The 576,716-nt window shown below is 38.9% G+C and overlaps 6 protein-coding genes, 2 long non-coding RNA genes and 1 other non-coding gene across 23 annotated transcripts; 4 read left to right on the forward strand and 5 right to left on the reverse strand.

The window, feature by feature from the left end:
* Nucleotides 1-23,888: 23,888 nt before the first annotated feature.
* Nucleotides 23,889-27,834, reverse strand: LOC143695126 (uncharacterized). The gene is made up of 2 exons (XM_077185175.1): nucleotides 27,058-27,834; nucleotides 23,889-24,861 (listed from the first exon to the last, which is right to left on the reverse strand). Exon 1 carries the CDS (start codon nucleotides 27,744-27,746, stop codon nucleotides 27,144-27,146), a length of 603 nt encoding a protein of 200 aa, XP_077041290.1. The 5' UTR covers nucleotides 27,747-27,834; the 3' UTR covers nucleotides 23,889-24,861; nucleotides 27,058-27,143.
* A 6,678-nt stretch (nucleotides 27,835-34,512) lies between these two features.
* LOC143695127 (uncharacterized) lies at nucleotides 34,513-60,730 on the reverse strand. Its single transcript, XR_013184066.1, has 2 exons — nucleotides 60,312-60,730; nucleotides 34,513-44,266 (listed from the first exon to the last, which is right to left on the reverse strand). It is a non-coding gene; the product is annotated as an uncharacterized LOC143695127 (long non-coding RNA).
* CHD9 (chromodomain helicase DNA binding protein 9) lies at nucleotides 42,866-114,680 on the forward strand. 7 transcript variants are annotated; one of them, XM_077185174.1, is made up of 39 exons: nucleotides 42,866-44,306; nucleotides 61,038-61,120; nucleotides 62,264-62,598; nucleotides 72,234-72,345; nucleotides 75,441-75,590; nucleotides 76,707-76,775; nucleotides 76,861-76,916; nucleotides 78,252-78,369; nucleotides 78,887-78,973; nucleotides 80,279-80,416; nucleotides 82,602-82,723; nucleotides 83,938-84,181; nucleotides 85,268-85,444; nucleotides 86,286-86,429; nucleotides 86,537-86,792; nucleotides 87,597-87,807; nucleotides 89,792-89,987; nucleotides 90,726-90,893; nucleotides 91,473-91,652; nucleotides 92,949-93,059; nucleotides 93,740-93,936; nucleotides 94,751-94,950; nucleotides 95,412-95,571; nucleotides 96,500-96,589; nucleotides 97,385-97,488; nucleotides 97,613-97,730; nucleotides 98,396-98,453; nucleotides 98,809-98,851; nucleotides 99,010-99,229; nucleotides 99,350-99,552; nucleotides 99,783-100,691; nucleotides 102,823-102,986; nucleotides 103,919-104,191; nucleotides 104,950-105,118; nucleotides 106,055-106,194; nucleotides 106,681-106,902; nucleotides 107,692-107,820; nucleotides 109,833-109,937; nucleotides 111,226-114,680. In XM_077185174.1, the coding sequence occupies exons 1-39, from the start codon at nucleotides 42,866-42,868 to the stop codon at nucleotides 112,090-112,092; spliced, it is 8,769 nt and encodes a 2,922-aa protein (XP_077041289.1). In that variant the 3' UTR covers nucleotides 112,093-114,680. The 7 variants fall into 7 exon arrangements, 6 of the variants coding, with proteins under 6 accessions (XP_077041289.1, XP_054496665.2, XP_077041286.1 ...); XM_054640690.2 differs by lacking the exon at nucleotides 61,038-61,120 and having other exon boundaries at nucleotides 42,866-44,302; XM_077185171.1 differs by lacking the exon at nucleotides 61,038-61,120 and having other exon boundaries at nucleotides 42,866-44,302; nucleotides 104,977-105,118.
* Nucleotides 114,681-118,211: 3,531 nt separating this feature from the next.
* RBL2 (RB transcriptional corepressor like 2) lies at nucleotides 118,212-138,298 on the forward strand. 2 transcript variants are annotated; one of them, XM_054640473.2, is made up of 22 exons: nucleotides 118,212-118,499; nucleotides 119,822-119,952; nucleotides 121,127-121,327; nucleotides 122,046-122,110; nucleotides 125,405-125,533; nucleotides 126,339-126,499; nucleotides 126,605-126,669; nucleotides 127,318-127,504; nucleotides 128,199-128,365; nucleotides 128,863-128,972; nucleotides 129,847-129,950; nucleotides 130,326-130,463; nucleotides 130,673-130,837; nucleotides 131,384-131,495; nucleotides 132,067-132,339; nucleotides 132,665-132,936; nucleotides 133,491-133,667; nucleotides 133,833-133,904; nucleotides 134,293-134,407; nucleotides 135,673-135,875; nucleotides 136,070-136,234; nucleotides 136,620-138,298. In XM_054640473.2, exons 1-22 carry the CDS (start codon nucleotides 118,305-118,307, stop codon nucleotides 136,788-136,790), a joined length of 3,378 nt encoding a protein of 1,125 aa, XP_054496448.2. In that variant the 5' UTR covers nucleotides 118,212-118,304; the 3' UTR covers nucleotides 136,791-138,298. The 2 variants fall into 2 exon arrangements, with proteins under 2 accessions (XP_054496448.2, XP_077041066.1); XM_077184951.1 differs by lacking the exons at nucleotides 118,212-118,499; nucleotides 119,822-119,952; nucleotides 121,127-121,327; nucleotides 122,046-122,110 and adding an exon at nucleotides 123,652-123,670.
* Nucleotides 138,299-140,782: 2,484 nt separating this feature from the next.
* On the reverse strand, nucleotides 140,783-154,324 carry AKTIP (AKT interacting protein). Of its 2 annotated transcripts, none has more exons than XM_054640720.2 (10): nucleotides 154,178-154,324; nucleotides 149,887-150,002; nucleotides 148,413-148,618; nucleotides 146,860-146,924; nucleotides 146,676-146,776; nucleotides 145,381-145,469; nucleotides 145,211-145,309; nucleotides 144,869-144,976; nucleotides 144,258-144,318; nucleotides 140,783-141,694 (listed from the first exon to the last, which is right to left on the reverse strand). In XM_054640720.2, exons 2-10 carry the CDS (start codon nucleotides 149,926-149,928, stop codon nucleotides 141,587-141,589), a joined length of 879 nt encoding a protein of 292 aa, XP_054496695.1. In that variant the 5' UTR covers nucleotides 149,929-150,002; nucleotides 154,178-154,324; the 3' UTR covers nucleotides 140,783-141,586. The 2 variants fall into 2 exon arrangements, with proteins under 2 accessions (XP_054496695.1, XP_054496694.1); XM_054640719.2 differs by having other exon boundaries at nucleotides 140,783-141,697.
* On the forward strand, nucleotides 153,397-190,528 carry LOC143695099 (uncharacterized). Its single transcript, XR_013184016.1, has 3 exons — nucleotides 153,397-153,618; nucleotides 187,389-187,527; nucleotides 190,432-190,528. It is a non-coding gene; the product is annotated as an uncharacterized LOC143695099 (long non-coding RNA).
* A 3,225-nt stretch (nucleotides 190,529-193,753) lies between these two features.
* LOC129125576 (uncharacterized) lies at nucleotides 193,754-244,459 on the reverse strand. 7 transcript variants are annotated; one of them, XR_013183968.1, is made up of 10 exons: nucleotides 244,355-244,459; nucleotides 243,731-243,790; nucleotides 240,957-241,029; nucleotides 240,171-240,262; nucleotides 239,246-239,390; nucleotides 238,232-238,328; nucleotides 226,755-226,820; nucleotides 223,514-223,653; nucleotides 200,658-200,775; nucleotides 193,754-197,304 (listed from the first exon to the last, which is right to left on the reverse strand). It is a non-coding gene; the product is annotated as an uncharacterized LOC129125576 (transcript). The 7 variants fall into 7 exon arrangements; XR_013183970.1 differs by lacking the exon at nucleotides 193,754-197,304 and adding an exon at nucleotides 198,287-198,400; XR_013183969.1 differs by lacking the exon at nucleotides 193,754-197,304 and adding an exon at nucleotides 198,287-198,420.
* On the forward strand, nucleotides 244,428-463,617 carry FTO (FTO alpha-ketoglutarate dependent dioxygenase). Its single transcript, XM_054640716.2, has 9 exons — nucleotides 244,428-244,611; nucleotides 284,170-284,247; nucleotides 289,117-289,774; nucleotides 297,698-297,841; nucleotides 303,857-303,936; nucleotides 304,258-304,401; nucleotides 310,234-310,353; nucleotides 343,157-343,281; nucleotides 463,282-463,617. The coding sequence occupies exons 1-9, from the start codon at nucleotides 244,573-244,575 to the stop codon at nucleotides 463,433-463,435; spliced, it is 1,542 nt and encodes a 513-aa protein (XP_054496691.2). The 5' UTR covers nucleotides 244,428-244,572; the 3' UTR covers nucleotides 463,436-463,617.
* Nucleotides 463,618-568,534: 104,917 nt separating this feature from the next.
* IRX3 (iroquois homeobox 3) lies at nucleotides 568,535-572,124 on the reverse strand. Its single transcript, XM_054640994.2, has 4 exons — nucleotides 571,652-572,124; nucleotides 570,061-571,168; nucleotides 569,492-569,558; nucleotides 568,535-568,753 (listed from the first exon to the last, which is right to left on the reverse strand). Exons 1-4 carry the CDS (start codon nucleotides 571,871-571,873, stop codon nucleotides 568,699-568,701), a joined length of 1,452 nt encoding a protein of 483 aa, XP_054496969.2. The 5' UTR covers nucleotides 571,874-572,124; the 3' UTR covers nucleotides 568,535-568,698.
* Nucleotides 572,125-576,716: the final 4,592 nt, after the last annotated feature.

Genomic DNA, 576,716 nt, shown 5'->3' on the forward strand with positions numbered 1-576,716 from the left:
CATACTAGCACTCAATTATACTCATGTTAGGAAAGGCCCACAAAAAGCTGCCTAAACAATGACAGGAACACACAGACTACAAATCTCAAAATATTTCAAGATATTCAAGATTGGTTTTGTGTAAATCTGCTCAACAGTGTTCTGACAAAGAAGTGTAAAAGCAGCTCCACAATAAAGAAACTTTAAAGACACCCCTCCCAGCTCAATTTAGTAAAGGAGTAGGAAAATGTTACTCATGAAAAAAACTATAGAATGGAAGCAGAATTATAATCAAGGTATGAATAACAGGATTGTGCCTGATATTGCACATAGAGGAAAAAAAAATCTCTATGCTTAACAGTTGCATATCATGCAAAAATCTGTCTCAGTTATTCAAATGAAAGCATTCTAAGGCCTTCTATCCATACATTTTCCCTCACTCTGTTTTTGGTTTTGGCTATTGTTAAGTCAGTACAGCAATCTCCTCATCGAACAGACTTTCCATTAAAATGTTAATAATGGTCATATAAGTTTACTCAAAAACATGATATGCTTGTTATAATAACAGTAAAAAGTAAAATGCCAATCAAACAATAGTAATCCCTCACTCCAACAATAAATGTTTCAAGTGCACAAAGACAGAAAAAATTAAATTTGGAGTGATCCATTCCTGAATTTAAATGCATATAATTGTGTAATCATTAAGTTACTTAATAGATTTCATTAGGCTTATTGCTGGGTTTGATGTCATTTTTCTTTCCAATTAACTCAACTGTTACGATTAATTTTATATTACTATAAAACAAAAATCAGAGCCAACATTCACACTACTTAGGTTCATAAAACCACACGGCACCCAAATCTATAAATCTATCTTTTTTCCTCTGTGTAAATACAAATTCACTATATACGTGCAACAATAACAACAATTCCTATAAACTAGCATTGTTTTCATATTGTTTAAGTGATGCCTCATATTATGCCATTCAGCTACAGTCATCTTATGGTTTAAGTGTACTTCAGTCACATCATTTAAATGTGTTATTTTCAGACATTAGGGTAACAGATGCTATCTTAGGTTGTTGATACATCTGTACCATTAATACCAATGAAAAAAAATAGCATCAATCTGTCATACAATTCTCAGAAAAACCACAGGAAAAGTAAGATTTTTCTCTTTCAAATCCCAAATTTGGTACAAACCTAAATTTGCACAAACCACATACAAAACTCAGGCTGAAAACTGTCAATAAAGATTTGATTCTACAAGAGCCTGATGCTGCAAAATTCTGAGCACATCCCACTTGCACTCAAAACAAGGAACATTAGGGTTGGAGCATTAGAAATGGGATTAAAAAAATTAGGCACACTTAACAGTGGATGTCTTATCCACAGGGAAGGAAAATAAAAGTAGATTCAAGTTACTTTACCCTACATCTCACATTCCCTCCCCTCAAGTAAAATTTTTAAAACCATGAAGATGTTGACATTCAGTGCCTTGTGATGAGACATGTATCTGAAATATACAGAGCAATTGGCTAAGTTTAGTTTCTGTTCTAATGGGAATTTCACATAACCCGTCCTGATTTGAAAGAACCCTTACAGATAAACAATGCACAGGTACAACATTACTTGAACAAAACAGTACATCTGCCACAGATAGGGAAAAATAAATTCCTGCTGTTTCTGAACCATGTAGTTTTCAATCTTCATGAATTATTTTCCTACTAGGATTTATAAACCATCAGGATGATACAGGTAGTATTATAGAACATGGAATGTGAGAGAAATACGAGGGAAATTATAATGAAATATGTCAATATCCACCATACAGTTGCATATGAATGCTAATCTCCAATCAAAATTCAAAAATGATCAGTTTCAAAGTTCTTAGAATCACAGAATATCCCAAGTTGGAAGGTACCCACACTGAACTCTGACTCCCAGCTCTGCACAGCCTGAGAATCCCACACTGTGCCCCAGTAGTGCCTACACACTTCCTGAACCCCTGCAGGTTTGGTGGATGAAGCTGTTTTCAAAAAACTGGGTTGCACAATTTTCAAGACCAACTGGTTATTTCCAGCCCCCCTGCCCTGGGCAGGGACACTTCCCACTACATCAGGTTCCTCCCAGTCCCATCCAGCAGGACCTTGAGCACTTCCAGGGATGGGGCATCCACAGATTCCCTGGGCAACCTGTGGGAGTGCCTCACCACACCCACAGCACTTTTTTCCCTAATATCTAACCTAAGCCAACTCTCCCTCATTTTAAGATCATGCCACCTGTGCCCTGTCACTCCCTGCCCTTGTGGAAATTCCCTCTCCAGCTCTCTCAGAGAAGGTCTATATAAGGCCTTCCCAGAGTGTCTCTTCTCCAGGCTGAGCAGCCCCAACTCTCTCAGCCCATCTGCACAGAGAGGTGCTCCAGCCCTCTGAACACCTAACAGGAAACAGCAAAATCAATCCAAGAAAGCAGCCTGTCACATCCCAGTGCCAGATGTAACTGCAGGCAGCTGATCAGTTCCCTTGTTGTAGACACAAATTGCCATATAATGGGAGGATGGGTGAGAATTACCACCTACTTTGTTGGTTTATTCACTGACACTTGCCAAGATTTACCAACTGTTCTTTTCAAGCAAGAAGTAAATATTGTATTTGGTTTATATTTCAGCACAAATACTCACGTGCAAATGTATGCACACATACCAGAGGAACACTGGGTTACTTACATTTGTTCATGTTCTGTAGTAACACAAACAGCAATATTGTACCAAAACAATCAGACTAAGGAATAAACTATATATCCTTCACATTTTTCATATGAAATGAGAAAATAACAAAGTTTTGCTAGAGTACATTGCTTTCATTTCTTGAGCTAGAGCACTGTTTAATTCCTGCACAGATACTTTATTAAAAGCAACAAATAAGAGCATTTTAAAGGGGGAAGCTTCCAAAGAATTGTCATGAACTAAGGCAGTATCACCTTCATGCCTTTTAAGCCAAACTGGCTTCTGATCTATTGACATGAAAAAAATTCTGGGGCCTGATCACCTCAGACACAGAGCTGGCAGGAGAGTAAACTGCAAGGTTTGAGCTGTTGAAAAATAGACTCTGAGCAAATAAGAAAAATGCTAAATTTATCTCAACATCTGCTTCCTTAGTTATCTAGTCTTACAGAAAGGCAGATATCATCTGCAACATCAAAATTACTGAAAAGGAGAAAAAACAAGGGAATTGAGAATCTTAGATGCCATGAACAAATCTTTATTTCTGCATCCTTTTACAGCTGATAGTCTGTTAACTAGGAAAGCATGGAAAAAATTGGGACTAACTTAAAAAATAAAGCCTTTAAAATCAATAATTTTTACAGTACATCTGAAGCAGCAACACAACACACAATGGTCAAGTATAGGGGAAAACTGAATTTATATCATTTCCCCTTATGAAGCTCATCCACAGGTCCCAGAGATCTGTTGATTTGTATTTAATTGTGCTGGTACACCCTAAGACTTACCTAACTCTGGCTTTATCATCCTTATTCAATGCCTACTATCTACCCTATATCAGCAATTTATGTTAAATGAGATGAATTGAACAAAGAAGAGATGCTGGTTCCTGTGTTACTTTCATTCTCCTCCTTCTTCCTACTTCAGAGGATCAATAAAGAGGGGATCTTTACATATACACACAATTTATAAATGCATACAGTACTTATTCTATATATTATACATAAACCAAACTACACACAGGAGCTTTTTTTTAATAACTGAACCTTGACTTTTTAAAAAAAAAAGCTCAAGGTAGTTCCAGGTGCTGGTTCCCAAAAATCAGACTTCAGTTAATTCCTGTGACCAGTTTTATACTTATAAAAACATGACCAGGAGTAGACACAAACATTTTACATGCTGATTTAACTGTCCAAGTGTCAGCTACAAGAGTTTTGCCAGTATCAGTTAAAAATCCATGGACACATCAGCTAATTTGTCAAAGCCAGGAAAACTCTCATTGAGTTGCAGCAGGTCAGTGCCCAGCTGCAATATTCACTCCAGCTTGATTCTGCAGCACAAACACTCCTTGTACAGCATTTAATACAAAGCTCCAAAGGAGAAAATGCACATTGAATTGCTAGTTAGAAACTGGAGAAAAATATTCAGTACCACAGAAGTCTCTTCTCTGATTAATTTTCATAACACTGCACATTTTTTGGGTTTTTTTTTTCCCTTTAACACCTCACATGGATTTTGGCAAATCTAACATTACACAACACAGCTTATGGGCTCTGGTATGATGTGTCACAACACAAACTGTCAACCACTACATCTAAAAAGGTACTTTCATAGAAGTACTCAAGAGAAGAGCAAGAACAGAAAGGGACAGCATGGAACAGGACAGAAAGGGATTTCAGAATACCTGGAGGGCTCCTAAAGTTCCACATTGACAGCTTTAACCCATATATGATTACAGCTCAGAGATCATTAGATCACAGGATTTTCTGGCATGAACAATGGTAGCAGGCAGCTGCCTTAGCTTATTCCATGACAGGCTGAACAGGAGGCACAGGCAAACACAGAATTAGATGGATGTGGCACTGAGTTACCCAATGATCCAGTGGCCTGGGGTTTGGCTGCCTGGATCGCATTTCCAGGGTGCACGTAGAGGAAAGCTTGCTCAGCACCTGAAAATGAGTAATAGTGGAAATAATTCTGTCTCCCCAACCACCAAAAATTAATTCATCTACAAACCATAGAAGGAAAAGTGATTTCTGCAGTATAATGTTTATTTTCAAAGTCTGTGTTCTGGGCTCCCCATCCCCAGCTGAAAGATACAAGAAATTCTCAAAAAGGGAAAAGTTGGCTTTGGATAATTTACTTGTTTGGGACATTTAACTGACTAGGGACAAGGGCAGATGTGCTATTGTGTCCCCAAGTCCCTGCTGTCAAGAGAACCTATTCACTATTTATTTAATTCTCCAGGTAATAGTTGGGAAATGACTGGAACATCACTATGAATTACAAATAGATGCTCAGTAATATAATGACAAGGATATTTACTTTGCACTGAAGTCAAAATATAAACAACCTCCAGAACTCTGGAATCAAATAAATACAAACAAGCTCTCACACTGCTGCCTCATTAAAGAGAGCTTTTAATTAGTACACAAATAATAATGATTTTGTCTTAGTCTTTTGTTTTTGTGTCGGATTCCACAAAATGACACTAATAAACTCTTAGGGTAGAAGAATTTAGAACTGATATTTTGAAGAAAAGATAACAGAGCAGAAAAGAGAAATAAATCTAAACATTCAAATCTAAATATGATCATGTATTAATATTGAATAGTATTATTTCAAAAATCACTTTAAATACTGATGTAAAAGAACAGTAGTCTTGTTCAGAACACCCTACTCAGCTCATTTTCACAATGGTAGAGTAACTTGGAATATTTAACTGTGATTTTCATGTATTCAGCTATTTCAAAACAGGCACAGTCACCTGATCTAGCCACAATTTTAAGACACAAGGCAGGAAAGGGAAATTTGAAAAAGGCATAAGCATTCTATGCACAACTCAATCAGTGACAGGATACTTGGTTTTCCTTCTCCTCAACAGATTCAGGTATCAGAAGCCAGATCAAATGCAGTACAAAGATAATGAAGCCTTAGGCTGGAAGGAAAAAAAAGATTATGACAAATCTTTTGCAGAAGATTTAGCTCCCTCTGATGAACATTCAATAGAGCTACAGAGTGTGAGGAATTTCAGATCAATAACTGGATTTGCCATAGCAATTTAAAAAGAAAGAAGCTGGGGAAAGCATCAGCAGTAATAGTCTTGCCAAGCAGATGCCTACAGAGGTCATCTCTAGGAAGGACTGTAATGAGTTTACTCTTACTCCACCTAGCCTATCCATAGGGGTAGGCCACTAATGATTGTTTGATCCTTTTGCAGCACTTAGTGTCTTATGCCTCACTAGATTAGATAAATGAGATAATTAAGCATCATGGGGAAAAGCTTGCTAGTGATTAAAGCAGACATTGAACCAGTTTTCTATTTATTCCTCTTCTATACATTTCAGTTCTACCTAATTTACATCTGCAGTTGTATAGTTGAGAATGATCAAATATCAATGGGCAATTTGCCTTCACCTCAAATCCTACATTTCTCACACAAGAAATGCAACTAACTCCAGTGTACATGGCTTGGCAGATATCAGGTATCTGCTCAAATAATGGACAGTAAAACTGATACTTGATTAGAAGGATACATATCTCTGAAGGATAAAAGCACTCTAGAGAAAAACAGGTAGCAATACACCTATAAGCTGCCATGTCTCAAGAGCATCACACACCAAAATATATTCCCCTCAAGGCAGTAACTTGTTACAGGGTCACAGAACATTTTCCTTGTAAATTCTTTTTGTCAGCTGCAACAGTTGGTAATTCTCTCCTACACATGAAATGCAAGACTGTGGTTTAGAGCATATGGCCAGGATGTTTTGTCCTCCAAGAACAATATATGAAGTTGGGTGACAAGGTCACCACAGTGTCTGGGGAGGCTTTCCAGTTCATCACCCAAAGCACCAAAAGCACTGAACCAGTGTTAAGGAAACTGCCATGCCCAACCACCCAGAGCCCACTCTGGCAGTCCCATTTGCTGGGATGGAAGCCCCTGGCAGCTGCACCACCCCCATTCACATGGCCAGACCAGGTTCCCTCACCAGCCTGACCCCAGGATTCCCACAGCAGAGTCTCAGATGTTCTATCCCTTGTAATAGTTTCATATTGGTGCTACAACCAAATAAAGAGCTGGAGCTGGTGTCTCTGAGGAAGGACTCTGAGCAAAGGAACCTTTGAGCCCATGTTCCCTCATAGTTCGAGCATTTTGTATGGAAATCTCTTTTGATTTCCAGAAAAGTCTGTCTACATTCCAAATATTAGAAAACCTAAATGTAGAGGCTTACCAGCAGTAGAAAAACTCAAAGTAAATTTAAATACAATCAAAATGAAAGTTTGCTTCAAAAAGTACCCATTTAAAGCTCCAGAAACACTGAAAAGATGTTTAAATCCCTAACTGAATTACTAATTTTTATTTTTCCCCCCACATGACCTCATTTAGCACAGCAGAAGACTACTTTTCCTCATCTACTAAGACTTCAGTGAAATAATTCATTTACAGTTAACGGCCACAGTATTCACATTTAAACCTGAATATTAATTGACTGATAATGAGATGATAAAGCTGCTTTTCTCTGCAGGTGCACCAATCAATTTCAATTAAACTGAAGGAGAATTTTTCCTTACTGCATCTGCAGTTAAAAAGTTATTTTATTTTCTAATAAAGTGCTTTACATTGATCTTCTGGAAAAGGATAGTTTCATTTTCACCTTTTTTGAATTATAATAGTTTCTGTTTGCATAGAAATTATTTCCCAGTACTACTTCTCTCCAACTGGTGATTAGCTTTCATATTATTAGCTTTGCAGAATTCAAAAATCACTCCAAAAAGCTCTCTAACTTCTGTAAGCTTTCATTCTATTGTCTGGAAACCAAACTTTAAAAGACACAAAAGCATCAAAATAATTTTTAAGCAAGTATTTCTCTTGGACTTCTCCATTTCTACCAAATGTTTACTGCTGGCCAATGTGGCTCCAAAACTACTATATTAAAGGCTTTTGACAGTCATCAATAACAGAATCCACCTTGCAGCAATTCAAAGTGCTCATTATCTATCAAAATTTTCTAACACGTTTGAACAGAGCAATCACATTTCACTACAATAATATGAGTTTCGTTGAAGTGCTAATAACTAAGGAGCAATGAAAAGAACAATCTACTCTGAACATGTTTTTAGATACCAGGCTCACTGTAGGGACCGTGAAAATTTGGTACAGTTTGTCTCAAAAGCAGGAGATCACTAGAAGAATGAAAATATGTGATACATGTAAAACATGTACAACTATAGGCATAAGCATTACTACAAACTTGGAGAAGCTAAGGACAGAAGTTTGACCTCAACTCCTTTGAACTTCAGAGGTCTGACACCTTACTGGGCACAGGTGGCTAAGCAAGCTGCCACTCATGGTACATGCAAACAACACTGGTACTTGATTAAGGAAATCAAAGTTTGATGTTTCAGTATGTGTAGATATAGGGTCATTGATTATTAAGAACAGACAGAGAGAAAAGCCATTTTTTCTTCAGTGAATGAGAAGCCAAAGCAGAAGACATCATCTCCAGCATTCTCAGTGACTAAAGTGACTAATCACATGTGAGTAACTGCTTCTGAAATTGGAAGCAATGCTAAATTCCTCTGTGATATGACAAAACTTTTTAGAGCAGTAAAGACTAAACACCAGAGTCCTAGATCTAAACTCTGGATCTTCAAGTGACTGCCATCCCAAATCTGTCACCAAAAAAATTACTTCATAACACAAAACTAGCTTTAGTTAAAACATTGAAATTTAACAAGCCAATAACACCCAGTTCTAACACTGATTCTACCAGAAGATTGAAACCTGTCCAGAGAGGATCTGATGTGAGCACTGCAGACAGCAGCCATCCCCAAACAAATGAAGGTGAAAAACTTGCAAACCAAGAAATGACATCCTTCTGAAAAACATTGGGTAAGGAGTCTGATAGATAATGAGGGAGAGACAACAAAAGCTCTGGAAAGTTTAAATAAAAGTAAGTAACATTTACTATGACAGCCTTTAAGCAGACTTTTACATATACTTTGCAGGAAAAAAACAAATACTCTAATTTGAGATCACTTCCACTAACTGCAGAAGTCCATGATAAATACAGGAAATAGCTTTCAGTTGAAAAATCACCTTTATGGAATTTATTGTTTCAAGTATTCTCAAGCTACATGCATAAACTCATGAATAAACCATAGTTCATTTTCCACTGATCTAAGTATTTCATTTGAAGAATTTAGTTTCTTTATGGCATCATCTAGCTATACTACAGCTCTGTTCATTGAAAAGTAATTCTTTTTCTTACTGTGCTGTAAGAGATTGAAACATGCTTAAATTAGAATAGATTTTAATTCTAGTATTTTCCATGACACACCCAAACTTATCTGTTTCCATTTCATTAAGAATCATCATGTAAAGACAGCAAGACTAAACTCATTACAATTGAACTGTACATAAAGACTATTTTCTTCTCCCATTTAAGTACACAGCAGTTTGAAACATTTACTATAATAAAAATCTTACATCTCAAGCATTATTCTCAACTCTCCCCAGAGTGCCACCACGATATTTCAGTAAATCAAAAGTAGGTTTTTTCATCCACTGAAGAACAAAGGAAATGGTAAGCTCCAAAGTAACTGCAGTTTAGAGGTAGCATGTGTTTCCTCAAAGGTCTCCCAACAGGATTCTCCACTGAGCCACTGACCTTATCTTTCACTACTGCTTAGCTCCCAATTTAGAAGTAATTTGTACCCTTTCAGAGTCATAATTGACACAACATCAAAAACAATTTAAAAGAGCTCAACATATTGGAGTCACAGAACAAGAAATCTGCCTCAGCATAGTCCCCACGGCAGCGCTGCAGATGCCCAAAGGTGACCAACAGGCTCTGCTTCCACAACAGCAACAATGGCCACAGAAAAACTTGAGAACATTAGCACTGGGTGAAAGACTAAAAAACTTCAATTCAGAACAAGGGCAAGAAATTAAATCAAAGCCGTGACAGTAAAATCTACCAATCTGAGCGGCTGCATATTCTCAGGAGCTAGGCAAGGTTGGTGTTCTGCATTCTTCCTTCCCGGCCGGCCCTCAGCAAGGATTCCCGAAGGTGGGACCGCTGCTGGTGCTGCAATTCCTTTTACAGCACTGCCCTCCAGTGGGCTCCGCCTGCAGAGATTGTCTCGCCCAGCAGCCGAATTCCTTTGCTTCAGACTTACAGAAGCACAGAACAGCGAGGGGACCCTGTAGGATCATCAGGTCCATGAAGGGCCCCCGTGGGGATGGAACCCACAACCTTGGCACCGTTAGCACCGCACTCAAAGCAGCTGGGCTCAGCTCAGGGTCACTAGCACTGCTGGAAAAATGTACTAGGGCTCACCAAGTATGTTTGGAGTCACCAAGTGTCCTACAGCTGGGAGAGGAGAAGGATATAAACATAAGATTTCACTTTATCTAACCCACCTTTCTTGGCATTTCAGTTCATTATAAAAAGTATTTTTAAGTGAAGATAAGACAACTCAAAAAACTACCTACAATTCAACCTACCACACCAATCTTGCTACCAATTTCAGAGTTCAACTGCTATTTATACTTAGAGGCCATTGCAAAGAAACTGTTTGAGAATCCGGGAATTAAACATATAAATAAATGTATATTTAGGGTTTCGTTGTAAAACCAGTAATGTCCAAGATTTAGGGCCTCGTTGATTTCTATGAGATGACTTCAGCTTCAGCACAAGTTCCCAGGAGAATATGTTGATGGCAAGGATTCTCATGCAACTTACATAGGCTTCCTTCATATTCTTGCAGTGAATTCATCAGCTGAGAGCGCAGACCTCACGCCAGTGTCTGTCAATACAGATTTCCTTAAGATCCAATTCAAAACCTGCCTTCAGCTCCAGTGTCAGTAACATGAAGATCAATCCTTTCAAGCACAAAATGCCAATAAACAAGTTGCTTACTTCATAGTTACAGTGTGTATTTGGAGCACATCAATATCCAATTTCAGCCTGTTCAGTCACATGCCCCATCCTTTACAGCATCAGCAGTTGTTTTTGTGCCAGGGTCTTAATTTTTTTTTTGTCTTCCTCAGGCTGGCCTCCAGGCTTCTGGACAGATTCCACAACTCTTGTGCTCTTACTGGTATTGCAGCTCATTTGGTCTCAAGCAGTAAATGAAAAGATTTATCTTCTTTTGCAGATGCCTACAGAAGGCTCCTGCATTGCAGGAATTAAGAACAAGGAAAGGAACTCCAAGCTACACAGCCTTCACTATGGAATTAAGATCAAGTATCTCTAGTTTCTGTAACAACTCCCTGATCCTGCCACTCAAACACCAGCTATTAAAGAGCCATGCTTTACTGAAGGTTGCAAAAGAAAAGCTTTGAGAGCAGGAAATTGTTCTTCATTAATATTTTTTCCCAACAGAGTAACTCACAATTTCCTTGCCCAAGAAAGCCTATTTTAACTTTTAAATATTCTAAAGCTCCATAATAGGAAACAGCATCTGGAAAAGGGGAAAATGCATGTTGCCAAATTAGCAAGCCTGAACAATCTTGTAAACATCTTCAGCATGATAATTTATACTGCTATATAATTACAAGTTATTTTAAATGCACAGTAACACCTTCATAGTTTTGTTCCTGCTGTTTTAATGGCTTTGAGTCCAAGTCTTTCAACTTTCAATGCAAGTTTTAATAGTACTCCTTGACCCATTCAGGAGGTATAAATAATTTGTTCAATTCACTTATAAAACCTAATTTACTCATTTAGGTCAGAAAAATCAGTGTTTCATGATAACTTCTTTAGAAAAACCTGGGTTATTGGCATGTCTTTCCTGTTGACAAATTAGGCTTCCATTTTGACACAGCTGTGAAATAACAGTAGTGTTGTGATTACTAAGCCCATCATTAAGTAGATGATTTTCTTGGTTTAGCACCATGCAACAACTTGTGATTTTCTCAAGATAATTTTTTTGTTGTTACCAGCTGCAAGAAAAAAGCCTCAAGAATATGGAGACACCTTGCTTGAAATATTTGTCTCTCAGAAGTGAGAGAAGTCCACATTCCTAAACCCTCATTAAATATAAGCTTGAATCTTAGACTTAAGAAATGCAAAACAAAACAAACAAATGACCCAAACACCCCCCCTTTAAAAAAAAAAAGCTTCTCAATTCTGAAGTATCATGAAGTTTTCAGTTGAAAACAAGCCTGAATACTTCATACTCAGGCCTGTCCAATAGCACATCTCTACAGATTCTAAACCAACAAGCTGAAACATCGTAACCCACAAGAAATTTTCTAGTGAGTGATAGACAAAGAATTCAAAGGGGCTGGCCCATGCTGCCATCCATCCATACAAACCAGCCACAAGCCAGTAGTACCCTCAGGTACCAATGGACCTCTAGTTTTGATTTGCCATGATTTAAACTGTCTTCTCCATTTTTTGAACTGTTAACTACAAAGGTGTATTCATTCCTCTGAGCTCTGTCCTAGAGAAGTGCTCAACAGCACCAGACCTTATAGCCATCCACATCTCCTGTGTGCTTCCACACACACAAATTTGACTATGGGAAGATCCTCCCTCCTGCACAGCCCTCCATCAGCAATGCATTGTAGCTGAGCTGCAACTCTCCATAACATACCCAGGAATCTAGAAAGGACAACCTCTGACAAACCTTGATCACTATAGGAGACCCCCCCCTCTATCAAGCCAGAGAAAGATTTAGGAGGAAAGTTCCAGAACCACTTCCATCCTCAGGCTACAGCTAGTTTAACCTCTAACAATCAAAGGGCAAGCAGAATTCAGTTGCTCCAGGAGACAAAAAACCCCCAGCTGAATGCAATGAGGATTAGGCAGAGAAGAACTACAGCTGTGCTGGAACATTTTGCCATTACTCTTTCACTGTTTCTAAACACAGTATGGGACCACATTTTCTCTTTCTAGCACACAAAGTGCATTTCAGCCAAATCCTCTAAACCAGGATGAGTTTCATGTCAGTTGAGTCATCTTGGCTATACTGGTAATACTGGAACATCCAGCCTAAGGGGCTTTTGGAGTGGCTTAAAATCACACCTAGTCATAAATGAGGTCCACACAATCACAAGTGGAACCTCCAGGATTTTGATCTGCTGAACTACCTTAAACCAGCGTGCCCATTTTGAAAAGACTGGACAATGGAGGCATTCAAACTCTAAAGTAGCACATGTGTAGTTTTGGTTTTTATAAGAAAACCCCAGGAACACAATTGTACATTTCTGTTTCACCATTTGTATGCTTCATCCACTTCAGTATCCTTCCTCCTTTTAATTCAGGTTGGCTTTATTAGTCAATATGGTCTTCCTTGTAAGGAATACAGTATGACAAAAACCTCAGCATTTCCCCAAATTGCAATAGCTGGACAAGTACTAATTATTCTGGAGTTTTTACTAGTCTGCAATTTCAGAACACTGTCTCAAATCCTCCACTAGATGGTAGCTGAATACTATGTTGATAGTGCAGTATTATATAGTCTGTGATAGCCACAAGAACCACACCTGGTGACTCTGATTTTTCAGGATTAATCACAGTATCTTAGGTTAAATATAAGACATGCTGAGAGATGACACTGTCTTAAAGGTAAGAAATGTCTTTAATTACACCATTCTGCTTTCAGTTCAGTTTCATGTTTGCCCACTATTGCAACCATGTTTGCCAGCCTTCAGGGTCAGGCATTTCTTTCAAATATCTATTTAACACATTGACTTCCCTCATCTGTTGAAAGACAATTTTTTTTTTTCTGTAAGGCTCTGTATTAGATCCCTGAAAATGCTGAAAAATTTCAAAGCAGATTGCTTCACATTAGGAAATCATTCAGCCGAAGTACTAATGGTCTGTTTGTATTATTGGCCACTGACAATAAATGCAGAAGCTCTTTACATATGAGTATTTGAAAATGGCTTAAGCTTAACATTAATTATCATGTTATTAATTATACTTATAGCCCATTCTCTAAGTTTCTGGCCTCTCTCCACTGCAGCCTGGCTACACACTGGTTTAGCACCTGGGCCATAGTCCGGGTGCTGATGTGCTACAAACTCCAACAGCAACAACTCATTTCAATTGCACAAAGTTACTGTTCCCATAGCAACAATAGTTTTTTTCCATCCTCTATTTCCTTTTCAAAACTGGAAGTACATAACAGCCAGAGAAATGAGAAAGTATTCCAAACTTCACCATGCAGTAGGCCACTTCACAAATTTTTAATAGATTAACTAAGACAGTTGTTCTAAATGAACTAAAAGACAACTTCTTTCCTTTGTCTCTTTATTAGACAGATTATTACTTGCCAAGTACTTTTACAGAAGCATGCTGAAAGCAGAAGAAAAAAGTCTGCACTGAAACACATTATTCATTATATTGTCCTGTTCTAATTAAGTGGTTTTGCACCCTTTATTTCTCCTGACAGCAAGGGAGATCATCTAATTAATCTCATAACAAGTCCATCATCTGCAATATTTCAAGGCTGCCTAGTACACCCGATTTACAAAGCAGTCTCAGTTTCACTCTGATTCTCCCAGTTTGAATGGGCAAGCTTTCATCCATGTCCCCTAAAACCAGAAGAAAACCTTCTCCCAAACCTTTTGTAGCAAGTACCATGGAAAGTCTAAAGATGAAAGTCAAATGCACTTCCTAAACCATGCAGGCCACAAGCACGGCAGATGAGTCCAGCAGAGGAGTTCCAGGGTTTGAGGAAGCCAAGGCACATTGACTAAGCCAGTCAGCCATGAAGAGTCAGCTGCAGAAATTACAGATATTCAAGCCAGTAATTGAAGAAACAGTCCAAACTCTTAAAAGGAATTTTCCAGCTCAATTTGTGAAAAGTATCCAACACTTGAATGAATTATAATTTAAATGATAAAGTGATAACTGTACAAACAACATCCTGCATCTAAATAAACAATTTTACTGTCAAGACAAGAGAGAACAAAGGGGTTTGGGTCCAAATTTACTTAGGATAGACTGAGAAAATTACAAGAAGCAGGAGACCAGCTGAACAAGTCATAAGCACATGAATCTGAGCATTCCCAATTCCCCTAGCACAGCTCTTCTGGAACAACTTTTCACAGTTTTAGCCAGACTCCATTTCAAATGACCATAAAATGATTTCTATTACCCTGTTTATGCTTTCTCTAGATCATTTCTATCTTCATCCCAACTTCTCACAGGAATTTGTTCTAATCAATTGTTTATTTTTTACAGTGAAAAATTTACACCAACTTTGAGATTTCAAAAGACTTCCTCCTATTTCTTCATTAAAGAAGTACACAATTATTCAAGTAGCTTAGAAACATTTTCTCAGTCTTATTTTATAAAGAGCTGAATTCACTCACATACAGTCTAGCATTTATCATACCTACCTAAAACATGGAATTGCTTTGGCACTAACAGTAACTGAAAAGATAAAAAAATACTTGTTCAAACCAAATTGTCTAATATATCAATGGGCATAGTAAGCCTCTACACCAACTAATCAAACAGCTAAACTGAAAGAGTTTTTCCTCACTACCACAGGTACCAAAGTAGAAGGTTTTGCAGATATGACCCCTAAAAATACAGGTCTGCTGGAAAGCCAAATACAGCGTTTAAGCATTTCAGGCTACTTCAATGAATCATAGAGGAGCACATTATTGATTTCATGCTATGACTACAGTACACAGTAAGATATTAGACCTACAACTGCTTTTGAGCAGGAAAACTCCACTTCTTATAGAAAATCCAGCAATCTTCAGTTTGCACCCCTGCGCGGAAAGATTCTGTATCACAAACAGTCACACCTTCCCACAGCAAGAGGATATGCTCACTGCTTGCTTACCACAACCTCTAAAAAAGGTTCCCATGACATGAACTAAGAGCTGTCCTCTGCTCCAGTGACAATGTTTACTCAGCACTGCACACTGATGACAAGGCCCATTGACACATTCTGGAGATTCACTTTCTGCAATGCCTTTATGTGTGTTACCTCCTAGTGACCAGAGTATGATAGCCAGCAGCCAGGTCCACTGGTCAAGCATTTCCAGGCAAGAAGAAGAAACTAATTATTTTGCAGGTACACAAGATACTTAAATTTTGGGTGTACTTAATATATTACTTCCTTCCCCACTACTGTGCTCTGCATTTTCAGTGAAAACATAAAGGAAATGCTAAATCTTCCAATGGCACATAAAGTATATACTGTCATCCCTGTAGTTGTCAGATTCTATTTGAATGGCTAAACAAGATTTCTAATAGTCTCCATTTATATTATGCTTCTCTAAGGAGCTGTCTGTCTCAGCAAAGTACTCTTAAAAGATTTTTTCATGAAATTCACATCAAGTACATATTTTTTACGTTCCAAATAGAAATAGGAAAAGGTACCATTTCCTAATTATTTTTCATTAGTAAAAGAAAGGATTAATTTAGCAGTATGCTCTTAAAGGAATGTCTATTTGCTATTTATTAACTCATAAGAATAAAAAAGCATATACTGATGAGTGTTCTCTCAAGCTATCTTGGTGCCTCCACCCTAACGTGCTGTTCTGCTGCTGTCAAATACGCCTGTGTTTCTGTACACTAAGGAGAAGGAACCACGACAATCTGTTCTCTCTTTAAAAACACAATCTGTGTTTGGCTGGCTGAAAGAAAAAACAAGAAGTGAATATGTTACTGTGCTTGAAAATTCCACTGAACTAAGTTTAAGAACTAAGCTTTTAGAACACTTAAGAGTTGTTGCTCTAAGATTTGTGTGCATGCTTTTTCAATATCAGTAAAAGGTCTACTGCACTGAATTGTTAAATGCCAAATTTCTGCCATTTGTCAGGTGAGGGAGAAAGAAACAGCAAACCTACAATATTATAAAGATCCTGAGATTCTAAGCTTTTGTCTATTTGCCAAACAAAGATGTTACCTAATTGGTGACATGGTTTGCTGTACATACACACACTTGATCAGCTCACACTTCATCATTCTCTTGAAGACTATACAAAAACCCTCTGCTTAATACATGCTATAAATCTCACAAGAATCCCATTCTGACAAGAGAAAATAAAAGTTCTACACATTCCAGCAAGATAGGACAGACAGTAACAACAGCCTGACTCAGTACCTCAGGAATCAGAAACTGCAGGGCAAAACAAGGAGAAAGACAGATGAAAAGGCAGTGCAGGTTTACTGCAGTCTAAAGCTTTATTTTTATAAGAGTATTTAATCACTTACTTTCAAATCAGAGCTTATCACTTTCTTTCAAAGAAAGACTGACCTGGGGTTTTTGTTGTTTATCTAGACATTCCCATTTCAGAATTATTGCTCTCCCTCTGTTTCAAAACTGCACCATGTCTGCTCAAAATTCCAAATTGTGCCTACCTCTCACAATCTGAAGTTCTTATTGTTTAAATGAAAAATTATCTTCATTTTTGACATCACTTTCAGAGCACTGTATAAAAACCAACTTTAAATTTTTTAGCTAAATCTTGTCCTGCAGATCCTAATTTCATTCTGTTATCAGAAGCTTTCCTTACTCTACTGAAACACCTTACACCATTTCTTACTCATTTCTTGTAGTCATCTTTTATTCTCATTTTACATTTGGGTGTTTCCTGTAGCTTTCATCAGCTCCATGCACCCCCTTCATAATCCTATAGTATATGTGCTTTTCAAAGGCATATAATAAATTACATATAAGTACAGACTTTTTTCCATGGCTTTTTATGGACCCTTCAGCTATTTGCAATGTGGCTCCAAACCTGCCTTGTCTATTCAGTGACAGACACTTTTACATAACCATGTTTGTGAGTGTCCATGCCATTTAATGAGAAGTAATATCAGAATAGAAAGAGCTATTATGGAAAATCGTAAAGCCAGCTTGTTATAAGAATTTCTTCAGCAGGTAGACCCTAAAAGCCGAACAATTTTTGAGTTGCTAGTCTTCCATATTTTTTCTGAGAAAAAAACATCCTAAAGCAAAAATTATTCAACAATTATTCTTAAATACACTAAATGCATAGATTAAACACCAAACAAAAAAAAAAAAAGAAAGAAGAAAGAAACAAAACCCCAAAGTGCTTTAAAGTCCATGCAATATTAGAGTTATGTACTCACAACTTTGGCATCCAATACTTAATTTTGTTTTACTCAAAGCACAGATTTAAATACACACCAAAAAACAGTTTGCAGAATTAGAAACAATTCACCCACATCAACTAATTATTCTTCCAGGAGTCAGACCTTGAGGCAAGAGAATGCTACCAAGTGTAAAGACAAACATGTTCCTGCAGCTGTTTGACATACTTATTGGACATAACAAACTTGATATGCTGGAGGCTATAATTAATCTTTACTAAGTGAACACTCCTCTCATGATGACTTGTCTACTGAGCTGTCTAATGACACTTAAGGCTTTGAAAAGTAAATAAATTAGTTCATTATGGTCAGACAGTCTTCCCTCTTTTTTTGTGAATTTGATCACAGCTTTCTTTATCTTACTTGTCTCACTCAGTCATCACCAGCTGCAATACTCTGACCCTGAAGCTGACAAAGGGACATTGCATTAAAAGCTCCCAACTCTAATTTCTGTATTACTTCCAGGGCCTTGATTTCTGCTTAAAAAAACCCAAAAATAAGCAAAAAAACCCCAAAAATAAACAAACAAAAAACCCAAAAACCACCAAAACCTAACTGGCAATCTATACTGGTAGAGCTTCATTTTAAAAATATACTGGAAAATAATATTATTTGCTTTTCTCATGGCTCACAATAACATGCACAAAAGTAGAGCTGCAGTGCCCTCTTGTGAGCAGTCAAATCTCATTTTTGCAGAAGTAGATTTAAAGATATGAGGTTTGGAAGAATTTGCACGGCAAACTCTCTCTTCTGAAGGTGTGGCACTGCAGATATACACTTTAGATATACATACACACACCTCCTCCATCTAACTGCTCTGAAACTGATAAAAGAGGCACATAGAAAAAAGCAAAGACAAGTATTTTCCTTTTTATTAAGTTCAGTAGAATTTAGGTTATTTCTTTGTTCCTAACTTCCAAAGAAGGGAAGCCAAAAACAAGTTTCTTCAGAGCCATAATCAAGGGCACATTCTTATTAAGTGCAACTGGAAAAAAAAAAAAACAACAAAACTCAACAAAATAAAGAAACCACTAAACAAACAACAAAAAACACTAAAGAAAACCCACACACAAAAAAAAAACAAACTAGAAAACCACCAAAAAACAACAAAACACAGAACCCCATGCACATGCATGCATCCACAATTCAAGTAGCCTTCCAATTTAGGCATTAAATAACTCAACTGACAAGGACTGGAGGGAAAAGTAACTATTAGAGAAACTTAAAAAAAAAAAAAAAAAACAACTAAACCAGTAAGTAGTAGGGAGAGCAAAAGCAATAAAGCATCTAAGCAATCAAAACCAGTATAGCCAAAATGCAATCCTAACTCCTATATGCTGTGGGGAGCCATTAGATGACAGTGATAAAAGTCTGTACAGGTTTGTCATACTTAGGTAGAACAAATATTTAAGATCTCATTTTTTGTGAATAACAGAAGTTCACTAAGTCAGTAGTTAAGTCTATTACCAAGGTCAGCTTTAGTATCCCAAAGCATTACAAATTATAAGATCAGTTACAAATACCTGAACAGTTACTCAAGTTTAAAGCAGCAACAGAAAACTAAACAAGTAACAGTACCTCACATTGATTCTGTTGCTCAGCAATCACATTAGAATTAATTTTCTAAAAAGTGATGGTGTGTAATCCCCCAGGCAATGTTTTCCTAAGACTCAAATTTCTCATTTCCTTTGGACAGATCTAGTTTACTGTATACAGTAATCCTCCATCATTGAGCAGACAACCCCTAGTTACACACTTAGGCTGCACACTACTGCTTCAGTGATGTTTCCACAGGTAGCAATTATAAAGGCCTTAAAGTTTCATTTCACATATTCTTCCAGTTTGTGACTTGTAATGAACTTTTCCAGAAGGGAAGCTGAACAAGAAATGTAAGTCAGAACATTTGCACCTCTTTAAAAGCTCATCTTACAGTGTTAACTAATCACTTGTAAGCAGATGTTAAATATTTGACTTCAGCCCAGAGAGTCAAGGTCCAAAGGAACTTCATTTGTTTAGGCCCAGATTCAAAGAACTATCTCAACTGAATTTAGGCAGATATGTCCAAATTACCACAAGAAACCAACAAACAAAACCTCTTTCCTGTGGCTTCCTAAAAACCCTGGCAGACAGACACATCTCTGTTGTGCCTTCACTCCCTCTTGGACAGTGCCAGTCCTGCAGACGGGCAGAACAGCCACACCTGTTTGTGTGGCTCTTACAGTACTCAGGATTGCCCAAAGCACTTTAGATTCACCACAAAAGACAGCTGAATCCCACAGAGTCCACCTCAAATCAGTTCTCAGGAGAAGATACTTGGGGGCACACGCACACAGAACTTCCTACATTCACAAGTTTCACAATCAGTATCCTACTGCAAACCCTGCCCAGCAGTCCCATAGAGCCACTCTGGAGATGCACTGCACTGACCAGTGGGATTCCTGGTTTAGGGCAGAGGATGCAAGTTAAACATATGTGCTGCAGTAATCAAGAGCTCAGCTACACCACTTACAGAACTCAGTAACATGAGCAGTTACTCTCTCATGCCTCAGAAACTCACAAGACAACCTTTTACACAAGCTGCATGGTACTGATCAACTTTACAGCAACAATTTTCTTTTACACAAGTGCTAAACTACAATCTTTCATCTGTATGTATTCAGTTAAAAGCAAAAAGAAGAAAGTTCACTTTAGAAATGATTGGTATTACTGACACCAAAAAAAAGAAATATTTTTTTCAAATTTGTCAGGTGAGTTTTGGTCTCAGTTAACAGTAGAGAATTATAAAAGAATTGAACTCATGAACTCGTTTTCAGTTTCATGATTACTTGGCTATTACCTCAGTGGAAATTTGAGGTTTACTTATTGAAGCCAACACTGACAAGAGACTCAATCATGGGTTTATAGTTTCACCACAAATTTTGTAAAGCAACAAATTATAACCCATGTTTTTCATCAAACAAAGACTCAACTAGTTGGCTTGGCATATTACATAATTTAGACTTCTAAAACAAATTTCTCAATATGTTCAAGATACCACAGGAGATAGCAGATTCCTGAAATGGTTCAGATATTAGAAAACAAGCTTCAGTAAAGCACATCCCTGCCAGTCTCGTCTAAATCTGAGTGGCAGCTTTGTCATCCAGCACGTCACCTGCAACCCTCTCTAAGCAGCTAACAAAGCTGTTAAACAGAACTAGTCTCAGTAGGGACTCCTGAGGGATTTTTTCTGTTACCAGCATTTGTACACAGTATTAAACACTCTCCCATGCCTGTTCATCCATTTTTCCACTTATCTGATTACTTTACCCATTCAGAGCATGAAATCCTAACTTGGACAGATGAATACTGGACATGTGATGAAAAGCTTTACAAAAGCTGGGATAAGTGACATCCACTGCTGTCCTGTCATCCACAAAGGTAATTTTACCACAAAAGAACGTTCCACATCCTGTAACTAGCTCTTTCATACAGAATAAAGGCACCTTTCATTTTACAGGCAGCTAAAAATTCAGCTTTAAAGGAAAATTAATGTTCCAGCAGCTTCAGAACAAACCCGTGCCACTGGGAAGGACCACAGGAGGGCAGCAGGACCTTTCTGCACGGAGGAACAAGGAGTGGGTTGGGTGCACCGGGCACAGTCATTACTCGGCCTCACCATCACACACAAGTACTGAATTAAAACGTGACGTTTTAGGGATTTATTTTATATGCTGGTCACAACTGATGTATGGACACCCACTTTACGCAAGACAGTATTTCCAGCTCAATTTTCACAGGTGCTTAAATGAACTCTGTTAACTAAGGGGAGGTTCTGTTTTCCCTCAAGTTTAAGGGATTCAGTGCTGCCTAGTTTTACAGCTAGCTATGGACTGACTGAAAGCAGCCCCCAAGCTACAACCTCAAAAAGTTTAGTAGAGTTACAGGGACAAGCCTTCAAAGTCTATTGTTTGTGGTTTACAATTACTCTCAACTATCTAAATAGTTTTTGCTTAAGGAGGATTCCCTCCCTACTACAGTAAGTACTACAATAAGCAACTGATAAATTATTAACTTACCTCTATTTTGTACATTCAGACTCCCTGAAGAGTTTCTAAATCTCTTTTTTATCACATCATACACCCCAGGTGAGATAGCCACAACACACAGAGTACCAACAAACAATTTCAGAAAGCTTTGGCCCATGCAGAGTAACATCACACCACTTCAGAAGGCTGCAGGTATCTGCCCTGCTTGTTCTTTAGCCCAGCCTTTTATACCCCTCCTGTTAATGCCCTGCCCCTGTGAGCCCCTCATTGTTCATGCCCTGCCCCTGTGTGCCCCTCACTGTTCATGCCCTGCCCCTGTGTGCCCCTCACTGTTCATGCCCTGCACCTGAGTGCCCCTCATTATTTATGCCCTGCACCTGTGTGCCCCTCACTGTTAATGCCCTGCACCTGTGTGCCCCTCATGGTTCATGCCCTGCCCCTGGGTGCCCCTCACTGTTCATGTCCTGCCCCTGTGTGCCCTCTGTTCGCTTTGGTGTTGCTCAGTGCCCCTGGGCACTCCATGGCTCATTGCTGTCAGTGCTGCTCACCTGCTGCTCACAGCTGTGGCCCAATGGGGATGAGGCTGGGCCAGCCCCACTCCCAATTACCACAAACTGTGCACCCTGCAGTATTCAACTACTCTGAAGTGTTGTGCCATCTAGTATTCAGGATTGTGTAATACATTGATTTTCCCCACTCTTTACCAAACTTTTATTGGGGCTTTTGTATGGAAAAAATCACACTATGACAAGCCAGTGTCCACAAAGGAGACAGAGGAGTCCTGCATCTTTATTCAAATAAAGGGAGAGAGTCCACTGGGGCACATGCCTGCACGGTTTTCTCTCTCGAGCTTTCATAGGGCGCACCCTCCTTTATCCTAAACTCCTGGCCCCATGGTGCTCTCTTCCTTTTCCCATTGGCTGAGGCACTTGGAAGCTGTACAGCCTTCCCAAACCACCTACCCCATGTTTCCCCCTCGAGCCTGTCATTTTACCCTGAAGTTTAGAAGTTGAGGCTTGTGCAGACCCAGCTTGTCCGTTTCAGGAGCCAGGCTGGCTGGGCTCTGCAATGAAGTTGCTGCTTGAAGTTAGCAGAGACTAAATGAACAGTCATGAACACCCATACCTGCACCCATTGAACTGCTTGTAAAGACATCAGTATGTATCTTCCCTCTCACAGACTGTAGAAACAGCAAAAAAGCACATTTCTACAGCTGTAATTGCTATCTTCCTCTCCTGAAAACTTTCCCCTACTAAAACCACTCTACAGAAAAGTGCAATGAGGCCTCAGTGCTGCCTCATGGAGACCAGAGAGAATCAGGTGACGTGAGCTCCACGTGGTCATCAAAACCTTCAGCTGGGCTCATTGGCTATTTTCTTCCTAACACAAGAGTCTAGAGGAGGTCCTGTATCACCCTTCTGCTTTGAATGTGATCTTTACAGGCTACACTTTAAATCCCAACTCACAAATCTCAAGGGTGCTTAGATGCACAAACTGACCTCAGTCTATCAAGATACAAACTTCTGTTCTTTCTAAAGACAATGCAGAAAACCTTTGCTAAAAGTTTTAGCACTCCTGGCAGTGCTAAAATTGGGCACTGCCAGGAATTACCCTAAAAATGTGCTTTATAAGTTTCTTAATGAAAAAAATGGTGCGGTAGAAAAATAACATTCCAGTAAGCTCAGCTTTAAAATGTTCTCCTTTATGCCTCCAATTTTGTGACAGATTTCAGTACTATCATTAGGGTTTCATCAATCAACAATGTACTTGTGGCTGTCATTGTGGTAAGCAGACACAGATGTAGGTGTTTGAGGAAATAGCAATGAAAATAGTTTCAGAAACCAGCATTTTGATGCCTTAACTGCAGGTTAACTCAATTTACATCACTAGTATCCAGCTGCCAGGTAAACTTTTAGGACATAGTAAAAGCAGAACATTCTAGCTGCTTTCCATTTTATAAAGTAGATTATTTGCATATTTAATTAGCAACCAGATCTTTATTTGTAATTGTTTATCACATTATTAAAGGTTTATATGCAGAATTCCAGCTTCTCTTTCTGATCCACATATCCTTGGATGCAATTGTTCTCAAACACTGTGAAAAAATTAAATTTTGTCCTAATCTAAAAAGATTTATAATGATACCCTGGTTTACATCTGCCTCTGCTAGGACATGAGAGAAACCATCTGCTTCTGGGTACTTCCTTTGCATCTGCAGTGTTTCAGATGTGCAGGTGCACAGCATAGCTGCTCCCTGCAGGAGTTCCAGTGCTCATTCCAGCTCACACAAACCCACAGACTGCCACATGACAGCACAACGAAACAAGCAGATCTCCCCATTTGAACCTTATGGGAACATGTGACTTTGAATGTATTCACAGGCAAAATGATGTGAGCAGAGCCCCTCACCCTGCAGCGTTGTTAACAGCTCCAGAAGCTACCTGGATAAAGTGTTCTGTTCCCTGCTCATGCTGCAGGTTGCAGAGGCACACACTGAGCAGCTGAACATCTCAGCAAGGGCTTGTTTTGTGTGGCACTGCAGGTCTTCAGCTGCATCCCAGACCCCAATCAGGCTTTTGGAGCACATCAGCAAAGACAGGAGAGCTGCTCCAACACAGCAATCTGTGCACTCACTGCTCTCTGCTTTCCCAAGTCACACAGGGTGGATGCTGGAGAAGGATCAAAGCAGTCACTGTGGCAACAGCAGAGCCTCAGCAGCACAGTCAGTTAAATGAGAACTCGATTGCTCTCTCCAGCTACCTGAAGGTTGTAGTCAGGTGGGGGGAGGTTTCTTCTCCTCAGTAGCAAGTGATAGGACAAGAGGAAATGGCCTCAAGTTGTGCCAGAGAAGGTTTAGATCAGAGATTAGGAAAAGTTTGTTAACCAAGAGTGTTGTAAAGGATTGGAACAGACTGCCCAGGGACGTGGTGGAGTCACCATTCCTGGAGAGATTTAAGGCATGCAGATGTGGCACTGAGGACCATGGGCTGCTGCTGGGCTTGGCAGTGCTGGGGCAGTGGTGGAGTCACCATTCCTGGAGAGATTTAAGGCATGCAGATGTGGCACTGAGGAACACAGGCTGCTGCTGGGCTTGGCAGTGCTGGGGCAGTGGTTGGACTCAATGATCATAGAGGCCATTTCCTACCTAAATGATTCCATGGGTCACTTGAGCCCTGACCTCAGCACCTCTGCAGCAACTTCCATGGATAACCAAAGTACAGGAAAGTACAGCAACTGGTTTCCTCTCTTAGAGTTTTTCTTGCAAAATTTTATTCCATGCTTTTGGAAGGATAAAGGATCAGTGTCCTTGTTTAGAGTACAGAGGACCTCTCCCTCTATAGGCTACAATGGGTACAAGACACATGTGGTAAATCCTAAGGCAGAATAAATCACTATAGTTCTGTGGGAACCAAGAAAATTAAAAAATCCACGTGCTCTAAATCTGTGGTACATGGGACATCTGAAGAAATGTATTTAAAAAAAAGAGCGGAGGGGCAAAGTATTCTTTCACTCTTACCAAACCCAACATTTCAAATGAGTGACCAACACACTGTGATCAAGACAATATAATTACCTTGTGAAGCAGTGCTGCTGAGAAAATAAAGATACCATAAAACATAGAAAACCTGCTAAAATTATGATTGCTTGAAACAACAATAGGATTTCAGGGTGGTGATGTAAAATTTCAGAAGTTTTGATGGAAATAAAAATTAACACTGTAAAAGCCATCTCCAAAACCGATGAGACACAGACATGTTTAAGAAAATGAGGCCTAAAACAAAAATAAGCATTTAATTCTGTATATTTATGTAACCTCTTTGTTTTCTAAATTCTCAAAGGACTCATCCAAACATGAAGTGCTCATGAGTTTCAATGTCCTTTTGAGCAGCAGAATAACCAGTCACATGATCCTATTTTTGGTCATTCATGTGATTTATGATTCTGAGCTTGTGCTCTCAGCGTATGACACTGCCATTCACACTAACCAGAGCTGAGAGCCCTTCACACTCTTACACTGGTGTTGATAGCTTTATTAAGGAAGTACTACTGCTGGCTGGCTAATTCTAATAAAAGGGTGAAGGCCAATTTTTTCCATTGAAGTATGTGCTTACTTCTTTATGGGGGCTAGAGGAGCAGAGAAATGAAAGTTTTGATTTAGAAGCCATTAGGATTAAAAAAACCCAACCAAACAAAAGCACAACAGCTATATTTATTTTTTATTTTTTTAATTGCTTATGAGAGGAGAAATTAGAAAGAAAAAGTCTATGGGGCTGGCTAAAAGAAGAGAGTAAACACAGAAAGTTTAGTGTAAATATTAACAATAGTCTTTTGAATAGTCTGAGAGGAAGATTGAAGTTTTTGTGATGAAGGAATTGAGAGATAGGGAGAAAGACAGAAGTACTGTAAAGCTAAAACATTGAAGTAGCTTGCTTAAAGGCTTGTCTTCTAAATTAATGCTATGACCCTACCTAATGCTTGTAGCTACAGAATCTCAGTGGAGAAACTATTTAGAAATTCTGTAATTAATGAATTATAATATAAAACTAAGCATATAAAATACACAACAAATCTGATACTTAATATAATGACAAAATTTGCCTTAAATAATATCCTAACCATAGAAGCAACAGGTTGGAGAGAACAAGAAGTATATCCCTTGTTCCCTGCTAGCAAGGAATGGAAGACTTAGGAAGACTTGATTGCCCCTGTGCCTGTAGTCCTCAAAGGCACAATATCCAAGTGTATATAATTCTAACTGGGAATTTTCTTGTACTCCTGGAATTCTTAACTTAGTCTTTAGGTCAACTCAGATGAGTTATGTAACTGTTCAACTCAAGTGGGTTTTTTTTCCGTTTTTTTTTTTTTTTCTCTACGTATTTGCCACAGTAGATAAAGCTGTAGGCAAGACCCAAAAAGGTTTCTCACTTCAGCTGTGCTAGAAACTCTCTCCTCAAGCTTTTTGCTCTGCTGTCCTGCTACACGGAAATAAGTCCTGTAACAGCTCTGTAGCTTGACACTTCAAAAAGAAAAGTTATTTCAGATAACACTGAAGTGTCTTTGGCAATAGTTACTTCAAACTTTGATTTTTAAATCAACACCTGTGTTTTAACGTACTTCATAAGTTTGAAAAAAATATTATATAAAAGAAAAGGCTTATAGTTAACTTTGTCGGAATGTATGTGCCCTGTTAGCGTGTTCAATGTATTACAAAGTAGCTTGATCCGTGTACCTGAGGCTACACTCGTCCTGCCTGGCATCCACCTTTGCCTTTAGCAGGCGGGAATTCCCCTTGCTCTCCCTGCAAGCCCTTGGCTTTCAATGGAAGACCTGGTGATGCCACCGCTGGGTCAGACGAACTGAGCTGCCAGCCCACGGGCTCTGCCTGGAGAGAGAGAGAGAGAGAAGGAGAGAGAGAGAGAAAGAGGGAGGGAGGGAGGGAGGGAGAGAGAGCCTTGGCTGGCGAGCACCATCGCCAGCGCCGGTGTCAAACGCGCCCCCGTGGTTTCCTGGAGCCAAGGCGGCATTCCCGCTGCCGGCCGCGCTCCCACGGAGGCACGGCCGGGGCGCCCAGAGCGGCTGCGTGAGCGCCTCGCCAAAACGCGCCGGAGCGCCAAGTTTCCCTTTCCCAGGGAAAATCCCCGCTCCCCCCGCCCCCCGCCGCCGCCCGGGGCCTGCCCCGCATCCCGGCCCGGCCTCCGCCGGAGCCTCCGGAGTAACCGCGCCCGGGATTGGCTTCTCCCGGCGCAGGGGCCATATTGGATGTGCCCAGCCCGCCGCACGCACCGCTCCGGCGGCTCCGCGCCGCCCGCCCCCGCCCCGCCAGGGCTGCCCCTCCCGCGGGGGCTGCGACGGGAGGGCGAAGGTGTCTCGGGAAGGAAACTCGCACGCTCCCGGGTCCCCTCTCCGCCCCCCGCGCATCCCCGCCCCGCGCACGCCCCTTCCCGCGCCCCGTCCCCGCTCCGCCCGCCTCTTCCTCCCCTCACGCCGCTCCCTCCCTCCCTCCCGAGCCGAGCCGCCGTGTCAGCGCGCGGCGGCGGCCCCCGCGCGGGCGGCCAATCAGCGCGGGGGTGACAAATATGCAAATGCGCCCCCCAGCCCGTCCCCGCGGGTTCGCTGGGGCCGCTGGGGTCGCGGCGCGGAGCGAGTGAAACTTCGCCCCCCGCCCTGCGCCCCCCCCCCCCCCGCCCGCCCCGCGCGGGGCCCCTCCCGCGCAGCGCCCGCGGGGAGGAGCGGGGAGAGGCGCGGGGACAGCGCCGAGCGCCGCCCGCACCGCCCGCCGGCCTGCGACACCGCACGGTGAGTGAGTGCCGCCCTCGCCCGCCGGCTCCCGGGGGGGGACACGGGGGGAATCCCCGCGGGGGGGAGGGGAAGCCGTCGCGCCCGCCCGCGGCCGCCCCGGCGCGGAGCTGTCACAGGCGTGGGGCATCGCCGCCTCCTGCCGGGCAGCGGCGGCGGCTCCGTAATGGCGAACCGGGCGGTGAGTACGTGCGGAGGGACGGGCAGGCCACGCTCCAGGTGCCGGAGACACCGGGCGGCCCCGCCGGCCCTGCCCGCCCCTGCTGCCGCCGGGGTCGGCGCGACGCGGCCTGCTCGGCACCCGGGCTCTCCCCGCCGCCGCCCCCGCCCGCTTCCGCCCCTCGCCGCCACCGCCGGGCGCGGGGCTCCGCCGGCCCCTCGCACCTCGCCGGCGGAGGTGGGTGGGAGGAGGAAGGGGGGCGGCGGCCGGGCGAGGCTTTTCCCGGGGGCGGCGCGGGTGGAGCGGGCAGGATGGAGACGGCGGGGGCGCCCAGGGATGCGGGCCCCGCCACCCGCGGCCCCGCCACGGCGCCCAGGGGTGGCCGGGGGTGGGGGTGAAGTTTGAGGGGAGGAATTGGGGCCTTCCCGGGGTCTCAGGGTGGGGGAGAGCCTGAACGTCCTGCTCTCTTACAGGTAAGAAGATGGCAGGGCGAAGGGAAGAGGGCTGGTCCCCTTAGGGAAGTCAGAGGAAAAGGCTGCATGTCCCTCTTCCCCCATCGAGGAGGTGGCAGTGGGAGAAAAGGGCTGGGTGGATAAAGGTAGGGAAGGTAAAAATATCCCCGGCCACCTTGTGTCGTTTGGGAAGGGATGCAGAGCCTCCCAGGCAGAGCAGTGGGCATGGCAGACCTGGCTTCTCACCACACAAGAGAATAGAGGTGGGTAGAGGGAGGAATTAAATAATTTCCTAGGGTAAGAGAAGCAGTAAGAAAAAGAGGACCTGAGTTTGGCAGCGCCCTGGCTTGGATTGACCACAGTATGATCCATCCATGGGAGCAGGGAAAGGAAGGTGAGAGGGGAGGGTTGGCAGTAGGTGAGGTGTGTCTGGGAGAGATGGAGATGGGCATGCAGTCTGCTGTCCTTCTGGGCTGAGGAGAGCGGGTGCTGCATGGCCACAGGTTCCCACTGCATGGGTGGAGACTTGAAAAGGGATCTGGCTGTCAAAGTGCAGGGTTAGAATTTATAGGTGGGTGATTTCCCAGAAGGGGCTGCAAGCTGACCTCCTCCGGGGATGACAAGGAGAGGATTTCAAGGCCAGCTTGGTGCTGTTGGTAGGTGGCACTGGGTGGACAGGTGGCATGCATCTTTATTCCAGTGAAGTGGAGAAACTGTCACATTTCCCACTGAGGCTTAACCCAATGGAAGGTTAAAACCTCTTCATTTCTTCTTTACACACAAATTTTTGTGAACAGGGATAAAAACCAGCTGGAAAGGATTCTGAATTCTCTCATTTTTGCTGGATAGCTTTGACAACAAGCTTGATGCACACACTTTCAGTTTGTAGGAAATGGTTTGCTTTCCTCACTGTTGTATCATAAATGCCTTGAATCTTTAGCAGCTGAGAACTTCCTTCAGTTATGAAAGCCATTTAACTTCATTAGTGTGAGAAAATACAGCTCGGTCTCCCTCCATTATGTAGAAGAGAGCTGGACCCTTCAGTGTTACAATCCTTGTTCGTGGGGGACAAAGTAACAATTTCTGTGACAGGATAGGGTTTCTAGTTCTCTTGTGTATTTTTTGAGACTTTTAAGAAGTAGCCTTAAAAAGTAACTCTCCTCTCTCAGGAGAACTAGGCTCCTCCTGAAAGCTCATTGCAACTGTTTTTAAACCTGGATCATTCGACACCATCAAGTTCCCAGTTGGCAGGTGTGAGGTAAAAATAATTATTTCACCTTGTTTTGCATGTAATCATTTGTGTGCAGTTATACATGTGTTTATAATTCAAGGCAGAATATTTTGATATTTTATGAAATATTAAAATATATTAATATATTTTGCTCATTTTGGAGCAAAATTTAGATTTTTATCCTATCTCTGAATTTTAGTTTGTTGTTGCACAGATCAACTTTTTGTTAGCTTCACAAAGTAAATATTTTTAAATCAATAATTATTCCTATCTTAGACTTTGTGAACTGTTAAAGAAAGAGTAGAAATTAATACCTTTTTGGTTTACTGGTTTCTAGACAGCCTCAACACCTTACACCTGTAACTAATACTGAGTTTTTCATTCTTCCCACATCCGTCAGATGAGGCTTCCAACGTGCCATGGACTTCAATGCCCAGATTGTGTAAACCAAAGAGCCAAATTTAATAGACATGTTTTTGAATGTTAACCAATTCAGGGATCATTGTGCCAGGCCCTTTGCCCATAACTCAGAGGCTCTGGAGAAATTGGTGGGAAGCAAGGTAGGATGTGAACTTTAGTTATCAACAGCTCTGTGGTTAAGGGCCATTGTGGACTCTCTTACCTTAAAGTAAATGTGAAGGAGCTTTTTCTTTTCCCTGTTAGTGAGTAAGCTGCATCAATTTACTTTGCATTTATAAGATCACAAGGACAGGCACCTAAGGAGTTACAGTGCATCTGTGCTGGTTTACTTTGTGCTAACTTGCTTATTTGTATTTAACCAAATTGTTCTATTTATACAACTTTATGCTGCTTTTCATGGTGCAGCCATACTAATTCATGCCACTCAGAGTAAGGTTATCATTTTTACTGTAAAAAGAAGTGGAATTTGAAGTTGAAGAGTTCTTCAGGAATTTTGAGGAGTCTCAGCGCATTCTCATTTCTCATGAGCTGCTTGTGCTAAATGCTCCTGAAGATTAGTCCAAGAATTCAGTTATGCTAAAATGATGATGAAAGCAGAGTGTGGTTTTTCAAAAGTATTCTTAGTGGTGTTATCTAAAAGATGTATGACACGAACCACTACTGAGAGACTATAAGGACCCTAAACCAGACAATTTTAATTTGTTTGCTTTTATGAGTGAGATGAGTTAATGATGCAGGCAGATTAAACCCAAAAGATTGACCTGCTGCTTTAAAATTGCCTTGTTTTGAAACCCATGAAGTAAGTAAGTGCCCATTTGTTCTCGCTTGGTTTACAGGTTAGTTTTAAGGGGTTTTTTTAATGTATCTTACAATAAAAATATTCCCTATATTTATGGTATATGTATCCCTCAGACACTTTAAAAGTACAGGTAAGCTGGACAATTACATATTTTATAGGTTCAGATTCCTTACAGTGCTTTTTTTTTCTTCTGTATCAGTCTTGTAGAAAGAAGTGCCCAAAGTGCATTTCTTTGATAATTTTCATGCAATTTAGGATGGACTCAAATGGCATATCCTATTCATCACTGAATAGGATGAATAGGAATTCATTCTCTTTGTTTCCACCATTAAAGATGAACTGCATTCTCAGTAATGCTTGGTACTTGAGCTTATAAATCATCCAGCTGTAACATTTCTGTGTTTAACTGAAGTCTGGTAGCCCATCACACCCAGATTCTTTCCTAACCCTAATTTTGTCAGTACTTGATATTCTTCCATCCACCTATCTAGAGTTGTCCTTTTAATGGCCTTGGCTCTCTCAATCCATGGAGCTGTGAGCTTAATGAAGACTTTGAAATCTCACACTTACTTGGGCTCCCATTCTGTTTCCCAGTGCTCTTCCTGTAGTCAGAAATGCAGCCTCAGGAACGTGGGGTATCCGAGTACATGGGAAGGGGTGATGGAGAAACCAGCTGTGTATTTAGTCAAACCTTCAAGAACTGATAGTTAACATGATTGTATTATTGCATATATAATATTATATTATTCTCTTTCTCCTTCAGTGAAAGAAATTGTCATGATAAGAAGTGATTATTTTGCTGATGAAACAGCAACTGAAAAGTATTTGCAGCTTTTGCTTTGGCTGAAGGAGCAGCAAGATTCCCGTATTTAATCTGACCAGATCATAAATGTGAGAGTCAGCTGAACACACAACTTGCTTATTTACAATAGTGCAGGGAGGAAAGATAGTTTTCAAGTAGTATTTTTTCCAACAAGTGTTACAGGAGAAAAGCAGAATGTGGTTTACAATGACTATGTTTTTAAGTAACTGCAGTGTTGAAAACTTGCAGAAGACCAATTCTCAATATTTTTTAACAGTGTGGGTAATGAAGATTTATCTTGACTTCAGAAACACAAAGACCTTGGCAGTACTTTTAAAATGTGTATGTAACAGAATTCAGATGTATGCTCTGCTACCTCTTAGAGTGAGCTCTAGTGGTGAAGTAAAAGGCTACTTTTGGAAGCACCTTGGATCCAAGTTCCACTTGCAGGGCTGACTCTACATTACATTCACTTTCTAAGCTGCAAGAAAAATGTTACAAGGTAGGAAGCATTTTTGTAAAAGTCAGAATTCAGCAGAAATTCATTGGTAAGATATGGCATCTGTCAGTGAGCAGATGTGTTGAAATGTTCAACTTCATTCATGCAGATTAGCCAGGTGCTGCCAAATATTAATGTCTTTAGGCTGGCAGTGTACATGCATCTTTCTCTTTGTAAGTGATATATTTTTGTTTTAATCTTAAATCAAGAGTTAGGATTTGCAAGAAGATGGAAAAATGTTCCCATCCTTTTTCTGGAGACAAATAGTAATTTTGACTTTGTTCTTTATCTGAGTCATATTAGAAAATGTAACTCTGGTTACCAAATTGTTTCCGTCTGCAGTGTTTTCTTGGGCACTTTCCTTGTGCTGCATAAGCAGTATTGAAAGGTTTGTTCACTCTTTTATACTGGTCACTAAAATTCAGGAATTCCTCCAAAATCTGTTCTGTAAATGGCTTTTGAAGAGAAATGGTTTGATTACATTTGATACTTAACACCCTAGTGGAGAAACTTTCAAGCTTCAGAAAGACTTCATTTGTGTAATGCCATGAATATCTGATATTCCATGCCCATCTAATATTCCATATGCTATCAGAAATCTGACACTTCAATACAATAAATTTGTGCTTTCAATTACCCTGTAGTAAAGCTACTGTAGTTATGGCTTCCACCTACATGAAAGACTTGAAATTGTGCTTTTTTTTAACCAGTGCAGATTTCTGTCCATGTCAAGCCTTCACAGCTGCCTGTACTCATCAGTCAGGATCCATAGGCATCTGTAAAACAGGCACAATCCTTTGCATTGTTCTAGTTGGTACTTCCAGGTTATAAACTTGCAGTAGTTCCCAAAGATGCTTATCAGGGTAGAACATGAGAATTATTGGAAGATAGTGTATTATCAGATTGTGAATTGAAAGAGGGCTGTGCTCTGAAGTCTTCTGTCTCTTATGTTTTGTAATGAAATCTTGGTTTAGGCCACATGTGAAAATAAAAAGGTGTTTTTTGATTTTTAATGCAAATGTTTCTCTAAATCTTAAAATGGCCTGAATGTTCCTGAGGAAAAATACTAGAGTTCAGAAACATATTTTGTAGGTCTAATTTGAGGTGTAACACTGACATTGATAACAAAACAATAGGAAGCCTGTAATGTTTACATCTGAAATCTCAGCAGCACCAGAGGATTTTCTTTTTAAACTTACAAGGAAGTTGGTGTAACTCTTGCTAGTGATCAGAAGCAAACTGTAAATACATTACACTGAGTGTGTTGCTCTCTTTTGACAACTAAACTTCCAACAGAGACTGTCCAAAGACATTTGTATTTTGTACAGATACACTAAAAGGAAAAAAAGTTTGGTGTAGTGGAATTCAAACCTGAAGAACAAAACATGGTAATTTTTTGTTATTGGTATTAGAAAGAAAGTGATTAGAAGGAAATCACTGAAGTCCTGAAATTTATGAAAATCTCCACAGGTACACTTTAGAGAAACAAAATTGCAATATTGAATGAGCAGTACTGGTTACTAATATGGATTCCTTCAGTAGTCTGGTGGCCAAACACATTAACTTCTTAACAGCTATTTTCACTAAAATAAACTGACTTGGGGATCAAACTTGTGCTTTGCAATAAGGTATTCCAAACTCCTGATATCTTTCTACATTTCTATCAATAGCAGCAGATTAAGATGTTGTCATTTTCTGTATTATTTTTGTCCCTTTATTGCCATTAATGTCCACAGGATATAAATGACAAAATAGAAGGTATATATACAATTCTGACATTTTCATGCAAAGCCTAATGGGTTTGTTAAACAAACAAGAGGAAGGGTTAAAACTAAATTGGGAGGCTATATGCTGAAGCAGCAGATGCACACCTACAGGTTTTGTTCTGCAGGTGTGCTTTGAGGGCAATAACCTTTGGCAGAAAGGTGAAGAAGGCAGCTGAAAATAATAATAATGTCTTCAGCTGGTGCTGTTAAATTTTCTAAAGGTATTTGCCAAGACCGAAGAGATAAAAGCACACAAGGATGTTGTGTAAAACTAAACTGTTTTATTAAAATTTACGTGATGTTTTAAAAAATAGAAATTTGTGTAGCTATTCTCAACTAATTGAAATTAGTTGTTTGTTTCCTGTTAGAAAATGGGTATAAAAATCTGTGGTTTAGTGTCCAAAATAAGAATCACAGACTCACAGGATGGGGCAGGTTGGAAGGGACCACAGTGGGTCACCAGGTCCAGCCTCCCTGCTCAAGCAGAATTCCCAGAGCACAGGCACAGGGCTGGGTCCAGACAGTTCTGGAATGTTCCCTGGGAGGGAGACTCCACAGGCTCTGGCCAGGCTGTTCAGTGCTCGGGCCCTGCACAGCAGAGAGCTCCTTGCTCATGTCCAGGTGGAACTCCCTGGGCATCATTGCTGCCCCTTCCTCTGTCCCATTGCTGGGCACCAGGAGCAGAGCCTGGTCCATCCTCTGACACCTCCTGCAGATATTTAAACAAAGAGCCAAAATATTGTTGTTTGCTTTTTTTTTTTCTTTTTTTTAGTAACAGTAATGCTTAACATTTAGTAAGAGTAATTTTTTTAACATATCACATGTAACAGATACATATATATGTACATTTCAAACTTCACATGCAATATAGCTTCTGTGAGAATCTGTGGAGATAGATCCCATTTAGGAGCTTATAAAAGCTCTACATTCCTTTTGTGGGGATTTCTCTTTGGCACTTCATATAATCATTAGTAAATCTTCTGTTGTCAGAAGTATTTTTTTTGTATTTCACATTTAGAATAATGTATTGCAGACCTGGTGAAAGTACATCTAGTTACATGTGGTTTTTTTCTTCCTTGTAGGATTTTTCAAACTTTTAAGTATCCCAAAATTGTCTCCATATTGGAAGCTGTTCAAGCAAGTGGACACTGTTCTAAAGAGTAAGAAACATCTTTTTTCTCTTTTTTTTTGAGGATTCAAGAACAATCCAGTTGAGGAAGGATACACAGCTGTTTTAGCCAAGAACTTAAGATAGCATTTGTCTTATATGGTAGCTACAGGTGAATTAGGTTTCTTTTTTACTGTTGAACTCTTACAGCTAGAATAAATTACTTGATTGTAAGTTTTCAATTTTTCTTTTTTCAAATATTAAATTTTTGAATGCCTCTATTCAGTTACTGTATATATTGTAAAATCTTTATGCTTTAACTTTATTTAGCCAACAAAGAACTTCTAAGTAAGCAGAGATTGAGAACAAAAGAAAAAAAAATAGATTAAAATGTTGCACAGGACCTGACAGTTAAATAGTTTCAAACTCCTTTCTAACGTCTCAATGTGAAGAGGACTTGTGCAGGACAGGACCTCTGATTGTATGATGGGATTTCCAGTATAGAAAAAGGGAACATCTAGAGCAAGTTTTCTGTCTGTTTTGATACAAAATTATTATCAGTTCACATAAATGGTAAACAGAGATAAAGGTATTTTAGCAACTTTCCCCTAGATATATATTGGGTACGTGCTTGTCTCATATGAATTTTAGAAAAATACCTCTCTGCATGAAGTGTCCCTATTATTGCAGAGCAGTCATTTTATTTAGCAACCTTGGAAAAAGTCTTGGGAAGTTACTCAATGATAGAAGGAGGAGAAATGTAGCAATTTATGTACCAAATTAGTACCAGATATTTTTTTTTTCTGGACCACTGCAGGATTTGGTAGCTGCTCTAACCAATTTATATCTTCCACATATGTTACAGCATTGTTTCAAAGATGTAGGGAGAGGAAATAGTTGTGTTAAAATCTGCTTCTCAATGCAGTATTATATGCCATGTTATCCTTTAACAAAGTTTAAAGATTGATCTGCAGTAATAGTTCTGCAAAAGTGTAAAAGACTTTGGCATCACACAACTGTATTTAGGAAGACAGGAATCTTTGTACTGGAATTGGAGAATGTTTGTTGCCTTGGACACAATAACTATATTTTTGAAATGGAAAACCACACTGGTGTAGAATATCAGCTCATACACAAACTTTCTGTCAGTCTTTCAATGTTAGAGGGTAGTTTTGGGTGTTTGAGGCTTTCACACAGTGGCCCTAGAACCCCCCTGCACACATTTTCCCTTAAACTTTGTAATGTTTTGAAGCCTCTTTCAGATTAAAACAGAACCTCTTGAAATTGAGCTCCTCTACCTTCTGCCAAGGCAAGGAACAGGATAAAACTGTCATGCAGCTATTCTCTCCCAAAAGGCACTGTCAGTTCCCATTGAAGTCTGCTGTCAGAGTGGAACTGCTCACTGCTGTTAAAAGACATGTACAGGGCTTCTCAGACTGACAGCTTTAAAACATAACCTCAAAACTTTTCTTTTACTGTTTCTGGTTTGGAGTTCTTACATCCTGTCTTAAAGTTAGCCTAAACTTTGTGGTACTGTGGCACAAACTGCCCTTCATCCTCAGGGGTTTGTAGACTTGGGTTATTTTATTAGTCCTACAAAATGAACATGTACCTATTCACCAGACACTTACAAAATCATAGCTACTAGTGATTGTGTATTAATTCTGGTGGTCTTGGTTTTATGGTATCTAGGGAGTTTTGGAGTTTCTGGTATTGCATTTGAATGTACATTCCTGAAGTTGGTTATTGTGTGACTTGTTTGACATGCTTTATTTCCAGGTCTCTGATGATGAGGTATCCATCTGGATTTAAAACACAGCTCTGAGCTTTTCAATTCTTCCTTCAAGAGATGTGTTCTATATTCATGGGTAAGAATATTTTTTATTTTGACTTGATCCATTTTCTTAATTATCTTGTAATATATTTTTAATTTAGAAGATTTCAGCAACTTAGTTTTGTCTTAAAGGTTTATCAGGAACTTTTACAGTATATTACAGGGTTCATTAGGTGCCTGTGCTAGCTCTTAATTTTGACCCAAGCTAATAACTAAACTTTGGAATTCATATGTCTAAAGATGAATGCTCTAATTAAATCACTAATTCCTAGTATTACAGACAGAGAAACAGTGGTATATAGGTAAAGAATTTATGAATTGGTCTGTGATTTGAGATTAATTTTCTGATATATATACAGTTCTAAGGGCTTTAACTGTGCATCTTGCCATACATCTTTGGAATTTGGAGTTGTGGAAAGAAAGTTTGGAATGCAACCAAAGCAAAGGGTCTGAATTTTGTGCTATCAAAATTAACAACAACACTTCTTCTCAATAACATAAATCTTACTTAGTCTGAAGAAACTTTGTGGTACTACACACACCTGCACTTCAAAACAATAGGAAAAAAAAACACAAAAGACTCTATAGAAAATATGATTTTTTTCAAAAAGCAACTGGTATTTTTAATTTGTGTAGGTTTCTGAAGAAAACAGCTAAGTTTAAGCTATGTTTACTTCATACATTACAGAATTTATTATGTCTTCTCTCCATTTATTAAGTACAACTTGCTGAAATATCATTTGGAGGCTTCATACATTTACCTTGAGTTAAAAATTAATGTTAACATGGATCTCTTAATGAAGTATAGTAAGTAGCCTAAGCATTGCTGGGGGGCTTTTTGATAGCATGTTGTTTTATACAGAGTTCTGTGATCTACTTTCTCTTTGGGCTGGTTTTGCTCTATTCAGCTTAAGTAAAGCTGTTCTCATTAAGGAAGATGTGCCATTCACAGTGAAGGCAGACATGGCTGAGAATGGTAGAAATTTGCTTTCAGTTGCATTGGAAGATGGATTTTCTTCCCAAGTAAAATGTCACTTGTATTGTTTGCTGCTTGAAAATTCCATGAACAACCTTAACAAATAAACAGCTGCTGATGTCCTTTTTTTCTTATTTACATTTGTTATATCTATTTCCCAGAGTCTGAAAGGAGGAGAGGTGGAGGAAGGGAGTCTGTGCATGTCTGGGGAGTAGAGGAAGGGAAAGTGTTCCATGGGGTGTTTGGTGCAAGCAGGATCAGTGTAGGTATGGCAACAGACTGCTGTGATTAGTCTGACAAGCACACACAAGCCACTGTGCTCCAGTTCTTTGCTCCTACTGGGAGCTGGAACTGTAGCCATAGGCTGGAACTCAGTTCTGAGAATTTAGTTTAAGCCCATGTGTTTCAAATCTTCATAATCTTCAAATTAAAATTCAAGGTGCTTGAGTGAACTTTTGAATATTTAGCATGATGTCTGTGAACTCTGTTGCAGAAAGAGAATTCTAAACAAAACCAGTATGTTGAGGGTATGATTTTACTAAAGGGATGGCTCATTACTCAAAAATAGTTAGAAATGCATAATGAGAAATTAATAGAAACAAAAAGTAATTTTAATCTAAAATAATACATATGTATATCTACAATTGGATGTATGGGTTTTTATTTGGGCTACCCAACCAAGTTTTATCCAAATTTTAGTGATAGTAAGAAAATGCATCTTTTCAATCCATATTTAGCTACAGATACCATGGCACTCCAGTACAGACAGTCCTTTCTGCTAGGGAATAAAAGAGTTTATATCTACTAAATGTTCTTTTTTAGTCTTCTGTATGACTGGGATATGCCCCTCTGTGCCTTTTAAATGTAACATGTACATTGATCTTTAAATCTATGATAGAATATCAATTATATTGGCACATCAGCAGGAAGTAACTTCAGTGTTATTTAATTAACTCAGCTTTTTGAACTTGGCCAAAGCTTTAGTTAAAATCTGATAAGTAATGACAGTGTAATTGTCTTTTAATATTGGGAAGGAAATGTCTTATTTCTAAATATTGTGCAGAAGTGATCAGTTTTTTGAGTGTCTGGGTTTCACCATGCACCTTTTTTGATGCAGTATTCCATCTGCTAATAGATGGGCAAATCACAGCAACCCACAAAGCTGTCATGCTGTTGCATGCTACATAGAATTTACCAAATACACTGATTTTTTCAGTTCTAGCAAACTTGTTTGTTATGCCTGGTTGCATTACTCCCCTAAAAAATCCTCAAAACTTAAGCCTTTGCAAGCATACAATGTAAAACTCTTCCCTAACTATGACTGTGTCCTTTTCCCATAGTCTGCATTTCTGTCATGTCATGCTTTTGTGATTTGTTTTAATTCCTTGTGTTTGCAACTTGTCCCTAACTTCTTTCTGAGATGGCTTCTGTTATTTTTCTGAATAGCCATGGTTTCAACTTCTTTTGAGAAAAAATGGCCACCAAAGTCACTGATTTCTCTTATCTTTGGTGCTGTCACAGATCAGTCATGTGAAGCAGTGCTACCTCATGTATCAAAGTTACAAAGTGTGGCTATCATGGTCAAGTGCTTAAGCTCCACCTGATTTACTTGGCTGTAACTAGAGTAGCTTGTGTTCTGTTGTCACATCAGCAAAAGTAGGCAAAAATGCCATGAAATAAAACACATTAGAATTTATTATTATATTCCTTTTTACTGCTACCCCCACTTCATGTTTTCAGAATGAAATTTGTTATCTGTTCCCTGATGTTTTTGTATGAGTTCAGGTTTTTTGATGTATTCTCTGAAATTGATCTTGTTTTCCTTTTTTTCTGGTATAAGACAGACATGAAGTTGCCTTGCAGACTATGGGTAAAAGTCAAAACCCTGGTCAAAACCCAAACTCTCTTTGCAGCAGACTTGTGTTCAGGCTATTGATAGTGGTATTCTTTCCAAAATAAGTTTGGGTGGTTGGTTGGTGGGGTTATTTTGGGGCTTTTTGGTCACTTCACAATCTTCACTTCACATAGAAGCTGTCTTCATAATAAATTGATGTTGGTCTAATTAGCTGGGAGAGGTTTCTTGTGTATCTAGCCTTCAGATTTCCCAGTTTGGAAATTCTTTTGTGCTATCCAACTTGCCAGGATCCTTGAAGCAAAGCTGACATCTTCAGGTTATATTTCCTATTTATACCTGCCAGGATTTATTTGTGTTATAAAACCTTAGCATTTTAAAAGGAGAGTTCATATTATTTGTTCATTATTTCCTCTTTTGTTTTCCTTAAGTAGGAAAAACAAAGATGGAAAGTGTTTCTTGGTTTTTGAGCCAAGAAGTAAATTTCTGTGAGGGCAGCTCTGAGTGTGCTGCAGTAATTCCAGCTGCTCTGCAAGCTTTTCTCCATTTCCTCACTGTAAAGGGACACAGTCAGTAAAACAGGAAGAGATTGTCTGGTGTATGTGACTTTAAATACAAGGTGCTTTTAGTCTTGTTGAGTAGTTCTAGACTTCTATAGCTAAGAGCATGTGTACTAGTTAATGATTGTACATCCTTGGTAGCTATATTGCTAAAGATGGAAGAAATATTTCTTTTTCACTCTGTTTTTTCCAGTTAGCAAAAATTGATCAGACTCAGTATGTAAATGTACTGATGCAGGCTTCAAATTTGAGATTTTGATGAGTAGTCCTTGATAGCCTGGAACGTGACATTTTAGCCATGGCTACCACAATTTCCATCTTTTGTCCCTCAGGTGGGGTTTCTTGAATTACTTTTGTTCTGTGTCTACAATATTTTTTTCCTTGTACTTAATCTGCATTGGTTTTCTTCTGAGTTAAAATAGCTCTCTCCTGACATATCTTTTGCATTGAGATAAACTAGATGAGATATCATTATATTAGCAGTGTTGTAACCATACCAGACCTTCTGCCTGGATCCTGCTGCTTGTTTGTCATCTATTGGAAGGTGTTCCATTCTGGGAAAGTCCTCATTATGTTGCTTTTAATTGTAAGTTGACAACTTAATCAATGTTAGAAGATAATGAGGTCTAATTTATATTAATGCTTTCTTTATCTTGGGACTTTAGGACATCCCAACTTTAAACCATAACTTGCACATGTATAATCTGGGGTCCACAGCAGCTTTGCTGTGCTAAGGTGTCATCTCCCTAAGCTTCTGTCCCTTTTTTTTATCATGCCTGTTCTCCTCCTCACTGGCACCACACCTGATCAGTGTCTCTCAGGATTATACAGGATCCCTCTGTCCTTCTCTGTACACACCAGAAGTCTCATATACTCAAACCCTAAAGGAGGTTTGTGAATTGAAGTCTGGCTTTGTTCTGACTGTGGTCACACCTCCCTCAGTGGCCTAGGAGAATATGCAGAATGGGTTCTCATCAGCTTGCCAAGAAGTACTTTGGCCTTAGTTGGTTCAGCATGAACCTTTTCCATCAGAATATTTCAGATTTACAGGGTGTTCATTTCTGGAAGGATCCTATACTCAGTTTATTCTTAGGAAAATTCATTAATGATGAATTGCAATTGAAGGTGGGCTTTAATGGGAGGGTCAGGAATTAAAAGTTGTGTCTGGTTTTTTTTTCCTTTTTTTATTTTTTTGTTCTTTAATTAGACATATGTACTGACAGGATAAATGAATGATTATTCTATGAAGGTGCTCTTTTAAAGTGATTGCTTCTCTATTTTACAGAGTTACCAGTTATCTGGGGAGGTACATTATCACAGACACACATTTTCATTCATTTCCCATTCTGTTTGATTACACTATAAATGTGGGAGTTTTTAGGCTCAAGTTAAATTTACCATGCTTTTCAATTCTCCTTAAATCCCTCACTACAAATCAATTAATTGGTGATCACTCAGTGATACTATGAATATATAGTTTCAAGTGTTTCAAAACTAGGTGTGCAAACTCCTTTGAACCAAAGCTTGTGCTTTTTGTGTTTTCTTTGTATCACTCTATTCATTCTCTTGTCTTTCCCTCTAAGAAAAGTCTCTTATGTCCTAAGTGTGATAAAATACAGTTTCTCAGGACCTTGCAAAGTGCAACTTAAATAGAAGAAACAAAGTATCCCAGTTTCTCCAAATCAAATTAAGCCTGACTTAAATGTAGTTTATAACTTTCAAGTTTTTTTGTTTAAGTATACAGAATTATTGCATACATCTCACATATGTACGATTTCTTTGCTATAAAAAAATTCTAATCCTGGAGCACTAAAGCCCAATTCTGGTGCAATTTGGTAGTTTTAATGAATATGACCAAGGAGAATCTAAAACTCTGCTTTGAGTGAATAAAACAAATGAAACCATTACATTTAAAACATATTTTTATAAGGGGCAAAAATTATAAAACCTGCACAGGGCATCAAGTATAAACAAAAATAACTTACTCGATTTTTGGTTTAGCTAAAGTTATGGGCAAAGTATCAAATACCCTTAAAAGTGTTGGGAAGGGTCAGGAAGGATGAGGAGAGTCATTAAATTTTTCCCTTTTTTTCCCCCCTTCACTGGTCTCCCTCAGGATGCTTTAACACCTGAAGACGGATGTTTCATCAGAAGCACTAATGGCTGTTGGCATGCCTTGGATAAGGTGGTGACCGCTGGATGTCATTTGTTTCTGTTCACTGTGGAGAGACAAAATTGACTCCATTTGGAGTTGAGAGCAAAAGCAGAACAGACCTCTCAAGATGACTGATCCTATGATGGATTTTTTTGATGATGCCAATCTTTTTAGTGAGACCTTAGAAGGTTTGTCAGATGATGCCTTTGTTCAACCTGGACCTGTTTCACTTGTTGATGAATTGAATTTGGGTGCAGAATTTGAACCTTTGCACATAGACTCACTGAACCATGTGCAAGATGCTCAAAATCAACAAAAGATGAGTGAGTTTGATCAGCTGAATCAGTATGATTCACTGAAGCTTCACTCAGTAAATCAGTCTTTTAATAGCTCAGCTGACAATGTCTTATCACCACACTCTCAGTTCAATTGTTCACCAGTTCACCCGCAAAACCAGTCCAATGGGATGTTTCCAGATGTGGCCGATGGTAGTCCTATGTGGGGTCATCAAACCGCCACCACTGTTTCCAATCAAAATGGGTCCCCTTTTCACCAAGGACATTCTCAGTCTATGCAGCAAAACAAAAGCTTTGTAGCACACCATGACTTTGCCTTATTTCAGGCTAATGAACCACAGCATCAGTGTGCCTCGCTTCGGCCGCAGCAGAGCAGGAACAGCACGGGGCAGGATGCTCTGAGTCAGCCAAAAGACTTCATGGAAGTCAACGTGTCCACTTCCCTCAGAGTCAGTGTTAACCACCCACCTTCAGTTTCTAATCCATCGACTTCACAGCAGCCTCTGTCCGTTCAACAGTTCTCTCAAACTGCAAGTGCTTCAATACATTTTTGTGGGAATCAAGAAGGAAATTTTGATGGACAGTCCCCAACTATTACTCCATGTTCTGTCAGTAATAGTCAACAATTTTCATCTCCGTATTCCTACTCTAATAATCATATTTCTCCTACTAGCCTTCTTCAGCCTACAACAGCTCTTTCTACTAGCCAGCAGACACACTCTATCTCTGACTTCACTGGAAGTGATGCCTTTACATCTCAAACAGGGACCAAGCAAGAAACAACTGAGCACATGTTGAATCCTAACTCAACTTTGAATTCAAGTACTTTTCAAATGTTGCATTCTGCGCATCCTCAGGGCAACTTTAGTAGTTCGAAACTCTCTCCTGTGAATATTAATTTTCCAGCTTCTACTGGTTCTGCTTCTCAGATAAGCCATTTCACTGACCCTATTGAAAGCAACGGTTTTACGTCCTTAGATGACAACTTACTTCATCAAGTGGAGACTCACAGTGAACCATTCACAGGACTTGACCCGGATGACCTCTTGCAGGAAGACCTTCTGCCACAGTTTGATGACTCTGCCTTTGTCCAGGATAGCACAAGCCATGTTTTAGAGCATGACCTGGAACACCACATAACCCCACAGCAAGTGACACCGTCATCCGAACTCGTTCGAGCACCGTCTCAAACTCAGATCCATCCTTGGCATTCTTCGGTTTCTAATCAGCACCTGCAGGGCAGAAGTCGTGCAACCTTACAAGGACAGGTATGTAGGGATTTGGGGAGTGGGGGTTTGAACCATCTGATTTGGTTGATGGGGTGAAATGAATTATACTGACTGGTGCTTGAGTCAAAGCATGATAACTGAAGTCTCTGAGCTGTTATGTGACCCTAAAGGAGTCTTGTTAAGGAAGGAAAAAACCTAACTAGTTGATGCAGACATTGCTTTCTCCTGTTGTTTTCCTATCACTGCAAAAAGCAAGACTACATGATCTTATTCAGATAAAATGGTGTTGCTCCTTCTGCTGCTTGTACTTCTGAAGTACAACAGAGAAAATTTACTGGTTTATGATTTTGATGCAAATATAATGACTTATTGTCTTGAAAATTACTTAGAGAAACATGTTTTTAAGACCTTTGGTAAGGTTTGTATGGCTGATTTCCTGCAAGAATTGTGGTTATGTTGTTGCTCTGTCCTTTGCTTTGTGTCTTTGTGCTCATGCCCATTGCCTAAAAATACACACTTATTATTCTTGTTCAATAATAATAGAAAACATATAAAAAGCTGTGTGTATGTTGGATTTTGTTACTTTTGGCTAAACCAAAAAATTCAGCAGTTGTTTTAGTATAACGTGCCCATCTACTGCAAGTCCTCCACAGGAGGACAAGATGACATAAAAATTGTTTGCTATTTTTCAATCAGCATTTCAAAACAGATGCAACTCTGACAATCAAACACAATTTACAGAAGACCACTTTAAAAAGGTTTAAGTAACTGTTACTTCTGTATTCTTGCTACCAATATTCTCTCTACCTGAGAATATAGAATGTTGTCTTTCTGGAAAAAAATTATGGGGAAGGCAAGAACCTTAACTACTGACTTCTGCTTCTCTTAGTTTGTAGGACACAGGCCTGTGAAAGAGACAATGTGGCATTTTTCTTTTCCCCCCTGTTAATTTTAGATCATTAGTGTAGAGATAAGGGCTTAACACACTTAATCTTTGGTCTTGGCTCAGTAGATTGCTTCTCCATTACAACTTCTGCTTATGTTTATGGAGCGTGTAATTGTCAATTCCTAGCAGTGAAACTTTTTCTGTAAACTGTGGGGTGATGTTAATGGAACATGGATATCCAGCAGTGCGGTTCAGATGAGCTTGATTAACTGAATGATGCAGTAGATGCAATCTGTTGGTTTTGATAAACATTGCCTTTCTCCTTCCCTGCCTAGAAAACCAAAAGAGGGTGCACCCAAGTAGCCTCTCTTGTCAGAGGTCTCTGTAAGCTGAAGACACAGCTCAGGGGCTGGGAACAGGGGTGTGCAGCCTTTTGGGCTCCCTGAGCATACTTGGGATGAAAGGTGAAGAGGAAATGGATTCCAGGAAAAGTGGGGTTGATGAGAAGCCCAGGGATTAGTATCAGTTTTGAGGAGTGTGTGGGATATAAGCCAGGCAATGAAAAGCAGGTCTAATAAAACTTTCTGGTGTTGTGACTTCTGTGTTGTATTTGTCAGAACCTTTTTAGACTTGCTTCGATCTCACTGACATCAGTTTTAGCATTGTGCTTCATATCAAGAAATAGAGGGAAAGTTCTGAGATCTGTGGAGAGCCTTTAAAGTTTAGGGGTTTGGTTTTGTTTTTATCATGGTGTGAAAACAAAACAACTTTGCAGTACTTGAAATTTTAATGTTTTTCCTCTTTGAAATGAAACAGCCGGAAGCCAGATAGTTATAAAACTGCTTGGTTTGGTTTTTATTATTTTGGGGTATGCAATGAATTGTATAAATTGGATTCTGACCTTGAGTTTATCTGGTCGGACAGATGTTTAATGTTTCCTTCAGAAACTGGTTGTGAACTGGTAGCTGTCAAACTTGAGGAATGCACAGAAGTAAACCATGTAGAAGCCTCTTTAAATCAGTGGAGTATGTAGTATGAATAGTAATGGAAAAGTATGGCAATTACTGAAGTGTTTCACATCTGTCCTTTGACTGACTACAATTCTAAGAAGGGCTTTAGTTGTAATTCTCACTTCTATTCTTTGATCTCTTTTTAGAATTTCAAGTTCAAGATGAGTTGGTTCTGTTAGAGCTTTTTACAAATGTGTGCAGTTTAACCAGGGAGGAAAAAAAAGCAGTAAAGGGGGATGGAATTTTATCTTCCTAAAACTGGTTGGCTTTAGGTAGGAGTCAGTTGGGAAGGGATTTTGGCAAGTTTCATATGTAGTAGTTAAGGTGAACTTTAAATTTTTTAACAAGACAGTGTTTCATACTGGCTTTAATACATATTGAGGAAACAATAGTGAATTTAGTTGGGTTTTTTTGACAGTTTCAGTTTGATAATGGTTGATGTTTTCTCAGAAAGAATAACTATTTTATGAAATAGTTAATGAACTGTAGGTACTGGAACAGACCCAATATTAGACAACCAAAGATCTTTAACTGTTTTTAGACTAAGGTTATTTAAATTAAGGAAGAACATTAAATACTTGTTTCAGTATTTGAGAGCAAGCATACTCATAACATTTTTACTTGTATGGTTATTTTGATGGAAATTAATTTAAAAATTAATACAGTCTGTTAGGTGTAATAATGCTGCAGAATTAAAAAGACTGTCTTATAGTGCTAATATGCTTTCTGCTGTAATTAGATCAGAATTGTAAATAAATTGCACCCTTAATTTTACATCATGCATTTTTCATCAGAGTTAGTTTGAGAACAGAAAGTAAAATGCTGAAGACTCCTGCAGTCTTAACTTTGACTAATACAAGACTTCTGTTCTTTTAACTCCACTTAAAACTGGTTTGAGTTTGCTAAGGCTAAATAATCTATTTGCTTCTCAGAAGGATAAAAAAAGGCTTCAACATTGTTTTACATCTTTGGAAGAAAAAGGAAGTTGAAAAGATAAGTATAAACTGTTGGAAAAATAATGTGAAGTATAAACTCTTGGAAAGATAAGTATAAACTGTCCTTAGAGAAGATTACAGCTGTCTCACTGTGTATGTTATGTCTTTTGGCTGCACACATGAAAGCAGAGGGATTGAGATTAAAAATATGAAAATGAAAAATATACAGATGAAAAATAACATTTCATTAATAATATGAAGTGCTATAGGATTTGGTGGTAGTCTTCGTTCTTAAATCACATAATTATTTTTTTTCCTTTTTGTGACTAAAAGTTTGGCACGTAACTTGACAATTCAGTGTATTCATGAATTTGTGTAAAAACTGACTTGAAACATGCAAGTGCTTTTATGCCTGCAAGCCTGAGCTGTCCTATCACTTCTTTTATAGAAATAGATGACACTAATTTTTTTGAAAGAATTTGTCTTGCCCTTGTTGAAAGTTTGGCAAAGTCTGAACCTCATAGATGATTGCTTGGGTGGTGTTGTACCCCAGGATATCTGTATGTATCAGAATGGCATAACCTCATATATGAGCTTATCATCAGAGAGGGAATTAACTCTCACCAGATCCACATGCAGATTTATGTGCTGCTGAGATGTCCTGAATTGTCCCAGGCTGTTCATGTCTGACTGTGCCATCGGATGGCACTTCTATAGCAACTCTGAATTCATTGTAGACACATATCCCTTGGATCACTCCACTTGTAAAGCTCTCATCCTGCTATTGGTTGCTGTTCTACTTGTATATACAATCCTGGACTGTGAAGTTTCTATGAGAGATACACATAGTAAGCAGTGATGTGCTCTCTTGGCTAACTGTGAGATCTAAGGCCAGACAGCTGCTTGATATATAAGCAGTTATGGAAATGCATCAAAACAAAGGATATAGGATTTGTGTGTATATATAGCCACTATATTGTATAGATAGAATATAGTATTAGAGTGTATTTCTTATATTCTGTATGGTTCAATTTTAAGTAAGCCTGTAACAAGGAATATATTAAATTAAGGAATTGATCATACTACACAGAACTTCTTTGTAGAAAAGACTGGCTATTTTGCACAGTAAGTTTATAGGTTATGGTTCCTAAGTGTTGGTACAATACAAAATTTTAAAATTATGGTGCTTCTATGTGCATTTGGCTTGGGAAGCAGTGCAATATTCAGTGAGACTGAGCATAACAAAATGCACATCTGAAAATCTGTTCTAGTTTGCATCATTTCACATCTTTGCATCTAGTCAAAAGTTGGACTTGATGATTTTGGGAGTCTTTTCCAACCTTACTGATTCTATGATTGGAAATCTACATGTCTGTTCCAGTAAGCATTTGGGTTCATTATAAATCAAATCTTGTAATTTTTAAAAAACCTCCATACCCCTAACATGGATTATTCTTCCTAAAGTGCTGCATAGTGCTGGTATAACTCCCACTAAGCATATCCAATATTCTTATATTTTTCCTTTAATTAGGGTCAATTTTATGGGTGACATCATATTAACAAATGTAAATCTTTGCCTGAAGTTTCTTTCTAAGCATTTCCACAAGTTGTGTGCACTGGATTTAATTTTCTGTGCCTCAAGAACATTTTTTACCTTCCTCATAGGAATGTAAATCCTGTAGCACAGTGAGGCAGCAGAATTGCCAACACCTAATAAGCTGACCATCTATGCTGAAGTAAGGAAAACAATCCCTTCACTGATCACCTTTATGCAATATTTTGCAGGTTTTTTTGCTTAATTTCTGTCATTTACGAAAATCCTGCACAAACAGGTGGGACTGACCATGGCAAAGCTGTGTCAAATGCCCAGAGTTAATGAGAAGAGTAGGGAAGCACCTCTGAGCCTAAGCAGTGCAGTTCTTGGAATGAAGTTCTAAATTATAGCTGTATATAATATAATGTTTTCATTATTAATCTATGGCTTTTTGCCAATAACATATTAATCATGTAAAGAGAAATGTTTTGATAGCTTTATTTATAGTTGAATGTGTATGAAGCACTTGCTTTTGGATATATTATATATGTTTTATATAAACCTTTTATGCATTTTATTTTTTTAAATTGCAAGTTGCATAGGTTGGGGAAAGAAAGTACATGTTTGTGAGATAAATTTGTAACACATTTATTGATAATTTTTATTGTCTCCATTTTCATTTCCCTTGTTTTGGCTTTCAAAATAAAACTGTGTAGTAAGGGAAAGACAAAAATTGCTGGGCTCTTCAGGACACTGAAAATGTGCCAGAGTATCTCTTTTACAGTTTTATGTGCTTTATGAGTTTCTTAGTAATTTCTGTTGAGTGGAATTAATTTTTTTTCACAATTTTTTGGATCTTTTTGCTATCATGAATTCTTTTTTAAACCTTTCTTGAGAAGGTCTCTCTCAACCTTCATCACTTGTCAAATAATTAGGCTGTCCAATTCTTCGTGTATGTTTCCTCTTTAAAATGAAACACTTGCTGTTTTAATGATTTTCATAATATAATAATATATTTTTCCTGAGATAATTGCACACTCATTAAATAACTACTATAATTGTCTTTGAAATGTGCCAAAAGAGAAGCATTTTTGTAAAAATTAGTTAACAGATGGCAGGCTTAGGAAGAAAGCTTCTGGCTGGGTCAAATTGCAGGAGTAAAATAGCAAGGTGAGACTAGTTGATAAAAATAAGTTAAATTGATATTATTTTTTTAATGATAATGCAGGGTAAGTGTGGTTGAATAATCCAAATAACTATTTGGAAGTAGGTGTCTTGTTAACATTGAAAAACTACAAAGCAATTCATTAATGTGAGAGTACTGATATAATTATGCAATCTTAGTGTCTGGAAGAAGTGGTACCTAATTACATAGAAAAGAGAAAACAAAATCCATGTCAAATTGCAACCCATTCCAGAGGCTGTTAAAGCTATAGTTCAATATATGCCTAAACTATAATAAATTATCAGGAAAAAGTTTAAAAAAGCTCCTATTCTTTCATTTTGTCTTGTGTTAATGCAGCATTTGGGCTATAAACTGCACTGGGAAACTCCATCAGGTACAGAGAAACTTTGCCCTTTTTTTGTCCAGAGTGTTTTTCCAGCATCCAGGTTCCTGGTTCAGTTCTCTCAGCTGCACAGGATCAGGTTCCCTAGCACAGGGCACTTGCTCAGGGCACACAAACCCCTGAAGGTGCCACCAGCACGGGGCCAGGCTCGTTCCTGTGGTGCCCAGTGACACAAGGGGCACAAACTGGAACTCAGCAGCTTCCATCTAAGTATGAGGAACAGCTGCTCTACTGTGAGGGGGACAGAGCTCTGGAACAGGCTGCCCAGAGAGCTTCTGGAGTCTCCTTCTGCTCAGGAACTGTCTGGACACCATCCTTTGCACCAACCTCAGCCATCCTGTGATTCTGTGACAGAGGAAGGAGTGGGAGGCATGATTTTCTGCAGTACAGGCAAAATCATTGTGTCTGGGCCTGCAGCATTAAATGCAAAGAGAGTGCAAGTGGACTCACTGTGGCACTGGCCATTGGCTCCAGTAGCCACTAACCTGCTTTAACTAACACTGTTATGGAGATTCTGCATTTTTGAGTGGCTAAGAACATACCATTGCCTGCAAAACTTCCAAAGCAGCATTTTATCTTGAGGCATTTTAGAGAAAATCAACACTTGATGAAGTGTTAGTGAAGTGTTATTACTGAAAGAGCAGCAGAACTTGTAAAGATGTTAACCAGTAGTGTGGTTTTGAAGCCAGAGAATCTGATACATTTGGAATTCATGTGGCTTTTCTTCAGATGTCTGTGTGTTTTCTGCACTCAGGTTTTGCAATTTCTTTTGGCTGTTATGTTACTTCTAAATATATAGACAGATCAAAATAATTTTCAACACTTTGTTTCCCAAACAGCCTCCCACATCTGGAGACATATTGTTTTCTTTGTTTATTATCAGGTTTAAAAAAAATTGCTCAATTTCCTGGTTACACAGATTTCTAAGAGAGTGTTTATCATCAGGTGCTGAGTGGATTGAATTTGGGAACTCTTAAGGCTAATAAATATAAATTAGTGGGATTCTTAGGATGATGAGACCGAGAATTCTAATGCTGATTTCAGTAAGCATGATAAATGAAGCTAGGAATGTAGCTTTAGGCTAGAAAAGATGACAAGTCTTAGACTTTTGAAAGCTGTGTAATTTGTAGCAGAGATTGATTTTTCTTTCATAAATGTGGCAGGTTTTCTTTTGTGTGGACTATTTGGCTTGTATTTGTACTTGAGTTTTTTGTTCCTTTGATATCTTACTGTGAAGGCAAGCATTTTAATTTATATCTCCTGAAATTGTTCCCATCTTTTACATACTGCCTGCTCAGGAGTTAGCCTGTATTTGAAAATAATTTCAATGTTAGTAGCATATCATGTATGTGTACACAATGCTGTTAAGCAGCATATTGAATTGCAAACCAGAATTAGTTTCATAGATTGATAGGAAGACCTCTTTTAAGAGATACTCATGACCTCACAATTTAGTTTTAGTTGATATCTTGGAAATGAAAGAGAAGTTAGCCTTAGTGTTAAAGAAGCCATTGCAAATATTGTGGTTCTGAGATTTTTTTTGTATTTTCTTAGAGTTTGAAACATTGTTTCAAAACAATAGCCCTACTGATATGTTTTTAAAATAATCTTAAGTAATCTTAAAAGGAATTGTTTCACTATACCTTACTTTTTTAATGAGCTCCAGAATGGAGAGATTTCTTTAATAGCATTTTAAGCAAATTCACAAGAAAGAGACTTGCAACATGGTATGGCTTCCAGCACCTGTATTCCACAGAAGGGTAAGAAGATGCAGTACATGTGCATTGTTTTTCATCTTTAAGTCATGCAGCAGTTGTCCATAAGGCCTAGGTATGGCTCAGCCTGATGTGTAAACTTTGTTGTAGCAGGAACTTTGGTCCTTGAAACTCTTAAAAGCAGAAACCAGCTGTTAGAGAACCCAAGCCATCACAGGGAAGGCAGGTAAATTATTTAAGGAACATCTGAGTGACAAAACCAGACATGTGTACATGTGTCTTACTGTCTTTGAGTTCAGTAAGAACAATTTTTAAACTAGATTAGGCAAATTTATTTTGATGTGTCTGTATTGTAGCTCCTATTTCTATCATCCTTTGGAGGATTCTTTGACGTGCACTCATGTCGTGTTTGAAATCTGATCAACTGCAAACACCACACAGGAGATGTGTTTGCTGGGGCCAGCCCAGTGTGCTTGCTGACTTCATTTGGTTTAATTGCAGTGATGCTTTGAGTGATTGGAGATTGCAGAAATGGTGACCCAGCCTTGCTTGTTGGGGACAAAGGTACAGAGGGGCTCCTGCTCATGCTGGTGCTTGGGGATGTCCTTGGCAGCAATTGTGGTCTCTCACCAGGCTGTCACTCTGCTCTGTGCTAGTGACAGTTTCTGCTGACTTCAGCTCTGTTGAAGATAAGAATTTCTCTTTTCTTGGCCTTTACAGTGGGCCTGCTAAAAGTCCTGCCACTTCTGCTAGTAGCCAGACTCAGTTGAGGTTAGAAACATAATCATAGCAGTAATTTTTCAAACCTGTCTTGCAACTTTTTTTTTTTTTTGCACATTATTTTCTTTTTGATCCTTACCAAAAGTTATTTTGTGGTTATTACTCTGAACATCCAAGAACAGCTCTTGGATGCTGTTCTTTCTCTAGAAATCTTATAGAAATTTATTTTGGGGAAAAATAGTTTGGTTTGTTTGCTTTTTGGGTTTCATTTGCCTGAAATCAAACTGTTGTTCTCCAGCAGCATCCTCTGACTTTGGACTTTTTATTTTTGAACCATCACCCTTTTTGATAAAATCCTTTTCTTTAGGCATCTTGTTTTACTCCTTAACTAGGGGGAAGGATTTTGTTAATGAATATTTAATTGAGAAAACTAGGTTCAAGGGAAGTAGTTTCATTCGGTTAGCATATATGCTAAAGGACTCTTTTGAACTGAAGATTCTGGCATAAAAAGCTGTTAAAGTAGTTCATTGAAGCTGAAACAAAAAATATCTAAGTTGTTTTGAATTGAAGTGGAAGAACTATGCCCCCTCTTTGATTTAAATGGAAATATGCTGTGCAGTCAGTACTGATATTACTGACTCCCCAGCTGTTGATGTTAAAAATAATTTTCCCAATTTCTGTCATGTATGTTTTAGTGTTAAGTGCTGGGTTTTTTTTATCTCACTGAAATTTTGAATGCTGAAAACATTTTGGATACTCTGTAAAGTACTGAGTAATACTACAAAAAAAAAGCAATGTTCAAAGATTAAGTAAACTTTTAAACTTAACTGCTTCTAGGGAATAAAATTATTGCACAGAGAGATGCTACATGCTAGCCTTTCTGAATATGCAATCTGTTCTGATTTAAAGATCTTTCATGATTGGTATTTCCCTCTTAATAAAATGATACCTATTTTTCACATCTCTCATCTTGGCAACAATACTTCATTGTTCTGCTACAAACAAGCACTTCAAATGCATGCTTTAAAAACAGGAAACAGTTAAAAAGAAGGCTGCCAATATTATCATAGGATCATTTCCTGGGGACTGACCAATACAGTGATCCATTGCAGCTTGTTTTTCCAGTAGCCTTTATACTTTGAATAAGCTGGTTTGCTTACCTTCTAATTGAATTGGTTTTTACCATTGCACTCAAAGTATTATAAAATGTGAGCAGAATTTGGTGAATTGGGCTGTTGAAGCATGCTGTGGAAGAAAAGCTGCCTCTGTTTTGTCCAATTTGTGGCTGTTGGTCTGACCTAGCCTGACTTCCCTTTCTGTAGGGATTTGCAGAAGTGAGGTACTGAGACAAAAGGTGGGCAGCTTCCTCCTGCTTCTGGAGAGTTCTTGCCCTTCCTTTGGTCCCTTCAGCAGGTTCAGTGACTCCTCCAAGCAGCACAAGAGTACCAAGAATAGACCATGGAGGGTTGTGCAGTTTACAGCCCTTCACACCTGGAATGTCTTCTCAATCTGGGCCGATAACAAACTGAGAGAGTGGAAGAACTGAGGGATAGTGGAAGGAAATACTGACAGCAGAAAACTTCCTAAGGATGAAAGTGGGTTTTCTTTCAATCAGAAAAATGTGTTCTTACAAGGCCACTTCCATGAGAGATGTAGAGGGAACACTGGAACTGAAATTTTGACAAGAACCAAGGACCATTAAGGTCCTGTTGCTTTTTCTTGCTCAGAGATGGATGCTGTGCTGGTTTTTAGTGTGACTGGGACATGCATGCTGAGGCTATCTTGGATGGTGGGACTAAAGGGAAAGCTCTTCATGTGATGTTCTTTCTGAAGGTAGTTTGGGTGAGTTTTTGTCTTCTTGTCTTCTTCTCTTTGGTAAGAAAAAAACCCATGAGAAAATAACTATCTCAGTGGCACACAAAAGTGGTGGTCATATAGAACATGGGTGGGTAAGTGGCAACTTTTAAAAACTCAATTTAATTTTGAGTTTGTTGCAATTTTGTTTTCTGTTCTGAGGACTTCTGCAGTCAATTCTTCATTATTTTACCTTTAAATCATAATTTAAAGGGATTTTGTCCCCTTAAATTAGAGCAGTTTCAGCTCATGTTATGTTTTTCAGGAGTTTAAAAGGCCATTAAAAAAAAGCTGGGGATAGAAGCTACCTGGCTTTTTGTGTTAAATAAACTTTTCCAATTGTAAAATCAGGCATATGTATGTACATGTATTCCAGAAGAAGCAAATTCTTATCTGTACTGTCCAAGAAGGTGTTGGATGATGTTAGATTCCAGTGGATCAAAGATATTTTAGAGCTTTAGCTAGGAATTTTCAACCCTAATGACTACTTTTTTTTAAAACAGAAATATCTCTTTGATTTTTCTTGTCTGTAACTATTTCTTTAAGTATTTTACAGATTTATTTCCAGATGCCCACATAAGACTTGTTTCAAACAGTGAACTGAAACCTGAATTGCCTTTTTATAAAGAGTTTAGTCATTCTTGTTGTTTAAGGAGTCAAGTAATTGCAAAATTTCTACGGTTAAGATTAGGCAAGAATGCAAGAAAGAAACAGAAGGTTTTTGCTAGATCATTTTGGCCCTTAGTTTAAAGAAGAAAATTTAAAGTAGAGGTAGAGGTATGGCATGACTGTGAATTTGGTCTGAGCTTAGTAACTCACTGGTGGTGCATCCACCAGGTATCTTGGATTTGATAATAACATTTTTTTCATGGTTTTCTCATGGTAAGTGTAGTGATACTGCCACAGTGCACCACAAGGTGTGCCCTTAGGCATCAGCCTTACATGCAGGCCTGTTCTGGCTCTGCCTGTGAAAGAGAACACTGAGAGGTTTTGCCGAGGCAGTGACTCGTGTTGGCATTGTCTGCCCTTTTCCAGATGGCTCTTACATTACAGACTGGAACCCAAGAAAAGTGGGTACCTGATGGGCACAGAACACCAAGCCACTGAAAACTGAAACTCATTAAATGCAGCAGCTTGGCAGAGCAAGCAGGATGAAGTTCTCAATTTCTTTCATTTCCTGGCAATTTAGCATGCTCCAGTACATAGTGCCTCCTTTAGGAGCTCCTGTGCAAATTACACACAGTTTTCATACCACTACTAAATATTCAGAAAAAGATTCTAACTATAAATGGCACTGAGCCCCAAAATACTTTCTTCAAACAATCTCTTCCAAATGGAAGCAAAATGTGTGCTGCAGACTCATCCTGTAACTTCTGATGCTGCCTCTGCAGCAGGCCCAGCTTAGCAGCTGCTCCCATGGACATGGCTTTATCTTCCCCCCATGAATGATAAGGCAGGTCACTGGTTAAGAAGCTGCTACTGATGACAGCTATGGTATCTTCACTTTATTGGTGGCAAAACATGATTAGTGATAACTATTACTGGGTTCTGTAGCACTGAGATGTGAAACAACACATTATGTAGAGAGAGTGTGACGTGCCAACAGGTGCATGTTTAATCTTAGAAACATGACTAGTTTAAGGTTGCTGACCCTTCCATTACTGTTTTCATTTCCACAGAAACTTAAAATATGGTTGTAAGCATGATGCAAAGTGCCTTGTGATGCATAAACCACATTCACATCCCAGATATATGTTCTGAAGTGACTGTTACACAGATAAAAACTTGTCTGGCCACAGTGCTATAATTGTTAGCCATTCATTTACCAACATTATAGATAACAAGTATGGAAGATGAAAAACACTCTCACCTGGTATCTTTTTTTTTTGTTGGTTTTTTTTTAAATCTATCTCTACATGTCTATTTATATTGGGGTAGGTTTCATAAATGTGTGTATTGAAATTCTGTATCCATTAAACACAAGCAGATGGTGTGGGGCAACTGTTGAACAAGAAAAAAAAGTTCAGAAGGAATTCTGGAGGGAGCTGTCTCTGGAGAAAAGAAACCCTGTTGCATATTTAGGTGATCTTCCCATTAGTTGTACAGAAGTAGCCTGATTAACTGAAAATCTCATTTCAGTTTACTGTCTAAAGAAAACTACATCTTTTGCTGGGATTGCCATTCAGCAAAGGCAATGTCTTTCTGCATACATGTGGGGTGATAAATATGGATATTGTAGGTAATCTTCTACAGATGGACTCTTTTAAGGCTGTGAGTTTTTGGGGTTTTTTTAAATAAATAACCTTTTAAATTATAAATCCACCATTAAAAGTCACGAGAGGACTTACTTCTGCAGACTATTCTAGAGGAAAGAAGTTCAGAGTGCTAGTATGGAATTCAGAAGTCACTGAGTTGAGTTCATGCTTTGGGGGTTTTTTAAAGTTGCATTCCTAAATACAATTTTATAATTCCAATGATGAATGGATATACCTTTAAGATTTTTCACTGCAATGAGTTAAAAGCAACTGCAGTTTTCATGTGATTATAATGTGAAAAAATGAGAAGCTAATTTGGACAAAGTCTCCAAACTATTGGTTATTGTAAGTCATGAAATTTATTTATCTGTACTATGGTTCTGATATTCATGCTGTTTTGGTAACTCGACATGCACAAAGAGCTGGCTTGTTTAGTAATAAACATGAACAAAGGTGATGTAGTAATGCATGAAGATCAAGTTTCCAGGTGGCTAATTTTAGCTGCTTTTAGTGCAGTTGATGTCAAGGTCATCTTGATTTCCTGAGGACCTGATAGACTGGCAGGAACTTGTTAGGCTTCCAAGGCAGACAGTACTTGGTGTGAGCATCCTCCTGCAGGTGTGTGCTGCTACCAGCAGGAGTGAAACAGTCACTCAAGGCATGTAAACCTTAGCTTTCTGTTATTAGACTCCTTAGGATCATAATTTAGCTCTTAATGCTCTTAGCTCATGATTTAGCTGTTAGGTAGCTAATCTAAGTGGTCGGTAGATCCACAAGTGAAAAACAGTATTTCAATGAAGTGCCTTCTATAATTCAATCACAAATGTGTGACTTGTTAAAATTTCAGAGAAAAGCATTGTCAGTTCCTAGAATATATCAAGAATGGGCGTGACTTCAGGGAGATAGTTAGTCTGAAAGGTTTTGTGCACACACAGAATTGAAAGTAATGCTACTCTATTGTGAATGGCCATACTTACTGCAGGAAAGGTGCTCTTACAGTGGAAGCCATATTTTACTATTGGAACAGACAAGGCAGGATTTGGGAGGATTTTTTAGGAGGTAGTAGTTTTAGTGTTAAACTCGCCTTCTCCTTGGGGCTCTGTAGTGAGTGATATGCAGAGGATGTGAAGGAAGTACTTGTGGAAAATGGGTTTAGGCTTTAGAGGAGAAAAACTTGATGTCTGTAGGCTGTGAGGATGGTGGTTTGTCCTTGCTGGGTGAAGGAAGAACTGTTGTGCCAGTGAAGGTCTTCAAATGCATGTCCCAAGCAACCACAACCAAGTGTTGGAGGAAATGCCTTTCTTGAAAAAGCCTACTCAGCACAGTACTGTTGGCTATTGGAAAGATGCTGTCACAATTCTGCTTCTTGATATTCCCTGGTAACTTGACTGCTTTTACATTGTTTAACTAAGAAATCATTCAGATATGTGTAGGTTATAACTTGTACTCCTGTGAGACAGCATGTCAAATTCCCTTGGATAGTGCCAAAAAGATGTTCCCCTGGCTGGGGATCAGGGCATGTGTGGAATTGTACAGCTGTTGTCTGATCTGTTCCCTGAGTGTTTTTGGGGCCAGCTCTGCGGTGTGAGCACCACCAGGGCCCGTACCTGCTGCTGCTGCTAATGGCTTTTGCAGGCAGCAGCAGTGGTGTGAATTTGAGGTGATTCCTGCCCATTTCCCTGCTGCCCCGAGGATTGTGTGGAGCTGCAGGGGACTGACAGGACGCTTGTTTGCTGCACTCGGCTGCTGCTTGGCAAAGCCATTAGCAGCAGCAGCAGATCCCCTGGAGCTCCCTCTGTGCAGACTCAAAAGACAACATTGCATCGCTTTGCATTCGCTCATGTTTGGATGATTATCTTCGCAATCGTGAAAAGTACAAACCTATTTTTCTGAATAAAATCTTCAGGTTTTAAATATGTCGTGGCCTCAGGGTTTTTCTTTCCACCTTCACCTATATGTATGTCATTTAAAAATTTCTCTTATTCTAGATGGAATAGGTTTGTGAGGCATTGGTGAGAGGATATATTCCTTTAGGATGTTTTATCTGTGTTCCGTCTCACTCAGGGGGAGGGGTATTTGCAGCTTGCAAAAGGCTTTGCCCTTTTTCTGGTAGATGCTCGAGAACCTTTGAAATGGTTTTCATGTGCATGATGATTTACAACTGTTCAATCATTTTATAGCTGTGCATGTTTTCAAATCATGAAATTATTAGCAGCATAAAAGAGCTGCTGGATTAAATGGCTTTTGTTGCTAAGTACACACAGATCCTGTCCTCTGTAGTGCAAGCATGTTTCATGTTCTAATCTCAAAACACTTGTGCTGCTTTCCAGTTTTGGTTTTTGTGACAATGGTGACTTTCTTGATGAAGGTTTCATTACAGATTTATTGGGCTTAGAATGGCTGGCTGGTGCCTTCCTGCATCTTCATGAATGTCATTTCCATGTGGTTAGAAATGTCATAGCAAAATCTAACAAACCCCATGGTCTGGGATTTCTAACAAATAGCTTAATGTTTGAGCAGTGCAGGAGACAGAACTTGGAAGGGATAGTGCAGAGGAATTATAACATAGAGGAGCCTCGGCCAGCATGCTCACAGTTGTACAGTAAGAGTGTAGTAAATGTTGTTGAGGAATAAATTGGGAAGCAGCTTTGAGCTCTGAGAAAATGCAGCAACGAAACTTTGTTTTAAAAGAATAAAATATCTAGAAAGAGGCTGTAAAAGGATTAACAAAAAAGCCACAATTTCTGGATTGCCTACTTAATTATTAAGCATTTTTTGTTTGTTTGTTTCTGGCCCAGGAATATTCAAGAACTGACCAATGTAACACTACTGGCTTTGGTAGCATTTGGCTTTTAGAGCTAAAATTATACCCAGGGTACATTAGGAATATTTTTTTTTTTTGTTTAGCTGATCTCAAAATGTGAAATAGTTGATTAGTTACCATCTTTACCAAGGTATGAAATAATCACCCTTTTTACAGATAAATCCCTGTAATTTACTGTAGTTACTGTAAGCAAAATATAGAAACATCTTGGCTAGAGTTCTCAAAAGTAAAATTAAAATGTGGTAATTGTCCTTGTGATGCTGCTGCATATTTACAGAAATATCCTTGAATTTAAGTGGTATTGTTAAAAAAAATAATCAATTTAAAGTATTTGTGCTACTAGTGCTTCTACTGGACAAGGAACTTAATTTTGAAATTAATCTTAAATAGAAGTGAAATTACCTTTTAGAGTAATGACTAATCTTAACAATCTCAAAATCTTTGCCATATTTTAAATTTTCTATGGAAAAATATATATCTTGCAAATGAAGGTATATGTATATATTGAGAAAAACAGAAATCAAGTCCCGATCTTTCTTCATTCTTCTTGAGTGGGCTTTTGAGAATCAAGGGTATTGCTAGGATGGAGCTATGCTGTCAAAAGCTTCTTGGTTTTTTTAATAACCTTGCAAATAGCCCAATCTTCTTTTTGGTTTTATTTGATATGTTGACAATACATATTTTAAAACTTGTCTGATTTTTTTAAAATAGCACTTTAACCCAACCTGGGAATGAAGAGGCGCTTACCAGAGAGCCATGTCCCGAGGAGGCGTCCACCGCAGGGTCCCGCAGGTCTGGGCAGAGGCAGAGGGATAAAACCGAGCAGTTCTTCCATTTTCTGTAGGAAGCAGGGAAGCCTGTCAGCAAATGATTTATAGTCACTGTTACCATCGTATAGTAATGAAGTAAATGCAAGAAAAATAATTTAAAAAAAAAATCAAGAAGTATATTGGAGAGCAGAATCTGTTTGTGAGGCCAGAGGCTGGGATTCGGCCGCTGTCCCCCCGTGCCCTCCGCGGGGCTGGAGCCGCAGGCTTGCGGTGCAGCGGGCCCGGCGCACACAGCGCCGGTTCCCACGGCTTTCCAGGGAGCGAGCAGCCGCTGTGGGCGGCGCTGCGGGCGGGGAGCGGCAAGGGTTAAAGCCGATCCCCGCGGGGGTTAAACGTGGAGCCTAATGGAATAATGACGGGTAGCACCATCTGCTGGCCTAGTTCCGCGGGGAGCGGGTCTAACCAGCGCTAATATTGGCGCTGATGCCTTTTGATGCTTTGTGCGTTTCTTTCCGCGCTTTGTTGGGATCCGGCGCTCCGCGCACGGCGGGGCCGGGCCGGGCCGGGGGCGGCGGGTGCGCGCCGGGCAGGGCGCGGGGATGCTGCTGAAGCGAGCGAGCGCTCGGGGAGGGCTGAGCGCGGCCCGGCTGCCGCTCGCTAAATAGGCCATTTAGCAATCTTCTCCCCATGCTTTTCTCCTGAGCACTGCCGGGGGTGCTGGAAAAGCGGAGGGCAAGTCTTTGTCTGACGCCAAAAATGTCTTCAGTGAAGAGGCCGAGAGGAAGGGTAAGTGAGAGCCTGAATGAGTGGGAGGAGGAGGGGTTCTTTGGGCTAAAAGGCTAATGGGATTGAATAACCTTCCTTATTACTGGCTGCTGCTGCGGGAGCCGCATCGCCATCTTGAGCTGTTCCCGAGCTGGGTCCGGCTGTTTGTTCCAGCCCCGGGGCTTTAAGGTGGCATCGGGAGCGGCCCCATCCCTGCCTCCCGCCCCCGCCGCCCATGAGGCTCCTCTAGAACATGAATCCCGGGAAGTGCGCGGGGTTTGCCCAGAAAATGTGTTTGGAAATTCCTGGTGGCTTTTCTTCCTGCTCTAGGCAGAGGCGCATTTACGGGTGAGAACGTAACATAACTGTTATCTGCTGGGGTTTTGTGTTTGAATAGGAAATTCTTTCCATTCCTCAAAGGGGGAGGGGAGGAAAGCAAAAACATGTCTTCTGGCTGGCTGCAGGAGAAGCTCATCAGCCCCGTAAACAATTCTGCGTCCAGGAAACGGGCATTTCAATCCCGAAGATAAAAACAAGTTGCGTCTTTTATCCGAGGCATGGAGTGTATGTTGATCTAAATAAAGGAAACGCTGCTTTCTGATCCGTTTATGGATATAGACCATATCCATAATGTGTAATTTTAGTTTTGGTTTTATCTTTTGTCTGGTTTGTAATCTTGGTGTTGTTCGAGCATCTGTTGTGTTCATTGCCGAGTTAGTCCTGTAGATCATTCATCTGCTTTAGGGGAGCCGTGGTCCTGGTATCCTACCAAAGGCAAAACACTGATGCTGTTTGGGAGCTCTTTGCTTTTTCATATTTTACTGGAGGTGTTGGATGTGTGTGTCAAATGTATGGGAATGCTGCAAAAGTTAAAGATTGGTTTCTTTCATTACAGAGGTGGAGAAACGGCTGAGAGATTTTCAGAAGGATAATTTTTACTGACTTTGAGTACTTGGGTTGGTTGTTTAAAACCAACAATTGATGTCGTTATTTTGAAACCCACGCAAATCTGTGGTACAAATGGAATTCCTCATTTTTTGTGTCCACATAAGTCTCTGGCAGTTACATTTTTTTAAAATGCGTATCCTTACCAAAAATGTTTGCACTTTTTCTTTCTATCTTTAAAATAAGGGGATTTAATTTACTTTTTGTTTCTTGTTACAGCCTCCTTCCAAAAAGACTGATGGTTCAGGATCATATACTAAGTTGCAGAATACCCAGGTGAGGGGAATGTCTGAAAAGAAGCAGAAGAAAAAAACAGACTCAGAAAGTAAACAAGAGAAGGCGAATCGCATAATATCCGAAGCAATTGCAAAGGCAAAAGAGAGAGGAGAGAGAAACATTCCACGAGTAATGAGCCCTGAAAACTTCCCCAGTGTTTCAGCTGAAGGAAAAGAGGAAAAGAAGGGTAGAAAAGTTAAATCCAAACCAAAGGATAAGGAGACTAAAAAGCCGAAAACTGGTTCCTCTTCCAAAATTAAAGAGAAAACAAAAATTGGGTAAGTAGATTAAAACATTGTCTTTTTTTCAGACTGTATATCCTTGATTAAAATGGAAACTGCTTACTGATAATAAAATGTTCTCCTCCGCTGCCTACACAAAATTCTTCCTGATTAAGTCCATGTGTGGACTCTCTCATTCAGGAACAAGAATGCTCTGTTTTCTCTTTAGATAAAATCACTGTAGGAGTGTCCTTTTAAAAGGAATTGTTTTAAATACAGATTCTAAAATATTCTATACTCACTTTGAAGCATAGACTGAAATACCTTCTGTCTTGCTTTGTAATCCATTCTGACTCCAAACTGAGTTTTTCTGTATTATAAATGCTGTTTTTATCAATTTTGGCATGTAGCTTCAATACAGTGTGCTTGATAAACTACACAGGGAGAAATTGGAAGTTTAATGAACTTGTAGACAAGAGAATATTCTTACAGATACCACTCGTATCAAAAGTAAAGCACATACTGGAAAGATTAAATTATAAGAATTTTGTAGTCTTCACTCATATCAATTTAATCTGCCCTCTTAAATATTTTGCAGACTCAGCTGGGTCAAGCAGGGTGGATACCTTAGGGTGAGGAGCTTTTGGAGTGCCCCAGGGGTTTCAGGAACTGGCTCATCTTGGGACTCCAGAGCTAACCTATGTTGCCTGTTTACTTTTAAGGAGAGTGTGTGATTTCCAGTATTAAGTACGTCAGTCAGAACTTGAAATAGAAATCTTAGTTACAGTCTGATTTTTAGTTTCATAAATCTGTGCTCTTTTTGCAGTAGCAGAAATATTAACTGGCATATCTCTGAAATTTAAATGTCTCATATCCATATGTGTATTTTAATGTTTGGAGCAGAAATGAATGTTCTTTTAATCAGTCTATATCTCTGCATTTTCTTTTTTCTTGTAGAGATCAGTGCTTTTCTTACATGTTTGAAGTAAACAATTTTGAGTAGTTACCCTGTAGTTTGAAGGTTACTGCTCTATACCCAACTTCATTCCTAACGTGAAATTTCATGGTGTTAATTTCTTTCTGTTCTGTTTTTTTGTTGGCATATGATGCTGCTTGTAAGCATCAAGTAGTGCTTCCTTTTCTTTTTTTCTCCATCTAGTTTAAGGTGGGATTTCAGATGTGTACTTTTGTGAAGTTGATTTGACTTTCATGTTTCTGAATTTACTTATGTTCTGTAACAAACGTTTTGTGGGTCTGTCTAATCAGAAAACTTACACTGTTGTTCAGGTAGTGTCAGTTTCATGAAACCTTGTGGTTTGTCCTTAGTGTGCTTTTTATTCATTCTTGTGGGTAATTGACAAAACCTGCCAAAATAACATCATTTTTACTTTTTTAAATGAAAAAAAGTAAACTGTTACCTACAATTTATGGTTGTGCACTCAGTTTTGTCTTGGTGAAGTGCTTTGCTGTGCACATCACTTAGGATCACTTTTCAAGATTTCATCAGATGGCAGCAGTTGAGAAAGAGACATTTCTCAAACTGTGTTTTTAACAATGGTGTTTGTGTTTGATGCAGAGTACATGCAGGCTGTTAGAGGAGCTCCCATTTGATTATTGTCAATGTTTCATCATTTTGCATTAAGCTGTGAAGGGTTGTGTCCCATTAGTTACCAGTTTGATCAGCTCATGCCCCAGTAGCTCTCTGCTAACTTAGTCATGCTGCCAGGTCTTGCTTTCTTTATGAAGGATACATGGCTAAAGATGGAGCAGTCAGGTCCTAGTAAGGAGCTCTGAAGAGTCTTCTAGAACCACCCCATATTACAGATTTCCATTCATATTCACAGAATTCCATTTTATTTAGATGGACAGCAGCAAATCAAATGCTTTGAGTCATCAAGATACTTCATTTTTGTATCTAAACAGATTAATGTGTTGTGTTGAATTAGCACTATTGTATATTACTGATATAAATACATAAAATAATAACTGCTTAGCAAGGAATACCCCAGGGATTTTGCAGAGCAGCAATTGCAATAAGGCCTTGATTTTTAAAAAGAATAATCTTAGCAGCCCTGCTTTCTATGCAAATGTAACTGCTGATATTGCAGCAGAATAATTACTACATCACTGTACTTGTCTTTTCAACCGTGGTTCAAAAAATTTTGTGATTAATAATTTTTTTTTTATTCAGAGAAAAACAAAATTAAAGAATAAGGAGTTTAGAAGACTAAACAGCTCTGGTAAAGGTTTTGTCCTATCTTCTGTTCTTAAAAAATATTTCTTAATGAACCTAAGCACATCCTCGGAATCATTAAGTCAAAATAGGACTGGGTTTTTAAGCGTGTGGGTTGCTCCATTGATTTTTCTCATTACCTTAAAATAAACTTTGACTGAATCTTGGGAGAAAATTTTACTATGCTAAAATAATACCTGTAAAAAACAAGAGCTTTATTGGGCAGGAAGGGAAGGGAAGATCTCAGTTCAATGAAAATGGTTTTTTCTCTTTGGATGGAAAGATTTTTGAGATCTGTTTAAAATGGGATAAAAAATAATTTTTTTTTTCTTTCAATCAGTAATAAGAAAAACTTTATAATGTAAATATGTATACATATTTGTATATATGGCATTTCTTACATTTAATCAGAAAGCAAAACCTGAAGTCCCCTCATATTTTAAAAAGACAAGCAAACAATTCCCAACTGTTAGAAGCCATTATGAACTAATTTTTTGCAAGCAATATAGTTGTGAGTGAAACCTTGAAACCAGTAAAGTTTTACAATTAAAAAAAAAAAAAGATAAATATACCTTTTTAACAGTAGTAGAGAATTTGTTTGGGTGCATCTGCTGTTCCATTTTAGGAGGTCTGCTGCAATATGTCCATCCCAGATGAATAAATTTCTTTTCAGTCAGGGTTTTCTATAGCAAACTCATTTAACTTCCAGGAACTCTTAAATCTGTTGCTTCAGTTTGGATTTGCAGTGGCAGAGCAATGCAGGAGGTGATGCAGAGTTGGGTGTGTTTGAGAAGATCTGAAGTCACATGTATGTTTAGGGTGACTCCTGTTCATATTTGCAGGCCAACACACAGCTGAGTGCTCTGAAACTGTAACAAATATATTGATTTTTTTTTTTCCTTTTTAGAAACGTTTGAGAAACATTTTTAATCTGGTCTTTCATATCTCTGCTCGTAACAAACACAGCCTGTTCATAAGAGCACAGCTGTACCCTCTGTAGCCCAGAACTCAAACAGCAAACTCTTATTTAGATTGTGATCATAGACTTTGACCTCTTCCAGGGCTTTATTCTGTGTAGCAAGGTCTGGGTTGCTCTGAACGAGGATTTTCAGAGCTACAGTTGAACTGTAGAGCTGGAGCACTAATTGCTGAACAGACCTTGATAAAATTGTCTGATAGCCATCAGTTAAAAAGAAAAAAGTGCTTTCAATGGTAATACAGCCCAGCTTTTAGTGAAACTGAGTAGCCCTCATCTGGGATTGAGATGAGTTTTAGCTACTGTGTCTAGATTTAGGGGCAGCATGGTCTTTAAAGAGTTCCTGGTTTTTGCTGCTCAGACAATCACCTTGTGTTTGGTGGCTTCATGTTAACTGTTTATATTTTCCTTCGTGATGCTCGGAGATCTGCATATACAGGAAAAAATTTATAGCACAATTCATTCTAATTTATCAGTGCCAGTTAAAAATTGCTGGCGGCTACTTCTAGGCAGGCTGTAGGTAATTTCTAAAGGTGAGGGGTAAGGTTTTATTTTTTGGAGCTGTGAAGACAGAGAAATAATGCTTATTAATTTCAGTCAGGTCCATTAGAACTGGATTCTGTGGTTAGCAAAGTTTCTGTGCCATAAGAATTGGTGAAGATAAATGACTAAATTATATTATTAATAATTTCTGTCATACCCTTATAATGTTATTGCTAGAAGAATGTATGTATAATATATTTAGTATTACCAAAGTAAGTAGTCTAATTTGCTTTATGCACTGATTACTGAATAAGTTAATTCTTGAAAATTTGCTTTACAATTACTCTACAGAGAGCAGAACCACTTTTTGTGTCCTGGCTATTTACCAAGGTGTGTTGACATTTAGGAATCTATTTAAACCCTTTCATATTTTTGCATAGACCTTGTTTCTATTTATAAGCTCTTTCTAATTGATTCTACTTCTTCCATCTAAGGTGATGCATATTTAATCTAAAAAGTCTACTTCTTACCACTTGATGTGAAGAATTATGAATTTGTGAACATTCTCTTGTTCAAAAAAGTAGATTGGCATTTAGGTTTTATAGCTCTCAACGTATTCCCACCTACTCAAACATAAAATTAAATATCACAGCCCTGATGAAAAGCAACAGCTCTGCACTGGTGATGTAAAGGACAATATCAGTTGAATACATTTAGGTAATTTCTTTTTTCTTAATCACTGCATAGTTTAAATAAATAAGTCCCCCAAATTCTAAGGACTCAATTTACAAATGCTTGAGTCAGAGTGGTAGTCCTTCAGTTCAAACCTGCTGCCAGAAATGGCTGTATTACTGCATGTGTTAAAAGAGCACTGGTGGATTTTGTTCATTAATCCTTGAATTATGTAGCAATGAATCCAGCAAGTGGGATGTGATGCTGTGCACTGCTGAAATGAGTGACTGTCCTTGTTGCCTTGTACCTCCAAGCAGGTCTCACAAATACTCTTAACAAGCACTCTTAAAACCCAGCACCCTGAGAGATAATCTTTGCTTGTTGATCTGATAGTGTTGAGATGGTTTGAAACCCTTACAAACACAGGGGCTGCCTCAGGTGCCATGGGGACAGGGCTGGGGAGGAGCTGGATCTCTGCACTGGTGCTGGGGAGGTGCCTTCAGCTGGCATCTCCTGGGGCAGGGGCTGGCACTGTCCCCTGTTCACCAGCATTGTCCCCATTCACTGGCACTGTCCCCTGTTAACCAACATTGTCCCCATTCACTGGCACTGTCCCCTGTTCACCAGCATTGTCCCCATTCACTGGCACTGTCCCCTGTTCACCAGCATTGTCCCCTGTTCACCAGCATTGTCCCCATTAACTGGCACTGTCCCCTGTTCACCAGCATTGTCCCCATTAACTGGCACTGTCCCCTGCTCACCAACATTGTCCCCATTCACTGTCACTGTCCCCTGTTCACCAGCATTGTCCCCATTCACTGGCACTGTCCCCTGTACACCAGCATTGTCCCCATTCACTGGCACTGTCCCCTGTTCACCAACATTGTCCCCATTCACTGGCACTGTCCCCTGTTCACCAGCATTGTCCCCACTCACTGGCACTGTCCCCTGTTCACCAACATTGTCCCCATTCACTGGCACTGTCCCCTGTACACCAACATTGTCCCCATTCACTGGCACTGTCCCCTGTTCACCAGCATTGTCCCCATTCACTGGCACTGTCCCCTGTTAACCAACATTGTCCCATTAACTGGCACTGTCCCCTGGTCCCTGCCAGCCAGGCAGGTGCTGGGTGGGGAACAGCTCTGTGCTCAGAAATGAGGGGTGCTCGCTGAATCTTGAGCTCTCTTAGATCTGTTAAGGTCATTATCTTGTGTCCTGATTAAAATGGCAATAAATTCAAGGTTTGGTCATCCTTCTGGGATGTCATTTTGTTTGCTATTTGGCATAAATGTTTCAATGTAGTGTGAGCTGGAACTGACTGATGGTTCCAACAAGACTATTAGGAGTGTTTTAAAATCTGTGCACAGTCCAGAAGTTATTTAGTTTGAAATACAACTGGAGAAGGAGACAGTGGCTAATATTACTGTGTTAGTATTATTTATTAAACATATAAAAGGATAAGATAAAATGGTTTTATACCAGCAAATTAACTCTCATTCAAGAGGCTACAGTATCTTGTCAAGGAAACTTCTACTTTATATTTTTAGCAAAGTTTCTAGTGATAAAGAATTGCTAATACTGTTGATAACGTAGGAGTTTTATTGTTAGTAATTTAACAAAGTGCTCTGGCTGCAAATGATAATATCTGAGTGGTGACTCTGGACACTAATTATTAGTTACTTGGTGTTTTCTGTTTTGGGAAAATTGAAGTAGAATGATGTTTTAAAGGCCGGCTGTACTTCCTATTCCTGACGTGCCTAATACGCATTTGCTGCCTTTTTCTTCCTATCCTCTTTAATATTTCCTTTTTCATTCTTTGGAGGTTTTGGAAAGTGTTTATCACTTTAAAGCTGTTCAGAGTACTGACAGTGTTTCCATCATGTTCCCTGCTATGAAACAGAGGGGGAATGGAGCACATTCTTACTGGTTTTCAGTTGTAAGAAAGAAGTTGCAATGCTCTTTAAGTAGTGGTTACTGGTAGCTCTAAAGCAGGGTAGGAGTCCTGTGCTAAGGATCAGAAGTAATACTGGCTCATGAGAAATCTTCTTTTTAAACCTTATTTGTGGTGTAAGTTTCTCAACATTTTTAGTTTGTAATTATAGAAAAAGAAAATATGTAATGAAGAAATCTACACCATCTAATTGTTGAAATATTTATAGTTGTTATGTAATAAGATAAATATGAATTGAAAAAGGCAAGAGAAAGTGAAATTGGAGTGGAGTCTGGTGATATTATTTATTCCATGTCTACAGTGTGCTGTTAACTTTTCATAGAAACAGAATAGATAGTTTCTGTTCAGAACAGTTTGTTTCAGGGTGGAAAAAGGGATTTTAGCCAAGGATCTTTATGCTTTCATGCAGAAATTTATAAACTGGCAAGAGAACTTGTTTGCTCAATGAAAATTTCTCACAGAATTGATCCAGTTTACAAGCTTCTGAAAATCATTGTTTTCACATAGCAGATTTTTTTTAGAAGTTTTTGGCCAAAATATGAGCAGATTGCATTTTTACTGATAGAAATATATGACTTTAGCACCATACTGTTGTTCAGCAACTTCTGATAGCAAGGAGCATTGTGATTCTGGGCACTGGATCAGAAAGAAGTAAAACTGCATTTGTTCCTGTCATTGGCACCATATCCATATAGAGGAAGAAACATTCTGATCTGCAGCATGCAGAGATGTGCAGAAAATTTCAGGGAGAAGCTGGTGAAGTACTGGGGGTAGGGAGTGCACGCTCAAAGATACAAAAGCTGACAAATGGAATATTGTGTGTAAGGTGCAGGGGCAGAGCAAGAGGTGAACCCAAGGAGGGACTAAAACTAAGAAAAGGAGGGGAACAAATGTGCAAGGAAAGATGTAGCTAGAGCAGTCTAATCACAAAATAATAGCCCATGTTCTAAAAGAGAAGGCCCTTAAAATCCTCAGCTATTCAGTGGACACCACTAGAGCCCATAGAAACCCTATATCCCTTAATACCGTGGTTCTTGAATACTAAAGGACCCTTGAGCCTAAAATAGTCAACACTAGTGCATGAAGTGAGAATGAGCTGTGGTTGCACAGATACAAATATTTAACACACAAACATGCATTTAGGAATTGTTTTAATCTGCCATTTCACAAAAGAGAATCAAAATTTGGAGCAGATTGCCCAGGTACCTACCAGCTGTCAGCCTTGGAGATAAGTGGAACTTAACTGGGCTGAGCAACATAAAAGAACTCTGAAGGGCCTTAAGTAGGGACCACAGGTCTTCCTGAGACCTCTTCCAGCTTGACTTACATCTTAACACTTGCTTGATTAAAGAACTTTCAGTTATCCTTTTTCTTTGAAAGAATTTAAGAGCAGGGAAAACATATATTGATATTTCCTACCATTTTTCCAGACCCTAAAGGTGCAAATCACGGGCTTGGTGGGGTGGATATTGTTTCATGAATGATCTTACAGGAAATTCTCACTCATAAGTTTACCAGCTTTCCCTTTAAATGCATGTTAAATTTTAGCATCCAGAATTCCTTTTAACAACAATTTCAGAAGGTCAATCACAATGTGCCTTGTCTGCATCATTTTGGAATATATTAGCTGATTTGACATATTAGTGACAAATGCTAATGTAACACTTAAATTTTATGAAACAAAGTGAGATAAAAATGGAAAAAGCGATTATCCAAGTCCATCACTAGAAAGTGTCATATTGGACAAATACCCAAGAATACAAGTCTTAAAATAAAAACCAAGACAAAAAAGAAAGATGATTCCTAATCAGAGCTTGAAAAGTGAGGGGAAAAAATACTCAAACTAACCTTGAAGTCAGTAGGGAAACCAGTGTGTTCATTGCTGAAATTATTTCCTGTGATTATGAAACATGTTTTCTCAGTAATAATTAAACTGAGAACACCTAATGAAAAGCCAAGGACCAGAATTTACTTGTGAAAAAGCAGCTCTGTGATTATGCTGACTGCAACTTCATTTCAACCTGCATCCATCAGTGCTGTTCACTTTGTGCTAAAAGTGAAAAAAATTGGAGTGGAAAAAACCTAAACCCATTTTAGCCTTTCCACTGAACATACATAGTGATTAAATATTGAAAAGCCATGCAAATATTCCTTGCTCCTGAAGTTATACCTGCAGTCTTTTGTAAGCAATGCTGCTTAAACTTTCCATAATGTTTTGGTAATTTAACATGCTTGTGTTCCATGTGAGCTGTTAGTCTGGACATGGTAAATATTTATGTGTTCTCTTGTTTGAACACTTGCAAAGAGAAGTAAATGAGTTGTGTTTCAACCATTATATTCTCACCAATATTGTTCTCATCAGGTGGCCAGTTTATTTGATGTTATATTGCTGGAAAATACTTGTATTGTCTGTATAAAGACTAAAATCTTGTGCTTAATTTGTTTGTAACATGGCAGAAGCACTCGTATACTGGAACACTCTCCTCATTTTCTGTTACAGATCTGATCATAAAAGACCATATGAAATATATATTTTAGGACATCTCTCTGTCTGTGATTTTCTTGAATAGTTTGTCATTCTACAATTATGCCACTGTAAACACATTTAAAGAAGTGTATTTGGCACATTTCAAATATGGAAAAATATTTTTACACTCTTTAGTTAGAAACAAATCTGATGATTTACAGTGTAATTTTTAAATCCAAAGAGAGGAATAATTGGTGCTTTTTCATTAGAATTTAACTAATTTATTCAGCACAATGGTGGTTCTTAACATACTCTGATAGGTTCTAAGATTACTTACAGATAAAACTATCAGATTTTGGATAGCTTTTTTTTTTCCTAAGGACAAAAAAAGACTTGTTCAATTCCCTTATTTTTATCATTGAGTAACTTATTTAAGCATAAAAGTTTTGCATGTCAGATAGCTTTGGGTGATTTTCAGATTGTTCTTCACAGTTAATTTTACTTTTTCTAAGTAGAAGTAAGGGAAGCTACATTTTGCAGTGGTAAATTTTTTATGATTAATCATTTAGTGTTGTCATCTGCAGATTATATTTCTGCTAACTATGTATAGTTTACCACTGTCAGTTGGTTTAAATGTTGGATTTTTTATTTCTGTTTCTTGTGTAAAGATTTAAAATGTTTATGATAATTAGGAGTTTGTTATAGCAAGGTAACTGTAGAGAAGCTCACTAACACTAGTGAACAGTACTGTCTGCTGTAAGGTATTTGAGACCTATTGCTCATTTTTCAGACAGTGGTGCTGGCTGAGTTTATGTTGAGAATATGGGAATTGCTAGTGATTTGCTCCTGAAGTTACACACACTGGTGTGCAGCATTCACTCAGGGGCTGGGGTTTTGTTTCTGACAGAAAGCTGATCATCACACTGGGCAAAAAGCAGAAAAGAAAAAACGAATCTTCAGATGAATTGTCTGATGCTAAGCAGACTCCACAGCGGCCACTGAAGGATGAAGACTCCCAGGTAAGTAATTGGTGTTCTCCCTTGATAAATTCCTGTGTGTTTGTCCACAGATCTTTTTCCCTCTGTCTCCAGAAAGTTGCACTTCCTTGGCTGCAGTGACAGTTACTCTCACACTTCTGTGTGTCTCATAGGCAGAACTTTTCATCAGCAGCCACTTCTCTCAGTTTAAAACCAGAAAATCCTACAGGGTAGAATCCCTTTTCCATGGTGGGACATCAGTGCCCTGCTTGTTTCTGTTTCATTTCAGTACAGAAGCCCATAGATTTGAGACTGTAAGTTCTTACACTGAGCTGGAAGTTAGACCTGATCCTTACTTTGGCTGAGTGTGAAAATGCAGAGATTTCCTAACAGACAGGACATTTATCAGTGAAGTTGGCTCTTTGAGAACTTTTAAAAGGGTTGTTTGCAGATTTCTTGCAGAGTGGGATCTGAAGGCAGCAGTGATCAATATGCTGATAGGCTCTAGTTGCTTGTGGAATATTTTTGAAGGAAGTGCCTGATGAAGAATTGAAGTGGTCAAGTCATTCCCTTGAGGAATAGCTCTCTTGTAGTTTACTTTCTACTGTTTTTTCATAGATTGCCCTGAAATAATAGTAATATAGCTAATTATTTCTAAAACTTGTGCACAAAGAAACATGAAGTGTTGAGAAGAGATAACATTCTGTTTATGTTTGCATTAGTAACAGAATTATAACTTCTTGCTTTAGGACAATCTCCAGTAACGTAAGGTTATGTGCTGGAACTGCACAGGTTTTTATCCTGTGGCAATTTCATCCACAGAGGCAAAATCAGTATTCAAAATAAGGTGCTGTTGAGTGAAAATTAATTGCATTAGTTGATGATAGTTGTCAAAAAACAATTATGAGATACTGAATTGCCCTCTGGTGTTTCACAGATAATAATGCTGGAGGGGAAAAGGGATCAGAAGCCATTTCCCAGAATGACTTCTCATTAACTGAAGTGATAGCTTGTCCTAGGTAAAGGTTACCTTGAAAGGATCTGTAACTTTGCACTCATGTTGTTATCAGATAAACATAAATTTATAGGCCAACAAATGTAATACAAAAGACTGAAGATCAATTCTTTCCTGGGCATGTCATGAAATCACCTGCTCCTGGTGTGAAGGGGAAAGAGGGTAGAGATAATCAGGGATGGCATGAGAGGGAAATAACTTTTATTGCAGAATGTCACAGCATTGCCCTGCTCTCTTTAAAGGAGCTGGGGAGAAGCAGGAAAGACATAAATTGCTTTACTTCATTAATTCATTTTCTCTTTAGTTTTCGAATATGTTCATGATTTTATTTTTAAAGAGCTGTTTCTAATTTCTGTTGCAAATAGCTGCTTCAAAGCTCTGGGGGGCAATTTTAGGCCTTTTTTCCCCCTAATTCATTTTGCATGCTTAGTTTCACATCAAGTGTCTTCCTTAAATAGATAGATTTTTAAATTTTTTTTTATTTTTAATATGTAGTGGTACTTCATTTTTTGTCTTAGAGCCATTTGTTTATGGCCTTAGTTCTCAGCTCAGGGAAATACAAAAGTTTTTTTCCAAACAGCTCAGATTATATATTAATCTGTTGGAGAACATATGTTGATGTTTTGCTAATCACTTCATACTTTAAGAAAAGACATAGTGAGAAGAATTCAAAATGCCAGTTACATAATCTTGCATTGCTCATGTTACCTGGCTTTCTTTTTTTTTTTTTAAACCTACTTCTGTCAGCAAACTATAATTGATTTAAGTATAATGTGACATTAGTGTGTCCTTCCATTAGAAATTCCTTTTGGTGATAACACCTAACACCACACACATTTATGGAAGAACAGCTAATCTACATCACTGTGGAAAGCTCAAAGGAGCTTCATTTTTGCAGCTTCTCTAGAGGAATGGTCATAGCCCTTCTTGGATTTGTACTGTACCCTTAGGTTACTGCTCAGGTTTTGCAATGTAGTTCAAGTACAGCTACGTCATTTACCAGATACCAGCCAGAGCAGGGGCTGAATTAACAGTCAGGAGGAAAAGTTCCTGTGCTGCAATATCACTGTTACTTAATATCTGCTCTGCAGAAGCCATTGTGACCACAGGATTTAGGGTTTTGTCCTCCTCACAACTTGTTCTCCCAGCTGAGTACTGCAGTGTAATATAACATTGCAACCTGCAGTGGATTTTCTTGCACAAAAAAAACCTTTTCTGTGTAGCTCAATATAATAAATTTGTTTTGTAGAGACAGTTTTGTTTTGCTGTTTTCGTTTTTGTGATGATCAGTTCTCTAAAGCAGATGATAGTGTTTTCAAATGTTAGCTGACTAGTTTGATACTGCTATTTTTATCCACTGAATCCAATTTACAAATTAATCTTATGGTTAAATAGACAATGTCTCATGTTGGTACTGAGGGCTAGGAAATGTTATGCAATATCCTAATAATCTTAAGTATTTGAAACTGTGAGTGAGAAGGAATTATTTTCTTTGACTGAACATTATTTCTTCAGCTGGAATTTGTTGTCCTCAGATTCTTGCAGAAACCATAATGGAAGGTTAGAGAGAGAAACTGCAAAGTAAGCTGTATAATGCTGTTAAACCTTGATGAAGGTGGAGGAGAAAATACAGACATTAACAAAGCAACAGACTTTATTTCATCAGCAGTCTGACCAATATGATATAGTGAAAACCTTCATAATTTTTTGTACAGCACCATTTAGTAGAGACACATCAGCTTATTTTCTATCATTCCCTCTGATACTGGAGTTGGATGGTAACTGTTACACTGCATTAGGAACTCACTGTTGAAATAATGATGCTTGTGGAAGGTCTGTTATGTATCAGCTTTGCTCCCACACCCTGAAAAGAGTGTTTCATGTTTGCTTTTGAACCCTAAACATAAAAATATCATATGCTTACATGAAAGAGAAAATAACAATTTAATTAATTGCACATAAGTGGATTACAGTTTTTTTTTATTTCATGTTTTCATCAGATGTTGACCTTTGGTTGTAGGTACAGCTGAAGTATTGCTTAGAGTGACCCAGAAGATGCAGCTCAGGTTAAGGGAAATTTTGGGTAAAAACCTCAATTTCTTTCCTTTCTCCTGCATGGCAGAAGAGAAGATCAAATCGTCAAGTTAAAAGGAAAAAGTACTCTGAAGAAGGAGAAGGGAAACAATCAGAAGAAGAAGCAGCTAAAGTTTCTGTTAAAATCAAGAAGAATTCTGCCCCTTTACCTGCTGAGCAGCCTTTACAATTATTTGTGGTAAGTAAAAATTGGCTTGGTCTGTGGGAGCTTTGTATTTGTCTCAGGTAGTTCAGTGAATAAAGCTCCTACCTTGGAATACATTATTATTTCTAAGCCACAGTTTAGTGTGACATTTGGCTAAAATCTTGAAAACTGTAAGAAATTACCTCTATTTTTTTGTGTTCCAAACATCTGTTGACTCAATTGAAGTTAAGAATAAGACCAAGGATGGGTATAGTTCAAGTAATGTTTTGTGTGGCATAGGCATATGAAAAAGCTCTGTTCTGATGTTACCATGACTTACAGAAGCATCAAATTATTTGGGGGATTTCTGCTTACTGAGGTATTTAAAAGGACACTCTTCCTCTCCCCACAACCCTTTCAGCTTTACACTTCACTGTTCCACTTGGAGACTCAAACTTACTGTTGAGCCATTCAAGGTGAACAGAGTGGCAGGGAAGAAACAGGAAAAAAGAGTTTGAGATGCTTGAAAGAGTGCCAGGAGTTGTAAGGGAAGGAGAATGATAATGTAATTGGGAACAAATCAGACAAGAGGGAAGGTGACTATTGCAAGCAGCTTACACAGATCACCTCTGTCTCTGGGAGCACAGCCCCAGCTGTGGCAGAGCCCTGCAATCCCTCCTGTGCCTCATCTCAGCCCCAGCCTCCTCTCTCTGATTCCACAGCATGTCTGGTGCCTGTGTGCAGAGTGGATGGATCAGACTGAGTTTTTCACATGCTGGGTTTCTTTTCTCTTTTTCCACCTGTCAGAGTTTTTCTCCAGTTGTGTGTAGTTGAATTCTGGTTATGTCCAGTGCATCAGTTTAACTCAGCAGGGCATTCACAGTGTCTGGCAAGCAGCAGAATCCCCGGTGCTTGCACTGAGTGTGTTTGGCAGGTGAGCACTGCAGCTGATGCTGGTTGGAAGTGCCAGACTTGCTGTAATTCTGCACATAACCTTCTCTGGATTTTAAATTTTACTCCCAGCCTGTTAGGGAATGCTGCTGCTGGTGGAGGTCAAATTTACCTTTATTGCTCATCTTCTGACAAGCCACTTGTGGTTGAAGGTTTTAAGCCTGAGAGAGAGGGCACGTACTGCAGTTTTATAATATCATTGTTTTCATGTCTTTATAGGAAAATCCAAGCGAAGAAGATGCAGCAATTGTAGACAAAATATTATCCTCCAGGGTAATAAAGAAAGAAGTAAGTGATTGTCATGGGATAAAATAGTTTATTTGAAAAAGGGGGCATCAGTCATTTTACATTTCCTCTGAATTTCCTTTTCCAGATATCTGCAGGGATGACAGTAGATACAGAAGAGTTTTTTGTAAAATACAAGAACTAGTAAGTATTAAAAAGTTGTTTCATTGGACGTGTTGACTGAACTGTTTAGTATCATAGTTATTTACTCAGGTTTTGTATTGCTTGAAGGTTATTTTGTCATAAATTGAGATTTTTCTTTACCAATTTAATCTTTAAATTTCTAAGAATCTGTGATGTGGTAGTAATAATTTTAAAACTATGAGGATTATGGAACCAGCACTGTCCAATAAGCTAGCAGCCTTTATTTGCCAAATAACAGAGTTTTTTAGAGAAGATATTTATGAAATTAGAAGATATATTTATTAATTTCAGCAGGGACTACATGCCTGAGGCAAATTTTAATTTCATGAATTTAAATCAGAGGTGTTTTGTGAACCTAGATTAGATTTACAGTGTCATGAATTTAGGAGATGTTGATGTAGTAGTTGAACTTAGTGTTTCAAAAAGAAAGAAAAAACCTGTGATAGAAACGACTTTACAGCAAAAGCAGGAAATAAAAAAATTGCAGGAAAAAGAACTTTTTCCATATTTTATTTTAAATTTCGTATCTATTTTTCTGTCACTACTCAATTCTTGATGCTGAAAATCCAAGCCTATTTTAAATTTTACATATGTGAATAATTTAATCTGATTTTTGCTGTAATAAATGTAACTGTTTTTAGACTCTGCTTCCACATGTTATTGGAGACCATTTACCTTGTGTTTTTCTGAAAGAGCAAAATCTGTCTTTTCATCCGAGAATGAGTAATCCCCAGCTGTGCCTTATTTCTAGCATATCTTTAGAAAGCTTTAAAATTGATGGAAATATACTAAAAAAGGGGTGTGAGGAAGAGATCCGTGTACTTCTGTGATGTAATTTCAGAAGGGCTCTCCTGGGGACAGTTGATGCTGCAGGTTCTGTCTCAGAGCTGCTGGCCCAGCCCAGTCCAGGGCAGGCTCCTCTGCCTGGGGCTCTGCTGCTCCTCCTGAGCCTCCCTGGGCTGAGCTCTGTGCTCCAGCCCTGCCTGGAGAGGTGGTCACAGGACACACCTGGAAAACACAGATCCAATATTTGCAGTCATTTATATTTCTGGATACTTTCTGATAGAGGTGTCAGATTTTAAACTTGACTTGTTTAAGCTCACTTGAAATAAGCTTGTTTCTCTTCTTAGGACACATGAAAGGAATTTGTGAACCTATAGACTTTCACATATTTCATCTAAAAAACACTGCCTTAACTAGGTGCTGCAAGATGATTATTTGGAAGAATAAATCTTTGATCTTTATGGTGGATTCTGTTATTTTAACTGTATATTAAAAATAGATAGTAAGCTTTTGCTTTCACCAATGTGTTAATGTCAATCTCTGTGATTTTAGCTCATATCTCCACTGTGAGTGGGCCACAGAACAACAGCTTTTAAAGGATAAAAGAATCCAGCAGAAAATAAAGCGGTTCAAAGTAAGAAAAGCACAAAGAGCTCACTTTTTTGCAGATGTGAGTATGAAACAAAAATTAAATAAGCTTTTTTTTTTTTCCTTTTAAAATTGTGATTAGTGGTTTGCTTTTATATAGAAGAGCTGATTGTTAGGAACCAAAAATGAGCCATTGGTGTTGTTTGCAGCAGAGGGTGGGTTATTTAATGTCATGTCAAGTGCAGGTCTTCTGGAGTCACTGAACTAACCTGACTAACATGGCTAAAAATGCAATTAGTTGAGTGTAACTCCTTAGAAGTGGTACGGAGGGAAGGATTGTGTCAGTATGGCTAGTTTCTCTAGGACTTCCACAAGACAGCACCATATCCCAGAGATCTGGTGTCAAATCCCTCTTCAGTGAGGGCTGCCCAAGAGAGCCAAGGGGGTGTGTGCAGGGGGCTGGTGTGGAATTTAACATCTGTGCAAAAACCCCAATAATTTCCATCTACCAAATTTATTTTGTGTACGATGAGACCAAGTCTTGGCAAATACCAACTGGTTTTTGCCTCTCTGCTGATTTTATTAATCTTTCACTGCAGATGGAAGAGGAACCTTTTAATCCTGACTATGTTGAAGTAGACCGGGTATTAGAAGTGTCTCTTTGTGAAGATAAGGACACTGGTGAGGTAAGTGTGTCTTAAAGCAAGTCAGGAAGCTCCAGGTTTGAAAACTGTAACTTTATCAGATCTCAGAGTAACACTTTAATCATTTTAAAGCTTCAGTAATATTTTTGATGAGACATGACAGTCTTGTCCTTTCCTGTGCTACCTGTGGATTTGAAAGACAAGTCAGCATTTAATAGCTTATATTTTTATTAGTATTAATAGGTCATAGTAGGCAAAGCTTAGGTATTGACTGACATAAATGTCAGGTTCAATAATTGTCTTGTGAGTTCCATCAAAGGGCTGATCCCATATACTGTCTTGTCTCTCTGGTAGTGCCATGGGGTCACTGGTAATAAAGGCTTTAGGCAGCCAGTGATTTGAAGTGCATTGATAGCCACCAGTGAACCATTCCCTCTGTATTTATCAAAACTCCTTTTTTTAATATAAAAGCATCTCTTCTGGAAAGCTATTACACAACAAAAACATTCTGAGATGAAAAAAAGAAAACTGAAAAGCAAGTCAAGCAATTAAATTACCAAAATTCAGAAAGTCTGAGAAAAGTGGAGATCAAAGACTGAGAAGAAAGTTGTTGATTAAGGTTGGAATATGTGTAATGCTTATTCTGCTTGTGTGGATAGCAAAATGAGCAGACTTTACCCAGTGCTTTCTGCATTAATCTTCCTAAGAGTTGAGAGTTAGAACAATTTTCATTGTATGCAGCAGATTTGTCATTATTAAATTTTTAGAAAAAATGTGTTGTCATAAGACTTTCCCCTCAGCTTCTGAAAGGATGAATCTTTATTTGGTTTTTAAATATTTACATCTTGAATCTAAGTAAGATGATGTACTTTGGTTCCATTTTTTCTGTATGTTGTTCATCAAGCCTGTAAAGCTTGATCAGAGTTTTGTTGGTCAGACCTCTGGCTTAGGAGCTCTAAAGCTCTGGTTTGGGCCTGGGTAGCCTGATTTGGAGAGTGGAGGAAATGTCCTGGGTGTAGCACTTCTGTAGCTAGCTCTGCCACCCTTGCCCCATTTCCACAAAAATCACAAATACTGTAATTTATCTTTCCTGAGACTAAAGCAAGATTTTCTTGTGGGTAAGAGGGATTGAAACGCACTTGAGAGGTCTACAGAAAGTGGCAGAAAGTGTTGGGAGCCAAGGATAAGTAGGTAGATAACAGGAATCTGCATGGAACATTTAAAAAATTGTCAGAAATGTGATTTTGATTGCAACTCTTGTGTAAGCAAGCTAATCTAATAGTAAGGCATATTAACAGTCTGTATACTAAATTAAAAACTGATAACATTCAGAATTTTCTTCTGCAGCCTGTTATTTACTATTTAGTAAAATGGTGTTCGTTGCCATATGAAGACAGTACGTGGGAGCTGAAAGAAGATGTAGATCAAGCAAAAATAGAAGAATTTGAACAATTGCAAGCTTCCAGGCCTGACTCAAGGAGATTGGTAAAATTATATCTAATTTACTTGTCTGTCTTGGTAAATTTGACTTAGTTTTCCCAACTTTAAACTCCTGTGTTAAAACATAAGGCTTATTGACATTCTGTGTAAAGTGTCTGTGTGCCTTGTTAGCTAGGAATAATAAAACATTCAGGTAGGCATAGATAAATAGTCTTATCTTAGTTGTTACTCTGAAAAAATAAAGATTTTTGCTTAGGAAAAAACCTGAAGTGCTGTGACTTTCTGAGTTTCTAACTGAGCAGTGAGCCACAGGTTGAAACTGGCTATCACAGAACAGAGCACCTTGAAAATGAGCAGAAAGCAGGATGACGTGTTAACACCCTTTTATAGAGAAGAGAGTTAAATTTTGTGCTTCAGCACTGAAGGGAATTGGCAAATGAGATCTGTCAAACAGGTTCTGTAATTTTTTCCTGCTTTTATTTTTCTTCTTGTTGTTAAAGAGCTAGCTGAAAGGAAGAAAAATACATGTAATTAGGAAACGTGTTTTATCTTGAAATTATCAATCTTCTGTCTCTTAGAGCAGGAGAAAGCAAAATAGTTCTATTTCAAGTCCTGTATGTCATTGTCAGAGTAGGACATGTGTCCTGCGTGGTGTAGTACAACACTTGTTCTAACTTACTTCTTTTACATAACTAAATATGCACAGTGTTTTAATTTGGAGGCTTTGGAATTTATTTTAATGGTTTTTCCATCTTCAGATAATGACAGTAGTCACGATTAACATCTTCATATTATATTGAGTTCATTTATGTAGTATTTATTTAAAATCCTGACATTTTGGCATGTGGGAAGAAGAGCTGTTATACCTCTGTTCCCATATTTGGCTGTGAGAGAAAAAGATGATTAAAGCGCAACTGTACAACTGACAGTCATCCCAGCATCAGCAACAAGTATTTTTGCTTCAGGCTCCAGCAGCCACAAGAAATTATTTGCTGACTGCAGCCCTGCAAGCAGGAGCATGGCTGCTCCAGGAGTGGGGGAGTGGACAGATGGCAGCTGGTGGGAGAGGGGAGGAAGGCACAGCTGCTGGGGAGGGACAGCTCCTGCTGCACCCAGACCTGGGCTCAGGTGATGCTGACGCTGGCAGTGCAGAGAGAGAGAATTCACATGGAAAATTCAGAGCTGCCACATAAGGCCACATGAGTCTCAAGTGAATGCAAGCTTTTATAAATGCTGGGAAATGGGGAGGGAGGGGGGGGGGGGAGTACAGCTGGTGAGAAAAGCTCCTACTAAAATTACTTCACTTGAATGTGTGAGTTTGTTCATGTCGGGATGCAGGAGCTGTCAGAAGAGTTTTCTGCTGGAATCCTACCTAGTATCAGTCAAAAACTGCATGATTTCCACCTGCTAAGCTAGAGGCCAGGCTGTTCTGGCTTCAGGCTTGGGAACTTGTGTGTTTGTTTGTGTATATACATAAATACTTTATCCACAGTCTCTCAGCTTTCCTTAGCTTGTGAGGGCCCTGCAGGTGATACACCTTGATACTCTCAGTCTGTTTTGTCATGGTCTTTGTCTCGTCACCCTGCCTGTGCTGATGCTGTTTGAATCAGATCCCTTGGGGAAATCTATTCAGGACACTAAAGCTCTCACAAGTTCACTTTTTTGTACTGCTGGTCCTGGCTTCATGCACTGGCAGTGGGCCCGAGTGATCAGCAGGGCAGGGCAAGTGCAGAAGGGAGAGGGCAAGGTCCCAGTAACTGTGTAGGTGCCCAGACTGCTTCAGCATCAGCTTCCAGAGCTGCCTTAGACTTCAGGGATGTTGTTAATCCCAATACTCAGGTGGCTCTCTTGTAGGTCAGCTGCCTGTTCTTAGAGCTGCCAAAGTGAAACTTCATGTAGCCTGGAAATTTCATATATAAATGAATTTGTGTGCCCTATTATTCCAGCCAAACTATTTGTATTCTGTTTTTTAGAAATCAGTTGCTTAATTTAATTATCTTATAGACTTAAATTAATTTAAAAAACAGCAATTCATAGAGAAAAATAAATACAAATTTCAGATTTTTGCAGACTATTAATTAGTAAGTGATGTAACAATGACAGTTCACTTTTAAGGTGTAATAGCAACATTCTAAATCTAAAGTGATACACTCATGAAATAGTGGGGTTAGATATTTTGGAAAAATGAAGCAAGTATCAATCTGTACCTATATTTATCTTTCCCTTAAAGGACCGACCACCTCCAAACTCCTGGAAGAAGATAGAACAGTCCAGGGAATATAAAAATGGCAATCAGCTCAGGGAATATCAACTGGAAGGACTTAACTGGCTCCTATTCAACTGGTACAATAGGTATATGCATGGAATATTTTTTAATGTCGATTTTAAACCATATGGAGTAAATCACTTTTATTTGAGATGAATACTGTTTAACTAAATTTATTGCAGCTTCTCTGCTTGTAGCTAAAAGGATGTAACTGGAACAAATTTCTCAACCTTTAGGTGTGCAAGGATGTTTTATTCATGAAAATTAACAAAAATATTAAAATAATGCATCTAACATAACTGAAGATAAATTTTCAATGGCTATGAGGAAATTAAAGCAAAAACAACCAAAGCACAAGCTTTCAAAATTTTTGAAATTTTTTGCATCTTTCAAAATGATTGCTAGGAATAGTATAATAGTTACCTCTCTTCAAAAGTAAGGCTAGTAAATAATTGCACTATCTGTAATTTAAGGTGAAGTTAACTTCTGTGCATTAATGCTGTGTGTTATGAACAGAAGTATGATCACTTGCAAGATCTTTCCCAGAATGAAGTATTTTCTCTAAGTAAATTTTCTGTTAATGTATCTTCTGCTTGCTGTATTTCCAAAGTACCAGTTGCATATTTCTTACAGAGATGATGGCGTGAGTGTAGCATTTTACCGTGTATGTTATTGGTCTGCAAAAGGAAATCTGATTTTAATTCTCATTCAAGCAGTGCAGGGCTGTGTGACATCTGCAGACAGTGGGAAGGGCTGCAATGTATGGCTGGGGGCAAGCATGGAGTGGTGCTTCATGCAGTAATTTAGTTATAGGCATCTGTCTAGTTCTGGAATCAAAAAGGGAAATTTGCTAATGATGCTCTGATGCACTCCTTTCATGTGAGTGTAGCTGGGATACTTCCTATGTGTGATTTCTAGGGATTCTTCATTAATTTCTAGCAGTTCTGTCAAGGTGAATGTGCATGTAGGAAACCTGCCTAATTTAAATTCCTTTAATTAGGGCAAAGGTAGTCCCAAATGAATACTTCTTGAATATATTTGTAGAACTTCACAGAACATTCTGTTCTCAGGTTTTGACAGTGCTAAACCTGATGCAGAGCTTTACACAAAGGTTTTGTGCACATTCTTTCACCTTAACCAGGGAATGCTTTCAAGGATCTTTTTGCAGTGCCTCAGTTTTGACTGTTGTTGTAGACTGGTACATTTGAGCTTTGTTTCTGTAAATTGTTCATTTTGCTAACAGCGTTAGGGTCTGTACTTCACTTGATGATAGTAACAAATAAATTTTTTTTGCTTTCAGGCGAAATTGCATTTTAGCAGATGAAATGGGCCTTGGCAAAACCATCCAGTCCATTACATTCCTGTATGAAATCCTCCTGACGGGTATAAGAGGCCCTTTCCTGATCATAGCTCCGCTCTCCACCATAACAAACTGGGAGCGCGAGTTCCGCACGTGGACTGACCTGAACGTCGTGGTGTACCACGGGAGCATGATCAGCAGGCAGATGATTCAGCAGTATGAGATGTACTTCAGGGACTCCCAGGTATGGGAACCTCACTTGTGTGCAGTAACTCACCCTGAACATGGCTCAGCTGGCAGCAGTGACAAGGATACTTGACGTTATCTGTCTTTTTATCTTGGTGGAAGTCACTTCACGTTCCAGGATGTTACATTTGAGCATCTTCAGCAAATGCTTACTGGGTAAATTTAGTGGCAGTGTTAGCAGCAAGAAGTGTGTGTTGTTTCACTGTGCTGAGTAATTTTGCAATTGAATGGCAGTGACGCTGGTGCTCTTGTGGAGATTAAAGTGTACACAGATGGTTGCAGTTGGGTCCTGAATTTGAAGAGCAGGGAGAAAAAAATAATACTGATTAAGCTCTGCTACCTTTATGAGGCTGTTGATTTCCTTTTGCTGGTGTTAACTGTGTACAGTCTGAACTTGCTTTTTTGAAATGCACACCATAAAATGACATGAGAAAAACTTGAAACCTGACTACTTTAAAAGGTTTTTTTTTTTCCTTTTTTTATATATTGTGCATAAATAATTCGTTTTAATTGTAATGCTATTTCTTCAAAATTGATAAAGCTGAGAACTTTTTATTAATTAGTGCTAAATATCAAAATGACATCTTGTTTGCCTAATGAGTTATTTTATGCTGCCTTGCTGAAGGCCTTACATGTTCTCCTTGTCAGACCAATGCAGTAAAAAGTTTTCATTTAGTTCCCCTGTAGTACTGTGATTACTTACTGTATGACTGCTAAACTGTATTAACATTATATTGTGATTGATTGACTGTAGAATTTTTCCTGTCACTCTTTCAGATTTTCTCAGCATTAAAAATGGGGTTTTATCCACATACACCTTCTGAAACAGTTATGTTAGATGGTTATATCTCTAATTTAAAAGGGTTACATTTTTTCTGTTGCTTAGATAATACTGGATTTAGGTCCGTGAATAATTCCTCATCAGTTTTAGTTAGGGAGTTACAAAGATTATTAAGTGTGATGATAAAGCAATTTATAATGTAAAATCCAGTGTCTGGCTCCTGGCAAAATTTCAAGAAGGAAATGTGTACATTGAGCAGATGGGAGGGAATGTAACAAATTGTGTGTATTGATGAATTTCTAGGGCCGTATTGTTCGAGGTACCTACAGGTTCCAGGCCATTATCACAACGTTTGAAATGATCCTTGGTGGCTGTCCAGAATTAAATGCAATTGAGTGGCGTTGTGTTATTATTGATGAAGCTCACAGACTGAAGAACAAAAACTGCAAACTTTTGGAAGGACTAAAATTAATGAACCTTGTGAGTAACTCTAGTTCACTTTTTGGGGTTGATTTTAGTTCGGTGTAGTATGATAATAAATTAAAAATTTGCTTTACATGTCAAAAAAGACCTCTCAAGCAGTGTTTCTTGAGGAATAACTATTCCTGATACTCTTCAAACATATGTGGTTTTGATAACTTATGCTGGTATATTTGTGATTAAACAAAATGTGGCAAGTTCTCACTGTTAGCACAATCTATTTCTGATGATACTGTTGTACAGTTTTTGTTTTGATTAGGATGAAAATATCATTTAAAATTTGCTTTAGTTTTTGTGCAATGTGTTAAAATTTAGAAAATATTTTAAGCAAGTTATTTAACAACAGAAGCATACAAGTGGTAGAATTTTAAATAGACAGATTGTCTAGGCCAGAAGTTAAAATTTTATTTTATACAGCTAAAGATTTTTAAAAGTAGATACTACCATGTATCAGATGCACCATGATTAGTTTTGCATTTTTTTACTGCTTCATTATTACTTTCCAGTGTGTTCTCAGAAGTCTTCTGAGTTTCTTTCTGATACATGCTCAGTGGATATTTTTCACACGGCAGAGAGGGAGGATTATGAACCTGTGAATATTACAGGCCAAGTTGAAATGTTCACTCATTCCTTCATTAGAGATGTAGAAAGAGAAAATTTCAAGGAAAGCTAGTAGAAAATACTTACTGGTGTTTTTAAAATAAATCTGCTTATTTGTATTACCTGTGTGCTTAACAACACATAGAACTGGTGTTTTCAGGTTTGATGCTCAGGCTTAACATAAACATTTTTGCAAATGTGTGCAGATAAGGTTATGCAAGGTCTTTTTGCCCTTTTCTAGGAGCATAAAGTGCTGTTAACAGGTACCCCACTGCAGAACACAGTAGAAGAATTATTTAGCCTCCTTCATTTTCTGGAACCATTGCGTTTTCCTGCTGAGTCTACATTCATGCAGGAGTTTGGAGACCTTAAAACAGAGGAGCAGGTATGAGTTCATCTGAGCTTTAGGGTTCAGGAGGGCCTGACTGCCTTTTCACTGAGCTACAGTATGACCTTTTTTCATGTTCCAACAAATGCTTGTGCTTCCTTCAGGTTCAGAAACTACAAGCTATCCTGAAACCCATGATGCTCAGGAGATTAAAAGAAGATGTAGAAAAAAAGCTGGCTCCTAAGGAGGAAACCATAATAGAAGTAGAACTAACTAATATTCAGAAGAAATATTACCGAGCAATTTTGGAGAAAAATTTTGCCTTCTTATCCAAAGGAGCAGGGCAGGCGAATGTACCCAATCTGGTTAACACTATGATGGAACTCAGAAAATGTTGTAATCACCCTTATCTCATCAAAGGTAAATACAGGATAAGGACTGGGATTTTTTAAAGTTATTTTTTACTTTTATTTAAAATATGTAAGAATTTTGTAATAATTCTTCAATGTTTTCTTCAGATTTTCCAAAAATTGGTTTAGGTGGAAACATTTTTTTGATAGAGACAAGACAAAGTTGTGAGACATTTGCGTATTTGATGCCTGAACTTACTCTGTAGGTTTTCACAGAACATTTAGAAGCAATTATCTCATGGAAATAGTACAGCTCTTTAAAAACAGTATGAACAAGAACTTTTAGGTCTAAGTTTTAAAATGAATGGTTCTTGCAAGTGATAGGATCTCTGTCAGTCTTCATTGCTTTTCTCACTATTAACTGGTGTTTTTCCTGACTTGTAAGAAAATACACTTCACACTCCAAAAGTTTTGGCTGTGGTTTCAGAAGTAGTATTCAAAATACTGTTTCTTGGCAAAGACTCATGACCCCTTTAAAATATCACAAAGACAAAAGAACTTATTTTAGTAGTTTTTTTACAGTATTTGAGAATTAAGTATTTCGGGTTTTAAAATTTGGAGGATGGGGGTTCACCTCATTCAAGGTGCTTTTTCTCTGGTGTTCTGTGTGAAAACTTAAGACTTGTTGTCAAAGCTGATAAAAACAGATGTTCTTGCTTAGACTTCAGATCCATCCAGAACTCTGTTCTATCTCCATCAGTACCTAAAGGGGGATATTTAGGGTACAGCACTGACTTTGGTAACTTAGATTTGAATGAATATGGAGATATTTGTGTAGATACATCCATAGATGTGGAAATATATTCTTTGATAGGTGCTGAAGAGAAGATCCTTGGAGAGTTTAAGGAAACATATAGTCCAAGTGCTCCTGACTTCCACCTACAAGCAATGATCCAGTCTGCTGGTAAATTGGTTCTTATTGATAAGCTTCTTCCAAAAATGAAAGCAGGAGGCCACAAGGTCCTTATCTTCTCTCAAATGGTGCGCTGCCTTGATATTTTGGAGGATTACCTTATCCATAAAAGGTAAGATTCATCTTCTGGATCCTGTGGTGTATTGCTCTGTGTGAATGGTAGTGCAGGATTCATGACAGCAGCCCACCAAAGCTGGGAGTTCTGTTTTCTTTGTTTGCTAAGCAGTGTGTAACTTTGTGTTCTGGGATCATTTGTTCACAACTAATTGAAAACTTCAGAGAAAAACTAAAGAGAGGTTGTCCAGTTTGAGTAAACCATGTGCCTTCAGTCTGTTGCCTTTTCCATTAAGCATTCAGTTATGTATATACTGTTTTTACATCTTGTGTCAGAAACCAGCCAAGTTCAAGCTTGTCATTGCTTGTCCAAACCCCAGGAAGGCCTGAATGTGTTCTTTATTTACATGGTGTTGAACAGGGACCACATGGGTCCAAGATACAGCTCCTTACTTCCAAAGGAATATAAACACCAAGTGATAAGCAACTGGGGATGTGGTTTTTATTAATGTAAAAGGGAAAATGTTCTTCCTATCTTTGCCAAATTGACTGCTTTGAATTTTGCAGCAACACTGAACTGCCAGCCATAAACCTGCCCCTTATGCTGGCTTTTGCCATCACGTGTAATTGCACCCTCTGATTATTACAGACTATTGACTCCATGGAAACTAAATGCTTTTTTGAGCATGTGACTAAATAAGTGCATAAAGCCTTAAACTTGGTTGCAATTAGTAGTTGCTGTATCAACCTGAAAATCTTTAACAAGGCATAGTTCTTGTTGTTTTACCAGCATTGCAATGTACATACTGCTTTGAAGTATGTAATTGTCAGTGAACTACTTCATAGTAATGCAGAGTTAACATGATGAAAACCAAAAATTATTAATGTTAAGCCTTCCTGCACTGGATACTGGAATACTAGATATTAGGTTATTTTAATATCTATTTTAGTGATAGTTTTATATTAAAGCTGTCTGTTTGAACTGGGAGTGCTACAGTTTCTTTTTTATTTTAAAAGATTAATTTTAACTTCATAGTGATACTTATAATTCTTCACAGAAAATGTTCCTTGTTCTGCAGCAATGTTACATTTAGACCAGTGAATCATATCTATAGGTGGAATCTTTTGAAATCCATAGAAGCTGAAATTTGCTGTGTGCTGCCATTTGATTAGAAATGTTGAAGTGCACACATGACCAGACTTAGCACTAACAGAATTCAGGCCTGTAGGAGATAGATGGCTGCCTGCCAGAATGCCTGTGGTCCTGTGGATTATCCGCTGTGCCATTTTATAGCTGATGAGAAGAAAAATGATTGTGAGGCTTTTTGACTACTAGGTGCACATTCAGCTTCTTACTCAGTGTACAAGTACAGAAATATTTGCTCCCTTTTTAAGCATTTTACTTGATTTCAGAAGTTTCAAAGCAGTCTTTGTAATTGTCAAAGGTAACAAATCACAGGTTACTTCAGGCTTGAAAATTTGCTCGGTTTATCTAGGAGGCCTTGATAAAGACTGTTAGAAGTGCTGTCATGTCATTTTTGTTCCATTTCTCTTAATCTTTATGGAATCAATATGCAGTTTGTCCAATGACAGCTCACCAAGTTCTGGTTTCTGCTGATTGCTTGGTCACCCTTAATGTGTTCAGGCAATCTGGTATATAATACAAGAGTCCACTGTCCTGCTTATGTGACCCTAGGCAGGGATCCAAGGATAATACGTGAAAAACTTGAAGTGTCCATGTAGGACTTCAGGTTAGGGTGTGTTTTAATAAGTAAGGCATAATCAGGTAGTTGCTTAGTGGACAAAATGCAGAGCAACTTGTCTTAAAATGCTCGGTGTTCGGACTTGCTGATGTGCCTTGGTACTACAGCTCTGCAAGTCCTGACATGATTCTTGGTTATGTTACCCACTGCCAATCAGAGTCAGTCTTTATCACTTTGATTCACTGCACAGACTAAATCTGTGAGCAGTAGACCTGTCCCAAGGCTCTCTGAATTCAGACCCATTTGTAGAGCTGTGTGTGCTGTGTGTGTGCTTTGCAGGTACCTGTACGAGCGCATCGACGGGCGTGTGCGGGGCAACCTCCGGCAGGCGGCCATCGACCGCTTCAGCAAACCCGACTCGGATCGCTTTGTCTTCCTGCTCTGCACCAGGGCTGGGGGCCTGGGCATCAACCTGACTGCAGCAGATACCTGCATCATTTTTGATTCTGACTGGAATCCCCAAAATGACCTGCAGGTAAATTTCTTTGAGCGTGATAGAAAGCCCTAATTAAACTCAATGGATAAGAATTTAACTGCTTTGAATATTGTCTCTGTTTGAACACACATAATTTTGACATGTTCATGTTTTTAAAGTATGTGTTTAAAAACTGCCTTCAGAAGAGATTTCATTTGGTTGGGAACTTTTCTTTCAGTTACTTTTGAAAAACATAGCACAGGTGAAGTCAGTGATTTGATAAAACCCTTAAGAATTGATGACACTGTGAACCCAGGGGCTATATTTTGCATGTACTGACTAACACAGTTTATGGAAATAGAAGTGTTCAGTTGAAAAATAATATTCAGAAAAGGATTAATATGCATTAAGAAAGAGTGAATTAATAGAATCTAGGAATTGGATGCTGAAATTTAAATAACTCTCAAGTTGCAACTCCTTTACTGTTTGTATCAGGAGATCAGCTAACTTTGGAGCTAGCAGGTCTTTTTATCTGGTGTTACTGCAAGGGAAGTACCAGTCAGGAGCATTTAGCACAGGCCATTCATCTGCATTTTTCTTCCTACACTGTGTTTAGAAAACTTCTCACTTTGTGGAAAATATCTGATAGCTTCTGTTTGCTTAAATGTCTGTTGACTTCTTTTGAGTTCATGCTCCTGTTTTTAGATTGGGCTACAGCAGAAACAGGTTTTTAAAAGATCAGTGTGTTATTCCTAGGTAAGTCTAGATTCTAACTGCTCTCTTCCCTTTCTTGCAAAGGCTCAGGCCCGATGCCACAGGATTGGTCAGAACAAAGCAGTGAAGGTCTACAGGCTGATCACACGTAATTCCTATGAGAGAGAGATGTTTGACAGAGCAAGTCTGAAACTGGGACTGGATAAGGCTGTCTTGCAGAGTATGAGTGGAAGAGAAAACAGTGTTGGTGGTGTATGTAGATTTATTTCCTGAAATAACCTTCCTTTTGCTTTTGTAATCATGTGGGAATTACTTTAAATTACAGAAGCTGCCACTTTTCCCTTTTTCTGTCATTTGCATCTCCATTCTGTTTCCTGATGTGAACTAGCAACATAGCTGATATAATTTTAAATCTAGTCAGTTACTCTGATAAATCTTTCTTGCCTCATAAAGTTCAAGGTAGATAATGTCAAAGTGTTGAAACAAGGAGAAAAGTTTGTTGGTTTCCTTGTATTTTCTCATACTGAGATAATGTATTCCTTTAATGTAAGTATGAACAGGTAATTTTTTTTTAAACATGCACATCATGGTGTGTTGAGAATAGCCAAAAAAAAAAAAAAAAAAAAAGAGGCATACTTTTAAAAATGTGTCATGTAAGCACCTAATTTATTATTTCAGCTGTCAGCTAGACTTTTCTCATAGCTTTTAACACTCCAGATTTAGGCTTACAGATCATAAGGCAGTTAGGTTGTGGAAAGATGGGAAGGAAGAAGAGAAAAGAGTTCAGGGATTTTTCTTCTTGACTGTCTAAACCTGATTTTATTTACTCAGATCCAACAACTCTCCAAAAAAGAAATAGAAGACTTGCTTCGAAGAGGTGCCTATGGTGCCATAATGGATGAGGAGGATGAAGGCTCCAAGTTCTGTGAGGAGGACATTGACCAGATCCTGCAGCGTCGGACCAAAACCATCACCATCGAGTCCGAGGGAAGAGGCTCCACGTTTGCCAAGGTGCACAGCAGCAGGGTGTTCTCTGACAGCACAGAGCTCTAAGTGTCACTGCATGTTGGAGAGTTTAGGCCTCACTTTTCAGTTCTGTGTTTCATGGGGCTGTGTGTGAGGTACATATTTTGGGTTCCTGCATCTGTAAATTTCTGTTAAGGTGCACATAAAAAGCCAGATTGCCACAGATTCTGTAAACGCCAGGTGCAAGGAGTGTGCTTGAGCAAAGATGAGTAATGGATCTGTGCTGCTTTGGGAAAGGCTGGGGGTTGTGTGAGATATGATGAGCTGCATTAGCCAAGAATATTAAAACAAATTTGCTTATAAATCTGGTTGTATTTAGATACATTAAGGGCAGGGGAAAATATATATGGCAATAATTAATAAGGCTAAAAATTAATATAGTTAAAAATGCATAAACAAAAGATACATATTTTGAACCTCGAGCTTTTTTGGTAAAAATTGGAGAAGTAAAATAAGAAGTTTCCTGAAATAGCAGTGAGTGGAGATACATATATGTACATGGGAAGGGGGCTGAGAGTGTAAAATATCAAGCAGCAAAGCTTGGGATGTGGGCACTTCATGAATGCAATTGTGAGCATTCCAAAAGAATTTAAAAAGCAAAGAAAAAAAGAAGACTTGAAATATTGTAAATGTATATTTATATTCTTAAATGGCAATGTTTAAAAATATTATTTATTTATATGTTTATTTAGGTTTTCCTATATCTTGCTGATTATGCCTTAAATAAGAAGTAGATTTCTAAAGATCATCATCACTGTCTTTTTATCAGAAGAGTTAGAAATTTTTATATGTATTTACTCTTTTCCCAAATGCAGTGTATCAGGGTTTTTTAAATGCCTTCTGAAATTAAGCCTATTCCATGCACTCAGGCTTTGATTGTTGGCAGCTTAAACACCCCTTTGAAATTTCCCTCAAGCGAGTACTTCTGCATGAGATGAAATCCCCAAATGCTGATAAGCCTCTTCAAAAGATTCTTTTTTCTTCCATTCAAGTAATTTAGATTCAGACTTAGAAGCAGAAGAATCTTGCTGCTTAATGTTCTTCTCTCCTGATGGTGCATAAAAGTTCATTAGATTTTTCTGATATATTATGGATATGATTTTTAAAAATTAAGGGGGAGGAGAGCTTTTGAGTTGCTTTGCAGTGTAAGTAACTTCTAAAGTCTTAACAGCTGCTTGGGAGATTTTTGATGAGATAAGGTCAGGCAATCTTTACAGCAGTGAGGCAAACTACAAACTTTTGATGTATGATGTTGGTAAGCTTTAGTTTTATTTATTACAGGCTAGTTTCGTTGCATCTGGAAACAGAACTGATATTTCACTAGATGATCCCAACTTCTGGCAGAAATGGGCCAAAAAAGCAGAAATTGATATTGATGCTATCAGTGGTAGAGTAAGTACTTTTTAATGTGTATTTTTTTTTCAAGCATGTGCTTGCTGTTGAATTCTGAAATTGCAGGTATGGGATTTCTGGTGCTTTTTGATTAATATTTCAACAAATCAAATTTTTGTGCTGGCTTATTTGTGCATGAGCAGTCAGCCTGCTGACAGCTGTAGTATTTCTAATTTCTGTCCTGTCCAGTAAAAAGTTTGGGCATTTCTGATTTTTGTTAAAGACCTGTGCATGATTGAAAGCGTGGAATTACTCTGATTGCCCCATTTCTCTGTGTGTAAATCTTGGACTGGAATCTGCAAAATAAATTACTAAAACCTGTCTAAATTTTATAATACTGAAATCTGTGTCCTATACTTGAAGACATTCCCCATGCATTTGATTGAAAAAGGTTTCAGTGCCCCCTTTCTCTCACGAAGACTGCAGAGTAGTCTGTGTGAGACAAAGTCTCATCAGCTCAGATGAGATACTCTGCATTGTTTGTAACAAATGTACTGGCATTAGCACATGATGCTCATTTTTGTTGCCTTAAATACCACAGAATGTTTTACTTGCTCCATGGGTGTTCGGTGTCCTCATGAAACAGCTGTGAATAACAAGAGATAGGAATTGTTTCTGAACTGGAGCTGCGCACTTTAGAAAAACTGTTTCTCTCACAAGGTTTGTTTGCACTTTTGCAGAACAGCCTTGTCATTGATACCCCAAGAATCAGGAAGCAAACACGGCCCTTCAGTGCTACCAAGGATGAGCTGGCAGAGCTGTCGGAGGTGGAGAGCGAGGGTGACGAGAAGCCCAAGCTGCGCCGGCCGTGCGACCGCTCCAGTGGCTACGGGAGGACAGAGTGCTTCCGTGTGGAGAAGAACTTGCTGGTCTATGGGTATTGTGTGCATCCTTCTTCATTCTCTCAAGGCTTTTAAAAATACTTTTTTTTTTTTTTTTCCCATGTAGTTAAATTGGTTTTGTGGAATATCTTAACTCTATATTGGCGATGACCTGGAGTGTGTGCAGAGAATGTTTTTAGAACAGGAATTTATCTTGCCCCCTGTAATAAATCTTCCTGACAATTTGCAATTAAAGAAACATTAAGAAAGAAGGGCGAAAATCTTTCTTCAAATGAAATTACAGCATTTAACATGGGTACTACAGGAGTCTCTCTAAAAATCATTACAGTAAGTGCTGCAGGCAGGCTCAAGGCTCCATAAAAATGTCTGAAATAATGCCTTGGTAGGTAACTTGATTTTCATAATTGTAGAACATCTTGCACTTCTGTGAGGCACAAAAAGGAACTGAGAACCTAACCAGTTATTTTAAGCATACTGAAATCAGATAACTTGATTTGGAAATCAAATCTTAGGTGTTCCCTCACCCATCTTAAAAGAAAAATAACAGCATTCTTGTCAGAGTGAGTTCCCGTCAGTTTTGTGTCTTTGAAGTTTAAAACAATCATCCATATTTTTTGTAAAGAGGCACTTGTTGTTTAAAACTCTGTTTTAATCAGGTGGAGTTAAAACTCTGTTTTAATCAGGTGGAGTTGCAAATATTACTTTTATTATTTCTATTCAGTAACTTAAGCTGAAAGAAAAAGGTTAAAAGCTAAGTATTTTAGAGAAACATTCTCTTTTGTAAGATTAGTCTGTAGCTACCCCAGTGTTTCACTTCCAGGTGCTGATTTGTGTTTCACTTTGGGCTAGGTGGGGCCGATGGAGAGAAATTCTGTCCCACGGCCGCTTCAAGAGGCAGCTGAACGAGCAGGATGTGGAGATCATCTGCAGAGCCCTGTTAGCCTACTGCCTTGTTCACTACAGAGGGGATGAGAAAATAAAGAGTTTTATATGGGATCTCATCACCCCGACAGAGGATGGGCAAACACGAGAGTTACAGAACCACCTCGGTAAGGACTTCATGTGTTCGTGCACTTAAACAGCTGCATATGTGTGTGCCTGTGGTACTGGGATAAAAACAGCAAAAAGCCCTCTTGGAACACATCCTACTTGAAATAAATGGGATTTATTTCAAGCACACAATTCAGCTGATGGGCAAAGAAGTGTCATTGCTGCTTTGCCTTGGATTTGATGGCTTGCCCAAATGGTGTTTGGTGTGAGCTTTCATTCCAATTCAGAAGAACCTGTTCTATTTCATGGTGGGTGACAGACAGCACACTCTTCTCCCCTTCCCTCTCCTGTTGGTCCTTACTGGTGATGTGTACTCCAGAGATGCTCTGAGACACAGAAGGACTCACATACTGATGTTAGTGTTGATCCTGCACTGCAGATTCAGGACCTGTATAGGATATGGGAACTATCAATATTGTGGGCATCTATATCTATACCTGTAATATTTTACATTATATAGGCTTATCAGCCCCTGTGCCTAGAGGAAGAAAAGGAAAAAAAGTGAAGACCCAGGCTAGCACTTTTGATATACACAAAGCAGAATGGCTTCGAAAATACAATCCAGAGCATCTGTTGCAAGATGAAGGCTACAAAAAGCACATAAAACACCATTGCAACAAGTAAGCTGTAGCTGAAGTGTGAATGTCTTTTAATGTTTGGGTTTTTTTCTAGTTTATCCTTGTCTTAGACTTTAAAATAGTTGTGACAGTAGGAAGAAAGACGTTTTATGGTGTTAGTTTGTTTAGAATAAATAGGTCATGGTGTCTTTGGAGGTGAACAGATATTTCACATGTAAAATAATTCTGGTACAATTTTTGAAGAAACTGTTTTTGTCTAGGGAGGGATCTCTTGCTAACATGTTTGGGATGCCTTGCAGCAGCCAAGGGACTAAAGAGTGGGAGTGCTTATCAAAGAGACTGAAAGCACTGAAGTTGTTGCCCCTCAATCTTACATGCTGTTTCCCTGGCATGTTTTCTAGGCTTCAGAGAACCTGAGCTACCAGTTTGTGAAAGCTTAGTCATTCATGGCAGTGAATGAGCTTGGTGTAGATCAAGGATTTTTCTGTAGCAAAACTATTTATATTCTGCTTGGACAATTCATACAGTGTAGTCAAGAATTGAGATAAAGCATGGAGGAGTCATTGGGGTCACTAAATTGTGAGTGAGAAGGAAAGGAAAGGTTAAGGGGAGGATGTTCATTGTCAGCCCACTCAATCCCTCTCTAAGGCCATGTTCTAAGCAGGAAAAGGGAAATAGCACTTTGTTCTTATCAGTATTTTATGAAGCAAGTGAAGAGTGTTCTCCTGACCCTGGTCTTCAGGATTTGAAAGAAAATTTTGCAATGAAACAATTTGTAAATATGATGACAATAAAAAGTCCTGGATCACCTGAGCTGGATGTTACTCCCTACCATAAAAGTGAAGGAAATATGTTTTAGGAAAATGACTTGAAATGTCTGTGATATAACTAAAGACAAAACAAAACCATCCACAATTATTGAAAGCTTTTTGAGTTCTAATATTTGTATTTCTCTTTTTTCTTTATTTAGAGTCTTACTCCGAGTAAGAATGCTTTATTACTTAAAGCAAGAAGTCATTGGTAATGAATTCCAAAAGGTCTTTGATGGAACTGATGCCAGGTGAACTATAGAGAGAGTATTTTTACTTGTTTATTTCAAATGTCAGATGAATATTCAAGAATCTCCCTAGACCTAAATAAGACATGTTAAAACTAAATGTGTTTATCCTTAGGCTGTGAGGAACATGTTTTTGTTTTCTCTTTGTTTACTAAACACTTCATCAACTTGACATGAGGAAGTCCTGATTCCTCTTCATGAATCTAGCTATATAAAGTAAAATAATATGAGTCAAATAGACTGAAAAAGTGAGTGAAAGATAGAATTATGTACTTGACATGATAATTGGCAGGTTTTCATCTGCTTTTGATTATGTGCTGTGTATTCCATTAAGCCTTCGTGGGCTTTTTTTACTTTTTTTTTTTTGTAAAGGCAACTATTGCTGTTTGGAAATTCTTGAACTCACTGCTACAGGAGCTTGTGGCAGATAGAAAGTTGTAATTTGGTTCAGAAATACTGGTGGAGACCAGTCCCTCTCATGCTATTGAACACTAGCACAGATAATCCTTGGTTTGCAATGCTGTGCAAGCACAGGCTGCTGGGAGTTGGTGAAGTTCATTTAGAGAGGAAGAGTGTTGTATACTGGTTTTGCTTTTGTGTTCTTTCTCTACGACTGGTCTCAAATACTAAATACCAAGCTGTCTGGGTGTTTTGTATTGCTGGTTTTACTGTATTTATGTGCTTGAAGAGAGAAGTTTAAAGTCCCACATGAAGTAGAAATGTCCTAAGAAAATATAAAAATTTATTTCTTCCTCTGAATTCTATTGATGTTGGTATGCTCTTGGTGATTGTCTTTAGTGAAATTGATGTTTGGGTTCCTGAGCCAGACCACTCTGAAGTTCCTGCTGAGTGGTGGGATGCAGATGCAGATAAATCTCTTCTAATTGGAGTTTTTAAACATGGTGAGTAATGAGGGTGACTGTGTATCCACTTCCCCACACCCCAAAATAAAAACACCCTACACTCGATTTTTTTTTTTTTGTGTACTCTGGAAGTTGAATTTTTGCCACTTTTTTTCTGTTGTAGGTTATGAAAAATACAACACTATCAGAGCAGACCCAGCTCTTTGCTTCTTGGAAAGGGTTGGAAAACCAGATGAGAAAGCAGTTGCTGCTGAACAGAGAGCAAATGATTATATGGATGGGTATGGAAGGGAATGTTTTGGGGCCTTAAAGCAAACAAATCTGAATTTACATGCTGTACCTTATTCTCTTCCAGGTTTTACATGAGTTTGGTGTCATTGTTGTAAGGGATACTACTTTGATTTTACTCCCATAGGGTGGAAAAGAGGATTGGTATAACAACTACTGAAGTTTGGGATTTCACAGTTAGGGGGGAAATGCAGCAACCTGTTATTGGCAAGGATTCTACCTTGTGTTGACATGTTAGCAATACTGCTTAGACACTGAAGTGCAAAAGCATTCAGAGGTGGAGTGCTACAGACCTGTTCAACTTGATTTCAGGTCAGCTTTTCATGTCTTAGTCTTGTGTAGCTGACCAGTGACCCCAGTAGATCAATGTGGGAATTACTGGTAACTGCTGAAAGAGACAACTGCTTTTATTCATTGCCTCATCACTGAGGTTTTTTAGTTGTGGTCATAAAGAATATCTTTGGAGGAAACAGTGACTTGGGGCGAGCAGGATTAAGCCAAAGCTGCCATGAAATACATTCTTCATTTCAAACAGAAAATTAAATACAGTATCTTACTAAATTTAAATCAGCTTTGCTTAATTGAAAAGAATGTAAGAACTTTTCAGTTGGTAGTGTAAAATATTACTAAAATGGCTTTTGTGTTGAAATTTTAACAGGGATGTGGAAGATCCAGAGTATAAACCAGCACCAGCACTGTTTAAAGATGACATAGAGGTATAGTAGGCACTAATTTATAGCTCCTTTTAACACCCATTCACTTAGACACTTTAACACATGTTCACTTGTACTTTAATATTTCCACCTTTCTGTTGAGTAAATTATTACTCTTTTTTCTGTATTTCTCTAAACTGGTAAAGGTTACTCCATGAGTTTCTGAAGTTGTCTGGGTGGGTGGGAATGGTAGGGAATTGTTGCATGTTTCTGTTGTATGCCCCGTTAGCCATTTTTCCAAATTATTTGTTACTTTTGTTCTTTGTCATATTCAGAAATTGTTGTAAGATGTACGTTTAACCTAAATCTCTGGAGAGGGCTCTATTTTAAATTGTGCTTCGCTTCTGGTTTTTTTCAGGATGATGTTTCATCCCCAGGTGATCTCGTAATAGCAGATGGAGGTAAAGCCATAAAACTACAGATCTGAGCCGGTTGCTGTTGTGTTTTAAATTGTTTAATTCTCGTGATTCTTAGCTAAGATCTAATTACCTAGTGTAGAACCATAGGCACCAGCAGTAATCAACTTCTTTATTTCTCCCATGACTTGGTTTTCATGCAGATGGACAAATGATGGAAGGGGACAAAATCTATTGGCCCACTCAGTCTGCCTTAACAACGCGGCTGCGCCGCCTGATAACCGCTTATCAACGCACCAGTAAAAACAGGCAGGCCCAGCAGATCCAGCCAGCATTCCCAGTACAAACCAGTATGATGCAGCTGCCATATGAAGAAGCTGCACTAAATCCAAAGATGGCTGCTAAGATTGAAAGACAGCAAAGGTATGTGCAGCATGCAAATGTACTTTTTCAGTCCACCCTTATATAAGAAATGGTAAAGATGTAATGTGTGAAACGGTGAAGAAATTGACAGAATTTCACATCCTTTTCTTGCTGCTCAAGATGGACAAGAAGAGAAGAAGCTGACTTTTACAGAGTCGTGTCCACATTTGGAGTGGTGTTTGACCCTGAGAGGGGACGGTTTGACTGGACCAAGTTTCGAGCGATGGCTCGGCTGCACAAGAAAACTGATGAGAGCTTGGAGAAGTACCTGTATGCATTTATGTCAATGTGCAGGAGGGTCTGTCGCCTCCCCTCAAAAGAAGGTGGGTGTGTATGTTTTTACTTTTTAAATTTGTATTGTCAGTGCCTACCTTTAAAAGGTTTTTCTTTCATGTGTTGGAAGATAAAAATGGGGGAGGAAGAATTAAGTAAACTTGTTGAGGGTAAAATTGAAAGCTTATAATGGGGAGACATATCTTAACTCATTAGTCACCTACTTAAAGTAGTGATAGGTTGGTTTTGGCAGATGCTCATTTGTTTTGTTCTAATCCAGAACTCGTGGACCCAAACCTTTTCATCCAGCCCATTACCGAGGAACGCGCTTCCCGGACTCTGTACCGCATCGAGCTCCTGCGCAAAGTGCGGGAACAGGCCCTCAGGCACCCCCAGCTCTTTGAGAGGCTCAAGCTGTGCCAGCCAAACCCTGACCTGCCTGTCTGGTGGGAGTGTGGCACTCACGACAGGGATCTGCTTATTGGAGCTGCTAAGCACGGAGTCAGCAGGACAGATTATCATATTCTTCGTGATCCTGAGCTCTCATTTATGTCTGCCCAGAGGAACTATAATCAAAACAAAGTGGCTCTCTCAAGGACTTCCACTCCACTCTTGCACCAGTACCAGATGGCATTATCTGCTTCTCCTCTTACACCTCAGTCAAGACTGTCAGATGCTAAAGTGAATGCTTTTGAGGACACAAAAGCTAAAAATGAAAATCTGAAAGAGGACCCTCAGTCTTCTGAAGATGAATCTATGTCTACAGAGGAGACACAGACAATACTGAAATCTGAACCTTTGAGTCCCAAAAATGGCACCCCAGTACAAATGACAGACCACAGACCTAGCGTGAAGGCTGAGACAGACAGACGCATGGTGGCAGCAAGGACAGAGCCTCTAACGCCAAACCCAGCTTCCAAAAAACAGAGAGTCAGCAAAAGGGGCTCTGACTCTAGCTCTGACTCAGACTCTGACTCAGATAGATCATCCTGTTCTTCCAGGTCATCATCTTCATCCTCTTCATCTTCCTCATCTTGTTCCCACTCTCGATCTGGCTCTAGCTCTTCATCGTCCTCATCTTGTTCTTCAGCATCTTCATCGTCCTCCTCGTCGTCCTCATCGTCATCGTCGTCATCATCATCATCGTCTGAAGAGAGTGATAGTGATGAAGAGGAGGCACAAAAACGTGGTATGTGTGTAGTCTTACTTCTGCAGTATAATTCTTTACTGAACTAGTTTATTCTTAATGGAAAAATGTCTTTAAAAGGCTATTAAACCCCACAGAAGTAAACTTGATTAAACATAATGTAAACATATTTGCTTGATTCTTCCAAGTGAGTTGGAAGAATTTCAGGAATACTGCTTTTTGTTTGCTTCATATCAGTGCCTTGGTGAGGTATTTAGGCTGTTCTGTGATCCCTAAGCAAGGTTGCTGTGCATGTGTTTCATGTGTGGCAGAGTGGAATGGACAGCATGTTCTGGAAATATACTCTGTGTGTGTGTGTATTCCCTATTAGGGGCTCTTTTTCTAAACAGATCCTTTAGGTTTCCCTGTTTGTTTTTTCCACTCTTGCTCACCTGTCTATGTAGCTTCTTCATATGTTCTTTCATAAAACCTGCAAGCTTCCTTCTGTCCAAACTTGAGTCATGTCAGCTGATTTCTCTTGTGAATTTTGCAGTGCCCAAACAATGTTTTTGCACTGAAAATTTTCAAACACTTAAAAACTTTTTAAAAAATTCACTTAATAAAAAACCTGCTTAGCCAAGATTGAGGTGACTGCAGCACATAAGACCATGTAACACAGACACAGTGAAAGCTTCACACTGGAGGCAAAAACCTCTGAAGAAGTGATTTAGAGTTTTTAATAACCCAACCATTCATTATTTAGTACACTTCTTACTTTGCTGCTGTGAAGTGGCCTCTGTTTCCCCCTCTGAAACTCAGAATATGGAAAGATTTCTCTGTGTGATAGAAACGGTAATGGAGAAGGGAGGAAAATGAAGGCAGACAGTGGGAGTAAGAACCTGGTTTTTTCCAATGCCTAAGGAGAAAAGGCATTGTCTTAATCAGATGGATCTCCTTGTCCATGGAGATGACAAGTGGAAACCATGGGGTTAATTTACTGGGGAGATGATTACTGAGCAAGGAAAATTCCACTTAGAGAAAATTACTAATATGCTACTGCCTGTAGCAGGGAAAGGACGTTTTTAGAGAAAACAGTTGGTGTGCAAACAGTAAAACAATGACAGCAAAGGAATGCTTATATAACATAAATATTCAGCTAGAGATTGTGGTTACCATAAGTGTGCTGCAAGTCCAAATATTAGACTTGTTTTGTACCAGCTCAGTCTGTTTAGGCAAATAATCCTGCCTTCCTCAGACTGCAGAATCTCATAAATCAGTTGGTCTTTTTGTTTTGAAGGTTTTTTTCGTGGTTTTGCTGTTAGTTTGAAGAGATGGGTATAGGCTGGAAAGATCACTTAACTTAATCTGTATTTTAATTTTAAGCCTGGGTTTTATTTCATTGGTTATTCAATGGCAGTGACCCTTTGGCATACTTTCCACATTTGAAGCATCTCTGAAGGGAGTGCTGGATTCTATCAGATGACTCAGTACAGAGCTATTGTTAAGGACAAATCTCATTTCTGAAGAGCTGCCCCTCTTATTCCTTGCGCTGCTGTAGTAGTTAGATTTTTCAGGCCACTCTTTTTTGTTGTTGTTCAGACTGTTTCCCCATGTCATAGGGAAACTTCTGTTGTCTGAATGGAGGCAAAAATGAAATACTAATGATGAAATATAAGAAAGTCAGAGGACTTATCACACTGGAAAGATAATGGGAAAAATCCTCAATGATCAAAAACTGAACAACTGAATTACGCAGGCACACGTGTTCAAGGCATGGAGCATCCAATATTCCATGCAGTAAACAAAATGGTTCTTTTTAAGTGCTCTCCCACTGGATTTGCCATGTGCTGGTGATAGACACCTTTGCTTTCAATTTAACTCTGTGCTTTAGTGAATGTTGTCTTATTAAGTAAATATGTTAAGTGAAGACTGTCTGTTAGATGACTCTGAAGCATGTCTGTTTCCAAATAGCTGAATGTTCAACATCTTAAGCTTTGAAATACTGACAGGAATATGTGTGGAATTTACATCTCTAGAAAAGGATCAGCCTGAAAAACCTAAGAGATTAATTCTTCCATTTAACTTTGTGTTTGGGCTTTCTCTGAACATGATTGTGTGTGTTTTATTCACCTGGACCTCTTACAGTGAGTGTCTAATTGCCTTACAGCATAATGATTTTGATGGTTTTATTTAGCAGAAGGAACTCCACATATAAAAGCCTATGATGAAGAGAGTGTGGCCTCTCTGAGCACCACACAAGATGAGACACAGGACAGTTTCCAGATGAACAATGGGACACCAAATTCTGGTTATCTCCTACAAGGTGGATACATGTTGGCTGCATCCTACTGGCCAAAGGCAAGTTCATAATGCAACCTTGAAAACCAAAATAGTAGTTGAAGGTGGGCTCTAACATGAATCTTCTGTTAAGTATGATAGAACCAAGAAGCAGGGGAAATAGGATTTTGAGCTTCAGGACCTTTTAGATGTTGTTATGTTGACTCCTGAAACATGCATTTAAATCTAGGTACTGCTTTTCATAATTTTTGAAGGGGAGTATAACTGCAATGTTACAAGTCCTTGGCACATTGTGAAAAATTGCATTCAAAGTGTAAAAAGTTGACTTACATCAAATATAGCAGAGAGCCTTGAACTCAGAAATAAGTGTTTGCTTACAGAACTTGTAATTTTAGCAAATTTATTTGACAAATAACTGTGAATGATCAGAAAATCCAGCAGTTTTTGTAGTCTCCATGTACTTAGCTGAGTTTACTGGGACTTGAGAACTGTGTGTTATGGAGGTGTGTGGTTATTATCTGTGTTTGGTGCCCAAAGGATGGGAATGAGGAGTTACATGGTTTTGGAAGCTAAAAGGAGACATGCATAGTAATCTGTAGGTTTAGTTTTATAAATGCTATTTGCTGTGTGCTATGCTGCTGCTCACAGGTTCAGATCCTGCTAACAGTGAGTCAAAGCCACACATACAAATACTGCTTTGGTAGTTACCATATCTTTCCTTTAAAAATCAGGGAGATAGTGTATTTCAGTTGTTTGCCAGACCCTGCACAGATGAGGGAAATTGCATATTTGTTTGGAGGTACATAGGGAAATTAAGTACAGAAGTGCTTTCACAGATTACAGTGAGTCAGTACAAATCCAGGAACTTGAAAATCTTCAAGTCCAGTGATAAAAATGTTGTCATTTCTCTTCTCTGTAGAATTAAGAGCTAATACATGAATGTAGCAGTGTTGGTAACATTGCTCTTACAGAATGACTTTCTCTTCTGTCAGGATCGAGTCATGATTAACCGGCTGGACAGCATTTGTCAGACAGTGCTGAAGGGCAAATGGCCTTCAGCCCGAAGGAGCTACGACAGCACCACCGTGGCATCCTTCTACACCACCAAGCTGCTGGACAGCTCAGGGCCAGCTGCAGAGTACAGTGAGCCCAGTGCACCCACACCCCCTCTGGCAGCTGTAAAAGAAGAATATGACCAGTCTCCCCAGCTGTCAAAGGTGAAGAAGCATGTACGAGAAAAGGAGTTTACAGTGAAAATCAATGACGTATGTTTATTTTTATTGCCCTAGGACCTGGTTGCGATTGCGGTGTGCGGCATGCTTTACCTGCAAGTGGCTGCCTGCTCTCACTCTCACTTCTTCACACACTTGTTTGTGGGTATTTGGGTCTGCTGCTTCTGGGCACTCAGTGTTTGGGGTTTGGGTTTGGTTTTTTGGGGAGGGGGTTTTTCTGTGTTATTTTTTTCTTTTTTTTTCTTTTATTTGCTTAAGCCACTGGAAGGAATCTTTTTTTTTTTTCTGAATTGAATTTTTGCCGTGCTGATGCTTCCTCAGACAGCTTGTTTTATGCTGTTTCTAACAAATCTGGTTAGTATAAAAAGATATTTCTGCTGCTCAGCTTTTTTTTAACATTTCAACAAGCACTTTTTTATTTCATGGTCTTTTAGAGGATTACAGGAAAATTTCCTGGTTTAAATGCAGGCTAGAAGCTTCAAACATTTTGTTTATCTGAAGTTTGAGACCTATTTGTAGCACATAAAAATATGTGACTATTTGCTCTTGTAGTTGGGTCTAGGGCTGGATTCAGGAGGTAAACACCTTACCAGTGTCTGGATTTTTCAGTTCAGATGAAATTTCTGTTCATATTCTGGTTTTACATGGAAGAACAAGAGTGTACAAGGTCTAACACAGTGTTTTCATTCTTTCTCAATTCTGCTGGAGTAACTGTACGTGAAAATCCTGATTGTGAAGTAGTTTTTTCTGCTTCAGCAGAAGCTCTTCTAATCCTGGCATTTATTTAACAGGAAGGTGGTTTGAAATTGACTTTTCAGAAGCAGGGACTGTCTCAGAAAAGGCCGTTTGAAAGCGAGGAGGGTGCATTGGGTCAGCAGCAATATCTGGCTCGGCTCCGTGAACTCCAGAATGCTTCAGAAACCAGCCTTGTCAACTTCCCCAAATCACTTCCCAAATCAGGTACAAAACATGTCAGAAAGGAGAAGGGCAATGTAGTATTAAATCTGCTGGGTTCTTCTGTTGATTTCCTTGAGTTGGCAATGGAGAGAGATGTTTGCATTGTTCTAAACTGCAGCCTGGAGAAATTCTCTCCAGTGTGGAGACATTCTCCGGTTTGGAGCACCTGATGCTTTATCACAGTGTCAATTACTGTAACGTTAATTTAGTAGAATGATGCCATTATACACTGTAAACCCCCTCCAAAGGTGATTTTAATAATTATAGAGTGCATCACTGTACACTGACAGTAATCAGTTTAACTTGAAATTTAATGTGGCTACTTTGTAAATAAAGATGAAGAGTTCCAGATTTATGCCTCTGCCAATTCGGACTCTTGGTAATCTTCCTTGTGTCTCATATGAAGAGGCCATGGAGGACAATTAGAATTAATTTTTGATTTATAGCCAAAAACTTACAGCTTGTTTCATAACAAGATAAAAGTAGGTATACTCTGACAAGTAAAAATGAGCCTGAAGTAAGGAGTTAACATTTGAATTAAAATACTAGAAATTATTAGAAATGGGTGCTTAACTTAGACCAGCTCCTGCTTAAATTTTGCAACAAACCATTAAGGTCTTGCTAAACATTTGTTTAGGGATGTCTGCGTCTCTGTGTATATGATATCAACAGTTTTCAACAGCTACCATCCCTGTACAGATATATTTGGAGGGGGTGCAGGGGCAGTAATGAAATTTTCATAGTAAAGTGGCTTTCAGAATCTGATATTCATGATGCTTTAAGCAGTCATAAAACAAAGAGCAATTTATCTTCGTTGTTACATGTAGAAATTACATGCACTCGCAATAATTCAAGTAATTTTATTTCCTTTTTGTATTCAGACATGTTTCTCTTTATAAAATAAGCATCTGACACAAGTTTGATTGCATCATTTATTAGGTACTTCCAGTCACTTAACAGCCAGTGCCAACGGAGTCATCGTTGACAGTCAGCCTGTAGTCAAAAAGAGACGAGGAAGAAGGAAGAATGTGGAGGGGGTTGATGTCCTCTTTATGAATAGAAATAAACAGCCTAACCATGTAAGTAAACTTCATTCTGTTTCCAAAAAAATAAGCTCAAAATTATTATTATTATTATTGTTAAATTATTAATGCCTTAATTGAACATAACCAGCTGCCCTGCTCCACAAAAGCTTGTAGTCAAAACTTTCAGGTTTGGGATATTTTTTGCTGCTAGTTTATGATTACACAGATGAAAACTGGAGGAGTGTCATTAAATATTAGATAAATACAATATCAGTAACTGTTTTTAAAATGTAACTATAATTCTGATGAACTTTAACAATGTATTATTAAAAATTTGTGGCTTGACATAGCAACCTTTGGACATACCTGCCTGCAGCTCTGTTATGGGGCCTCATTGGGCAGTGACTTGAAGGGATTTCTTTGGCATGAGCAAGTTCTTGAGTGTGATCTGCCAAACTGTGCCTTCCATTGACTCATGCATGAAATAATTGTGATGGCTTGTTTTCAGTGCAGTAAAGCAGATGTTTTTAATTTCTCCAGGTTAATCCAGGTATTAACTCCTGCCAGGTTGCTGCAGGAATAAACCCAGCACTCACTTACACACAGTCCCAAGGCATGCTCGATGCAGAGAGCCCAGTTCCTGTTATTAACCTAAAAGATGGAACAAGGCTTGCAGGTGATGATGCCCCTAAAAGAAAAGATTTAGAAAGGTGGCTTAAAGAACATCCTGGATATGTTGAAGATTCAGGAGCTTGTATTCCTGTGAGTATTTCTTTCACTTCTCCCTAGCTAAATAGTACAATAGTTCACATATTATGTATTTTGGTTTGTATTCTGTGTTACAGGGAATTATTTCCTTGTTCTTCTGTTCCACATAGGAAAAGGAAAATGTCCATTTCTTTTTACAGTGTGAGGTCTCCAAGCCTTCCTTTTGTCTCACAAATGTAATTGTCAAGAAAAGCAATACCAAATCAAGCCATTTGATCTTTGTATGATTTCACTTAGTATTTAAAAAATTATCTAGGACAAGAAAACTGATATTACTGTGGTACTGATGATAGGAGGTGAAAATGTGTAACAGTATAGTGATGTACAAAAGGATTAAAGAACTTACTGTGGAATGCATCTCATACTTAGAGTACAGTGCTGTGGTAGTGATGTTTGTGTGGGTATGATCTTCTCATACTGTTGCTTCTGAATTTGACACTTTTTAATGTAAGAAAATCATATGTGTGATATCTGGAATAACAACTTTCCTTCTCCATGAAGATGATACAAAGCAGCAGCAATCATCCAGACAGTTAAAGCACTGTTAAAAACTGAAAAATTAGTAAAGCAGTGGGCAGAGGCATCAGAGAGATAATGTAGTGCTGTTTATTGGACTGCTTATTAAATGATTGTGATTCGTGAATAGGTACTGGCTTTAAAATATTTCTGAAGTTGAAGTTGGCTTCAAATTAATACCTGGCTCAAGAGAATGCACAGAGATCTTACTGTTTTTAAAGCAGTTATATCAGAAGGATAATTGGCTTTTTAATTCCTTTATAACAGAGGATGCAGCTGCACGATGGGAGACCCAAACAAAAAAGACACCGTTGTCGAAACCCCAATAAACTGGATGTTAACAGTTTGACTGGTGAAGAACGTGTTCAGCTCATAAATAGAAGAAATGCAAGAAAGGTATTTATTCATGATACTGTTCCCATTCTCATACTCCCCAAATGAAAAGTTACTCCAGATGAAGAACTTGGTATACCACACTTGCTAAGATTTTCCCAGTGTACACATGAAAGGTTTTTGTTGTAAAGTTTTGGCGCAGAACAAAAACATCAATTACAATCTTCTGGTAAATTTTTTGCTACTATGAAAATACGTAAGATACAGATAGAAACTTAGCCCATGGTTTATAGAACTGAACACTCTGTATGATGCAGTGTGTATGCCATTGACTCAGACAGAGGCAGGGCCACTAAAATACATGTTCAAAATATGTGATCCAAGTGGCAACCTTGTCAGAATTTTAATTTTTTTTTTGTGATCTTCTCATTACTATTTTTGACAAAATTGTTTTGGTAGTATATCTGACATAGAAACTTGTCCTTTGGAATTGAGGCAGTCCTCTGTACTGGATGACTTTGCTTTTTGCTTTTTCCAGTTATGTCTGCCATTTGCCCTTTATGGATCCACCAGTAGTATTGGCTGTCAGTCACATTTCTATGTGAAATGGTAGGGGAACAGGACAACAAAAGAGGAAGGGGAATTCTTGTGTCAAAGGCAGCAGTGAAGATGTGAGAGCAGGCATTGAATTGAATTTTTGTGCAGGTGGTCAAAGTTTGGGAACAGCACAATGCATTTGAACAGGCTCTGGGGAAGGCTGAAGGCAATATTCAAGAAAAGCATGCAGAACATCACTGGTGTCTGTTGAGCAGATCTGGCAGATGTGCTTGATGGTGTCTTTGAATGTCAGTGTAGCACCAGAGCAGCAGCCCAGGGGGAACCTTTGAGCTGTTGTGTCCATGTAAGGAGCATTTTCCCTTTCCCCTGTGGCACTGCCAGCTTCTCTTTTTGTTAGAGCAGCTACAAGGGAAGCAGGATGGGGTTTTTTTTGTTGCTGCTATATTAAGGTCAGGAGCTTTGTCCATCTGTACAGGAGAGCGAGGCAGCATTTGAGTCTTTAATCTCTTCAGTGTATTGAGACAGCAGCTCTGAAGGGGAACCAGAATGGTTGTGAGTCTCTTGAAACTGAGATCTGTGGCTGCTCTTCAAGAGCTGTGCCCTGAGGGATCTTGTCAAAGTTGAAGATCAAGGAGTGAGAGATATGATCTCTGTTTACTGTGAAAACCTGTTTTCATGATGGCTTTTTTCCTCTCAAATTTCCACTCCATAGCTGGTACTTGGGAATTTAATTAATACCAGGTTTTCTATATATAAGTTGTCTCCAATTTCTGTATATTACCAAACCTGTTTTTTCTCATTTACTTTTTTAGTTCTGTAATACTTTTGAGTAGCAGGGAGTGAGGGACCAAAAGTAGCCTAGAAAAATACGAGTTTAAGTTGCAGTTTATAGAGAAAGTTAAGCAGGAACTGGAAAATCTTCTTTTTTTTCTTTCTGGACCTGAATAATACCTCTCATTAATTTAAAAGCCTCACTTTCCTGCTTATATGCTTTTATTAGGATATGCTGTTTAGTAACTTTAATTTGGCCTTTTTTGCATGAAAAAAACCTTAGGAACTTAATTCATGATGGCAGAGCCTCTTGAATATTTTTAGAAGTTGACTGAGATGAGAGAATAGGATTTATATACTGAATAAAGGAAAAGCTTAACAGGGTTGTGCTTACAACCTTCTTGGTAATACTTGGACCACTGTTCTCTGTTCATGTGGTTACTCTTCCATTCATTGCGTGTCTAAATAAATATTAAATATTAAACATCAGTGGGAATGTCAAATACTGAAGTCTTGAATTGAGTTCAATAGATGAGTTTGAGTTTAGTAGATTTAGAACAAATCACATACATATCTATCACCAGGAGTCAGCCAAAAGCTGCACCATGCTCCATGATAATTTGAAGTGAGGCTTTATTTGTACCGTGTAATTCAAAAGGTAAAAATGAAACAGTGTCAGGTGTTAATGTTGCCTTTTTTCTTATCAGTTGTCACATATTCACTGACTTCTATCTTCTGATTCTCAGGTTGGGGGTGCATTTGCTCCCCCTCTGAAGGATTTGTGCAGATTCTTGAAAGAAAATCCAGAGTATGGAGTGGCTCCTGAGTGGGGAGAAGTGGTAAAACAGTCTGTAAGTATTTGCAGAATAAGATAACCATGACATTAAATCTATCTGAAAGAAAACAAGGCAAATAGAAAAAAATGCATGCTAAGAGGTGTGATTTTAATTTCTGGTATTACATTAACAGCAAACATGAGTCAGTGTCAGCTTTTTGCCAGCTTAGTTCAGTAAATGCTCTGCTGGTACAGCTGGAATAGGAGGAAGGGGTGGAACAGTGACTGGCAACCTCAAATTAGAGATTTTGTTAAAGATGCTCTAATACTGTGATTTCTCATGTCTTAAATATAGCCCAGTGGCTTTTAGCAAAGATATTAGCCAAGAAATCATTTAAGAAAGATAATACTTTCTCTAAAGTTCCAGTTGGGAACCAAAAAATGCTTAATTTTAAATACTTATTTTACTTTTAGCATGCACCTATGAGAAATCAGGATAGTGAGGATACTATCAGTTAGTCTTGCCTTGAAGATAAGGACATATTTTGAACTTCAAGAAGTTGTATTGTATAGTGTACACCTCTGAATAGAGGTATTTTGAGAAAGTAGTAGTTATCTGCAGTAGAGAAGAACAGAACTTGAGTTCTGAATTTCTCTGGTTGCATTAAGCTAATACAGATCAGAGTTTTTTGCTAGGGGAAAAAGGCAGTTGTACCATGGTATTGAGTAATATTTGATCTTATGATTGCCTTTTTAAAAAGGAAATTTCAATGGATTTTAAGGGGAATACTGGTGTTCATTGCAATTCTTTGTTATTAGGTAGGAGGTCTTAAAGTGGTGAAGCAATACTATGCAAATCCTAAATAGAAGTACTAAGAATTTAATTTAAATTCAGGTTGAGTCTTTATTGTTTTTTCTTCAGTTTATGGATGAGATGAAATATGAGGACATTAAAGAGACACTAGCAAAAATAAAAAGGGCTCAGAGATTGTTGGTCCGTGTGCAATCACACATATTTAACTTTAAATTGAAAACTAATTAAACTGTCAAACGATTGCTGTGTGATAATATTTCAAAGCAATGCTAGTTTAGATCTTAGATGGAGCTGGCTCCTATAATTAGCTATATTTGGCTCGATGTGCCAGGAAACCATGAAGGGTGGGTTGGCAGAGGGTGTGAGAAGAGCCCTCACAGTGGAGATGGGCCTTCAGACATTTGGGATGCACGGGGTCAGCCCAAATTCCAGGGAGCTGAATGCAGATGAGGCCTTTGCCAGCGCTCTGTACGCTCGAGTTCTCTGTTTGCTTTTCCTTTGCCATCCTGGAGCTCCCGGATCGCACTAAAGTGCCGCTGTGTCTCTGCAGGGCTTCCTCCCCGAGGGGATGTTCGAGCGCATCCTGACGGGCCCGGTGGTGCGGGAGGAGGTGAGCCGCAGGGGCAGGCGCCCCAAGAGCGAGATCGCCAAGGCCACGGCGGCCGCGGCCGCAGCCTCGGCGCACAGCGTGTCCGTGAACCCCCTGCTGGCCAACGGGCTGCTGCCCGGCGTGGAGCTGCCCGGCCTGCAGGCCCTGCAGCACAACCTGCACAACCTGCAGTCGCTGCAGGTGACGGCGGGACTGATGGGAATGCCGGCCGGCCTCGCTGCCGCCGCGGGAGAGGCCAAGAACGTGGCGGCCATGTTCCCCATGCTGCTGTCGGGGATGGCCGGGCTGCCGAACCTGCTGGGCATGGGAGGGCTCCTGACAAAGTCCACGGAATCCGCTTCGGAGGAGAAAAAGGGAAACGATTCGAAGGAGACGGATGCAAAGAAGGAAAGGACAGAAGACCAAAACACGGACACTGGTGGTGAAAACTCTGTTTCCAGTTCTCCTTCGACATCCTCTGCCGCCGCAGCTGCCAATCCTCTCTCTCTTAACCCTTTACTTTTGTCCAACATACTTTACCCAGGGATGCTTCTCACTCCAGGCCTTAATCTTCATATCCCAGCTTTGTCTCAGTCTAATATTTTTGATGTACAGAACAGTGAAAGCAATGACACGGGCTCAGCCAAGCCCACAGAAGAAAAGGAGGAAAATTCTAGGGTTAGAGATCAGGAAGACAAAGGGGGAACAGAGCCAAGCTCTCACAATGAAAACAGCACAGATGAGGGTTCAGAGAAAGCAGATGCTTCATCTGGATCTGACAGTACATCGTCTTCATCTGAGGATTCGGATTCGAGCGATGAAGACTGACCCCAGACTCTGCACTTAAATTATAAACTGATTTTGAATTTATTCTTTAATTATTTCATTGTAAATAACCCAGTGTTGAGTGCATCAATGATTTACTGACCGAACATTTCAGTATTTGTTTAGAAGTGCAAACTGCTTTCAGAGACGTTTTGCATGTAATATTTCTTGAAGTTCATAAGTTTCTGAACTTGTATGTACTATCAAATACACAATGGTGTAAAATTACAACAAAAGGCATTATAATTTTGTTGGGGGGTTAATTTTATGAAAATAATGCTCAAGTAAGAGCTGTATATTTAATATATTTGCAGTGAACACAGAATACTTTATGCATATTATTGATTTAATTTGAATATAGTTTTACAGCCTCCTTGACACTTATAATTTACAGATCAAAACTCAGCAATAATTTGGGCAGCTAATGAATGTCATGAAAGCTGTAGAATCTACATCACCATCCATTGCTTTAATTACATGAAAATGCTCTAGTGTTGTGATGCACTGCTGTTTCCAATTCAGGTACAAGTGTGTTTAAAAGAAGATAAATTTTTCCCAATTAGCCAATTAAACTGGCTACCTGTTACCTCAGCTGAGTTAGTTTAGGAAGTTTACATTGGTTTCTATTACTTGTTTTCAGGTTTTGTTTTGTTTTTTAAAGACATCCTGTATAGCATGTTAAAATCTGAGTTACTTGAGATCAGACTGTTGGGATTTTCTTTCCCCCTTATTGCAGCTGTTCTCTTTGACAGCAGGAAGGGGGAAATAAAGCAAAAATTGTCTTATCTCATGCTACTTGGCACCAGGTCTATTTAGTTTACACCTTGCAAAGTTTTGGGCTCCCTCTGCAGAATTAAAAGTCCCAAAATGAGGAGTAGTTTCCCCAAGACTCAGAAGAGGCAAACTGTCATAAAGTGCCACTGAAAAGACCTTTCAACACTGCATAATTCATGTAAAAATTGTTTGTTTGCTTTGTTTGTGTAGATTTCTATTTGTGTTTTATGTCATAAAACCTCCTGGAGTTCCCAGTTAATAATGGTAAATAAAGTACAGATAGTTTTGAACTCCTTTTGAGTTTAAACTTCTCTGCAGATTTAAATCTGACTAAATATTATCCAAAATCATTATTGGGATATCACTTCATATATTATGCTGAGTTACCCACTAAAGAAAAAAGCACTTTGAATAGTAAGGAAGACAAATTATTCCTAGAAACCACAGTAACAGGGCATAAGGCATCTCGTTTCAAGTCCAAATCCTTAGAACCCTTTACTATACAAAATCTGTCTAAGATTTGATGTGTGATATGATTCCTCCTTCTTCTTAAGCTGCTATTACTCTGACACAGTCGAGGCCCAGATTCACATTTACAGAACTTCTGAACTGACTGAGACTTCAGGTGATCTTGGTTACATCATTTGCGGTCCAAGAATAGGCAAGTGTTAAGAGAAAATAGATACAGGTACTAGTGAAAGTCATGGAAAAAGCTTTACAAAGGGATAAATTTAAAAATAAAAAACAAAAACTGTATATTTTGATATAGTTCTGTTGCTTGCTTGTACAGTAAAACAACTGTGTTGTTTTTTATCAAGAACTTTACCAATGAAATATAAGTTTCTATGTGCAAAATAACTAGCCCCATGATTAGAAGCAGTATTAGATGTAATTACACAATTATACAAGTACCATTTCGATTGTGCTGGTTACGTATTTTCCCAGATAGTATTCTGATTTTTGGCCCTTCATGCAGTGTCTTAGCAATAGTGAAAATCAAAAACTGCCAAGAGAAGGGGGTAGCCAATTCTTCGTCATTAAAAGAAAAAGTATTTCATATTTAATATTTTGCCCTTTGTGTAATATAGCACTTTTATTTAACTAGGATGCATCTATGAAATAGCCAAAGTTTTACAAGCAGTTATTAACTTCGTTTGCTGATGGAGTATGTCAACAATACCATCACTTCCCACCCTTCCCCCACAAAACAAGTCCTAAATCTTGTGGCTAAAACCTAATTTATATCAGATTTATGAAATAAAGTATTTTCCTATTATGGTCAAGTAAGTTTGGTTACTGTTCTAGTGATTCTTTCTATGTAATAAGGCAATTACAGTTTCAAGTAATGAAGGCTGATGTAGACTTGAACATAATTATATTTGGGTTATTTTTCATCAGTTTGGTCCAGAGGGGGAAAAAAGTGTCCCACTATCAGCTAAACTATATGCAAATACGGTTGTATAAAGTTAAGGGTTATAAGGAAACCTCAGTAGAATTACACTAATACTGAAGTTAAAATTAAAAGGATATCCAAGGTGATGATAAAGTGTGTGTTGGTAGTTACTAAAAAAACCTTAGCTGTTATTGCCTTGTATTTCTATCCCTTGTTTCAGGCTTCATGATCCAAGTCTTAGTCCAGGTTTTTTTTGGACATTTGCAATATTTGCCAGTTGTGTTCTGTGTAGTCTGAATTTGCTTTCTGTAGTTGAACAAGCGTCTTAAAAAGTCATTTGTAATTTATTGAATTACTTTCTATGATGTTCTATAGAGCAAATGGAAGTTTAATTATTTTTTATTAAACATATTCTTTGACTACCCGTGATGTCGGCCTCAGTATGTGAAAGTAATGCTGTGTAAGGATTAAACATGGATCTTCCAGCAGCAAAACTCAAGCTTTCAGTGCCAAGTTTTAAAACTGAAATTATTCTTAAGACCTTAAAAAACCCTGCAAACAAGCCAAGGACATAACACACCTACTGCCCAAGACCATGGTTTACTCTTGTATAATTTCACTGGGAATCAATTCTCTCTAATTCTCTTATCTTACAATCAAACCAGCTGTTACTCCCACCCTTCAGTACTTATGCTTAGAAAAGAATGTATGGTCTAGGTTCTGGGCCAAAAGTCGCCTTAATTTTAAATAAGCGTGTTAGCAGTGAAGTAAGTACCTTTTCAGTCTTTTTTAAAAAAAAAACAAAACTTTGCATTACTTTCCACATCTTTATTAAAGCTTTTAATTATGTACACAGCACTTAACTGTTGTATTTCACACAGGGCACAGACATTGCTTCTGAACCCGAGTTGTCTCCTGCTTGTCCTGTGCCACCTGGCATTGCATTTGAATGATTCAGTGGTATCCTTATTGATTTCAGTCTGAATTTTGTCTTCATATCCTGATCATCCTTTTTGAGCTTCTGCAGATGAGTGCACAGGTGATAGAAGGTCGCATATACATGAGCTCTGTTCTCGACTTCTGTTTTCCATGGAAGTCCTGCAAAATCTCTAATAGTATTTTTTTTAAATTAGTTTTAGAATCCAGTTGTCTTGGTCTATAAATTAAAATAGAAGGATATTTTTCAGTGGAAATATTTCCAAGAAAGGTGATGTAGGCACTATATTGGGGGTTAGTTTCTGGCACTCCTTTGAAATTTTTCTAAAGTGTATGTGGGGTATGGTGATTAGAGAAGCCTCTTAACAAGGTGTCCAGGGAAAAGTCCTGTCCTATTTGTTTTATTTTGTGTCTGAGAAAATGATTTGTGCCGTGTTATTTAGTAATACATTTTTGATGGATTGCTCAGTGTGACCATGCTGATCACCCATTAAAAGGAAGGTTTGATGAAGGTCTAATTCAAGCTGTAGCAAGATGAAATATGCCTGGTGTTCAGGCTTAATATAAAGGGATCTACAGGGTAGTGTTACATTAACTTATTTGTGATGTGCAAGTTACTAACAGCTAGTTTATAGGCAGTTTCTGATCTAGTTCGATTACACCTATCATTACCTTCCACATGAGCAGGCTGTTTCAGTGCAATGTGGGATTTACACTGCTGTAGCTGACCAACATTTAAAATTTTACATGTGTGCATTGCTGGACCTTGGGCTGGCGGTGTTGTCTGTAGAGCAGACTAATTGTACTGGTGTAGCCACAGGAGTTTACAAAATAACTGTCCTGGCTTATCTAAATGTCCCTGATGTTACACAAACAGGCAGTATAATTTCTTTGTTACGTTTAGAGGAAAAGAAAATAAAGATAACAGCTTTCCAAGTTCTTTTCATGATTTTTTTTTTATCAAATGCTGCCTCCTTTCAGGTTCTTTCATGCAAGGAAGGAAGGAAAATATAATGCCAAAGATCCTTCATGAAGTTAAACTGGAAAATGAGGATTTGTTTGCTCTGCCTCCTGTGTGCTTCCAGTGTGAACGAGACCTGACAGTGCACAATTCTCATTAGTGCTCCAGGTAAGGTCTCACTAACCAAAGGGAGGCTGGTTTGGGAGATTCTTGGGATCCTAATGATAGATACAGTGTCATCAGCTAGAGAGATGAGAGCGCTTTCCCTAGTGCTCACCAAAACTGGTAACAATCCTCACACTGTTTTCTGCTCTCAGACAATAAAAACATTTGATTTGTCAGCTCCTCTGCTTGACAGTGTTTGACCTGTGTGCAGCAGCTCAAAGCAGGGGCAAGAGCATGCTCCTGGGGAAGATTTCTGAGACTACAGGACAGAAAAAATGTATTTTACTGGGGGCTAGCCAAGCAGCTTTGAGGGACTGAGGCTGAGAGGGTGTTTGTGGCTGTTACTTGTCATACTGGTAGATCTAGCAGTAGTCAAAATCATTCAAATAATTAATGTGCCATATGAGGTAACTATTATTCTTGCATCTTTTTAATGGGGGATGAGTGGGAGGGAAAGAGGGGAGAAGTGGAGAAATAAGTGAAGCTAAGTTCTCAGGGATAAAAAACATTTCACTAAAATGATTCTTGTCTTGAGTTTTCAGTATGCCATTAAATGAAAACTTTTTTGAAAAGTTTTCCACACAAGAGCAGTCAAGTTAAACCATTTCTTCATGAAGTCCTGATGCATGAAACCATAGGGAAGTACACAGGTGTAATCACAGCATAATAACCTTCCCTTTAACCCCAGCTTTATCTTTGAATATTCTGAGGGTTTGATCTTCCTTTTTTTTTTTTTTATATGAGGGATTTTTAAAGAGCAGATGAGTATTTCTCAGTAGAAATTAAATGCTGTAATAAGTTATTACTGCTTTGTGTTTTAGTAGATAGTGTAAATTTAAAGCCCTACATCATTTATATAGTCTTCTAGGTGGCAGAGAGATTCCCACAATGGTCTGCATAACTCAGAGCAGGAACCTGGCCTCGCTGCGAAGTTCACATCTCCTCTGTGTTATAGTAAAAGATGTAAGATTAAATACAACCTAATCACTTGTTTTTAATGTTGTAAGTTGTTCTGGTAGTCTGGGGACTGCAGGTTTGGGGTTGGGGGGGGACCCTGCTGGTATCACAATCTTCAGTGCCAGCTCGGGCTTTCTGCAGTTCTCAGTGCTGGGTACTGATTGTATTTGTGTCCTGAATCACATCTCAGGTCAGTCAAATCATCTTTTCTTGACATTTATTTTTCCCTGAAGCTTTCAGTGTTCATGAAATACCAGTAATACAAAATCAAGGTGACAGAGTCAATAAATCTCTTTTAATCAAGTGCAGCCTGTTTTACTGATCACTTAATTGACATCTACCTGCTCTAGGACTTAAATCTTATTTTTGGCAGCCTCTTCTTTGCTCAGCTGGGACTTGACCAGTGGGAGCTATTTCTGTCTTTCCTATCCCTCAGTGCCTCTGTACAGCCTGTACCCTGTGTGTATATTTGTGTGTATATTTGTGTACAGCCCGTACTCCACACTCTGTGTACATATTTGTGTACATATTTGTGTATGTATTTGTGTACAGCCCGTACCCCGCACGCTGTGTATATATTTGTACATATTTGTGTACATATTTCTGTCTAGCCCGTGCTCCGCACTCTGTGTACATATTTGTGTATATATTTGTGTACAGCCCGTAGCCCGCACTCTGTGTACATATTTGTACATATATGTACATATTTGTATATATTTGTGTGTATATTTCTGCCCAGCCCCTGCCGGCCCTGGCCGCTCTCGGCCCGTTCCGGGCTGCCCTCACGCTCCCGGCCCCACCCCGCCCCGGGCGCGCCCCCGCTCCGTGCCGCGCGCGCGTCTCGCGGTGCGTGCTGGGCGCGCGCGCCTGCGCGCGGCCGGGGCGGGCGGGCACCGCGCGGGCCAATGAGCGGGCGCGGCGCGCGGCGGGGCGGGGCCCCTCCTTCGGTGTTTGGATTCGAACGCGCGGGGCGGCGGCGCAGGCGCGGTGCGCGGAGCGCGGCGCTGCCCCCCAGCGGCGGGGCGCGGCATGGCGGGCGAGGACGCGGCCGGGGCCGAGCCGGGTCCCGCGGGGGGCGCCGCCGCCGCCCCGTCCCCGCCGGGCGAGGACGGCGAGACCCGGCAGCGCTACGAGGAGCTATGCAGGAGCCTCAACATGGACGAGCGCGCCCGCGCCGAGGCCTGGCTGAGCTACCAGAGCATGAGGCGCAACTACACCCTGGAGGTGAGGGGGGGTGACGGGGCCGCGGCCGGCCCGGGGGGAGCGCGGCGGGACGCGCGGGTGAAGTGCGGAGGGAAGGGACGGCGGTGGAGGCGCGGCGGCCTCTCCCCCGCAACGCCCGGGCGGCCGGGAATAGCCATCGCAATTGGGAGTCGTAGCGGCGGAAAGGTGTTAAAAATGGAAGAGCCCCGGTCGCTGTGGTGCTTCGGCTCCCCGCGGTTCGGCCGCGGAGCGGCGCGGTGGCCTCGGCCGGTGCCGCTCCGCAGCCGCGCGGGGCCCGCGGAGATGCCCCGCGCAGGTGTGAGCGCATTTGTGAGCCGTGTTCTGGGGGCTTGGCACGGCCCGGGCTGGGGGCTGGAGGGTAAAAGGTGACGGCTAGAAGGTAAAGGGCAGAAGGTAAAGGGTTGTCGCGTCGTTCTTGAAAACAGGAACACGCGGTGACGCGCCCGGGTGCTTCGGAAGCTCCTTTTATCGGTGCCTTCCTATAGCAAAAGTGGCGCTTGTGATAAGCCCCGGCAGGTCCCGGGGCCCCCAGCGCTGCTCGCCGGTGACCGGGCGGCTCTCGGGGCAGAGCTGCGGGGCCGGGGCCGCCCGTGAGGGAGGAGGGGCCGCTCGGGCAGCGCCGCTGTCACAGCGCGGGCGGGCGGCGATGCTCGGGGCGAGCCCTGCCGTGCCCCCGGAGGTGTGCGCTCACCCGGGCCCGCGGCAGCACGGAGCCCGACAGAACCACAGCAGCATCGGAGTCAGGCTGGCCCCTTGTTTTACCCGTCCTTTTTTCCACTGAGGTGTTACTCTTTGATCAAAGACGGAGAATAAAATTTCAAGTGCTCATTAGAATTAATTTCTGTCTTTAGCTACCAGATTGAATAATTGTGTAATACGGAGCAAAATGGAAGCGTTTTTCTTTTTCTGCTGTCCGTTCAGGACAGAAGATTGTTTTGGTTGCAATAACTGTAGCCTTTCTCTTTTTTGTTGTTACCTTTTTCTTTTAAATTCGAGCAGTATAAAATGCTGTAGAACAACACTAAAAATATATTTTCATATACTCAAAATGTATTTCACAGTTTGAGTCAAATGTGAAATTTATAATGGTAACTAGTAAGTTTAGTTTTGATGCAGTTCAGTGTTTGATGTCTATTTAGCACCTGTTTTGTTGCAGTTAAAAACCCAAAGCACAACAGAAGTTTGAAACAGCAAATCAATTTTCTCACTGGTTAACCTTCATCTGTTCAGGACACAGTGCTTTTCCCCGATGTTGGGCTAGCTGAAAAGCACGTGTTTGTTTTTAGTGCAGTTTTTTAGATGCCTGATGTTTTGTTTCACAGGGAAATGACATGCATTGGCTGGCTTGTGCCTTGTACGTGGCTTGCAGGAAAGCGATCCCAACTGTGAGCAGGGGAACGGCAGAAGGAAATTATGTATCCTTAACCAGAATCCTGCGCTGTTCAGACCAAAGGTAACTTCTTCTTGCTGATTTTTAGACACTTACAAAATCTCAAAGGTGTTTATCACCTTGTGAAATTGGAAATGGAGAATAAAAGCTAAATGTGTTTCTTGTTTCCTGCTTTTGAAGATAGACTTTATATCCCCAGAATGTTTGTGTTAGAGCTCACTGTCACAGAAGTTAGGGCAGCTCCTTTGGCTCAGTACTATGTTCATAAAATCACTGGTTTTCAAAATAAGAGATTGACTTCCTTCACTCACAGGAGAAAGAAGCCAGTCACTGAAGAACAGTAAATTTTGGGGGTGTGCAGAGCGTGGACTTCTCACATGAGAAACCATTTGTATAGTTCACTGTGAAAATGTTCACAAGATTTATCTCTGTTTTTGCATAAGAAAACTTCACCTTTCACATGGTTTTGCTAAAGTCACTAAATGAGGTCAGAATCTGATGAACAAATTTGTGTCAATGTTTATGTCTATAAAGTAATAAAGAAAAGCTTCTGAAATAATTGAATTTATTTATTAGCAATCTCATTGTGTTCTAAAAATTCCATAGATTGTCACAAAATTAAGAATGAATGTTCTTATGTACTTCTTATCCCATTTCGTCTGCTGTTGAAGCATTGCTGCTAAAGTGTTCCTTAATAAGCTTTTATTTTCCAAATTAGAAATTCAGGGTATTAAATGTTGATAAATTGGTTCTGTGATCTGAGCTATCAAGACTAATAACACTGAAAAAGAAGGTGTACATAAAGAAGTAGAAAAGGAATTAAAGCCAAATTTGCAAAGTGCAATTTACTAAAACTTAAGAGGTTTTTCATAATTTATAGAATTCTTAGCATTGTATATCTTAAAGGCTGTTTTATTTAAATTAATAAATTATTCAGAAAAACAAGTCTGATTTCAGATTAATCTAACTGTTGGAGTTGATTTTGTCATTGTGAGAGGATGCCAGACCTGTGAGTACACAGTTAATGTGGTTATCAGCCCAGCATCTAAAAATATTTCACGAGCTGTCTGAGCTGAACCATGAGCAGGACTGGCTCTGAGTTCATTGTCATGTTTGCAGTGCCACCATTTCATCAGTAGTTTGAGCAGTAGAAATTGCACTTTTGTTGGAAATGTAGAGTTTATTTCTGTAGGAGAAACAAACGGCCTGTCTGATCTAACCCATTCGGTATTTGCAGCTTGATTGAGTTTTTTAACAAGATGAAGAAGTGGGAAGACATGGCAAATCTTCCATCCCAGTTCAGAGAGAGAACTGAGAGATTGGAGAGGAACTTCACCGTTTCTGCAGTCATTTTTAAGAAGTATGAGCCCATTTTTCAGGACATTTTCAGGTATCCTCAAGAAGATCAACCTCGTCAGCAGAGAGGAAGGAAACAGAGGTGGGTTTCTGTTGTTTCCAGACTGATTGGAGAGTATTACTTTAGTGAAAATATAATGAAGTTGCTTGGTTGTCTTAGTTGTATTTTGACTGTATTTTCATAGTTGTTGTTTATAATATTAGAGTTGGTTTTTTCTTGCTTGCAGCAAATTTTTAATCTCTTTTTCAATTTCAGATCTGACAGGGGCAGGAAATCCCAAAGCTGCTGAGTTTCTGATGATTTGTGGGATGGGGGAGAGGGGAGAGATTTCAATCAGCCTGTAGGCAAGGGAAGCACTAGTGTTGTAAAGATGGGAAAGACAGGAAGGATCTGATCCTTTTATGATCTGCATGGCTTTATTAACTCATAGTACTGCTCAGTAACTCCCATGGATTTCTTCCTAGCTGCAGATCTTGTGGGTATTTTACTTTATAGTAGAAGCTTTGTTTCTTTGTTACTGTTTCTATTTGGAGTGCAGTGGAATTGAACTTGCAGGCTGAAACAGGGGTTCCAGACTAAACCTCTAAATAGGGGTTCCAGTTGTGCCTAGACTAAACCTTTTAGGTTTTGTGCATCTTTCTGTATTTCCCTTAGGCAGGGCTTGGTGGGAAGGGTGTAAGATTTTTGCCACCCTGTAGTAAAGCTTAGTTTTCTCTTTGAATTAGTGACTCTTGTATGATGTTCTGTCAGTTCTGATTCGTTGAGCTTATTGTCTTCTTGCTGTATTTCCCTCCAACAGACGACAACCATGTACTGTGACCGAAGTTTTCCAGTTCTGTTGGGTCCTGTTTGTTCATGCCAAAGGTGAGGGATCTGAAATGCATCCGACATTAGTCCTTATTTTATAGCAGTCCTTAAAACACCCAATAGGTGCAGTGTACATATAATCTTATTGTAAGAGCAGCCTTAAGGCTTATAAGAACAGTAGAGAATTTCAGATGTGTTTCTTGATGGTGATTGTTGGGAGAAAAAGGAAGGAACAGGATTAAATCCTCATTTTAGGTTTCAGTTGTGCAGTCACAGCATGTGTAGTCTAAAATCTTTCCTCATCAAATCTGTGTCTTAAAGAGTTTCCACATCCCTAGGCCTTGTTTCAGGTCCTGGTGAGTGTTCACTGAGAGTGATGCATAAGTAAGGTAGTGCTTTGGGGAAAATAAAGACAATATTGATATTCCACATGGAAAGAGCATCATTGTAGATCAGATCCACTGATAATGTCCAGTAACTTGATTTTTTTTCATAATATAATACCTATCAAAGGAAACCCAATATTTTTATTTCTTCAAGGAAAAGGATAAAAGGATTTTTTTTGTTTTGTTTGGGAGTGTGTGGTGGGATGTGTTTTTTCAAATTTAAAAGTGAATCAGTGTTAAGATTCCTACAGTGTGCTATGATTTCCTTACCTGGTGATTTTGAGGCTAGGACAGACAGAGTAGGCTGTGGCAGTATTGAATGGCCTGGCACTAATTTTGTTCAGCACAGACCTTTGTTGACAAAGCCTTTCTTTCAGCACTGTGCCACACTGCAGAGGGTTCCTGGCAGCAGAGCTGGACCCTCAGCACCACATCCCTGCAAAAGTCAGGCAGGTGTGCTGGGGCACAAGTGCTGCTCTGAGCACTCCATCCTGTGAGGAAGATGCCTTTTTGTAAGGCTGCAAATTCCCCCTTATTGGGCAAGAGAAGTCTTTCCTAAACAAGGGTGGTGCTCTCAGCCTGAAACACAGCATGATTTCAGCCACTGATCCCAGCAGAGTTAGTGCTGTACTTATTTCCAGTCAGTCAGGACTACACTGCCTTAGCACAGGTAGGCAGCTGTAAGTAGGTCAGTCTGGAAAATCACTGGTTTTTCTTTTCCTTCTGTGAAGTCTGCACTTCTGTGGGAAGATTGGATGGTTGACAAGGTGCAGAGGGACTTTATGGTTCTTCCTGTTGCTAAGTTAGTGACTGATATGTTTGAGTAAGTGCATCATCCATTGACTACATGGTAATTCCAAGCAGTTTCAGATGTGGTAACTAACCCTGTGGAGAATACCATGTTGATAACACATCCAAGTGAATTCTACAAGGAAAAGGAAAAATTACAGTGCATAGAAGCTGTAAGATTACTAAATGATTATTAAAGTGTGGCAGCACTTTAAAAATGGAAACTATTTGTTTGTAAAAGTGTTGACTATTAAGGCCTTGGGTGTTGCTGTGAGGTTTTGTGCTGTGTGGTTTGGGGGTGGGCAGTAAATCCTTATCACAGCAACCACACAGCAGTGGCAGGCCCAGGCTTGTCTGCTCCTGCAGCCCATTGCCTTCAGTTCATGCACTGCACTCTGAGGGAGCCCCTTGTTCACTGGGACTGCACTTCAGCAAACTGTTTGTAAGAACTGCTCTTCAAACTCTTTCATTTCTTTCTTTAAAACTGATGGGGGAAGAAAATCTCTGGTTTTTTATTATTTGATACTTGATATATGTGATATTTTAGTTGTGAAAGGGAGCCTTGTTTGAAATGTCAGCAACAAGAAATTACTATGGAACTACTGGTACTGTGAAATTGTATTTATTTCTGTGCTGACAGTAAGTTCTCATGGTTGTGGAATTGATCCTGTGTTATGACAATTACTTTGAGAATTTTATTGATTAAAGGTTTGCTAATAGTATTTAGGATTTTCATTGCTTTGCTGTGAACCATTAATGACTTGGAAATAACTGATAAGTGGATAAAGTTAATTAAAATTTCATCTAAGGTTCATTATTGTAAATAGTTCAAATTATCTGCATTTAAATAATTTTTCTTCTAACAAACATGGAACCAGAAAATAACATAAATTTGAACAAACTGGTATGTTACTGGTAAAAAAATAACAGCATAATTGAGAAAAATTATCTAATCATATATCCATGTCAATGTGTTCTAAGTGAGTTTATTACTATATGATAGATTTCTTCAAGAATTTAGATCTGTTCTTCATAGTGGGCTCAGCCAAGTGATTTGGAGCTTCCCTGAGAAAAAAAGGGAGGGTGGAAAGAGTGGAAGAGTCATTAGTATTTAAGGAGTAATAGAAACATCATGCTGTGCATAAAAAGTGAACTGTGATTTATGTTATTGATTAATTGTATAATTTATTTTACTAAACTCTTTTACTATGGCCACTCCTCTAGAAGAATATCATAAACATAAATGACTTCAGTAAAGAGTCACATACAGCTCTGATTGTAATCTTTGTGCAAGGTGTTAAAAGAGTGAAGAGGTTACAAGGACTCTTTTCTGCAGGAAAATGAGAGATAAAAAATACTTCATAAACCAGGACCAGAGATAGACACAGTCAGCTCCTCTGTAAAGCACAAGAGAAATGAAGTTATGTTTATTACTGTTAATAATGAATATGCCCCCAGCAAATTGTTTTTCAAGAAAACAGATTGTTAAAAAAAAATCTGACTTTAGGTACAGGTTTGTTCTGGGAGTGAGGGGCAGGGGCTGAAGGAGGAGACAGTTTCTAGGCCATCTAAAACCTGGATGCCAAAGTTAAAGTTGTTTGCAGCAATGCAAAGCTGGGGAAAAGAGGAAAAGTTGAGTCTCAGAACCCATTCTACCCCTCCCTGGCCTTCAGAGCAGAATTTGCTTGGGGCAGGTGCAGTGGGGATCCATGAAGGACATGGCTGTGCCAGGCACTGGGGCTGGTGCTGCCAGAGTTACAGAAGCAGGATTTTCTTCCTTGGGGCAGCTTGCATTATACAGTTAGTGCTGCTTCAAGTGATTTATGCACTGCTTAATGAGGTTACTGTGAATGAGGGAGCAGCAACAGCTTATTTAGGAACATTTTGGTAAGGTTTGATTTCAGCACAATATATTTGGGTTCCTTCACAATTGTTGTTTCTGAAAAAGTATTTTACTTTTATATTTGTTATGTGTTTTTGGGAGTCTGCTTTACTGCTTTACTGTGTTGCTATCCAGGTACTTACAGTCATTAACCACTGTGTTTCCAAGATTGCATTAGTGATTGTAATACAAACATCAACAGTCTCTTGGTTAAAAGATTCTTAAATTTTAATTTTTCAAATTTACTTTACTTTATCTGCTAATTTTATGTCTTATGTCTTTCTAATATTGCAGGAAATTTTCCTATGATCAGTGATGACTTGGTCAATTCCTACCATCTCTTGTTATGTGCTTTGGATCTCGTGTATGGAAATGCTCTGCAGTGTCCCAACCGAAAAGAACTCCTGAATCCTAATTTTAAGGGTATGTTGAAAAAAACAAGGTGATTTGAAATACATGAGAACTAATATTTTCTGTATCTGGCTACACAGTTCCATTCCTGTTAATGTAGCATGTAATAACAGACTAGTGAATTCTGTAAATAATACATTAGGTCAAGAATTTGATGTACTGTGGAAATACCCTGGAAGGAAGTTCCAGAGTAATACTTTGAGTTAATGAGGGTTTAATGTCAGTGGAAAAGTGCATAAAGACACAGCCATCACTGGACACAGTGAGACTGGAATGTTCTGCAGTGCAGCAGTTTGGAAAGACCCAGGGCTCAGATAGAAGATTTGTTTCTCTCTCATTTCTGGATTGCTGCTGTTCTCTTTCTGAAGAGAATGGAAGTGTAGGTTGACTTGATAACCACAAATTCAAATGAATGGGGAGAAGCTGCCTTTGAATTTCTGATGTAACTCTTCCCAGGCTTGCACTTCATTTTCAGTGCTGTACAGGATTGGCCAAGTGTAGTGCTTCAGATGTGACCTGGGACCATTAACTCAAATAAATATTGTAGTTCACCAATGTTTGATTTTTTTTTCCTATTAGAATTGATATATGTAATTTTTATCACTCAGTAACTAATGCTTTTAAATCTCTAACTCAAAATTTGCTTTTGATAACATTGCCCAGTTAGTGGGCATTGTGTAGTTCTTTCAAGAGAGCTAATTAGTTGGCTGTTTTCATTTCATACTACCTTGACTGCACAGCATTGAAGAATTTAACTTTAATAAGAAAGCAGGATATGGATTTGCAAAATTAAATCATACAATATTCTGAATTGTAGGTCTACCTGAAGACTTCCATAGTAAGGATTATAAAGTATCATCTGATCCTCCCTGCATCATTGAAAAACTGTGTTCTTTACATTATGGATTAGTTTTAGAAGCAAAAGGTATAAAGGAACATTTTTGGAAGCCATATATTCGGAAGCTTTTTGACAAAAAGGTTGGTCAGTAAATTTGTAATATAGAAAAATCTCTCCTTACTTGTTACCTTCAAAACCTTTATAAGAAATGAAATGCCCATCCTTTGTTCTTAAATGTCTTACAGCTTTTGAAAGGAAAAGATGAAAACCTGACGGGATTTCTGGATCCTGGGAACTTTGGAGACAGCGTGTGAGTGCCTGAGTCCCTGTCTGTGGCTTGGTTTGCAGCAGTGCCCCTCTGTTCCCTGAGCTGAGCACTGGGAGCAGCCATGCCTGGTGTTCAGGATGGCCAGCACTGCCTTCCTGTTCTGGCACTGCTTGGGAGAGGAACAGAGCTTCAAGATGGTGTTACCTGATGGCTGCCTTTATTCTTACGTTTCTCTTTCTGGATTTTTTGTTTGTGTGTAACTCAGAGTTATTATGAAAAAGGTGTGGGAGCACATTGAGTAGGAAGTGGGAGGGAAAAAAATGGGTTTGTTGGTGTTTAGAGATGTTTATGGGTAGAACTTACTTTCTTTTAATGATATAAAAATGGTTCAGTGAAGTTTTTGATATGAGGCTGTGTAAATTTTGAGGAGTTTCCAGGAAATAGGAGTTCTCAGTGTTTTAGTGTGTTCTTCCTGCAGCTGGATAAATGGCAGGGCATCAAATACATAGGGGAAATAATGTCCTTGCCACTGTCATGTATAAGGTCCTGTAGATCTTAAAGGAGCTTCAGTGAGGGTCAAAAGAAATTTGAAGGAGACTTTCCCCAGGCCAGAGCTGTGTTCAGTGTGTGAGCAGATGAACCAAGCAGTCTCAATAAAGGGGGTTTGTCTGCCTTTCCTTTCTGCTGTAGCAAAGCCATCAACAAGGCCTATGAGGAGTATGTTCTGTCAGTGGGAAACCTCGATGAGAGAATTTTCCTTGGCGAGGATGCGGACGAAGAGATTGGAACTCTCACGAGGTGCTTGAACACACCTTCAGGACTGGAAACAGCTGAGAGGGTACAAGTGAAGCATAATTTGCAGCAGCATTTTGACAGGGTGAGTATGGCGTGGTCTGTGTTGCTGTTTTTATATGCCACCCTCCCTGTCTGCCTATGGAAACAGAAATAAAACACACCTCAGAGTGTGGGGAGAAAACGGGTGGAGTATTGGGAGCTGGACCTCATGGTGAAGAATGTCATGTATTTGTTCAGTTACTGTGTGCCTAGGTAATTAGAAGATGCATTATTTTGCTGTGCTCTAATTGAAGGGATATCCTTGATGTTACATTATTTTAATGTGATGGCTTGGTCTGATGCAAATAAACTAAAATGCTGATCAGAAGGACTTTTCATGTTAAAAGTTAAACTTGCTGAAAGGAAGCCTTGGCTCAGTACACTTCTGCTATGAGCAGCTACCTTTGTTACTTGGGCTAGGAAGAGATACTGGAATTTAGGGAGGATTTTTGAGATTGGTCTAATTGTTTCACACTCAATTCCAGCATCAGCATTTCAGCATAGATCACATCCCCTCTGTTTGTACACAACTGTTTGATACAAACATCTGAGCACCACAGACAAATTCTTCATTGCTCTTACCTGAGTCATGGTCTGGTTTGGGCTGTTTCATTAGGAGCCATTTTTTTTCCATAACACAGAGTAAGAATTCTGCAAATTGATGTTTCTAGGTTATGACCTTTATCAAAGTTCACAACAGAGTGCATATGTATATGTGGTTATTTTTTTATTTTCAGTCCAAATCACTGAGGATCACAACCCCCCTTACTGGCCGCAAGTACATTAAAGAGAGCAACCCATACGTGACACCTGTTTCCATAGCAACCTACAGCCTGAGCCGCCTGCACACGATGCTGGCAGGGCTGAAAAATGCCCCCAGTGAAAACCTGGAGCAAATACTCAGGTAAATTTGGTGTTTAGCCAAATAATCCTATTTTCTATTCTAGTTTTAATAGCAAACATTAATGCTGAACAGTGTAAATTAAAAGGTGAGCCAGTCCTTTACTACTGGAGTAAAATGGAATCCAGAGAGACATTTACATTTTGAAGGACTGTTCTCTTTATTTAGACTCATCTGTCCTTAGAGATTGATGAATATCCACCATTTAAAACCCAGCAGATCTGGGATTCTCTAACCACAAGCTGCCAGTATAAAATTTTCAAGACCTTTCTTCCTACTTAACAAATGGCACTACCTAGGAAATCACTCCATAGTGTAGGAGATGCAAACCAAACTTTATTCCCCATGTGGATAAACTGTTTTGCAGTTAGATACATTTGGGTCTGTTTGTATTGCTGTGCAGTATATTTCCATTTTTGTGCTTTCAACATATAAAAAAATAGGGTGGTTTTGGTTTTAGTAGGAATAGTATATTGAAAATGTTTAGTTTTTATTTTCAGGTCATGCTCCAGAGATCCTTCTCAATCCATTGCAAACAGAGTTAAAGAAATGCATGATGTGTACTGTCAGAGCACTCAGTCTGAAGGAGAATTCAGTAATTTTTCCAAAGGTGGGAAACATTTTTCTTACCCATAAAATGCATACACATCCATCTCTTGTAATGAAGTTTTACATACAGTTTATGCTTTAGCACAAGTGTCTTTTCTACTTCTCTTGCCTTTTCCTGTGTTCTTTAGACACAGCAAATTTCAATGCTGTGTAAAGTTTTATAATCAGCCTTAGTTTGAATCGCTGGAATTTGATCATACTTTCAGCACTAGAGAAGAGAAATTAAAAGGACTTTTAAGTGTACCACTTTTTCTGTCAAGTCTGAGATTATTAGTGAGGCATGGATTTCTGTGCTGGTGAGCAAAATCTGAGTAACTGTAGTCTTTAAAAACCCAACAGCAACTTTGGCTTACATATGAGGATGGATTAGTACAGGTCCTAAAATCCTGCCAGTATGAACACCAAAACATGATTTGCAAAGTTGTCTTGGTAGCTGAAGTGCCTGAAGATGGATTGAATATAAGGAAGATGCTCTTGACCTTGTTTCTTAATAAGACCTTCCTTTGCTCTTGTCAGCTTAGTTGCTTCACTGCTTCTTGGACAGTGCAAGGTGGATCCATACAGGTGCATTTTCTGAATTTGCATTGTGTCTATTCTAGCAACATTAAGGATTGTTCTTATACATGGTGATGTAATACTGATAGCCAAAATCTGGCTCAGTAGCATCTTACTCTGCTCTGCATTCACAAGTCAGTGCAGCGTAGGAGAAGGATTCCTACATTAACTTGAAATTCACTGGTTTAGTCCTGAAAGCATTGTATCCACAGAACACAGAAATCCACACAAGCTACTGTTGCATTTCTGTATCTGAAGATGAAGAATATAATATCTTTTCTTGCATTTTACAATATTACTTCTATTTAAACTTCCTGCAGATGTTGCTAGTAAACATTTTCGTCTTGCTGAGATGCTCTACTACAAGGTCTTGGAGTCAGTCATTGAGCAAGAGAGGAAGAGACTGGGAGACACGGACTTATCTGTAAGGAAAACTAATCAAAGGGTTCCTCACTTTTAAAGTTGGACCTGCAAAAAAAGAACACAGATGTAGAGCAGAATTGTCAGCTATTTAAAATGAGGGTAAATCTCTGAGACGAACCCTGTAAGTACTCCTGAATGGAAGAAAAAAGATTCAAGAAATTGTGTTTGCAAACACAAAGATAGATGAAATTTTTAATGGCTCTTTAATTTTTAATGAGCCATTTTAAAGATGGTTCATTTTGAACTCAGTTCTGTCCCTTAAAAAATAGCTTCACTTTCTATAAGCTTGAGAATCTTACTCTTGAGACAATAAAAAGTGTTTTATTCTTCTATGGTTACACTGTAAAATAAGCTTTAAAATTTGCAACTCTTGCAGGCAATACTGGAGCAAGATGTGTTTCACAGGTCTCTGCTGGCATGTTGCCTGGAGATCATTACCTTTACATACAACCCACCTGGAAACTTCCCTTTCGTCACTGAAATATTTGACATTCCAGTTTATCATTTTTACAAGGTAATGTGTTTGATAGCTAGAAATGCTTACAAAGTCATGAGTGCTCATTGACCTGTATGACAGCCTAGGATTGAGTCATAGTAATGCAGCCTTCATGTTTCTAATAGTCTCTTCTTCCTGGAAAACCAAGTAGTGGAATTAGAGCTTTGTCTAAGAACAAATCTATGAAAACAAGTACATTGTGTTGATCCTAATTATCCACTGCACAGGTAATTGAGGTTTTCATTAGAGCAGAGGACGGCCTTTGTCGGGAAGTGGTAAAACACCTGAACCACATTGAAGAGCAGATCCTGGAGAGTATGGCATGGAAACAGGGATCTGTACTGTGGGACAGGATCAGAGAGAATGAAAACAAAGTTCCTACTTGTGAAGAGGTGAGCACATCTTTCTGTGTGTTACATAGCTTTCATAATCAGACAGGATGGCAGAGAGAGGACTTTGTGCCCTGAAGGAGAGGCCTGACATGTCCCAGTAGCAGTTCCACCATCCCAGCCCATCAGTGCAGGCAAAGCAGCAAGTGCAGTGTGCTCTGGCCTGGTCAGGGCCATCTCTGTGGAGACACCTGCAACAGAGCCAGGCAGCATAGATGATTCTCATCCAGTATTTTATTGGTGTAGCAGAAGGGTGAACAAAATGGTCAAGCAGGGAAGGTTTGGACCAGTAACTCTTGGAAGGATTTTTAGACAAGAAATGTTGTAAAAAGTACACACAGTAGCCACAGCAAGACTGTTACAGTGTGTATCTTGCAGAGCAGTACCATCACTACTCACTACTGGTTTTGTTGGGCTTAGGGTAGGTTTATCACTTTTCTTGTTATTTTTCCACAAAGTCTTGCTGTTCAAAACGTGTAGTGCTTTTAAAAATGAGCTATGTAGTTAATGTGTGATACAGACACTCTAACAAAAGGATAAATATTTCAGGTAATGCCACCTCAGTACTTTGAGAGATCTGCTGGGAGCAGTGTTGTAGGCTCACCGTTGACACCACGGCGATTAAACGAGGTTCGTGCTGAAAGCGGAGGGCTGGGAAAAGGTGAGATTTTCTAAAGCAGAACATGCTGTGCATTGCTTACTTGGATTGAATTGTGCAAGGCAGGAAGCTGCTTTAATGCCAGTGTACAGTTAGCTGCAAACACATTGGTAAAGGGTATTGCAGCTCGTAGAGTTGCATCAGAGGTCTAAGACTGATGGATTGATCATATCAGTGTGACCAGTACTGCTTTGATAGGGTGTTCTCAGGTGATGGATATGAACAGCATGTGTGTGTGTGTGTTAAACCGTATTTATACAGTCACACACAGCTTTCACTCTAATTGGTTTGCTTTATTGTTATACTAGAAAAGAAACCCCACTATATATTATGTGATATCTCAAATGTTTTCCACTAGAAAAAAATAAAATATAATGTATGAACTTAGAAAAATATTAAATGGAGCACTGTTGAAGATTAAGTCATCTCTAAAAGCAATCTGTATTTTTAAAAATTTTTCTTGAAGGCCTTTGCATGACATATTGGTTTGCATTAGATTTCTACTGCCTTGTAAAGCAAATGATGATAAAACAAGAGTTCAATAGATACCTGTGTGTGTGTTTTTGCTCTGCAGGCCTCTCCTCCCCTCCAGCCAGCCTGTATGACAGGTACAGCTCTCCCACAGCCAACCCCACGCGGCGGCGCCTGTTCGCCGACAATGACGGTGCCCCCGAGGGTGGCACGGCCGTCAGGGTGCCCCCACAGCCCGTGGTGAGCACGGTGCCAGTGCAGAACGTGAGCCCTGAGGCCGTGTCCGTGACCCCCGTGCCTGGCCAGACCCTGGTGACAGTGGCAACGGCCACCGTGACAGCCAACAACGGGCAGACGGTGACAATCCCTGTGCAAGGTGAGGGGAACGCTGCTGCTCTGCCATTCAGGCTTGCTCCCATCAGGGCATTAGAGCACAGCCACAGGGAGAACTGCATTACTATGGAAACCTTTCTTCAACTTCATTATCTTCTCATCTCATGATGAAGTTTCATGAGATGAGAAAGTATGAAAGTATGACGTGCAAAGTATTTTGATTAAACAATTTCATGTATAATATACTAAATGTCTAGTAATAAGTAGCTAATAAAAGAAGTACTAAATTATTTTTAAAAACTCACACCCCCCCCCCCCCATCCCCCCCCAGCTTGCTCTTATTTCAGGCTCTTTTTGTTACATTACAGGTATTGCCAATGAAAATGGAGGAATAACTTTCTTCCCAGTCCAGGTAAATGTAGGTACCCAGCCCCAGGCTGTGTCTGGGCCCATGCAGCCTCTGAGTGCCCAGACTCTGGCTGGCACCCTGAACCCTCAGATGGCTGGGGCAGCACTGCAGCTGCCAGGCCAGCTAACAGTGCAGCAGATCTCCCCTGGAGAGCAGAGACAGAGCCAGCACCTCAGTGCCACAGCTGTCAGGCCTCGCAAGATGGGCTCACTCGCACTCTTCTTCAGAAAGGTACTTCTTGATCTGAGTTTGCTTTGCTTAGTTCTTATTTTGGTAAACTTGCAGTAATTTTAAAAATACACATTTACTGGTTGTAATAATGAGGGCATATTACATTTAATATTCATACACACCCAGAGTAGTTTTCTCCTGCAGGCCACTTCTCACTAGCAAAGGAGTGTGCTGGCACATAAGGACATAGAAATAGATCTGTACTTGGCCAGCAGGTTCTTAAAGGTGTCCCTTTTCTTGAAAGCTCTTCCAAAGAAAGAGGTTAACTTTTGAGACTTTCTGGTGTATTCAATACAGGGGTTGCTGTAGGCAATACAGTGCCCTTTCTGTGCTCAGGACAGCTTGGAATTTAAGCTTCAAACAAATGTTTTCTTAGCACTGACACCAATACTGAGAATGTCTGTGCCTTGTAAGCAAAACAGTTAAATTTGAACTTCGTTATTCTTTCTGGCTTAGCATTTGCACAAGCTCTGCAGGTGTGCAAGCTGAGCTACTCTTGCTGGGTCAGAAGAGCAGCGTTGCTGTGGCCCTGAGCACAGTGTCCCATGTCACAGGTGTATCACTTGGCCAGTGTTCGTCTGAGGGACCTCTGTGCCAAACTCGATGTGTCTGATGAGCTGCGCAAGAAGATCTGGACATGCTTTGAGTACTCCTTGGTGCACTGCCCTGAAATCATGATGGACAGACACCTGGATCAGCTGCTGATGTGTGCCATTTATGTCATGACTAAGGTAAAGTGGCAGCAAAGAAAACAGACAAAAATCTCCTTTAATACTCAATATTCCCAGTACTACTTCCTCAGAAAGCCCCAAACCAACAAACACACACAATCCCCCCCAAGCCAAACAACCCAATAACCTGCAGAAAAACTGAACCTTTTCTGTGCATCCCTTTAGGTCACTAATGAAGACAGATCATTCCAGAACATCATGCGCTGCTACCGGACACAGCCACAAGCCAAGAGCCACGTGAGCACAGCCACTATTTAACCTTGTGGGATCTGGTTTATTAAATGCCTTCATTCTATTTTAGGAACTTGGTTGGTAAAGCAATTTTTAGTGTTAAGGGGATGCAGTCTGTGAACCATTCTCAAAAGATAGTGGTTGTATCCAAAATCCTGCACTACTGCAAGCTCTTTATACTAAACTGTACCTAAAATAGAAAATGTTCTTTACTAAAACTGAAGGAGGCAGTGCCCCTGGGCTATTACTCCTCTTAGGAGGCTGTATTTTGCCCTGCAAGCAGCAGTTTGGTACCACAGTGAAGCTCTGGCAGCAGATGTGCCGTGCAGGCAGCAGTTCCCTGTCTGGGTGACAGCTGCAGCGTGCCCTGCTCACGCTGCTCCTGTCCCTGCAGGTCTATCGCAGTGTCCTCATCAAGGGCCGCCGCCGCCGCCACTCGGGCAGCAGTGACAGCAGCAGCCAGCAGAACTCGCCCACAGACAGGAGCAAAGACAGGAACAAGGAAAGAAGTGAGTGATTCCAAATGCCAGGGGGGTGGGTTTAATTCCATTGCCAAAACTGTGTGTGTAAATGAAGAGTCAGATTTTGTGTTGTTTCACCCCAAACAGTTCCTCCTTTGGTAAACTTAGACACAATTAAGAATAGACTGGAGTTGCTCTAACTCCAGGCTTGTATTGCACCCACTCTGACAGTTTCAAATCCCTCCCCACATGCACTTACCTTGGGAATTTGCCGTGCTGGCCTGAGCTCTGAGTTCAGCTCACATATCAAAGAACTTTGGAGTCTTTGCAGAATGAGGAAATCTGGGCTAGCTCAGGTTCACAGCTACTCTTATCACAACTAGAGAGCTGCAGCAGTTTCTTTTGTAGCACTGTCTGTCTGCAGAAATAGGAACACCACCCACAGCATTGATTTCAGTGTAGCTGACAGCTCTGGGGATTCTTCCCTTGATATGTGAACTGACACATTTTCCTTGAATTAACTTTTATAAAAGAAACCGCAGAGGTGATGCTGTGTATTCCTACCAGCAGTTTTCAAGGTATTTAATAGATGATGGTAATAAGCAGTAGGCATTAATATTTTCTGTCAGAGGGAGTGGCAGGGAGGGAAGGCAAAAAAGTATGTATATTTTGCAACTTCCCACATTAACTTAGCAGGAAGTATGGCCAAGCCAAATATTTCTCCTACTGACAGAAAAAGACTACCATTCTTTACTTGAAATGGAGCCAGACAGCAACAAGAAAGAGCTCCTGCTGAAAGTATAACACAAATGCTGAAAAATGGAGTTTCAGCTCTTTTTATATCATCATGCAACTCAGCTCCTACAGCAAATCCCTTGCACTTTATGCAGTAAGAAGTTAGAAATCAACAAAGCTTTTGTGTAAGGGACAACGCCCAGGGATCAAAACCAGACAACTCAGGGATCAAACCAGGCAGAGTGCTGGTGGCAGCGGGTTCCCAGTCCCTGTTTGCCGAGGGTGGCTGGCCCTGTGCCCGCAGGGCTGGCAGTGCCCACAGGGCAGGCAATGCCCACAGCGCTGGCCCTGTGCCTGCAGGGCTGGCAGTGCCCACAGGGCAGGCAATGCCCACAGGGCTGGCCCTGTGCCCGCAGGGCTGGCAGTGCCCGCAGGGCTGGTCCTGTGCCCGAGCCCTGAGCAGTGGCTGTGCCCGCAGGGCTGGTCCTGTGCCCGCAGGGCAGGCAGTGCCCGCAGCGCTGGCAGTGTGCCCGCAGGGCAGGCAGTGCCCAAGCCCTGAGCAGTGGCTGTGCCCGCAGGCAGCCGTGACTCCAGCCCGGTGATGCGCTCCAGCAGCACCCTGCCCGTGCCCCAGCCCTCCAGCGCGCCCCCGACCCCCACGCGCCTCTCGGGCCCCAACAGCGACACCGAGGAGGAGGAGCGTGGGGACCTCATCCAGTTCTACAACAACGTCTACATCGAGCAGATCAAGGACTTTGCCCTCAAGTACACTTCAAATGCAGTAAGTTACATTCTGTGCTTTTTCTTAATAAACAGAGCTTTATCTTCTGACCACACAGTGAAAAATACTGATCTGGCCTAATAACACAACACCACTTGCATTTGTTGTCCATTGTATGGTAGCACCTGTGTGGAAAAGCCTTGCTGCAGTGAGCCCTGAGCTCAGGCCGCAGTGTCTCTGTTCTCTCCGAGCAGACAGACTCCCCCCCGCTCTCGCCGTACCCGTTCGTGCGCCTCAGCTCCCCCCGCCGAGTGCAGCTCTCCCAGCACCACCCCCTGTACATCTCACCACACAGGAACGAGTCTGCCCTCTCTCCCCAAGAGAAAATATTCTACTACTTCAGCAGCAGCCCCTCAAAGGTGAGACTAAAGGGTTTCAATTTGATTTTTTAAATCCTTAACTCTGCTTGTTGTTTCTGGTAGTGGAAGTAGAGCAGATTCTGCAACACAAAGTTTACCTTGTCCAACACACACATCATCACCTAATGCTCATCAGACTGCCAGTGCAGCTGCCACAGCTGTAGGGGCTGGGTGGGCCTTTGAGCTCTGCATGCAGTTACAAACTCGAGTTTAAGATTCACTCTGGTAAGGGAAAGACCAGTGCAGTGATGAAGACAATACCTGGGTACACTACAGATTTCCACAAAAGAGCCTGTCCAGTCCTACTGCACTGTGTCTAACATCACATTGGGGCAGTCACAAAATAGTGAGAGCTAATCCTTCTTCTGGCCCCTCCTCCCTGCAGAGGCTAAAGGAAATCAACAGCATGGTTAGAACTGGAGAAACACCCACAAAGAAGAGAGGCATCCTCCTGGAAGATGGAACTGAAGCCCCAGCCAAGCGGATCTGCCAGGAGAATCACACGGCTCTGTTGAGACGACTCCAGGACGTAGCGAATGACCGAGGGTCCCACTGAGCCTGCACAGCTCCTCCCTCCCTGACTGTGCTGAGCCTGGGCCAGGGCAGGAGGGGGACAGCTCTGGGGACAGGCAGGATCCACCTCAGACCTGCAGCACAACCCCAGGCCCTGCTTAAGCTCTTCACAAGGCAAGTGACCCCTCCCCAGCCTTGCCTGGAGAACACATCCCTAAGCCAGCTGTGGACCTTGCAGCAGGTATTTACAGCTTTGCTTTGCTCTAGTCAGTGCTTCACCCTTGTCAGCTGGGGCCAGACAGGTCCAGGGGCCTCAGCGTGGAGCCCTGCACCAAGGCACCCACAGACAGTGTCAGGGTTCCTCACTAACCCCCTCACAAACTAACAGCTTAGGAGAGTAACATTCTCACACAGGCCAGTTCTTCTTGCAAAGGGACAAGGGGCACATTTTGAGCCCTGCAGGAAGGACTCTGTCCAGATTTAGGATGTTCCATGTACCTTTGAGAAGCAGCACCGTGTTGAGCTTTATTGTGTGGCCCTTTGCTGTACCAAGGGAGGTGAATGTGTTGATGGGTTTGAGCTGTGCAATGTTTGAAAGTGAACTCACATTCCCAAGGTGACACTTGGGATGGGGCTGTGAAGCATCATGTTTAAAGCAGATGAGTTTTGCTGTATATTTGCAATGGCACTTTCTAAATGTGAATATTTTTTGCAAAGGCCGACTTCAGCTGTCTTTCTGTACTGAAACAATTTGACTTTTGTATTTATTATAATCTGACATCCCATTGCTCCTCTTGTCAGCAAATGGCACTAAGAATTCATTGTAACTCAGTGCATATGCAGCAATGAATGCAGGAAGCCAGGGATGTGTGCTTTTTTCAAGGAATTTTATATGCTTGTTGCTTTTCTTGATAGTCAGGCACTGTAGCCCTTGCTCACTCAGCAGCAGGAACCTGGTGCCCACCTCCTACAACATACATTTAGATATTCTGTTGGTGTTTAAAGGACAGGGCTTGGCAGTTTGGTTTTGTGTTTTGGTTTTTGTAAAAAGCCTAAACCAGGCTGCCTGGGAGAAATCCCTCCCCTACCACCACAATCAGAGGTGCTGCACATAAACTTAGCACTTGTTTTCATTTAAAATAGGTCCAAAATACCAGACTTGTTAGGAAAGCATCAACCCTCTCCCACAGTACAGGATGCCAGTCCTCTGCTGGGGAGGGGGTGTTCTTCATGTAAAATGTGGCACACTCAGGTTCCAGAAGGCTTTCTGAGGAAGCAAAAGCTGAAAGCCCTGTTTTCAGTCATTCCTGCCCATCTGAAGAATAGGAAAATGTAAGACTTAGCTCCACTATTAAATTCAGCTAAAGTAAAATAAAAACATGTTTTTCTTACCTGCATAACAAAAGCTGAAGTCCAGAAGTTGTGTAGATGTTTCTGTAAAAATATTTATGGAAGTGTCAGACAATTCTTGTTGTTACTATGTTCCATTAACTTCACTTTGTATGAAAATATTGCAATTGTATTTTTCAATAAAGACTTTATAGACTCTCAGTTTCCTGTTTGTGTGTGAGGAGCATTGTATGTGCAAAGCTAGACAGTCTGCAGCAAGGACTTCACTGCAGTTCAAGGTTTAAAAATAAATGAATGCTCACATCTTAGTCACAGCACAAGGGGAAGGATTTACTCTTTACTCCTGCCCTGGTTTAGTCACTGTGGTTGTTCCATGTGTGTCCCCTCCTGCTGCTCCATCAGAAGGCACCAGGCAGGGCCTGGGAGTGCCAGCAGTGCCAGGGAATGCCCCAGCTCCGGCTGCTGCTCCCTTGGCAGAGCAGGAGGAGGAGGAGGAGGAGGAGGATGGTGGCTGCCTCACTGCACAGCACTGGGGGCTCCAGAACAATCTGCCCTCCCTGCAGGAGCTGTTCACACAAGATCTCACACACCCAGTGACAGCAGAATTATTTCCTGAATGCTGGGTACCCACATTCCCACTGAGGGGAATTTCTAAACATTCTTAGGTAGTTTAGAACAGCTCTGACCACCACTGCTGCTATATTTGTACAGCTACAGATGCACTGGTTGTCCCCTGCCTTTTTACCTAGGGGGCCTGAGACTATTTCATCAATAGTTCCTGTTCCTGTCCCTTTCTGAAAAGTTGTTAAGTTAGCCTCAGCTGTAACTAATAATAAAGATAGAACTTGCAGTTTCTACGTTGAAGAAAATGCTAAAAAAACCCCCAAAAACTCCCAACAAATGTGTTCCAAAGGAAAAAAAAAAAGCATAAACTTTATATTCAAAAAGATAAATCTGAAGTGGCTTCAAATAATTTCTTTCATGACTTAGAACAGTGTGGTTGGAATCCAACTGCAACCTCAGCAGGAAACTCCAGTGGTATAACTTACAGATCCCTTGGAAATGTTCTTTAGAGAGTTCAGAATCCAAAGATGATTTTCAGCAACATTCCCATATCAAAGTATTGGTCAGACCATACTCTTTCACCAAATCATGTACCTGCTCTTAAAAAAAATAGCAAAATCCAGGAGAAAAGGATTTGATTCTCATGGCACTGTTTCAGTACTCATTCACCTGGCTTGCTCCTGGAACAGTTTCTTTTGATACACAAATCTGATTACAAAAGTACACTGCATTCTCTCCCCTTTCTCAATCAAATAAGAATAATTTTTCAAATTATTCATTCTAAGCCAAACAAAATTCTACATTCCCTAAATAAATAAAATTCTCAACAAACTGCTATTAGCTGGATTTGACTTGGAGCAATCCAAGCTGGTGCCCAGCCTTGCAGGGTCTGTGACAGCTGAGAGAAACAAAACTTACTCCACAAACCATCACCTTGCCAGCATTACCCTGTCACTGCTCCTGGGCACTGTTCTTGCCAGCTGTGGAGTTTCCTGGCCAGCAGCTGAGCCCAAAGAGCTGCCCAAGATTAGAAGGGATTTAACTTCTCTGCCAGTCCTTCACCTAAGTGGCTTAGGAAATGTGCAAGTCAGTGATTTATAACAGAGCCTTCTGAGCAATCATAGAACTGAATAAAGAGGAATGGTTACAGGCTGGTTTAGTTCCAGGCCTGCACCTGCCCAAGCAGTTCACGTGCCCAGCAAAAGGCCAGGCCCATGATCTGATCACACCAGGAGTCCTTGAACTAAAACCTTGCCCATGATAAAATCTGAACCATTTCAGTTTCAGCCTTCCCCCACCCCCCAAAAAAAAAAAAAAAAAAAAAAGAGAGAATATCAGCAACAGAACACATTTCACACTATTTTAGTGCCAACACTGCAGGCCAATACATGCACCCTCAAACTTTTCCCACATCCTTCCCTTGAAAGGCACACAGCAGCACTTTTCCAGGCAACACAAACTCACCTTCAAATCAGTTCCTCCATTCCTGTCCTGCTGCAAATCTGACCAGGCACATGGCAATTCTGAGGCACTTTCAATTCCTCATAACCTGCCAAGTGTCCAGAATACTGAGGCTATTGGGACATTAATGCCACTCAGAACACTGACAGAGACAGTGCCACAAAGCCATCTGGTTTTCCTGTCACTGAGTGTATGACACTACATGGGAAAGTCTCTGTCTATTTCCTTAGAAGCCAAGGAGTTGTTCTCAAACAGAACAGGTTGCAAATGACAAGTGAATTTAACTGTCAGATAAAAAGAGAACACAAAGGAACTCAACACAAACCCCACAGCACTGCCCACCCTCCCAAAACACCCCAAGGCACTACAGGCTGTCCAAGGCAGGTGGCTGCACTAATGCCACCAGTACAGGCAGAGGGAGTCAAAGGAAAAGCAGCCCAGCTCCAAGGGGTCAGCACTGCAGGTTTTGATAAGACACTCCTGGGAGGCAAGAAAAGGCATCACACCAGGCTGTGACATTAGAAGAGTCTGTCCCAAGTCCACTTGAGCTTTGGAGCTGCTCCTGGCATCCCATGAGCATCTCAAACACCAATGCAGAGAAGTACCTGTGCAGCCACTCTTCACTCAGTGTCCACAGCACAGACTAACAAGGACAAATGCTAGAGCACAGTTTCTTTTTATTTTGTCACTATTAACACACATCAGTCAACTATCCTAAGAAATCCCCTAGACACCTAGGGAACCTAAAACCCTCTAAGATTTTATTAGCTCAAGAGACAACCATTAAAAGCTTTTAGTGTTTCTGTACTAAAAAGTCTAACAAGCCTGACATTCTGCTCTCACCCTGCCAGACTAATGTGCGTTTAGTGACAGTATCCATTTACAAATCAATAATACATCGTACATCATCCCCAGCTTTACTTCTGGAAAGTGCTAAATAGAGTCAATGAACCGTCTATTTACAATTTCAAATCCTAACATATTTACAATAGAAACCAAAAGTATTTAAAACCATTAAATATAGTGTTTAACTCTGCTATATTAGTTTACATGAACACAGCTTAACTCTGGCATCGTATTTCCCATACTAATATTTCCGCCAGTGATTTAAGATTCTTCTTAAAAAATTGCTATTCCTGGAGGGAAAAAATAAAAGCTTAAAAACCAACCCAAAACCTCCAGGCATTTCAGAGCCCTGAGGAATTACCCACCCTAGACAGTCTTCAGGTAGAAGTACTGTAGTGTTCAAGAGAGACTTCCAAACTCCAGGCAAGCCTTTAAAACCTAATGCATATGTAAAACATTAAGAGTCAGTAATCCATTGAACAGGTTTACTGCAGTCACTGCTACCATTCAGGTTTTACTAATCCGTGGTCAAGAAGGAAACTGCTGCTCTGCTGTTTCTCCCTCCGTTACATTCCCTCCACCCCCACAAAGTGTTGTGTGCACCAGTGTCCAGGACAGCTAAGTGGGCATTGTCTTCTCTTCTTTGCTGAAGGGCTGGACTGAGCCAGGCTTCACCCAGGACAGGCCAGAGACGTGCATGCTTTTGCAGTGCTGATCTTCCGGCTTCTTCTGGGGAAAACAAAGCTAAAGTTACAATTGTAACACACCCAAACTTTCTCAGCTCCCCCTCCATCTGTTTTATACCTTTAGCAAATACAAGCACAAAAGAGACTTGCACCATTTCCTCTCTCAAAGAGGAATATTAAGATGGCCACTGGTTTAATTTCTAGGAATGTGTGTGGCATCTGCAGAACCACCCTGACAATAGAGGAGTTTTAAGGACTTAACTTGGGTACAGCTGCCCTATCCCACCATAAAGACTCAAGGATGCTCCTTTTGCTTGGAGGCCCAGCACTGCACTGCTCCTCAGCACATTTCTTGGTTCTACAGAAAGAAATGCCAATCCAAACCCCCCCAGCACTGCTCCTGTCGTTCTGCCAGGTGATGTTGGGCATGCTGGGGAGGAACACTGCACCCCACAGGTGGTTGGGAGCCCAAATAATGTGCCAAAGTAGCAATTAATGCCTTTGCTGAACATGGGAGTTTCCTAATGCTTTCCAAGGATGGTCCCATCCTTCCCTTTCCTGAGCATTTGTCACAGTTAAATAACTATTGACAATAACTATTACCCAACAGTGCAACAAACATTTTGAACTCACTATTGCAATTTAGAATACAAAAAAACCCAAAGGTTGAAATTGAAGAAAAAAGATACAACTTGAAGCATCTGTAGATTCCAAGCAGTTAGACATCAGTAAATTAGACATCTCCTCTAGCTGGCCAAAGCAGCAGAAAAGCTTGCAGGATTATTTTAATAGCAGGAAGTGTACAACAACTACACCAAACCTGGAATGGTGTGCTGAGCTCTAGAAAAATGAAAACTGCATGAGCAGACTTGGTTGTTCCATGGAACATCTTTTACTTGACAAAGTAAATTAATGCAGCAGGAAGAGAGAACCTGCACTTCTGCCCCTCCCCATGCTTTGTGCCAAAGGTGACAACGTGTGACAGACCTGCCATAACACGCTGGGCAACAGCAAACGAGAGGGATGAGTCCAGCCTGAGCCTGGCAGTGGCAGCTGCCTCTCCCATGCTGCACACAGGAACCACACCTTGGAAAAGCCAAGTGCTCAGCAGGGAACATCACTGCCCTTCCTGAAGGGCCCAGCTGTTACCCAAGGAATAGAACTCAGGGCTGTAGGATGATTTGGGAACTTGTTTTTACAAGGAACATTCTCAGCTACACTGGCATTTTGGGACACATCTACAGCACAGAAGCTGGGCCATTCCTATCAACAAACAACTGGAGCAACACAGTACCATGCATGCAATAGTTACTGAAGATGTTTGTTTTCACCTAAAAAGAAATCAACAGGCATCACCAAAGAAAACAGGACAAAAGGAAGGTCACTGTTGGCTATCAGTCTCTGAGACAATATCAGACCCTTTCCATTTCAAGCACTCTGAGCTATTATTTGTCTTTGATTTAAGGATAAGAAGGAGGTGAAGAATGAAGGAGAAAGGGATGAGAAAAAGTAATATCAAAAGTATTTCTTAAGTTTTGTATGAACATCAAGAAGTCAATCTGGCCAAAATATTTTCCTGTGTGTTCTGAGGATCTAATGTGACTCTGGCAGTTGGGAGTACTGCCACACTGAGCTCTGGCAGTGTATTGTATTAAGATCAATTTAAAAACCTCATTCATGCCAGAAGACATGCAAGAACATGAGATAAAGCATGAAGTGTGGAAGACAAGTTCAAACTGACAAAAAAATAATTTTTCATTACCCAAAACCCCAGCAAACCATAACACAGCTCTAGGCCAAGTCAGTAACCAAAACATTCAGACTGCATTTCCTTGCCAGTCCAGCTATGACAGCAGCCACTGTTTCAGAATCCCTTTGTACTGCAAGTGGATTGACTTGTCAGGCCACTCAGTACAGACTCAGAATTGCTGTGTGCCTTGTCAAGTGCAAAGCAGTAATTAAGAAAACAAAACACATGAACAGTCTGAATCTCTTGCATCCCATCACCCATCAGGTGAAAGCTCTATGAGCCAACACATTCTTGCTCTGCCACAAGGAGCACTCTGGGATGGAAGGAACTCTCAGCACCTTTTGGTGAACTGATGTTGCCTCATCAGAAATCTGCAGCATTAGAGAAGTGAGCAAGAGATGTGCTTGTGCTGCTTCAGAAACTTTGCAAGGAGAAGAAAGGGCTGAAGCTTTGATTCAGTAATGGAAGATCTCAACAGAAGAAAACAAAGCAGCTGGGGACTGTCAGGTAATGAAGAAATGGTAACAGCCATGACAAGTGCAGGACAAGCTAACAGGCTGCCAGTGAATCTCTTCATCCCTTCCATCCATAAACAAAAAAAAAATCTGCTCTGTGCCAAGAGTTGTACTAACAAAGCTTTCTGGCTAAGTGACTAATTACTTAACACACTGAAGTTAGAGCAGTGACATAACTGCTTCATTAGGAGACCACAGCAGTTCCAGCAATCCTGCTAAGCCAAAAGAGGGATGGGAAAAGGTCTCTCCAGTACAGAGAGACAGAAAATCTTTCTATCTTTCTTCCTCTATCAGGCAATAAACCCTTCCTAGAGTGAGAATGTGAACTTTGCACGTACCTTCTGAGTCAACATCTTCTCTCTAGCTTCATCATGTATAGCTGGATTCCATGGAGAAAAACTACAGAAAAAGTATAGTTTACTCTTACTTGGCATTTTTTGCAAACTACAACAAAGAGAGCAGAAAGCAGTGATTTTCCTTTGTTTAGTTCATTGAATTTTAAGTAAATTATAAGTGGTGTTAAAAAATATAGTTAAGAACTAAACTCATATTGTCATGGATCTTTTCAACAATAAATGTTTTGGTTTTCATTTCTGACAACTGGAAATTCAGCACACGTGACATGAAAAAACCACTCATATTCACCATGAAGCTGACTACTCCATCCCCCATGCATGCAAGCTTTAGGAGGATTTTAAAACTCTGACCAAAGCTACAGTCACCCAAACTGAGCTCAGGAAAGCCAGAAAGCAATATTAATTCATGGGCATTTCTGCTTGAGGGAGATGGGTGTTTAAGGGCTTTTTGTTTGTTCAGTTACTGCTTTGAGATTGTTCTTCTATAACAAAAGCAGGTCAGTTAGCCTGACAGAGAAAGGCTGCCATCAGCAACTACACCAAAATTTGCTCTCAAAACATTAGGACAGGGTGAATTTGCTCCGAGTACTCACATGATTGCATAGGGGTCCTCTATTTTGGGCTGATCAAATAAATGACTACTGCATAGTTTGACACTGTCTACCACTTTACTTTTGAACAGCTGAACATCCTTTTCATACCTGCAAGATAGAAGTAAGTAGTGTTAAGTAACTGCAAGGAGCCACAAGTTTGCTCTAGAAGCACAGACTTAGCAAACCCCCACTTGAGTTCCTAACACAACCGAGCCTGCCTGGAGGCAGAGATGACAAGTGGACAGAATTTTACAAACCTCTTGTTTCTGCAAAAAAACAGATTTTTTTTTTTATGCTAAAACCACTTAAGAGGCCATGCCCATACACATGGAAGATACTCACAGCACTGCAGCCTCAGGGTTCAGAGGACTGGTTGTATCAATCTTGTAGAAGACTCTGCGAGCGTACATTAACACTTGCCATATGTGGTTATGATTTCTCCTAAAAAGAACAAAGCACGATGAAGAATGGAACCAACTTCTCAAATTATCCATCAAATTGTCAGCACTAACCTCCATTTTGCAAATGCTCTTTTCACATCCAGTTCACCAGATAAAGGGTCCACTAGTGGGTGGAAGACAGGCAGGTCAAAAACCAAGCGCTGTGTTAGGAAAAAAAAAATCATTATGACAACTTCAATCCTAAAGTCAACACCACTGGGTGAAGGTCAGTCAAGTGTTGCTTCCAAATATTAGTTAATTGTTATTGTATTAAAAGAAAGCAACTGCAAGTGATTGCTACCAGCTGTGAAACTGTAACCCAACACACCTGTGTAACATGCAGGGTCTTGTCCTCTCTCACATGCTATCACCAAATCAGGAAACTAATCCAGTTAACTGCACAGGCACTAGTGCCAACACAGGTAATAATATCAGATAAGAGCAGATTAAAGGAGTTTTTCTGGTTTAGCTATTTGTGACTGAAAGCTTTCTACATACCTGAGCTACAATCATTACATTTTTTTTTATCCTACACACTTAAGTAAACTGAGCAGTGACACCTGAGTGTCTTCAGCTCTGTACAGCTCATGAACACATTCACATGTTCTTCCAAAAGAAAACTGAGTTTCAAGAGAAAGGTTTCCTACTAGTTCTGTTATTTTAAAGATGATAGCTTTACATAAAACTTGACACCAAGCAGGCAGCTACCCAAACCAGCAGTTGTGTGCACCTGCCCTCAAATCTCCCTCTTAGAGAACTGTGGCCAAGAGGGTAAGCTGCTCTGAGGAGTGACTGCCACAAAGTATTTATTTTTATTTTAAAATTGGTCTAATAACTTGGAACCTTTTCACTAAAGAGAAAGCAGAGATGGAATATAACACCATACTACCCATCTCCTTCTCCCTTTGCTTCACCGTGTTCTCATCAAATTTTTAATTCCTTGTTTCAATGTAATGTAGAAGAGACAATCATGAAATCCTGCAGTATTATAGCAAGCACAGCACAGGTGTCTGGATTTCACATTCCATTATATCACTATTCAGAATTCTGATACCTCTTTAAAGGCTTCAGTTTCAAGTTCCTGCTGAGGAAGTAGCAAATCAAGAGTGGAGGGAAAGATCTGGTTGATTACTTAACACCCTAATGCATCTGACCTCAGGAAGTTCACTCCACACCAGCCTCAGTAATCAGAGTAATGCAATTCCTCCACAGTGGTTTGCAAATGTGTACAAGACATGGCAAATGAGCCCAGTCAAGTGAACAAAATGAGTTCAAGGAAAAGGGAAGGTAATTGGTGTATCAGCTTTAACAAAAAGCTCTACTCACACCACCAGGAAAGAAGAAAAAGCCAAGACACAGCCACTTACCGGGCAGTCTCCATCTGGGTAATTATCAGGAATATAGACAGTGAACTTGAAGACACCATCCTGGTAGAGCCCATGCCTTATGAATATCACACCAAACCACACTGCAAGTGAGAAAGTCTGCTTGAGTGAAAGAATTAACAAATGTACACATATAGAACAATTTACAATTGAAGTTTAAACTTACTTAAAGCCGATCGGTACGAGGGCTGCACGTAGACACCCGGCAACTTCTGCTTCACCACCAAGGTGCTGCAATCAGAGTGAGCACTCAGAGAGCTCCAGAGCCAACCCAGCAGGCACCACCCACAGCCCAACAGGGCTTTCTGCCACAAACTCACTCCCAATCCCCAGAGCTGCTCACAGAAGGAGGTGACAAATATAGCGAAATCACACTCTTTCCCTCCTGCTTTTCACACCACTCCACCTGAGGACTTACTAGCAGAGAACACTACTCCCTCCTGATAGAGCAGAGAAGTAGAAAAACTCTTCCCTCAGTAGATGCATTTTACATATGTCAGTATAGAAATTTACAATTTTCTGATGAATCCCCAGGCTCAAAGTAAGGAAGAAAAGGGAAATTCAATTAAGTAGCTTTGAACACAGATTCAGAGAAAATTGTAGTTGCAACTGAAATGTGACCAAACTTCAACCTCAATTTAAACAAGTATTTTTTTCAGTTTTAGATGACACTATGCTGCAGATCAAGCTAAGATTACACTGACAATGGCCAAAACAAACCAAAACCAAATTAACTTCACAGGTTTTCCAGTTACTTGGCATATGGGTTCATTAAACTGAACTCTAAATGCCTGCACAAATAAACAACAATCTTAAAGCAAAACATTAACAGTTCTCTGCTTACCATTTCCCTAGTATTTGTTATTAGTTCCCCAATAATGAATTTGCATTATAGAACCAATATATTTACTCAGAAGAAAAATATCTTTCCTGAATTAAAAGGCAGGGTCAATTGCTTGAAAAAGAAATAAATGTTTTGAGAGTTCTCACTTTCAATTTAACAGTTAAATACAAGAACTGAGACTCAGTGTTGCATAAGGACTCCAGGGATTTCATTCCAAAAGGCACTACATACTTGGGAATCCAGTATGTCTATTACAGAGGAAGTCCCTTCAGCTCTCTAGCACTAACCAGTTATATAACTAGAAAGTTCTCAAGACAGATTGTTATGCTCCCACAGCAGCCTACAAATCACTAGATGGGTGAAATGCAACTCCTCCCTCACAAGTTTCATGTTAAATATCACAGCAATGAATACAGACTCCCCAACATCCGCTTGATCAACTGGATCAGGCAGCGTTCAAGTGTTTCATGTGACAACTGAGGGAAGGTCCCACATCCTAACTCCATTGATAGCACCATGTATTCATGAGCATCTTCCCACCTGACATCTGCTTGCTTCTATTTTCATACTTTTTCAAATACTTGGTATTTCTGACCAAAAAGCCGTTAGGATAACTAAACTCACAATGTTCTTACTTCAAGATTAAGATAATTTGAGAGAATGACATCTAAAAGCACTCCTTAAAATCTCATCCTTCTTCTCCCTTTCTGTCTCAAGAGATCAAGGCTGCTGCTCCAGAAAAAGAACTCTGCAATGTTTTCCTGCCTTGAAGGACTATGACAGACATCATGCAAGAACTAGGCCCCTGCAGGGTTTTTTCCCCACTGAAGCATAAGCCCAGTGACCTAAAAAAGATGAAAAAAGTGAAAACCTACAATTCTGCAAGTAGTGAGTACTCCAAATAAAAAGGCCCATAGGAAGCATGTGTTCCATTGGTGGACTGGGAGGAGGTGGCAGGTGAAGCAGGCTTGGTTATTGGCACAGCATTCTTTGGGATGGAAGGCAACTGTTTCTTTGCAGATCCTCGCAGGGGACTGGTTCGCAGCTCTCCACTCAGTGTTTTCTCTTCGGTGTCAGATCTCTGTCAAATCAAAAAAGAACCATGAGATCACAGCTATATTTCAGACACATTTAACATATGAACATATTTTAACATGGGTTTAAACCAAATTATGGTAATTACAAGTTAGGCCAATGAAACATATCTTGGGTTTTGGTGATCTATTGCTTGAGGAAGGGCATGAAGGGGTGTCCCTTTGCATTTTATTTTTATATAGACTTTTGTTTAACTGAACACAACCTACAGGTACAAAAGTATTCAATGCTGGATAGGAAATCTGCAGATTAGGTCAAATGCTTAAGAAGGCTTACATTTATTTAGAACCTGAAACCAGACAGTATATAACATCAGCTTACAAGTCAATCTATTTCTAGCACACAGTGCATCAAGATAAATCATTTCTACTGACAAGCATCCTTACACTGCAGTCTTCAAAGACTCTTTAAAGTAGTGTAGTAAAACTGAGATGAAAAAAACAAGGTTTTATGTATTTCACTTCCTGCCTGTGCTTAAGACATCAACATTCCACTTGGAACTGATCCTATAGCTCACTCCTACAGTGAAAGAATCACCCCTTGGCAGTTGCACCAAGTTTAAACAGCTTTACCATAGGAACCTTTCTATGCCTTTGCTGCCTTTTCTTGGAAGAAAAGAACAAACCACTGCCAACAAACACTGTACTACTCACAGACCCCAAAATTATTCTACAGATTGCCAGGACCAGTGTGCAGGCTACAGACTTGTGCTTAGGCTACGCGTGGTGACAAAAGCAGGATTTAAGCTGTGGTGCTTGGAAGGGCCCAAGACCTGGACTAGTAACAATACCTCATGATCAATGTTACATAATTTGCCCTAGTACTGAACATCTGGGAAGTGATTAACCCTAGAACTCCCATGCTTTTATTGCTGCTACAACCTCAAAAATCAACAACACTATAGAGGCATAGTTTTGTGAAAGCTCATTGCACATGCTATGGCTAAGCTCTACATAAGACACTAAAATGTCTTATGAAAAAAGTGTTTCCACCATGTGAACTAATTTGTTTCACATTTCCAACTTAAAGATATTTCAGATAAAAAGTCAACAAATCATGGAGTAGACTCTATGCACAGGCACATTCCAGTTAACACAGCTCAAAGCTAGTTTACGCTTTTACTGAAGGTGATCACAACCCTCAGGATAAAAGCACAATAAAACACCACGTGCAGATCACCTGATGTTTTTTCCCAGCACTGCTACCACCCCTCCCAAGCATGACAACACCTCCTGGCATCCATTCATGACACACCTTGCGCACAGAACCTGTAGACATGCTCCAGAAAGGGTTCATAACGTGTATTCCAAACAAGGGGCTGCAACTTCCCGGCGTCTTCCGAGTCTCCTCAGGCCCTGTGGATTTGTACCCTAAAAGGACACAGAACAAACAGGCATTTAACAGATAAACAGGACTCAACATATACATAGTATTCAGATCTAATTCTGCAGTCAGCATTATCCTTCTGTAACTGAAGAAGAAAACTTTATGCATGTAAGACCAACAAGAGTTAAAAATGCCAAAGCTCTATGATGTGCTCCAGAAGAATAATGTGTCTATTTTTGCACCTGAATCTCTGCCTCCTTTCTGCTAGAAAAAGACTCTACATTCTGCATTCCATATTCATCTTGCCAGTGAGAAGAATAAAAAAGGGTCATCTCTTGGCTCAGCACGGTTTAGGAAGACTCTCTACACAGGCAAATATTAAAGTTATCACCTTCCTATTTCAGTCCAGCACCAGACAGAACCATGACCCTGCTAAGAACTGTCCCTCACAGACATCCTTGACTCTGCACATTTCTGAAGTGTCCCAGTTAGAGAAATTCTGTCATTCCCAGTGACAGAGATGATCCTTTCATTGAGTTTGCATCATGTATGTGTCATTTTGTTTTCATCTGCATTGGAACACCACCAGGAATAGACAAAGCCACAGAACACAGAAGTTTCTCTGTGGCTTATTTAATGGTTTCATTATTAGCACTAAGGCTTAGTGCTCTTTAGATCAGCAGCCCAATAACAAGGACTTCAGCAGTATTTGGAGTTTCAGTGTCATCTACTGTGTATGTCCTTGCTTTCCTCTCTTTCTGTCTTTTTTTTTTTTCTTTTTTTAAGTCTTGCTATTCCTTGTCCAACAACCCTGATCCATAGCACCTCTTGTCTGGCACAGCCTATTGCCTCCACTCTTTTTTTCCTCTCCAGTCCTCCTACTTTCCTTCCTCATCTCAGCCTCCCATTTTTGGCTCCATCACCTTAGGTTTTGAGGCACTTTACTCAGCTTCTTTAATAGAAAGTTGCACAGCATGGATCAAGAAAGCTAACATGATATGAGAGAGACAGAGCCAGTGGCACAGGTTTCTACTGTGGTCAACACTACATTTTTACTACAGTAAGGAAGGCAGCATCTGTTCACCATTGGTCTGATTCGTTTATAGAGAAAATGGAAACCAAAAATACAGAAAATTATGACCAAAAATCTTCCTAAAATTAAGATAAATGCCAATCATATTGAAAGGAAAAAAAAAAAAAAAAAACAAAAAACCCACCAATAAAACAAACCATACCCAGACAAATTATCCAAAGAAAGTCCAGGAATTTAAAATGTTCAAAAGAAACATCAATATCAAATCATAGCCTTTAGGCTATGCAGCAGCCAAGCACTAAAAAAAAAAAATAAAAATACAAGCACCTTCCAAAAAAGTGATGAAAAACAATTTCTCCACCCAAAATCATCTCAAACATTCCAATATACAACAGGTTCCTCCAGGCATTTTTTCCTCCTCAGCAGCCAGAGTTCCACATCATTCTGAGCCACTGAAGAGAGAAAGTCAAAGCACAGCTACTACCCTGTGAGACCAGGGAGAAGATGTGTTCACTTTTCCCCATCTCCTGTCTGGAAAGCAGAGTATGCCAGAGGGCTGTGCCACAGGCCTTTCCATGCAAGCAGCCAGACTAAGGAAGACAGGAAGACACTGGGCCAGGAAGGCAGAGACGTTTCCTGGGGAAACTCCGGAGGTGGAGGAACTGACGCACAAAGAGCACCTGAGCTCCAGCTCTGACAAGAGGGAAAAGTGCTGGGAGCTGAGGCACAGGCTGGAGGACAATTAGCTGGAATCTGGAGTGATGATGGGATTGGGGTGGGATCACATTGTTTGTTTTGGGCTGAAGTTTTTTTACAACTAGGCAATATAAGCTGCATTACCCCGGAAGCAGAGATAGGAGAAAAGGAGTCAGCAGGACAAAGAACAACACATGCAGGTAAAAACCAGCCCAAGCTACTCCCAGGGAAACAAAGAACTTCTCTACAAGTTTGGGAACTGATGTTAGATGCAGCTCAGTCACCAGATCCACCCTTCAGAAAGCAGCTATGTATCTCAGTACACTTCCAGCTTTGCCTACTTACATGCTATTAAGAGCAAATAAAACATTATTTGAGCTTTAGTTAAGCTAAGGAATAACTTCCAGGCTGTCTTGTACAGATGTCTTTCATCCAGTTGCTTGCCAGTTACAAATTATACACAGTATCATCCTAAATTTATTGTTAAACTGCCTCCAGCCTCATGCACCTGCTAAAATACTGTTTGCTCAGAGTACAAGCCTCCCAGAAGAGGGCCATTTAAGCAGCCTTTCAGGGCTTTTAGAAGTTTATTTCTAATCACATTCTCTCCTATGCAGCGTGGAAGTGGAAAACCTTAGCTCTAAAGGAAACTTATCCACAACTGCTTATGCTCTCTAGTACGTTCACCTTGCAATTTACCACCCATCACTAATCACAGAAATTATTAAAATCAGTATTAAAAACAATAACCAAGTAACAGCAAATTTACATTTGACTGTCTATCCTACTTCTCACTATGTCTGCAGCAGACAAAGGAGACACAAGTTCTGATATTATTAAGTGGAATTTCTAGGCAGTTTAGGCATTCACACCTACCCAGGGCTCAGTGTCTACCCCAAAGCACCCACCACTATGGCATCTGCCAGTGCTGTAATTACTAAAACCATCAGCTTCCCAAAATAACCCAATACTCTCTCCTCATTTTATGGAAAGGGAATAAAAACATTCAAAGCCATCCCCCTCTCTCTCCTTTCACACTGTCAATATCCACAGAATCTCATCCAGAAGAGCTCATTCTGCTGATTTCTCCTGCTTTAAGAATAGCAAGAGACAGCAACCCTCCTGAGCTGTCCTCCTCCCACAGCCACCTTCTTCTCTAGTGCTTTCCTTTCAGTAAAACAGCAACTAGACAAAGACAAAACTTCTGAAGAAACTTCAAATATTGCTTCTTGCAAAGGCCTTTTAAGTCACCCACAGCACCACACTGGAACCAAAAGCCACCTGCTGCCAGGCATAACTTCATGTCCAGACTCTCCAGGTATGCAAAACTCACCAGCAGCCCGAGCAAGTGTAAAGTCATCTGATGCTTCATCAGCACTCTAAAAGACTTCAAAAAACTGAAGTTATCACTAGCAAAATCATAACATTTTACTTCTTTGCTTTTGCACCTTTTCCTTCTCTACATTAGATATTCTCGACAAAAAAAAAGGTCTCATTTTACCCACTGTTGTAGTATGTGTCATATTTTTCTCCTCTCACCAACGGAGTTATTTGATCAAACACAACACTAAAGCAATGGGGAAAAAAAAATAACTTTATCTGCCTGGAACAGAGCACGCTTCTAAAGATTTTCTGGAAACGTCAACAAATCAAAGAGAGCCACTCCCACACCGGAGAGCAAACTGAGCTATTTGAGCAGAGCAGCAGAGAACAGTGCATACTGCACACACAGTATTACGTGTTTGTCCAACAACCGTTGCTGTCAGTTCACCCTGGAACTCATTTCTCCCCAGCACGGCCACTCCTGACCGCCTTTGTACCCAAGATCCTCGTTCACCCACACCTTAACCTGCCGGACAACACGGGAGCGCTGGTGGCGGCGAACAGGAGCACTGACCAGTCAAGCCTGTTCGCCAACTCTTCTTCCACAGGTGGGTTACACGTTCCATACCAGCACCTGCTGCTACGAGCTCAGTCCACGAGCAAGCTGCAATCTACGCCAGCGACACCTGCTCTTAGACAGCAGCCTAAGGGACACGGGTGCTGGCCGGCCGAGTCCCCCGGCACAGGGGGCTCCAGCGGGAGCTGTCAGCCGCGGGTCACGGCAGGTTAAGAGCAGTCTGCGAAGCCGGAGCGGCCCCGGGATGTTTCCCGCCGAGGCGGCGGCCGTGCGACAGCGCCAAGCCGCTCGCAGGGCGGGGAGGGACGGGCAGAGCGCTGGCAGCGCCGGCCGGGCCCCGTTGGCAGCCGCCGAGCCCGCGGCGCCGCTCGCCCCCCGCGCGGGGCAGCTCCAACGGGCCGCGCCCGCCCAGCCCCTCCCGGCGGCAGGTGACGGCCCCGCGGCCGCGGACACCCCGCACCCCGCACCGACACAACAGCCGCGCTGCCCTCCCGTGCCGCGGGGACGGGACCCCCCCGCCCACCGCCGCCATTCGCCCGGGAGGCTCAGCCCGGACAGCGCCGCTGCTAAGGCCCCTCTCGCTCACCCACTGAGGCTCCGCCGCTCCCCGCGAGGCCCAGGCCCCGCCGCCGCTGCCGCTCCCGCTACCCCCGGCACAGCCCCATTTACCGCCCGCCCCCCGGGCCGCACATCCGGGCCGCCCCCCGCGGCCAATGGGCTCCTGCCGCTGCCGGTACCGCCCCGCGGGGCGGGCGGCGCGGACACAGCCGCCACTCACAGCGCGGGACGGGCCCTGACGCGCCGGGACCGCCCGGGCTCCGTCACCGCGCGGGGCCGACCGGCCGGGAACTGCGGGCCCCGCCCCGCGCACGGCGATTGGTCCGAGAGCCTGTCCGTCTCGTGGCGGGCGGACCAATGGGACCGCGCGGGTGCACCTGTCACTCTCTCAGCTGGCTGACCGCTCCTGGGGTGAAGCTTAGAGAAAAGAGCAACTCTCATTGGCCGGCGGGGCGCGCGGGGACGCACGCCATTGGCCGGGGGGTCCGAGAGGCCGCCTGGGGCGGGGCCTGGGGCCCGTCCGGCACCGCCCCGTGTCCGAGCGCCAGTCCCAGCGGGGCCGCTGAGGGAAGAGGGTCGGGCTGAGGGAGCGGGACGGCGGCCGCCGGGCTGCCGGGGAAAGCCCGGGGCAGGGCAGGAAAGGCGGAGCTGTGGCGATGCAATCCGGGACAGCCGCGGTGACACGTTCCCGCACCGCACAGCGAGAGGCAGCGGAACGGTGGCACAGCGCTGCAGCGCGGTGAACACCGTGTGTGTGTGCCTGAGGCAGCCACTCTGCCTCTCCAAAATTTTGCAGCTAATGCTGCCTGTATGAGCCAAGAGCTCCAACCTGCTACTGGAGATGACGTAACCAGTCATGGACTTTCGTCACTCCTCGCAGGCTATTGAAGTGAACATTTAAAAAACATTTTAAATTAAATTTTTTTCGTGTTTTTTTCCCTCAGACTCACAGAATGGGGCAGGTTGGAAGGGACCACAGTGGGTCACCGGGTCCAACCTCCCTGCTCAAGCAGAATTCCCAGAGCACAGGCACAGGGCTGTGTCCAGACAGTTCTGGAATGTTCCCTGTGAGGGAGACTCCACAGGCTCTGGCCAGGCTGTTCAGTGCTCGGGCCCTGCACTGCAAACAACCTACACAAACCACACAAATCTACATAACCTTACTTGATAATTACTGGTATTAACAATACTTGCTCATCTCCAGGTGGAACTCCCTGGACTCCGTTCCTGCCCCCTCCTCTGTCCCATTGCTGGGCCCCAGGAGCAGAGCCTGGTCCCTGCTCAGAGCCCTCACTGCAGACAGGACAGACAGGGCTGAGGGTCCCTCTCAGCCACCTCCTCTCAAAGGCAAACAGCCCTGGCTGCCTCAGCCTTTCCTTGTAGGAGAGGCTCCCATCCCTTGGTCACCTTTGTTGGATGGAGCCACTCAGGAGCTCTGTGACTGTCGTGCTGAGGAGCCCAGAGCTGCACGGTGCTCAAGATGTGCCCGAGCAGGGCTGAGTAGAGGGGCAGCATCAGCCCTGAGCTGCTGGCAATGCTCTTCCTGACGCACCCAGGATCCCGCTGCCCTTAGCAGCCACAAGAGTACACTTGTTGGCACATTTTAAAGCTCCTTTTAAAATTAATAATACCAGCTTCTGATACTATTGCTGCACAGGTACATGTAAATTTATATTAAAAATATGCACACACGGATATGCATAAAAAATATACCTCTAAAACCTGCTGAAGAAAAGGACGAAAAAAGAACAAACCTCAGGAGTTAGTTTTTATTTGTAATAAGACTTTTTATGAGCCCAGTAGAACAATTACAGAAGTGCTATACCAAAACTGAAGTAATTTGTCAAGGTTTGGAAGGTGACAACAAAATCCATGCTATCTCAAGTATAAAAATTACAAAGAATTTTAAAAATCAATGCATGTAGGGGTGGATTTATTTTTGTTCCTAAGCTAGGAGCAAAAATACCATGCTAAGGTTATCACTTTGTCTCAATTATTGTAACCTTCTATCCCCCCGTCCTCAAAATGCCACTTTAAAGCCTTCAGACAGTTAATAACGTTATTATTCTGGCTAAACCGCTGTCTCAAGTTTCTAAAACCCTTTGGCAATTTCCTGTTCTTCAGTGTTTCAAATGCAAGCTCTTTGCCCACACCACTGAAGTGCTGCACAGCTTCCCTTCAGGCTCATATCCTAAATTATCTGCTTTCCACTGCTACATGCAGTAGTAGCAGTCACTTGTTACCTCCTTTTTTTCTTCAGCTCTTTCCTGCTATTTCTTTTTCCTGCTCTAAATCTCTTCCCACCAACTCTCCTTTGAAGGCTGTGCTTCCAGAAATCTTTTTTTATGTTGTTGCCTCCATCAGTGGGCTTTTCAGACCCAGCCATTCCTCAAAGTGCCTTGCCTATATCAGGTGCTGTCCTTGCTGAGGAATGAAAGGTGATAATGAAATCCTCACTTATGTGTTTTGCAGATGTCATAGATCTTATCCTGCAAAATTCTGTGGCTTCAACAACATTTTGGTGTTGACTGTACATGCTCAGGATGTTGCAAAACTCTATGACAGTGGGAATAACATTTTGACTTTGGTATGAAGGATTGTGAGGAATATTTATTAGGCCTTTGAACTCAACATTGTTAATGCTCCAAATCCCACTATAGTCCAAAGTTTCCTATTTTGCTAACTAGAGGAATAATATTCTGACACAAAAAAAGCATTTGTCTAATACATTTTCTTAAATTTTTTTTAGATTCCCTTCCTAGTCATACCAAATGTGAAACAATTCTACTTAACAAATCTTTGTATTTTGACCAGTATAAGAGATTAATCAGGCCTAGAATGCTTTTTGTATATTATTTATCTTGTAAAAACTTCTTTCATTATGGGTGGTACGACATTGCATGATTAATGCATGTCTAAATAACCTTTAGATACCCTTTTCCCTACTTTTAGATACTCTGTATCAGTTTCCCCCAGAATTCTAAATACTGTAAGGAATTTTCCCACTGTACTGTGTTCATAGCCCAAAACCATACGTACCCATAATCCAAACCCCAAAATTGCCCAGCACCTTCCTGTACCTCTGTGGAGGAAGGAAGGGTGCTGGGGCTGAATCGTTTAAGGCATGGTCAATGTGATGCTGAACTGTTCAGTGTGGGAAGTCTGGATAGTTCTGAACGGACCAGAATTTCCCCTTGTGGTGGCTGTGGTTCTGAGAAGAAATCTGAGCTAAAAAGAGACGAGGAAGGATGAAACAAATCTGTAATTAGCTCGGGCTCGGCACCGCTAGATGGTGTCCTGCAGCTGCTCTAGGCACACATGGCACTCCTCGGGCAGGTGAAGGGACAGAAACCCCTCCTGGCAGGAGCACAGCGAGCGCTGCACGGCAGACTCGGCCTCGGTGCTCCTGCTCACCTCCCACTGAAGTCCCCAGTGCCTCTAGGGGGAGGCTGATACAAGAGTTCTGACAAATAACCTACATAACCACACAAACCTACATAACCTTACTAGATAATTACTGATATTAACATGATTTTTTCTTCCTACAATGCAAAGGTGAAATATGGCATTTTCTTTCTTTTCAAAGCTAAAAGTAGAGTTACATAGTTAAAACCCTGATTTTTTTGTACACAAAAAATTCATTTGTGATTTCTGTACTACAAGAATATGCTATCAGTACTTTATAAAGCAATCAAAGGAAAAAATAAAAGCAGCCAAGTAAAGAGTCTAGATTTTTGCTCCCTTTTTTACTGTGGTGAAAATGCTGTGTTGTTTTTTTCATAAAGAGATTGTTTTCAATTTTTCCATACTGGTCTCTATTTGCATAATTGCTAATAACAAGACATATCCTTTCAGTAAATGAGGAGAGAGAAATTATCAGATCTCTAAAATTGGTTGAAAAACCTACAAAAAGTATTTAAAATGGGTGTTTTCAATTTAACTATATCTGTGAAGCAGTGGCTGGAAGGAGGTGATTCACAGTGCACAGCAGTGCTCGTTATCCAGAAGGAGGAAGAGATCAGGTCCCAGTTCTCCCCTCATTCTGAGGGACAATACACAAACAAGAACTGAACAGTCTGTGTGGAATGGATACCTGCAGGTGAGGCTGGAGCTGCTGCAGGGCTCTGAGCCTGCAATGGCCAGGCCACAGAGGCATTTGCTTTGGGAAAGCCTTCCTGAAACTCTGCCTGAAATGTGAATTCCCAGACAGGCCTTCACAGCTTGACAGAAAATGCTGCCCACACTCCTGCTACCTGTGCTGGGGCTTCAGCTGCTTTGGCACTTTGCTCTCTGGATTTGAAATTAAGTTAACAAAGTGTAAGATAGAAAACATTAATTAGAAGCTCATTTATTTTAGGAACGCTATTGGAAACTAACAGCAAATCAAACACAAACCCCTCTTCTAGTTTACACCCAACAGGGTGGTGTTTCTCTACTTTCTTTGAAACAAGCTTAAAGATGGAAACTTTTTCTACTAGTAGTGTTGATTCAAGATTATGCACTCATTTTTCCCATTTTCTTTTTTTATTACACTGGAATTGCTAGAATGGATGCAGCTATAGCTGCACCAATATAAGAATGCTTTTGACTGCATATCTGTTTTCCCTGAGGAAGAGGCAAGAGGGAACAGCACTAACTGCATCATCAAAATTTGTCATTTAGGTCTTAGGGTAGAATCTCAGGACCTACTGTTGGTCTCTGCTCAGTCAGCAGCAAACTATTATAACAAGGACAAAATATTAAATTTATTTATTCCCCATAGAAAACCTCCTGTCTTCCTAGACTCACTTAATATAAAAAGAATACATTTGTGTGTAATATTCAGGCACTTTTGTATTTGCATGGCTGTCAGTGTGTTTCACAACATGAGAGATTGACTGCATTAATGGCTCCTGAATAGCAGAAGCTCCTATCAATGACTAATTAAAGATCAGATCATACCCTTCAAACTACACTTTCAACATGTCTCTCACTGAGGAAAAATGCATTAAAAATTTAAATCTGAATTTATTTCAAATTCCTTAATTTGTGAACTAGAAACCTCAGTCACTGTGAGTCCAACTGTGCAGAATTCAGAACCATGAAAATTGTAAAACTGACTTACTGTACTCTTTTATTCCTTTGTATTTGCTTTCCTAATAGCTCTTATTTAAATGGTGAGAATCACAGTTCTAAGATGAATTTTGGTTCTGCACAGTATGATTTTGAAAGTAATTTTCTAATGTAAGGACAGAAGGGACTATTTTATCACTATTCTTTTAAGAAGTTGAACACTTGAATCTGACTAGAGACTTATAATGTCAGAATAAATCCCAGAGGAAGATTAAGATCCTAATTGCATTGGTTTTCTACTTATGGGAGTGCTTGTTTCTATGTGAAACATCCCAGGAAAGATAGGTTGATGAGAAGCACTCAATTTTTTAGCCACACATTTTGAAAATATGTTCTTTAGCTATAAAAATTATACAAATCCTGTTTGTAAATGCTAAAATGTAAAATTAATCTTAAAACTATGTATCCATACAACTTACTTGTAATAGAGACATTGTCAGGATAAAAGCTTGTTTATTTAATTCCTAGCTTGGAATGTCTACTGAGGAATTAAAATTCCTCCTTTTAAAATTTTCACAGCTGTTCATTGACAACTTTTTAGAAGTTGTTAATCAGACTAACTAGATTTACAGCTGTAATTAATATTTCCTTATGAATAAGGGGGGTTTTTTTCCTCAGTATCTTCCTTTCATGGAACATTTTGAATCATAATAACGTAGAACAAACTTTTAAACAAAAATGTATGTAATCCCACACTCTCAAGGGTAACTAAGATTACAGAGTAATCAGAATGAAAAATCTTTTTGAAAAATCAGTTTTGTAGAGAATAGTTATTACAGTGCATCTGTATGAGACAACTTTGGCAAATCAGTGAACACAGTCCATGTAAACAAGCTTTGATCAGCAGTTTCCACAATATCATTATGAATTCCAGTGTTTGCTGTAATGGTATGATATGATAAGTGAAAGGCAGACAAAAACCAATTCATAATTTTCAGATGGAAAATCACAGTTAATTTGTTGACTGAAAAATAACTACATAATTTCAGAGATGATAAGACATAATAAAGTAGGACTATTCTTTTCTCCACTCATACCTTGAGCCATATTTCTACACAAAAGTCACTTTTCCTCCTTTCATCTTCTTATTACTTTCCTGGTAAAGTGACATATTAAGCAGGTATGTAAGTGGTTGGTAATTTTAAAAAGCTGAATATTTAAAAAACTTAGTGGATGACTGATCAAAGAACTGAATATGAAGAGCAAAGACTGGGGAGAGAGAGGGTGAATATGCAAAGGAAGCTTTCACACTCAAAGGAGAACAGCTACAAGCAGCTACCAAGGGTTGTAGCTCAGTTAATGAAGTTCCAAGCATCAAAGGCTGCCAGTGAGCAGCACCTTCGAGGCCACACTTCCACACCCTGCCATAAGATCCTGGACCCAGGGCCACTCCACCCTGGCTGCTGCAGACGCCATTTCCAGCTGCCCTGCCCTGCAGTCTGACCTTGCTGACCTCAGTGTTCCTACAAGGAAAAGCTGGTCATAAAGACACTTTCTCCTCCCTCCATCTCTCCAAACAGAAACTGAAGCTGATGCTACTGGCTCAGAGTTTATAACTGGGGGCAGAGAAATTACTTTGGCAAACATAAAGAGCTGAATGGAAGCTCAGAAACACCCTTCTCCCTCACACACCATTTTTTCCCCAGTTCTATGTTCTGTACATACATTTCTGGCTCAAACTAAACAGTGGAGTAGAGAGTATGTATTTCAAAGATTGCATATAAAGAAAACATTTACTACATTAGGTCTTTCTAGAACTAGACTGAACACACAGGGCAAAAAGAAAGACCAGCAGCTAAGCATCTTCCCACAGGCCCCAGGGGAACCAACAGCCAAAAAGAGAGAGGAGCAGGTTGCAACAGCTTATAAGGAGGGAGGGAAACAGGGGAGGAGTCAGTCCTTGGACAAATAGGGCTTCAGAGGGGAATGGGATACAAAAGATTGACCTAGGGAGAACACCAATGGGGATAACTTGAGGGTGGGGCCCCGGCCCCTGAGCCAATCACTCGACGCTCTAGCTGGAAGTTTCTAGAGAGTTCTAGAGAGAAGGGTGGGAGCACCGAGTGACGGACAGGGCACCGGGGAGGGATTTGAGAAAGGGTACATTGATCTCCAAGGCAACTGGGGAGGAGTTGGGATAACTGCAGCACAAGGGAGGGAAGGGAGAACCAGGGCAGAACCGTTACATGATTCTGGGGAACAGAACAGTCCAACTTATACAGACACAACACAACAACTGACTGTCTTGGAAATGCAGTTGGACCCAGGATCTGGCTACCCAGTTATAGCTGAGGAACTTCAGAAAAATGAACACTGCTGGATGGAAAATTGAATATTTGCTCAGTAGGAAGCAATTTCAAGTCAAATGAGGTTACTGTTGGCTTCTACCACACCATAGCCAGGATATAGGAACCTCAGTCTGCCTCCCAGTTTTGACTATTCACAACCAGTTTGACGAGTCACAAATTAATGTTTTAGGGACATTACAGAACAATTTTTAAAAATCAACAAAATGTCTGTCAACTTCAACAAGACTTCAGTTGAGATATTTCATCTATGAATAAGGACTTAGGTCGGCAAAAAAAAAATCAATAGAACATCTGTCCCCATCTGTTGCAAGTGGTTTATTTTTTTTTCTGAGTTTTGGTATCTTTTTTATGCCATCTGCAACCTTTTCTCTGTAAGTTGTGTAATTTTATACCTCCCATTCAGTTCTATTTGTTTCCTCAACATAGTAATTTAATTCAATCTTATCTTCTATACATTTGTCAGTTACTAATTCCACAAGAGGTTGGGAGGTCTAATTTTTCTTCCTTTTTAAGGGACACAAATAATGTCTCTGCAGTTTTGAAATCTGGCTTGGCTGTTTGTGGTTTTATTACACAGCATTTCATTCTAAAAGCAACAGTGTGAACTGAGATTAGATTTAAACTGAGTCTTTCCAAACATCATGAGAATTCTTCTGTCAAATAAAACTTTCATCTTAATTATCCTTAATAATTTCCACTTTGCAAACATAAGGTCCCTTAATGCCTTTGGAAAATGAAGATTATGAGAAAGAGACTATAAAAAGATAAACGTCTCATTTTGCAGAATTTTAAATACCTTCTTTCAGATAGTAAATCTAATGTTAATTAATACTAGGGTATAATATTAGATTTCTCTCTTTTATGAAAATCCTGGATAGAACATTCCCTAGTGTAGTATTTTCTCTGTTATTTTATATATTGGTTTAAATTTAAAGCCAAGAATATTGCTGAAAAATGTCAGGTAACTTATTCACTGCGCAAGCAAAGAACTACTGTCACAATTTAATTAATTTTCATTATTTAATTATAGAGTGTTTAATTATAAATCAATTTTTATTTTCAGTCCTTCTGAAATCCTGCTCACCAGAGTTCTGAACACAGGCATGTGGTTTGAGTATTTGAGCTGGACAGAAATACCCCATTTTATTTAATTTATGACAGGCTCAGTGTGTATGTCTGTGTATGCACAAGTCTGTGTATGCAAATGCACAGAGTGCTAATTCAAACACATCAATACCTTTCTTAAGTAATTGTGGTAGCTGCACACCAAGCCAAGCACTGTATTCTTTGATAAACTAATATTATTTTTCCTCCTGCAATACACAATTCAATATGCTAATGTGTCTGAAACTAAGATATCTCTACAAAAAATAAGGCAACATTTTTGTTTTGTAACTGTTGCTACTTCCTGTTGTAAATTGCATAAGGATGCTCTTGGAAAGGAACATGCAATGGGTTGTGTACAGAAAGGAGAACACCAGCCAACATCTAGACAATAGCAACACAGCAGCTGCACTTCCATGTGGGAAAAGCATCACCCACACAATAGCCAACATTGCTTCCTAACACTCATGACATTTATAGACCCAAAGCAGCCACCATTACAAAAGAAACATATTTAAAATTAAGATGTTTTTAATATTAGGGATTAGGAAGGATCAAAATCCACCATAAAGACAGGAAAATGAAACTCTCCTTCCTTCCTCTCTGAGTGTTTTTGTGATTAATCTGAAATAAGGATTTTTTTTCAGGGCAATCTTTAGGGCATGTTGTTGAAGTTTTCTGTGGCTATAGCATGGCCTAAAATTAGCTAAGTGGATGAGCATTTTTTACCTCCCCCCACCAAAAATAAAGAGAAACAACCAAATATACCCAACACAAAACAAAACAACAACGAACACAAAACCAAAACCACCAGAAACAAAAAAATCCCCAAACCCCAGAAACAAAGAAACAACTCCCCCCACAGACATGTGATAAAGCTTTACAACTGGTAATGCAGATTAATAATTTGATCTCACTGTAAAATTGTTTCCTATCAAACAATGACAATAGATAATTTCCTATGTTTATACCCTTTATATAAAAAGCTTTTGCAAGTGACATGGCCCTTGTGCATCCTTGAGTTACAGAAAGGATGAGTTTGGAATGATCCTCTGGAGCTTGTCGGGTCCAATCCCCTGCTCAGTAGCAGGGCCATCTGGAGCAGAGTGCTCAGGACCACATCCAGCTGTGGTTTCAATATCTCCAAAGATGGAGAGACTCTAAAACCTTTCAGACCAACCTGTTCACTGCTTGGTCTCCTTCACAAGACCTCAAGCTTCATGACCTGTCTATACAGCCTGCTGTGTATTAGCAGCAACAGCAGGTCTGCAGTGAACAGCTCTTTGGGGCAGAACACAATTTGAAGGCAAGGTAAATTATGGAAGAGGACAGGATGGGAAACTGCTTTCAACAGAAAAAAATATTGTGTAAACTGTAACAGCTATGCAGACTGCTGAAAAGATCTTGTCTCAAACTTAAGAAACTCTCATCTCCTTTTCCTGCTCACTCAATCTCCAGCTCTGGCTGTTGAACTACCTGAAGGAAATGTAGGTGCTTTTACCAATTTCCTTTGCTGGACATTTTGTTATTCAGGAGGGATATTCAGAGTCCTGAGCTGGAATAAATCTGTACTGCTACCTGGAGTGCACAAGGGGAGATCATTCATGGAGCATGCAAGATCATTCATGAAGCAGAAGCAGCCTAGGCAAACCATGTTGTGGCACCTGGCTGGGGTGTGTTTCTGGTACCCACAACACACATGGCATGGCTGGGCTCTGAACACACAGCCCAGCTGAACTCCACTGTCACATCTGGAATGTTTTAAACCTTGGGTTGGTAACAGACCTACTACATTTTTCCCTAAGAAATAATTTACAAGCATACTTGGATAATAGAAATGCTTATTCCATTCCCAGTGGCAAATAATAATCAAGATATGTAGTTAAAGGATGATCACAACTGCTTCAGATATGCTCCAAAAATCCAAACTAGCTACTAAATGAAAGATGAATAAATGAAGTTCTTATAATTAAAAAAAACCCAACCAAAACAGAATTAAACAGAATTAAATTATTAACTAAAAAAGCCCCATATTAGCTGCTCATTACAACAGCTATGCCTCCTTGTCCCCTGGAAAAACTTTATAAAAACTTTATACAAAACACTGCCTACATAATTTATGTCATTACTTACCTGTGAGAAAAGCAAAGAGCCCTGTACACATAGAAGGCTGGTAGAGAGACCAGGGATATGTTGAGGGATCTATTAATTTTGCTAAACACTACTGAGAAAGAAGTCAATTACAAGACAATTAAAAAAAGAGCAAAAATCCTGGGAGATAAATGTCTTTAATCTAGTGTGGCAAGCCATAACAAGAACCAACATTGAATGAGATATTCAGTAAATATTTTAATAGTGAGAGTGATTAACCACTTTAACTACTGAATGGAGTTGTATCTCTTGATTTATACAAAGTGAGCTTGAAAATCTCACAGTATAATACTTTTTTTAATCTTGCTACTTGGGTTCAGTATCACATTGGATGAACTGCAATGGCCTACCAGAAAGGTTGGAGGTGACTTATTACCCCTTTTTGGGACTTCTGTGAATTAATGGGCTCCCCATTAACTGTCTCTATGTTAATATTACAGCTCATCACTCTCTCTTGCTATATCTGAATACTGTTAGCTTGAGTTTATACAAATAAAAATGTGTGCTCAAGTTCAACAGCTTTAAAGCATTAACACTTCCTCTGGCCTACCAAGAGACCCAGTTGAGCTCAATGCAGGACTTTGTAGGAAAGCTGAACATAGACATGGTCTCTCATATGGAATTCTAGCCTAGTTTTTAATTTTCTTTAAAAGAAACACTGAGCACTTGCTACTATTTGGAATACATTTAAATTTGAAGTATTTTAGGCTCCTAATGAGTATGCCACTGGGGTGGAATCACCCCAGAAGTATGGGCTGGTAATTATTATCACATGGCAGTGACTGATTTATTAGCTGTGCCATGAAGGAGCCAAGGTTTGTGTTAGAGGCATAGATTCCTCATTTTTACTTCCACCATCCGTCATAGTAGAATCTACTGGAAAATGGAGTACAAATCATTCAGGAATTTACAACAGTCAGTTGAGCTAGTTCTGTGCTATATCATTGCTGGAAGTGAATGCCTTTGTTTTGCACCCTAAGGGCTGCTCATATGCATAAATAGCCCCCCTTTTTCTGTTTCTGAATCACAGTGTCCAGCCAATACAAAAAAGATTATGAGGTATGAAAACCGCACATATCTCCACCGCAGAACAATAACAAGATCTATACTTTGATTTCCTGGGAAATAAAAATTGTAGCTATACTTCCTGTCAGCCCATTCCTTTGAACGTGTTCTCTTCATAATTTGGATTTTGAATCAAGCTTAAATGGCAGTTAAAAATCGTATGTGGCAGTACACAATGAAATTTAGCTTGACAGCCTGGACATCAAAACTAAAAATAAATGACTTCACATCCAAATAATAAGTAATAACAATGTTAGCCTGCATAAGAATAGCAGGACTGGATTCAAATACAATATTAATTTTAGGGATATGAGTGACTAGGGAGAGACAGAGGCAAAGAAACAAATCCTTCATATAGCAATAGTCTCTTCTTATCCCCCAGGCAACTGGCTGCCTTTCACCTCGGCGGCGGAGCAATTATGTGGCATAATGACTGCAGTGCAAATAAGCAGAGAGATTTTATTAAACCAAATGAGCAAATCAGCTGCGTATTATTGCCATTTGATTGACAGTGACAAGTGTCGAGCAGACACGGATGTGAATATGATAAAGAAGCTTGCAGGAAAGCTCTTGATAATGTTACTCTTGATAAAGTTGCTCTGCAAACCTCTCTAAGTAAATAAAGGGGAAAGAATATGATGCATATTAATTTGCATAGTTTGCAACCTGCCACAGGACTAGAGGAAAAGTTGCAATAGGTTCAGCACATGGCATTTCATATGAATTCTAAAATTGCATTTATGAGTCTCATAGACTTTACAATACTATATTAATATTAAAAGTAAAGGTCATTCCACATAACAGTTAAGCTGCCTGAGCTTCAACCTTTATATCAATAACAGACTCGGGCTGGGGGCACAAGGAGGAGGAAAACAAGTGGAATGATCTGAATAAATGTAAAATGTTACTTAGAAAGATTGCTTCCTTTTGCTGGGCTGTCCATTTACACGTTTGTACTTCCAGTGGACAATTACATTTCTGACAGGCCTGCCATCAGAATGATTAAATCAATACCTTCATATGAGAGTGTGATTCATTGGCATGGGCCTTCGGGCCTCCAGGTAGCCACTCTCACATTAATGACTGCCTTATGACATCATACACACACTCCAAAGCTTCCCATCATGGCAGGCAGCGTGGAACTTTGGATAATTACTTCTGGCACACGGAATGAATTAACCAAGGTGACTGGGAAGCTTTGACAGCAGCACCCATGGAAGAAAAGCAGCAGGGATAAAATCTCCTGTGCTGCAATGCCACTAACATCATGAATAAATTTGGGCTTACACGTTGAAATTGTTTTAGTGGATAAACCATGTGATAAATAGATCCCTTTCCTCCACTCCTTCATATTTTTTATTAGTTTAAATTTGAATGTGAACAAGCTACAGTGTTATGCCACACTTCAGTGAACATTCTTTTGCCATCAAGTACCATCAAGCTGAAGATTTCCACTCTTTGAAAAAGAATCATAACTGAGAGGAAATGTTCCTGTCACATGAAGTACACTGTAAAATGTGGCAAGCATTTCTGATTTATGTTGTAATAGTGATTTGAATATCTATTTGGACATATTTCAAAGAGATCAGCTTTGCAAGGTTCTGCATAGCCTGAGCTGATTCTTGTGCTGTGCTTTAACTGTGCAAGGAAACTTCAGCATTCAAGAGCTGACATGCTCAGAATAACTGTAGCCTGATAAAAAGAGACTTAAAGTCTCTTTAACTTACATTTCCAGGATGTGAGCCCTCCAACTCTAGTGAGCTTCCAAGGGGTATGAACTGAGAGAAAAAAAAAGAGAGTAGAAAAAATATTAAGTACCAAATCCATTTGCTCTAGCATTTGTTATAATTTGTTTTATAATCCATGTGTCATAATAGAAAAATTACTTAAACTATTGCTATAATTTATTGCTTAAAAGCATCAGATGACCTTATTTCTACAAAAAGGAACTAAAGTACTCAGTAAAACAAGTTACTCTACTAACCTAGTTCCAGTTATTGGAAAGTATTTAGTAATTTTTTTGTTCATATGAAAAGTAGTATCAGATTTCCTACAATTGAGGGATTTTCACAGGTTTGAAGTAAAATGTAAAAAAGGATAGGCAATACTATCTACACACCTGGCAAAAACTGCCAGCATAAGAATTTCCTCTGCTTTAACATTGCTATTTCTGGGGTTGAGGCTGGTTTAATAGTTTGAATATAATTTTTTACTTTTTTTTTTTGATAAATGTGCTTAAGAAATATTACAACCTCACAATTTCAGAGTGCCTGATATTCTTCAAATTAGTATCCAGCTGGATGCACTCTGTTCTTTAAATATGAAAGTAAATACTGTGGTTCCCATATTTGGATCATCTTCAAAACCTAATCCCTGATATGCAGCATTTTTTACCACAAAGCAGTTAAACAAGTATCTAAATAAGTTTATTGAATTATGAACCATTTAATCCTAAAAAAACCCCTTTTCCTATAGAATAAATTCTGAGATTTTACAATGAAATAATTTCTTAGAGTCTAAGTTTTAAACACGAAGTAAAGTATTTGATATTTAAACTAAATATTAACTACATCAAACAGTTTCAGGATGTATCCTAAATTACTTGTGAGATTTCTGGTGTAAATTATAGTCATATCACTGATTTCACTTCCAAAATAGTGCATGTTATGTTGTAAAATGCAAAATTTCTTTTAAAAGAAAAAGATTTTTTAACAGACAATTTAGACCCGAACACCATTGGAAACAAAAATATCAATCATGTATTCAAAGTTAACTGACACAGTGATGTCTGCTGAGACTACAGAGAGTAGATTTGAGAACACAGTGTTAATTTTTGTTCATTTTATTGGGATGCTGCTAATTGTATGCCAAAAAAATGCTTAAAGTTATTCTAGAATATTAAAGGCTGGAAATGTATTAAAACATCTTACTAATATGTTCTCCTGTTGCCAACACAATGTGGAGAGATATTAAGCTGGAGTACGAGAATTTCTAGGTTTTGCCAATCATTTCAAAAAACCAAATTAGTATCAAATTGAAGGCTTTTGTATTTTCATTCTGTCACTTCCATCACACTGCAGCTAGAGCCCCTTTTGTCCAGAGTGGTGAAGCACCTTCCACTTTTAGTGTGTGGCTGGATCTGCACATGGCCCTCCTTCACCTAGGGGTAAAAAGCCCAGATCCCTGCACAGCTCAGTAAATGTGCAGCAAAAGCCAATCACTTCTTGCCAATATATCTGCCCCAAAATCCCTAATATTTTACTTAGGCAAAACCTTTCATTGTTCTGGAGTTCTTTCAAAGCTTCTTGAGCAATCCCAAGCAGTCAGTGCACTATTACTGGCCTTGGCTATTGCTGGTAATAAAATTGACTGTGCTAGGTTGCAACCAAAGTAACCTAATTTTAATAAAAAGTCTGAAAGAAAGTGTAGTGAGAAAAGAAGTACTAAATTGGTGTTAGAGAAAACAGCATGTTGAACTGGACCTGGCCTGGATTCCCTGGTAATATCAAAGCAGGGCAGCATTTCACAGAGTTCTAACAGTAGATGGGAGAACTTGGCTACTGTTATGTAGATAAGATAATTAGATACCAAAGTCATTTTTGAATGCCCTGTCTTACCATGCAGGCTGAGGCTGTTCTCACTCACAGTTTGTGGACTAATCTTGGCCACAAGAAGATGGAAATATAAATGCATTTCAAGTCATTTATGCATCATGCTATCCAAGCTTAGGAGCACATGCTATCAGTCATAATCTGCATTATTATGACAGTCTGTCACCTTGCTGTATTCATTGTGAGAACTAAGAATTATGTCTATAATAACAAAAAAATTGCCATTGAAAAAACAGCATAGAAGCATTCAAACCAAATCTTCCACTGCAGTTCAGAAATAAGAAGATATTAGACAGAGGAGGCTCTGACACGAATCCTTCTGTGGGGAAGATCACAGGATTTGTTAAAGTAGGCAACAATTTAGAATTAAAATAAAAACACTAAACAAAAACAAATTAAATTACACTTTAGGCAGGCAGTGTTCATCTATTCTGTGAACTGTAGCTCTGCATCAGCTCCAGAGAATTTAGTAATATCTCTAATAATGATAAGTCACAATTAGTTTCTGTTTTCCATGAAAAACTGGAAAAAAAGGGAAGTGCTGGCTCAGGGGTTCCCTGTTGGCTCAGGGGGTGCACTGATGTCACCTTCTGGGTGTGCCACTGTTCACACAGGGTTGAGCAATGCAGGGACAGCCCTGAGAGCACAGCCCTGCAGCACAGCCCTGTGCAGAGCACCTGCAGCACCAGTGGGACAGAGCTCAGACCCCTGGGACCAAAGCCCACCACTGGGATTCATCCTGCACAGCACACAGCCCTCTGTACATCTAAAGGCAGCCATAAAACAAACCATCAGGTTGTCTCTCAACACATTCATCTGTCCCAGTTCAAATAAATACCTGTAATGTAAGAATCATCCTTTAAAGAAAACCCCCTCAACCCTAGCCTATCATTTATTCTGGTACATTCTATGATACCAACACTATTGAACTTCAACGAGCATGAGATTTTTTATATGATTAATTTTTGAAAAGCAAATACAAAGTTATCACATAGAACTTTTGATAAAATAAGAAAGCCAAGAACTCAACTGCGTAAAATATAAACCACAACTTCCTCTTTTTTAATAGTAAATATTTAGGAAAAAAACCAAGAGATACAAAGGGATAAATACATGGCTCAAAGTTTCATTAAAAAGTAAATATAGTCCTAGAATGGACACTAATTTGAAGTATTCTACCTCCAGCAGGATAAAAAAAAAAAGTGGGGAATATTCTGAGACAGCAGAAATCCAACTGGTTGTGTCTGAATCCCAGCACTGCCCCTGTATCCATCTGGGACACAGGTGGGATCCATGCTGTGTTTCTCAGGCACAGTCCCACTCCCTGCTCTGCCCAATGAACTCTTCACAGATTGCCCAGCTTGTGGGATGAGAACTTAGACAAGTAAATCCTGTTTAGATAATTCCATGTCAATGTATTTAACTCATGTTCTGTACCAAACCCCTCTAACTATTACCAGTAATATCTCAAAAGAACTGAAGTAGGTGGTTGGCAATAACAGTAAAAGGGTGTTGGATTTTTTTTTCTTCCTTTAATTCAAACTTTAATTCCTCAGAAGGAGGAAAACATGCCTCCAAACCAATGAACATGCAAGTCTACCAAGCCCAGCATCTGCTCAGCCAGTGGATGCATTTCTGTTGCTCAGGGTGGCACCAGAAGTTACACGTTGTATTTTTCATCCTCTGCAGTGGTAATTTCTTGGTCATTTACCTCCTCAATAATAATGTTTAGCTGAGTAAAATAATGCTTTAGGCTTTAAGTCTTAAAGGCTCTTCCCCCTTTGCCCCCCTCAGTAGGATGACTGATTTCAGCCCTTTAGAAAAATAAGCTTACTTATGAGACATTAGTGGCATTATTGCCTCCTTTAATATTCGTGACAGTCTCCAGCAAATGTATCACAAGTTGGCATTTATTAGTGCTAGGCACAAGTAAGGGGCATGTTATTTGATTTGAATAACAGCTTGGAGCTACAGTTTGAGTCCAGAAATATATTAGTCAGAAACAATCTCATTTAATAACACAGAAACTAATAAAAGAAAAGTATTCCAACTGATTCAAAATTGAATTTATGAATATTGCTTAGCAGGATTAATGATCAAAAACTGAACCTGTTTGTCATGTTATAACAGAGTTTTCGATTTAAATGCAAAACTAGGAGTCAATGAGTCCAATGGATTGTATATTGCTTTGAAGAAAACCAGTTCATTTTACACATAAGCTTTGAAATTGGCAATAAACTTTAATTACAGGGTCAGATAATCAAATTATAATCAAATAGCCTCACATAAAATCTGTGTTTGAAATTAATGAGATACAATTCTACTAGTCTGTAATATTGTACCTCTGAAACTTACTAAAAGACATTTCATTTTCATTTAAAAGTCACCTTAAGGACTTCTCCCTCAATTTCTTCTGCATAGCTCAATTTTATTTGGAAATGTCTCATTTTCAGACCACACATTTCTAAAGATTTTTGCATATGGAAAAATCATTTGCTGCTCCACAGATTTTTTTTTATTGATAGTAAGAATTTTAATATAGCAATATTAGAAATCCTTCAAGTAGATGCATATTTATGCAATTTTAGAGAAAGCCACAGTTCAGATAATAAAGTTGTATAGTTGTTCAAATGCACATAATTATTAAAATTTTCATTTAAGATGAAATTTCTGATGACTGATCTTAACTTGCAAGTGCAAACATATATGCTAATGTATACTACTGAATAATCGATTTCTTTCTGTGTATACAACCACAATAATTTCTCCCTGCATGTCTTACCTTATTTGGAAGAAGAAATATATCTTATATTTAAAACAAAAGATAGGAAGAATAAATCCAAACCTGCTCTGGCTTTCTTAAAGATTTGCTGCTGTGTGGCTTCAGGCAAGTCATATTATATTTTATAGCTAAGATTTCTCATGAAAAATGCAGTTACAGCTTAGTACAGCTTCAGTGCAACTTCACTGGGCTTATCATGGGACCTTATTAATTGTACAATGATTATCAAAATGAAGATGCAAAATTGTTGGATAGATAATGTCAGACCTCATTAAACATGCAATGGTAAAAGTACAGAAAAAGTCAAATACTTCTAAAGCTATCATTCTACTCAATGGCAATACAAGTGCTTGATAGCACACAATGTAATTTAAAAAACCAGTATGCCTTGTACTCAAGTACAATTGTAAAATTTTACTACTAAGCAAAACATTTTTATCTTTAAAAATCAAGTTATTCCAAGTTAAAAAACTAACAATTGCCAAAAACAACTATTTAATACAGCTTGTCATCTGCTTAGATGGACTACAACAATGAAAACAAGATCCTTGCACAAGAAAACCGCCACTTAATAAACTTGGGCATGAACTTATATAGGAGTAGTTACCAGTAGTAACTGGTAACCAGTAGTAACTGGTAACCAGCAGTAATCTCAGTTAGGCCCCAGAGGGGCACTGTAGTGTGATTGCCTCCATTTGCCAGGAACTGAGACCATTCTCACACTTTCTTAGTGTACACAGCACCTCTTCCTTTGTTCATGCCCTAAAACTCAATACTGACTTTTTCTTGGAGTCAGTATGAACAAATGAATCTCTAGATGAGAGAACATTACATCTGCTTCTGTTGATTTGTTCCATGTAAAAAGCAACAAAGTTGTCTCTTCTAAATCACAACTGAGATTTTTAAGAAATGGTCACAGTTGCTCAACATTTCTAATATCACTGATTATTACAGGTGATACTGTGGATATTAAATACTGAGATAGGGTAGGAGCTTTATTCATTCATTGTTCAGCCTTGTCTGTTCCAGATTATGCATCATATTTGGGATAGTTGTAAAATCCCTGAAGCAGTGGGGACTCCCTAACACCATGTGTGAAGTTAACCTACAACTTTGCCCATCTCACTATTACCAAGTTTCTTGTTTTTCATGAGTGTGACCTTCTTTCTGTCACTCAGTACTATTAAAATCAGAATTTACTTCTGTTTGCTAATAGGCATGGTTGAAAATGTACACATTTTACATGGTATCTCCATCTGCCACAGACAAAAATAGTTTGTGGCTTTAGCCATTGTAAACCCTTGTCTCCTTTATTTTCTCTATATGCATTTAACCAGAAAATATCAATTACAGTCAAACTTCTGTCTGTAAGACACTTGACTGGAAAAGAGGGAGAAGAATATAAGAATGCTAAAATTATGCTTCCACTATGGCATCAATATAAATTCAAAGTAACAATATCAAGCTCAAACATGCAACTACTTTAATTCTGGTCGACATCTCGACATCATAAAACTTTTTTTTAAAACTGCAATGTTTTAAAGCTGTCTGTGTTCCCCCATCTCTCTCAGTTTCTGAGAGTTTTATTTCCTTGCAGAGGACAAAAGCCAATAACAGCAAATAACAGCTCATCTAGTAAACATCTAAGCTGCAAACAACTCAAATTGAACTTGACAGGTTAGCACTTGCAGACAACAGGTCATGAGAAGAAATGAAAGCAGAGGCAAAGTCCAGGACTGGCCTTGCTCACGAGACTTTTATGAATCCATTTACACAGCAGCGCTTCCCTGGGTGCTCTGCAGAATGGAGGCAAAGTCCAGACAAACATTTTACATGTCAAAGCCTCAAACATCTTCAGATGGAAGGTTTGCATGCTGACAGTGACAATGTTTTGAATCATGCTGGTTAAAGTGGGAATTCTGATGGGGATTAGAATCAGCAAGATACCTCAAGTAAAAAACATTTTCCGACTTTTTCAACTCCAGCCTCTCAATTTTCAGCAAGCAGTAAAATTAACTGATTTAGAGGCATAGTTTAGCATGAACAACAGTTTATGGTATATAGAATTTATTTCTTTATGGTATGAAGAAATAAAGCTGGAGGAGAAAGGATTTTTGAAGATCTCCTGTACCACGGTGATCAGGTGAAACTGCAGCTCCGTGCAGGGACTGCCACACACTGTAAGAACAATTTTGAGGTTACAGGCAACTCTCTGTTGAAGAACAGCAACTTGTTCATTCTGTACAACACTTCTTTAGCTTCAAAGTTGTGAGGGTTTTTTCACATCTTCTGCCTTTTACAAGAAAACACATGTTTTGGATAGGAATTCAAATTATTTCTTCATGAACGCAACTCCAAGCTGTTATTATTGGACATACTATTGCCCCCCTTTCTTATTTTTTTACCTCAGTTTTGAAAAAAACATACAAGCAAAAAAACCCCACCAAAACCACTCCAACAACCAAAAGTTTACTAACCTGCATTTGTTTCCATCTGAAAAGAAACAGATGCTGAAATCAGGTGTTTTTTTCCTTTAATCCTGTATTTTTAAAGAATGTTCAACAGTTTTGAACAGATGGAAATTGTTTCTTTGCTTCTTGCTTCAAAGTATTTCTTGGTCAGCACATCATACAATCATTATATTGAGGCAATTTTACTGAAATCCTTGTTATCACATCATCTATTCCTTATGAACAACTCCTAATAAAGTCTTGGGACTCAAGGTATCCCATCCATTACTTCTTATATGTGTGTATCAGCATTTTAATGGACTCCTCAAAGGAGTTCTGCTTTTCTTTCTCCTAGGACTGTCAAGTCATGCTTGGAAGCAGTACACAGAGTACAGCTAAGAGTCCTTATCTGCTGCAGTGCTTTAATTCTTGGAGAAATCAAAAATATGATTTTTATCTGCAGGTTTTATACATAAACCAAATTATTTCCTTTCCTTTTTAGGAACTTCATCCATGAGAATAGTGTTTTTTCTGGTCACTACCTCATACTGCATGAAACCCCTTGAGGGTATTTGCAAAGGTTATGTCTAAGTTCTCTGGATTTCCTCTCTCTAGCAAATGATTCTGTTGAAAAGGTGGCCCTGCAGGGTTTGGTAAACTCCTGATCTGAGTAATTTTGCAAACAACCTGTCTTTCTCTACAGACTAGAGAGTCCAGAAAACTTTCTAAACAATATATCTTTCACCTCAGCCCCAGCGCAACCAGCTTCTCCTTGCTTCTTATGGGCTAAGAGGTGAAAATGTCCAGAGCTGGAAGGCTGTGAGAACTCTCCCAGGTCCAGGCATAATGTGCAAAATGCCAAAGTTCCTGCAGTCCAGCAGCTTAAAAACCATGTTATCTCTTTATCTCCCCAAATGAAGGACAGTCTGATGTTACAGGTACCCATCACCAGCACCATTAAAGTGAGCCCACACTCAGAGGGGCCACACTCTGTTCATGTTTCTGTGACCTGGCATTGCAGCCCTGCTCAGCTGCACAGCACGGCCCTGTCCTGGTCATCAGCAGCTGGTTTTTATCTCCTGTACCCACATTTCATCTCCTCCATATCTCACATTAAGATTTTATTGTTATAGCTCAAAAAGATACTTTTTCAAACAACTGCTTCTTCATAGGCAGCACAAATGTCAACATTCTGCTTCCAGTTTCAGCAAGTCCTGAGTCTGAAATAGAAAAGCCTTTTTTTTTTTAAATATCAAATTCATTTATTCTTTTCTATGGAAATATTGCAACTAGCAATCCAAATCCTACATGAATGCAAAAGTAGCACTGCCATGATTGTGCTCCAGTTTATGGCAAAGTGTGGGAGATTTGCAACTGCTTGACAAGTTTCCCTGAGAATACCTGAATCTACAGAACCATTGAATGAGAGGCATGGTCTACCCTGATCATAAATTTCCAATGAAGAAAATATTCTTTAGCCATAGTCACAGTTAGTTTGGCAATGATTTTGCTTTGGAAAACTCCCACCCCCATGTGTCGTCCCCCTGCCCTCCCACCCTGGCAATAAGTGAGCAGTATCTCAAGCCCTTTGTGTTCCTGTGTCAACACTACCCCAAACTGTAAGTGTTAGCAGCTGTGCACAATATGAGAGGGGGCTTGAAGCACACAGCCTAGAACAGGAGCAGTCACAAGAGCCTCTTTGACTCTCAGAATGCTAAATCACACACTGCTGATCACTGGAATGGTTTCCTTTCTGTACCCAACTTATGTCGTGGTTTTGCTGCTCTGGCCAACCTACAAATGAACTTTTTGTAATAGGAGGCCTAAAAACTCTGAGCATATGTGAGCATCCAAAAATTTGGCAAGTTTGGACCAGTCTCAGCTTTCCTTTCTTTGTGAAAGCTTCTCTTCACTGATTGCACTCTCGAAACAATTCATTTGTTGTAAAATCTATTCACATTTCTTCACATTGAATTTCAAATTCATATTGTAAGATTAGTGTGTTTATAAATGTATTGGTTGCTGCTCACCCAACTTTTCCATGCTTCAAAATACATTTTAGGTAAGCTGAAAAAAAAAAAAAAGAGTACAACAATGTTCTATAAGCCTGTAACATGTGGTGTCACAACAATGCAATAACCAAAAGCCATCATTTTAAATGACCAGAGACCAGTCCTCTGTAAGCAGGCTCTTTCTTGTCTTCCACCTTTTCTTCTACTTGCTGTCATCTTTTTTATAAATCTACTCCAGATGAGCAGGAGAAAGCTGCCACAGTGTTAAGGGTATTATCTACTCATTAGTTAAAATAGAAAACCCCTTCAGAATTGTTTTACTGAACTCCCTGTAGTTCACCAAACATCCAGAATTACAAGATTTTTCTTCAGTTGAACTGTGGTCCTTTTTATGCCTCACTGAGTTGCAAAGATGTTTCCCTTTCCTCTACTGGAAAATGCTGAGATAACTGAGAAACAACTACTTCTGCCATATCTTCAAAGTGCCATTAGCTTGGTCTTGTTGATTTGGAGCACTAGGCCTGATTTTTAACAGAATAGTTTCTTTAATAATTTTCTGTTCCTCATTTAAGGGGGGGAGAACTGCAATGAAACTTGTCTAGAGAAATATTTTTGTGCCAACATCCATCACTCTTTTCTTTACAATGCTTTCCTATTGCAGTACCTGCTAGAGCTGTTTGTTATCATTCTGCAGTTCCTTTCCTTCGTATTCCCTACTTCTCACAAGCAGTCAGGAAATAGATAGACACCCATTTTGCCTTCATATCCCCAAGAAAATGAGCAAATAGTAATTCTGGCACACAGGTTAAGAGGGGTCCATCACCTGCTGACATTGGGCACTCTCTTGCTGGGCACAACCCTCCAGTAAATAGGAGTTTGTGCACCTCACTGCCCTTGAGGTACAGGCAGTAGGAACTGAAATGTGCAGCTATTGCTGAGACCTTAGCAACTGCTTGGAGAATTGCTGCAAAGGGATGCTGAGAAAGATTTCACTTTGTTTGAGCTTTATTTTAGAAGAAAACTGAGAACTGTATTTTTCTGTGTGCTTTTCTTAAAAAAAAGTTATTAACCAATGAAAAAACCCTAAGTTATCTTTTGTCCATCCATTGTTTCAATTACTTAGTCTTCCTTCTCGAATTGGAAAGTTCAGTGTTTGTAAGATTTCAGTGTTAACCTTTGTTACTACACAGTCCCATTTTTTAACAACACTCCTTTTGGATTTTTAAACATGCTTGGTCATGCTCAAACAAATGCCTTTCTTAGCTGCTATTATGAAGTGGTAGCTAAACTGTCATTAGTACTGATTAATTTTATATAAAAAATGCAGGTGGGATCTTTGTACCTCGAAGCCTTGTCCCACCCTCTTCATGTATCTATTTGCTTAAGTGTGAGACTTCCAGTAAATTATGTCAATGCTTTGTATCGTCCCATATTTAGCCCTTTTTATTGCTATTTTTGATATTTAAATATTTTCCCTGATAAACTACCTCCTTCTATTTTTTACACAAGTGAAGAACAAGATTTGGGGATTTTTGTTTGCTTGTTTTCACTTACATAAGATCAATTATTCAATAGATTAACACAGAGACATAGTAACAAAATAAACAGGCTTGCACTTACATATTGCTTAGCTTCCACCTTCCTCACAAGTGGCTGTCTTCAATTCTTCTTGATTTTTCCTAAGTGGAAGACCTAATTCAAATCCCAATTCATATGTTGACAGCAAGAAGTACCAAATATGAGAGAACTATTTCAGTTATTTAGTTATAGTGCCATAACTGTTTCTAAATGTTATTGGAAATCGAGGCTGAGGATTACATCCAATCTATTTTAACTCAAGGTCAATAGTGGCTGAAAATCAAAAGGATACAAGAAGTCCCTTAAATACACTTAGACTGTCAGTACTGGAATGGTGCTCATCATCTGAGGAATGATGGTCTTGAAGAGCCTCTCAAACTGAAATAGTGAGGAGGCAAAAATCCTAACTATTTAAAAAATGGAATGTGTGAGTGGGATTATATGATAACATTCTCTGTGCCTGTTAACCTTTTGATAATAAAATTACTTGAAATTTAAGCCAAGCCTACCAGAATACTGGCATATATAGTCAATGTAACCTTGCCTGCTGCTTTACTGGGAATAATTAGAGATCAGATACTTTAACTGGGGCTGCAAAGCAGCCTGAAGTATGCTGGCCCAAATAAAAGGAGAGTTTATTATGGTAAACATGGTGAGATCACTACCATCCATGATAAGATTTGCTTCCTCATGACTGTAGATGGAGCCCTAACATAAGTAAATTCTCTCTTGGCAATACAAGTTGGAATTTCATCGAATATATTGAGGCTTTTCAGCATTTTTACGTATTGAGATTTTAATTTTCAGAACAAACAATGTGAGGGGCCCACTGTTTTTCTGGTTTCTCAATATGCCAAACTGATTCAGCTCTCCTCAAAAATCCAGGAAGAAAGAAAAGCAGTTGTTCAACTTTTATTCTCTCCTGCAATTATCACCTAATCTAACCTTCTCTAACAATTTTTCTGCTTAAGGGCACCTCTAGGGTTGTCAGACCAGCTGAATTCATTTAGAAAATGAAATCCAAACCTGGCTAGTCTTATTCATCCCCTGCACCCATTATTCCTTTCATAATTTTATGCTACTGTACTAAAAGGCAAGGCAACAGCACATTTTGGGGGTTTTATTGTATTACATAGAAAGCATACTGCTGAAATATGACTGTAAGTTTCTTGGTGAAGAAGGAGGGGTCTCAGCACCATCTGACTGAAAGATGTTAGATAAAAGAGGAGCTATTTATAGGAGTAAAATATGTCTACACTTTTTACTGTGGCTAACAATACAGGGTTCACCAGTATAATTAATCCTTTCCTTCCTATAACTCACTTGTTTAAAAAAACAAAACATTTTGTGATTTCTTGCAGCAAAACAAACAGAAACTTTCACAAAACAAATAAGCAGAAATATCAAAACAATGTATTCTTTCATAGTTCTCAAGATACTTTGACTGTTTCACGCTTTAAGAAACAATTGGTATCACAAATGATCTGGAAGTTAAAGAGATATGCAAGGACTGTTGGTATTGGATTGGTACTTGGCATCTAGGACTGAAAATGGAGAGCTGTAACAACCACAAACAGTTTTAGAACACTGCTACTTCTTTATTATTTTTTATTTTTAAAAGCCAGTGAAAAACCCCCATTTTATGTCATGGCTGGCAAATCTCACTGGCTCTAAAAGCTGCACATCAAACAGTTCACATGGCCAAGGGTCCCTCTGGGGGGTCAGAGGGAGAACAAGGCAGGACCAGCAGAGTCCCAGGCAGAAAGGAGATGTGGGGACCTGTGCTGTGCTGTGGGGTGGGACTGGGGCACTTCTGTGCCTCTGCTGTTCCCAGTTTAGGGTCACTGTGAGCCCATTGCCCTCTATGGGCATGGCACAGCTGCTGGCCCTCAAACACAGGTGAACCACAGGGGATTTAAAAGACAACTATGGGTTGAAAATACTTTCTATCCCCCAAGTCATTTGAAATGAATAGGTGCAGGGGTTTATTCTGAGACTGAGCTTAATTCTGGTAAGCATGTGTGAAACTCACAATTTTACATGCAGAATCATCAAAACACAATTTATTTAGTACATGTTCATGAAAGTAAATTTCTAATTGTGCAGTAAAGTTGTACAATTATCAGCTCATGTTACAGTACATAATGATGGAACCAGCATCTCAATTTGAACCAGGCAATACTTCCAGGTTCAATACACAGACACTGAATACAGACACCAAAGTTGAATACAAACTAGAATTCAAAGTAGTGCTTAGTTAGGTCAATTACTCTTGCCATGCATTTCATACAAATTGTATATTTAATGTCAGTAATTGCCATGAAGATGATTTTCAGACTGAAAATTATTTGCTGATTCAATTAACATGTTATGTTAATATTAAAAGCTCTTGGGAATATCTAGGTTTATTGCATGCTAATGGGTTCTCAGACAATAAATATGATATATCTGATTAATTATAAATAGTTTCTTTCAGTTGGACTTGGACAAACAAAGGTACTTAAGTACTTAAATGTACTATACAGATTTGCAGCTTAATTTTGTTAATTTGCCTTATTTTGGAACCAAATACTTTGTAGTCGTTTATAAAAGACAAAATTGTCTATAGGGATTTTTTTTTGAACCAAGGAGCTAAATGTTATTTTCTCATCACTCAGGAAATTTCCTAAATGACTGATAATAACACTCCTCAGCTTCTTTAATTTCTGTATTCAATCATAAGACAGAAGTATCTAGTAATTTTTACATATAATTCTTTTTTTAACTCAAGGAAAAGCAGCCTGTACAGAAGAATGATATTAAATTTAGTCTATCCAGATGCTCAACTCTGCTCCAAGCTATACTGTATGAAATATCAAAGATGTCCATGTGTTCTATTTAGGTACAATTTTTCAGATTCTCCTTGATTAAAATAAAATTAAGTTGCTTTTAAAAGCTAACCTGTCCAAAAGATGCCCAGTAAATTCCTGTGTGAGCTATTTATTGTTTTAATCTGTAATCACTTATGCAATACTAATACAAGTACACACTGTTTAACATCGAGAGATCTATTTAACTCTCACTCTTTATAAAGATAAATACAGAAATGAGCAGAGAGAAAGTGAAGAAAATAGGTTAGATCTGTCCTATGGTGACAGAATCAATATATTTAAACCAGCACAACACAGTTCAGAGAACTCCCCTCAGAGCTCCAGTGTTTCTGAGCAGTTATTTCAGCTTCTGCTTCATTACATGGATCACACATGGGAAGTAAGGAAACTGGATTTACCTGCAGCATCTTTGGGTACCTGTTGACCCCCAGACTGAATTATTTATCTGCAGCTTTTAAACCCTGCAGCAAATACAGTGCATAATTAGGTGCCACAAGACAATCTCCTATTTCAAGAAATTCATTAGCCAAGTAAAAGAATCCTCTAACTAAAACAGTTAGAGCAATTCATTTTATTAAGATCAACATGCTATTTATTTATTTCATAACTCTGCTAAGGCCTTTTTAAATATATGACAGTATAATTATTTTTCTGGTGTTCTGGCTTACATTAGATAACCACTTTTGGGTTTTATGCAAGACAGATGGAAAAATCCATCACTGATTTACTGCACATTTCCACACACAGTCAAACTAATATCTGATCACTCTTGAAGACGTAAAACCCTGCTTGGCACTGAATACTTCAGCAAACCTCCAAACACATGGGTGTGCACAGTCCTGTGAAGAAAGCTTCTGATAGTCAAAATGCAAACCAATACACTGCAGTATGTACTGGCAAAGATAAAAAACAAATATTTGGGATTTATTTTCACTTCAGAAACTACTGCAACAGAAACAATTGCAATAAAATAAAAGTACTGCAATAAATACTATGTATAATGGATTCTGAGTTTTATAATTATCCATATGAAACACCCTGAGAACTTTTTCTTTTTTTCTAAGAGCTCTAGAAGACAGCAGTTCTGAATGTTAGTCATGAAGGTGAATCTTTGGGTGTCAATTAAATCTTTTTAATTCTTTTCATTCTTTTGGGTGATGGTTTGCAGATGCCTCCAAGAATAAAAGGTGAATACTCTACCTCAGCATTGTTTTCAACTTCTTGCCCTAAACTTCTTTTTTAATATATTTCAGTTAGGTCCACCCAGCAGTTTTAGTGTTGCCACAGCAGGTGGAATGACCTTTACCCTGTTCCTATTTTACAATGTGTTTTGTGAGACTCTTGACACTTTACTTCAGACCCCATTAGGAGGAATATACTGCAGAAGTTATTGTCTCTGAAAGGAATATTTAATTATTTTCACATTTAATTACAGACAAACCTAATCATTTTCAGTTAATCAGAAATCCATCCTCTCTTTAAGGACACAAGCATTTTTATTTATTGGGGAAAAAGTAAACAAGAAAACAAAATAGAGGCTGCTAATCCTAATTTGGAAGTGTTTAACTGCAGGGCATAGTTCACAGATGGTTTTGCATCCTCAACAGTTTTGTGGGTAATATGGTTAATTTTGATTATATGAAAATGTCAAGACAAATTATCAGTGGAAAAAAATATCCAAAAGTTTTCTGAGATTAAATGGCAATAAGGAGATACCTTTCTTCAAGAAGCAGAAGCAAGTTTGAACCATTTGGGTGAGCAGAGTCCCCTTGAAGAAAGGAGAAGCCCACTGGAGCAGAGCATTTGAAAAGCACAATCATGCCTTTTGATAGATGCTTTCTGTTGTGAACATAGGAGTTAATCCAGTTTTTTAGCAAGATTAGCTGTCAGATTAACACATCACTGAGGGAGTCAGAGTTAGTCCAAACCAAGGATGTGCCTGAAGAATGATGTGCACCCACATGAAGGAGGCTTTACACAGAGGCTGACTTACAACACCACCGTGGAATGCAAACTCTGCCTTTTTTTATTTTTTCCTTTTTTTTTTTTTTGCTAATGCTGACCAGAGCTCTACAAACAGCCATTCTCAATTGCTGCATCATGTTGAGTTGATTCAAGCCTTGATGTGGATTTTAACATCCATGTGCAGCCCTTGCATCTGCCACACACATCCATGCATTAACTCCAGGGCCTCTATTGTTCTGGACAATATACATTTATATGCTAAAGAATTTACTTCATCAAAGTGCTCCTTAAATATACTGGTTCTATCCATTCAGGAGCATTTACTTCTTCTGGAAAGCCAAGTTAAGGTAAATTTAATTTCATAATAGAACAGGATATGATCTGTGAACAGCATATTTTCCTATCAATCAAGGGAACAGAACCTTTCTCAAGCAGCTGATGGGTGTCAATATTCCATTTAAAAATACATCCTGAGCATGTGGACCTACAGTTATATCTCTCAGACACCAGTTAAAGAACTGCAATAGGAGTGATCTCATCTGAATTCAATGATGACCCATTTAGAATAACTTGCTTTTGGAGATCTCATCTTCTAAAAGATCGCTCTGTAATATGTGGCTCCAGTTTAGTGGTAAAGGCCTTTCCTCCACAAATATTTTGTTTCACAATTTTATTTTACTCTCCACTCTTACTCTATCTGTGGCTCTATTTTTCACCCCTCAGCAGGCCAGCAAAGCCCCTTTTCTGCACAGCCTGTATCTGTATCTTTTTGTAATTTTCCAAAGTTAGTAAGCGAAATAAATGAAGGCAAAGCCTGCTCTGAAACAAGCTTTGTTCCAATACAGGAGGATTTGACAAGAAAAGAAAGCCTTCCTATGGAAGCTCCTTGAAGACAAGCCCCAGCCAAACATTCCAAGAGGTGTTGGAAGGATTTGAGAGTTTTGTGCACAGTCAATATTTGCTATCTATTGGAGCAGCTAAAAGTAAAGAGATAAACTTTCATTTTCTTGCCTCAGCTCTCTGTATTTGGTCAGGAACTCTCTAAAGAGGCCTGGCTTGTCTTGCACATGGGCCAGCTGGTCCCTGAGGGCAATTCCACATGTGCCAGAGCCCAGGACAGAATAGCAATGTCACCTTTATAACCTAAGGACACCCAACCGCCATTTGGACATAGCTCACAGGAACTGAGCACTAGAAAAACTGTAGGAGTTAGCAGATTTAACTCTAAAAACAACAACAAAAATGACAACTAAAAAGTCCCCAAACAACCCAAGAAAGTCTGTATGTACAACTTCATTAAGGAATTGAATTCACTCACAAATGAGCCAGCATCAGAGTTTAGACCACTGGGCAGAGAACAGATGATTTCACATGGTCTTTTGTATCAAAACACACTTCTTTTAGACTGTTTACCAACTCAGGTCAAAAAGTATTCTAAAACTAGATTTTTAAAAAAGAGTGTCTTAAACAAGGAATTTGAAAATAGAAAAAGTATTTTCAAGTGGTGCACCTGGTCTTGCTTTTAAATTGAAGTACACAACACAAACAGAACATGACATATTCTTTGTCAATGCAATGCAATTTTTGATTGCATGAAGGTTAATTCAAGTCCTGAGTCTCTTAAATATAACTAAAAAACTTCATAGGAAGAAGCAGGGGAAATTCCAATCAAGTCTTATTCTAATCATCCACACCCAGTGCACTGTAACAGGTAAAGAGTGGGAAGTTGTTAGAGGCCAAGTGTTTACAACCTTATTAATAACAGGTCATTCAACATACCCAGCTAATTAATACAGATGCTTCACCTATTTTGCATTCTCTCCAACACTAACAACGTGCCAGAGTCAATAAATTCAAAACCAATAACAGAAGCCTCAAACAGGGACACAGGTTATGTTTGAAGATTTCCTGAATTCACCAGGAAATTCAAATCCCTTTTAGATCAAGATAAGATTCAGTATTGCCCTATAACTTAACACTAGTAGGTCCTACATCAAGCATTTATCTCCACAGAGAGAAACAATAACTACTAATTCTATTCATTCTTTGTTCTAAAAATGAATTATTGACAGAAATATTATCTCAGTACAAATGCTGATGTTATTTCAGGTTGATAAATGAAGATAGTTCCTGCCCCTTTATTTTATCTCCAAAGCACCAGTGTAAAGGTGGGGAATCATCTGATTTAATGTAGAAGATAATGAAATAGCAGAACAACAGATGAGTAATGAAAACTGACAGGTTTTGTATGTGTTTGAAGTAAAGGATATTTTTGTCAAGTAGAAATGCTGTTTGAATTGTTTCCCCTTATTTCATTTTAAATTTCAAAACAACATTCTTTTCTAAGTAGACAATAGGAACCAAAGCAAGAAACTGCATTCAATAAATCTCTAAAAATCTAACAGGCTTCAGGCTATGCTGTACTTTTTCTTTCAAAATCACCACGTAAAATCAGATGTTAACTCCCTGAGTGAACCCATGTGCAAACTCTTTATTCATCAGATTAATGGCTGTGGAGCAACAGGCAACTGAACACATTTCCACACACATAAGGTATTCATGACTTTCCAGAAAAGTTCACATTATTGCAACGTCTTTTCAGTTAAATATGTTGCATCTAGTGAAGAAGAAAATAAATTGCAACAAGGTTTAATGGGAAACTACAGTAAATGTATTGACTAGTAGAAATTTGTTTCTTTAAACAGGACCTTGTTATTACTCTGACAGATGGGTTTTTGCCTTTCCATACATTTGAAAAGAAAAGAAAAAACAGCCTTTTCTCTGAGATACTTCAGATTGCCCAGTGTAATATCTCCCTCTGTTCCTGCTTTTATTCTGATCCAAGGCACAATCCATAGAAGAATTTAGTCAGCTTCTGTGCTATAGCAGCTAAGGTACATGCTAAGGGTAGAAATACAGATGTCAATTCAAGATTCTATCTCACATTTACATTTATACTGCATATTAGTACATGCCTCTAAATTCATACAACTTATGATCTCAAGTACACAGAGGTATGTCCAATACTGATGGTGAGGTTCCACTTCTGGTCCCTTTGATCAGCAGGAATGTGGTGGATAAAGACAGGATAAAACATGCTGGCAACAATGCTGGTGTCACCAGGAGAGCAATGAACTCAGTAACACTGGATGCAAAGGGGACAATATAAAAGTGAAATTAAAGAGGGACTCAACATTTGCACATCTGATAAAAGTGAACTCCAATAGAAAGTGTCAAGAAGTAAACCCCAGGAAATTTGGAAAAAACTCCTCTTCAAATATCTGGTCAACCTTCCCTTAAGTTTCTAAGATTAAGTACTTATTTTTATAATTCTTTCTGTGAGAAACACATCTGCAGTACTGCAGGATGCCTGGTTTTTAGGTTGGTCAGTCTACATCCTTTCAGAAATACTGAAGCAGATCTGTTACTTGCTGTGACCCTGTTTGTGGATTCTTACAAATGTGATTGTTATGTTGTTATTTTTGGTTTTGTATTTAACACAAATAAATTTACAGTCTGTTGGGATGCAGTGAAACCTTGCTAAACAGAACATTTTGGGATTACATCAGTTTGGATGAGAGGAAGTTCCAACTTGTGCAACACAGTGGTTACTTTTTCAAGTATGCATTTTCACATATACTAAATACTTCAAAGCATATGAAGCAAACATGAAATTCTTGAAATTATAACAGTGGTTAAAGAACAGCGAGAGTGGCAAGTCTGCAAACTACTGAGTGATAATTTGATTACTGGGTTAATAGTTAAGTCCCATTGTGACCCCAAACTGAAAACTGTGTACAGTTTGTGTACAGCAAGGAATTCAGGAACAAAGAACCTGAGCTTTTAGATTACATGACCTGTGTTGTGCTTCTATCAGTTCCTAATTTCTTTTTGCTTTTTTCCAGTCTAAAAGTCTCTGCTGTACTGCTGTCCCAAGCAGGACTCTGCAGAATGCACTACATACTATTAAAAAGTTCTTTTGAGCAATGAAGCAGGAAGCCTAACAACCAGAACAAGGCTTAATTTCATGTTCTGATGTGGTGAAATCACTGGGAGTGCCTAAATAACAGCAGCAGGGAAAGAAAATATAATACATCCTCCTATAGTTCTCTCACCCCCTACCCCTTTTCAGCTTGGGGCATTTCTGAGCCACAAGTGCCTTCTAATACTTCTAAGCATTTAGTAAGCCTCCATGGATTTCTGTTCCTTAAGCTTCTCCTGTTGTCCCCTGCAGGCATACAAAGCTTAACATTTAGAGCAACATCCAAGGAGAAGCTGCCTCCTGCTTGACATCTCCCTGACAGCACCAATAAATCCTCAAAAAGAGAAATGGCTTTTCCACAGAAGTGAAGGAGTACCACCAGGAGCAACAGGTACTACTGAGAGGAAGGAGTTTGTGCCTTCACAAAGAGACCATTAGCTCTGCAATCTGTGTCCTTGCACACTTGTGTTGCCACTTTGCCATTGACAGATCCTCAACTCTCACCAACTGCCTCGAGGAAGGGGTTTTTTTTCTGTTTCTCTTTTCAAAGTAATTTCTATATGCTACACAGTTTGTAGAATGCTTTAAGGAGTCCTTGTTGGAAATTGCAATCCAGAGATTTTATTTGAAAAAAACTGTATTTCAGTATCCAACAAAAATGGTATCTAAGACTTAATAATAACAGTGAAAAAAAAAAGTTAATAATATCAATGTGATACCAGTCACCATCTGCTGCAAAGTTATGTTTGGCATTTATTACTGAATCATTTAAGATCTGTACATGCAAGTTGTTCTGACAGACATAATTTGAAAGCATAAACATTGGCAGTTGTTTAGTTATCACTGTAGCTGTTTCCAAGTACCATTTGTGCAGTGTAAGTAGGGACATATATTTACATTGTGACTGGGACAATGCTTTACAAGCTTCCCAGAGGTTTGGCATTAGTGATTAATTTCTTCTCAATCCTTAAATTATTTATGCATGTAAGGATTTTGACCTGCTAATTTTCATTGCTGACAAATTCTCAGAAAGTCTCCTTAGGTAGTGAAGCTGTAATAACTACTATTTAAGGGAATTTACAGTACTCAGAAAAGATTTTTTAAAAAACTTTAAAGCTTGTATGTTTTTTTCTTAATGTCTACATTTATTTGAACAAAAATATTTCTCAGCTGAACCATGTGTGGTTGGTACATTATGGAATGATACTCTGCAATTACTGTATAATTGAAATAAGAGTTCACAAAGGGGTAGTCTGCAACAGCTAAATAGACCTTGAAAATTAATATTTTAAACAAATTTGCTTTAAAGATTCATAATACTATCAAGGATAGAGAGTCCCCCAAAATTACAAATGCAACACCAATCATTATCTCAATAAATGTTTGTTAGCAAAGGCTAAACCAGGCTGTTACTAGAGCAGTCCAGCCCATTTTCCTCCTGTAACATTTGATCCTCTGTGCACCATATTTCCATATCGAATTCTAAAATTCAGAATTAAAACATGTTCTTTTAAGAAACAGTAGACAAATTAGCCTCCAAGGTTGTGGCTAGCAATTCTGTATGCACAAGTCACATCAGACAGTAGGGGGCAACTTCCATCCACAAGTGGGGCTCTGTTCATTCTGATCTATCATATCCTGACGTGCTGTGGGTACTTCCAGCACTTTCCTAAGTTTGCTGTGTGGTCTCTATCAATTCTGTAAAATGCAAGGTTTCGTTTCTAAATTCCCATTTTCTTCTCCAAGCAGTGTGCTGAGGAAATATCTGGTGTATTTACTAGAAAAATGCTGCAAGATGAAATAACGAACTAGTCTCAAAGCTGTTGAGAAATGAAAGAGAAGGACAATTGTATTCCTCCAGTTTGCTGTCAGAGAGACCAATCTCAAAAAGATTATTTTTGCACATGTACATTTTGATAAATAATTCTTCCCTGAATAAGCAATTTTTAAAAGCAGTAATTTAATACCCTAAATTATTAGTCATGGATTAATACAGAAGTTGACATAAATGGAAAAATATTTATTAGTGATTTTAGCATGCATAATGAGATTGTGTTAACAATGAATTCATATTTAAGAATAAAGTTGTGTTCTATATTATATATCAAGCTAGAATCAGCTGAAAAATGAGTTTTGCCATACATTTCCCCTGACAGCAAATGCTAAAATAAAGCATGCTAACAAAGGAATAAAAGTCAGACATAAAATAGTATTTTCCAAATGTGCCTCACTATATTATACAACTATAATTTTTAATTAAAATATTATATAATTTAATATGCAACAAACTGATTTACCTTTCAAAGTTATGTTTCATTTTATAAATTATCAGATTGGTGAAAGTAAAGAAGGAGAGTAGCACTGAACATATTTTTATAGCAAACCTTGTCAAGTAGAACAATAACTCTTGCAATAAACCCCCAAAACTAGGACTAGTCTTGCTGTGAGGTTCACACAATGAAGTGCCCAGACCTCGAGTGAGTTTTTAGCAGATTTAGGTGGAACCATGATTTCAAGTGAAGGATGTCAAATAATGGGAATCGACTCAGTCAAACCATCACACCCCATTGAAGCCTCAGGCCTGAGAGTAAACCACACTGGATGTCAAAGTGCAGTAACAAAGTCAGAAAGTGGCTGCAGACCTTCCTCCTAAAGTGGCCTGAGATCCTTCAGTAATTCAGGCAGGTAACTAAATTCAAGAGCCTCTGTTAGGGAGTAAAAATAATTTACAACTAATTGGCTTTAAACCCAAAGAAAATGAACTATATATTTGCTTTTCTCACTGATGCACCTAACAATTATTTCTGTAAACATAACCCCACCTTAAAATATAAATCTCCCATTTCCCTTAGTGCACTTAAACTGTTTTACTTAATAGACAGAGCATAACATAAACAAGGATTACAAGATGTGAATAGCATCCACCCTCTAGCAGTTCCCAAAATGAACTCACATTTTCATGTTAATACTCAGAGCATGTGTGTATGTGTGTAACTGGTATCAACAGTACTACTTTACAAGAAAAATTAATCATAAAAAGCATAGTAAAAAAAAAGCAGGCCAGACATTTTACCACAAGAGATTACCTCATGATCCCATAATTTCTGATGTTTTACAAATTACTGGGTGGGGTGTTTTGGGTTTTGTTATGTCGTGGGTTTTTATTGCTTGTTTGTTTTTTTCTTTTTGCAGTTTTGTTTTTGTTTCTATTTTGTTGTGTTTCTGTTGGTTTGTTTTTTTGTCTTTTAACTAACTCTGAGAAGCATCATGCTGTCTTGTTAATGTGTTTTGACAGGACTGGATTCCAGGTGAAATCCAACAGCTGCTTTCCTGCACCCTCTTTGTCTCCCCCAGTGTTTTCCTGTCTGTGTGTCCTTCCCTGAGCTGTGTGCAGGACTCACCTTCAGTTCATCTGCCTGCTCATTATGTCCAGAGCTGGCTTCACATGGGCAGGAGATGATGTGGCTGAGGATGATGAGGATGAGGAAGGCCGTCCTGGAGGGACAACCAAGCAGACTCTCAAGTTCAGTGGTGTCCTGCATCTTCCCTTTGTACAAGATAACCTCTGTGTGACAGACTTGCTGCTGGACTCCTGGCAAGTTTGCTTCCAAGGCAAAAATCCTGCAGACATTTCTAGAAACCTCCTTTTTCTCTAATGTGGAAGCTTCAAGAAATCAGGCTCAATACTAAAACAGGCAAATGAGCAAAGGCAAAACCATATTCACCCCAACCCCACACCCCTCCAGGATCCCCACCTGGGCCATCCCTCCTCTTTGCATCCACCCCCAGGCCTGTTGGAGATGCTGGGGAGAAGCTCAGTGGGAAAGCTCACTTTGGAGAGGACACCCACTTCTTTACAATGTTAACTTCTCTCTCCATTTTCCTTTTCATTTCCTCATGTCATTTTTTCTTGTTCCTTGTCTCCCAGGATATCTCCCATGTAAATTCCTCACCCCCAGACCCACCTTTTCCCTCCCTTTCCCCACTGACAAACAGCAACCCCAGGAAGGAGCCCAGAGTCCTTGCAGGCACTCAAAAATCACCAAATCCTTTGCAGCTGCTGAAGTTACTCTCAGGGAGCCAGAGCTCTTAAATCCCTCATGTCCCACCTCTGCTTCCTCCTGCACCAGGTGTTCCTGCAGCAGCCAGGCTGGCCCTGGAGGTCTGTGCTTCCAGGGGTTTTGCTCTGCAGAGGTGGGAAATGTTATGAAAGAATTTCCAGTGCTTTCTCCCAGATGATGGGCACTGATGTGTAGGCATTAGTGAAATACAGCACAACAGTCACAAGCAGTTATGTTTCTTCCTTCATTAATTGTAAAACCACATTTCTTACATGGCAAGAATAAAGATGGAGGGAAGCTTTCAGTAAATGCCTAAATAATTTCAACTCTTATTTGAATAAAAGCCTTTCTCTCAGCAGCATCACACATGCTTTTATTTGGGACCTTTTCAAGCATTGTTTCTGTTAGGAGGAAAAAATTCTGTTGGATTGTCGAGTCAATCTGCTGCCCTCTGAACTATAAACTAATTCTTAGAGCTTAATCTCTTTTCCCTACATCTTTCTGTGCTCAGTTTTTTTTTCTGTCACCACTGCAACTTGCCAAAATTCACCAAAATTTGCAATGAACCAAGTGCAAGAGTTAGGGTTATGGGCCTGGTAGAATTTGGACTTCCCACTTACTGCAGAAGTAACACAAAAAGCATTTTGATTTGTAGCATCTAGGAAGTTCTTGTCAACTTTCCCCAGGACCCTTCTGTTGATTTTGAAACAAAACTCACCATTGGTGGAAAATCTGCCTCCCACTTCCCTGCTGTAGGGAGACTGTCCTTCAGAGAAGGATGAAAATGCAGGAACAGCCTGTCTCACACTTACAGGCTTCCTACCAGCCAAATTCTGTGCTCCTCCTAAACAGGCCAGCCCAAAAAGAGAAGATTGAAAGGAGAGATCCACCAAGCTCCAGCAGTCAGGGCTGCCCATAACACTGCTGTAGGATCCACAGAGAGCTGCACAGGGCCCTGGTACAGGCCCCTGTCATATCTGATGTTGTGGGTGGAAATATAATCCCACAGAACTTTCACAAATGTCTGCAAAAAGCTCTGTTACTACAGACTTTGAGTCAATCACTGTAAATTCCATTCTAAAATAAATGACAAGTTACACTGACTTGTTTGCCTTAACTATAGATAGGCCTGCCAATATATATTGTTGCTGAGGTTATATCTACTGCATTGTGATGCACAACTGGTTCTGTTTTATAAATAGATCCATTTTTGTGCATTTCATCCAAGATGTAAATTATACCACTGACAATACCAACTGGAAAGTTTCCAAATGGGTCTGATTTTGGTATACTAAAATAACTGCTTATTACAGAGGAAAGGTTGAGGAATATTTTCAAAATGTGGATTTTCTCTAAAGATTTTCTGATGTTTTCTTAAATTTGCTGTGTTCTCTTTATTGTTTGTATACTTCATGTTTGGAATCAGATGCTGATTGCTGTCTCCTTCTTTCATTTCTCTGGGAAAATTGCCCTGTATATGGTAGAACATCTTCTGCTTTTCATTATCATTGAAGGCAAAGACTATCAGCTACTGTAGCTGTTTATACTTATGAGTAGGTAATCAGAATAATCACTGGTTGATAACAGTTTTTCAAGAAAAAGAAACTTCAGTTTATTGATTTTGTTGTTGTTGTTGTTGTAGTAATAGAAAGACCTCATTTTTTCCAATAGTTTTTCAATGACACTTCAGTTCTTGCTGCTTGAATATGTAGGAAATTATTTTGCATGCAACAAGGATGACATTTTGTCTAACTAGGAAATAGATTATTTTCCGAATCCACAAACAAATCATTGCCAGATCATGCTCAAGACCTGTCTAGCACAGTTGCAGATACTGGACTACTGATGTAAGCCATATTTTGACACCAGCAGTGGTCAGTGGGTGATGTTAGACCCCATTGCTGCCTCCAGCCTGGCCTGGAAACCAGCTCAGGAAAGGGCACCCAGACAGAAACTGCTCCCTGAGCCCAGACTGGAGACCCCCAACCCTGCAGAGCCTGGAATAGGGGACCCCCTGAGCCTGAATGATCCTATCCTGACATAACATTGTGACAGAACTACTGCTACTGAGACCCATAGGCATTTCTGTTTATAGGTTTGTAATTGCTTATTTCCACAGACAAAACATCCTCAGCTGGTGCCTGATCATTTACAAGCAGCTCTTGTTGGAGATGAAATTTTCCTAGGAGTTAGACTTTGATGCTGCCAGATGCTGAAAGCTTGAAGTATGATTCAGCAAGGACCTTAAAAATAAGAAAAGTCTTTTAAAATGCTTCTAAAACCCACAGATGCATGATTCAAGCTCCTCAGAAGTTGCCTCGTCCCATTTCAAAAGATAGAAAAAGAATTTAAATTTGTCATAAATACCAAAAAGAAACAAAAAGCAAAAAGCAGTACACATTGGGCTTACTGTGCCAAAAGCAAATTCTTATCATGTGCATACTAAGGTACTAACCTGAACTCATATTCTGCAATTAATTTCATACCATTTCTTCCAGTATCACTTGCAGGATCTAGTCTAATTGCTAAAAGCTATAACATAAACAGTAACATGGGTGAAATTGTATAAAAATATTTATTATCTTTTGCAGTATCTCAAAAAAAGGATGGATAAGTCACTGTGCCTGTAATTAAAACATGTAGTACTTCTCTGGCTCTGAAATTTGAAATATGGTTTGTAGCACACTTTTAAACCTGCATTTTACTATTTCTCAGTTCCAACACAAAACAAAAAAAAAAAATTTAGCAGCTAATATTTAGTCTAGATATGTTTGGAGACTTCTTGAACTATGATAATGTCTCATAATGCCTTGAACTAATAAGAAGCATTTTAAAACTTTTACTGTTAACTTTAATATTGATATAGAAAACAAGTAATAAATTTTGTTATGTTATATCTACTCTTATATAACGAGATAAGCTTTGACTTACTCTACAGCAAGACTGATGGACTTCACAGAGCTGTTACCTGGTTCATGATGTATTTATTCTTACAACTTCTGTTCCTAGGTTAAGGTTATAAAAGGTTAAAAGCAACATTTAAAACAGATAAAGTTTATTTCAGCTAAAAAAATTTCCATCTTGATTGACATTCCTGGGAACCTGGAGAAGAGCAGTTATCAAATGACACCAGAAGTTATCACAATAAAGCTATAAGCTGTAACAATAAATGGGAAAAGATATAATAACAAAACTGATCATTTGACACTGTCATTTCATCCTATGCAGAACCACTGTGGTGACCAAGTTACACCAAAGTAAAAATTCATCTATTCCACAAAAATGAATGTTTTTGAGTAACATTTTAAAGCATGGTAGTACCCAGCTTTAATATGGCTCCTTTGTACCTTAGCTTAGAGATTACATACATGCATGTTTTCTTCAAGCTATTCATTGCTAAACTCTAGACAAAATAGTACTGGGTTACATCTTCCACTTTCCCTGCACAGTGTAGCATTTAGAATTAAGATTTAAGAGCATTTTGGAAATACAGACTACTTAATGCAAGAACAAAACTTTCTGGTATGATCATATGTTTATGTTGCATAAGATAATACAATCCATCTGCTGGGAAAATCCTTGCTGAATATTATATCTGTTTTAGCAATAAACATGAATAGAAATCAGGATTATTTTCTTAAAATCTGAAACTGAGTAACAGTGAGCCTTATGAAGAAATATGTCTAGGAACCTGAGGCAAATTATAGATGTTAATGTTGGAGTCACTGAGAGCAGTTAACACAATGTAACCAAATGTCAACTGGAATATTTTGCAGTAACTTACTGAAGAGATCTGTGTTTAATGAATATATGAACTCTTGGTTTCTAACTTTCCAACTTCAGATGGCGAAGATTAAGTGTTAAGGGTGTTACTGTAAATGTTTAAGTGAGATGAACATCACTGATTTTCTAATTTTACCACATGGTTTATTTCAGAAGAAAACAAGCACCAGTTAACATAGTTCTCCTGCAAGTCAGTAAACAGTCACACACAAAACTCAATACAATTTGCTTCTTTGTTTATGTGCAGGATATTTAGTTTGGTTTGCAAAGTATTAGAAGAATAATAAGAACCTCCTGACAGAATACCACAACTAAATTTCTAAAAAGCCACTCAGTTAATCTCAGTGTTGAATCTGGCTGTTTCAAATTATTGTAATGTATAATAACAGTCTTATTGACAATATGGATGCACAGAGCCAAAAAAAGCTAGAAAGAGTGGCCAAAATGATGAACTAAGTGCCAGCCCAAACGACAACAAACATATGGCCATTAACTGAGGAATGGAGGGGTTTAGGAATGCAGCTGTCTGTGGTCTCCTAAAGTTCCAGAGGAATGAAACGCTGTGAGCATTGGCAAAGCCTGGATGAGAAGCCCTCCTGAAGATGGTAAGCCCTAAAATGGAGTCAACCAGCAGACATGCTGGAATTCAGAGATTTCTGTGGTAAGAGTATATTCATTCCACTGGCCTCATAATGTACATCAACAAATTAATATTGTATGGATGTCATTTCAAAGCCTACTGAAGACGAAGAGCCATTACTGAAGGCATTAGAGCACAGATGGTTCAAACTATATGCAGATATTCATACTTGCATTTCTGCATTATAGCAGGGGTTTTTTTTCTGTTGAACTGTAATGAATTGTCTCATAATCTATTCCATCTTCTTGCCATTAGCAGGCTTTGAATGTTCACAAATAGGAGCAAAGAACTCATTTTCCAGAGCTTTAATCACACAAAGAGGGAATGCCTAATTCTCTAAATGAAATGGTCTGTGATCACTGAAGCAGAGATTTAATATATCACGGCAAATTAGGTAGATTTTAATAAATTACTTATCTCTCTGAATACTTTACATATGCTTATGAAGAAACATAGCCTGTTTGCAAACAGTGGAAATCCACAGTCTATAAAATCCTTTGAAGAAAATGACAAATAAAAAAGTAAATTAAAAAATGAAATGTATTATATCCTCGTTCTCAAGAGACAATCCTTTTGCAGCATTGATTCACAGCTCCATTAAAAATATCAATTAAACCCTTCACTGAGATTGGTTAAAAGCTGTAAAATTAACTTTCCACACTAGACAGTAGTTATTCAGATACAACAATTTATTGTATATGTTTGATGTAAGTTCTAAAAGTGACAAAACCCAAATGAAAACAGTTGCCCATCCCTAAAGCCCAAAGTAGGTGAAGCAAAATCCGACAGTCTATGGCTTCTTTTTGTGCTTTGACAGATGTTGGCTGCAAGTAAATCATCTCCTGCACAGAAAATGATTGTGCCTGCCCTCCCCCTACTTCAAATTATGGTAACCATAAACAGCTGATTATAATGTTAGTAGAAGGGTAAAAGTTATTTAAAAAAAGGGTGCAGTAATTTAATAAGTCCTGCAACTAGCCTAATTTTTTATATTTAATTGATAGGAACTGCATGCATCAAAGAAAACACATACTGAGATTTAATGTGCATAAAATGGATATTAGCATTTTAAAGAGGCAGATTAACACATTAATCCAAGTAATTTTCATATATTGCTTTTAATAAAATCTTCACAGTATAAAATTCTTAATGAGGCTAATCACAGGCATTCCATTTAACGGGGTGATTAGGGATAACATAAAAGTATTTTTAATCAGTTTTCTAAGGCTTATGGTTTTTTTATTAAAAATTAAAATTTTGACTTGCATTTTTATTACTGTTTTATGTAGGAAAAAATCTTAAAAATGCAAATAAAGCACGTCGTTCAATCATGTAGGTATTAATTATTTACAAGGCGTTGTCCATTGTGGAGATATTCTTAGCCTTAGGGGGGAAATATAAAAACAAACAGACTGAAAAGTATACAAAACTTTACAACTACAAATCAAGCGTCCTTTTCCTATAAATTATACATTAAATATACTGTAGGAATTACAAAGATCTCATCTTTGATGCACTATCAAGCATGTATTTACACTGGGACAAGGCTCCTGTGTAGGCAAACTTCCTTTCATGCCTCGCAGTCATCTTTGCATTCCCCTCTCGGCTGAGGGCAGCGCATGCAGGGCTTCCACTGCTCCTTTGAGCCTTCCAATTACTGCACTGTCATCTTGTGAATCAAAAACTAGAGAGGAAACATTACAAAACAGCATTAGCAATTTCGTTTAAGGTTTCACTTTTGTCCTGATAATCTTCCGTAGCGTTTGGACAGATTAAAAGGCTCCTAGTGTATGTTTAAAAAAAAAAAAAAGGGAGAGGTAAATAAATAATAAAAAAAGCTTACTTTTCAGGTACTCAGCCTACTGGAAACTGAGCACTCTAAGAACTAGAATGTACATCAAAGAAAGTATCAGGGCTGGAATTAACTCTGAAATAAAGAACACTATTGTATAATAATTGCGTGCATAAATTAGTAAGTTTTCACAATGTGGAAATAGAGGTGTTCCAAGCTATACTGAAAACATATATGCATAGTCAGAAATCATTTTAAGTAAAAAAAATATACTAATTAATGTATTTTCTCTACTGTGTGTATGATGGGTCCAAGTCAGCCTGGACAATTATTAGTATTTAAATAGCAAGTTGTTCTTTACAGTTTGTGCAATGAAAAACTATTTAAATTCAAAGCTACTGCAAAAGAGTGAAGTATGAGCAAAGATGATAATTCCCCTAGACTAAACTAAGTACCTTCATCTTTGTGTATGTGGGTTTTAAAGCAGTATTTAAAATTTCTGTTACAGAAATTAGCTGACATGATTTAAAATTGCACTCTTTCACAATATCTAAGTAAGCCCAGAGGGCCAGAGTCTCTGCTGCTGTGATTAAAACATGCTGCTAAGTCAAAAATGAGGCTCTTTCCCAGTCCTGCACAAAAAGCACTGAGGCTGCCTAACATGACTCTAGAAGGAATTTGAATAAAAACAAATAATCTTGACAGCATATCTTTTCAAAGCAAATTACACAGCTGACAAATAGCAAGGTTATGTATTTAACAATTAGGATAAGTACTGTAGGATATGCAATGGTGTTTCATGTTGCAACTTCTAGGCTGCTGGGATAACTCAGAAGAGGTTTGGAGAATGGAAAACACAGGATAAACCTTCCATCAGATTGGATGCTACTCTAGAGATCCAAAGCATTTTGTAGACTCTTGAACAAATCACTCAGTGAACTGTCAACTTCAGAGCAGACTTCAGAGGACAGTACTTTACTGTACTTTACTGTAAGAACAGCAGGATAACTATAATAAATGGTATCAGAACATTAACTCTATTTTATCACTTTTCATATTGTCATATCATCTCTAAGACTTATTGTTAGATGTCTTGACTATAAAGTCTCTTTTTTATCCATCCTCTTGCTTAGTCATGCACTTAGTTACTTCAAATTTCATGGAGACCCCTTCCACACTACCAGCAATGAAAGGAACAAGATATGAAAAAGATCCATGCTTGCAGTCCTCAAATAGAGTGAATGAAGCTCATGGTATCTGAGAATGACTAAATCTTCATGTGGTATTTTTTTGTGTCTAAGTTTATTTTTTTTCCCTCAAAACAATATCCATCTCAGAGAAAATCTACATATTACTCAGGAATTCTATTTATCTATTTAACATTTAATTGAAGTTGATGTTCAGATCTTGACAACAGATCCTTTTTCAATAAATTTGTCTAAGAAAATACAGTAAGTGCTCTTCTGCCATGATCTGACACATATCAATGCAAAGTTTAATTCAATTCTCTGAAATTTCTAAATTTTCAGAAAATATGCAGTTAAACATGTTATGGATTCAACAGAGAAACATAACTGCACAGCATCTGCAGGGAAGGGCAGAAGTGTGGCTAAGAAAAAGAATAAAAGTATTTTTAGCTTTTACTATGACTTTAATAGATATAATGCATATACAGTAAAAATAAGTTCAAATATCTTATGATTAGGGGAAGAAATGCTCCTCAATATTGAAATAGCTGTCATTACATAATGATGATTAGCTTTTGACAGAACAATAACTAGGAACAAAAACCAGTCCTTCCTGTCATAATCATTCTCTCAGATGATTAGGAGTTTTAAGAGTTTTGTGAGATGGTAAAAATTTATATATATATCACTAATAAATCTTATCAAATAGGAATTATGACAATGGGAATTATGGCCCTAAAATACAGAACAAAAACAATCTTCCAGTGAGAGACTACAAAATACCTTTTTGGAGGAGATGTGCTTTTGTACAACTACTTGGAGAAAAATTATCAGTGCAGAAAAGCTGAAGTGTTCAGCCACATTTTAAAGTGCATCAAATCCATGTGTTATTGTTCCAGGGTGTGGAGATTTGATTCTTTGCATTTTCCTTATCGTGTTCCTGAAACTTTGCGTATTTATTCTCTTCTTTGAGTATTTTAGCAACTGCACGGATGTAAATCATGCATGATAATGGAAATGGTAAGAAAGCCTATTTCTTTCCCTCAATACTCAGCTCAATACATAGCTGAGTAATTTCCCCCAACAGCAGAAGCAGCAAAGTCACACTGGCCTGGCATTCCAGCAGGGCAAACTGGAATTCCTGCTCTGCAAAGGGCACCTTGTGTGCACTGGGTGCAGGCTTGGAGCTGCTTCATGCACCCACAGAGGGATTGCTTTATCACAAAGATACTCTCAGCTCCTTCCCTGAGCTTCACCACAACAGGAGAGAGGATTGAAATGAAGAGGGAGGAGAGAAATGCACCATTGGTGGTGATGATGACTCTGCTACCACAGGCAACAGGAAACCCTAAGCAAGGAGAATATTTTCCTTCACCGTCTGTGAGAGGACTGAGTAACCTTCTCCAGCCTTCCTATGAGCACTGAAAAACCACTCAACACTGAAAAAACACACAAGGGAAGATTCCAGAGCTCCTACTCAGCTCACCTTGCGTTGGGAAGCCACAGGGAAGGGCTGGCCACAGGCTGTTCCAGAGGGGGGCTCAGGATAAAGTGACCCCCAACCAACCCCCAGTATTACCCTCACCCTGTCTCAGATACACTTTGGTGTGGAGGACACAAAACCCTGCACTACCCTGGGGGTTATACTGCAACTTTAAATAAGATACAGACATCAGCAATACAGAATTACTGACATTTTAATACATATATATGTAGATATATATTTATAGTCCTTTTACAATGAAGTATATTGTACAAAATAGAGAATTACAGGAAGCAGACATGTCCTTAAAGTTCTTAGGTTTTATAAACCAATTACTATGAGCTTGGGATGCTGTTTGGTTTTGGTTTTTTAAAGCATATTTTAAGGAATGACAGTAATAGTTTCTGCAGACTTTTGCAAATAAATGTGGAAACCTTCAGTTAATAGAAAAGAATTTCTTCTTGACACTATGTCAAACAATTACTTTCACAGTAAATCTTGAAGAGAAAAGTAGAAATTCAACAAATCATTTTTAAGCTACAAAAGTTTACAAGAAATTGGTCTCTAATACTCACCACCAATGTCTTGTTCAATGGTATTTCTTTGCTTCTGAAATATATTTTTCAAACAGATTCAGCAAAATCAGTATCTTCACATTCAAGTTCTGCTCATCTTCTGAGGTATCACTGAGCACTGTAAATTTTAGTGTAAACAAAAAAAAATGCATTCAAAAGGGATTAAAAATCAACTCTAAAAACCAGAAAAAAGGCAAAACTGCATTCTGTTTTTTATTCTTCTACTACATAAGCAAGAACTCTTTATCAATTAAATTCAACATTTTCCATGACAAGAATAGTCCAAGACCCTCTCTTTTAAATCTCCCCTTCTTCTTCAGCATTATTTAGCATTAGTAGAAGGATGGGGAAGTTGTAGCCATAGATCCACAGGCTTACAGAAATGTTTCATTTTTGTTCCCCCTCCCACCACCCCATGGTACAATTGTTTATTTGGCTATACAAACAACTACACAAAATATATGCTTTTCTTCTGTGAACTTAAATTACACCCATTGCCTCCAAGCATGGTTTTCCTTTCAAACACACAATTCCAGTATTGTGTTGGAGCTGGCTTGAGTTAGTGGCTTGTGCTGGGGCCAAAAGCACCGAGACTGACAAAATGACAGGAATTTAGAGCTAACATTTGGTATGTCTTGGCAACATTGGTCAAACTGGGAATGTTTGTGAGCTTTACAACCTAAAAATGTTACAATAGGCGTAATTTCAAAGGGGTTAGCGTCAAGTTACGTTACATCCAAGGCTACAGGAAAGGATATCTTACACAAAATATGAACACATGAATAAAGCTATGGATAGTGTTACTCTCCATATTTCTCTCTGGGATCCCAGGCTTTCTCTCTAGCTGATTTCCACATTTCTTTTCTGTAATACCCAGGTATAGGTAACACACTTCCTTGTAGGAATTCCAAACCCTCTGAATAGGAAAAAATGTTAACATCTTGTTGAAAAACACCATGTGAGAAGATAATTTCTAGGCAGTGCAAGAAAAAAATAGAGAACTAAATGAAACTTGTTTTCAAAAGAAAAGTGAAAAAACAGTGAGTGCTTTAAGTTTAAAACATGTTTTACTATGAAAGCCTGAATGATTATTTATTTTTGTTTTTAGAACAACACTTAAAGGCATTATCACAGCAGGTAATTTAGAGCAACTGGACAGAAGCTCTTATATATGCAAATTTGATCCGATTTTTTTTATTCCAGAGAACAGAGTTTTTAAGCAGCAAGTAGAAAACTTTGTGCATGAATTCAGTGTATTAATGTGAAGCTTACACCCTACACATGCCCTGTTCTATAACATGGAGGCATAGACTTTGTTACTTTGGGGAACAATGACTTCATATAGTCTGTTCCTTGGAATAACAATCATTTCCCACCAAGAAATGATGCACCTGTCAGGATCAGCCTGGAAACCTCTTGCATAAAGCTGTTCACTCTTGTTATCACAGCAGGGTGACTGTTAGAAGAATGGATTCCTCCATTCTCCACATGTGTCTCCGCTGACACTTGTCAGAAGAGCACAGACTCTACCTCCAGGTCTCAGCACTTGTGAGGAATCAGGCAAGGCTCACTACACAACTGAAATTTCTGCACTCTTAAAATGCTGAAAGGCAGCACTGGAAGAAATAAATAACTATGACACAGTTACAAAAAGTTACATGGATGGCCAGAAATGTGTCCTGTTAACTGATTAAGAGACTTGAACATGTAAGTAGATAATGATGGGGTTCAGATGCTGAAATAATAATTCTGTATCCTGTTTTTATTCCAAAGTTTTACAAATATTAGCAAGTGTGTCTTCCTAAAATTAACAAGGAATTTGAATCCCCATTATACAGAAAAAGAAACAAAATAAAAAGGCTACCCATGTCACACAATACAGGTATAAGAAAAGCAAATATTCTGACAAAAATCTCCATATTTATGACAGAGACAACAACTGTCTGAAAACATAAAGAAAATATGCTTGTCAAAATAGGAGAATCATCTTTGTGGTTTGCAACAATTACTAACCTTAAAAGGATTTCAAACAGTCTCCTACTACCTCATGCTTATGTATTTTACATTTTATATCATTCTGTTTAACAGCATTTTTCCTTGATTTTTTTTGATACTGATTATTTTTGTATTTTCTGCAACTAAAGCCATTAATTCAAACGTGGAACCAAAATTAACATTTCTAATAAACTTCTAAAATGATTCCATGCCAATAAATGAAATTGAAAGCAGAGAAAAATCAACTTTATTTTGAAATCTTATATTAATGAAGAGTGAATTCCAATCCAAACAAATTTTAGACTGGATGCTAAGAAAAAATCATTCACTGAAAGAGTTGTCAAGCCCTGGAACAGGCTGCTCAGGGAACTGGTGGAGTCACTATCCCTGGAGATATTTAGAAGTGCATTGCTGGGTTAACAGTTGAACTCAATGACCTGAAAGTTCTTCTCCAACCTAAATAGGACTCTAAAAAATATGTATTTTCCATATAAATTCCAACTAGCATTTATTTATTTGTAAGCATAAACTAAAAGTGTATAAAGCTGCAAAATGCATTATTTTCAAGGTCAAATTGGTTCAGTTTCAACTACAGTATTAGCCTATAGTTGCAACTTTGGCTTAGCAAAAATTTTATGTATTATAATGGTATATCTTTTTTAAGAGCTATTCATTAAAGTGATTCTTCTTTTAGAAGACAAAAATAGCATGTGATTTATCCATTTATTTATGTTCTAATATGGATCTAATCATTATGAGTATCATTTCCAGCAACATTCATTGTGACAGGAAAAAAAAAATTAATACACTACTTAATAGACATAATACACTGCCTATGCTGCTCTAATTTGGCCTAGCACAAACACCAATAAAGTGTCAGGCTAAACCATCTGCAGGCAATTTTCAATGATATTTATATCCTTGATAATTTGGTTTCCTGAGCTTTAAAGCATTAGTTTAGTTCAGTTCCTGTTTCAGCTGAAAAAGCTCTGATACTAGTTTGTAAGGCTTGTGATAGAAAACACGTGTTGGAGATATAACTAGGCCAGGTCTAAAATGCACAGAGTTGGAAACTTTGGCTGTATGGGCACAATCTTTCCATAAATTTTCTTTCTTGGTGGTCCTCGTGCTAGGATCAAGTGGGGAGCTGGGCTACTGATGAACTTCCTGTCTTCCAATTTAGTCAGTGCAGAACTGAAATTGCCCCACGAGCCAGGGCAGACACAGCAATGATTGCAGAGAACAACCCACAGGGACAGCACCAGGGCAGCAGCACCTGGGGATGAACCCACAGGGACAGCAGCACCTGGGGATGAACCCACAGGGACAGCAGCTCCTGGGGATGAACCACAGGGGCAGCAGCTCCTGGGGATGAACCACAGGGACAGCAGCACCCGGGGATGAACCCACAGGGACAGCAGCTCCTGGGGATGAACCCACAGGGACAGCAGCACCTGGGGATGAACCCACAGGGACAGCAGCACCTGAGGATGAACCCACAGGGACAGCAGCACCTGGGGATGAACCCACAGGGACAGCAGCACCTGGGGATGAACCCACAGGGACAGCAACACCTGGGGATGAACCCACAGGGACAGCAGCACCTGAGGATGAACCCACAGGGACAGCAGCACCTGGGGATGAACCCACAGGGACAGCAGCACCTGGGGATGAACCACAGGGGCAGCAGCTCCTGGGGATGAACCCACAGGGACAGCAGCACCTGGGGATGAACCACAGGGACAGCAGCACCTGGGGATGAACCCACAGGGACAGCAGCACAGCAGCACCTGGGGATGAACCCACAAGGACAGCAGCTCCTGGGGATGAACCACAGGGGCAGCAGCTCCTGGGGATGAACCACAGGGACAGCAGCACCCGGGGATGAACCCACAGGGACAGCAGCTCCTGGGGATGAACCCACAGGGACAGCAGCACCTGGGGATGAACCACAGGGACAGCAGCACCTGGGGATGAACCCACAGGGACAGCACCACAGCAGCACCTGGGGATGAACCACAGGGGCAGCAGCACCTGGGGATGAACCACAGGGACAGCAGCACCTGGGGATGAACCACAGGGACAGCAGCACCTGGGGATGAACCACAGGGACAGCAGCACCTGGGGATGAACCACAGGGACAGCAGCACCTGGGGATGAACCCTTCAGTTCAGAGAAAAAGCTCACTGCTGTAATCTTACCTTACCTTCACCTTAGGCCTGTAAAATAATTATTAGAAAATCCAAGTATTTAGAGGAGAAATCGCAGCACACTGACTAGCTATTTTTGCTGTGCCTAATTTATTCTTCAGGGGAAAAAAAAAGGAAAAAAAAAAAAGGAGTATTTTATCCTCAGTATTGTCAAATTTTAGTAGAACATTATCCACTTTCCTATTCTATATCGTAGAATTAGTCATCTGCTTGCTTATTAAGCATTTTTCAGGGTTTTTTTAAAACTCCAAAGCTAAGAATTGTTTTGGTATGATATTTCCATCCCAACAAATAATCATTTCATGGTGTTCCCTGCTCCATTCCAGTAAAACCTGTTTTCTGGCCAAGACATGAAACTCAGATCTCGAAATGAAATGAAGAGAGATCACTCCTTCTTACTGTGGAGTGAATCAGTGATTTGTGAATAAATACATATTTAAAAGATTTACAAGTAACTCCAATATGTCAAATACAATCAGCATGTATCCTATTCTTTCTCAAATCAAATGAATCTTTAAATTAGTGATTATTCCATTTTAATGATTGACCTTCAAGAGAAAATGTAATCAAAGGATGTAATTCATTCTGTATAAGTAATGTACATACTATCACAATCAAAAAAAACAGAATATGAACAAATTTATTATTATTATTAAATTGGCAAGAATAATTTATATTCTTTCTCATATGTATTCACATAATACCTGCCTACTGATTGATTTATCTATCTATTTATTTATTTCTGGAAATTCTCAGGCCAAGGAACACTTCCTACACCTCTTAGACTCTTAGTAGTATCCTGAATTCAGAAAACAACAAATGTACTACACTACACTGGGCAGATATGTGCTTTTCAGATTCATTAGTGATAGAACAATGGTGCTAGGTTTTCTCTTTTGTGGGGCAGATTGGTTAAAAACAAACCAACGAAACAAACAAACTCCCAAACCAAACCCCAAACCACAGCACTAAAGCAGCATTAGGTGAGCTTGCTGTATTCCATGCCACATGAGTCTACACTAGAAAGAACTGAGAGCAATTGTCCCATAAGAATGCAGTTATCATTTCTAGCTGAAGCAAATTTTTTCTAGTTAGTTAGTTAGAATTAACTCCTCAGTCCAGCCTCCTCAGGAGAGACAAACCACAAGGTGAACCACAAGCATTATTTACTAAGACCTATACCAGAGTTTTCCAGCACTAACATGTACTTGCCAATGTGTAGATCTGGCTTTAGAACAGACCTGAGACCTCTTTCTGCACAATGATCTGCCTTAACCACATTTATCACTGCAGAGCAAATCAGAATTACTATTAGTATCAAATGGTTTTCACCTTTAGGAGCACGAGGAAAAGAACAAAGAAAAATAAACATTTCTTTCTTTTTTCCTAAGGAAAAGCAACAATGGTAGAATCAAATTTGAAAGGTCATGTGATCTAATGGTGTGTCACTGGCAGGTTTATGTGCACGCTGTCAAAAAAGATACAAGCAGCATCTAAGCATGCCACATAGCTGTCACTTTCTGTTAATGGCAAGAGCACTCATGATTTTAAAAGCCAGTGGTCTTTATTGCTTTGTATTTGAAGTGATTTACTGCATTTTCTTCCACTGAGGAAGCCAGTGATAATGATAATATATGGCAGAGTGCTTGTCCTTTTTGACAGCCTCAGTAATTTAATCCTCCTTTCCTGCCACAATATTTCAATAAGAGAAACCTCTAGACCAATGGACTGGAGAAAATCCACAGCCTGGGGAGTGTGAGTGAGTGCTCTGAAAGCTTTTCATTGTTTTAATTTAAAATACAAACACAAGGATCAGCTTTTAATTTTTGTACTATTAATATGACCTAGAGTGAAAGTTAGCCTTGGTTTGGAAAACACACTAGAAGAATGAGAAGCAGGGTTTTAAGAAATTCTTTAAGAAGTTTTTGGGTATCTTATATTAGAGAAAGTAGCTACTTGCCTGCAAATGATATCAGTCTGCAAATATCAGCAAAATACTGTGAAAGATTATAAAGACTAAAAAGGTTTTACAGGATTTTTTTAAAAATTAAATGAAGAAGTGAAACTGAAAGGGTTTTGCTAGGATAGAACTAGAATGAATATAGCCCCCTAAGAATCAAACATAGCTCTTCAGAAGAGTTTTCACTTGTTTTTGAGGGGAGAAGGTGAACCTAGAAATTAGTCTGTCATTAAACTCCAACATTTTTAATATTCACTTTCTTCTAGTTACTCTGCCACTGTACCCACAGCAATTCTTTTTGACTCCACCTCACAGTAAGGTTTCCTCCTCCCCTATGCAGACAGAAATCTTTAACATATCTCATACTGTCTTTTGCTACCCAAAATAAACTGATTTGTAGGAACAGAAAGTATCAGCTCTGCTATGGAGAGCATTGGAATACAGCAATATGAGGGCATGAGAAGGCCTCAATTCCTGTAGAGGGTTTATTGAAGGACACATCTCTATTAGTCCCAGGGAGCCCCTTTCCCAGAGCTGGTGATTTCTCAGTTTTCCCCACAGCTGGAGCCCAGCCTGTACATGGCAGTACATGTACAGAAGTGCAGTTAGGAACGGGTGAGGAATGGGCTCCTAGCACAAACAGCCAGGCCAGTGCCTGAGTTGCTGTCATTCAACCAAAGGAATCTGCAATTCGCCACCTTTTTCTCTACTAACAGGATGCAAAGCACTGTCAACTCTGACTTTGTATCCTTAGTTTCCACTCACAATTTCTTACTTTCTAAGGTTATGAGAAGCTGTTTTTGTCATCTGCTGTTCTTTTGGACATGTGGATGGCTTTCCACATGTGCTACTGTCATGGCCAAGTGCTCCTAAGGCCACCACAGGAAGTGATGGGGAGGCAGCAGGGAGACAGATGGACAGCCAGAGAACTTCAAAGGAAATGCCACATCAACAGATCCTTCCCTTTCCCATAAGCATCCCAAATGGAATTTCCTAAGTTTACTAATACTGTATCTAAAACAATTTTAAATGCAAATTATTAACAAACCTAAAGAGTTCAAACTCATTTCACTCAATGGAAAAATTCAGACTAGTAAGTAATATATTCAGCACAAGAACTTCATTCAAGTCTGGGGAAAATGATTAACCAGAGTGAAAATATATTTTTAGATCCTGATGAATAACATGTTTTCATAGCACCCCTTAGTACTGCCTGAACTTAGAAGCATTAACATTGCTGCAAGGCATGGAACATCTCATATTTCGATCCAATTAATTGCAAAAATGATTCAAAATTAACTCATGACAGTTTGACTCTAAAATTACAATTCTAAAGTTAGTCCTAAAGAAGTACTAAAAGCTGAAAACTACAATGACCCTGGAACCTTGTTAGAAATCTCTGCAGTTCAAAATATTGCCCTTCTGCTATAGTTCACTTTTTTCATAGTTCACATTCTAATACAACTGAACAACTGCATGATGAAGCAGATTTTCATCAAATGAAGAAAAAAATGCTCCACATTATTGTAGAAAAGGAATAAACAGACAGAATTATAACACTTTTTTCTGATGCAGAGCCTTAATGTTTGAAGAATCCACTTTCAGAATAAGGATCTTCAGCAGTTTATTTTTAATAAAAAGTACATCCCATCTTTCCCACACCTCTCCTTTCTACTTCCAGTACTTCAAGTTGTTTAAATAGTCACATTTCTAAGAGAGAAAAGTTTTTGCTTCCCAATTAGATTTCATATAAGGCCTTTGCCAGGTTTCATAAGTCTTCCTTCTATTTCTGCTGTCTGTTCTCTAGCACCACAGTATAATTTGGCAATTTTCACTGCTCTTTGAATGTATGGGCCTGTAGTGTTTGGAGGCATTCTCAGATATTCTAATGACTCTTTTCAGTGGTAGCAATGACAACAGCTCCTCTCAGTCACTCTGGTCATCAGGAGGCACCACACAATGTCAAGGGCAATCAAGAGGTTTGCACCATGATCCTAAACCATCTAAACTTCCTGTCTAAACTCCCTCATCCAAGTTTCCATTCCAAGACTCTAGAAGAAAGAAAACGATCTTTTAACCATTCTCAGTGAAAGAGTCATAGTTGAAAAACCCCAATTAATGCCAAGTTACATGCTTGAACCACCTGTGAAAATGGAAATTCATGGGATCTTGTATGTCCAGATTACTGAACTCTACTGTATTGTTTTTCAACAAAGTTCTGTTCATTTTCTCTATCACACATGCCAAACAATGACAGTGAAGAATGTGCAAATAGTATGGGAAAAAGTTCAAATGTTTTTAAACCAATGAATCTCATGAAGCCTTCTGTAACAGTTAAGATGTTTTTAAAACAGTCAATCTGTTCCAGTTATAGATAGTATAAAATGCTTTATTTATTAGAAGAATTAGTGATTTTTTAGATTACTTACGGACTTACTCTGATTTTCTCCATGCAAAAGTCTAAAAGACTATTAGTTTCCTTGTAAGCTCAAAGTAAATTTTGTTCTACCCATGCAAATCTCGTTTTTATTAAAGAAAATATTCAATTAACCTCAAATATTCAGCATGCTCAAATCTAATTAGACATGAATAAGAGATGCAGCAAAGCTATAGTAAACACACATGCAGATTTCATTACTATTATCTTACTGGCTTCTCAACTGGTATTATCAAAAAGCAGACTCATTAGGTTTTTCCCCCTATACACAAAGCTAATCTTGAGTAGAAATTAGACACCCAATTATCTAAGCAAACCTCCACAAATAACAACCACATTAGTATAATGCTGCAGAATACAGTCCTGAAGCAATTAAGGCCAAACCCCACCTTTTAATATTGATTTGTTGGGATATTTTGAAGTTCAAACAGTTTTATAATCCATCCCCAAGCAGTAAATAGAAAAAGCAATGTTGCACAGACAAGTTATGATTAACAGAAATAATAAAATACAGCACTACTACATTGGAAACCCTTATGAACTACAGTCTCTCCAAAGCATGATGCTATTTTCAAATATCACAGCTTGAAATGTATTGAAGTTTCATAATCACCTCTTAAAACTCTGAAATTTATTTTGTATTCACCATATCTTTCTTGCATTTTTAGTTAAACTTTGCAGAGTAAGTACCCAAAATACAGCTATGCTTAGACCATAACTAGTATATCCAGAAATCAGAATATTGTGTAAGACTTTTATACCCTCCGAATATTTGTCATATTCAAAGCAATGATAATGCAAAAAGCAAGAAAAATGAAAAGCCTTAAGAAGCTTTTATTGAGTTATGGTATTATTTCAACAGGTTTAGAAAAAGATACTCCATTTATGTCAGCCTAACTGGAACATCTGGAGAAGTGCCTACAGAAGCTAACAAGATGAAATTGTCCAGCTCATAAAAAGAGTTTTCCTTCATGCAATATTTTATTTAGCACATGATGCCAGAAATCCCATTTGTCTGCATGGAAGGAAGCCTTGGTGAATTCAGGACTTCACAGAGCTACTGTTTTCTTGGTGGGTTTCTTTTTCTTTCCCAGGGCCCTCAAAGATCCATGGAGTCACAATGGTGGATTGAGACTGAATGCTTTCAGATGTTCATTTATTAGAGTCTAGCATATGCAACATGCAGGATTCAGTATTCTAAGTAAATAACAATTTATTTGTATTAAATACAGTTAAGTAATTTCCCATTAAAAAAAAATTCTAATTAAAGATACACTGAGTATTCACAAGTGATGATCAAGTCCATGACATATTTTCTCTAAATGTATTTCAGTTCTACATGGTTGGATAGAATTTTTTCCTTTTCCTTTGTATCATGTATCAATAGAAAAATTAGTTTGTCGTGCTCTTTCAAAAAAAAAAAAAAGTTGTGTAAAGCCTAATTTTAAAAGGTATGCACTACCAGCATATTTAAATATATTGCAGTTTCAATTTCTTACACAATCCTACTTTTGTATTTTAGTTTGTACTTAATAATTGCATCCTGGTTTCAGTTCTTAAAAACCAGCAGTAGTATTTTCCAAAAGAGCTGGAAGAATGACAAATACAACAGTACAGAGATAAATGTAAATATAATGTATAGGAAATAGGCTTTGTTGCAGGCATTTTCGTAAGACAATTTTAGGGAAGGAGCACACCTGCCCAGGGATAGGTCCCACTCACCAATTCTATGGTTACAGTCACTCCTCTGAGCACCTGCTGGCTTTGGAAGTGACAGTGGGGTGTCCTCTGCAGGGAAACTGTTTCACCTGCATTCTACACTCAGCTGCTGTATTCTTTCATCTGATGTAATTCATGACTTTGTAAAACCAAGTGATGTAATTTTAATCCAGATTTTTCAACTTCCTATTTGAAACACAACACAAACCAAAATAATTATTTTGTGTTTCTTGAAGTGTTAACACAAACCAACCATCCCTGTGAACCATCAGGTAGTTTGTACAATTAACACTGATGGATTGATTGGACATAGACACAGCAAGAACCTAAGCCCCATGGTTTGCAGTTAAGAATATTGTGGCAACAGATGCTGATTGACATTTGATGGTTAAAATATTTTTGCAATCGTCATAGTTTATTGGAGAAGATTAGGTTAAGATTATGTTTATGTACTAATGCTATCTGAACCACTAATTTCAGTTGCCATTATTTTTAGCTACCCAGCAGAGTGATCCTGGAACTGCTGGAAACAGTCTCAGTAATATTAGCTACCAAAGTTTTTCAAAGGGAAGAGAATTGTCAGTGCCTACTGCAGACTGCACCCCATTCAATAAAAATCCACCAAGTCACAAAGTTGTCAGGCATATAAAGTACAATTGCATTTATATGGAATTCAACTTCATATACTAAACTTGACTAGTTAAATCAAACATACCTTTAAGAGTTCAAATTAATAATATCATAAAATTAAACACAACTATTCTTCATCAGACCTTTTCTTATTCTCTTTTAAGTAAAATTAAATTTTTCATTTCCTTGTAAAATTGTCTCACACTATACAGTGAGGTCAATGGTATTGTGTACAGATACATTGTAATAAGGTTTCTGTATTTAAGTGTGAATGTCAGACTCAACAGAAAGTCACAAGTACTTTTCTAGGTAATTTAAAGAAAGAAAAGCCACTCTGGTTTCCAAAGTGGAGTGTGTAGCTGAGCATTCAAAGAAAACATTCTTCAAAGAGCAAACACAACATGTTGGAGTACAGAAATGTCAAAGAAATTTCTTTTTACTTCTTTCATTTCTTTCAAGTTCATATCTTTATTAAAAATATTTCCCCTATGTGGAAATATTTTGACAATTTTTGATTTTAAACTTAAATCACTTGAAGTATTAATCAGATGCAGAAGACTGGCTTTCTAGATTCAGTGTTCAAACTGCAAGCCAATGCTCTAATTCATTATGGAGATAGCTTACATTTCCCCAAGCAAATTATATGATTAATCAAACTGAAAAGCAGGTGTATCCTATTGTAAAAATATCCATCATATAGAACAATTTCCATTGCTGTCAAGTCCTTTCAATATTTGATGAAGTAATTTTACCCCCTCCTTTCAAAAGACATTTCCTTTTATTATGTATCCTAAGACACTTTAACTAAAAACCCAAATCTGAATATTTCAATAAGGTTGTTTTATTATTCAGTAGATTCATGGAAATTTTACTAGGATGACAGAAAAAATTCCACACCATTCTGTCTCCACTAATACAGGTACATGGCTTCAGCTGGCAATATTACTGGGATTAGCATAGAATGATGAAATATTTAAAAGGAATTTTTTTTTCTAAAATCTAATAAATCAAATGACTGCCAAATGTCATTAAAGTGATGGTCTCTGACTTGAATATGCTTTTCATATTCAAATTTGAAAAGAAAGAGATGAAAGCCTGGAAAGGTTACTCAGTTTCAACTAATAACCTCAAGCACTCTACATTCACATGCATAAAAAATGAAATTGGCTCTATTGTCTAATTTTACTCCAGAAACAACTCTTTTCTTCTTGCACTGAACAGATGTATTAGCATCTGTATTTAAAGGGATATGCTGAGTGGTTTTGTTCACCCCAAAGTATTTAGCAGCTATGTCAGACTAGTTTGTACACAGACAGTAGCTTATGAATCAAGTCCAAATACAATATCCCGTATTATAAAGTGTTCCTTTTACATATCTTAAAATTTGTTTGACATATTTAACACTTGTAATTGCATACAGTAGGCAAAGAATATTACACTTTTTCAAGGCTAGTGGGATAAATTCAGGTATTCTGCTTTTTTACTTAAACTGAAGCAAATGACTGAGACTTACTATTAGAAAATTATAAGAAAAAATAACAAATTATCTTGGAGCTTAACAGTCAAGACTATTTTGAGTCCCAGTTTTATTGATATTAGATGTGAATATAACATATACAAAGCAGAACACAAGCTGATTAGGAAAGATATTTACAAATCAAAAATATAAAACTGCTTTAGAACATAATTAGCTCACGTCATATTTCATCATTAATACAAAACCACTCACATTATAAAGCCATGCTGAAAATATATGTAGCATCCAATATATGATATGAATTCGTCTTTAAACAACCATTTATATTTCTATGATGCAGAGTGAAATATGTTATTTAAATCTATTCCTAAGCTGCTTTTTTTTTAAAGCCTTTTCTTATTTATTAGGTACTGTTCAAGTGAACAATGGATAGTTTGTCAACTAATGCCCACAAATAATTCTATTTAATGGGAATAAAATTAGTTTTCACATTTAGCATTTAAAACAAAAGATAATACAAAATTTCACCTAACACAGAGAATAGGTAGATATTGAAGAAGATTAAACACTTTCAAAAATGTCTCAAAGAAATTGGTTCAGTGCTTTAATTTCAGGTTAGCAAAACAAAACATGGGTAAAATACTTAGTCTATGTCAAAATGCTTTGTCTACATTTGATATTGACTCTTTGTAATTAATGCTACCCAAAGCATTTGGAAGAATCACCAAACTCCTTAGGGTAACTACTAAATACATTGGACATCACATCCAAATTCAAAATCTCAACTTTTCTCACCTTTCTGATTTCTGAGATTAAAAATCTCTGTTTTAATTCTGTAATTAGTGTTGACTACCATCTTCAAGCAGCTGTATATTCCATATTTTGATTTCCTTTTTGGTCACAATAAAAGGCTAACACTTTGATATGAAAAATAGAATTCCAACTGTCTCAAATGCTCAACAACAGTATCCAACAGAAGTGCTTTAAAAAATAACTTTGTCCTTTCTGCACAGAAAAGCTGAGTTGAAAATACCTGGCTTAAAGGACCAACGCTCCTATTTTTTACATCGCTTACATTTTTTACACATATTAGCTTTAACTAATATATTGCCTTGAAAACTCAAACTAAAGGGAACTTCTTAACTGTAAGATCAACTTGAATCCTCTATCTACCAGTGCTCAAAGAAATGCATGATTTACTCCTTAGCATTGTATATATTTATTTCCAGAGTCCACTTATTCATTTCTATTTCAAGCAAAGAGCATATAAGACAAACTACAAGCTATTCTCCAATAACCACAAGTAATCATCCAATTTCTATCAGTATTTCAATCACTATGAATATTGATTAACAAATATATTACTGAATGAGAAATAATCCTCTTCCTCTATCAAGGGCTGAATTCCTTTAACAATGTCAGAACAGAGCCACAAAAAATGCTATTACAGGAACATCAATGTAATTCAAGTGTACAGAGACACAAACACCACTCATTAAGTAATTATGATTAACAGGGCAACACAGAACCATACCCACATAAAAATACATATTGCAAATAAATTACTCTAGTCCTGTATGCAGTGACTTTTCATGTGAGGAATAACATGTTCTATTTTTACCTTTCCCCCACACTGGTGTAGATGTGAGAACAGGAAGAGGGATACAGAAATGCTCCCTGTTCCTTCTCCACATGGATGGGACTTTAATAAAGTGCATACAGCTCAGACTCTCCCTAAGACCTGGGGCAGAGATCTCTCTCTCCTTGTTGAATAACTCCTGTGGGACTGGATCCCTGCTGAAGGGGAAAGGCACAGAAAATCTTCTCCCAGCATCACTGTCCTGCCAAGTGCCAGGAGAAGAATGAAATGGCCCAAGATCAGCACCATGACAAGGCTCCATGCAACCCCTTCAGCTCTTGCTGGAATTAAGAACACACTGAATAAAAAGATCTATTTGTGACAATGAAGGGAACTCTGGTTGCTGCCTTTTTATCTGGTGCAGAGTCCAAATTTCATCAATTTTTAGACCAGCATAAATTCATCTTTAATATCTTCTAAGGCATTAATTACTTGCTACAGCTTGAGCCAATGATTAGGTACTGACTCTCTATGCAAATCTGTAATGTACCAGCCATGCACTCTTTCCCTTTCCAAAATAACAACTCCTAAGTAGCTCTAAAGCACCAAAGATTTTAGAAAATAGAAGGCTCTAGAGGGAAGTGTGCTTTCCTACCACAACCATGACAACTACCTATCTGATCATGAAGTCACAGTTGCACCTTGCTCATAATAGAACTTTAGATCACTTGCACAGTCCTTGCTTTCTCTTCAGCTCACCTCACACCCTTTCTGAAGAAAAACCATAGAATTGTTCAATGCTTCTCCTCAAGTGGAATTGGTTTTAAAGATTTGGTTTTGCACCTTGCCCATGACACAGCCACAACTAACAGACTTTAAAGATAAACTGTTTCCAGGGATGAATAATACAAAAATATGAATATATCTGAAACTGTTTGATTGGTGAGATACAAACTTGCATAATTCAGAATTTTATTTTCTCCCCAAGAAGCTGGGAAAACTTCATTAGCAATATTGTTACTGTCCTGAATGAAGGTACACCTACTCCTGCAGACTGTCTCAAAGAGAAAACTTAACTTTTTTTAATGTTTAATCACTCATCTTCGATTGATCCATCAGAAAAAATAAAAACCAACTCTGTCAAATCTCAAAGCCAGTTAGCTACACAGGTACCAAACAGTCACATAATTAAGAAATTCAAATGTTGTGTAAACTTACAACTACCTTTCATTTGAAAGGGAAGCATAATTCTTAAGTTAAAAAGGCATGAAAGGCAGAAAATTCCTTGAGGAAAAAAAGATATTCAGTCTTAAACCTGGCGTTCTACTTAATTTCATATTCTGACTAATTTGTTTTATTTGTTACCTAAAAAATAATAGGCAATGACTTAAGATTCTGTAGTTTTGAATCATTTTAAAAGCTCTGTTTGGTGTTGTTTGGTATTATTTCTCCCTCTTTCGTTTCTTCTATCTCAAAGAGTGACTTGCAGTACATGCTTTCAATTACAACTTCAAAAGGTATTTGACAAGGGGTAGATAGAAGTTGTAAGTCCATCATTTCAGCATAGGGTCTACTCAAACTTCTGTCATCTCACACTTTATCAGTTGCAAAACACAGCTTAGGTATTTCCTGGATACTTTAAACTCACTTTTACTTTAGTTTCAGGATTATAGTGACCCCCAGCAAACAACCACCTCAAAGATGGAGAATGGCAAATGGTTCTTTTTAATCTTAGACCAATCAGTAGTCCTTGAAAGTACTGACTACAAAGTTTAACAAGTTGCTGTTATCATAGTCTGATAAGATGGTTCTGTTTCATAGATTTTATTTCTTGTTTTATTAAATACGCTGGTGCAGCACTTTTAATTCCCCAATTTCTTACAGAAGAAAACCACAAAGCAACAGAGGTTAGTTCTATACAGGAGTAGGAGAATACAAAGTTAGTATTTCTGGCATGTTAGAATTGAGCCAACTCAGTAACACAGAGTAACACTAAAACCCTGAAATTTAATTCTCTAAATTCAGATTAAATTCACAAAACAAGCCAAGTTGAGAAAAAAAAAATTGAACACTCAAATATCTCCCTGAATTACACTAAAGACATTCAGGTCCTGCAGAAAATAAGTGTAAAGAGGAATCATATCAGCCAAAATTTAAAACTGCAATACAATATCCAAGTAATTTCCTTTTTTAAATTAATACAGCTAGCACATAGGTGGAAATATACTATTCAAGTAATTGTACCCAAAAAACCCATAATAAAAGGAATAGTTTTTATTGCCTTGCTATACATAAACTTGAAGCTTTACAGCTTCTCACCTTAGCATAAGCTTGTGCTCTTCACCAGGAGAACCATGAACACTTGGTATTTTTGCACTTTTTTGCTGTTTAAGAAAGATTTTCATGTCAAAATTAGTTACAACTTGAGATCTTAGAGCAAGAGAATGCACTTATGGCATCGGCAAAAAAAAAAGAGAGAAAAAACCAGAACCACTACCAAACAAATTGGGCATGCCAGTAATTGCCTCATGGCACATTTTAAGACAACTTGGAAGTTGACAGCAGTAAATCTTATTGTGAAAACTGAATGCTATATAATTTCCTGAAAGGGTTTGGTGTAGATGTGGGAGTGTAAAGGAGGAGGGGATGGAAGAGAAAAGATTTTTTTAATTTATTTTTTTTAATATAAAGACCATGCCAAAGAAAATGCAAATTCCCAGTTTTGATGTCTATTTTGAGGATCTGAAACAAGGCTTTTAATCAATGTATTATACATCAAATTGATAATGTTAACTTCTGATTATTCAAATGTATGAAATATTCATAGAGAACTGTCCAAACTTTTACATTTCTTAGACTTCTTTTCTCTATTAATTATCATGCCTGGAAGCTTTTTAGTAGAAGCAGCAGCCATCAGCCTGACTGAACCTGACAAGCTAGCAAGGCCCAATTACACTGGCACTCTGTGGCACTTTGATGTACTGGAAACGAAAAGAGATAGGGGCAAATTGTATAGCACATTATGTTAATGACTTGATTTAATCCAGCCACTAAACTTTATGTAGCCTGTTAAAAAAGATGCTAACACTAATTATGCCACTTTGGAAAGGAAAGAAGGGGACAAGCATTTCATACCGACAAAGTGAAGCTCATAAATGTTGTAAATGAAATGAAACAAAATGAAGTAATCTATGATTAATCATACATCATAGACAAGAAGAAAAGAGAAAGAAGCAAGTGGTACAGTTAAGTAGTGGAAAATCTGTTAGATACCCTTTGTGATCAACATATCTAAGAAATAACCATGAACTGTCTAATTTGCAACATGCCAGAAAACCTCAGTGTGATCTTAAATGGCTTAAACAGTTTGGCATACAACTCAGATCTAGGGGATAATTAGCATAACGATCTCCAAAAATCACAAGTTTTATTTACAGTGTTTGATTACCAGCAGGATATTTATCTCAAAAGATAAAAAGCAGTGATTTTTGATCTTAAAAAAATACAAATTCAGTAACAATTTTGACATGCTGCATTCCAAAATTAACCCAAGAATTCATACAAACCAATGCATATTTTTAAAATCCAATCTGTATTAATATACTTGTTGTCTTAATAGTTCAGATGTTTTATTGTTTCATCTACCCTTCATGAACATGAATCTTTGTTACCACAAGAACAGATCAATGGGGAAAGGTAGAAATTGATGAACCTGAAATGGATCTACACACAAAGTTCTCACAGAAGTGCTCTTAAATGATTGTGATAAAATAAAATACATGACTAGAAAATTACAGAAGAAGTGTATTATATTTTGACTTAATAGAGATAAGTAGCACTAATTTTAGTTCTCAAAATTACAGGTGACATTGTTTTTAACATTATACATATAAGCAATGCAATTCCACCTTCAAAAGTACTCTCTGCAGCTTTATGAAGAATATATGAGTGATTGCATTTCTAAACCTCTGCTACAGCTTAAACAAAGAACAGCTATATTTCTCATACAAAGAATTGCTTCTTGTTGCTAGTTGCTTTGTACGGTGTTTCACAGCCTTGAAAAGAGCATTTAAAAAAATCAAGCTACCTCTAGGATATCACACTGCAGAACATAACAAACCAAGAAATCTGATAGGATCTAACAGTACAGCCCTGGTCCTTTAAAAGAAGGCTGAGACAGATCAGAGAAGTATTAACTGTTAGAAGCACTGTCATCAATTTTACTTATTAGTTTTATATTTTTTAGCATTGTTCAGTCAAGGTTAGATCAAAAAGTATGAAATATTCTTTTTTTTTTTCCAGAACTTTCCTACTGAACTAACGTTCAAAGAAAATTTTCCAAATTTGTATTAATGTCATCTTATTTTTATATATGTCTTTGTGGTAATTAATTGCTGGTTTTAAGAATAAGTCAAGAGAACATGATTAGTGCACTTGCCCACAAATAATAATAGAAAAAGAAGTACACTGAAGTGATTTGATACTGTACATATATAATTTTACTGAAAACTGATGTTAGATACAGCAAAGCTACTCCTAGACAGCATTAGGTTTAAAATATTTTTTAGTCTGACCAAATAATTGCCATATACATTCTGACTCAGCTGTTTAACATTACTGGACAATGGACTTGAAATAATACAGTCATTTCTGTCAGATTTTATTGCCTCAAGAGCACTATCACCTTGATGTGAAAAACACTGGAAGAATCAATGTGGTTAAACCCCTTTACTGTAGTCCATCTGAGCTCTGCTGAGGAGCCTGATAGCAATAGAGGTGCTTTACTAACAAATGAAGAATAAGCGCCAGGCAAATCTTCTCTTCCTTGCAGAAGATTAACCCTGCAAATCAATGACCTTTATAGTCATCTAAACTGTATTTTTTTCTGGTTTGTAAAAATAAAAAAGTAGTGCTTCCCAGATGAAAGTTGAGGACTGGAATGATAGAAGTCCTGTGATGAATTGAGGTATGAACAACTGTTAGCTTTATACAGGATTATGGCCTGAATTTGTGGATTTCCTCTGACTATGCTTAACACCAGGCACACATAAAGAATAATTTATCCTTTTTTTTAAAGAAAAAAATAGTTCTGTATGCAGGTGGATTATTTCAGAGCATTTTGGGTTTTTCTTCTCTGAAGCAAATTACTTATAAACACAACAGGGATTCAACATCATATTTTTCCAATTTTTCTAATGTATTCTTACACAGAAGCTGCAAACAAATGAACATGAAATTTTAGCATTCTGTTTGTGCTTTTACTGTAAACTTGGTATTGTGGACTTGGTTTATTTCAATGATAAACAGTTTAAGCTCAGAGGTGGAACAGGATGACCTGCCTTTTACAATCTTTAAATAAATCTCCCTCTAACAACTTTAAGTCACGAATATGATAAGACATACTACCCCTCTCTCTGTCTGAAAGGATTTCCAATACCAGCATTGGCTGTTATCTGCAGACAAAAGGAGCATATTCATTAAAATGGTCTTTAGAACAGCATAGTTCTAAGGGAGAATATAAAGACATTTAAAATAGAAGCCAGGTTTCCCTTAATATTTTATGAATCTAGGTCAGATACCAGATTTTTGCATTCAATTATGATACAGTTTCCATTTGGGAAGAAAATAACACCACCATATCCACTACCCAGCTTCAGCTATAAAGTACACCAGAATATAATTTCTGTCATGGAGCTTCTCATAACGAGGCAGCTCCCACTGCTAGTAAGAAATGCTTAAGAAAATGGAAAGAGACATAGATTTATTAACAAAATACAGTTACTTATTCATAAAGATGAATTCTACCTTCTGGTTCCAATCCTTCAGTTATTTCTCTCTCATTTCCAGAAGTAATTGATGTTTGGTCAGCTAACTGCTCCTCTGACAGATGTGAAAGCTTTTCTGTCTCCTGTTAAATTTCTTCAGCCATCTCCACCTTATCATCTGCTAGCCTTTTTGTTTAACCTCCTGTCCCATATGCTACATAAAAAGATAAACTTACAGTCTTATAGCACCCCTTGAATAGTAAAACTTACTAAAGTTCAAAACTTGAAGAGTTATGGCCAATATGCAAAGTCTTTAATCAATGGCATTGCTTATGCAGCACAGGAAACAATGAGAAGTTGTCAACTGCAGTAACAAATAATTGATACAGTAAAAAGAAATTCTCTAACGATGTATATTTGTGAAAACATAACTATTATAATCACTTGGTACCTGTCAACATATATTCAGCCTCTTAGGTTTCCAGATTCATTTATATTTCAGCTCTTTCAGTTCTACAAGACTCAGTTTAAAAAAAAAACAAAACCAAGAAAACCTGCTCCACTACTATCTTATTCAGTTAGCAATTTTACAACTAAATTATACAATACTTTCTGTTTCAAAAGCAAACTAATATCATATAAAAAAGAATCAGCCTTGTCACATAATACAAACATTCTCTAAGGTAAAATACCTTTAGTACATAACTTTCTCTGAGGTAATCTTACTCCCTTGGTTCCCTTTGAGTACAATTATGTACAACAACATCTCATCAATGGATACAACACTGCAGGGTTGTGTCCAGGGTGGAAACTCAGTGATGACTCAGTGAAGTCAGTCATGTTAAACCCCACAGAAGTGAGGCCCTGCTGTGCTCTCCTGGAGAGCTGCAGCAGTGCCAGCACCTCCCTCTGCATGGGCACCTCCCACACATCACATCTGCCCCGCTGGAAGGACCATGGCAGGCAGCAAAGCCTGGGCTGATCCCCCCCCCACACATTTCCAGAGTCCATGAGGTCTAAACCCTGCTTGGTGGGACACACAAAGGGATTTGATGTGATTTATTCACTGAACCCACGGTAGGTCCCTCTTAGGTTGATGGGTACCTGCACACACATGGAAATAGGTGCACACATCACTTTAGCTGTGCATGGGGATGGATTATGGTGGGAATGTTCCTATCTCATACCTACAGCCAGGTCATTGTTCTAACTGCAGTGAACCCTATGAGATTGCTTAGTAAATGTTAAAATACTCAGTCATTAAGTGCTGCTAAACTCTTTTGCACCCTTATGTTTGCATCCATATCTTGGCACACTTGCCCCCTTTGCATTCCTGAATTTAGTATAAATCATTCCAATTTTTTTCTAATATAATCTTCCTTTGTATGCTTTAAATCTGTGTAGCAAGTGAGCCTTGCCAACAAACTCAGTAAAGCCATGTTTTCACAAATTCATATTAAACCCTGCTTTTGCCAAAACCTTTGATAGTGTTCCTTTAATTGGCCAAACCACTTGTTCACAATACCTATTTAGCTATATGCCAAAGTCATTCCATTTATTCCTTATTTCCCTCTGCTAGATACTGGTAATTTTTAGAGGGAAGACAAAACAAACTCCATCCAAACAAGAACAAATGTGCAGGGCCAGAAGCTGGACTTTGGTGATCCCTGTGGGTGCCTTCCAACTCAGTATGTTCTACAATTCTGTGAGATGATCCCCCCGTGATCCCTGCCAACCTGAACCATTCTGTGATTCTGTGAATACTTCTGCAGGAGCAATGATAAACAGCTGTAATCACATCCTAGATACACAGGGCTTGAAGGGGATTAGAATATCTATGCAAGCTGCAGCAGCTTAATGACAATTAAAAGTGTAGTACCCTGGTGATACAGCCAGGGGTACAAGAAGCTGTGAAGTGCCAATCTGGGGAAGGCAAACATTGTCACTTAAACATTAGGCATGCACCTAAAAGATTGCACTTAAACATAGAAGGACAGAAGATGGAAAGTGTTGCCTAATTTTCCAAATTCAGCTTAACCAAATAATAGTACAGCCCATGATATTTTCATGCTCTGAATATAATTTTAAATTTAGCATTATATAATCAAGCTATCAGTAACAACTGATGTGTTGTAACTTCATATTAATGTAGCTTAAGGTATCTTTATTCATATTAGTATCACTTAAGGGCAATTTTGCTAACACTTGCTGTGGTCAAAAAAAAAGTTTAAATGATCAATTTAGTATTAGATGTCAATAAAGCTACTCAGAATCTTAATAGTAAGCACATGATGAACTGAAGCCATACTCATAAGAAGAATTATTCACAAGTTGGTCCACTTCATTCTATTAGATTGTTCACAGAAATACACTTTTTAAAAAATACACATTTGAAGAATCAAATTAAAAATATTTAGGTTACTTCCAGCTTGTGCTCTTCTTTTGTAAACTTTATATATTGCTACAGTATATAACACAGCATTGAGATACAAAGAGAGATTGCAAAGTCTTAAATATTCACTGAGAAGTTGCCCCTACAGCATGGGAAAGACACATATGAAATAATCTCTTGAGTAGATTACAAGAAAAATGTATTATTGTAAATGTACACAGCTGTAAATAAAAATCAGTGTATACTGAAAATATTAAAAACTTCTGAATTAATGAAGTTGAAAGACAATTAAACATGGCCAAAGGCCTGTATAGGGTTTGTGTAACTTTGCACAGTAAATAGAATAGTGGCTTTTAATTTGAGGGAGACTGTCAGATGGGCCTCTTTTCTGTAAGAGCTTTAATGTAGAGGAGAGAAGAAACACTGAATAAAGAGTAAGTATTAACCCAACAGAAGAAGAATAAATGCAGCTGAAAAAGCATGAGCCTCATTCAGCATATAATCTGTATTTGGTGAATTTTTGTACTTAATAGCTAGTCATAACCTTAGCATATTGTACAAATGTTCACTTAAAAGGCAGCTTTGAAATCACCAGCAATAGAAACTACACTTTTCTGGGCAATATTCCTGAACTTCAACATAGGTATGACCTCACATCTTGAGAAAATATTAGATTTTTTTCAGAAAAATACCTCTTTCTACTTTGATCTTGTCAAGGATTGCATTTTTGTCTGCTAAATCAGATTTGATAGCCATCTCTAGTTCAGCAATTTGCAGTTTCATTTGCTGTTCCTTTGATTTCCATTGCTGTTCCTGGGTCATACAGAAGACACTGTAATAAAACATATGGCATGTGAAAAACTTTTAGAAATCAGCTTCAACAGAAAATAATAAAGAAAAAAGCTTTTAGTGGCACAGAGACCACTGTCATCATGTCTTAGGAATTAAGTAAACACATGCTGGTCTGCTGCTGTTGAAACCAAGGCGCCTTTCTCAGGCTGCGGTTAAAAAACATGAAAGAGTTTGTGGGATGAGCAAAGGAACTGGCCTTAATTTAGAGATCCAAAGTCAAAAAGCTGGCAGCATGCAGCATTTGTGGGACTAGAAAAGGAATTCAGATGCATATCCCAGAATAATCCACAACTCAAAACCTCAGCAACTGACAACTAACAAAACCATTCTTTCCGCATACAAAACCCCTTAGTGTAGAGAACTGGGATCATCCGCCTGATTTCTTTTAAATCTGTGAAACATGCAGAGCATAAAGTCAGTTGCCTGTTCAAAGAAAAATGTTGACCACAAAGTGACAACAGTTTTCTCATACTGTAAAACAACAATTCTGATACTGATTAAGAAGCACATTTAAAGTAATCGTTCTCCTACTTTAAAGAAAAAAACCAGAGGTGGGCCAAGAAATTAGAATGACTTCTTTGCCTGTAACACATTATTTACTTGTAAACTACCAATCTATGTGCAGTAAGCATTGCATGGACACAGAACTAGAACTGCTGAAACCACAACAAAAAGCGTTACTCGGATTAAAACTAAATTAAGTACATTATATAATTTACAGTGTAATTCTCAGTAGGCGAAAAGACAAAGCTGTGCAATGAGTTTTCATATAAATTAGACAGTGAGTGGTATAGTCTTCATATTATTATATTTGCATTCTTATTTACTGAACAAAATGTAGATCTTCACCGAGCACAAAGCAGTTTATTCACTTTTGTACTCCATGAAAAATTAGTAACTGCAGGGTTCTGTAAACAAAAAAAGTCAGTTCCTCAACTCTTTGGTGAAGCTTGTCAGCTAAAAAACTATATTTTACATAAATCAATGTATTAGAAATCTTCCGATATCTATTTTTTTTTATCCACCTATCTCTAGAAGAGATCTATGTAACAAGCCTTGACCACAAAAAGAGAGGAGGAAGAGATGCTGCAGAACACATAGGACACATGAGGACAGCCCACACAGGTTCAGACTCTACATGCTGACTGAGAATTCTGAGCACCTATAAGTGCATTTATATCTCATATATTTGAAGAATGACTTCAAGATTAAAGAAATAAAATATTATGGCATGAATTGTAAACCCTAAAGTATATAGGGTTTGTATTCCTATATGTATTATTCATGAAAACATTCTAAATCCCTGTATTTTGTCTTTTTCTCATACTACATCTAACCTATGTACACAGTTCTCTAGGCATAGAGCATTTCATAGTGTGACTGTTTTCACAGCATGCATGAGCTAAAGCTGAGCTTCTAAGTCCTGCAGTCATACATGCATCACTCTCCTATAATGTTGAAGGTAATATACAGGCAATATAATGCACTGAATCCACTACCACTCCACAGTATTGCAAAGTACAGAAGAGACGCTGTGTTCTCTAATGGCTTGGAGTTTGATTGGCTTCCATAAGGAAAACACAACTCTCTTCAAAAGAAAAGAAATACTGTCAGTTTCCACACTTCTGAAAATGTTTTCAAGTTTGAATGACCACAACACCCAGTTATATGTGAGTTCATCAGCTTTAGGTACAATTACTTCACAGTAGGGTGCAGCCAGGTTTTAGTTCAGTTTTTTAGAAGACTGAGCTGGCAGAAGAATCATTAAGCATTATTATGGTTTTTAAGAATTTAGATGTTTAAATGAAGACCATTTTAGAAGACAGGTTTTATCTGAACCCATATAGTGCTAATGTTTATGTCAGTGTGAATTGAGTCCACGTGTGTTGCTTTCTTCTTTCAAATTTTAAGATTACATTTACTTGAATTCATGTGGAATTTCTTTCATATTTACTGTATTTCACTGGAGTTGAAGCCATCTGTGTAACTATAATGGTCAACCACATCTGGCACCATTTCCTTTGGAGGGAGTTTAAGCATTGCTAGATTTGCATTACAAGGTCATATGAAAACAATTCCTCCAAACCTTTTATACAAATGAATCGTTTTCTTGGATACTGACTAAATAATAAGAGTCAACTGACAAATTCATACTTGTTCTTTGCAAACTTTTCAGATCCAGTTCTTCAGTCTTGGCTTTGGCAAAAATTCCCATCAACATCAAAAAATTTCCTGAAAAAAACTTTAGCGAAGAATGGGTTTATGCACCTTTGCCTCCATTTAAAAGTTGAAAAAGAATTATTAATTAATCATTAATTAAGTGGCACCTGTGGACACTGGCCTATCTACTGCTAGCCCAGGTAAGCTCTAGTAAAGTTGTATTGCTCAAATAGGCAACCAAAAAAGCTTAAAAGCATTAAATGGTGGCTATATAATCCTTCTCTTTCTAATTTATTGATGCCTATACAATAACATGGAATGATGAAAGATGAATCAGTGTTTAAATGAGAGTATATGAAAAGACAGATCATTTTAGTGAAAGAAACACCATAGTATAGACTACTTGCTATAATGGAAGCTCACTTTCAATTTCTCTTGTTTAATATTTTTTTAAGTCATCCCATTATGTTTATAAGTAGAACAGAAAATTTCAAGCCAAGATTGTTAGGTTGATTTATTAGTAAGAATTATTTCTCTGAATAAATACTTGAGAATAAACAAAAAGATAATCAGAAATATTTGTTACATGATCAAATTTTGGAGAAATCTCCAGCAATTAACCTGAGTGACAAGTGACCAACTTCTCCATACAAAACTCTAAATTTTGTGATTATACAACTGTTGCACCTCCTAAGTAAAAAAAAAAGTTTTAAGCTGTTAAGATTTTTAACAGAGCTGATGAAATACAGCAGAGCACATGAGAGTTTCCATATACAGTCATATGATGAACAGCAGCCTGAGCAGAGTTACACGTGTGCAAAAGCACAAAATATTTATGAACACATTACAGCACACAGTATATTAAGATCTATGAAAAAAGAACCAGAATCAAATTTTCTGTATGCAGAAATCCTAACTTACCTTACACAGCTTATCATAGTTTTTGTTCAAGAGTTCATTCTCTTTTTCTGGATTGTTTATTCTTTCCTGTAATTAAAATGAAGAGAGAAGTTTCAAGTAATGCACAGCACAAAATGAAATTACAATGAATGTGTGAACAGAAATAGCAAATAATTTTTAGGGTCAGGCTATTGTTTGTTCTTTCACTACAGCAGGATCTGGTTTAAGGACATGAGACACTTAAATAGAGAATATCTACCCTCCATGCATTACAACATTTAAAATGCTTAGCAAAAATATCTATGAGGTAAACTTGGGTCACGTAAAATACATTTATTTACAACAGGTAAAACAGGTGGTAAAACTAAGTTGGTACAAAATGCAAGAAAAATCAAGTAGGTTTTCACATTTTTATTCCTTACACATAGAAGAAAATGGGGAAGAAACCATTCCCCATCTGATGTTTAGCCCTGTATCTGGACAACTTGTTAGTGATGACAGAAGTCTCTCAGAGTCACTAGACATAGAATGATTTGAACTGCTGCATGAGATGTAACACTGTACTCTAATTAAATCAGGTTCAAAGAATACTAGGAACTAGCAATACATGATCAATAAACCAAGTATTATGGGTTTTTTCTATTAATAAACCACTTTTTTAGTACCAGGATTGACATGATGTCTTATGCTTTAACTTCAAATATTGTCCAAAGACTGGTGGTTTGGATCAGGTGTGGTTCACAGTTCTATGAAATACAAACAGCATTTTGGTCAGAAGTTTTTCTTTTGAATAGGATAAAAATATATGTAGTACCACTCTTCTAAATATGTTTGAAAGGTCTATTCACACCTCCTCTGTTGAAATGTACCCCAACATTTCTTTTTCCCTTATCTGTATGCACTACCTAAAGTAAAAGATTCTAGCTCTAGCCCACAGCCTCACCTCCTCTGTCCCTCTCTTTGAAATACCTACTGATTGCAATTTGTTTTGAAGATGGAACTACTTTAACTGCCCCTTTTTAAGCTATCCATTCAGCTCATCACCTTTTGCTAAGCATCATGGTTGGTCTTTAAGTTCTTTAGGCTCTATGAAAAGAAAGGAATATCCAGGAAAAAATAAAATAAATTACACCTAGTAGAATGTTACAACAGAGCATATTCCAACAGTGGTGTGTGTCCCTGGCAGTATTTAGTGTATGTATTCTCAATGTGCTCAACAGGAGGCACTTGATCCATGTACTGAATGCATGGCTGGGGAAAGGTGGCACTCCTGGTGCTCTCATCAACATTAAACCCTCAGTTCAGTCATGATGAAAACAACTAAGAAATACATCTGTACAGCAATTAAAAGATTTTGCTGTGGTTATGGTGGTTAGACATGCTGACCAAAAAACACCGCAGCAGCAAGCAGAAATGAATGTTGACCACAGTTATGGTAATCACAGAGCTTGCCACTGCTCTGTTAACCCTTCATTGTAAATATGTGATTGTTCCATAATCCTAATACATTCAGTTCTATTTTCCTACTAGTAGTACTTTAAAAAGGGACTTCTGATTTCTTTTCCATTTTCATTTATTTCAATGGATGACATTAAGGCACATTTAACCAATTTTAATATTAAATGAAGAATGCTGATAGAACCTCTAATTTCAGAATATTAGTTAACAATATAGTGGCTACATTCCACAAATGCTTTAATAAAGCCTCATTCACTAAGAATTTCAATGTAAATAATATTCAAATTATGACTTGAAACAACAGAGCACAGAAGCCAATCTTCTGTTTAATAAAATGAGTGTATGAAAATTTATGCTAAACACATATGTGGGTATAGATAGTGCTTAATGATTGCAGACAGAATAAAGTTAGCTTCAGTTTTTTCAATATACTATTTCCTAGAAAGTAGTTGTAATAGGTAAGTATATTATGTGCCATCTAACTAGAAATTTTGGATTTTACAATTATTCACATTTAGTAGACATGTCTCAAAGATTCAAATTATTTGAAATTGGAAAACCATTGGATCCATTCTCTTGTAACAAAAAAAGAGCCACAGAAAACACTCATCCTTCTCCAAAATGCACCTTTCACTGTGAATATTAGAAACAATGTCTTCAAATAGCAGTTTGGGTCCTAAGCCCATGTTTCCTTTCAGCTGCTGCCAAGAAAGAGGCAAAATCACCCAAAACCTACTGGTGTAAGTTACCAGAAAGTTGCATATGATTTAAAATGGAACAGTTTACTTATTGCTTTTTATTTAAGAACCCAAAAAGTCATGTGAAACCTGTCTCCCCTGGAATTGCTATAGCCCACCCTATGAAAAACTAGATTTGAGCTGCTGACAGAAGAGCTGCTTTGGCAGAAAGGATATAGGCACTACACCAAAGAGGGGAAGAAGGCTAAGTACAGCAAGAGGTAGAAATGAAACAACACAGGGGAAAAAGGAATGGAACAAAAATCTAATGGCACAAGTGTGATGTAGGATGCTAAAGGGTAAGAGCAGTAAGAGGTTCCAGGGATTCCTGGTGCTTCCAGCTCCTAAGGCTAGGACACTTTACAGAGCTGTACTGCATTAGGATTCCCCTGCTCACAGGAACTCTCCCATTTCAGGCTGCCCATCCTACCACCTCCATGTGCACATGCAGGTCTCCAAACACATATGGGAAAAAGAAGGCAAGAGCTGTAATTGCACATTCAGTGATATTTTCATAAAACTGTACTTGTTATAAAGAAAAACATTACTTACAATAGCCTTTTAAAATAATTTCCATGGACTTAAGAACACAAGCTCAAACTGAATCACGGAGAACAAAACAGCACAATCTCCGAAACTTTATCCAAGACTGATAAAATGAGGGTGGTCTGGTACCCCTTTTTTTTGGTAAATTAGTATATTTAAGTCAAAGCTCTCTCTTTAAATCATCAGGAGTCTCTTTCAGTGGCCAGACAGCCCAGTTCATTCTTCACAATCTGCCTGGGATGACCTCCTAGACTCTTCTAAAAAAAGCCCAAAATTTAAGACTAAAAATCTTTCCTCCATTTGGAGCAGCTTGAGGGAAGTGTAATATGTGGTTCATTTTCATGTCCTCAGTATTGACTCAAAATCAAGAACTGTGAATATTTTTTTTCCATTTACACTGGCTCATGTGATAAAAGTAGAGAAATGTACTGACCAAATTCCAAATATCTCTTGAAACCGGAGAAATTTCCCTTCCATTGCTGAAAGAGAACTGCTTTTCTCAACCAGTTGTTTACAACCTTGATAATTTCTACACTGTCCCAAACGTTTAGGCTTCAAATTTAAAAAGAAATGTATCATGAGCTTTTGAAAAGTTGAACTCATTTTGCAAATCAGCTTTCTACAACAGCTTTTTCAATTCCAAAAATGCAGCAGATTTAGTGTGTAGTGCCCAAATTAATTTCTTCTGCTATAACTGACATTACAGAATGTAGGTAGATAAACATTAAGATACAGCAGCTTTAAAGAATACATCAACATCTTTGATTATTGTATAAAACAGGACAGGACAGAAAAAACTTCCATCCTATACTTAAAGAGATTATTTCTTCTCCATTCACTTTTCCACCATCTGAAGTATTTGGTGCCAGCAGAATATAATTTTTATTAATTCTCTCTTATACTTTAAACATATCGAATTCTGCTAATAAAAGGGTCTTAGCAACTTGTAACACCTGAAAGTCTGGACTCAAACATGCTGCAGGTGTGTCAACTATGTGAAAATAATTTAATATTTATGTAGATATTCTTACAATTCTAAGATTACAACTACAAGATTTGATTATGATTTTTATTAATATAAATTATTATAAATAAAAAAATCCTTAACTTTTGAAAAGGCATTTTTTCTTCCAATATTTATCAATTTTAGATGTATTGGACATACAGTCACAATGCCACGCTGGAGCAAGAGAATGGACTATAAAGCTTACACATCTGTAAACCAGCTGGATACGTGAAATATTTTCCTTTTATTCTTCAAAATATCAAATGCTATTGTGTTTTGGCATTACCCAGTTAATTGTCCTTGCACAAAAGATAAACACAGTCACAAATCTGAGATCTTCCCCAAGAAACAGGCCCAACTCAAAGCTAAAACTATCATGTGTCTCAAATATGTTATCTACATAAATTAAAGTTGTGGTGAGTATAGACAGCAGCACTGTCTCATGCTAGCTATTTAAAAGCTAATGTAGTGGCACGTTTTTATTAATCTTGTTCCACACATCAAACAAAAGGGTCTGATGCCTTCAAAGGCCCCTTTTTTTCCTTTCTTTTTTAAGCAGGGGACGTTATTTTTTCTCTTTAAGTAGAAAAAGGAGCAGATGATAGTGAAATTTATGATGTACAGATGTAAACTCCATAGCTTCTGACAGTCAACATTAACTATTTTTTCAACAGTGAATGAAACGGCATTTGATTCAAACAAGTTTTAGATATTAATATTATGGAACAATTTATTCAAATTCAGAAGTGAAAAATTACTCTTTATTTCAATCATTTCAAACCTTGCAATTTTAAGAGCTAGAGAAAGCATGTGCAATTAATTACTTATTAGTGCATTACATTGATCACAATTTCTTTATTTATTTGAATTAAATATGCCTAAGAAATGTCCACTGCATCCAGGTATATGAAGAAGAGCTTGTTGAACAATGAGATCTTCTCAGATTTCATGGGTAAGGCACAGTTAATTGAGGAAGACTGTTGGGAAGGATCATTCTTCTAGAAATGAAGTCACAAACCAGTAGAATCGAAAATTATGATCTACACAGGCTTCTCCCTCTCAGGTAGGTATATTCTGGTCCCTGAACATCTTCTCAGGTATTCAGATATTGCTTAAAAATAGGGGTTATATATACACAGATTAAATAGAAATTAACTAGTGTTTTTCACTAAAACAAATACTTTCCCCAAAGTAATGTATAAGGCTAAAGTTGTACTGAGATAGCTCAAGCAATATTTTCTTTAGTGCCCAAAAAGTAAAAAAAAAAAAAAAAAAAAAGAAAAAATTGCCACAGAACTTGGACACATGGAAGTAGAACTGAACAGAAGTCAGAAAAAGAAAAGGAACTAATATCCCTTTGGAGGCAATAACATGAATTAATGGGCAAAGTGATCCTAGCTCTATGCCTTCTACCCCAACTGCAGCAATAAGGAACATGAACTCTATCCTTCCTTTCAACCTCATCTTCGTGCTGGCTTTAAAAGTCTGAAATGGAAAACGAAGTTAGGAGAAAGTGACTCTTAAAAAAGCTAAGGATTATCTTTGGGGTTAATGTCTGAACTACAGCAAAGAGACAATCTCTCTTCCAGACCTCTTATCATTTGGATTAAAAGCACATAGAGTGGAGTCCCAATAACAGGCTGGGGACCAGCTGTGTGGGAATGGGGCACTGATAGCAACTTACACCAGAAGGAAATGATTAAAGAAAGGATCGTGACCTCCACTGTACAAATTTATGCCAGTAAATCCCAGATGGCTAAGCTAATAAAATTGAGGTCTAATTAAACCACATCCCTTGCATCTTGTCTTTGCTTCCATATGAGCAGGACATGGATTCAATACTGAGACTACTCTTAAGGAGTCCTGACTATTGTATTTACTGGATTAGTGGCTCAAAAACTTTTACTCTTTCATACTCAGAACTGAAAACCAAGCAAGTAAAATATGTATCACCACCAAACTTCTCAGGGTCACTTGCCCTCTGTCTGGCAAAATAAACAAAAGGCTTTTCAGCTAATTGTTCTCAACCACAAATACAACAACATCCAAGACACAGTCACAAGCAGAGAAGAACATGAATGTGCAGTACCATCTAACAGATCTACATACATCTAATTGATTTAATTAACAAAGCGAATCAGTTTAAGTCCAGAGTAACAATGCAGTAAAAAATGTCAAACAATTAAAAACTGACAAGCAAATAAGCTTTTTTCATTAAAAAATCAACTCAATAAAACACACAGCAAAAAGCACAAACATGCAAATACCTGTTTCACAAATACAGTCTGGGATGGCTTTAAAGGTATTTTTGGAAAGCACTATGAGCTATTAAGTAATTTGAAGATACCTGCTTGCAAAATGATTTTATTCACAATTAATGCTTTACTTGCACACTGTGTACCATACCATAGGCATCAAATCACAAGGCTGTGGTTTCAGCCATCTTTTCATTAACAAACAGTCAAGCTAATTGTAGATAAATTTTGTACTTAAAATGTGTTTAATCCAAGTTTGTCCCTTAAGGCAGATTTCTACATTCCTGAAAGAATCCCCAAACAAACTCCAATTAAATATGGAAAAAAACCATTGATTGCAGCCACATTAGAATAATCATCTCAAGGAGTGCTGCATGTGAACTCAACTCTTGTATGTAGCTCTAGTGTTAGACAGAAACTGCAGTGAAGCTGCAAAAGCAGCTTTAAAATATGATGGGATATTTGTGGATATAGGATAACTCAGGATAACCAGCACCTCCCTTCCTAATTGATGGTGAACTAATGATTAGCTGGGGCTGCTTCACTATTTGGTAACTACAGCTATTTCAATCACAAGAACTTCTTAAACATGTAGCAAAATAAAGAATGTTTTCCTAAAGGCTGGCAGAACTCTAACAGCAGGCTGACATCAGATGGTGCTGCAGCAAGGAGATTGGTGGGAGCCCAATCCTGCTGGCATCACACAGCTCCTAAAGAATTTCCACTCTGTCTTTACATGGTTAAGTAGCAGGATGACAGCCATGTGTTTGCTGACAAAACACATGAAAAAGCTGCTAATAATATCGAAATTCAAAAACATAAGCTACAAAGATAAACTAAGATGACCTTATTGGTCACCCAAATGTCCAGGTTTTTCTCCAGTATTCCAGTATTGACATTTCTTCTCTGCTGATACAAAAATTAAAAATGAGACAGAACCTGTAGGATTATTTGTGCAGTAAAACAACTCATACAGACTGTTGTAGATAGCAGTTACAACATTCCCAAGAAAGCAAGCTAATGAAAGTGTCCAAAATATAACATTCATGGATCCCTTTAAGTTCTGCCTCTGTGCATTCAGCACGTAAAAAATACATGACTTGGAAAACTTGAGGATTAAGAGCTTTCCATAAAGTATTCTGGTGGCAAAATTATAGAACATACACTATTCTACAAATGTACTGGTGGACATTTTTCAGTTTATTTCCTAGTATTTTCAGTCAAACACAGCATCTCTCAAATACTAACATATCTTCTATCAGGTTTCAAACTAGAAATAGACTATAAAGGAATTAATTTCAGAACTTAATAGCAACTTAGATAGCAACTTAGGTCAAGTGTCATGGTTTGGATACAAGTAATTTGATGAACATAAACAAGGATCTGCACTACTTTTTAGACCATAGCTTTATTTGAAGATTTTTTTTAAGCTGAATTTGAAGTTCATCTTTACTTTCAGACTCCTTAAAAGTTTTCACACAAATATGGTAGTTGACATCACATTTAGATGTTATCTTCAGTTTCTGTCTGCTGTACTTGAAGAAGAGTGTTCATACAAAAATGAAGCACAGAAGTTCTTCGAAACAGATTCCTTTCAAATAATGAAAAAATATTTAAAATATTTTCTAAATTCACTGTAGGCACAGACTGAGACATTATTTATGATAACAACTTCTTTAACCTATTTAAACTATATAAAGGAAATTCTGAATAGGGGAGACTTATGACTTTGTGAATAATTTAATAGCAAACATTATGATGTATTATTTATGTAGCACCACTGATGCACTAAAGAATGCTCACACATAATAACAGGGTCCCTCCCTTGAAAGGCAGTTAAAGAACTGATGACATATTTCTTATCAAGAACTTCCATTGAAATCAAACTAGCAAGGATTGCAGGATCATGCCATACTAGATCCTTAACACCACTAAAGGTAACAGTCTGAAACTGAAATAGCAAAAAGGGGAAATACATGCAAAGCTGCAAAAATTTGCATGTATTTTTTTTTTTAAGTAAAAAAGAGAAAGAAAAAAGACTTATCTAATAGAGGCTTTATTATGAACACATTCTGCAGGCATATTGCCTGACTTTGCTGCACTGCACAGCTACACCTAATTTGCTACTCTACCCTCATACAAGGCCAATAGTTTTCTACTATTGCTAGATGCCAAATTATCCATGGGCAGTAATGAACATTAAATTGTTTGCTATGAACTTATACCTAAAATTTTGCAAGAATTATGTTGAAGACCTTCTGGATCAATTTGCTATGGTATTTTTAAAGCAGCCAAACACAAAGCAGACCCAGTAAGGTGTATTTACTCTTTGTGGATTTTTTTTGGTCTCTTCATAACCTAGAGACAGCCAGGCTCTCCTGAATTTTTCAAGGCATTTTACTTTTGGATAAGTCCTGCATGTTTTCTGATCTGCACTAAAAATGATTTGAGAGGTTTGACTGAGCAATCTAAGAGTTCAGCAGTCTTTAAAAAAAAGAGGGCAGAAATCCAACATCAGTCTGTTGGGTTTACCATCATTGATCAAAAGGGCAGGATGAGGACATATGCAAGACAAAACCATGAAATAGTCTATGCTTAATATTATAGAAAGTATTCTCTGTCCTTATGGAAGACAATGCTACTGTGTTCAAGTTCTGAGTATTGGTTACTACATTTCTAGTAAGTCTTCGCCTTAAGAAAATGTGTTCAAAAAATTGCATATTCAGAGCACTCAGATTACCAGAATCCCCTCTGGTTTGGACAAGGCTTTAGAGAACAGATTGACACATCAGAACTTCTATGAAATTTCTGAACATTGTCATCTGACCTGGACCTTCTGTGAACAAGTGTTTTTGTTTTTTTGTTTGTTTTTTTTTAATTACTCATGTTTGCTTCAGTTTAAGAATCTCTGCCCTAATCAATATGGTCCCAGTCCTAGTTCTGCACAGGACATCTTAGCTCTGGATCTGTTTTTATACCAAGATAAGCCCTCCCCCTCTGTCATATCAACATTTGATCTGTATTCCCAGAACCAAGTCCCTCTTCTATCTGGTAGCACTGGGCCTCAATAAAATTATTATACCTCCAACCTATTTTTGCATTGTTAAGACAAAAACCAAACAAATTGATTTTGGGAATAAGACTTCCCAATCAATGATATGAAGTGTAAAAACAGGTGTATGAAAATCATCAAAACTTGCACTACAAATAGATTAGAGAGGCAAATTGGTAGAAACAAACACATTTTTTAATGTAAAAACATGAGAATTGTTGCTGTTATCATATACCTGAATGAATATCATAAAAATAAAGACTGGTGTGAGGGTGTAACTGGCCACCAGCTTGATCCATAGTTTCTGGAAATTAAGGAGACAACTCTGCTGACTCAGGTTTGAATCAGTGCTGCAGCTGATGGGTTTTTTTTAAAATACATTATCAGATCAGTGTATAGCTTAACTGAGTACAATTACTTCTACAAATGTTCCTTTGAATACATGAAAGTTTTAAAGTGTGATTTCCCAATGTAACTACAGTGAGTAAAGGCCTGAGAGGGAGCCTGCCTTAAGCAGAAAGTCTCAAGAGCAAAAAGCACCATTATAGATGGCTGCATTGTAGTAGTTGCTTTTCAAAGCCCACACATGTGAGATTTTTCAAGTCTGCAGTGCTGGGCACACATGTATCAAGAGACTAGAACAAACCTTGAAATTAAGAAAGGAAAAACATGTGCAAACAAACTACAGATGTGAAACTTTGTTGTAACATGAAAACACTAAACTTTTTCATATACTACTTTTATAACCCTTTAACATGTAGAGAAGTTTTACTAAGGAAGTCAAATGATTTTAACTATTAGAAAACTTGCCTGATAGCTACTGTCTTCTCAAATCTGTACTTTTGTTTAACCCCTGCCTCTGTGGATTCTCATAATAAGGACTTCAAAGGCAAGCAAGTTAACATGGCTGCTATAAATAAATACAAGAACAAGGGGAAAACAATCTTTCTCCCTACAGGTACTATTATTGCCCACTGATGAACAAAAAAGAGTATGGACTGGCTACAGTGAAGCAATTGTTAGGGATATAAACCATTGTTTTTAATAAATGTGAATTACACCTTTCCCTGTGTGCTCTGGCATATCAGCAGCCTTGCTCACTTTTCTGAGACCACTGCTAATAAAAGATTGAACCCAGCTGGATGGACAAGGTCTGTGGCCTGGAATCTGGAGCTGCTGGTCAGCTGAAAGGGGAGGCTCTCATTCTGTTTCTCAAGCTCATGAACTTTTTCTTGTCATTGCACAATCCTTTCTTCCAGCTCCAGGCCTGACCCAGCCACTTGGGGCCGCCACCAACCTGTTCAGACTTTTTTTATCATTAACAAGCTGTATTAACTTGGTGGTCATTCTGGGGAAATAATAAAAAAGATGAAAAAGAATGTGAAAAGTCAGCATAAAAAGCATTCTGTTGAAAGGAACATAATCACTGTGAAGACTTCAGCATAGAACCTGAATAATAAATTTCAGGTTTTGATATAACTATTACTGCCTGTGAAGAACTCTTTGAAGATAATTGAAACCACTGTGCAGCAATCTGCTTTATAGCACTGACAAATAACAGTTTCCTAAGGCTTATCATTTAAGGTTAGTAAAGGGAGGACACATATTTACTCCATATGGTGCTTAAATGTAATTTTTAACGCATGACCTTATATAGGAACCTCTGCATGCTGTTAAGTAAAGTTACAGATTTGAGATGTGGTGGGGCAAACTATAAAAGCTCCAATTCCACAGAACATTCAACTATTGAAAGAATGCTAATAATATGCAACATTCCAATTATATACAATTTCTAGTATTTTGGGATTTAAATATATATTCCATGTCTAAAGTGGCTGAAATATATAGGTGGAGATATTTAAGAAGGTACTCTGGAAAAAAAGACTTAACAGTTCTCATTACCATACTCAATTTTATACATGGCAAATATTTCCAGTGTGCTTTGGAGAAGGAACAGTTAGCTGCAGAATATAATTAGATACAGAGGTTATGGCTGTCATCTGTCTTTAGAAGGATACAAATTTTGCTTTTGGTATCTGAAAGGTTGTACCTTTGATTTCCCTTGGTTCTGATAAACATTGGTAAGCTAGAACAAAAGGCAGTGAGGGCACGTGGGGGTGATGTAACATGCATGAACAGAAAACATACCCAGAAGTGAATGCAAAAAACTTGGCATATAAAGAAAGAAAAGGTGGCTTTGATGAGAGAGACAAGTTCAAGACTTTACAAAGTCGGTTGCACATCTTTGAGACCTGTATCTAGTTTACAGGAAATCTATTTTTGAAGGCCCAGAAAGAAAACTGAAAATAAGGACACACTTCATTTATTTAAAAGGACTTGTTTTATTTTTTGTATACTTGTGGACAGAAGCTTCTACTTAAAAGAACAAAAGTGAAACAAAAAAAATCCCTAATAACTTCAGGATGTCACAGAATGTTACTTGCCTGTAAGCAGGTTTTTTGTTTACATGGAGTTTTTTCAATGTTCTTCTACTGCAAATTCATTCCAAACTTCTAGTTAAAAGGGTTTTGGCAAGGAATGCTGGAAAAGAAATTCAACTTGAGGAGTTAAGTTTTTTCTCTAGCAAACACCGTATTTTTTATTTTCTGTGCCATAAAGCATTAATTCAGGTATTCCAATTTGAAGATTCTGTGTAACGCTACCTGAGTGGATGATGAGAGCCTTTGGTAAGGCATCTAACAGAAACACAGGAAATCCCTTTGGAATAAGCAAACAATTCACTTGTCCCACCATCTTGGATTTGACAACAGCCTGACAGAAAAGATGGAAGTTATGTCATGCTGGTCAATTTGTTCCTGATCCACTGAATACTGAGTCAGAAGGAAAGAATTCCTTGGACTTAAAAAAATTACTAAATAGTCCCATCTACAGAAGCAATATTTTCAGATGCCCTTTTATGAATCTTCGAGTTTCTGACACCACCTTGTTTGGATGCAGCCTGACTTTATTTAGTACAGCACAATGTGAGCACAGAGTCACAGTGCTTTTGGATTAATCAGCCCTCCTGCAATGCAGTAATACCATGAACACTTCTGCTGAGCCCAAACTGGTTTGCCAGCACAGCACTAAGTTTAATAACAGGGGCGGAATCTCACTGTATACACAATTTTGATTCTAGAATGAAATTCTTGATGAATCATTAGGCTTCCATAGACTCCTCTACAGTTCCCAGAACACTCTAACAGCATAGCTCTGAGCACAAGGTACCAGCTCCAAAGTGACAGACAGCACTGCAGTTCAGTGCATGGAGATCTAATACAGTCCACCACAAAGACATACATACACAGACATAACCAGAAATTAAAAACAATTAATTTCAAAGAGTGATTTTTGCTACTGCTTTAAAAAGTGCTCTGAGAGAAATCAACATTTTCAATTTGTTTTAAAGGGCAAAAAAACATTACTGTAAGCTAAAATAAAAGTATTAACCCCCATACCTTTTAGTTTTCTCCTCTTGCTCATTTGCATGCTGCTTGAGTAAGATGTGATCATCATGTACATGAAGAAACCTGTCCTCTGGTTCTTCTTGACTGGTTTGTTACCTGGCTTGTTGAGCTTTTATATTCTGTGCAGTTCATGATTCTACCCAAACCAAGACAACTTTAAATTACCTTCAATGCAATCAACAACATGTAGCTCAAAGTCAAAACTCATTTTGAGATATTGAATGTCCCCAACTTTTCAAGTAATTTTATATTTTACACTTGTATGAGTCTGTTAATTTTTTTGGATTTATAGTAATTTAAATCACTTCCTTTTCCCTTCCTCTTACAGATTAAAAAAAAAAGGCAATTAAAACTATACAGCAACCTGTTTTCATACTGGACAACACAAAGGTAACAGTTTACCAAGTAACCAGGTTCTGCCAAAGATGCTATCTCAAAATAAGCATTACCTAAGGGATTCTTTCTAATCTGTTCCAAAGTTAACATATTATCTTGAAGCTTGAAAATATTAACTCATAATTCTGTAAATTTACTCAGATACAAGACTAAGCCCATTTGTTCCATTCTAATAGCAGCTGAGTAACATAGCAGAATTGCATAATACTTTTGGTTCCCATTTTGTGAAATGGATCTGGCCTTGTCCTCAATTCAGCAAAAAAATCCTCTTTTCTTCTGGAAGTATGAATGTTACAGCTCAATGACATTTTCAGTTTTTACCATCTCACAGCAACTCCCCTCTTATAACAAGCAACTTGAACATAGAATGGGTCACAGCATCTTTCTCAATTTAAGCCAGATTTTGAATGGTATTTGAACTTAATTTTGTGAGTGGCAACATCAGAAACATTTTTAGAAAGAAACTAAAGAAGCCACTGATCAAAGTCTGTAGCTGTAATAAATAGCAGCTGGTACAAACCTTGTAATCCTTCAATTCCAGCTGGAGTTAGACCTGTATGTCTTACAGGCAGGTCCCCCACAGTTACATCAGCTGCAGCAGGCATGGCTTATCTAGGGATAACAAAATTCAAATGAAATTCCTCTTCATCTGTTATTTAAACTGAGACTAGAACAATACACCATATGAAATGAAGGCAAAAGTTATGGCAAATTCACTGAAATGACAGACTTCTGAATAGTATTTCAACTGGATTGCAATCTAAACTCTGAAGTTCTCAATTTTATGGCAGTTTCAATCCATTCACAAGATACACCTTTGTTGTGCAATAGCTCCAATTCTATTTAATATATGCACAAATAGCTTTTTATGGTCTAGCTCTGTTGCTTTCAGGAATCTTTGGGCTAAGGCCATATTTCCAGGTGGATGTGGGAAGGGGACCTGTGGGTTTTTTGTTAGTTGGGGTTTTTTAATTGTTTGTCCATCTCAAGAGAGGTAAAAGCTTAAGGCATCGAATGGTAGATGAGTAATGCCATCTTCCATGTTATGAATGGAACTCTTTCAAACAGGTGCTGGGGGTTATGAAGGCATTCCAGTGCTGTCTGGCATTCTCCTAGTCTTCTTTCAATCACTGTCATATAAGAAATTACTTTTTAAGACAGAAAGTCTCCTATGAATGATTCTCATAAATCTGAACATCATTCTATCTTGCAGCAACAGAAAGCTTAGCTACATGACAAAGTGAGATTAGGAAAGTATTAATGTGAAAAAGTACTACATTTGTTTTGGTCTAATATATGAACATACTTCTTAACAACTGCTGCTTCTTTCTTTTCTTCTGGAGCAGAAAATTACATGTTGGTCACAGAGTCAAGTAATGCTGAAACAACAGGAAAAGGAGAGACATGAAGTCCTTTTGACAGTCTTATCCCCAAAACCATTGTTACGTCCTTCAGGTGATAAAAATCCTCAGTCAATCCAGAACCATCTAGGAAAGCACTGGGAAATTAACAGTGATGCTACTGGAGACTTGCATCAGAGGGCAGAAGAGACATGGCACAGTCAACAGACAGCCCATGAAATATCTGTTAATTCAATCATAATCAGAAGTGCTGCCTAAGCTTTTTCTTCCCTCATAAATAACTCTCCTTATGGCTTTGTTCTAAAGAAACAAAAGGGATTAATGGAAATTTAGTTTCCAACAAGTCAGTCTTGCTTTTAATCTTTTGGTTTTTTCATCACTAAAATTTATGATAAAATATTATTTCCAGACTTCACTGTTTATGAATAAACAGGAACACATTTTTCTTCCATGTGGAACAAATGTTTCCTTATCATGACCATAGAAGTGAACTGATCTACAGTTGTAGACTTGCAATATGGTTGCAGTTTCAATGTTGTCAGTGACAGAGAGTGCTACTCTGGGATGTTGATGTCCACACCACTCAGCCAATGGCACAATTGGCAACCAATGCAGACACAGATCCACTGGAATTCAGTTCCTCAGCACCCTTGGCTCTTATAGCATTGCTCTTAAAAAATCCTCAAAACTTCTTTGAAATTTGTTAATTAGCTCTGTCTGCAGTCATTGGCTTCACTCAGGTCTAGGCTCATTTTTTGTGGTTGCTATTATGCTGTACCAGTACAGCTACAGCAACTGAGATCAAGGGGAAACAGACATTTTACCTCCAGAGGATCAGCTAAATTTGGTTCATGATGGTAGCAAGGAGAAGATACCACTGTACATCTTTCTAGAATGTGACTGTCCTTGCTTTCACAAATCAAAAATGACAGAGGCTTTTTTGAGCCTCAAGAGCTAAGCAAGTATTTTATCAGCATGACTCCACAACGTTTGTGATCTATCAAAATCAGGCTTCAAAACCTCCAGAACAGTAACAGGTACAGACAAACATTACTGGCTTTCACTATTTGCTGAAGAAACTTTACTATGGATAGCTACCTGTTATCTTCAGTATGAGAGAAACCTACTCACTTAAAACCAGAGACAAAACAACACATGCTTGTCACTCAAATAAACAAACAACTTTTGTAATCTATTACTGGCTGCAGCAAAACCACAGAAATATTTGAGCTGTAAGCAAACTAACACAGCAGAGATGCACACAAAGCCAATTTTAACTGGCAACTTGATGTGATTTGAAGTGACAAAATAAAGCAACTTCAAATCCAAAGTGTCCTGAAAACTTAGAAGGTCAAATTTTCTAAAGGAAGAGAAAGAATTGTTTCATTTCCATTACAAAGTGTCAGAAATTAAGCATTCAGCTATCTTTTCTGTCCTGGGCCACAGAAAAAGAAAATGAAAAAACCAACCATATTAATTGGTTTTATCAAATACAGTGGTTTTAGACAGAAATAGTACAAACATGTCTCCTGGTTTTAAGGAGGCCAAATATAATTACAGATTTAGAATTTGGCTTGGCAACTTAGTTGCCTGATTAGTAACATACCCATGTCTTTAATAATCACTAATAACCACCAGTTCTGCTGCTGCTTTGAGAGAGGACACTTCAAACATCAAAGCGTGTGTTACATATGTTACAGTTCCTCTTTGAATATTATCTGAGTGTCAATCACAAACACTTAAACAAAATTACTTTTCCTTGCAGTCCAGTTCCAGCGTTATTTCTAAAAGCATATGAGATTTCTCGATGGCATTCTGTATTACTTTTGAAAGCATTTCCAAAGAGATTACATCTGACAAAACTGTACAGCAACATTGCTACAAAAGTTATAGTACTTAAAAGTGCAGCATTTCCTAAAAGAAAGCATAACAAAGTGAGAGAGATATAAATTTGTATTTGCATCTGGACAGATCCACATGCCATCCTCGACCTCAAAAACTTAAACCAGGCTTTATTTCCAAGAAAGGATACCCTAAAATCATTTCAGCACAGATTGTTTCTCAAAACTAGAGAACTCAGTGTACAGAGAGAGGAATATTCCCCATATCTCAGGGATTAACCTGTGAGAACTTCAGGCTAGGTATAAGCAAGAATTTTCTATATAACTACTAAAGTTAAAGAAACTGTAACTCTGTTACACACTTCACTACCTACAAAAGTGGTTCTATCACTCACTACCTGTATCTGAAAATCTACTACACAAAACTGCACACAACTTTGCACTGTTATACAAGTCTGACACTAATAAAATTAATACTTATCAAAGCTTATGCTTTAGGTCCAGATTCTTATAAAACTCACAGAAGTGTGCTTTTGTACCAGCATCATTCAAAGGTAGTAAAACTGAGTGGGGATTCCTTAATCTTTTGAAAGTTCTCAGCCAATGGGGCTATAGGTGACTTCCAGTGAGGGGGTTTCTAGTGAAATCACAAGAATTACAACTTAATTGTTTCAACATGGTTTTTGAATTTGAGTGTCAGACATGGCCAAGATGATCCTTTTGTAGATGGAATTTAAAAAAGGAGGTGGGAGGGACAACCCACCTATCTTAGCTTATCATAATGTATTTCCAGCCTATGTTCTCCCTCTATTGAGTCTTTACAATATACATGTTTGCACTTTATTGGTCTTGTAACTTAAAATAATCTCATTTATTACCTGGTAGAAATACACACGTATATCATCTTTCAAATTTCATGTGTTGTAGTGCTGTGTGTTCTGGGAGGCGGACAGGGAAAAAAAGAGAAGATATGGAAGATGTTAGGAAATGGAATCACAACATCCTAAGGGAAGAAACATCTCTCAGACCTGTAAGTCCTACTTCGAAACAGAAAAATCCAAACAACCGTGTCTTGACTCCAACCTATTGTACAAAGCTTTTCAGTTTTGCCTGAGCGGCGCCGCTGGCGGTAGCTGGCGGGGCTGGAGGGGCAGGGCCCGCAGGGAAGGCAGCGCTCGCCGCCTCTCCTGGAGCAACGCCGACACCGCCGGGCTGCGCTCCCTCGGGCACAGGAGCCCAGCTCCCGCTTCAGCCCAGCGGCCCTTCCCGGTACGAACACAGGCCTACAGGGCTACTCTGAGCCAAACGCTGAGGCTCCAGCCTCTTCCCCCGGGCACCGAGCGAGGAGGAGCCTCTCGGCTCTGGAACCGCAGCCCCGCGGGTGCCGCCAGCCCGGCCGGGGCCCGCCCGCTGCGGGACGCGGCGCCACAGCCGCGGGCAGCTCCAGTGCCCCGCTCCTCCCCGCGCCGTGCCCAGAGGGGGAGAAGCTCCCCCGTACTCACAGCCCCGGCCAGCCCCGGGCTCCTCAGCGCTCCGTTAGCAGCTGCCGCCGCTGCCAACCGGGCCCTTCCCCTTCCGGGCCGCCCTGGGCCTGCCGGGACTTGAAGTTCGGGGCGGGGCCGCGCACCGCCTGCGGAGCCGCGGTCCGGCCGCTGCCGGCGGAGCTGCGCGGGGTCCCCGCGGTGCTGCTCCGCTCCGGGCGGGCGGCTAAGGCGGCACCATGAAGAGGAGAGCAGGGGAGCGGGAGAAAGAGCTGAAGGTACCTTCCGTTTGCTTCCTGCTCCCCGCAGCCCCGAGGAGCGTGTGTGCCCCTGGCCAGCCGTCTCCGCCGCTCGTGGGGCTGTGCGGGGCAGAGCCCCCGGGGCTCCGGTCGCTCCAGTGCTGGAGCCCCGAGCGAGGGGACTCCGAGGCCGCCGTGAAGTTCATTGTGAGAAGGAGGGAGCCCCGGCCCCGGGCTCGGCGCGGTGGCGGAGCCCGGGTGAGCTCCGCACGGCTGCGTGCGCCCCGCACCGCCCCGGGGGCTCCGCCGGGCTGGGGGCTCTGCTTGAGCTGGGAATGCCCGATCCCCCTCCCCTGGATGAGGGGCGCCTCGTACAGCGTTAACAGGAGCTGGTGGTAAAGGCATGTGCCAGCTGGGAACGATATTTCAGTTTAAAAGAGAGTTCTGTGGTATATGAAGAAAATGATGCTAGCACCGTGTGTTTGTGTTTGTCGAAACATGCACAGTGGGATGATGCACTGTGTAACTGCGCCTCATTCTTAAATTTAAAAGTACTCTACACTAAGCCTGACCTAAATAAATATTTTTAAGTCTCTTATGCCGCCCGAGCTTTATAATGTTTCTTTTCTTGTTCACGTGTTTAGATGCAATGCTGTTACATGCTTACATTGAAGATGCTATTTCACTGTCTGTGGAAGCAAACAGGAGTGCTGAATGTTTGCTGTTTCAGGTGCCTTTGAAAGGCTTGTTTTACTACATTGTACAATATTTTACTTCAGCTGTTGATGGTTGTTGTACTTGTGCTGATTTTGTTTACAAAACAGTAGTACTGAGAGCCAGTAAGTGACTTGTTTGAAAGCACGGTACTGATATTAGAGGTGTTAGTGAAAGGAAGGCTAATTCCATTATAAATTTAGAAAATGCCTTTGAAAATGCTAATCTCATACACCTGAACAGGGAACATGCTAGTTTTGGTATTGCTGGTAATTTACTATTCAGTATTAAATATACTATTCCCTGCAAAGTGAGGGAAAAGGTCTGATGTAAGTTTCCAACTAAGTATTTTACTAGAAAACTTCATGGCCTATTTGGCTTAGTAAGTTTCATAACAACTCCTTAAGAACTACCTGGTCATTTTGTAATTTGTCTGTCTGCTATCCCAAGTTGCTGAGGGACAGCAATTTCAGTGTTCCATTTGTGTTCTGCCCTTTCCATGTATGTCAAAACATATGCAGATTTCCCATCCAATAGTTGCAGAAAAAAATCTCAACCCAATCTTCTTTTAGCCTGTTCATTTGTGCTGCCCATCCAAGGGCCTTTGTCTTGTCAATGGATCTTCCTGAATGTATTTGGAATCATTTGCTTTAGGAGAATAATGGCCCTTGATAAGATAATAGCTCAGGGATACCTGTGGAGGTGAAAGGATGGTGCTGTGAACGAAATTGGCAAAGGCTCTAGGAGGAAAGGCACTTGAAGAGGTGTCAAGAACAATGTATGAGAAAAACTTGAGGTCAAGTGCAAGAGTACTGCTATAGACACAACTCAGTGTTGTGGGTGCACAGACAGAGAAAGATGAAAGATTCTTACAGAGACTTTAAAGGTGTCAATACTTACAGAATGCCTTAGAGGGATGTGGTAAGCTGGGTACTACTTGAGAGAAGCTGAGTATATTGAAAATGAAGCAAAATGAGCTTGTAGAATGTCTTAGAATAAAGGCTGCCAAAGGAGAAAGCAGCAATGAGAAAAGGAGGGGATATGCTAGAAGGAACATAAGTGGGTTTTTTCCCCATGGAAGCATCCTCATACTGATTATTTTCTACAACTTAATTGGAGATGTAATCTCTGGGCTCCTGGCAGGGTGTCAACTCACCCTTCAGTCCTTGGGTTTGGCCATCCCTAGCTTATGTTGATCACCTGAGAAATGCTGAAGACAAAGGAACAGTGTCTTTATTGTGCAGTTCTGCCAAGACTTCCATTTAGGTACTGATTAAAATATTTTTTAGCAAACCAAATATTAGTGAGGTTAACCCAACCTCTTCTGGAGACTAAGATTTATGAGGCCTACTACTGAGAGGGAAGTGGTTGGGTAAAGAAGCTGGTTTGGATTATGTGTCTTCTGGCAATGTTTCTTGTTTTCCAGAATTAAATCCTGAATAAAAGTTCTTGTTTTGCTGTAATTGTGTACAGTTAAATGCTGTCTGTCAGAATCCCACTGACTGGCTTTTGCTTTGTAATTATGTAGTATGTTTCTTATATGTGATAAACTTTTCTCTGGCTCGAATTTTCTTGGATATAGCAAGTTTTGATTTATGCTGTTATAGAATGACATTTGTGTTCCAAGTACATGTGGTAGAAGTTCTGTAGAGTGCAGTGCTGTCATACAGCAATTTCCACTATGCAGATCACTCAGCTGGGTTGAGTAAGATTAAACGTGTATCAGAAATGACATTGTTTGTGCTAGTATTTGGTGTTCCAAGTCAAGAGGAGGAGGATGCAGATTCATTCTTGGGAAGAGGGTCTGACAGAAAAGTAGGAAAACCATAGTCAGAAGTCAACTACTCATCTAAACACCACATGGGGCATGCTAATGCCCTGTAGAATGTTTCTCTGAGTCTTAAGTGGACACCAAAACACAACTTCTCTGAAGTTTCTAAAGATAACTTTGGAGCTGTTGCAAGCCAGCAGCTACTCTGGTCTTCCCCATAGCAAATATTACTTCTGTGCATAAAACCAGAACTGTTAGAGTAGATGTTGCTCGTTAGCTGAAAACCATTTTTATGAAACAGTCTATTGTGGGATTGTTCATGCTTGTTTGTTTTAGCTTAGAATTCCATCTTAATTAATACAGTTTATAGTTATTTTGAGTCTTTTTTTTTCTTTACACTGTTGGTCAGAGTTGGTCACTTCTTTTTCACTGGGTGTAGAAATGTACCATGAAAAGTGAAACCAAACAAACTTCCTGTTTGGTGATCTAAGTAGGCTATTTGCTCCTTTTAGGCTTGGGAAGAAAGCTTTTTGCTTTTAGAATGTTTATTATCTTGATTTATGAGTTTAAAAAGTTATTATTTAATGTAAGACTTAATGTTCTTGAGACTTATTTATTCAAGATGGATTTTTTAAAGTAAGTTTCAGTATGAGAGAGGCCAAGTTGTAGTTATTTCCTGTATATGCTTCCTCTACCACTCTTTGCATGTTAACACCCTGTGCCATTACCAGGTGAAAGAGAGAATACTCAGCTAGTGTGGAGTATTATTTTCTTTTAAAGTAAAGGTATTGCCTTGATGGGTCTTTGGAACAGACCTCTAAAGCCAGTTCACAATTACCTTCTGTAGTTGTTTATGCTAATTTACATTACTGTGAATCCTGACTGCAGAGAATGTATTCCACAGACACTACTGTTATGTTTGTACAGCTCCCAGCACAGCTGGGACCCCAGCCCAATAAATTTATTGCTGTACAAATAATAAATGCATCAATGTGCACATATCTGAATATTCACAAGGGCTTTTACAAAGATATTCATATGCAGTATCACATTTGTGAGACATGTTGGACAAAGTGGCAGGGAAACATAAAGCTTTAAATAACACAAGGCTTTGTATGTATTTTATTTACAAGGAGAAAAAGGGAATATACTGAGTTTCGGCTGAGATATCATTGAAGGTCTTATTTCCTGCATCATCCTCATTTTTGCTGCCTGCAAAATAATACATCTTTACAAGGTAAAACAGGTTGCTTCAACATATTAATGCTCAAGGAAAATTAGACAAGTATTCTCAAAGCACTTCAAAGAATGATTAAGGTTTGGTTTTAGAATTAATGCTGAATGATGGTGCCCGTACCACACAATGAAGTTTAAAAACTTTAACCATTGTTACCATGGTTTGTTCTAATATTACAATGATTTATTGTTTGTGGTGATTGTTCTACCTCTTTAGATAAAAAATATTATTAAAAAGAACCAAAGAAAACAAAATTTTCTAATTGACAGATTAGATTCTTTTAGAAATTGTATTTAGGAAAATTAATGAAACAGCTTAGATGCAGTTAAATAAGCTTCTTGTCATGTCATATTTCTGCTTAGGTAAATGGTGTGCAAGTTTTAGCAGAATCAGCAACCAATATGCCAGTAGCAATTTTTGTGGTAATCACATTATTGGACCTTCCCATTATTAATGGGACAATAATTAAGAAATAGTGTTGATAGTCACATAACACATGATTTGTATATTGGAAATGGTCAGGTAGAAGCCTTGCATATGCAGAATAAAATACAAGAAAGAATGAGTGGCAAATGTTTCTTGCTTTTAAATTCATCACATTCCTGCTGTTTAAATTGCCTCAGCTGCTAATGCTGGAACCATTACAGTAATGGACTCAGCAAATGAAGGAGAACCGAGACACACATTTTATTACTGGAGGGGTAATTTTCTCTTCATCTGTAATAACAGCAGTGCCTAGTATTGATCAGACCATCAAGATACTAATCCTCTGTAAAATTACTTGTTATAACTGAAAATGTGTTAATCCAAATCAGTCTGTGTCCTGACTTTCTACTTACTATTGAATACAGACTATTAGATGGTTTATTTTTTGTGATTTAAAGCCTTTACACCGATAATAGTCAGAGCTTCCTTTGCAAGAGAATGTGCTTAATCTTAGCTATGGCCCAGGGTTGTATTTTTGTTTTAACTAGAACATCACCCACTTAATTAAGAAGTGCATGTCTATCTTCCTGCTCGGAATTATATTGGTACTTTAGGCTCTGCAGATTTATTAAACGTTGTTTTACATTCAGTCACTTGTTTTTTGCTGTAAATAAGGACAGATCTATACTTCACATATTGAAATCTACAAAGATCTTGGAGCTAAGGATGTGAGGAGAATGGCTGCTCAAAACACAAATGGATGGTGGATGTGGGTGATGGCCTGGGAGGCTCTTCTGTAAGGGAAGTTCAGTGCCAGGGGTCTGAAGGTCTTCAGTTTACTTCTGTCCTGGTGGTCCACGACATGAGACAGTCATATGGTGAGCTGTGCATATCCCAGTTCTGAATATGGGAAGGCTGCTTTTTTTTTTTTTTTTTTTTTTTTGCCTCTTTTGTCTGTTTTTTCACAGTTTTGTATGTTTGAAATGGAAGCTCACATCTCTAACTCTCCCAGCCTCGGTGCAGTGGCTGTTCCCATGCACAGCACCCTGCAGAACCTGAGTGTGGGAGATGGAACCCTGAGCTTTCCCTGGGCTCACTGCTCTGGCTCCTGCCAGGCGACAGCCATGGGTGGACAAGCTACCCCACTGATTGTTTATTTTAGAGACTCTGACAGCCCATGCATTTTGGAAAATTTTTGTTGTTGTCTAAATTAGCTTTTTGCTCTGGTAAAACAGTATTTTTAATCTATCTAATTACCCCTCTGCTTTATTTCTTCATTATACTTTAACCAATTCAACTTGTATCATTTGGAGAGACTTCACAGTTCCTAAAAGGTATTGGAGTATCAATACCTTTAGAGGAATTGTGATTCCTTGTCTGCCTCAGAACATTAAATTTCCCCCTCTGTTCTAAGGAGGAATATGAACACAGTTCTTGCTAAATTCCACTTTCCCTGGTGAGCAGCCTCTTTACTCTAGTTTTCAGGCCTTTATGTTATTAAACATGAGTATGTTCTCAAACAGGAACACTGAGACAAAAACAGTCATTTAAAAAGCCAGTGTTAGACATGAATTTCTAAAAAGGTGATGATAGCTCTTTACATTACTTTTCAAATGTTTCTATAGCTTGTAGCATTCAGGAAAATTACATTTGCATGCAGAAATGAGGAAAAATAAGTTTTGAAAATCCTTTCTGTTTTCTGTAGAAAAATAAAACTTCATGTGAATTGAATTTTGGGGCTTGAATTAATATATTTCTCAAGAGAAATCTTGAGAAGCTTGTTAGCAGATTATTCAGTTTCAGAAAGCTAGATAACCACTCAAAGCCTTTAGTCTTCTGGTTCTGAACTGACCGTATAATCTTAGAAGTTTCAGATGGAAATTAGCATTTTTTAAATAAAGCTGTAGTGAAACATCACTACTGAAGGTGCAGTACAGGGCCTACTTCCAATTTTATTTTTAGATTTTGAAAACATTTGATGAATAATTATTATACTTTTTTCTTTTACATCGGAGAAGATTCAGTTTCAGCTGACCCAGGTTAGTGAACACTAGGCAGGTCAAACAGATACTGCCTAAAGCTTGTTTCCCTTCCCTTGCAGTTGATGGTCAAACTTATGCAGCCTGCAGCCAAAGCAGGGTTGGGATGTCATGCTTTTAATAATTTATCAATTTCTTAAATTACCTGTAATGACCAAGAGCATCCAAAATATCATATGAACCTTTTTCCTCCAGCCAAGGCTGAAAAGCACTGCAGTGTTTTACTGTATTTGGTTAGGTTCTCTAGTGAAGTGCAAAACATGGTTATGAGTATCTATTGGCATTTAAAGTATGGCCCAGATTAAGCATCTATTTGAAGCCTTCTGGATAGAAAATTATAGTGCTGTAATTTCAAATCACTTGTGGTTATTTACTGGAGTCTGATTATGGGAAGAAACTCTGCTCTAGCTTATTTAGCTTAGCATTTTTTTGCCTTTGTATACGTGCTGCCCCAATTTCCAAAAGAATTACGTCTTTATCTCCTAGAACTTGTTCAGCTTCATTTTGTCCTTTTATCTGCTGCTCTTCCCACCATTTTTATTTAAGACTGTAAAGTTACTTTAATGTAACTGCTCTTGTCACCTTTGCCCTCAGCTAATCAAATAGTTTACCTTGAGGGAAGCATTTATCTCCCACTTTCATTATTATTATTTTCGTAGCTGTAAAGATAGATATTTTATGTCTGCAGAAGGGTGTAACAGTGAAACGAGGTATTGATCTGCTGTATTTGGCAATTTCTTTCCACCTTGCCATCGATATCATGTCAGCCTCTGTCTGTACTGTGGTTGACCTCACAAATAGCTCTTTATGTTCCCATTGGATTCAAATGATATACTATGCTCAAAACTAAATCAATGAATGATTATAAAGTTTTTAGTATTATTTCATAACCCTCAGGCAACTGGTACTTCATGCAGTGAATACTTGAAAAGGTACCTGATTAAAATACATTGTTGATTCTGTTCTAGGGTTTAAAGCTGTATTGAAATCAAACACCTCGTAATATTAAGAGATTCTATTCTTTGCTGGCATAAGATTTTACTTAAAATCTCCCACATCTCATGGATATTCTGTCCTCTGAGTGCAGAAATTTCATGCACCGGATCTTGCCAGTGATAGATCACAATTGTACATACCTTGTATGTTTATAGGAAAAAAAAAAAGGAGGTGAAGATCAAATAAAGGTTTTCATCTCCAAAAAGTAAGTTTAAGCAACTTTTGGGTTGGAAAACATTGCTATTACTGCCATGTAAACCCATACACATAGGTATCATTCTAACTGGTATAATTTTAACTAGTAAAATGCATGTTCAAAAGCACATTTAGTAGGAATTTTTTACTCTGATGGAAATAGGATTTTTTTGTAAGCAGTTAAAGGTCCTTAAAAGCCCAATCTGACTGATTTTGAATGTGCACTCAGGATCTGGAAAAATCTTCAGATTCTATTCTGTGCTTACTTCTAGTTTAAATTATGTCAGTGCAGCAGGTAATGATGCTCTTGTGCTTATAGGAAATATTTCATTGTCTGATATCTAAACCATGTGATGGCAAACAACTGCACTTAGTAAAATAGTGAACTGAGCTATGATGTGTATGTATGTATGTAATCACTGAATAAAACCAGAACAAAATATTTAGTCTAATGATGTTAGGTAGGAGAAATTGGTTTTGGGCCTTCATTGTAAACAGGACGTATAAACATCAGGAAAATGACCATCTTTCTGAGTTGGAAAAGGTACTTAGAGTCAGACTCTAAACAGAAATTCTTAATAAGCTGTTTAAAAGAAAATGAGCATTTGTCAAACATATCACCTTTGCAAGACATTTCTGCAAAAAAATGTGGAAAGGTGTTCCAATTAGCTTAATTTCAAGTAAAATATTTTATTGTGTATTCTGAGACCATGCAAGTGCTGTACCAGAAATTATACAAAAGCTCTGATCAGTTTGGAACTGTTTCTGTAAGCCTGGATGTTTTCTAAAATGTAGAAGAACTTTTTTTTCATGTACTGCAGCTATTATGAACTTGTAAAAGACCCAGTTCTGTCTTCTATCCACGTAGGAGCCAAAAAGTAACTTTTTACTAAATTTGTTATTTCAGATACAATATTTGTCGAGTATAATGTAACTGACTTGACAGGAGGTAAGATCAAAAGGCAGTTGTGTTCCCCACTTGCCAGCCATTCCCATGTCAGTTATTTAGAATAAGATGGGTTCAATCAGTTGTGTGGTTCTCTGCATCTGTGGTAATGGGGAAGGGAAACTGTTTTGGTTTGGATGTTTTCCTGTGCTGATTAGTTCAGTAGTCAGTTGTCTTTTATGGATGTTCAGTGCTCTGCTTTCTCGCCTCTGGCATGTGAAATGCACAATGGGTACCATACTGGTGGTTTGTTTCTTTTTAAACTTCATGCAGAAGATGGTAGTTGAGGAAAACTACAGGAACAACTGTGGGTTTGTGTAGAGTTCCCCCATTCTTTTAACCAGAAGCCATTAAAGCTTTTGCATTGTCAAGCTTGGGACCATCTGGTATGTGCTGGCTGTCATTTCTTGAGCCTCTGATGCTGCTGTCCAGGAAAATAGTCCGTGATATATTCATATGGACACTATCAATCTTGGTTCAATAGGAAGTGTTTATGGAAAGCATTTATAAATAGGCATTAATGAAATAAAAGCAGATTATGAGTGTAGCCAATGTTTTTATTTCACATCTTGTATTCCATTTTAAAAAACTTCAAAAATCTTTTACTTGCATTAGGAAAAGCTCATATTCCTGGATGCCTATTTTGCTTGCCATGGGGAATTATTTTAAAAAGGCTTTCTTCTTCTGAGTTTCTTTGCATTCTTGATATTAATATTTTTAAGTTAGCTTTCATTAGCTTTTCTCCAGTATTGCTGAAACTTGTAGGAAATTTTCTGACCATGGGAACTGGTACTTCAGAAAACTTGTAATCACTTGGCTGTAGCAAGTTGGGCTTGATGAGAGTATATGGCAAAGTTCTTAGGGGTGTTATGGCTTAAACTTTTGTGATGAACTGTAGATATTGGTCAGCCCTCCCTGAACTGTTTTAACAATGCCTTATGTTACTGAAAGAGTGATTGGGCATTGGAGGTGGTGGAGTCACCATCCCTGGGGTGTTTAAGAAGAGGCTGCCTTTGGCACTTAGTGCCATGGTTTAGTTCACAAGGTGGCATTGTCACATTGATGATCCTTCCCCAAATTTACAATTTCTGCTTTACCTAGGACCATTTTGCCTATGTAGAAAAGCTTTGAAGTTTGTTATTCAGTCAAACAAAGTTGAATATAACTTTATGGTTCTGGCTAACTGAAAGTAATTCAGTGTGATCGGGACAGTAGATTGGTCATTATCTGTGATTTCTGTGATTGATAAGTGCTTATATTATGGCTTGTGCAATAGAACATACCAATGTAATGCCTGCCTAATGGAGTCTGTGCTCTGTGTGTGTCTGTGTATGTGACAAACACATGGGTTTATGCTTTATGATCCAAACATATTCCTCATAAATGTTGAGAATTCATTTCTCTTCAGTTTGCAGAGCACAGTTTGTGATTAGGGTCTTTGAAGGCTTGGTGCCATGACAGAAGGTGGTCAGAGCAGTAATGTCACAGGTGGGAGGGTGCCAGTGACCCAGTGAAAGCAACAAGCACTTTGCATGTTGACTGCTTTGTGAGAGGGCAATGTTTGGCCCTGTAAGTGCAGGAGAGATGGACTGTTCATGAAAAGGGCACAGAGAGCTTACCCATATGATCCTTTGTCAGCCTGATTAAATTTAGTGTCAAGTGTTCATTCATATGAAAGATGAGACACATCACTGTTTATCTAATAGAAAAAAGTATTTCTATTTTTCCTGAAGTCTTTTATATGTTAATAGAGGCAAACATGACCATGATCACATAATTTAAATATGTATGTAAAAAAATATACATACTGGCAATGGTTTAAAAGTAAGATGTATATGTTTTATGCAAAATAATGCAATTTCATTGTTAATCATGCTGTTCAAGCCATAACTCCACACAAAATAGTGCTTTTAAACAAATAGAATATACTGTTATTGGGCCATTTATAACAGAAATGCTTAGAACATTTAGAGACTGGTGAAAAGTATTTATTTTGCATGCTTTAATGTATGCTTCTGTTGTGATATTAATATACAAATGCAGAATTAAAATTCCAGGTATTACACCTAATTGTAAGGTTTTAGACTCTGTTTTTTAATACTGGAAGAAACACCAGTATTTAGAACAAGGTTTACAACAGATGTAATTTTGGAAATAAATGCAGGCATACAAAAAATGGAAGACATTCTTGTGAAATAATTGAACTTCTAAATATTTAAAGAACAAGAGGGGGAAAAGTTTAGATGTCTTTCCCCTCACTCTTCCTACCCTGCCAAATGTGGCTTGCTTAAAAGAACTGCTGGGAGTTCTGTTTAATGTTATACTTTGCATGCATTTGTGATTTGAAATAAAAAAAGAAAAGCTAAATTTGAGAGAGACAGTTTGAATGGCATGCTGTCAGTTTGGCTCTCCGTGAATTGGCAGTGGTGTCATTTAGGACCTTCAAATATGTGTCTGCCTGGACAGAATGAGAACATTTTGCATGTTCTTGAGAAGACAACCACTCCTTGCTGCCTCACAGTACTCAGTGGTGCATGACAGTTGCCCTTCATCGCTGTCTTCTTCCAAGTTAACCTTTGACCGCCCACTTTGTTGCCGCGCAACGCTCGGAGCAGGCCGGGATGTTGGGGAGTGACGGGCATTGGCCTGCAACGTGCTTGTCATTATTGCACTGTCAAAAGTAGCCTGCCATTGGGCTCCAGCAAGGTTTGAAACCTATGTGCAGCAGTCCATACTACTTAACTTCCAGCACTGTCAACAGGACGATCGAGTGTGCATAAGAAATGTGTGTTGAATATGGCTTTGATCATAATATAGGGAGATCTTTTTTGTGTGCGCTAAATGTATTCATATGAGTTTCACGGGGCCAAGAGGTTGATTCTGCTGCCATGGTAAAAAGTGAACTGTTGTCTCCTGTGGTCTAAGTTTCAAATAGCACAATTTAGATTTGAACAGCTCTGCCAGTTAAACTCTCAGCTTGTCTTGCGTATCCTATCAGCTTTTCAGCCAGCAGTATAAGCAGCGAGATACCAGACCAGTGGTGCCTGAGGTTAGCTGTCAAACTGGAATGTTATTTTGGATCTTGCTGTAATGTAATATCATAGAAGGAGGTCAGGCTGTGTGATTTGTAAAGCAGTTGTGCAAACTTAAAATGACTGAAATGTTTATTTCAGGTACTTTTTTTTCCCCCCATCTAAAAGAGTTGACGAGAAAATAGAATTTATCATAAAAAAACCCAAAGGCAATATAAAATGGTCATTTTTCTCTCGAGTACAGAATACAGTACATAAAAGACCATCAAAATCCAACATGTGGAGCCAGGCTAAAATTCACTAAGTAATAAATGCTTGACATTGAAAATATTTACCAGGCAGATATCTGTGTATTTTCTGATGAATCTCAAAGCGATTTAGGATGAACCTCGTACTTAATTTAATGAATGGAGATTGTACCTCTGGGTTAATTGTGAAGATAAACTTGGTGTGTAGGTAAATCACTTTTGCAATCTATCATATATTACCAAATATGTTTAATTACTTCCTGCTTGGAAGTGTCATATCCAACTTTAGTGGAATATTTGCTATTCACTTGGGCAACAGCTGTCTGTAACTGAAGTTTATTTTATTGGACTTGAAACTTGTCTGTTTTCTCTCAAAATATATCAGTTCCTTTGTAATTAAAATGGTATATTAAAATGACATCAGAAAATATCATCTTAAAACCAGAGATTCACTAGAGCTTGTTCATAATGACCATAATGACTTCTTTCCAAACTAGAAAAGTAGCATTATCTTGCAAACTGGCTATAAAAGTACTTTTTTTCTTCCTTCAAGTTTCAAAACATCATCATGCTAATTAAGTAAAAACAGTAGAGTCATAGTAGTGGTTATTGGTTAGATTGCCTAGAAACAAAAAAGTATTATTTTCATAATAGTTTTGCCCTCAGTGTATTTTCTGAACCATATTTTATTTTTTCTGCTCACAGTATCATTTGCAAGAGACCTCAGTTCAGAGTCAATGATCTAAAATACTAGATTGTGTCATGGAGATCTTTTTGGTCTTCTTTCTCTTAAAGATAAATGCTGTTGCTGTTTAATAGCCCAACTCTTTGAGTCTTTGCCAGTGTGTTGACATGTGGCTACTCTGAAATAGAGTATAAAATGCATGCATCCAGGTGTTTGTTTGTGTACATATATGTAAATGTGCAAAATTCTTTGGTGAATGAAGTGTAAATGTGCAAAATTCTTTGGTGAATGAAGTGGTCTGCTGTTAGATGTTAAAACTATTATCATCTAAATTCTTTATGCTGCCCATGAAGTTGCTGTTAGTTTTGGGTTATGTTTCCTCTTTCTGGAATAATGTGTATATATATATAAAATACGCTTTTGTGAAGAAGGACTGAATATTTGAAGTGTGTAAATTTGCAAACGTGCAATCATTTAAGTGCATATAAGTAGACAACTAAATAGCATTTAAATAATGAGTCATTGTGTTGGTTGATATGGTTTCTGAATTCAGAACTCCTTTTCAGCCTCCACAGTTAAAAAAAAAAGCTACCAAAATTAACAGAAAAACTGACCCAACTATTTGCAAACTAAAGCAATGTTACCTTTCTTTTCAGAAAAATGTTGCTATTTCTTTCACTGTACAAATGAAGGTTTAATTTCTGCTGGGAGTTAATAATGCTCTTTGTAGTTGTGTTACTGAGGGAGAAAAGTTTAAAATCTTCAACCACAAATTTATTTTTTCACTTGAAGTGTGGAATGCCTATTCCTTCTCTAACCAGAAGCTGCTTTTTTTTTTTTCCTATTTTGAAGTAACATTTTTCCACTCATGTGCAGAAGAATGTAGGCATCATTATGCAGTTTATTGCGTATTCATATATTTATATTTTTCTGAATGGAAATACTTGGGTGATTTCTGTCCAGTCTGTCTCATAACTAAGAGTTTGCAATGTTTTTGCTCTTGCTCTGCAGACCTTTTTATCACTATTATAAAAATGATATGGAGAAACCAGTTTATTAGCATAAAATGCAATAAAAAGTAAGTTCTCATTAACTATTGGGAGCTGATGTCGTTTCCCATTGCCTTAAAAGATAAAAGGACCACTATAAAAGTGTTTGCTCACTTTCTTTAGACATTAGAATTTGAAAGGGATAGCACAGTGAATAAAGATGACAGCAGTTAAGTGCCATTACTTTGGTTTGTGGTCTGAATGAAGAATATCCCAGCTGAAAGCAAAATGTTTTAATTGAGCAAGGAAACTTCTGCAGTGGTTCTCAGGATGGCAGGAATTGTCCATGTGCTTTTTATTTCAACTTCCAAAGGTGTTCAAAAGCCACACAGGTGTATTTGAGAGGTTAAACATCCATGATGCTCTATGATGTTATAGGAACAAAATAAATCCTATTACCCAAAATAAAAGAGAGGCAGATACCTTAAGGGAAGTGCTTTGTTGTCACCTCTACCCTCTGCAATACAAAATATCAGCTTGTCACAAAGGTTGAGACCTTTGTAGTGCATTCTTTCAGGGAACAAATCTGTCTTCTGGCTTTAATGTAAGAGCTGTGAAATATCTGTATTAGGTAAAATAGAGGTTAAGGCACCTTAAGGGCACTGAATTCTTATCTCTTTTTACTAGCAGGTGTCAACATGTACTAAAATGTGATGACCTACTCTCCTCTTTGATAAAAAGGAAAATGACCTGTCTACTGTGGATGGTGATAGAGTTGCCTGGGGCAGATTGCATTGTCACCTTTTTTAGTACTGGTGTGTAGAAAAATAAAAAAGGCCAGGATAGTTCTGTTTACCACAGAAGTATTTGACATTCCTAGCTACCGATAAAATATACTCAGGGGTAGAAAGAAGAAGCTGGTTTAGAGTACTAAACAAGGTTATGAAGAAAGGCAGAGATTGTTTGTTGTGTGAGCCCTTGGTATCACAGGATGTATGATCCATATCTGGAGATTCCTTCTGACCCCTTCAGACACTCATGGTTCAAGCTCTGCATTTAACCCTGCTCTCCACTTGTCCAGGGCCGCGTGGTGCACAAAGGCTGACATGGCTCCAGTCACGTCTTGAAATTCTGATGTGCCAGTGGGCTCTGCAACTCAGAGAGTTCAATCATGACTTAGTCTATACAAGTAACAATATTTCTTGTGTTCTAGAAATGATTGGTGTCACATTCAAGACCTTTTCTGGGTAGTATTCCAGAGCATTTATAATTTGTAACAATTAATTTGGAAGTCGTCGCTAGTCATTGCCTATTGCTGTGTGTGATGAAACATATCTTAGAGAGTTGATTTAAATTGTAGAGCTGGAACATCTCAAACTGTTAAATGAACTTTAAGCTTTAATTAATATTTCTATGCACTTCTGTAAAGGAAGGTTTACTTTCTGCTAATCAGAAACTGGACTTAAGGGCTAAGGAACAATTTCTGGTTTACTCTTTATCAATATTTGGGTAAAATGGGTTTCGGCATTTCTTCATGTTTTGCATGATGGCAATGAAATGTAGATGTCTCTTGTGTGAGTTCCTTGCATAATAATCTTATCTCTTGTTTGCATAAATAAATTTTAAAAGTTTTGTTGTTAGAGGTATGAGACTCCAAGAGATGGGAAATGAAAGTCCTGTTGCCAAACAGATACTGGTTTTTACATTGTTTAAAAACTGAAATCTATGCCCAAAATGTGCCCAAAATTAGTGAATCATAAGGGAATGTTCATGAGAGAAACTGAAAAAGTTTCTTTAAAAGGCCTGGGAGCCTTTTTAAAAAAGCATAAACACCATAACTTTGGTCTAGTTTTGGCTGTTTGCAGGTCAAGCTAATTAAGGTATTTTTGGCCTAAAACTCTAAGTATTCATGAAGAAGGTAGAAATCTGTTGGTATTGGGTTTGATGTCAATAGAAGATGAAATTTAGAAAATCAATGTTACCTTATTTAAATCAGGCCAGTGAAGTGTGTCTTGTTAGATCCTGAAAATTCTGCCGTTATATTCTTGTGAAGCATAAATAATTAACTTTGTCTTTCCTAATTATTTAGAATTTTTTTATAAGGCATGTGAAAGAGGAGATAACTGTTAGACCATCCTGCAAAAGGGCTTTAAGCAAACAATTCTTTTCGACTTGTTAAAATGGTACTTAAGCTAGGGCAATTTTACCTCAAAAGTCCAGTTTCCTTAGAGTTAGGGCAATGCTGTGGTGTCAAGTGCTAGAAAGTGGATTTGTGCTTGAAAGAATTTTGAGAATGATGACCTGATGAATTAAATCAAGGTTATTTTAAACTATTTAAAGTATTGCAATATCCATGGAAGTATCAATTTAATTCTTGCATCTTTTGGCATGGTTATAAACTGATATCTCTATTAAAAACTGAAATAACAGTCCAGAGAATTTGGATTTATGAAGTGTCGTAGAATGTTTCTGATTATATCCCAGAAGGCTAGTAGCTAGTTATAAAGTAAAAGCTTATTGCTTTACAGAACTTTCCTCTTTCAATTTTCAAGTGTTTACAGAATTCAGTATTACATTGGCTCATACTTAACTGCCCATGATTTTACCTGCATTTGTGATTAAAGAGTTTTTAGAAATTTGCATTAACAAGTCCTTTTATTTATCATCTTTTTTTGTTTATTTCATAATCAGTGGGGAATTTGGTATTGTGTTCTTGTAAATATTTTTATTCCAAGGGATTTAAGTAAAGAGCAAAAGAGCAGGATGTAATCCAGATCCTAATCCTAGTTCAATTCCTATTTCAGAAAAATTGGAGAATGAAGTCAGTAGTGAAGGTGGGCAATGAGCAATGAAGGAACAGAATAACTCAAGAAAGAGAGACATTCTGAAAGATGATAAAATAGTAAGGCAATGTAACATTTTGGGAGGAAGATTAGATTAGGAGAAAAGTAACACAGAACTGAATGAAAGAGAATCAATAAAAAGTGAGTTACAAAGCCAGACATCTAGTGGATTCCTGTGGAATATTCTAGCATTTATTTGACTGAAATGTAATGAGTGACTGTTGTGTACTGTATATATTAGTGACTTTACATGTGTGGTTTGCTGTTTAAGAGAGGCTGTTTAGCAATGTAAGTACATCAAATTTTACTTTAAGCCAAGTTATTATTCACTTGGGCATCTGCTAATTCTTGTTTTGTGAGGAGTAGTAAGGGAGTTGATACTGAGGAAAGAAATGGAAGATTTTTTTAAAGCATGGAGTGTTAGCATAGCTACAAATAATAAAAATAAAGAAAAATCCAAGCAAATAGTTGTGAAGAACACATGACCTGCTCATGCATAAGCACCTGCTGAGCCTTGGCCATTGAGTCCTTTAGAGAGGTACCTGGTTGAAATAGTCTGAACTGCTTAGAATGGATTTATTATTCTTAGAAAATCTCCTTTGCATGTGGAATCTTCTCTACTATTGTGGCTTTAGCCTAATCTCTCCTTTCTAATTTAGTTTTGAAATTCTTTGAGAATTCCAAATTTCATCTGTGTGTGCAAAATGGCAGAACTTTGCATGCATAATAAAAGCTCAGTGACTTCTTGACAGTGCCAGTGGTGTGATTAATTCCCTTGCATAATATATTCAGTCATCCTATGCATATGCAGGGACAATGTAAGCAAAGGGGAATGAAGGATCCCTATGGATGATGTCTGGGGCAGAGCTCTTGTCTTGCTCTTGTCAAATATGTTTGTCTCTCCCCAGAAATCTGTCCCCACAGATTTCTTTCTCCTTGGGCTTTATGCCAGCTGCAGCATCTTCCCCATCTGGTCAGTATCAGGAAGGTGGGCCACTCCTCACCCTCGTCCATCGCGTGCTGGCAAGTTAGTGTGACTCTTGGTACAGAGGCAGAAAATAGAAGAAAACTGGCATTTTCCTAAGGAGCCTTTCTCTAATAACCCCTGGTGTTTGCCCCGTTGAGTCTTTTCCTGTTAATAATTTGCACTGCTTGCAGAAAATCATGCCAGGTGTTTGACTGAAGCAATTTTGCATCAGGTGATGTAGTGCAAAAAGTGCCTCGAATCCCAGATGTGAGGCCTTTGATTGCATTTATTCTTAGTAATGATCCAGACTTTTCTTGGGTAACCTTACAGTGTTAGTCAATTGTGTTTGTAGCATGCCACATGGTTCTTTTGTGCTTCTATAGATAATTTCTAGGCATTATTCCATGAACAGTAGTAAGAATTTAAGATTTTTGACTAGGACCACCAAAGCTCTCAAAGTAGAAAGTTACTTCAGTCTCTTTTCTGACATGATCAGTTGCTCTTGTAGGCTCTAAACTGGGATTATGTGGTGCCTGTAAATATTAACAAGAAGCCTTAGAGAACTTCTACTGACAAGCCAGTATAGCTTTATGACATTATGCTGGCACAACTCTGTATGTCATGTTTGTATCTGCACACGTGGAAAGGTATAGTGCATTTTGCTAGCTGTAGTTTTTAGGCAGGTATGGTGATTTGATGTCATGCTGCACATATTTTTGTATCATAGTAAACAAAATGCTTGAATCTTATTAAATTAATAAATCAAGTAGACTTTTTGTTTTAGTAACTGGATAAAATATAATTTAAATTCTGGCTGGTTACCAGTGTTTATCAGTGATGAAAAATTACAGATTAGTCTGTGTTTCTATAATCAGGACATTTACACAATGGATATATTGTTACAGTTGTCGTTTTAGTTCTGATTATTACTCAGTATGTCTATTGCAATTTTCTCATTTACAGCTGTTATTGAGCTCCATGTGTAATAGATGGAATTACTGTGTCTACCATTTATTTAATGAATAGCCTACAGAAACATTAGTGTTAATAATATTATCCACTTAATGTACACAACAGTTTATAATATGGATAGATGAATAATGTGTTGCACTATTTAAATTTTATTGGAATGTGATAAATAGATCTATAGATCATTTTTGTTCCTAAATGCAATGTTAGAGTCATCTGGGGGTTTTAAAAAAAGTCAATTCTAAGCAAAGTGATTGCAACTAGTCTGTTATCTAATGTATAAATAAAGTAGTTTAGACATAAAACTCTTTTTTGGGGGGCGGGATTTGAACCAGGAGGAAATTTTTCTTATTAAAATAAGTGAGAGTGTCAGCTGTTCAAGTTCATTCTTGATGGGGGGTATTCTGCTAATAAGGAGAACTGGGTTGGAAAACTAACAATTTGGTTTCTTTGCTCAGTAGCAAGGAGGTGTATGTGAGACACATGTATTAAACAGAATTAACTGAGTTCACCAATCTGATAAATATGACATGCAGCTCTGATTAAATAGCAAAAATAGCAGCCTGTATAGTAAGCAAAGTCAGGCCTTGTCCAATGCAGGCAGCTTCCTAGCTGCTCTTGCTCTTTATCTGATTTTTTGGCTTAGAACAATGTAGAAAGGTTTGATTTTGTAAGTCTAAGAGGAAAATATTCCCCCCCCCGCCTCTGTTTTGAGTAATTTTGATTGTGTGAAAGAGGAACTCCTTGGCCCAACTTGTCAGATTTAGTAGGGATTCTCTAAACTGACTCTTCAAGATACTATTTTTGAAAAAGTTGTTGTATTACAGGTAATAAGGATATACTTTGGTTTCATGAAAAAGCTCTGTGAAATGAAACAGCCGTAATTGAGGGGTTTCTCCATTTTTTTTTCTGAATAAATAGGCACTTAAGCAAAATCTCCAGTACATGTTATGTAGAAGTTGTACTGTCTGAGTCAGAGAATATGAATTTTGAGTTCTGACAGCAGTATTTAAATTCTGGTATTTTCCTTGCTGTGTTGAGACAAATTTGATTGGTAAAGGCAATAATGTATTGGACCAACTTGTAAGAGTATAAAAGTTAGACAAGGCTTATGTGTCCTAAATCTGGACTGACCTTGCCCAGTGGCTCTGGGTGGTCTTACAGGGGCTATACCCATGGCTCTTGTAGCCCAGTGTATTTTGGGTTAGTTGCCCCCACACCCCCAAAATGCTCTTTAGAGCAGACAAGCTGGGCTGTGCAGACCAGAGAGTCTTTGCTGCTTGCTCAAGTGACACAGGTCACCTGCTGTTCAACTCCACAGATCTCAGAGGAAATCTGAGAGAGGTTGGCATATTCACTTGTGCATTTTAATGGATTCTTTAATTATATTTTAACTCTTGTGGTAAATGGTTTAAACTGAGTGTGTGCAGAAAACAGTCTTTGCATTTAGGCCCATCTGAGGGGTTCTCCTACTAAATAAAATACCTACCAAGTCTTCCTACCATAAGGCTTATGTCCTCATAGCTGTGTATCCATAAATTCCTAAACATTACCAATACTTTGCCATTTAAACACTCTCCATTCTGAGCTACATTGTAGAGCAGGGATTCATGAGCAGTGACCTGCCAGCATTTCAGGGCCACCAGAGGACTGCAGAGAGCTGCCTGGGATTTTAACTCCAATTCCCCAAAAACACTTGCTGTTTTAGAGAAGGTAAAATGTGTGCATAGCATACACATGCTTTTCTTCTGTCCAGTTGTACAAAGCTGTGACTTTCTTCCTTAAAAGAATGTCTTATGTGTTACTTATTTGGGGCCATCTGTACTCCTATTGCAATGTAAAGTAATTTACTTCCAGCTTTTATGTGATTATTTTCTCAAAAATGCAGAGCTTTCTAGAAGTTCTGTAACATATCACACATGAAGAATAGCACAAAATTGATATCTTAGCAGAATAAATAATTTTGATATCTTCAATGTTTTCTCTGGTTACTCTATCAGTTCTTTTCACAGATTTTTTTTTTCTTTTTTGCTTACTACAGAAAAATTACATCAAATGCAGGATAACAGAACACTGTCAAACTAAGAAGGTTTTATATGGACAGCATTAGACAGGAGCAGAAAGATCCAGTGCACTAATAGGCACGCTCACATGAGCTACCTAGTCCATTGACAGTTTTTTCCTTTGTTCTCCCTCTCGACCCACTTTCTGCCAGTGATTTGTGACATATTTTGTAAGAGATCAAATAAGCCCTTGACACCTGATTGCAATGTAGTGCTTGTTTACAGTTGCATTTTTGAAGGACCTCTAGACAAGATGGAAGGTTTAACTTAAAGTAATTAAATTTGCATCTGCTCTGTGACAGGAATTTTCTTATGTGTGTATCCTGTTGAGCAAATTTTACTGTAATTGGCCATGAAGTACCAAAAGAAGGATCCAGGTAGACAAAGTTATTGTTGCCTACTACTAAAATCTGTCATGGTATTTCTTAAGGACTGGCTTGTACTTGGCTTGTGCCACATTCTTTGAAATATAGTAATGCGTACTTTTCTTTTTTTTTCTGTTATTTTTAAGGTAGACCCTGACTTGAAACACAAATTAAGCTGAACTTGATGAATAGCATTTTCTCTTCACATTTCAAAATCTAAAGAACTATTTTATAGCTGCTTTAAATCCAACATTATTAATTTATATCTGTTTTGTGTGTTATATTTTGGCCAGATATTGTTGAATTTCCTCTGATTAATGAGATTCAAAGGAACATACCAGGATATTCTCCTAATACCACCTGAAGTGGTTTTATGAGGACCAAGAATTATTTGCATCTTGCATGACCTGTCCTTATGGCTACTTTTGAGTACAGCGTAGGTTAGAAGTAGGTATTGCAGCCTACTGACTACAAGGGAGATTAATAGCTTTGGAAAGGGCTGTAATGAAAGGCTGACCCAACTGGCTTTTGTATTATACCTTGTTTATCCTGCTCTCATCTCTATCACCTTTGGGCTACAACAAAATGTAATTTATGTTAGCAGTGCTTCATTGGAGGTGAAAGGTCACATTTTTAATGAGAGTAGCCCTGATTGGGATTCGGGTTTTAAAATGTTGTGTGGTAGAGTACAGTCAACAAAGTCCATGTGAAGAAAACTATTGCAGAAAGCAGTGAGAAAACATTATTTGAACGGGAAATAAGACCATTATCTTTTATTTAAAGTTCAACTAGGAGAAGTTAAATAGCTAGGAAAAGGGATTTAACAGAGTAGCAGCAATGTGATGCTCAAGTTTAATAAGTCTTTATAATTTTGGCAGAGTGGTGGGTTCTTTGTACAGAGAAAAATACTCAATTTCCTCTTATTTTGGTGCTGTCTGCTAGAAAAATTTCTCTCTCATATCTTTTACTTGAGTGGGACAGAAATTAAATGACCACTTGTGCTTGTTCCAGGGAGAACTTGTCTGTATTTGGAACAGTTAACCACAATACCCAACTGGGTCTGAGTTCTCTCTTTAGAAGGCAAAGTTGCCTTATGTTCATGAGATTGAGCAGTGATGTCCATTAGTGGTATGCTATGAAAATGATCTGCTGCATTTTTGTTGAATGGTGTTAATATTAGAATTCACTGAGTGACTTACATAACCAATTTTATGAAACATGGACTTTCTCACAGAAGCTGAATTTCTTTTTGAGATTGGGAAAAACTTTAAGAGCATTCTAGTCAAAAGAAGTTCAGCAGGTACCTGGGGAAGTTTTAGGGTGTAAGCAATGAAGGTAAAGTTGTCAACTCAGAGTAGTCAAAAGCTGATTTGAAAGAGGTTCTTGGATTTGGGTTTTCAGCATTCAAATCCTTACCCTGTGTGACTGGTGCTTGCCATCAATCTCACTTTCCTCTTTCATTTATGTGTATTGTTTGCAAGTGACAAAGTGCTTCAGTTATGTTCAATAAAGGAATAGGAAACACATCAGGGTTTTTGAATTTCATTACTTTTTGTGGAAACAACTTCTAACCTGAGTTTAGTTGAAAGTTTGCATAGAGATGTGGTGGAATGGGCCTCTTTGGTTCATTACAGCCAAATTATCTTTCATGGAGACACAGATTATCAAAGTGTGAGCTTTTATATCTTTTTTTTAACTGTATATATAGACTGTGCAACAGTAACCACTATGAAAAACCATAAGGCCCATAGGATTCACCTTGTGAATGAAAGTTTGGGAGGGCTGCAGGTTGGATTGCATAAGAGCTGCAATACTTTGAAGAGGTATTGTGCTGATGTCAGAAGCTTTTTTCCCCTGATTTTGGGTTGTTTCTGTGTATCAAGCTGCCTCATAACTAAATATTGGATTGTGCCCCTGTGTGAAAGGAACTTTTTGTTCTGTGGTGATATGAGAAGCCTCTACTGAGGCCCTCAGTTCAAGCAAACACTGGGTTTCCTCTCCTTCCCCCAGCACTCCCCACTCCTGCAGCTGCACTTGGCTTTTTGGCAGAGGTCACCCTTGCTGTGCTGCTCCTGCAATGCCTCTCCATCCCAATCCTCCCTTCTGCCCTTCCACAGCACTCCCCTGTGCCTGGGCTCCTGCTGTCTCTTGGCAAGGAAGAGAATCACACTGTGCTTTAAAGCAACACAATGTTGGGATTCCCCTTCTTTTCATCCGTGTCAATAGGTCTTGAACTATTAATGCAAATCTTCAAAATGATTCTTTTAAATTTACACTTGTTTTACATTATTTTATAATTAAATTTTAGTGTTGAAAGAGAAGAAAGGAATAGAAGTTTTTGAAGTGATTAAATATTAATTTTATTCACATTTAACCCTAATTTACATTAAGGGTGTTAACTGAAAGGCAGATCTTTTGAATTCAAGATTTTCATTTCCTTTTAGCCTCACTGATGAACAGTTAGATCTTGTCACATAAAGTGTCAGGGTGCACTGGATTAGAAGGAATAATTGTGCAGACTTGTACTTTTTAGGATGGCCTGTTTGTGATGCTTACTGCCTCCTAACAAAATAAACAAACAAAAATCAAATTTAAAAATATTTTGGCTAAACTAAAACTGAGATTTGAAACAAAACAACTGCTAGAGAGTCTGTCCTTATCGAGGACTATGATGATTCTTCTTGTCTATCTCAACAGGACTTCTGTAACTTAGAAAGTTGATTTCTTTAATGCTTTAATGGAAGGTATATCAAGGGGTAATATTGGTGATGAAATCTTGTATTACATAAGTGATATATAGATCTATATTATATGCAGGGCTATGAATTTAGGTAAATACAAAAAATACTGTGTTTCATGCAACTACAGCTAGGTGTGAACCTGACCACTGATGTATGTTTCCTTTCAGAGAATTCAATTAATACAATGCACTCAGTATCCTTCTGCTGAGATCTGTACTTCTCACCTGAGAGTTCAGGAAATGTCGAATTTCTTTCTGTGATTTCAATTGCTTACAGAACCCTGGATAAAAGTTCAGCCTTGGTGTAGTATAAACTGCTGCAGCATTTTGGGTGCATTTGGTGCTTACACCTGCACAAGTAAAATCCTGCAAACTATACAGGCCTTTGTGTTTAATAAATCATGGAACTTTGAAGAATCTTTGAGAAGTGGGGCCTGCATGTGACTGAGCAGCAGTCATGAATCAGTGTTATCCTCAAGTGTATCTAGCAGACAGTAATAGATGCTTGAGCAGACAATATGAGCACTGAGTGAATGATGGTAACAGCATTAAATATTTACATATAGCAAAAGCATTTTGACAGCAGAAAAGAGACTGTCTCTGCAGTAAGGTGGGTAAACCCCAGTGTGATATAGTACACCTTTCTATAGGACAACTTCTTATTAATAACTAGCAGTGTTTCTCTGTTAGACAGATATATGATCTACTGTCATACAGGAAAATTTTCAAGACTTTATTGGTGTAATCTCCAGGTGCCAATATCACTCCATACCTGCCATAATGCAAAAACAATTACTGAGTTCAGAAATAAGAATTGATAATTGAATAGTAACTAAATGGTTAATATTAACCAAAGTAGATTTTAACCTGTTAACAAAAGCACAGATTCACTCTACTTTGCCTTACCTCAGTTTTCCATTGAATTTTCCAACACAGGAGCTGTCTGGAGAGCTGTGTCCTAAAGAATGTTGTACTGTGGCTGTGCCTGAAGGGGTTGATGAAAGCAAGGAGTCCTCCTGCCTGCTCCACTGCTGAGCAGTTGCACAGGAGTAAATCCATTTTATTGATTCTGCAGTTCTTGAAGTGCAGGATATTTGTTTATGTGCCCTTGTTTTGTTTTTTGAGGGAACTTCCAAATTATGATTGTAGAGCAGTTGGTATTCCTTGCACTGGACTTGTTAAAATAGGTAATGCTTGATTCACACATAATTTTAAAAGGAAATTACTTTATCAGAAGCATAGGATAACAATTTTTATACTAAGGAATATATGAATTTTGTTAGAGGTTTTTAATCCTTCTAAATGCAATTCAAAAACCTTTCACTTGTAGGAAAGAAGTAAAACAATGGTGATAATAAATTGAATTTTTTAAAATACTATATGAATCTTGTGTTACCATGATGAGCCTGCTTGCATTTAATGATCTATCATGTGATGTAATTAAAAGAAATTAATATTGAAAATGAACTAAAATTGAGTGGTGTCAAGCCACTTTTTCATATGTTCTTCTTCTTATCACAAAAGAGAAGCAAAAGAGAACATAAAACACAATTCTAGAATTTGCTGCTTTAAATCATCAGTAAGGTTGGTTTTTGTTTTGTTTCAATATTTTACAGCAAAGATAATTCTTTGGAAGTGGATAAGGGAAACTTCTTTTTGAAAAGATGTTTGGAGTTCCTTTCTTAGCAGTGGCTTCAGTGTGGGTATCCAATCAATGTCCATGAGTAATCTGCATCATTTGAGAATATGAATAACTGTGAATATCTGGAATATCTAAGGCATATGACCATTTGAGCTTTGGTCAGTTAAACATTTCTTCAGCTATAAGGGCAAATACATTTTTATAGCTTTTAGGGAAATAATCTTAATCCTATGGAGGAAAGGGCTGGTATATTGCAAAAGGGAAAAATGTTATATTCCTGCAAATATGTGAACGATATGCTTTGCAAAAGGAATGTGACAGAAATTTAATGTGATGTGTTCTCTTCTTGGAGGAGTTTTTCTTTGGGGGAAAAGCTTTTGCAGGTGATAGCTGTTCTGAGGAGCATTCCTCTGTGGCTGTGAAATTGATGTGGCTACAGAGCTAGAATGTTGATGACTTGGTGCCAGTGGATGTGAGCTGAGATGTTTTGAGTGGGGACTGCACTGAAGATAAACCCAACTGGGCTCATTTCACTGTCTAAAACTTCAACCCTATTCCTTGTTTGTTTCTTGAATACCCAGAATTGGGAATTATGCAGCATTTAAATTTCAGATTGGATCTGGAATCTAGTAAAGCATTTAAATTTCAGATTGGATCTGGAATCTAGAAAGCCAGCTTGACCCTGGCTTTCAGAGGGCAGCATTTTAAGGATCTTGGGATCCTTAAAAACAACACCTATTTTGAAGCAGATGATCTATGTGTGTGTTTCAAGGTGTGTTCTGCTGCTGATCCCCAGTCTGGGATATTTTTGGATTAAAACTTCTAACATACTGATCAGGAGTTATTCTAGTTGAAATCCTTTTTCTTTCTAACATGGCCTCTGTGTTAGAAACAAGGAAGCTTTTTTTTTTTGTAAAAACCATAAAACAACAGGCTCTTAAAAGCTTGAACAATAATACTTCAGGGACCATCAGACTTTGGACTTTTTTGTTCATTGCTTTGGTAAACAGGGGGTTGTACTTGGTTTTTGCTGTTAATGCTGCCTTCTTTGTGTAGTGGTCTCTACACTCCCTCAGCATTTTTCATTGCTTTGTATCAGCACATCTTCCCTCCCTTCTGCTCATTTGAGCTTTCCAAGGTGTCAGAGCAGTGAAAGTGCTCCAGAAAGTACAAGTGCTTTCTTTGAAGCTGGAAGAGCTATTTGAGCAGCCATGAGCAGAATTCTGTATGACACATAAGGAACAAATTTATCCTTCTTTTTTAACGTCATATTTAAAGCAGGGACAAGGTTGATTCTTGTGGCAGCTGTTCAAGTCCTAAAGTAGAGTAGAGATTCAAATACTTAAAGTGTATTTACAGTAAAGGTTTCCAAACTTACAGTCCAAACTTACAGTGTGCTGACCATTCACTGAGTGGTGCTTCTCCCATTTGGATTTCTAGGGGTTTTTAGTATGAAATTTGGGTTTCTAAGGGCTTTTTAGCAGTATTTATGCACTCACATCATAACTGTATGCCTAATACAATGGAAGTAAGCCCATGTGGTCATATTGTCCTAATCTAACCATCAAAATGAGAATTCTAGCTTCAGAAACTTATCACACATAATTTCAGGGTTTTCTGATGCACATACATAGCTGGATAAGATTCTGTGTTCATCATATAAGCCCCAAGGTCTAGACCATATAATGGTCAGGACATGAGAACATACAAAACTTTGCTAAAGTTTTATATTTCCATTTCTCTGAGTTTGTGGTGGGGAAATTAAATTAGACAAACTCTTCAAATGTCAGTCTGTTGCAGCCTGAATAATATTTTCATGAGCAGTGGTTTAAAAGCTGCTATTCCTTCTCTTCATTCTCACCCCTCACACTTCTTGTGGCTTCAGAATGAGGAGAAATTATTTTTAAAGCAACCTCTAAGCACCTTGTGATACAAGTTATATTTCAATCAGAACAGACATTTGGGGTCCTCCTGTAACAGTGAGTCTGTCTGGTGTGGATTTTTGATTTTTTTTTCTCCTTGTTTTGTAATATGCAGTTCTACATACACTAAAATACATTATTTTTGCTTAGTTTAATGAAGCACATGAAATTGGGAGTCATGAGATTGAGTCATGGCAATTTAATGCCAGTAATAGGAAGCAGCTTGGTTGAGGGTGATTTTCTGCTGAAATTAGTACTATAAAGTATTAATATATTGCTATTCATTTCATGATGATAGATGTGGGGTTCAGATGTAGCATTTTTAACTTATTCATCAATATATATAGAGTGTCCATAAATAAATGCTGTCCATGTGGTAAATGGCTAGAGAACATGGACTTCTTATTGCCTTTTCCCTTAAAAATGTTGTGAAATAAAAATGTAGAGACTAATGGCAGGGATTGTACTGGCATCCTTTTTTGCAATCTATGCTTTTAACTTGATCTAAGCATGTAACATTCTACTTGGCAGACAGTTGTGCTGGTATTCACACATTAATTTATATTCATCATGAAATGTACTTTAACCTTTTCATGGCTTTTCATGAGTGAGGTTGTGCTGCAAAGTTTTAATTTGTTTGCATAAACTTCACCATCAAGCTGCAACACTGATCAGCAGAATAGAATCAGGGTGACAGAAATGGGGGATGGCCGTAACTCCATTGTAATGGCAATAAATATTACAGCAGGAGCATACATAGTGTCAACATGCAAGCAAGGAAAGGAAGGATGTGCAACTTTGCAGGCTCTAGTACACTTTATTAAGCTATGAAAGCACTCCAGATAGAAATAGTAGTGATAAGAGTCCATTGAAAACAGAGAGTGATATAAAAAATCTTTAATTGATGAAATCTTTTCCTGGGATTTATGACAAAAACTGTCCAAAGCTTCCAGTGCATGGTATAGGCTTTAAGGTACACTGGCTTGGACAGTACGAGTGGGCTGTAATAAAACTGTGTGTAAAGCGTTACCAGCAAAGGGCACGTGTGTTGGAGGTATAAAGGAAAAAGAGTCTCTGCCCATGAGCCCCTGTGTGTGGGTTTCCCTGGCACAGACCAGGGCCGGGGCAGGGTGGGCTTTGGGCCGTGCGCCCAAATACAAAATATTTTCCTGAAATCAATGACAAGAACTATCCAAAGCTTCCAGTACATAGTATAGGCCTTAAGATACACAGGCTTGGACTGTACGAGCGGGTTGTAATAAAACTGTGTGTAAAGCTAGGGCTGCGTGTGTTGGAGGTATAAAGCAAGAAGAGCGTGTGTCCCCTTGACCCCGCTGTCGGGTTTTCCTGGCACAGAGGGGCGCTCCTATCCCGCGGTGCGCGGACCAGCTTTGGGCTGTGCACCCAAATACACAATATTTTCCTGAAATCAATGACAAGAACCATCCCAAGCTTCCAGTGCACAGTACAGGCTTTAAGATACCCTGGACAGCATATCTCGGGCAGTAGGCGCAGGCTGTAATGAAACCGCGTGTAAAGCTAAGGGCACGTGTGTTAGCGGTAAGAAGGAAGAAAAGCGTGTGTCCCCCTGACGCCGCTGTCAGTGTGTGCCTGTCCCTGGCACAGAGGGGCGCTCCTGTCCCGGCCGGCCCGCGCCCGCTCTGGGCCGTGCGCGCTGCCGCCGCTGGGTGGCGCTGCAGCACCGGCCGTGCCCGCTCCGCTGGCCGAGGTCGGGGAATTGCTTTATCGGCAAAGGGCTCGGGGAGATGGATTTAATGTATTTAATGTATTTAATGTACTCAATGTATTCATCTCCGGCCCAGGCAGCCATTGAATGCCCTGCGACATGCCCTCTCACAGCTCTGGCCTGTTGACTATGCTTATTTGGTGTAATAATTAGCAGAAATTCTCGCTAACAGCGGTACTTACCAACACCTCGCATTTTCCTCTGTGTTTTCGTACGTGATGGATTGTGCATTCTATGAATAAAGTTAAGCGGGTCACAGCCTAAGCCCTGTACAACACAGCTATTTTCTGCACAATAGTTCTGAATAGATATATATTAACTCCTTTTTTAATCCCCGTGGTGTAATGCAAACAAATTCGAGTCTGTTTGTAATAGGCTATTGAAAACTTTTAAGCACAGAACACTTGTCAACTTAAAGAACAAAAAAAAGAGAAAGGGAATGAGGAGCTACAGAAATTAGAGTACAGTATCTGTTACCAAAGGCTGGCTTCAGGAGCCTGTTCTAGTGCTTTATGAGGTTTGTACAGATCACTGTACTTTGTTCTGGAGAAACAGTTCTCATATGCATGTTAAAGGTGATCTCTGTGCTGCTGTGATGCTCAAAGTTCATCTGCTTGGTATGAAAATAAAGGTAGGGATTCTGAGCTAAACAGTACTTGGGTTTTTTTGCACTTTCCAGCTGGAAATGGTTTTGCTTGTGATGAATGGTAACTTGTGATGAAAATAAAGAGAAAAGGTTCCTGAATAAATGGTTCAGGAACTCATCATGGTTCTTTCCAAATGGAGGGCCTGATAAAGTTAAGGGTTCCCAAAATTAAGTAACTGTAGTCTTTATTCAGCTAAACTCCTAAGTGAAAATTTAGTGGAATTCTTATATAATGAATTAGCTCAACTAGCAGTGGTTTGAGGCATATTTCACATGGAAGTTCAGCTCTGCATGGAGACTATCAAGCCTTTGTCACTAGTTTAATTGGGAATTGCAGCATCTGTAGTTCCAAATGTGGGTCATAAGCTCTTGCAGTTGTCTGTTATTTAGTTTTAAAATCCTCCCTTTGAATGTTTTTTTAAATCCTACATTGTTCTTTATTTTTTTCATTCAGCCCATTTTGAATTCTAGTTATGCTGAAGCACTTCCATTGTAGAGGGGGAAGTAATACAGCATGTTAAGCCAGCAAATAAGAACAAAGGTGGGTCTGGCAGCTTTCTTTTAATGTCAATTCCTTGCCCTCAGCCTCCCTTATTAATGCAGCTGAGCTGCTGTCACTCAGATGGTTTTACACAGACGTGCAGGCTACGTGTCAGAAAGGGTGGCCTAGATTTTTGAGTTTCAGGTTGAGAGTACTCCAACATACAAAACCACTGTATCAAATTATAAACTGGTTGACTCCAGTCCTTGTAGGCTTTCTGAAGGAAGTGAAATTTATTTATTGTTGTCTTGGACATATCCTCTAACGAAACAAGAGAGTTTAGATGTTAACGTGTCTGCACTATTTTCAGTTGGATGGAGACTTTCCTGTTGCCTTTAAAATTATTATTGTTCAGAACAATCCTTCTCTTTGTCAAGTTCTGCTTCCACATTAGGATTATTTTTTCTGTGCTTGTATGTCTTTATATGAAAAATTTTTGTTTTCTCACTGTTCCTTCACTTGTACTTATTTACTGTGGGCTTTTTTGATAATGTCCTCATCATTGCAATATCATATACAGATATTTACTTAAAAATACAATCAGAAGTTATTTGGTGCTTTTTCTTTACTGGGTCATTTCATGGATTCAGTTTTGATTGTCACCACACAGTTCATTAAACATGTCTGCATTTTCCTATCAGCCTGTTACAGCTTTAGTATGTTGTGGATCAGTGTGGCTGCCCCTCTTCTTCCTTTGTTTAGACAACCAATCCAAGCCATTCTAGAGTGAGTTACTACTCTTGGTAGGAATTGTTTATTTATTAAATTTGGCAGAAGAAACATGCAGTAATGTAAGTCTAGGATATTTTGTCAGCAGAAGGGAGCAAGTAGGGCAAAGGAGAGTTGAAGGGTGGAAATCTGGAATGGTCCTCTATGTGCCAGCCTCTCTTTTTCACCATCAGAAATCCAGCCTGTATTTGAGAGTAGCATGGAAAAGGGAAGAGATGAGTTTTGAAAGATTTGTTATTACTGCACTATTTCACATCCCCAAAATACAAGCAGAGGTAGCAGCAGGACTATTCAGAGTACCAGACCAGTTGGGAATGTAAGTGTATGGGAAGAAAGGACAGACAAGAATTTTCCCTGAACAAATGTACAAGGAAGACTAAAGAAATAATTTTCATGCACTTCCATTTTAAGTTGTGTAGTGCTGCTCTGCAAAATTATACCTGAACATTGCAAGTGAGGGGAAAAGTTAATGAGAAATAAGGTCTGTATATGCAAATAATAGAAATGAAAACTGAAAATTAAGTATTAGCCTTTTCATAAGTCAGAATAGCTTTATTAAAACAGCATTATTGGAAAATGTTGGAGTTCTTAAGTTTGTTCAACAAATGTATTCTTAAGCAAAATGTTGATTTGCATTATGAAATTTGCCTGGATTTGGCACAAAGAAAATATCTTAGGAGAGATTTCCTTCTTTCACAGCATATCAATGTTCTCTTGTATTTTACCTCTTAGTATACCCTAACATTATTTACATTGTGCAAAAATAGCTTAAGAATAAAATGTGAGTAGCCTTTCTTTTACCTGTGGTTCTTCACCCTTATGATAGTTCTGTAAATGTTCTCAGAACTGTGAAATACAGATCCCAACTAACTCCTGTTTTTTGGATTCTGAGCCAGCAGAGAATCTCTAACACCAAGGTCTCCTGGTTCACTGACCACTGGTGACTGGCACAGTGATGAATCAAAACCAAACTGAGGAATGGGATGCATCTACCTTTCAGTCAGTGTGGCTCTGCTGCCTCCAGTTCATTTGGTTAGACTGTATGTGCAGAACTTCTTAAAGAAATATGGATGATTCTTTGAAGTCTGATGGTCTAAACAGTTTGGGAACCACTCATTTAGAAAAACTTCCAAACTTGATATAAGAAAAAATTCCCACAAGGGAGAATTCTGGTTTCACAGAGGTGTCTCCTCCAATGCCTAATTATCCTTTCTTTTCAGTTGTGCTCCCTGTTTCTGGTCTGAACTTGTCCAACATTTCAGACCCTGAATTTTGCTAATTGTTGCCTGACAACTTAACATTTAGATGGTAGCTTTCTGTTCCCCATGTGGCTTATTTTGGAGACTGTGAACAAAGCAAAGCCTTCAAGCTTCAAAATTAATCAAATCTGAATTGTTCACTATGAGGTGTTTCTTTAAATGACTTTTGTTGAAAAAACCCCCTTTTTCAGCAAAGGATAATGCTATATGGTTTTTCAGCAAACCATATAGCATTATCTTTCTTTAATTTACATGTCAAAATTAAATCCAACAGTTTTTCATTAATAGTTGTCTTATTACAAAGTTGAGTCAACAACTGTAGTATTTAGGTTTTCTAAGTGAGTGTTTCCATCATTTAACTGATGGTGTAGTGCATGCAAAGTTGGGAAATTAGTATGTAATAAATACAAACCAATGTCTGTGCATTTATTACAAGATTTTATGGCTCTTAGAATCATAAAATACCAGGTTGGAAGGGGGCCTCAAGGATTCTCTGGTCCAGTTGTGTAAAATGTTACAAATTGCACTGCACCTCACTGAATACACTCATACAAATTTTATGTTAAATTGATGTGCCTAATGTGATCTCTAATTTTTATATCCCTTAAAATACATTGCAACTGTATTAATATTGTTCTCCTGTGTGTCTTCAAAACTGACTTCTCTGTTGTGCTGCTTTGGAAAGATGTTGATAGTGAATTCATTGTAACCATGATTACACATCAGTGATGGTTACCTTTAAATTGTTTTGGGGAGAGGAGAAAGAATTCCACAAAGCTTCTGCTCAAGGCCTCCTCTAGTGAGAAATGTTGGAAGGAAAATTTGAGTTGATCATGTCCTTGAAAAGGGCAAAGCACAGAGATGGGAGAGCAGAGGCAAGAAGCGTGAGGTAAGAAGTCTGGTGCTGCTTCTGCAGCAGGAGCACAGGGAACTGGCATAGCCCTTCCTTTGGTGCATTTTTTGGCAGTGATTTTATTAATTGTGGTACAAAATCTCAAGAATTATCTTGTAGATGCCTCCTTTAAAATACATCATCTGTGTGCCTGGTGAGTAACAGAAAAGAAAAGTGTTCCTGGAATACATTTCGTTTTATCTGTAAGGCTTTAAACCATCTTCCTGTCTTTTCATTCTGCAGCGAGGAATACAGTTAGGCATTCTGCAAATGTGTACATATGATGTCTGAAGACTGTAAAGGTCCTCAGATTTCACCAAGTTTGTAAGTGCTTTTAGACTTCCATACTGCTTATTTGTGCTAATAAAACTCTGGAAAATAATTTGGTTCTGTAAAAAATACCAAGAATCAACAATTTTGTAATGGCCTGTGAAGATGTTCAAATACTGTGTAATGGGCATGACAGCTACAGTATGTGAAATTTAATGCTCTAGCTCCTTATTGATCTTCCTTGTAGCCCATTGCATGGCACATGCATTTGCACTTAACACCTGCTCTTTCTGCATTAACACTATCTTCTGCACTGTCACCAAGGGCAAGTTAGAAGCTGCATTTGATGCTAACCTGAAGAATTTAAGGAAATATCTATATTTTTTTCATATCCTCTTTACTTCACTTTTGACTGCTTTATTTTCTGGGTGATATTTTAACACTTGGAGGGTTTTTTTCCCTTTTTAAAGTGTTCTTATTAAACATTTGTTGCTTCTACCATTACTTATCAATATCTATAGAGACCAGCAATCCTTCCAGGCTTGTTATTTTCTGGAAATGATGAAAAGCTGCAAGCAAATTTAATTTACCTTTGATTTTGCTGGTAGTTCTGAAAAATTGTATCAGTGTGACGTGCCAGTGTTTGTGTTGGAAAGTTCTTTGTCTATATCTACAGAAGGTATGAGCCTGTTGCAAAGGTTCTGAATCTGCATTTCAAGCTGCCAGCCCTTGGATTTCAGTCTGGAGGTTCTTGTCTGTTCTGTGGTTATTGGTCAGTGTGTTTGCTCTTACTTTGCTACATTAATTAGATATTGAATCCCAGTGAGGTCTGTACAATTCCACATTGCAGATATGCAATATTTCCCAAAATAAGGTGGAAATTCTTAATGTTTCTTTCTGTTTCCTTGAGGCCTTCAGGGATAAATAGCACCATGTCAGCATTATTTTCCATTCTTGAGCATAATTCTTGAGCAGCTCCTAAGGCTACAGAGATCTAGTGCTGTGTGTCCTGGTAATAGATTTCCATGGAAGTTAGGAACCATCGATATCTTCATGTCATTAGAACATGAGATGAGCAGCAACACCAAATGCATCACTGCTGTGACATTAACCCTTGTTATAGTTTTTATTTTATCTGTCTTTATTCTTTATTGAATCATTTCTGTCAAGTACTGTTGCTTAGCATTTCACAACTGGTCAAACCCTCTTGATTTCTTGGGACTGGGTGTGTAGAGATGTTTTTCCTGAATGATGCAGAATCAGTTGTTGGTATCAGTCACTAAGGTTTCTACCTCCTGACTCTTTGGAGGTGAGCTGGTTAAGAATTGCTACAGTAAGAAATATGGTCTCAGAATCTATTGGCTATCTTTTAGAAACTATGCCATGAATGACATGCAGAGATACCTCCTTATCTGTGTCCTTATCTGTTCATAAGGATTCAGAGCCATGTTCAACTAAACACAGTCTTTCTTAGTTGTGTTTTCTTAAGTATGAGTGTGATTTTGTGTCCATATGTATAAGAAGAAACTAAGAACTGGAGAACTGGTTAAAATTTGATAATTTCCAAGTTTGAATGTTCTTACTTTTCCCCTAATACATAGAGCTGACCCATTTACTAACTGGTACCTGCTGCAAGAGGATGCACAAATGCTGGAGGGAACAAGATGTGGGTGATGTTATTAAGATGCTTGCAGTGATGGTAGAAGAAGTAGAAGTTTATTCAGAATTGTACAGAGGAGCCTTAGGGACATTTTGTCAGCCCAGTGTCTGTATTTGAACTATTTATTACTTCATATTTTTATTATGATTACTTACAGTGCTAATCCATGTGTGACAAATCTAGGCTCAGCTAGGTAAGGAAATTGCCAGTTCTGTTCCATTAACAGCCACTGGCCAAAGGAACATTGTTCCTGTAGGTTAAAACAACAATTAAGGGGCCCTTAACACTTCAAGATGGGGAAAGAGGGGATACTGGCCAGCAGTATTTTCACACATTGCTAAGCTGCTTCAATGCATAAATTAACTCTCAGTTCAGTTACATCAGTGGAGTGTGTTGTGCATATGCATGACTGCTCTGTGTGTGTGTGAACCAAAACCTGGGCCTGTTGATTTATGAGAAAGGGTAAGAGAGGTTGAAATTAGTAAGCAAAGCCAAACAGTACCTTTGCAGCAGAGAATATCAAACAGTCTTTGTGACAGCTACTCACAGATGCTGATGTAAGACCCGAGGTCTTGGCATGGCAGTGGATTGTTCATTATGTAATTTTTTTCATGCCCAGGTCACTTGAACAGCATTTTGTTACTTCTGTAGCTGGACCTGTTTGTTCAGTGGAAGAACAGGATTCACTGTGGTTATATTAAATAACAAGTACAATTTATTGTAGTATAATTAGCAAGTGAATATATGGGGCACAAAATATTGTTAGACCATTGTAGATATTTTTAAAATGAGTTTATATAGAATAATAATAATCATACATATTTTTGCCCTTAATATAAAAATGTTTTGGACTTATATTAGGGGGGCAAGGAGAGCAGCTTGTAGTATGCAGAGTGTGGTACAATATGATCATATGTCTACCAGTATTTTTGGGAGGCTGTATTGTGGAATGTGGCACAGACAAGGTTTTTGGTAAGTCTTGAATGTAATGAAGAGTAGACTGGCAATATAACATTTTCATGTCAGTAAATGGTGTTGTAAAATTGTCCAGTCCCTTAAGATCTTTTGATGAGTAGAGTTTACAGAAATAATTTGAAGAAAAAAACCCCTCTGAAATCTAATATATGTGATAATGGAGAAATAAAAGCTGCAATGGTACATTTAGGATGTATTTTTTATTACTCTAGGTTCATTTCTGACATAACTTGTTTTAGTGAATGATCTTGGTAGCTATGAAGTTTTAATAGCTAACACTTGGAAAGCCTTGTAGTTTAAACAAATGTCAACTTCAAAATCACATTCCTTCCTTAAGAAACTATCCCAAATTTATTTTTTATAAAAAAACCCCTACATGTGAAAGGCTGTTAGGAGGTAATGTTTTAGAAGTTCCTGTAAAGTGGTGACTTTTTCCTTGATGGGGTCTTAGTACTGTGTCACAAAATTTTTGCTATATGTTTAATCTTCCTCCTTTATAAAATTGTTTATTAAGCTTTTTAGAACACTGGCCCTTTGCTTCATGCAGGATTTGAAAGAAATCAATGTTTTACTAGAGTTGATAAAAAAAAAGAATGAAAGAGAAACACAGGCTCTAATGGACATTCTTATGTGAGTAAAAAAGGTAATAGAAGGAGAGATTTTTGAGAAACCAAAGGTTTTCATCTGAACTGTGATTCAGATCTTTCTTTCATGACAATAGGCATTCTCAGGCATTCTAAACCTGGTAAAGTTTTGGAAAATAAAAAAATATTGGGAAAAACTGTTGGAGAAGGAGATTGTACTTTCTTATGCTTTGAATAGTGGCTCTTTTTTTAATGATCTCTCCCTGAAATTTCTGCAAAAAAATTACGTTGCATTAAAAACAAAATGAAAATCAAGCGTTTTACTAGCTCTGGTCACAAGTTGTCTCAGAAGTGTAAAAACTGCAGCAGATAGTAAGCAAACTTTTTAAGATGGAAAAATGGGCAATTTTTTAAGAACTTCTGATGAAAGGAGTTGATGCAGAGGGGCTGTTGCAGGCGGGGAGTGGAGATGATGTTCCCAAGGTGCTACACCATCCTCTCTGCACCGTCACCTCTTCGCTGGGCTTCTGTAACTTCCCTTGCTCTGTGACATACAAGGCACCACTTCTCTTGCCAGGAAAAATAAACAATTACATGTATAGTGATTGAGAGGTTCCAGTTATTAATATTCCACTTGCTGAATTTTACAGCCATCTCATTAATAATCTCATTTATTGGTAATTAATGAGTGCAGAGATTAATGTCTGCAGAATGTTCATTGTGCACTCTAAAACTGGGCATTTGTGTTTCTGATCTTCATTGCAGAGTCTCTTAAAATAGCTCCAGTAATACTCACAGCAGCCCACAAAATAAGTATTTGCAGAGGTTTTTGTCTTTCTGATGGCCCAAGATGAACATTTAACAAAGTTTCTAAAGCAGTGCAGTGTGTGGTGACAAGGATGGTGCACATCAGATTGTCTTTCATGTATTGGCATCATTAATGTCTGTATAAAAATCACAATGTTTTTTAAAACATGAAAAACACAATCTTGATACCTGAATAAACTGTTACACTGTTGATAATTTTTATAATTTAGAAATCAGATCTAGAAAAATGCCTTTTAAGAAGCCTGACACCTTCAAGTAAAGGCATTTTTTTAGTTTTTACTGAGGGATTATGTGTTTGGAGAACCAATAAACAATGCTTATGTAACACTGCTTAGACTTTCACATCAGCCAGCTGGTATAGCCAGATACTCAGTTTTTCTTTTTTTTTCCACTTTTTGGAGGTATTTGTGAGTAGCTTGATGTTTTTGACATCTGTGTGACAGCTTCTTGCATAAGAGATGAGCAGCATGTTCTACCACCCAGCTGTGTGTATTAGTCTGCACATCAAGCTGAAGAGCAGCACTTAGCCAGATCTGACAATCAAATGTGAACTACTACTACCTATACACAAGAGTGCATTTTAATGTTGTGTGCTTTTTGCCAAGAGCCTGATACTTGACAAAGAAATTGTCAGAATCTCTCTTCTTCCTGCCTTTTTTTTTTCCTTCCCACTGATGTGAGTCCATGTTAAAATATCTTATTTTTTTCCCTGCAGTTTAATATGGTTCATCCTACAGATAGTAAAGCCAGTCTAATGTTTTCAGCAATTTCATGTAAATAAAATTCTGGCAAGCTTTTGGTAATAGAGAAGTGTAATTGTTTTACAAAATGCAGGAAATCAGTTTGTCATGTTCTGCCAACTTAATCTGAAGTTACAATCTGCTGGGTTTCACCAATGACTTCATGTCAACATCCCAACAACCTGTCCCCATAGAAAACTGAGGACATGAAGAAATTAGAGCACTAGATCAGAAATGTCAGTGCTGCTCTTCTCAGGCTTGTTAAGGATTGGTGCTCAGCACATTGTGAGTGTGGAGATGAGTGGGAGCCACCTGCTCTGATTGGAGTTTGACTGATCTGTGAACCTTAAAATCCCCTACACTTCCACCTGACTTTAAGCCTCTGTCAACTTTCTCAATGCTTAAATTTGAATAAAAGGAATTCATTGTCACAGAATGCACAGTTATACATCATAGTTCAGCCTTCCTTGTTTATGTGTTTGCTATAAGCCAAGTTAGTTAATACATGAAATGTTTTCTCTCCCTTTTTTAAATAGTAGTGCCAGAATAGCAAAGATCTGGTTTCACCTTGTTTTGAACTGGGTTTTATGGAAGTGTTAGTCATACCTTTTTATTTACTTACTGTTTCCCCTTGTATTATACCCTTAATATTCTTTTAAAAACAGTATTTCATTTCCATCTGTTCTTTCTCTTACAACATAAAAATATTGAGTTGTTTCTTGTGTTTATGTAGTTGAAAATATTGCAATCAAAATAAGAATTTGAGTCCTGTTACCTATTTATGTAAGCATTATGGCAGATACAGTTTTATGGTCTGAGTTGCAAGTAAGTTGAAATTTGTTAATAATCAAAGTTTGTAAAAAGCAATCCTTGCAATTTAAAAGAAAAAAGAAGTAAATGAAGGAGTTTATTAATTTTCTAGGTCAGAACTTCCACTGTAATAATTTTTACACTGTAGTTAAGCTGTACGTACATTGAGTTAGTGTTGAGTTAGTCTGTGAGTAGATAAGTGTGAACGGACCTATCATGGATCAGGATTGTTTCATGCCAAAATTTCTGGTGGCATGTTTCACACATCACTTGCACTTGGCTAACCATTAACACACTTAATTGTACAGGGCCACAAAAAATCTATTTTGATTAAAAAAACCTGAAAAATACAATTTGGACAGACATCAAGCTTTTGCCCTACCCATTTATTAGTGATCACACTGAGTAAATATTGGTGGAGAAGCTCTCAGTCTAAAGCAGAAGTAAAAATGGAGTTAAGAGAACAAGGGGACAGAGGAAACCTGTTTTTACAGCAGCTGGTTCTTTGTGCAATCCCAGCATCAAACTGGATTTATGGCTGTCTCTGGGATGGCAGGTCTTGAGGATGGCATTTTAAATATTGTCAGGCTGTGGGGGCTTTGGGCTACAGTAGATTGTGCTTTCCTTTTATTTCATAAACTATTGCAGGAAGTATTTTAGAGTACCCCCAACATTGGGGCTTATTGTTTTAATGAAGTGGGTTATTGAGCCCTTTGATTAAAGATGAGCTTTGTTCCCATTGGCTGGACAAATTGAAGCAAAAAAGAAAATGGAAGGAAACAAGAAATCAATGAGTAGTTATAAAGTAGGCATAGGTCTGAAGAACATAAGGCCAAGATGAATTTTGATCAGTGTAACAAGGACTGATATCTAAAAAAGAACTTGGGAGTAAAAGAGCTCTGAGCTCTAAAACTGTCTAAACTGAATTAATGTTTTGCAAACAGTGAAGTCCCCCTAATTTTACTTTTTTTTTTTGTTTTACTTATTTAATTTTCCAGATTTGAAGGTAGCAGGAGAAGTAATTGCACCTGGTTTTGCCATTTAAATACAACTACTTTTATCCTTCTCTGTTTGTATCTTGGTTTTTAAGTCTAATTTTCTATTTCAATTTTGCTCCTCCAAAACAGAAGAAAAAACTTCTTGAAGAACTTGGGGAGAATAGACTTCCATATCTGACACCAGCCGATGCTGATTTCCACCAGCTGGTAACGTATTTCTTTGAAATCATTTTAAACTAAAATGGCTGTTTGCTCTGAACAACAAATAAATCTTCCTTCAAAGAGACACTGTGAAATATGATATGAAAAAAGGTACCATGATGGCTGATAATGCACTTCCAGGTGGTGTGAAATAAGATCTCTAGAACTGGGATATTCACAAATGAGAACTTGGTGAACTTTGTTTATTTTTATGTGTGTGCCCTCACTACAAGTAATGTATAACATTTAATCACAGCTTTTCATGCTTTGGTGAAGCAAAATACATGTCACCAATTCCTTTAATTTATTTTTTCTGAGTGGTGAAGAGATCTTTATAGCTCCTGTTTGGCAAAATAGGGGGAATATTAACGTAGAAATTTCAAGTATGGGGGGCTTAATTCTACTTTCCAACAATAAAGAATTGTTAATTCTTGGCTTGCAAAACAAATTGTGGAAATGGAATGCCTCAAATGAAACCAAACAGAAGGATCAGGCCCAGTAGCCACATGAGTAGTAAACCAAGTGAGTGTATGCAAGAATATAATGAATAAATAGAATTTTCTGCATCTGTCTTGGATCTTTCTAGATCAGCTGCAGAACTCAGGGTAGGTTCAATCAGATCAAATTGGATCATGGTAAGAGAAAAAAGAGAAAAATTCCTTATTATAAGGAATGACCTGGCTGTTTGAAGAGCTCCAGTGACCATGCTCACATTACACAACACAGGAGTGGTGCCTGCCTTGTGTTGATATATGGCTCAAAGATGTGCAAGTGTAGAAGAGCTGGGAGAATTTATAAGAGTGACAACAGATGGATTTTATTATTTCTTCTTTCTATACACAAAAACCCAAACACATTCTTTTCAGTCTTAATGCTCATGAAGAAACTCTTCCCCCTTTGAAGAAGTGTGCAGCTGACTTTCCTCCTTCCTAGTCCTGTTACATCCCCTTCTGTTTGTTCTCTTCTGCCTCTGATGCTGTCAAGAGATGCTGTGCCCTTTTTCTTTTTCACATCTTTGTAAATTCAGCTTCTCCTGGAGCTGATGTGAAAAGAGAAAGTGGGATCTCGTTTGCTCAGGGTCAGTAACCCATAAGTACAGAAGACAATGGGAACAAGATAAGCAGTAAAGTCACAGCTGTCCAATCCTTAATAAATTTTTGATATGTTCTTTTTGCAAATATGGAATTATTCTTTTTATGTAGTATATGTGTGATGCTAGATATTTTTAAGTATATAGGCTAATCATAAGCATCACAAACACCTTTTGAAGTCTGCGGTGGTTATGAAATGTTCATGGAATCACAGGTGTAGAAATTGCAAGTTCCAGGATGCTTAAATGCACTACAGCTGGAGAGGAAAAGAAGGGTGAGAGCTTGAAGACAACAAATCAGCAAAGTGAAATTTCACATACAGTTTAGTTTTACAGTCTGTCTTTCCTGGACAGACCTGCCCTATTCCTTGAAGGATCTACCTCTTATGAAACAGTATTCTTTGAACATGTTGGAAAAGTTAGGTAGGATGAAACCAAAAAAACTGTCTTATCCTGTTGGTTATGGAAGTGTACAGCCTGAACAGAAGTAAGAAATTCCATCACAAGCAAAACTTCCACTGACATCCTCTTTCCATGGGTTTTTCCTGATAAAGGATTTTGGAAATGGGCCCCAAGCCATCAGCTGAAACAATGCAGTGTTTAAAGCAAGTACGGAACAAGAAAGGGGCTGTAACAAGGGAGTTCACAAATAGTTGAAGTACAGACTATAATTTCATGATGCACATGGCAGTTTGCTTATCAAGGGTCCTTATTGCTGATTCCTAACTTTATTCTGTCACTCAGGTCCATAGGGTGGTTCTCTGTGTTGAGTATCACCATCAAAAGTGAAAGCATATTTAAAATCTTGCGTGTAATAGTCGCAACAAGGTTTGAACATCAAATGTGGTTTATTTCTGCACTGTAGTTGCCTGTAATGCTGCCACTTCTTTCAGAGTGAGCAGTGAGCTGCCCTTTAATACTGGCTGTCAGAGTTACAACACAGAGTACATGATTGCTGCCCTTCCCCACCCCCAAAACAACAAGGTGTCCAGTGTGAACCCAGCAGTCACCCCGTGTTCTGAGCCTGTAATTCCTTCCTTATGGAGGGCACAGCACAGGCACTGCTTGGGGATTTAAAGAAGACCAGGCTGTTTTCATGTGATGTGTCAGAAATGTGTTTCCACTTCCTGATTTCTTTTGAGATACCTTAATGATAAAATAGTTCTTGAGCATGTGATCTTAAAGCACAACCCAAAGGTAACAGGCCTCTGACTTGGCTGGCAGCAAAATGTGCAAGGCATTACCTCTGCAGCTCAGGAGGGGAATACAATGTTGTTTCCTTTGTAAAATCTGTGTTCTTCCTTTCTAGTGCATGTTTTCAGGGATTTAATTGCTTTATGTCATATTCTTATTTCCCTCCTCTGTTTCTAATAATTGTTGGGAATTTCATGTGTGTGATTAATGTCAGAAATTCAGTGAATTTATATTTTCATATAAATGGTTTAAAAGTATATACTATTAGTGACTGTTTGATAATACATAATAGCATATGTAATGTGGTATGAGTATGTCCAGTATACAGAATTATTTAATGAAATACTGGAATATTGCTATAGAACTGTTAGAGCTCTTTCTTTCATACAGGACATTTGCATAATGGAAGAAATAATGAAATAATAATCTTTATATGTCAAAACATATAATATTCTAACATTCTTAAGTAACATTATGAAAGAATATTTATGATTCCCATCAGGCTGTACCTTCACATCTGACTGTAGCCTATAGCTCCAAGTCCTGAATTTACACTTACTAATTTCATTAGTTGTTGTTTTTAAAGACTTTTTTCACTGTACTGTTGAAAGGCTGGAGATACACAGCACTGATAGAAACAAAAGGGGCAGTTCAGGACTTCTAAAGGAATAATTTCAGGCTTTTGACAAGCACAGGTGAATGTAGTTTATCAAGTTTGGATTCATTTCTTGGAATGAAAGCTGTGATCCTGTGTTCTGGGGTCGTAGAGGGACCTTCACACAGATCTGGGACTGTTTTCAAGCTTTGGTGTTTGAAGCTAAGCATGTAAATACAATTGTCAGAAATTATTATCTGTAGATACTGTTACAGTGGTTCATTTTCCTCTCTCTAGGAAGCTAGTTTTTGGAACCATAAGAATGTATAAAGAAAAGGAGTCAGCTTCACTGTAAAAATTTACAAGGAATAGTGGCGAGGTTTATAGATAAACCAAGATTTATTATATGTAATCATTATTTTTAAAATAGGCTTCCTTTTATGTTCTCCTTTTTAGTAGAAACAAATGATCCTATAAAGCCAGCTCTTCAGTGTTATAGGATAACAGTGCATTATGATGCAAAAGTCTGTTTTCATGCAGTGGAAAATGTGAATACTTACTGCCTGGTTTGTATTTTTTAAGGGCACGTTCTTTGGATTTCAAAATTAATTTCCTGAAAGGCAGGTTCAAATGAGACTTGGAAGTAGATAGTACTGGTAAAGTGTGTTTGAGTTGTAGCAGAAGGAGCTCACAGATGGATTGTAGGTCAGTGTGGTGTTTTGTGCCCATGACTTTTGTCTTTTTAAGAGCACTTTGAACATAAGCTATTAGACTAATAAAAGTTTTGGCAGATCAGTTTTATGCATCCATGTGCTTTTGACCCATTGCCTAATGCCTTCAGATTTCAGTCCCCACACCACCATCAGTACCTACCTTTTCTCCAAACTACTGACTAATTTCTGGACAGAAGGAAATAGGTGTGGTGAGTCCTCAGGAGCTTCACAAATGCTAATTGATGTCTGATGCACTCACATTACAGCCCCCCCTTAGTAGGGCACTAGTGTGCATCTGCTTCTTTTATTTATCTATTAATTTTAATGAAATATGTAAGAACCCACTCTTTAAAAGAACTTATTCCCCAGCCTTTGTCTAGTTTGCCAAACAGTCTCAGCAGTAGTTTAAGCAGATTTACAGGCAACCAATAAAAGGTGTGATTATGTGATACTCACTTCCTTAGAAAACCAGATTAACAAAATAAAATTATCCAAGCCTTCCTGGAGTGGGAAGCAGCATTGTGCATGCAAAGCAAGAAGCTGCTGATTAGCAGGGTTGTACCTTGCTGGGAGCTGCTGCCTCCACACACTGCTGGATTCTGAGCTCCAGCTGATACCAGAGCTGGTGTGGTCACAAGAGGATATGGGGGAAAAGGACACTACAGGTAGGGAGCTGGGGAAGCAATGTTTGGACATTTTCTGTTTTCAAAAGAGAGCTTTTCTATAAAATGAGATATAATTGGCAGGTACTGAGGAATGTAAAAATAGAAAGCACCAGAATGTTAGAAGCACATTTTTTAAAAGGTGTACATTTTGATTTTGTTATTTTGTCCCTGAAAAGTATTGTTAGATAAAGCTATTTGAGTGTCTCATGTCACCCTCTAGATTTCTGTACATCAGAATGAAACTGAAGGGTCTTTGCCACCATTACAAAAAGAGGAATCACTTTTTTACTGCTTGATAATCTATTATTTATATACTTAAAAGTGCCATTATCTACAGATTCATCAGCTGAGCTGTTCTACTAAATTTTTCTAGAGTTTTTGTATTTATTTATTTAGAGAATTGATCTGCTTTAAGCCACTGGTACATATCCACAGCTTGTGCAATATACTGAAATATGAAAATGAAGTAACAAGTGCTGGCATCCATACCTTCACCATATTCTAGACTCATTCCTGTTATCTTGACAGCTTTGCCTTGCCTTGAAATATCTTGACTCCTGTAAAAAGAATAATTATTTTCCTCTTTTTGTTATTTGGGTTTTTTTTTTCCTCCTTTAGTGGAAGACCAAGTATTCCAAGCTGATTTTCAGGAAATCTGATGCAGTACCTGAAGATCTCCACCACATGGTACAAGAAAGCTTTCTGGCCTTGCGAGAGCACAACTGTTTCTTTCAAGATCTTGTGAGGATCAAAGGAAAAGACTTTCTTACTCCAGTGTCTCGTATATTAATTGGAAACCCAGGATGCACTTATAAGTACTTGAACACAAGATTATTTACAGTTCCTTGGCCTGCAGAAGGTTATGACATAAAATATTGCAGTCCTCAAATACATGATGCGTGTAAAGCATTAATGAGACTTAATGACTACTTGCATATTGAAACAGTCAAGGCATTGCAAGGACAGAATTTGTTTGAGAACAAAGAAATTAAAGATACTTCTGTAACAGATAGGAAGCAAAGTTTTGCTACTTCTCTTACAGAGCAAGGGTCTGTTTCAAAAGATCAAAGCAGTGTTTGTGTATCAGAGGATGACAGAAGTCTAAAGAGCAGAACATCTTATAATTTGACTTTATTAAATTATATGGATCCACTACAAATGCTGTACTTGAAACAAGAGCCTTACTTTGGAATGGGGAGCATGGCAGTGAGCTGGCACCATGATGAGAACCTGGTGGAAAGGTCAGCAGTGGCTGTGTACAGTTACAGCTGTGAAGGTGAGTGATGGCACTTGACCAGTCACCAAAGTCCCTGGAATCCCTGAAGCTCTGCTGTGTTCCCTTGTGTGTATGTACATAAGCACTCCTGCATTTTGGTCTAGACTTGACACGTGCTTCTGAATGCACTGTGGTACCTTTGTGTTGAAGGCTTACCTTTATTCCCACTAAAACCTGTACAAAATACCTGTGTTTCCTGCAGCTGGCTTAGCAGTTGTTCTCTAACTAGATTTAAACATTGGTATAATTAATTCCCTGACTAAGAGCCAGGAAAATCAAAATCTGTCAAATAGCTCTCTTAGGTTAATGCATGTGCATGTTTTCTATCCTGTAAAATGTTTCACTGTGGTTGGGATCACCATTTTTATAGTGTTATTTATCATATACAGAGTTGCTTTGCTTTATGCTGATTTTACTACTCTTCTTTCTTTGGAAAGATCGTTTTCAGTTGGACTTGGATAGAAGTATGACTGTATTAACTTAGAAATATATGCATTTTGTCTAGGCATGCTGTAGTGTTAATGTGTGTTTTATGGAGGACTTGCTGACATTTCTCTAGCTGGGAAGAGTGGACACTTTGCATTAAAACAACTCTTGTCTGACAGGCTTTGCAGGCTCTTGCTTACTTTAAAATGAAGCTCATACAGCATTTTAGGGGTGGTGGTAAAAGTGCAGTTGAAGCATCATTAAATATTTCATTTTTAGTTTAAAGTATCTGTCCCATTTTTATCTTTATTTAAGAGCAGACATGAAAAATTTTTGTTTGTCTTTTTTCCCTAACAATGCTTGAACAAAGGCTTGGGTATTTTTTGGATATTTGCAAACATAAGATTAGAATTTAGAAACTTGATTTGAATTTGCAAATGTTCTGTTATGTTTCATCATGCACAATGGATTTTTTCTTCTTCCAAAATTTCAGCGATGTTTGCTTTAGAACAGGGGAAAAATTTGCATTGACTACAGTAGGTTTCAGCTAAAGACTGTGGTACAAAAATGATAGTTTATACTCCCACATGCATTCTCTTATTGGTTTTGTTGTTAAGTTTTGAAATTCAGTGCCACTTTGTTACTTAATGTACAACTGAAGTCATATTATTTACATTTTCTGGATATAAAGCATCGACTGGCTTAGCAAATTGAGTTGAAGAGATTTCCTGACTGGTAAAAATGTAATTTTCTCCATGAACTTCTTTCTGTCCTATTTGTCAATGGTGTCAAGTAGATGTGTTGGTTTTTTTTCCATTACTACTGTAGAGAAATATTTTTTCAGTAGGATTTTAAATTAAAGAAAGCTAAACATGAACTTGAGGTAATAATACTTTCTATGAGGATTTATTGTAGTATGCCTAAAACTTTTTTACTTTAACATAAAGTTTGCTTATGGAGGGGTAAAATGTGAGTCCCTTTAAGTTTAGAGAGCTATAAATTACCAAAAATGAAAACTGCTATGTTTATTCATAACTCGTCAGTTGGTTTTGTTTCTTCTATTCAGTAAGTTAAATAAGTTAAAATTATGGTGTTTTAAAATCACTGCAAATTCTGTAGAAGATTTGATTGATGTGGCTAGATAGAAATATTTAACATATTTAGGCTAAAAGTTATTTTGATATCTATGTATAATAATTTTTTTGTCGAATAAGTTTTTTTTCATAAATACACTTACAATTGAAAGTTTGTATTTTTTTCTGAAAAGTTTTGAAATAGGAAAACAAAGAAAACAAGATCTTTCTAGTAAATCAACTGATTTTTCTATCATTTAAAAAAAATTAAAAGTCACTACTTGAAATTCTTGTGATTTTGCATTGCTCAGGTTGGGTTCTTGAGCTTTAGAGGGCGTTTCAGGTGCCTGCCATGGCAGTGGAGCATCGTGGGGAGATGATGTCCTGCAGTCCAGCTCTGTGTGCCAGCAGTGCCCTCCCATCTGTGCTCAGGGTGTGTCATTGTATGTCCCTCAAGCAATGACCTGCTTCTCCATAAATTGGAGGAAATGGATCCTGTTCATACTTAGGAGTATGGTTTTGTAACTGAAGTGTTGGTAAATATCTCTTTGTGTTAAAGTTTTGTGCCCAGTGCATCCAAGAGGATTTGATTTTAGAGAAGTAGATTGTCTTTTTGCTCTTCTGATTTTCTGCTTACAGCCTTCCAATGCTGGTGGTTATAAACTCATCAATGTTTACAATATTATTCTGTCCAGTTCTGTATAATGTCAGTGTTTTCATGGTTTCCGCAACTTACAAAGACTTTCAATATTTCCTATATTACCAGGTCTCCATAACTGTGAAACATGAGGATCTCAACATCTTGTTGAACAATATTGTTATATCTTTGTGGAATCATGTCTTGACTTTTTATTTGCTATAAATATATTTAGTTTTTATGCTGACATCTTTTATTAGCACTTCATTAATTTGTTTAGTATTGAGTTAGCATTGAATTCTCAGTGTAGTGTAAAAAGACTGTCACAGAATCACCACAGAATACATAATAAAAAGAGTAGTTGTGCTCAGAATTTTTTTGTTGGAGCTATTTTTCCCTAGAAGATGTAGATGTGCTGGATTAATAATTTTCTGGGGGAAAACACTGATTGAGTGGGAAATGCAAACACAAATTAAGCATGTTGATTTTTGTTGGAACTGGCTTGATTCTTTTTTCCGCCAGGTCTTGCATGTTTGTTTTGTCAGCTCTCAATTCCTCAAATCCCAGTGGACACTGAGGGTCTGTGGCAGCCTTGGCACGTGGGAGCTCCGGCTTCCAGAGCTGCAGGGCTGGTGCTGACCTGCCCTGCTGCAAATGCACAGGCCCCAGGTTGTCAGATTTTGAGCAGCAGCAGCCCTTGGAGTCAAGCAGTCTTACTGAGCTCTGTCAGCTCTGTCAGACTGTTTAGAGATGCTCAACTCAGGTTATGTGGTTTTCTTTTTACTTTCATTTACATCTTTATATCAGTATTTGTTTTGTGCCTACTTACTGGATTCAATAGCTTTAAAACAGATACTACTGTAATTGAAACAACTTGTTTTCTTGTTCATTTGTTCATTGTTTGATGCCATAATGAAAATTTCATGTTTGAAACTTTGATCAGTGTTAATTGGAGTAGAAGCAGTTTTCAATATGCCAGAAAAGAAATTTAGACATCAACATAAAGATATTGAAACAAGCTGATATTCTAATTGGTATCAGGATTTATTTTCTTGTTTCCAGTGTAAAACTCTTTCAAAACAACTTCAAATGAAGTACAATTCTAACAACAAAATAAGGTAAACATTTAGCTTGATGCTTTAACTTACATTGCATTAGGTTAGGAGTAGGTTGTCAAGTGATGAGAATAAAAATTTGAGAGGTTTCCTTTTAGTGTGTATGCTGCATGAAAGTGCATGAGTGGTAGTCAGGGTGTGTATGCAGAACTGAATAGATTACAGAATGTGTGTTCAATTATACTGCCACTAACAATATTTGGAATTAACTTACATTTCAGAATTTATCAAGGAACAGGAATTTCAAATTTTGACCAATTCAGCATTTTTAATAACACATTAGCTTACAAGTATCCTATCACCTGAGAGCATGAAGGTAAAAGAATTGTTCAGGATTTTAAGATAGTAAGCTAATAACTCATATTTATTTCCTGTTGCAGTTATAAAAGTGAATTGCAATCCAGTAGAATAAGGGCATTTTCAAAAATTGGATTTTATCCATGAAAAGTTCCTAATGACTAGCTTTCCATCCGGTCAATGTAAGTTTTGTAGGAAGTTTTATTACTTAGCAAAGCACTAGTTGGTTCTAAAGATTTTCTTTGAAGTAGAGACTTGTTTCAGTTACAAACTTACAGGAGATGGAAAAAAATGTAAACACTTGAAGTGTGTCCATCTTTCTCTTACCTGGATTTCCCACAGAGAAAGAGATAAGGTAAGTAGTTTTCTCTAGATTCTTTAGCATATCTAGTTTGTTTTCTTGCTGTTTAACTCTTGGACTTCTACACAACTGCCTCTGTCTCCTGACAAGGCAATGTTAAAAGGTTTAACAAACTTACTGTTAGTTGCAGTGATCACTAATCTTCAAGGACCTTTTGTGCTTGTTTCTTTTGTAAAATGCTATTTTTATGTTTTTACCCTGTGAAGTTAGAAGCAGCATCCTGGCACGTAGCCTAACGATGGCTATTTCATTTAATTGGGAATAAAAATAATTGAGATGTACTACAGATGTATGTTTCCCTACCATATTAAACAAAAATTCTGAAACTACAAAAGTTGTTCAGCATTGAAGTGAATCTAACTTTGTAGTTGACAATAACCCTCTTTTTGTTGTGCTTAATGAATAAAAACCATGGAGTAGATGTTTTTTGCAGGATTGGAATAATTACTAATGTCAATAATATAACAGAAATATTACTTGTTGAAATAACAGAAATGGTATGTAGAAATTTTTATCTTACTTTTAAAGAAATGGGTAAGTGCATGAAATGGTCACAGCTCTCACTTGTAGGGTCTGACCAGTTTGATTTATGTTCTGAAAGCCACAAATTTTTAGTGACCCACTAAATTTCACAATAATATATTAGAATCCCTGTTGTCTAAAAAGAAATCATCATTTGAATAGACTGTTGTGGGTTGTGGGGTCTCTTTTAAACATCTTCTCACTGATCAAATACAGCCTCTCCTTCAGAAATGAAGGGATGACAGAACATTCTTTGTTCTTATCTTCGTGCTTTTGTTCCTGATTTATGTGAATATGGCATTCCAAACATGAATCGATAAGAACATTGTTGGCCAAATCTTATGTTTTTTTGGTTTTGTGAATGTCAGTTGCAAGAAAAATATAAATGTTAATAGAATTTAACATCTTATACTATGGCTTTTCAGTAATGAGGTAGAGGAAATTATTTTGGGTAGATACTTCTTTCCCATCAGCTGCTGAGAAGCAAAGCATGCTCTGCTTTCACTTCTTGCATGTAACACATATAAATTGCTATTGAAAGACACTGTTTATTTATGTATTTTTTTAATTGAGGAATATGTGCCCAAATTACTTTACATTCTGGAAAAAATCAATCAATCTGTAAAGAAACAATATAACAGTGGTCAGTTGGATTTAATGTTGACGTAGATACTTACAGTCCTTGTTCTTAGCAATGTGTTGGCAGTGATTCTATTTTCTTAAGAAATGGTATGTAAGGTTACATTTAGGATATAATTTGGCATTACAGTTTGACTTGAATAGAGATCATTTAGTTTTCAGAGCATCAAAAAGTCTCAAACTCTGGAAGATTTTGGAGCCAAATAGCAAAGAAACATTTCAAAACTACTTTTACTTTCTGTGCTCTGAAACAATAACCAAAGTAGTTCCAGGAAAACAAGTTTCATATTGTTCTGAACCTAACCCTGACCCAAACCTGATAAGATCAGATCTTAGTGCTGGAACATCTCTGAAATTTGAGCTGTCTCGTTAAAAGCATAATGCTGTGGCCAATTTTCTGCAGCTACATTCTCTCTTTCATGGTTCTGCCATAATTACAGGTTTGATGAGGTATTGTTATGCTGTGGTAAGATTTTACTTCATTGCACCATTTTATTTGGGATTCCAGCATAAAGGTTTCTTGCAGGCCCAAGTCTGTAAATCTCTGCTGACCAGAATTCAAATCTGCACATAGTTTTGTTATACTTCCATTAAATACTTGTATACTTGACCATTTCTGTATGGCTTACTACAGAATACATTTGTGTTCTTAAGGTGATGGGTATGTGATCCATGATTTATTCACATGATTTATTCTCAAATACTTACGATTTAGATGCATCCAAATGTTTTCACTTAAATGGCAACTGTAATTATATCAATAAATATACAGCAACCAATCATTCTTGAGGTGTCATAGAGAATTTAATAAAAACCTTTTCATGTAAAAGTTTGTCAGGCTATGCCACAAATGTTAAGGTGTCTATTTTTCCCTTGCTCTCAGTTTCAGGGTAGCTTGCATTTAAAAGCAAGTAGCAGCTTGCTTCCATTTGTTACCAAAATAACATGGTAGGAGCAATCAGTTTCAATTGCTGCTGATAATTATAAGGTGCAATAATTGAGAATATAGAGAAAAGGAGACTGTGAGCTGTATTTGAACTCCGTACTTAAGCAATAAAAAATTTATCAAACTGCAAAAAATAAGTCATTTTAACGAGCACATTCCAAAGGTGCTGGATTTATGAGGAGACCCCAGGAAACTTTGATTGAAATTGCTGTCTCTGATTGTAGTTCTATATTTTATTGGTGCCATATTGTGAACAGTGCTGCTGCCAAAGTGAATGGGAAGGCAGCATAACAGAGAGAGTTAACCCAGAAAGGTTACTTCTTTTTATAATATCCATGATGTATTGCATTAAAAATGCCTTGAAAGCCATCCTACTTGCAGTTTTCAGAAAACATTTTTCTTAAATTAAGTTACGGTTTATCTGAACAGGGTAGAAAATCTCAAAGGCCCTTGAAGAGTTTAGTACTGATTTTTCTGAATATTTCCTAGCTCTTGTTTTGTCATTTGTGTGCTCCTTGGTGGAAGGGCCTAGAGCTGCTCCTGAGCCACAGCTTCAGTTGGATGAGCACTGCAGCAGAGAAGGGAGGGAACCCGGGGACTGTAAGAATTTTCATTTTCATTTAAGAACATTTAGATTTGCTCTTTAATAGGCTTTGTCTCTCTGCTTCTGAATTTAGATAATATTTCATTAACATAATAGTTAATAAATTGTCCTAATTTTCTGAAGGCTGCCCCCAGCCAAACAACCTGCAGTAACCATGTGAGATGAATGACAGGAATATTTTAAAAGTGTGAGTTTGTAGTCACATTTTATGCATACCTTTTATAAGAAGAATTGTACATCTTTATATTTTCCTTCTAGAATTTACTTAAGACAACGGTTTTAAAAGTTATTACATAAAAGCCCATTTCAAGTGGACAGTGAAATGGACACAGTTGATAAGTTCTAAGCAAGAGTTGGGCATGGTGCATAGTTAATTTCTAACTCTTCTGTGCTGTTCTGTGCCAGCTACTTATTAAAACTTCATCCCTCCTCTGTCAAAATGCACTGTTACTTTAGCTGTAAAACTGTTACACCATATCCCAAATACCTTGTTATAAATGCTGACTGTATCTTTCAATTTATACTGCAGTGAAGTAAGCTTATGAACATAGTTCTGAGGGATTAAGCTCTAAATACTATTTCTCTGCAGTGGATTATTTTTTCCCCAAGCTCAACATGTTCATGTTGCATAATGATAAGAAAAGTGTTGTGACAAATGCATTGAAGCTTCATTGGCTCTTGCACATGTTATCTAGCATGTTTGACTAGTAATTTTGAGAAAAGAATGACAGAGATGGTTCCAAGATTTGCCTTGTTGGTCTAGACTGTGTTTTGTAACCATCATTTCACCTTTGCCTCAGTTTATGATTTGGTGAGATTGCAAGTACATAAACAAATTAAATTTCTCCTAAAATGTTTTGGCAGTTTATGACTTGAAATTCTTTCAGAAGTTATCTATTGTTATATCAGTGTTGCTGCATTTTTTGGGTTTTTTTCTTCCATGCTTGTAGTTTTAGTAATAAAAAAAAATTAGCGATGCTTAACTAAAACTCCCCTTACATGTGCTTAAGAGTTTCAGAAAACCTTAAGTCCATTACAAGCCTTGACTTGATTAGCCTTGATAGTTAACTTAAAGTTTTCATCTTGGTAAAGTTGGTTGGAAAAAAATTCTTGATCTCATATTTTCCTTTTCTTTTACCTGTTGCATACTTTTGAATTTGGAGATGATAATTATAGCAAGTGGAGACCATAGAATCTTTAAGCCTATTAAGATTGTACCAGTATGGGATATCTTTGAGTCTAAACCAGGTTTTCTATTTATGATTCTTACCTGTTCCCTCATTTTTGTGGTCTCTCTCTCAAGATTCATCTGTACAAGAAAGCAAGGAGCAGGAACTGAAGGGAAGAGACCCAGCTGTTTGGCATGTAGGCTTGAAGGTGGCATGGGACATAGAGACACCTGGCTTGGCAGTGCCACTTCACCAAGGAGACATCTACCTGATGCTTGGTAATTTTCAAGGACTAAGAAGTTGAACTTTCCGTTGAAAATAGAGAAACTTACACTTATGTTAAAATAAGTTACCGTACCTTCCTTACAGTTAGGACTTTTCTTATTTAGAAAAACATGAGATCTGTCTGGAATATATAATAAATTCTTCCTACTCTGCCTACTTCCAAAGTATTTAGGGGAACTATTTTTTCTTAATGTTTCTTTCACTTTACAGCTAAGAAAGAAATAGTCTTTTTTCACCTTTTCTGTCCGTTGTGAAGTCAGAATTGCTAGTTCAAGTTAGACTTCAGGCCATAACTAGAATTTCCCCAGATCTTGTCAGAAATTGGGCTGTATCCATCCCATCCTTGTCTTTCTAGATTATTTTTGTATTCTTAATGCAGTTTTTCTGAGCATCTCTTATGTTTAACAAATAAATTCCTGTTCCTCAGCTTGGCTTGTCAAGTGACACCTGTATTATGTAAGATGTGAATGAATGTCTTAAAGTTTTCTGGTACCACAGTCCTCGAGGTTTCAATCATGATGTCAGTCTGTGGGTATTGTATTAGTCACCAGTTTTACACATGACACTTCTCTCCTTCTGCTACTGTGTCTACATTCAAACATGCTGTTTTCTAGCAGTGGGATTATACTAAGATCATAATGAACACAGCTGTCTTACTCCAAGAATGAGTCTCAATGTCTCAAGCGTAGAGGATTAAGAAAAGAAAATTAAATTGAGTTAATTTGCTTGAGCAGCTGAGCTCATGTGCTAAGGTTTATCCATTAAAAGAAACGAAGTGAGAACTGTTGCTAAGGTTTGTTGACATGAAATCTGTTGCTTTCTCTTTTGGCTCCTGTTTGTCTCTAGGTTTTCATTTTTGTTAAAATAAATTTTGTTTAAATCACACAAAAACAATAACAAGGTTTCTGACAACATCATGTTGGCCTGTTTAGTGTCTTGGCTTGACAGACATCATCTGAAGATTGAGAGCACTTGCAGAACTCCCTGCTTATGTGATTGTAACTTTCAAGGCATATTCTGTGGAATATCCCTAGAATGACTTGTCACGCTCCCAGCTTTATGGGCAGAACAGTCTTTTGAACTTTGCCTTTCACAGTTTATATCCTAAAAACAATTCCTTTATAAGCCACCATAAAAGCCATGTACCATTCCTTGTTCTTGGTTATCTCATCAAATCTTCTGCACTGCCATCAGGGAAGTGTTGTGTAGAAGCACTGCACTAACTGTGCTCTGAAGAATGTTCAGACATGGAAAGATCAGGGGTTAAGATGTAAAGTCCTTAAGGTCCTTTGGCATAGTGGTCTGGATGTGCCTCCCTTTTTTGTAAGGGTATGAAGTAGAAGCCTAGAATGAAATAGGGACAGTGAAAATGAAGTTTAGGTGGCAGCTAAACATTCCTAGAAAGGTTATTATAATCTATTTTTGTGCAATAGTAGTTGGGGCATCAAGTAAACTTCTTATATAATCCTTCCTGACTGGAAACTCTGAGCATATAGAGCAATGCTGGCCAAGAGATTCAGAAGGTATTTAATAAAAGAAGGGGACTAACTTTAGTATTTTTATTGCAAAATACTGTAGATTGTAGTTGATTGAGTTACCAGATTATAAGGGTGTTTTTTATTCCCTAGTGGAATTTATATAGTGACTAAAGTATTTTCAGAGATTCTATATGAAGGGTAGATCAGAAAGTTAGTTTATATAATGAGTAACATCATGAGCATGTTTAGATGGAAACAAAGGATATATTAAACATTCTTTTGAAGATGATGTGTAAATCACTTTCTTATTAGTACTTTTGAAGAGCTACAGATTTGAGCTCTGTAGGCCAGGTGTTTTTTTAATCTCTTCTGCATTTTCATAGTCTTTGTGTTTCTTTTCAATTACTTAGAAAAAAAATTACTCTTCTAAATAGTCTTAGAGGGTATTCTCAAAATGGCCCTTTTATTAGGTTTCTTTGTGTAGCAGAACTGCCTGTATCATTTTGACTTGGAGTGAAAGACAATATTAGGAAACATATATAGTTTCAGTGTATTTTTTACTGTTCATATTTTTTGCACTAACTTTTAAGAGGGGGTATCCTGAAGATGCCAACTAAAAGACAAAATATGAAAACTCTGTAAAAAAAAGAAACTTGGCAATAATAAAAAAAACTAAGATTCATTTGTCCTATGCTTTTGTAACTGCTGCATTCCAGAACCTCATCTCAGTAACCAGAGTCCTCTTACTGGCATTATGTTAAAAGCAGTTGCAGAATGCAAGACATTTAGAAAATAGAACATGGAAGAGTCCTGCAGCTGGTGGTGTTCACCCAGCCTAGCACAGAACTCAGCCACTCTGTAGGTCTGTCTTTCCAGTTGTTGGAATGGTGTAGTGTTACTGCTTTATATGAATGTTGAAAATGCTGAAACATCACATTCAACATGTTGCTTATAATTTAAAAGTCAGGTCCTATCAATTCCTGTACCTGTAATACCACTAGTATTTCCTGTGGTACACACAAATCTATATAAGAAAGTGTGGTAAATGGATATTTCTTACAGTAACGTGCAATTACAGTAAGTTGTAAATCAAGATCAATGGGTATAGCAAAGTAACAAAAAAACCCCCAGTTTTTTCTTTTTAGCATTTCTACTAGATATTTAATAATGTTTCTGTTCCTCTCTTCATTGGCTTTATAGATGTTTCTTGTTATTCTGGGGAGAAATTAAGCAAAATGTCTTATAATTTAAATTTACATCTTCTCAGCAGCCCTCTTCAGATGAAATCATGAGCTGTAATTTAGATGTATGTTAATATTAAACATAAGGTGATCACATCCATTCTTCTTTTAAGCTATTGCAATAATGTAAATGTATTTTATTAAACAAAACCAGAAAAAACTCAAAATTACTTTCAGTAAGACAGATTTTTTAAAATAATTTTTTAGGCTTTTCTTAAATATTAAGAAAAAAGTCTGGTGGATGGCTGCAAGTCTGCTGCCTAAAAATTCAAATCTAAACTTTATATCACTCATGGAGCGGAAACACTTTAGCTCAATTTAGAATAATATATTGGTCTGCAGAGGAAGTGCACACTGAACCCTGCTGTCTCAGGTACACAGCCAAGGGGTGTCTAATCTGAAACGTGTTGGGTGCATGCAATAAATCCCAAACGCGTGGAGGTGAGCAAAGGGCCCCATCTGCTCTCTCCTAGAGCATGCTTAACTAGGCTTGTCATGGTCCTACTGTTAAACTGGAATTTTTTCCCTAATCTTTGAGTTAGACATGACCAGATTTGCAAGCAGATTTACAATTTTCACTAATTTTCCTACCATGACTTCAAACCATACTTAACAAAAATACATTCTGGACTCTTTCAAAGGCAGATTTACTTTTCTGCAGCTGTTTCCCATAGATCAAGCTCTTAGCTTGAAGGTTAGGGTTTTAAAACAGCATGAAGATGAACTTTGAATCTTATACCACTCCGCACCCCCAGCAAATTATAGTTTGAGAAGCATCAAAAAATTATTTTCATAACCAACCAGAAGTAGGTTGCACACATTGCAGAGGTTGGCTTGTGGTTAAAGATAAGTATTTAATGGAAACACTTCCACATGTATAAAGTGACTCATTAAACTATTTCTAGATGTTTAATCTGCTTCTATTTTCACAAACTAACTTGAACCCTCTTTGCTCTCTAGCATCTTGAATGTGTTGGAGCTTTTCACCCCCTCCTTTTTTTGAGTCCACATTTAATCCAAATGGTATATGTCCTACTATTAAGACTTAAAACTCCAGAAATGTATTTGTCATTACCAAACTTTGATCGTGAAGTTTGACAGCTCTGGCATATTTCTCTCTGAATTTCTTTTAAATTCATTATTTTTCTAGTTTTTAGACTTTTAATTTGTTTTTATTTGTGCATGTTTTTATTGTTTGTTAATGATAGTTAAGAAAATTAATAGCAAAAGTCCATTCCATTTCACTTTTGCTTGTAGATATTTGTGGTGATTAGAGTATCAAAGATTTTGCCAGTGCTTTAAACAACACTGTACCTTTTATTTACCTCTTGAAATAGAGAAAAGACAACTGTCTAAACAGTTCATGAGGAGCACTTTAGAGAAGATAGTAAAGATTATATAAATCCCTGTTGGTAATTCTGGGGGCCATTTTTCCTTGTGGTTTGTGTTTTCCTGGGAAATGCTTTACCTCCAAGTAGTAAGTTTAGGGCCTTTAGCCTCCACTTCTTTAAGGATTGGCTAGGAATTTCTTATCTTTCTACCTTTTATATGTTATGTTGCAATAGTCTGCAGTGATATGGGTGTCACATGGTTCCTCTTGAAGTGCTTTGGCTCCTCAGCTCCCTGATAGCTCAGCAGTAGAATGAGAATTAAGTGTCTGTATGTTATTTCAGTGTTTGTACACAGACATATCCATTAGTCTGTTCTTTTGACCAAAGCTGTGTAAGCACAGGGCTTTCAGTGCTGCTGGTGGAGCCCAGGTAATTCAGCTGTCAGAAGAAAGCCCAGAGGGGACAGAGCAGGGCAGGGACTGAGAGCAGGATCAGAGAGCAAGGGGAGTAGTTTGAAGGAGAGGAGAGGACTGGGATGAGGTTCTGTGCTGGAGGGATGTATTTTGAGAAAACAAGAAGCAGAAAACCCCAGATGTCAGTACAGTGCAGGGAGAGAAAGATGTACTATGTGAACTTGCCTCCACAATTAAAAATTGAATATGCAACATACAGAGTCCAAAATGTATCTGCTATCTGTAAATAACAGGAAAATCACTGAGAGGGTTTATTGGTGGGGGGGTCCCATGTAGAGAACAATAGCCTGCATCCTGTCCTGCAGAGTCTCTGTTCTGGTTTTGCAGACCTATGGGTCAGTGCTTAGTCATGTAAAACTGAGGCTGACTCCTTAAGAGTTGTTTTTTACTGAAGCCTACAAGAGCACTGTGGTACTTCCAACATGGGTGACCAAGGAATGAAACAGCTTTGGTTTGGCTCTAAAACCAAAATAGCATTCTGGGTGTAGTGTTCTGTGTCTGAATAAAAGCTTTTAATGCCAGATGGACAACGGCCAATTTAACAAAGAGTGATTTTTCCTTTCAGTTAATATATATTTAGGAGAAAAAGAAAACAAATCTTTGCCACAATCTTTTACATCCTAAAATGTATTTTTAATATGCATTGAGGCAGGCAAGCAATGAAGCTTCAACTATTTTTGTACAATTAGAGTTTTAGATTTTTTTGTCAACTCTTAAATTAAAATTACAGGCTTCTTTCTGAGATTCATAAAGGATTAGAGACAGTTGGAAGCAATTCCAAGGTGCAACTCTACAATGAAAGTTATGCCAAGGGCTTGAATAAAGGTGCAAATCAAAATGTAATAAGTCTAATTCTATGTTTGCTATACACAGCCACAATGAATGGGCACTGAAAGGGGTAGTGGAAGTGCTTAGGTTTGTTTTCTGACACAATTCTTCTTGAAAGTCATTGTGGTATTTAAATATTGTGAGGTCCAGAGATTATAATGTTCTGTGGTCCTTGCAAGACTGGGTTCTGTGCAATTTATCCTCATATGTGTCTATAGGAAATAGTTTTTCATAAGTTTTTTTTTTTTTTTTTTTTTTTTGGTAGCATTTTGTTTTCAAGAACTTTGAGCATTTTTTAGTGATTTTGGGAAAAGAGATTGTAACTTCTGAGCAGTTTCTTTAGTCTCTTCACTAGTCTAGACTTAGTAGTCACCTCAGCTTTGGAGGAATTAATTTGTTTAGTTGAACTTTCCCTACGAGAGGTGGGAGAATGGCACTTCTAAACTGTATAGGAGAAGGCTAATGCAAGTAGAAATATTTCTGATTTCAGCATAGTAAATAGTTACTGTGCTCTGCAAAACATTGGAGCTATGTGACTGAATTCTCTAAGCATTAAAGCAAGGAAAGTAAAAAATGTACTTAATTCATATTCAACCAGATTAACTTTTATTAAGTGTAATTTTTCCCTGTGCTTAAGGTTTTCTAATCTGTCCCTAGATGATCTCAATGTGACCCATCAGCACTGTGTTCTGGCTGGTTTATCCCCTCGGTTCAGCTCCACTCACAGGGTGGCAGATGTAAGTACCAAAACCATTTCACTGCTTGGTCCCTTGCAAAGCCAATGTCCTGGTGCCATGTATGCAGCACCCTGGTGTCTTATCAGAATTGTGCTTCATGTTATGCTTATGACTCAAACTCTTTTCATTAACTGCTACTGTTTATTTTTGATTGAGGTACAATTGGTTCTGTATTGGTATTGGCCTTAACTCCCAGGTAGGCTTATCAGATGTGAATTGTGAATGTGCTGCACCACACCTCATGGATTCTGATGAAATCTAATTGAGAAATACAAATTTTCTGAAGTGACTGTATATAAGTTTTTTATTGTATCTTTATAGTCTTCAAGAGGAACATTGGAATACATACTTGGACAGTGTGAACTGGCACTCCAGAATTTACAGACTGATTCTGATTCAATGGCTTTGTCTTTGAAATCACTGGAAGCTGCAGTGGTGAAGCAAGTAGAAGAAATACATAATGAGGTGAGATGATCTACACTGAAAATACTTCAGCCAGGTCTGAGCAGTGCAGTCTCCTCATCCGTGACTGTTAATGGCAATTAAGTGTGTTCAGCTGCTTACAAGGCATTGCTTTTTATGAGTTTGCTATGTGGCTTTTATGACTTTTTTACTTGGGTACAGTAATAGGGATTATCCTGGAAGTTTTCATTTTTCCTTCTTAAGATCCCTCTGCTGGTAAAGTGAGAGAAGTTTCACAAAATACTGCACCAGAATTGACAGTGTGGTGGTCAAACAGACTACTCTGGCACTTCTCTAACAGAAAGGAAGAGAGAGAAGGGATTAGAGGGAAAGGAGCAGGTAGATTTTTTCAGTTATTCCTCCCTGGTTTTTGTTGAACCAGGTTTTTGCATAATGCCATGGGTGGCACAATTGTGAGTGTGGGCTCTAAAGTATGTTCTGAAGAAAATACAGTGGAAATGTGAGGAACATATTTAAGCAGGTCATTTAGTGCTACAAAGGATGCAAGTATTCATGCACTTGGACAGGATTCCACTGAAGCTGGAAGTGCTTTCTTGCTTGGAGCTGTGCTGTATTTCTACTAAGATAAATTAGAAGCTGTACAAAGGTCATTTGCACTCAAATTAGAATTCATGTAAAATGTTTAAATTTCTGTCTGCTGAGGAATACATTATTTTGTAGTGCTACTAAAACTTCGTAGAACACATTTTTATCTGCATTGTGTTTACAGCTGGTAAAATGGAGCATAGTGTTGGCAAAAGATTCACGCCCTTGGCTTTTACCAAAACAGCTCCTGGGGCAATTGAAAGAAGTCTGATGCATGCAGGGGTTTACAAAACATTAATCAGGCTCAGTCCATAAAACTACACGCATATGTGGTTTGCACAGCAAGGGCCACAGGCACAGCTGGGATAAATTTGCACGGGTCCTTTAACATCAAAGCCATGTGCTGTTTACATCAGGTGAGAGAGTAGCCCCTGGTGTTTGCAGTCACCTGAATAATTTTGCAATGTGACATACAGGGATGTTTCCTGTTACACATATGGGATATACTGTAACAGCAATCCTTGTTTAACTTGTACTTATTGTGCATTTAGTAGACACACTGGATCTATATTTAATTTGAAAAGAGACTACCCATCCACCTATTTTACTGTTTTCTTTTTTTTCCTTATTTTTTTATCCCAAGGTCACATCTTCACTTGCTATTAGAGTGCTATGTAAATTTCATTTATTACTGCACAAGTAGACAAAATTTCTAGGGGCTTATCTCTGTGGTAAATATCTTTTTTCAAACATCAATGAGCTGAAAATATAAAGACTTGTGAAGCTAATGCAACTTTTCTTGTATATAAAAGCTTCCTACCTTGTTGCATGATAAATCTTTGTCTTTTCAGGCACTAATACAGGTTTTAGGTTGAAACTTTATGAGGCAGATGGAAGAACAAGGGACTGTGTTGTTTCTTAAAAGAATCAAACTGATGAAAATGAGCCTTTCATTTAACTCTCTTAGTGTTTTAGCAATTTTTAATGCAAAATCAAAATAGCACTAAAATCCAAATCTCCATAGGATTAAAGAACTGCCAGTTCACACAGTTTCCCAGTTTTACCTGTGTATTTCTGATATACAGCTTTCTGTGCTATTCATAAAGCTCCTTGTATTTTTTTTTTCTTCCTCTGAACCAGAGATCATGAGCTTGAAATGAGATAGTATCTAGAGGTGATGATATTTTATTTTTAAATATTGTCATAACTGAAGTTCTTCAGTTTTAACTCTTATAACAAGGTGCAGCCATTCTTCTTGGTTCTTTATCTTCCTGAAATGCTGCAGGTTCATTCTTTTTACCCCCTTGCTGCTACCTCCAAAGCAATCATCAGAGAACATTAACCAGAACAGAACCATCACAGTACCAAGCTAAAATCTACTAGTTTAGCAGATTCACAGACTGTGCTGAAATTAAGTGCTCTGCCAAATGAGGCCTGGATGAATTATCTGTGTCTGCTCCAGGGAAAAAGCCTAAGAGCAGGTCTGAAAGAATGAGGAATGATTCTGTGCCTTCACTTTTGTACTCCTGGGCAGGAAAATTGACTTGCTGTGCTGATAAAGTGTGTTTGAACTGAGGATCTGAAGCATAGGTGGAGACTTCATTTTTTTCCAGTTTTTTGGTGGGCAGAGAAACCTCTGAAAGAGTATCTGGGGGGTGTCCTTACTTGATGTTGGATTTCCCAGAGTTCATTTTTCAAGGCCCTGTCTTGGATGTCTTGACAGAGGTATTCCTGTTGAAAAAGTGAGATGCTAACCTGAGGAGGATTTTAGCATCTCTAGTGGGCAGCCAGGTGGAAGTTTAATTTAAACCTAGCTTTGTTGTCATGGTCTCCCTCACTAAAACAGCCTTCAAAGGAATATCTGAGTAATTGCAAGGTATGTGCTGTGTGTTAGATGTGTGAGTCACTTCACTCCCAGTGTGTACTTTGTAGTTGTAGGTAAAGATAACCTTAATTAAGGGTGCTCACGTGCAGTTTGTCTGTGCAGCTCATGGCCTTGCAGTCTGCACAAACTCTGCAGTGGCAGGGGTGGGAGGGTGATGCAGTTACCTGGCAGCTGTGGAGGACAATAGCCTGGCAGCTCACACACAGTCACAGCCAGGCTGTTGTTTGGTCAGGAATCATTCATCCCAAAAGAAATGGTCTTGCACAATTCTCTGAATGGCAACCTCTTGCTCCTCCTGCTTGGCTTTCCTAAACATAAACAGCTGCTGAGCACAGCCCAAACAGAGCTACAGGGCACCTGGGGAAAACCACTGGCAACTAAATTCTTGTTCAAGGAGTTAAATACTCCTGGACAGACAATGTAAATGCTCATACATATAAGAATAAACCTGCAGAAAAGATCTTCACCAGCCTGTTCTTCACATTTCAAAGAAATTTTTTCTTGCTCTGACTAATGCAAAATCTGCTAATAGTTCATGTTGATGGGAAGTACTTTCAAGGCTTCTGTATTTGCCATCACCAAACCAACATTCAGATGTCCTCAGTGTAGTAAAGCACCAGGGAAGTCTTCTTTGTGTCATGGGATTGTGTTGAAAATATGGCAGGTTTCAAACTGAGTGCTTAAATTTGAAAGGTAGGGGTTTGTTCCCATCAGGGTGTGTGCTCAGCTGTGATAATCAGATCCTGATTACCATGACTAAAACTAGAGACTGAACTGGTTGCCTTGTTGCTTGTGAGGTACAGTCACTTTTGCCCACAGCAAATCTGTTTTTATGGCAGCAGGAGATAAACTGAGCTTGCAGAATGCTTGGGAAGGCAGAGACCTGGGCTTGCTGAGTTGAAGGGATGTAGTGTTGGACACTGAGGTCATGGGTGAGAAGGGAGAGGGGCAGGCAGCCAGAGGAAGGTTTGTTTTAGCACATCACAGTGAGCATGGTTGGTGGCTACTAGTATGGCAGAGAGAGAATATAGATTCATGTGTGGCATTGAGTAACCAGTACTCTTAAATAATTGACCGAGGAGCGTGGCCTCACAAAATGTCAAATGCTACTGTTGGCCTTTTACTACCCAGTCTTGACAATAACCTAAAATTGGCCTTTAATCATTGCTTAAAGGACAACTTGAAAATCTGTTGAGAATGGACACATGAGGCCTGATTCTGAGCTGACTTGCACAGATGTAAGTCGTGAGTGAAAATCAATTAGAAGATGAAAATAATTCCTCAGACACTCAGCCTGTACATTTTTATATGTAAATATGTTTAAGCTGTGTCATCTTCAGTCATGTAAAATACTTTCTAATGATAACTGAAGTTAGTTCTCCAATTTTAAAATCCAAGAGCTGTTCACCTGAGGGTTTTGTTACAGAAGATGAATGTTCTCTAACTTCCATTCCAAATTTTTGTGTCTCTCCAGTATTGAGTGTTGAGGTTTTTCTAGTGGTACAGCTTCTCCTGTGCATGGAAGCAGACTTCAAGAGAAGTGAGTTCCTGCTACAGAGAAAAGTTATTACAGAAGAGAAATCATGTCACCCTTGCCTCATCAAGATAATTTTCTGTCTCAGAATCAACAGATATCTGTTCAGAGGTCATAGTTCAGAGCAGACACTTGTCAAGCAGTTTAGTGGCCAGCTTGGAGGGTGAAACATTTTCTCCTCAACCCCAATTTATTAAGCCAGGTTAGAGCTGCACAGAGATGCAGTGAGATGGATGCAGAGCAGAGTTTGGTAGCTGTGGGAGATGGCAGTGCACATCATTAAACAGCCTCTTGTTGCAATTAGGTACACACTGACCTCTGATGAGACCAGCTAAGCCTGCAGAAAATTAACAGCTTGTTGCTCTACTTTGTCTTAGACTTAAAAAACTACTCTTTTGTGTCAAATTGTATATATTTCCTATGGAATCAAGATACATTTAAATTTTGGCCAACATGCCAGACTGCAATTAGAGTGAAATTACATAGATTATTGCAACAAATCAATATGACTAGGTAAAAATCAGATTGACTGAAATAGATCTATGATGAGTCATATTTTAAGATTGATTTTAATAAAAATATTTTTTTCATTGATTAATGGCCTCATGATTAATTTCATGGAACCTGTTTGCCAGACAGCACATTATAGAGGCCAAAAAACTCAAAAAGAAGTGAAGAGAGAAAAAACCCAGTTCTTAAAATTCTAACTGAATAATGATTTGGTCAGCTTTCCCAAAACTGCATATACTGGTATTGTTTGTTTATTTTTCTACCAAACCATAACTGGATCCTTCATCTCTCATATCTCATTAATATTATAGAGGAAGCAAAGTTTCCTTCAGATTTTTTTTTTGGAAGGATATCATCAAACTTCTGTGCTAAAAAGTCATGGACTAGCAGTCAGGATTTTTAAAAGACATTTTAAAATCTGTCTCTGCCAACTAATCATGTTATATTTTACTATAATATTCTTTTTATACACTGAAAATGTAAATATTTAATCATGTTATATTTTAGTATAATATTCTTTTTATACAATGAAAATGTAAGTAGTTTTTATTGTAATCTTTAATGCATGGACCAAACCTTTAGTTAATGTTAACTGGACCACTTTCAGATTTCTGTAGCTGTTCAGTTTTCTCTTGCAGGAAAGGGAGTGTTAGGTGACAGCTTTGGGCAGTTTCTTTATTCTCTCACCTTGGTTGGTTGTCTTTGTTTGCATCTTCAGAGCTGAGCAGGGATAAACAAATCTTCTTTGTGGTACAAATAATGATTAAAGCAGCTTTGAACTCAGTGTGAAACATAACTACCACAACAAAGATAAATATGGAATTCTAAAGACCAGGACCATGGATTACTCCTAAGGAAAGCAGCATCTTTGCTAACTGGGCTGTCTGGTGCAGGATGGGAGGCTGTGATTCCTTGTGTGCCACCCTCTCATTCCAGAGCAGCTGGCTCCATTCTAGCCATGTTATTACTGCAAGTGTTTGTCCATCTCCTGTGACTGGAATGATTTGAAACCCACAGTGTTAATCACAATAAGCCAGAGTTGGTGCATATTTGGCTGGAATTTTTAACGTTTGTTATACATGTACACCATGTAAAAAACAGGGGGGAAAAAGAGACTTGAGTTTTGCACCTCTCTGGGTTTGAAGAGAGTAGCTCAGGTCACAAATGGACGTGGATTAGAAATGAACAGCTGGGTGTATTTAGAGATGAACAGTAAGGGTGTGTTTGGAAATGGCCTGCTTTGGTAACTGACTCCTTTCCTATGGGACTGTTCAGGTAGAGCTGGATTCTTGCACTGCCCCATTCCTGCCCCAGGTAAGGACTCTGGATGTTTATGGTGCCATATGTTTTTATCTTGCAGGTTGAATTTGAGTGGCTTAGGCAGTTTTGGTTCCAAGGCAAGAGGTACTTGAAGTGCACTGATTGGTGGCTTAAGCCTATGGCTAAATTGGAAGAATTTTGGAGAAAACTGGAGATTATGGTAAGCACTAGTTTTAAAGTCTCAGGCCTCTAGGGCCTAATTCTGAGAGCACTCACAATTATGTTTTTAATTGTACTGTAGTAATGGGTTTTAGACTTTATTCAGAACATATGAGAAGCAGAATCAATGTCAGCCTTTCACTGTCTCCTCTTACTTTTATCCCCCAGTAGCCAGAAAAAATGTGAGCAAAATCAGATCCAAAACCCCAGGATTTCAGTTAGTTCTTGACTTTGCTTGTTTTTAAAGTTTGAAAGCCTCATAAAAGCCTCATATGAGCCTTTTAGAGCCTCACAAGATGACAGCCATATATTGCAATGCTGTGCATTGTCAGCTTTTTTGTACAAGACCCTGACAGACACCTCTGCTAGTGACAACAGTGGTGCATGTGTCTGAGGAAAGTTGAGAACAGAATTGGTCATCTGCAAGTACAACTGTCTGTGGTCCACCTGCACTCTGAGACCAAAGCCAGAACCTGCAAGAGGGGATTATTTCAAGAATAAATGTAATGATGATATCTGGGTACTTCAAAGTGCATTGTGCATTCCTTGAAAAGGGATTCAGTGCCAAACACTGTTCTCCTGCTGCTGTCCATGTGGAGCCTCAGGTGAGAGCCTGTGCTGACAGAGTTCCAGAGCAGTTGCCAGTGCGCCTGTGGCTGGGTTTGCACTCAGAAGGGGCTGTGCTGGCAAACCCACTGTCCTCCTCTCCATCCATCTGCATCAGAAGCTGCTTCTCAGTCATTTCTGCTGGCCATAGCATAAACCAGCCTCAGTTTGCCTGTACTGGCTTGGAAGAGTTTGTGCTGCAGCTGAGGATGCTGAGTACATTTGGATCAGGGCTGTGTTTGAGGTGCAGCAAGACCCTCGGGTCTGGCAGGCAAAGCTGTGGCTCAGCTGCTCCTATGCAGTTCAGACTCGGAAAACATGCCCAGAAAAGTGGACATTTCAGTTGTGGAATCAGTTGCCACAAGAATTCACTGAACATAGAATTTTCCTAAGGAGAGAAAATATAACTTGCTTATGTGTTTGGGTTCCCCCCCTCACCACCTTTTTTTGGTGTTCTTATGTGCTCACATTCTTGAATGATCCTTATAATTTAAAAAAAAAATCTTTTGGTTTGTTTTTCTTTCAAATGACAACTTACTCTCTTGTAACACAGGCTTAGATGAGGTAGAGACAAGAATGTTTGATATTTTATATCCATTCTGTGTTGAAAACATGGAAGAACAGCAAACTCTGGAACTCTCAAGGGTTAGGTTTTCTGCAATTGGTGTGACATTGCCATGTGTCTCTAATTAGAAACATGGTGGCGTCAGTGTATCTCCTTTCAACAAGCCTCGGGATGATATTTATCAGCAAACCCAAGCTTGGGCCAAGACAGAAGCTGCTTCTAATTTATATTTTAAGAATCGCTTTAATGTTTTATGACTTATAACATATTAATCACAATTAATTTCAGCTATTGGAGGAGACAGAGGAGAATGTTAATTGGGAATGTCTGTTTTGCGGGGTCTCTCGGTAAACTCGGGGCGCGCTCCCGGCGCGGGGGCGTCGCTGGGGCCGGAACGCGCGGTTTGCGCGGCGGCCGCCAGGGGGCAATGTTGAGCCGCGATTCGGCGCTGCCAGCCGGGAACTGCGGCATCGGGAGCGCTCCCGGCCGCTCTCCGGCCCCATCCCGGCCGCTCCCCAGCCCCATCCCGGCCCCGTCCCGGCCGCTCTCCAGCCCCATCCCGGCCCCGTCCCGTCCGCTCCCCGGCCCCGTCCCTGCCGCTCCCCGGCCCCATCCCGGCCCCATCCCGGCCGCTCCCCGGCCCCGTCCCGGCCGCTCCCCGGCCCCATCCCGGCCGCTCCCCGGCCCCATCCCGGCCGCTCTCCGGCCCCGTCCCGGCCGCTCCCCGGCCCCATCCCGGCCATCCCATGGCACTGGAAATCGGCCGCGGGTTAACAAATTCAACACCAATTTAACAGAAAAGTGCAGTTTTGGGGCATGCTTAGCTTCCACAGCTAAGTTAAATCAAAAGGGTGTTTTTGATGGTACCCGGTAGTCTGCAGGCAATGGGCTGGTTGGTTTTTTTTTCCCTCCAAATTTGTAACTTTAGCTGGATGATTTTTGGAAAAAAAGAGAGATAATACTTTAAAATGCTAAAAGTAAAATGTCTTAGAGTTTTTGCTCTTGCTTTGGAAGGATTTTACTGCTTACAAGGAGTTCTTTCTTAAAAGAAAATATTTAAACATGTATTTTTCCTTTGTGTGTAAGCTGAACAACTGTTGACATAGCTTTTTATATATGTGTCTAGAGTGATACAAAACTCAGTCTCAGGGACCTTCTTTGTGTTTTTTTAGGTTTTCCCCTTGTTTAATAATTTTTGAAACTTTCTTTTTCTTCTTTATCTCTGATTCTGCTAATTATAATTACTCTTCTGTCACGGCAGAGTATGATATTGCAAGAAGTTTAGCCCAAACCTGTGGGCTTTATTAAATATTTTTTGTACATTATAGCAAGCAGACAATTTTATCATAATGTTTATTCCTGGCATTTCTTTCCCTGAGGATAGTTTTACTTAGAGCTCACTCTTGTGATGTAAATGTTAAACCTTTCATTTGAATGACATTCTGATAAAACATCACATTTCCCACAATATTACCTCATGAATTTATGAGCCATTAAATCTGAAGCAGTTTAACCAATCCTCCTTTTTTTCTCCCCCTCCCTTGAAAATATGAAGGCTATTCATATGTTGGAGGGTTTTTTTTTAAAAGTCATCCAAGATTAACACGTTATCGCCTGCAACATCAGGATAAATGCTTGCAGAATTCAAAGGCAGAGTTACCATTTGAAAAAAGACCGTACAGGCTTTGCTTTCTGGGTAAAGAGAAGTCTGAAAAGCTGAAATCTCATGTGATGTGAGCAAGTCTTGCTGTAGCTGTTCTGAGATTCAGTGGAGAGACAATTTGTCTCTCAGGGTCTGATATCATGCAAACCTTGCAATCTGACATTTATTTTAGCTATGAAAATCTGTAACCACCACACCAAATCTGTAAGAACTGCACAAGTCCAACAGTCTTTTTTTGGTTATTTTGTTTTAGATTCATTCACATGAGAAAAGTAAAATGTAAATCAAATTTTGTTTGTAAATGTAAATCAATATTTTTGTTTGTGGAATGAAAAGTAAACATATATGGCTTTACTTGCATGTTGAATTTTTGAAGGCTTTTTTAAACATATCTAGTGCTCCTTAAAAAATAAAAAAGGGCCTTACATTGCTATATGGTGTGAATTGTATTTCCTGCTTTGACAGTCCATTTAGCAATGTAGCAATGTATTTATATGGCAGTTGGCCTTAATAACCTTTATTGACTTTAGTGGGAAAGAGCCAAGACTGGCATTATTAAAATGTATCAATTTCATTGCAGTATAAAATCACAACATATATAATTATGTTTGGTAGGCTAGGCTCCATTTAATCCCACCTATTTATGCAGGAATTTGGCAAGACAAGAGAGCGTGGAACTGAAATGTAGAGAAAAGTGTGAGTGACTTGGAGCTGCATTTAACAGCACAACGGCCTCACTGCCTCCAGTGCAGGCACTACTTAAAGGAATGAAACATAGATCTTGGGGAAGTAATTTCTTAATGGGAAAACTGAAGCACAAGTAGTTGTTCCACCATTTGTTTCATTTTTTGGCATTGATAACAGAGCTGAGGATAATGAAATGCCGCACACCTTTTAGTTTGTAGTAGTGTAAAAGCAGAAGTGTGCACACTTGGTGTAAGCAGAATGATCAAAGTGGCGTTTCATGCAGGCTGGTATCTTTCTGCACAGCTTTCATCTTGATTTGTAAACTTTTTAAAAACTATCTTTAGTCTCATTATTACTGTTATTCTCAATAACAGACTTTTTATCAGTTTTCACAACTGAATTGAAATCAGAGAGCAAGGCTATTTTTTTGTAAAATGATTTTTCTTTCCTTTTTGAGGTCTGTTTCATTATTTGCTCCTATTGCTATGTATGAAGTATGTCATAGTTTCAGCTATAAGCCACTATTGTCAGGGGCTTACAGCCTGACAGTTAGAATTGAGTCTACACTGAAACTTGAGCTACAAAATCTCAGCCCAGAGCCATTTTTTTTCCTCCCAAATTAAAGCAAGGGTTTAAATATGTATTTAAATCAAGAGTATTTCAGTTCCCAGATAACCATGAAAAGCTCTAAGAAAAAATACGCTTTTACAAGGAATTCTCCCAGCTTTTGTAGACTTTGGCACTTTAAACAACTAACCAATTATTAAAAAAAAATAGATAATGGGATCACAAACAGGCTGGTTGGTTGTTTAGCTTCTTTCAGAAATTGCATAGCAACTTAACTGACACTTGAATTGGTTTGACCTTGTCAGCCAAAATTCCAGGAACTCTGAGGAATTATTTTAATTTCTCTTCTGGTTTTCCCGTGGTGCTCAGATATTGCAGTGTCACACTTTATTGGAGGGCCATGTGGCCACGGGTGATGGGATTTGCCTAATGAGCTGTGAAATGCAGGAACAACATGGCAGCTCCAAAACCCAAATTTTACCCATATTTATTGTCTTTTGGGGCTCTCCTTATCTGTTTAGGCCAGAGCCTTTAAATAAATGTATTTTTGGCAGATTATATTTTGTGTACACTGGAAGTCAGATGTTTCTGGAAATGTATCTTTTATCTTCAACAGCAACAACAAAACCTGATCCTGGAGACTTTTTTTCTTTTTATTTTTCTTTTTTTTCTTTTTTTTTTTTTTTAGCAATAATTTCTATGACCCCAATATTTTTAGCTGTCAGAAATGGGAGAAAAGATTGAGCATTGTCTGTAGCAGAATCACAATGAAACTGTAAAAAGAAAAAAAAAAGTAAAGTTGTATTGCACATCTTTGAGGAAAAAAATTATTTACAATTCTGAGGGAATTCAGACTTAAGCTTCCAAAACAACATGTGTGCTGAAAGCACAAAAGACTGTGTTTATGATTCTCTTTGAAGTGTTTCTGCAACAGGATAAGGAAAATTTTAGAAACTGTCTGATAGTGTTCAGGGTAAATACTTAAACCCCTTTAGAGAATTTCACACACAGATACTGTGCAGCAGAAAAAAGGATACTTATGTTTCCTAAAGCTGCTACAGCCTACAGCTTTGTACTTAAAGACAGAGGTGTTGAATAGAATTCTTCTGAGGATACATCCAGTGACAATATCTCCAGGAACATCAGAGCAAACCAGTGGATAGCACTTTCTGTTTTAACCCTTGCGTGAGCTGGCTGAGATCTGAGCTGCGTTGATATCAACCTCTGGAACATTTCTGTGAGAAGCTGGAATTGTTCAAAGGGCAGCCTCGCACTCAGCACATTCTGGGAGAATCACTGACTGCATTAAGGTTGCAATGGTCACTGGCATGAGCCAGGAGAGGTTTAGGGCCCTGTCTGTGCTGTGGGACCTTGCTGATGCCCTGGCTGGGGTTGAGCTGTGGGGCTGTGCCTGTGCTGTGCTCCTGCCTCTGCCTCCCCTCGGCTGGATTTGCACCTGAGCTGCGAGTTTGACATTTGTACGTGTTGCAAGTTTGACATTTGTAGGTGTTCTTTGCACACAGCTGGATCTTGGTGAGCTGCAGTTTTGGATGGCTAGAATTCTGTGCTCTTGGGCTTTATTCTTGCTGTAACAGGGCTTCTTTCTGTGATCCTCACTATTTTTATACTCTTAGATGGATACAATTGTGTGTTCTAAGTACCTGCACTTGCATGTAAAATGCCATGAGTTCTCTGCTGCAGTTTAAGGCATAAATGTACATACCACAATCACCAGAAATCAAATTTGTTCTCCCAAAACCTTGGATGCATAAACACTAGAATAACAGAAGATCTTTGTATTAATAGTGTGTTTATTGAGGCTTATTATTTGTTGTGGAAATAATGATGTTGTAGTATTGAGCTGTAGTTTTACCTGTCTCATTATTCTTTGCAAAGTCTTTCACAAGGGCATGGAGTGACAGGAAGAGGGGGAATGTTTTAAACTGATGGAGGGCAGTTTAATTTGGATATTAGGAAGAAATTGTTTACTGTGAGGCTGTCAAGGCCCTGGCACAGGGTGCCCAGAGAAGCTGTGGCTGCCCCATCCCAGGAAGTGTTCAGGACCAGGTTGGACAGGGCTTGGAGCAACCTGGGGTTGTGGAAGGTGTCCCTGCCCATGGCAGGGGGGGTTGGAACTAAATTATCTTTAAGGTACCTTCCAACCCAGAAGATTCTATGATATGCTTTAATGTTCTCAGAAATATATTTCCTAGGAGAAAAACTTAATAAAAGACCATATTTGAAGACTGGGAATAGTATTTCTTGAAAAGAAATTAATCTGTATTTTTAGGATTTGTTATATGCTATATAGAAATTGATTAATTACTACCAATATTTAAAATTATTTCTAGTTCTTATTTATTCAGTCCTAGAAGTGATCAGATACAGAGCTTATGCATTTGCATTTGTGTATATATGTTTATGGACATGCTACACGGAAAAAAAAGGATTTGGTTTGATGTTAAAACTGTGAATTACAGTGGTTTGGCAGGAATAATTTGTACTGTGATTGTTATAAACTAGGGTAAGTTGTGATTTTGAATGAAAGTGAAAGCGAATGGCAGTATGACTAAAATGTCACCATCTACATTGCTGTATTTTTTTTAATACAGCTAGTGTTGCTAAATGTGGTTTTATTGCTATTGTATTTTAGTGGCTCTGTAACCACTATAAAATAGAACACAGCTGCTTTGCTTTCCAAGTGGCTTTGGTAGGCAAAGGAGGTGACGTCTGCTGGAAAGCTGCTCTTGCTGCCCTGATAGCTCTTCTCTCCTCTCTGACCATCAGTCCTTCTAATTCCCAACAAGATCATGGGTGAATAGTGTTTTTGTAATGTGTTCTTTAACAGTTACTTCATCTTTGCTCAAAACTGCAGCTTTCATTTTATACATAAAGAAATATAACTTGGCTTCAGAAGTTGCCATGGAGAGCGCTATGCCCTGATGAATTAGGTGCTGATTCTTTTACTGACCCTCTGTTTAACTTGTGCAAGTAACTTAGGTGTGGTTTTCAAAATCAGTCTGGCAATCAAAACATTGAGGTCTAACTTTGGTTTTAGATTGCAGACAATTTCTGATCTTAAATTCCTCCTCAATTAAATGAGGCAATGATTTTTTCTGTATCTGACAATTACTTATTGGCTATTTCCTAGGGAGAGGACATCCTGGATTTGAAGGAAACCAACAAATTTCTGCCTCCCCATATCATGATTGCAAAGTGTAGATGGGGCCACATAGGAGCTTTTATTATTTTTTATTATTTTTTGTTAGATGGGCAAATTCTGTCTGTTTAAGAAAGAACTTACTGTGTTTTGGCTGACCCTGATTGTCTCCTGGCAGCTCCCAGGTCTTGTTCTCATGAGCTTTTGTGTGAGTCTTTTTTGCACTTTCTGTTTGTCACTACACATGCTTCTGCTTAATGATCCTGAAGCTGTACATATAATAATGTTTACTATTCTGCAGTAGGAAGATAATTACTGGCTTTTCTCAGATGTTACAAGTGAACATCAGATTTTGGCAGTTTTCCTTGGACTGCTAGTCAATCTGAACTCTATATAATTTTCACAACAGAGGCACTAATATAAAGTTTAAATGTAGCAAATATTTTAAATTATTCTAGTAAAATAATGTGGTTGTTTATCACAATCAGAGTAGTTTTCACAGCACTCATTCTGAATTTCTATAATAGAGCAGAACAATGAAGGGGGTGGTGAATCAGGCTGGATTGTTGCTGGGGGACAGGAATGGCAGCAGTGGAGCTGTGCTGGAGATGAATCCAGCTCTGTGCTTAGCATGCAATGATCCACAAAGTGCACTGTTAATAGCTGGGAACAGTGCATCAGTTCATGTTGTCTAGCTGCCTAGGGATCAATATCATTGTGTAATAAACTGAAGTGATTATTTTTATGTGTCTGTGTATATATGTATGCATATACACACTGCTAATAATTACATTTTAGCTCCATCTTCAAGCTGTGTCCTACATGCTAATGGATTAGAGCTTCACCAGCTAGCTGGAAGGTCAATTGTTTTGTGATGTTGTGGTGGGATTCAGCTTGGATAACTGAATTATAAGACTTTTTTACATGGCAGAGTAAGTTAACTCATTGTGATCCTTTTGGTTTCCTTCTGCCCAATGTCATGCTTCCATTTCATGAAAAAGAAGTTTTTGTGCTGAAATCATTTGCAGTAGTAGGACCACAGAATTCACTCTTTTGCTCAGAAGTAATGATCGGTTGTGTTGCTGATGAACAATAGAAATTATTTTAAGATCAGCCTGTACAAACCAGTTGATGCTGATGCTGTGTGTTACCACACAGAGATTGTACTCTTCAGGCTCCCATGAGGTGATAGAAAATCTGAAAATCAGCAGAGCCTTACATTTCTTCATGTCTTCTCTTATGGGCAAGGGGAAAGAGCATGATGGTGGTGCATGTCCAGTGGTAATACATCTATCCCCAGGAAGCAGGGCTGAGGCAAGATGAAATCAGTTCTGTATTGCATTATGTAGGTGCTCAAAGCAAAGACCAGTACAAATCCTGACTGGGTCCTAGTCCAAAATGTTATGATGCTTCTGAAAGGATTAAAAATAAACAGAATTTAGATTATTAATATTTCTCACTTGCAAAGGTCTCCTCCTGTAGGTGTTTTCCTCATTAATGCAGCATTACAGGGACTGGTGCTGTCCCTCAGAGGAAGGACAGCAGAGAAAGGAGAGGCTGCCATGCAGGTACACTTGTACAGTCAAGGCTCTTCAAAACATTTTTCCATTACTGATCTTTTGTTGGTTTTCATGTAGGATGTACTTGATACACATACTTATAAAATATTTATACATTCGTGGGCCAATTCCACTGGTGGTTGTTATGCTAAAGGAATTGTGAATTTGCAGTAATTACTGGGGAGAGGAAAAGATGGGGAAGACACCAGATGAACCAGTCTTGAAAACTCTTAAAATTTGTGGAGATGTTGAACAAAATAAAAAAGTCTCACTGGCTCCTTTAAGAAATCCTAATGTTAAAAGACTTGATAACAGGGCTGTTTTCTCAAGTTTTTTCTTTGCTTTTCATCTTCTACATTTTCTTCTTTAATGTAAAATACTGTAATTGAATCACAGCATTAGCTGGCTTTTCCCAACAAAACAGCAGATTTAGGCTCTTTGCTGCTAGTTTCAAAAGTAATATGTATGGAGAGAGAGCACGAAGACAAAAATTGAGCACATAGATGTATAATCCCAAAGGAATAAACTGACTTCTACTAGACAAGCTGAAAGCTGATTAAAATATTTTTCATCCTTTGGGTATGCAACAGCTTTTGATGATGGAGAGTGTATTAATATTCAGCTTAGCTGCTTGTCGACACTGCAGACAGGTCCCAGGAAAGTCTCTGATACTGACCAGGTTTTCTCACTCTACCAGAAATCTTTATGAGACACAGAGCAGCAGCCTTGTACCAGGAAAAGCCAAGATAAGAATACTGCTATGTCTTTATTTTAGAAATTGCTTTTAGAGATTTTTAAAGGATTGAAATTTTTAAAGAATTCTTTTAATGATATAAATGCATTTAAATACAACAAAGTAGAAAGATTGTTCTTAATTATTTAAAAATAAAGCTGCTGTAATCTAGTCAATTTTCAATTTGTCTGAGTTGTTTGTTAACTTACAAAGATCCAAGTAATAATGTCAATGATCAGGATTTTTGGAGAATGTGTTCCCACTTAAATTATTTTATAACAGTCACATCTGAGGTGGTGGGGTACTGTTCTCTTAACTTTTTCTATTCCCTTGTAATGTAAAACCTACCTTCCAGACAAGAATGAGATGTAAACAGCTGCTTTATCAGCTGATACTTCTTCTGTTCTTTTGTTGGCATGCTGACATAGAGGGTGTTTGCTTTTTCCCCTTCCACAGTGACTAAATATATACACTATCTCTGGAAAACATGTCATAGGCTGTGCGAGATGCCTTTAGGATGGCTCCAGGGCCAAATACTTCCTGTAGTAGGTGAAAGAGCATGGCTTAATCAGCTTAGTTAACTTAATTAAGCTGTGCTTTTTCTCATGGTACAGCTTTAAAGTGTATTTCATTTAGAAACTGTATTTCATAGGTGTGGAAATTCTGTGGGATTTTATAGTGGGCTTGAAAAAGATAAGATTTGCTACTTGTTCTGCAATGGGAGGAAGTGAAGAAGAGGAGTGTGTCCTTTTTCCTGAAGATTTAAAGGGCAAATTCTAATGCAGTTTAGATTGTAAATGCTTCTCAAACTGAGAAAGTCTACTCTTCTTTTAATCCCCATCTAAGTTTAAGGTTTTTGTACATGGCAAGAGTTGTCCATTTTCATCCCAACCTTGGCTTGCCTGCTGGTAGATGTGTCACCAGATTCCATGACTCTACACTATTTTATTGTCTTTGAAAGAAGTAAACTAAGGCAGTGTGATTGGGAGAATGTGGATCTTTTCTCCACTGGTCTTTGAGTCTCAGCAGAAAATACTATTACATGTTAAAGTAGTTTGAACTCAGTTGTTCTTTCTTGAGAGGAGTTGCTCTTTCTATTCTTCATGAGGTACTCCATGTTGGGGAAAAGTTCTGGTTTTCCTCTTGGGGCAAACACTGGCATCCTAGTGGAACCCTCCTATGTGGATAGAAGAGATTGATTAGCAAGGCACAGCTGGAAACAGCAAGTGCTGAGTGAGTTCCACTCACCAGCTCATTGGCTGCACCTGCCTGGGTAATGTTACTTATTTACTTACCTCTGCAGGTTTCTGGAACGGTGAGGAGTAGAGGAGAAGCAATCAGGGAAGCAGCTGCAGCTGCCAAGGGGAGGGTGCCAGTGCAAACAGGGGCAGAGGTTTGGGAGCCTTCTCTTGGCAGAATGGCAGGACTGGGGCAAGGTGAGTGAGGACCCCTGGGACAGCAGCCCTGGAGTCAGTGCAGAACTGCTTCCAACCTTGAACCTGCCTGTGTGGGTGGAAAGGACCTTGGGGTACAGTGGGAATAGAAAACAAGCTTGGCATGAAAAGCTTTGGAGGTTGAGAAAAAGCAGGAAAGGATGGCAAAGGCTCTCAGGCAAAAAGGAGTGGTGTGGTTTGAGAGAAAATAGGAGGGAGAGGCTTTGCAAGTGGGAAGTGGTTATGGGGAAGATGGCAGAAGATAGAGGTGTAGCTGTGTGTCTTCTTCAAAAGCAAATACTGTGGGTAGTGATTTCTTTCATTTTTTTCTCACCCATCCCTTTAAAAACTTAGTGTTTTGATAGAATTCTCTTAATTGATACCTCTGTGCTTTAATAATACTGCATTTAAAATAAGGGAGAGATAATCAAATAAGGGAGAAATAATCTTGTTTAAGCAAGAAATAGTTATGTTGAATGCAGAAAACTAAAGTATGTTGGAAAGTATTTACTTTTGATTCCACATACATAAAATTATTCAGAAAAAAAGGAGATTATATATGCATAGTTTTTTTTTTTAAATTTAAAGAATGCATATAATGGTTAAGGCTTGTGAATTTTTTTGTACGTTTATATGGCACATGGATGCATATATATATATATTTATGTATATATAGCCATGTGCATGCATGGAGAGTAAAATATTTGCCTACTTAGGTACTAAGCTCCTCTCCATAATGCTTGAAGTTGCAGAATCTCTCTTAACTGATACAATGTGTTAAGTTTCTTGTATTAGGACTTCTCATCCCACTGCTTGGGCATAGTTCTATAATAGACTTTAGTGTTTCTTGATTATATGGGGTGTTATAATTTCTTGATGACTGGTTATGTTATTTATAATACAGAGGGTGTTAATCCTTTGGTGATTAACACTCTATTTGAATTACCAGAGGTCAAAGGTACATTCTTTTATTTGGAGTTTGGGTTTTTTCAGTGTTTTTTCCTTTGATTTTTTTTTTCTAAAGGTTGTTTCTTTCTCTGTTTTCTTCTGAAAATCATTTTGAGACAATTTGGGGTGAGGAGAGAAGAGGAGCATGCTTCGTCCTTAAGGACCCAAGTCTTTTGGAGCTGTTTAGAGGCATTAGAACATAAGTTCTCTGTGCACTGAACAGCTCCTCCAGAAATCCTCCATTTAAAAGTAATGAAAGTCTCATAATCAGAAAAAAAATTCATAGTAAAAAGCACATGGAAGAAGATTTTCCCTAGTTAAGCCTGTGAAAAGGTAGATACCTACCTGTGTCTCATTCTAAGCCTTTTTAGAAAGATTTATTAAAGATTGTAAATGTGTGTACATATATATATATATATATTTGTGTATGTATACATATAAACACACACTTTATGAGGTATAAATATATATGGCTGTCATTTCAGGTGATGTGGAGATATTGCAGAGATTCTTGTCCAGCTGCCAGCTGTATCCCAGTCATTGTGGTTTCAGAATTGAGGAGCTATACTGAAAGCCTTCAGTTCTTTCAAAGGCTGTGTCTGTGCAGAAGTTACCCTTGCCCTAATATTTCAGTCCTTTTTCAAAATACCATAGGGGTTTTTGTGTTTTTCTCAGCTGTGTTCTTTGAAGTGCTGGAGCTGACTGAGAGGGAAGCACCAAAGGATTTTTGCTGTTTTGTTTTTCGCACATTTCTGGGGTTGTGTGACCATTCCCACAGCTCCAGCAGAATTCAGTTATGTGTCCAGGTGTGCTGAGTTGCTGTGTCCTACTGCCAGTGTACACCAAAATACTGTGACATTGCCTTTGCTCCCTTCTGGAAAGGTGACCATTCCTTGATTGCAAATCTGAGGTACATGTTCCACCTGGGAATTTCTTCAGGCTGTGGTCATTTCACCTACTCCAAATCTGGAAAAGTGTGGGCATGATGGAAGACCTGAAAGAGTTCCCTCACTGGTGTTTGTCCACTCCAAAACTTTTCTGGTAGTACCTGAAACTGCAAAAACCCAGTTAGAGGAGAATTATGTTGGTGCAGCATAGCCCTCTGTAGTGTTTAGGACTTGCCTGTGTACAAAGAAGATGGTCAAAGAGTCAAGGAAACACTAAATAAAGTTAGCAAGCCAAAAACAGGAGAGTGGCTCATCCGGCTGGGGCAATGTTCTGAGCCTGTAGATTGTTCTCAGCACAAAAGATGCCACTCTTGGAAGCTGTATCAGGGTATGATAAACCTCCCTCTGCCTTTTCCAGTAGAAGCATAACTGCTCCTGCCTTGCTGCTTTAAGAAAATTCAGCATCAGACTAGTCTGAACAAATGTTAGCAGTGTCTCCTTTGCAGAGCTGGGACCTGAGTTCACTGGTGTAAAAAAGCTCAGTTTTAACTCAGTTACCAGAATGGGCTTCCTGCCTGAACTGCTGGATGAAGTCCTGCAGTCTGCCAGAAAGATGAAACATATTGTAGTAATTCTTAAACACTTAACCTAGGTAGCAAACCTGTGGGTGTTTTAAAGTTGCTCTACAGCAGATAGGATGATGGTTAAATGAGTGGAAGCACAGAGGCCAGCAGCTCCTGTCTGGCCACTCATTTGATGGTTGTTTCACTGTCTGTGTGTGCTGGGTTTCTCTCTGCTCTGCTGCCTGGTGTTTTGCTCTGAGCTCAGTGAGGTGCTAAGATTAGCTGGTTTGTTTTTGTCATAATCTTTCATGTTTGCTGTGACGGATAGGTGAGAAAGTAGTATTTGTTCTGCTCCAGCATGCAAGGAATCCAGCTCAGACACTGAGGGCAATTGGTTCCTATGTTGTGGGATAAAAAGCAGACATGCTAAAATTTTAGGGGTACTTTTTTCCTGTACATGCTCCAGGGGGAATGCTGCACACTGCACTGTGGCTTCCTACATGATTTCTCTGTTAGAAGATTGCTAAAGTGCTGACTGCCATTCAACTGCTGGCCTGTGGTTAGTGGAAATACTAAATACTGCACTGGCTTCATTCCTTGTGCCTTTAATGTTTCACTTCCATTTTAATAGTTTCATTTATGCTTAGAAACGTTGGTTTTTTTCCTACTTTTGTGAGTAGTCTGGCACCACAAAATGTATTGAAAGCATTTGAAGTAGTTCAGTAGGAGGCAGAATTAAAGGTCAAAGTGGTTTTGTGAGCAGAGCAAGAAACTGGGAGGAAATTAGTTGCAGAAAAGAGGGAGTAACAATAATCAAGTGAGAGAAACAGGAATAAATATAATGGAAGTATAAAGAGTCTTGGAAGTGCAAAGGATACTAGGGTTAAAAGAACTGAAGGTGCTAATATGATCTGAATTTTCATCTCTTGAACTTGGCTGCGGCATTTAATAGCGTCTTGCTCTGGGGACATTAAATATGTAAACTACTAATATAAATGATACAATTAATTAGAAATGTGAGTTCTGTGTGAATGTATAATTTCACTGTATATGTCACAAAACTATTTTTTTGTCTGCTGACATAGTCCTGAATCAGCTTTCTTGAAGGAGTGGTTATGTTATGGCCTCACAGTAGCAGAACATTGAGCTTGAAAGTCTGCAGATAGAACATTTGCAATAGTGTGTATGTGTGAAAGTGATGAACTGCCTGATTAAAACCAGAATATGTTTTTACTGAAAATTGTTATTGGTTTTGTGTAAATCCATTTTTAATACTAAAAAAAGAAAAAAAAAAAGGCATAGGGGAAGGAAATAAATTAGTGGCTGGCAAGCGAGACTGAAAGAACAGAGAAATAAAGGTGAGAATAATAACCAGCTTACTAAATAAGATTTGCTTCATGAAAGATGGAGAAAGTTGTTTGCTGATTTAGCTGGTATAGCTAGAACAATGTACTTAGCTGTTTTCATAGTGAAGATTATGTTCTGTACAAATATGTAGTACATTAGAATTTTGGTAGTCCTGTTTCAAAGTTTGCTGAAATATTTTTAATTCCTTCTTACATTTATCACAAACAACCATTTATTTTCTTGGGTTGAACCATAAATATTTGTAGAAGTGCTGTAATCTTTTTTAAAAAAACTAGAAAATTTGCATAATGGGCTTAATTAAGTAACACAACTTACAAGTGAGGCTAAGAATCTGTTTCCTGTGATTCTCTTTTTTGGTGACTTGTTCCATAATCAGAATTTATACAATTAAATTCATTACTGGACATTCAAATTAAAGACATGAATATATGTTATATTGTTACATCACTATACATTAAAATATGTTTAGAGATTTACATCAGAAATATTAATTATGTCCTGTTTTCATTTTACACCTACTTCTGCCTTACATTTGTATTAACCCAGTCAATAAGCATATATAAACCATGTCAACTTTTGCTGTTTTATTGCATTTTTGCTGTTTAATTGCATTTTTCAAATAAATTTTAATCAAAAAATATTTTGCTGCTGATTTGCACCATACGTCTCCTAAATCTCAGACACCACTGGGGTCAGAAGATAGCAGATAGTCTATGCAGTGTTTGAGCTGGTACTCCAGTTCCTGGTTTCCTGAGGATAAATGTGATTGCTCCAATATAAATGTTTTAGATCACAGTGACAGCTGTGGAAATTAAACATAGCCAGCAAAATCTATTTTCTGTCTAGCTAAGTAAAGGAGAGGACAGATGAAAAAATTCCCTGGGCAAATGAATTCTTATGAACAGTGATGAATCTTTTCCCTTTGCTATATTAATTTTATTGTATTGCTAGAAAAAAAAAATCTAACTTGTGTTTCTGTGTGTGTTTTTCATATTCAAGTTCACCATATTGAGGTGAGAAATTTAGACTCTCTTCTGGACCATGTTGTAGCACACTTTTCTAACCATAGGGAAAAGTTAGCCTTTAGGATAGTTTACAGAGAGTTGCAATGGTTTCTGAATAGATAGACTTTAAAATTCTGTGGAAATCTGGGGTTTGGGGAGAGGTGAAAAACTTAAAATTTCCCAGGAATTTCCTTTCTCCTAATTGCTTATGAGCAATATGTTTTCAGAAGCTTTGCCATATCTTGACATAAGTTTTGACACCTGCTTCAGGGGCGACTGTCATGCAGAAAAATGTAGAATTTTCTCATATAGGCTACACAGCAGCTTGGGCACTGAGGAAGAGTTAGAGAGAGATTCCCAAAGAGTAACCCTTTGAGTCATTTTCATCACTGGTTTATTTTCTACCTGCTCATGGTCCTGGCCTCTAGCTCTGGAGGGTTCCTCTTCCCTTCCAGTGAAACTGCTCAGCCTTAACCCATGGCTGGAGTCCACTGTTTGCACTCAGAGGACACAAAACAGCTCTGCCTCTTCAGGTGCTTCTTTCAGCTGGGACTTGGTGCTGTTGTTAATAAGCTTACACTCCTCTTCTCTGGGCCAATTCTGTCTTGTTTCCACAGCTGCTTCTTAAGTAACTCCCTCTAGCAGAGTATGCTTTGTAGAAAGTCAGCATTAGAAGCAATTTGATAGTCCTTTTTGTGAACTACACCAGTCACTGGATATTTCTGTTTGGGCTGAAAAGTCAAAATGAACTATGGAGTGCGCAGTTGTTGCATTGTGATTTAATTTTTTCTTTGCTGAGGTGGAAGAGTTAATGTAGGTCATAGCTGAGAAGTGAAGCTATGGGACATTATTTGTATTTTGTTTTTTAATTAGTGTATTGTGACTCTTAAGATGTACAGGCTTTTTTTTTTTTTTGATTGGGAAGAAAAGCAGCTCTCTTTAAAAAGTTTATTGCAAAGTAAATGGCTAAAATGGAGCTGCAGTTACTTGAAAGAGACAAATATACATTCATTATTTCCTGAGTATGTTGTTTTTACAGGAAAGCAAAGGAAGCAATGGCTGGGTGTCATTAAGGAGTAGCTCGTGGAAAGCGGTGAAATGAGCAATGAGACTTGTAAAGTGTCATGAAAACTGAAACACCAGGGTACAAAGTACTGCTTATCCTCCCAGATATGGATACCATATGGCAACATGAAGGGAAATAGAGAGTAGGAGACAAGAATCCTATTATTCTCACACTTTCATTTGCTTGCTATTTGCTTTGGGCAAATGACTAAAGTTGGGCCTGAACCTTCTTCTGGTACAGTATTTATTGACAAGACACCTGCCTTCCCTGTCAGACTCCTTGAAGTTTCTTTGGTGTAATTCCAGCTTTGGCACTTCTGATTATAAATTTATTGTTGCTTTTCCTATAGAGTTGAAATAATCTCTTATTGACTGTTCCTAAGTTAAAATCTATATTAATTTTCTGGTAGGATATCCCTTTCTTCTCTTTCAGCATTTCGCTTATTTTCCTTAAGAAAGACAATGTGTTGTGGTGGGTTCTTGCTGTCCTTGAAATCTCTGCCTCTTCCTTTTTTCCTTTATCTCCAGGTCGCTATTTCTGCACAACTTTCTGCATCTCTCTTTTATGTATCTTTGGAATAAAATGGGCTGATTGGGAGTGCTTGGAAAGATGTGGAAAGGGTTTAACTTCTGGAAAGACAGTTGTGTGATGCATGTCCCTTTGGGATGGCACAGAGGAGAGGAGTTTTTATCAGCTCTCCGGAGGCTGACACAGCTCTGGGAAAATTCTGTCACCTCCTCCCTCACCCATTTTCTCCTTTCCACCTCCTGAGTACACACCTGTCTACCACCCAGTATTTGCTTCATTTATAACAGTTTCACAACAGTTTCATATTTCTCTGTAATTAACAGAACTTCTTTAAATATTGTTAGACTAAGTCCTACCAATATACAGTACAGTTATCTTCACTGTAAGAGTTGCTTCAAATGACAATTCTGACAAGTTTCACCTTTGCTCTTCTGACTTTGTGTCTGTCAAACTATAATTGAGAATTTCTGATGATGTCCCCCAAAGTTAATGGCTGGTAGACAAAACCAAAGCCAAAAGCCTTGCAAGACCAGGGAAAGCATGCTTGCCCACTCTTTAATGTTGTGTAGACAGAAACTTTCACCTATTTTGCCTCATACCATCTGGGGGGATCATTGATGTATTTGGCTTTGCCTTCACCCAGGGCTGTGGGAATGAGCAGCTGTTTGACTGTGTTGCAGCAAGAAAATGTGACTTTAAGAGCAGGTTCTTTTGTCATGGCAATGGGTGCTATGTCAAGAAAGAGCAAGAAAAGCTGCTCAGAAAGGTTGTATGGGAGGTCAAGAAAATTGTGCAAAACTCAACAGAAGATGTTACAAAGGGAGCCCCTGATATCTAAGGTTTATGCTTTTTTTGTTGTAATTCTGAAAATTAAGGCTTTGTGTGTCATATCAGACTGTTGTGGGCATGAAGTGGTGAAGTTACAGATAATAAATTACTACTCTTTCTCCTGAAGCTATATAACCTAATTCTCCTAATTTTAACACCACAAGGAAACGCAGTTTAGTGCTTCTCTATGCTTTGGAGTTTAGTGCAAATGTTTGAACTTTCCTGTGGTCTAGGAAAGCTGGCATTTTAAGAAGTATTTCATAGTTGCATAGGTTACCATTACAGTATTATAATGACTTTGCAGTGCTTTGTTCAATAGAACACTAGCCCATTTGTGGGGGGAAAATGTCCAAAGGACATCCTAACTTCTGTTCTCTGCAGAAGTGTTTGATATGACACAGCATTAAGGGATAGAATCAACCCCATACATTCTCAATTTCAGAAAGAGGGGGGAAAAAACTGAAATACGAAGCTATTCCCACTAGAAATGTTGTAAATCTTACAAAATATATAAGCTTTCCTCTTGAACATACATCAAAGGCATAAAACTTGGGAGATTAAAATATGTTTTTAATCTTAGTTTGATGAGCAAAACTTTCACTGTAATATTTATTATGAGAGGCTCTACTTGTGTTGCCTCTTCCCTTTGTTCTGTTTATATATGACTTCCTTTCTTCCAAAAATGTAGGAAGTATCGTTTTCACAAAGCTGAAGGATATTGCAATGGTTTGTTCATTTAAGCTGAATTGCAGGCCCACGTGGCAGACACAAACTTTTCTTTTATTGTCCTGGGTCCCAGAGGACAAGCAATGCTTTCTGATGGCTTCCCATGAATGCCTTTCATTTGTGGAGGAGTTTCAGTGGCTTATGCTGACTGTACAAAGATCAAACAGGCAGGAAAATTGTGGTTTTATGAAACTTAGCCAAGATCTTTGTTATTTTCTCAGAAGCTTTTCCTCTCTAACCCTATTTTTAAGGACAATATTAGGACAATTAGTTTCAGCGACTGTTGGGAAAGAAAGATTGTTCTATGACTTTCTCTTTAAAATTTAAGTATTTTCTTGGTTATTAGAAAATTTGTAGACACGTTTAAAGAAACTACTGACCATAATTACATTCTGTCTTTATTGCATTTGGAATCAATGGTATCCAAAATTAAGCTTAAAAAAATGTTGTGGCTGTTTGGTCCTGCAATTTGATCTATTTTGGGCCACTGCGCCTGCCGAGTTTTGCTGAAATCACTCAGTTGGGGTTTTTTTTTGCCTGGGTACAAAGGTCTGTCAAACAGATTTGATTGTGATTTGACCTGTCAAAGTCTCATTTGTTTCAAGAACAGTGTTTTTTCTCTCAACAGGTTCTCTTAGCATTCATTACAGAGATTTCCTTTTTGCTCAGCTGTTGGCAAGCTTAAGTATTGGAAAGAGATGTGCAGACCACAACGTCTTTTTAACTGCAGCAATGGCATGTTTTGCCAGCAATACATAATTTTCACTGTGTTACTCATATAAAACCTCATGTTTTTCATACAAATTCAGTTTTTGTTGAAGGATTACTTTAATAAAACTAAAATGTCCTAAGTTTCTGAAGTGAAACCTGTAGCATCTTTAGGGGTCAGCCGTAGCTGTAACTTGAACAGCTGTACAACATGCATCCTAGATTGTTTTTAATTGTCTTCCCTTTCTCTAACAGCAGTAATTCTTGTTTATATTGTCAAGAACCTTTCCACCGAGCACAAGAGCACCATACTTTAAGGTCACATGCTTAACCCCACTACGGGGTTACAATGTAAATGGGCCCCCTTTGTTTTCATTAATGTGTGAGGGGTGGGTGCAAGGCAAGGCTGTTCACAAGGCTTAAATAACTTATTGTAAAAGTGTCCTAAAGAAAGCATATTTTGTCTCCATACCACAGTTGTTTAGCATTACTCTTGTGCATCCAACCGACAGCCAGTTTGGCAATGGATTTTGTGTGCCATTTTGTTCTTTTGACCTGTGATACTTTTTTTTTCTTTTCTCTTTTTTTTTTAACCGAGCTAATGGATTCACCTCAAATAATACAAAATGAAGAAGCTTTTGCTCCTTCTGTTCCTGATAGCCTGAAAAGTAGTAAACAAAGCTGGAACTGCTCTTTTCCACCCCAAACCCTTTACATAACAATTTTCTGGCTACTGTTTCTGTGTTGATGAATAGGTTTAAAATTAAGACTTTCTAAAAATGTCAAATTAAAATAGTATTCTCAGTGCTTTTAATCAGTTAAAAATTAACAAAGTGTTGCCTTTTGAAATAGCTTGAGGAGTTTGAAGTTTTTTTCCTACCTTTCACCAATGAAATATATCGAAAGAAGGAAGAAATATATCGAAATATTACAGGTTGTTTTGATTATCTACAATTTGCCCTGAGACCCAGGATTTCACATGATTTCAAACCCAATGATGATGGTAATTTTTGGCTGTCACTTTTAGTTGGTTTTTTAGGCCAAAATAACTTCCAAAAAGTTGAAGTCGTGCTTTTAATTGTTGAACAGGGTCATAAATGGAGCCATTTGGGGGGGGATATCTCGCTTTTTTCTCAGGATGAAAACTCTTCCATATGAACTTAAGTTCATAGTATTTGGTTGTTCTGTTTTAAATGGAAACCCTATAAGAAGTTTTCACAAATGTTTCTTAAAATACTCCTTTTCCTCCTAATGACTGCTATGCTCTTGTGCTTTTGGCAGAGACATTTTGTCGTGGGTTTTAATTTTCTTACAGTTCATCTCTAGCAAGAGCAACTTAATGAATCTACTGATCTCTCTAGTATGGCAATAACTGATTTGACTAGTTGTAAACAGGATGAAATCTGGCAACCTTAAAATATTATGTAGAGCTCAAGAACATAGTAGTATTTTGATATTTAAGGAGTTCTTTTAATAAATATTTAAGAAAAATTTTCTTGAAACAAAAAGAAAAGTATAGCATTTAAGATGGCAGTAAATATGAGTCTTTGAACATGCAGTCTTGACAGAGTTGCTGCTGAACAGGAAAAAAATAGTCAATATTGTTAAAAAGCAGTCCATATCCTAATGAAAATGTTTTAGCTTTTTTTTTTCCTAGAGGAATGTAGTTATCCCTGAAGATTGATTTGGTACACATAAAAAGATTGCATAATGACATCCTAAATAAAAAATTAAAAAGTGGAAAAAAAATAAAGAACACAGACTCCAGAATTCAAATGCTGGGCAGAGACACCAGTCTATCAAATGACATGTTTTCCTCTTTAGGAAGAGAAATATTTTTTATTAATAACTTTATTAATTTAACATTAATAGTTCAGGTGATTGTTTGCCTAGGCTGTACCTCTAGCGTGTGCTCTGAAGTGTGGTTTGCCCTGTAGCTCATGGTAAAGCAGAAGGTGAAGCAGGCAGACAGTGACAGAACATGGAGATTTTTAGAGCTCTGGCACAGCTTGTCATGATGGATTTTAACGGTGGAGGATTTTGTATGAGAGAACACAGGTCAAAGCCTTCTCCACAAACTGCTATTTTTCATTTTTTGCAGCAGCCCAGGAGACACAAAAGCTTTTTTGGGCTGGTGGAGAACATGTCCTTTGTGGCATGTCCTCAGTACGTGTCTGTTAAGGATGCTCAGGCAGTTTGTGTTGATGCATCCTTGACATTGCTTTTTTAGCAGTGGATTAAGGGTTCCTGCTGGAAGAGTGCAGAGGTGATTAGGCAGCCACCTCTGACCTCTCTCTTAAGTTGGACTTTGCAGCTGAACTTGAGAACCCATATCTTGTTTCACGTGCCTGTAGAAGGAAGAGTTGGTGAGTGCTGAGGCAGGAGCTGGGAATGTTGTGGTGCAGGGTAACAGAATGCGCTGTTAAGGAGTGCCTGAGCTGTAACAGCATTGTCTGTTTTCCAAATTATATTGTTATAATTTGTGAGCACATCATGCAAATGTCAACTCTGTTGAGTTGCCAGAATCTGCAGCACGTGATTTTTGTTTCAGAGAGAAATCAGTGTGCATAGGTTTGTGTATGTTTGATCTGGTGATCACACTGTTTGTCTTCTTTGTTTGGCACATGAATCAGGTTACTAAAGTTTATTTTCCCTGATTGAATGCTGTCATATTAATGAAAATTGTCTGCATAATTTATTTTTGATGTAGTGAAATTTTCAAATAGTTGGGCATTCAATCTTATTCTTCAGTGATGTTTTACTGGAACACAGCTCAATCAGACTAATCAATAGCTGCCTTCAGTTGGCATTAACAGCCTTATCAAGTGTAGCTTTTGCAGATACACTGCATTCAGAAGAGAGATAAATAGCAATATATGTTAGTGAGCTCCTGGCAGAATGGAAGTTGGCAGCTGAGGATGAGAACCTCAGAGGGAGTTGATGTGTCCTTGGAAGGGGTGAGGTGTGCCTGAGTGTTCCTTGGGTTCATGCTCCAGATCCATGCTGCTGCCCTGAAATTAACTGGAATGTGATTAAACAGTAACTCTGGGTGTTTGGTATCCTGGTGTGAATACAATACAGCAAACATAGGTTTACACGTATAAGATTAGATGGAGTTTTAATATCCTTTAGTTTAGGAGGACCTGTGGTTTGTGTATTTTTTTTATTTTCTTAATTCTGGAAAATAAAAGTGTAGTTTTCTTTTGAGCCTACAGGATGTAAAGTTTGATCTAACTTATTAACTATAGTTCAACATTGTAATTTTGCAATTATCTTTTTTCTTGTAACATTTGAGTTGTCTTTATGTACTAGTAAGATATATTCCCCTTTATAACTTGTAATAGAAAATTAGTGTCCATATATAAGGGGCATATATATATATTACAGGTTTATGTAGTTTTATGCTCTAATTAGTCAGAATGACATGTGCAAAACTTTATTCATGAACATGCTCTGAATGCAAGAGAATTAAGAGTAAGTACTTGCCTTGCTCTTTCAGGAGGAATCTCTATTTAGTGTGAGTACTGAATTCAAACTAGTGATGGTACATATTTTGGGCAACTGTTTGAAGTAAGTTAAGTCAGTCGACTTTTCTGTTTGCTCTCCTTTGTCAGCTCCACCATTTTTAAAATTTGGTAGTACATTGCATTTGTTGTACATTTTACACTGCACATAATCAGCATTTTCATGGCCTGGATGTGAAGTACCTAGGCCATGGTTTGATGTCAAATATAGTTATGGGCTGTAACAAAACTGGAGGAGAATGGGGCACTGAAATCAGCCTGGTTTTCTGTTGAGGAATGAGGATCATAGCTTCCAAAAAAGTGTATTTCCTAATGCTGTTGTCATCAACTACTAGCAATGTCTGGTGTTGTTCTCCTTGCTGCTTGGCCATGTCATATTCCCCATACATTAAATACATGCAGTGTAGCAGGCTCTGGTTTTGTTTTATTTCCTGTGTTCTTCCCAGCAGTGTGCTCTCACTTCTCTTTCTGTCTGTTTTGCCATGACAGCTGGTATCACTACTGCACTTAAATGATTATGAATTTTAAATCTTCACAATGGTGTGCTGTGGTGTCACTGGGGGTAATGAAGTTGTTACTTGAGCCAAGTGTGACAAAACCTCATTTTTGAAAAAGCATGGTGAGAATCCCATTCTCACAGGGATATCCACAGACCTGGTGCCTTTAGTGCTGTGAGGATGGTATTGAACCCCTTATGTCGTTTGAAGATATGATTCAGCTGTATGTGGTTATCTTGCATATGTACTAAATTGCTATTCTGCTGTGGCATGTGTCTTAGACAAAGCATGCCCACAGGCACTTCTGGACATGTGGCTTGCTGTTACATTTGATTGTGGCTTGCAGCTTCTTCATTCTGCAGTGTTTAACCCATTCTGTAACTTGACTTTCTGTTTTAAATTATTTTAATAAAACTAATGACACTGGAAATACACTTCAAATTTCTGCACCACTATATTTTAGACAGTGTGTTAAAAGGTATTGTGACTAAGGCAGTAAGTAGCTTGATGGCAACAGGTAGTGGCTTCAGTGATGGGAGGAAAATGCTATATTCTAGGCTTTTCCATACTAAATAGATATTGAGATGGGCTGTTCAAGAAAATCAGTAATGTGACATATAATTAAACACTAAAAAATAAAAATATAATGATGATTTCAGACACTAGCATTCACTGCTTTCCATTTATCTTTGTAGCTTGTGTGTGTTTAAAATTGTTTTTGGTGACTATTACTGTTACCTTTAGAGATTCCAGTTTGCATTTTGAGTCCTACAAAGAGCACAGATTTAGTTCAGAGATTTTGGTAGAAGTTTGCATCGATAAATACTTTAAAAGAAGCTGGTATGTGGTTTAGAGTATTAGGGCTTCAGTATAAATTAGATGAGTCAAAGCAATGCCTCACGTCTTGAATTATTTCATTAGAATCAGTAAAATTATATGAGGATTTAATTTGAACTACAGTTCATTTCAGTGCCTGTGAGATAGTATTACCTACTTCTGGCTTTGAAGCCCATCATATTTTCCTCTCATCTCTCCTCCACCCCAAATTATTCATAATAGTTGATGATGTTAATTTTAAGATGCTAAGAAAATTACTGGGTACTCTTTTGAGTTCTCCTGAATGCATAAAATCATTTGTTGTATAATTCTTCAGTGCTTATTAGTACTGCACGTAATTGTTGATGATGAAAATTCAGAGTGCTGGCTGAGTGAGCATGTGCAGGTTGTACTCAGTGTGATTCAGCACTGCAAAATCTAAGCTGTCCAGAGTGCAGATTAGCCAAGTGAGTCTTGTAGTGCATCTTAGCTCAACTGATTTCAGCAATAGCAGATAATCACTGAAGCATACACTGCTGTGCAGTCCTTCAGAACTCAAGTGTTTGGTGTAGCTACTGTTTGCATGTGACCAAGATGGAAAAAGGGAGGTGTATACAAAGGAGTGAATTATAACAAAGAACACTTTCTGCTTCAGTTCTTGTTCAGAAAACATATGTTCAACCATGCAGGCAACAGTTGGGGTAAAGACACTGTAGGTTTGGAAACAAAAGGCGTGTTCTTTTCTTGCATTCACAATGTTCTCAAACATATTCACTTGTTAGGGACTGGCCTGTCAGCTGGATCTTCTTGCAAGTGTGATTTCTTTTTCCTGACTTCTTTCAAAAGCTTTTTCCCCGCAATGTTTTACACTTCATATAATCCACTATGCATGCTAGGCCTGCCTAGTCTTTGTGCTATTGATGATTCAGAGGTGGAGGGGCCATGCTCTGGGAGAATGTGGCTGTAGGGTAACCTTTCAGTCACCCATACATCTGAAGATGCTAAGCCACTCTTATTCCAAGTATCTTAAGTGGTTTGGTTGCTCTTCCATGGTGAAGATATAAGCCACCATGGTGAGGTGGCTTATACTTCACCTTTCGAACACTGCCAAACCAATTAATGCAGCAAAAATACTTGAAAGTGTTGATCTTTTTACATTTTTTAGTTTGTAACTAAATATTGAAAATCTCACAGAGACTCATCATAACTGCTTAAATCATCCAGTAAAAATATTTTTTTTTTTCTCTCAATTGGAAATTCATTCAGTTGTGGCATGCCAGAGTAACCAAAAATTACTTGGGCATTACTTCTGTTTGGATTCCTTTTTCCTAAATATACGGTTCAGGACCCTGGTATAAATATTCTTATATAGGCATAAAAGTATTGCTTGTTTCCAAATTAGCTCAACCTGGTTTAATTTATGACTTTTAAACTCATATAGCTAGAAAATGTACTGCTTTAGCTCCACAGGTATAGATAAATGGAACAACTTTCTAGTGCAGACAAAACCTGCAGTTTCTTTGGAAATGTCGAAGTGATCTACTCGCTGTAGGTTTTTCTAGGTCAAACTACTCATCTATCAAGTCAGGTATTCATCCTTTGTTGTCAGCAGTGAATACCTCAAAGCCAGGCAGGGCTGCCTACATTTTAATGCATGTCGACTTGTATACAGAGCTTAAGCATATGTCTGACTTTAAGCATTCTGCTCTATAATTGGGTTATGTACATGTTTAGTTTTGATGTGCACCACTGAATATAATGGTAGGGGAGAATGTATAATCTTTGTGGCGATGGTTTCACACCAGCAACTGGAGTTTCCATTCCTTTTATGCTACAGAAATGACGTTTCTTTTGTAAAATTCTCTATTCTTTTTATTTTATTTAAAACCACACATAAGGTTTGTCTTAAACCCCGTGATGTTATGTTGAAAGTTCTCAATCAATAACCAGAACAGTTAGGGAGTTTTGTGTTGGCTTGCAGATTATTCATGTGTTTTGTTGGAGTATTAATAGTGTTATCTGAATTCTCAGCCTGGGAAATTACCACTGATGAATGTCCAATGATTAGAATTTCCCATATAAGACGCTTCAGACCATGAGGATTATTTACTCAACTAGAAAATCCTTTAGACAAGAAAACTCCATGTAAATATTTTCTATTGGAAGGTGCCAGCAAATGCATCCTTGCCAACGTACGTCAAAACTGCCAGAAGATCTGTGAGGATGGGGATTAACTTTTTAGCACTGTCATCCTAAGAGCTTTGACAGGGAAACATTATTTAAATGTTTTTTCTTTGACTGCATATGACTGAAAAGATGTTAACAGTAGATAAAACTAATATAGAGCAGTTAATGATACTGACATATATTCCAAGTCTGCACCTTTTTCTTTTCTTGAGGTCTATGTCAGAAATCCTTTAGAATGCTACAGCTTTAAAATAAATTGTCCTTCCTTCTCAAATGAAATTTGATGATTTGTCTCCAGTCTGATAAAAGAAAGCACATGCTAGTATATTGTTTCTTTTGAGGATTTTTTTGTTTTGTTTTATAGGCTCCTTAAAAATAAATTGTTTTAGATGTTGCAGTGACTTCCCTGAATCTCAGAAAGAAAATAGTTAATAATAATTTATTTTCTTTCAGTTCCTATGAGCCTACCTTCATTGCACAGTTTGCATATAACAGCTAGTAAGAGTAGAATGTACTGAACCTTAAACAAATCCATTAGGATCACCATGGCAAGAAACTGGGAAAATGGCAGGAAAAACGAACAATGATTTTGTAAACCCTCCAAAGGTCAGAAAAAGGCTTTCAGTAAGTATGCAGAGGCTAGAAATCAAATCCCATTTCCTATCATAAGAAACCAGTTGTTGTAGCAGCAGTGGTTAATGTACTGTATGTGAAAGATTTAAGACTAGTTGGAAAGCTTTGCTTCTGTTTTATTAGGCTGCTATTGAAAAGCCAACAGCATAACTTCAACTAGGTGCTTTGAGATTTCTTAATGGGCTGTCAAGGGCAAGACACCAGGTCTGTGCTATACTAGCTCTTTCCTGTACATTAAAACAACAGGGGCCAAATGATCATATACAGAAGTATGAATTACTTGATGCTTTCTCTGTTCCATATGGTCAGCCATGTCTTTGGCAATTAATCATGTACAGAATCAGTTGAGTGCTCTCTGAAGCATTGAAGTCAACATTTAGTTGTACCTGTGCCAGTGGGGGCAGTGGGGGTTGCGAGTGTAAAATAGCAGGATGAGGAGCTGCTGGCGCCGAAGCCAGAGCAGCTGGCTTCTATAAACAACACTTTTTTCCTCTTTACCTTTTTTTTTTTTTTAACTTTCTTTGACAAACATGACTCATTTTTCAATATCATCCAGAACATGAGGGTTGCTGAGTGAAACTGTGATATCTGGCATAGTGAATTAATAAACAAAAGGCAGAGAATTGGGTTTAATGTGCCCAAATTACCGGGTGATAACTTAAACCATGCTGGCTGTTTCCATTGTATCAATGAACATGGGCACATTTGCTCGTATTTTAAGTAGAAATTTTAAAAGTAGGGAAGAAATGAGCAGGGTTTTGTAATCAATTACTAGCTTTTTTTACACGGAGGAGTTACAACATGTTAAATTAACGTGGCCTAATAGATTTCAGGTTCTTTTTCCCTCCCCTCTAAAAGGGACCATGTTCTAGTTACATAGAATTTCATCAGGAAACTTCTTTCACTGAAAGCAAATAAAATGAGAAAAATAACGGGGAAAATACAGAATAACATTTTAGTCCTGTTTACAGATTTTTTTTCCTGTTTTTCCCTTTCTGTATTAGTTATAATTTTTTTAGAGATGAGTGCTATGTTAAAGTACAAGTGATTGGTAAAGGTTCAGAACTTTATCCTATTTAAACTGGTGGTGAGTAAATTAAATCTTAACTTGGAGTGAAAAATCTGATTTGTTGACCCAACAAAGTAAGACCAAGAGGCAAACTGTCCCAAGTGCCACTTTAGTTCAGACTGAAGGCTAATTTGTTTGACAGAACACTAAGCTTCATGTCTCCAGTCATACAGTGTTTCTAACCTTACGTCTGACTCCTCATGAGGTCTGTATCAAAGGAAGGAAAAAATCTAGCTTTATAAGATTGAAAATGTACCAGTGTGGGGTTTGGAGTGTTTAGATGTTGGTTTTTCTTGCTTGTCTGTAGGCATGTTGTGATATTCACCCAGGACACACAGTTTAGCAGGCTAGTGGCCTATGGATGTTAAAACAGAGTTTCTTCTGCTGCATATCTAAGGAAAAATATTGTAAACCCATTACAATACCTAGATTGGCTTTGTTATCTAATTTTGTGTGTATATCCTGGGTGAACAGAAAGACTTGGTTATAACAGCTTCTATTCAGTCCTCTGGCACTGATATAGGTTGTCGGTGATAATGAGAGAAATAGGGTGTTGGTCTCTCGAAATCTGATCTTAGAACCTTCCTTTCTTACATAGCCAGAGAAGATGCTCTGATGGCTCTTGCCTGATATGCCTAAATGTAGTTCTGTTGCTGTACCAGGAAGAAGGCAAAGAGTACAGTTTCCTAAATACTATGTTTAATGTAAAAGGCTGGAGTTGCTGCTGATACATGTGTACATACATACACATATGTGTGTGTGTGTGTGTACATAGCTTTAGGCTTTTTGAGAGGTGAGTTGTGTGTTTTTATGACTTGTGCCATTTGGGTTTTACAAGGAAAGCCCTAAATACACTAATAGATCTGTAAGGAGAATTGGGTAAGATTTACTGAAAATAGTGGTAGTATTGCTTATTAAAGAGGTATGCTGGCCAATGAGTCAAGGAGTTGCTTCCCACAAGTGATAAGCAATTTGTGTAATCTCCTTGCTTAGGTTGTCCAGGATATGTTTTTTGACAGCTCAGGAAGCAGAAGAAAGAAAGTTTCACCAGTTTGTAAACATTACCACCCTCAAGAATCTCTGTGAACACAAGGATGAGATAAGACAGGCTGTAGGGCTGGTTGCATTGTTTATTTATTCTACTGTCCTGCAGTCCCAAGTGTGCTGAAAACCCCTGAGTCAGTGCTGAGTCCAGTTCAGAATTGTGAAGGCTTCACTCAGCATTGGGCAAAGGGGGCCTCTGCAGGCAATTATCTGTCATTAAAAGAATTGAGACACAAGATCAGATTTTCTTTGATGGGATGTGCAACTGCAGTGATGTTCAAAAGAAGGTCATTCCTGCTCTTTGGAGCAGGGGTTGTATCAGCCGGGTTTCTGATGGGTTTTTATCAGTGTTGATGTGAGGAAATGGCTTTCCCAGCTGATAACATCTTTGACCGAGTTTCTTGAACCCTTGACCTTTATCAGTTGAAGTATATATTGAATCCCCTTGTAAAAAATAAACCCAAAACCAAGTTACATGGAAAAGACAACTTTCAAAGGAACATGCTTTATAATATTATTTACCCAGAATGCTACTTTATTTGTTACAATTCAAGATTTTTATTGCCATTATAAGAATAGCAAGTTATTAAGAAATGCCTCTATAAAAGCTACACATCAAGCCCTGCACTGGCATTCCAGGTGACCTTACTGCCCTTTCAGCACTGTTAGAAAACAAGTAAATCAGTTAAATTGCTATGTATTGTTGTTGTATGTTGCTTAATAATACTATTTCACCCTCCAGGTAGCTGTGACTGTACTCACAGGGCTCAATAAAGAAGCGTTTATGATGTCAGTGTCAAGCTATGCGTTTGACTTGAGCCATGTACATCACCACATAAATGAAAGGTGTTAACAGAAGGCTGGAACAATATAATTATATTCTCAGGAAAAAATAAATTATGTTCAGTTTCTGGAATTATGATGTTTCTGTAGGTGGAGGGGACTTTACTTAATGAAACTCAGGACCAAACTTGCAATTTGACCAGGTCAACAGAATTCATACCATATCACATACAGTGTGACTGTGAATACTTGGAGAAGTGATCACCCATCTCTGACTGATAATACTCCATTGACGTAATCTTTTCATCAGATTTTAACTGAAAATTCTGTAGGACCTCCCAGTTTTCCATGCTCTGCACTTTCTAAATAATTTATTTAGGAGATCTTGATGTTTGTTGCAGCAAATAACTGTACTTTTAGCTTTGTGAGGCATGGCATCATTAAACTTGGGACTTTGCTGAAGTTTTGGGGAGAATCAGACATCTCACTATCACCAGTGGATTTTCCTGTCCCTCTGTGAATCAAATGGCCATCCAAACATGTTGAAAGGCAAATCTTGGTGGACTGTGGCCTTGCTGTATGGCTACAGTCTGATCATCCTATAATACAGGGGTAAACTCTGGTTGTAGTTCTCTTTCAAGTCATGTACGTGATAAATATAAAAGGTAAAGCCTTAGTAGGTGTATTTATTGTGAATGACAAGGAGTGTTAATTTTCACTCCAAAAATTTCTTTAATTTTCCATTAAAGAATGTACATTAGCTCATGTGAGTGTGTTTCACTTGCTGAAGTCCTCTGTCAAATGCTGCTTCAAACTGTGCAGCTGATGGAATTGAGGCTCTAAGGTCAGGATTGTTGAAGTTGGCGGATATTGGAGCTTGTGGAAAAGATGTTGTAGGTCAGTGCAAGGGAAACCCATGTCATGGAATCCTTATCTGAAAATGCTCTCTGGCTTTTTGTTTGCTTTGTAATGTCAAATCAGGGTCAAGAATGTGATCTGTACAGGCAGTTTTGAACATTTGGGGTTTTTACAAGAAAATGTTCTTTTTGATGTTTAAGTCCCATATGATGGGCTGATGCCTTTTGGTAGGCCAACTGGTAGAGCTGGGAGGTGGGGAGAAAGATGCTTTTTGTTCTTCACTTGTGATGCTGGTGCAATAAAATTATTTTCTGTCTCTGTGAACCCTCATGCTTCTCTCTTGGAATGACCATAGCAGTAACATTGCTACTCCTACTTTACATAGCTTAAGAAATGCATTATCTGTGTGTTATCGTTTCTTGTGGAAAAAAACCAAAAACTTGCCGGAAAGAAGATAGATCTCTGTTTTCACAAACTGGAGATAATAACAATTTCTCTCACAGAATTCCCAGAGGAATTTTAGTTAGGGAGGACAGAATGTAATGGGTATGTTATGTTGAGGAGGAGGCAAAATGCCATGTGTTTTGTTACATTGTTCCAATGAGGCAGGTTGTGCTGGGAATAGGAATTGCAGCTCTTGGTTTTGTTTGGTTGTGTTTTCAAACTCACATGCACAACTTCTCAGGTCAGAAACTTTTTTTTTTTTTGCCTCCTTTTCTGTGGAAAGAAAACAGGTTTGTGCAAGAATTCCATCTGTTCTGTCATCCTTCCTAAAAACATTTAGATGCTTTGATACATTTGCAGAACATGTGACTGGAGGTTAGAATATAAAAAAATAATTCCATGTCTATTGGAGGCTGGTTAAGGTGAAAAAGGCAACATAACATCTTCACTTCAGGAAAAGACTCTCAGTCTCTGCCATGGAGGCACTTCTGCACATGGAGGAGCACGTGGGCACTGGTGGATATAGGACTGGCTGGTAGCTGAGCATCAACCATTTCCTTCCCAGCTGGGCAGACATGGGGAAGTGCAGGGAAAGAAGAGGAACAATGGTGCAGGAGTGAGTAGGAAAAGATGGAGTGAGGGAGCTGGAGTTAGCTTGGTGGGAGGATGAAGGGTGATAAGAACATCCCCAGTTCTCTTTCATCAGCATTAACTGTCAGCACAGTGTTTGGGAAGGCCAGTAGCGCTTGATCTGCAGAGACTGAGGGCCATCTTGCTTCACAGGTTATTTAAATCCATTGCCTGTATGTATGTATGTATATTTTTGAGCAGTTTTTTAATTTATTCCATATACGAAAAGACTTTATTACTTGTTTATTTGAAGTATTTAATGATAAAGAGAACATGTGAACATCAGCAGAAATTCCATTCAGTGCATATAGTACAAACAGGTATTTTCTTCAACAGCTTTACCGAGGAGTAAAGGGGAGGGTGAAGTCCCCCAAACAAATGCTACATTGAGGAAAATACTTCTGATATTTGATACAAGATAATATTTAGAGAATAACTATGCCTCAAGAAAAAATGTGGGCTAGAATGCAGAGTGTCTTAGTGTGATACTTAAGGCAATGAGATTTTAAGGTTTACCTTATGTGCCATGTATATTGATTAAATACCAAATATATGGTGGCCATTTCTAACCATCATTTACTGTATTGATTTGTCAGCAGTGGAACTGTAATAAAAAAAGCTATTGATTTACTGTCCTTATTTGCTTATGGGCTTTTTATTAATTTTACACATTGTTTCCTATTTCTAGATTATAATTTTTATGTGTTTCCTCCCTTTAAGACAAGTCTGGTCCTCTCTGAGGTGAGAAAAGAGCAACAAATTGAGGAACAAAGGAATGAAACCATCAGCTGCTTCCTGCTCCTGCTTAAGGAGAGACAAAAGCTGCGTAAAGAATGGACAGCAAGGTGAGAAGTACTCCTATAAATCCCCTTCAGTGGGGAAAAGTGACTTTAAAAAAAATTTAAATTTTCATTGTTGACACAGTAATTCCTTGAATGGGATAGTCCATGTTTCTGTGGGGTAGACTGCTCTGTTACTAGTACAGTACAGGCTACTGCTAACCTGCTAACAGCTTGGTAGGCAGCACTCAGATCTGAGGAGTGGTACCACCTAAAATGCCCACAGGTTTTCCACCTATTTCTGACAATATGAGCCATGCTCTTTGCTGGAATGCTCTGCTAAAACTGCACTTCTTGGCTCGTGCCACTCCCATTTCCCTGTGGTGTCCTGCTGGAGTTACTGGATGGTGTTGGGTGAGATGGGCACACGTGTACGAAGGGCTGGCGCTCGTGTCCTGGGGCTGTTCTACTGTACCCGAGTCCTTAAGGAGAGCTCACTGCCATGGACCAGGAGGTGCTATCAGCAGTGTCTAAAAATTGTTTATGTTTGTGTTTGGGAAGGTTTGTGTTGCTGGAATGTAATCAGCTGAATGCATTTCAGAGGCACCAGATATGCCATACTCTTAGTTTGTTCAGAAACAGGTGAATGAAAGAGAATTTCCACCATGTTCCACCTTGTCCTTCTCTTAGGCTGCTAAATGAGTTGATGTTCACACCAATGTCTAAAAGCTATAAGTTAATACTAATTTTGTAATCTCTTATTTTCTTATTTGATGTTTATATAAAATGTCTAGCAGTCTATGAAATTTTTCTGCCAAATATACCGCTTTTATTTAAACCAGTTGTTCCTTACTTACAATTGAATACAGGTTTTAGTCAAAAGTATTTTTAAATCAGATTTTTGTTAATTAAATTTAGCATTTAACTGGCATGATTTTTTTACCTGCACTAATTAAAGTCAGGGGACATCTCTTGTATTTTGCTGGTGTAGTTCCTGAAGACTCTGAGATTGCTTTTAAAATGTTACCTGTAGATTTTGGGTCTGACACTTGGGTATCTTTTCTGCTCCAAATAATTACAGCAAATGAAGCTGAAATATTTTAGAAACATTAGATAAAAATTGAACATAATTACACATAATAATTTTACAAATGATATGTTGGGCTTAATAAGCTTGTGTTCCAGTGAGTATGGAATGTGTGCTACTTTTTTAAGATTTCAGAGTAAGCTGGCTCTAAAATATTTTCCATACTTTTTCCATACTATCATGTGGGATTTACGTTTTACTTCTTGAACAATTTAAGGGATTTTTTTTATGGTGGCTTTGTTGGGTTTTTTATAATTTGTTTTTTTCAATTGGTTGAGGGTTTTTGGGATTTTTTTATTTTTGGGGGGGGTGTTTATTTGTTTTTTTGCCTCCTATCACCATGCTTACTAAATAATGCAAATGTTTTAGCTATGTTGGAAACAGAGGAAATCACTTAAAGCTTTTCCTTTCATTGGGACGAATGCATGTTTGTTATGAAAGAGAATAGAAAGCTTCTAATGAGTGGAATACCTTTTTAGAGTTCATTTTGTCTGACAGTGATTTCCTAATGCTCAGAGTCATCAGCAATCATGGCAGCAGTGAGTAATTGCCAAGAGCTGTGGGTTTCAGTGTGCCTGGCCCCACTTGCTGCTCACAGGGAGCTCCGGGGCTGGAGCCAGGGCTGCAGCTGGAGACGTAGCCCAGCCTCTGACACAGCAAAGCTGCAGCTCTTGGGGGTGGCAGAGGCACAAGCAGATGAAGTGCAGGCCTTCTTAAAACTAAACACCTGAGAGAAAATTTCAAGAGCGTTGTGCCTTGAAAGTTCCAAAAGAAAGCGTCCTTTGAGTATTAAATATCCATAATCCTTTTTCTTTCTATTTGATGTTTCCCATCCCAGTGACCTATCTGGGAGTCTCATCCATATGAGCTGCATAAAGAGGCTGTTACCATACACCTCACTTGGCTCCATCAAAGCCTCAGCTCGGTGTCTGGAATGAAGCACTGGCTGTGGCAGCCATGGAGCACACGGCGCTGAAAGTTATAAAACGTCCGCCGTGCTACGAGCAGGGCTGCCCATGTTTTAGAGATCAGGCTATTGTGTACTTTGGAATTACATGAGAAAAATGTGCTTGGACAGGAAATAATTAGCACTTGTCAAAGGGCAGGCAATAGGTTACAGTACTTTACTTTCAACAGGCTATCAGGGGATCAGCTAGATTAGATAATAGAATTTTTTTCCTGTGGAAGTTAAATACAGATGACTCTAATTACCTTACATTGTGCATTAGAGAGCAGATTATGAACAGTACAACTTCAAGAAATTTAGGTCAATGAAGGGAGGGCAGCTGGCAGAAAACTTCACTCTGCACTTGGTCTTTGTAGAGTTATGTAGTCATTCTGTTCTTTCCTGTGTTTTATTTGTGTCATTAACACCTGAAATAAAAAAAAAAAACAAAACAACAAACCCCCCTCCAAAAAAACCTAACAAAAAACCATGTTGGGAACTGGTAACACAAACTGACTGAACTTTTAGAAATTTATCCTTTGCCAGAGAAAGACATATGAACTCTTCTGGTATGTACCTACTCAGTTAAAGTACATTCTTGTGTTATTTACTTTAAGTTGTACCAGTGTTTCTGCCTATTAATGAGCTGAAGTGACTCTTTTTAAGATTTTATTTCAGCTCCACAGCCCAAAACTCATGGCAGTGTGCTTAGTGTTGCACTCACCATTTCATAGACTTGTGATGCAAAGATGTCATCAGTATCTTAAGTATCTGAGCAGGTCTTCCAGGGATTCAAGTTGTTCTCTGAGTGGTAGTGATCCAAAATACTTCAGGTAGGACTCAGTGAATGTCCTCTGAGTGTTAACAGAAATGGTCCAGAGTTTCCAAAGCCCCAGATTTGTTTATACTGTGTGATAGTGCCTGATGGACAGGTTGTTATAGCTGTTAAAGAGCTGCTCTAGCCCTTTGAACTGACCCCTTCTTGACCTCTGCTTGCAGAAGGTCACTGTTCAGCTTATAAAGTGAGGGGAACCTCAGATTCTACTGTAATAAACACAGGGTGAAGGGAACAGCTGTGAATTTTGGACTGACCGTGCAAACTCGGATAGACTTTTTAGGGTCACTGTATGATAATGAAAATTGTTACCAAATTATATGGAAATTTACCAGCAATAGTGGGAAAGAGAGGGTGGAGTCTAATGCATTGGGTTTGATAAATGAAGTGTGAAGTTACCCATCTGGCTCTAGACAGCCCTCTTTTTCTCTACGAAAGGGAAACATTTAAAAATAACCATGGTACATCTAGAATCAATGACCCATACAGAGAGCTGGAATAGATCAAGATTTAATGGTGACTGTGGAAGAAATTATCATTTGAAAAGTGAGACAAAGGATGAGAAAGTACAGTTCAATATCTGCACCTGATTCATTTTTTAAAAAGGCTTTAATATTTTTCCCTGTTGATGATGTTATTGACATTTTTTATTTTCCTTTTTAACTGGAACCAGAAAAGTTGTTATATCACAAAGAAACAGGAGGAAAAGACAAAGTACTTGAATTTCAAGAGAGAATGTTGCACTTTTCTTGATCAGGAAGTGCCTGAGAGAGCTGGCCTATAGTTAAATAAAATTGTAGATCTTATTCTCCTAATAGAACTTGTATCATGTTATAATAGCATTGTCTTTAATGCTTGCATGACATACTGCACTTAATTGGTAGTAGGTTTTTGTTGTATTTTTCATAGACATACATTTACTACCAAACTAATTTGTCTTCAATAAATCAACAAGAGATTAATTTAAAGGATAGTGTTTAACTGCATTGAAAATATTGAGTGCTAGGAAAAAAATATGGTTAGTTAAACCATTGCTAAAGTATAGGGTTTTCAAATGGAAAAATTGTATTAGTCCAAAACGGTTTTATTACAACACACACTCTGATTTCCCTCAGTGAAATTGTGCCATTTCTCTTAGGGGAAATTCAGCCAGATACTGGAAAATGTAAAGTTTTGGAGACAGACATAATGAAGTGGAAATTTTGATAAAATTATTTATGATCGTTGAATTTTCATAGTTGTGCTACTTATCCAAATTCTGAAATCTTAACTTCTCTCTAAATAATCATCTAATGACGAATTGACATAGTGAAAACAGAATAAACATTCAATAAATAATCTGTACAAAAGTAATCACAAAATTCTTCTGGTTCATGAGATAAACAGCAGAAAAGTGTTAATTGATTGTATCTTGTTAAAATCAATAACTTGATAATCTCTTTTTATGGGGTCATTCTATAACCCATAATATTTTGTAGACTGGGTCACTGTATTTCTAGAATTTTTATATTCTTGCATTTTGCATGGCAGTGGAAAAAGAACCTCTTACTTGTGACAAATCATGTTAGTTTCAGGTTTCAAGTCAGATTGTGAGCTATAATTCCTCAGCATTTTTTGCCTTTGTCAAACCCCTTCTTAGATCTCACAATTTTATATAACAATTTAAAGGTATGTATTTTTTTTCTAGTTACAAAAAGCACTTATACTGTAGAGGTAGTCTTAGCTCTCAACAGTGAAATCTGGATTTTTATGTCAATTTTTATATAGGAATATAAATTATAAGGACCTAGCAAGGAAATTGAGTCCTAATCTGGATGACACTCTTCAATTCTATAATAAGAAAAATGAAGAATCTTAGAGTGGAAGCCTAAAATAGTGTGCATGTTAAATAAGATATAAAGTGAAAGATTTTATATATTTTATTCTCTGTTTTGAAGAAAAAGTTCATTTTTTCTTCTTATGCCTAACTTGCTTATACCTTGGAATTTTAGCTCATAATTAAGGAGTAATTGAAGTGGATTTTACTCTTTTTAGCTCCAGTAGGAGAAAGGGAGGTTGATGCAAAGAGGGGCCGTGTTTCCTCTGTAGCAGAGGAAATGTTGATGGGTTGAGAAGTAAACATGGGCTTTGGCAAAACCAGAGCTTTTGTTTCCTTTCTGTCACAGGCTTTGTGCATTTTCAGGAACTCATGAATGCTATTTTTCAAATCAAATGTGATAATACCAGTTCAAAGACTGGTTGAAAATTGGAAATTTTTAACTCTCACACACCTGCCTGGATGATAAGTATGTGAAATAATGTGAACTCTTCAGAAAATCCTACAATAGGAGCTACACCAGTTCCCAAGATTTTGCATCCTACGGAGGTATTAAAGTGTGTCAGGCAGTGGGGGGAAGTATTTGTGTTGTTTAAGACTTGTGGTTGTTTCATGTAACATGAGAATGACAGAATTCTTTTTGTTTTCCATGTTGTGGAATCCAGTATCCATGTTTCTGATATTAGTAAGGATCTCAGTACATACAGCTGTATGATCTCCAGTGTGTTTTTGGGTAACAGTTGTCCCCCCTGGGCAATGGGTCTCAGTAAGTTAGCAATGAGCATACACCAAAATTCTCATTTACCATTTTGGAAATGACGGGGAGAAAAAGAGAAAATTATATTTGGATTCTTTGACATTCATAATTTAGATGTATGTGTGTGAATACTCCTTAAAAGAAGAAAATGAAACTGTTCAGCACCAGCATGTAAGGTAAACCAGGTTTTCAGAACATAAATATATTTAGACAATATGCAGAAAGTAAATTGTGGCTGAGTAATCCTGAATACTGTATGTTAATCAGGAAGATGCTCTGAGTCAGACTGAAAACCAACCTTGCAGCTTTCAGATGAATGGAGAAAACACTGCAACGTGGATGAAGTTGTCAGGTCTCCTGCTGTAGTTATGTTTAGACATCAGCTGCCTTGATTGACCTTTGACTTTTCTCCAGTTGCTTGTTGCCAGATTTCTTTTGCTCCTTGTGACCCTTTCTGTTTTCTGCCTCTGTCTTTCACCTGTGTTCCTTGTATGGAGGAGTCTTTGAAGCAGCCAAGCTTGGGATCAATAAGTACAAGTACTCTTCAGAACAATGGAAATGCAGCTTGATTAAATGCTGCTGTTTAGCTGCTCCTTTGAAACTGTCTTGACCCCTTACCCTTGGAAATACTACGTGTTTACAAGCTGTGGCTGCTTAGAGAAAATCCTGCCTCTTACCTTGTGATGTCACTTTATACACAGATATATGCTGCAAAAAAACTTACATGGTGTAGCCACCCAAACCAAATTGTATTATAGGGCAGGCTAAGAAAAGCTGCAGAACTTCACTCTGTGTCTGTGTGTGGCTTTTGTTTGTGTCACTCTGTCATTAAGGCACTTTGTAGGGATTGTTTATTCTGAGTGTTTCCTTTATCATTTTAGTTTCATTTTAATGTTTCACTGCTGAAATCCATACACAGATGCATCATCCTCTACCTGAGTAACTACCAAATTAAACTGCTTTGATGTATTTCTTTTTTGATTTAATGATTTTTTCTTCTTGTGCTAGATGAGTTTTTCAAATAATTCAGTGGCACTTCCAAAACTGGAAAATTACACAAATTTAGTCCTTATTTATAGTGCAATTAAATCTTCCAAAAAAATGTTATAAAGAATTTTCCTACTCCATCAGAGATTATTCAGTTATTTATGATTTTTATGTTTGGTTTTACTTGGACAGGCTTTTAAAGTCAGCATGGGTGACATTTCCTTATTTATGTAAGCTTTCATAATTGCAGTACAAGAAAGATAGATAGTGTTGTTTTTCCAGTGGCTTGACAATGATTTGTTCACTACCTTTGGGAGACCTGAATGCTGGAAATGGAGATTATTGCATTTCCAGGCTGCAGGGTACTGGAGATTGACTAGATCACAGAGGTGACAAATTTATAATCTGTGGAGACCAAGTGTTAGCCACATCATCAGACAGTTGAACCACAAAGTAGCATTAGCATCTGCTGTCATCCTTTCTGTAGGAGAGAATGGTCTACCAGAGGCAGGGGAAAAGGAGAAAGGCAGGGAGAGTTCAGTGTGTTTCACTGAACACAGTATGTGCTCTCTAGCTGCCCATATTAGATGAAGACCTGGTGTTACAAACTAGGGATAAGGTGTGAGTGGTCCAGTGAATGAAAATTTATCATATATTTATTTTACTTACACTGAGGTCTATTTATTCTGCAGTGTCCATCTATTCTTTCCTTTGCCTTCAGCAAAATGTGCTAATGTCATGGTATGTAACATCCATTAAATACTGGCAAACTTATTGTGAACTCAAAACTGTGTCTAAAACTAGACATTGAAAATTAAGAGTCTGAAGACAGAATTCTTTTTCTGAAAAAAAAATAAAAGCCTTATCCAAACAGGACTTTAATGACTTTTAGTACCATCATTGTCGCAGCTTTACCTGTCACAATGCTGAATTAAATATTTAATTTGGAGGTGTGTGAAATAATTTCTATGCATTACCAATGATGACAAAACAGAGGGTAACTTAAATAGTTTACCAGCCAAATGGTGCTGATCCTGTCCTACCATGAGTGTAAGTGAGCAGATGCTTACATAAGTTCATGACTTAGGTCTTAAAGGCTGTCAGTCTTGTGTTATTAAAGTTTTTCCACCTATATGTAACTTGATGGCTCCAGGGACTGGCAGTGAAATACAAAGCCTTTTGTTTTCAGGTCAGCAGTTTAAATATGGTTCAGGTAGGTAGTGCCAGAGATGATTCCCACTGGGTGTCTGTGTTTGATGGCCTCTGTAAAATGCATGGGTTCTCCAGCCCTGGTAGGCAGGTGTGGATCACAGACAGCAACTGCCACACTGGCACTAATTGCTACCCTTGCTGGCACGTCTGGAGCAGCCAAAAATCAAATGGATGTTGCAACTGAGCAAGGTGCTGTCAGTGCTCTGAGCAGCCTAGGCCATGGTGGTGATGAGCCAGTGAATTTGCTGTGGGTAAAAAAGAGGATCAGGCTGTTGCATTGCTCTGCAGTTTGCTTGCATTGAAGTTATGGTAGCACATGCAGATATTTATGTGATGGGAGAGAGGGTGAATTCCTGGGCAATCTTAACAGGATTGGTGAGAGGGAAGTGCAGTCCACAAGGAGGTCAAGGCGTGGCTTGGAGATGTATCAACTAAACTGAGAAAATAAGATGAGCCAGAGAATAGGATTTGATTTACTTGCTTATTATCACTGCTAATGAGATCTTTTGGGCATTTGAAGAGGTTGATTTGGCTACTATTATTTGTTCCATTTATTTTGTATGAATTTTTAATACTTAATGTATCATTGCTATGGAATTATTAAATTATGAACTATGCTGATGTTTTAATATAGCTAAAAAGGGAAGTTGGCATTTCTTAAGCTTGAGGTTCTGTAAAAACAGAGAACTTGGGGACCTGTTACAGAACATAAATTGTTCTCATATTATTTGTCTTATTTTGATAAATGACAGCAGCCCCAAATGGGAACAGTGCTTAGAGCGTATGTAATAATAATAGAAAATCCTATTATAACTCTGTGCAACTTACTTGAGTAACTCAGCCAACTGAGAACTCTTTTAGAGATATGCAGGTATATAAGAAATAATTGAAACAAAAAGGTGCCTTGAGCAGTATCAAAAAGATTGAGAAACAGGGTCTCAAAATGCAGAGTTTGTGGTAGAAGCCAAGCAAAGTCTATTGAGTGTTTAAGTGAGGGCAGTAATATTAGGAGAAAAGAGTCTTCTGTTGGAAAATGAGACTTCTAAGAATTCTAAGACCTACCAATAAAAGCGTGTTCTACTTTTTCTGCAAGGGTAAGCTGAATGGATCCATCAATTATGCCCATGATATGCTGGAATTGGATTTAGTGCCAAATAATGCTGGAGGGTGTTCTTTGGATGAGTTTTTGCCAGTTGTTTTTAGGCAAGTCAACATTTTCTCTTTTTTTTTGTCTTCTCATATTTAATAATGTCAGCATTTGGTCTTCCTGAGATATAAAGAATATTTTTATCAGAATTATTTTTGACCAGCTAGGTAACATGAATTTGAGCAAGTGCTCAGGAGAGGTGAAGCAATCCAAGTCCCCACTCCAGTGCAGATGACTTGCTGGCTGCACAGCAAGTTTGTTGTAAGGCACAGTGTACTGCCTAAAAGATCTAAGTATTTTATATTAGACCATCCTGAAAGCACTTTAGGTATTTGCCCTTTTTTTCTACTTTGAGATATGGATAATCCCCAAATCCAGGTGTGTATTAGGGATTGAGGGGGAGGTTGGAGGAGGGAAAAGCAGGGGAGGAGAAGGATTTGACAGGTAAGAGGGTGCAATATTGGAGGAGGATTTTGACTGTTTTGCTTGCCTGTAGGTGACACTGTTGCATCATTTATCTGTACAATTTCACGCCTGTTGTCCAGGGACAAAAAAAAAAGTTTCATTGAAATAATTTGAAGGATTCAAAAAAATACATTTCACTAATGATTCTTTAAGCCTTGTCTAGAGAATAGTCTTGGATACAGGCACATGAATTGCATGTTCACCTTCCCAAAGATGGCAGCAGTTTATAATATTATTTCTCATTAACCAACTCACTAGCATTGCATCTTCAGTATTCCCTTGAAAGGTGAGATTCTAAAAAGATGGCTCTGCATGTTTCTAAAGACTAATGTAATAAACCAAAATGATAATACACTGATAAAAAAAAATCTTAATTTGCTGCTAAGTTACAGCAATATAAAGTTAAAATGTTTTTCTTTGCTCAAGTCATTTAAATTAATAATGTGTGTCATTAAGTGAAATCTCACAGAGGATTTTTTCTTCTTTGCCATTAAGTCTGCTGGCTGCAGTGAAAATGAAATATTCTATGAGGCTTGAGCAATCATCTGTCTCTGAGCTACAGTGTGCCTGCTGCCAGATGTTCAGGTGCTGGTGCTGCTGCTTTGACATGTATATCTCTTCCAGGCAAAAAAAACAATATATACATCAGTCCAGGTGCAAGGTGGCCTTGCCAGCAAACCTGCCTCCTCCTAGCTGTGACACTCATCCACTCCCCGTCAGCGTGTGTACGTTGGAAGGGGATTGTAATTAACCCCTGGAAAGCATAGGTTTCACTAAAGTGATGTGCACAGTAATGATATTGTTAGCTTCCTTAATTTCCAGTTTCACCATCAATTATGCCATGTGTTTCATCCAGTTGGTGCTACCCTCCCAGTGTTAATTATAACCTACAAGACTGTTACAGTTAATTTTATGGCAAGCATATTGTCTCTTCAAGGCTCCACAGCAGCTCATAAATTATCTTGAAGGTAAAATGTAACTTGGGGAACTAGTTATGAAAATTCCATCCATCTCGCTTAGGAGGTGCAGCTGCTACTGTCAGCTGCCTCGCTGCTGCATTGTGAAGGAATTATGGTGGGTCAGGTTTAAGAGGCGAGGCCCAGGCTGTCACTGAGGAGAAAGGCTGTCCTGGCCCTGTCAGACAAGTACCTTCTGCCAGTCCCTTGTGGTTTCACTTTGCAGGCAGTAAAAGGCAGGCAGTGCAGGTGGATAGTCCCCAAGCTGTCTCTATTCATTACTTTACAGAAACTTGTTTTAGGTAGGCAGGTACGGAGACCTTTTCACTGTTGTCATAATGTTAGGCATCATCTGCAAAGTGCAAGATAGATAACTCTATAAATAACTCACTGTTCTGTTGGGCTGGGCTGGTGCAGAAAGGATGATTAGCACTGTAGAGGCACATGAAATAGCTCGCTGGTTTGTAAAATGACTGTTGGTTTAATTGTAGCAATAGCTTGGTCTGGAAGAGCACATCTGTTCGCCTTTATTTCGCATACACAATGAGAGGAGGTGCAATTTCACTGCTAAGTAATTTGTGTTGGAGTTTCACATTAAATAAATTAGCATGGGTTTATATGGGCATTATTTATGACATCTGTGTGTGTGTGTGTCCTGTTTTGTTTTTTTTTTGCTGAAGGAATTGCAAACATTCATTTCTTAAAAAGAAATAAAAGTGAGGGGGAATAATAAAAATAAAGCAGCCCATTGCTCAGAACAATGACATTGGCATTCAGTGCTATTTATATTTTAGTAATACACTTTTATTATTGCTATAATGCCTTATTCGGCTCTTTGTAGCAATAACACAAGACTACCATAGAATAAAATGCCTTATTCTGCTGTCTCTTCCTTTAATATTTTGTATTTCAATAGTTTTAAATGCTGTTAAGCTTTGGGTGTTCCTTTAAGAGTAAAACCCAAGTGCAAATCAAATTTCCTGAGAGGCTTTTTATTCTTCCACTCTTTTCCCTTTCGAAAGGCCTTCTGTGTTTATGGTGTTGTTTCCTAACCTCATTTACAGCTGGGAGGGCACATGAGAAGGAATACTGAAAGCTGATACTTTTCCATAGGCAACCACTGTGCAGATGTGAATGTACAGACCCATTGTGAATGAGTAAATGTTATGAATTCAATTGAGGAGAAAATGAACAAACACAATAATGAAAAACAGTAGGATAATTCATCTAAATTTATATTGTTTGTTTGCTTTGACAGTCTTCATTCAGTTTTAATTATTTTTGATTATTCATTACATAGGGAAGAAAACATTTTCAAAATAGTGCTGACATTGTAAATTAGACTTATTATATGTTTAAAAAGGGGAAAAAAGGCTCATTAGAGCCTAAAAATCACTACACTTCTAATATATGTTCTTTATTTCTTTTCCCTTGGAATTTACAGTCAATGTGCCTTGTGATATTTTTTAGAGTTCCATCCTTTCCTCAGAGTCAACTGCACACATTTTGGTTTATTCCCAGAAGAAACCACTATGTTTCAATTGACAAGAACTCTGTATTTCTATTTGTTTAGTTTATTTAGAGGGAAGGGCTGCAATGGGCAGAGCCTTGGGCTAAGTGTACAAACAGGATTGCCTCAAGAGCAGACCCAAAGGTGTTGTTCACAAAGTTCCTTTTTGGTGTCATCCTTTCCTTGTCTCCCACAGAAGAGAAAGAAGTTCTGGGTGTTGCTGGAATATATTTCATTTAATGTGGGGTTGCTTTACCTGGTCACGTGTGTTATTCTCTCCTACACTGTAGGATGTCAGCTTGTAAACAGAGATTATCCATAAATATTGCCAAAGCAAACCCTCCATTATGGGGTGCTCCCAGTTAGGATTCAAAATGTATAAAGAAATTGTGATTTTATTATTCTAGTAAAAAACAAAAGAATGGTGGTTATAATTTTCCGCTTGTTAATAGTTAATTTTTTGCTCAAGTAGCATGGGGGGAAGGCCTTTGTGCAGTTTAAATCTAGTGAAACCATTGGAGTGCTGAATGTTCTTGACCATTTGCTTGTTCAGTTTGCCCATGAAAACAAGTCATCAATACTGCTTCTCTCTTATTGTGCTCAAATATAGGATGTTTTGGTGTGAAATACATTTTATAATATTTTATTTTAAAATATTCCTATACCTAGCTCTTTAGACTCTTGAGATGGAGAATCACTGTTCTTCACTGCCATTTTAGGGCCTTCTGACCTGTTTTTTCTCTAGGACAGCCATTCTAGGATTTGCATTGGCTGAGAAGTGTAAAACTTTGAGTGGGATTGCTTGACTGCCATAATACTGTGCAATTTTATTTGTGTATTCAAAGTTACATGATTAAGAAACAAGATGTTGGTATGCATTTGGTTCCTGACTCAGCAGAAGTATGAAACAAGATCATTTAAAGAACATTTATAGTTTCTTTGAAGCAAAACAGCTTGAAACAATATCAATAAAATAATGAATGTGAGTTTTCACATGTTCAAAACAAGCTCTAAGTGTTTCTCTGACTTTTAGCATGAATTCAGGTCCTCTTGTCATTCAGTGTGACTGCAGACAGAAGTATTTTGTTGAAGACATTCTATTGATGGAGTTGGTCTATACTTAAAATTTCTTGCTCTGTACATTGTCTGTTCAAGGAAATCCTCTTGGTATCTCATCAGAGTATTTTAAAGCAAACAAAATACTGGCCAAAACAAACAAAAAAAATCCAGCAAAAGAAAACCAACTTCCCCTTTTAACTTTATGATGTACCTATGCTTATGAAATATGTAACTTCTCTTTTTTCTCACTGGAATCTATTAGCATATGCCTTAGCATGCTAACATAGATGGATCTTAAAAGGTGTTGACTGACTTTTTCTGCACACTGTTAATTGCTACCTGATATGGAAAATTCTTTCTTCAATTTTTACTAATTCTTATTTTTATCCTACAAAAGAAACTGTAAGAGAACAGCATGCTGTCAAATATTTAAAAAAAATAAAAATTAAGTGTACAATTTTTAAAAATACATCAGTTGTTATAAGGGAAGGTTGAAGATGAATACAGAAAAATAATTTTGTTTGCCTGCTCATTTTTTTGCTCAAAGCCTGGCCTTTATTTAAGCATATTATTTTTCTGTGTCACACACAAAAAATAACCCTCCAAGATTTATTGGCGTTTGTATGGAAAAAATGAAAGGATTTTCATGTTTTGTAAGAAACTTAATACACTCTCACAGATGGCCCAGCTCAGGTGTGATTTTAATTATGAGATAAAACAAAGCCCAACACAGTAGGAAGTAGTCTTAATAAACGGCCTGAAGCTTTTGTCTTCATGTGTCAAAAAACCTTTTTATTGCGTGATGACATTTTTTTTCCTAGCTGTTTCTAAAAATTGGTTGAAAAAAATGCAAGGGCTTCTAAAGTTCAAGTGAATTATTTTGGTCAAGTTAAAAATAGGAATTTTTTTTTTTTTTTTCATTTGTCCTCCCAACAAGTTTAGACTTCTGGCAAACGATAGAAAGAATGTATTAATAATAATTAAACCTGCAAGTACACAAATGCTTTATTTAAAAGTAAATAATTTTCTAATTAGATGTTGTTATTTTGTATTGCAGTATCACATTGCTTAGTAGCACCACAAACTGAGAATTTGCTAAGCTTGGCTTAAACTGTACTATCAGAAACTAATATTAATTTAAACCCAGCTATGGTGTTCAGCCTTCATTATTAAGACACAAATAGTATGATCCTGTTGTTAAATATTACTAATATATTATAATAATGTTGTACTGTCTTTCCCTTAGTGGGGAATTATGAGGACCTCATGTTAGGACCTCAGTGTCCTGACATAGTTAATTATCCATAGATAATGGTTTTCAGCAGTGGCTGTTCTGAACATCACAACCTCACTGTTAAGGGCTTAATAAATATTTGCAGACTCAGGTGCAGAGCACCTACGCCCTCCTCTGCAGAAGCCAACAGCTGTGGTTGCCTTCCTGTGCCATACATCACCCCCAGCCCCTCATTTGTCCTGGCAAACCTAATGGTGCAAATGGCAAGTTTTATGTCCTGTGCTAGACTGGGGTAATGTTTGCTGCAGAAATGCTAGCTTGCCTTCCAGGAGTCATCTGTCTTTTCCATGCAGAAATATCTTAGGAAGCTGAGACTTCTGGGGTTCATTACTTGAATGCTGTGTGTATTGATAAAATTATTGAAAACTTCATTTTAGGGTGTATGACTGCTATCACCACCCATGCTGGAAGGTGGAAAACTACAACCAGATGGTTCACAATTGAAATCTGTATCCACAAGCTTACTTTTAGGGAACAGTTATTTGTAATAATTATTTTAATTATAGAACAGTGCAGAGCTTAATCATAATGTGCTTTTACAATTAATACAGGTTAGGGATTTTTTTTTCCTGTGGTTGAATGCATCTCATGGGAGGAAGTACCCATAAACTCCAGGTAGCTGTGTATCACCTTAAATTAGGGCTTGGAACTTTGAGTGGTTCTTCCATAACATCCCAACTGTAATTGCTGTTGAATAATGGAGTGGAAGGAGGAAACTCTAGGTTTATGTATGTGGAACTGAGCCACATTCAGACAGAAACATTCTAGAAATGGAATAATTTACATGGTCTTTGATGATTAGTAGTCAGTGAGGTTCTCTATCTAACCAGTTACAATAGCAGTCATATTTGAAATGCTACTCAAAAACTCTTTGGCATTCAGTCCAAAATAAACCCACCAGCTTAACTTCTTCATATTTTTCTTATGGATTTCAATGCTTTCAGCAAAGGCCCTAAGGGGAAGTTCTTGGGTTTTTCCCTAGGAATTGTTATTCTCTGCTTCCTCCTTGCCTTGCCATCTATGCATCATTGGTTCTCATCCTTTTCCATTTTTGGATTTTTAATTAATCTTGTCTGGTCATATTCATCATGTATTAGGAGGGGGTATAATATAAAGAGTAATTTATAATAAATTAATAATGACCTGGTTCATGTTTTTGACCATGTGCTGATTGAGGGAGCATTTGGAAGAATCCTTTATGGTCCATATTCTACAGAATTTATAGTGCAGTTTAGGCATTAAAATGATCCTGGTCTGTCCTGTTCTGTACTAAGCACTCTGATTTTCAGATTTTCTATGAAATCAGGTATTGCTGAGCAGAGGAAGCAATCATGGTTGACTTTTGCAGGTTTCTGTAAAGCAGGGATCCTCAGCATTGGTTACTCTGGTCTCTGGAACACTTCTAACTGGTTTCAGGTTGTCAAACACACAAATTTTATTATTCTCACCATTCAGCAAACTGTAGTGACTGTAGGAAATCAGTGTTAATAGTACTGTGAGCTTTGTGTTTCAGCTGAAGTTGTGATTATGGTGTTGCTTATTCAGTTATGAGTTTGGTACAAACCTAGAGGGAGGAGTTTTCATTCTGATGTGTGCTGATTGTCTGTCCTCTGGTTAATCCAGCCCTGGTGATTGACTCTGGGTGAAACACAGGCTGGCACTACTGATCTGTGCTGCACTCACAGATGCTGCATTCTCCTTCTTCTCTGGATGGGAGCAGGGCTAACATGTCACTAACCTGGCCTGGCTATCTGGCCAAGTTGTTAATGTCTCATAAAAACCCCCAAGGAAACAAAGGCTGCTGTATTTCAGTGGTGATAGGCTGCCAGTCCTAAGTGTTATGTCTCCCCATCAAAGAGAAGAGGCAATGGCAGCTCTCACTTTCCCTGAACTTTTAATGGTACAAATCAAAAGGTTACATAAAAAACATAGATGTGGCTCCAGGATTAAAACTCAGCATTGGATTAATTTAATCATATTCCTTTCTGATTGTGTGCTCTTTAAATCCTGTTCTAACTATTCTGTTAGTAGCCTATGTCCCTTTGAGTCATTAACAAAATGTAACTGATCTTCATCTTTTTGGTTGGAGAGGGTGGGGGTTTAATCTTCAAAATAATTGAGGCAAGAAGCTTTTGGCTCATGAAAGTAAATGTTTTCGATCCTTTGTTGTCAGATACCACAATTTTCTCCACAGCAAACTTTGATGAAACAGAAAACTGATACACTGAGCCACTGGAATTGCAGTCTTGTAATTTAGAAATATCCACTTTATCCTTTATAATTCACTAAGATTCTTCAGTCTGAATCTGATATAGGTAGGAGCCAAGACAAACAGTAACCATTTATAATCCTTCAGAACAGTTTGGATTTCACTAGAATGTAAAGCCAAAGAGTTCTTGGCTTTGTTTCATGTGTCTTACAAGGATAGAAAGTGTGTTTAAATTGTAGTATTCACCATAGCTGCATGTTTCTGTAGTACCTGCAAGCTTTTATTTTCAGCATTATAAAGATGTGAAAATATTGTACACTAAAATTTCTCTCTTTAGCAGCTGAAGGACTTAATTTAAGGTCCTTTAACTTGCTGGAAATAGTGTATACAAAAAGCTGTCTGCAGTCCTTGAAGCAGGAGTGAGAATGCAGTGACACCTGGGGTGCCATACATGTGCTTATATGAAGAAAAGGGCAGGTGTGCATCCCTTCTGTGTGGGGCATTGCCCTGGGGTGCTGACACCTATTAAGAGTTTTGATCCTTCAGAACACTTCTGGATTCACAGCTGACCTGCTGGGCTTTTAAAGAGCAAGTACTGCAGCAGAGAGTATTTGCAGGACTGAGCCATAAAATTGCTTTTGTGATTTACTCGTTTTAAAGGTATTTGCCAACTAGCTAGAATAGCTTTGAGTGAGTGTTCCAGTTGCACAGGACACAAATGGAAACTACATTTATTTTGCCTCAGGAGTTTGATTCCTAAAATTATAAAATCTATCAAAATAGACTCTGCCCCTCAATTTAGTATGTTACTGACCTACCACCCAACATACATGTGCTGCACACCCAACTTTCAGGTTTGTATGTGGAATTGATACACAAGGAGTCATTCTAGTGAGGAGAGTTTGTCAGAATGTCATTCAGAACTGTCCTTCTGAATTATAAATAACTTAAGAATCAGAGCAACAGTGTAATTACTCTGTACCTCCAGAAAGTTCTTTTTAGTATAGGTTACACTATGTATTCTACCTTATTGTACATTTTGAAATTTCTAGATGAAATTGCCAATCCATATGACAATGAAAAAGAGAGAAGCCTCATGTTTACAAAATCCATGCTGGGAAAGCATTATGGCAAAAACATTGTAGTATCTTTACAGCTGAAATTTGTGAAATGTTTTGCCCTGATTGTAAGTAAGTTTATGGTGAGCTTTCCACATCTGGGGTCAAGCACCAGCAAAAGTTGTGTTTTCCTTGGATGTGAGCTGGGCTGGCATTTCTGACAGACGTGTAAACAGATGCAAGCCTTGTTGCTAATGACAGGTGATTATAAGTGGCGTGGGTGCCAAGGTAATTAAACCATGCCTTGACAGGAACATTTGGTGAAATGGTATTTCAGCATTAGAAAAATTGTTGCAACACTTTTTTTCCCTGCTAAGCTATAACCTGAATATCATTCATTTTGATTCTTTGGCCACAGTGCTCCCAAACCTGCTACCTGCTTTATGTATAGAAGTATTGAGAAATAGCTGAATAGCACCAGTACAGATCAGTGGGGTTTTGGAGCTTTGAATTGAAGCATCTGCTTCTAAGAAGGCTTTTAGCATATAAATACAGTATAAAGTCCAGCATGGAGGGATTGGTGATATATTATCTTACTTTATGACAAGATAATGGTTATTGTGCCAGATTTATTAATGGCTGAATTATTGTGCTACTGTTTGTCATATATTTCTTACTGGACATCTTAACTGCTTTTACTGCTGTGAATTGTAGTTTCTAAATCTATTTAAGATTTTTTTGTACTTCACAATGAAATACAGTTTATTCTTAAAGTGAAAATAATGGTTGCTTTAGAAGTAATGCACTTGATATTAGAACTTTTATGAACTTCAGGCAGTATCTTCTCAGCTCTTCATGCTGCAATTTCATAGTTCAAGATGACTTTATCTTTTCCATTCCAATTTCTGTAGCTGATAGTGAATAATGCTAAAGTTCCTTATTGATCTCAGAATTCCAAGCAACCCTTTATTTAAAATATTCACTCACATACTGCATCAGAGCAGTGCAAAAATTTGGTTTAATCCTATAAATTAATCAAAATTGATTTAATAAAATATGAAAGATCTAGTTTAGGGATATTTTTCCATTATTCTGTGTGAAATTCATTATAATCTTAGGATGGAATCTAACTGTTTACATTATTGATGTTCCTTTGGATATTGCTTCAGCCTTGAAGCAATAAGTGTTTAATATAATAATCTCAGCTGAAATTCTGGGCTTCTGCCAAATTTGGGAGCAGAATTTAATCCTGTTTATTTTTTGTTCAGGGCATTCAGGATGAAAAGAAATTATTTCTCTCTTCTGGTTGGTCAGGACATCATTAAGCAGTATAATAAACTACTACAAATTATCAGTTGTAGCTAATACAGACTTAACATGTGGGCTGGGTACTTGGCAAAGGGTCTTTGAAATCTAGTAACTTAGTTTAAAGGTGGTTCTTAAAAATGAAATTTTAAAAATGGTGAAATCAATTTTCACATCAGTTAGTTGAAGAGATGCAGTTAAATGATTTGTTAATACCCTTCTTCAACATTCTTCTAAGAAGGTAAAATTGAGCTAAACCCATCAAGATGACAATCAAATTTTCAATGTCTTTTCTTGCTTTTTTTTTCTTTCCCCTATCACCCAATTCAACTTTCCATCCCCTCAATTCTAATCCATATGCTAATAGAAATTTGATGTTCAGTTAATACAATTGTAGGATTTGAAGCCTGAGAAAGATCCTGCAAACAATTTGTGTGGCCCAAAGAAGCTGGCTTGAATGTATCTGATGAACTCAGGTGTGGCAGGGGTGAGTGGTGTGCCTGTCAAATGCTGCAGCCATGACCTAGCAAAGTGAAGTAGATGTGACCTATCTACAGAGAAAATAAATTAGGGGATCACTTGTAAGGATTGTAAAGCTGAGGAGTGAGAGGGGAACTGGCATTTTTGCATTTAGAATTTCGATGTACAGGAGTGTTTCAGAGGTTAGAAAGGCTTTGCTGTTTTCCATCATCTTCAGTGAAACAGGTGTGCAAGTTGTGCTCCTGTTACTGTTTGCAGCTTATAAGTAAATAAGCAGTAGCAGAAAGAAAAGGATTTGGATGCTCATAGTTAAGGGAGGTGTAGTAGTTGTAAAGCCTATCCAAAATAAAATCAGTGTCGTGTTGAGGTCTAGAATGAAGTGTGTGTTTATACATACAGCTTTTTCAAAAGATTTTAGTGTTATGTGCGAGGAACCTTGGAGCTGCCAGTTCATTTTATTTCTGATGTTGCCTGCTAGTCCCTGAAGCAGATAAACTATGGATTTTTTTGAACTTCCATTTGCTAGGCTTTCGTTATATTGTGGTTACAGTCACAATGTCAGCACATAAAATGTTAAACATCACTGGTCTGAAAGAAGCTTCCATTGTCTTCTACTTCTGGTGCCTGGGGATTCTTTCTAGCCTTGCAGTGGTGGTTCTGTCAGTGTAATATGTCATGAAGCATTTCTCAGTAATGACAGACATTGAATATGAGTGACAGGAACTCTGACCGAGTGAAATGGGTTCAATTACCAGAGATGTAGGGTTACCTGAGATAAAACCAAATGGTCCAATTGTGCTCAGTTTTGACCCTGTGACTCCCAACTATCCAGCAGCAAAGACAAATGGCTGATTAACCATCCCCTAACCCTCCTTTTCTGTGATAAACTTGTTTGGATTTCCTTGTCTGAATAAAAATCTAAGTGTGGCATGTTTCTAAAAGGAAATATGATAGGAAAACAATGGGTACTGGTGCTAGTCATTTTCTTCTCTTACCGACACAAACCAGAAAGCTGTCATTCTATCTTGGAATGTATCTAGGACATAGTGTCCAGAAATCAATACAAGATAAATGATTGCTCTCTTAACCTCACCTTTCTTCTGCTGCAGCGGTTACGTTGCTCCTGTTCACCTGTAGCCAACCTGACGCCAGAATAAATGAGAGAACCTGCCATGAAAAGGATCTTCTTGGGGTTTTTTTGTGTTGGAGGGTTTTTGTTGGCTGGGGGGGCAGGGGTTGCTAGTCAGTATTGAGTCAGTTTTACACTTGTTCTAGTCCAGTGCCTACAGCTCCCAGATAGAGTTATAGCAAGCTCCCTAATTAAACTGTCGCTGTCTGCCCTCACTTGACTGCCTTTACAAAGTCATTTAACTAACAGACATTCCTGACTATTAAAGCTGGGAGCTGCGTGTCTCCAGTGCTGGAGATAAAATGAATGAAATTTGTTAATCTCCACTGACACTTGATCCTAGATGTTGAACTAACGCTGTTGCACCTGAACTTTTTCTTTATTGTAATTACTTCTCATGTTATTATTTCATGTAATAAATTGGACGAAAATTTCAACAGGTATTAAATTATTCAAGCTGATTTATGGATGCTGAGTGAATATGACATTCATCTTGTGCATTCTTCAAAAGCACAATTCAGTGGATGTTCAGAGCTGAATTCAAGGTTTGCAGTAATAGAAAATTGTAGTAAGAGGATGTATTTCCTTCATCTGAAAGGAATGCCATTTTAAAGTCTCTACCATTTAGCAATGAAGATAAATTTTGCCTTTGTGATTATATCTACACTTAATTTAACAAATAATTTGATTGAAAATTTAATACGTTTTCAAATACCACATAAAAAATTGCATGCCATTGGTAGAATTAGAAGGGCTCAGATTACAGGGTAGAATTCAGTTCTATTTGAAGGAACAAACACTTTAAAGGAAGATTTGTAGTTTATTTTCCATCTTCTCTATTTGTTCGATGTTCTTTTTCTGTCACAGATTTTAAGTCCATTTAGACCATTTGGTTTGAGTTCCTGTAGATTTTAAGGAGTTATGTTTCCCTTGGCTGTCCCTGTATTAAGCCCAGTGTTTTATCTTTGGGTTTAAATGCATTTTTCAGAATAGTGTCCATTGGTTTGAGTATAGTGGGAAATGGAAATCTACCATTTCTCTGGAAATTGAGTCAATTGCTAATTAGCCTCACACCATAAAAGTTCTTATTTCTATTTCTTATTGGAATGCTTTGCTTCAGCTGCCTTTCTGTATTACTTCCTTCCTATGATTTTTTTCTGCTGGAAGGAAAAAACACAACATTAGTGTCCAGTTCTTTCTGCAGAACTGTGTGTGAACTGCAGAAATTTCAGTCTTCTTTTAATGGCTCCTTGCATCTGCTGGCTGGAACAATGTTGTGATTTACTTTAATCCTGGAAGTAGTGGATAATAACCATGAACTACCTTGTTCACATCTCTTTTTTTGTATGACAGGTAGTGTATCTGGTGCAGATTATTTTGCTTTAAAGAACATGTTTTTCCATTCACAAGTACTGTTCCTAACACATATAAACAGAGTTCTAGAGAACTTCTGCTGATTGCTAGGTGTTATCTGTCCTTTACAACTAACAGAGGCCAATAAAAATACAGTCTGTTTTCTTTTTGGAATAGGATTTGGTCATATAGGCTTGGATTTCCAGTGTCAATTCTGTTCATGCCAGAAAAAGCTTGGATACAGCTCATCTTTTCTGTTATATTTTTGTAGTAGAGACTAAAGCTGAACTTGAGAGTGACTCAGCAAAAAGCTGTGTGCTTATCTCCACAGTCTACAGAAGAGACAGGCATCTCCAGGAAAGTCTCACAGTCTTTCTCCTGGTAATAATGATTTCTTAATTCCTCACATCTTTTAAAGTCTGGGAATTTGCCTCCCCAGCGCAGCTTTGGTGTCCTCACTGTGCCCACCTAAGCAGTGGTTTTAGGTGAGAGATGTGTGGCTGCAAAAGGACAGTGCAGTAAGTTTAGTGGCCTCTTCAGCCAATGGTTCTGTTTCTTTTTCCAATAAATAAATTATTGTCTTGTTTAGTTGATCAAAATCCATCATATTTTGAGTTGAATTTACCCTGTTTTAAGCACACATTGTAGCCAGGCCTTTAGGGCTGTTCACAGAAATAGGATGTTCAACAAATCAGCTTTTGCAGCACCAAAATACTGAGCATCAGTAACAACAGACAGAGATGGATTAAAACACATGCATCTTTCTTTACAAATTTAAATAAAATATGTATCTGCTAACTTCTGTATAGTATCTATCCAAATGTCTATATAGTGAGCAGTCTTCTCTGAATACAAGAAATATTTCACTGGCATTGGAGTATGGAATAGTGCCTGAAACACTTGCCTGTTATAAATCTACATTTATTTCCTTAATTTTATTACTATGTTGTGACAATGTTTCCAGGACGTCCTTCCTTTGCCTCCCATTTCCTATTTTAACCTTTTACTCATACCATTATAATATATTGTAATCTACAAGATAAATTCTGTGAAAATTAGTTCTTTTGGTTGATGTACATGTTTTCTTACCCTCCCATTCCACAGACCCAACATATTTACCAAATCTGTATCAATGTATTGCGGATTGCAGTCCCATGCTGCTCTTGTCTGTGCAGCTATCCAATAAAAATGCCTTCCACAGCTGTCAGGATGGAAGTTTGCAGGAAAGCAGCCACTGCATCCACTTGGAGCACTGCTTGTGCTCTGCTCCCCCTGAGCCTGGCGGGCCACAGTGAGCAGTGGGAGCTGTTGATCGATGGATAATATTCACTTCCAAGCTTCCACAGCACCTTATTCTGAGGCTGACTCATTCACCAGCTTGTGCTCTATGCTATGGGAAGTCTGGAAAAAAACCCTGGTACTTTGGCATTCAGAAGATGTAATAGGATTGTGTGTGTTGAATTATTTTACTCTGTTGTGTAAAGAGCAGTGGGTCTGGAGTTTAAAGTATGTGACACCTTGTAATTAAAAGAAAAAAAGATACATGTGTCCAATAGTATATTGTCAAGATTTAAATGTGAGCTAGCAAAATCATCCTTCAGTGCCAGGTGTACTTTTGGTAGGGTAGTTTGCACATAGATGTTTATTCACTATTTTGGGGGGCTGTGGTGTGTGTGTGCTGTTTGTTTTTTTAGCAGTTTTATTTTAATAGTTGTCTGTTGTATTACTAGTATTCTTGAGGTAACTGGAATGTATTTTATGAGTATAAAAATATGTACAGAGCAGTTTTTCTCTCAGTTCCTAGAGGCCTGTATTTAAAACCAAACTAACCAACTAAAGCAAGCAAAAAGCCTCACCCTCTGTTATTTCTTAAACTCTGTGTCACAGGCTCTGTAAAAGAAAGCTCTGCTTAATGCAAGGTTCAGGAGCACTATGAATTTCCTACATTGCTGTAAAGCCTGCAGGGTATAGTCCTTTGTGTGGCCACTGAAGGATACTTGTCCTTGTGTGTGTAGAACTGTCAAGTGAAAAATTTTTTAGGTATTTATTGTACTGAAAAGCCAATTTTCTTTACAGTCCTATGAGTGGTCATCTACTCAGTATAAGATGACCTCTTGGGTTTATTTTACTCCATCTTCTTTTAGGAAAGTTGCCACAATCAGGTTCATAGATTTAAAAACAAAATTCACAAAAATATTGGAGAAAGATGATCCATCAGATACAAGTTCAAACAATCAGAATTAGATTGAAGAAATATTAAACTGATAGACTAGATATCTTTTTATATAAATGTTGTATTAGTCTGGTTCATCCAATCTGTGTTTGAGAAGGATACAAATTTTAAAAGTAAGTATATCTATAGATAGAGCTACCAAGCTTTATCAGTGGAAGGGGTTCCTTGGTACTTGGAGTAACCCAAAAATATTTTTTACTATTGTAAGTTGTACATTAATTATAAATCATAGGGCAATTATCCTATTTCTAGAATGTTATTATATATTTGCATATAGTAAATTTTTGTGAAAAATAGTATGGAATCCATCTTTTGGAATCTAATTAATGTAATTTTGATATTAATATTCATTGTATTAGTAGGAAATAATCTCTACATTTCCTTAGCACATTTAGTAAGAGGAAAGTTTCTTTTTTTACAGATTCTAAAACAGTCTTGTGGTCCTAGTGAAACTGCTTTGGTAGCACGTCTGTAAGGTCAAATTCATTTCATTAAGGGAATAGGACTTTTTCAATGCTGTATTTTCTGTATAACCATGAGACTCAGGGAGGATGGGTGAGCATTTTCCCTCACAGAGACTTTGATCTTTATAGCTCTGCAAACTAAACCAGATCTCGGTGCAACTTTATTTGGTGGGTATCCACAATTCCACACAATTCTGCTAATTTAAAAATACTTCTGCTTTAAATCCACGTCCTCTCACACTTCATCTGTGTAAATAAAGCTCCTCGTGCAAGCCGGCCAGGAAAACATATGATACCATTTGCGATTGCAGAATGCGGCATGCTGTTCTTCTGTAATTATAATGGCCTGAGCAGTGAGGGGTTGCTTAGCCTTCCTTAGCAATCATTAATCTAGCCAGTCTGAGGAACAGTGGCCCATCTTGGAGAACAGCAGTCCTTGGCATGAGGCACCTTGGGCTGCGAGGCCGCCGGGAGCCAGGCATGGCCGTGTTTGTTACGTGCCGCTGCTCGCCGCTCCCCCAGGAGTCTGCGAGGAGAATTCTGCTGTCTCTGGGTTGCTGCTTGCCCTCTCCCTCGCTCTCTCTCTCCTCCCTTTATTTCTCCTTGTTGTGAAAGTTTCTTTCTGTGTGACTGGGAGTCTGTTTAGCAGACCATATTGCAAGTGAAGGTGCATCGTTTGTTGCCTGATTTTGGCAACGCTGGGCAGTCAGCTGGGATGTAATTAAGACTCTGAGAACAGGCTGTCTTCTCCACAGGAAGGGCATGTTAGATGTTGCTGGGATTTGGGGCTGTCAGTTTGGCCAAGGCTGGAAACTGAGAGCTAGGGACAGTGATCTTTTCTTTCATTTATAATCCCTTTATGTACAGTGTATGCACTTGGCAAAGTTTACATATAACCTAGTGGCTGGAGCTTGCAAGCCAGTGCGGCTGAATTAGCATATGTTACATGTATATTTTAGTAATATTTTAAAGCAAGTGCAAATTTCCAAAGTGAATTATGCATGTATGACAGAAATAGGGTTGTGTTGCACTGGGTGTCAAATCCCACAACTTTTTGTCAAGACCATGGATTTTACATTAAAAAGGCAGAGAGACTAAACGAGGTAAAACAGTTTTAATTTTTAACAGTTTGGTCCAGCCCAAGGAACTGCTCTCTGACAGTTATAACTGACATTTGAATAATTGGATTAATTCAGAGAGGGGCAAATCCTGTATTGATGGCTGTGCTTGTTCTATATATTTTTTAACTTAGGGAAGGAGCCGAATCCTTTAATTATTTAAAGGACACTTCTTGCAATATAAAATACTGCTGTTTTGAAACTTTGGTCTAAAATCAAGGAGGGAAAATATTTGCATTATTTCATTCTTTACATTTAAAAGGTTAAGAAAAAAAAAAAAAAGAAACTTACTTCTTTGTGGTTTTTAAGGCAATGTAAAGAAAAACGGGAGAGGCAGAAATGATCGTTTGTGGCCCAAAGCACCAGAAATGGAGATGAGCCTGATTTAGTCAAGTAGATTCCAGGATTTTTTAGGGAAGTGTAAACCTTCAGTAATAATCACATTACGCTGAAATTTCAGGATATTTAATCAACTTCATTGCAAAAAGGACAGCTTCCAGTTTCCTTAAGCTAATACGATATTTCTTCTTTTATTCAGACTTCTTTGGTTTTGATTTTGTTTGGTTTTTTGTTTATTTTTTTATTGTTTAATGAGAAATTTAAAATTTCTGAAAGTAAATGGTTTTACTGTGCTGAAAACCAAGTGTAGGAAGGTTAAGTCTTGTTGGGGACAGTTCAGAACACCAGTTTGGTTCTGGCTGCTTACCCAGCAGGACATAAAGAGTATTAACACTCAAGGAGAAAATGTGAATTCACAGCTTACGAAATTAACACCCTGTAAATGAAGTATGAAACATACCTATGAAAAGTCACATGCATATATGGATGCATGTATGATCTTAGACAGGCAGAAATGTTTTTTTGAAGAATTCTGCAGTCTGCTTTGGTTTTGTTAGTTTATGTTGCAAAACAAGCAACACCTTTCCTAAGCATTCCTAGCTTCCAGGCAGCATTTATATGTTGTACTATCTTAAATTCTGCTAACATAATTCTGTTTTCTAAAAGGTTTGTTTCAAAATATTTATATATAAATAACCAAGTGAAATTTGAAAGTGTGTGAGTGAATACTAAATTTTTATTCTTAGATGACAAGAAACTATTATTTAAAGTGAATATTATCTAAAGTGAATTTGGTAAATTGGCATCCCTAGGAGTTTCTGTATAGTCCTCAAATATTTCATCATTTGCTTTGCAAACAAGACAGTTCAGCTTCCCCATATCCAGACTATCATTCCTCTGGGAATATTCAAAGCCTTTTAAAATTATGGGGGTTTTGGTGTTGGTTTTGTTTTGGGTTGTTGGTTGTTTTGTTAGTTTTTTTTCTGGGGCAGTCTAAGGAAGTCCCAGGAGTGAAGTTGCCATCTGTCCTCTATATTAAAAGAATCTTCTATATTATATACCTGATGTTCTTGTCCCAGAGATAAATGTTGATAATTAAAAGAACAGAATTTGCCCTTTATTGTGAATTAAAAATTCTTTCTTACATACAGTTACAAAACTTAGGAACAATTTTTAGGTTCTTTAAGCTCTTATTTTCTAGTCTCTGTCCTTTTTTATCATTACAGAGTTGATAAGTATTGGCAAGTAAATGGAATATTTTATTAATCTGAGCATGTGCATGTATGATTTAAGGAAGGATTCAGCAAGTCTACAGTTGAGTTGTAGATAAATTATTGTTTCAGATAACTCTGTCTTGTGGTAGACAGAGAGGAGGGAAAGCCATGGGTTGAGAATGAGAGATTTACACAAGCCAGACACTAATTTTGGGAATGTTTCCTCCATATAAATTGCAAGTTAGAGACTCCACCTCCCCCTTCAGGAAAGGAACCTTCTTCATTGTATGAACTTCCTTCCCCAGCACACATTAGCCAGGAACAATTCTGCATCTTTCCACTTGAGCTGTAGCTCATTAGTGTCCAGAGCTGCTCCCAGCAGTGCCTCCTTTCAGAGCATCCTGGTGCATGCATGGCCTGAATACCAAGTACTTCTATTCTGAATATCACACTCATGCCAGTCAACATTAATAATTTTTAAGTAGCATCCTTGTTTTTTGTTTTAATAATGTCTCCATTTGTGGCTTTAAGACAATAATATCAAGAATATGTCTATAAATAACAAGAGTGGGGGAAGAGGAATGCTGTGAAGTTTCTGTAATAATCTCTTGTGCTGCTCTCTTTCCCCCATGGTGAGGAACACCAAGCCAGGTCAGACCAAAAACCCTCCTAGCTCAGTGCCACACAGTGAGGGGCAATAGCACACAGAAGAGAAAAGGAAAAAAAAGGGAATAAGTGATTTTCTCTCTGAATATTGACCTAGCCCTGATAATTTGTGGCTAATAGAATTTCTGATGCCAAGGTGGTATCTTCAATAGTCCTGCATAGATACTTGTTCTCAATGAATTTATGCAGTAGGTTTTAATTTATGTGGACTTTTAACAGCCTTGCCATTCTTTTCTGAGTTCTGGCTCTACACACTAAAGATTATAACCACAGCCCACCCCACTCCCTCCCCCTCCAAAAAACCCAAAACAAACGACCAAAACTAAAAATTCCACAAAGCCAAAAAACCCCCCAAACCAAAAGTTCTATCTCCTTTTGATAGCTTGTTGCTTTTATAAGAAAAGAGTAAAAGCTTAATTCCCTAGGTAAATTGGGGGTTTGGTGGGATTGTGGCTTTTTGTTCATTCATGAAATTAATTAATTTTTCAAACAGAGTCCTCTATGCATCATTTTTTTTTGTCTTTCTTAATTGTATTGTATCTGCTTTGAGGCGGGGACCAAAACAGTTGAGTTCCTCATGCTTTGCCACCTAATCATATCCAAACTCTACCATATTTATATAAATTAGGTCATTTTTTTTCCTAGTTTGAATGTGGTTTTTACTTCTAATTTGTCTAAAAGAGCCAGTGTATTTTTTGTGAAGTGAAATGTCAGACACAGGATTAATAATTGTTCTCACAACACATTACATTACAAGTCTAGTATCTGCTATTCAGGCCTAAAATTGTGTCATTAAGCATACAAGGTGGAACTCAAGTCAGATTAGACTTTATTTGCCTGCCTTAGGTAAAAGAATGAAGACATTTATGATCTCTTTGCTAGGCAGAATAGGTGTGTTGTGTTATCAGTGTACATGTAAAGAAACTTCACAAGTATCTGTTCTAAACTAAGGTTATATTCTGTCTGGCATACATTGGATATAGAAGAAATGGAGAAGTTGAATTCAGGAGCTGTTCTAACAAGACTCCTCCTTATGAACAGGCTACTGAAGAATTATATAGAACTTTATATTAATATTTTATTCGGGAGGCTTGTTTGCATACAGTGAATATAATTTCATTTTAGTGCCAGACCATCAGCAATCAAAAATTTTCTAGTGACTTCCAAAAACTTCCGTGCAGCAATTCTGTATATTTCTGTCATAAAGCAGTATTTTATTAAGATAGCAACTGTTGTTAAATTTTAGTTACTAAAGATTTTCTTTCAGTAATTTTAAAAAATTATATATTTAAAATGTTAGTCATCTGCAAAGCATGGAAATGTGTTAACATTCATTGTTGCTTTCATATTTGCTCTGATTGCCTTATGTAGTCAGTTACTAAATTTTTGGGGTAATCACTTTGCTTCTTAGAAAGATAAAACATTTTGGATGGTTCTTAATGGCATAACATTAGGCAAATGTATGCTGTGTACAGATCCAGCTATTCCACCTTTCCCTCATTTCGTTCCCTTAGAGGATTCCTGCTTGGCAATTTTGGGTGCAGTGGTTTTCCTGCTAATGATATGCATATAGGACACATGTATTTTATGTACTGATAAATGGCTTAAATCAGTCTTTCTTTTGCTCCTTAAGAGTTACTTGTTCAATTTCTGATATCAAGTTTTGGTTTAGTGCATGTGAGGTGGCACTGCCTAATTGATGAATGACCTTCCATTGTTTGTCTCTTCTTAAATTCATTCATTGCAGATATTCTTTTAGACAGTATGCATCTATCTGTTGCTATAATCTCTATGATTATTGAAAACTTAATTAAAAAAAAATCCTGTTCCCCAAGACCTTCTAATGCACCAGGTTTTGTTACCTTAACATTTTTCTTTCATTAATATTGATTAAATGGTAAAGGGTTTCATTACTGTTAATGGGGGGCACATTTTAAATTTTAGATCATTAACATTTAAATAGATTTTAATTGTTACATTCAACAAATTTATGCAGGTAAAGATTCAATTTCTTCAATTAATTTACATTTACACATTCAGAGATCTTTCGTTAGGGCTATTCTCATAAAACTTTAAGGGTCCCAGAAGGATCTCTCTATACTTACATTCTTTTCATTTTGTCCCTGCTACTCTCTCCATATTATGTCTTTGAAATTACTAGGCTTATTTCCATGTGCTACTTAATAAAACAACATTTCTTTTAGCCTTTTATGGGGAGGTTTTTTTAACAGATTTATATATAAGGAATCAAGTGAAATTTATGTATATGAGTGAATTCCAAATTTTACAACTTTTGGATTTTGATCATCTTGTCCATTATGCCGTACATGGGGAAAAAAAAGTACCTGCCTGTTTGATGTAACATGCAAATCAGTCAAAGAAAAAATTCCTGGGATTCCTTTTCCATCCCCACAGGTTCCAAAAATCTAAATGAAAATAGGTAAACTTAGTTTGGTACTTTATCTCATACAATAGTGGAAAATTCAGAAACACGATATTATGTCTTCCTTGACCTGGGTCACACAACACATATTTAGGATTTTGGGCCCAGCAAGATTAAGGGCAATAAAAGAGAATGAAGGTGCATGGAATAGTAAAGGCTCTAAAAATTTTCAAAGCAATTATTACACCATATAGTGGAAGTGATTTCTGTGGACAAAAGGTGGTCCAAGCAGAGGTGATCAGAAAGGAAGTTGATAGGAACTTGACAGAAAGGTAATAAATGGATATTCAATGTGTATAAGAGGTATAAAAATGGAAGTAAACATTGAAAAGGAAATTGAGACCTAAAATACCTTTTTTACTCATGATTATAAAACTTAATTTTTTGGGAGGATTTTGCTTATAAGGAGTAAAAAGATGACTGAAAGTGTGAAACTCACTTGGAAACTGAAAAAAGAATTTAAAATAATTCTTCACTGGGTCAGTTTCTTGGCTTCCTGATAATCACCATTCTACATGGCCCCCCTCCAAAAAAAAAGAAGTTGCAGAACTATATATTTATAGAGGAAATAGAGCTAAATTGGAAAGTGATGTAAATTATCTCACAGCATAAATACAATTCAAAACAAAGTATATTTCCCTCCCAGAGACAAAAATTCAAAAATGTTTTTCTTCAGATTTTTGCTGAAGAATTTGCTTTTTCATATTTATGATTCTACATGTGTCCATTACCAAATGCAGGCATGATTTTATGCATTTAAGACAGGAGAAGACAATCTGATTTCCACAAAGGAAAGTCTTTCACATTAAAGCATCATGTTAGTCTTGGGCTTCTGCTAATGTGAAAATAAGAATGTTTGCTGCTGAGGGACTGAGATCTCCACATAAAATATCTATGAAGGAAATAAATATTTTAAAATGCAAGCACTAAAGTGGTATTGGCACTTCAAAATAGGGTCAGAGGCTGATTCTTTCTTTAGAAGTGTCAGTGTTCTAATGCCTGTGACTGCATACACTGAACCTTTCACAATAAAGTAACTCCTGTTGATTTTTTTCCAATGGAAAAAAACCACAGTTCTTTTTTTTATTCAGATCACAAGTTTTCTATAAATAGTAATACAGGGCCTCATGTTATGTTAAAATGAAAGTTTTTATAAAGCTGATTTATTCTACCAGACTGCACAGAAGAGAATACCAGAATGAACTTTGCCAGGCAAGTTAATTCATGTTTCTTTTAATGAAGATAATTTCTTTAAAATGGACAAAGAATAAGCTATGATTTTGCAAGATAAATGTGCCTTTTTCCAGATGATCTAAATCCCATCCTGAAACGTGTAAAAATGTACTTCAGCCTATATGTACTCAGCCTCAGTGCACAAAAGGAGAGGTCCTTGGAAGCCAGCAATTTCTGCCTGCTGTCATCACTCTTGACTCCCCTTTGTTCTAGGTAGCATAAAGGATGCAGGAAGAGACCAAACCTTTGCTTCAAAAAACTGCTTGCATGTAATATTGGTGTTGTTATTAGATCTATCTTTTTAGGACACCCTGATAATAAATAATGGGACTTTCCAGTAGTCCTGTTTCCTTCTGATGAACAGCAGCAACAGGGACTACTCAGATCTGCTTCCTGGCTTTGAATATTGCCCCAAAATTGGTTTGCACCTCAAAGCACATGTTTTGGTCTCAACTTTTGGTTTCAAGGTCACATTTTTGTACAGAATCTAAATGTTTATTATTCATTAAGGAATTTTCTGTAAATATTAAACTTCTGGTAGTCATTTCTGGATGCATAAAAGCAAGAAGAGGGTCGACTATTAATAAAATAGAAGATTTTGAGGACCCTAAATGGGAGTTATACTTGAGGGTCCTGAGCTCAACACATACTGAGTACCTGTAATTAAATGCTGAGCAATCTGAACTTCTGTTGACCTTGGAACTGAAGTTGTTTCAAATGTGTCTCCTATCATTTTAACAACCCCTAAGTTTCTCTTGCAAATTCCATATGGTTTTGGGTTAGTGGGAGGGTTGAATACCTCGTGCTTTTACTTACCTTGTTGTGCACTCACACTGCTGGCAGATGAAACAGATGTTGTAGCAGTTGTGTTGCTCCTTGGAGTTTGCTCCAGTTCAAGACTAAAATAACAAAGAGGAGGAGAGGTTGGCTGGGCAGGGAGTGGGCACCTCGAGTCACTCTGGTGAGATTGCTGCTGCTTGCCCTGTCAGCAGAGCCAGCTCACAGCCAAAGCACCTCCAGGTGACATCTGAGTGTTTGGATTAGATGTTAGGAAGAGAGTCTTCCCTGTGAGAGGGATGAGCCCCTGGAGCAGATTCCCAGATTCCTGTGGCTGCCCAGTCCTGGAGGTGCTCAGGGCCACGTTGGTGGGGCTTTGAGCCCCCTGGGACAGTGGAAGGGTGCAGGGGGCTGGAACAAGATCATCCTTGAAGTCACTTCTAACCCAAAGCATTCTATTATTTTATTACTATTCTTAACTGCCTCTTTAATAGAAAAATAATTTGTTAGGGGAAAAAAAAGGCCTGCTTTGGCATGTTCCTACCAAGCTTTGCTTATCAGCTTGTTGAACTTTCATTAGTCATGTGCATCCTAACAACCACATAGACATTTAATAGGATACAGACAACAGTCTCTAGGAAAAAGTGGTTGTCCACACAAAACCTACATAAGAGCTGGTTCATGGCAGTAGATATAAATTTCATAATCTTATTATCCACCTACACAAGTCTGCACAAGTACCTTGGATGGAAAAGCATGCAGATGGCAAACTCTATAAAAGTGTGAACAAATAAGGCAATTAAAAGATAGGTTTTATTGCAGATAAAAATATGTGATTGCTTTTCCCCTCAAGTGGTACTCCAACAGAAGTCACAGGTATTTGCATGTAATGCAAATATTTTACTACAAAACATTGCCACTATCTTAAGTTCCTGGGAGTGACAGAAGGAATACAGAATACTGTATTTGTATTTCCTTTTCCAGACTATCTCACATATGCTTAGATGTGCCTTACCAATGCAAGTCACCCTTTTGTGTCCAGGCTTTGAAATTTTAGCCCTTTCTGGTAAATAAGTTTGAATGAAAGTTAGATTTATTTCTGCTTCATTAAAAAATCAAGGCAAGTTGATTCTAGTCTTTCCACTGAACTCACCATGTTATTATTAGTCACTCAGATTTATATCTAGTAAATTTATGTTTGCATACATAGAAATAATAGTAAATATGATATCTATTCTGAAGACTGCAGTTCTCTGCTAAAAATTTTTTAAAAAGCACTCTCAGATTAAATGTAAGGATGTGATTTCTGAGTCCAGCCAGTTCAGACAGGTCTGCCTAAAACTATAATCAAGTTGAATGCATTGCATTGGTATTCTAATTTCCAATTTGGGATTTTGCTACATAAACTCAAGTAGAGTATGTCTAATCTTTATTAGACCCAAAGTCTCTGTATAAACTCCTTGAATTTTCCTCCATGTGTCTCTGCTAAACTGAGATGTGTCTTCTGGCTGAGTTGTAGAGACATTAAATTACTGAGTAAATCAATACAGTGCTGTTATGTCACTGTATCTTTTTCAAAGACCAGCTCAAATTTTGTGTGCTGTAGCTTTGATCCCTTTCATTTAATTCTAAGAACACTTGTTATTATAGTAACTGTTGTTTGTATGTTATTTTAGCTTTTTACTTAAGTAGCTATTTAGCAATTTAAATGAAAATGTAATTGGGTTACATCTGTTTTACATGCATGTAATACCACGCAGATGTAAACTTATATTAAAACCATATTTTCTTTTTGGCAAAAAGACATAAAAATAGAATTGCAGCAATCATGCAATACATCTTTTTTTTTTTTTTAAGTAGTGTACACAAGATGTATTCCAGTGTTTATGTTGTGATGGTAACAGCCCTTTCTATTTTTATGAGAGCTAACTGGTATAGCTGTACCAGGACAAGTACACGGTTATGCTGGTGTAAATCCAAAGGAACTCCATTGAAGTTAGTTAAAATTCCTTACCAAACTTACCAGTTCCAATAACTGACTCTTTCCAGAGTCAAATTCTACTCCAAGGATCTCCACTGAAGTAAGGAATCTTTGTCAGTTATGAATGACACTGATATTTGGCTTCCAATAGCTTTATTTTAAAGAAAGATGAACTCTTGCTGGCTGATCTTACAAAGTGCTGAGTGCCCTCAGCTATTGTTGATTTTGATAGGGTTGTTTTATATGCTATGGAAAGAGAGATGGATTCAATTCCAGCTTTCTCTCTGCTTTTTTATAGGTACTTTGGGAAGGTACTTAATGTCTCTGCACTGCTGTAATCATAACACAGAATTTCTCCTGCCCTATTTGTCCTGGGTGTTGTTTTTCAGTTTTTTGTTTTGTTTTGGGGTGGTTTTTTTGTTGTTGTTGTTTGGGATTTTTTTGACTCTAGATTCTTCATTGCTGATTCCTGTTCTTTGTTTTTGTGGTGCCTAGCACAATGTCAGGATTGTGAGTAGTATCTATTGGTACAGATGTAAGTCTCAAGTGAAATATAGGAATGAATTAGGATACCTGGCAATTTTCTAAAATAACTGGGATTTTTAAAGACTTTGGAATTTATTTAGAATAGCTCTTTTGTCTATCAGCAGGCTAAAAATATTATTATGTTTGTTCTATTGTCTAGCACACAGCTTTTTCATAATGCAATGCCTTGAAGCCTGTAAGGGAAGACTTCTTACTCCCTTAGTTTCACTTATATAACCATAAGTTCAAAATAAACCATGTATATTTAGCAGACTTTTATTATTTCAATATATGTTCCTGTTCAATAACTCTGCCTTTTTAAAGAGTAATTGTGAAGGACACGTAAGAAAACTTTTGCACATTTTTCTTCTTACTTTTTACCTATGAACATTTGAGGCCCTGATTCTACAGACATGAACATAAACATGTGAGACTCTATGGAGGCAGAATCAGAATATAAGTTTAAATTTATTCCAGTTCCTCATTATTAAGTGCTTTTAGACTAAATCTTGTTGCTCCAAAGTGTGAATTTGGCAAAAGTAAGGACTTCAAGATTGTCTCTGAAGAGTGTTCAAGCAGGTAATCTAAAAATTACCAATAAAAGCTGATAGGAAGCCTCAGAGTCGGTATTAAGGTGTTGTGCCCAGTAGCTCTGCTACAGTTTCTGTTTGCTACAAGGTTTGTGTTTCAGGAGTGAGGAATGCATTTATTCTGGACAATCTGTAATGACCCACTCAGAGTAATGTTCTCCAAACACTTAGTTTGTTTTCCCTTATTTGTTTGAATTAAGTAAGCCTGGGACTTCAGGAGAAGTCCACAATCCAAGTCTTGGTTAAAAAATATTGCAAAGTAGTCTTATAAATATTGACTGATATTTTTGTGCATATATAGTAAACATCTACCTTAAAATATTTTTCCTACATACACTGTGTAACTCCTACATTTTGTCATTTCATGAAATTTTTACCTTTTGCTTTTGTGTTAATAGCCCATTTAGATACTCTAACTTTTCTTCATGAGTTTGCCAGAGAAATTGATGGATGCAGAAGTCTTTACTTTCTAAGTTCACACTTCAGTTAATTCATTGTCTGTTATGCAGTTAAGAGCTGGACTCAAAGATCCTTGTGGGTCCTTTCAACTCAGAATATTCTGTGATTTATGTACAGAGGATGGTACATAATATTAACAGAAAAGAAACACAAAGAAGTTTTGTAAGTTTTGTGAGGTAAAGACTGGAAGCTGGGATGCTCCACATATTTCCTCTTTCTTTGTGCATGGAAATAGTTTTTTTCCCTTTCAGTGCTATTCTCCTTCCCTGTGGACTGGGCTGAGAAGCACTTGCCCTCGAGTTGAGATAATGATTTATAGAAATAGATGTATAAATATACATAGAGAGATGTATATATACAGATGTATAAATATCTGTCTAGGGAGATGTATATCTCCGTTTTTAAAACCTCTTGAGTTGTAAGAATTTTTTGTGGCCCAAAGCCATGCTCTCAGTACTGTAGGAACTGTCTCAGTTTCCAGACCACTGGTGCCAAGGACCCTCAGCTGCTGCTGCTGGGGATAACTCTGCTCTCTGCACCTCTCATGGTATTTGTGCACTGGGTAAACTCTGCAGAGAATGATTCAGTGTTAACTCACATGGTGACTGCCTGTATGATTTATGGAAGTTTTCAGTAGGAACTTAGTATGTACAGTGGATTCTTTCTATTTCTGTCTCCTTCTGGACAGCCATGCCTGCATTTATTCCATGTAAAAAGTAACTGCCTGTGCTTGGCAAGGAAAGCCATCTCAGAGATGTGGTGGGGAGGCTTAGAACCTCAAAGTGCTTTTTCCTGGATCCACAGCTGGTCCAGCCATGCCACTCAAGCATTCCCTCTTTTGGCAATGAGACAGAAAATGTCCCTAACCTGCCCTTTGATGCCAGTGTGAGGTAATGCTTGTGGTAAATAAAAACCATTGTAGTTGTGAATTAATGTTAGCTTTGGTTACTGACACCTCAAGTTGAATAAGACAGATCTCTGATTATTAGAATTTTAAAAATAGTCTTACAAAGATACTGAATATCTTTTAAGTTCAATGTATTGAGTGGAGGCTGAGAACACGGTTACATGATTAATAACAATTATTAAAGCACTTGATGTGGCATGTAACATCTTTCCTTTTATGCTATGACAACTTCCTTTGCTGAAGAGGTAAATGAGTGTCTGTTACAACTGCCAGAGTGGGAAAGAGCACAGAAACTTGGACTCAGTATCAGATCATGTTTCACTAACAGAACAAGATTGATTTATTGTGTTACATCAGGGTTAGATGGACCTAGTACTGCTTCACCACATGCTATTTCATTCCCTTGTCTACTAAGTATGCAAGTACAAACAGCTTTAACACAATTCTTTACCTAGAAACAAGCCTGAGGCTTCATCCAAATACTTTTAACATATGAAAATTGAGCTGCTTTGAACTTGTATGTTTTTGATAACTGCTTGGTATGCTTCCTGGAGGATCACCTGTAGGCTTTTCTTTCCAAATCCTAATCCCTTTGATTAAGTGCCAGGACAGATAGCTCTCATTGAATAACTACAGTCTCGTAATTCTTCCTTCATTCAGAGTTAAAAGGGAGCTGCTCAAGCTTCAATAGGTAAATCCTCAGATTTAGTTAAAGTAATTCAGACACTTAGAAACTGAAATTGTTTTGTTCTGAAACAGGGTTCAGATGAGCTACTGAACATTTACATACCACTTGCTGCCAGAAGCTGTAGGATGAAAAAAAAAACCAAAACAAATCTTTTAGCAAGAAGGATTAAGAGTAGGCAAACTTTGAGAACGAGACATTAAAGACAACCTGGCATGGAAATTTAAACCCAGAAATAGGAACAGAGTTACTTTGCTTGACTGCTCTTCTGGGGTTTTTTCTGCAAGATCAGTCTGTGGTGCTGGGCTAAGCATTCCATTCCTTCCTTGGCCCTTCTTGTTAGAAACTACCAAAATAGGGAGTAAGCAGGGGAGAAAAAAAAAAAATTCTTAGTCTTTTTATCTTTACAAGTATGCCTGCTGGGAACAAACCTGAGCCAGTTCAAGATTCTTCTATTTAAAAGTGTTTGTGGCAGACGAGGATGACGGGGAATTAAAACTAAACCTGTTAGCTGCTGATATCTGGGGAAATGGAGCTATCTATTGCACATAGAGCTTTGCACACGTCAGTTTGCCTATGTGCATAATGAAGCAGTTTTCTCTGTGGAGGACTTGCTGTTCACCTAGGAAATGAGAATATTTCCACATGAATAATTTGCCTTGGTTAATTCTAGTACAGCCAGAAATGGAGCAGAACAATTAGAGAAACACTCAGTTCATGTGATACAGATTTTCATAGCTCCTTCAGCCTGAAAATTTGTTATATTTAGCAGAATGTAACCTGCCAAAATAGTACATGAAACTGGGTATCGTGGCACTGTCCTTAAGAACTGCTCACTCTGTGAACAAGAGATGGGGCTTCCATGGTTATAATGAATTTATAGTTAAACTTGAACAAAGCCCATGGGTGGCTGTGCACCTTGTTAGTATTGGGCTTTCAGTCAGATCCCTTTGTCTCTTTGCTACCAGATTGTTCCAAACTATTCATATGCAGTCATTTACTCTTGTAGGTAAAAAAAAAAAAAGATAAATTCTTATACTGCCTCCCTTATTTGTTGTTGTCATGGCAAGCAGCAGTGTTATTTCTGCAGCTCTTGGGCAGGTAAGATGTGTGAGCCATTTGCCATGAAAACAAACCAGCACTGGAATTAAGTATAGACCTTAAACACGACAAGATTAGAATAAAAATTAGGAAATATGTAAAGAAAGCCAACCCCACAAGTCTGCGGTAGTTCTGACTGTTCAGATTGCTTTCCATTGTGACAGTAAAGTTCGGCTTGATTTTTTTTTCTTTTAAGAATACCAGGGTTTTTTCTAATCATATGCCACATATCAAGAGATTTGTAATTGAACTGCATCTAAGCTGCATCAAGACAATTAAGTCTGGAAAAATAATGGAATGGTATCCAACTGCAACTAATAAGCAAATGTAAGTAGGCAGGATGGCATAAATGAGCTAGAAGTTTTAATTACACAAGTGCTAATTTCTTTAATCTAGAAAATAGTTAAAGAGGGCAAAGAATTAGGATCTGTGTCTTTCCTGGGAGATCTTGCTGCAAACAGCAGAGCAGCACCTATGGTCTCAAATCAGAGCAAAGTCAGTGTTGCATCCAGACAAGTTCATCTCAGTCTAATACCATGAGGTTTTTTAAGTTCTTAGGTCTAGTTTATTATTTTTTTCCTTAGCTAATTTAATAAATTAATCCAGTAGGTATTAGAATTGTTATTAGGGCAATGACAACTTGAGGGGTCTGGTTAATAAGATAAAATTAAAGTAGTTTGGCTAAATAAACTTTGAAGCAGAAAGCCTGAAGGCCTCTTGTTATTACCTCATTAACAAGAAATGCCATTAAGTTATTATTATTATCCTGTAATGGTTCTCCTTCTTATCACTCTTGCATTCTGATCAGCAGGGATATTTAATGAAATAGCAATAAATTGTAAGAAATTACATGTACCCAAGCAAGTCTATAAACTCAAAATGGAAATAGAAAGATTTAACTTGTGAACATACACTTTTGAAACGGGGAAAGATTCTGCATGTTCTTACAACAAAGCTTTGGAATGAAAGCAAAAGTTTATGACACATTTTATTAGACCTGTAAATCTGAAAGCTTAGCTGTAGTTTTTAATTTTTATTTTGCCTCCATAACTATTTTTATGCCTTCTTTATAGTTGACTGGTCCATATAAGTTCTGCTTGGAGTCTATGCCCCATTATTCTTCTATAATAAAATGTGAACCTGGCTAAAATAAAACATGATGCCTTAAGAGCAATTAAGAATGGCCTTTTGTAGATAACTGTAACATGAAATACAATCACTGTTTTTATTAATGGATTTTGGAAAAGCAGCTCAGTGATTTATAGCACAGAAAAGGGTTATTTTACATTTTTATTTATTTTATTTTATGTCTCACTCTTCAGAAAAACCTTTTAAGACTCTTGAAATAATCAAAATCTGTGTTTCTAATGTTTATCATGTTAATGTGAACCTTGGTATCCATTTTATTTAGGTAGTGCTATGGTGTCAGCTAAAAAGGCGTCGTTTTTTTGCTCTTACTCCATTCCAAAAAGTGTTGGTTTTGAAAGAAAATCTTGTTGAATGTTTTATAAGAGTGATAAAATGTAAAAGCTGTGCATTGTACTTATAAAGGCAGGATTTGGAGGACATAGACATAATCTACTGGGTGTTGTCTGAACACAAAGCATAGCATTTAATTAAAAAATAGTTTCCTAAAAAGTATAAACATGGTTGACACGTGTCTTTCTAATTGTATAATAACTGTTTCTTTGTGATTATTACATTTAGCTTCTAATAACTGGAAGTCTTTAAGGTCAGAGTTTAATATGGCTGGAAATAAATCAGCACTGTTAAACATGGAGATGTTGTTCTTTGGTTTGGCACATTTAGAAAACTTCTATTTGGATTTTACATTGTACTAAATATGGTGTTTTCAAGCAAAAGTGTAAATTTGCCATAATTGTGAATGGGGGAGAAGGACAGAGAAGAAGAAAGGTCTAAAATGAATGGTGTCTTCCCTTATCTCCTTGAGACCACGAAGGCTGCCAGTGTTCTGTGGGCTCCTTTGGAGACCCTGCTCTCCCAAAGCTCCTCCTGGGGTCCTCCTGACAAAGCAGGAGCTGGGGGCTGTCACACACTCTCCTTTACATCCAGCCCACATCTGGGGGCACTTGCAAGGTCTTGAGGTAGCACAGTCTTGGTTACACGGATTTAGGAACAGGTTTCTAGACTTTGTGCTAGTGTACTGGTATCTCAAATAAGAAATTGGTTATTATGTGATAGTAAGTGCTGGATAAAGGCAGCTCATTTGGTCCATGAAACCTTTTTCCACAGCAGAGCTGAGTGTAGCTTTAAAAGCCATCAGCATAAGAGAGAAGGACCACAGCAATATTCCTCACAGGGTGACTGCTGGCATTTAGCACATGCAGGATCAAAATAAAATGTGCCTTGTAAAGAATGGAGTACACACTCCTTCAGACTAGGTAAGTCCAAATTCTAACTGATGAAACCAAACTAAATTTCTTGTCTGATTCAAAATCAGATTAGCTAAACTTGTCTTCAACTAAATATAAATACAGTGTTTATGTACATATATGTGTGCATATGTATGTGTAATTTATACATATATAGTTGGGGGGAGTGGGTATTTTAGTGTAAAAGAGTTTGTTTGTGCTTCTGAAGGCTAGTAAGGGTATGATCACTGGCCTTATTGAACTCTGTTTCACCTGTCTTAAGGAAGGGCAAGTTTTAAATGAAGTTTCTCCTACAGGAAATTCTGCTTCCACAACTGTGGAAGTACATGATAAAAATCAGTAGCCTTATGCTTCTGCACTTACAGTAAAGTTGCAAATGAAGCAATTTATTTGATTTGTAAGCACATTCAAATGTTTTGACAACCTTCTAGTTTATACCACAAATTGTGTGGTAGCAGTGACTTCTGGGGTTAAACCTCCTGGCCCAAAACCAAGGATGGCCTTAGCTGTCTTTGACTGCTTGGCCCAAAGTATTATTTGGTAGGGACAAATAGTAGCTGACATGGACTGTGCTAGTAATATCCTCTGTCTGCAGTAACAAGATCCTTCCCCAGCCAGTGCAGTGCCCTATTTTTGGGATGTGCTGGCTGGCAGTACAAAGTGGGCAGTTAGTCACCTTGAGTTCCACCCACTTGACTTTCACTCCCCAGGGTCTCACTCCATGCTCAATGCTGGCTGCTGTTGGCACAGGCCTTGAGTCAGTCAAAATTCTGTTCATTCTTCAAGATAAGATCTGAAATAAATGTGCCTTTTGAAAACTTGTGTGGTTGCCATAGCCATAGGAATGCAGCCTTCATTTAAAATCAGCAGCACATCAGAGTCACTGTCTGTGTCTTTCAGAAAATGCTTTATGGGGTTATCCAGAGTCTAGAGAATGAGGAGGATGTGCATTTCCTTGGCTTAGCCTACTTCAGAAAGCTAGCAAAGAAGTATTAGACTAAATCAAGAAGATTCAAAGAATCTGGTGTGTGGGTTCTCTTTAAAACTGATAGAATTGTGCTCTGAACTCATCCTAGGACAGCTCTGAAATGTGCCACAGAAAGTCAAACAGAGCTAAAGGGTCAAGTGTCTTGGGAAAAACAACTGCATTGACACTCAGCATCCACTTGTGCAAATCCATTTGCCCCAAATCCACCTCCAGAAGAGGCAAGGGAACACCAGGTTCTGTAGGAACACAGGGGTTGTTGCATTGTGCTGCATCATCTGAGGTCATTTGGTAATGTAGAACTCTGTTGTGTCTCTAGAAAATCTGAATATAATGGCATTAATTTAGATGATAGAATGATCCCCACCAAATTCACACAGAGATGTAAAATTTGAGGAAAAGTATTTCTCTTGGCATCATACCACAGGAACATGAATGTATTATGTTTTTTACAAAGGTTTTTTACATGCTAGATATTTTTCTTTTCTCTGCATGGCTCTTAATTGAAATGAATGATAATTGTCATTTTGCTATAGCCATTTATAAGCATAAATACAATATTTCTAGTCAGCTTCCACTTCCAGTGTCAACATGGCCAGTTTCCAAGGGTATGTCCATGCTTGGTGGAAAGGCACCTTCATGTGGTCTTTATTGCATTGCAACTGTCAACATGGTTGGGAGATCTGGAGGATAATTTTATTATCATTGGGGTTTTTTTGCATTAAAGCAATTAAAAACAACTTGCAGAACAAGTCAAACAGTTAAATATGCTCATACAGGCTATGAAGAATTCTTGAAGACAAATAGTTCTTATTTGGAGACAGGAGTGGCTGTGGCTGAAGGGAGTGTGTGATTACTGCATGGTTACTGCTCATCACAGATGACCACTTCTTTCTTTTTCTGTCTCTTCCTCTTTGCTAGGACAGTTATTAAATAGTTTATATAAATGCAATAATTAGTCTTTTTTTAGCCCTTAGTATTTTAAAACACTTCAGACATTTTTGAAGGACAGTATACAGTGGAAATACCATGGATTGCATTAAACAAAATGGGTACTTTGGTGTCTTAGTAGTAGTATTGACTTGAGAGTGAATAACAATGAGATTTAAGATGTCTAAATCCATTCAGGGCCTTTGCTTGAGAATTTGTTTTGATGCAGTTCCCATGTTTTTTCACTCTCCCTATCTGCTGCTCAAGCCTTTTACCTTCAAAACAGCCAGTAGGATTCAGGGATTAGGCTTGTTTCTTCAGTTTCATTGGAATTTGAAAATTTTATTAATATTTCCATCATTTGAGTTTCCTAACATGAAGAAATCCATGGATGTCTGTGAGAATGTTGCTATTAACAAAAGCAGGGGCTGGGATTTCATTCAGGAGTTTTGTAGAGATTTTGCTGTAGCAGGTGCAGAGGTTCAAATACTGTCCACAATCTACCTACAACTGTTGTGTGTAGTAGGATGGTATTTTCAATATTTGCAAATATAGAATACTTGGGGTAAAGCTTAACTGTTAAAATAATGGTTCATAAAAGACCTGTTCTGATATATAGAAAACTGACAATATTCATTTTCCTATCCCCCTGGTTGCTGAATAGAAGAAGCACAAAAAATATTTTTAATCAGTTTCTTTCAGGTCTTTATGTTCTCTGCTAAGAAATCATTTTGCTTTTTCATAATTCACAGAAGTTACTCTGTGCTTGTATGTGCCAGTGTGTGTGACACTCAGGTCTGCACTGCTTGTACTGAGACACCTAATGTTGTTTATGCTGTCCTCTTAAATACCATAAGTGATATGAAATATGCACTGAGGACTTCCATGGAGAGAGAAATACTTCCTTAAAATTTAGTTTACACATGTTTGGGATGAAACAACCCACAGAGCAGTTGTTGAGATCACATACACAGACATTGTGCCTTCTGTAATTTTTAATTGTTTTTTAAATTATAGACTAGAAGCTGTTTGATGTCTTGAAAAGGGCTGAGTCTTTCTGTGGTTTGTGCTCTGGTTTGGGGGCTCTGGCTGAAATTTCATAGTCCTTTCAGGAATTCCCTCAGTGAGTTTGGAGGAGTCTCTTCATGAAATGTGAGAAAGCACTAGTTAGCTAACAGTGCAGAGCAGCTTGTACAGACAGGAGAGTGGATGTCTCCAGCCTCCATGCATAAGGTATATTTAAAATCACATTTACTTACAAGCTAAATGGTATGTTTGCACTACACTAACAGATTATGTTTAATGGATGCTGGAAACACCACCAGTAATCAAAGGATTTTTAGTGAGAGGTGTTAGTGCATTGAGGCTGGGTTAAGATACTCGAGTATGAGTGTTCTTTCAGCAGGAGATATTAAACTTGTTTGTGTTCCTTCATTTAAGGCCAGATGTCAGATCATCTTTCAGTAATTCTAGACCTTTTCTTTTCCTTTTTTCTTTTTTTTTTTGCTAGGGCAGATAATGTTGTGACGGTATTTCAATGTTGTAATTCCCATAAATTACATACTGAATGAAAATGTGTCAAGAGTATCAACTGTTTACTGTAAAGGTATATTTGCTCTGCTTACCTGAATCCTCCTATTTCCCTTACAAAATTTCTTTGAGAGTCTGTAAAGTCATTTTGTGTATTGCCTGTAGAGTATAAAGAAAAAAGTCCACAGAAGAGGGGGATGAAAGAGCATTTCAGTAATGTGATAAATAGAAATGCTTATGTCCTTTCTGTAAAAAAAATCAGCTCTGTGTATTTCAGAGTATATTACTAGAGAGGCACACTGAGAGGTTCCCTGCATGAGGGTCAGTTTAATCTTTGTGTTGTGTTGGACACTGCCTACACTGGCTCTGAAAGCTGCTTTTTTGAGAATATAGCTGCTTTGACTCAAATGGAAAGGGTGCTAAGAATGCAATAGTGTTGGTAAAATGGAGTTCTTGGGAGCACTGCATTATGCCTGCTTGTGACCTCTCAGTAGTTTGATTTTCTACCAGAATAAACAAGAGTTGAAAGATGCCTGGGTCCCACTGATGATGTGCAAACTTGGTCACTCAGCTGAAGCCTTGTGCAAAGAGCTGGGGACGTTCCCTGCACTGTGAGCTCGTCCCTGTTTGCTGCCCCAGAGCTCTGAGTGCAGCTCAGCCTTTGGCAGCTCTGGTAGGAGCAGACCCAGCCCTGGGTTGGGCATCTAGCAGAGATGCATCTCTCTGCTAAATCTAATCAAGCTTTTTCTGGGCATCTGCTTTTTATCATCAAGATTTTTAAGCTGCTATCACTCGTTACCATGAGCTAAGTTGTCTTACTGGAGGACTAAGTGGCTGCATGTGGGTTTCCTATGCTTTGGACATGAATTTCCATGGTGCATCCACATGCCTTTGAGGAAAGAGGCATTGTGTTGATCTCCTTGGGCTTGTGTTTGTTTAATTACTGCAGATGCTTTGAAGAAATGAAATTTTCTTGTGATTGAAATTGTGAAGTTAAGGAGACTTCCTCACCTCAGTGGTAAAATTTATTTGTGAGAGCTACCTGCTAAAAGGGCTGAGCAGGACTGGCTGAGATAGCTACAAGAAAGCATTTTTTCTTGTTTGTCCTCTTCAGGTCCTGTTGAAAATGTACTAGAAAAAAAAATTATGTAGAGAAGTAAGGGTCTGTGTTGTTCTTAATAAATATAAAGGCAAGTTTAAATATGTTATATAGAAGCTAGAGTAAGTAAAAAGAAAATCAGTGTAAAGAAATGAATATACACTGGCATTTATATTTGCATCATCCTGCTTTAAAATAAATATGTGGAAATCAACATGAAGCTGCACAGATCTTAAGATCAATGAAACCCAGAAATGGAGCAGCACACTTGTTTTACAGCTCAAGTGTTGAAGTCAGATGGCTGAAGGAGTTAAACACCTGGAGCAAGGCTGCCAAACTGCTAAGCTGGCTTTTGGCAGCAGTGGCAGCGTGCAGAGAGAGTTTTCCCTTCATTATGGTTCACTGACTAATTCATTCAAAGCTGAGAAACCAATTGAGAGTTGAAAATGCAGGAAAGCTTCTTTTCCTATTCTGACCCTTATATATATTGGTATGTAAGAGGACTTGAGCTGCAGGTTTTAAATGCTTGCTGGATGTGAAAGAAAAATGAATTAGGGTTTTTTTCATAACATATCCGATGCACTAATTTTTATTTTAATTAAAAAATAACTATTCAAGAAATCATCATATTGTACATTTTCAATTTTTCCTAAAGGTAGACCTAAATAATACTGTTTATCACTTTTACTAAATATTTAAATAGTTAGTATTTGTTTCCAAAGTAGTAAAATAAATAAAATATGCTAAACAAGTATGTATTATGTAGAATTGATAAAATGCATTTCTATCAAATACAGTAGTTATCATATTGAGCTGTAAACCAAATTTTTTAATAGTTACTAGTCAATTAGCAGTATATTTGTAAGAAAACAACTGAAAGTTTTAATTAGCACTCCTTGCTTCTTACAAATAATCCGTTCTTTTGGTTATTTACTTTGTTCTTCCTCTAAAACTATTCTTTCATGACAAAATACAGAGTTCATATGTCAGATCTTGAGCATTTATAGATACGAATAATGGGTTTATGAAAGTATCTCAGGTTTGCCTATTTGAAAATAAATACTTGTTTTAAAGAGGCTAGAGGTCATCTATGGTCTTATAAACTATATTTTTTAACCAGATCTTTTTTATTCTGCCTATACTTGTAAAGGCAAGGAAGAAATCTCATGTATGTCCTCAAATTCAAATTGTTCAAATTGTTGAATATGTTTGAGAAATTTGGGATAGACTTTTGAATTAGCAGATGGACTTACAGAGAATTGCATTACAGGAAATACTCAGTTTTCAGTTTTAATTTTAGTCATTCCTCACCTTTTGATTTGGGAAGTTAGACATAAGTTAGAATACTTTTAATCTAATATCTACTTTTGGCTGTGATTTTTAGTTCCTTAAACAAAGACTTAGAGCAGTGTTTATAGGAATGCATCAGGTATTAGTTGATTAGGATTTCAAAGGTTTTTGTAGTTGTTTTTTTTAAAAGAGGATTGCAATAGTAAATAAATATTTTTCTAGCTTATTAAGCTCTATTTCATCCCTTTACAATTTCAAGTTTCATAACCTTTCCCTCTTATTTCAAGAGATATTTTGTATATGAAAAGATCATGTCAAAACAGCCCTACCCTTCATCAGGCTTTTTAAAATCTGAGTTAGAATTCTGTTTCTAAGATAAACAGATTTGGATCAGAAATATTTTCAACCAGCTAGTATTCATTTTGGCTGAGAGTTCAAGCAACATCTTTAATCATATTTTTGTTGATTATTTATTAGTTTCTGTGGGAAATCAAAGGACAGACAACCTAAAATACGTCTTCCGTAAGATACATCATGAATCAGAAGCTGTAGCAAAGAATTTCTAGGATGTGCCTTTCATGTACTTATAAGAACTGATTGAGAGATAAAATATACATCTTTAGTGTGTGTATAACATGCAGATGAAGGCTGACCCAAAAATGGAAGGCACCAATATCTGGCTGGAGTAGGATTTGTATTTCATTACCAGAGAAAGAAAATCTGTTGTGGGAGAAAACAGTATTTCTGTTCTGTTCCTTGTCATCTGAAGGACAGTGGTTATCCCTAAAGCAAAACATCAAAGAAAATTGGCATAAAAATGCACATTAATATATTGGCTACCTTTGGAAATCCTGCAAAACGTGTTTCCATAATTGACATGTACTTGTATGGGGTAGTAATAAAATTTGATATCATCCCAATAGATCTATGAGACCCCCATCAACTCTTAACAGTCACTGTTATTTAATTTTGAATTATAACAGTCAAAGACTGACCTTATACTGGCACTAATGAGGAGACAACAGTCTCTCCTTGGAAAAGAAATACTCTGTGCATTTATTGCACACATCAGTGGTTAAAAAAATCAGTTAATAGAAAATATGATTGTGCAAAACTAATTCTACGTTTTGAATCTGCTGCTGAAAAAAAGCCATTATAAGATTTTTACAACTTTAGTAACCCACATTTCATTCAGGAAGCTCCATGGCCAGGGAGAAGCACTCTCACAGAACGAGTGAGAAGCATTTAGCCCATTTCTAGCTGCCAGTTCATGTCTCTGAGCTTTTGTAGCTTCTTCAGCTTGCAGGGGATTTGTCTCCTTCCTGCCTTCCCTTCCCCAGTCTTTCCTGGGGAACATTTTCTAGGTTTCCTCCTTCTCTAGTAACAGGGTACCTGTCATCAGCAATGTAAAGTTTTGCTGCAATAATTTGTTGATAAAAACTGAGTGGACAGAATGTCCATCATCAAATGCTCCACCAGGATGCTGCTGGCTGGCCAGAGAAGGATAGAAACATTGAAAAAGTGATGTGTGCCCCTAGCAAAAATACTAGAGAAAAAAGAAATGGTGAGCAGATTCATGCCAACCTCATGGTGGAATGTGGATTTGCTTCCAAAATGTATTGACAGTTTAATAAAAATAATTTAAGCATGGAATTTTATCATTAAAGCATTTCTCATCTTTGCTTCCAGTGTGAGTAGCAAACACATTTGTCTCTGTGTATACCAGTTTGGCAGTAGAAATAATTCTGGTTTTTTCCCTCTAACACAGGATAATAGAAACCAAAAGAAAAATATAATTTTTTTTTATAAAATAAATAATATAACATGTTCTTCATTTTTTATTGGAAAGCAATCAAATATCTTGTTGCAGGAATATTTTTCTTCTGTAAAATACATTGAGTTTTTTTTTCAAAAAGGTCTTTCTTATTGGGGGGAGGTAATGATTTAGTTTAAATCTTTGGCTTTTCCTTGTGAAGGTTTCTGAAGGGCAGAGTGTGCTGGAGTATTAAAACAGAGGTTTAGTGCTGTATTTGGAATTGGTTGCTATTTGGCAATCTGAATATCAGTGCAGCCAAATAGAATAGATTCAAACACCACTAATAGTTTCTACTTAGCCATATGTGCGATTTTGTAAATGTCTATGGAAATTGTGCAATACTCATTTTTTTGGGATGATCTATACAGGCAAGCACAAACTGTGTCCTCATTCTGCATCCTAAGGCAAGATTGCCAAAGAAGAGCAAGTACAAGCCCCTAGCCAAAGTACAGCATGGCTTTTATTTTGAGGGCTTGTGTCATCTTCAGTGTAGTAGAACTTCTGCAGAAGTTCTGTCTATCCAAAAATAAGTTCATTTCCTTGTGCTTCATTTTCATCCAATGAGCCAAGTCCTTGAGGAAAACATCAACTCTTCATTAGAGAATTAAATAAGAATAATTAAAGAATAAATTAGGTACAGCCCCATGTTTGCATGCCTTTGTCAAGAAGGTGAGAGAAGCTACTGCAGTTTATTTCACTTGCATCTTAAAGTGAGAGCAAAGCCTGCTATGTTTTCCCCTGCCCTTTTCATAAGTACTTCTTTTATTTTCTTTATTGAAGTGATTTAAGGGCACTTGGGACTAAGAATTTTTATTTTTTTTTAAGAGTCATTATTTAGTTTCTAGATGTATTGGTGAGGAAACAAAGATTACCTTGTTCATAAGGGAATTGGTGCCCCAGGTTAATGTCCAGGTGTTCTTTCAACTGATGGCTGAGACTAATTTCTTCCTGGCCCTCTGGTAAGCAGCTGAAGCAGAGCCCAGCTGGTATATCTTCACTCTTGCATACCAACATCTTTCACTGATTCACAGATTGCCTTACATCCTCAGTACTTCCTCTACTGTTTAACAGTCTTTGAACAGTAGTCTGAAGATAAATGCTGATTTGCCTTGCAATGGCTGCATCTGAACCAAGGGATGAATTATTTATATTTTTTTTTTAAATCATAATCTCATAATGATCCTCATAAGCTCCTTTTGTCAAAAGGTCATAAATTTGACAACCCATCAAAGGATTGCTAAAGAAATACTTAACACTGAATATTATCTGGTTTGAATCTTGTGAGTTTGGATGGCATTTCAGCAGGTAATGCTCCAAAGAAGAGTTCCTAATCTGTTTAAATCTCTTATTCTCTCACACATACACCAGCACACTGATCTACTGCCACTTGTCAAAGTTCACAATTTGAGGCAGATTTTGCCTGCTACACATAGACTATGTCAATCTGAAAATATACTGAGCAGCAGAGACATCTGATGTTCTTTCATTGCACTCTGAATTTTTGGGTGCATATATCATGTGCTTAGTTTTTAAGCTTCCTTGCAAGGTTTACAGTTTTTCTGTGTTCACCATTTGGTGAATGTGCTCTGCTTGAATAAGTGAGGTAGTAAATGTTAGGTGGGAGCAGGCAAGGGGACAGCAAAAGGGATGCCATCAGTTTTAATTGCATCTTAGGAAAGAATATGCTTACCCTGAGGGTACCTGGAAAGTGGAAGCTTCAGAGCTGGAGTTTCTCGTGGGAAAAGAGGAGAAGCAAAGTGATCTTTGCAGGTGCTTGACCAGTGCAGTAGGAAGAAGGCAGCATCTGGGTGGTGGAAAATGTATGATGGGAGTGCAAAGAATAGAGAGAAATAAATTTAACCTCATGCTGTAAACCCCAGCTTGAGGAAATAGACTCTGAAGACCATTATCAGGGCAAAACAGTACAGTCACGAGGGATTCACTGAAGTAAAATAGCTTCAGAGCTTTCATATGAGCCAGGATAAAACTTCACAGTTCTGAGTGCTGCTCAGCACTACTGTAGAAGTATTGGTGTGATGTTACTTGGCTGTATATAATTGAATATATACAGTATATTTAGACCAAATTGAATTCAGAGGGAGTTACACGTAGCTGTACCAGCTATGAAGGACTGGTAATTAAGATGTGGAAGGAGAAGGAAGTCCTCATTCATGAGAATGTCCATATAACACCATGTCTGCCTTCACTGCAGCCATTCAAGACTTCTCCATCCCTGACACCACAAGAAAGATTTAAATTTAAATATTGACAACTGTAGAAGGGGGAAAGTGGAAGCTACTTATAATGATTTGAGTAAAGGATTCTTGTCTGAGCAGCTCTTTTGAGAGAACTTCTGAAATGATTCCTTTTGTGTTGTCTGTAAAAACGAAAGTGCAGTTCAGTGAGTTATGTGAATTCTCTCAGGTCTGTGTGCAGCATCTTCTGGGGATTCCTTAGTTCCACAAGGGCCTTCACAACATAACTGCATGTTCTAATTATATAATCACACATTTACACCACTTATGTCATTAAGCATAATAGCACTTGCCACGTGAATATGCAATGATAAAGCAAAAGTTACTTTTGGAAAAATGATACAACAGAATCTTAAGAAAACATGAAATATGTAAGACCTACTCACCAAAATATAGTATATACTAGAGGCTAAAAGCTCCCATGAAGCAAAATATTTGCAAAATCTCACTGTTTTCTTATGCAAGTGCTTGTGAAACTTTTGCCTTAATTTGGGTGCAGTTTTTGTTCTTAAACTCATCTCATGTCTGTGCTACATAGAAATTATACTGGTTGTTGGGAACTGTAATTTGGAATGTAGGCAGTTAAACCTTTTTGTATGGATTCTACCATCCTATTTAGCTAAGGAAATATGATCTAAATAGTTTGATAGTTTTACAAGACTTGAGTTACAGATAAACATGGTGCAAGAGTTAATGTGGCACAAGTCTGCAAGTGGTGCCCTCCATTCTGACCCTGGTATTGTCAGTGGGAGTTGTTCTTCCACTGCTGATGGAGCAACAATATTTTGGATGAGACTAAAGTTCTGTCTTTGAGGTATTGTGAAGATTCCTAGCATGTATTCCACAAGCACTCTAGGAAGAGAAGAGCCTTGGTCCCAGTGGCCATGCAGATAGGTGCACTCAGACTCATTCCCCAGGCTTTTTCATTTGGATCCCAATTTATCTTTTCCTAAAACTGTTGATTTGTGTTAAACAGCTGTTGCCTTTTATTCAGACCTGGCTGGAGTTCAGTGATTTATCTGAAATTGTGAAGGTAGTCGAAGACAACTCATCAAAGGCTCAGCAAAAACAGTTTCTTAATGGGAAGTAATTTTCCAATCACCATATAACAGAGCTGTAATAATACATTGGAGTATCCTTTGATGTAGCTTAAGGCATACAGTTGCCTAATAAGAATGCCTAATTGTGTAGGTTTCATTATACACAGCTGAGGAACAATTTTCAATAGCTTCTAAGGTATTATGAAGTACTTTTGACTGAAATTTAAATTCAAGATTATATCATATAATGAAAATGGAGACATGCTGCATTAGCATAATTATATCTCTCTAGTTGTAAATATTTATATAAAAATACTGCAAAGACCAAATATAGTTATGTGCTTTTATTCCAGTTGGTCTAAACATTCAAGAAAAACTAGTTCTTCAGCAGTTCTAGGAATAGTTTACTTGTCAAGTTGCAAATAAACTTTTAGAGAATTTGGGTTCAGTTCTCTAACATAGATTTATTTTTACTTATTTGTTTCAAATATTGTACTTTTTTTTTTTTTTGGTATCCTGTGAAATTTCTTGTACTTCTGAACAGATTTTTAAAAGTAAGCCAATTTTAAGTGAAAGTTTCTGTCGGAAAAGCGTGTTTATAAAGCTCACCTGTACCTTTGTTTTAAAGACAAGCCCAGAGCAGGGACATTGTCTGCTAAGTATCTCTCTAAACATATGGGCTGAATTACTCAGCAAAGAATTGAACTACACTGTTTCAGATTGGTTACGGTGGTAAAAACTGCCTCGCACTGCTCTGCAGAAGAGGGATGGATAAAATGCTCTTTGAACAGCCAAGATTTTTTAAAAATGTCAGTGCAGAGGGCTTGCATTTGTGTTTGGCTTTCTAGACCTGCCTCTTGACCTTCTAATTACTTGATTTGAAACAGCACTGAGGGTATAATAAAACTGGAGGTTGTCTCTCGTTTGCTTTATCATAAATTAAAGCTGTTAGTTTGGTGAGGTGAAAGTAAAGGCAGAGTGTTCATTACTGCTCAAGTGACGGCTTGTCAATAGCACTGCCTTTTAGTTTGTTCTAGTCAGCACTTGCTGTGCATTTTGTTGGACCACTGGGAAATAAATACAACAAGATTATACATTTGGAATACCACAAGAGTTCATGAAGGGAAAAACCAAAAAAAACCCCAACCAGATGATAAATTATACACTTGGTAGAAAGTGACATGCTATCTTGTGCTATTAACAACCAGAGATAATTGCAGTGAATTGTAATTGCAGTTTGCAACTTACAGTACAGTGTGTCCAACATCAATCTTAATAGTGAACAAAGCAATTTATATTAAAAGTTAATTCACTTGGTAAGTTTCGGCTGTATACGAGGGAGCTAACAGATGTAGCTTTTCAGAAAGTTCAAAGGCATTTGGAACATGGAGAGAAATGCTAATGTAGTAAGCCTCAGAGAAATATTGCATTACTACTTGTAATGAAAACAAATGTATGCCATTATATCCCAGTTTGTGTTTATTTAATAAACTATGCAGTTTTGTACATTGAAGAAATTCTGGTTTTGAATGCAACAGAACCAGATTTTTACTCATAGATTACACGAGAATAGCAATTACATATATATAGCAAATGGGGGTCTAGATTTTCATGCATTTGATTCTATATTCAATTTTAACTTAATCCTTTTATGAGTCAGTACTAAAGGAGTGTGTGTGTGTGTATGAGTTTATACATACGTATTACTGCAATTTTTAAATCTAGGCCCTTATTATGGAATTGTTTAGTAGTGCCCTGAGTATTTTGCTAGATTGCCTGGTCATGATTACCCCAGATTTTGAGTGATATCTTTAATTGGTTTTAATTAAAGTGAAACTTTATTCTGGGAGAGCCTAACACCCCTTCTCATGGAGATGATAATCTGGCATTCACTGACCATCCACTGGTGCCCTCCTGTCTGGGAGAGCTTCTGCATACCCACTGACTTTGTTTTGTGGGCTACAGCACTTCACATTTACTTCAACAAGCATTACCATCCTCTGAGTGTTGTGGTCAGTGCTTGGTGGCCACCAAATGACAGAGAATTCCCTGATCTGCAGAGTCATGCTCCAAACACACGGTGACTGCTCGTGCTCTGGGGCTGGCCGTGCGTTGGTGGGTGACCATTGATACCATTTGAAAACTCAGGGTAAAAGTGCTCCCATTTTCCACAGTTACTTGGCAAAGCATGAAAATCTACAACTTGAGACATAGTCATATTTGAGTTATATAACTGAAAAATTGCTACTTTTTTAGCACGTGGAAAAACATTGAGAGGGAAGGGGCTTGAGGAGGACTTTTTACTTAGAGATCCCCACCTGGTTGAGGGGATTCATCCAACAGAAGGAAGGTCTGCTCCACATTTTGTACCATCTTGCTTTTTCATAAACATCTTGTCCTTATGAGAGAGCTGAGTTAGTTCGTGTATCAGTCTTGTCTAGGGTTTCACCCACTGTCAACTGCTTTCGTTCTACTGAAGTCAGTGGAACAAAGGCATTTAACACTAGCTAATGACTGATTCTCAAAGGAGTTTGGGGAGTAGCTGAAAAACTGGACTGAGGCTATTTTTCTTCTTCATGGCATTATTTTTGTTTGGTAGGTAAGAGTGTGTAATTCAGAGCTAACAATCTTGTTTAGATGGATAGCTTGGAGCTTTGCTTGTCTCTGCTCAAGGAAATCCAGGGCTGCACTAAATGTCTTGTATGTGTGTCTTTTATACACTGTACCCTGTGCATTAGGCAGGCGTTTGATTTCAGATTTAATAGAATTCAAGATTCTATTTAAAGATTTAATATCCTTTTAAAAAGACAGTCTTAAATTATTTGATCATTAAAGTTTTAATGTGGAGGTTAACTAGTGGTATGTAGTAGCACACTTTTAAATTTGATTGTAAAAACTTGGCTGGAATTTTTAGAATGATATAAAAAAATAAAAAAAAAATTTGCTCTTTTGCTGGTAATTAATTTTTTCCCATATAACAACATACCGAATCTGACATAAATTGACAGGAAACGTAATTTGAGGAAAAAAAAACCTAGAATGTTATATAATTTTCCATTTGTTTCAGCAAAAGTCATCTATAGATCTAAGGGATGTTTTGACGGCCAGTCATTCTGGATGTATGTTCTCCAGTTCAAATTATTTTTGTTTACTTTTTCATAGGTAATAGTAGAATTATTAAAAATACAGAAAATTATGTTTTACTTGATTTTATAAGGAGCAGGTTTCTGTGTGTGTGAATTACACTATGTATTGTAATTTATTTTGCAGAAAAGGGCATGTGGTCCTGCCTGTACATATATATATATATACACACACACACATATATATATATATTTTATATGTAATAATAGGAATTGAGTTCTTTCCCTTTGCTTTGTGAATGTAAGTGCATGTTCCATGTATTATTCTGCTAGTAGAACACCTATCCAAAAAAACATCAATCAGTTTAATCCTAAAATATATGTATAGTCTATAACCTGGTTTACACTGAAGAGGAGAGGGAAGCTGGACAGGCCAATGTGTAGCATCTCTGCTCCTGGCATTGCCAGGAACATCTGGCTGCCAGCATGGGCATGTGGATAAGCAGAGGAACTGGGGCAGTGGTGGAGTCCTGCCCACCAGGGACTTGCTTTCCCTTCTGCAGGTAGTGCATGAGGCTGGGCAGCGCAGGCTGGAATGGAGTAAGATTGCCTAGCAGGAAAAAAGAATTGGAAAACAAATTTGAAAAAAAAAAGGGAATCAAATTTCTGAAAAGCTCAGCAGTTAAGACCTTCTATTTAACAATCTGGTTAAAGGAGACAGGTTTTCACAGGAATTCACGTTCCATGTATGTATTTACTCTCCTTATATATATACATTCCATAAAAAGGTGTGCCTGTCTTCTTCCCCAGGCACTTTTTGAGAAATGTCAAAAGTCCAATTATAGAAATAGACTACTTGGGACACTTCATTCACCTAGAAATTAACATAAATCATAATCTGGGAACAAACTTTATTCCTAGGTTTCATTGTCTCCCACCAGAACAGTTAAATGGCCAGACATCAAAATTACTGAGCTGTTAGAAACTCTTCAGCCAGAACAGAATTTATTTGGTTTTTGCACATGCATATCCGTAGAAGGAAAATTCCTGAAAATTAGTCTTATGAGTCAGATGTGGCTTAGTATTGCCATTTCTTTACATAAATGATGTCACTTTGTCTATTACTGAGAATGTTTAGCATTAATGTGTAGTATGTTTGCCACCTACTTTGGAGAAAAAGTTGCAAAGTGTTAAAAAAAGGAACTTAGTGTCCGTAATTTATTAATAATGAAAATGAGTAACATGGGAAAAGCCTGAAGGATTCTACAAGATAGGTAATGGAGCATGCCATGAAATACCTTTTAATGTAATTGAAATGGAAATAATTTGCAGTATTCCTGAAACAGAAAAATATAAGTAACAGAAGGATCTGCTATGATATTTTTATTTCTTCAAAACTGAAATATAGTAGGGTTAAGGAAAGGAACAGAAAGCAGAAGAAGTTGACTAGCAACTCCTTTTTAAATATTAGGGTGCTAGAACTAGATTAACTGATTTGCCAGTGGAGTTAGGGAAATAAAAGAAAAAAATTTGATTGTTGTAAATTTTAAGTTCCTGTTATTTCTTCTCAAGATTCCAAGAAATTGCATGAACGTACTTGCATGTTTTGGTAAAAATTCAGTTCCTTCAATTATAGTTTTGTGTTTGCATTGTGTTCACCGATAGAAACATCATTGTTAGTCCTTCCATGTTACTTTCTGGCACTAGATCTCTGAGCATCTTACAAAGAGGTAAATAATGTTACATTTCAGGAAACTGATGAACAGAACTCATTCAAAGTGACTTTGAAATATTGTGGTGTGTTACTTTATTTAACAACTTTTAATTATCCATTCAAACAGTCAAAGCAGTATCCTATTTGGATAGTGTTCCACATAATGGAAATGAAAAATACACACTACAAGAAACAAGATTACAGGGACTGTTGTCTGAAAACAATTTGCTGAAAGCATTTAGGCCATTCTTGCAAAATAAGGATGTGTTAAAAAAAATTTTATATTCCTGTAAGGAATTTTAATAAGATCCTCTTCGAACTTGAACCTCGTTCCAGTTCTTAGGACTTTTGTGGGGAAAAACAAGTCTAACTCTGGTTACATCAAGACAAATGAAACCAGGTCAGGAAACCCAGCTCCTCCACCACTACAGTCTGTGAAAACATGATCCAGCCTGAATAGTTGGTGTGGTGTCTGTGCTAGGAAGAAGGATGAACAATTCTGGTAAAGTAGTGAAAATAGGAATTTGGGGTTTGGAGGAGTTTTTTGCTATTATGAAATATGCAAAACGGGTGAAGTTGTTACAAGCTGGATGTTTGCTGCAGTGCATTTGTGTTTCAGGATTGCAAGGAGCTCTCTGGTTTAGGCATTAGAAAAGAGATGTCAGCGGGGATTTTTTGTTTTCAAAGTAAACACACAAGTAGCAGGGTTAAACAAAGAAAAGTTTAGGTTATTAAATAAAGTTCCAATACTTCTTACTCACTCAAGAAATTTGTAGCAAGTTCTGTGGAGTAGAAAATGAAGGGAATATGCCATGCAATTTTTCTTTAGCCTTTTTGCAATGCAACAGGGCAATCGATACAAATCTTTGCAGTAATCATATATTGATTTTCCTAGAATATAACTCCATTTAAAGCATTTTTATCCCCAGGAGTGAAAGCATTGGAGGCTATCAAAGGAGGAAGTAGCTTTCCTTGACCCCATCTGCAGTTCACATTGATTAACAGAGGCTAGGTAAAATAAATAAATATGTGTGAGAGAGAATAAAGAAGAAAGAGTCACAGAAAGGTTAATACTGGCTGGGGAGAAACATAATTATAGTGCATTAGGGTTTTTGTAAAATTATTAGGTCAGGATAAGCTAACAAGTGACTTGGAGAAGGTGGATTCTTCATTAAGTCAGAGCCAAATATTTCTATACCTATTTTTCACTGACTGCGCTACAAATTCAGATAATGTGGAGCTTTCTAATGATCTGCCCTGTGCACATGCAGGTATCAGGACAGTGAAATTGAGTTGAAACTGGTAGGTTTTCACTGTACCCTGTAATGGAACATCTGTTATGGTATACTGAACCTGGGACAAATTCATAGGGAGTGTGCAGAGGTGCCATTGAAAGAAGCTTGATGAATCCATGACATTTTATTTTCATTAATTGTAAAGATGCTGCTGTTGTAGATGGTTTCTAAAAGTTGCAAAACCACAATAGATTTGTTTTCTTTATTTAATTTTATGAAACATTAAAATAATGCAAGATATTATTTTAATATAATTTTAGTAACCCTGAAGCAAGTCTCTCATACTTTTGTATTATGAATACAGTTTTCAGTTTTTAATCACTTGCTTCATTCAGTGGAACTGCAAAGTAAACAATGTCACATCTTGTGTAAGTGTCACACTCTCCTAGGAGACAGTAAAACCAAGGCTATATGCCATAATTTTGGAATCAGATTTTTCTCTAAGCCAGGAATTTTGGGATTTTGTGAGTCATCTTAGCTGCTCCAGAAGTCCCTGTAGCCCATCCCATGCATCTCTATACTTTCAATCTGACAGTTTCATCTCCTCTCCAGCCACTTTGGTCATTTCCTGGCCTTTATGCTCTCTTCCCTATGTTTTTGTGGCTGAAACTAAATCCTCATAGATCAGCCTTTATTAAATTAAAAGGTGTGTGTAGCCTCATTATCCTTTGCAGTGTGTTGTAGTTGATACTGTTTATTTTACCAGCAGCTTCAGAGCTTTTTTTGCTTCAGGCAAAGCAACTACTACACATTGTCAGATAAAGTACCTTATCTGTCAGCAGCACTCTTGTGAATTAATCATAATTCAATAGGTTTACTAATCAAGATTTGAGATGAATGTTTTGATAGAGCAATCAGATTTGTCCAATCTATCATTACTTGACAGTTGCTTTAGGCAGAGTGCTAACTTGGCATTAGGACCTGGTTTGGATCAGTTTGGTGTGGCCCCACCAGTCAGTGGCATCAGTTATTGAAGTGATGGGCTTCTGCATAGACACTGATTATAGTTCTTTTTCAGTTTTGAGAGAGACTGGAGTGAAGCTGAGATCAGGCAGCTCACACCTACCCTGTTCCACATAATCAAAACATTTTTGAATCAGGAGTTCACTTTGTAATTTTCACAAATAACAAAATTACTCCAAGCTCGTTGACAAATCTGAGACATGATTTATGGTGGCATATGCAAACATTGCTCAGGACTGAAAGGGTCACTGGAATAGAAAGGAGATAAAATTAATATATTGTTAAATGTTGCTAATTATTAATCAAGTCACGTCTGATGTCACTAAAATTTGTTCTTTATTTTGCCCAGTTAAACGTTCTTGGGGGTAATTTACAACATAGCTTGCAGCAGTTTCCTCAATTTGAAAGCATAAATGAAGGCTTTCATTGTATATTGACATATTTTTCTTGTTAAGCAATGTTTAAAGTACTGATACAAGGTGCTGTAATAGTGGGTTAGACTGCAAGTGCAAGTTTGGTACATTGTAGTCAATAATGCATTAGTGTGGGAAAATGAAGAGGAGAATTGATGTGTTTGGGGTTTCTTTAACATGGGTGGAGAAGGGAAAAAGTCTTCAAGCATCCACAGGTAAATATAGACCTATTTTCCTAGTTAATGTAATTTTAGGGTATGTGTTTGTAGTGTGAACACAATATATATGTGAACCTCTAGTTTCATCATCATTTCAACACATGTTCTTTGTCTCCTGCTAATCTGGCACTTGTGACTTTGGGGAGAGCAGGTACGTGGTGGTGTGATGGGGATCCTGCTGTGCACTGTCCTCTGTGCAGACAGTGGCTGGAGCTGAAGCTTGTTCCTGTGCAGCAGGTACAGAGAACTGCCTGCCCATCACATTCTCTTGAAGCTTAACACAGAACTAAAACCAGTCCCTCACCAATGGGATGTCAGCTCCTCTGTCTGTGTACAGTTTCTCTTTTAATAATTTGAAATCTTGAAATACATTAGGTAGAAGAAGGTAAAAAGTACTAGTTCTAATGTAGATATTCTGGCCTAAGCCTCAAAAACCAAAAATGTGCAGGCTTAACTTATTATATAGCAGAAATGAGTGTCCAAATGCTTTTACTGTTCCAGTTGGAGGAATTTAGTACAATGTCAGGGTAACTCAGTGTTGATATTTTGGTAGCAGTGTCATTTAGTGATGAGTTCAGAAGACTGTGGTATAAATATTTGTGTTCACTTGATACTAAATAAGCAATCAGAATTCTAGATCTTTGTAGCCCTGCCTTAGTTGCTTTCCTGGAGCAATCTATGGGCTCCAAAGCCTCACTAACATTCAGAGTACCTGCACAGCTGCTTTCTAAAGTCCTGGTGCTTGGGCAGTTCTTGGAAACTGCATTGGAATGAGGCTGCCAGCAGCACCAGAGAGCATTGGCAGGTGAACTGAGTCACAGTCTAATGCTCACCTGACCTGTACTGAATCCATGGCAGACAGTGGGGACAGTAATTCCTCTCAGTAATGATCAGTCAGGTACTTTTCTGGTTAACTTCAGCACGAGTGGAATGCCTTCAGTATCTGCTGCTTGTCAGGGAGAACGTTCCTGTGTCATCTTGTAAAGCAACACTGGCTAGTGAAAAAACCCCAAAGTGATACTCAAGTGAAAGGAAAAATAACCTCTAATTTTAACATCTTGGGTGTTTTTTAGCATAGCTTGCCAAATTAAAAAAGAAAAATATACCCTTTTTTGACTTTTATTTTAGAAAGAATTTTTGTATTTTTGCCAGTCACTGCTGTGCTAAAAGCCAAAGTGAATATTATTTGTACTCACTGCTCAGAAAATACCATAGGCCTGTTTCTGTGGAGTGATGAGAATTACATTGACTTTGCCACCACAGGATTCCTTCTAATATCCTGTCAACATTCTCGTGCCCTGCATTTACTGCTGTGCTCAAATCCCATCTCTCCATAACATTTAAAAGGAATAGTGAAAGAACATCTTTGCCAATACCAAACTACTCCATTGTTTCATTTGTGCATTGAACTGCTGTTGTTTACTCTGCAAGCTCCCTCTACCTGGAATACTACCTGGGTGACAATTTTTCCTGTGCAAATTTAGATAAAGAAAGCTTTTTGATGATCAATGAAATACTGTGTATGTAAAGTGGTTAATTAAATTTCTTTCCTTCCTCCATCAAATTCTGCGAGTTAAAAATCCCATTCTGAGGTTCTCCACTCACTCAAAACCCTAGAGCCTTGACAGCCACCTTTGACTTCATTTTCTTCTTGATAAAATCTATCATGACATGCAAGAGTGCCTTGCATATATGAGATGAATGATGGTCCTTCATGCTTACTACAATAACATGAGATTAACATAGATCAAAGATTTCCTAGAGTTATTAAGAGGAGGCAGTCTCCACATACTTAATATATCTGGACTTTTTTCTCTTTTGCTAGTTAACATATCAAACTAATAAATAGCAATGAGTCATTCTGCTTTTTTTTCCTTTAGAGTGCTAATAAATGTATATGAGTTGACAGTTTTATAATGGTGAAGAGATAAAAAATATTCTTGGTAAAAAGATGCTCTGTGTGAATACTTGTATGCATTTCTGTTCACATGGTCATATATCTAACACCTGTGTGATCCCTCAGGCAATTCAGTCATTCATTTTTCCTGCCAATTTGCTTGCTTCATTTTGATCTATGTTTGCTATCATTTGTCAACTGACACCTTTAGCATGTTTTCACATCAGTTGTTTTGAGAACATGAATGCTAATAATTACATCAGTGCTGCCCCATTGCAGAAGTGTAGACTAGACAGACACCTGGGACTGTTTTTTATAAGTTATTTAACAGTTATTAATTTCTGATTTTCATGTGTTGCAAAATTGCTGGTTGCTTATCCATTGCAGGTTTGTAGCAGTAACTACAACTCCTCCATTAAGTGCACGTAAACAATGGCTTCAGTATTGGAGCTTTTGGTTGGGTTTTTTCCCCAGATGTATGTCTCCTGCCTCCCCTCAGATAGATGTCAAAGACCTAAAGAATAGTCTCAGGTTTCCAGTGCCTCAGTTTTTCTCAAATTCCATAGTTTAAAGCAGAATTCCCCAGAGTTTGTGCATGCACATGACCGCCATCTCTGCATTCCTAAATTTCCATGAAAAAGTCTTTTTCATGACTTACTTGGATTCCCTAAGTGCTTCATGCAAATATTATTAATAGGTGTCAGGTATTCCTTGTAATTTCTGTTTTTTTCTCATTACCATGGTAGTTCCATCATGCAGTTCCAGGTGCTGGTTGTTCTTCTTTCCATGAGACCAGTCTTCTCTCCAGCCAGCATTCACTTTTAAAAATGAGTGTAGGTGAGATCTAGACCGAAACTGTGGTTCCCATTCATATATGGCTTTGCACAAACAAGATATCCCAGAAGACTCCTTGCCAAAGTTAATTTTCATTTTAGTCAACTGATTCATATGGTTTTCTTCCTTAAACCTCATGCTTTGGAAAGTGTTCAGTGCAAGGAGTAACTTGCCTTTCTCTGTATATGGGACTAAACATTTCACCAAACTGTTGTCTTTTTATTTAGACAAAGATCTAAAGACATCATGAAATAAGCCAGAAACTCCTTGAAACAGAATTTCCTCACTGTGAAAGAAACACATTTTGTATCTAAGCAGTAGGTGAAGCTCCTTAACACAAGTTTTAAATAAAACAAGAATTGTTAAACAGTGCTACTGCTTTAAAAGAGACTTACCCCAAAGGGCTTATTACCACAATTTTCCAAGTCTTTAATTTATTATGTGCTCGGTGTTTTACTGCCTCTCCCAGATTTTAGTTATCTCAGCCCCACTCTTGAGTGCTGAAAGGTCAAGAGGTGCACTGCAAAGGCTGTGAGTGGAGAGGCACATCAATGCTAAAATGTTTAGACTATATGAAATCAAGGAATACAATATAAAGCTCTTTACTTCTGAAGTGCTTGTGCATATTTTGAAATCCAGCATAAACCCTCTTTAAACATTATGATGCATAATTAGCATTTACCTTTGTATCTGTGCATTTCTTCATAAGTGTCTAGAACAGGATTTACTGGGAATTCAGTATGAGTCCATCAGGTTTTCAGACTGAAATCTAAATGTGTGGGTTGTGGGGTTATGTTTTTTAATTTCTTTTTATTTGGGTTTTTTTTTACTGAAATTTTGGCTTTTTAGTGTGTCTTCCTCAAGCAAACAATGTGATAAGACATGCACAGCAACAAAAATGCTGTCTGCAAACATCTAAGTGTTCACGTATTATAGGGGCCACACAATTTCATTGCTTAAAAATACAAATAAATAAATATATAAATATATAAATAAATTTATGTAGCACCTTTTATCCCCAAGGATTTCAAAGTCTTTTAGAAAACTCTTAACATATGTTAAAACACCTAGCATACAACTAGGGTATTGGCAACTGTGGTACAGAGAACAGTAAAAGAAGGAAAATAATTTATAAAAATATAGATATAAAAGGTGATAAGCATCCAGGTCAAATGCCACTAAAGTCTTCCCATTGATTTTGATGGGCGTACACAAAAAAAATTCAGGATATGTCACCATTTTATATGGTGGATTGAAAAAGAAAAGCATTTTCCCCTTTTCTACCCCCAAAAATCTGCAGTTTTGCAGGATCATTAGTGTACTGCTTATGATTTCAGATCCTAAGGAGACTTTAAAATCATCTCTGTTTAACTTCACTTGTGTGTACCTAAATTTGCCCTGTCTGGAGCTGGGAGCAGGTAGGGATGGCATCAGCACCCCATGGTAACACCAGTGGTGTTAACTCTGTTCTAGAAAAAAGTAGCCTTTATCAAGAACAAATGCTCTTGGTGAAGACCTCTGATAATATCTAATGCATTATCATTATTAAAAATATATTTCACTTGTTTTGTTGTAATAACCACTTCTTGGAAGAGACATGAAAAATACCCTTCTGAAAGTCCAGTGGATTTAGCTTAGCTTTGAGAAACTGGGTATCCAGAAGCAGTAGCCAGCCCAGGCATGTTTTTAACTCCTGGGAAACATCTGTGTGAAAGAGGTTTTTAATTTCTGTTGTAATGGTTTTAGTTAAGAAACCTCATTTTTTTGGCAATTGCATGAATGATTTTAATTTTTATAATTAAAATACTTTGATTAATTTCTTTCATTTCAGTGAAAATGTCAACAACATTGATTATATTTAGATATTTTCCAGTCTAAATTAAGTTGTAAATATTTTTGTAAATGAATTCATCTGTTGTTCAGAGAACATACAAGTGTAAAAGAAAGCAGATTTGTAAGTAAGATTTGTTTCTTACCCTATTGACCATCCTGCTAATATTCACCATCCCTTTGTAGCACAAGTTACAACGTGTTTAATACCTTAAGTCTGAAAACTGTGTTGGCATTCTTACAGGGCCCTTTTAAATATGTCTGTGGCTTGAGAATATTTCTACACCTCACATGTCTTCCTCAGAATATCCCAAAAGTAGTTTTAAATCATGATTAGTCTTTATCTAAGATTAATGTTTAACAGAGTGGGATGGAAGTGGAATAATTACTTAATGTTATTGTATATGATGTGAACACAACTAGGAACCTAAAGATGTGATTCTTTTTTTTTCTACATTATTCTCCTTACAAAGGCAAAGAGAAGGTGGGAATAAGGCAGCCATTGGTGTGGGAAATAATTTAAGAAATATCCATGATTATGCTGTATCTGTTGCATTGATTTCAAACAAACTAATGGCTTCTGCATGTTTTTAGAGAAGCTGCTTGGGTGTCATAAGAAATTAATATGCTTTGGAAGGTGCCCAAAACTTTGATAATGCCCTTTTATTTTAATATTCATTATTAAATATTCAGTAGTTGAAATAGGTGACAGCTGAGTGTTGATTAGGGTAAGGTAAATCAGAGCAAATATTAATATGGCTTGCTTGTGTCCTGCATGGGCAAAATTTCAAGTCAATGATAAAATATTGTTAATCAGTGGATTGATTTGACCATAAAGCAGTTGTATATTGATGCAATCAAAGCATTTAATTTGAACGTTGTCATCTCTGTGTGTCTGAGACCTGAAAGCCACATTGCACATCATGAAGTCCCCAGTGCTGATGGTAATCAGAGAAGAGGACTTATAATGGAGATATCCACCCTCTACAGAATGGAAAGGGTAAGAGTTCTCTAATGAATATGATGCAAGATGATCAAAGCAGATCATCAGAGTATGCAGGAGCTACTGTACCAGTCATATCCCCACTAATGGCCCTTGCTGTCTGCTTGTCTCTGAACTGGAGAGGGAGGGGAAAAATAGTTCAGAGGACAAAGTAACATGGTGGGGAGATTATTGTCCCAGACACGTTCATGATGTTTGAGTCCCTGAGTCTGAAATGGTCAGTCAGTGTGGTAAGCATTAATTTTAGATGTATTACTGTTACTGAGCTGGAAGCTGTAGTTCAGGAGGCTCTGAGGTCCAGATTTAATTCTCCAGGAAGTACTATTTGGATATTTATATTGGCATGAGCCATACACTGATTCAGAAGCAAAAGCTTTGTCAGTTGTAAACAGCTGATCTTTTCCTCTTAGAAGTGGGTTTTTATCAGGTGGTCTCTCATGACAAAGGAGTTGTACTGAGATTGGAGAACTTATTCTTCATTTCAAAATAAAAGGACATCTGAGTCTAGGCACAAGGGAAAATGTCTACTCTTTGCCTCTTTAGCACCTCTCAAATCTATGGGAATATTTTTATTAATTCTCTGAAGACTGAAAAGGCTTTGAATTATCAGTGGCATATGTAGTCAAATAGAGAAATGTGAGGGAAGCTGGAACATTTTTTTTGTTTTGACTGGCACTTGTGAGACATCAGCTAAGTGAAATGCAGTATGTAATACAGTAGGTCGCTGTGAACAATTTCCTCCTCCTTTTTTTTGTGTTCATATTTTATTTACTATAGCTTGCTCTCAGTGCTCCAAATAATCTCAAAATAAATCTGATCCTATTTGATAAGACCAACAGTTTCTTCCCATCTTCTCTCTCCAAATCCAATCAAATTCCTTATCAGCCTAAAAATAATCAGAGCAAGTCTCTTGAGAATTCTCCACAGCCATTACCTGACTTCGCCCAGAATATTTCCTCATCTCTTAGGGAGAAGGGAGTGCCAAAAAAAATGCCAATAGTCTGGCTTCAAAGAAAGAGATCTCACTCACTGACTGGTATTGGTTCTCCTGGGGGCTTCTTCTGAGAGCAGCTGCAGCAGTTTGCTGCTGTGGTCATATTAAAAAGAGAGGAAGGGCATCTAGACAGGTAATTTCCCAAACATTTTGGTAATACACAGGAAAAACCACATTTTAAAAGGTGCTTAAAAACCAGCAGTAAATAGAAATTTCCATTGTAAAGCTTTGCATGGTTTAGGGAACCACCACTTAGGCAAATTGCATACTGGTTAAGTTTTTCAAATGGACTCATTATAGATACAAAACATTATGGAATTGTCATTGCCATGTTTTCTAGTGCAAATGAAGTGATCATTCAGCAGAAAACAAAACCAAGCAAAAGCAGGTGGTGTGGTGTCCATTGCTAGGGAAAAATTCTGGAACATGGCACAGCAGCTTCAATAAGCAGCAAAGTTGTGTGATGTCTGAACCCAGCAATGCTCTATTGCATGGTTAAACACCCCAAATAAAGTCAGAACAATTAAAGAATGAAAAACTGAGCTTAACTGTATTTTTTTCGAAATCTATGCACATTATAATATGTAGAACTTCATCTCTAATTGGGGTAATAATGCATGGTGATGAACAGACGCCCAAGTGTCTGAAATGGAATGATTGGTCCTTCCTGTGGTCACAACCATAAAGGAAAGGGAGCCTTACTCAAGGCCATCTAGTGAGTTCCTGGCCATGCCAAGGAGAAGCATCACTCTCCTGGGAATCTCAGTCCAGAGCTCTGTCTGCTGGGGCTCACTGCCTACCTTGTATGCTCCATCCTCCTCCAGCTCTTTGATTCATGAGCTCTGTCCATAATTGAGTGGTGCTGTAGATGTAGGATGTGAATTCTTGCATTTTTACCTTTATAAAATGTAACTCAGTGAAAGAGATGAGCTGAATGGGAAAGCTGCCACTGTACTCATGAAAGCTTGTTTCCTCTTTTGGGCTTAGCAAAAACAACAGCAAGGGCCAAGTCATTTGATCACAATTATGTGTAGTAATTTCCCTGAAGTTATTTTCTCATTGTGCTTCAGAAAAAAAAAAGAATAGAACAGGGGTGAAGGGGACAATTTACAGCTGTTTTTAGTAATTCATTTTGGCATTGATATGCGACAGAAAATCTCCATTTGAGCTCAGAGGTTGAAAGCTATTTCATAGCAAAAGGAGGAGACTTGTTTGCACTGGTTTCTTAATGCAGAATGCTTAAAGCAGCAGAAACTCCGTTAGTCAAACTGCATGAAATAAATACAAATATATTGAGGGGATTTGGGAAATGCAGTTTGTGAATGAGTCTGAATGAGGACAGAAATGAAATCCATAGTATTTAGGTGGAGATTGCTCCTTAGGCTGCAAACTGCCTTCAGGTCCATACCCTCTCTCATCTGCAAGTACAAAGGAGTCTGTGCACAGGGGAGGAGAGCAATGTGGCCCTTTATGATGAGTGAATTGAGAGCTTGAGTACACATAAGCACTGTTCTATTAGCACAGCCCAAGACCAAAGGTATTGCAAATTAATTGAGCAAAAGAATTTGTGTACAGTAGGCATGTCTGTTCTTACATGAATCAAAAGGAGAAATTGGGCAGAGCTCCTTTTAGGAAGAAAAGAAAAACATATGTTAGTTATTGTATTGAGAGGATGTTTTTATGAGAAAAGGGGATGCTGCTTCATTAATAACTGACATGTCACACCAATTCTGGTAGGTCTGATAGATTAAACATGAACCTCTCATTATTCAAGCAGCTGAAATGTATTGGCTGCTTTACCCACCTAATATTTATTCCTTGCACAGTATAACTACAAAATTGACATCTTCTTTTAAAATTATTTGGCTGTAATAAATATAAAACTTTCACCGCTGATGTAAAGCATTGCTAGCTGGCATCATTTCCTATCCCTTTTTAATTATTCTTGACACTGTGGAGAAACATCTAATATAAATCTGTAATGTGCTCTGATGACAAACTACACGGTTGGAAGACCATGTAATCTCTCCACAATTAATTAAAGTGCACAGAGCTGCTTTTTTTTCCCTCTTTTTTTTTCCTTATTTTCCACCCCCCCAGCAACCAGATGCCACTGACTGGCTCAAATAACATTGCTGTCAACTGTAAAAAATTAAGATCCAAACCCTAAGAAAAGTACTTAAATAAAGAAACCAGATGCCAGGTTACTTTTTTGATATTATGGCATACATCTTGGTGGAGGGCACTATTGTTCAACATCTGTAGCTTTACATACTTAATTACTGACATAGCAAATCTGCTGGCAGTTTATTTCCACAAATATCTGTCACTTCAGCAAATCCTTTATTGAAAACTGAACGATGCCAATCAGTGTGAATAGTTCACCAGCACGCCTGGAGCAATGAAATTAAGGAGGATTTGGCTGCTGTTTGTTCAATGGGCATTGCCTTTTGTTTTTGAATGGGTGTGAATCTGCTTCAGAAGAGCTTCAGCTCTGTGCTAGAAGCGCTTAGCAGTCCTGTAAGGCTTGTGGACACATGGAGTCGATCAAATGCAAATTAATAACAATTTTTAGGCCACATAATAATGTTCTTGTAACATTTATTGACTGTAATAATACTGTGGATGGAAGACAGGTTAATAAAAAAGTGTTTATTAAATATTATTGTAACACCATATGACTTTTGGTGGTGAAGTCTATAGCCACAGGAAACTGCAGGTGCAGGTTAATTTGCAAGATAGCAGCAAAAGTTTAGAACTATTAATTAACATTACAAGAAAGAATTTCATAAGCACAGTCATTTTTTTTGTTGACATAACGGTATGAAAAAAATCACCTAAAATTTATTATTTACTGTGGCTTTTTTGATAGAAATGTTTGAAATGCATTAATGTGCTTTCTGCTGTTTCTGTAACAATGGAATGAAAAGGATGCTGGTGTCTGCTTTTCCTACTCACCTGGCAGGTGTGTGTATTTTGATCAACAAAGTAGAATGTTTTGGGGGTCACAGTCACTCGGAAAACCTCCCCTATGCTTCATTTCTTTTCAGTTAGGGTTGTTTTATTATTAAAAAGCTTTTCAAGCATCACAGAATGAATGGTTGTGGTTGTTAGTGGGCCCTTTCGTGGGTGGAATGTGCAACTGTTGTGGCAAGCTGTTCCCATCTCCAGCCCCTCTGCCCTGAGCTCGTTCTTGGTGCCCTTTGGGACCGACTGTAGGGTGGGTGTCCCAACAACTGCAGCTCCACAGCTGGGGAGTCTGTGACCCCACTAGCTCAGCTCAAGTGCTGAAGGCTTCAGGTGCAGTAGAAGGTCTTTAGTTTTGTCCTGTTTTGGAGAGGTTTCTCTTTATGGGAGAGTGTCAGTGTTCTCTTAACTCACAACCCTGCTTTTGATTCACGTGTCACTTCAGGCCACCATTCACTCCCTCCTCACAGGTGATATAAATCAGTAGGATTACAGTCCATTTCCTTACTGTGTGGTGTATTTTTTTAAAAGAAATAACTGCTATTGCTAGAGACAGAGGGTTTTTTGGGGTTTTTTTGCTACAAGACAGTTGGCACAGCTAGAACCTAAGCTACACTACATGTTAATGTTTCTCTTGGAGAGGAAACTCCTTTTCAGTGAACTGTACTGACTCATCAGCTTTCTGATTCAGCTTACAGTGCTTCCACTGAAAAGTTTGTTAAAAATAGAGCAATCAAAACTACAGGGCAGTTCCTGTATGGGGAATATGGATGCAATGTTGTGGTGAAAATCCATATGAAACTGATACAAACAATAAACTTTTCTGTGATGGTTATTTTTGCTGTGTTTTTAAAAATATTTTGTGTTCTGTCAAGGGGTTTAGTGTATTCTCAGTAATGAACATTTTTTTGAATCATCTTATTTGGATTTATATACATCATAATCATGCTATTTATACTTATATTATAGCTGAGGAATTTGAAACTGTGTTACAAACTATGGATCAAATGTCACTATCAAGTACCTCCAAGAAATCCCATTAGTTTCACCCATTTTAGTTGGCTGTAACTGAGAGCATGTAGAGATCCAGATAAATGTGTTCACATGCAAGACAGTCCTTGCAACCATTTGAGGACTGGACACAGCAGAGTGCAGAGCAGACAGGGGGGACTTCTCCCTGCAGAAATTAGGAATAGACCATAAAACTTATGCATTAAAAACATTCCAGTTTGGGCAAAATCAACATTCTATGGGCACAGTAATTGCCAGGGGATTTTAGTGACCACAAATGGTTAGGAACTTGGTTTTACATCTTATCTGACCAATAGTTTGTGACGTGCTGTGGTTTTTGCTTTTCTCTAACAACATGTTTCTTGGATCGTTTAAAGAATTTGGCTTGCAACACCTCTGAGGCATGGGTTAGCTTGCAGTAATGCATACTTTGATGTGTCTTATTGTTAAATTATATAGTGCCTACAATATTTCATTTTATTTAATACAAATCATTTTTATTTACTTAAAAGGAGCAAGCCGTCTTATTATATGTGTTTGGCTTAGAAACAAAGGAATTATGTTCTTTTAAGAGGTGTTTTACGTATTATGGTTACTGAGAGAATAAATGGCCTTTTAATAGGCATTTATATAAGTGGGATCCATGTCTCCACTCTATTATATATTTTCAAATAATTAAAAGTGCTATACAAATGCTATATGATAACCTTCAAAAAAAAAAAAAAGAAGAAAGAAGGAAAACCCATGTGGTTTATGATATCAGGAAAATAATCCTGTTTCTTGGGGAGGGGGGAGGCAGAAAGGTTTATTAGGGTAATTTAATTTCTACTGATGCTACAAACATGCATGGGATGGGGATGTGGGAGTTCAAATGTAGAGGCTGCCTGTGCTGCTCCCCATGGTGACCTGTTCTTCATTGAGACAGTCAATTGACACAGACGCCAGGGCATTTATTACTGAGTCTACTGTAAATGAGGCTTTCAGTCTTGCCAGGGATGGATGTTTTAGATGTTTTTCCTGTGTTCACCACTATCACACATCACGTTTCGAGGACGGGGGAAAAGGAACTTTTAAAACAATAATATCAAACAACTTGGGGAAAAATGTTAAATATTACCATATGAAGAACTGATTAAATTTGTATGGGTTTCTTTCAGTAAAAATTGATATGTGATGAAACACAGTGCAGCTGGATAACTTGTTTTGGCTAGCTTTCCAGTGTTCTCTGATCTCTTTACCCAGCTCTATATAAAAAAGAAACCATATCAGCATCCTTGTTCCTGTTGTACAGGCTCTGACATAAGTGCCCCCTTTTGGTTTGCCCCATACCATCTGGACTGTAAAAAACCTAGCATGAGTCTGCCAGCAAGGAGTTTATCTACATATCTTCTTCACATTCAGATCTACTCTCAAATATCATTTTTTTCGCTCTACTCATTGTATTTTCATGTATATAATCTGTAGAAACTACTGTACATTGCTATTCCAAATCCATGAATGCTGGAGAACCAAGGAGCAGATGCTGCTCATGTTTCCTTTTCAATATAGCCGAGAGAAAAGTTTGTTCTGGTAGCTGAGAACCAAAGACTGGGTCTCATATTCAGACATTGTCTTGTTCAGTCCCTCAGGCTTCGTGAGGTCTTATACACAGTCATTAATTACTGAAAATGCCACAGTCTTTAGGTACCTCTTCCTGTTTCGTTGCAATACAATTTTTTTACTTGTTTGTGCATATACTGGGTTTGTGATTGTGGTATTTGCTGTGTGTAGAAGAAATTCAGGAGCACTTCTTCCATGAGGATAATGTGTTCAAAAAGTCAGTTCATTTTTGAACAGGCCTTAAAGCTCTGTAAAAGTAACTAACTTCTGCTTGTCAATATCAAAGGTTATTTTAAAATTCATATTCCTTTTGAATATTCCTCAGCACCTGAAATGCAGGATTGTGAGTTTAGGCTAGTTTGCTTACTTTAAATTCCTTTATTCAGCCAAATGTCCTTATATTGCAGGCTTTTTGGCTGGCACAGGAAGATCAGACTTCCTGCTCATTGATGTAAATAGAATTTTTCTTTTATTTTGGGAGTGGCAGGGGGTTGCTACAAAGTTTAATTTTCCATTTTGCTAACTAAGAACATATGCCAAGGGTCTTGGACTCTCTGAAGTACTGACTGACATAAAATATAATGGCAATCCAGCATGGGCTGGGGCTGAAAAATTTTGGATATTGTCCCACTAGATACTGGAAGACTGCAGATTTTTTTAACTGGGATAGATAGCATGGGTAATTTGCTCTTCACTTTGGCACACTCTGTTTAATTGCAACTACAGCAGAGCAAAACCATCTGCTAAAGTGATCAAGGTCATGGGTTTTGAGTTATGAACATTAGAGAAAGTCGTGGATGCAGTTCTTCTTGTCATTCCTTGTGGTGGAGCCCCACGGAGCGGTCCCCCGTGCGCGGTCTGGAGCGGTTGTCTCCGTTGTTTGCTAAGTGCCAGCCATGTGCTCCATCCCTGCCAGCCCCGAGCTGCTGCAGCTGCCGCCACGCCGTGCTGCTTCTGCTTGCTCTGCTTGTCCGTCTTGTTCCTAACTCTTCCAGATTTTTCAAGGGTGTTCGGTGCAACCCGGTGCTGGAAAATAGGAAAAAACAAAGGAAGGCTTCGTAACCAAGTTAGGAACATCTGGAGCTATGAGATTTTCCACAGTTTTGGAACAACAATGCTCTGGTTTAGCCATTTTAATCAGATTTTCTGCCTTTGATGCTATCACAACATTCTTTGCTTAGCAAAAGTTTGTGCCTGTGGCATCCTTGGACTGTCCATGAGGACTGCAAAAGGAATGATTCCTCTGTTCTTGTGTTTGTCACTGCTCTTCACTCTCTGTTGGCTTTCAAACTGCTCTGTATACTCAACATAAACTTGCTCTGTAAACATCTCCACAGATTTCTTTTTTTCTGTATTCACAATGGAAAAAACTTCTATGGACAAAAAAAAAAATCTATAAGGCCCTCAACAGAGAATTAAATAAGAATGGGAATTTATATCCCTGAAAGAATTATCTGGATTTAAAAGGAGATATCTGCAGTTCATATACTATTAACACACTAATTCTAAAGCAAGCTTTCCATTTCTATTAATTCAGTTCTCAGTAAATGCTAATGAACTTTTATAATAAATTTTATACATTTTCTGTTTTAAGTGAGGAAGGCTTATTATTATTTGTTGAATGGCAGGACAGAAAAGATTGCAATGTACCTTTATCCCCAAAACACATAGAGCAGAATTAAATGCCAGAATTCTGGCATTTAATAATGTTCTCATTGTGTTTAGGCTTCCTGAACATGATTGTTATAGAAGGATATTAAACCTCCTTTTTTGTCAATGCAATGCACAATTATACATGTGGATTGTCTATGCTCAGTGCTCATGCTGTGTAAATGAGAAATGCTACAGAACCAGCTTTTATTGTCCAAACTCCTAACCATGGACAGGAAGGTTGATATTCTGAAAGGAGCAATCAGTAATTTCTACTTTTTGAACAAAATTCTGATGTGGTTGTAGCCATTTTCTGTACACATAAAGAAAGATCATGGCCTTTTATGCCCTTTATAACTTGTTTGTTTCATTTCTCTGTCTTACTACTGCTACCATAGCTCTCTTTCAGTTCATAGCAGTTCATCTTATATTTGTGTTGCCAACTTAACCTTCTGGGGTAAAGAGTATCTCAGCCATAAGATTATAGAAACAGCTATAAAAATTCAGGTGAAAGGTTCACCTAATTCAGCAATCCAGTGTGAACTGTGCCTAGTCTTGAAAGCAAAAATAATGGAGAGAGGATGCTTGAAGGCAAAAACTGTTTTACCACATCTCAAACTTACTGGACATTTATTGTATTGGCATAACTAAGTGGGAGTTAAATCTGTTGAAATGCAGTAGAAATTTGTAAAAATAAGTTAAAAATTCATGTACCATTCTGTGCCCATAATTCAATTCAGATGTGTGTGTATTAATTCTGATTTCAGCATGGTGTGATGTATATGCTAAGTTATGACTGACAACCTAAAATTAGAATTTCAGTTTGTACTAAGAAAAACAAATTATTTAATAGATGTACAGAACTGAGGAAGCAATTATATGAGTTCTGTGATGCCTTTGTTCACACAGAGGAATACTACACCTTCTCTGTAGTAAGGTTCACTCTTTAGATTTATAGGTTAAATAATAGACTTTATGAAGTCAGTAATTTTTGCAAGGCTCAGTTGCTTCTATCCATAAGAGCATTTTCAGATCTGTAAACTTTAGAACCAAAAAAATTTCAGAAAATGTTCAATTTTTAGACTCTTCAAGAATACCTTGTACATTTTTCCTTGAAATAACATCAGTCCCTAAGTGTAACTCATTGGAAGAAGCATATTTAAAAATGATGTATATGTGGTCCTTAACTTCTGAGAGGTGGCTACTGCCTGAGCTTTGTAGCTACTGCCTTGTTTTAGTTCTAGAATACTGTTTTGACATGATACAGAGACAGCAGAAATGACCAAGAGAAGGTAGAATCAGTTAAAACAAAGGAAAACAAGTGCAAGGGAGCAGTAAAATTTTTTTCTTCTATCAGTTCAAAGTCTTGTCCATCTGCTCTCAATTTACTGTCATGCAGATTTTGGATCTTTCACTGCTGTTGGGCCACACAATGAATCAAATCCTGTTTCCTAATTTCCACCATTTAAGTTATGTTCCTAGGAAATGGAATTCTGCAGTTTCTTGCCTCTCTTCATGACAGCTGGAGGAAAGGAATGAGGTGAAGAGAGGAAGCTGGCAGTGTAAACCTTTCACTTGGGACTTACCTGGTTCCCTCACTTTGGCTTGCAAAGTGTTGAGGTTTTCTATGTCTTTGACAGCCTTTAGGTGAGGACTTCTTGTGGCCAATGCATTCTTTCTTTTTTGGGTACAACTGTGAAGAATTTGTCTTATTTTTGCTAGATGCTATCCAGTGTTTAAATGATATTTCACACAAATAAAGGTGAAAATGTTCTATGGCTGAATAGGAAAAGAAAACCCAGATGTCTTGCTTCATGCATTACTTAGCTGTCCTCTTCCAATAAACTCAAAATTACATGAAAACTTTGGAGTATCCCTTCTCAGATTTTATTTGATGATTTCAATATGCCTGATTTCTTTATTTCACTGATGTTGAATTAAGGACACGTATAGTTGGGAAAGAATTTTAAATAAAGTTTGGGCTCAAAAAGACTCCAAGTGCATGGATCTGCTTAAAGGTTAACTGCTTTTCATAAGATGCAAGAGGAATTTGGTATGAAGTGACAGAAGTCTGGGTACTAGGCTTGTTCTAAAGATATGAAGCTGCAGTCACTGTTCTGTTGTGTTCTCCAAGTGTCTACGCATCAGGATTTGCAATTGCTGAAACTTTAGAGTGCCCAGACTTCATGTGCACTGACTAAATAAAACTAAGACAGACTTTGGATACTTCTGGATGACAGAGCAAGGGACTTTTTGGCAGATGGTATCCAGGTCTGCTTGGAGTGCCTGTGTAAGATGTGTGATGCTTATGTTTGACTTCAGCCTATAATTACATTGTGAGGTCATTGTCTGATAGCTTTAGTTTAAAACTGTCAGTTTTAGAATACAGATAGCCTGATGGCAAAATTGTGGACCACATCACCCCACCTGAAGCAAAATAAAGGCTGCAGAACAAAGAAAGACTTTGAGCACTTGTATTATGTACTGCAGTGAAGTACCAGCTATTGTGAAATTACCATTTTTGTGGTGAATGTCTGTGGCAGACTTCCTTTCCCCAAAAAGGCATGTTGAGATGTTGTCTCAACTCTCAGAAGAGCTTTCCAAATTAATTTTTAAAATCTAAGCAATTAATTTACTTATTATGTTACATTTATGTAAGCTATTAAATGTAAATGCTTCACTTTCAAGGGGAACCTAAATCATTTGTACATTGTGCTGTAATAATTTTCCATCAGAATCAGAAGAGTTTCCAGCAAGGCTTTCTCCCACACAGTCAGTATGCAGCCCCTTTTCTTACACATCCTGGTGTGGGTTTTTCCATGAACACTTTTTGCTCTTTAGTTATTTGTTGTAATTATCAAGTTCATTTTTCTCTAATAGATGTGATTAAGTATATTTAGCACTGTGTAATGAGTTTTCTGCCTGGTTGCATTCTGGCTAATAAGGAATTCCTTAGAGTCTCTTCTGACAGCTGCTGTGGATCCCAGGTTTGTGCTGCCACAAGAGACCTCTTCCATGAATTGCTAACATTAGAGAAATTAACTCGGTTAGACTAACCATAAAATCTGGGCTGAAATTTGATTACTAATAGATCTTGTGCTCGCTTTCGGCAGCACCGGTAATTGTGGTGTTCTCCTGCACAGAAAGACCCACAAAAATCATCATAATTCAAAAATACTTTTGCATTCACACCTAGTGAGTACGTAAACTTCTTTGTGAAGGCTGTAATGATTTTTTTAAAATGGTTGAAAATAATACTACCAATAATTGTTCAGTGTTCTTGTTACAGTAGGTTTTGGGTTTTTTTTTTTAGCTCTTATGATCCATCTGCTAACTTACCGGTCTATGGATAATGGTTTTGTTATCCATACTACTTCCTATTATTATAGCAGCTCCCAAATTTGTGAGGCTGAAAATGATGGGAGCAATCTGTACTTGGTGATGCAGTGCTGTGGCTGAGTTGCTTAGCAACACCAGCGGCTGCAGCCCCTGCGCCCGCTCTCCGGAAGGGGGATACAGAGACAGGGAGATGGAATAAACACACCTTCAACGGGGATGCTGGCTTCAGGAGGGAATGATGAAAGCTGGAAGTTATTTTTCTGCCAAGTGCCACTGAGTGTGGGAAAAGTCATCTCTAAACAGGTCTCGTGAAAAAGGAAAAAAATGGGAAGTGGTCACTTGACTTTCTGAATTACTGGAAGAGAATGAAAATCCAGCAGTAAATGGGTTTTCTTGCTCACTGTGAGCCTGTGCTGCATTATGAGGTCTTTTCTACTGTGGTGCATAATCATTACAGAAAATGCGTAATCATAACCATGTGTCTTCTATTTATCACTACAATTGAGTACCAAATTCATGGAGAATAGGGATTGAAAATTAATGCCAAGTTACCTCTTAATTCCCTGCTGGTATGTTAATTACATAAAGACTGTTCATAATAGGGTTAGTGGTAATGTAATAAATATGGATGGGTCTACAGTTTTAAATTCTTTTGAGATCTGAACAACTTTACATTTAGGATCACACAGTATTAATTGCTAGGAACTATATTTCAATCCTCTTCTGGTTTCCAGTCAAATATTTTACAAAGACTTGTGTGATTACTGAAGTATCACAGTGTTCAGTGTTATTTGCAGTTCTCTATATCCCACACCCTCAAGCCTTTGGAAATCATCTGTGCTTGAATCCTCTCTGTAGAGTGAGGTATCACTTTGCTATGATATTTAGTACAAAATATCAGCCTCTAGGAAGCATAAAATGTAGAAGAGAGTAGGAAGTAAGTTGATGCAGATAGACCCAAGTTTGTTAAGGGGCTCTTATCTGCAGTCACCAGCATCACATGGGATTTTTCCAAGTGCTGGTTATTGCTGCTAGTCAGTGCTGCTCTGCAATTAGTGTTGGAGCACCTTGATAAGGTGGACATATAGGAACTAAGAGCAGATAACATAAATGCAAACAAAGAAATTTCAGTCTTTTAACCTCCTTTGTACTTGTTTATTTCTGAACTGACTCCTAAGCAAGCAAACAAAACAGGGTTGCTTTTTTCAGTTCCTTTGCCGGAAAAATCTGTCCAGAAATTTAAAGACATAATTATTTAAGAGTTTATGTTGTTTCACTTCCATATTTTGCAAATGGTGCTGCACTCATCAGAAGCCTAGTCCTAAAATTCATCATAAGAAAGACACTGCTTATCATAAAAGCAGAGGTTTTGATCTAAGTGGGAGTCTGTGGGCTCATTTTTAGAAGGTCAGATTGATAGACAATATCTCACAGTCTAGATAGTGACTCTATCAAACTAATTCTTAAACACATAGTAGTACAATGAATTATTCCTGTCTTGGAAGTATGGTTTATGACCTTTCTGCCCCAGGTATTATTGCTGATTATTATCTGAGAATGGGTAGTAGCATGCTTTTTGTTTCATTGGGTTTTGTGGTTGATTTGAGGTTTTTTTTATTTTAACTCAGTTTTGTTTTTTAAGCAAATATATTTTATCAAGCCCTTAATGCAGCAGATTTATGATAAAATAAATTTATCTTATGGCATGGTAATAAAGAAATGCCCTTCACCTTCCTTTTCTCCTAGAGGTTATTGTTTAAACTAGCATCTCATGATGTACAGATTGATATTTCTATAGCCTTTTATTTTTCTTTTTTTTTAAACACCAATTTGCACAAAACTGTGAGGATTTTAGAATATTGTAATTTATTTTGCAAAATCTACACTTGCTAATTGCCAGCTTTTCAAAAACAAAATGGTAGAATTCTTCATACAAGGCTGCATAAAAGATGGACCTATTTTGTATATAGAATATTGCCTGTCCTTTAGATCTATGTGTTTTGCTTATGGAATAAACCAAAGTAGGAGAGATAAACTAATATTTTGTATAAGCTCAGCCAGACAATACACATGATAAAGATGTTTCATCTTCTTATGTATGCAGAAAATATGAAAAATTGTAGTTTACACATATTTTCTCAATTCAAGTGTAAAATTGGGCCCCCAGATTGCCCTGGGCCACGGTGGTTGTGTTAAAGAAGCACTATTTACCTAGCAGCTGAGTGAAAAATGATCAGAATATTAGACTCATCTAGGCCACATTAAGAAGCCATTGCATTTCCCGACTATTTTATGCTATCTCAATATGAAAACAGAGCAATTTCAGCTCATATCAGGTTATGATCGGCAATTACAGTTGCATAATTCACCTAGTCGTCTCTTTTCAGGGCCTTTATTTTCCCTCTTGGTGACATTCCTGAGAAAGTGCCTGATAAAAATGTCATATATCATCCTGGCTTTAAAACTCGTAAGGGGGTAATCTGCTATGCCTTGCTGAGCCTATATTCATCACTAGATTTTTGACTTGGAGGGGTCATGACACTCATAATTTCCTTTTTGATATTGTCCTCACTAGATATGACAAGGGGCTGTAAAAGCTCTGTTGTAGGCTGTGGTTAAGAGCCGTTCCAGTGGGGCTCATCACCAGCAATAACAGTGCATTACTGGGGATTGTGCAGGACTTGGCCGTTTCCAAGATAATTAGATTTGATGTCAACATTTCTTTATCACCTGCATCCTTTTGTGCATCTGCGTGTCAAGTTGTTATTTCCGGATTTATTAGCACCCTCAGAGCTACTATCTATCTGTCAGCCTGCGTGGTGTTTGTGTTGACAGTTGTAAAGTTAATTACTAGTACTAATGAGCATCGGGCTTTTGGTGGACATGGCATTTTGGGCATTTAAAACTGTAATTAGATTTTTTTTTTCCTTTGTGTACAGCCACAGGAAAAATGCAGAAAAAGAAAAAGAAACTGAAACCGAGCACCCTGACCTCAAATCTCCATCTCCAATTTGACATTGCTTGCAGTACCTCTAATTCAAAAAACTCAAACAGGCAGTTTGCTTTGTGCTGCATTTTCTTCTCATCATTAACTCCATGAATATTTGTTTTATCATGTCATCCAAACCCAGATCTTAAGAGAAAAAAAAAGTTTTGTTTTCAGATGACTTTATTAAAAACGTGTCCAGATAGTGCGTGTATCAGCCTTTCCTTTTTCTGTAGCAGTATTTGTATTTTAGCCCACAGACAATATAAGAATTGTGGTTAAAAAAAAAATTGTAACAACATCAAAATTAGCTCATCTTCTGATCCTTCTCCTTTTAATATAATAATGTATTAAAGCCAGTGAACACATAGACACTTCTTGTTTATTATACAATGGTAAATCCAGAGTAATTTCAGTGAAGTGGGATTAACAGAAATGTAACAGAAAGAAGAATTTTGATACTTATTTGCCTTGCATACATGTTAAATTTCCTATCCTGTAAATCATATTACCAGCTCTTTTATGTGATGTTCCAAGTAACATATAAGTCATAGGATTTAGAATAATGGCACTTAAATATGACATATACTTTATGTAAGTATATTGTTTATTCCGCTGCTGCAACTAAGAACCACTCCCTTGCTGCTGTTTCTATTTGCTTTCTATTTATCATTATCTGCCATTTTGTTAAACAACTACCCTTCCCAGACATAAATCATCTGTAAAAATACTCTGGCTCAGAGAAAATTTCACCCTGGCACTGAAATGATGAGATAACCATTTTCATCTCTTGCTGAAGCATTGAGATTTATTGGGCTTTGATGGGCTACAGACCAGACATCATTCTCTGCTAAACAGACTCCACTTGCATTTATTCTTATTGCATTTAGCAATTCAAAATGGAGCTCCTGAAGTCCCTGCAGAGCCCCTTCCCAGCTTAGGTGGGGCACAGGACGTCAGTGTTATTACTTTATATTAGATAAGGAAGGGACACACACTGAAGCATGTGGTGATTCAGATGATTTTTTTATTTCCGTTTAGCGGTGATGACAGAATGTCATAGTGAAATGACTTCAAAAGTCATTTTTCCCTCTGCCCTGGTTCTGCAGCCTTGTCCCTTGAGGGCACTTCCATTGTACAGTTATATTAATTCTGCTAACTTTCAGACTTCATTGCTGACAATAGGCCTTTTGGCTTTCTCAGACTATTACATTAAATTTCCCATCAAACCATGTCAGCCTCTGAGGTCAGAGATTCCAGGAGAAGCTTTAGATATTTTGCCTTTTGACTTCATGGGCAGGTATTTCTAAATTGCTTTTAGCTTTGTTTTTCCAGTGTCAGAAATCATATTGAACCTATCTGAGAACTCAGACAATGTGTGTTTGTCAGGTGAAGGACAAATGGTCCGAGGGGTGGGGAGGGTGTGCAGGGACAGCCAGACACGTGTTGGAGGGAGCACTCCTGTCCTCGGCTCTGCCAGTGTCAGTGAGGGTCAGGTACCCTTGGTCCAGCTGCATTTCTCAAGGCAGCACTGCCTGACCATGCATTTCACACACACACGCCCTGGGTCGTTTATCTTCCCCAAAAAAAAAGCTTTTGTTTTATCTCAGTGTACTTTTAATGTTGACTAGTTTCACTACTCTGCGAATTTTTGGCACTTTTATAGGAAAATTTGGTGTAACAATCTTCAGTTCACAGCTGGGAAAACTGAGGCACAGAGAGATGAGGTGATATAGCAAGGTGACAAAGGGACATAAACACAGGGACTCTCCTTCACACAGTCCTGTCCACTCTCAGTGTCTGAAATAGTTACCTTGAGGGTGTTTTGAAGAATTAAAGTACAGTGGGCTTAAAGCAGCTTATTTTCATAAACCACAGTTCATGTAAGACTCATCAAAATCTTAGATTGTACTGTATGACCATTAAGTAGTTTTTAGATTACTGAACAAGCTTCGCTGCTGCTGCATTTTTTTTTCTCTACATTTATCAAGATTCTCAGCCTTCTTCAAATAATATATAAATTGTTTTAGCTTGATGCATTTTTTTTTTCCTCCTTGGAATGATTTTACATTATGAGGGGGGGAAAAGGGTTTTATACCAGCACTTGTCAAATGAGATTTTAAATTTATCACAGATAAACACCCAATGTAGAACTGGAGAACACATTATTTTAAAAAGGTGTTACTGTGTGCAGAATACAATTAAGTAAAAAATGCAACAGAATTATAGGGAAAAAAACCCCAGGCTTTCATTGACAGAAAAACAAATGAAAAAAATTAAGAGCACGGATAGTGTATAGAATTTAGCAAAAAGCAGTGTGTGCAGATTTTTAGCCACTATTTTGAATTTATAATCATGGTTTCTATATTTAGAAAACAGGAATTCTGCAGCATATTCTTCCCTCAAAAGTCTATTATTTAATAAAGCAAATGAACAGATTTTTCAGAGAAAAATATTTCACCCTGAAAGCAAACTCTGCTCTCTTTATTTTGGTGGTAATTTTAAAGCACCAAAATTAGAACTGCCTGAATTCTTAGCTGAGGTTTCCGTCCATAGAGGGGAATGTGTGTGCAGAGTAAGAGGCAGGGCTGGAGAAAGATGAGCTGAGGAAGGCAGTGTCGATGTGTTACTACCTGCTTGCAGCCATAAGGCCGGGGAGTCATTTGTGACACTCTGGGGACAATTTTGTCACCCTGACAGTAATGCTGTTATGCACCAACTTGACACACAGGAAGAATCCATAAAGACAGATAAGTAACTGTGAAAGTGGCTGGGGATCAGCCTGAGTGCTACCACTCACCTGCAGTGACAAATAGATAGTCATGAAGGATTGCAAATCCTGCCCAGCACAGAGAGATGTCAGTCCAAAGCCAGAACACTGCCTGGTTACATGGAGGTGGAGTAAAAATACACAGAAGGCACAGGCACACAAGGGCCCCAGGCGTGAGCATGAGAAGGTTCACTTCAAAGTATATTAGTTCTTCTTTGTAGCTTTTTTCCTTAAGAATATTTGATCTTTCACAATTGGACAAAATTCTTATATTAATTTCATTTGATTGGCTAATTCCTGCAATTTTAATTGAAGTGGGTATATGTTAACATTGGTGTAATGAAAATGAGATTTTGGCCATTGTGATTTTTGTGGGAGCCAATGGGTCTGTTTCCAGGTGTCACTTTTTTAGTAATTATTTTATACCAATAGAGGTCCCCATCTGCAAATCCAATGAAGACTTTGTGATTTAAGAAATACATTCTGCTTTTTAAAATACTGTACTTTAGCTTTTACAGTCAACCATAAGTGCTAAAAATCAGTGCCAAACTGTTTGCTGTTTCTTATGTTCAAAACTGTGTTAACTCTTACTGCAAATGAATTTCTTTTTCTAAAAAAAGAATATAAGTGATTTGCAGTTAAAAAAATATTTTATAGAAAGCTAATAGTAGTTTTATTGCTTTTTTGGTTTGTTTGTTTAAGACAAAGGGATGTAATCTAACCTTGAAGACCACTTCTGAATTCAGTCACTCTTTTGTGACTTCTGTTTCATTATTCATGTTTGATAATTTGAAGTTTATTTCTCAGGAAAGAACTGAGTTAGAACCAAAGACAGATGATGTGCTTCAGTTTCTATTTTGTTTACTTTATAATCTCTGCTTTTCTCCTTTTCTTCTCAGTCTAGCCACTGGCTTCCACTTTTAAGGAACTTCCCTTTGTAGGCAGTCTCTGAAGTAATTTTGATCCTTGGAAGAGGGACTAAAAAACCTGTCAACCATACATTTTCTTACATCCCACATGCTCAGGATTATTTATTTTTTTTTCCATGTGTTTTCTTTTTTTCTTCCGATCTGCAAGTTTCATGCATTTCCAGTTTCTTTTTCATTCTTTGCCTCTTTGGCCCAGTGTTGGGCACAGACTGTCCGGGTGGCTTGTGCAGGGTGGGGTGTGGTGTGTTTGGCCTCCTCCCCATATGTTCTCCTCCAATCACCCTTTTCTTGAGCTGCTCTGGCATTTTGTCCTCTTGGTAATGCCCTCCTCTGGAGACCCTGAAGAATAAGAGTTTGGGTTAGCTGGGGAATCAGTCCCAGTAATGACAAGCCACATAATAATTTTTTTGTGCAGTAAGATACACTGGTCATCATTATCAGCACTTTCAAACTATTTAGCAAATACCTAGCTGTTTTCTCCATTGCTGTAATTTATTTGAAGCACAGATCAAGTAAACCTAATAAACCAAAATGGCAAAATCTATTTTCTCCCTTGCCCCTGCCCTATCTCAAGTTCCTCCTCACAGAATGCTTTTTAGGCTTAAGTCAAAATATCTCTACCCTGGTGGATCTTATCCCTTACGTTCCTTTACTGTTTTGTCCTTGGCTGTTTGTTTGGTTCTTTTCTTTCCTTCTGCCCACCCCTTGTGATAAGGTACCTGTTCAGACAAGCCTTCCATGGCTTGCAGGTCTTCTCTTGTGCACTACAAGCCTGGACAAGTTGTTCGTTTTCTTTACATGCTTCCTTCTTATCCAAGGCTATAACAAGTGTTGCATTTGTTAAGAATCATGTGTAGCCACTTAAGCCTAGTGTAAGGCTTTTTTCTGATTTTTTTTCTAGTTGTTGAGTACCTAGAGAACAGTTTTACTGTAAGAAATATCTCAGGAGAAAAACGAGTTTATAATTTCAGATTAAACAGATGTTAGTTTATCTCACAACTGTTGCTGAGATGGTGTCATCCTCCCTGTTCAGGCCCAACCTGACCCCCAGATAGACATTTTTGGCTTCTTTAAGACTGTTTCTAATGTGTCTTCATCTCCTGTTTTTGAGCAGGTAGGGTCTATATTTCCATTTCCATTCTATATTCCAATCTTGAACAGCAAAGCCTTTTTAAAGAAATCAAGATTCATGTCTTATTCAAATATAAGAATTATTTAATAAAGATGCAGCAAATATTCTGAAATTTTTTGGTAGGAATTAGCACAGCAGTATCTAACTCACAATTTTACCATATTTTTGCTGAGTCACAATCATTTGAGCTGATCAAAATTAAGGTCAAATACTTCTTCACCAAAAAGTGCATTTTTTACAAAGCTAAAGCTTCTCATGATAAATGTCACTGTTTTATTCAAACGAAATCTTTTTAATTTTTGAGTTTGATCTTAAGTTCAAGTTTTTGGTTATTTAAAAAAAAATAATTTTGTGGCACTTGAAATTGCCTTCTAGAAGGGTAGATCAAACTCATATTTGGTTCATTTTGTTCAGCTTCTTGGCAAAAATACTCTCTCTTTGATGTTTTTTGGACTTTATAAAATAAAGCTGTGCAATGGCCTGCAGGAGTTAAATGACTGCTGAATAAATGATGGCAGATGTCAACTCATCCCACCAGGGATGTCAACTATAGTGTGAAGGTGAACGTCAGGCTCACCTGCCACAAGTCCCACCAAGCTCAACATCACCACAAAGAAAACAGCCCAATGTTCTGATGACTAAAAACCAGCTGTTTCAGCTCAGTTCTACAAATCAGACTGAGTTTTGCAAATTGGAATTATTTGGCCATTATTTGATAAAATAACTGCAATATTAAAAAAAAAAGGCAATGGAAATTTCAAAATTTCCTCTGGCATGGAGATTTGCAGTTTCACTCAGCTTATGTGCAATATGCCATTGGCAAAGCAATTCCATTCTATAGTCAATTGCTCTTGGTTGAACTGAATGCTAATGCAGGAGCTTTTATCTCATTCAAAACATATTAGTCAGAACCCAGAGAACAAGGGGATACTGCCAAAAGGTGTCTTGCATTGACAGCAAAATTTCTAACTTTGGAGTTCATCTCTCCCATTTCTATTCTCATCTTAGCTCTGATTTGGGTAAGGAAAATACAGTTGCTTCCTGTCACTGCCTAGGAATTCCTTAAAAAAAAGTTTGTTTCATGTTTTATTTCTCTTTTTGTAGTGCCTCTACCCAGAAGGTACATAATTACTGCAGTGTTTATGTTTTGGATGGTGTTAAAGTAGCTGTGCTTTAATACCTCATGGATTTGCAGAGGGTATTGGAAGACTTTTTTTTTATACTGTATTCCATGCACTTATGAAAAAATTGAGTGTATTAATTCAATGGATTGGAAACATTGCTTAGCCAGGATGTTTTTATTACTGAACAATGGATCTCACAATGAATACCTCTTCAGACTGGACTGGAAATGAGTAGAATGGTGTGGTCATTTGTCATCAAGAGATTGAAAATTATAGGCTTAGATAACCTGAAATTCAGTATGTGTGGTGATTGCTACATCTCCCTTTGTTAACTGTGATTATTCTGTATTTCCTTGGTGATTGCAAGCAGACTACTTCCACTTTTGTATTTTCTTATTTAAAAAAAGGTAAATCTTTTTAGAAGATCCATACTAAACTCAAGAAGATCCATACTAAACTCACAAGTCCAGTGCTTTGGCTGGTACACATTCTTCAGGCACAGTGTAATTTGAGCTGATGGGAAAACAGTACAATCCAGGAAAAGCATCTCATCTTTGACTGACTTGATCCCAACCAGGGCATGTTTACTGTGCTCCACTGACTGCCATGATACTATGTGCATTTATGTCATTTAATGTCACTTTCAAGGTTACTATAAAATCTAAATGGAGAAAAAAATGTAGGCTGCACCCTCCTTGGAAAGGCAATGTGTTAGTAATTTTGTGGCAGGAGCCTTACAAGGCTAGATAGTTTTCCATAGCACTCCACATTTTTGCCTTTTATACACAAGGAAATAATACCTTGAGCCACTGTGCTTAGTCATCTGCTGCAAAGCTCAGTATCCAAATTCTTTACTGTCCATGCTAATGTAGTGTTCTTTCAGAAAGGAATAAGCATAAATTGGAATCAGGAGAATCTGAATTGTGTTTGTTTCTACACTTGCTGATCCTTTGATACTTCAAGCTGTTTTATCAACCATCTTAAGCATTTTCTGAAAGACAACTCAAATCATATTTTTTTATTTCAGTGTGTCTATAGTCATTGTCTAAAGAAGATACCAATGGGGTCACAAGTGACAAGTGTAGCAGATTTAGTTCGTTTTGGGTTTTTTTTGTAAAACTAGCAGATTTGATATGTTGGCTACTATAGGCCTTCTGGTTACTATATGCCTACTATAGGCTTACTATAGTTCCTGGCTAGTAAAGGAGTTATTTGTGAAATCTTTCTACTAACAATGCCCATGTCCAAAGGCAGGGAATGGAAGGAAAGCTGAATATGTGGAGATTCGGTCAGAGACACCTGTGATGGTTCCAAGCCAGTAGGACATGGGATAGCTGAAAATTCAGGAAAAGTGCTGTCCACTAAATAAGTGATGGGAACACAAGGAATAGTTTTGCAGGAATTTTTAGTGGGAATTGAAGTTAGGAAACACCACACATGTTCTGCTGCAGAGAAGGCTGGAGTTGTGCACAGAAGCAGGAAAGTCACAGTGTTATGAGAAGGGCTCACAGAGGTCAAACCCTCCATTACAAACTGAATAGATTGTAAATAATACACGTAGGTCACAGACATATCCCTTTTTCCAATGATTAATTATGCAAATCTGGTGTTCTATCTCAGGTCAGATCTCTGACCATGGAGTTCGCTCCTTTTTTTGTGGAAATTTTCTGAGTTTTACCCTCTCCTCCCTAAAAGGAACTACTAGTAGAGTTTCAGAACTTTCAAGCTTCATTTTTTTCCTAATTTATTTCAAGCAAAGTGCCTTTTATGGGCTTATCTACTATTTTTTGGCATTAAAACACAAGCAGAACTCAACCAACTTGAACAGGTTGAATACCACATCTGTGCAGAAGATATCAGCACACTTATTTATGGCTCAAAGAAACAGAGTCGAAATTAAAGCAGCTATTGCTACAGAATGGATAAGGGGCCATTATGAATTATCCATAATTACAGCGATTTCCTAAACTAATAAACCTGCTAAATCTTTTCTGCAAAGGTTAGTTTACACAGTGCATATAAAACCCGCATGTGCTACGCATCAACCACCAGCTGTCTGACAGTGTGTTGCTATTGCACTGAGTGTTCACATAAATTTTATGTTGGTTATATTAACAGTCAGTCCATATCACTACCCACAGATGCCAGTAGACATAAAAATTGCTCTCCAGTGAGCCTAAATATCCCTAGAAGCTAGTTGTGTCTAATGTTCCATGTAGTATTTGTACGTGAAAGCAGCAGATTGAAAAGTTATTTACAGATGAATATTTCAATCGAGTTAGTTCATATTGGCCTACTTAGGCTTCTTTGCTGGTTTATTTGTATGCTAAATAATTCACTAAAGGTTCTTGTTTACTTTCAAAAGTAGTTTCTATGAAATGCAAACAACAGAGCCAACTTTAGGTGCTCTAAAGGCTAAGCAGCCCTGTTTTAAATGCAGGTCAGAGCTACAGACAGCATCTTGCAGATGGGCTGTCACTTGCAGTTTTACCCTTTTAGTTGCTGGGTCTTTAAAGAATTTACTGGGATTTGATGCTTTAATGTAAATATTTTGCAATAATGGGTTTTTTTTTCTTACTCAAGCCTTTTCTATGGACAAATATAAAGTCCTTGAGGGTCCTCCCATTAAGCAGACAGAGCTGGCATATTGTGGGCAAGTTAGATGGATTCTTGATAGTGCACAGGACTAGCAGGTGCAGTAGATATGTGATTCCTCCTGCTGTAGGACATAAATACATTTTCATATGAATGCCTATGGTCTAATGTTTGCATACCATTTGCTGTATACTTTCATTTCTTGATTAATAAGAGCACTGGACAAATGCAGTCATTGTCTGTTCCTTTACTGAGATGCAGGAACTTAGAAACACTTCTAACACAGCACTGTCTACATCACAGTGTTCATCTGTGTACTAACCTTTTTATTTTATAATATTGATTTTATCATTTTTACTGTTTGTAGTAGGAGCTGCTTTATTGATATTTACTCAACCCCTCTTTGTGCAAATGCTGTGGAATACTTTGTTGCAGGTATTGACAGACATTTGCTGGTTGCTTCACCAGCATCAGCTTATTTCACCCAAATGGTATTCAGATGCTGTAATTGTTTCTTGCTATTGATTTTAGATTGCATTTATAACATGCTTCCAGAGACCATGGCACACATGCTGAGTCTGGCTATAGCTTTAGTTCAACCTTTTCAATAATAATGTAAATCACCTGTATTAAAATTGAAACACCATAATGTTTTAAGACTTGATTTGCTTTTCAAAGATCTCTCAAGAAAGACGGAGACCAGTCAGTTCTTGGTAGATTGGGAAGGAGTATCTTACTGCTTCCTAAAGAATTCTGAGCTATTAATGAATATTCTGGCATCATATTAGGGATGATATACTGTCAATGCTGATCTGTTTTTGTACTGTCATTGCTCGGGCATAGGTTCACAAAGACATTTCAGAGTGAGTTATTTTGTTGCCTACATGTCCCACCATTTGTAAAATGAGGACTTTTGGGCAAATCATATCTTCAGCAATTACTCTGGGTGGGTGTTGAGTGCAACATGCCTTCTGAAAGAGTTTCTTTAAAGAATGTGTGATTTCACTTGCCTTATGCTCAAGTCCCGCTCAGTCTTTCCAGAGAAGTCTTTATTAATAAGTTGACCTGCCAAAGTGCCATGGAGGCACAGGCCTTTAGTGGCATCCTCAGGAGATGAAAACCCCAAATATCAATTAAAATACCCAAGGAAATAAATAATACTAGGAAATACCCAAGGATGGAGGAGAAGCTTACGATATCACCTAAGAATGTTAACCAGTAAAACATGCATGACGTGTCTAGTGACTTTTATCTATTACATTTTTTATTTATTAGCCTTACAACAGCAAACAAGAATGACAAGTTTAGATAACATTTGGAAACTTGACATAACCTTCTAAAAATCAGAGTAAATGTAGGTGCTATAAAGCATAGGAAGATTTCTTCTCTTGTGACCCTAATGTGTGAGATGGCTCCTGATTTATTACTCATTTAACTGGTGGTGCAGTTTGCACAGCAAGTGCTCTGTTCCCATGCTGGTATAACTTTATGTATCTATAGAAAATCTCTTTGAAGAACTGAATGGAATCTTTTAAAATTAATTTCCATACTTGTTTTTGAAAACTGAGTTGCATTTTAATAAAAGAAGCGTGGTACATTAAATACAGTTAAAAACAGATTCCCTAGGAAGGTTCATGAGGGTTTGTACCAAAAAGTACAGATTGGTACAATTGAGCAGATTTGAAAATTTCACTTGCTTTAAGAATTTAAAAAGGAGCATTTCATAAACATGCAAGAGTGTATGTTTATGTGGAGGAAAACTTCATTACATGGGGAGTTAGTTTTCCCAAAAGATGAATTGAACATTGTTGTTTTTAAAATACAAAAACCATTTGCCAAGATATCAGCAATCAAATGCAGTCCTCATGTGATTGCATCAAATAGAAAACTTGGCCCCACTGTGTTATCTGTGAGTAAAAGCAAATCAGCAGCTCTTCTACAGCAGACAGGCAAGGAAAAAAGCCATTATGAAATATTAGTGAACATGTCATGAGACATCAGTAGTTTGCAGAAGCTGTCCTGTTTGTCAGTGCTGCCCTACTTGCTTAGAATACATGCATTGAAGAAAAAATTCTGTACAATTTTTATATGTGAAAAAAAAACCTGAATTCATTCCAACTCATCAAGAAACACAGGTGTTATGAAAGGAATTAAATTGCACGCTTTGTATTTAGATAAGAATGTAAATGTCTTGCAAGTGTACTCAATATTTGGAATGCAGCATTTTAGTGTGGAGAAACTGTGGCATCTTCAGAGTGATTCTCAGCTTTCTGCTTCCTGAGAGCTTTTCCTGAATTCAGGGGAGGTTTCTCTGGGCAAGGAGCTCAGGACTGGGCCCTGGCATCGTCAGTTAATTGGGCAGAAATCTGCAAATGGCAGTGTTTGAAAGGAGTGTGTGCAGGAAGGCAGACAGGCATCCTGCAACAACTAATTCACCCACACAGCACATCTTTGAACTGTCTAAGGCACAGCTAACTGCTTACATGCTACCAACAAGAGTAAATAGTCTGAACAGAAGGAAGAGACAGAGTTGCTGTGAATAAAGAGAAAGATTACAAGACAGCCCATCTGCTAGAGAGTACCTGTCACCTCCAGTTACAAGCTGGAGGCAGCCCTACCTCGGAGCAACTAGAGAGACCAGTTTATTATTCAAACAAGAGAGAGGGAGAAGCTAACTTAGAGCTCCACTTTCTGTCTGATACAGTGTCAAAACATCAGTTTCAGGGAATTTTGTGGACAGAATAGTGAGGATGAGTTGAGTCTAAACACTAACAAAAAAATAGCTAAAAGAACTGCTTCAGCAGAGCTAAATGGCTCTCCTAGCTAATAGCTATGCAGGGGATTGAATACCCTGGCTCTCAGGTGTAAACAAGAATTCTGCCAAGGAATGTACTACTGGCAACAAGGAAAAGAATTATATTAATAGCTAAGGCAATCTTGTTATCCTTAAGAACCCTGATTATAGTAATTTAAAAAACAATCACCTGGTTGTCATTGTACTGCAAGCCTGACAAAGGCAATTTTAGAGGGCCTTAAGCCACATAATTTCCTTTTCTCTTTGGAATACCTAGTGTTGAGATATATATATATATATAAAATATAGCAGGGATTGGAATACCTATTGTCTTTGGAAACCTATTCTTGTTGTCTAAAGCCAGGTCAGGTTTCCCTCCATCCATTACTATTGTCAAGACCAGGTAGGGTGGTCACAGGCAGTTTTCATGCTCTTACAATGTGTGAGGAAACAAATTAATTTTTATTTATGCCTCAACACTGTCTGATTTTATTTCTCAAACTGTGGGTTAAGAATCCATTTTCTGACAGCATGGGAAAGTTGCTAGAGGAGCTGTACAGCCTGTGCTGAGAGCCCTAACACATGGCACGTGTGGCAGGGGTGGAGACGGCCAAAATTCCAGTCTCTGAGCAGGACCCCTTTAGAAAATGGAGGGAAGCTCTGTCTCTGTGGGGATTTCACCTGAGAGCCAACAGGGCAGAGAAAACTGCCACCACTGGGCTGCAGGGAGTCCCCTGAGAGGCGGGGAAAGTCCAGCTGATGGGGGACAATTCTCCTGACTAGCCAATGGTCATCCTCAGGGGGGATAGGACTATGGAAGGAACCTTAGCATATAAAAAACAATTAAATTAGTCATAACTGGGTCCCATCTGGTTTTTGGTTCACTTTTCGACTTGTTCATGCCCTTTTTGCTCCTGTTCTCACCCTGCCTGCATCCCTTGCCTTACCTGTCCAAACCTCTTCCCTCATCCCTGCTTCATCTCTCCACAAGCCTGCCTGCCACTGCCCACAGCAGCCTGCTGCTTCCCCAAAAACCTCTTCAATCTGTGCCACCTATGGCTCTGAGGACCTCTAGCCCAGTGCCAAACTGCTGCAGGCTTAGGCTTGAGAGAGGCAAGGAGCCTACAGGTGCAGGAGCTCTGGGGCTGGAAGAGACATGCCACAGCAATCCCATCAGTGCCCCACCATTGCTGCTCCTACATCACAAGACAGTTGATTTGGGCACAAGGTTGGCAGAAGGAATCCCAAAAAATCTAATGGGTTGTCTCTCCCCATGGACATGTTGGAGAAGGTGGTATTGGAATGTCAGATGAAAAGTGTGAGAAACCAAGCTCAGAGAAATGCAGAGTGAACCTGAGCACACTCCCTCTCAGTGACTGAGGCAGGGAAGAACTTGTGCTGCCAGGGCTCACAGCATGCACCTCAACTGGTTGGAAGCCAGCAGTGCACACTGGGATTCTGGTGGTTCTGTCCCTGTCTTTCTTTTCTCTCTTGGTCTCTCTTTCCCCCTCTCTGCTTAGTTTTCTCTTCCTCTCTAGTAGGAACATGTATTATCAATAAATTGTTCTCAGATACAATTCTTGCCTAATTTGTGCTTGATTTCATCTAAGAAATCTGTTAAAAAGAATCTCTCCCGTGATACTGCAGAATATTAAAAAGAATCCTCCCCTTATAGCAGAATGCAAAACAATGTTTTTGTTTTACCTGCTGTACCTTGGGGAATGGACAAATTGGGTGCAGACATGTAGCAGGCCATCTTCACATTGATTTTTGAAGGTTCATTAGATAAATGCTGACATCATAGATTGATGTCTCTTTAAAACAGTGCCTGGCACAGAACCATTGGGAGAATCAAAAATATTGACTTATCATGTTTGTGCAGGAGGCCCATGGAGATCTCCTGCATTAATGGGTCTATCAATTTAGGCATTCTTTAATTATTCTAATTGTACACCTTGCAGTTGGAAAGTGGCTTTATTAGGACTTCTGACTAGGTAGTCACACCTTTCAAAGAGAAGAAAGAGCAGTGAATTATCTACTTTGTCATCACATCTTGAATTGTTCAGGGGGTTTTTCAGTTCCTTTCTTTTTCTTTATTATGTGCTAATTTGCCTGTGTAATGTGGTGGTAAAAATGAATAGGGATGCAGGGATGGGCCAATGCAAAGGACAAAATGTTATGTTTCTCTGGTAGTTCAGAAAAATAGATGCTGGTAAAATAAAGTTGATGGTTTTGTTCGTGTTTAACCCCTCACCCTGGCACCATCAATAGATTGAAGACATCATTTGTATCTGCAAGTGTTTGTTTAATTAAGACCTCCTAAAAATCTTTGCTATTGATTCATTCCATTATCTTATTGATTAACTGCACTGGATCATGTACTTGCTCTTTAGTGGAAGGCAACAGTTTCAGCCTGCTGTCATTTACCCACAGATGTGAGCAGTAAGCAATGTTCAGCATCCATGTCTGCCAAAGTGTCTTGTGTTTTAATGAAGTACTGGCTGCAATTCCCTGTATTACATGAGAAAAGCCAGTTGTCTCCTGCTGGTGGTGTGACCAAGCATAAAGGTTTTCTTCCAGTTATTCATAAAGCAGCTGCTTACCAGGGAATGTTGGAAAGTTGTGCTTTGCATTTCTGTGTTAAAATCTAGAGGTTTGAGTCAGAGCAGCAAATTAACACAGATGACCTGCATATCTCATTTTCACGGTTTGTGGTTTGGTTTTTTCTGTACTGGAAAATAATGTAAACCAGGAGTTTTTATAATACAATGTCATATTTGTGCCCTGCAGCTTTACCTTGCGGTGTTTTCTGCATAACCTACTACTAATATGTGTGTATGTGTGATAAAAGCATCTCACCACTGCCTCTCTGAAGATTTTTCTCAGGAAAATGATTCAGTAGCAATATTCTGACTGCCCAAGAATTGCACTCTCTGCCTACATTTGTGCAGTTGCATGTGCCCTTGTTTGTCAGCTCTTTGGTTTTTTTTAGAGAAGAATCCTTATACCATTGTGATAGCAGTGTGGCTTGTAGTACCTTATTCTACAGTTCCAGAAATGAGTTTCTGTGTTGGAAGTGGGAGTCTGATAACTCTGACCTGGGGACCAGCTGCCACAAGGTCACACAAGGGTAATGACCACAGCTGCTTGCCCACCCTGGGGTGGGCTGAGTGCTGCTCTCAGAATTGCTCATGCCACCTCTCAGATTTTTAGGGAATACCATTAGTGGCAAGAAAAAGGTGGTGACTGACAGTAAAATTATTGGTAAGTCTAAAGCAAGAAAAAAACCCAGCCCAGCATTTTCTGTTTCTGTCCTGACATTTGAGTGACAATCCAGATTGGACCAGGGTAGCAGCCAATATTTCAGTGGAAAATTTTAAGACATTATGCATGCCATATTGAGGTGTTCCATAGGAAATAGGGCATACATTCTTTATTTTCACATGCAGCTCACTCTTGACATTTCCAACACACTATAGGTACTGTGGGTGGTCTCCTAGTGAATGCCAGTGGGTTCTTTGCTGCCCTTGTGAAGGAGCTCAGAAACTCCCACCATGACAAAATCACTACTTTTTCCCTCCCTTTTTAATATAAAATGAAAACTTCTCTACTTGAGCTCTTTTAAAATTCTAGTTCAATTGAGACTTTTATGTTTAGTTAAGTTTATATATCTGCTGGCATGCTTTGTTAATTTAAGCCAAACCCTCAACTTTACCTTGGCAGAATCACTGACTTTTTTGGGTTCCCTGCACCCTAATAAATGAGCTAGCACCAAAACAACATCCAGTGGACAGATGACTGTTCTTGCTTTTCAGGGTCTTTGATGGCAGCAGTTGGTCCTGACTCAGCCTTTTTGATACCTTACCATGGTAATTTGTAGTGCCTCAGGTTATTTGTAACTGCATAAATGCTAAAAGTAAATCACAAAGTACAAGTTCTTTAAGTTCTTGTTCTTTAAGCCATCTCTGAGAAATGTTGTACAGCCTTTTTTCTTCCTTTTTTTCAGAATCCATTTATGTGCAAATAATAGGTTCTTCTGTTTGCTGTCATAAATAACTGTAATATTTATGATTTAGATATGTAATATGTATCATATATGAAAAGTTGCTAGTCAGGTTCTGGAATTGTGCAAGACAGGGTAGAAAGGATTACCTTGTTGCATGAATTATCTTTGTTTCCCTTCTGGTCCAGAATCATTAAGTTTTTCTGTTTGTTTAACCCAAATGACTGCTTCACTTTGGGGTAGCTGTTGTGAGAGATCCTGGCAATCTCTTAGGTGGCTGGTAATATCCTAGGAGGCTTTGTCTCAGAGCAGTTCTAGAGCTGAGGTTTGTATTTGGGGGGGAATCATTAGGAACACAAACATTTGCCTGAGAGGCTCACAGGAGGCTGAAGGACCAAGGCCTGCAGACATGGGGCAGGGTGGGACTTGTTCCTTCCTCTGATCAGCCTTTCCCACCTGCACAGGCTTCGCATCTGTGTGATATTCTTTCTTTCTGTGCCATGTTTGGCTTGGAGATTTTGCTTAGCTGCAGTCTCCTCCTTTTCTTAGGTCCTGAGCACTTACTGTGATTAGAGAACACTCAGCCAGAATGGGCTCTGTCCAGTTCTTACCAATCATTGATATTGTGGGAGAGAAATCCACGTGTCCTTTCTTATTTCATCTGTGGGTGGGCTGATCAGACTGACTGCCTGCAGCAAATTCACCTTAGATACTTGTGCCCTGCCTGGCTTGAAATGAGCTGCAGGAGGTTTTGGTGAAGCACCCCATGCCCATCACCTTGCTGAGGGCCCAGTTTAATTGGCCAGATCAGAGAAATCCACTTTATTCTGGGCTCTGTTGGATCAACTGTTCAGAGTATCCTGGCTGGCTCAGGGATGCTTAGGGAAGTGGGATCACACCTTAGGATTGGGAGTTAGGCTTTATTCACTTATGTTCACAGAAGTATAGAACAGCACAGTTTCAGTGTTTGTCCAGAAAACAGAATGGGTTTCTTTCCCACTGTCCTAAGATCCAATTACTCTGTAATCTTGAGTAATTAATTTATTTCTACAGAAAATGTAAACAGTAGTAAGGAATACTGATATAAAGGGCAGCTGTAAGACCTGGGGAAAATGTCAGTATTGGAGACAGTTTCTATAAGGACAAAAAGTCAAATTCTTAAAAATTTACCATAGCCTTCAATTCAGAAGACACTTTAGCACATGTTAGTGAAAGTATTTTGTGTTCCAAAAATATGTATGACTTTTGAGAGATCTTTTGGATATATTTAGTTAAATGTAAGTTACTTGTTTCAAATATGTTAGAATGAGTTTTTTTACCATTGGAAATGTCTTTCCAAAATATCTTTGAAACATTTAGTAAATTAGAACCAACCCATTCCATCAATTTCATGATTCCAAGAAATTAGGATTTTCTGGTGAAAACATGCTTCATTGAAAAGATCCCAGCTAAATCTATTGAAGATTTATTATTTATCATGGACCAAATCTTGCTTTCTGTACCTACATAAATAGTTAATGAAAGTGCTTCCAAGCATAAAGCATGAACTATCTGGACCAATGCTATAAAGTGCTTTGAGCTGGGAGAAATAGAAGCTGAAACATGGAAGTTACATTATAAGTAGAGTTATTTTTGTTCTGTAGAAAAACTTTTAATTGTCAAAGACTTAAAAAGAAAGTAATTTTTCCCTTTTTGAATCCTACAAGTGTTAACTTCAGCACACACCTAACATTATAGTGCATTTGTGAAAAATTCAATGCTACTCTTTTGATTACTAAAGCATCGGTAGAGATGAACTGAACAATTATAACCTCCAAATAACATTTCAGGAATTGTCAAATTGAGCATGAGCTTCCAGTGGAAAGGACTTATTTTAAAGTTGAAATTTTGGTGTATAATGTCTTTACCAGTTTACATCTTTGCTGACTGGAGTATAAAAGGTGTTTCACAAACACAATATCTTGGTCTTTTCTAGAGATTGAATTTATTACATTCATAAAATAGAAATCTGAACTCATGTATCTTTATTTAACATTAATTAAATAGGATGTTTTAGAAGAAAAAAACACTTATAATTGCTGAAACTGGCACAAGTGATTGTAGTACTTTGAAATCTGAATAGAAAGAAAATAACATTTGAAGTGAGGTCTACATTAAAACACAAAGGTAATCCAGCATTTTTGGAAAAGAAAATGTATAGGATTAATCTTCTGGATTTCTCCCCAGAACTGCTGTTTACCATTTAAGATAAATGAATTCTGAACATCATTCCTACATAAAACTGAACACTCTGTCCAAGTGAATGGGTGTCTTGTCTGAATGAGAACAGCAGAATAAGACCATACATGTTAACATGAGGCGTTACAAAATGAAAGATGTATGTTTGAAAAAAGTAAATGAAAGCTTCACAAATCTTTGTTGTTAATTATATCCACTTTACACATACAGGACAGCTTTTTCAACATATGGGGACCACTGGTAGCAAACATAATTGGGCAAAGCATGTCTAAGAACTTGGGACATCATCCTGTTCTGAGCCCTTTGTTGCTGTCAGTGCATTAACCATTTCCAGATTAATTTTCACATAGAATGCTGCAGAATAGAACTATCCTAATATAAATACTTCATATTCAGCCATTTGATTTCCCATAGAACCTGTACACTTCAAATGCAAACTGACCATCCTTGTATCTACCATGTTTGCCAAAACATGATATAGAAAACTTTTCTACAGATAAGACAGGTAACTTTTCTACAGATAAATCAGAATTTTCACTGCTGTGGGTAGCTTATACTATTGGTGAACTTGCCCTTCCAGAAGAGAGTTTGGTAGGTCATTCCACACCAATGAGGAAAAAGGAGCACAACAGCACAATCTAAAGGTAAATAAACAAAAGCCTCAGTGGAATTTCTCCTCTGTAAAACACTGTGTTGTGAAGATTTCTTTCTTTCTAACTTCCCTTCTTTTCCCTCCATCTGATGCCAGCTATAAGTCCATTAGGATTTCTTAGGGGCTGTAGCAGCCTCAAACAACCCTTGCTGTGATTGCTGGTACACTTCTGTGGTTCTGTTCCTTTTCCCCTGCAGACAGAAATGTAGATTTTTCAGAATCTTTGGCCAGGGCTACCCTAGCAACCTTCTGTAAATGGGAGATACCTTGGAAGAAGGATCCAAAGGTGTATAACTGCATGTTGATTTTCAAGCACCCCAAAAGACTGGGCTGTTTCTGTTTTTCCCTTGGCAATTACTCAATCTCTCTGTAGGTAGGCAAATAATTTCTCACCTGGAAATGAAACAATGAGCAAACTTGTATGAATTGCTTTTTCTTCCTGACCACTTATTGCTAAAACACTGAAATTTAGTTTTAATCTTGTCTATACTTCTAGAGAGTCCCCAGGGGAAAGGAGCTGTTTTATGTACAGCTTAGCCTGAAGCACTTGCGTCACTGTGCAGTTTTGGATTGCTTGTTTAATAGACCACAAAAGTCAACATCTCTTTGGAAGAACAATTTGTGCTTAAAGTAGTTGCAAATTCCAAGAGATCCTGTTGAGGCAGGATGTTGTGAGAAACCCAAAGTTGGAACAAAACCTCTTGTTCCCTAATTATAATGTTAATACTTGGGAAAACTTAAGCCAATCTGTGTTGGTTTATGTCAATAAAGGTTTGGGTTTTTTCTTTCTTTCTTGCCCATCCTTCTTTGGGAAGTTGGAAGTAAGTCAACATTTTTACGTTCAACGTAAGAATGTTTCAGTTACATATTATTATGGAAACAGATTGCATCTCTGAAAAGACACAATCTGCATTTAAAATATCTTTAATAAAAAGAGGTCAAAAACTTTAGTTCACAGATTTATAGAATAGGTGAAATTAAAAGGGATTTCAGGAGCTGTATAGACTAACCTCTTGCTCTAAGCATTGTTATCAATGAGGTCAGATCAGATTGCTCAGGGCTTTAGCCAGTCAGAGCTTGAAAACCTTCAAAGATGGAGACAGTGCAACTTCTTTGAGCAACCTGTTCTACTACTTGGCTGTCTTCATGGGAAGAATGATTTTTTTTTTAATATCTGGGTAAAATATCTCTTGTTTCAGTTTTGATCTGTTACCCCTTGTCTTCTCTGAAGAGCCTGGCTCCAACGTTTCCTTGTGAGAATCTTTGTTGGTTTTTGTCATAAAGGTGGAATGCCAACCATTAACCTATTTGCCCTGAGCCCCAAGCTGTCAGAGTAATTTTCGTTTTGCCTTCCTAGGTGTCTGTTCAACCTGGAATAACCTTACTTATTCCTGCAGTTGTAGGTGTCTGTCAGATAAATCCTGCCTTTGGTCACAAGCACAAAACATTTGGTTGTTTAGTGTCCTAGGTTCTTTACAGGTGAAATACAACTAAGTCACTAGTTTTCATGGGGCATGTAATGAATGCACTTACAAAAGTGCACAGTATACATTTACACAGGAAATTAGGCAATGAAGCTAATATAAGATTGATGAGCAAAAGCTCACTGTCAGCATGTCATAGTATTACAAGCTGTATCAGATTTGTGTGCCCAGCATTAGGTTTAAAGAAAGCACATTAAAAGCAATGTATGGTTGCCTGGTTTCTTCTTCAGCTATCAAATACAAAGCCACACATGAGCAATCTTGAGAGCTGAATATAACCCCTCTGACAATATCAAACTCTTGAGTTCTTCTGACAGCCACTGGTGAAGCCAGCTGATTTGTAGAATAACACAATGTCCATTCCTTCAGACAGGTGAAATTCCTGTCCTCACCTGGCCATATTGAAATGATTTAATTGATTTCAGGAAAATCCATTTCTAATCACCTACAACCTTTTAGCAGTTTCTGTTGTGATGGATAGTTTTACTGATTTCAGACAGCAGCTAGAGCTTCTATCCTCCTGTGGAAGTGCTGAATAGTTCTGTGTATACACTCATGTCTGTATTACATGTGTTTCATTGCTAAACATTCGAGGCCTACTTACACAGGCTGTGTGTAAGAGAATCAGTTCTGTAGAGACCCATGTCTGACAATGAGTGCCTGGTGAATGACTCAGAACCAGGCTGTGCAAACATTGTGGGATTGTTAACAGTTTGAGCTTGACAAGATCTAGATGTCTAGATTTTATATTGATCCTAATTTTTCCATCAAAAAATATTTCAACAGTTGTGCTTTCACTCTTTTTGATGGGAAAAATGAAGGTCAGCTTTTAAAAGGGGGCATGACCGAGCTAATCATGCTATATAGTTAATGCACCTAGAAACATTATTTACTAACTTAAGGGGAAGTAAATTAAGTAAGTCTCCTTAAGCTTAAGGGGAAGAAAGTACAGCACCAAGGAACAACAGTGTTCAGCCTCTCACATTTATTTTCTGAGACAATTTAGTCTCAGTAACCAAGGTAAAACAAACTTAACATAGGCAGAGCTAATTAAACAGAAAAAATCCCAAACAAACTGGTTTTCATCATGTTGAGGACTCAAGACTTATGGCAAAGGAAAGTCAGTAGTCCTATGGAATAAAATATTAAGGCACATTTTTTAGCTGGACCAGAGAGTGGCTGATGTACTAAAATGTAATAACAACCTGAGGGAGATGTGTAAAGAAGCAACTGTATGAACATGAAACCAAGCACGTTTGAGGCTGGAAGAAGTAGCAAATAAAAGTCAGAAAGACCAGTGAAGTGTCTTTTGGAAGCTCATCTCTTTGGACCTTGATCTTATGTTAGACAAACAGAGCGGGGACCAATAGTAATTGAGTTGAAGATACTTAACATGAATTACAGCAATAGACAAAACATACTGCTGATGTAAAATGGAGCAAATTATGAGTGTAGCAGAGGACCTTTAGGGTTCATAGGGCTGAGAAGATTTTTTTATTATTAATAAATATTATTTCTGTTTTTTTACTGTAACAACATGCAGAGTTTTTATCATATAGTAACATTTTTTTATCAACAACTAATTGAATCCATTATCTACATCATTACAGAATACATGGAAGGGGGAAATTTATGAAGGACATTATAAAAGATATGACTAACTTGGTCATTCCAGGTTGCTGGGATCAAATTTGAAAGCAGCTTGCTCAGATTTCTAGGCTGCTGTGCCCTAGCCCCTTGAAAGGTGCCTGTTATTTCCTACCCATTTGTTATAGTATCCTGTTCTTGGCAGGATGCCTGCTATTTAAGGTTACTTTCATTAATCAGCCATAAGTTAATTTCTTTGCAGGCAGAATCTCTGATCTCATTATGTTGTCTTTAAAGCTGAAGGCCTCAGGTTGTTTTATTTTTACTTTGATACCACTGTTAGACTTAAGTTAAGGAACTGTGTCTCTGAGGAATCATTTGGTAGTCATTGAAAAAGTGACAAATTGGACAATCATGAAGCAATATTCACATCTTTAGTTAAAAGTTACACAATTCAGCGACTGATGCATTTCTGGAATGTGGATCATATCCTTAAAATCACCCTCACTCTATGGATTGCCTTGCAATATAGAATTATTCTCATAGGCTGCCTGGTGTCAGGGCTAAAAACATAATTAAGTCAGTGATAATATGAGAAATTCATTTTTCCTGCCCAGTGACACGCAATTCTTTTCCAGGGGTTCTGTGCATATTTTAACTTATAGCTGTGACTCTCTTTGTTGTACTTCTTTCTGAATTTTTTAAATAGTAATCAACGTGTTTTATAGACTGATCCATGACTCCTGTAGTACATTTCTGCTTTGAGATGTTTATTTTTTTCTTTTCTTACAAGTTTCTTTTTTCTTTTTCTTTTTCTTTTTCATATAGGTGGCCATTATCAGTACATGGGAACAGCAGTCTGACTTGATATGTTGCATATACTATGAGTTTAATGTTTTTTTTCCCATTGCACTTCATTTCCCTAATGCTACCTGAGGTACTTGGAGACACATGCATCCCTGTCTTCTGTCTTTGAGAGTTAACTTCAACTGGAGCAATAAAATCTGGGTGCTTTTTGGAGCATTAAATCTGGCGAGCGGATATTTGTCGCGATGTCTTTCAGGACCACCAGGTGTATGTCAGGGAGTGGGAAAGTTGCTCCACAGGTAACTCAAATCTCTCTGAGCAAGGCTGGTACATGAAGAAGCCATTTGTATCCCACTGAGTCCCACGGTGCTGAGGAGGTTGCTGAGATTTACACGACTCCAATCTCTGCAGCTGATAAGAAGGGTGGCTGCAGCAGGGCTGCATCCGTGTGACCTGAATCCCCGTTTCTCCTGCTTCAGAGTGGCGCTAGTGGGGTTCTTGGGTTTTTATTTGTGTTGGTTTTAGCTGGGTCAGGGCTGCTGTGAAGGGTGCATTTTATGAAAGCAGGCAGCTGGAAAGCAGTGAAGGGAGAGCTCGGGAAAGGGAGCCCTGCTGCCCCTTGGGGACGAGGTGGGAATGCTGGGTCAGAGGGAATGCACTGCCAAGGGCCCCGAATGCCTTTCCCATAGCTTACTTAGGGTTGCCCCAATGCTTTTAGACAGAATTGTTGTCAATGGTATTGATCAGATGTTCTGATAATCCAGCGAGCTTCCTGATGTGTTAAATTCCCTTCTTTCACGTGGTGTTAAGTGTGGAAGAAGTATCTGTAACTCTCAGGGGACACCAGCAAAGGATGACTGCTTGCCATCAATTGTGCTGCACATGCCAATTCCAATTAGTCATTTACTAGCCACTTTTAACACTTTCTAGCAATTCTCTGTACCCTTCAAATATACTGTGTACTTCTGGAGTTTTAATTTATGTTTTTATCAGAAGAATTACACAGAAAGTTTTCTTTTAATCAGACATGACAGTGGTGAATTAAATTTTTCTACCCATGGATTCTTAAAAGTGTATATTCAAACTGAAAAGAGGAAAAAGAAGCTGCCAACTCCAGAGGAGCAAAATGTTGTATTTAAAACAATATAAACAGAGCAAACAGGACCAAATGTAACATTTCAATGTAAGCTAAAATTTGCAATGCATCTTGGCAGAAAACTTAACTTTGCTTAAGCTTCTGATTTCTTTTGCATAGTTGCTTGATAGTTTTATGAACAGCTTCTTTCTGTAGAAAATACCAATATTTCAATCTACTTTAGCTTGTGCTTTGAATTGGTTATAATGCAAGAGGAAGGGTGAGATTTTTGAGACCTCCTCCTTTTTTATTGTCTGCATGCATGTACAGTAACAGCTTCCAGGTTTCCCATTCTCCATCACCACAGCTCAGAAGAGCTGTTAGTGCAGACAAGATCAGATGTCATCACCAGTTTTGTCTAAAGGGTCTTGTGTGATGTGCCACCTTCTCACCACCTCCTCCCTGCTCTGCAGTGGAGAAGGGCAGGAGGGCAGCCCACGGGAAGGCATCCAGAATTCTCCTTCAGTCAAAGTGAGACTTAATACAGCAAGAAATGGGTTAATGATTGCATCTCCACTTCAGCAAATGCACAATAAAGAGGTAGATTAGGAGAGATGAAAAATTTATTGCAAAAGTGGCACAGTATTATGAAAAACAAAATGATTTCATTGAGCGGGAGTTCTGTTATCATAATCCTAACAATAAACTCCGTTACAATAATAATAGGAGAAAAACTAATTGCAGCAAGGACAGGACAAATCTTTTTTAATCCTCCTTGTCATCTCAACTAAATCCAAACCTATTTGTATTAACCTTTGCTGACAGAGTCACATGATGGACATAATTTCTAGTAATTTACCAGCAGTAGATCTAACCTTTCTTCATCAAATATTCATAAAGGCATGATTCTCAATGATTTTCTGTCTCTTTTCATATTTACAGCTTGTTGTCTTCTTCCTTTTTACTATAATTTGAACACAATTGAAGTCAGATGGAATTAAAGTGGAATTGCTATAGTGCCTACAGTACCTGAAAGCAATGAATAACTAATTGAAATTTCTTATAAGTCAAGATCATGCTGTACTCTGATGGGACAGCATTAAACAGTCCACATGTCCTTGCCTTTTGAGGGGTTAAAAACTTAACCCAGATTAAATGGCATCAGTTCTTGTCATCTGCATAACTGTTTAAAATGTGTGTGTCATGCATCTGCATAAACACACGTGGAGTTGAAAGTATGAACTTTTACTGAATCCTTGGACAAGGTATTTGACTCATGAAAAGAAATGCTGTGGGCTCACTTCTTTCTTTAGGTGTAAATAAGACTGACCATTGAATTATTCAATTATGCTGGTGTAAAACTGATATAAATGTTTGAAGATAAATCAGTTAGATTGAGGCAGTGCAGAAGTAGCATGAAATTTGGACTATGCATGTCTTCCCTTCTAGGAAATTTAAATCTGAATTGCGATTATATGGTACCTGCAAAATGATCACATGTCACAGTAGTGTTTGTTTCTAATGAAGAAATTAGACCCGTTCAATGCAAATAGAAAGTATAATGGAAAATATTAAACAGAGATTCATATACATAAAATATGTGATAAATTCTCAGAAATACTTTGGACTGGTATATTTGAATTTATGATTGGCCAATTGCTGTAAACATTCTTTGCATCATGCTATGAACCAAAACCCTGGCTGTGAGTAGCTGTGGTAGACAATGTGGTGTCACTCTGCTCATTCTCACCAGAAGAGATTGTGGATAAGTGGAAACACTATAAATGTTTTAAAATGAGCTAAAGTCCTTTTTCAGTATGCATAGTGTGCAAAGGATTTTTTTTTCTTCACTAGTTCAGGTGCTGATTTCTCATGCATTGAGAGCATGTTATTGTGACACCAGAAGGGGTTTGGTGTTTGGATAGAGCAGTGATGAGGGCATAGAAAGCAGTTAAATATGAAGGAGATGAGCTTACAGGTAAATACTACCTACTGGAGCAATTGATATGCTTTAATTACAACATTTGGTATGTTTCAAGTTAGGCATAGAGGTTTTAAGCAATTCCTTAAAAGAAACCCAGTTAATACTTTGGAGAAAAATGCAAGAAAGCTGTCTTGGAAATAGAAAAATTTATTTTAAAAAGACATAGAGATCTATATAAAGCTGTTGCTTCACTTCAGCTTTGCAGAGAATTAGAGCAAATTGTGTGTATTACTTCAGTTATTCTAACCTTTGTCAAAGAAAAGCCCTTTTTATATCCATAGTAGTTATGAAATAAGAGGAATAATTTCATAAATTACATCTATGCTTATTTGAATGCTCAAAATTACTAATTTTCAGAAATAAAAATTTTTAATTACCAAAATTAAAAACTCTCCTAATTTTATACTATTTTATAATAAAATTGAAATAAGCGCCCTTGTTTGTATATAATTAGAACTTTAAATTAATTGTATAAGGCTTTAAATAAAAGAATTTATAGGAATGTGCAAAAAGGCATTTCCTTTCTGGTGACAGCTTTAACTATTACAGATAAAACATTTATAAACTCCATAAGTAACATTAATGACATTTTCATATAGGTTCTGATTTCCTGAACTCACAGCTGGTTTATCTTTAGAGGTACATCCAGGGAGAACTTTAAAGTGCAGACTGCTTTGAAGAACAGAAAGCTAAACAATTAAACATAACTAACATTCTCTAATCAGTTATTGATATGGAGCTGTTTATTCTTTACAGCTTAGAGCACTGCAGCACCATAAATTTAAATGAGATGCCCCAGATCACATTCAAGTTTGAAGACACAGTCAGAAGTTACACAGAAAGTCCATAAAAGGAGATGTGTGCTCTCTTACCATTATTCAGTATTTGTTTCTTTCTCACAAATAAATCTTTCCCCAAAATAAACCACATCCATTTATTCATTGTTTGTGCCTAAATTTGTAGAATTCTACTGGGAGAATTATGGTGAAAATACCATATTTTTATCATGACCAACATAGGAAGAACTTCAAAGGGCTTTTCATAGATTCGTGACAAACAAAATATCTTCAAAGGGCTTTTAGGGAATACAGAAAGAACCTCATTATTCATTAGTACATGGGATGTAATAAAGAGAATCTGAAACCAAATATTGGTGTGGAAGAACTGGTTACAACCTAGGGATTCCCCCCCTCTTTTCCATATCACCTCTTATGAGGTTCTGGCAGTCTGCAAGTTTACAGTAATCAGTTGTTGGTGCAGTGAAATGGTCACCAGCAGTGACCATTCTATTGACCATTCCATCAACTTCTAATGCAGTTGATTACTCAATCATAATAAAGGAAAGAAGGAATAATACAGAAGGAAACTTCACTGGGTTCTAATACATTTTATATTATATGTGTAATTTGTTTTCAGTAGTGAGCTAATTATATTTTAATAAGTCAAACTGCTTTGTGCTCTCGTGGGAATATGAGAGAGGGTTCAGTACAGGGAAAACACACAGAGTTTGTAATTTAGCCATATATTGAAAGCATGGGTTTAGTCTGTACTGTAAAGACAATGCTTTGAAGTGTCTGGCATGTTATTTACAGGTTGTTTCCAAGAACATTTCCTCCCTGGTTTCTGTGCCAAAGTTATGCTCCTCTTTAGCTGACAGAAGTCTTGACATGGACTCTGAGTTTAGACTGTCTTCAGGTTTAGAGAATGTGTGGTTATCAATGTGATTATGATGCTCCTGGTAATTGCAGCTGACAGCAGTGAGTGTGCCTTGGTGCTGCAGGTGAATCTCAGGCACTTCCTCTGTGTAACTTCATCTAAAGAGTCTGACCAGCAGGTCAGAGCTTCCTGAAAAACTGGTTTTCCATCAGTCCCTTGGCAAGGGCAGAAGGTTGCTGGGACTAATCAAGTTGGTCTTGTGTGTAGCCAGTGAGGCTTTATGGCTTCCCAGGTGACCTTGGTCCTGTAATGTACCATAAAGGACTTTCTCCATTAATAGCTTGTTTGTGAGAGCTGGAAAGACAACTTGTAGTACAGCTGCTTTTCCTGCTTCTTCCATAATGACATTCTGAACAAGCAAGATGATGTCCTTTGATCCAATGTGACCTTGTATTTTTGGTGATTCTATGATATCTTTAGAGAAAATAAGTAAATTAAGATATAAACATGCTGCTTAGTTATATATTCATGTATTTCATTTTTTTTCATACATTGCATCACAAAATGTAATATTAATTAAATTTATGTGTGTGTAGCTACCTTTTGGCCAATTCTCTTTTCAGTTAAACCTATGTATATTAAACATTAGACTTATATCTGTCTGTAACAACTGCAAGGGAAGGGGGAATATGATGCTTCCTAAAAGATTTTTTTCCCCTGCATAAGGATTTTTCTCTCCATGGTGGTGTTGGGTTCAAAGGCTAAACTGATTCTTTTGGGGCTTTGAAAAGAGAACTCGTCTGTCTTCTTTCATTCTCCTGGAGTATCTTTTCCACTTAGAATGTATAATTTTATAGCAAGATCTATTACAAGGAGCTTTGAAAGTCTTATTCAAAGTAAGCTCATGAAAGAATGGATATATAAAAGTTTGAGCATCATTGTATTTGGGATTTGTATGTCAGTTGTTTTGACTTCTATCACAAGCTACTGTTCCTTTATGCCTGTGCTAGCTGTGTAACTGCATGGTTTCCAGGCAAGAATCTTTTCTTGATTTGAAGATGTCAGAAATTAGGAATGTTCTGTTCCTTTAACAGTTTTTCCCAGCATGTGATTGACTTTACTGTAAAAAACAGGCCTATTCAAATTTCTCTGGGTTCTTTTTTAAATTTCAGCCTCCACTGCTAGACAAGAGAGCTCTTCTATATATGATACTTTCTTTCAATCTATTAGTTTTAAATCTGATAAGTGAAGCAAATTGAATAAATCATTATCATGTGTTTTTCACATGTCTCCACAGTCTCTTTTCCCTGTTTTCTTCAACCTACTTCTAAAAGGCTGGAAACAAGGCTATTCCATGTTATTCTCATTTTGTTTGTCCATCAATATTTGTTTTCCAGAAAAGCACTGATTGTCATGCTTTATATATTCATGTTATCTGTCAAATGAGTGTTGTACCAGATTTCCTATTGCTTGATGATCTGCTACACAGCCTGTAGATCCCAGGAGCACTCCATCTCCCTTGTCATGATAGTAGCACTCTAACAGTCTAAAATTTCCAGAATTCAAATCAGCATTATTGGGCTACAGATCTTCAGTCTGATCCAAGTTAATTGCCCGACATAGGCCAGACATCAACATCTCTAACTGCCAAAACCCTTAAAGTTTGCATTCATTTCTTGGCATTATGACAGGCTGGAGTAATAGCATTTCAGCAGAGAAAAAGGTGACCACATTGTATAGTAGATTGATATGATCACAATATCATTTGAAATAGCAAGCAGCATAGGAGGGATATTGGGTCAGTTGCATACTCAGGGAAGCAATGTTTCTTGTAACAGGAAGAGAAAAAATTTCATCAGCAGTTTGTTGTTGTAAGGAAGCTCAGCTGGCAACATATAAGCTAGGAAAAATGGTGTCTGAAAAACAACATTCCTAGACAAAATAAAACGTATAGAAGGCCAAAATCATCCACTTTTCATAAAGTTTAAGTAACTGTTCTTTAGCAGACACAGAACAAAGGAAGACAAAACAGTAGGTCTCTTGTGAGAGTAGTGAAATGGATACTTTCTGTGATACATATCTTGATTTTTCATTAATTTGCACAAAATATGGAGGGATGGATAGTAAATTGCACCCAACAACAAAAGATTTCTCTTTCCTTGCATCAAAAAATTACCCAATTGTCCACAGAATTGGAATCTGACTGTGCAATGTAGGTTACTTTACAGAAACCCCTGGAAGTTGCTCTGGTAGGTTACTGAAGTCCAGCATTATTCAGGTAACATGCCCACGAATTTTTGTCCATGAGTTAGAATGTTCATGGCAGCACAGGGACTAGAGACTAAATGCAGAGAGAGGCATTGGGTTAGGGATAGGGCAGCTCCATTGGGCCCTTAAGAGAGGTTGCAGATAATCCTGTGTGTGGGCATGGCTGTGCTCTGAGCAGCGATGCAGAGATCCCCTCCCAGCCCCTACAGTGGAGCTTTCTCACCTGTGCTGAACCCAAAATGTATTTGAAATGAGATTTACATGTGTGACTGTGCATTTTGCTGAGAACTGAGGGAAGATAGAATCAGGTCTTTAATTAACTAACATAAGAGGTCTTTGGAATTCTGATGTGGTGTTTTAGGAGGAATTATATGATAAAATAACATGAGTAGCCTTGCAAGTCAATCAGCAGAGCAGATGTTAGCCTCTCTTCTTAGCAAACTTTGGGTTTTGTTGCCATTTCATGGTAAAGAATAAGTCAAGGGAAAGCACATAAATGAATTTGAGTTTTGCCTTTCAAATACTAAGAAAATAACCCATCTGAACTACTCATAAGGCATTAGCAGCATATACTTTATTATGATTGGACTGTTTCCTCTGGCAATAACTTCAAGAAGAGTTTCAGGAGTAGTTGTATTATCTATTGAGAAGCAATTTTTTACTTTCTGTAGAGGCAAGATAGTTTTATGAACAACTCTGAAGTTTACTCTGAAGGCCATTTCAGTCGCCCACAGATCTAACGATATTATGTTACCTCCTCTCGTTTCAAATTCACAGCATAAGAAGGAAAAAGAATGACATAAATTGGATGTTAGAAGAGTTCTGAAGATAGACATCAGAAGAATTCAAGAGTAAGAAGAGAACTCAGCATTATTTGTTATTTTCCATCCTAAAGTAAAAAAGAGAACAAAGCATCAAAAGCATCAGTAGTGATAGAGAGAGCTCAAAGCCAGGACTAGATATCATAGCATATAAAACAAGTGAGTTGGCACCACCAGAAGGTCTAAAGTCTTAGTCTGTGGTTTAAAGTCATTGATATTGCAGTCAGAAAGATCTTTCAGCTGCAGAAGTGAGATGAAGAGCTGTATGCATTTGTTGCTATAGACATTTTAGGTTTTGCCTGCTAGTAGCATTTTGGAGCTCACTGGGGTGAATAAGTGGTCTTGATGCTGAGACAATCCAAGTCCACTGATAGGATGTTATAGATCAGAATCTTTCATTTTTTGTAAGTACATCTGAAAATAATGGCTGTGAATGTAGGCCAGCATCAGATTCATGTGCTTTATCTTGTGTTTAAGTTGATTGAATGCAATCATATTCCATAAACTAAAGCATATTGTAGTCTTTAAATCATCATCCAGTCTGTAGTGGAATTTTAGTTGGTCTTAAAAAATATTGCAGAATTACCTTGATTCAAAAATTTTGAAGTACGGTGATGCTGAACTTGAAAGTATGTAAAGAAATATATTTCTTCACATTGTATTTGGGCAATGATAATTACTTACAAGTGAAAGTAGAAAAGGAAATTTCAGATCTCTATATAATGTTTGCAGTTATTTGAAATCCAAAGGGTAATAGAAAAATTTCTGATGTCTTGCTTAGTAGTCAGAAAGATTTACTCCACTTGTAGAGAAGCAGCTTGTTGAGCATATTGTTGCCATATTATTTTTATTTGTGGCTGGACATACTGTAGCATTTCCTGGGATATCAAGTCTATTCATCTGCCAGCACTGGAATTTCTTTTTTGGTGGCATATTTTTATAGTGATTTATCCATAAAATATCACTGAATAAAGCAGCAGCCATGGAGAAATTCTGCAGTGGTTGAAATGTGATTAGTTACATGAGGCTTTCTTTTTTTATTCCTAAACTCCTAACTCTTCTTGGACCTCTCTGCCTTTCTTGTATCTGTTTTCTCATTTCCTTATTATTTGTTCCCTCCTGCATCCATTTCACCTCATGTTGACCCTAAAGAAACAGTGTTGTAGCCCACAGGATTGCATTGCTCTTACAGTAGGAGTTCCAATATATGTTATAAACATTCTGGTTGCAGGCTACAGCCAAGGTGCACAACATAGGGAAGACAATGTCTTTCTGCAGCACAATAAACCTTTAGTTTTGTTTGTTTCTTTGTTTCCTTAGCCTCTTAGGAGTTCAAGGCCATAGCTCTTGATAGAAAATGTGGTATAAGCTCCTCTTATATGTGTGTGTGAGTATATATATGTATATATGTATAAAGAGAGAGATGTCTGTGTGTACAGACGTATTTATGCCTCAGGTTGTAGTCTTAAACAAGATTTTAATTTCAGTCTTGAGAGAGTATTGGAGTTGTTTGGTGCTTATTATCCAACTACCATAGCTTCCTTTTGGCTATTGAAATGTGCAAATTCACTGAAATGGAGCAAAGCAGGCAAGTGGTGCATCTTAGGAAGAGTCTGAGAGAATCCAGGTGGTTTCTGGGGCAGGATCTCCATTTGGTGTCACCCTCCCTTATGAGCCATACAGGCACAAAGGAGTGTTCAGTGTAAAATCACACATGGAGTCCTTGCACAGTGGTTACTACAAATGTGTGAGGTCTGCAGTTCCATTCAGCTCCCAAGTGCTGCCCCTTGTGGGTCACCCTTGCTTTGGTCCTGATGGAAGTTGGGGGATTTTGGGGGTGGCATTTGCAGCCAGCAGGAGTGGTGCAGGAAGGATTACATTGCTTTGATGCTAAGATACAGACCCTTTCTCTCCAGACTGATTTAAGGATCAAGTAAGGTGGTTGCTGTTAGTTGCTTTCAGTCATGTTTCCTTTGATTTTACTTTCCTTATATAACAGGGATTTGTCATACAGCAGTTGATTTTTATTAACATGAAAAGCTGCCTTATGGAAAATCATACACTCAACAAGGAAAATGTTTTAGCTTTCTTGCAGAAGGGCAGAGCCTCCAGATCCTGAAGTTCTTTGGAAAAAGGGATTGCTTATTTTTAATGAGGTGGCATTAAATGGGAAGGCCATCCTCCTTCCGTGGAATTTGAAAAGTTCCTATGTTTATATTTTTGCTTACCTAGATAACTTTCACATATAAAGAGTACAAAAGATAAAGTGAAAGATTAAATGATGCTGGAAGCATCATTAACTTTTCAGATGACATTCTTTTGGAAAGTACAGTGTCTTTCAAAAAAATGTGCCATGTGCATGGCTCAGCCCCAGATCTTCCAGCAGTCTAATACTGGCAAGGGAGGGCATCTGTAGCCCCCTGGGAAGTGGGCTGTGGGGATTTCCTTTTCTCCTCTTTGTTGGTTTTTATTTCCATTTCCTTTTCCTCTCTTTTTTCTGTCATTTAACGCTGTTCTGCACAACAGAGGGGAGCATCTGGCCCCAAGTAAACACCCAATAAAATAAGTGGGGGAAATTCACAGCTCCCTTGGTGCTATTGCGTCTGTCTGTCTGGTTGTGGACTCAACAAGATAACCATGCATCAAATTACATTGTCCAGGCTATCTTCACAACCAGAAGTGCTTGAAACCTTATTTTAATAGAAGCTTAGATTCTGGAGAATACTATAAAATCTCTCCAAAGGCTCCAAATCAGCAATTCCATCTGTGTTTCTGCAAATGTAGAGGAACAATGCCCCAGCTGATTATGCAAACAGAATGAAAATAGTTATTTTAAAAGTGCATAAAATCGATACTTTGGGGAAAACAAGTCAGCTGTGTTTATACTCAGCATATAGCAGACATTTTGTTTCTTTGTCTGAAAAAATCATAGGCAAGCAAGGATTGCAAGTGAAATAAAACAGCCTATCATACAGTGCAACAGAGGGGACTGGAACATCAGATGTCTCAGCAAAGGCTTAGAGAATTTTAGGTTCCTTCTGAGAGAATATAAATTATATTGAGGTTGATATATTTGTACGTTGTTTGAAGTCAAAGCCAAATATTCTTAACACGGTGGGAATAACTCCCTTCCCATTGCTGATCATGAAAAGTATGTAACTAAATCTATGTCTGTGGTGCTGAAAATTTCCTCCTAAATGCTGTCTCTTCTGGACTAATGGGATTTTTTGCAAGTATTGGTGTGAAGGGGTGTGCATATAAATATGTAGAAACGTGCTTCTCATACAGTCAGGATACATTCCTTGTATACATATTATTCTAAAAACAGGAAACAAAAGCATCTGAGAAACAGGACTGAAAGGGAACAATTTTTAGACCTATAAGTTAAATTGGATTAAACTTCATCTTTCAGCAAATGCCATGTTATTTATTCAGTGTTTCTCTGGGGGATTTCCCTACCCCCTACACTTTATAGCAAGTAGTGTTGTTTCTTAATTAAAAAATCAAACAAACATGGAATTGAGGCTGCCCCACACAGACACTCTCCTCTGGGAATAGGAGGTGCACTGATTTTCTCACGGACAGTTTCTGGGTCTGTTGGACACAAAGGAGGGGAAAAGCTGTGTCTGGGGAAGTCAAATTCACATCATGCATGGATGCCAGGACTATCCTGTGCTGCAGGGCCATCTCCTTAGGTATTGCCCTTTATAGGGGAGAGCTGGTGGGCATGGTGAGGAAGGTCACTGATAAACTCATCACAAGTCAGGTAGATTTCTGTTTATTAATTACCCCACAGTAGAGATTACTGTCTTGGAGAAAGGAAGTTCTTGTTTCCTCTTTTCTTTCATTCTTTCCACACAGAGCTGGAATGTTTTGGAGATTTCAAGGCTTTACAATCCCCATTCTGTAGCTGAAACAAACCTTTATCCTTTTCCTTAGTTTCTGACCTAAATAGTTCAGAAAGACTGATGTACATTTTGAGAGATTTTAATTACTATTGTGGGGGGAAAGTATTTTAAGTTCTTTACAGTTAAGACAAAGCAAAATGGTTGTTTTTTTTTTAAATTATTTTGAGTTTCACTTCTTTCTACAAATGCATGTGAAGCACATTGGTGCACCACTTGAAAAGTCTTTTGGTTGGACTCCACCTGTGCTTTGGTTGCTGTTATTTCAACATCTGGAGGGTTTTTCTCATATTTACCTGGTTTACAATTTGAGTAATAATAGATACGCTGACATTTTCGAGCTAATGCAACTGCCGTTTCACCCTGTTTAGTGTCGGGTTCATTGATCTCTTCCCTGCTTTTCTGTGGAACAGCAAAATGCACTCTGCAGGCCAGTGTTAAAGATGGATTCTGCTATAGATTCACTTTGTCAAAGTGCACACAAGGGTGGCTGTTTTCAGGCTGTCCCACTTTGTCACCAGTGATGCCTCAGGAGTTGCAGCAGTGCCCTCATTTCCAATGGAATGGTTTATTTTGAAGGTAAAGCTCTTCAGTCGGTGACTGTAAACGTTGGTTCTGTGGCAAGGGCCAAAAGCAGCAGTGACATGAGCTATTCTCAACCTTTGAAAGAAGCAGACAGAGATCATCTGATGTGCCAGCAAATGTATTTGTTCTTGCATCTTTCTGCAGCTGATACTTCTTTTTTTCTTAGATAAATATTTAACTGATATTGCCTCTATCCCTTTCCTAAAACTGGCTTTCTCTTTTCAAGTTTCTTATCTGGAAACAAACTCTTTTTGTCCTTTCTATAAATGCAGTCCTGGTCTCAGCCATTATTTATGGCTGGGCACACTGTAGTTACAGCACATGAAAGAACATCAGCAATGACTTATTGTAAATGGGACAGACTTCTTGGGAATGCACTGGGGATTAGATGTCCAAAAGAATGAAGCACTGCTCTTTTTCCATCTGGCCACTTCATTTCACTGCCTATTTGGGACCAGCACTTCTAAAATCTAGTTTGCAGAGTCAAATATTGATTTAATTTGGAGGGTTTTTTATTCTTAAAAGGTAGAGTAAACCTGGGAAGGTTTTACTTGTGCAGAGTCACAGGAGGGACAAGCAGGGAACAACTGAAAGAAACTATTTCTGTCAAAGTTGGCAATTTTCTGATTGGTTGATTAAAAAGACTAAGAAAATCTTTTCTCTAGATTGGACTCAATAACTTTCAAAATGTCAGTTTGGGCATGAAAAATTCAAATTTTCTTGGTGATATAGTCATATAAAAATGGTATTTCAGTATATTTGTATTTTCTCCATCCTCTGTTTTCTCAGGAGATAGTCTTTAGGATGCAAACTAAAAAGGTTAATATCAGGTGAAGGATTTTTAATTATTAGCTTCCTTATGTTTTACAGAGTTTAAGCAAAGAGGTCAGAAAGTATTCCACCCTAACCCTTTGTCATGATGGAGCATTAGTCAACCCATTTTCTAAACACCCTTCAAAACACCTTTGGTGGAGCTCCAGCTGACATACTGATTCCATATATGCTATTTCTTCTGAAATAAGATAAATCAGAAGTCAAGCTTTCAATATTTTTTGACTATAAGCAAGTTAAGTTCCAGCTCCTAATGTAGATCTCATGTCTTGTATTAATTCTCCAGAAAAAGCTCTGGGAGAGCATAGGACTGGTTTCCCTTGGATACAGGTGATCCAGGCTGGAGTACTGTCTGTCTTGTATGTGCTCTGGCAACTCAGAGTGTCTTGAAATGACATGGGATTATCCTAACACTGAGGTTAGAGTAGCTACATGTGGTGTACACAATAATTTTCCATGTGGAGTAATTGTTTGAGGGATGAGTATGAAAAAGTCCAAACCTAAAGCAAATCTCTATGTCCCAGGTACCTGTACTAGTAGGATTTGTGTTCCACAGCAGAGCTCTGTGTTGTAACATTAATAACCCATATTTGATCAGACCCATATGTGCAAAGTCATTGTGAGTTTTAAGAGTGGAAGATGGTGTCTAATGAAGTTGCTGCTGTTCCTCTTACTCAGAACAGCAGGCCCCCATGTTAGCAGAGCTGTGCCATTTTAAGCAATGTCAGTCTGGGTTTCAGGAATGCATTTGTCTTAGTCAAGTGATCCAAATGCTTTTTTTGCCTGGGCCATTCTTTTAAAAGTTACCCTGAAGTTTTGAATAACAGTACAGTAACACCTTTTTTCTAGCATGAATAGAGGGAGAACATAGCTCCCCATATAAAACATAAAATTCCAGGAGTGCTGGAGTAAGCAGGTGTGGGTGAGTGTGCACTTTTGTACCAGCAGGGCAAACGTCCCATCCTCCCCTTCTGACCATGTCAGTGCATGGGGAAATCAGCCAGACCCATTCTCCTCATCTTACCCTATGAATTTCCATGTCATCTCCATTGGTCTTTGAAGTGCTGGGCACAGGTAACTGAATGAGTACCATCTCAGAAACAGGGCTGTTTATATCCTCTCCTCACTCCTAGCATGCCTGTGCAGTCTGAGCCACTGATTGACCCCTATTGATCTCATTTGACTGCACTTCTGTGGAGTAGACAAACAGTGCAAGAGAATCCAGGGACTCTAATTCACAGTACCTTATTTAGGTTTCTGGGCAATAATTCTTATTTGCATTAATCGCTTGCATTAATCACGCAGAACCCGAGGCTGCCTCTTGCCTTCTCTGCATTCCTGCCCCTGACAATGGAACAAAAAGGTATCTGCTCTGAAGAAAGAGTGGTTTAAGTATATTGACACTTGATGCTTAGTAGTTGCAAAACTTAACTGTTAGAAAAAAAAGACATTTTTTCAAATCAATGACTCACGCATTACTGTAAAATATATCGATTAAAAACAAAGCATAATGTTAGTCATTTAGTCAGTAGAGTGATGCAATACTGAAATAAATTTATCCCTTGACTTTTGCATTAACCTTTTATTGACTGCTTGCATACTCATAATTAACACACACTTTAGCTAGCTTGGTTAATTTTAGCATTGTGATCAGTGTCCTCTAATGTAGATGACACCCTGATCATCAAAAACCAGTGCAGCCCAGGGAACCATGACCAGGCAAGTGTCTGTCTCAGTGGATGCACCCCTGCCCAGGGAGAGACCAGCCACCTTCCAGGGAAAGCATCATCAGCTGTTATGCAAATAGTCAAACAGTCATACGAATGCTTGTCATCACTTAGTTGAACATATTAATAAATATTAATAAATATTAATGAGCAAAGTCCGCTTGTAAAAAACAGACAAAAAGGTTATGAAAAATCTGAGAACTTTAGAGGGTAGAGGTAGTGAGAACATGCTCTTCAACAGTAACTAAAAATGTGCTTTTTAAATTGAAACTGTCACAAGTCTTGATTGTTTTTGTAAGAAAGTAGGGACTATGGAGTTTTGTGCATTCTATAAACAAACAATTCTTTCTATAATATGTTATTGAAAACTTACTGTCAAGGTGTTGCAGCTAAATTGCTCTGAAATATATCACAGCAGTTTTCCTGTTCTCCTGCTGCAGATAAAGTATTGAAGGAATCTATTCTGTATATCAAAGTTTATGTGATTTCCACTCTTTATACAGTTTTTACATATAATATGCAGAGGTTAGTTCTATTTTCTTTTGGAGTTTTGACTCTAGTAACTCAAATAACAGTTTTAAATTGATATGGAATATTTTCATTAACTTACAATTGTAACTCTTCATACTTTCCCACTACCACCACAGCTCAATGTTTGCAGCCTTTTTTTGTTTTTTTTAATCAGGAGTTATTGTTGCTAACTCATTTTAACTGTCAGATACAAAGAATTTTAAATCAATCTGTGCAATCATTTAGATGCCTTTGATTGTTCTGCTTCAGTTTAAAATGTTGCTCTGCTTTTGGCAAGATCTTCAGCTCTGTTCCACTTCTACAAATTAAAGACCATTGTAGGAACAATTTATATGCTCCTCTAGAAAGGTCTGGTTTTTGCACCCTAGTTCTGAGTGAGAAGGGACATTTTTCACCATGTTCCAGATTGTGGGAGCTGTTCACATGGATTGCTTATTGAACTGCAGTGACTGCCTAGAACCAGCCCCATAGCTTTGAACATGAAAATCTTAAGCTGTCTTTGATGTCAGCAGATCCAGCACAGGGGTTGTAATTTTGGTCAAAATAGATGATTGACAGATTATAAGAATGTATCATTCCCTGCTGTTCTTGCTAGTATGGAGCAAAGCTGTAGAAATCCAACAGAAGGAGGAAAGCACCATGGCATCACTGAACTTGGAGTGCTTTCCCTTTTTTGTATTTTTACAGCACATTGATGCATTTCTGTCTCCAGACTGGCACAGCAAGTCTGAGGACCTGACACACTTGCATTCCTCTAGTCCCTCCCATGGAATATGCTGTGGTTAAAACCTCCCCAGCTGCCTCATCTCCTGGAAGCTCCGGGCTGTGGGGAGACCTCTCAGCAAAGGCTCTGCTGGTACAAATATAGAAAAGGGAAAGTAGCAAGCAGTGGCTGTTGGGCTGTCCAGGCACAGCATCACCATCACTACCACCACATTTACAGCAACAAAAACACCCACATGTGAGGGAGAAGCTGGTCAGTCTGTTTCTGTGAGAGAGCAAGGGAAAAAAAGACATGAAAGGTAAAAAGAGGACTCTGAAATGCTGAGGAAGCTAAAGGTTGATATATCTTTTCTCTCAGTGAAAACTTTTATTAGATGTGGGAGAGAGAAAATGTTTATTATTATTATTATTAGCTGAGTTTTGCAGATCACATAACATGCCTGCAGTATTTACTGGCTGAGCTTTGTGATTTGTCATCTGCAATAATCATTACATGGTTAATTTATCCACTTTAAGATGGAAATGCTTAAACTGGAATGTCTTATACTACCCACCAAACTGAGTGTATTATTTTGTGCCAAGACAGAAAATAAAGCAAGCTTTTAGAAGCCTTATAGAGTTATGCTGTAATTAGTTTCAGCTTCCCCTGCATATTAATTTTCTCCTGTTCCTTTATATAATTTGGAAAATGTCTTCAGAACATGATGGCACAATCAGTTAAGTACCTCTCAGAACTCACACACTAAACTGCATTTGCTATAACAACTATTATAAAGCAGCCAGCAAAACAAATCCTCTGTTATTCTGTACAGTGCAGCTTATCAATGCAAACAGTTTAATATTTATGCTAAGAGGATTGTCACAAGTAGCTTCTGTTCCTTTAATTCTTGTTTTAAATAAATAATGAGAACATTTAAACACATTACTCTTCCCAGGGCCCTGAGGTCGGCTAATCTTATTATTTATGAAGTGATGTGCTACATAATAGTACTTAGTGCATGTTAACAGATGCTATTATCAGGGGCTGATGTGGAGAGCTGAAGATATATTGGAATGCTCTGTGTTAATACTGTCCTTGCAGTGTAATGTACGATGGATTGAGTGCCCAGGATGCTGGTGCAGCAATTAACCACCCACCAACATGGGTGTAAAGCTGAAGGATGTTTTCTCATGGGGATTACACTGCTATTAATAATTCCCAGGAGAAGAAGACATCTTTCATTTGGCAACAGTCTCTTCCAGAAGGTCAGTGGTGTGGACAAGGAAGTTGAGTGTGTCAGTACTCTTGGAGTTCATTCTGCTGAGGTGAAAGATGGATATATGTTTAAAACAGCTTTAAAGTTCTTACAAAAGTTATGTGCTTTATGGAAGACAAATTTTTAAAAATGTTATACAAGAGATAAAAGTGCATTTCTGCAATTTGGTTGTTATCTCTTTAAAGAGCTATATAGACCTGCAGTATGTACCAAAATTAGGGTAATTCTCAGCATTTTTCTTTTTTTCCCCATTGTAAATATAACTAATTAATCAGTAATGTGCAAATTTTTTGAGAGGAAGGGGAAAAAGGGGGGGGAGAAATCCTTCTTGAGCTGTGACAATGTTTTTGATGTGGCATTTATTAGTCTAATCTTTAGAGATATGATGGTTGCCACTTATAAAAACTTTCCTCTGCAGGCTGCAGTTCAGTTTAATATTATAATTAGACTTCACTACTATTGATGAATAATCCATTTAATAAAAAACATTGTAATTTAAACATTTTCTCTGGGGACTAACATACACTAGCCTCTTAATTTAATTTTATTGAAGTTTTGCCCACCCATTCATCATTGGAAGTTGTTATTAACCTCCATTTCCATTTTTCTTTATAGAATTTTCTCTTTTTATATTGCCTTTTTCTGTGCTAAGCAGGTTGATACACTTGTAAATCTCCAGAATCTACAAAGCTAGTCTGGCTTCTTTAATGTTGTTTAATCTATCCCCCCTGACCCTAATGCAGTAAATTCAGTTTAATCTTTCTCAATAATCTAGTAATACATTGGAAACCAGCAAACATTTAAATCTGATAATGATTTAATCACATACTTTAAATAACAGCTGAGATAATGAAAAAATAATTCACCATATAAAGGAACACTAACTGAGTTTTCTCTGTGATTGGCTTTTTGAGAAATCCCTATAGAAAATACAAAGCCTACAACTGAAATCAACTTCACTGGAAATGTGCAATCCACTTGGTGTCAGAAGATGTCGTATTTCTTTTTTTTATCATCTTTCTCTCTAAATTAATGCTCAAATGTATCCTTGCTGAGTATTCAGTTTCTTGATACAGTTTTACTTAAGTGGTTTATCTGCTTACCTTTCTTTTCAGATGCCAGTCAGACGCAGCAGAGAGCTTGCCAGAGGACCAGAGACCAGAATGCCATCCCTTCTGGACAGATGATGATGAATGTAATATGCCTCTGCCATATGATCTAGAAGAAGTAATTGCTTATCTACAAAATCTTGTTCAATGGATAGAATAACAAGTGACCTTCCAGCCTAGAATTATTGATGCTGGTCATCTGGGGAGAAGCTTTGTTATCATAAATCTTTTAAGCTTTATGATTTCTTGATTGTGTGTTATTTTGTTTGTCAATGCAGATTTTACCAGTCTTTAAACAGTAGCTTAGTTACTGTCTCATAATAAAAAGGACCAGCCCCCAAATTTTACACAAGTGTGTGTTTTTTAAGGCATAAAGTCCAGAACACCAGCTTTAGTTCCCTCCTCCTCCACTCTATTTCCCATTGACCCTGCAGCCCAGTGATGTCTGTGTATCACAGACTCACAGGATGGGGCAGGTTGGAAGGGACCACAGTGGGTCACAGGGCCCAGCCTCCCTGCTCAAGCAGAATTCCCCAGAGCACAGGCACAGGGCTGTGTCCAGACAGTTCTGGAATGTTCCCTGGGAGGGAGACTCCACAGGCTCTGGCCAGGCTGTTCAGTGCTCAGGCCCTGCACAGCAGAGAGCTCCTTGCTCATGTCCAGGTGGAACTCCCTCGGCACCATTGCTGCCCCTTCCTCTGTCCCATTGCTGGGCACCAGGAGCAGAGCCTGGTCCATCCTCTGACACCTCCTGCAGATACTGACAGCCATTATTGTCCCCTCTCAGCCATCTCTTCTTGAGGCTGAGCAGGCCCAGCTCTGCCAGTGTTGACACATTGCCTTGGTATCTAAATTTCAGCTTCCATGAGTGCCTAGAGCTGTCTCTGGCCTGGCAGGTTGGAGCAACCCAAGGTGTAGCTCACACCTGTGGCAAAGCAGACTGCATGATCTGGGCATCCTAATGAGAGGCCAGCTTGGGGTGAGCCTGTTGGAGATCTTCAAAACAGAGCTGTGGATTCTCAGTCCAGTAACACAAAGGGGCAGGAGATGTTGGAGATATTCCTTTGTGCAGTGGCTCCTTCTCAGAGCATTTTTTCAGGTGAGGAATTCTGTGGGAGTATTCTAATAATCATCCCAAGACTTGATTACTGTTTTGCCTCATGGCAACAGAGTACTACTAAGAGAGATTTCTGATGTGAATCTGTACATCCTGGGCTCCCTGGAATTCAGAATTCAGTTCCTAACCATTGCTTTGTATCTGCATGTTCTGAATCCTATTCTGAGGTCAGGTTTCCCAGTATATTGCCTAAAGAAGTGATGGACCTAAGTAAGACCTTCCATTTGGTTGTTTGGCTCTCTCAGAAACTGGATTTAGATTGTGTGATGTTGGGAATTGCAGCATCAAGTGAGATCTATGAGCACAAACCCAAAAACTATGAAAAAGGAAACTGTGATGTTTTGTAGTAACGTGCTATAAAAAGAACAATTCTATGTGGGATGATACAGGGTGCTCCTGAATGAGATAGAAAATTTCGTTTTGGTAAATTGCTATTTTATCTGAACTGGTTGGACTGTTGTCCAACTTTGCCACAAAAAGCAGAAAATCATTATGGTGAAAAAGCACTCAGGCTGTATTACCAAAGAAGCCAGTAAGGTTCAGAGTTTGACATTGCCACCAAGAAATGAATATGACTCCTGTGTTAATGTGGTGTTTAAAGTCTCTGCTGAGGCTGAGCTCACCCAGAACACACCAGCTTCTGTACTGGCAAAGTTCTGTGTGTGTGGATGAGGCTTGTGCTCCAGAAAATTGTGCTTTTGACAGTATAACATATGCCAGACCTCCCTGGAGCTAAGGAAGCTGTGCCAGTAAAAATTCAGTTTTAGTGGTATAAAACTGTGTCCACACCTACCAGCTTTTGCCAGGACAATTATATCAAGTAGAGGCTGTACCTCATAAGACTTTAGGTAAAGCTGTGCCAGCAAAAGTATAAATACCTGAATCAAGTGTTTCCATCATAGTCCTGGGCTTCTGTGAAAACTTTTCGTTATCCTGTGGAATGTAAAGACTCTCTGAAGAATAAGTTATTACTTAAACTAGGTTTGATAATATTACCATGATCCACACATTTATCTGTTGTCTCTTGTGCCATAGATTTCATAACATTTGGAAATACTGCTATGGGCATAGCTTTCTCTTCCCTGCACTAGTTAAAGCTGGCTTTACCAGTGGCACATTTGGATTAGTGCCACACAAAACACTGTTTACTTTGGAGATTGCTCAGAGAAAAGCTAGCTGAAGATGTGGGAATTCTGCTTTTGAAAAGGCAGTTCTCAGAAACAGATATTGCTTTGGAAATGAGCAATATGAATTCAGACAAGCTAATGTTGTAACAGTGTTAGCACAATGTTTACGGGGACTGTTTATTTATGCTGTTATGTTATGATTACTTTGTGTTTAATTAAGCACTGCTAAAATCCATGGGGATCACAGTATTGAAAGAAATCTGACCACCACAAAGGGGAGAGAAGGCACATCAATGATGTAGTTTGTAGCTGAAGTGGAGGCAAAGCTATTTAAAATGATTGGCAAATAATTATTTCCAGCAGCAGTAAAAATAAAACCAAACCAAAACAATCTCAAACCTATTAGGAGACTGCTGGCAGTAATAACAGAATTTTTAGAATACATGTTCCCAGGTCTTGCCTATGCTTGAAGATTTAAGGTAGTGAATGAGCTGAACTAGTATTGGTCTCAGTGCAGTCAGATCCCACTTATCTGAGCCATGTTTAGCAAGGATATGGACAAATGAATACCTTTGGAATAAGACTGCCAAAATACCAATAATCAAGTGGTTTAGGGCTCGGTGTTGCATTCCAGTCTTGCATCATCCAAATCAGTATAACCTGGTTGTTTTCAGTTGAAATGCAGAAGTATGAGAAGATTTCATATCTCCAAAGCCCACAGGAGTTGACAGCAATAACATGAGTAAGGTGGTGGAACTATTTGAAGCACAGAGTAATGCCAAAGGGTACCCCAAAAGGAGAACACAGTTAAAAGTAAATATATATTAAAAAAACCTGAGAGATCAACTATAAATTATTGCTGTGTTTAGATTATGTGTTAGAAGCTGACAAATGCTTTGAAGATTTCTTTATTTTATTCAAGTAGTTGTAATTTAGCTTGTTTAAATGATTTTTTAGCAATCCATTTATATTCCAGCATTAGATAACCCATTTCCTTTTTGAAAGAGCTGGAAGACAGAGCCTCTAATTAATGTTCTACGTACAGCAATTGTTTGCCAAGCCTGGATGCTTTAGAAGCATGAGGACCAAGGTCAAGTTTTTTCAAGGAAGAGGTGAGAGCATAAATTAACTTCTGACATTAAATTCAGTGGCTCTTTTAAAATGGTGAAGTTCACGATTTTGCTTACATTTACTTTTCATCAGCCTGGACTGAAATGAGGTAAAATAGTTCCCTTGCACATGTGTGTCAGGCTAAATGGATTGCAGAAGATACAGATCTGTTTGCCTGTCTGCACTTGCCTTTAGACAATATTCATCAATTTTACAAAAGCTACTGACTAAACATGGAACCAGTACAAATGAAATGCTCAAGGCAAGGGCTTTCTTTTATAAATCTGATACAGAGTTGGTTTTACACTGATAGAAAGAAAATGTTGGCAGAAAATGAAAAACTTCTATTGTTTCTGTAATTTGGGGGATGAAAGATACAGACTGTTTTTAAGTATTTGATAGAAAACTGCTGTGTTATGCAATGTAATTAGAGATGTTTTTATAATGCTTTGTTCATATCCGTGTATATGAAAATATTTTATCCCATAGGTCCTTTCTTCTGCTGAAAAGGTTATGTAAATAAATAAAATTAATCTCAATACAGTAGATTTTAAAGGCATAATACTTATGTTCTAAGCTTTACAACAGGTTCTGATTATTTAAAGGGTAAATAAGAATGCCATGAGTAATCACTGACTGAAAACTATGCAGGATGGGTAACATGCACCATAACAAATATCCAGATCAGTTGTCTTATTATCATCTGAATATGGTTTTAGGTTCACTGGTAGTGGTACAACATGAAATATAAAATCATGCTGGATTACTTAATGTAGAGGGGCAGATTCAGGGATTCCATTCATGTCGTAGCACAGAAATCAAAAATATTATTAAAATCCATCATGAAAGGTGATTAAAATATAGTAGTGTGTAAAGAGCTGGCATTGCTCCTTTCTCAGTTACAGCAGTGCTGTTCCATTAGTCCTGTGCCATGCAGTGGAGTTGGGGCTGTTGGATATTGAGCCAGGCCAGGCTTAGGCTTGTGTCTAAACTGGGCTGAGAGCAGGGCCAGAGAGATGAGGTGGGATGCACAGGAGACCCAAGGGATGTGATTTTTCAAGGCCACAGCTTCATTAGCTGGACTCATATGGGAGTCATTGAGCTCAAAGTTGTACAGTGCAGGTCAGGATCTCTCCCTTAATTGTTACCACCTGGTGCAAAGTTAATGTTGGCTCCCTAAACCCCTCCCTGGCCCTGACTGCCAGTCCTCAGCTTTCTGCTGGGAGCTGACCACTCTCAGCTCACACCAGGATTACAGAGTTGGGAAGAATGGTTGTTCCACTGTAGCAACAGGGATGAGAAACTCTCATCCCCAGCTTCAGCCTCCACCTCTGTCCTGCTACAGCTCCACAGAGTAAGTACCTCCAAACATTCTGCTTCTCATTTGAGATTCAGGTTGCTGCAGCTCATCTTCTGTCCTGTCCCACCAGGACAGAGATCTGACACAGGGAAGGGCCAGACAAGAAGAATTCTGTTTGCATGAGGTTCCTCATCAAAACCAGACACCCACTGCGCTCCCCGTAAGAGTGAAAAGTTCAGGAGTGCAATAATCTGCCTTTAGAGGGTGGGAGCTGCTAGAAAGTGATGAAGGACTCTTCATCATTTGTTGTTCTGTAGGACTCCCATCCTGCCCTGTCCTTCTCACCCCAGCTGTGCAGGCAGAGGCAATCCTGAACAGAGCCTCTGTTCTCTGCCCTGTCCAAAGTGACTCCTCACCTTCAATGTGGCTGGGCTTGCACCTTCATTTACATTCATCTGTCCTCTTCATTTTAGCCTAAGGGCATTCATTGAACAAGAGAAGATAATTTATACAATTACAAAAAGATTGTACATAGAAAGGCTACAGAACTACCTGAATAACATGTAAAATAAAAGCCAAGAAATAACCAATAAAATTACCACATTAAAATGCTGATATTTAGGCATGAGCACTTCACATATCATGGGAACTCCTGTTTCTCTTCTTGTTGCTTAGGAGATAACATTCATAATCCAAAAGGATGTATTATGCTTTGGTTTACATCCTTTAAATCTCCACTGGTTTTACAGGGCTTGTCCATGATGATCAAGAATTTGGTCACAAAAGTTGTTCTCCTCCCCCTCCCTATCGTCGAATACTTGCTTTCATGCCAACACATCTTGGTCTGATTAGTCCCCTTGATTACAGGCTAAAGTAAAAAGTCAGGTGTATAAGATTCCCATTATCCTTTATTCCACTGCCTCTAAGAACAGGTCAGATAGAGCTATTTCAGTGAAAATGTGAACAATCAACTTCTGTTTACCATTAACCTTCAGTTTTCTTTTCTAAAAATCAAATCAGGGCTTGGTAGGCAGTTATTTTCATACATGTCCCTTGATCAGTGGAACAATCTGTCAAAAGCCATTAAAGCCTCTATTAGGTTGAATTGCATTCAAAGTTAAGCTCTCCAATCATTTGAAGGACTGTGATGATTGCTTTTAATATAGTATACATTGATTTCTCTCTTGGAATAGCAATATAACTTTGAAACTAAGCATGTATGACTTGAGCATTTTGCTCTCCAGTATGTCTTGAGAAGCTTTGTTTCTTGTGGAAGATGAATGTCTACATTTGAAAAAACAAATGCAGTGAAATCACCTCTTTATTGTCACAAGTTTTTAGCTTTTCCTAGTTCATTGTAACCCTCAAGGTGTAACATATGAAATACGAAGAAATTTTCCAGGGTCCCTTTCCTCAACAGCTTCACTGATTTATCTAATTGTACTGATATTGTAAAAGTGGCTCTTTATCTTAAAATATCAGGATGCTTTACACAGAGAAACTGAGGCAGAGGTCAAAAGTGCAGCTGGGATCTGAGTTCCAGCACTGGAGTGAGTGTTATGTAACCCTCTGTCACTGGCACATCTCTATCAGTGCCAGAAATCAGCTCAGCTTACAGAGTAAAGATGCTCTCATAGATCTTGTTGTCCTCCAAAGTTATAGCTGAAAGTTGAGCTGGAATCTGTCCTATTCATGTCATATTTAGCACAATATTTAATTGCATAACATACAATAATACATCTCATATAATAGAGACCTTTCAGACCTCCTAAGGTTTGATTAAAACTTTCCAGTCAATCTTTTAGTTACATTCCAAGTCCCTGAGCTCTCAATGGGTAAGACAGATTTTATTGGAATTAAGTGATTCCATGGAGAATATGCAGTGTATAATATGATGCAATATAATACTATCCCCACTCTTCTAGATCTATTTTAAGTCTTTCCACTGCATGCCCCACAAGGTGGTACAGATGCTGTATTAGGAAACTCTTAAGAAAATACCCTGCTGGTATTTGTGCTGTTTTTACCAAGGTGAAGATGAGTTGCTGAAGCAAAATGGAATGCTGGTTATGCACCTGTTAGCACTTTGGTCTGGTACTTATTTGGTAGTCTGGTAGTACTTTACTGAGAGCACTGTGTTACTAGCTATTTTGATGAACATCCTAATAAATTATTATCCAACATCAAAGAATTCCACTATTCTTTTATTGCTGTTCTTTCTCTTCTATTGACTGATGGCCCTTCTTTCCCTATTTTCTCAGTATTTACAGTAATGTTATGAACAAGTTTTGTTCATTGTTAGGCTGATGTGACCTTTAAGTGAAAAAACTTTAGAATTATCTATCAGATATTTCCTGAAGTACATTTCTTTTCAAACCAATTCATTAGGTTAATTTGACTATTTTTTCATTTGCTACTGCTACTTTTTATTAAGACCTATTTATAGAACTCTGCAAGATACACAGTGATACATAAGTTTGTGTTATGTATTTACTAATTTACTGACATTTATCAAATCAACTGCTTAAAGAATCTGTTTGTCTGTCATTTGCCTTTCAGAAGGTGTTAGTTCATGTTTTCAATACCTCATAGTTGCAGTGCATGGAATTTCAGGTGCATAGGTGACAAAATTGGTTTCTATAAGCTCTCTATACACCAAATAGTGAGAGATAAACTTCATCAAAGCAGCACACTCAAAGATGCTGAGTCTACTCCTCAGCAGATTGATGGTGAGGAGTTTGTTTTTATTCTTGAATTGATAGAATTAGGTACTGGTTATATTGCAAATCTTCTAGTAAGGAAGGCAGAATAATTTCTGTGCCTTTGGTAAGACATATCATAAATGAGTCTGACTGACTTCTACTCTCTGTAATAGAGTTTCCTTCAGAAAAAAAATATGGCTCTGCTAGGTTTAGAACACATTCTTCTGGCAGAGCAGCCTTATGCTTCCCATGTCTGACACAAGCTGTGACATGATGTGAGTGGTAGGAGCTCAGTGCCCACCACCACCCATCAGCCTGTTTGTGTATAAACTGTTTGTTCCATGTTTGCTGCAGTAGAGCTTGCAATTTAGAACATGTGTAGTCATTAACAAGGCAGTGTCAAAGAAATGTGTCTTATACATAGACTGGGAGGTAGTGAGGTTTGGGATGTCCATTGTTTCTGAACAGTTTCTTTTCACAGGTTTATATTCACCCACGTCAGATTTTGTGTAGGGTTCTATTATGTCAGAGGAACAGTCATTAGGTGTCTCTTTCCCAGTGAAAGCTGTGTCCATGCTATCCCAGATTAGAGGGGAGAGCAAGGCCAGGACTGGTACTGCAGATTCCCTGTGATGCTCTGGCAGGAGCCACTGTAGAGAGCAGCAGTGATTTGATGTGCCCATGGCCACGTGGCTGAGGTTCTCTGCAGTGTTCTGTAATTCCTGGAGTTCCCTTAAGGCCAAAGGCTGTGTGTGCAAATTGTTCTGCATTAGCAGATTCCAGCCAAGAGGTGATGGAAACTTGAATAAAATTGGCCAGGATGGAATGGAGTCTCCAAGTAAAACAGTTGACAGAGAGCATTATTAACACACACTCCAGCTCAGAGTCAGCAAGGCATCCAAGAGATGAGAAATTTGATTTCTTAGCCTAGGACATTATTTCCTTGGCTTTAGAAAAGGTTTAATTGATTTAAGTAAAAGCTGTGTGGAGACCCATTTGCAAAACCAGTGTTAGTCTGAAACATTTCTTACAATCCATTGTGATATATCTTAGACATGTCTAGAAAGACCAAGATGAGTATCCCTGGGATCTAGAGTGCCTTGAGCTGTTCCTTTTTCCCCCTCTTTTTACTCTCTTTTTTCCTTAACTTTTCCTAAAATTAGGTAAAACACATGGCAGTAGTGACTTTTCAGAAAGAAAGAAGATGCAATAATCAGGGCCTTTTCTGGAGGGACACAAGCACAAGGAGAGTCAAGAACAGCATCTTCTGTGGGGGTGAAGGTGCTCTCCCAGCATCTCCATTCAGGAGCAACTGCTCTTAACTGAGGCAGAGACTAATCAGGATTCAGTGTTTGTTGAATTTTGAATTTTACCCTAATTCCATTCTTTCTATAGGAAATCTGTCATGAAAACTTAAATTCTCCTTGAGGAGACAGACTTGTTGTCTTTTCACCATAGTCTCTTGCACCCCGTTACCCACAGTCTTTACCCTGAAAATGGTGCAAATATCATAAGGTTATACACTCTGCTATAGCTGAAAGATATTCTTTTCATTTGGTGTGAGACTTCATTTCTGATCTAAAATGTCTCAAGTTATATTGCTGAAGTTGCAGATGTGCAATTTGTCTGTCAGCCAGTGTCTGTATTTTGTGGTCATACAATCATTGTTCAAAGTGAGTTTTTGCTGAACATTTTTAAAAGTGTTCAGTTTTTATTAAAAGAACCATCATCTCAAACCAGAAGAATCACACTGAGTTTGTAAATAGGTAAAAAGAAGTAAAGAAAGCTTGTATTACTCTGGATTCTTGCTTTTTCAGTGGGTCCAGAGTATGATTTTAGAGTTTGCAACTGAATCAGCTTATCTGCTAAAGACATATGTGCAAGTTTTCATCTAATCTATATGATGCCTTCTTTGCACAATTATGCTTCATTTCATTTCAGACATTTCATGGTCTGTATGAAACTTGCTGCATAATTATCACTAAGATTTTAGAACTAACAGCACTTCATTAATTAGATTTCTGTTACCCTATTCCTAGTTGCATGTTAATTATTAGGGTGAAAATAAAGGGTGCTTTTCATAAGCCTTCATATTTTCTGTTTACAAGTATTTTGCTAACATCTAATAAACTTAATGGCCTCTAACAACAAGAGGAAGTGAAATCCTCCCTAGCAAGTTCATAGCTTTTCAATGTATCTCATGGCTTTATGGTATGTCAAACTGTAGGAATGTAAAAGTGGTTTAAGGAGCTGTTGCTGGGTTCAACTAGCTGCAGAAACTTATAAGTTATTTTTGTTTCTCCTCTATTGCTTAACCTCTGGGGCCTAAGTCAGTGCTATTTGATAAAGCAGTCATTCAGGAACTTGAAACTATACAAGCTTTGATAGACTTAGAACAAGATCTTGTATTAAACATATATTTTAAAAATAAAATTTCAAATCTGGAAATCGATCATGGCTTGACCTGTATATACTGGGGAGCTCACTATTCCTTACTTTCTTTGCTTTACTGATATTATTAGATCTGTTGTTCTTTTACCAGAACTCCCAGCTGATAGAAGAAAAATCAATGAAGAGCAAAGCATATTGGACAACAGCACTTTCATTAGAGTCAGGGCCACAACTGACTAACTAAGACTAAGTTATGACATTTCCACTTTTAAAGGTTGCAAATGCTCATATTATGCATTTTCAGGTATTCTCAGGGGGCCAGAGTCAAATATGCATTAAGCAAGCTTGGAATAGAGCCGTTTTCAAGAAAAAATTCAATATAACAGACAGATTTTTTTTGTACATGCCAATATGAGGATTATAAATCATAAGGAATTTTCTCCAATGCTTTTTTAAAAAACATAGCATACATCCAAAGTTACACTTCCCAGAATTTTATATTTGTCTGCATACCCTTAAATCCCCTCATTTCAATGAACTGCTGGACACAGTGATCTCCCAGGTGCCTGTTGCAGTGTGCATTCAGCCCTTGCCTGGTACAGAGCAGGATGCAAAGGGATCTCTGAGGATGCCTCCCCTCCACACAGCATTGCCTGAGCTAGCTCAGGATTGAGGATGCTCAGAGGTCTGCAGTTCAAACACACATCTGCCCAGCTAATGGGGTCAGAACATCTCCTTCCAATAATGGATTGGTTCTCTCTAGGGTAAAGTGCCTCTAAGAGAAATTGAGAGGAGATCCATCCTTAAATAAGATTTGATGCAGCCCAGGAGAATGACAATTACATCTTTTGCTAACACTGTTTCTAAGGCAAAGTCATGCCTTGTAGGAAACAGGATGATGGAGTACTGGGGAGATTTTTGTAGTGTAATGCCTAGTAGATATGTCCATGCTAGAGAAAAGTTCTGTGAGAGAGAAAATGAAACTCATCTAAGGGGCTGTTCTGTTGCAGACAGTGAGAAGCATCCCTGTATGGATCACCCTAGTAAAGTCTGGGCTATTTTCTTCTTGGACTAAGTGCAGCTGGTGACAGCAGCAGATATTTTTGTGCAACAGATGAAAAACACAAGAGCCACTCCTGGGGTTGCAGTCCAGGGACCCAGCTGAGATGTACAGTAAAAGAGGCACTCAGAAGGGGCTCCCAAAATCGAGTTAGAGCTGCAATTAGAATTCAGAATTCATCCATAGCTGGATGGTTCTTTGCTGTGTCCCATGGCACAGGGCTCAGCTGAGGGGCTGGGGTAGGGCTGGGCAGGGGTGATTTCATTGGAGACAGTGAATTGTGTCTACATCTGAGCTTTCTCCCTCTCATGCTCACACATATTATTTCCCCACACTGTGCACACTCTAGCAGCAAACTTGCCCCAGAGTCACCAGCACAGGGAGGACACCATGGCTGGGCAGGGACAGGAGATCCCAGCAGTTAAAAGGCATTAGAGGCACCACTGAGCTCATGTGTGTCTGAACAAAAGCAGGGTGAGTTTGTTTGCCCCTCTATTCCCAGATTACTGATTCACAGAAAGGCATTTTCAACCATTATTCTTAAACTCAAATCCTGATTTTCATGGCAGGTCTGTGGCTGAAACATAAATTGGAGGTGGGGGCTGTAGCTGAGATTTTGCCTGTCTCTAACCACTTAATTCTCTATTTTGTAATTCCACAGCCTTCTGCACATGTCAGTTTTAGATGCAAGATGTAGCAGTAGGCTCTCCAGTCATTGATCCTGACTTAACTGATGTCAATCATCCATTTTGGACACTTGCATAATCCTCCTGGCCCAGACTCCTACATCAGCACTGGCTTGTCAGAAGTTCAAGTTGCATGGCAGCTCCTGAACCCCTTCAGAAGTGGCTGCAGCCCCTGCTCTCACCTTCCTGCTGTCACCCACTGTGGGAGAGGGCACAGCTCTCCCTCTTCCCCTCCTGGTCCCCTTCCCAGCTTTTTCCTAGGTACTTGCACTCACTGCTGGCCTTGACCCAGTGATGAGAGAACCTCTCCTTGAAGGAGCATAACTCAGTGGTAGTGATGAGACACTGGAACAGGCTGCCCAGAGAAGCTGGGAATGTCCCAGCACTGGAAGTGTTTGAGGCCAGTTTGGGTGGGTTCTTGGGGAAGGTGTCCCTGCCCAGTGCAGGGGTTGGAACATCTCTGAGGTCTCTTCCAAAGCAGCCATTCTGGGGTTTTTATTCAGCTGCCTCTGCTCGCTGGGAGAGCTCCCCTGTGATTGCTGATGGCACTCAGCTCCCCTGGTGTGCTGCCTGCCCTCACCTGCTCTCTGGGGGACACCTGCTGACTCCACCTACACCGTGTCCTGGCCCCTTTTCCCCTGGTATTTTCTCATGTTTATTTTATTTTTATTCTCTATGTTTATTTGGCAGCAGCAGGGTGGTGGGGCAGGGGAGGGGCAGGCAGGCCCTGTTGCTGGCACATCCCCTTTGCATCAGTTCAGCCCTCAGCTGGCAGTAGGAGTGAAAGGACATCTCGACATCAAGGCAGTCTTTGTGAGATGGTTTGACACAACGTGGCACAATGAACTGCAGATAATCTTTTATGTCTTTATTTTCCTCTTTGAGAACAAACACGTAGTTCCTTGTTAGTGGTTAATAAAGACGAACAGAAAACTCTCCAGCTATAAATTCAAAAGTTTGTATTCTGTGGCCAGGGAGGGAGTTAAATGTACAGGTATAAAATGGAGCCATAAAATGGTTACAAAGAGCTGCATAAGCAAATGAATCTGTATGTGGCTCTTTATCCCTCAGAGCCCCAAAAAAGAACAAAAAGGGGGGGATCTGAAAGTAGTTGCAGGCTGGGATTTCAGCATACCTGTGGAGTGCCTGCCCTGCCTCTGCCCATCTGCCAGGGCCACTTGTGTTGTAGTTGTGTAGCCTCCATCCTCTGTTCCCTGGGTGTTGCCAGGGGTAAACATCAGTGCTTGCTTCCCAGGACAGCCTCTGATTGCCCCCAGTCACCACCTGAGCAATGGATGGGCACTGCTGAACACTGTTCCTAATTCTGCACTCCTTCCTAATTCTCATTTACTGTGTGTACCTTTCAGAGCCTCACGGGGCAAAAGATAAAGGAATACAAGTTCCTGTAGTGTAAATAAAAATCCCAGTGCTAAGGAGCAATCCTGAAATGTACTGCAGGATTTTCTATTATTTAGAAACACTGTAAATCATTATTTTATGGAGAAGTAAAATATGTAAAAACATTTCTGTATAGTTCTTTTCTAAATCTAAGACAGAAGCTTTTGCCCCATTTTTTAAAGCAACCATTTAATAAAGTCTGACACTTAGCAATGTTTTGAAATAATTTTTGCTGCTCTGCCAGCAGTTAGCTTTGCTGTGAATCTCTAAAGACAAATCCATCTACAGTGAATCTAGCAAAATTCAGCTCCGTGTTGTATGTCAGGGTTGAGGACTACTTGTCAGCTCTGGCACTGTCAGATTTTATCTTTAAATATGACAGGCAATTTGTTCAGGGAGCACTTCTGAATGACAAGATATAGTGGTGTTGTAAAACATGGCACCTGTGTGGTATGCCCTGCCTCTGTGGACATCAGAGGCTATTGTTTCCTTTGCTATTAGACAGCCACAGTCACACAATAAGGTGTGTAAAATGTTCACAGAAACCTTTTAAATAGAGTAGCAGGAAAGTAGATACCCTGCGGTCATTTAAGTCAGGCCATTTATCATTTTATCTTATAAAACACAGCATTGGCTAAAATGTGATGTAAAGAGAAAAGCAAACGCTCTGCTGAGCAGTGTCAGTGCAAGGCAAGGGTTTGAGCCAGGCTGTAATAAAAGAGGGTTATCTTTAAAGTGAAATGCAATAGAAAAATTAGGATTTTAACTCCTTCCCAGTCAGACAGCTTGCAAGAGCCATGCAGAGGGCTGCTATTGGCATCTGGGATGAATTTGGTCCCACTGGATACGTAGGGATAGGATGGGTTTGGTATTTAGAAAGATGCAGAATATGTACAAACAGATCCCTCATTAGGAAGGACTTGGCACAGTTTAAATATACCTTTTTTGTTTCTTATTATGAAAAGAAATCAAGTAATTTCTTTTTACCTTGGTGTAAAGAACTACTTTAAAGGAAATTCTCTAGATGAAGCAGGGTGGTAGCCTGTGCTGTTTCTTTTTTGGCAGACAAAACTATCTGTCATGTTTACTCTTAGTATGATTTCCCCATCTTCAGTAGAAGAAAATAATACTTTTATTTTTAAAGTGGCATAACTGTGTTCAGAAATTTATAAATTCTCCTCAGATATTTTTATCTTTTTTTTTCCTTTTTTACATACAAGGTTGAAATTTTAGAACCACTGGGAAATTGAGCATTCATCTTATCTAAGCAAAGATTTTTTTTTATGATTAGCTCCATATTCTGAGATGCTTTCCATAATGAAAGAATAGCAAGAAGCTTCTCCAGAGGGTTAATCATTCCACCTGCCTTTGGCATTTATTTCATGTTAGCATGAACTGTCACTGAAGAATTCTATCTCTTCTCATTGACTCTGGAGAGAGATGAGGCAACTTGCTTGTGTAACTTTCAGCTAAATTTGGCTGAGGAAAGTCATCTTTAGTCACCTAAATCCCTTGATTTCTCCCTGACATAGCAGCCCAGATAGATCACAAAGGTGTTTTCAAGAATGTTTACCTTCTCCTTGTTCACCAACATTTGACCATCTGTGATACAGCTTCATAATGGAAACTAATTCAAAGGGCTTTTAAAAACAAGGAGAAGGATTTTTTTTGTAATTAGTGGTGATGGATGACTGGTATGGTCACACAGAGCAACATAAATCTTTGTGCCATGCCCAGTGCTAAAAAGCAGACAAACTCTAGCCAGGGAACTCAGGTACTTAAGCAAGGGAAGTCATAGAGGGAAAGGGGTTTAGACCTCATGTCCATTAGGAGGGCAGACAAACACCCAGTGAAGTAATTTTGCCTGCCCATCATTGAATAATGTACTCTGAAAGGAAGGGCTGCACTTCAGCTCCACCCTCCTCAAGCAAGTGGCCTTGCCAGCAGTTTAGAGAGAATGCAAAAGTCAGAAAGGAAAAACCCCTCAAACACCAATGAAGAGCTACATGCATCCAAATAACTGATCCAAATCAGAATAACTGATAAAAACTGCCCCAAATCAGAATAACTGATAAAAACTGCCCCAAATCAGAAGCAGCTGTGAGTAATTATCAGTTATCTACTACTGGGTTTTCTTGAGGAATTAGATATAAAATACTTCATATATATTTCAAATGCTGTGTATTTACTGGGGTGTATGTTATAGAGCTGTATAAGAAGTACTAGCATCAAGGAGTAAGGTCTTTTATTTAAAGGTCAAAATTGAAAATTTGGGATACAAGTGAACTGAACAGCAGTGAAAAAATACATAGACATCTCACAAACTGTGTGCCAGTGTATAATCTTTTGCTGCTACAGCAATTTCTCCTCTTAAATACTTTCATTTGAATATTGCTGTTACAGGAAACCTGAGATGTGCCAGGTAGGAAGGAGTAGTTAATCATATTATGCACTCTACAAATGGTGAACATGTTTTATTAGTTTCTTCTATAGATAAAATTAAGTGATATCTGGGAAATGTCTGCAATAAAGTTATTTTGGGTTATTTTTTTGCTGTAGTAGTCTCCTCATGTCCTCAATTTGCCTTTTCTAAGCCATGAAGGTGGTTATCATATAAGCTGGGCTTAGGTAGGAATCAAAATAATGGCATCAAATAGACAGGAACAGATTTCTTTGTTAGGGAAAACTGCAATTTATTGATGCACAAAAGGCCACCCCTCTGTAGGCCCAAACCACAATGGAGATGATTATCCACAGCTGGAGCTAGTCTGAGATGTCAGGAAAAGGGAGCACAGGTGCAAAAGCTTCATTTATTTCCCAGCTGCCCAGGAGAATGGCTTGAGCCTGTGGCACAGAAGGGAGCTGGAAATGTGATGGGGAGGAACTCAAGGAGCCTGGAAGAAGCTGATGGACGTGCCTGAAAGCAGAAAGGTAAGTGGGAGTGTTCCTCCATGGTTCTGAGTTTAATATGGTGTTTTGCACAAAGTCTTGCCTTTGGTAGAGTAACTAATTGAATGTGTTCTGTGATTAATAGAGAGATTAAATTCAGGTATGGACACTTTTCATCAGGACTCCTCCATCTGTAGGAACAAGGCTTTGTACCCTTGGCTGGGGAGCTCTGTTTACTCTGGTGCTTTTTAACTCTGTTGAATTTATGGCCAACTTTAATCAAATATGAAATAAAAATACAAGTCTCAGGGACTGAAGTCCTGAAATTGCTTTGTGAAGTTTGGAATGAGGCAAAACAAGAGGGACAGACAGCAGTGTCCCTTCTGAGAAGGAACCAGCAGGACGTGCCCATCACTGTCCCTCTGCTCAGTCTGCCCCAGCAAGGGCTGTGTCCTGTTAGAGGAAACCCCAAACACCAGGGAGACAGCAGAACTGCTGTGCTGAGGGCACAGGGGCAGGATTTTGGTGACAAAGAATTTGAATTTATGGGAAATTAGTCTTCATTAGTTCTGCTGTTCACACAACCTCTTTCTGGTAAACCTGAGAAAACCAGGGCTTTCTCTGTTTTACACTAATAAAACTAGGGTAATGTTATTTAAAATGCTTTGGCTGTACAACAGTTTCCCATAAGCTTCCAGCAATTACCCACAATGGATGCACATTCTTAACTCATGTTTGATTTTAATAGTTAGTGTGACACCGAGTAGAATTGGATTGGGCATTGAGCTTCTCAGTCCCAAACCACCAGTGCACTTGGGGGTATATTTGGATTTAAATTGCATGATTTTCAATTGGGAAAATGTGTAAGTGCTTTGCTGGATCCAAGCTGGGACTTGGTATCTCAGTTTTGTAACTTTTTGAGCAGAGGTTTTTCATAAGAATAAATAATTTCACGTGGTTTCCTAAAGAAGTGTGTTTGCAATTGTGCTATGTGCTCAGACAAGGACTGATTTAAACCAAAATGAATTGCATGACAGAATAAGTTTCTGGTGGTTTTATGAGAATGGAAGAGAGGCATTATTAATGTCTGTAAGGGAAAGGCTGTTTTAGGACCCTCAGTCCTACCAGAAATCAGCTCACCCACACAGGTGTGACATTATGAGCCTGAACTCGTAGCAAGTGGGAATTCATGGGTATTGTGCCTCAGGGAGCTGCCTGTGGCTTTTACTGTGATAAAGCTGTGAAGGCAAACACTGTATTCACAACAACTGTTCAGCATCTTTCACCCAAAATGAGGATCTTTTTCTTGTTAAGGGACATGTGTGGCAGGCTGCTCATTAATGCAGAGCTTAGTGTTATCCAGAAGCATCCCAGGAACCTCTGTGGCTCTGCAGGTACTGAAGGCTCATGTACCTGCTGGCCACAGCCTTCCTCCCCTCTTCACTTTCCTGAACAAGGGGAACACTGCAAAGAAAAGTGACCCAGGCATGCCAATGTGAGTGTTAGGATGAAGAACAAATAGCTTGTCAAACAGCAGTATTGTCTGAGGGAATCAAAGGGTCATGGACTTATTTGGAGAGGGAAAGACTTTTAGGGTTGGGTCCACCAGTATCCCCAGTACTGTCAAGCCCACTGCTAACCCATGTCATTAAATTCCACATCCACAGAGCTTTTAAATACCTACAGGGATGGTGATTCCATCACTTCCCTGGGCACCCTGTTTCTCCTTATTCCTACAAAAAGTTGGCAATTACATTGCATCTTTATTTTATTTTGCTTTTTTAAAAAATCAACTGGATATCAATCTACAATCAATAAAGAAAGTTGCCTATAGGCAATTCTACCTTCAAATCTACTCCATGGATCAGCTGCTGGTAATCTACACAGTCAATAAGACACGTTTCAAAAGTGAGGTTTTTCTCCCAAAAGGCAAAACTGCTCTAATTTACAGCTGGATATGAACTGGGTGAACAGTATACACCTGAAATAAATGTAATTTCCAATTTACAAGAAACTCTGGTGAAAGATTAGATCTGATCTTCTCTCTATGCAAGTAATCTATGGATATTTATATAATGATAACTGGAGAGCACAAATTGCTTTGGTTTTTCCTTTTGGGTATCTTTTTCATTTGTTTGTTTAGCAAAACCTGCAGGGGAAACTCGAACAGCTATAATTACAGTCACAGTTACAAGTTGTGGGGTCTGTAGATAATAAGCTACAAGGCATTTTTATTGTGCTCTTTTATTATTATTTGGTTAAAGAATGCTTTTTTTTTCCCAAGACAATCCATCTGTATTTTGTAGGAAGGAGAATCAAAGCAATAGCTGTCAAATATCAGTGAGATAGCAGATTTACAAATTAATCCCATTGCTTTGTATTTCCACAAAGGTTGAAATCTATAACTGGTGCTAGAAACTATAATTAACTTATTAGAAATACTCAGGCAGCTAGGTGTGCAAAATGGCAGCAGGTGTGTAATATCATTAGAAATACCCTGTATTAAAAGCACCTCGGAGTTTTATCCCTTTAGTTTCATGCTACCAGCTGCCAATTTGATTGGTTAAGTAGTTTTGGGCCATGCAATACTCTTTCTTTTGGATTGATGTGTTTATTACTTTTTATGACAGGGGATCCCAAGGCAGATGTTCAATAAAGAAACAAGCTGCTACAGACCAGAGTAAAGAGATAGGTGGTGTAGATGCAGGAAATTGGGAAAGTTATCATATGCGCTAAGTTGTTATTGAAGATTTTGCTCCCAGCATTTGTAGCAGTTGTGTTATATGCTCTTCCACAGACAGTCATCTAACAGGGAATTATTGAAAGCCAAGTGCCAAGATTTCAAATTGCACTGTGTGATGTGGAGCTGCTGCTCGAGCAGGGAGCTGGAGGTTTGAAATGATAAAGACGTGGCTGTGCCGTTTTTGGGGCTGTGTGGGAACAGTGAGAGCTGCTGGGCTTGTGCAGAGCCTTTTCTCACTGAGACACAGCTGAAGGTCTGGTTTTCCTTTGCACCTTGTGCAATCATTGGTGAAATCATTTACATTAGCACAAAGGGAGCGTAAATTGTTACTGGGAAGGAATCTTGCTCAGAATTTTAATAAAGGGTGAACAAATTATGGTTGTATAGACCTGGATGAGCAAATTATGGTTGCATTGCATAGATCTGGATCAACCAAAGCCAAATTCTGCTGTGTCTTCACCAGTAAAAATACATGCTCATCATATTTAAGTGAATGGGAACATATAGGTGGATACATAGGCTTGGATACAACCAAAAAAAGAGACAGGTTTTTCATTCCTATAACTGTTTTCCACTTGGTTTGTTCTGCTTAGTGCTAAGAGGGAGAGAAAATACAAGTCTCATGGCTTTTAGAAACTTCTGAACACTCCTGTAGGGGAAAAGCAAATATTTTCTAGAGAGGCTTCTTGGCATAAACCATTTATTTTTCAGTATTTTAAGAGGAAGCAATAGACTGTGATTGACATAAAAATTTTCTCTTTAATTGATTTAGTATATTTTGCTGGTTTTGTGACTTTAATTTAATCTATTACAACCAGATATGAGAAGAGCTAATAATTCATGAGAGATGTTATTTTCTAATTAGGTTTTTATGAATGCCCCTAAAGCTTCTGCCCAGAAGTGGAAGCTGGCCAAAAAATTTGAATTACATTGAGAGCAAACTGTTCTGCTCTGTCCATAATCTTTAATGTTCTGCTTTCTTTTGGTTTCTTGATGCATTAGCATCATCCCTGAAATAATATTTATTATTTCAAATAATATCTGTGTTTGGAAGGGATGAGTATCTCATTGCTTCTTTCACCACCTCTGAGACCCTTGCTATCCTACTCCTGCAATCTCCTCTTGGCTTTCTGAGGCTCAGCTCTTCAAACTGCACTGGGCACAAAGTGCTGCCCTTGCTCTTCAGACAGGAGGGTGTGACTTGTGCCATCCCAAACCTCCCCACTCCTGTGTGTGTGTCAATAGTCTCTTGAAACCTCCCTTCTTTGGTTCTAGGGCTGTATCTTTCCATACCCTCTGCCTTTTCCTGCTGTTTGTGATTTACCAGGTGTGGCTACCAGGGAGAAAAAGGAGACGTGTAATGGGCTCTTGCTGTCTGCAGGGAGAAAAGCTGTTCCAATTGAGACAGCCCTGTGGTCTGCAGGACTTCTCATGGTCTGAAATGGCAAATTTCCTGGGCTGAGCCAAGTATTCCAGGTCTCATCTCAGCTATTCCATCCTCTTCTAAGCTATTGAAGCCTTAAGGAGGGAAGAAAAAGAAGTTATCAAATTTAGGCTATTAGACTATTTGTCAGAGCAGTCTAAACAACAAATTCCAGATGTTGCTCTGGATTTCTGATGGTTGCAGTTCAGTTGGCAGGAGGCACCAAGACAGGTCAGGGAAGGCTGAGTGGGATCAGCTGAGAGAAATGCCAGGGATGTGTTAAATGTGTGAGGCAGAAAAGAGACTGTGACAATGGAGCTGTGTTAGAGCAGGGGCTGAACATAAAACTCAAGAGTACTTTCAGTAACAGGATGTGTTTTGGTGCACAAACAAAGGCAGCAAGAGAGACAATGCAGACCTTGGGAGCTGAGGAACATGGGAAAGGGGAATCATGCTAAAAAGCAATATGAGCTGTTGTGGGAAGTGACGTTTTAAAAACAAACCACAGTGGTTGCTGTATTGTACAAACCTAATAAGACATAGTGAAAAATATTGGATTTATTTTTACAAGTTAAAAGTGACCTTGTTGGCCTTATGAATGGATTCACTTCTCACAGTACCTCTTAAGGGCATTAGGGTTATGACTAACTCATAAAAATAAATCCAATATTTTCCCCTTGGCCATGTCATATCCAATGCTGGAATTCAGCTGTGAGAACTGGTGGGGCTCCGACTTTCATTTAGTTTGACCTCCTATTATGAGAAGGACCTGGCTCTCAATCCTGGTGGGCTGCAGCATAGTTCCAACATGGTTATATTGCATACAGAGTGGAAACAGAAAGCATCCAAGAAGGCCTGGAAATAGAGGGTCATGCAACACAACATGTAACTGAAAAGAACATGTGAAAGGAATAAGTGTTTCAAATACAGATAGGTTTTCTTCCTTTCCTGTTTTTCATTTGACCAGCATAACAGATCAAGGCAGGACTGTCAGTTTAGTCCTACACTGAATATGGGGGAGGCAGAATCCCAGCTCAGCTCAGACTGAGCTCATACAGTCGTTCATTTCTGTTGGAGTCAAAGGAACTTTAAAAAATCCAGTCAAGAAAATAACTAGATTTAAAAATTAGTTAAGGGCTTTAAAGGAGACAGACACACCTATCTAGTATTTGTGATGGCACAAGGCCTCACCTGAGCAACAACCTAGTCCAAAGCAGCAGGACAAAACAGTGCAAACTGTTTTCAGCACCCATGGATGTCTACAGGTACAAGTCTGAAGCTTTGTTGCTGCAGCTTAGTGGGCTCTGTCAATCATTGAGGGCTTCTTGTGGTTCCACACATCCAGGTGACTGCAGTGTGAGGTGGTCACTGTCACATACTGATGAGGAAATGTTCATTTTAAGTGCATACCATACCAGATGTGCTCTTTTTATAACTCATGTATTCTGTTTATCTGTTCTGCCTGATAACCATTCCCTTTCCAATAGGGAAACTCAGATGAGTTCACCTTCCTTTTGGCTGAAGAACTATCTATAAAAGGTCCAGTACATGCACCTGGATGTGGTCCTGGGTGACTGGCTCCATGTGGCCTTGCTGAGAATGGGGTTTGGACTAGGTGGCTCCAGCCCCAACCATTCAGTGATGCCATGACCTTAAATCCAAGCTGTGACTGCACAAGCTTCTGTATAAGCTCATTCACCCTGTCAAGAAATGTAGGGTGGGCAGAAAACCAGTCAATGACATAGGAGTGAAGATGCTATGTGATTAACAAGAGCGTTTTCCAGGTACAATTAATCAGGCTGAGCTAAAATAGAAGCAGAATGAGATCAAATATTTATTGCATTTGTACTGTCCTTGCAGGGGGAAGCCCTTAGCTAGTGTAATTTGGATTAAATATAAACTCAAGTGCAAAGAATATATAAATCCATTTATCTGTGTTTATCTGAAGCAGAGTTGGATTCAGCTTTGGTTACTGCAAAGTTAATTTTGCCATTGTTCAGTATTGCCTTTTGTCTCCACAAATTTTCTCCCAACAACTTGAGCAGCATGCAGAATTATAACTGTAGAAAATCATGAATGACATGCATATGTTGTAGGCATTTTTGAGGTTGCAGGGCTAACAGTAAATATTCACACTTAAAATATTGAATTTAGGTTTATATGCCATGGAAATGTTGAGTACCTTCTTTGCTTTGTTTCCTCTGCCTCTGCTTTTCCCATGATTCTTTTATTACACTGAACAAGTTCCGTATCTGTAACATACAGAAGTTGACCTGTTCTCATATTGCGTTTCCTTATTTTCTCTGAACAAGTTTCAATGAGTATTGTTTTACCTGCATCATTTCTGTGTCCGAAGTATTCCCATAGTCAGATCAATCATGGGAAAATTTTCATTCCTTAGAAACACATGGGATCCAGAGCCAGGGGGTTCCCCAAGTGTGTGAGCTCCAGCCCTGCCCTGCTGTGCTCTGCTGTGGAGCTGCCCCAGGCCAGGCAACCCCTGCTCTGAGCAGTGTGGCCACTGCTGCAGTAGCTACCACACACTGAAAAGGTGTCTTGGCAAGTAAGCCACAACCACAGATTTAAGATTTCTTTTTTATAAGACAGCTTTGTCAGGATTTAAAGGTGTTTCTTCCTAAACATGACAAATAAGCCTGCTGAAGCAGCTAATAACACTTATTTATATAAACTGGCACTGATGTTACCTTGTGTAAAATATGTTTAATTTTAGCCAGCGCATATTTGAGTTATAGTTTCCATAAATATTTGTGAATACATTATGATAAAATCTAAAACCTTGGCAACAGTTAAGAGAAGAGTTTGCGGATAAAAATCAACATTGCCTGCAGTATCCCAGGAGATCATACTGCTAGTGAAGTTTAAATTAGCTTTGCCCTAAAATCTAAGGCATTCCTGTAGCACACTTTAAAGCATCTTAAAGTGTGAAGGAGTTAAGCTAATTACTGTAGCATTTGAAGACAAGACATTTGTAAAATTAATAGGCTGAAGTCTGCAGTCTTTCATTCAGCAAAAATTCCTACTGCAATTGTGCATTTATTGTGGAAGAGCTGCACAACTCAGTCCTCTGTTTTAAAACAGTGACATCTTGACAGAATATAGTCCAAATACTGGGGGGGTCATGGGAGGTATGTGATTTCTGGTTACACAATGAGAAAAGGAGGAATATGGACCATATAACTTCTAGCATCCCTTGATGTTATCTTCCTGTGATAACAGAACCCTATCCCAATCCCAGCAGAGACTCTGCCTGGCACCATTTCCAGGGAGCAGATTTGGTCTCCTCACCAGGTGCTGTGTTTGTCCTTTGCTGTCCCTGGCCCCACAGTGCCAGGCCTGCACAGATGAAAGCCATGCAACCCAATCAGAGCAGCCCTGTAAAACAAAGCATGTGGTGCTAAAGGCCCAAAGGCCACACTGGGGCTGTTTCAGGGAGCCTACTGTAAGTCAGCTCAGGGCTGTACCCATACACCAAGTGTGTGCTTGTAGGTGAAGAACATCAGGTTAACTTCACCTGAGAAGATCTCAGTTCATTCTGTGGCTTTCTGCTGCAGACAGGAGGTGCTGATGATGAGTACAATCACTCCAGCAGTGAGCTCTCCATGTGTACTGACACACCAAGGAGTGCAGGAGTGTCCCAATGCACTAAGGGTACCTGCAGGGGCTCCCACTCACACTGGGTGCTGTGGCTACCCTGCAGAGATTGTGTCCTCACTCTGCAGGAATTGGCAGCATCACCTTCTGAAGAGGGTGGTGGGAGTCACAGGATCCCAGGCTCTGCAGCTTCCCCAATGCAGGGGAATCTTCAGGTGTGATGTCTGTGCCCTGCATGGAAGGAAGGCTGGTGGGGCCATTGCTGCAAGGTTTCTGTGTCTCCCTGCACACAGGAGAGAGGAGCAGAGTAGCTGCTGAGAGGACAGGAATGTTTATCAGGGGGACACAAAGTGTTTGGTTTGAGCATGAGCTCTGTTCAGCAGCTTTGCTCTTTCTTTCTCAGCCTTCAATGTTCTCACACAGGAACATGGCTACAGAACACCGATGTATAGGAAGGGATTCAGTTAACAGTTTCCTTTGTGAGGTGTTAGAAGGATGCAGTTCTCTGTTAAAGTATTTATAGGGCAAAGCACTGGTTCCCTGCAATTCACTGGTGCTATTCACTGTAAGAATCACTGAGCTCAGGCTCAGGAAGGTGAGTTGTTTGCTATTTAATTGATCTCAGTCTGTTTCTCTTATAAACCAGTCCAAGTCAGTAGTGCAATTCCAGAGAAGACTGAAACACCTTCCATTGCCCCCTTAACAAGAAGTAGCCTTGTTTCTTCCAGGCTACTGAGACATTTCATCCACAATCGGTTTTTAACTGAAGATTTTTTACAAGGCATTCACAAATGTGAAAAAAGAATAGCACGTTATGTGAAATTTTTTCCAGCTGCATCTTGGCAAGATTTTATGTTGGTTATTGAAGCTGCTGGCTAGAAATGGGTCAGTAGAACTGTAACAGACTTCTTGGTTATTGCTGTTTGACTGAAAGAGTCCAGACTTTGCTCACCTTAAAAAAAGCCTTGCTTTGATTTCCAAGCTGAGGTAGGACTCAGTTAATGGAAGTTAAGAGTTGGTTTGAGGGTGAGGAGCTGGACTGGGGGAGAGGGAGAGGATTCCTGCTTGAGAATTTACAGCATGGTCTCTGTTGGAAAATGCTAAGGTACATTTTTGTCTAAATATAATTTTGTTACTGAGTGTTGGGCAGATGAAAAGAAACAGGGTACCAGATGCAGTTTATACACACACACGTATATATGCCTTTGATCTTTACAGAAAAATACTGTCCTTCCAGTAGATTCATTTTCAGATGAGTTTGCTTGTCTTTTTCCAATTCAAGGTTGTAGTCAACAGCTGAAGTTAGGCTGGCAGAGATGGTACTGAAAATTGGAAAGGCTCATGAGCAATGTGTGATAATTACACCTTTTATAGCTGTCATCCCATGCAGTTCTGTTTCACTGGACCAGCAACTGTTAATATTTCAACTCTTTCCAACTGTTATTTGGAGAAATTTTTCAAGTGTTCCTTAGCCTTTTGCCTTTTTTTTTTTGTAGTTCAATGCAATATTCTAAATAAGAAGTCTTTATTATAAGTCACACTAGAAATTGCTTATGCAGTAGCTATACAGCCTCATCAGCTTTTTGCAGGGCACCTTCTGTGCCTGCTCACTTAGAAGTTTTTTGATTTGAACCACATTCTGACTCTGTCCTTTACCTTTAAATTCCTTTAGCATCTCTTGATGTGCCATTGACATATGAGCATTTTGCCTTTTTTATTGTGTCTGCCCCATGTCTCAAGCACCTTTTTGGAATGTAGTAGGAGCCTTCAGGCTTCTTACAGACAAGCAGCTAAAGGAAGGTGCAATAGCAAAGCCTGGGACCTGGAGCCCTGGCAGGCTCCTCTGCTCGTGCCCAGCAGCTGCCCTTTCAGAGCAGGTTGCAGAGCTCTGTCTCCTTGACAGGATCCTGTGTGTCCTTTCTGAATTGTTTCTTCCCTCGGGCAGTCTGAAGGAATATGCCTCAGATGACTGTGTTCAAGCAAATCTCACCCTTACATTTCACTTTAGTCAATTTAAATCTCACACTTTATGCTGTAGCCAAAGCCATTAGCCCATGTCATCCTTCACTGTAATGCAAATCTGCTCCTATCTCATTACAATGTGCATAGCTCTACCACAGGGTCTGATACACACATCCAGAGCTATACTGAATTATTAAGGGCTTCACTTAAACCAGCATGACTGGGGAAGTTTTGAAACTCTGTCTTTAATGTGACCTGCAAGGTTGAAGTTCTTGAGGTCTCCCTGAACAGTTGATGTTTTTGGTACACTCTGTGTGACACTTCAGATCTGTATAATTACATGGATTTTGAAAGAGAAATATATATTCTGACTTTGGACAACTCTGGCTCTACTGTAGCTTGGCTGCAACAAAAAAATCTAAAGACCTTTTCCTCTTATGTACATAAACAATGAAATCCTTAAATCTTCCTTGTCAGATGAAAGCCTGGGCATTCCATAATAATATTTTTCATGTGCTTACAGTAGGAATTATTTTGAGTGCTCAACTTTGACTTAGTAGGTCAAAGATGATATTCTTTTTATACAGATCTTTAATATAAGCAATATTCTCTTTCACCCCTGACTCATAATACAGCAGTTTTCCTTCAAAGCGTAAATTAAAGTGAAGCCACAAAAGGGTCATTAATGGACTTGGTAGAGTCAATACCGAGGGTATCATGTACTGCCTGTTTAATATTAAAAGTGAAATCAATGGAAGTATGGTCTTAATATATATGGGCTTTGTGAATGCCAGCAGAGAGCAGAAAGTTTAAACTTGGGAGTGTGCAGAGAGATGAAACAGCTTGCAATGCAGTGTAATGTTGGGGTTCATTCCTGAAAACCCAGGAGAATGTATGGCTGCAGCTAAAGGTCAGAAACTATTAGTGAGGATTAGGATGGTGTCATGCACTGTATTTCGTATGTGGAATTTAAAAAAAAAATTCTAATGGAAGGAAAAGATTTGTAAATCCAGAGCCACCAGTTAAGCAGTAATATCCAAATCATTGGCTAATCTTTTCCTTCAAATTAATGAATAGAAAGGCCAGAATGCCAGAGCAAAATCCCCTGCAGAACATACTTTGTGAGGGCACTAATAAGACACACACTGTATAACTATTCTGCTTACAGTATGGAAGACTTTTAAAGGATCAATTAAAAGAGACTTAAAATGCAATTAAAGTGGAAATCACTTGGCAACAAGGCATTAGCCATCTCTCCCATCAGCCCTGCATTAGTGAGCCTTTAGCAAGAGATTTGCTGGTGGATAACATATTTGTGAAGCATAATAGTAGGACTGAGCCCAGGCAACAGAGAGGAGGCTAAAGCCAAGCTGACCTCCAGGGAAAGGCCTGGGACTGCCTCCTCTTGCTGTGCTGAGATGTAAATGGTGGCAGGTGATGGGAAGGAGAAGCAGTGTCAGAAAAATGGCTGCTGGAGGACAGAGGGCACAACCTGTGGGAGCTTTTTCACCCCTCTGCTAAGTGGTGCTGAAGCAGGGAGCCCATCTGTTTCTACAGCTGACAGTGCAGATTTCTTTTTAACACCAGTTTCCCTTTCCATGGGGGGAGGCAGGCAGCATTGCCATGGCTTGGTTCTGACCCAGGAGATCTCTCACCAGATGCACAGGACAACAGCCAGGCAAGGGGGTGAATCCACCACTGGCCAGTGTGTGATTAGCTCTGATCCTCAAAGTGCACCTTTGTACTGGGACAAGGGGATATTTCTGATGTACTTCAGGTTTCTGTGTTGGAATCTGAGCAAGGGAGCCAGAAAATAGAAAATTCAGCAGAAGGAAAGAAGAGCTGCTTGTACTAAGAAAAAGCCAGTGGCAGAAAATATATGGGGTTTGGTTTTTTTATTTAAAGAACAAATCAGTAAGTAGTAGGTTTGTGTGTGTAAATCCAGTGAAAAGAAAAGAAGAACTTTCTTTGAAATGAGATGGCAGCCACAGAACTGAGTTTGAGACCTGGAGACCTGATCCAGGCAATGCTTCTTGCCTGCAGGAGGGACTGCTGGCACAGGGCCTTAGGCTAAATAATGTCTAATATTCTCATTAATATTAGGTGATGAATGCCACAAATGCAGCCACATCAGTAGATGAGAAATGTCATTTTAAATATGTACATGCTGCTTGGGCAATTAAAGATAAAGTGTGTGTGTGTGCATGGGGGCTTTTGGGTGCTCTGTGTTCGCTCAGTCCGAGGTGTGGCTCTGCTGGCTCAGCCAATGTGTGTCAAATGTGTGCCTGAATAAGGCAGTTGGAAATGTCTGTACTGTGTGGCAGTGAGTCATGACAACAACCTGCCTCCAGCCATCCCATGCCAGAGCTGATCCCAGGACAGGTACAGCTGAGCACATTCCCCAGCCCTGGGCTATGGGGTGACAAACCCCTGGCTGCTGCTATGGATGCGTGGTGGAGGTGCCTGTGACAGGATTCCTGCAGAAACAGCCCAGCCACGAGCCCAAAGGCTGAGGAACTGGGCTGTGTTATTTACAAAAAGACACCTTAGGCAAGTCCAGGATTTGTGCACCTCTTTTCTCCCTGATAAGTAGATGTTAGTCATGTGCTATTGCTAATAATTTTCAGAAATGAAAATCAATAATTTATTTTTCCTTTTCCACTGCTGATTAAGTTTCAGACACAACCTGAGTGTCTCTTAGCAAAATGGTACTACCGATTTGCACAATTACAACCATGATTTATTTTCAAATTTTAATAGTAGATAGTTAGATTATTTTTTTTTTTTTGTGGCAGGAAATACCTTAAGAGGAGGCAAATCAGAAGCTTGGCCATTTTATTTTAAGCCATATGGCATGGACAATGAAGAATAACTGAGTCATCCAGGCTTTTTCTAAATGAAAGAAATGATGGGTTAATATTCCTTGTCTCACAATGCAGCAGAGCCCTAAAAGGCCACCAAACCAGAGCACTGCAGGCCTTGACTGGTGAAGCTTCTCCACAAAGTGTGGGGCTGACATTCCAATTTAGAAGCATCACATAAAATCTTAATCAGTGCAGCCAAATTAGCAGAGGGAAGCTTTTACACCATGTTCCTTGTTTACGCTTATCATTCTTAATAAATTCTAAATGCTTTTACAGGTGTGGAAATAGGCCTATTACCAAGATAATTTTCTTAATCATAGACATCTTAGATTGAGATGTGACATTTGCCATAATTCCCTATCTCACAGCTTTCTGAAAGCTGTCTACATTTCCAGCACCATCTCTTCTGCGGTAGAAGCGGTCTCTTGACTGATGTATGTCCAAATAAGCCTTTGAATACTTTTCCATATTGGCCTTGAAATAATTCAGATGTCAAATTACCTCTCTCCAGACTTCCTGACTCCACCAGGCCCCTTGAATATGTTTTTTAAAAAGTATTTAGGGGGAAAATATTAAATTTTTCTAAGCTGGGTCAGAGTTCATAGAATTTGCTAATAAAGAGGCAGGCAAGGAAGATATTTACTTGGGGAAGGCTTTGAGTATATTTTGTGTAACAGCTGCAGGTTGAGACAGCCTTTAGTTTGTGTTTCTGAGTTTGCATGCCTCCAAGCTTTTGGCATCTTTGCTTTTTTTTCCCTCCTGTTTTCCTTTCAAGACAAATAAGGAAACAATTTCACTCTTTTCACACCAAGCCTTTTAGCATGGTCCACATATGCAAACCTCAGGCTGAACCACTTCTCAGTTTGACAAGAAATATTCTCATTTTGTTCTCTTCAAGATGCCCTTACAGCTGAAATGCATTGAGAGCACAGAGCTGGGAGGGTCCCATCAGCCAGGTGTGCTACAGCCCACAGCACTTGAGCAGTTGTTCTGCAGAATATTTGTGTGATGGAGCTAATCAGGAGAAATGAATCCTGCTGTTGTTTTGGTCAGCAGAGTCAGCTGTGTCTCCCAAAGCTTTGGGATAGACTTTTGTTTCATGTTGGTCCTAATCACCCATTTGTCTCTCTCACTGGACTCTGCTATAAATTCCCCATTACTGTTCTGCCTAAGGACCAGATTGTAGAATTGTACTGCCCAGGGCCATATTTTGACTTTCAGCAAAAAATCCCGGGCATGTTTTGGGAGCAACAGTGATGGCAAATGGCCTCTGCCTTTTTCTGTGGAGGATTAGCACAGCAGCCCCTCAGCCACAGCTGCTGCCGGGGCTCTTTGTAGGGTGGCTTTGCCTATCCCCATCAACTGAGCAATGCGAGCTCAGGAGGGAGCAGGGCCTGACTGGCCTCCTCCTGCTGTATTAAAAACTGCCTCCAGGTAAGGAGCAGGTGAAAAAGGCTTTTTTCTCAAGATAAAAACTTTTCCACACTGGTCCCTCTGGATGGGTTCGCTGTGGTCAGTTCCCATCTGAACCTGACACAGGCATAGGGGTTTTCTCCTGAAGGGCCTGGAGCAGAGCAGGGCTTCCCCTCATGGTATCTCAGGAAGTTGTCTCAGAATGCTCTACTCTTTGGGGTTTTGTTCTTCTTAAGTGAGAAGAAGATTATGAAACAAATAAGTTTCACAAGGACGTTGTTCTCCAGCTCAGCAGTGTTTCTGCTGCAACCTTGCTAGTGGGCATGTAAGCCAGGGGTAGGAAATGTAAATAAAATTCAAACCTGGTTTCATCTTGTCTGTGTTAAGATCATGACATTACAAATATTGTCAAATAAAACTATCAGAAGCCTAATTATTAGAATTAACTATTTCTAGAAAGATTAGCAAGGTTGCTAACTGATTAAATGTTTCAAGTTAGATAAGAAACTTTTAAGGTCCAAGACAGCGACATAGGACTGACTGATGACATACAGAGATGGAAGTTGATGCCTGTATTTTTAATGAAATGAAAACAAAAAACTATCTGGGGTTTATTTTCTTTAAGTAATGCACTAAGAATGCTAAACTGAAACAAAGGTAACATTAAGGTAATATGTGTGGAGTAGGGTAAAAAAATTTTTTTTGCATTTTCCTGATTTTAATAATCTGCAGTGTGATTATACATGCATAAGAAAATGTGGTTATTTGCTATCTCCATTACTAAATTTTGTGTTCCTATATTCAGGCCCTTTATTTAGTTTGCTCTCCGTGTTTTGTTTCTACCACTTGAAAAAGGGGTTAATTGCAATTTGTCACTATTAAGAAGGTGTTTGCTGCAAGCATGTGATATTTGTTGGGTGGCACAGAATTTGTTCAGAACCATTGACCTAAAATGCCCACAAAGTATTGTTTCCTTTAAAGTATTAGCCTTATCTTACAGTGTATACTCAAGCAATCTGAAAGGTAAATAATCAAAGAAAAGCTATTACCCAAGACTGCTTACTGTTCTTTAAATCAAGTGTCTATGCAAGGCTAGAGATGCTGTAGGTAATTTTAGAAACAAGCATGTGACAGCAGTTACACACTCTCAAAAATGTTTAAATTCAATGCTTATAATCAAAAAGTAATTATACACAGCATTGAAAAGAGACAGTTCAATGCATCTCAGAGATCAGTTACAACCAAAATCTGTGAACAGAAGGAGTGAGCTTGTATGAGTGTCACGCAAATCCCCACCGCATTACTATTCCCTTCGATTAACTTTCAGTGACCGTGTCTATAGGCTGCTTGGTTAATGGTTTTCTGTCAATACTGTAAAAATGCTAACCTGTCTTTATATCTAATCAATTTTGAAATGGCTCTTTACATAAGTAGTCTATTCCTTTACTTCATTAAAAGAAAGAAAAAAAAAAAACACACAAAAAAAGAAGCAATCAAATAGGATTGAACTGAACAAGCATTTGTAAAAACAAATACAATAATTAATTTTAAGTCTGTATTTTGAAGTAGTTGTCCTTGAGTATTGTCTTCATCACCAATTTTTAAAGGGCATTGAAAATCAATGTTTCATTTTACTATCATCCATCTTTATATAGTAATAAATTAAGTGGAAAGTATTGATATTTTTGACTGAGCTTTTAAAATTTACATACTAATGACAATTGTACCCTTGTGACTTTTTATTTCTGTTGCTGTTTACTGACGCTGACTAGAGGGAAATTTCGGTCATCTGGGGACCATTTTTCCTCTGAAGGAATAAGACAGTGTCATCTCTCTGGTTTTATATTATGCTTGAGATCTTAACCATGCTATCTCTTGCTAGACTTCTTTTCAAAAAACAATGTAGGCAGCAAAAGTGGTTGAAATGCTTATCATGTCACTCAGTCTTTGTGTGTTCCAGCTACAGGGATGTACACTGCAAGCACAGCTATTGGACCCACAGGAAAACCAGGCTGTGTGGCAGGGAACTGAAAATAAAAATGCTGGTGACAAAGTAGAGATGCCTTCAAATGCCTTTGGAAACGCAGCTGGTCTTGGGAGGAACAGGACCCCTATCCTGGCATGTGTTTGGATGGGGGATTGAGGAATATGAAGCTAGGCTTGTTGGTCAAATCTTACCCTTCCTGGCTATTTTTCCTTTGTATGCCAGACTCATAAGCAATGTCTGGGTTGTATGATAGCCAAAAAACCCCTAAATCCAATTATAAGGGAAGGAAGCCTTTCTGGATTCTATGATCCTTTTAAAATTTATTATTTGGAGTATAGCTTATGAATAGAGCAGGAAGTTCAGAAGGGTTATTTTTAGCTATGTGTGAATACTTGAAAAAATTTTTTGTAATATTTCAAGTGAAAGCTGCAAGTGACTTTGGCAGTATTTCCTCCATCTTTGTTCACTTCCTGGGAACATTATGAGCTCTTGTCTGTGAATGAAAAAAATTGCAGACAGAACTCATGATTGTAAATTAGTGGTGTCAAAGGTATGTGGTTGTCTAGTGCATTCCTTGCTAGCATGGGAATCTGCTAAGCCCATTCAGCAGGGAGAGAGGGAAAATGCTGCCTGACTCAGGTGAGGAGGTGCTGAGCACAAGTAGCTGATTGCCCACAGGACTTATATTCAAAGTAATAGTTGTGGTGAGAAACCTGACAGCCAAGCCCTGGCAGCAGTTTGCTGACACGATCCATTTGCTGAGTAATTCCAAACAGCAAATAGATACACGAGCTCCCACTCTATTTGTGGATAATTTGTCAACATGGAGTCACATTTTTTTGATAACTAGTTAATTGCACATATCTCACTAATAGTTATTTTCTATTGTTTATTCTCTACCAAATAAATTCTGCGACATTTCTTCTGCTCATCGCATGATTTGCTTAGGCAGGCAGGATTTATTTTCACTTTTGAATATCTTCTAATTAATGTGATGAGTATCAATTTTTAGTTTATTGACTAAAACGTCCATTGCTGCGTTAGCTCTCCCTCTTAATAACATACAGGTAGAAAACAAGCAACTTTGCACTGTATGATAAAACCAAATATCGACAGGGCAGCCTTGCTGGATTTTCTGAAAAGAAAATGCACTTCTGGATATAAGAAGATGTGTTCATGTCAGAGTGTGCAAATACTGTACTAGAATATGTTAAGTGAGTACAGAAGTTTAATGACAAATAGTATGCCAAAGGCCAGATTGTGAAATAATGCTTTTGCATTAATCCTATTCCAGAAATCTGTCTCACTGCAGTAAAAGGGTTTCCTGTGAGTAACTCATGAGGGGTCTGTGATTTGGGTAGGAAAGAGTCTTGGGAGCTCTCTTGTCCAACCTCCTGCTGAAAGCAGTCAGCTGTGGGCTTTGAAGTTGTTATTCAGGGTTTTTTCTTGTCAGGTCTTGAAAACCCTTAAGGTTGGAGATTGTGTAACCTCCCTGGGCAACCTGTGCCCTTGCTCATTTCTCCTCATTTCCAGTCCCTATGTCACCTCTTGCCCACGTTTTCCCACCATGTGCAACTGTGGCCTGGCTCTGGCTCCATCTCCTTGCTAACCCCCTCAAAGGTTCTGGGTGCTGCTGTCTGGTCCCCCAAGGTCTTCTCTTCCTTTGGCCAGGTGAGTGCAGCTCCCCAGGCCACCCTTGCAGGGCAAGCACTCCATCCCCAGCTGTCTGTGGTCCTGCCCTCTATCCTGCCAGGGCAGTCGGTGGGGCAGGAGCAGGGGCCTGCTGTGCCTGCTGCTCTGGGCTGTGCCAAGCACCAGCAGCACCTGCTGAGCCCCCCCAGTGCCACAGCAGCACCTCTGCCACTGCTGGCTTGGCAGTGAGCTCCCTCCTCCTGCCAGGGGACGGCTGCAGGCTCCAGGGCAGAATCCCAAGTGGTTAATTCTACGTCCTTTACAGTGCTGAGTAGCTCTCTGACTCTGGTGCCACTTCTCCCTCAGATGGGTGCTAAACCCTCTGGAAGAGAACCACAGGAGATGAGCTAAGCTGTGGTGGGTGCACAGCAATGGTTTGGTAGCTGCCCTGTACTCATGCCAGTTGTTTTTTTTTCTTTTTCCCTGTGAGCAAGCAGTGGCTCAGTCATAAAGGCTAATTTTCACAGTAATATTGATTGCCTGCAACACGCTCAATTCTAGTTTAGATTCCACAGGATAAAGAAGCAGCAGCACTGATGTGTTTTTTTCCCTCTGGAACTTGAAGGGTACTGGAAAAGACAAATACAAAAGAAATTGTGCACCAAGGTACAGACAAACCATATGTTAGCTGCAGCTCTCCCCAGGGCAAGGTGCTAAGTTTTGTTTACATTTTGCCAAGACAGCAATAAAATTGTTTGTTTACAGATGACAGGGAGAAATGGGATGTCCTTAAAGGCAAGCTATGGACGGGGATGCAAACAGCACACAGAGGCTTGGAGCAAAGTGCAATTAATGCTCCCTTCCTGGACAGCCCTCAAGCCCCTCCATTTTGGGAGGTTAGCCAATCCTGTGGGTCATTATGCAGGATTATAAAAATATTAGGGCTGATGAAAGTTTGCCTTCTCCAGTTTCCCAGTGAGCAATGTATTGCGCTATTAGATCCCAGTGCCCAGGATGTGCCTCGCAGCCCTGTCTATGTGCAGAGGACAGAAAATATGAGAGTTGTGGAGAAGGACTCACTTTCATCAAAGTATCAGTTTCCAGAATAGTTTGGAAGCCCACAGCATTATTGTATTACACATTGCACAGAAGTGTGCCTTGTTCAGTTTTTTTAGTGTTTTAGAAATAAAAGACTTTTCTTCCAAATTGCGCTGGGAGGCAAATTCTTCAACAGTGTAATAGAAAATGTTAGACAATATTCCTTACTGGAGCTATTGACATTTTTGGTAGTCGTGACACTTTGATTTTTCTCAAAACATATGGATCAAGCCTGAGTGTGTTATTGGACAGGAAGACCTGATGAAAGGCCTTCCTTTATCTTTCTTTGTATTTCTTTCCCCCTCTGTTTGTTCATGGCTTTCTCTCTGAATATAATCGCGGTTTTCTTATGCTGCCCAGGGAGTCGTTATTGCCTTACTAAATATTTTATAGCGCACAGTGCACCATACCTGCCAACTGGTTATTATTTGTTATATGAAAAAAATCAGGGGTAGCATCTGAAAAGGAGTGTTCTTTAAAATTTCAAAACTACACACAGAATAATTTTAAGCCCTTAAATTGGATGTCAGGCTGGGTTTGTTTTTTGGCTCAGATTATTTTTTGTTTGCTTAAAAAAGATCTGTATAGTTTTTGGGAGGTTCCCTTCTCTTTTTGGTATGTGTGCCTCTCTGATTCCAAGCACTTGTTTCCTCACAGTTTCACTTCCTATTTGTTCAAAAGGGAAAAGTTCAAAGCCATTCTGGCAGCTGAGGGAAAAGCTTGCTGAATACTAACCCTCAGGTGTCTGTCTTGTCCTGACCTTGAGAAAGTAGCAGTAAACTGTTCTATTGCAAACACCACATGTGTGTTTTGTTAGACCAGGTTAGGAGGGGTCAGAGCTCACCTGAGGCTTGGACTGCAGATTTAGACTGCTTTTCAGCAGCATAATGTATTTTTAAAAAGGGACATTCTCGCCTTTGTATGGGCCTAATATAGGCTCTGTTTAAAAACCTGTCAAAATCCCAAGCACACACTCCATAAAATATAAATAAGTACTTACTGTTTGCAGATGTTGCTTGTTTTTCATAATGTTTGTATTTGAAGTCCCGAATCCCCGCTTCCTGTCAGAGCTAGCCCTGTTGCTTTAGTCCATTTATTTCTGAAGGAACGGGAAGAACTTCAAAATGCAATTTCTCAATGAAGACACTTTCTGTCAGACCTGTCAGCATTCGCAGCACAATTACCTTTTTTCAGACCAAGGCTAGCATTTATGGCTTTGACTGCATGCACAGCCTCTCTTTCCCCCAGCTCAGCTAAAGCAGTTGCTGTTTTTTAAAAGACTCCCACTTGCCATAAATTGTGCCTTTAGGTTCTTTCAAAGCAACAGGATAACTTAGCAGACCTTTCTCCTATTTGCATGTTTTAATTCCTTTGATAATGGATACGAAGTATTTTGTGGGGAACAATTCTGTCCTGGGAAAAGGGGTAGATCAGATTTTTTCATGTGCAATCTATCAAGCATCTCCCTGGGTAAGGTGAGCTCTGTCGAGCCATTTCTCAAAAGCAGAGAAAAAAGACGGGGGAAAAAGAATTGTTTCAGAAACACAGTGACCAGCTTGCCTCCAAAGAAAAACAGCATTTCCTGACCTACTATCTGTCTGAAGAGAAGGTATAGATCATTTTTAGGGGACCATCAAACTTAGTCCCAAGAGAATTTTCTCAGATTTGGGTTGAGCTTCTCTTCTACCCCCATCATAAGAAATAGTGGGTTTGGTAGTTAACTTACCTGGGATTATTTCTCATACCAAAAATTTGAATCATCTGAGTAGAGGACTTCAGAAGTGCTTCTTATGCTCAAACCTTTATGTGTAGGAGTGTGTTTTCCCTGTGTGATGGGCTGATGTGAGCAGCATGACAGGTAATTCCTGGGCATCCCACTGCTCACCCCTCCTCCAGGACCCCACAGCACTAGGAGTGTGTTGTATTTGTAATGTGTATTTCCCCATTCAGTGAGGAAACCTTACCTTCATCTCCCTGCTTTAGCTACCATTTTTTTTCTATTAAGTTCCTTTCTCTAAGTGCCTCCACTCCTGGGTTAACCTCTGCTCTAGCAGGAGGCTCTTTAGTGTGCAATGCCACCACACTGCTGGCAAGGAGAGGGGGAGAAGAAAAGCCTCTCCTTTGTATTACAAATTCAAAGGGTCATTATTCCATCGTTCCCTATGGATGAATGTGTGAAGATTATTGTGGGAAGTTAGTATTTATTCTGAAGCCCTAATATGATCCTCTTGAACATTTTAATAATGCATTCTCTGGGGTCCATGCTGCAAGTGTTTAAAAGGAAGCAATATGCGTTAGTGCTGGATGGCTGCTGCTTTGCTGGAATAGTCTAAGTTGTGGGGTTGCTTTTGATCAGTCCCTGCTTAAAAAAAAAAAAAAGGCAGAAGTCCCTTTGCCCCCTTCCTCACCAGCCTAGAGTTCTTTTATCAGTTACATTGATCTAGAAGCAAGAACAAGGCCACAGTATTATATGTCCACATTTGTTACACTGATTTACGAGTTTCTTAATTCTAAGACCCTTACCTTATCAATGGCCTCAGGAAGTGCTAAATCCCTGATATTAAGCAGAGAAAGAAAACATTTAGCATCAAAATAGGTGTTGTTTTTTTTTTTTTTTTTCTGGGAGAAAAATACAGGATAAATACAGTTTGCACTTGCAATTTGCTGCTTTTGCTGGAATTTTAAAGCTTCCCTAATATGTGTTGTTTCTGTAGGGTCTGATTATAAACATATGTGTGGGACAATGCACATGCATGCTCGGATCAGGTCAGTGGAGTTTTCTTCATCTTTAAAGCTCAAAAACCATAAATCAAGATGAAAATACTCCAGCCAGGAGCTTTACCAATTGATACAATTTTAAAATAGGCCGCTGCTAAGGCTTGGGGGAAAGCTGACATGATGACTTTTATAATAGCAGAACGTTTAAGGTTATAGAAATAAAAGGAAGAGGATGAAATCAGTCGCGTTGATCTTAGCCTGCAGGCTCTCTCAGCTAACTCGAAGCTCCAGCAATTATTTCTGCTCTGGCTTTTCCCCCTTTTTTTCAGCAGTCTGTTTGAAATGAAGCAGAACCAGGCATGGCAAGCTTATCAGTGTCGTTAGCTGACAGGGAGCACATCACACCTGCTTTTACTTGCTAGTTTTTCAGGCACTTTATGCCACAGAAGAATGTTGATTTTGTTCTTATAATGTGTAAAGATTCATTTATTTCACCTTTTGAACTTGACAGAGCCACTCAGTTTTGATGGGAGTTTGTTTTCAACCTGGCATTTAGAGAACCCTGGCAATTACTGGACTGTGGCCCAAGGCTGCCTTGATAAAATATAGAGAAGATCAAACCCAACAGACTATGGGTCTGGCCCAGCTAAAGCACCCAGCCCACTGAGGGCCTGTGGGACTAAGGCTGAGAGTCAGATGTGCCAGTGTCACCCTGGTCCAGGTACAGCTGTTCCCATGGACACTCACCAGAGCACCAGGACACGGCCAGGGCTTGGAACCCTGCTGGACCAGTGGAAGAGTCCTGGGCAGAAGTGATAACAAAGACAGGGCCAGGAAGGTTCTATTCATACTTGTCACCTTTAGGAGTTTTAGTCTTACCTGAGTTTTCTAATTTCTCCTTAGAGAAAACCTGGTTACAGTTATTGCCTGATGTCTAGTTATTTTAGCAGCTCATGCCTGGATTCCTTGCTATGGAATCGTGCAAGATTAGGAGGATCATAATCCACAATAAGAGGTCTAACACATATTTTCCAAAAACCTGTTCCCATCTGTGGTACAGATAGGTCATTCTTTCTGTGCTTCACAGTCAGGCCCATCTAATCACACTGCTCAAGGAGCAAAGGAATTCATTCACCCAAAGGGTCCCATTACAAGATATTCTGTCATCTCCATTTTAAACCTGTGAAAGCCTTATTTTGAGTGCCACTGCCAAATGTGATAACAGGAGTCTTGCACTGCTGAAGAGAGCTCAAGTATCTGGGATCAGTGCTATGTAATTGTTCTTACACAGACCTACTTTCAGTGGCACAATGATGCTTGCAGGATTTGAGCTTGTAGCATTGAAAGCAGTAGGATCCTCTCTGCTGACTTTTAATGAGAACAGCTCAGACCTTCACTAAAGCTGGCACTCAGGCAAAAGATTTCAAATGTTTCTTGCAGCTATTGTTGTTTTCTAGCCAAACAACCGACTAGTGACAATTTTGTAACTATCAAATACTTGCAGATAACTGGCTAATAGACAGACATGCCATGTCTAAATTCCAGCTGCTCTTTCAAAGCTGGTACTGTGTCAGAGCTCTGCTTTCCAGATGCAGGCAGTCAGGTTCTGAATACATCCATCCTTTCTGATGTGGTCCCTTTACATTTGGTCATTGGGAGTGAATCTCACTGAAGAAATTTAGAATAAATCTGGACCATGAGCCTATATTGTGAACATATCCAATCACAGTCTCCAAATGGTGAGAAATAAAATACAGGGAAAGTGCTGGATGTAGGAGCATTTCTGGTGATTGTTTGCTCAGAGAGCAGCTAAATTTTCATATCCATGTGAGATCATTTGGTGTGCCTGAGATGGCATCCTTGGCACAATATAAGCTTTTTTAATAAATTCCTGTGTTCAAATCTAAATTCCAAAACAAAGTGCTTGGATTGTTTACAGGAGTGAGGGAACTGATCAAGGGCTGGTCTGTGCCATGAGCTGGCAGCTCTGTGCTGCCCTTGGAGCAGACAGGGAGGAGCCTGGCTCCCTAAATCACCTTTTCCTTCCTCTAGCCCTCTATGACAGAGCCCATCTGAAGGGATGTTCTGCACAGCCCCTGTGGGCTACAGAGGAAGGAGGGAGAAGCCTGAAGCTGTAGAAACCCTTGCACACTCCCAGCTTCACTACATGGGGCATAATGCCCATCCTCCTGGGCAAGGATGGAGAGAAAAGGAAGGGCTGAAACTTTTATTTTGAGCTAAGTTTGTGGAACCCAAGAAAATATTGCTGGGAATGACCTCAGGGAAGTGTTGAAAAATCTGTGCTTCAGGAAAGGCTGTAGTCTGTGTGGGCAGGATTTGGCTCTTTGTCTTAATTTGGATGTCTGTGACTCCTCCTAATGCTTATTTTCCTGACTCCAGTGATAAATATCTCAAAGGACTGTATGATAGACGTGCAGCAGAAACAATTTAAGTGCTGCTTAGAGTGTCATGAAACAAAACCAAATTCTCTGCCAGCTGCTTCCTTTATCAGCTCTTCTGGGAAGATTTTCCTGTGTTTTGAAACACATGGCTGTTTCTTAAAGTGCCAAACAAGGGTTTTTAATGAACCTGGATAATTTACTGCTTTATTTGGTTAATTGTTGGGATCAAAATCATATTAAAAAAACCCCAACTCCAAGAATATTTATTTTAGCAGGTGATAGTTCAGCAGTATTATTATTCAGCAGTATCATTATTGTTCAGCTGTATTACTTAATACATTATTTTTCTGTTTGTAAAGTATTTTAATCTGAAACAGTTAATCCAGGAATGTCTGAAATTGCACCATTAAAGATGTGATTACAGATGAAATGAAGTTTGAAAATGGGAATTCCAAGGTTGCTTATTTTCTGGACCTTTTCCCATCCTCCTTAAAGAATGCCTTGTGAAAAGGACTGGGCTGAAAATGCACAATATTTCCTCCCTCCTTTCCCCACCATTTACAAGCATTCAGATTTTCTGGACTATGTATAAGGGATAAAGAGACTGTAAATATGCTGGAAAGCTTTATAAGTCTGCTACCATTCCACAATCAGCTGTAACTGTCCAGCATAATATGTTACACACAGGCATAAAATATGCTCCTATGTGCCTTTATAGACTGTCTTGATGAATATTTATTATATCTCATTATTGCAAAACGTTCCTGCAAGAGCATCTGATTGACAATTAGTTTATTGCTGTTTTGTATCATTTTTGCTTTGGCAGAGCCTTAAAAACTGACAGGCATTTTATTACCTATATTTGGCTTCAGAAAATTTGTTGGTAATATATACATTTAAAAAAAAAATACCCAAAGCAAAGTAATCTTTGTTTGACCTTAGGTTATGTTTTGTGGTATCCTAATACCACCTCCATTATTCTCTTTAGTTTAAACTAATGGGCTGATATTATGCTGGGCAACTTTAATTAGGGTGTCTATTGCTTAGTAGGCAGCATTTTTGCTTTCAGGCAAGTATGACATGTTGTACAGTAGAGACTTAATTCCTGTTTAGGGAGAAACCATAATACATCTCAGTTGCCAAGTGCATCGTAAGCAACCACTCTTAAGGAAAAAAAAAAATTTAAAATGTATTCTCTCCTAGACACAAAACACCCATAATCCCATTAATGTAAATGAGTGATTACATGTGTGCATATCACTGGGAGAATACATTGTCAGGAGATGCCAGAATTTTAGATGAGATAGAAATAGCTCATGGTTTATCATTTAATGAAGAACCCAAATATTCCTGAGAAGAAAGTTCTGTGTTACCGTCAAGGCTGAATCTCTGGATTTTTATTTTTATTGTCTCATTAGAGTTATAGGAGAAATAATCTCTAAGGCTCTATTTCTATATTAATAATTTTTTATCTTCAGCTTTCCTTTCATAGCTTTTTAGATTTGCCTTGCAAATTCAAGCTCACATTTACGGGAGATGACTTTAATGAAAGGTGAATTTGTTAGATGACATTGTGGGTGCATATATATTTCTGGAGATATTTTGTTGAAATGTTGCAGTCCCTAGGACACATCATACAATTCAATATCAGTGTTACTGACATATCTGTGAAAACAATCACAAAGATAAAGAAGGTGCTCCATCATGTGTTCATTTCCATCAAATTAATAATACATGAAGTTCACATAGTACAAAATGTCAATTATTTATTTTTTGTATATGCAAAAAACAAAAAGAACTGTTCAGGAAGAATTTTTGTTGTCAGAAAAAGAATATGAATTTAAAAGATCAATGGTAATTGTTCCATTTTAAAATAAAAATTATTATTTTTGCAATTCAGGAGAAGATGCTATAAAAATGTTTGTTTACACTATATTCTGAGGGACATTTTGTGAAAGCAGACAGATTTATGCTTTAGTCTTTTCAGAATATGCATTATAAAAAATTAAGATATACACTGCCATATTCCTAACCTTCTGCCTGAAAGGAATAAGGGTGGAATATTTCAGTAAAACCAAGCTGTGATTTTTTAAGTTATAGTAAGACATTAAGACTGGGAAAACTCAGGTGAAAAAAAAAATCCACTGTAAACATAATGAAGTTATTGATTTTAATTTTCTGCCTTTCCCATTGAAGAATGAAGCATCTGTGCAGGGTAGCTGAAACAGAAAAGTGAAGGAATTGGAAATCTAGAGCAGATCTAGTGTGGGGGGGGTTTCAATAACTTTAAGATAAATAAATATTTTTTTTCCATATGCTTGAATGGGGAACAAAAAAGGACTGAACAGTAGCACTAACTTAGTTGTATTTCCACAAGTATACATGTTTGGACCTATTTCTCATTGGTATTCAAGCATACATATGCCAGTCAGTTTAGACCATTTAGCAATAAGATGTTATTCTGAAAATCCAGACTCCTTTTCCTGTTCGCAAATGAAAACAACCACACAAAAGCTCACTCCTAGGGAAGGCTGGGGGTTAATTGTAGATTCAGTCACCCTCCCCTGGATTCCTATCTGATCCTAATCTCACAAGTTTTTAGTATTTTTATGCCAGTAAAAGAACAAATAATTTCTTGCCTATAAATAGATTTGTTGGAAAGTTTGATTTACTGAAGAGGTCATTATTTCCTACAATGAAGTCTTCAGCAAAATCATATTTTGCTTTGGTAGCTCTGTTGCCAAAATTATTACATGAAAAATGTTGACTAAACCAGTTTCTTTTGCATTGTATTATGATTTTCTGTGGAAGATTAGCATTCTGTGCAATTGAAAATAATTTTTTTTATAATATTGAAAATTTCAGTTCTGATAGATTAAAATCTATGAAGGCATTTAAGCCAGAAGTCAAAGCAAAATGTCTGAGCTGCAATGCAGACATATGAACATCAAGGAACTGGAAATTCTGGGGTGGTTTTTTCCATTTTTTACTGTGTTTCTGACCTAAATAGAAATTTGCTTTATCTCTGTGCTTTTGTCTTCTATCTCTACAACAGTGCTGTGAAGATTAATCCATTAGTGATTGTAAAGGGCTCGTATTAGTAGTGGTGGTGTAGTCATGATAGTCTCAGAATAAAAGTGAGGCAAGATACTTAGGGAAGATTCAGTATCTCCTATTAGTTATAGGCATTACAGACATTAGAGTTCTATTAGACATTAGGAACAGATAAAAAGTGGGCATGCAAGCCCAGTGTGCAGGTCTGAAATACCAGCAGCAACCTTGGTGTATTCAGATGAGATGTTCTGGAACTCGCATAGCTCTCCTCTATCTCCAGCCCCTGTCAGCCTGCTGGGGCCAGGGCTGCTGAGAACAGCTGTGGGGATGCAGAGCATTGCTGCTGCCACAGCCTTGAGAACCTTGGGGTAATGGTCCTGCTAGCTGAGAAGCAAGAAAAAGGCAGTGGGCAGCAGGTTAGGGGTCTTGTGCTACACATTCCCATGGGAGTGAGAGGCTGGAGACCCACTTGCTAAGGACAGTCAATGGAAAATGTAGCTCCTCTAAGGTCACATTTGCACGCTCTTTTATCCTATGTGTTTGGACAAGAAATAGTCTCTAGTCAGATCATCAGATAATTTACACTTTTTCAGCTGAAGAGTTCTAATCTGAAAATGGTTTTTTGAAAATGCAAAGTTACAATTCTCACGCAATTCCCTGCCTCCAGAAGTTCAAGTACAAGAACAACAAACATTACAAGACCCTTGATAAATTGTTAACATTTGCAATATTAGCTTAGTCTCTGTTTGGAAATGTGGCCTGGCCTGGCTGCTCAGGGCAGGTGCCTGCTCTGGATGCTGAGCTTTGGGGAAGGTCATGGCAGAGCAGTCCAACCCCCAGGCTCAGCAAGGACACAGCCAGGGCAGGATGGGCAGGCAGCTGTAACCTGGAGCAGGCCTGCTGGCACAGGGGGAGGGCAGCAGCAAGCTCAGGTGGTCCTGTGTCTGTCCAGGATTTCCTGGAGTGAGAGATGTGCTCATGTGCAGTGCAGATGCTCTTTGCATTTGCAGCAAATCCCTGGCTCAGCAGAACTCCAGCAGGTGCCCTCTGCTCCTGCTTGATCCATACTTGCTCAGGAGCCACTGGTTTGGCATTTCTGCATGTCTATCAGTCTGGGAGAAGTTACTTATGTCTGGGTTGCCAGAAACCCCAGAACCAGAGTGTTTTCATTCAGCCCAGGTGAAATTTCCAGGGGGAAAAAAAAGGACAAGTCCCCAGCAACACTACTGCAGCCTGACATAAAAACTTCTAACACCTGACAAATGTTCATACTTTTAACATATTTTTAGTTTTATGGAGGTAACCCATCCCCTCAATAAATTTTGCCAATATAATCTCCTATGTGAAAGAATAGCAACTTTTTAGTCTGAAATAAGCAGGTAGAGAGCAATTCTATTAATGCATTACCTGCTGTCAAGGTACAGTGTGCCAGGCACTGGTGCATGCTCCACTCTAAGCATAGCTCCACCAGTGATCAGGGGTTTCTTACTTGAGAAATTGTACTCACTACACACCCCCATCCAAGAAAAAAAAATTCCTGTGATTTTGAGAGGATCTTTCTCCATCCAGACTGAATGGGTCCTTCTGTAATACCACTAAATTGCCTCTGAGTGTCTCTACAGTTCATCTCCTTCTAGGAGCAGCCAAGCAGGAATAATGCAAGAAAAATGAGTCACTGAAATTTATTGGTGTCAGCTTTGGTTTTGTATTCATAACATCTTTTACTGTTATTTTTAAGGATATTGCAGATTGAAACAAAGGAGGATCAGGCGTCCAAGTTGTGTTTAAAGGAAGTAAATCTTTAAGAAATTACTGTGAAACAGATGTTAAATAAATGATTTTGAGTTGAAATCTGTGACAGAGCAGTGTACCTAGGGAGACTCTTTAATAGCAAAACTTAAAGTGATTTAGACCTCTGGCTGATGAAGGGAATCAGACTTTTTTATTGTTATAACTAGATAATGCAGTGATTTAACATGCAAGTAGAAAAATGGGTTGTTGAGTCTCCCACATTATTTCAAGCCAACAATCACTTATTTTAAGAGAGCATCCTAGTATCTGTCAGGTGAAGAGGTTCATTAAGGATTTCAGGCGAAATTTCAGTGGCTTTTGGTTATGCATGACACTGAGATGGGTGTGTTGGTAAGAGTGGGTAGAACTGGGAATTGTAGGTGTTTTTATCAGAGTAGAAATCAGACTTTGAAAACAAGTATCTTGAGCAGATAGAACTTCCTATGTGGCCAGGGGAAAAACCCAAGCACATTAAGCAGACAAGCCATACTAGGTTTTGTCTCAGAGCTGCACCAGTTCTTGTTCTTTCTGCTCCATAATGCTTACATCCACATGCATGTAAGGGTTTACAGCTTTGAGACTGAAGCCTTCGTGGTCACTCTTATTCAGACAAGTTTATCAAGAAGACATTTCATGACCAGGTTTCTTCAGGATAGTTCAGTCACATTGTGAGCCTTACAACTGAAATGGCCATTCACAGGCACAGCAGAAAATCTTTTGTTTAAAGAGGTAACTGAAGTATTAACAACATGGAATTTCTTTCTATTGAGAGATTTTGTTGCTGCTGTATTACATATTGACTCACCTTTGTGTCATAAGTTGTATGCAAAGATCACTGTGGAGAGAAATGAAAGCTGAATTTGTGCTCTTTGGTCTGATGTTTACAGTAGAAATATTTCTCAACCTCAAACGTGAAGCCTCTCATGAAGGTGAGGAACAATTGATGCATTCAGTCAAACCTGGAGAGTGTAGACACTTGTGTTGTTACGGCTCCATGAATAGTGTTATGGAACAGAGGGAAATACAAACATTTACCTTTTGCATGGTAACAACACTGGCTACAGTATATTCAAAAAGGGAGGGAAAAAGATGTAGTTTGTCTCACTCTGATGATGAAGGTTCAGGGTTTTGAGGTTATACTGCAGAATAGCAAATCATTTTTAAATAAAACACCACATATTCATTCCTCTCTAGGAAACTTTTATACCCTTCAGTGAGGGAAGTAATTTGGCCTGTAGTGTATATAAAAAGACATCTTGTTCTGTTCTCTTTGAAAGAGCTCTTAGGCTCATTGTTTGAGGCAGCTGTGTGTTCCTTCCCCTGAAAATAAGTATTATGCACTGATAGTAAGTTTGACAAGGTTAGACTCATACTAATAGTTTTACACACTTGTCATCATAACAATATGGCTGAAGAAATTGGGATTTTAGAGTCCTAGGCCTTAGAAAATGGTTTTGTTTTCCCCTATCCTGCCCCTTGTACATCACTGCATGTATAAGAACTTTGGAGAGTTCTCAGTGATCTCTGATCACACATCTGTCTTGGCAATGGTCTCTCTGTCCAAAGCATTGGCTACTTGTACCAGGAGAAGAGGAGCCTGAGACCAGAAAGGGGGCTCAGAAAAGCAGCAGGTTTTTCACAGGCACAGTTTGAATAGTTGTCCACCTTGCTGCTGAGGTGTGCCTGTGTGTTTTCTGTGGCTGGTAGAGTCCTCCATCCTGGTCTTTTCCATCTCTGCTACTGAGGGACAGCTGAGCAAAGCTCTTCTTGCCCTGGGAAGTGCTCCCTGCCTACTTTAGACTGCAGAATCAGCCATGGCTGTTCCACAGCCTGGGACATGGGGACTTGCAGAACAGGGGCAATCTCCACCATGGATCTGTTGGAAGTATCAAATGACAGCACAGCAGAAATGGGTAATGTTGTAATGCAGAGTGCGTGTGAGCTTCCCAAAGGCAGCTGCGTGTGCTGGAGCAATATCCCACGCGCATCCTCTGCCGCGCGCTTTGCGCAACGGAGCCAGCCTGTAGGAGATTGCAGATGACCAATCTCTTACTCACCTGCCCTGTGACAAAGATGCTGCGTGTGCTTTTGGGTTGTGCAATGCAGGTACAAAACATTGCATGGAATTGAAAAGGAGGAAAGTGAATTGAGAGCATCTGCCAGGTGATAACTGCTCGTACGTGTCAATTGGAAAAGGCTTCCCTGTGTTTTCAGAAGCCACCAGCTGCTGATCCCCTCTACTTAAAATCTGTGCTAAGTGTTTCTGGGAGAGATTTGTACTGAGCACTGAACTTCTACTGGAGCTGAAAACTCTTCTTAAATTGTACTTGTGTGGGAAATCTTCCTGTGTGCAAACCCTGGCATGCAAATCCATGAGCAGTCCTTGCATCAGGCTGGATGCTCAACCCCTCAAAATGCACATGTGACCCAAGGGCCCTGTCCTGCACAGGGCAGGGAAGGACCCTTCTGTTCCAGCTTGAATGCTTGTTGAAAGCAATGGGAAATGTAATGGATAAGGGGCTTGGCACTTCAAAAGAGGTGGCCTAATTTGTGCACACAATGGCAGTCATCCAAATATTAAGCAAACATGTCAGAGATAAAATTTGCAAGACCCAAATTGTAAAACTGGAGAAATGTATTGTACAATGTAGAAAAAAAAAATCAGACAGACTAAAAATGTGTGCCATAATAATTTATATTCTACTACATTATGATGCAATCTATCTTTTTCTAAAAATGCAAAAAAAAATCATACAAAATAAATCTGCTGAAGAAATTAACTACTTGTCAAATTTCAGGTTTGAAACACAAATCATTTGATTACAAAAGAGCACTTCAATCCACTGATGTATGTTATTTGCTTTGGCTTTGCGTAATTTAAGAACTCAATTGACATGTCTTAATTTGGTATTTTATGAAATTCCCTCCAGGGCCAAGCCCTTTCTTTCCAGATTTCTTCCAATTACAAATTTATCTATGGAAACCTCTAAGCTCTTAGCACAGGTTTAACAAAAGCAATACAAATATTTTACTAAAAAGATCCCAATCCCTTTAATTTTCCCCTCCTTTCATTACATTGCAAGGACAGAGAAAGCATGAGCTTCCCCATATAGAATTTTAAAGAAGCAAAGATGGAGCCATGTCAGCTGAGATGCTGCTGAGGACTGAGACACTGGGAAATCTCAGGGCAGGAATGTGCCACAGCTGTTTTAAAAAGGTGCTTTAAACCCATACATTTTAAGTTTTGATTTTATTCCTCAGATTTCCCCTTTTGATCTGAGCAGAAGGGGACTCGGCAGGAGCAACAGACAAATAATTGTGTGATTGTATGAAAAAATAGAGTGATTTTATTTGTTAGCAGTATCGTGTCCGTAATGGGATATTCTTAATTACTTGGGCATTGAAAAATGAGTTCTGGAGCAGCGGGTCTGTCTGAACAGAGACAGAAAGAAAATCCCCAAAACTGAGACTTAGGAATCAGTGAGACTTTTAGCAGGTTACCTGCAGCTGGCTCTGCTTTTGCCTTGCTTCATCATTTAATGTGTGTGCACCATCTTACTTAGCTGAAATTAGTATGCAAGAAAAGATGCATCAAAGTCAGCAATTAAAGTGACTTCATCTAACTTGTTGAGACAGTTGAGTAGCTGTGTTTGATTTTGCTTAGGAAATCATTAGCACCTTAACAGAAGGCAGGAAACTTTGATCAAGATGTGATAGATGCAGATCAATATAATGTGTAAAGATTTTATTTGGCTCTGGTATTGACACCTGGTAAAAGAGCTGGCTTATGGACAGTTCTCTTGGAAAGTTTGTAAAATTGTTCAATGCTGGCTGAGTGTTTTACGTGGGGAATGACAAAACCAGAACTTGTGTTACAGTTTATATTACTTACTTCTTTTTATTCCTGCAAAGACTGTTTATCTGTATTTCAAGGGATTATTATTGAGTAGGTACATAGCCTGTTCCAGTCAGTGAGGTATTCCAGTGGGAATAACTGACCAGACACACTTGGCATAGGAAGATGGAAACAGCCAGGTTGTGAAACTGGGGAACACAGCTGGGCTGAGCCAGCTGTGCCATCCTGTGTGAGCTGAGTGGGGTTAGGAGGATCAGGAACTTCACCCACACATACCCTTGCCTTACTAAAGGTCACTGTCTGTCATATCTCCTGACACAAGGGAGCCCATTTCTCAGGTGTATTTTGCTGGGATTATTGCTTTAATTTAACTTTATTTTCCTAAATCAATGACTCTAACAGAGCAGAGGAGGGAGCAGCCAGTGGGCTCGGTGGAGGTGAGCGGTACAGGGGAACCCTCAGGCTTCTTCGAGACCATCTGTAATTAGCCTGGAGGGAATAAGCAGGAGTTTTCTTCCTTTCAGGCTTCCTTTCTTCCTTCCTCTGTGCTGGTCTGGTTTGGGGTGCAGAGGGTGCACCTCTGGGTGTAAACCTGTTACAGCACTGCTTAGCAGTGTTGAACCCAGCCACCTGCATGCAGCCAGATGTGTCTTCTAGCTCTGCACACCCAGCTTTGCTTTTATCCCCTGATGGAGCTGCTTGTGCACATATTTTGATGGATTTAAAGGGATTTAGCTCTGTGTAGTGTGGTAGTTGCACCATCCATCACAGAAATGTTGTAGACTGTGTTCACATCTTCATTGTCCTTTAGCTTTTTCTTTTCTGAAGGTGTGAGTGGTTTGGAAAGGTCCTACAGCACTACTTATTCCTTAAATCATAGACTGGAGACCTTACTTGTGTGGTATTCCCATAACAAAATGCTGAGATTGTTTATTCACCTTGAGGATGACAAAGAGAATTTTCTTTTTTAAATACACTTCAGAATTTTTATGATTTTTGAGAAGGGACAGGGGACTCTTGACTTCCTTCTCATTTTGTCCTGTCTGTATTGCTTTTAGCTGCTCTCTTTTATCAGGATCCTGTTAATGTAGTTTCCTGGCTGTGCTGGATCTGTACAGCATTTCCTTTGGAAGACAGGCATTTGCAATTCTTTATTTAAGTTAAAGATACGGTCACGTAAAAGTGTTTAGTGTTCTCAGGGGAAGGAGAGCTTAAACACAGGGTTGATTTATGTGAATAATCAGGTTGGCATGAATAATTATGGTATTTAATAGAAGAGAAACTTTAAACACCTTAGCAAATGTGTCACTGTGTGAAGTTATACAGCAGTTTGATGACTTGTTCAGGTCTGAATTTATGTTGGACTCGGCTCTGCAGAGCATTGCAAGGGAGTGAAATTCCAGGCTGGCTGCAGTCAGCAGGAATTGAAGACAGCAGTGCTTGGCTCAGTACTACTCACATCACTTTCTGGATTTAGCCCTTCCCACTATGTGAAGATAATGCTATTTACTGAAGTGAATATTGCAATGATTACTTAACCTTTACAATGTGCTTCTAGGATGAAGATTCCTGCTTTGTCAACTTCTATGAATTTCTCTGTGTCTTATGATAGATAAAGTTTGCTGGACCCCAGCTTTAAGATTTCATTTAAAATACACAAAAAAATGTGTAACCTACGTGGTTATGGAGAAAATTCCAAAATAATTTAAGTGTAACGGAGTTAGCATTGGAGGAAAGGGAACGAGATTCAGGCTGATTTTATTTTTTCAGAACTATCTATGGCAATGATTAAAGGGGGGGATAGTAGTGTTGACATCAACAGAACCCAGATACTACAATGAGTATTGCTTAATATAGGGAATCCATATATCCACATACTTAAAGCCTAGCTAGTACCTATTTTGAAAGCATGCTCAAAGGAGCCAGGATGTTCAATAATCCAGTAAGCCTGACACCTTGGAGGCGTTAGGGATGGGCTGAATCCCTTTTCCCTAGTAACTAAAGGAGGGCCTAGATGCACATATAATGCATCTTTTCAGAGAGTACCACAGCTCAGCTATGATGTGAGCAGGCTGAAGAGGGGATAACATCCACACCTCCTGCAGGAGGGAGGGTAACACATCCCCTCCTGCAGCCCAGAACAGGAGAGCTTTCAAAGCAACAAAGGAGAAAACTGCATTACTCCAAATCCAGTGCCATAATAATGAGTTTACTGGCACTTGAAGTGAGAATAGCCCCATCACTTTTAAATCTGTGTGTTTTGGCTTTTCAATCTGAGTAAGATCCAAGTCTCAGATGGAATGAGTTCAAGAATGAAAGAAGACCAGAAGTACATGAATAACACACACGCACACAAACCAAGTTTTTCTCCAGTTCCTGGTTCATATCCTTTGAAGTATTCTACTTTTCCTCCCTTCCTAGAAAAAGCACTGGGGACAGAAAAAGAGCAATAAAATATATCCAAATAACCCTCACAGCTACAAATTATAAATATTTCATATTTTGAGTTATTTCTGTTTCATGTGTTCCCAAATAGCATTTAATTTCTTCCTCTCTTCCCGCCTCTAGCTTTAATTAAGTCTCATCCCTTGCCTGTCAAACCTTGATGCCCCCTTTGTAACAGCTTGCTTCCAGGTGGGTTTTCCTGGGCTAATTCAGCCCTTGTTCTGTGTTTTCAGAGATTCATGGTAAGACTCTCTCTGTAGCCCAGCTCTGACCAAGTGATTAGCAAGGAATTTCCAATTCGTGCTTCTCCCTGAGTCACAAAATTGAGCTGGTACAGAATAAAGCAAAATAAATAAGAAGCAAGCCAAACAATTCAGAAGAGGGATCTCAGTTTGTCTTAAGTGTCATCTGCCTCATATCTGCTATGAAAATGGTAGGTCTAAATTCCAGCTTTAATGTGCAGACTGCCCACACACTGGATTTTATTTCTCTGCACACATCTGTCATTTGGCAGCAGATTCATCTCAAGGGCTGAGCTCGCTCCTTGAGCTGGAGCTGCATGTGCTCAGTGTCTCCCCAGCTGGTTGGTGCTGTTGTGGCCCAGGGTCCCTCCAGCTGCTTTAGTCCCTCTGGAAAATTTCCATTCTCTTTTGTGGAGGGACTTTGGATTTGCAGTGCTTTGAATGATGATCCAAATCAATAATCTGTACTCATCTCAGGATATTAATTTAATTATCTGTCAGAAGTCATTTAATAAAATGACAACTGAATTTCTGCCCTGTATATTCTGCAGTGGAGAGCCAAATTTTTCTAATTCAGTAGCTTCTCCCATTCATGTGCAATCTCCATGGAATGTCTTTGGGGTCTGGTCCTTGATGGTGTCAGTGTGTTCTCAGAGGCAGGACAGATGTAACTCTACATATGAAATACAGAGCTTTGAACTACAGCAAGACAGACACTTCCACAGGGGAAAATTGCTACACATAGAAATACAGGATTTTGCACTGTAATTTTAATTGTACTCCATTTAAAGTCTTTCTGTAATCCTAGGTGGGCAGCCCTGTTTCATTCTGCTTGTACCCAGTCTGCTCGCTGTGCTGCAGCACACAGGTGCTGCACACCCTCCTCCTGCTCTCTTACAAACTTATTTAATATATATCAGCCAATTCAGACCTGTTAAAGGAATATCCAGTTTGTGGTCTTACAGGTGTGTGAGGAGAGCGAGGGTAGGAGGGAGAACATAGACAGGATGGATATTGTTGACTAAAATTCCTTTTCTCTTCTGGCTCCATATGTTTCGATCAGCTGGGGTCCAATAGTCCCTCATGTTCAGAGCCCATATTGGTCATAGTCTTCTCTTAAAAAATTAATGTCACAAGTGACTCCTGAGGATAAAGCTGATAGGAAAAGCTGACTGGTATCTTCTCCATACTTTGTTTTTTCATGCCTCCACGGGTGTTGCTACATTTCAGTCTAGCAAAGTGAACACAACTTTTGCTCAAGTATTTTTTTCTCAAATATAGTTTTACTCTATTTTACAACTCATGTTCTGAACAGGCCTGTTCAGAGTGAAAAAGCGTGTAGGTTTGGACCAAAAAGGGAGCAATCCATGATGGGCTGGAGTGAACTGTTATTTATATGCCTTGCTGTTTCATACAGTGTGTCATGTGCTATGTTACACATTAAGACTTCTCAGTATCTTTTCTTTGAAACCCCCCCTCCCAATATTTTTTCCTGATTAGAAGCTGATGCTCTTCATCACAAGCTCTTTGTACCTCTAATAAAGCCTGCTTTCTCCCAGGCAATCTTGAGGCATGCTGGGACCATGCAGACGGCTGTGTCCTCTCACTCCAGTGCTGGCCTATGACCTTACAAGTAGGGTCAGTCAACATGCTACAAAGCTTTCCTTGCCATTTATCAAATAACAAAGCAAACCAAATTACATAGTTTCTATAGCAGGCCACTACAGTATGTAAACTGCAGAGAGGGCTTACACTGCTGGCTCATTCTGAGGGGCCGACAACATGAAAGGCCCTTTCGTTCCACTGCCCAGAGCCTGTATTTGCCTATCTCACCTATTACCAGGAAACAAAGGGGCTGCAGAGGTTGAGCAAGCAATTGGAAAATGAAAATGGAAGAAAAAACAACTGCCTGTCTTCGAAGAAATGTTTGTCTAAAATGTATGCAGACGTGTCTCGGGCAGTTTATAGGTGCTGAGGGCCCCTTTCCCTGCCTGAGAGCTGCTCTCCCTCTGCTGTAATAGAGTCAAAGAAAGGTTGAGGCAATGTCTCCTTTTACTGTATAATGTATTTATCCTCCCAACTGGTGAAATGCTCAATAGCTGTCATGATTAATCAATTGTATTAGTATTTCATCTCAGCCAGTCCCAGTCATGCGTATCACTACAGATGTATTTTCTGAGATGTGCAGCAGCATTGCCAGTGCTGCCAAAATCAGCTTTCCTAGTTTTGGAGCAGTGAAAACATATCAGGTGAAATTTGTCATTATTCAGAAAGGTTGCTCAAAGCTGTGAATGAATTAAGCTGTGGAGAGACCTCCCCTTCAAAACCTATCTGCTTTACTGAGAGAAGCTACTGCTCCTGGATATGGATTTGCATTCCCTGTCCACCCTCAGGCTTTACTGCCTTTGGTAGTCTGCCAGGGAGCTTAGTTCATGTCAGGTGAGCATGGCTGGATGGGCATACACCAGTCATGTAAATGGTGTAAACAAGTCCTCTATTTTTTCTGAGCTCTATGAAGTGTCTGTATCCTCCACAAGGGAAGTGTGGTCACAGGCATTTAAGGATTTAAGGTTTGTCATCTGCCTGCTAATGGAGCTGCACTTGGAAGGAAAGGTGTGCTCACAGTCCAGGACCTGGCTGGTTGCTGGCTTTTGTGAGGATAAACTTAATTGACAAATGGTGGTAAGGACATTGCTTCCCCTGTGCTCAGCAGTGGTGAGACCACATCTGTGTGGTGTGGGTACAGAAATAGTGGTACAGGAGAGATGGGTGTGAGTGAGCCCAGAAAAAGGCTGAAAAGATGATGAAAGGTGTGGAACATTTATGGTATGAGGAGAGGCTGAGAGGGCTGGGATTTTCCAGTCTTGAGAAGAGAAGGCTCAGGGAGGCCTCACACTTGTGAACAAATACTTGATGGCAGGGGAGTGAAGGAGATGGACAGCCAGGATCTTCACAGCAGTGCCCAGTGAAAGGGCTGGAGACATAGACTGAAAGAGTTTGGTTCAAAAGCAAGATCTATTTTACCATAAGGATGATTAAACTCGCGAGAAGTTCCAAGGGAGGTGGTGGAGTCTTCACCCTCAGTGGTGTTCAGAACTTGACACAGTCCTGCACACCCTTCTTCAGCTCAGCCTGCTCAAGTGGCTGTGGGTAGAGGTGATTTACAGAGGTCTCTTCCCCCTTCATCTGCTCTGGGTGATTCTGTGGTTTAGTGTCCTACAGTGAGCATGGAACCTCCTCTGAATCTGAATTTCAGAGCTTCTGAGGAGCTTCCAAGGATGGAAGGGATGGAATGTACACTTTGGGAAGGAGCTAATATATATTGGCCTGAGGATATCTGCATACGTCCACAGAGAAACTTTTCCAACTTTTTTTTTTTTTGAATCAGCAAAACAGTTGTTTTAATGAAAGGAGCTTATCTAGGCAGAAAGTAGGAAAGAGAGGCAAGGGATGAGTGCAGTGAGTTGAATGGTGATTGCACAAGAGTTGGCAAACGCAACTATTTCCAAATATAATGGCATTAAGTGTTCATTGTGAAATTAGATCAGCTTTTTAAGAGCTGCAGGGTGAAAAAACACAGTATTCAGCTAATTAGACAAAGTAAAAAGATAATGTTAAATTCTTTTCCTTCAAAAAGTATTTGTCTGCACTACCATGAATTTTAAAATAGAACTGCTAGAGATGGCAGTGTTATCAAGTGATCTGCCATTAAAGGAATTATAATTCAGGTCTTTTTAATTCCCTATTGTGGAAATCTTTAAATTAGAATATATCTAAACTGTACAAATCTGTAGTTCTCCTAGAACAATGCTGACACAGTTCTCTGATGTTCATTAAAAATTTTTATGCCTTGATTTCTATATAATGGAACATGAAGAAATTTAACTGCATTTACTGGGTTTTGTGCCCAGTCCAGCTAATTACTAAAGCATCTGCCCAACTTTCAACATGTGAGTAGTTTAATCAAAGTTGGTAAGAATACTGACATGCTTAAATGTACTGAAGCTGTAGTTGCCATTCTTCATTTTAAGTGTCATGAGTCAAAGGCGATCACTCTTAAGAATGCAAGCCACAGAATCACAGATTATCCTGGGCTGGGAGGGACCCTCAAGGATCACTGAGTCCAGCTCAGGACACCCCAGGAGTCACACCCTGTGCCTGACAGCCTTGTCCAAACATTTCTTCAGCTCTCTCAGGCTTGGGGCTGTGACCACTGCCCTGGGGAGCTGTTCCAGCACCCAACTGCCCTTGAGTGAAGAACTTTTTCCTAAGTCATCAAGTTAAACATCAAATGTATATCATGTTGAGACTATTAGAACTGAAATCAAATGAATTTACTTTCGGTAACTTAGATCTGTACATTTAAAACCACATTACTCTTGTATGTGTTTATTGGCAGTTAAAAGTGCTTTGCTCAGAAACTTTGAGGTTCTTTAATAGACTCTAGCAGCAAGAAAGCTTGGTGATCAAGCTTCTTGAAAAGTAAAACTTTAAAAATCCTATTTATCAGAGACAAAATTGTTTTGTGCTTTCAAGAGATACTTTATAATCTTTCATTAACAAAGCAATTTGACCATTGTCTTTTTTCCTTTATCCAAGGAATATAACATTAACTACTGTAGTACAAATAATGTTACTGAGTATATATATATACAAAAAAATTAATGATGCACTTATCCTTAAGCATGTGCTTACATATACCCTTGTGTAAGGATGTGAGTGTGTACTGGTGTAGCTTGCTGAATTAAGGGCCAGAAGCACATAGTAATTTGAGTATAAAGTGTACTTGTCTGTCCCTGGGGGCCGTGGGCATGCTTTTCATAGTTAGTACAATATTTCCATTATTTGCTGCAAACACAGTCACCACAAAACAAATCTGAAAATAACTCCACGGCTCGTGCCACTTGTCTGTGTTTGCATGTGTCATCTGTTCATGGGGAGGCCTCGAGCTGCTCCTCTCAGAGCTGTGAGCAGGGCTCAGCCTTGGCACAAACCTTGTCCTGGTCAGGGTCACCCCATGCTCAGGGCTCTGGAGAAGGTGCCCAACTCTCTCACAATCTGTGTACCATAAGGAGCTACTAAGATGTGTTGGCTCAGATAATTTAAAATATGTTTTCAAGCAATAATTCTAAGGTCACGCACTTCCATTCAAATATTTTATTTCATATAAATTGAACAGTGTGTCACTGTTCCTTACAAATGCATTCTATCTTAAGAATTTTATCTCATTGCTTTTATTTGGGCCATATCTGGAGAATATTGTGCCTGGCATGGAAGTTGGTTACTAGATTACTGGAACTCTTTTTCTGAGTTGTAAGGGATTTTCTTAGCCTGTCTCAAATTAACGAAGGGTACTTGAAAGAAACTTGCAGTTCTTTGTCTGCAGATGGAAAGACTCCCACAGGCTTCTGTAGAAGCTGGTATGGGTGTAGAGATGAAAAAGAGTCTTAATGCTGATGAAACCTTGCATATATGAAAAACATTGAAGAGCTCTGTAAATGATGTGCCCAGTGTAGTCTTGAATAAATTAGTCCATACATAAGTAACATTACCAGTGAACAACAACTAAAGCCTTTTGTTTGTCAGTAGTTCTGTATTAATTTGTAACTCAGAACCACATGCTAATTTTTTATGTGTTTACATATTAGATTTAAAAAATGGTTGAAGATAAAGCTTTCTTTACGATTTTTTAAAATTTTTCAAATAATCTGTAATGGAATGATAAAATATTTTCTGGAGAAAAAAACCCCAAATGTGTCCTGGGCAAATGGTACTTGCTTTGGGACTGTTTTCATTGTTATTAAAATAGCAAGTAGTTAGAATCAGTGGCCCATGAAGTTTCAGTTGGAAACAAAAGAAATCATAAGAATTTGCCTGTTTACTAAAGCTAGATTCTCTCCAACTAGAAATGGTTTCTGCTAATGTGAGAATAGCATAATGTAAATTTGCACAGTGTGTAAATAACACTTCATTAAGTTCCTTTTTCCTTTTGAAAGTGTCTTTTCTTGAACAGGAGGGCAAATTCTACCAAGTGGAACTGCTTTCACCTTTGCATGATAGGGATGTAATTGAAAGTAGCCCTAGGTGTTCTTCTTGTGCTATTTATTTAAGGTATTTATACAAGAATAAAAACCATTGAGATGAAACCTCACATATCTGGAGTTAGTCTGTCTGCAGTAAGGATAATATTGATTGCTATGGCAGAAAACTCTGAAGCCAGGTCACCTTCCAGCCATTGATTGTCTTCTTTCAGACTGCCAATGATGGCTCCGTTAATTGCATTGCTGAACTTAGCAATTTCTTATGTTTTTCTTATTTTACCTCCATCCATTTTCCTAAAATGATTGAGATGTACTAGTCAGAAAAACCTTGAAATAGAAGCTAGAGGAGTTTTAAAGAAAAATATTTTTTGAATGCTAATCGACAACATTAAATAAAATCACTGTCTTTCCATTGGCAAGCCATAGCCCAGTTTGAGAAAAGAAAACCAGGAAGGAAGGTACTGGGCTGCTAGGGAAAGAGTCCTGCAACACAGAGAGAAAAAAAAAAACCAAAAAAAACTGATCTGCAGCCCCATGTTGAATGTTTTAATCTGGCAGTTTATTTCATTTAAGATAGGGCTTGCTGATATTATCTGTATTTATTGCAAAAGTATTTACATGCTTGCACCTATTTTAGCTGGTTTTCTTTGCTTGTACGTGTGTGTGTAGCTCTACACACTTAAAATGGATAACATGGTCTGTGATTGCAAGATGACATTTGTTCAGTTCCATAAATGATAAAGGAAAAGACTTCACATTCTTTCACAGTTTCCAGCAAAACTGCTTTACTGCCAGGAGATGTTGCTGGGGTTCATACAGTCTGATGGTAGCCAAATTTTGTTGGTGTTCCTTTAAAATTCATATTAAAGAGTAGGTCTATTCAGAATCTCCAGTCTTAGATCCTGTAATGGGTTTTAAGTTTGGGTTATCAGAGCTGATTGAGCCTAAGTGTCAGCAATGGATTTCTAAAGAAGGGTGATGAAGGTCTCCCAGAGCTTTCCTCAAGGTTTGTCCAAACCCAGTGCCCAGCTACCCAAGGATTTGTGTCCTATCATCAAACCCTTCTCACCAATTACAGCTGCAGCTATGGCAGGAAAGGAAAAGGTAGCTCAGCTGTTTTCAGCAATACAGCCCATGAATCCACCAAACCTCCACAAACACAGGTGTAGATTGTGTGTATGGGCAGCACTGCAGAGCAGAAACCCTTCCTCAAAGTGGGAGACTGCCATGGAATTCTCAAAAAGAAAAAGCTGGAACACAGCAAAGGTGCAGGAGACACCTTGGAAAAGATTTTTAAGTCTTTTGCCATCCTTAATCCTGATGTTGGCAGTTTATATCCCCAAATCAAGATGTTTCTCTGGGTCACTGCTTTTAAAGCCTGAACAAGCCTCTGATAACCAGTTTATAGCCATTTTCTGTTAACCTTCTCCAGCTCACCTGGGGTGCTGCACTGCCCTAAAGTGAGCATTGCTTCCCCAAGCAGACCTGGAAACTACATTTTTTTTTTTCTCTTTCAAATTCTCAGCTGATTTCAACTGTGATAAAAGCTGGTTCCAAAACTAAACAAGTACTATTAATTGGCAGCAACATTGACAAAGTGTCTCATTTGAAAATATCAAGACATTTATGACTCCATGCAGCAAAATAAAATCACAAGATTCTTTAGCTATTTGGTTTATTGAATTAGGTGCAATAAAACACTGATGATGCTTTTTACTCAATTTCCTAATTTAGGAGAATTTGACATACATTTTTCATACTAATGTGTTTATATGTTCATTTGATTCTTAATAAGGAGGATAAAAAAAATATTAATTTTTCTTTTATATGAGCTCTTATATGGAGGTCAGGCAAGATTTCAAAGAGCTTGCTATGCTCGTAGTGTAAGTCCAGACACCTTACACATGTCAGAAAAAGAACATCTGTAAATGCTGTTATGGGGCAGATGGGCCATGAGGTTTCAAAGGCTTGGAGAGGCATGTGGAAGCTGCCTCAGATAATACACAGCTGAAAAATTAACAGTTTCTGGTATGAGGCTCTTTAAAAGCCTTTTTTTTTTTTATTAACACATGTGGAGAAAGTGCAGTTAAAGAGCTGATAATCTGGGTTGTTGCAGTACCAGTTCCAATACCCAATGTGAAAGGCCACCTCCCCTTTAAATGGCTTGAGATGGAATACATTCCGTAAGTGTAGTGGAAAAGAAAAAGTTCTCCTCATCCCTTCCTTTGCCTAGGTGAAATATTCCTTAGGGAAATTTGTCCAGTGAGACTGATTTCCAGGCTGGTGCTACACAACAGGTGTGCTTGGTACATTCACTTCTTTTCCATTGTCTTTTCTACATTGATCATAAACCAAATGTAAGTCCCTTTGTATCCATCCCTCTTACAGACTGCTGCAGCTTTGCTGTGGTGCCTTGTTTAGGAACAGCAACAGCTGCCCAAGTGTCACAATTTGCCTATTCCTTCAAATCATACACTCTACATAGAAACTTTTTTTTTTTTTGACAGAGGATTTATTAAATAAAAATGAGCATGGTAGTATTGTTATCTGAGAAGATCAGATGTGTCATGTAAGCTGTAGAGTCAGGCACCTGCATCCATCAAATATTTAAGAAAACATCTTAGGATAAAATGTAGCACATTTCTTTAATTTTAAAATCTCTTCCCACTGTACAAAAGCCATCCTCACAGATACTTAGTTTCTAAAGGAAAGAAGACTTAAAATTATATTTGATAATCAAATTTCTCCACCTCTATCCTTGTTCTTTAAATCTATATTTTAAAATAAGCAAGAATGCTTTTCCCTAAACTTCAATCAATATTTTAACTTTATAAGATGTTTTTTTCAACACAACTCAACTACCTTCTATATTACCTGAATTTTTTACAGCCAACGTTTTTATATGCGGGTAAAGTACTAAAGTGCTGTTCTAGTGTTACATATGGTGCTCTATGGAAACATAAATTCAGAATTAACATCATGCTGAAGAGTGTCTGAAGACATCTTAAGAAATTTCCAAAATTACTTTAGTGTCTAGTAGCCAGACAGAAACAAAAATCACACGCATTGCAAGATGTTATGAACCTTTCTAGCAAAAAAAATAAATGGAAATGTTTGCTAAGGTTATAGCTTGACACAGAACCCTGCAAAAGAGATTAGATGGGGGGAACATATTCAACAGTCCTGTTCAATAACATCTAGCTACTAATTGTACCCAGTTAGGAAAAAGTAAAAGATCCAGCTCTGTTTCATCTGATTTTGTAAGTGAACCAAAAATGGTGCATGATTTTGATATAGAAGGACATCTGTAAATGACAAGAGCTTTACTGAAGTTTTTCATTTCAGTAGCAGTGAAAAGAGCCTACTGCTCAAACCATTAAGTGGCTAAAAATCCAGCATTCTTTTGGAAGACTTTGCAAGTTTGCATTAAGCATGCTTTCAGTTGTCAGGCTCCTGTTGTGACATATTGTTTGAGTCAGACTTCATCAATCTACAAAGCATTACTTGAGGTCTGATGGCATGTGCCTACACCCAATATACTGTGTACAAATGGAAGTGATACAGGATTCTGTAATTACTACATTTCTTTTTAACCCATAAATACTTGGTGCACTAAATTTCTGCCCTGAATTTTTCAGAAAGCAATTAGTTGGTTGCTTTATCTGCACAAAGTAGATAAAATATTGTGGTATTGATGATTTTTCATGTGCAGATGTTTTGATTTTAGCACATCTGTGTGCAATAAATCTATTTTCTGTGTAGAAATCGTATTTTATTATATGATTTAGTATGGAATGTTGAATAAATAATTTAAATTGAAATTCTTTCTTTGGGAGCACACCAATAGCTGATCATACCACATATTTGCAATAGCTGATCATACCACATATATCCTTCTTTGCACATAAATATATTAGCCAATGCTTAAAAAAAAAGCACCAATTTTGCTAATATTACTTTACACACAGCTGGATAAATGTAAAAAATGGTCTTATGTGTAGTCTGCCTGGATTTTAGTTGTTTCTTATGTTTCTCTCATTATAGATGTGCTAGCCTGGCAAATTGGGTTTGCAGCTAGAATGTGGTGTTGGCTGTAAGGAATAGAAATGAGTGCATGGAGGGAAGAGTGGAAATGTTGGCTTCCTTCTGTTTGTCTTCTGTTAGTCATCTGTGAGCCAGGGCAGGGCTTTGCAAATGCAAAGTAAAGCCTCCTGTACTACAAACCCCATGTAAATTAGCTACTAAGGACAAATTTTGTACACAGAGAGTGGGGTGAGCATGGTAGGCACCCAGCCCTGGCAGAAGGCTTGGCTACAACCCACAGCCTGATAGTTCAGCCATGGCTGACCCAGACTGGGTTGTGATTAATTTTCACTGTAATCACAAGTACCAAATGCAGAGAGACAGAATCCTTGGGCCAATGCAAGGGCTGCAGGATGTGGGAGCAGCACAGGAAGGCACCGTGCCCATTCCTCTGTAGGGTCTCACAGGACAGAAGCTTTGGGAGAGCAGAACTCCTGCAACCTTCCTGCTTCTGCTCTCAGAGACATTACCCAAGGTGCTAAAGCAGCTGCATGAAGGGCCCTCCTTCAGCTGCAAAACTGCAGAGTCTGTCATCTACTTTCCCTCACTGAAAAGATAACTGCACTTGCTGGTGAGGAATTGGTTGTAGCAATGGATCCAAGTAAAAGGAGACACTTCTCTGACAGTCCTTGCAGTTCTGTCTGGAGGAAGGCAGGATAGGCAAAGAGCAAATCTCTTTCTTTCTTCAATTGTGGAGTTTCCATTTTAAATAGCTAAGTGCAATGTAGGACAATGTAAGTACAATACTAAGTACAATAGCTAAGGACAATGTAGGGTTTTTTCTACATATGTATATACACAGTCTTCTGTGTATATATATATGTAGGAAAAAAAATATATATATATTGGTCTGTGGACAATAAATTACTTTCTGTCCATATTACTGTCCTGCATGTAGTTACATAACTCTTGTGCAGGATTTTTTTTTTTAATTTGGTTTTGTTGTTCTGTCGTCAGCTCCTACATTCTCAGCAGTTTACTTTATTGCCAAGCAGAACACTTTTATATGGCTATGGATAGTTCACAGACTTTGTCAATTGCTTCTCTAATTAGTCCATCCAAAATGAGGAATTTTGGGCAATAGTGCAAAGGTTTTCTGTCCTTGTCTGTTTGTCCATGAGGGGTCATTGTTGGTTGTCTACATACATAAATATATGCATGTAAATAAGCAAATGCATTCAGAGCTGAAGCAAATCTACTCAGAGCTGTTGGCTGGGTGTTTACTTCTGCTGATGCCAGAGGTCAGGTGTTTTCTAAAATATTTTATACATAGTGCCTCTGTCCTGTTGCAGCCATGTTGAGCATATATATTGCAAATATCTATTTTTAGACACTATTCTAATTTTTTAAGCAATGCCCTAAATCCTTGTAAACTGATCTCTGATAACATATTCAGTAGTAACCCTAGGCATCAAACTATTTTTTAAAGCTATCTCTGGTTTAAAGTAAAAGCATGTGCTGCTTTCCAAGTTTGTGGTGTTACCTAGTGCTCCTGACTGCTGTGGAGCAACACAACCACTCTGACTTTTATTCTGTGTGCTATGAGTCTGTGTATCTGTGTGTCTGTCCTGCCTAGCCCAGAATGTGCTCTCTGTGACTCTGATCTCTTCCTCAGCTGAGCCCAGTGAAACACAAGTGACATCTGTAGTCACTGTGGCCAGTGCAGCACATGCCAGGGCCAGGGCACAGAAACCTTTGATGCCAATCTTGCTGCCAGCATTGAAGGCTGGGGTTCTGTGGCATTTGGTTGTTTTGGAGTTGGGTTTTTTGGTTTTTTTTTTTCATTCTATCTCTGGTTTTTAACCCTGTGATGAGCCTGGGACTGGGCAACAGAAACTGGGAGCACAAGTTTAGGAACCTTCACACATTACTCAGTGATGTGTAGGCTGGTACCAGAGGGGTTTTGTGATCTCAGACATAGAAGGAAACCTCCTGGGTTTGCAGAATATTGCATTTGCACAAGAGAAACTTTGAACTGTTTTAGGAGAAATACAATGGTCTAGTAGGTGAGGAGCAAGGGAAGGCAGTATTCTTGGTTTCTAGCCCTGGCTCTGCCAGCTGCTGGCTGTGTGACCTCGGGTGAAAGACTTATTCTCTCGGTGTCTCAGTTTACACATTAGTGGAACGAGAGTAATGATACTCACCTATCTCACTGGGGCTTTTTGAGGCTTAATTAATTGATGTTTGTAAATCACTTTGTGATCCTCTAGTGAAAGTTGTTAGAGATCTGCCAAGTATTTATCCTCTTAGATTTTTTTCCTCCTGCTTGTCTGCACTCATCCATCTAATATCTAAAAGCTTGCTCACAGCTAGCAACAGATACTAGCCAAATTGCTCTTAACAGGAGATGTATGGAAACTTTTACAAAATTACTTTTGCAAATTACCATGCTTTTTGAAGTACCACGTGCAGGGATGTAATGAAAAACTGTGTAGACAAGTGTCTGTGCTACTCCCTGAACTGACTGGGTTGTGATTTCTTTTGTAATATCTTTCAGCAGTCCCAAACATATAGAACTGTTTTGAATTTCAGATGTGCCTTTCTTTTAACTGATTACACTTTGGAAAATTCTTTGGCGGTCCTAAAACTTTTTCTTATGTTTTTGATTTCATGTCGACTTGGCAGTAATTGGGATGTATGTCTTTTCCTCTAGGATGGCAGAGGAAATACAGATTCATTATTATTGCCCATTTGCAGTTTCCTCTCAGTTTGGGAGGAGCTTACAGACTGTGTCCTTCAAGAGGTTTAGGGTGGGCAGACTCTTCAAGTGCTGTAAAGTCTTGTGGAAGTACAGGGCTACATCCTTATGCATACAGCTATGCCATAAATTCAAGTCTTCATTTGCTTTGAAACTACAAAGGAACTACATTCTGTCCTGGGGAGCACAACTGAAAATGCAAATGTGAGGAAGCACAACCGTTCCCCACTCAAAATTGCCTTTTCAGAAGCAGGAAACTTTTTCCACTGCTGTTCTAAGTGGGTGCCTGGAGACCTGGCAGAATGCAGGTCTGAGCACATGGCAGGAGGTTATCCCTGGATATGAGAAGCTGCTGCTCAGAGTGGTGGAACTGGGTATCAGAGAGTACAGCTGGGGAGTCTTTGAGGAATCTGAATACAAGATGTTGCAATAAGATGGGAAGGGATCCAATTTAAACATAAAGTTCTCAGACATCATATTTCTTGTAGATATCAGTGCCAGTGTTAAGGAAGGAGGTAATTCTAGAAATACTGTGCCTGTTTAACAGAAGAAAGTGTGTGTATCACTGCATTATATTGATGATGTGCGTTCCTGTATGGAGGCATAAGGACAGGCTCTGGCAGGTCCCTCCATGCCATGAGGAACTCCCACCTAATTGGTTTGTCATTTCCTGGGGAGGACAGAAGGGATTGTCCCTGCTCAGGAGGGTTCATTTCCTGCATTGAACCTGGGCCTTTGTGCATCCAAGACAAATTTCAATACTTTGCAAAGGAAAAGGCTTTGTATGTGCATTCATGTTTGCACACAAAGTCCTATTAAATACTACATAAAACTGCCCACAAAGAGACCTCGAAAAGGGCATCCCAAAGTATCCAGTGTTATGGTAATGTTTTGCATCAAATTTTATTGTCAGGAAAAATCTGAGGGAAGAGCAAGGATAAGATTATACAGTGAATTGGGCTTAGACATAAATAGACCATCAACTATTACACCAATAAGAGACCCCTTCTCTTGAGGGTTTTTCTTTTCCCCAAGTATTTCTGCACCTCAATACTCTGCTCACAGACATCTATTGGGGGGGCATCTGAGCTCAAGGACCTGACTGCAGGACCAACACCCAGCCTTGGCCAGGGCGAGTCAGGTACTCAGCAAAAATCTCTTGTTACCATATCTGGCCCAGTATCTGGTTAGAACATATTAAAAATAAACACTCCCTGAGAAATGGAACTGGATTTTTATCTGTTCAAATTTATGAAGCAAACAGCAAATGTGTGGGTGTGCCTGCTTCTCCAAAGAGCACTGCTTAAATGACTGTTTGCAAAGTTGGATATCTATCGGCAATTCATTTGGAAGTAGGTTTAAAATGCAATTACCTTGCTGTGCAAAAGGCACCATAACACCTTTGATGCTTCCTTATTGATAAAGATTGCAGGGGAAGCAGTGAAATTATAAAATAAATCTACAGGCCAACTTAGAGTGCTTATTTAAAAGAGGATGTTCAGCTACAGTTCCAAAATCAGTTGCAGTATACACCACTGAAGTGTTTGAGCTATAATTAGTGAGGTCCTAAATGAGATAAGCATGGCAATTTAATTATCAGATAACTTTAAGATATGCTTAAAAGGATTCCAACTTGATAAGAATTGTGATAATGTTTTCTACTCAGGGAAAATATCAACATCTAAATATTTAATACAGTCACAGGAAATTTAAATGAAGTAAGTTTTCAGAGAAAAATGAGGAGAAATGCTTCCTCCAGCAATATGGTTGAGACAGGGCTTCCTTTTAATTTTTGATGAGTATTTGTTCTTCTGAGGGTTACATAAGCGATATCACAAATTCTAAGCCCTCTTTTTCCCTTCCTCCTGTGGTACAACTAAAGGCACATTTAGCTTGAATGTTAATTCAGAAATGTGCCTGATAGCTCTACTTAACTAAACTGCCCTACGACTTTGTGATGGGAACTAATCTTGAGCTGAGCATCCTCTCTTCGTTTTGCTCATGAAATCCAGCCGTACTTTATATAAGAATGCAGAGAAGAAAGACAAATGGTTTATCCTCTAAGCTACCCAGCATCCTGTTCTTGATATTTCAGTAACATATGCTAACATATGCTTTCCTCAAAAACTTCAAAAACATGCTTTTAGCAGCAATGAAAATAGTACCATACATCGAATTCAACTTTAAACCTCATAGTTTACCTCTAATACCATTACCTCATGTATAGAAGAAAATGTAAATCTAAAATATGCTGGTGATTATAACCTTTCTTCCTGACAGACACTGCAATATAAATGCACATAAATTGAATTTCTTCTTTAAAGAAATTTGAATACCTTTGGAGCATTTTAGCAAATCATCTCCAGCCCTTATGGCACAACTTCAATGGACTGTGGAAAAGTGCTCTCCCTATGGCATGACTCCTGCAATAGAAGGACATAGCAAGGCAGAGAAATGCCAAGAAAAATAGAATGTACTCCATTGATATTCAAAATTTATTTTATTAAACTTGCACAAAAGACCAAAAAAAATGGAAACTGGTTTTATTAGAAAAGGCATTCAAATATTAACTCTGTGAGTGCCATTTGCCTTGCTTGTCTGGAAAAAGTAGGAATTGAAGATACATAGTTTAGCTTTGCTCCCTAGAAGAGCTTTTTTGATTCTTTGTGTTAACCATTAAATCAGAAACTGTGAGAGTGTGTAAGTTGTAAGAGATTCTGATGCATCAGATGAGAATTCTTCAGAGGGATTCTCCCTTGGGGGAGAAATTAGTGTATTTGAGCAATTTTGTACTAATTAGTAAATATGCCAATTGGTGGATAACAGCCATATTTCAGAATTCTATTTCTAGGGGAATATATGGCAGCGTTCCTGAATACCATCAGCTGTCAGTGTTTATCTTAGAATACGGATGGGATATGAAGATGCCAAAAAAAGTATTTTTCAGAGCGGCAAATACTAATATTTCCATAATATGTTGGAAGGATAAACTAACTGAAGGTTCATAAGTGTCTGGTTGAGTGGAGAATGGCCAAGTTTGCTCTAAATTGGTTGGATCACTTTCCTGTTAATCCAAACAAGGCAGGTGTTTACTTTAGCAAGGTGAGCTGTTTCAGCCTATTTCAGATTTTTACCTCTGTCTGCATAGTGCAAAGTGTATAACTTATGGTAATCTTGGGGATTGAAAGAACTGCTCATTGATGTAGTCTCACCACATGATATATCTTAAGATGATCTACTGCCAGGTAAATTCATGGGTTAGGATAGTTACCTCAGTGGTGAAATATTGCCCTAAGCCTTTGGCTCCACATACAGTGCAGACTTTCCAACTTCACAAAATTAGAAATTGGTGAATGCTGCAACTTGTCAATAAATGTGAAATGTGTGTGTGTGAACACTGTCAGACTGTCCCAGTCTGCCATTATAGGTAATGTTCTGTATTGTTTTCATTCCTCCTATAACCACTTATTTTCAGAAGTTTAGAACTTATGCATAAACACTTCCTTGTAATAAAGATCTAGGATGTGACAGAAGACAAAAAGCTTTTTCTTTTTTTTTGACCAAACCTTTTTTGACCCAAGGTTTATGAGTAGAAAGATATTATTTGTATTCTGAAGAAATAACTTTTTATAGGAAGATTATGAATAAGGGCTTCATTTAGTCATTTTTCTGAGTGAGAATGTATAGGAATCTGAGATTTATATGAAGTGGTGCAGGACAACCCTGGTGTTCCTTCACAATCTTTTTCCATTTATGCAGAATCTTATTTTTCATTATAGAATGTGTCATCTCTTCATTTTTCCATTCTAGTTAGAAAAGGGGGTGGGTAAAGATGTCAAAGGTCCTCCACAGCTTAGGGCCAGATGAGAGTTAAGACTCTAAATGTCATTTAAAACCTGGTCATTAGTATCATTCTCAATAAAGCAACAAAGGCACTGAAGAGCCTGAGTCTCACTGAGAATCACTGGGATTTAGAATCCTATAGACTACAATTAAAGATTAAAATAGTCAATTAAATTGTTCTTCAAATGCACTTAGACATTTTCCTGCTCTTACAGACACCTGACCGCGTTTGGGAATCTGGCCCTGAGTCACGTCTGGTTGCCCTGTGCTCAAAATGTGAGCTGCCAAGTCAGCTGGAGCAAGGCATTGTCTATGCTAGCAATTTAAAGTAAAGCTTGTTGGAGTTTTTGATGTGGCTATTTAAATTTACATGAAATCCCCATCAGGACTGTAGCAAGGATGGGAGGAGATCTAATGCAAACACTTCAAGCCAATGCTCTGCTTCAGTTGCTGCAAGGAAATTGCTGGTGGAGACTCAGCAATAGAGCTGCTGTAACAGTGAGCCCTCAGCCAGGCAGGGAAATGCACTGCAAGGGATGAAACCATGTTTCATCATTGTGCTATCCTGCAGTGGCCAGCAGAGCAGGGATCAGGGATGCTCAGGGCTGAGAGTCGCTTGTGATGCCAGGACCATAAAAGAAACTAGCACAGAATTTGGCTGGACAAACCCTGCCTGGAAGGTTTTCTTGGTTTCCTGATCCTTCTGTGTCAGTCTGTGGTAGAAACTAAATGCATCCAACTGACGAAATTCCATAGTCTATGGCCCAGTGATTGTTTTATTGATAAAGTGGAGCAGCTGTTGCAGGGCCAGGGGGACAAGAAGCTTTCAGAGCTCCAGGGCTGCCTCACAAGGAAAGCACAGCCAGGCAGGAGTGCTTCTGGAAAGAAATTCATAGTGTTTGGAAACACAGACTAGAAAATGTCTGAAATGGCTACTTTTATTCTTCTGACAGGTATAAAAAAGACATAGAATAGAAAACTAGAATGTGGTGTAATACAGGGCTGGAAAGTTTCTTGCCTTTATCGTGACTCTTACTTATGTAGGTCTATCTCCTGCATGCAAAGGATGGAGAATTCTTTGGTTAGGAAATGTATAGCCCATACAATGCCAAGAAAAGCTAGATAATGTTGAAGTTGGTATCTTAAAAAAAAAAAAAAAGAAATTAATATAAAATGATCTCTAAATTTGTAATCTTTAGGTCTTGTGATTTTTAAGGAAAGTTTCTAATTTTGGGACCCATGTCATGATGTGAATGTTTGGGGTTGGTGATGTAAGGAAAATAGACATTTGAGCATCTGTCAATTCTCACATTTGAAAGATCAGCTCCTCTTGGAACAACACTTGTTCTCTGCCAGTACTGACATATTGATTAGACTGCTGAGTCTTTGGCAGCCTGTTGTTTCTTTTGGAAATCTGAAATATGTTTAAAAATAAACACAAAATCTTCCCTTTCCCTGACCCCTGTAAAGAAGGTCATCTGAACATAATGTCTAATCACAACTACAGGCTGTGAATCTGGGGGTTGCAATAGAAATGCCAACAAAATTTTAACTGTGCCATAATACAATAGTTATGTAAATGCAGTACATAATGCACTTAATATGCTAATCTCTGAGCATCAGGAAGCAAAATCTTTCTGGAGCAGAACTCAACTATGGCATTGCAGCCTTTTGCTTACAGAAAAAAAGTGAATCAGCTGCAGAGCCTGTAAGGGTGAGCTCGCTCTTCTGGTTAGCCCTAGCATTTCTGGGAGAATGAACAGCACTTCTTAATCTTCACTTCAACCACTAGCTGCTTTTTTTCATGGTATGTCTTGCCAGTTAGGCTTGAATCTGCCATGTTTTTGATGATTTATTTTTGTTTGACAATAATGTAAAATACAAACCATCTGATGCTAGGTTTTAGCTCCATTAGCTGGGAACCACAAACCTATGCCATGTCACTTTTTCTTTTTATAGTGCTGTTTCAAACTTACTGGCATAATTGGTCGATCTTTCTCTTTGTCTGGATTAAATGATGGTTTTGGCTGGAGTTTCAAACCAGGATGCCAAATTTTCTTACTCTTATGACTCCCATCTCTGTGTTGCACAGGACTAACTATATAATATTCAAATGGCTCATTTGTAAACACACAATTATGTACACAAAGAGTGCTTCTTAATGTTTTCCCAATTTGGCTCTGCTGTTACACTAGTGATGGCTGCTGGCATGCAGACCAGCTAATTTGTGCCATGCCAGCACTCTGAAATCTGAATTAAATTGAGCCTGGATAATGTACAAATACTGCAACCTAATGCTTTTTAAAAGTCAGTCCCTGAAGATCATGCATACAGATGGGTTTCAGTTCCATACGTGTGCCTGTGCACGCACCTCTCGTGCCAAGATGTGGATTTTAGGGAGGACCCAGTTAGCATGGATGGTGGCACATTATTCCTGAAGTGCTTCTTCCATTGTGTAACAGGGCTGCCTAGACATAACCAAAACAGCCCTCCTCAGGCTTGTTGGACAAAGGGACCACAGCCTCACCCTCTGCTGCAGGGAGACAGAACTGCCTGGTGTGAGCAGGGGGCCCATGTCCCACCCACAGCAAGGTGGAGCCATGGGAAGATGCCTTGCTGGAGCCCAGGAGCCAGAGCAGGCTGGGGGAGACAGGGGCCATGCACAGGACTGGAACCGTGCTCTACAAATGCATATTTGCAAACATGCACCTTGTGCCTGCAGTAATAATCAATTTGCTTACCTTTGAAGACAGAGAGACAATTTCAATTTGTGAAAATTTCTTATGAAGTTATTTCTTAACATAGGTGGTTTCTCAGCATCTACCTTAATAAAGTGATAGAACCTTTTTTTGAAGGACAGGCACAGTTTTACCCTATGTGAAGCTCAATGTCCAGGTCTCTGCAGCCACATGCCAGGTCAAACCCCAGAGTGTGCAGCACTAACAGGTCACAGTGGCTCAGCAAGGGTTTCTTGTGTAAGCAAAGTGTCCTCAGCCCACCAGAGTATGTCATGCAAGAGAAACACTTTCAGTCTTTTCAGAAGTAACGTGAATGTCTTTTCAGAACTAGATTTGTGGTGTTTAACAGTCCCAGGTGTTTCAGGCTGACCTACTTCAAAACACAGGAGACAGCAGAGGTGTGGCTCTGTCCAGGTAATGTTTATTCATGTTTTTTTGATCTATGTACTTGAATATTTTCTATAGTAATGAAAGAAAGTAGGAAAATAAAATATCTGAGTGTGCAGCAGAAACAGAAGGAAATTGCACCGTGAAAAACCTTTTAGATGCTTTAAACCTTTTCTTCACATCTGTAGGATGTTGGGATGTGCAAATCACAAACTAATAACTGCTTCTTTGGAAAATAATAGGATGAATAGGAGATATGGGGGGGATGCAGAATAAAGAAGACCTGCTTAATTTTAAACTTGAGAGGTGTCTGAAGAGTTTTTGGTAGGAGAGGCACTGGAGGTGGTTGTTGTCACCATGTGCCAGGGGAGAGGAAGGCCACTGCTGGTGCTTTGTGGACAGCCTGGAAAGCTGGTTCAGTTTGTGCAGGGCTGCAGGTTTTGGCTAATTCACAAAGCAAAAAGTTAAATCAAAAGGAAATACCATTTCCTCAACTACAAGGTATTAATATCCTGTTCAATTTAATTTCTACCTTTTGTTATTGTGAACCCTTTAATATGCAATGTCAGCTTGGCAAGGATTTTCCAGCAGTATCAAAAGAGAATTTACCCCTGATATATTGTCACAGGAATTGCTGCAGCTCTCAATAACAGTGTCTCAAGAAACAGCCATGGAATTGGCTGCTGCAAGGAGCATAAATCCCCCTTGAGCAAAGTACTGCCCAAAGTCCCCAGGAGCCCAATAATAATTTCTGAGACAAATTAATATAATCAGGATGCTTTAAGCTCCTCATGGTGTGGCTGTAGCTCAGGTCTGAGGCTGCCCAGCAGCAGCACAGGGAGGGGTAGGGCTGGGCTGGGCACTGGTGGTTCCAGGCTGCAAAGGCCTCCTGGGCACTGTGCTGGGATAACTTGGCCTGGGACGAGGAGGCAGAGCTGCTGTGCTGTGCTGTGCTCCTGCCATGCACAAACACATTCCTCTGTGTTGGGAGGTGAGGCAGCTCTGTGCTGGAGAGCCAGAAGTGCTCTGTGCAAATCTCTCATGCTCTTATTTCAAAGATAAATATTCTCCTTGTCCCACACGTATTGATTTTTCTGATTAAAGAAAAAGGGTATTTTCACAAATATACTTCCTGCCTTTAAAATATAGTAAAACTCAAGTTAAATTGCCCAGCACTTTTTTCATGATATATTACTGTTACTGTGTGTTTGCTCCTGCTCAGATGAACCACAGATGGAATTTGCCTACTTTCAGTCTTAGGTTAGTCATAAAAGCACCAAAAAGATTTCTTAAACTTGAGACTTGAAAACAGAGCTGAATTCTTTTCTTTAGTTTTTAGATTGAGTTTTGGGTTGTTGCTGGTTTACTTGAAGGACCATATAAGCCTGCAGGAATTGCTGCCTTCTCAGCAATTACCCATCAAGACAAATGATAAATCAAATAATCTCTGTAAATATGTCCTTATTAATATTTATTTAATGAACACTTTCTAAATTGTTCTCCCAGTGCTGAAAAATGGGAAAAAATAAAATAAACAGAGAATATGCTGAATATCAACATATAGAATATGTTGATAATTCTTATCTAGCTCACAAATCTATTTGGCTCAGGTATGAGATGTATCTTTCCATTTGAATCCTGGAGAATAAACTAAATCAATATTCCATGAAAGCCTCTTTCCCCTCCCCTCATTTTATTAAGATATTGCCCCGCAGTGGCCCTTTTTCCTTATATCATTAAAATGCTTCCTTTGGAATTATCTCAATTCCAGGGATGACCTGTGGCCTCCAGTCACCAGTTAATGACTTCAGCAGTACCTTATTGCCACTGAGCAGCAGCTGAGATGTGATGTACCTTTATTCCTTACCAAGACACACAACCTGGGTATTTAGTGTTGACTGAACAGCAGGACTGACTTCCATTCACCCTCCACCCCTGTTTTGAAAGAAAAAAAAATTATCTGAGCTGTGTCATCAGCAAACCATTTTAGTATCTGTTATTGTTTCCCTGCAATGAGTTTACAGGATGTTGCAAAATATGAAGATGTGGTTTGCAGCGCTCCAGCTTCATGCTGTATGTGAATAGTGTTATACAAGTCATGTGGCAGCTCAGACATGTGTTTTGAGGTTTTTGGTGTGTCACTCAAGGCCCTTGGCCCTGTGTCCTTTGTATGTCTGGATGATGAATTTTATACTGGCAGAATATGCTGTTTGTGGAAAATAGATTTTTGTGTGGAGGAGCTGCCAACATATTTCCTGAGACTGACATCAAAGTACAGCAAATGTTGTCAGGGAAGCCTTGCTCTAAAAGGCTTGGGTTTGTGCATTAGTGTCTGTGGGAATCTGTGTACGTATTCAGGGCTTTTCTCATATTTAATAATAATAAACTCCCAGACATATGTATCTGTAACTCAGCTCTCTCTCTGCCCCATCCACAGCCATCACCTTAGGATCTTTTATCTCAGGCTAATGACAGTTGTGCCTTCAGCAGTAAACAGTCCCTGACAAAATCCTGGAGTTGGCCAGCAAGACACAAACCAGAACTCCTAGAAATACCTAATATTCATCTGACTTATGCCATTATCATCACAGAAATTGTTCATTTTAAATTCTGTTTGGCATCTCTGAGACCTTAAGATCATCTGACAGGATCAGATTCAGTGTGAGTATCCTCTTAATTCCAAAACCATCCAGCTTTCAGTCAGTTTCACATTTTAAACCTCAAAATAAATATATAACCTCACTGATTCTCACTTGTCATTTGACTATGTGGAAGCTTGTTTAATTGCTTTGTGCAATTAGATATTGTTATATATAAATACTGTAGATAAAAGTGAAATTTGCATAAAAGGCAGTCTATGCTGAAAAAAATAACTATTTTGCTTCAATAATTTTTCATTTGAAAATATAAATTGTAGGGGCCCTTTTACTCTAGTGACTTTAGAAAGTATAAAATCAATGCCTTCTCTATTTCTGACTTTTATTAACCCAAGAACGGGAGAGTAAAACATTTAAAAATATGTACAAGTTATTTTTGTCTTTGGGCTGTTGAGAAAGCTTTGCTTTGCCTTTGCCCAGAGACATGGGAAACAGTGATGGATAGTCAGAGTGGGCAGCCCATCTCTTTTATTCCCACTGTGCTCTATAATTTGTAATCTTTATTGTCTCTGAAGCCCAATCTGAGGCATTGCAGAGCCTCGGTGCCGCGTGCAGCAGGGTCCAGTCCTCAGCACTGTGAGCTGGGAGGGAAAAGCCCTGGTGCCAGAGGTCAGGGACTGGGGGGAGCTGAGCCCAGAGATCAGTCCTCTGCGGTCTGGAGCCTGTGCAGAGCTCTGCACCAAAAGAAATGGAGTATAAAACACTGCCAAGGCAAACCCAAGCCTCCTGCTTTCCCTTGGCACTGGTAGGAAGTGCTGCACAGGCAGCAAGCAAACTCTTCTCCTTGAGACCATGCAGCCCTTCCATTGCTCTGCTTTCCCAGCAGCCAGGTATTTATAATGATGTTTTCCATACTTGGGATCTGTGGCTGAAAATTTAAGTGACTTGTTAGTGATGTTTCTCAGCTTTTGGATCCTGCATAAATAATATATTGATAATGGTTTGTTATTTGGCTTTGGTTTCCTTTCAAGCATTGTCAAACTCTAGTTCTAAAGTACACTAAGAGGAAGAAGGATTATTTTGCAGGCAGGTGTTGCTCTGTTAGAGAGAGGTATCAGGGAGAAAAGAGCTTCAACAGAGAGGCAGGCAGTTGTCTTGATCGTACATAGGTTTTAACTTGTGAAAAGACAAAAATAGTCTTCGTTCCAGAGATGTCTAAAATCTCACTGAGTTGTCATCTCAATAAACTATCAGTCAGGACCTTTGTCATTTTGTTACTATCTGTCATGTGGCTTTATTCACCTTTCCCTGCACTTTATTGCAGGGGAAGTCAAGAAAGTCCTAGGTGTCTTTTTAAAAATGTTATTTTATTTCCACAGAGCCTTAATCTGTTTTACATCTGCATGTGACTGCAGAAAGGCAAGAAAGGGTGAAAATTGATCAATTCACAGAAAAGCAGTGGGAGAGCTACTTAGTACTATTGAAATAACTCCTGTCCTACCCTGACAGATCTCAGAGCTGCAGCTTCAAAACCACCAGCAATCCTACAGAGTGCTGTTTAAGTAAAGGGCTGGTATTCCCTCTTGGTACATTTCTGAAACTATACATATGTAGGTTTGCTAGAAATATTTAGGAGAAACAGCTGGACATTACAAGAAAGCTGTCTTTTATACTTAATCTTTTTTATATGACCCAGTTCATATTTATAGCATATTTTCCTTTAGCTTTCCTCCTCCTAGCCCCCATCTCCTTAATCTTCTGTGTCTTACATTTGTGTCTAGGCATACTTTCAAATGAGGGGTCAGAGAAGATTGAGCAGTTTTGTCAGTGTTGAGGGCCTGATTCTGCCCTCCTGATTGATGTCAGGAGTGAAATAATCAAAACTATCAGGAGGCCCCCACTGCTGCTTGGATGAGGAATCAGTCTGGCATCACTGCTCTGGGAGAAACCCCCTGTTCTCCCACCCTGCCATTTTATACTTGCTTTTGCAGAGATAAGGTATGAAGACTTGTGGCTGCCTCATTTGTATCCACAAATGTGTTTGCAACCATCTTCAAATTACCCCTTCTGCAGCATTCCTGGATGCCTGCTATGAATAGCCTCCTTCAGGATAAAGTTACAGGCACAACAGGGTCCAACAGAACATCAGTGAAATGCCACGTTACCTCTGAGTCACTTAACTGGACTCAGAGCAGATAAACAAATATCCCCAAAGTCACTGCTGTTATTAGATCATTGTCTGGCCAGTGCATGGAGAGTATGGAGAGTCCTAGGAGGGCTTTTTTCTCTTATTCTGTGTTTAAATATATGGGGCTGAACAGTTGAATCTAGATTTGGACTGACTAAACCTTTCAATAACTTACATTTTAATCAAAATCAGACGTGCGTGTGTGTGTGTGTATCTACCTGCAACCTGCCCAGAAGACTTTTCTTTAGGGTATCTTGAAATCATAACACCTAATGGGTGATGTGGTGCCTTCTGACATTCTGAGACAATATTTGTCTTCATTACAGCAAAATTATGTCATCATTGCTATGCTCTAAACATTATAAATTCATCAAGTAATAGTTTGCAACAGAAAAGCTGTTAGAAGTATCAAGACTATGAGGATAATAATGTCCATTTTTTGAAAAAATATGTACAGTAAAAACAAATGTCTTGTCTCACCCACCTTTGTTAGAATTCACAGTTTCCATCAGTCCCTGAAATTACTGTTTTCTTATGAAGAATGGTTGAAGAAAGTTGTTAGCCAAGCCTAAGCACTTAAATATTCATATTTCCTTGAGTATAAAAATTGCATCACTATCTTTCGTGATAACCATAGCCATACATGTGTGACACAATGAGATAAAATGAATTGCCTTTTGCCAAAGCAGCCTTTTCAAATGGGGCTGACCTAACCCCACCAAGCCAAGGGTCAGCACCTGCAGTTACTGTTTGCCTTTCACTGTGGTGCACAAAGTCTGGAGCTTCCTGAGGGGAAGGCACCCAGTCCAGCTGGCTGGGACTCACCAGTCACAAGCCTGCAGCTTAATTAGCAAGTTTCTAGTCCAAAGCAGTCTGAAGAGCAGATCAGTGTGATATGCTGTCTTTTGGTTCTCTGGGTTAGAAGATGAAAGTGTATTTTCCTGGAGAATGTGTTACATAGCTCAGTTTATGACAATCCAACCTGACAATATTGAAGACATGAATGTGGGGTTGTTATCCCAGCAGGAGAATCAGGAGTACAGAGATTGCTTCTGCTGCAGTGCTCAGTACCAAAGATGGATTCAGCAAGAGCCAAGAGCAGCATAATATTTTAGCAGTCCTGGAGAAGGAGCCCTGCACATGAAGGTTAGCCCATGTACTGCTTCTTTCTTCAGTGTTTTCTCCTTTCAGCCAGTACTGGCTTGTGAGGGGGTGTTTTAAGCCAGCTGTTCTTCATCCAGATTCCAGCCTCCCTCATGCACTCAGAGGTCTGGAAGACAGTGCTGGCTGTGCAGGATGAAAAGGATATTTCTTGGCCCAGAACTGCTGGGCTATTAGTCCATATCCCTGCATGGAGATCCCTGGAGATGGCAAGGGACAAATGGAGTAGACAGTAGTTAGCAGGTTAGAACAAACTAGGACTGGCCAGTAGCAGGCAGGTACCTGGCATGGGATGCAGGGTTCCTGATGATGGACCAGGCTACCTTGGTCACAGAGTTTGTTTTTTTGCCTTCACAACCTGATGATCCAAATCAAATAGATTTTTCCCCTTCTTTTCTGGCATAAATAAATCGTAAAATTAAAGAAAAATCAAGCTGCAGATAAGTACCATGAGCCAACCAAGTAAAAAATTCTGACAGAGAAGACACATCTATTTGCTTTTCATTTTTAAGAGTAGCAGGACTTTCCCCTCACAATTAATCCACTGGCCTTTGGCTTTTTAACACAGAAAACTGGTGATATATCTATCTTAAGATGAGAAAAAATGTCTTTAGTTACCTTTGCCTGCTGATGTCAAAGCACACCACAGCAGACTCTGTATGGCTGTGCAGAAGTTTCCCAAGAGAATTCCCCTGCCACAAACCCTCCCTGCAGCTGTACAGCATTCAGGAGTGGGGTGGAGCTGTGTATTCCCTTTCTAAGAGGAAAAAGTCTCTGCACTACAGGCTGTGAATGCAAAGGTGAGATTTGGAAGGACTGGTGTTAGAATAGTCTGTTCTTTGACATCTCTAACTGGCCTAGGACAAGAGGAGGCCAGCCTGGCCCCTTTGAAGCTCTCTGCCAAGGGAATGCCTTCTGGAGCTCTCTGCTTGACACTTATCCTCCTAGACTGGGTGGTGGCACGAGTGCCACGAGTTAGCTCTTGGATAACTTATAGCTTGTGTCTAAGACACGATTAGATTTAGAAAACAGAATCATTTCCCAAAGCCCAGGGGGAGCAGAAGGGGAAGCAAAAGGGAATTGTTCTTTAAAAGTCTTATGTTTCTCTTTGGAAGAAAATTATCATCATCTATCTTTCCTTTCTTGCAAGCTCCTGGAACCTACTAGTGGTGCCCTGCTGCTGGATTTTCAGGCTTCTATTTTGCTGAAGAATATCTCTCTGGTGCAGGTGCCAGTGTCATTTATCAGAGGATGATGTCAACATTCCTGTGTCATACATGACAAATGACAGCAGAAAGGAGTGCCCCTTGAATTCTCTTACTTTCACTAGGCTCTTTCCTTTCTCCAGTTAAATGACATTTTACTTCCTACAGTGTTTCAGTTTAAACTTGGGCTGCCTCTGGAGAGCATGCGTTCAAATTGACTCAGAATGAGCGATTAGTACCAGGCACTGAGCTGCAAATTCACTATTAGTGTAATACAGTTGCATGGCAATGGACATAAACTCTGCTTTCATGCTTTTGGGGAAAATTCTGCCTTGTCTTGCACCTCAGAAAATGCCAGAGAGCTTTTCTGATGTGCCCCAGCAGCAGAGCTGGCTGGATATGAGAGCATCTGCCTCATCCTCTGTTTCTAATGCTTTTAAGGAGATGAAAGATTTTGAGTTGGTGAACACTACCATATTCAGAAGAGTTTGCTTTGCAAAAGCATTCACCTGTTAACGTACTAGGGGGCACTTGGCTCCAGAAATCCATGCCTTGACCATGTTCTGTATGAGGGTCTGATTTGAAAGGTCATTCAGAAATGTATTGGGACGGCATCCAGTGGCACACGAGTAAGTGGAGCAAAGCAAAATAAAATCTTGGGAAGTAAACAGGCAAGACAGAGCACATAGGCTGCTTTTAATCCTCTTTTTCTGCTGCTTCTCTCTATTCTTCTTGCTGGAAGAAGGGATTTGGACTCTTCTCTCTTAAGCCATGCATGTACAAAAAGGACTTTATTTTTGACTCATGTTAAAATTCTTTCTTGGACTAGGCAGCAACAGTTTTAACATGTTAGCTGACTGTGACAACCCAGAGGGGGGAGCTTGGGGTTTATCTTGACCAGTAAATGCCTGTTAGAACTGCTACTGATTTTACTAAGGCTTGTTAAAATATCAGTATGGACAACATGTGTTTTGAAAACCACACACCTGTACTCCTAATGACAGCAAGGCCTTGGGGGAGGAAGTGATTCACAGAACTGCTGCTCCCTGCACTTTCCACCCACTCAACATTTCTTTATAGTGTATTTTCCTCTGTTCAAACATGCACAGGTCTGCCAACACTCTGATTTTTCTGATACCAGTTCTTGAAGCTAACCAGCAGCATGGCTTCCCTCTGCTCAGCACCCAAGGAAAGGGTTGGATTTTCAGAACAGCTCAGTATTCAGCAGCAGCCAGGCACAGTTTGACATTTCCTTAAATCTTCCCAAAAAAGAAACTTTTTCCCATCCTGCTGTTTCCTCCCACTGCACTAGTCCAAACATTAACACAGATAAACAAGGAATTATTTAGAGAAACTAATCCAACTGAAGAGGACCATAAATAACTTGATTTTTCACTAGTACTGCCATTTAGTTGTTGTATTTCACACCTTCCATCTAAAATCAATAGAAACAGCAAAGCTGCTTGTGGACTTGAGAAGTTTCTGGATCCTTTCTTGGAACAGAACAGATTTTTATTATTTTAATTCAATTAAAGACATTTCAGACAATCTCCCTGAAAGGACAGGCTTGTTCCCAATATCAGAGGGAGATAGGATAGTGGCAGCAGTAACTTAGATGAACGTCATTCATTATATTCTGGATTGAAAATTTATGGACAAGTTTGCATTAGGAAAGAAAAACCTTTAGTAATTTTAAAAAACCCTATAGTGACTTTAAGGGGAGAATGATATCTGCATGGTGACTTTTACTGAAAGAACTGATGGAACTACCTAAGCAGAGCATAGTTCCTGGGACAAACTGGGAGTAGAGCAGCCCTTCCTGGTATTACTGGTGAGAGTAGAAGGGATCACTCACTCGCGGATGCAGAAGTGACTCAGAGGTTTTCATATATTTATATTTTCAAAGGTTTCTTCAGAAGGAATAGATTTAGCAGCATACCTCTCCTTTTTTTTCAATATGGAAACTGAACTTTTTTTTTTCCTGTACACTGATAGTGTTTCCCCAAAGCAGGGGTCTGTTAGCTCCAGGCTCCAGCAGTCCCACGGGCTGTGATCTTATCTTAGGCTGCCAAAGATCATTATGCACATCACTGTCATGTTGCTGTGGTGTTGGTGGAGCTTTTTTCTTTCCTTCCCGTTTCATTTTATTTGTTTTTTACAGAGGTAAAAAAAATGGTAGTAGGGTTTTTCTAGCCCCTAAACATGTAACCCAAGACAAAAGGCCTCAATTTCTCTTACTCTTCCCTTCCACTTCTGCCAGCTGAAGTGCTGTTTTTCACAGGATGAATTGCTGATATTCCTACTCACACAAACTAAGGGCAGCAACTGAGTCTTCCAGTCTGTAACTGTCTTAACTCAGACAGTACCAACATTAATATTCCTAATGGTAAAGCTTTTATTTTGGTTTCTATTCCATAGCCTAGTATATATTTCTCATTCTCTAGTTACTGAAATATATCTGATGTGCCCAGCAGGTAACTTCTAGGAGTCACAGTAGGTCAAGCTTACTTCAAAAAAAGGAGGAAGGGTAAAAGCTGGAAAGGATAAAAATTATGAGTTTCTTATATCCTGCAGTCTTGACTTTGTTCTGTATTTCTGAGTGGATTTTTTTGGGGTTGCAGTAACAAAGCCTGTTTATTAAAACTGTTACAAGTTTTCTTTGCTATTTTACGTGGCTCAAAAGTGACCCGGAATGTTTTTCCTAGTGATTTAGGGTATGTATCCTCCATCTAGGTTCATCTTGGTAACTTTCACAGATCTGCCAGAGTTCCCAGGACACCAAAACTCCTGTGCTGAAGGAGGCACATGGTACTGCTGGTGGAGACAGAGGTGATAGTGAGGATGTGGCCAGATCATCCTCAGTTTGCAGGATGTACACCAAAGTTCTGCAAACCTAAAGGCACTGGGCACGTACCTGCCCTGGAGACAGAGGCAGAACCCTGGAGGTGTGAGGTGCTGGAACTGCCCAGGGGAATCTCAGTTTTGCACTGGGGCTGAATTGAGCACACAACTACATCCCAATGTAGTCCTGGAATACCATTTTTAGCAGTACTTTCAGACTTACCTCATCCCACAGCTGAAGACCTGAATCACCTGGAGGCTTTTCCAGCAACACAGTCCTGGTGCCAGACATGAGTGTTTCAGCACAGGAGCTGTACATAATCCTCTCATCAATGCCACAGGTGGGCCATTCCCATGGAGGATGGGATTGGCTTTCTCACCTTGCTCCTTGTATAACACCTCTGCTGAGGCCATGCCTGAGCTTGTCTTCCTGGTAAGACAAGGCTGGGAGAGGGATGCAGCCAAGTCAGCTGTCTGAGGCAATCCAGAGGGAGTCTCAGCATGCTAAGGAGAATTTAGGGGGTGCTGAAGGGAGCCCTGCTGGAGTTGTGCCCTTCTTTGGGCACAATAGAGATCCTAAGATCTCTAAGATTGTGTGCCTAATAGAGATCCTAAGCCAGGGCAGGATTTCAATCTCCCAAGCTTGAGGCCCAAAGTGGCAGAGCAGTGTCAGTGCTCCATGCAAACAGCCTCAAGAGGGGGCAGAAATGTGTCCAGTCTTGGGTAGGATACACTGATCATTCTAGTGCTTTTCTGGGGTGGGTGAGGTGTGAATCTGAACCCTTCCAGCGGAGCAGATGCCACATCTTGAGAGTGCCTTAACTAGCAGCTGGGTCCTATTCTAGTGTGAGCATACTTTGTTCTTTTTCTTTGTCTTCAGCACAGTGAAAAGGAGTGAAAGACAAAGAATGGCTCACCTTAATTTAGCCTGGATTGTTGATACAATTTGCTTTGGCTCTCCATACCAACTGAGTTTGTGTTTTTCATCTCACAGTATGGAAAAAAACCTATTATTTAATCTAAATTAAACTTCCAGCAGTTAACGGAAAAGACTACAGAGGTCTATTTTCTCACCTGTAGCTCCACTAAGACGTGTCTGCTTCTCTAACCCCTAACTTATAGCTAAAATCCATGAGGATATACTGTAGGTGTGGTTGTGCTGATGCTGGTGTATCTCCTGGGATAGAATGAGGGCTGGGAATGTCAGCACCATCCACTCCTCACCACTATTTTTATTACTTTCAAAAGTTCCTAGAGGCTTCATCTGAGATCGGGGCCTCAGCATGTCAGACAAAAAGGTAACTAGAGGTTGGCTCCTTGTGCGAAGAACTTGTGCCCTAAAGAAGCAAGACAGGCAAAAGTAAGAGGAGAAACAGAGCAGTGGAATGATTTATCCGGGGTCACGGGGCGGGTCAGTGGCAGAGCTCAGATCAGAGTCTGTGTCTCTTGGCTCCTGCCAAGACATCACGTAGAACATGTCCACACAAAGGAATGTTTCAGATGTACACGTGGAAATTGCAGCAGTTCACTAGTATTGGAAATATTTCCATTTAGAACAAGACTGTTAAAGATTAACCTCCTTTTCTGCTGTCATTCAATTCCTGCCTCAGTGTCTTTGAAAACCTTGTACAACCCACCAGCTCTTCATGGTGAGGTTTTCCTTGCTCATTAATGATACCAGGGCTTCCACACAGTAGCAACCTCTTATGATAGCAACCTTTCATTTCCCACATCTTCAGTGAGATGGCAGACAATGGGAGGAAGTCAGATACATTTAAAATATACTTTGTTTTAACAGCACTGAGACACTTAACTTGTCAGCAATCCAATTATTAATCAGATTAATGGACTTTAATAAATCCACTGCATCCTTAGGACAATTGCCTGGTTAATATTTCATGCATACAGAACAGGGTTTCTCCTGAGATATGAGAATTCCAATATAAAACTAAAACTGAGAAGTAATCCTTAGCTTACTGTGCTACCACACCTTGCATGCAAGAATGCTGATCATTGCCTGTGTAGGAGCATCATTTAATTATATTTTCTCACTTCTGAGCTTAATGCTACTGAAGGAAATCTACCAGCATTTAATTAAAGACTAAATACAGTCAGTCTTTCTAGCTGGTACCCACTTAGAAATACATTTGATACCTAGACATCAAAAAGGATACTGGAGGTAACAGCATTAGAGAAGGTTTTGTAAGAGAATGGGAATCTAATTTGTATCTGGAAATTAAATTTATATTTGAGATTTTAAAAAAAACATTTAAGAGATATTGAACCCCCATCTGGGTTAGAAAGTAATGGAAATAAGTCATCCAGTTAGGTCTTTAGCTTTCTGTGGGAAAGGATTTCTTAAAAATAATTTTTAAAGTTTTTAGATTTAGATTTTAGATTTAGATTTTAGTCCAAGGTGCTTTCAGCCAGTAAAACATATTGCAGTGAAACAAACACAACTCATACTGCAGCATTTTCATGCTAGCCTCAACTTGACATTTCTAGTTGAACAGTGCTATATTCTACGTACAGAATTTGATTCAGATATTCTACTTATAAACTGAACTTTGTAAAATTTAATTTTTCTAAAGGAACCTGAGAAAAAATAACATTGAGTTCTGACTCCTAAAAAGAAGGCAGGTCCAATGCAAATCATATGGAAGTAAGTAAAGAATTAATTCATTTCAGTTAATTTTAGATCAGGTCTGAAGATCAGTGTGTTCAGAATAGAACACCACAGAAGTCACCAATGTCAATGTCATGGTGGCATTTTCCCCTTGAGTGGGGATCATGAGCAAACAAAATTAACAGAGGCTTTAATATTGATTTAAGAAGGTGCAGGCAGGGGCTCTAAGGACTGCTTAATGTTAAGCACAGGCATAAGTGCTCTCCAGAAGGGGTTTTTTTTTGTTTTTTTTTTTTACATCAGACAGTATGTAAGTGAAAGGGAAAAGCATATTTGTATCTGTGTGGAAATGACCTTTTTCAATAATAAAAGCAAAGGCTGTGAAATGTCTAGTTGGTGTGAGACTCCTGAAGTGAAGCAAATAATAGAGGTTATATTTATAACCTTTTTTTGAGAGGTTAAATTAAACTTAATTATAACCTGGTTTTTACTTCAGGTTTTTACTTCAGCATTGTAGTATGAAAGCTGCTTATACACTTTTATGCATTTGTCTTGTTCTGTAATTCATGTGGTCGGGTTTGTTACCTGCAGTATAGGCCTGCTTTCCTGCTGGGGGAAGGCTCGTGGGGGCTTTTAGAGCAGAAATAATAAATAACTGTCTTCTCTTAAGGAGCCATTAAACTTTTTGCATGTTCCATGAAGTAAACAGGTATTGTACCCAGAAATGTAAAGTCTCTGTCAAGTTTGTGTGTGTGTGTGTGTCTTTAATTATGGTATATATTTCTTCTGGCATGATTTATTAGTTTCCTTTGTAGTTTTGTCACAGAGTTTACTTGCCATTTCAATCTGAAGTAGCCATTACATTTCATTTTTTTTTCCACTTCTCCCGGTAAGAAGTAAATCTGTATTATTTGCTGATTTGTTTATTACTGTCTGGAAACTCAAAATTGCTCAAAGTCAAAGCTTTTAACTATGTCAGATCATCTTAAAGCCACCTTACCATGGCTACATGGGTGACATTACATGTGCGCAGAGAAATTCATCTCAGCTGCTACAAATGAGTCCTTTAGTAATACCCAGGAGTCATAATGTGTGTGACATAATGAACCCTCCTAGATTACAGCCCACACTAATTAGATCAGTTACTGCTGCATTCCAGTCCCTGGAACAATTTGCTAAAGCAGTAGTTACCTGTGAGGAGCAGGCAGAGAGCCCTGCCCCATGCACAGGCTGTGCTCCAGAGCCAGCAGCTCCTGCCAGGGGGGCAGTTGATGTCACCTCAAAAGTACAGTGGTCCCCATGGGAAAGGACAGTGGCCCTGTGGAATGAAACATTTAGGTTTTCCTGGTTTTATTGCCATTTACGCTTATTCTGCAGCTACTTCTCCATGTCGTGACCTCTGTCTCTTCAATGTGTCTTTAATTCCTTTTTAAGAGTCCAGAAACTTTTTTTTTCTTAGTAGTATTTATTTATTTAATTCACATAAGGGAAGATATTTACTCTTTCTCCCTAGTCTTTGTACTCTCTCCTGCTGTTGCAGAAAAGAAAAAAATAACCAAGCTGGGACAATGTTTCAGACCAAAAAGCACAAGAATCTTGCTGGGGAGAAGCTGTGCTGGACTCTGTGCCTAAGAAAACTACTGTCAGTAATCTTGTTGAGGATAGATGTCAACCATTTATTTATTTAGATGTGGGTTGGTTAACTTGCCTTTTCACTGTGGTGATTGGTACAAATCTATGAATAGTACAAACTGTTTTGTTAATTAGTTTATATTGTTGAATTGGAAAGGGCAGCAGAGAAATGTTTTTTTCACAAATAGATTCTACCAAGAAAAAAACTTTTTAAAAGCCCAGTGCAAATTATAAGAAATGTTACATACATGTTTTGAAACATAGGTAAAATGCCATGTGGCAACATGTTACACTCAGTTTTTCCTTTGCTTGCTTTTACCAGACATTTCTCTAAATGTCAGGTCCTGTGTTCTGTGCTGAAACTGATTTTGGCCTCCCTCTCACTGTAGGTGCAGAGGATGACTATCAAGCAGAACCAGTGTGGTTTCAGCACGTGGGTCAGGGGTATTGGGGTGCTGGTCCATGGAGCTGGGTGCTCCAGAGGCACACTGCACAGACCCTCTGCCATGGACACCCCCTGAAATTGTCTGGGCTGGGAATCGCCTTGTTATCTTCTGAAACACCTCTCTGCCTCCACAGGGCCATGATTCTGACTCGTGCTGCTCTGCCAGGTCCCTGGGGCTCAAACCAGCTACCCTGGGAGCAGAAAAATCAGCCAGGAACATCTGATCATGGAGGGGCTCAACTCCCAACCAGGCACTGCCGTGGGGAAGAAACCCTGACAGAAATCCTGTCCCTGTCCCAGGTGTGACCAGTGTCACTCAAAATTGAAATATTCTTCAGCAATGGTCCCACTTTCTGGAAAATGCCAAACAGGCCTGATTCTTGCTTTGGGCTCTTTTGCTCCTGCCTCATGCACACATATCTGTGTGATGGAAGGGCTGCAATTCCAACTCAGTAATTCATCCCTTTGTCACGAGACAGGAGCCCCATGAGCTGTGAGCTGCTTGCATCTGCCTGGCAAAATTACTGAGGCTCTGCTGCCTGCTCCCCCATAGCCTGCACCACAAATTTATCTGGAATTCCCCTACACCCACCCATCTCCCAACTGCAGATTTCTGTGTCTGCCTTCTTCCCTGAAGCTGGGAATGCAAGGTGCTCATTTTGCCTTGGGAATGTATTTTGCACAGAGGACACATCTTTTTCTCTCCTTTCTTGTCGTGAGATCCCTTTCACTCTTCTGTAGGCATTTCTTTTTTTTTTTTTTTGTAATTTTATTTCGAAATTAATGACACCTTTGCTCAACACATTTTGTGCCTCTGGAGAGGAAGGGGTATCAGGCCCATAAAGAAATTTTTTTTTTTAATTTATTTACCTCCTGAAACTTCTGCTAGTTTTTTTCAGACCATCCCATGGCCAAACTCTAAACATTTTGTTGAACAGAAAGTTCCTTGCTTTTAAACATTTGACTACAGGGAGGTGTGTTCCTGTTACCAGAAGAGGTCAGGAATCCCCATGGACCATTTAATCATAATCTTAGGATTTTGTTCAAAATTTACTCTGCAAGCAACTGTGGCTTCACTTTTGTCTTTTTGATTTGTAGGGGAAAATAGCTCTACCTTGACACAGGAACTGTTTTGCTGGGCAAACACTGCTGACTGTTATGTCCAAGCAGTCAAAGCAAGATCATTGAACAGGTTTGTTTCATTTTTCCAATAGTTGTTGTAAAATAACTAGCCAAGAACCTGCAATACTTAATGAGCCTGACAGACAGGGAAAGGTCAAAAACAAGCAGGAGACCTGTTCTAACTCATTCCTCCTGGACTTATAACTTGTTTCTTAGACCAAACAGTACTTTTCTTTTATTAAACACAAAAAAAAAAAAAATAGGAGGGAAAAAAAAGGAATTAGGAGATGACAGGCTGAAACTGCCTACTTTCCTTTCAGTGTCAGAAGACATAAATAGTTTAAGTTTGCAGTGGTTTCTGATTGAATATCCTTTTGAAGTAATGATAGCTATAATTTAAAGCAACAGTTACCATATTTTCTTCTTTTGTGACATTCTTTGATGCCCTAAGTATAAATCTGCTTAAAATAGTTATAGCCATGCCTGGGTATACTACCAGGATTTTTGGAGATTTTGCCTCTAATTGCCATCATATGTACCTAATATCACAAACATAACTGCCTAATGACAATGTTGCTGCAAATACTTTCTTGACATAAGAAGAAAGGTAAATTGAAAGGTACACATTAAGTTGAAATTGTTTGCTAAGACTAAAACTTTTGCAAAGAAATTAGTTTTAATTAGCATAAATACTGTTCCAGGGCTGCTAGGCCCCAGACGTGTATTCAGCTGTTAAGGGGTATTATATTATGTTCTAATACAGCATCAGAAAATTGCTGCCTTTCAGGGGCAATTACAAAAATATTTTGGTATAAAATCCAAACTTTGTTGTTGCCTCACACAAGTATGTATATACTCAATCAAGTAGATTAGTTTTTCCCAAAAGATTAGATGTAACTTTAAAGAAATATATGCAATTTGGGAATAAATGGAGGTTCATTGGTATCTGTTAATTTTGTTAAATCTTTCTCTATCTGTTAGTCTGTTAAACAGTTCCTGGTTTCCATTCTGCTGTAGTTAGAAGAAAAGTTGAGCCTCTGAATATATTCACTTTAAGAACATCTCACTTTTATCCTGGTGTATTGTGTAAAATAATGGAAAACCACAATACATTAAAAATTAAATGTTTTAATTAACTTATCTGGTATTTACTGTTTTAATAATAAGCCTTTAATTATTTGAATGAATTGCCACATTTATTTTTGGCATCAGAGAATTTAAATTATTTAAATAAAATCTAAAAAAGAAAACCAACAAAAACCAAAACAAAACAAAAACGCCCAAACCAACAAATGAAAACGAAACAAACAAAAAAGCAAAATACAGAGGCACCTCTTTGGGGACCAAGCAAGGATTACCAGATCAAAGAGTACTTACAGGGTTGGAAAGGAAGCTGGACAGGTGGTAAAAGGGATCAGGACAGATGAGATAAATTATGATAATGTTGTAAGAACCATCAAGGTGGGTGTCACAGTCAACTGCAGTTTTTGCAGTTTATTTTTGAATGTACTTTCTCTGGTTCCGTGTTCTTCCTTGCAGCCAAGACCACCAAACCCTGCCTCACTTGCTAGGACTTACTCTGCATTTCTATCACCTGATGCTGTCTCCTAATTACATGGAGTTCAGATCTGTGATAGCTCTGCTGACTTCCAGAGTAAATGTATAACTTTATAAACAAGGTAGGCTGAAAGCACAAATGATCTTTCTTGCTGCAGCAGCAGGATACTTCTTGGCAAGGGCCAGTTCCTTTGACTTCCTTGGTAGCTAAATGCAAGACAATTTGCAGTGGTGTCACTGTAATTCTCACAAGTGCTCCAGATCTCCAGTGCCTCTCAGCCTCATTTATAGGAGAGAATCAGCAGAATGGCACTCCAGGGTGATTTGGAAGTGTAATGAGTAATTGTCATGCACGGCAGTGGAGGAGTTGGGCTTGCACTTCTGGAGTATAAAATTACTGATAAGCCATTCTCCCTTTTCCCAGCTCTCAGATGGAACTGAGATATGGAGGGATGAGGTTTCAGCTTTGTGGCTCTGTTCCTGGGCTCTGGCCTTTCACAGCATGCAAACTCATGATCTTGCCACTCAGGGAGTTGATTTCTTCAGAAGTTCTTCAGAGATTCAAAGTGCAGATAGGACAGAGCACCAAGTCCTGCACCTGAGCTGATTGCAGGCACATTCAGATCAGTGGATGGAAAAGTCTCATAGACTCTAATGTCTTTGTTTGCTTCCAAAAGGCATTTTCCTCAATCTGGTGTGATGAGTCAAGAACTGACTTTAGTGTTTGGACAATAAATCCTTCATCCAACTCTTAAAACTGCATTTGAAGAGACTCAGCCATCATCCCTGCCCAACAGCAAGGTAAGGTAAGTGTCAGCTTTGAGATTACAGACATCAATGGGCAGGTTTTGCTGTCTCCAGGCACCTTCTGGATCTATCTTGAGAAGGCAGTGGAGAGAACTGTGACAGCCAAGACTTCATGTTAAAGACAATCTGGCAATCTAACTGTGATCTGAGGTTCACTGATGACCCTGCACAGCACCAGTAAATAATTCAGGCTGCCCATCTGTGAAGGAGAGAACTGAGTAGCACTTAAAGAAACAACAAGGTTGTGATGCAGACTCTAATGCTAGTGGGAAAGCCTTTCTGCATGGGAAAACAGAGTCAAGAAGAACATCTTATTAATCTCTTGTATAAATTACATTTTACAGCACACATTTGTAATGTCTATGAATGAGATCCTAGAATGACAAAATTACAGTGACAAATTTACAATTTGTCAGTATCAGTCCAAATCCAATACAGCATGTCCTAAAGGAATGTCAAAAAGCAGTTATGTGACTGCAGTAAAATTGAGTATTTTGATACCAGAAACTGGAATACATGGAACTGCTGGGAATCACTGATGCACCCTCTCCCTCTAAACAGCTAGTTAATTCTGCTTTGAGTAAGTAGATAGAATAGATTGAGAAACTCATGCAGTTTTGGGGAGGCAATTGTTGTGCCTGTGCAGATGCAGTGCTCTGTGCCATGTTTGCTGCAGTGGCCATGACTGCAGCTGTCATGCTAGCAGAAGTTTGTTTATCTCTTTATGATCACAACTGGAAACAAATGTTCTCAAATTCTACATGCTAAAGAAAAAACAGTTGTGATTTTCATGGTTAAAATCTGTGGGCAATAAAAAGAGAAGCAGAAAGAAAAGTACTGTGAGAGTCTAGCAGAAGCCTGGGCCTGGGTTAACTGCTAATCCATGCCCAGGAGCCCCCAGCCCAGTGAGACATAGCCCTGCCCTTTCAGGAAAGGTTTCTCAGCTGTTATTGCAGAGGCTGGATGGTGATTTTGTTGAAGGCAATGGGAAGAGTATCTTCAATGGATCAGAATCTGGCCTTATTTCTGCTGCAGGCTAAATGGGAAATTATCCTTTTTTTTTTTTTTTCATGTTACTGAAAGTACTCAAACCAGCATTGTATGAGTTTCCTCCTTATTTCCTTTTGTTCCTATTCAAACATCTGTCTGAAGTAGTGCATTACATACTAATTTGGTCAGAGCTCTTTTTTTGTTTGTATGGTTGGGTGTGATTACATTCTTACACTCAATTTTCATTAATTTGCTTCATTTATTTGCTTTTGATCTTTTATTGAGCCTTATAGTATCTGTGTGTGTGAGAGTGAACATGTGTACGTGCATGCAAACAGGGAACATTTCTGCATGTGTTTGTCTTTGGACAAAACCACTCTCAGTGAGCTGGCAGCAGGGCTCTTGGGCTACCTCTGGTGCTTGTCCATGGGCCTGCCCCTGCTCACAGCAGCATCCCAGCCCATCAGGGCACTCCCACCGAGCCCCTGCTCACCCACCTGCCTTTGCCCTTGTCCTGTGAGCAGCAGGGTGAGAGTGAGCCCAGCCAGGTGTTCCTGGGGGACACCAAACCCCTCCTTGGAGCACACCTGCCCTGTGCTGCTCTGGGATGCTCTGGGAAGAGGCTGCTGGCTGGCTTTCCACACTGGCACTTGTTCTGAGTTTCTGCAGCTCAGACATTTCCTGTAATGCTCTCTTAGCAGACTTCAGCCTACAGGAAGGACTATAAATATATGGATTACAAACTGGAATAAACACACACATTTCAGGGTCATTGCTGGCAGTGTCCAGCACTGATCTGTGGTTCTTGCAGGCTCCTGCTGAGGGAGGGGGAGGCTTGGCCATCCAGGAGCAGCCCTGAGCACCATCCAGGATGCAGGGACACACATTCGGCTCAGAAGTGCCCTGCTTGTCTTCTGCAGAGGGAAACACCTCTTTGCTTCTCTTGCTTTGGGTTCTTCTCACTCCTGATAGCATAAGCATGGTGACAGGACAGTGGCAGAGGATTCCTTTCACCCTTCCTTCCTTCCTTTCACCCTTCCTTTCCCTATGCCTCCTATCACAGAGTCTGTTGATACATGTATTTTGCCCTGATCATTTCCTGTACAGTTGGAGGGTAAAGCTCTCCACTGCATGTCATCATTGTCTATAATGACTGTTCTGTCATTGTCCTGGAGAGGAGCTGCTTATGTCACCCATCATCAGCTTTCTTCTCATCTTTTTGAAGCTTCACTTTTTCTCCTAGGTACCCAGGAACAGACTGATGATAGACTCTGTGATGTTTTTTGATCTTTCCCCTCATACCCTTGGATCTTACTCACCAATCTTCCTTGCCTTTCTGTCATTGCTAATAAATTTTCATTCTGTTAATGTTATCTGTATGTTAATATCCCTACAGGAAAAGATACCAAAGTAGGAAATACTAATTCCAGAGACAAGAGATTTTACTTTGGTTTGGCCAGTGTGCATATTTTTAGCAGTGGTAGATCATTCAAGTCTTCTAGGTATGCATCCTCCCACAAAAGCCACATTTAATGGTCAGTTACATGGAATGGCAAGGAAATGTTGTTCTTAATTAGTAAAACCTTCTGTTTCTAAAATAATTTTTATTGTCCTATGCTTGCTTTATCAAGCTGTGGTCAATAAGGTCTGGCCCTGCCATTGTTCTTGTTTCTCAGGCAATGTGTTTTAATAGTCCCTGTTATTCCTTTTTCTTGACATATTTTATATAAATATTATAAGAATATGTTTGATTTGTACCATCTCATCTAGAACCTTTTAAAATTCCTTCTTGAACTAAAAGCATACCAATGCTTGAAGAAAAATAAGCACAGTACCCTTATCACTCTGGTACTGTTTTCTTCTAAAATATCTCCCATTTGGAAGTCTTTACTGTAATAACTGGGATATGAGCACAAAGGCTGGAATTTTCCCAAATAAGAAAGCTTTAAGCTGTAACTTCTTAGTACAAAAGCTTCTTTTCTGTTAAATTATATATATGGGCAGGACCTCCTATGCACAACTATGTGGTGAGCACTCCATTTTGCAGTATCAGCTGAAAAGTATCTCTTCTGTACCATTTATATCAATGTCACTGTTAGAAACAAATCTTGCTTTACTTTAGAGGGTGAGCCAAAGGTATCTAGTCAGGAATACATGCACAAAATGTGTGGCTGCTTTTTACTTTCAGGATCATTGCCCTCTGATCTCACTCACCTCTTTTAATGCTGTGCAGGAACACAAACTCTGGATTACAGTCTGGACAAAAACACTGGTTGGATGTGAAGGAATCAATAGATTCCCCACACAAATGAGAACAAGCAGGTTCTTTCAGTCCAACTGCAGACTCAGAGTATTTCCTTTCTTTTGCCCCTTTCTGCACATTTACACCCATATTAAGAAGAGTGAATCCATCTTGTTCTTCCAAAGAAAAAGCTTCTCCTATAACATGTCACTAACTTCTACAGCTGATATATTTCAGAGGAAATTTCAATGGGATTTGGATGCCTAACTGCTCTAAATTCTTTTGGAAATCCCAGTCTCATAGTCCTATATGGTGGTGTAAAAACTGCCTTCTGTTTTTGTTTTGCATCTCTCTCCTAGGCCAGCTGGGACACAGCATCTCAAGCAAAACAGAAATCACATTTCCAGCTTCCCCTGCTCTCAAAAGGATATGTTTCATCCCCCAGCAGCACTGGTGCCTGCTGGCTCTGGGAGAAGGAACCTGATGATCACACCACTGCTGGGGTCAGTAGCATGCTACACTGCCTACATTTTCTTTTGAACTCTCAAAAATGTGTTTTGCCTTCCCATTGGCAGTATTCCTAAAACACTGATGAGGCTGCAAATACTAAGCTCTTTATGGTTCCAGTCTATATCAGTTAGGTGGGTTTTTCTGTGAGTTTCCCATGAAATTTTTGTAAAGGGTGTGTAAGAAATGCCTGATCAAATGAAGAAAATAGCAACTGATACATTTGTTTTTCAGGGTATACATGCACAGTTTAATTTAGCACAGAGAAGCAATCAAGTATTGTTATGGTAAAACACTTCCTTTCATCTAGAGTTATATGTGATCCCATAATAAATCCAAATGTGCCTGATTTTGTTTTTAGAAAGTGAAATTTTAAATTAACAGTGTGGCTAGTACTGAGTTCCACACTCTGCCATTATCTCAGTAAATTTGAGTTTGTGTAACATGAGTATTCAGAAGCAAAACCTGCATGAAATCTTCCAATTGTGAATGCCTTTTCCTTATAAGAATTTGCAGTGAATCTCTGGAAACTTGCTAAGTCCCCAGGGGGATAAGAATTCACAGATCTAACTAACCCTGAGGGTCATGTTATCACACAGATTAACTATTCTCAAGCAATTTCTGAAATGCATTAGGCAGTTAAGGCTTTCTATCAACATTAGTAATGTGTACTTTCTTTTTCTACCTTTTTGTCCTTAAATATATTTATTAGGTCCCTGACACTCTGGGGCCCTCCTTTCTCTTATTAATCAGCCTCTCACATGTCCCTGAAGAAGCATCTTGATTTCACATGTTCAGCTAATTATTCTTTTAATTATTCCTTTTAAAGGAGTCACTACACAGTGCCACAAATGCATAGCGCTACTCCACAACATTGTAGCAGGAAAAATAGTACCAATAAGTATATTTTTTCAACCCAAACAAAGTTTTAAATTTTGTTGAATAAAACAAGGGGTGTAACACTTTCCAGAAGCTGTGCTATAGACTTGAGAAATAAAGGCAGGGTTCTGTAGGAAGCCACTGAGAGTCAGATTCATCAGAATGAGGACTTTTATAATATCTATGCCTCAGATAAGGGCTTTCCTGCTTAAAATGATACATACCATGGACAATGGTTGTATATGAAAGTGGCCAGGACAGCTGGGGTCAATCCCATTATCTAGCTATTTTCAGGAGAGTAAAGCCTCACAAAAGGATTGCCCATGAACAGAAGGCTGGAAGAGATTTCCTCAGTCATTGAGTCCCATCTCCTGTTCATACAGGCATATCATGAAACACCCAAACTACCTATCTATTATAATATCAAACTGATCTGATGAAAGCAAGTAAGCTCTTGTTTTGGGGTTGGGCTGGGTTTTTTTGTTTGGATGCCTTGGTAATTTGTTGTGCTCCAAAGCCTCCCTATTCTGATGGTTTAGGACTTTCTTTTAGTTCCCAGGTATTCCTGGTTCACTTACATCCACTTCTCCTTATGCCAACACTGCCCTATAATTAATTTCTAGCCTGTAAAGTGAAATACCAGGCGCAGGACAAGCTGAACTTGCTGGCTCTGTAGTGAGGAACAGGTTGAAATGCCTCTGGGTACAAAGAGTTTGAAGGTTCCTGTGAGGATGGTCCAGGTGACCCTCACCCTTAAATTGAGAGAAGCATCTCTGAAGAAAAGTGTTATTTCCTTCCCAAGCAGCTAGGGTATAAATATTTTTCTGTTTCAGAAAGCTCCTGCAAAATGATAGTCTGCTCTTACACCAAACCATTTAATAAGTTTAATTAAATGGAAGCTTATGATAATTAAACCAAAAGCCTAAGGGCCCTGTTCTGTGAGAACTTACTCCTTGCATAAGACCAATTTCCATATAATTTAGACAACAAAATAGCGGAACAGTATTCTCCCATCTAATTTATATGAAATTGGTAATCTCCAAACCTGATTTATATTACCCTGTAAACATACTTCTTGTATCTCAGCAGAAGTGCAATACCTCCAGTACAAGTATTTAAGCAGAAGAGAAAGAAAAGCTTTTTAAAAGGGAAACCCTCCCTTAAAAAAAGCAAAATAAAACAAAAAATAACCAGCCAAGAAACCCTGAATGTGCAAATTAAACCACAATCTGATAAACTCTGCATGAGGATCAAATATCCTTAAAGAAATTCTCTAACATAGCGGGTACTTGTAGGTTCTTTCATAACAAATTTACATATTTACTACTTCTGGGTGTTTTCTTGAGCTAGTGTTTGTGATCAATGCTAGAAAAAAACCCACACTCCTTATTTTGGAATTCCTTTCTGTCTCCCCGAGTGTCCCAAAGGAATGGTACCGTGCATTATCTCCTCTGCCACCTGTATTTTTATTGCACTTCAAAACAAAGCTCCAGTACTACAAAGAATCAATGGGGCCTGATTCTCCACTACCTTACTCCAACTTTGCACAATCCCACTGCAGACAAAGCCATTCCTCTTGCTCACAGCAGAAGCAGCGGGAAAGTCCCCAGCACTCCCTACCAGCTTTTGACAGGATGGCTGATTTTGGTCCCCTCCCCATCCTCTCCTGCAGACACAGACATGAGAAATACAACACACATGGAGGAAGGATGATGAGCCTTCCCTTTCTGCCCCCCTGTGCAGCACAGCTGATAACTGAGACTCTGGTGTTTGGTGACTTTGCTGCACAAGATTCTCTGTTTTGGGGAAGGATTTATGTTTTGTTTCACTGTTTGTTTCTTTTATAAGTGACTGGAATTGGTGTGTTCAGAGAGGTTGATTTTGTGCCAGTGCTTGTCCAAAGAAAATAGTGGTGCCACGTTGAGGAAAGCTATAGCTGTAGAAAAGGTGGAAGCACAGTTGTGAAGAGGCTGGACACCAAATGCTGCTGTGCACAGCTACTCCCTATTAGATGCTGGTGATTAATTGCTCAGGGTTAGAAGATAACCAGGTCAGAGCCTTGTGAGATATACACTTCCCACTGACAGTCAAATAGTAGACACCCATATCTAAAGTCTATTTGTAGAATTAGTGGGGAGGTGCTGTCCCTTGTACCATAAATGAGCTGATCCTTACAGTTTATAATGCTCATCCCTCAATTTCTGAACCTTTGAGACACTGACAGTCATAATTCTGACCTGCTGCTTTGCTTGCACTGCAGAGCAAATACAAGGCCCAGGGGTTAAAATTCAGCCCAGATGAGCCAGAATTGTTGCCTGTAAGACAAGGCATCTGGAAGATCTCACCCTGTTGCTGACTGCCCTACCTATTTGTGGGCTTTGACCCAAGCACAAAGAGAAGCGTTGCATCCTGAGGGTCACTTTTGACAGCACTGAACATGGAAACCCATTTTCTTTACAATCTTCAGAAGTGGCTGGCAAAATATCTAAAGTATTCAAAATCTGTGACCTTTTCCTGCAGGCAGAGACTTTGTCATGGTGATCTATGTCTCCGTGGCCTTAAGGCCAGATTAATACGAGGCATCCCCCAAACCACCTGCAGGCTGGAGCTGCCAGGGAGGACAAGTCTGACTGCTCAAGGGCCCTCACCTGGGAAAGCTGGCCAGCCCTGTGCTCAGCAACTGCATTTGCAACTACCATTCAAATTCTTCTTAATTATTGGTGTTTGAAGCCTAAAATAGGAGAAAACCAGACTCTGTGACAAGTTTGAGACTCAAAAGGTAAGTGTGCTGGGGTTTTTTTCTGTTTGTTTTTTATGCAGATTTAAAAAGAAAGAAATACATAGAAATTGTTAAAGGCAGAAATGAAAGGATTGCAATAACTTCCCTAGATTATTTCCCTAGCAGAACATCATCACTTGCTGCATTGCATGTTTCCCAAGATTATGCCAGATGGCACAAATACTACCATTTTTCAGAGTAGTCAACTCCATACTATGTATGGAAGAGCTTCTTAATATTATTAGCAGAAGTTTCTTAATATTATTAGCAGGTTTGCCTTTTCTTAACCTGACTTTTTAAGGTTAGATATGCTCTTGGAGTAGACCAGCACATTAGAACCTAAACCCATTTTAAGGCTTTTACCCCCAACCTGAACCTAGGTCTGCATCCCACAAGTCCTCCTCTCTCTGTTACACACCAGATCCAGGTGCACATTGAAATGAATCAGACACTCCAAAGCTCTTGGAGGGCTTTTAAACAGTGGATCCAGTTTGGACAGATTACTGGATCCCAATAATGTGTTGAGTTCCAGAACAATTGAGATGTTCCCAGACTGGGGGAAGGTACAGAGGAAGAGGGAGCGTATTGGAAGCACTCTGTGAGGCTGGAGAAGAAATTTGGGTATGTGAAAGGGAACTAGGGGAGGAGGAGAAGATTAGAGATGTGGTGATCTCCAGTGGCACCTTCTGCCACTCCACTGAGCTCAGCTCACATGAAAATTGTTACACCTTTGTATGCAGCGCTGCACGTTACAGATGTGACATTAAATCTTCTGCACCCATCATGGGAAATATTTGTATTACTTTTTTGTAAACACCTCTGGAGAGGTCTGAGCTGGATTTTCATTCTTTTAAACTCATTCACAGTTAAGAAGAATTTTCTGCTCCTAAATTTGCAAGCCCTAACATCCAGAAAAGACAAATCTCTTTATGTTTTATGTTGATGAATATGTGGTCCAAGGATCACTCGTAAACCCTATAGAGAGCAAAAAATGTATTTGTATCTCAGTTACAAAACTCAGACAAGAAATCTTCATATTTCTACCATGTTTTGGTGATGGTGGAAAGTCCACATTTTATGCCAGGCCCTTTGTAAGTGTATATAACTTTCAGGGACACCAAAAATATCTCTTCCCTCTAATACCAAGTCTGAATTTGGCCCATAATATTTGTAAAATGGCTCAGAAAAACACCAGTTTACCTTAAAAGAGCAAAGTAGTCTGATATAAATAAAGAAAGGGAGTAGAGAGTGAAAAGAGATGTACAGAACCAAGTTTCTGGGCAAAACTGGTCACAGCCTGCCTAGCTACAGGTCTCACCATCTGGTTTCAGACATATTTACTTCAGTAGTGTAGCAAGTAAGGTAAAAAAATATGTCCTCTTAGTTCACATGCAGCATCAAGATTCCAAACCCTGATGATAAATAATGGACAAAGGTGTGAAAGTGCAATTCTGTTTGTGCTGGGCCTCCTGTTAGGGACGTGTGAGGGACGGGGGGCACGGAGCTGCCAGGAGCAAGGCAGGAGCACCCAGGTGGTCACTTGGCCAAACACCCCCATGCCACTGGCCAGCCCCCATCTCAGAGCACTGAGCTGCTTTTCATGGGAAGCATCTCATGTTCCAGCACCTCACACACACAGAACCTGTTTTCTGGGATGTTGTTACCTTGGTGCTATTTTACGCTTCCTTCCCAAAAAGCTCCAAAGTCTATTTTTAACAGATATTTATTAAAACTTTCTAGCACTATTTGAAAGAATATTTGAATGGCTGCTCAAAACCCTGCTGCCTAATGACTGCCAAGTTGCTGAAGAATGGAGGCAAGGGAGGTTTTTCTCGGGGTGGGGGGAGAGAAAATAAAGAGAAATCGGCCCGGCTTCAAAGGGCGCATTTCCATAATTGCCCTGTAACTTTGGCAAAATAAATCTGAAGGGCTGAGAAAAGCGCAATCTCTCAGATGAGTGCACTACAAAAGCCCCAGAGATCCCCAGTCCCACTTGTTACTATTCTAATTCAGTGAGAGAATTCGGTCCCTAACCTCAGCAACAAAAGCCATGAAATCACCGTCCTCCCATTCCGATAGCCCATTCCCAAAGAATAAGACCTTATCCAGCCTTTGTCTCCATCCTGCCCACAGACACTCAGTACAAGTTAGGATAGCATTAGATGGAAGAACAACATAGAGGTTTTCCAGACTGGCAATTTAAACCCTCTGTCTCCAGCTCTGGGTTGCAAATGTGTGTACTCCTAGGTAGCAGGGGGAGATGGGGTCTGTTTCTGACTTGTTTTGTTATCACAAGAAGCCTTTTTTGTAGTTTTTATGTAGTTGAATTTCCACACAATTTGTCTGAATTTCCCAGATGAAATGTGCACATTTGAGTTATACAACAGTTTTCCTTGAAAAGGTGAAAATACCCTCTGCAATTGTTCCTAGGATTCAATGTTTGTCCTCAGCAGTACATGAGCTATTAAAAAGAAAAAGAAAAAAAAAAGTAATTATAAATAAAACTTTAATAAGAAAGTGTCTAAAATGGTTTTGCTGGCACGGTCGCAATCCCAACATTGCAATTCCTTGATGAAAAAATGACTGCTGAATGTGAATAGTGGGTCTTTTACAGCAAAGGCCCAATCTCCCGTCATTTGGCCCCTCTCTGACTTTTTTATTTTCTCAATAAGACGAGCTTTTGTGCGATGTGCAGTATGGACAATCAGGACAGCCTTATAAAGGGATTGAGAAGGGCACACAAAGGGCTGCGGCAGCATCAAAGCCAGCCCGGCAGCACAATAGAGATGACATTTTTACATCCCAGGGCTGGGGCGGGCAGGCACTGAATACTGTGTCCACAGCAGTGTCAGTAAACAATGAGCAAAGTGGGAAAGGGGTGAAAACACAAGTCAAAATCTTTTTATTGAAGCCCCCTACACATTCATTGGGCATTTTCAGCCCTGCATTTGAAAGCTCTTCCATTTACTTACTCTCTGGATTCCCCTATTTAACTAACTGACTGATGATGGCTCCATTTTGATATCTGAAGAAAAGAATGGGAATTCTTCCCGAAGTGAATATATTAATTCATGAGATTTAATTGTGTTTTATTGGCAGTAAAGAAAATATTAGCTGCGTGGTGCTGTTCTTAAAGGAACACTGCCACCTTTAACACCATATTTGAGACCTCTCTTTAAGAAGCCTTACCTAAGGTACTGGTCCTGCCTGTGGTTCTTGGAAGCAATATTTTTCTTTTAGTTTACCAGTTCCCTGCATTTAGGTTTGGTTGCTTGGGTTTTTGCATAACAAAACCAGGCTAGACTCCTGTTTAGCTGGTTTCTCATTGCATTTCTTGTACCCAAGCCCAAGGTCTTGGTGTGGTTCAAAGTACCAGCGTGGAAATTTTAAAACCAGAGGATTTAACCCTGGTCATTTAGCCAATTCAGGTGATCTCAGCAACTACACCAGGTGCAGGAGGGCAGGATGAGCAGTGAAATTTTCTTTTCTGCACATTTTTTTCCCCCTGTAACTGCACAAAAACATTTCTGTTAGTATCAGGCTATGATTTAGTGCACCAGAGGGAATCTGTCTATCAAGCAAACATTTCTGGCATTGTATTCTGTAGGAATCACTTGCAAAAGTCTCCGTCTGAGAAGACCTGCACTGGTGCTGCAGTTCAAAAGCCATCTCAAGTGTCCTTTTTCATTAAATTATTTTGGAATGGGGCTGGTCTAATCTTCTAGTGAAGCTTTATCTTTCTTGGAAGCAAGTTAGACTGTAACAGAGAAAATCAATGTTTTACTCCTTGTATCTAATTTCACATTACATCTATGTTTTTAGGCACTTAAATTTTACTGCTAAGGTATCTTGAGTATTGCAAAGTCCAGTGTGAATTATACTAATGATCCCTGAGAAATCCAATAGAGTGAGTCATATATTTGAGAGAGAGTTATTTTCTTTTCACTGTTTTGCTTGAAAATAAGTATAATACTTATGTATTAAAATCTCAGGTTTATGCATACGCAGTAAGTAATTTTATTCTAGCCTGGCTAGCTGGCCTACTGACATGCATTTTCACCACTGCTAAAAATAATGAGGAATCCAAGTGACACACATTTATGGCTGGGAGTGCCATCAGATCCCTTGACCTAATTGAGCATGCCTACACACCTTAGAGTGTTTTGCATAACCAACTTAGACAGCAGGAACATTTCCAACCAGATTGATTGACATATTTTATTTCTAACTTAAGCTTAATCAGGACCAAGAATGATTCATTTATACCTTTCAAACTTTAGGAATTGACATGGGAGACAACCAAGCTGCAGACTCCAGTGTAAGCAATCATGCAAAGGAAAAAATATAGATTAATATATTTTATTAGTCTACTTAGCTGCTGCCATTTGATGCAATAAAATTAATAAGCCGGTAGGGGAGTTACTTTATTTTATAAAATAAATGTCAAACTAGGTTTTTTGCAGGAAAGGTTCTGTCCCATATCCCTCCTCCACTAAGGATTTACCTGAAATCATGTATCAAATGTAGAGCTATTGTAAGGTGCAGTCTGATTTTTTTGAGAAACCAGCTGGAAAAGAGCTCATCTCCCAGCAATAACCACATTGGGTCTCAAATTGAAAGAGTTTCCGGCTTTTAAGGAGTAAAGTACCTTCAAATAAATATCAGCAGTTTCCACGTGCCATGCCCTAAACAGGAACAAAGCCTAATAGAATAGATTGTAATAAAAGTGCCATTTCCAGCATGTGTGCATGTGGCTGCTCCACGCTGCAAATGTCCTTTAGCACTTTTTAACCATATTCTCTAGTGTGTCAGCAAAGAGACTCCATCAGAGTATTTAACATTGCTGGGAGCAAAGGAATAAAGTGGAGTCACTGTTGATTATTACTCATTAGCCACAAGGACATCCACTTAACATGTGAATAAATGAATGACACCATGTCCTAATGGAAATGGCCTCAGTGTACCTTTAAGCAAAATGTTGTTTAATATCTTCCATTTGCTGAATAGTAAAGAGGCCTGTTGGACATGCACAGCTAGCAAGCGGCCATTGTTGCTTTGTTCCAATTTCAGCATTTAATAAAAAAATATGTTGTCTTGACTGCAGCAAAGCTGGGCCTCAAAACCCTGGGTGGCAGCACAGGCTTGTTCTCATTCTGCAAATTCAGAATTTCACTGGCATCCTAAAGGGTTAATGCCCATAAAGCAAATGAAGCCTTAGAAGGTACATGTTCTTCATTATTCTGCTTTACATTCAAACATATAAAACAAAGAACATCTGATATCTTTATTGGTTTTCTTAGATAAAACACAAGCAAGCTATAAGCCCTAATTTTCTTATTACCATTTGTTAACAAGGAAGATAACACTCTCAAAAGTACTTGATTAGGGCTCCCTTTGATTTGTATCTTGTTATGATTACCAGGGCATATATTTTTGTATTATTACTTTAGTACACTGATAGTTTGGATCAAAATGATAAAAGAGGTATTTTAAAAGTGTAAATATTAACCATACAGGTAAACCACATAATCTGTACAGCATCTTGAACACTGACATACTGAAGTATACACACTGGAAAACCAGTCATAGCTGAGATACACATTCCTATCTGGAAAGCTGGTAGTCTGAGCTGGGGGAGCCCTTTTGCTCCCAAACTCTTTCAACAGCAACTTACATACTTGACAAATTTGTTTTTTTAATACAGTACAACTACTGAGGAAAAAGGATTGAAGATATTTGCTATATCACATATCTAAATGCTTGTGATCAGAGTCCAGACCACATATATCTGTTCTTACAGAATAAACCAGTTTTAAGTGTCCAAGGAAAACAACAGCACGTGCATCAGCTAAGGTGAAAGATTTGGGAGGGTATTTTAATGCATGGTCTGATGCTTGATTGTTAAAATCGTGCTGGATCTTTTCCACACTGCTGTGATTTAGCCTGCATGGCAGCTCGCTGTGCTGGAGGCGGCTCAGCGCTGTTTCCCAGCTCCCAGGGCTCTCTCCGGCCTCATCCCGGGCCGTGATGGGCACTTTGGCCGCCCTCAATGGCGAGCCTGACACGGCCCGCTACGCCCGGCCGGCCGCTCCCACCACCACGGGCTCTGACAAGTTGGAAATCTCTTTCTCCTGCCTCCTCCTCCTCCTCCTCCTCCTCGCCGCTGCTTCCTCCGGCCGGCCCCGCGCAGACAGGGAGCGAGCGGGAGATGATTACATCAATCAGTGTCAGGTCTGGGAGCTGTGATTTATGAATATGCATAATGAGCTCTCACCTTTGAGAAGGACTAGCTAGGGAGATAATTGATTAGACAGGAAAAGAGCAGCCAGCAGAGAGGAAGAAGGGAGAGGGAGGCCTCTCTGGGCTGTCTCAGGCAGGCCTGGCTGGGGCTCCAGCGAGGCTGTCAAACTGAGAGAGGGATTTCTGAAGGAAAAAAAAAAAACACGTAGGATTTTTAATGTTTTGTTGAAACACGCATAACAAAATGTTTCCTCACAAAATTAATGGGAATTTTCTCCACATTAGGGAGGCCAGGCAGGCACAAAGGCTGCTTTCCCCCTGCAGGGAAACCAAGTTCTCACTTCCAGAAGCCAAAGGAGCAGCTTTCCCATGGCTTCCACGCCGCTGTTGCAGGAGCATCCCCATGGTCAGAGTGAAGGGAGAGGGCTCTGCGGGGACAGGGAGCTGAGGGCCTCTGTGCAAAGGCAAAGGAGCCTTTAATGGAGGTAGAAAGCTGGGGATGCAATTGTTTTCCCATCATGGTTGCATTATTTTCTTCCATCCCCTTTAAGCATCTGTCTGGCCGCTGTGTGAAAGTTTCTATGGAAAACCCACCAGGATGCCCAGAGGAAGGGGATGTGGAAATTTGCCTCTAGCTTTCTATCCCCCCACCCCTCCCATTTTAGATGCCATTAATCTTTTTTTTTTTTTTTCCTCAGCTAGAATTGGCTAAGGAAAAAGAGGGATACAAAGTGCAGAGAGACTGGATAAAATTTACATGAGAAACGATCTGTTTTCTTACCCCCCACCCACAGAGATTCCCCCATTTCAGGAGCCTGTCGGAGCGAAAGAGTGGGAACAGTTCCTGGCAGAAAGACAGAGAGCTGCATGGGGCTGCAAAGAGGCAAATGCTGTTTCTAGGGTGAGCTGTGGCCAGAAAGGACATATGGGGAAAGGAAGAGGACACAGCGGGGAAAAAGCAGAGATCACCGCACTGCTGCAAACTCTGTGAGTCCCTTCCCTGGCCTCCTCTGCTCCCAGCCATGGCTAACAGCAGCCGGGGAGGCTGCAGCACACACCAGGAGAGGGGTGTCCCCATCCTAATGCTGGTCAGGGGGAATCTTAATTGTGAAACATTAAAACACTATATAAAACGTGTGTATACATACACATATATATAGTGTAAACACATATATAAATCTTATCACTTACAGATGCCTAGGATATAAAATGTAGTTTATCGGCCTAGTGCAACCCAATCCTATAAATAATACATTCCTATCACTATGACCTCAAAATGTCAATACTGCACAGCCCTGTGCATTTGCATATCTTGTACTGTCTAAACTTGAAGCATGTCAGCTATGTGCTTCTGTTTGTACTTTAACTTCATTTTAACTCTTGCTTCCTAGCTCTGAGCACCCTCCCCCTCTGCGGGGTCTGTCACCAAAACGAGAAAAGCACCAGCTATTTAATCACCACCACTGTAATTATGCCGTTTCCAGGACTGTAAGGAGAGGACAGGTAGGGGACACATCTCCCCGGTAGAGAAGGAAAGCCTGGGAACAAAAGCAGGAGGGAGCCGGCCCACAAGCTCTACCTGCCCGAGCTGCCCCATCAGCCGAGGGGATGAGCACGGCCATCCGCGGGCACCGGCTGCAGGGAAGGGGAAGGCAGGAGGGGAGCAGCCCTCGCCCTCCTACCACACTCCCCTTGGGATGGTTTCGGAGCGGAAATGGGCCGATTTCCAGCACCTTGCTGGGGAAGCGAAGCTACAAGTTTTGGAGGCGGCGGCTGCCGGGGCGAGGCGTGCAGAGGCGCAACCGGCACGTCCCGGAGCCGGGAGGAGGCGGACCGGCCCGGGGGCGGCGGGAGCGCATCCCACGCGTCCGAAGCGGAGCGGGGCTCCCCGCCGGGGCTCTCCGCAGCGCCTCGGTGCCCCCGTTCCGGCCGCTGCCTCCCGCCCGAATGCCAAGCCCCGGGAGCGGGGGGATGCCCCAGCTCCGCCGCTCACAGAGAGCCTGTGGCGAGCACCCCAAAACTGCCCCCTGGGCGGCACCACAGCAGGAGGGGAGGGGGCGGCAGAACTAACGCAGCTGAGCTGCCGACCCGCGGCGGCACCACCGAGCCCCGAAGGTTCCTCTCAGCGGCTCCGCGCTGCCCTGCGCTCCGCGGGGGCGGGCGGGGAGGGGGTTAGCAGCGGCACCCGGTAATTCGGTCCGCGGGGGCGATGGATCAGCTGCCGGCCGCGCCGCCCGGAGCCGCGCTCGGCCCGCGCACCCCCCGCCACCGGCCGCGCCTGCAGGGGGCGCTGCGGCTCCAGCGATGGCGCCTCCGCGGGAAGCGCGGCCCGGCTCGGCCCCGCCGCTGGCCCGGCCCGGCACCGCCACCTGCGCTCCGCCCGACCCGGAGCCGCGCAAAACCAGTAATCGACCGGGAAGGGAGAGAGGAGGAGGGGGGCGGGACTGCGGGAGGGAAACAACTCCAGAAGGGGGGAAACGAGAGTGTAGTCAAAGTGGCAACAGTTTATTTATTAGCCAAAAATATATACTTTCTTGTACAATTTGGTTCACACATATGTACATTTTTACGGTATGTACAAAAACAAACAACAACAACCAAAAAAAAAAAAAAGGGGGGGAACACCTAATTCTCACTGGACTTCCAAAAAAATCTCACAGCTCAGCTAACCCAGGTGATAGGACAGAAGCGGGTATTTTTTTTCCTTTTCAGTTTGAATATACGGACATGCTTACAAGTTGTAACTATACAGAGACTTTTTTTACAATCATTACAACAACAATAAAAAATTAACTATGATGATGAGAGCGCCGATAGAACCATAGCGGCGTCAAGTTGGTTCTGGGGCCTGGAAAAAAATGACACAGAAAAAAAAAATTTAATAGGATTTCTAGTGAGCTTGGGCTGGCACAATATTTGTAACTGCAGGTAGCTCTGGTTTTGTTGTTGTTGTTAATATTTTAATAGATTTATAAATATAAAAAGCTTTCAGAATGACTTATAGTAAATGTATTTAACTACGAAAACACGGCGGGCCCGATCCCCGTGGTTTCAATCAATCAAAAGGGTAATTGGTTTCTCATTGAAATTGAGTGACTGCTACGCCAAATTTGGGGCGGCAAAGCTCAGCCTCTTCAGCTTTCATACTCTGGGCGGGTTTTTTTTGTTTCGCTTTCAATATCATTGTTGTTATTATTATTATTAATAATTTTTAATTTCTATTTCATTTTACTATTTTCTGCTGTCTCGGTGCCTCTCCCACCGGCAAAGCGACAGCGGCGGGAGGTGATCCGCTCTGCGGGGGGCTCAGGGATGTGCTCCCGGGCCAGGGGCGACCCGCGCCCGGGCTCCGCGGCCGCGCAGCCCCAAGGCCCCCGAGCGCAGATCGGCCTGCCCGCGGGAATCGCTCCCGGGGGCCACAACGGAGAACAGCAAAGAAAATATATAAACAGAATAACCCACCGCGCGCGCAGAGGAAGAACAAGAAACCGCCCTGGAAAGGGAACCTAAAGAAGCGGAGAAAATAAGCTAACCATTTACAACTGCCTCCATACATCCCGAGGAGACGGAGGGAGCCATCTCTTACCGCCTCTGCACTGGCTGGAAAGCTGTCTTTAGTAACTTTTTCTCTACTTCCAAGGCACTAGATCGATCTAAAAAGAGAAGGGGGGGGGGAAAAGCGTTCCTTTATAGCCCCTGTTTTATTCCTCCCATCCCTGAATTAAGCCTCGAGATTTAAGCTCTTTTCTCAGCGAGCTGCAAATACGACACAACGACTGCTCTGCTTGCAGAGGTGACCGTCAGAGAAAACACGCTGACCCCGGAGCGAGCCTGACCTGGCGGCCGGGTCCTTCCCGCAAAAGCGACAACAACAGCAACAAAAATTATCTCCGTTGAAGGAAGGTAATTCTCGGGGATCGAGACTACCCCGGCCAAGAGACCTCCGCCACCGCCCCGGGGCCCCCGCCCGCCGCCACCTGCGCCCCGACGGCTGCTCCGCGCCGAGCCGGACCGCGCCGGGCCGGGGGCACCGTCAGGACCGCCGGGGCCGGCCGCACGCACACGGCCCCGGGGCCTCCCGCGCCGCTCCGCTCCGCCGAGCCCCCCGGGCGGCTGCCGGCCCGGCCCGTCCCCGCCGCGTCCCTCAGCGGTCACCTGCTCCGACGGGCTCCGCGCTCTGCGCCTGGTCCGCGGGCCGCGGGAAGGCGGCGGCGGGGGGGGCGGCGGAGGCGGCCCCCAGCCCCAGCAGGTGGGGAGTGTTCAGTAAGGCCAGCGGGTGCGGGGGGTGGTGGTGGTGGTGGGCCGGGAAGGCGCGGTTGGTCCAGTTGGGGAACTTGCCCAGGGGGCAGGAGGAGACGAGTCTGTGGGGCGGCGGGGTGGGCAGCGGCAGCGGCTGGGGGGCGGCCGCCGGCGGGGAGCCGCCGCCGGGAGACTTGCGGGGGTTGTCCGGGCTGGTGGCGGTCTCGGCCAGCGACCAGATCTTGGGTTTCGGCAAGGAGCCGGCCAAAGCGCCGTCCGTCGGGGAGGAGGCGGCGGAGGAAGAGGCAGACGAGGGGGGCGAGAGGTGGGGCGGCGGCGGCGGGAGCGGCGGCTTGAGGGGCTCCGGGCCCACGGGTGCGGCCGTGGCGGGCAGCTCGCACTTGTGGTGGTGATGGTGATGGTGGTGGTGGTGCAGGTGGTGGTGGCGGAGGTGGTGCGGCTCCCCCTCGGAGGCCTTGTCGTAGCGCTCCTCGGAGCCGGGCAGGTCCTCAAAGCCTTCGGATCCCTCCGAGTCCGTTTTGGAGTCAGAGTGCAGGAGGTCGGCATCCTGTAGATCGTCCTCGAGCTCGTCCTTGTTGCTTTCGATATTCTCTGTGTCGATGTTCTCGAGGTCGATCTCCTCCTCGTCCTCCCTCTTGTCCTCTTCCCCCTCGTGGTCGCTCCCGTAGGAGTTGCCCTCCTCGTCCGTCCTGCTGCGGGGGGCCCAGGTCATTTTGTTCTCCTTCTTGAGCCTCCGCCGCGCGTTGGCGAACCAGGTGGAGACCTGGGTGAGGGTCATTTTGGTGATGATGGCCAGCATGATCTTCTCGCCCTTGGTGGGGTAGGGATTTTTCCGGTGCTCGTTGAGCCAGGCCTTGAGGGTGCTGGTGCTTTCCCGAGTGGCGTTCTTGGGCCGCGACGGGTCCCCGAACTGGTACTGCCCGTAGGGATAGAAGGCAGGGTGGTGGGGGGGGAAGGCGGCGTGCTGCACCCCCGGGCTCTCCTTCAGCTCGTACTGGGCGCCCTGCAGCGAGAGGGAAGGGGCGGCCCGGCTGAGATGGCGCGCCGGGCCCGGGTTCGCTCCGTCCCGCTGCGCTTACCGGGAACGGAGCCCGTCGGCACCGGCGGGGCGGCCGGGCCGCGCTGCCTCCCCCACCGCGGAGCGCCCCGGTGCCGGTCCCGGGCACGCTGCGGCCCCGGCAGCCCGGGCCCCGCCGATGCCTCGGGGGCAGCACCGGCTCCCCACTCGCGTGTGCTCGGCAGGGCCGGCGGCCGCGGGGGCCGGTCCCCGCCACCATCAAACCCCCGGCCGGAGCGGGGGGACGCTGCGGGGCCGCCGCTCCAGCCCTGCCGCTCTCCGGCGGCTCTCCCGGCCAGGGCGGCGATAGCGCCCGTCTCTCTCTCCCCTGACAGCCCTCCCGGTGTCTCCCCCGGCTCCCCCCGGGCCGATCCTCGGCGCGAACCGAGCGCCCCGGGGAGCGAGCGGCGAGCCCCGGGGGCCTCTTACCAGCTGGGGGAAGATGGGCAGCTCTGCGGCGTAGGGCAGGAAGGCTCCGTAGCCCTGGGCGGCGGCGGCGGCGGCGTAGGGCGCGCCGTACATGGAGGAGAGCACGTTGGAGAGGGTCCCGGACGGGGCCAGCTCGGCGCCGCCGCGGGAGCCGCCGCTCCCCGGGCGCTCCGCCGGGTAAAGCGGCCTGATGTACTGGTAGCCCAGCTGGGGGAAAGACATGGTGGGGGAGCGGGGCAGGGGAGGGGGGAGGAGGAAGAGGAGGGGGGGGAGACGAGAGGAAGAAGGGAGAGAAAGGGGAGAAAGTAGCAGGGCCGGGAGCGGAGGAGGGAGCCGGGTCGCTCGCCCTCGCCGGCCGCCCGCACTTTCAGCGCCTCCCGCAAACTCCGGCAGACATGGGGGGGAGCCGGGGGTGCGCGGAGGCCGCGGGCTCCCTCCTGTCCTCGGCCGCCGCGGTAAACGATCCGATCGCTTCTTTCTTCTCTCACTTTTCCTATTGATCTGAGTGGACCCAGGTCAGGTCCTAACAGATTGCCTGAGATTATTGGGACTCTGGGCTCTGATTGACATTTCTAGTCTCTCACAAGCCCCTCCTATTTCTTTTAAGTCTCTCTCTCCCTCTGCCTCCCTCTCTCTCTCATGCCCAGAGCTCGCTCTCGCCGGGTTTGTCACTAGCTGCTTTTTCCCCCCCCCTTTTTTTTTTTTCCTAAATCTGTTTACTGACGTCGCGATCTTTTATTTGAGTTGCTTTCAAATCTCGTTTTAGCGATCGCCAATCAGTTGTGTGTTTTACAAAGGTTTAACCCTGCCTCATGGTATTCTAATTATATGGAGATAGATTTAGATATAATTTCTTTCGTAGCCCCCCCCCCCCCCTCCAGCGCGTAGGAAGCCGGGGTGTCATTTATGAGCAGTACACGAGAGGGACAGGGAAAAGTTGGGACATTTAAAAATAAAGGCTCACACCAACACCGTCCCCCAGTTCCCCTTTTTTCCCCTTTTCAGGTTTTAGTATTTACAGCGTCTCCTTGTCCAGATTAATTTTCTTTTTTTTTTATTGAGATATTCCCTTCCCCCGCTCCGGCCCTTGCGAGAGTTACATCTTCTAAAACAGATTTAAAAGTCTATTGCATTTTTTAAAATTTGCATTTCCAGAACTACCTTAAAATTTTTCCTAATGTGTTGGATCTTTAAGGAGTTCTCTACATTTTGCCTGGACTAACAGTGCGCAGATACAGTGGAAAAGCTAAGTTAATTTTCCTCCTAATAAGGGACTTCAAAGAGTTGTAGGTCACAATTTTACATCAAAGGCAGAAAAGAAGGCAAATTAAAATCTTAACAAAGGAGAGACGGGAGCAGCCCTCTGGGCCATTAGTAAATAAGTGGTGTGAAAAAAGGGACAATGACAGGCACTGGAATTAAACTCATTAACACCTTTTTGTCTTGGTGCGAAATCTCTAATTAGGAAATTTATGATCATTTTGCTTATTCCCTCTGTTCTGAATCACTACAAGGCTAAGAAGGAAGTACCTGGTACGTGCAACATTTGCAAAGGGAGCAGTGGCACGGGTTTGTAAAGAGCTATTGGGAAGGAGTCAAGATACGGTTTAATTACAGATAGGGTTTGGGGTTTTTTATGATCCACACATTTTAAATTACGGTTTGTATTTTGTTATTGATGTTGTTGTTGCTGTGCCCCCCTCCCCCTTTTCCTTTTCTGAAACCAGCGTGAGTTGCAATTTAGCCTTTTAAGAGTAGTTAAAATACAGTTCAATCACGGCGCGTCTTTGGCAAGCGCCGGTGTGCCCTGCTCCGCTGCTGCGGGCAGAGGAAGAGCCTGGGCTGGAACCTAAAAAGTTCACACAGCCTGTGGGGAGAGGAGACCTGAACCTGCCAGCGTTATCTGCCTTTTAAAGTACTCGGTCTTTAAATAAAACAAAAAGTTTGGAAGATCTTTTGAGGAGTTGTGGCTGAATGCGAGCCGTTTAACCGTATTCCCCTCTCTTCCTAAATACTCTCTGGATTTATTGCCTTTAAAATATGATTTAGGTACAATATAACCACTGTGCCCACAGTATGGATTTTTATAACTACATTTCTTTAAAAATGAAATTCATGTCAGATTATGCAGTTAAAGGAATCGACCTTGATAGCTTGCTATAATAAAACTGTATCAGCTTGTAATAAATGCGGATTATAGCAAAGCAAGCTCCAGAATTAAAATTCCCTGAATCAATATATGAAAATCTGTAGGAAACATCTCTAATCGTATTAAGTTCATCTTTATAGCATTTCCTATCTGCTAATCTAGTGCAAAAACAACTCTGGGTTGGAGGAATTTATTTTCTTCTATTCAACATTGGTGCTTTTGATAGTACAAAGCAAGGGAGATAAAAATATTAAAATCAGTTATAGGTTTATTTCTTTTTTACTCTAAAGGAAAACAGGCAGCGAACGCCACGTCCTGATGTGTTTTAAACTTTTCTGTAGAGGCAGCGCCTGCTGGGGCGACGTGATACCGAGGGGATCGGGGGAGAGTTTGGGTGCAGACCACAACTTTTTAAAATATCTACTTCGGAGAGAAAAGGGGCGGATATGACCCTCGGGATAAATCCGTAGCCGTTTGAGGCTGTCGTGCTCGCCACTCTGGTGTCACAGTCGGGCTGTGCCCCCCACGCGCGGGTGCGGGGGAACACGCATGTCCCTCAATACTGGACCCGTCTTTTTGTGGCTGCGCGTCTGGCGTGGAGTATCAAAGCTGGCGGGATTGTTTTCTGATTTTTAATCAACAGCACAATCAATATGAGTTGGTCCCCGTGGGAGCCGCCGGCAGTGGCGGGCAGTGCTGGTGTGGGGACGGCCGGGGGTGTCCCCGGAGCCGGGAGGGGCTACCGCGGGTAAGTGGCGGTGGGCAGCCGAGAGAGAGACACGGGAGGAGAGAAATTTATGGGTGAAATGGACCCAGGTCAGGGTGAGGGTGAGGGATGGTTTATTAATGAGAAAGAAACTGAGAGGGAGCATAGCTGTACCGAGTGGAAAGGAGGAGAAATCTGTAGGGATGCCGTTCTTGGCTGAGAGGGAGGGAAAAGAAAGCGGAGAAGACAACAAACGGTGGGGAAGGGCAAGAGGAAAGGAGACGTCTTCCCGAGCTGCGGGAGCGATGCCCACGGCGAGCGGCGCCGCACGCCTCCGGCAGCGGGAAGGCCGGCGCGGGACGGGACGAGCGCGGGACCGGAGGCGGCTGGAGCCGGGCGCGGAGAGGAGCGCGGCACGGCAAGGCGGGCGGGAGGCGGCGACGGGAGCCCAGCGGGGAACGGAGAGCAGCGCCTTCCCCACGGACGAGGAGGGGAAGAGCGAAGCCGAGCGGGAGTCGCTTTGCCTGGCTGGAGCCGAAGGGAGATGAGAAGGAGAGGCTGGAGCCGGCCCGTCCTGCCGGGCGACGAGGGGAGCGGCGGCGCGGAGCCCGACGGCCGCCGCCCCCGGGGAGCCGTGGCGGCGGAGCGCTCCTCGGCCGGCCAGACACGTGTCTCCTGGCCAGGACCTGTCAGAGCAGGGAGAGCGGGTCCTGATTTATCGCCCGAAACACACACACACACACACACACACACACACCCCCGCCCGCCCTCCCCCCGGCCTCGCCTCCCGCCTCTCCCGGCGGCTCGCAGCGTCGCCGAGCTAAAACCAAACCTCCCTCCGGCGGCCGCGGGGCGGCCGCGATCCCGCAGCCCGGCTCTGGGGCTGCGGGACCGGGCACTCTCCGTGGGCAGCATCGCCCCCGCAGCCATTCCCCCGGACCCCTCTCGGTTCTGGTCGCTCACGCCCCGCCGCTCCCCTCTCGGCCGGGTCCCGGGGGACCGGGGATCGGAGATGGCCCTGGCCCCGCGGTGTCACTCTGCAGCAGTGCCCGTCCGAGGAGACGAAGGCTGCTTGTGGAAGTTGCGGGGGAGCTGTAGGGAGGGCTGAGGGCTCAGGCTGACTCTCACGGGGTGCCGGGGTGCGGGCAGGCTGGGAGCTGCCACAGCACACGAGGGACGGGGCGCAGCCACCGGAGAAAGGGGGGTAAACAAACAAGTGGGATTAGGAGAAGGGCCGCAGTAAAACAAGAGTTAAAAAATAGAGGGAAAGATCAAAGCACTGGGTAAAAGACTCTTCAAATTACACGTTTGAAGCTTTTCCATAATTCCAAGGCGACAGATAGATAACAAGCTGCACATTCCTTATCACATATGGAATCAATCTGAAAGGAGTCTCTTGATCAGAATCTGTTAATTGCAGTGACATATGATTTGGAAAGAAAACACAATTAATGACCCTTCATGTTAAGACTTTGGGACGAGGCCACTGACAATCCGCGCTCTGCAGCCAACGTCAACTCAACTGTTATTGGTAGTAGTAGTACTAGTAGTAGTAAACTATTAGAGGGAAACATTCTCCGAGCATCGGCGACTGTTCTGTCTCTGTTCTCGTTGCATGTTTCTTTAGAAGGGGGAGGAAAAGAGAAAGGGACACGAGTGTGTGCGTGCCTTTCCTTCAAGGTTTGGGGAGCTAAAATGATTTAGTACCTTGTCTGTAAATCTAATGACCTAAGGTGAGAAAAAATACTTCATCTTTTATTATTACCACTTGTGGTGAGCGTTACCAGGAAACAGCAGAACCCTTTTGAAATCGTAAATATATGTATCCATTTAAAACCCATTATTGCTGAGATTTTCCCAAAGAGAAATAAGGCAAATCTGCCCAATCTCATTTTCTAGCGCCCTCTGTCCACAGCTCCCCTTGGCTCGGCCGCCCCTTCCCGGGCGCTGGGACCGTCGAGCCTCAGCGGAGCCTTCCTGGGTGCTCTGGGTGCTGTGGGTGCGGGGAGAGCCCGCCGCAAGAGTGGGTGCTCCGCGGCTGTTAATGGGCTACGCGTTCTGTAATGTTAGGAGAGGAGGTAGGAACATTTTCAAAAGCTTTACTCTGTCATTAAAAGGTATTGGCTTTGTTTTAGAAGGGGGAGGGAGAGGTTCATTTGAAGGTTAGAAAGCATACACTTTAATAGGATCGAAGTGAAATTAGTTAATAA

This window comes from Agelaius phoeniceus, chromosome 12 (genome assembly GCF_051311805.1).
Source record: "Agelaius phoeniceus isolate bAgePho1 chromosome 12, bAgePho1.hap1, whole genome shotgun sequence".
NCBI classification, from domain to species: Eukaryota; Metazoa; Chordata; class Aves; order Passeriformes; family Icteridae; genus Agelaius; species Agelaius phoeniceus.

Bases quoted from the DNA above. Each gene is read 5' to 3' on its own strand.
- CHD9 (XM_077185174.1), top strand. From the start codon at position 42,866: ATGACTGATCCTATGATGGATTTTTTTGATGATGCCAATCTTTTTAGT. The intron at 76,776-76,860 runs GTAAGTGATTGT...TTCCTTTTCCAG, and splicing joins CCAGGGTAATAAAGAAAGAA to ATATCTGCAGGGATGACAGT. The intron at 96,590-97,384 runs GTGAACTATAGA...GATTGTCTTTAG, and splicing joins TTTGATGGAACTGATGCCAG to TGAAATTGATGTTTGGGTTC.
- LOC143695126 (XM_077185175.1), bottom strand. From the start codon at position 27,746: ATGCGCGGGGGGCGGAGAGGGGACCCGGGAGCGTGCGAGTTTCCTTCC.
- IRX3 (XM_054640994.2), bottom strand. From the start codon at position 571,873: ATGTCTTTCCCCCAGCTGGGCTACCAGTACATCAGGCCGCTTTACCCG. The intron at 569,559-570,060 runs GTGACCGCTGAG...TTCTCTTTTTAG, and splicing joins CGCGGAGCCCGTCGGAGCAG to ATCGATCTAGTGCCTTGGAA. The intron at 568,754-569,491 runs GTAAGAGATGGC...ATTTTTTTCCAG, and splicing joins TTCCAGCCAGTGCAGAGGCG to GCCCCAGAACCAACTTGACG.
- AKTIP (XM_054640719.2), bottom strand. From the start codon at position 149,928: ATGAACCCTTTCTGGAGCATGTCTACAGGTTCTGTGCGCAAG. The intron at 146,925-148,412 runs GTAGGTTTTCAC...CTCTGATTGCAG, and splicing joins TACTCACTACTTGCAGAATT to CACCTTGGTGGTGAAGCAGA. The intron at 144,977-145,210 runs GTGAGTATCTTC...TCTATCTTGCAG, and splicing joins AACCCTGAGGCTGCAGTGCT to GTATGAAAAGGATGTTCAGC.
- RBL2 (XM_054640473.2), top strand. From the start codon at position 118,305: ATGGCGGGCGAGGACGCGGCCGGGGCCGAGCCGGGTCCCGCGGGGGGC. The intron at 125,534-126,338 runs GTATGTTGAAAA...TCTGAATTGTAG, and splicing joins CCTGAATCCTAATTTTAAGG to GTCTACCTGAAGACTTCCAT. The intron at 128,366-128,862 runs GTAAATTTGGTG...TTTTATTTTCAG, and splicing joins AACCTGGAGCAAATACTCAG to GTCATGCTCCAGAGATCCTT.
- FTO (XM_054640716.2), top strand. From the start codon at position 244,573: ATGAAGAGGAGAGCAGGGGAGCGGGAGAAAGAGCTGAAG. The intron at 284,248-289,116 runs GTAACGTATTTC...TTCCTCCTTTAG, and splicing joins ATGCTGATTTCCACCAGCTG to TGGAAGACCAAGTATTCCAA. The intron at 297,842-303,856 runs GTAATTTTCAAG...ATCTGTCCCTAG, and splicing joins AGACATCTACCTGATGCTTG to ATGATCTCAATGTGACCCAT.